The following is a 540573-nucleotide window of genomic DNA, read 5'->3' as shown; positions in this document are numbered from 1 at the left end:
TCTACTTTTAATTACTATTTTTGGTTCTACTAGTTCATTCGACTGAATTTTAACTTTCTGTGTGTCGTTCTTGTCGCGATCTTGACAAGAATATGCCGAACTGAGGCTTATAATAACAATATATCGTATATTAATATAGCAGCATTTTGGAACGATATTTTTCAAGATTTAGATTCAAAAATTTAGACTTAAAAGGTTACAGAAATTGAATTTATTCGAAAAGATTTGAAGAAGTTTTTATAGTAGAAATTTCGTAAAAAATATTAGCCGTAAAGAGGTGATAAATATATTCAATATTTAAAGTAAATATTTCTAATAAATACAAGAAAATAATGATGGTCGCGACATTTTTTAGTTAAGATTTAATTTATCAGCAGGTTAGGCAGAGAAATCTTTTTTGTAATCTATTTTTATTATTTTATAACTCTTTAGTAGAATGATGAACTAAACGTTCGGTTTGATAATATATTGAAAGAGAATCCTCAACTTCTGCTATCCACAATCCTTAATTTAAAAACTCAGTATTTGGTATTACGAATAATGCTGAAGCTATATAGAGAGATAATCACAAAAGAGATATATTCTATTCTAACTTCAAAAATTACAAATACACTACTACAACTCGAAATTCAAGACACAAATACTGACTAAGAATGTATTTCATCTGAAGACATTTGGATAAAAAACTAGCTAGAATGAAGTAAATAATTACACCAGGTGCTACAATAACTTTACAAATTAAGCACCATTTGGAAATGCTACTTATTGGGCGTTTAGAAAACCCATTAGATTTATGACATGTTCATAAAATGATATTACTTGATTTCTGTCAGTTACATTTGAAATATTCTGCTTGCTTTATATGCTGCTTTGTTTTGATTGGTCTGCCATTTCGCCTCATTACTTTGTGACGTCACATTTATTGGCGTCGTATTTATTTTAAAGTATTTTAAAAAAGTATTTTCCTGCAACATTTATCCCTTCGGAATAAGTTTTTTTAAAATCCGGCCAAATTATTAACATTCGAAGAAATCTCATCACGGGAGAAAAGCTGAATATGTTTATTATATTTTTGAATAGTTAATAAAAAACATTTCTTTTTATATATTTTATTTAAAAAAGCTCCAGTAGTTATTGTGCGAACATTTTTGATTTTGTCATGGATTACTTTTTTTCTGTGATTAGGTATATGTTTAATTTTTATTTAGTATTTATGGTTATTGTACATCTTTAAATTTTAGGTTTTGCTTAAGTTCTATTGTTTTGTCTATATTTATTATAGTATATTATGTAAATACAGCAATTAACGCATTAAAATACGATAAAACCTTTGTGGGGTTATTATTCCATTCCTTTTTACAGATCCACAGAACATTCAAAAATTAAAGTAATACCACTTCCTTTAAAATTATTCATTCCATGTTAATGGTAATCAGTAATTATTTTTTTCCTTTTCCCTTTCTTTTTTAAAGTTAGTACTTGACGAAATATGTACATCTCCGTCTCGCTTATACTACCGTTGGAAAATATAAATTCATTTAAAATTAACTGCTTGGAGCAATTTTCTCTGTCCTTTCCTTTCTCACATTTTATACAGGAAAAAATTCGTACATCATCGTCTGACAATACGAATGAAAATAGTAATTACTAATCGCTAGTTATTTGACTATCGACTGTTTCGACTGTTCGCAGTGCAACGCTACTTTCATTTGTGATTTGGTTGTGAGGCTTCCCTATACATTCTTTTATCGTATTAAAATAAAATTATAAAAGCATTACATAAAATATTAAAAAATTGTAATTGTGTCAATAAAGGAACTCTATATTTTGAGACACTCCATTTTATCAGCTTGTAGCTTTTTGGATGTTCAATTTTTTAATTACTTTCCTTAATGTTTTTTTTAAGCAATAAATATCTTGTACAACCTTTGGATAGTAAAAATATTGTTGGGTTCTTCAATTAACTCCAACAAAATACCTAAAATTCGAGCCTAAAATATTAGGAACTATAAATAGTTATAGTGTTGGTATAAGGAATTCTATTTAAACTTCAGTAACTTATACACGTATAACTAGTAACTTATATAATTTTTTTCTCATTGTTATCTAGTATAGTGACGAAGGCTTTTTGGAAACCATAGTGGTACATCGCTAGTATTGGGATATGTTTGATGATCCATATTCGCATATAGTTTTGTAGGTTTAAATACCATCGAACCACTGACCACTTGGAGGCTTGCATCAGAGCTTGTGCGATCATCACTATGCATTTCTCCCGAATCGACAGCTTCTTGTATTCGTCCTCTTCCTGCTCATTTGACAGCAAACATCGCAGATAATATAAAACTGCGTTATAGTTCAGCATTGGGGAAACAGGACGCAGACCGTCGATAACATATCGACTCATTTGCAGGATATCAAGATGGTTCTGTCGAATGTTGGGCAGATACACCTTTTCGACCATTTTGGCGCACTTTGCTGTAGCTTCTTCAACGGATCCGCTACATAAATTGAACCTGAAACCAGTTAGTTTATTAATATCTAATTAATTTTTATGACATGGCTGACGGAAATAATAATTAACAGTTCAAACATATAGATGGAAAATTAATTTTTTTAGAAAGTGTCTTCTGCGCGACGTCAAAGGTTTAATTATATATTATGTACAATTAAACAAAAAATTGCTGAAAAGGGAAAACTGCGAAGGACATGACAACAAATAAGAACACAAGAAAACAAGAGAATATTCAACAAGGCAACAAAAGAGGCGAAAGAGTTAATAAATAACGAACAAAATCAAGGAATTCAAAAATATTTATAAAATTTAACGCCAACTGATGAAATATTCCCATATTGTCTCTGGAAATATTAAAAAAACATCAACAACATAATCTACCCATTAAAATTTATAATTATACCTGAGTTAGGAATGATAAAGATAAAGCGAATAAAAAAGATACAGTTTTCTCTAAAAACTTTATAAAAGTATTTAATCCGTACCCGTCTGAATTATCCGCAACAGAAAAATATAACTTAGTTAACTTTCTAAACATTCCGTTACAAATAGATTTTCTATATGAGAAATTTAGTGTTAAGGAAAAGTCCAAGGTTTTGACTTAATTACTGGAATAATCTTAAAAGAGCTCTCTGAAAAGTGTATGAAATTTACAACGTTTATATTTAATCCGATGTTAAGGCCTAATTACTTTCCTAGCACTTGGAAAGTGGCTGAAATCATCATGATCCTTAAACCAAGGGAAAAATCAGAAGATGCCTTCTCTTACTGTCCTATAAGCCTCTCACTTGTGATCTCTAAAATTTTTGAAAAACTATACATTATAATACTCAAAATAATCTTAGAAGAGAAAAATATTATTCCATACCATCAATTTGGCTTCCGTAGTAAACACGGAACAACAGAACAAATACGTAAATTAGTCAACAAAGTTAATAAAAACCTAAATGATAAAATTATTGCTCTGCTGCACACTCGACTGCATGTTAAATTGAAAAAGCTTTTGCCCCATCGCACTTTCAATTGCTGAAATCGTACTTCACAGACAGACATAACATATGCTGACGATACAGCGGTTTTACCATCATACAAGGACCCATATCAGCCACAAGAAACCTCCAACTTCATCTTAACAAAGTCTACCCATGTGACATTCACCCTTTGCAGAAGAACTTGTCCTTGCTGTACAAAAAAAATTATAAACTTTGCCTCAAGCAGACAACGTTAAATATCTGGGAATGCATTTTGATGGACGTTTAACATGGAAAAAAAAACATTTAGTGACAAAACGCAAGCACCTTAGGCTTAAACTAAATCAAATGTATTGGATAATCTAAATTATTCTTGGGTAACAAGATTTTGCTGTATATAAGTCAACACTTAGGCCCATTTGGACCTATGGTATTGAACTGTGGGGTACTACTAGCAAATCTAACATAGATATCTTCCAGAGGTTCCAGAATAAAGTGTTGCGACTCATCGTCGATGACTCATATTACGTCTCCAACAAACTAATTCAGTGCAATATCCCTTTAGAATCCATAATGAGTGTGATTGGAAGTGTTAGTGCAAAGTACTCTGAAAGGCTGTTAGTGCATTCCAATGCACTCGCCAAACAGTTAAATGTGCGCGATGGCAGTGAAGTGTGTAGGCTCAAATGTAAACTCCTATACGAACTGATTAACAGACACATAGAGTGAGATATAATAATCTCTAGAATTAGTTAAAATAGTCTTTAGAATAAGTTAGGATAGAGTTTAGAATAAGTTAGAATAGTATCTTGAATAAGATTTAGATAATAAGTTTGTACAGCAGATCACTGAAACGATCTTGTAAATGTCAGTAGAGTTATATTGTATAACGAAAATCATATTATAATACTTATTGCCCACGGGCAGATTGTTGAAGTTCTAAGAAATTAATTAAAATGAAAAAAAGAAAGTGTCTTCTAGTGGTGAAAATGCGTTTTCTACATATTAAATGTCCTCGACGGAAACAATATATAGAACCAAAATAAGTCGATCACTTGATAAAAACGTAAATCTTCATGAAAAAAAGACAACAGGTATCCTCTCAAGAGATCTTTGTTTGCAATTTAAAGCGAATTCATTTTAATGTCTGTTAAATAAAGTTATTTTTTACGAATTAATTCTGAACGAGTCCAGAGCGTAAGTAAAAGAAATTGGAGACCTTGAATGAATTTTAAATGTAAAAAAGTAATGAAGATGAACGTATTAGTGTTCAGTAACTTTCTTAGTAAGGGGAATTAAAATCAGTTTACATGTCATTACCATTTCCAATTCAATTTTGTTATATGATATACGATATATAGTCTGTTCAAAGTTAATTTGTACATACGTCACCTAAATTTATGGAGTCGAAACGTCGCAATATTTCCGCATCAACTCCGAGTTTTAGTTCAGTTTGGCTTTGACATACAACAAAATTCTAATCTAAATAAATTATTTGAACACAAATGTTATCAAATATAATTTACTTTAATGTTATAGTTCATATAAGTACTGTAGTTTATTATACAGTTACAATAATGTTCAATTATTTTATTTAGATTAGAATTTTGTTGTATGTCAAAGCCAAACTGATCTAAAACTCAGAGTTGATGCGGCAACATTGCCACGTTTTGAGGTCACAAATTTAGATGACGTATGTACAAAATAACTTTATATAATATAATATTTATACAGTAATACACTTACGTTATTTTTCACTAAACTATATGTTTTCACCAAATTTTACTTTATACAAAATTATGCATAATAGTTTATGTATGATTTTTAGTTAATATTTTAATTCTTGTTATTCTTATTTTATTTTTATTACGAATGTGTAGCTTAATTTTAGTTTAAAGTTTATAGAATTTTACAAGAAATAGTGACAATTACATGCTTTCTGTCAAGAAACTTTGTTACGAGAAAAAACGTAGACAAGAAAAAGATTTCAAAGCTAAGGCATGATTTTTAAACGTGCATGCAGAGAGTGTGGTTAAAATATTGAAGAAATTATTAGAGATTAATGGATGACATAATAAAGAAATGTCAAGTAGAACAAGCAGGATATATATATATATATATATATATATATATATATATATATATCGTCTATTCAAAGTTTTTTGTACATACGTTATCAAAATGTTTAATGTATTGTGTGTCACAATTTGTAAATTCCTTTTAGAATCAGACAATATTTTCCTTCTCATTTTATTCTAGTTAAACAGAGACACAATCCTGTCTGATTAGTTCGAACACGTGCAAAATTTTTGAAAGCAATAGTGATAAGAGGTTATAACTCTAACCTATAAACTATTGAGGCTGTATAATTAACTGTAGTTTTTAGATGGACTACGATGATAACATAAATTATATTTGATAACATTTTTGTTCAATTATTTTATTTAGATTTGAATTTTGTTGTATGTCAAAGCCAAACTGAACTAAAACTTAGAGTTGATGCGGCAACATTGCGACGTTTTGATGTCACAAATTTAAATGAGGTATGTATAAAATAACTTTGAACAGACTATAGGTTATAACTCTTTAAAAACATAAAAAATAGAAATGTTGGTGGAGCTCTTGCAGATGATGTATTAATCAATAATAATCATTATTTAAATTATTTTTAATAAACCTTTAAAATTAAAATATTAGTAATAAAAAATTAGTTTTAAAGGTTTAGTACATTTTGGTGCTTAATTTTAAAGATTCATTAAAATATCGATATTTTTCATAATTGTTGCAAAAAATATGTATATATTTTTCTCCTATATATGGATTTTAAAATATCGATATATTGAAATATATAGAATAGAAAGACTGATACACATTCTACCAATGTTTCCACAATTTGTATGACCCATCAATGATTATTTAGTGTTTCCAAAGCACTTGAGTGGATCATTTTGAGTATTTTACACATTGAGTAGTTTTACTAAGTTAACGAAACGTAAGAAGCTACAGAAAAAGCTGAACACTAACAACCTGTTCCTGCTTGAATCTACCCCTTCAGTGGTTAGTTAAATTATTCAATTGTCGATCTTGAACGTGACATTAAAATACTATTGATTATTGCAGTGGAAAATAATTGTAATGAAGTAAGTCAGTAGGGAAAGTAGAAAGAGAGAGACTTGTGGATTCATTAGTTCTAAAGTATGCTGTGGTTTAAAATCAACTGAAATTTATTTAGAAAATATTTTTATGTAAGATACAGTTTGCAGTTTTATATAGATATTTGCAGATATATGGATCCAATATATAGCTCTGAATGTAAAGCAAAATTACTAAATATGATGACAGTGAAACATTTGGACAATTAAGGAGGGTAACCCAAACAACTGAAGAATTTTGTGAACTATTAGATGCTATAAAAGAAACTAACGTTGCCTTAGGGCGTTGGTAACGATGACTAGCAACATTTTATTCTGGAATCTCTGGAGGATATCTATGTTAGATTTGCTAGTAGTATCCCATAGTTCAATACCATAGGTCCAAATAGGCCTAAGAATTGAATTATACAGCTAAACTTTGTTAATTAATAATTTAGATATACGCCCTATCAGCCAATACATTTGGTTTAATTTAAGCTCAAGCTGTTTGCGTCTTGTCACTGTTTTTTCTATGACAAACGTCGTCTGCTTGCTGAAGTTCATGATTATTCAGTTTTACTGAGGGACATGTTCTTCTATAAAGGGTGAATGTCACATGGGTGAATTTTGTCTCATTTACTTTGATACGCCACGTTTTCAATCACAATTCGACTTTGTTAAGATGATGTTGGAGGTTTCTTATGGCTGATATTGGATCCTCGTGTGATGATAAAATCGCTGTATAGTCAGCATGTGTTGTAACAGTAGTGTTTCTTGAGGTCGGTAGGTCAGTTGTATACAATAGATGTAACAATGGACCAGGAACACTGCCTTGCGGAGTACCCGAATATATTGGGCGTAGGACATATTCGTCACCATGTTTGACAATAAAATGTCTGTCTGTGAGGTACGATTTCAGCAGTTGAAAGTGCGTTTTGTCACTGTTTTCTCCATGTCAAACATCGTCTGCTTGTGGAAGTTCATGATAATTCAATTTTACTGAGGGACATGTTCTTCTACAAAGGGTGAATGTCACATGGGTGGATTTTGTCTCATTTACTTTGATAGGCCACGTTTTCAATCACAATTCGACTTTGTTAAGATGAAGTTGGAGGTTTCTTATGGCTGATATTGGATCCTCGTGTGATGATAAAACCGTTGTATAGTCAGCATATGTTGCAACAGTAGTGTTTATTGAGGTCGGTAGGTCAGTTGTATACAATAGATGTAACAATGGGCCAGGAACACTGCCTTGCGGAGTACCCGAATATATTGGGCGTAGGTCGTATTGGTCACCCTGTTTGACAATAAAATGTCTGTCTGTGAGGTACGATTTCAGCAGTTGAAAGTGCATATGGGCAAACATTTTTTCAAGTTAAGTGAAGTGAGATGAATGACAATAAGAAAATACTGTTAATCTACACAACGAATAAAGTTAACAAAAAAGGTTCACAGATAGAAACAATGGAAACTCACAAGTTACGAAATGAAATTATGATAAAAAAATACGCAGAAATATTAAGCATCAAATTTGACAGAAAGATGAACAATTTTGGCGGTATTAATAAAAAAAATTGATCAAAAACAAATAGCACGGTGAATAGCAAATGATAGTGAAAAAATAATCACAGAAACAAAACAATAGAAGAAAATCTGGTGAAACTTTTTGAATGAACTGTCAACTGCAAACTATGAAACATATAAGAGAAGCAGGAGCAAAACGAATGATATATGAAACAGAAAAAAAAACATCGAGGCAATTTGGTGGGACGGTGTAAACAGTAAGGAAACCCTAAAACCCTTTAACAAAGTTTTAAAAATTGCATAAGAGAATAATCTTATAGTAGTGAACAAAAGATAATAAAGGAGACTTACTATTAAAAGATGAAAAAATGAAGATGCGAGATGGAATTGTTTTGCCTAAAGGAATCGACACACCATGACACAGTGAGAGTACAGAGGAGATTACATTTGAACAGTTACTGGGTGTACTAGAAAAAGAACAAGAGAAATGAGAACTGAGAAGCACTAAGTTAAGATAAAATAGCTGCTCTGTTTGCAGAAATACCAACTTTTAAAGTCGTTACCTATCTTCTATCCCTAATATATGTCCAATTATCCTCCAAAAATGAACGAATCCTTCGAAATCTTCCTTGGTAGTGTTGTGTACTCCAACCTTCTCACTTCTGAGCAATACATAACCGACAAACCCAAACTGAGTTAGAGCCATATCCTTCTGAGAGATCCTGGGCATCTTGGCTTTGTTGCTGCTGGCGCTGGCTGCGTTGTGCATTCTCTTCACGCTTTTTATCGACCTCCATACCCTAAAACCTTAGCGTGTATGATTTCTTTGATGTTATTGAGTTGACCTTAAACACTCACCTGGAGTTTGGGGAAAAATCCGATTCGTACCATGTATAAACGTGAAATGTGGTCTGCAGGTACCGCCTGTAGGCGGTGTAGTTACTGCTGGATTTGTCCGTATGTATTAAAATTTTCAATATGGACGGTACCGTCAGAACCGTTAGAAGGCCAAGTATATTTCCGGTATTTATTGAGTTGCTATAGTAATAATAAAACTTCTTTGCCCTAAAACGAATAAATATATTAGGACCAAGCTCTCATTTTAGTTGAAAATATAACTTTTTTAGTAGTTCTTCGTTATAATATTTAGGTAAAATGTTTCCCTCCTCAAATGAGCTGGCTGTATCATCACAAGGGATGTTGGCTCCTTCTTTCAGTAAATTATTTATATATTCATCGGCTAGAAAAGACGATATTAAATTGTGTTGATATTAATTTGTTACATACCTATTTCTGCTGGTGTTGCCATAACTATGGTTTTCCCCTAGTTTAACGAAAAATACCAATTAACCTAAAACAAAGTATAAATATATTAAAATGTTTAAATTAATTCATATTTATAGCATTCCTAGACGTCTCACAGGCTTTTGACTGGGTATGGCATTTGAGATTAACATACAAAGTGAGCAAACACAGCGGAATTACGGTCCACTGATGGAATCATATATTTTCGAAAGAAAATTTAGAGTCTTTCATGAAAGGGCATTCTCAACACTTAAACCTATTTCGGCTGGAATTCCGCAGGGTAGTGTCTTGGGGCCACTACTATATCTGCTCTATGCTACTGATATATCAACAGCAAAAGAAACAGTAAATGGAACATTTGTCGACGACACAGTTATCATGGCAAAAGATGAATCTCTATCTAAGGCTGTAGAAAATGTACAAGAAGTGGTCAACAAGATCTACAAATGGATTAGAGACTGGGAAATATAGCTTAATAGCACCAAATCTGTCCGTTTTAATTTTGCGTTGCGACAAAATGACAAAACCCTAATTATATCACTTGATTGATTCCTCAAGCAGAATCAACTAAATACCTTGGAATATATCTCGATGGTACGTTAAACTGAAAACATCATGTTAGATAAAAAGCACAACAGATTAGACTCAAAGTGAAGTAACTGTACGGGTTAGTCGGAAGATACTTTCAACTTGGTTTAAAATTAAAGATATTGGCTTATCAGTGAATCATAAAGCGAATTTGGACCTATGGCGTGCAAATATGGGGTTGCACTAAAAGATCAAATCAATTAGTAATCCAACGTACCCAAATAAAGTTTTGCTGTTAATTAGTAATACTTATTGCTACGTAATCAACGAAGTGCTGCACGATGACCTCGAAATCAAATGGATACATGAAGTGATCTAGGATTTCGCCTTCAAACATGAAATAAGGTTGCTAAATCATAGCAACGTGGAAACAATACAGGACATATACTGGACAATAAGCAGGAAATTAGAAGATTGAAGCAAAGAAAACCACACGAACTTGTCTAGTGTATAAGTGTATTCTTAACTTTAGCTTAAGTGTATTAGTTTTATTTTAATTTGGGAAATACATGCTGATGTACCATTCTGTATATTAATACAAGTAAAATAGAACAATAGTAATAAATTAATTTGTAAATTAAGATTGTACTTAACCATGTCTAATGTAAGATGTAATTAATAAAAGAAATATTTTTAACATAATTAAAATAACCGTAAAATTTACTCATTCTACTCTCTTCTAGTCCATTGTCTTTCTTATTTTGGATGCCAAAATTGACTGTATTTCAACTTTTCAAGCAACTCCTCATAAATTGTTTCGTTTAATTATCATCGTTATTAGGGAAAAAATGTGATGCTGATAGAAAATTGCGAATACTTGAAGGTTGTGTTGCGGAGATTGGTGGTACTTTCTTTTAAATAGGGACAAGGAACAAGTATTAATAAGTCTTATAAATGAAATGAAAATATTTGCTTATTTAGACCAAGAAAATATTCTATCCAATACAAATTTTTCCAACAAAAATTCGAATTATCCAATAGTCATATATATATATACATATATATTATATTGAATTTTATTTAATAAATTTATTTCATTTTTATTTATTTACAATGTTACTAATATTTAACTATTAATTAATAATTAAGGGATTTTTGATTAGTTTAGCGATTTATATCAGGAAATAACAGGAACTAAATAATTTTTTGAAAAAAAAGTTATATATTAAAATACATTATTTCCCTAACAGAAAGAGAAGTTTTTACCATCCATTTTGTACATATCGTCTGTAAACATATATTTTTTTGGATTTATAGTTAATGTTATTGCATTAAAAATTAATAAACACCTTTTAATGTTTTGATTTTACCTGTCAGGAAATTTTTCATTTATTTTCCTTATTCTCAATATCTTGTCTCTTAGACCTTCAACTAAATATATACCTTGTTGTACTGGTCTTGTATCTTCAGTCAATAATCTCCCAAGGGCTCCGTTTATATTCGAGAACGAAATCGTCACTTTCAAATCTTCAAAAACAATATTTACGTGCTAAAATCTAATAAAGCTCGTACATATTAGGATAACTAGCTAGTCACGACTTCGCATAAGCAATTTTTCTTGGATCAAATTATACCAAAAGTAACACTTTCAGGAAATTGTTACTGTTGGTATTTCATCCATTTATGTTTTCAGTTAAAACATTCGCGGTTAGTTCCAATTAAAATGTATAACCACAATATATCATTGATATAGATCTATGTAAAACAATAAATTAACAAAATATACTATGAATTAATAAGTATCTATATATAATGCTGAATATAAAAGTGTATTTTAGGCTATAAAATCGTATATCTAGTAAAATTTATCCAATAGAGCGCTTTTGGGAAATAGGTAATAGTTGAAATATTCGTACACAGAGGTTATATATAGTTACTATTCATTGAAATGGAAATTCAGAAGGTCAAATTTTATTTTTTTACTTTCGAAAAGGTGAAAAATACATTCAAATTCATCAAAGGATCGTTGAGAATTGTATAGAGTTAAGTATTATATTGTTATTTGTTCTATACTGCTTAGATATCAGGTTTCAATAGTAGATAATAACGGATAAGTTATATAGTATAATATCGTCAAATCATCTGACATATGTGGAAATTTATTCCAGATAAGATCAATTATCTATTATTTATTTTAAATTTACAAATTGGATTCAATCTCATAGTAAATTCATTATATTTTGATTAAAATTAACGCGAAAATAAAATTTAAAAAATATCACTCCATGTGCTCTGTGTGAGTAAGGAAATTGATCAGGAAACATTCAAATTCGGCTCAATTGAATATTAGAAAACAAGGCTTAAAAGTACCTTACAAATGTATGAACAAGCTGGAATAAATGATGGCTCTGACATGATAATGGGCATTGATAAAATATACGAAATTTATACAAGTTATGAGTGTTTTTGATAGTTTAGGAATAGGAATCAAATTATAAAGAAGCTGTGTAAAGATGGCAAGCTTTAAAACTTAAGGAGCAAATATATATGAATACATATATTATATTTGTTATATAATAATATAATAGTTAATAATATATAATTGTTATACTATATAATATATAATATATATAAATTTTCTGAAATATAAGTTAATTTACAAAAACTGGCAAGGTGGCAAAATCAAATTTTAGTGCACATGCCAGGCGTCACTACGAGTAGACCTATGAGTGGTTTAATATTATCAAAATTTGACTATGTTAACCGTACAAAAAATACTGATCTATTCATATTTTTGATATTAAATATTTCCGTCAAAATATTGTTAATATTCCATAAAATACTTCAAATAATAGTTTAGGACTAATTTTATTTAGTCTTACAATATTGAGATATTCTGAAAAAAACCCTAAGTATTTTCGCATGACAAATATTTCTTTGGAAATATTCCTATACACTGTGGTCTTTATTAAAGCAAGATAGTTTGAACTTTAATCATTATATATAATTTATTTGCTAAACAAAATAGTTGCGTGCTAATCGAAGCTTCATATTACGTCTTTAATGAAGTGATATCTCTTAAAAACCAATAACAGATATAATTTAAATTGTGACTGTTAAGTACCTGGAAAAAGTGTTAATGCACCCAATGGACTTGACAATCAGCTCGATGTTAGTGATAATGATTGAAAACGTTTATAACGATCCCATCTAAGTAATGTTCATATATAGATTTTAGATCAAGATTTTTAATAAAATATTTTACACAGTTACTTACACACGTTATTTATATAATATTTATCAAAAAATAATACTTATTATTCATTAGGCTGACTATTGAACCACTAACGGTAATAACGATTATATAGAACATGAGATACTAATTCACAAAATTAAAAGGGAAAATAGTAATATCAGGAAATGTCTGAAACTTTTGATAATTGAAAAAAAAGTTTTCAAAATTGGAGGTTGTTTTAAGATAGTGGAAAATTCTAGTAATACCACTTTTCTCACTATTCATGATTTTAATCATCTATACCTATTTCAGAAAATAAAATATTATTATTGAAACTCTTAAGGCAAATAATAAGGATAAACATACGCTATTTGGAGGGAAAAGATCACTTCTGTTGGGGGCCATTTTCTGGAGGCGAATTCGTATCTTTTATCGCACTTTTAAGAGTTGCTTTAGTCAAAAAATTCAAAGCTTTTTTGTACATCGTCATCAAGATGTTTAACGTATTGCCTGCCGAAATTTGTAAATTCGTTTTAGAATCAGACAATATTTTCCTTTTTATTTTATTCTAATTAAAATTGACCCAATGCTGCCTGATTAGTTCGAACGCGTAAACGAATGAGCCTGTCCGGTTATCAGACGTATGCAAAATTCTTGAAGGTAATAGTGATAAGGGGTTATAACTAGTGTTGGGAACAATCGACTGAAAGCGACTATCGACTGTTCAGTAATTGACTACTTTTTACTATCGAGTATTTCAGTCGCTATTTTTGGTTCGACTGTTTTTACTAGTAACTGTTTTCAGTCGCTTTTTCGATCCGACTGATTTCATTACTATTTACTATCGACTGTTTCACTCGTTTATTTTAGTTACTATTTTCGGTTCTACTAGTTCATTCGACTGATTTTTAACGTTCTGGCCTTCCGTCCTAGTCGCGACCTTGAAAGTAATGCGCCGAATTTATGCTTATATAGATTTATATGTAATATATGTGGTTTTGTTTTTTTTTGCAGTTTGCTTGTAAATAACTATATATTGTAAATTAGTATAGCAGCATTTTGGAACGCTAGTTTTCGAGGGCAAAAAAATTAAATTGTAAATGATAAATAGTAGATACTTTTGATTGGCATAATAGGTAATACTTTTTTGATAAACTTTCACGATTTTTGTTCAAGCCTCTTGTTTGTCGAAACTTTTTTCCTAAAATATTGAAAACTAAAATTAGGTTCCAAGGGTTTCAGAAATTGCAGAGATCCAAAAGATTTGACATTTTTTGTACAGTAGCAGTTATTAAATTTATTTTAAAAATATTAACGATAAAGAGGTGAATAAAGTATATTAAATATTTGTAATAAATACATTTTCTGATAGGAAAACTCTAATTTCATATTTTGTTGGCTATTAAGAAGAGCACCACAGCCTTTATTTGTTAACGAATGGACTATCTTAACAGAGTGTGTTCAACTTTTAAAACCCATTGAAATAATGGTCACCGAGTTATCTGGTGAAAGATATCCCAACGATGTCTTTTATTGTATGGTCAATAAGAGGACTGCAAGATTCCATCAAATCCAGGATTTTAACAAGTGAATGGGGAAAAATATAACAAAATTGTCTATTAGATGTCATCAATAAAAGACTGGCAATTTTAGAAATGAATTCGATATGCGGGAAATCCATATTTTTAGATCTTAGATTTAAAAAAGCAGGATTTGGTATTGCAAATAATGCTTAGGCGATAGAAAAAGTTATCACAAAAGAGGTATCTTCCATTCTAAATTCAAAAAATACAAATATAGTTCCGCAATTCGAAATTCAACACAAAACTACTGACCAAGGATGTATTGACATCTGAAGATATTTTGATTCAAAAAATGGCTAGAATAAAAGAAGTAATTACTCCAAGTACTGCAGCAACTGTACAGATTTAGCAGTATTTGGAAATTTCATTTATTGGGCGTTTAGAAAACCCATTGGATTTTTAGCAAACCCATAAAATGAAACTACCTGAATTATATCAGTTACACGTTAAATATTCCTCTATACTCAAAATCTTATCCTCTATTTTTCAAAATCTATTTTTGATTATTTTTGATCTATTTTGAATCTTATCCTCTATTTAATATTTCAAAATCACGGGAGAAAAGTTGAACATGATAATATTCACAGTAATTTAAAAATATTTCTGTTCAAAAATAAATAAAACTTTAATTTAAAAAGGGTCTGGCAGTTATTGTACGATCATTTTTAGATTCATCATGGATTAGATTTTTCATTGATTAGGTATTCGTTTACATTTTATTTAATAGTTATGGTTATTGAACATCATTAGTTCTTAGTTCTTTCTTATTTAAAAATAGCAATTAACACATTAAAACACGATAAAACATTTGTGGTGTTATTATTCCATTCCTTTTTACACATCCACAGAACATTCAGTATAAAAGTAATCCTACTTCCTTTAAAATGATATTATTTATTACATGATAATAGAAATTAGTAATTTTTTTTCCTTTCTTTTTTAAAGTTATCACGTGAATTAATATATATACATCTCTGTCTCGTTTATACTACCATTGGAGAATAGACATTTAAAATTAACTGCTCCAAGCATTTATCTCCGTCCTTTCCTATCTCACATTTTATACAGACAAAAATTCATACATGTTCGTCTGACATCACGAATGGAAAAACAGTCGAACCGTGCATTTGTAATATAGTAATTACTATTTTCAGTCGCTATTTTTTTGACTATTGACTGTTTCGACTGTTTTGCGACTATCGACTGTTTCGACTGTTTTCAGTCGATAGTTCCCAACGTTAGTTATAACTCTAACTTATAAACTATTGTCGCTGAATAATTAACTATAGTTTTTAGATGTACCATAATGTTAAAAACATTATATTTGATAACATTTTTGTTGAATTATTTTATTTAGATTAGTATTTTGTTGTATGTCAAAGCCCAACTGAACTAAAACTCAGAGTTGATGCGGTAACATTGCGGCGTTTTGATGTCACTAATTTAAATGACGTATGTACAAAATAATTTTGAATAGATTATATATATTTTTTATTTTTATATTAAGTAAATTTTGGTGAAAATATTATTGAAATTCCATTGCAATACGTGTATGAAAATGTATGGAAATATTTAAGAGAACTTACTCTTATATAATTTATTGATATCCCTGCATTTGTTATGATAATAAACAAATCTGAGCGATATACCAATTTCTTACACGTGGTTAAATATACGTAGCAGCCAGTAAATCATTTCGATCAAGTTTATTTAGCAAATGATGAAAGAATTTGTACAAATATAATTGTTTAAAGTTTTGAATAAATACATCTTAAATTATTTGTTAAAGAATATTATTTTTTAGTTTGTTATTTATAAGTTTATTTAATCAAATAATAACTTTAAAAAAATTGAGAAAGGGTTGTATAAAAAATAAATACAAAAAAGTTAATTTTGCCTTTTCCATTTTTTCATTAAATTTTTAATTTTAATAGGTATTACAGGGAAGTAAGACACTTGATGAAAGTGAAATACGAATAGTTACACGTTGGCAGACAACAATATCGATGTATACAGCACTAGCTTAAGAAATATAATAAATTCTAAGTAATATATGCAATAATTATTACCTTTTTACAAAGAAAGCTTAATTAACTTAATAAATGTTGACCACTGCGCGATCACAAAGAACTATTGAACACAAAGAACTTTACTTAAGCAAATCATATCTTAAATAGATAAAGCACAATACGATAACATATATTTCCTGATTGGAAAATTTTACTTGAGGACATAATAATTGCATATTAACAAAGATACTCACCATGCAATTGTTTCACGGTCGTTGCAACAGAAATCAATCTGTATAACGCAACAGAACTGTCTAAATACCTAGTTCGTTCACGAGTTGGCCGTTAGCGAGATGGCTACGGAAGGAAGGAATTACAAGGGCGATTTAAAACGTTATTTGTTCGACTAACAGGTGAACTGAAAAATCCCCGGCCTACCATAGTAAAACACATTTTTTTGGTAAAATTAGTATTTTTTATTCAATATAATTCCCTTCAAGGGTGATACCCATTCTTATGAGGTCTGAAAATAGGAAGTAGCTGCTGGGGCCAGATCTGGAGAATACGGTGGATGAGGAATCAATTCGAAGCTGAATGTATGGATTTTTGCCATCGTTTTCACTGATTTGTGACACGATGCAATGCCTTGGTGAAACAGCACTTTCTTTTTCTTCACGTGCGGCCGTTTTTCGGCGATTTAGTCCTTCAAAAAGTTTTTTTTTGAAAAGTTTTTAATAATAGACTAAAAATAAAAGCGGAGGTCGCGCGTTCGATTCCCGGCGGCGATACTAACTTTTTGTTGTTGTTTAGTTAGGACATTTGTCAAATCACATTGGCTAGGTAGCGGACCCCGGAACCTGGAGCGTCCCTTATTTTCAATAATTATTTCTTTATTCCAATTTTTCCTCATACGCACATAAATAGTACTACCAAGCAATGAATTCCTTACGACCAGTTAATCAAAAATGTTGTTTGAGTGGTGATTCGTCGTTTGCTTGAAGCTATCCGTCCATGAAGATGCCAAGATTATTATGAGGTGACAAACTCTTGATTTTACCCTTATACAGAATTTATTCTTCCATTTTTTCCATTAAATTCAATTCATATCATTCCGCACAAGGCAGGTACATTGGGGACGTAGTTCATAAACATCGTCTGGTTGCATACTGTTTTACAAAATCAGCCAAAAAGAATTCTTGTAGGCTACAGAAGGTTTTTTGTTTCAGTAGTATTGGAATAATTTATAAAACATTGAAGTAAGTTAAACAGATATTTTAAGGGCAATTTTAGATAACCTTAGATAGAATTATGTTCTTATCAGAGTTTGTCAAAATATGGAAAATCTTAATAGAAACATAGGCAACATTGCTAATTTTAGAGGTTTCTAACGTGATGTCGTAAATTAACCTATTTTTTAGGCTTATTTAGCAATTAGCAAAAACGCTGCCTAACCCTACGAGTTAGATCAAATTAATGTACTACAGTATTGTACACCATAAAAAGGTCTACAAAAAAGTCCGCGATGGTATATGTTTATCTTTTAGGGATAACCCACATTAACCATTTTTATTGTTTACTTTTTACGTGAGAAAATGGCTTATTTACGAAGCTATTTTAAGCAATACGGCATTAATCCTTATCGAATTAAGTACCTTAAATACAGTGTGCAATTAATATAGATCAATATGGTTCCTTACAGCATGTAAATTAAACAAATATTTTCGGAGATATTACAAATTTAAAATTTGCGTTTAAAAATGTGTAATGTAATAAAAATTGTATGAATTTAGATATTCCAAAGATAGCAGGAAATCTTTATAGTAAGTATAGGGGAAGAGGAATTGTTTTACTCCAAATTTAATGCGTGCAGGCCAAGGGCAGTAATGAATGAACCAAAAATACTGGATCGATTTTAATCATGTTTTCATTGAGTGACATAGGCATATATATTTTATGCCCGTGCAAAGTCGGAGCGGGCCGCTATGTTTTTATATACTACTACAAGGAAAATCCCAGTCAAAATATAAAAAAACTTATATATTTTATGTATTAATATATTATTACTTGTAGTTGTCGACTAACTTACAATATGTCTACAGTGACTTGAAACTACTAGGCTGCTACTTAAAATTTTGGCTAGGTAATGGTGATGCAAAATTCAACTGTTTTTTTCACTAATGTTTCTTTTGTTGTTTTACTATTTAGTTCACGATATTCTATTTTCAATGGAATATTTAAAAATTCTTTGTATGTTATATTTGAGAATATACTTGAAATGGTCTGACAAAATCTAGCATTGTAAACAAACTAAATGATAGATGACTCTGCGTAAGTTTAGATTATAGTTGTGCAAACCTAGCGACAAAGATAGGATGAATAATTCCTTAAAGTGGACTTATACTATTATATAAAATATTAAAACTATTTAGAATTATTATTAATTATTATGTAAGATTTGTTAAACAATAACTAAATAAAAAGCCCCAGTATATCTTCATGTTAAGGACATCCGTCATACACATTAAACATTATTGAGGGTGTCATTAAAGTCATAGCAATTTAATAGACATATATTCTTTGTTATAAAGTTTAATAAACGATGTGAACCTACTTAAATGAGCTGTGCGATCTTTTGGATTTATTCTAAAATATACATACTCCGGAAATATACAGGAGAACAATTGCATTAATCTATTTCAAATGACATACCTAAAACTATTAGTTATAATTAACTAAACTATTGTTCAATATTGGGAATTCATTGTTCCACTTTATGAATGTTTGAAATATTAGTTCTATATTACGATAACGTATTAGATAGAAGTACTAAAAGTTTAAAAACTGTCGCAGTAATATAAATTGTCATATATTTTTATCACGCTTTTGTATATCTATATTTTTGCCGCTAATTGTTTACTATATGTTGGAGTAATGTTTAGTGTTAAATTTATATGGCTAAATAATTATTCTTGAGATTCTCGTGTAATTTATAGGTGTATTAATGAGTTACAATGTTTTGTTGCAATTTATGTCACAATAACAATGTCAACATCATAGTTATGAGTACAATCATCATACACATGCAGTTCTTCAAGAGTATCCTTCTGTACTGTAATATGTACACAGTTCCATAATATATACACTTTTTTTAATATAATTAAAATATTTAGATAATATGTATGGTTTAATTTATATGAATCTATAACAATACAGTTTACCGAATTCAAGGAGGTATATCGGTTTTTGTTTTTTGTAAGAATATAATTTTGTGACATATACAAAAAATTAAATTAACAACAAAACAAATCTAAATTAATATAACTGTTTGGGTTTGGCATCAATATCAAAGTAGTCAGTTGGTAGTAGTTAAAATAATATTGTAGAAAAATATGTTTAGGTAGGTATAAAGCTAAATTATGTGTATATAGTAGAATATAAAATACGTGTAGTAGATAGGTTAAATAAGGTTTTTGTTTATTTTTATTTAATTGTTACAAAGATTATTTTGTACATATTTTATTTGAAAACGTGTTTTTTATGTTAAAAATCTAAGTTGGATTTTTTAATTTTTAGTGAGCTCATAATCTATTTTTGAAGTCGGTTCAATTTTTTTTCTTAGAAATATTTTATTTGTGTTAATGTCATGTATTATAATTATTATGTTGGAATTATTGTCAACTGTATAGTCGCTGGGGTTGATTATATTGTAAAATGATGGCTACTATCAATTATTTTTAGAAAAATCTTTAGAAAAATTTCCTGGGTACATTCATTTTCTTAGCGTTCTCGTTTTTATTGTTTTATCTATATATGGCTATCATAGACATGGTTATCTGTTTTATACTAAGTAAATAGTGAACAAGTGCTATGGGTTTAGTAGTCTGTTTTCTAATATATAAAAACCCACAGTGTCGTGTTCAATAGGATATCGAACTGGCGTAGTCGATAGGATTCCAAAGAGATAATAAGGCTCTCTTGAATTCATTCAATTCAGTCAGAATCAAATTAATTATCAAGAAAATAAGAGAGGTTCATGTGGGATTGGTAATCGTTTCGAAGGTACTCGCATCATTCATTGGTGCAATTAAGTGGAGTTCGGGCAAAACTATCGTAGCTGAAGCTGTAAGGTCACATAAGGTGGATTGAAGGTACTCAGGTACTCAACGACTCCTAGTTATGAATTTTTCCATGTAAGAAGCATTCAAGCTTTGAAAATAACCCTAGTTTGTGGATTCCCGGCACATGCTTCAGAGTTCAATGTGCAAGACTGCCAAAGCCGGACTGGAGTTGCTGTGAAATGACATAATGTATTTACATAACAAACCATTCCATAGAGGGATGCCACGGAAATTTGGGTAAAACCAGTGCCAGGTCGAAAGGTCGAAAGAAAGACGAGAACCCTCGGTATCATTTTGCATTACTGTTCAACAAGTCGCCTTTTCTTTTCTTGAATAAAACAGTTTTTGAAGTAAATTAATAGTTTTTGTCTTTTTGTTTTTTTCCACCGCGATGGAATATTTACGAATATTTCCGAAATGCGATATATTTGGTAATAACTATTATTCTGAGTTCTTTGGAATTGTTGTGGTGAACAATTATGATAGTAATGATATATTAAATTGGAGTAGAACTGATTCAGCATTTCAATTAAGCAGTCAGAACTTAAAATCAGAATAATGTGTTATAACTTCACCATATATTCAAATCAATTTATCACCAATGTATATTAAACATATTTTTGGAAATCCATTTAAAATATATGTAATCACAATCATTGATAAATAATATTTTTATATTTTTGGGATTTAATTGGACTTTCATTGGTGTAAAATGGTTTCCTCTCATATGGTTTGATCTGATCCATGTGGTAGATAATTGAATTTTCTAGCCAGATTCTTGCACTATTCTTAGAAAATAAGGTTTGATTATTTCCAGATTCATTTTAAACATTGTAAATATAAAATAATTGTTTTCAATAATTGGTCTGTTTTATTGGATTGTGATACTATATATAAGTTATACAATTGAATGGTTTAAAACACAAACACTTTTAATATACTTGTCCAAGGGTCATACAAAATGACACTGAAGGTGTTTATCTATAATATAATAAGACAAAGCAAGTCCCTATCTCGACGACGTTTATTTTCAGACATATCATCCAACTCTTAGCTTAAACTTTTTCTAAAAGGAAATTAACCTAAAAATGTCTTCCTAACCAAAGTGCTTGGGCAGTTCTGGCCAATCAACGCGCACGTTGCGCTTTTTTTACTTGGATGGAAAAATGATTTTGAACTGTATCAATAATATTTTTTTATATTTAATTATTACATTGTTACTAGTCGTGTTCGACTAACCTACATTTTGTCTTCATGATAACTTAAATCTAGGTATATAACTAACTAACTAACCATCGGCCCTATCTCAGTCTCTGGTTAAATAATGTTTATCTCGTATATGTCACTGCTGTAATTTTTATTAACTGCACTTCACAACACAACACTACTCAAGATCAAATGGTTTGATTCTTTTGAGTGTGTGTCCTGCTCTGGCGGTATCCAACAGTTGCAATGACAGTGTGTGGGTATCTGAGGGTCTCGATGTAGGTAGTCAGTTCTGTAGTATTTGGATGCGCTCACAATACTTCTCAGGACTTTGTTATGAAAAATTTGTATTTTATTTATGTTACTCTTTGCAAAACATCCCCATAATAGAACTCAGTATGTCCATATAGGTTTCAGTATTTGCTTATATAATAGTAATTTATTATGTACTGATAATTGTGATTTTCTTCCAATTAGACAATACATTTTTCTATATTTCAATTCCAATTCTTTCCTCTTCTTCTTTATAAGTTCATTTTAAGGAACGTTGGTATTAGGTTTTTTCTCTCTAGTTTTAGTAATATGAGAACTGTTCGGTAGCCTTCACCATTGCATCATTAAACCATTTTTTCCTACTGAAACTTAAATTTGATTCATTAACAGCTTGTAAAATAATATGTTTAGATGTTTGTTAAAATAAATATTCATCAATTATATATATAAATAAGATCAAGTAATGGGACATATTAGATAACATAAAAAGTTATTAATATATTAAAATTCAATAAAAAATACGAAATATATAAGCTACATGTCTTACATTCATAGATTCCTTATTTTTTAAAAATATTTACAATTTAGAAATTTTCTTGTCATAATTTTAGTTCTTTGTTATTGTGTATATCAAGTTACATAAACAATCGGTTTATTAGCAAATAAATCTTATGTCCGTGAAATGTTTAACGGTATACCTGAGCATAAACAATCTATTCTCGCCTAGGTTGTGGTTTGGAAGCAAAGTTCATTCAAGTCATCCTTGAACGGAAGAAAAGCGAAGAACTGGTCGGTCAAGTTGAAAAAATAAAAACACGCTAAAATTAGCATGACCCAGAACTTTCTTTTCACTGTCCTGATTGTGTATACATTGATGAGTCGTCCGGTTTTCTGTGATACAACATATCTTGATGCAAATGAACAAATGGGGACAGCGATATTTAAGGCATGCACTTTTAAAGTTATTTAAAGTTACTTCTGACATTGATGTTTAAATATTTCAGGCATCATAACAGAAATTAAAAAAAGATATTTAAAAATGTATGTGTAAATTGGAATATGTAATCAAAGGCAAGGGATTTAATTCTGATATAAAATATACACAAAAATTTGAATATATGACATTTTATTGCATTAAATAATAAGACTAGGTAGTATCATGTTTTAAGAAGCTTTAGCTTTTTAAAGAAGAAGCTTCTTCAACCCAGAAAAGTTGTGTACGCTAGATTGTCTTTTTATTACGCAAGTTTGGGATGAAAAACCTTTCTCAATAATTTAAATTAATTCTGTATTATATATGGACTCAATCATTTTAATTAATTGGTAATATGCATTTTGATATTTCACTATAACAAACATGTTTTTGCCGATTTGGTTGGCCCAGTTGTCAAGGCGAACGGTCTTATTGGAAATACTTTATGTTTGTGATTGTAAAGTGTAAAATCCGACGAGAAGAATAACCATATTAGTCACACCAGTAACTAAGTTGGGTAAGCTGGATATGTCCTATGAACTGCTAGTGCGTACTCTTCGCCTGTGGGTAGGCTTGATGCTGACGTTAGGCTGTAGGCCCACTCTAGAGAAACCCTCGTTGTTAAAAAAGAGACTCTAAAATATAATAAAAAAAACGAGTTTATGTATTGTTACATAATGTTAATAGTTATGTTTCATTCTCTGTTTCTTTTTCAGTTCATATGAAGGAACCTGACGACAGATGGTTTGATGATGTACAAATATTTAAGGGTTAACTTACAAAGTTTTCCTATTTTATCTATGAGTTGGATATAAAAATAATGATCATTGGCCTAAAGAATAATGGCCTGTAAGAAAATAGTTTAAAAAAGTAGCATGTCCCAAGAAGATTTATTCGTTAATTTCGTATATACAAAAAATTTGGCTTAATGAATCAATCTGTAAAACTATGGTTAAAGAGCAATACACAACTATTGAAAATTTTTTAATAGATGGAAACAGAAAAAAAGAACATTCTTAAAGAAGCATTGAAAAAAAATTTATTTTTTAAGTTTCTTGACAAAAACACTCCCTTTGCCGACTTGGTTGGCCCAGTTGTCAAGGCGAACGGTCTTATTGGAAATACTTTATGTTTGTGATTGTAAAGTGTAAAATCCGACAAGAGGAATAACCATATCAGTCAGACCAGTAACTATGTTGGGTAAGCTGGAAATGTCCTCTGAACTGCTAGTGCATACTCTTCACCTGTGGGTAGGCTTGATGCTGACGTTAGGCTGTAGCCCCAATCTAGAGAAATCCTCGTTGCTAAAAAAGAGACTCTAAAATATAACAAAAAAAAACAAGTTTATGTATTGTTACATAATGGTAATAATTATGTTTCATTACCTGTTTCTTCTTCTGTTCATATGAAGGAAACTGACGACAGATGGTTTGATGATGTACAAATATTTAAGGGTTGACTTACAAAGTTTTCCTATTTTATCTATGAGTTGGATATAAAAATAATGATCATTGGCCTAAAGAATAATGGCCTGCAAGAAAATAGTTTAAAAAAGTAGCATGTCCCAAGAAGATTTATTCGTTAATTTCTTTTATATATAAAATTTGGCTTAATGAAACAATCTGTAAAATTTTGGTTAAAGAGCAACACACAACTATTGCAAATTGCTTAATAGGTGGAAACAGAAAAAAAAAGAAGATTCTTAAGAGAAGCGTTGAGAAAAAATCTATTTTTTTAAGTTTCTTGACAAAAACACTCCCTTAAAATGCTGCACTTATTCTAGTTTCCTCTACTCACTTTGGTAGTATTACTTTGGAGTACGGCTACCTTTCATCATTTTTTTTCTATTGTTTATTTTAGTCTCTAATATTGGCTTGAATATATTAAGTAACAGGTCAATTGAAAAGTCCCTGGTCTGACACATAGATGTCGCTACTAGAATTAAATCCATATGTTTTTTAGCCCTAACGCTCAAAAGATGCGTGTATAAATTTGACCGCGTTCGGACCAATTGTGAATTATAACATTTTGAGTGAAGCAGATTTAGCTATTGTGAAAAAAATGGATGAAAAGGAATTTCGCGTGTTGATAAAATATTGCTTTTTGAAGGAAAAAAATAAAGTTGAAGCATTAATTTTCCGTCGGTTTTCCGGACAATGCCCCAGAAAAATTAACGATCAAGGACTGGTATGTTAAGTTTAGATGTGATGAAATGAGCACCGAAGACGGTGAACGCAGTGGACGCTCAAAAGAGGTTGTTACCAACGAAAACATTTAAAAAATCTACAGAATGATTTTGGATGACCGGAAATTGAAATTGAATGAAATAACAGGCACTCCAAAGATTTCAACTGAAAGTGTACATCATATGATTCACGAATAATTGGGTATGAGAAAGCTCTATGTAAAGTGTGTGCCGTGCGAGCTCACTATTGACCAAAAACAACGACGAGTTGATGATTTGGAGCAGTGTTTGAAGATGATCAAGCGGAATAAATCAGAGTTTTTGCATCGATATGTGACAATGGTGAAACATGGCTCCATCATTTCACTTCGAACTGCGTTCGACAGTCATCCGAGTGCACTGCACACGATGAACCCGCTCCAAATTATGGGAAAACGCAACAAACGGCTGGCAAGTTTATGGCGTCTGTATTTTGGGATGCGCATGGAATAATTTTCATTGACTACCTTGATGAACGAAGGACCTTCAACAGCGATTATTACATAGCGTTATTGGACCGTTTGAGGGACGAAATCGTCGAGAAATGGCAGCATTTGAAGAAAAAGAAAGTGCTGCTTCACTAAGACAATGCACCGTGTCACAAGTCAGTAAAAACGATGGCAAAAATGTATGAATTGGACTTCGAATTGTTTCCTCATCTACCGTATTCTCCAGATCTGGCCCCCAGCGACTATTTCCTGTTCTCAGATGTCAAAATACTGCTCACTGGGAGGAAATTTTCGTCGAATGAAGTGGTGATCGCCGAAACTGAGGCCTGTTTTGAAGCAAAGGACAAATCGTATTACAAAAATGGCATCGAAAAGTTGTAGGGTCGTTGAATAAAAGAACTAATTTTGCCAAAAAAATGTCTTTTACTATAGTAAGCCGGGGATTTTTCAATTGACCTGTTATATCCTGTATTAAGTATATTTTAGAGATCTTGGTCAGAGACATCCGCATGTTTTAAGTTATTGATCTATTAACACGTTGACTGCCGCCTCGGTCAATATGACCGAGAAAATAGTTTAGTCCCACGCCGGTTCGGTCAATATGACCGAGACATATTTCGGCGATTTTTTTTAGCAGAAGCAATTCATATTTGCAGAATCCTGTGACGGAACATCATTATTCATAGATATCTATCTCTGCGCATTATGACTCAAAAAATGAAAATTTTGACCCAGTATGAAATATGCCTAGGGCCGAAACGTAAAATACTGCAAACATTGTTACGGCAGTAAACATGTTAATTAGGATGTTATCAAAAATCATTTCAATTAAAATGCTACTTTGTAATATATTTTTAATATTATGATTATTACTATGCTAATAATCAAAATAATACGATAATTAACTAGTGAAGCTAGCATATTTATTTTATTACAACATCTATAATTCTATTAGCCAAGGTTTGTTGAGTCATTAAGACATAGTTTTACTCTTGGACTACGCATCATGAACATACTAGTGAATGTATGTTAAATACTGTATAATATAATTACTACTATAATTTACTAGTTCTACTTCCAGGGTGCATAGAAGGATTGCGTATTATTTATTACCAATATTGATTGAAATTAGAGTGAAACTTAGAAAATATAAATATTATAATCTAATGCTGAATTTATACAATACTCCATAAAACATAATGGCTACTACGAAACTAATATTAACCTTGTTTTCATAGATTGAGAAAGAAATTATTCTCTTTGGTGACCTACTTTTGCCAACGCAGTTGGAATCGTGTTTCAGTATACTTTGTCAAATACATTTCATGTAAATTTGATGCCGTTCGTTTTGACAGATTAAAGATATAATTTATTTGTTCCCCCTGGGAGAAATATATTATAAAAGAGTTAGTCGGATCAAGGTGTTATATTATAGGAATTATATGAAATATTCTGAATTGTTATATTAAATAATGCAATAGTAATTAGGACAGAAAAGCACCAGATCAAGATAAGCTTGCTACTGAATTATTAGTGAAAATTTACAATAGAAACTGAATACAAAGAAATATGGAAAGAACCCTACAGTATTGGCAAATGTCACTTATAGTATAAAAAGGGAGATAAAAATCATTGTAATAATTATACGGATTATTCTGTCGTGCTAATTATAAACAATCTTCTAAAACCGCTAGCAGATAAGAGGGTAAGCTAGATAAGATGTTAGATCATATATTAAAGATAATTCTCAGTCACAAGAAACCTCCAACTTCATCTTAACAAAGTCAAATTGTGGTTGAAAATATGGCATATCACAGCAAATGAGACAAATTCTACTCACGTGACATTCACCCTTTGTAGAAGGACTTGTACCTCAGTAAAATTGGATAATTATGAGTTTCTGCAAGCAGACAACGTTAAATATCTTGGAATGCATTTTGATCGACGTTTGACATGGAAAAAACATATAGTAACAAAACACAAACAGCTTGGGCTTAAACTAAACCAGTTGTATTGGCTGATATAGCGTAAACCTAAATTATCATTAGATAATTAAGTTTTGCTGTATAAGTCAATACCTGTCCCCATTTGGATCTATGGTATTGAACTGTGGGGTCCTACTAGCAAGTCTAACATAGCTATCCTCCAGAGGTTCCAGAATAAAGTGTTGCGAGTCATTGTTGATGCCCCATATTACTTCTCCAACAAACTAATTCAGCTCGATATCCGCTTAGAACCCATAACGAGTGTGATTCGGAGTGTTAGTGCGAAGTACTTTAAAAGACTATTAGTGCATCCCAATGCACTCGTCAAACCGTTAAATGTGCGTGACGACAGAGTAGTGCGTCGGCTCAAACGCAAACTACCATACTAACTGATTAATAAACACATAGAGTGAGATTTACTAATTTCTAGAATAAGTTAGAATAATCTTTGGAATAAGTTAGAATGTAGTATAGAATAAGTTAGAATAGTGTCTAGAATAATTTTTACATTATAGGTTGTATAGCAGATCACTTTCTGAAGCGATCTTCTATATGTCATGATAGTAGGTATATTATATAACGGATATCATATAATAATACTTATTGCGCACGGAGAAATTGTTGAAATTCTAAGAGATTAATAATAAAAAAGATAATTCATAGCAGTTGAAACATTTGAAAAATTCGAGAATCGCAAAACAGTCAAATTAGTGGATAGTCACAAAACTAGCCAATGAAAATAGTAATTATTCTTTCAGTCAAAGACACGCGTCGATTATTTTTCTATTCGTGATAACAGACAGAGATGTACAAATTCCTTTCTGTATAATTTTGAGAGAGGAAAAGACGAAGATAATTGTTTGATTTCATGTGCTGTATAGATCAGTTCATTTTAAATAATCTTAAATTGGCAGGTGTCAGCGTGAAAGAAGGAATAGAAAAATGATCCCAAATATGTTTCATAGTGTTTTAATATTTGGAAAGCAATAATCACATAGTATCATAAAAGTAATTGGTATAATATCTCTTTTTCATTCCAAGGTGTGATTACGACTGTTTTTTTTCCTATGGAGATGTTCTTCTTGAGCTTTCTTTGAAAAAGAAAAAGAGATAGGTAATTGGTGGATTCTGTCACGTCCAAAAGAACTTTATTTATTTTGTTTCATTTGTTTCATTTTGAATCATGTAAAATTAAGCTGGCGTAGTAGTAAAGGCGGTATAACGGTTGTCCTACTGTTGCAATAGCAGCGGGTTCAAATCCTGCTGGGGCATGGTCGTAAATTTATGTTTGTGATTGCTTAATATTTGTGATTGTCCTAGGCAAGAGTGAATCCGACAAGGGAAATGATCCCAGTCGCGCCAGTAACAAGACTGGGTAAGACAGGATGTCTTCTGGGATGATTTCTAAAGTTGGTCACTCGCCAGTCGGTAGGCTTAATGACGAAGATCGTGGTTCGGAGTCCACGTTAAACTGTAGCTCCAGTCCGGATAATCCCCTAGTTGGTAAAAATAGACTTTAAAATATATAAAAAATGATGTTAAATTATTTGATATAATTAACTTGATTGTAAAGAGGAATGAAGTATTGATGAATGAAATATTTATATCGTGTTTTTTTAATCAATCTTGTATTTAACATTCAAATCAATCAACTATTTAACAATTAAAACTTTTTAAATTATCAGAGTCACAAAGCATTAAAATCTGATTTTGTTATTAAATACCAAGAATTATCGATCCAGAATTGAAGAATTTGAGCCAAGAAAATTATAATTTTTCCATTTTGTTGGTTAAATAATATGTTAAAAGGTTAATTAATCAGTTAATTAAAATAAAGGGCATTCATTGTAAAGAGTAAGCCAGACAAACAAATTAACCGATCTCGTAAAATCCATCTGTAAGAAATATTGATGGGATTTGGGTTCGACGTAATTAACAAAGTGAACAAGTCGATTTGTAATATATTTGGGCTTAATGAAGAAACTAATGAATCAATCAAAACTTTATAAAATTTATGATCTTTCCCACCGCCAAATGTCACGGGCGAGTTAAATACGTTTCGGCACCGAAGTTTGATTTATAACTTGTAAGAATTATTAACAGTTCCTTTTTAGAATTATTTATTACTCCCAAATATATAGCTCTGATGATATTTTATTCGAGCTTTAGATTTAGAATTGTACTAGATTGTCCTATAAGTATCATATAACAGGTCAATTGAAAAGTCCCAGGCCTACCATAATAAAACACATTCTTTTGGCAAAATTAGATTTTTTATTCAACATAATTCCCTTCAAGGGTGATATACTGATTATAGCGACCTTCAAAACAGGCCTCAGTTTCGGCGATGACCTATTCATTCGACGAAAATTTCTTCCCAGCGAGCATTCTTTTGAGACATTTTGACCTTAAAAATCTTGAGAACCATTAATATCTGGATATTTACAGTCGAACGTTTTTTAACGAGACAAGAAAGTTACAAGAAAGAGTCTTTCCTTTCCTAAAATGTCAGCAAATCAAGCTGCAGGAACGAGTGTTTAATCCAATCTCCTCCGCCTCCCCAATCAACCCAAAATAGGAATATTAAAGATAAAAGACGAGAGGGTTTCTGTTTATAGCGAATATTGAACAACGTTATAGAGGAGGGAAATTCTCGTCATTTGATGGTAAGTGTCATTTGATACAAGCATAATGTCTCCATCAAGCAGAATAGTCGAAACGTAGTGAACTCCTAAGAGGATTTTCATCAGCGATCATCTCGTTTAAAGACACACATATCCAAAGACGTCATACAAGTGAATGTAAAATGTTTGCCACCTGTATATCCGTTTATATAGTATTTGTTGTTAGTTAAGTTTATTTGTAAGTATATAGCTTTAATGTCACTGCCAATTTTCTTTATCCACTTGCTCGAATATTATTTATTTATTTTATTATTAGTAGATCGCATAATTTGATGAGAATATCTTTTAAATTAATTATTATAAACTATGATAAAGCAGTGATTAGAATGATATTCTAAATTTCCATCTAAAGTAAAAACGTTTTAAGGGAATTAGTACTATATCATTAAACGTTGCTTACTGCAGACAGCTTTAGCGAAGAATAATATATAATTTTTAATAGAAGGACATATTAGGTGCTTACATGTATTCTGACCACTTTTCCATCGGTTTTTACACATTTTAAACATATTTCTGTTTGGTACTTTAATAGTTATTATGCAGCTTCAAAAAATGGTGAGGTTCTACGTTGGACTGTATATTTATTTTATTTATGTTCACCGATTTCTCCGTCAAGTGTGGACCGATTTTTAAAATACTTTTTTCACTTCCGGGGTGGTCCCTTTAGAAGCACTTCAGGATCTGATTTTGGAATCCGGGGAAATCGAGGGAAGCCCTGAAATTTCAAAGGCACGTACAATGTTTTCACATGTTATCGCTGAACTGATGTGACTGAAGAGACAACTCCGTAACGGTTAGGAGTTAAAAGGATATTTCTTTAGGTATTATGGGAACATACAGCCAAATAATTGTATACTTTCAACTAATTTAGGTAAGTTGAGGAGTTTTTAGTAAGTATTTGTCTACTACAGGGGCAACGACATATTTAAACCACTAAAAAGTAAAAAATAATCAAACTTAGATATTTAATACAAAACTAAAGTTTTAAAATAAAATATGTACATAATAATCGTCGTAATAACTAAATAAAAATAAACAAAAACCTTATTTAATCTACATACTTAATCCATTTTTCTCTTTACGATATTATTTTAACTACTACCAACTGCTCAGTTGGAAGTCTAATAATAATATAATTTTGTGTCATATACACAAAATTAAATAAGGAACAAAACAAATATAATTTAATATAACTATAATAAGTTTGGTTTTTAATATTTGGGGAAAATATGTGTAGCAGATAAGTTAAATTAGGTTCTTGTTATTTCAACGACTATTATGTACATATTTTATTTTAAAACGTTTATTTTGTGTTAAAAATCTAAGTTTAATTATTTTTTACTTATTATTGGGTTTCCCGTTTAAGTGTTGAAGTCGGTTCAACATCGTCAGTTTGTTAAAAAAATATTTTATTTACACTACGTGAACAATGACATGCTGAAGCTTAATTCTATATTTCGATTTCCTTGATAGTACTCTTAATATAAATATGTTTAAGTTATAATAAACCTGGAGCAAATACAATTATGGTTGAAGACATGGCGCATTAAAGCCAATGAATCAAAATCCACGCATATAACGTTTACCCTGCGTAGAAGAACATGTCCACCAGTAAATATCAATCATCGTCAACTCCCCCAAGCAGAGCATGTTAAATATCTTGGTATGCATTTAGATCGACGCCTAACCTGGAAGAAGCACATACTCTCTAAACGGAAACAACTAGGACTAAAATTATATCAAATGTATTGGCTCATTGGGCGCAAATCCAAGTTATCATTAGATAACAAGGTATTGCTGTATGAGTCTATACTCAAGCCCATTTGGACATATGGAATTCAACTATGGGGTACCGCTAGCAAATCTAATATATCCATCATTCAACGGTTCCAAAATAAGGTGTTGCGTGCCATTGTTGATGCTCCGTACTATATTTCAAATAAAGTGATACAACGCGATATTCCTCTAGAACCTATAACGAGTGTAATCCAACGTGTTTGTGTGAAGTACTTCGAAAGAGTGTCAGTGCATCCCAATGTACTCGCTAACCAGCTAAATATGCGACGTGATAGTGAAGTGCGTAGACTAAAACGTTTAACACCATCTGATCTGATCACTGGACATATGTAGAGTTTAGAATAAGCATTAGAATAAGACTAATTAAGATAATATTTTATACAGAAGATTGCTTAATGAAGTGATTTTCTACATGTCATGTATATATAATATAAACAGAAGAAATACTTATTGCCAATAGGGCAGATTGTGGACTCACGAAGAGCAATAAAAAAAAGTTATAATAAGAGACATAATTTTAATTAATGAGACATTCCAAATTAATGTTTTATTCAAATTACGTCAAGAAAAATTTCAACCTGCCAGCTATCTTTATTTTTCCCAGATCCTTGTATATATTATATCGAATAATAACGAATAAATGGTACATGCTTGGTGGAGTCCTTTCATTTTCCTTCATTAACGCGTCAGTTGGTACAACGACATCGGCCTAGTACCGGCTTATTCTTCGACGTGATCTCGAAGGAACTGGTCCGTTGACTCCTAGTAACTTTGATCTCTCGAGGTTGCGTGTTTTCGAGCGAGCGAACCAGTACCCGTTGAAATGAGGCAAGGGTTAGCCCTCGAAATTTCTTGTGATCCTAAAAATCAACCGGTGACAAAACGATACAACCGGATATTACGAGATGATCGTCAACAGGCGAAGGTCCAGGATAATGGAGCAGAAAACAAAGGTAACGTTAGTTTAATTTTCCCACATATTTATTGTATATAGACATATTGTTTGATAAAAAGTTAGTTTACATATTTACAATAAATAAGGATAAATTAAATACTATATTTCATTATTAAATATTCAAGAACTATATGATTGTAATTTTAATGTTTTATAATTCATAGTTATTTTGTTTCTTTAATCTAATTCTTACAAAAATATTTTCTATCCAATAAGAAGTAATTACCTCTTAATTAATATTAGCAAGTGTTATTTCTTAAATAATATCCTGACTTATGAGCGAATACAAATAAATGTTAAGCAATGTTTTGATTTTAACACATATCGTAATTTATAAATATTCTACAACTATTTTTTAAAATTAAAAAGCACTTGGGACACATAACTAGTTATAAACTACAATTATCTATTAACTTTTTTTATATTGTTCCTAAATCCTAGATCTAAGTTTAATTAATATTTGATAGATGTATTCTCACTGAAATCTACACATGTAGACTTTAGTAGGATTTAATTATAATACATGGGCTGAAAAGTTCTGGGTATAAAAAAGAAACACGTTTTTTTTTGTTCAAAATTCGCTTTATTCATCAACGTAATCCTCTCCATCAAGAGCCACTCAATAAACCCAGCCCCGCTCTAATATTTCAATACCACTTTTGTTGAACGAATAATTTTTGGCCTCAAAATAGGCCTATCACCAGTTGCTGTCCACTTGGATGCTTCATGTTTTATCCATTCTCACATATCGACGCAAAAATCCGGTGTGTTACGTTTAAACATGGTCAAACACTGTTCTTGTTTCACTTGTTCTTGTGAGATGTTCATGCAATATAAAACCAACACGTTCTTTTGATATCTTTACTATATCAGCTTACTCACGTAACCTCACTTTTCGATCGTTCCAAACGATTTTGTGGATATTTTGATGTTTTCTGGTGTTCCAGTTCACCACTGCGTTCTGCATCATCGGTGTCTCTAAAAAGTCTTGCCAAGTTTGAAGGCAGCAAACTAATGTTTTATTATTGTTTCTGGAAATCCTTACCACACCTTTCAAGCCATTGCTTCGTTGAACGGTATTTTTTTTATCAAGAAAGAGTGTAACATTAAAACACTAAATTATTTTCGATTCATTGTTTTGAAAATAACAAAAGTAGTGTCACTCACACAATAACTCACAAACTTATGAGTAGAATATCATGAAACTTTAATAGCTCAACAGGTTAGTACTAACTGTGTGCTACTTGTGATTTCTTAGTTCATTTATTAATAACAGTAAAAAAAACTTCTTGAATAGTTTAGATATGATTGGTAGCTGTGATTTTTATAGATTTCATGTTTTTTCGTTGGGCGATTTACCTGTTTTTTTTAAAGTTCGTGGTTATTTTGCTCCTTCGGATGAACTTAAACCTAATTGTTTCAAAAAAATTCTCTGAAATAACAACTATTCTCTACTAATTAATATTAGTAAATGTTATTTCTTAATAATGTAAAATGAAATATTTATGTAAATAATATTCGGATTTGACTTTAATATATACCGTAATATCAGGTCGGTAGTAGAATATATCCTATTTCGTTTGCAAATATTTGTTTTAAAATCAATTTTAAAAGGAATCGAGTTTCATGAAAATGTAAATGGAAAATATATTTCTTGTGGATTTATAAAATATTACAATTTAGTTCAAATATTTTCAGTATGATTGTATATTAATGTTAATACAAAATAGATTTTAAGGAATTTATACAAGAGTTGATTTTTATATTCCAATATTTTAGGTCAAAATAATTATTTATAAACAAAAATACTTGCTTGTGTCAAAATTGTATTGTGATCAAATAAAGCTTGAAATTGTTTTAGTTAATAGTATGTTCGATGAAATAGATTGATATGAGGCTGGGGAAAAAGTAAGGATTGATAATTCCATATGTGGTCATTTTTACGCAATGAAGCCATAGCATAGAGCGTTTGAAAGTTAACAGTCCATAGAACATTCTAGATATTCGACAATTTTAAAGAAGAAAACCATTTTTGTTTTATTTTGTACACTTTTATTGCAAGTATCATCTTTTGAACGAGAAGTTCTAAAGCTATATGGACAAATTTTTTTTGAAAAAGGTGAATAAAACTGAAAATACTTTTATCCAAACCTATTACAAACGTAATTACGAACATATCTTATATATTAGAAACTTTGAGACTATCTTTAATGAATAAAAATAAATACTAAATGAATAAATGTATACTACATTTTCTTCAGTTCTGTTAATAAGTTGACATTCTTTTATGATAACATATTAATAAGCAACGAAAAATCAATAAACCTTTTAAAGAACAACAATCACATAATACATTACTTAATAAAACTTGATAAATATATTATATTTATACAAGTATAAATAAAATACCTTTGTTCTGTAAAATATAACAAACTGAAATTGTGGATATAAAATAAATAATAAACTATCTAACTCATGTTATTAGCTCTATGATATTATAATATAGAAGCATATGTATAATTAATTATATATTTATGAGTAAAAATAATTATTGCTGAAGTTTTACATTTGTAATTTATATTATCGGAGTAAATAAGAAAAAACTATGATAAAAAAAACAATAAAAAGTAAAAATCCCGGCTTTATTTATTATCCAAATGGGTAAGTATTATTTGAGTATTGTGAGTTGTTATATTCTTTACAAAGGTTTCATGGTACATCAGAAAATCACTTTAAGGTTATTGTTTTGAATCTTAGGTTATTTCAGAAATTGAATTCAACCGTTTTCTCGAAAATTAAAACAACATTTAGATGAGTTGTTGCAAGTTGTGCTTTGAACCATTTGCTTTGACTTAATTTATATAGAGTGGACTATTTTTTAATTTATTTTTGAAATATTTATTGTTTCTAAAAATCGAGAAATATTTTAAATGCAACTTCGATTTCTTTTGCGAGGTTTATTTTATTTTTGGAGACAATGGAAATATGGTTTGAAGGATTTGATGCTGTGTTCACATGAATACTTGACTGTATTGGAACGATTCTGTTATTGACTCTAATACCTTTTAAAATTAACATAAAAATAGCATTAGCGTAAACAAACTATGATGCGGAGACACGCTAAATGCTTTTTTGACGACAATTAATGCACTTAATCATACCGTTTACATTCATAAAGCCAGTTACCGCAGCTATATAACTAGAATTATTTTCCATAAATATAAATTGAATCAATAAATATAGTTGGCATATGCCAACATAAAAAATATTTATAGAAGTAATTGAAATCATAATTGATATCCGTTTACTAAGAATATTGCTCAAAGTTTTCGCACAATATGACGTCGATTATATTTTGTAAATATACGTGGACGTGGACGTTATCCCTTTTTGGACAGCTTATAGTTGTAAAATAATTTCTAGTATCGTTTGTACTTTTCGTCTGCCAGTTTGCCTTTGAATATCCTAAAATGGCACTATTTCAAACCAAATTTCTATAGTGTTCCTCCATAGAATGGTTTTCCAAGTTTCCAAGTCCGCCTTTGGTGGCTTTTCAAACCTTGAATGTTTATCAATTGCACTAGTTAATAGCTACGGGTCCTTTTACAGCTTCAGCTGCAATATTTTTATCCGAACTCCATTTAACTATACCAAGGTATGCTTCAAGTTGCTCCAGAACTACTGCCGATGCAAATATTTAAGACAATCAACAACTTATTTAGTTGCTAATTTTTTAACATTATAACGTTAAAATGTGAGAAGTCGTTTTTATTTCTTATTTCCGGAAAAGGGCACCAAATATCGCATCGTTAAAAGTGTTAAAACTTTGATAATAATTCAAGTTTATTCAGCTTTCTCGGTGATTGATTTCTTTATATCATATGATATTTTATTTATAACTTTCAGACTACGATATTTTATTAGATTTCGTTTTGTTAATGCTACTAAAAATATTATATACGCAAAATAACTTGATTGTAAACATTTTTTTAATTATTTATCAGAAATATTAAAAAAAAGCGATTTATTTTTTCACCAAAATATTTTCAAAATTTATACAATGTATTAAGTGAACAAATGTGGTTATTTTTAAATTAAAATATATATTTTTGTTGCCTCCTAATCGACCAAATGAAGTGTGGAATCGCTTTCGCTTAAAAAGTTCATTATTTTTTAATGTAAATGAACTGGGGTTAATAGTTCTATTTTGCAGATTTCACAAACCATTAATATATTTGTCAAATTTTTGTGTACCTCTATCTTCTACGAGTACACGCTTTCATTAAGCATTTAAAAATTTGCATATTGCATAAGCCGAAGAAAAAAGTACTTTCAGTTTTTTCCCGAATATTTAATTTTAAAGTTATACTGAATAAGACAGTAATGACGCATATGAAAAGTAAGAATTTACAGAACGTTATAGATATAAATGGAGAGTCAATGGTTTATGCAGTCAGAAGTCGTTGCTCTTTGATTATGTAGATTCCAGAACGTCATACACACTTAACGAGTAAACTCATTATTTTAGCATTTTTGACCATTAACGCCCATTTATTGAAATAAAAAGTATAAATCAGATATAGAACTGAGTTTTTATACTGTTTGGGATCTGTTTCACGCATTAGGGTTCAATAGTAATGGATCTCATACTTTCCTCTCAAAATCCTTGGTATCGCCTTTCAATTTTCGTTATCTTGGTATAGCCATTCTTCTTGCTCGTAGATTGGGTCGCCCAAATCTGCATTCTCAGATTGTATCCCAGCAAATAGACCAATAACCTGTAATGAATATGCAAATCAATTAATATTTCCATCCAAACCATTTTCCAATTTCTCCAAACTTTCTATCGATGCTCATTGTATTTGATCTTGGCCATAACTGTAGGCATTATGTTGTAGCATTCCTTAGTTCGTACTACATGAGTAATCGGAATGGATGGTTTTTTGTTTTGCACTCTGGAATAGAGCCACCTTCAAACTCTATTTAGGACTATCTATGAACAAGCATCGATCATGTGGTATTCAATTATTTCTAATTATGTCTAATGCAACGGCAGCTATTATAAGAGCACAGTGCTACCACCATACGCGAATCTTGACATACGGATTAAAGCTCTGAGTTTAAGGCATCAAATGACATTAAGAATAGTTCTTATCTGCATCTGGAGCTAAAAGTTGATCCAAATTTAGAAATTTGTATTGTAAACGATAAAAAGTTGATCATTCATAACAATAATGTGCAAAACATACTGTGGTCCAAGCCTGAACAAGCTTCAGAAATGGTTCAAAAGAGATTGTTCATTATGAGCTGTTAGAATATCCCTAAACCATTAATTAGACTCTCTATAGTCAACAAATAATAAAACTGAAGCAGATAATTTATTCTTCCCCATATATCCATCCATCTTACCATTATGTTATTATGGTTAAGTATTATAGAGGATACAAAACAATTAGAAAAAGTTTATAAACATAAATAAAAGTTTGTTAATTTCCATACTAATCTGCAACCTGGGTTTGATTGAACATTGAATTTTATTTATCGATGTATGACAGCTCCATATATAAATGGCCTTTTCGATACATTTTTTCAGAAGCACTCAGAATCACAATTTAGAGTAAGAAATAAAGCTGTAAATTTCCTATTTCTGCTAATTACCATAATTTTTTATCTCTACCATCCTTTTTTAATGATATTTTTCGCTTAATTTAGCGTTGTAGGACTTCTAGTTATTTGTTAAAATAAAGATTTTGTTTCAAGATCGTTTTTTTATGTCTGAGGTTCCGATCGTTGAAAAATATGGCTTTATACTTAAGGTGTTCAATCTGTTTGTGTTTTATATATTTTAAAAATCTTACTATTTTTGATAATAGTAATATAAATAAAGATTTAACTATGTCGGCTTGGTAGCCATAGTAGTTAGCCATAGGCGACATGATGATCCTGCTACTATTGCGATAGACGCGGGTTTGAATCCTGCAGGGCATATATGTATTTTATGTTTGTGTTTGTGACTGTAAACGTTTCTAGACAACGTTATATGATTCGAAAAGAGATAGCTATCTCAGTCACGCCAATATCCAGGCTGGGTGAGTCTGGAAGTTTTCTGGGATGATTTTTAAGTTCGTTACTATACGGTCGGTAGCTTTAATGCCGAGGACCGTAGTTTGGACACCATATTAAGCTGTAGGTCCTGTCCAGATAAGCTCTAGTTGTTTAAAGGAGATATTAAAATATAATTTAGAAAACATGTAAATATTCCTTCAGTCAAAATCTTAAAACTTTCAAAGTTTTTAAAATTTTCATAGAAAAAGGTTTTCTTTAATCAGTTGGTTTTGGTACAATTTATAATGGGGAAAATATTGAAATAAAAAAAATTAGGAGCAAAGTCTTTTTCTGTACGAGGTTTATTTTTATTTTAGGTATTACGTAAACAAAAAAATTGTAAATGATTTGAGATTGTGTTCAGACGACTGATTATATTGGAAATATTTTAATTTTAATATTGACATATTTTAATGATGTTTGATGGCAACTATTACTATATAACTATTAAATAGCATAGGTGAACACAAAATATTTCCAAAAACTTTGAAATCATGTTTGATATCAGTTTTGTCATAAAATCACAAATCTTTCAAAACATGACATCTCTTATAAATTTTTAAAACTAATTAAAATTTGATATCTAAGAATTATAAAATGCTGGTTACGTATTAAGTTACAATTTTTACTTGCAAAGATATTAAATTACTAAATTGCGAATATAAGGTGCTGGTTTCTTGCATGATATTCTTGCATAGCTCCTCCGATGCGAAGCATTTTCATCTGTCTGTGTAAAGTGATCACCTCATCTAATCACCTCTCAAGCTTATGTTGTGTTAACACTGAATCTGCTTCTCTTTAATGACCAGATGAAGCTGTTTCCTTTACTCTTTGTTCAATAGATTTCAAGGAGATAATTGAGAGTTTAAAACTTGTCTGTCATATTAGCTATGATAAGCTAATGTGATGAATTTTGTACTAATTGATATCTCCAAATATCAAGAAGAAGAAGATCATATTATTGACATCTGACGGATCGCCTGCTATTGTAGATCTTAAAGTGATAATGGTCAGGAGTGCCAACTATTCCAATTACAACAATTCCAAGTATTTGAAGCCGTTAATACAGGATAAGAAAGTAGCATCTAAAAGCTTTTTCGTCTCCAAGATGGTGCATGTGAAAGAGAGGAAATATATTACAATCAATGCTAAAATACGTCTGAACTCTTCTATTGTCAGTCCTTCTGCTAATTTTCATCATCAGAAGTTAACAAACCTCTGAAAATCATTTAAATTCAATGAACTTTGTGGGTGACTGATTTCTTTATATCTTATGATATTTTATTTACGATATTCAATCTACGATATTTTTATAAATTCGATTTCGTTACTAGAAATACTATATATGTAAAATAATTTTGTTGCAAACAACATTTTAAAATGTTAATAAAACTATTTATGGTTTTATTTTAATTTTTAAAAAAAATATTTAGAAACATTTGGCAATGAATCGAACTGAACAAATGCGGCTATTTGTTGATTAAGAAATCTATTTTTTATTACTTACTAATCGATCTAATGAAATGTGGAATCGCTCTCACTTTTATTTTCTTTATTCTTTGCAGGTTTCACCCGTTCTTAATACAATTAGCCAAATTTCTATGTATCTTTTTGTTTTACATACACTTTCGTTAAATACTTTAAAATTGATACATTGTTATATGGCGGGAAATTTCGTTTTTTAAGTCATATCTTTAGTAATTATTATTCATTAAAACTATTTGCTCACTTAGTGCAATGTTGTTGTTTTGATTTCAGAAAATGGAAATTAGAGTTTTGGTTCATTGAAAATTGATGAATATTTAAATAAATATAAATTATATAAAAGCTTGTTTTGTTACAATAAACACTAATTATGATATAATATCAATTAGTTGTTTTTTTAATGTTAGGTTGTCAGCTTTATAAAGGAAGCACTCCATGCAATTTAGTGGAAAAAGTAATGCTATAAATTCCTTATTTTTATTGAACATTTCTTTTCTTATATGCTGACTAATATACTATACCGTTTCATTCAATCCTGCCTGAGTGACCGTTCATTTTGAGTTAGAGTAAATGAAACCCTCATATTCCCAGACTAACGGAGTACCGCAAGGGTTAAGCATTAACCCAAACCTATTCCTTATAGAGTTTAATTCGATCAATATGACATTTTCATCTACCACACTAGCAAAGACCATAAGTTAAGTCAAAAGTTACTGCAAAAATGTCTCGTTATCCTACCATCATGGGCCAAAACAGGGGATTATAGTTCTCGTACGGTAAATGTGCCACTGTCCATTTCTGTAGAATGAGAAATTGCTCCAAAAAGCACCCTGACAGCTATCAGTGTCTTACGTAGTTTGATCAACTTTCATTGAAGCGCCCATAGAGTCACATTACTAACTATTTATAAAGCATTAACGCTAAGCAAATTTGAGTAAAATTGAGTATGGCTGAGAATGATTCATCTCCGGTGCTCCCTGTTACTTAAATAGATTGAACCTATTCCACAATAGAGCTCTTAGAATCGCTCTGGCGGTCTTCCGCACTATCACAATAGACAGTTTGCTCTACGAAGCAGAAATCTCTTCCTTAGAAATCAGACGTGAATTACTTTAGATTAAATAAGCCAGCTCCTTGAGATTTAAATCAAGGCTGTCTCATTACAGACATTTCTTTCCATCAAGCACCAAACTCAACCCGTCTAGAGAGCAACACAGGAGCTTCTGCCGTAGATTCCATGCAGTTTGTAGTCGATTATCGTTGGCTTTTCGACCGACATACACTTCCGAGGATAGATTACCTCCATGGCGCCTGTCGCAGGTGACTGTCGATCTCTCCATGAGGAGTTTACCAAGGGAGAATTTAAATTCTTGCAAATTCAATCAATATAAAACTAAGACATATCCTACACACCTTTTCATATTCTCGGACGGTTCCAAGAGCAATAACTATGCGGGGGCAGCATTTACTTCTGAGATGTCGGAAGGATTCACGACTTCAGGCTCCCCTTCAGGTTTCATCGATTGTATTGACGATCTCAGAACAAGATGTGCAAGTCAAACGAATTGTTATCGCCTCTGATTCAATGAGCTCCTTAAAGTGCCTCCAACCTCTACAACCGCTAGGATTACTTATTCGTGAATTAACCTCTAAATTGGAAAGCAGCAAAACTATCACCTTCATGTGACTTCCTTCTCACTCTGGGATCATTGAAAATTAAAGAGTTGATTACTTAGCCAAGAAAAGGGAGGGATCACTTACTGAAAATTTCATCTTCTGGAGTAGATATATGAAGCAATATTCTAATGGAATCTTTAGACATCTAGACTAACTCAGATGGGATCTAACAGAAAACAACAAGCTTTGGGAGGTGAAAAAAAGTATTATCAGGGCCTTAATACCTACTGCCTACGTTTAACTATTTTTGCTAATGTTCTATTCAATTTTAATACGTGAGTGATGAAATAAACTAGGTTCGTTTACGAAACATCTTTTATCGACTGACGACTCTTATTCATCAGTTAAACAATTCGGAAAGTTAAAAAAGTTAAAATTCGAAAATTTAGTCTAACTTTCAGTCATATTTGAGATTCCAGTAAATATATATTAAAATGTATGAATGTATCAATTAGTGAATAGATATCAGAATGAAACGATTTTGGTTATTAAGAGGGTCTAACAATTGTTTATGTATTTTTTTTTCTTGATTCAAAATATATATCTTATATATTGTGATGGACTTTAATGACTTTAAATTTTTTTAATATTATTAACATTTGTGTGAAACTTTTAAAACTTTTCTATTACTAGTATTATTACTTATAATTATTCTTACATTTATCAATTATATTTCAAATATTTACTTCTGAATACATATACATCTATTTATTGTACAACAATTTGCAAATAGTGCATTTAGATAGTCAAATTTTAACGATGAAATCATATAATTAGTATTTGTTCTATTTAAACATTTTGTTAATCTGTTGTATGTTATTCACTTGATTTTAGAACTCATCACTTAACTTTGCAAATAACTTTTCATACTCTGGCAACAGCTACCGCAAAATTATAATCTATTACATCCTTGTAAGAAGTTATTTCATGCCCAGTGAGCCCCATAAAAATCCTTAAAAAGTTCTGGTTAAAAGTGTCGGTTGATTCTAAAGTGCTCATCATTATTATAGAGAAACAATCAACAAGTATATGCAAAATGGCTTTTAATTTTACATTTCATTTTGATTGAATAATTTATAATGTTATTGTAAATATAATTTTATTATTAATTCGTTAAATTAATATATATATATATATATATATATATATATATATATATATATATATATATATATATATATATATATATAAATTAGTGTTAACTATATGTTAAGAAAATATTAATAGTTGTGTAGGAAACGAGACTTTCGTAAAAAGAACGATATTGATTATATTTATGGTAAATTAAAAATTGATATTTTAAGATTCTAGATTACCTTGAAATACCTGTATATACAACTCAATAAAAGGGTACCACTCAACATTTCTCTCTGCGAGAATATTTATGTCCTGATACAAAATTAGCGCCATATGTTTTATAATATTTTTGAAATGGTTAAAATAAGCTGAAATAAGCATTAAACCATAACTGTGCTATAATTTTTACCATCATTTTTATTATCAAAGTTTAAGTATGGTTATAAAAAAATAGTGAGTAATATTATTTCTAGTTGTTTCCTTATGACCAATTAAAAAAATATATTTTTTTATTATAACACTAAACAAAATTGCGTATTTACCACGCTAATAATTAACAACATTGAATAGATACACAGCTGTTCGATATATTATAGAAAGCGTCCGAATTTCTGTGTTCAGTTCTAAGCTCACGGTCACTAGAAAAATATGTATTTTTAGAATTTTTTCGTGATGTTTTACTAAATCTATGTCATTGCTAACTACCGGCCACTTAAATTACCCTGTATGGAAAAACATTTTTCGTTGATTATCTTATAACTATCAGATTCAGCGATATTTGTTTATATTTTGAATATTCGATGTTTATTAAAACTAAATTAACTTTTTAGTTTTCGTACACGGATGAAATAGTTTATTGAATAAGCAACGTGTATTAACAATATGATGATTGCGATTTACATGATAATTCTATTTTTAAACAATTTAATGATCAGCTTATGCCAGCCGTTGGTATTATTCCCCACTGAAAATAGTATTTGAAAAAATTATCAGTGTTATATTTGATATCTTGATTATAAATGAGTACCCACAACAATTACTCAGTTGAATTTGAACTGGAAGTACCTAAAATGGCGATAATTACATTAACATAACATGGTGTGGACATTATTAATTCAATAGATCGTAACATAACAAATTCGTACTATCATCATAAGAAAAATCATTAATATACAAGGGAACCATAAAGCAGAACGAACAATTCATTATATATTATATTAAGCAAAAACAATCGAATAACTTTAGATCTATTTCAAGAATTCATTATTAAAAAACAAAGAGCTTGGTGAGCTGAAGAAGTAAATCACAAATAAATAATAAATAATAAATCAATAAAAATAAAAGAAATAAATATAGAAACAAAACAAGAAAACAGCAAAACAAGAAATTATCTGAAGGAAAACTTTATTGAAAATTATGAAAAATACAAAAAAGCAAAGCAGAGTTAAATAAATAATACAGGAGGCATAATACAAAGAGAAAATAGAGATACAATAGAGAAGGAATATGGAGATAATAATGACATAACAAATATCATAACAGCAAATAATATTACCTCAATATTAGTGTTATGATTATTGATAATACTTTTGTTGACGTAATATTGATAAGGGTAAAAATATTAATTATTAATTACTATAGATGTTTTTGCAAGAATAACAAGAACTATAACGCGTAACGTTTTACGTAAACTATTTTTGGATTTTGATTAATAGTGTCGACGGCTTTGTAATTTTGTAGAGAGATATCCTAAATCAACTTATTTACATAAAAATTAACAAAAAATGAATACGGATAGATTCTACGTAATATAACGTCCAGATGACAAGACGATATAATTGTTTTTTTATTATTTTCTTGAAAAAAAAGTAATTTTATAAGGTTCTATGATGAGGATATCATGTTAAGCAACTAGCATGCCAATTCTTGTTTTTGTCTAGTTACTGAAGAATGACTTGAATTGAGACAAACAGCCATTCTTTTGTGGTATTGAAATGCATGGTACCTCGGCAATAATGTCAGGAAGTCCCGCTAAATAAAAAATACAGTGATCTTGACGAATGTGTTAAACCATTTTGATATAATTAATTATTTCACTGTTTAAGTGAAAATATTAATAAAAGTAAATTAAACAATGGAACAAATTAATCATTTACATCTATGTTATAAGCGAAATACCTCTGATTAGCTTATATTGATCGGAAATATTTCAAGAATTAATTATTAAAACCAAACAGCCTGGTGATCCGAATAAATAAATATAGAAATAAAACAAAATTAGAAAACATTACAAAATAGAAGAAATTATCTGAAGAAAAAGTCAACTGAAGATTATGAAATATACAAAAAAAAAACAGAGCAGAGTTAATTACTCATACATATAAATTATAACTACCATAGAAGTTGTTGTGTTTTTTTGTGATGTTTTTTTATGAAATAAAAAAAACCGCACGTGTTTGTAAAACAGTGCGTACCGTTTTACGCAAACTATTATTAAGTTTTTATTAATAGTGCTGACGACTTTGTAATTTGCGGGGAGATATCTTAAAATCAACTTATTTACATAAAAAGCGATAAAAAATGAAGATGAATGATGATAGCTTCTACGTACTAAAATGTCCAGATGGGAAGACGAAAAATTGTTTATTGATTATTTTCTTGAAAGAAAGAATTCAGTAAATTTCTATAATGAGGATATTTTGTGAACCAACCAGTATGGCATCTTTGGTTGTCTAAGGTATCTTGCCTACTCTCTGAAGAACTTAACTACAAATAACCATTCTTCTGTGGTATTTGAATGCGCGGTACCTCGGTAATAATGACAAAACTGTGTCTAAACAATGTCACACTAAGAGAAAAATTAAGTGTTTTTGACGAATGTTTTAAACCATTTTAATAGAATTAGTTATTTTACTGTTTAAGTGAAAAATAGTCGAATTAAACATTTAGATCTGTGTATATAAGTGAAATACCACTGATTAATTTTTATTACGATATTTCTGAGACTATACAACCAAGTGTATGGAAATTTGGTAGAAGAAAAAACTAAGAACGGGTTTCGACAAAATCCTATTCAATATGGAGGTTTCAAATCTCTTTCATTAGATTAGATGACTTGCTGAACTTCGTATCACCTGCATGTATCTTACAATTTTTTTTGGAAATGTTTCAAGAATTGATTATTACAAACAAACAGCCTGGCGATCTGCATATGAATAGCTCGGAACTCATCAAATAACAGCAAATAATATTACTTTAATGTATTAAATAGTTATAATTATAAATAATACTTTTTCTGACGTGATATTGATAATGAAGTGTGACAATATATATTATTAACTATATCTAGAAGTTGTTGTGTGATGTTTTTTTTACGAAAGTAAAGGACCGCACGTGTTTGTAAAACTACAGTGCGTCATGTATTACGTAAACTATTTTTAGATATTAATTAATGTTAGTGTTTATTAACTAGTATCGATGGCTTTATAATTTGCACAGAAGTATCTTAAAATCAACTTATTTACATAAAAGGAAATAAAAAATGAAGACGGGTAGCTTCTATGTCTATAATGTCCAGATATCAAGACGAAGAAATTGTTATTTATTATTTTCTTGAAAGAAAGAATTCAATAAAATTCTATGACTAGGTTATCATGTTAAGCAACCAGTATGCAATCTTTGGTTCTCTAATATATCTCAGACACCAACAGTCATTCTGTATTTGAACTGATGCCTCGGTATCAATGTCTAAAGTGTGTCTAAAGAATGTCACACTAAAAGAAAAATAAAGGGATCTTGACGAATGTTTTAAACCATTTTGATAGAATTAGATATTTCAATGTATAAGTGAAAAATAATAATAAAAATAAATTAAACATTGAACAAATTAATATATAATTAATATATATAACTACTACCAACTTCAAACTGATAAGTTGGTAGTAGTTATATATATTGTTATATAATATTGTAAATAGATAAATAGGTTTAGGCAGGTATTAAGCTAAATTTTGTTTATTTTTATTTAGTTATTGCAATGATCATTATGCAGAGTTAAAATTTGATTGAAGTTTGATAATTTTTTAATTTTTAGTTGGTTCCTGATTTATTTTTTGATGTCGGTTAATTTTTTTTGTTAAAAATATGTCATTATTTTATGTTCCTAAATAGAAAAACTTGAGCTAAATATATTGAATATAAACGAATTTATTGTTAAAGCTAATTGTATTTAACACATTTTTTGTGTTTTTTTGCAAATATGTGACGAATCTATATATATTTTTGTATACAATATATTTTAATAGTAAAATTGGTGCTCTGATAAAAATTATTATGTATAACACTGTAAACTTTTTACTGATCTGTAATTTTGTGAAAAATAAGTTAACCCAACAGGCAGATTGCGTAATATTCACACCTAATATATTAAGTAAACCAATTTAAACGTTCGATTAATTGTGTTAATTGTTTTAAAATCTCCGGTAGAATATGCTAAACGCAACCTATTTACATAAAACAATAACAAAAAGATGATTGATGATGAACTTCTACATATTTTAGAATTAATAAAACAGGAGAAATAAAATTAATTATAATTTTTTTATGATATTCAAAGTTCAGCATTTTATCATACTTGCAGATTGACGATTGATGATTGATTGATTGATGTGATTTAAATGATTTTAGTTCATATGGCTTAAATTTTCACTTCTGTCATTAAGTGTCATATCCTTTTTATGTTCTAAGAGAAAGATTGGTTCTTAGACCCAATAAACTGTGGTTGATAAGAAGGAGACCGAAGGTAGTTGATAAATAGAAATATATTACCAGGAGAGCAAGTCTAGCATTAATGAGGGAAGATATATGATACCAGAAGACGAAGAAAAACCAAAACCTTTTAAGTAAGAAAATATACCCAGCAATATGGGGAACACTAGATCAGCTTATTGAATTTCAACCAGAAGCCGACCTAACACGAAAGAAAAACAAAAAAGTAATATGAACTTTTACTATAGGAACCACATTTTCTGATAAACCTGATAAAGTTATTCACAGTTTATTATTATTTCCGCTTGATGAAGCAATCTGAGATGTATTGAAACCAACTATAATATGGAACGTGGGAAGGGAAGCAATTGGCGTAGTACTAAAAAATACGGACGGAATTATGAGTCAGGACTAATCAAAAATACTAAGAAAGGCAAAATCAGAAATGAAGGAAATGATCGATGATGGAATAAACTCCCTAAAGAAGTATCAAGGGCATCCTGGTTGACCCAATAGATAAGGGAAAAACAACTGTAGTAATACATAACAAAGACATTTCACGAGCGACAGTGGGCAAAACTAAACTTAACTCTTAAGACAAAAGGAAAAGTTCACTGGCAGAGACCGACGAACATTAAAAAGGACTGTAGCCGGACAAAATAAAACTACCTTTGAAAAATGTATTATTAAATTATATAATAATGTTATAAAATATGATTTATTTTACGTCAAGGGACATAAAACTACCATCCACGATGTAGAGTTTCTAGGCGCGCTTTTTATGTAGTGTTATACCCTGGAGGCCTAATCCACCTAATTAACAATTGTATATCTGAGAAACGTATTTTACTTTCATTCGAGAGCATATTTACTTCTTACGCTTAGGTCTTGTTTCATTCGATGGTGTGTTTACTTGGCAAGTCATCTTGGCATCACTGTATGTATATTTCTTCTGCTACTACCTGTACCCACCATTCTTGATAAAATGTATCACTGAATTCTGTCTAATGCTTTTACAATATCTACAAAACAGTTAGTGTTCAGTCCCTCGTCATACGTTCTAACCTAATGCTTATATTTAATTTTGAACAATCACAATCATATCTGTGCATACAAACCTTTCACGCACTACAATACCATTTTCTACAGTTATATTCAATTAATTATGTGCATACCTTTAGTTGTTTCCACTTTCCCCACTCTGTCTCAGGAACTTCCAGCATTGCACAGCATTATCACATATCCTGAAAGTTTCCTTCACTCACTTTCACTTTACGACTTACTGTTCAATCCATTCACTAAAATGTTAATTTCTAATCTGTTTAAACAATATAGCACATGTTCACGATTCCACCATTTATCAATTACTTCCTTTGTATATCTTATTGAGTTCATTTAAACCGAAGGTCTTGTGTTTGACAATACTTCCTTCCACATATCCAAACAGTTTTTGATGGAATATCCTTGTCAGCCAGCAATATATCTGCAATTAACTATTAATAAATATAATGACGACCATAAATATAATGATATAAAATCCGATTGAATGCTATTGTAACTTATACCTTTTTCCATCAATTTTTATTGTCCTTACAGTTTTTTTGTTACTGTCTTGCTAAGAGTGACACAATGAACCATTTTGAAATATTCAAGTTTCTTATTGTTTTATGCCTTTAATTGAATTGTTTTTAAAGAAATATCTGGAAGTTCCGTTAAACTTCTCCGAAGGTTGTCTTTACACTATTTAAATCCTATGCCCTGTAAGAGTGTATGAAAGGATGTCTTACATCCCTCAAAATGCTGCATGTCCCTAATTCTTTTATGTATACTTTTCAGAGAGACAATTTTCTCTAAAATAATTTTATTAAATTATGTTTATATCGATAAAATAGTTTGTATACTTACTGTTCTTATACATTTCGTATATTTAGTCTCGAATAGAGCCAATATCAAGATGGACAAAATTCGTCACCCACTTTGTATGTAGACGGGTTTTCTTGGGTGAATCTAACGTATTATTCTTCATTTTGTAAGCGATGTTATTCACAGTACCCACAGCAATATAAAGCCGCAATCAATTTATGACCCTGAATATCTATTATTTTCGGCATTTTCAAACAAAGTAACATGATATATTACGGAGCGACTTAAAAGTTATCAAAATGAAAGGCTAAAATACTATAGGACATAAATACAATTAATTATACAATTAGAACAGATTGCAGCATAGGCTTACGTTTCATCATATTTACATTGATTTTTTTTCCATACCGCCTATACACTAGATTTTCAGGCCCGTTTTAGGCTTAGTTCTTGTTTCCTTCGGTGCAGTGTCTTCTTCTGAAGTCATTTTGATCTGATTATATTTCTCCTTAGTTTGTTCTTTTACTACCTGTATACATCTTTCTTGATAAAACTTGGTTTAATCACCGCATTCTCCTAATGCATTTGCTATATCTGAAAATTAGTTAATATTCTTTCTCTTCTCGCACATTTTAACCAAATGTTCATGTATATTCTGAACAATTACACACATGTTTGTGCACATACAACTTTCATACTCTGCAATAATTTTTTCCACAGTTATCGTATATTAATTATATCTCATCTTTAGTTATTTTCACTCTAACTCACCTTTAAAATCATAATACCATATTCAGAAAGTTTCATTGAAGGGAAGAACTGAACTGTTAATCTCCAATCTATCTAACATTTGTTCACAATTCCATCATTTGTCAATACGTTCTTCAATGTGCCTGATCGACAGTAAATTATTAATAAATGTTATGAATAATAAAACCTAATCAATTTTTATTCCAACGTTTACGTTTTTCATCAATAATTACCGTACGAAAATACGGACGAAATGATGAGTCAGGAGTAATCAAGAATATTAAAAAAGGCAAAATCACAAAAAAAAATCAATTTATTATTTACCATTCGATGAAATAAACACCCTAAAGAAGTATCGGAATCGTGGTTGTCTTAATAGATAAGGGAATCGCAACTGTAGTAATACACATCAAAGACATTTCACGAGCGACAGTATTCACGGGGACGACATAATTTAAAAATCGTCTTCGAAGAGCAATAGAGGGCGAAACTTAAAGTTAACTTTTAACATAGAAGAAAAAGTTTACCGGAAGAGACCGACGAATATTAAGTTACCCCTGAAAAACATGGTAGCAGAGCTCAACTGGAGTTATAGTTTTGAATAAAAGCAATTAGATTAAAGTTCCATAAAGCTAACATTCATGTAAGTGTTGCGATTGCAGAAGGAAACCCTTATTATAGAATTCCGCGCTAAAAATGGTGTAATGATCATATTGATCATCATAATCAGCATGTAGTACCGTATGGAAATTCAGACAAATATCTCGGCATGATCTTTGATGTTAAACTCAGGTGGAAGCCACATGTTAAGAAAAAATGTGAGAAACTCAAGCTAAAGTACGAAAACTATACTCAAGTAGATATTCAGCACTGTCAGTATATAATAAGATTTTACTTTGTAAACAAATCTTGAAAACAATGTATTGCGAGGATGCTATTAATGCTCAATAGGACCTTTGCAATGGTAATCTGGACTATTATTTAGTTATCAAGGACTATGCCAAAAGATATAAACAGAGGCTCCTTCAGCACATCAATGTTGAGGTTTTCCAGCTTTTAGATAATGATGGATTAGTTAAAAGATCAAATAGAGTAAAACTATAATTTGTTCAATAAAACAGTGAACTCACATCATGTACATTTATGAAATCAAAACGTCGCAATGTTGCTTCATCATCTTTGAGATTTGGTTCACATTTAACTAAATTCTAATTTAAATAACATAATGATTGAAAAAAGTTATCATATATAATTTATTTTAAGTAATATTAAGCAGCAAATTGAAATGTATGAAAACAAAACCAAAAGTCAAAAACCATAACAAGAATTTTGCAGACCCTTGATGTGAACAACACGAATTAATTAATCTATACATTCGACATCTTGTTGGCGTGAGCTCCTGTTATTTTGAATAGACTACATTGGATCTAGCTCAGGGAAGTTGTAAGTAAAACTCAGTACATCATGGAAACAGTGACATAGATGTTAAGCCGAAAGTGTATCGTAGAATATACGCGTAGAAAAGTAGAACTTTAAAACAAATAACTTATTGCTGTTAATTTAGTAGATTGCTATAATAAATTAATAAAAAAATATTATTTTGTTACTTCGTCTTCTTATTCTTATTACGTCTACTCAGTAGTATTATAATTCTCTTTTTCTTATAATTTTGATGGCGAATTAATTTAACGAAATGTTAAGTAGTGAGGTGATATCATTATCAACTACTGTAAAATCAAAACTATTTGTTACTCTACCATATAAATATACCAATATACTTTTCTGAAAAACAAGAGTGCGTAATACTTCATGCGTAACGTTTTACGCAAAGCTGTTTCAGGGTTTTTTGATTAATTGTGTTGATAAATTCGAAATCTCCGGACTAATATGCTAAATTCAGCCCATTTATACGAGAGGTAATAAAAATTGAAAGGTGGATAGCTTCTACGTATTTTAATGTCGACATACGTTGTTATTTGGATATACCGACCTTGTTCGTCTTAAGACCAAGGACGACGCTTAATGTAAAGGTTATTGTTGATTATCGTTTAGAGTTGTTCTTGACATAATAGATTTGGAACCTGAAAATATTTGTTTAAAGAATTATTATGAAATCATATCGGATGATGTAACCAAGTTTATCAACGACTTTAATTTCTTTTATTGATTTCATTTGATTTTATTTCATTGCATTGTCACGAACGTTTGACTTAGCAACAACAAAATTTTGATTTCATTCCAGCGTGGATCGGACGTAAATGTGATGAACAGATGAGAGATAGATGTGAGAACACATGAGGCGAACTACCAGTATATGATAATGGAAAAATATAGTCTATTCAAAGTTTTTTTAGTAATGCGTCGTGGATATTTGTGACGTCGAAACAATACAATGTTGCCGCATCAACTCTCAGTTGGTTACTCGCCGGTCGGTAGGCTTAATAACGAGGACCGTTGTTCTTTAAACTGTAAGTCCAATCCAGATAAACCCCTGGATGGTTCTCAGAAGAATCTCTGGTTTTTCGATTATCTTTTCGGCAGAATTTCATCTGTCATCTTCAGGTCTTTCTTTTTGGTCCTCTATTTCTCATTCATCATATGCAAGAATATATTCAAGACACCATGACTTACGCTCGTGTATATGATCGACCAGATATGTTCATTATATTTACGTCCAATTCATACTAGAATGAAATTAAAATTTTGTTATTGTCAGGGCAAACATCAATGATTCGCCATGATATCACTGCACATGCGTTCTAACAAAAAGTAAAATTTTTGTGTTCAACAAGTCGTCTTTTATTTCTCTATAATAATTTTTTTTTTGGTAAAATAATAGTTCTGATTTCTCATTATATAATTAGCAAAGTCGATGGTGGATTCCGTGAAGATTTTAAGGTTGTCCTCTTCTTTGTCCGTAAATTAGTTATGAAGAAAAGAAGACAGTTTGACTTTGGATTTTCAATGATTCTGCAGTTACTAAGTATTTCTTGGTAATTACAAGTTATAAAGTCGCAAAAAGTGGACTGGAAGTGTTCAAAAACCCTTTATCAAGAATGCAAAATCCGAAAAAGGAAATGACCCCAGTCACGCCAGTAATCAGGCTGGGTAAGACCGGATGTATTCAAGGATGATCTTCAAGTAGGTCGCTCGTCAGTCGGTAGGTTTAATGCCGTGGACTGTGGTTGGGAGCCCACCTTAAACAGTACGTCCAGTCTCGATAGATCCTAGTTGGTAAAAAGGAGATCTTGAAAAACTAACACCCGAAAAAGAAAAGTTTTATGGGTTTGATGGGAATACCAAAGGTGTACATGTATATATTTTAAATCATATTACGTTATTAGTATTAGTTACTTTTCCTATATAATAGTAGACATTTTTTAGATAAAATACACCTAGAAACTTTCCTAGAGATAAAATCATTAGATAAAACACTTAAATTTTAACAATGTTAGGACTTAAGGATGTGAAGAACTATTTGAAGAATATAAGTTTATATTTTGTGCAATGTTTGATTTTATAATTAACAGTATGAATATGTGACTGGGTGTCCCCCTTTACTTTAAAATAGTCTTTTAATGTTCGTTAACCACGGTACAACAATGAGTGGGTACGCTTATAATTTCGTTAATTTTTATACTTGTTTTATTACTTTCAGATTTTTGTGCTTCTACATTTGTGGATAATATAATGACGAAAGGTGATGGTAGAGCATGTGACGAGACTTCAGAAGGATTTAACAGTTACGAATTACCTCCATATTATGATCCGAAAATGTTTAAAAGGTATGTCAGTTATAAAATGATAGATTTTACATATTTTAATGGCTAGTTTTTTTACGTACATGCTTGCTATTAATTATTGTCCGGGTTAAAAGTAATCTATATTTTTAAGGAATTTATTAGTATAATTTTCAAACAATGATCAATGATATATGTACCGTTTTACTCGACAACTTCTTGTTATTTTTTTTGGTAAAGAAATAGTTTAGACATTACTATACTTTCTGGTCAAAAAACTGAACAAAGTGACTTCATTCAGTGGTAATCAATGCATGAAATAGTAATCGGGTTGATCAAGGTTTGAGCTATATGGCCACTGAATCAAAATTTCACATTCTATCTATTAAAATTTTGTTGAATTACTAAATATGTGTGTGATCAAGGTTTGATTGAAGGCAATGCTTAACCTGTTGATAAATTCTGGCAATTTTTCCTAAACATCTGCTTCAGCTGCATTAGTACTTAAAAGTAGACAGTGTTGAATTAAAGGTTCTGTGAAGTTTTAGCGAGTCAAGATGTAAAATTCCTCTCCAGTCCTACCAAACACTTCAAGGCTCATTTTTAACATGGTTTGACTTTATGTTTAACGTCTTTCCGAAATAAAAAAAGCAAATCAATTCTATCTAGCTTTTATTTACTCAAGCAGTCGTAGTCATAACCTCAAAACAATTTCTATGAACTTGATGAACGATTTTTCCTTTCCTCAAGAAAAGAAACTAACGACCTCGTAGAATCTCCGTTTTCAAACAGCAGTAATCTTTGACTTGGTAAACTGATGACGAATGAATGACGCTTCAGTTACATCTAATATATTCAATGGACTCTTACCTTTCCAATGGGCTATAATATGGCTTCAAAAAAATAAGTATTACTAAAGATATGCGATTTTGAAAACATCTATTAGGAAAATACGAAATTACTTGGCAATATTATGCATTGGTTTCTATGATGTCATAATCAATGTACATCATACAGTGATTTGAATTGTTTAATCACAAGATTGATGAATATGCTGTGGGTTAACATTTTATTTGATGATTGATAAAAACATTTTATTCCTATATAATTTTCTGATGGTTATTAGAGCAACGTCTGCTTCGTCACTTGGCTGTGCGAATTGTCTGCTTCCTTGATTAGTAAATGGTTGTAACGTTCCAGTAACTATTTCATCAGCGTTCAGGAGTTCGTAATAAGGCACAATATCCTTCATATTTACTCATATCCACAGCAGAATCTTCTTTCTCTGTATGTATATATGTATTTATATTGAGATATTAGGTTTCATGTTATTTTCAGGATATTTTATGTTCCAGGCTAGAGTAGTTCAATAATGTGCTATGTGATAAGTTATGCTAATAATCAGTAAGTGATATTCTATAAAAATATCTTATTCTAAATTTTGCATTAAATTATATATAAGTTCTAAAGGGATAGACATGTACTACAGAGTAATGATGGATTAATGGAGCTGAATGATGGCTATATCTAGATTTTATATATCTAGAATTGGATTCTTTAGTTCCAAATAAGCCCAAATATTGATTTAAACAGCAATAGCTTATCAACTAACTTCGATTTATGCCTGAAAAGCCAATACATTTACTTTAGTTTCAATTTAAGTTCTTTTCGTTTGACAATTATGCGCTTCTTTTAAGTTAGACGGCGGTGATTATGCTGTTGCCTAGAATATGTTCCATCCATCTTCATTAGAGAGAGCTTAATTTAAAATTTAGAAGATATATAAGGTGCGGCTGATCATTAAGACCAAATACACTGTTCATAAAATGTTTATATTAATATACTTTTCAGTACTTTAGAAATATTTTTTCAGTGGAATTGGTACAGAATGAAGCATGTTGTTGATCTAAGAGGTCTAAGAGAGTGTGTTGTAAGCGGTTATGTAATGCATATTTGGTATTCTGAAACCTTAAGTAAGGCCTCTTCAAAACACGCGAGACTTTCAATGAAAATATTTTCAGCGTTAACCAAGGTCTTATTAACCGAAATTATAATTACTGAACGTTGTAGTAACGAATAAATCGTTCTTAATTAAACTCCAATGTTATTTTACGTCAGTTGGATTACGGAAGATAAATTATTTTATAAAATCGAATAGACATCCTCAAACATCTGAATTACTATGCACTATTATGCACTATTACATTGCCTTATTATGACAACTAATTTTGATTGTCATCCCTGAGACAATTCGTTTCTTATTGTGCAGTGATGCAAAATTTATTCCTACGACATTTGGATAGAAATAGAACTCTTGAGGGATGATTGACGATATAAGTTGCATTTGAAAATAAAAGTGTTTTTTTTTTCTTTTTTGTAACATGAGCACAAGCGCATTTTCATTTGTTTCAATTAATCGCCTGAGTGAACAAGCGCTCTCGTGGCAAGCTCTGCGCAAGCGTATATACTTTGTTTTGTAACTGTTGTTTAAAATTTTACTGTAATATATTTTTCTTCGCATATCGTTTCGTGACGGAGAAATTTATGAAATTAAAAAATGAAATTAAAAAGCAATAATCAAACATGTTACAATAGTAAAGAAAGTGCTGGGAGCTTATTTAAAGACTAGTAAAGACAGTAATATGAAAATTATCATTATTTTTTTATGAAATATTTGAAATTAAATGCTAATTAAAATGTATGTTTTAATAATTTGTTTAACGAGGAAAGAAAAATTGGGAAACATCTGAAAATGAAAAGTCATGTTCTATTAGAAGAAAAAACGGAGTGAAAAACGTCATATTTAATAGAGATTATATTGATATCGTATTATATATATGATTGATATGTTTACATCAAGTCCATGCACCATATTTACAAAAAGACATCATCATATTGAATCATTTTTAGACAAAATCGATAAACCATATTTGTATATATAATTCATGTATCTCAATGCAAAATCTACATCTTGCACACCATCGTACTTTTCGCCTGAAGGGAGTCACCATTCAATACATCATTATTTTTGCAAAACCATAATTTGTGTAACTATGCTTTTTTATAAAAATATAATCTTTTTTCCTTTCTTGTTTTACTCCTTCACCTTCAGGGTAGTAGTCATTAGATCGTTAAGGTGTCATTGATAATTAATGTTATATTTTTTGTTTGTTTGATTTTTATTTTATTCTTGCATTCTGCTATATCCTATCTAATTATTTCTATTATTCTTATTTAACTTTCATCAGTTTTGCCTCAACAAGTGTCAACAACTTAATCTATATATCATGATTGTAGTAAATGTCTAATTGTTATGAATGACTGCAATTTTTGCTACAACTATTTTTGATGGACAAACGCCAGTTCTTTTATTTGAGCAAAAAGAATTATTTTCTCTTTATATATATATATATATATATATATATATATATATATATATATATATATATATATATATATATATATATATATATATATATACAGTCTGGTTACTGACGTGACTGGGATCACTTTCCTTGTCGGATTATACACTCTTGGCTAGAAAATTCACAAATTTTAAATTTACGACCATGCTCCAGCAGGATTCGAACCCGCGTCTATTGCAACAGTAGGAGGACCGTCCCATCGCTTTTACCACTGTTCCACCAAGCCGGCAATTTTCTTCTTTGCCTCTTCTTATCGTTTTGAGGCAACTTATCATCAACTATCGATCGGGATGAAATGTTGGCATATGTTGACTTCTATTTGATGTCCAAAATGTTTTGTTAAATGTTTGGCTGTTAATATTCTCACTATAAACAAAATTGATGCTGTTTGGATAATTTAACATTATAAAACTTTACCTTACATTCCGTGCTTACTTTTGTTCTTCCATATTTTAAAACCAATGAATGTCACAATACTAAGAATAATACAATAATCCAATTATTATTGATAATAAGTTGTTAATGCATGACAAAATTTAATTATTCTAGATTATTTGTTTTTACTCAATCAACGGTTAATTTTAAAATAGCCGATAATACACTGGTGGTGGGGAAGGGAAGAGCGCAATATAGCCATTTGGGCGCACGCGCCAATTCCATCCAATAAACGGTTCTCAGATATTTTAAGTAGTTCTTAAATAAACGAACATCTATAATCCAGTACTTTTCATATTCTTATCTTGAGTACTTGCTTAATAAGTAAAAGGCGAGAGTTTGCATGTTCTTTTCGCTACACTTGCGTTTCTTTGATAACTCGTTTCCTGATAATGCGTCTTGTTCTAGTCCTAGATTATTTTCGTCACATATAACTTTTTTAATGATTCATTCAATATAAAAATTAAATAAACTGATAAATTATGCCCCTAAAACAGTCATGAAGTATTCCTATTTACATATTTGAGAGCCATATATTTAGCGATTTTTTAAAGGAATTGGGAAAAGAATATTTCGAGATTTTTTTTCCAAAAATCTATTCATATAATTTTTAAATACTAATTAATATGTCGTTTAAACCGATGACCTTGTGCTACTTTCTTGGTGAAATCATAATTCTGTCACCATAGAACTTTACTAAACTAGATTTCTAGTCGAAAAACTGAGTTGAGTGATTTTCGCAAGTGTTTTCTCAGTCAGCATTATACTATTAAAGGGTATTCTAGACCAGAGAAGAAACTAGAATTAAAAAAATACTCAGAATTTTTTTACTTGATATTTATTAACGGTTAAATAATACATAAAAGAAAAAAGAGAAAATTTTAAAAAATCCGTGCCCTTATTGATACGGTTACAACAATTTTTTGTAATCTGAAACCAAAAAAAAATTGTTAATTTAGGGAAGTGCAGCTACGGTACAAGAGCCACACAACTATTTTTCGCTAAATTACGACTGTTCCAACAGAACAAGATTTTTTTATAGTTGTACATTGGTATTACAGTTATTATGTTTTGTTATAGCTTTACTTTGATACAATAAGAATATATATAGAGAAGACTCAGACCAAAATATAAGTAAATAGTTAAATTTACGTACTGTCTAAGCTCTACAATGATACTTTATTCTTACATTTTTTCAATCTGCGATCTCTGCTTCATGCATTAGGCCTTCTTCTACTTCTAAAAAATGTTTTTCTTTCAACCAGCTATTCTGGTCTCCTTTAAAGCGTTATGTTCGATATGAATATTGTCACGTTTAACGGCAACGGGATGGGATTAACGTAAATGAAGCCTCCAATAAAATTGCAAACTGCTATAAAAGTTCCAGTTTAAATCGTATGAGTTCCAGCACGTATATGGTGCAAAAGCTCATATCAATGAATTGAAATCCTTAAAAGAGATATGCAAAGATCGAAATCAATGGTAGATGCATCACTTCGAGTTCTTAAAGATTTGTTTGGTATAGCGTTATAATGGTGGAAAACAACGCTTTTGCTATAATCTATTGTGGTCTTATTTATACTTTAAAATCACATGATCCAATAATATTATTTGCTGATAGTAGAAAGTCGAATTAATAGTTAGGCTAGATTTTACCAACTTATGATCATTTTATGGCAGCATTTGAAGAAAAAAAATGTTCTGCTTCACCAAGACAATGCACCGTGTCAAAAATCCATGAATTGGGCTTCGAATTGCTTCCTCATCCACCGTATTTTCTGGATCTGGCCCCCAGCGACTATTTCCTGTCCTCAGATCTCAAAAGAATGCTCGATCGCCGCAACTGAGGCCTATTTTGAAGCAAAGGACAAATCGTACTGCAAAAATGGTATCGAAAAGTTGCTATAATCAGTGTATCACCCTTAAGGGCAATTATGTTGAATAAAAAAACTAATTTTTTCAAAAAAAATGTTTTACTATGGTAGGCCGGGGACTTTTCAATTGACCTATTATTTTATGTTGAATATATGTTCTATAATTTATAGTATGTCACTGATTTGCACTGGATGTCAATACTTACCAATAGCTATTTGTCCTGAACGTGAGCTGTCAAATGCGGAAGAATAGAACTGATTCACAACTTAATTTACTTAAATATTAGGTTTATGTATCATTTTAGTAATTCCGCTATTCGAGACTGAGACGAATCCAACAAATCAAAGATCATTAAAACCGGTGTAGCTGTTATAAATTCTGTAACTAATCCAACATGGTTTAATGCATTTAGACATTGCTTAGAAAGTAAACATTCAAAATTGAAAGAGAAATTAACAAAAGATATAAAACATGTTCTAGCATTGCAACAAATATATTAAATCTTTTCGTTCAATGAATATTTGTAATTCACACGGTATCAGAATGTTAAAGTTAACAAACATATTAAGCTACTTTGTCAGTACCATTTTAGATATAAACAATACATGAATACAATATATCGTATTGAATGAAATCTTTCTTCTAGTACTCTATATTTAAAGTAGTTTAATTAGTAATTACAAAATTATAAATTACTTGTTTGGAACATAACCTAAATGTTATTGAAGAACACTTGAAATTAATTGGTACACACACATGAATTTTTAACATTTACAGAAAACCAATATTTCAGTCCAATTTACTCAACTGAACAAATGATTGATATAAAATCTAATTCAATAGTTGTTGATTAGAATCTATAGAAGTGATGTTGTTGAACTAACATGGAATTCCGTGTGTTTACGAACTAATGATATTTCAAAAAGTAAGTACGGGTATAATAATAAAGAAACCGGCATAGCCGAGACAGAGATATATCATTTTTCTTTAGCATATAACTGTAATACTGTCCGTTGGTTTACGTGACCCTATTTTCCACTGCTTTCTCTAGATCAAATGAATTTTTAATTTTGTTTATATTCCTATACGGTCTAAAAACACTATACTGCTAATATTACCTAGTAGTTTTTATCGTTAATTTTACGCACTTTGGTCGTAATTATTTTAATTCGATTAATATACTGGTTTTAATAAAATATGTATTTTATTGTGTATGAATATATATTGCACATTTCAATGGTCTTAATCATTTTATCACCCATATTACCTATTTATATAACAGGTCAATTGAGAAGCCCTGGCCTACCATAGTAAAACATATTTTTTGAGAAAATTAGTTTTTTTCATTCAACATAATTCCCTTCAAGGGTGATACACTGATTATAGCGACCCTCCAACTTTCCGATATTATTTTTGTAGTACGATTTGTCCTTTGCTTCAAAATAGGCCTCAGTTTCGGCAATCATCTCTTCATTCGACGAAAATTTCTTCCCAGCGAGCATTCCTTTGAGATCTGAGAACAAAAAATGGTCGCTGGGGGCCAGATCTGGAGAATACGGTGGATCAGGAGGCAATTCGAGGCCCAATTCATGGATTTTTGTTATCGTTTTCATTGACTTGTGACACGGTGCATTGTCGTGGTGCAGCAGCACTTCCTTTTTCTTCAAATGCTGCCTTTTCCGACGATTTCGTTCTTCAAACGGTTCAAAAACGCCATGTAATAGTCGCTGTTGATGGTCATTCTTTTTTCAAGGTAATCAATGAAAATTATTCTATTCGCATCCTAAAATACAGACGCCATAACCTTGCCAGCCGACTGTTGCGTTTTCCCACGCCTTGGAGCGGGTCTTTCGTGTGCAGTTCACTCGGATGACTGTCGATTCGACTTCGGAGTGAAATGATGGAGCCATGTTTCATCCATTGTCACATATCGATGCAAAAACTCGGGTTTATTACGCTTGATCATTTTCAATTACTGCTCCGAATCATCATCTCGTCGTTGTTTTTGGTTAAAAGTGAGCTCATGTAGCACCCACATTGCTCATACCCCAATATTCGTTAATAATATGATGTACATGTTCAGTTGATATATTTAGAGTGTCTGCTATTTCATTAAATGTCAATTTACGGTAATTCAAAATAACTTTGTGGTTTTCTAAAATGTTTTCGTCAGTAACAACCTCTTTTGGTCGTCTACTGCCTTCACCGCCTTCGGTGCTCATTTCACCACGTCTAAACTTAGCATACCAATTCTTGATGGAAGAATTTCCTGGGGCAGTGTTCAGCAACTGTATTTTTTCCCTTCAAAAAGCAATATTTTATCAACACGCGAAATTGCTTTTTATCCATTTTCTTCACAATAACAAAATTTGTTTCACTCAAAATTCACAAACTATTGATCCGACAGCTGTCAAATTTATACGCGCATCTTTTGAGGGTTGGGGATAACTAAAAGCATATGGATTTAATTCTAGTAGCGCCATCTATGTCTCATGGCGGGGCCTTTTCAATTGACCTGTGATATTAGTGTATATATTTTATATTTTGGTGTTGTTTTTTATGTACGCCACTACACTACACTACACAGGATAAAATGGTTTAATTGTCTTGAGTCTGCGTTCTGTTCTGGTGCTACGCAAGAGTTTTATTACTTCGATATTGACATGATAATAGAGTCTGTCCTCATGTCTGTCCTCATATCTGTCCTCTTGCAATTCTCTTGATTTCCTGAGTAATAGTCGCTGTTTAAACGTCTTTTTGTAAATAATCAGTTCTGTAGTGTCTTGGTGTACCTACAACACTTGTCAGGACTTTGCTCTGAAAAGCTTGCATTGTATTTATTTTTCGCGGAATTTTCCCATAATTGAACTCCGTTTGTCCATATAGGGTTCAGCACATGCTTGTATAATAACAACTATTATGCCTTGATTAAGTGCTGTTTTATTATGTAATTGTGATTATCTTTCAGTTAAGCAATACATTGTCTATATTTTAACTTCAGTTCTTTTCTTTTTCTACATGCTCTCTCACGAAGTTTTACCTATAAAAGCATCAAGATTCATTCCGAGATACTTTCCAAATTTGCATCCAATTTTTTACATTGTCATATTCCTGTTGTAATTTTTCTGTAGCTTCTTCACTATTGTAAAAATCGTAGTGTCAGCAGCAAATGTAGCCATCTTGCTATTTTCCATTTGTAGTATATTCCACGTGTAGAGTAGGTAAAGAATTGGTCTCAACACACTTCTTTGTATACCAGCTTTGGCTTCCTCTTGTTTGACCGTAAATATTCTGGTTGTAATATATGATTTTAATAGTTCTGTATGTTTTTTCGATAACATTTTCTATAGCTTATGAACCTTATAGAATATACCTTGCACCTGGCCAATTGTCGAATGTGTGTTAATAAACCCAAAGTGATGGGTAGGTATGAGGTTTTTCCTCATTATAATCGGTTTTATTATTTTTAGTAGGAGTTTCTCATATACTTTAGATATTACTGGTATCAGTAAAGTAGGTCTATAGGCTTTTATTTGTTTTGGTAATTTTCTAGGTTTTGGATATTTCATTCGGTGTGACTAGTGTCGAATCGTCGAATTTGCCCATTATATGTTCGGCAAAATATATTAACCATTAAATATAATTTTCTGGCAATATGTCGATGTTGAGTTGATTGTTGGTTTGGTAATCGATCTATTTTCGTAATTCTTCACCATTTCGGAAATGTGTGCCAGCAATGCCATGCTGTATTGGTTTGAACAAATGATAATTAGAAGGCGATTTGTCTAGCAAGTACTATATTTTATAAGCATGAATATTCAGTTGTCATTGTGGAGGGGTCTCCTGGACTAACCCAGGACTTTTTACACTTGAGATTGTCGAAGTAGATCTACAATTCATTACCAGTCAGAAAATGTTATAGATAACTTTTTTTTCGCATGGCGAGCAATTAAACCGCAATGATCAAACTATGCGAAATGGTATTGTCAGCATATGTCAATTTGTGTGGAAAGTTTTGGATCTTTTCCATCGCATGTAAAGGTTTGTAAATAATTGATACATCAACTGCTAAGCGATTGATTTAAGTTTTTGAGTGTTTGACCTGACTTTCTGTCAGACTATTTTAGATTAAAATAGTCTGTAGACTATTTTATGACAAGGCATTTTAGTGACACGAATACCACCATTTTTATATCGTTAAAATTAAACCGATCAAATTGAGATATCACGGAGCAACATAACCATAATATTCTAAAAGTATTGATGTGTTTCGACGGCAGATTTCTTCAAATAAACCAATGAAAGCAATGAGTTTTAAAAATGCAATTTTGAGGGTACCATGACTAAAATCAATAATACTAAACAGAAAAACATAATTTGTGTAGATAGATGTAAAAATCATCGGATTTAATAGTTAGGTTAATTTATTTAATAGTTGTTTACATTACACTCGCATTTTCACTACTTAATTATTAATTGCATGAACTTAATATTAGAGGTAGATATCACCTTGATACCTACTTTCTGCTTTCTGTAAATTCAGTACATTTTAATTGGCTAGATGCATATCTATTAATTATTTTAATTATTTTTATTATATTTAATGCGTATCATTAATGCTAGACAATATTTGTCCATTACATCACTTCATATAATAAGTGTAAGGTCCATAATAAATCTGAGTCATTCTTTTTCTTTGTTTCCAATCTGTTAACCTTTTACCATCAATTTGTTGTTTTTGGTCAAGATATATGCGTCTCACAATCTCTTCAGATCGGATTTATATTCTTACCAAGTTTTTTACCAAATACTTATTCTAATTTAGATATATATCGGTCTTACATATATACGGCATAGAATAATTATATTATGTAGACGTTAAATTACTAAGATTTATCTATATTATGCTTTTGTGAGTTTCAAATGTGTTTTTCCGTAATGAATTTTTCAAAGCTTTATTTTAGATAGTTTTAGTTTAGATACGACAGAGGCACATGTATGTGACGTTACAGTATATTGAATGAGCCTTCTCAAATTTTGTTATATTCTATTATAAATAAAACAAAGTTAATTGTAGGAAAGGTTATTAAAATGTCCCTCTAGTTCTTTACGCGTTGATTATAGCTCATTATTTCGCAGAACGATTTGTCTTTGCGAATAGGTTTCCCACTCATATCAAGTCAAATTTCCACAAACATTCGATTTAGGCCTGAGAAATACCTGTAGTAAGTGGTAGCTAGACCTGGACTATATGGTGGATAGTAAGTCATTGCGAAAGGTAATTTATTCAACTGGACTATTCATTTTCAACTATCATTTTCATAGATTTGTCATATGGGACGTTATCTTGTTAAAACAACTTATTTGCTTATTTCTATACTCATTCGATTCGTAGATATATTCTAATATTTCGTCGGGCACACTGGAAAATAGAAAATTAAATCTGTGATCGAGGACACTTTAATAAGTCACTGATTATTAAATTTTCCGTGCAGCAACTTCAAATTCTACTGTGAGATTTTGAACAAGCTGCCATTGACAGCAGGAAATATTTCGAACTGTTGCAGGGATGAGAAACAGTTTATTTTGTGTTCTGTTTAATCATAATTTTTGCACAGAAAGTATCACGGCATTTAAAAAAAGGACTCTCGTTGGTGATGTGGAACGTTCGGTTGAATATCGGTCGATCGGAGAATAAAGTGCGTGACGTGGTTGATATTGGAGGTGTCCAACACTAAAAAGGCTAATTATGCGATGTCTTGCTCTCTATTAACCATAAGCGCAATCGTGTGACCTCTTCAAATATTGCAATGAGTTTTTGCGTCACTTCGAAATATTGATATAGGACTAAACAGCAGAGACCAAATAACAATAAAAATACAGAGTCTTTTCGCATGAACTTATGTCGATTTTGTTGAAGAGGGCGAATTAATGATTTATTATTGCCAAAGAAAAAGTTTTGTTCCAACAAGAAAATGCGTAGGTGTAGAATTGGGTAGTCGCCTTGGCAAAAATCCATAAATTGGACTGCAAGATCTTCCCGTATATTCTCCAGATGTAGTCTTCTGTAATTATTATTTGTTTTCAAATTTAAAGAGAATCATAGAGAGAAAGAACCTAATACCAACACACCAGTTTGGGTTTATTAATAAGCATTCAACAATTGACCAGGTCCACATAATAACAGATGTTATTGAAAAAGTGTACGAAAATAAAAAAGTATGCTCAGCTGTATTCTTGGATGTACCACAATAAGATAAGATTTGGCATGAAGGCCTTGTTCATAAACTACAGAAAATGTTACCAAAACAACACACCAAACTATTAAAATCATACGTTATAACCAGAATGTTTAGAGTCAAACAAGAAAAAGCTTACTGTACAATAAAAGAAGCTAAAGCAGGTGTACCACAAGGAAGTGTTTTGGGACCAATACTTTATCTACTCTACACTTGTGATATACCACAAATAGGGAATATTACGATGGCTACATTTGCTGATGATACTACAATTATAGCTGTCGGAGACAATAGTGAAGAAGCCTCACGAAAATTACAACAGGCAAATGACAATATAAATAATTGGATACAAGCTTGGAAAATAAAAATTATTGAAAGTAAATCTGTGCATATGCAGTGCATTTAATGAAATAATACTATCATTCCATATAACAACAACGCTAAATATCTGGGAATGACTCTTAATGCAAAACTTCGCTGGAAGGAACATATAAGGAAGAAAAAAAAGAACTGGAATTGAAATATAGGAAAATGTACTGGCTAATTGGAATAAAATCACAATTATCAGTACATAATAAATTGCTATTATATAAGTAAATACTGAAACCTATATGGATATACGAATTTTTCAGAACAAAGTCCTGAAATGTATTGCGGGTGCACTGAAGTACTATAGGACTGATTACCTACATCAAGACTTTCAGATACCCGTAGTCAGTCAAGAAATCAATAGAATTGCAAGAGGTCATGAGGAAAGACTCAATTCTCATAAGAAGGAGTATTGCAGCTTTTGGATACCTCCAGAACAGAACACATACTCAAAATATTCAAACTGTTTCAGAACAGACTCAAACCGTCTGATCTTGTTTACTGATGTGTAGTGTGGTGCATATATTAAAAATACAGCAGTGACATGTATAAACATTATTTCATTAGAGACTAAGTTAGGGCCGATGGGTCCTCCTAGTTATATACCTAGATTTAACTTATCATAAAGACAAATTGTAGGTTAGTCGGAAACGACTAATAACAATGTAGTAATTAAATAAAAAAAAATAGAATGAAGGTATGGTTGTGCTATATTTGGGTAGAATAAATAGGTATAAATATTATAGGAAATAAACGAGGAGAGGATGATATGTTAGAGAGGAGATTATGTTGAGAAGTAAAACGCTTTTCTATAAAAATATTTCTTTATTCAAAAATGCACTGACTTATCAAATTTCCTACTTATATAAAATACGTATATATACGTATATATTTATTTGCTGGCAACTAAAAATTTCAAGTATCTTAATAATTTTACAGAGTTTATTGGTAATTGAACTCAAAATATACATTAAATTAATGAATAACGGTTGTTATATAGAAGTCTCACTTAATAAATTTTCTTTTAATTTGCTTATTTTTTAGATATGTTTGTAAGTTTAAAAGAACATAGTATTATATCGAAGGAAAAAGTGTATATAACTAATAGTGATTTATTTGGTTGTTTTACAGAGGACAGGAATTTTTTCACCGGCACTATTTCGGAATGTTTCTCGGCAGTTTCCTGGGCCTGCTCTGTGGTTTATCGATGAAATTCAGCTTGGAAATCCTGAAACTAACTGGAATGTCCAGCTCGGAGTATACGTCATATAAACGGTATATAGCGACGATACTCCATATGCTGATTTGGTACGACGGCGACTTTCAGCCAGGATCAAAGTAAGATAATTAGTAATTATTTCTTGTCTAGAGAAAAATATGTCAATAAAAAATGACATTTTGTACTAAAAAGCTTATTTGCCAGTTTTATGAATAAGTGACACAGTGTCATTGAGTAGTAGAGATAAATCTCAAGAGGGGTTTCTGGAGAAAAGTTTCGCTACGTCCAATATTCACATGGGGCTATAATCGCCCATTCAACTAATTTAATTAGTCAATTTAAATCTCTATTATAGGTACCTGTAAAGAAGGTATTCTACATTTGATTGGTTCTTTGATAAAATTTGCAATGTAGGTGCGGCACGAGACATTTCATCGATTAATGAAATTAAAATAAATTTCTAAACAAAATTTATTAAATAAAATTCAATATAAACATAAAAAATCATATAAAAACAATATTGCTTTAAGTATGTGTAGAATTATTGGGATGTTATTAACAGAGCAAATTTTTGGCATAGTTTTGAAACCTACACACATTATAACAAAACAATTTTTACAGAGTTGCTAAGTGTAACATATTATAAACAAAAATTCACTTTACTTATTTTTTTACATAATTTTTAAGGCACGTATGCTTTTGATTCCATGACTTCTAATAGATCCAAAACAAAAATCCAAATAGTCTTGGTTAACTAGTCTTACGTCACAGCATATTCATTTCAATACTTAACCAAAATGTATTTCTTTATACATTTTAACCCATTAGAAAATTGACGCTACTGTAATAAGCATATATTTAAAATACAATACAATTTGACATTATTCAAATGTTAATTGTCTTTGCGATACACCCTTGAAGACCAATTGTCGAAAACCCGCATAAATCATATAAGCACTGTCTTTATTGTTCAAGAGCCTATCAAAAACCAAAAAGAAATTGAAGGTATAGGTATTATACGAATTAATGAATTACTGTTGATTTGCTTCTCTTTGAATAATCTGTACAATGAGTCTTCCCGCGCTTCAAAATTAGAATTTTCTAATGTGCATATGGTAATAGAAAAGTTTTAGGTCTTTTTGATGTATCAGAGCGCTTAATCATAGATTCGTCCGGCTATAACAATGAACGTATAAGCTTTTGAACTAACTCTAGAGCCACCAACAATGTGTGTAGCCTTTGATGTAATGAAAGACAACGCTTTTTTATATTTCGACTGAATTAGTTGTTAATGATTTAGTTAGGTTCATGTGGGCTCATAATGAATGGTTCTTTGTTAATCTTACCAAACTTTTAACATCACTTTCCTTGGCATCGATGCGGGTTTTGCAACCTCTCGTGAAGCTTCTCCTGACTTCAGTCATGATATTTTTCAAGCATTGTTATTGTGTCTGATTATTCTTTTGAAAAACAATTATATTTCGATTTGTTTTAGTAGTAATTTAAAAACGGAAACTAGAACAAATTTTTTTACATATGGAACCCAAGTTTAGAGCTTATGTAAAATGTTGAAAACATGACATACATCTTCAACATCGATCTTTATGGGACCAAAACGGCCATTCCAATTCTTACATGGTGCTAATCTTAGTCAGCACCGCAGATAGTTAAATAAATATGCGGGTCATTTTTTCAATTTCGGTACTAAAAGAGCAAAATATGACGATTGTAACGTTTTGGAATCTCTATTTTCAGCAAACAGCATTTATATCTAGAATATCAGTAATAGGAAAAGATTTCATTTAAATTATTTTAAGAACACAATATTTCAATAAGTTTTTTTACTAGAAAATATTAATCACTTGTTCAGGAAGTATGACTTAATTTACTAAAGAAATATTTAAGTCAATATATCATAAAATCAAAATTAATAAACAACAATACAATACTTTTATAAACTTATTTATGAAATTTTATGAATTTACGGTTTATTTGTGTTTAAAGATTATGGAAATCAATCGAAGATGTCAAGTTCAAACACAACTCGGCCAGCAAGAAGTCTAAGTGCGTTCTAAAGTACGGAATAGACCAGAAGAGCATGGCCTTAACACAGTTCGGCTTCATAGGGTTCGCTATAACAAGGAGATCGTACTTAGGTGTACACAATGCGAGCGAATATGATTTGAAATGCCTCATTCATGTATGGAGGGTTCTTGGATATGTATTGGGTATTGAGGACGAGTAAGTAATTCGGAAATATCAGTTTTTGCTGAGTCTAACCATCACTCAATTTTAGGTTCAATATCTGTAGAGATTCTGTGAAGGAAACTGAAGCCATTTGCGAAGAAATATTACAGAAAGTCGTCAAGCCACAGTTTGAGAGAGAATCATCTGATTACAATGAAATGGTGACCTACATGATAGACGGTTTGTGGTCACTGAATCCATTCCTGGACACCGAGAGCTTTCAATTTTATTTGAAGATGGTGCTGAACAGTTGCCCCCTCGCGAAAATACCAGAAACCGAGGAATACAAGTCTCTGTCCAGGCTGGCAAAAATTAAGGTCAAAATTGTCATACAACACGTGATATTTATGAGGTTTTCCTTAATCAGGAACTTGTTGAATTACGTACAGCGAGCAGGCATATGGATAATCCAAAGATATCCGTTTTTGGCATTCTATAGATACGGAAAAGCGAATTCTTATATTAGAGTCATGGGTCCTAACTAATTTCCGTTGTTATAATGATTTTCTTTGTGCTAAACCCTCTCAAATATCCAAAGATTGTTATTCCTAGTAAAATTCAGTTGAAAAATAACATATTTGTTGCAAAGGCCCTAACTACTATTAAACCATATTTTTTATTAATATCAACATTGCATATTGTATATAGCCGATATATAATTTTGGGTTTTTAGTTATTGAAGTGTTCTGTATGACTTTTAGTACATCATAGTTCACAACAAAATACAACGTATCTCAGAAGAGTTCTGAGATTAATGGTCTGCATTTGTTAATAATAATTCGGCATAATCCATGAGTATATTTGTATTTCACACATAGTCTTTTAACGTAATATTAAAGAACACAATCCAAATGTCCTAAATTACACGATTTTATTAACTATCTAATATTATCGTAATTTATTCATAGAGATCATTGTGTAGTTCTTCGTTGGTTATTATTGTTCATTGACACTTAATCAAAGGACTGTGTTTTGGCAGCGTCGGATCACCAGTCGGTTTGATGCGCGTGATCGATCTGATATCCCATATTTGCACTCTAGAACACCAAATAGGCTTTATAATTAACTGATAAACCAATAGATCTGTGATCTTAGGCCAAATTGAGTGTACCTTCCGTCTAACCAGTACAGTTCTTTGGTTTTGATTTAGATTTGCTCTGCATTTTGCCTAACGTGTTGTTTCTTGAATCCATTGAATAATGTTTATAGTTTGGAATTCGTGGATTTACATAAGCAAAACAAAAATGTTATCCGTTTTTGATTCAATAATTAAAAACCTGTTTTTAAATACTTTTCATCATTGCTGCCCAAAAAACATTTATATATTTTTATTAATCCAGAACAAACTTAATTGTGATAAATAATATATGTAATGGACGTGATTATTATTAAGATTGTTGGAAAATGTGGTAGAATTATCTTAAAATTAATTACCTCTTTATTACGTATAACTCAAGGTAATTGAATTTCTAACATCCCTGATTCATTTTGTAAGCTAATTGTAAATAGGATTGTGATATTGTAAATTAAATGCAATTTACTTAACATAGGATTATTTATACAATTTTTATTTACATTTCCATGGGGCATATCAGTTAACAAATATAATCGACATAATTAAAAATAATAATATTGTATAGTTGTATTATATGTAAAAATAAAGATGTATATTATTCTGCAAACTGTTTATTTTTTCATATATATATTTAAGATTGTTTATTACAAATTCGTTATTTAAAAGCTAACAATATACGTTTACTAATAAAATACTTAGGGATTAATTATTACGTAATCATTATTTACGTAAAATAACAACAAATTGGATTTAAACTCATTACCATTCAGTTATTGTACTATCAATGAAAAGTAAATCTGTGTATGTGCAGTTCATCTACAAACAGACCGTACAAGCACCAATTACATTAAATAATACTATCATTCCATATAGCAAGAACGCTAAATATCTAGGAATGAATCTTGATGCAAAACTTCACTAGAAGGAACATATAAAGAAGAAAAGAAAAGAGCAGGAATTGAAATATAGGAAAATATATTGGTTAATTGGAAGAAAATCACAATTATCAGTACATAATAAATTCCTATTATGTAAGTAAATACAGAAACCTATATGGACATACGGAGTTCAATTATAGGGATGTTCTGTAAATAGTAACATAAATAAAGTACACATTTTTCAGAACAAAGTCCTGAGAGGTATTTTGGGCGCACTCAAATACTATGGGACTGATTACCTATATCGAGATCTTCAGATACCCACGGTGAGTCAAGAAATCAAGAGAATTGCAAGGGGGCATGAGGAAAGACTCCATTCTCATGAGGATATTGAAACTTGCAGCTTTTGGATACCACCAGAGCAGGACACAGACTCAAAAGAATCAAACCATCTGATCTCTGTGTATATTAGTGTTGTGTAGTGAGGTGCATATAATAAATAAATCAGCAGTGACATGTATAAACATTATTTCATCAGACACTGAGATAGGGCCGATGGGGCCTCCTAGTTATATACTTAGATTTAAGTCATTATAAAAACAAATTGTAGGTTAGTCGGAAACGACTAGTAACAATGTAATAATTAAATAAAAAAAATTAAAGAGAAGGTTGGTTGGTGCTATATTTGGGTAGAATAAAGAGGTCATAATTGAAATAAACGAGGAGAGGATGATATGTTAGATCGTTTCTAATCTCCTGATTATGTTGATCGCGTGATTGATCTGATATCCCATATTTGCACCCCAGAAGACCAAATAGCCTTTATAATTAACTGATGAATTAATGACTGTGGCCAAGTTGAGAATACCTTCCCTCTAACTAATACAGTTCTTTGGTTGTGATTTGGATTTGTTCTGTATTTTGCCTAAAGCCTTGTTTCTTGAATCCATAATGTATATAGTTTGGAATTCGTGGATTTACATAAGCAAAACGAAAATGTTATTCGATTTTGATTCAATAATTAAAAAACCGCATACTTTTAAATACTTTTTTTAATATATTTTAATTAATCCGGAACAAACTTAATTGTGATAAATAATATATGTAATCGACGTGATTATTATTAAGTTCGTTGGCCAATTTGGTAGAATTATCTTAAAATTAATTACTTCTTTATTACGTATTACTCAAGATAATTGAATTTCTAACATACCTGATTCATTTTGTGAGCTAATTATAATTAGGTTTCTGATATTGTAAATTAAATGCAATTTACTTAACATAGGATTATTTTTATTTACATTTCCATGGGGCATATCAGTTAACAAATATAATCGACATAATTAAAAATAATAACATTGTATAGTTGTATTATACGTAAAAATAAAGATGTATATTATTCTTCAAACTGTTTATTTTTTCATATGTATTTAATATTGTTTATTACAAATTCGTTATTTAGAAGCTAATAATATAACTATACTAGTGAATTACTTAGGGATCAATTATTACGTAATAATTAGTTACGTAAAGGAACAACAAATTGGATTCTAACTCATTATCACTCAGTTATTGTACTATCAATGAACTTAATTAATTTATAGCATATATAGATTAATTATTAAAAATTCATTACACTATAAAGCTATTTTTCATGTAATAAATATAATTGTATTCTATTATTTCAGCCCGTGAGATATTAGAACAAATTTTATAATACTTATTAATAAGTTCTGGGTCTGACACATAGATGGCTCCACCTCTGAATCCCTCAAAATGCAACAAAAATGTCAAGTTTATTTTAAAATTTGTAACCAATTTAGAACACTTTGTTAGACAAACACTATTTGTCGAACTTAATAGCGCACATCTAATTTACAGTGACAAGTGAATGTTTTCTTACTTCAAGAGAATTCTCTAGTGAAATAGGTTTGCCTCAAAACAGCTCAAACCTGTTATAAAAACAAGTCGTGGTATGAAAAAGGTTTTCTCGAAGGAGAGAATAATTAATAAATAAATTAACTTACATTCTCTCTTAAAATGGTTTTATTAGTTCAAACCCAGGACTTATCGAGTGTTGTACTATTGTTGAAAATTGTGCTGTGTCTTTATTTTGCTTTATATTTGATAATTAGATGATTTTAAAATAGGTGATATAAAATGGAAGTTGCCTTTCTTATTTGAATTATAAAAGTGCTTGTTGATTATTAATACTATTCATCTATTATGTAACTTGTTTATATACTACATTCTATAGCTTCACTAGAAACTATATTATATTAATAAGTAAGTTAATTAGCTAGATTAGTTAAATTAAACAGTTAATATTAACCACGTTCAAAAGTAAACAGGACTTTTTCAACATTAGAGGCACTAGTGCTATATATTTCAATGATATTTTGTGAACGTTTTTAGACCTATTCGTTTGAACCATACTGTCTGATAAAAGAGTCGTTAGGCTTTAAATGTTATATATTTAATAATCGAAGTGTTTCAAGTGATGAAATAAGTTTATTGGGAACCTTTTTCTTATAACAGTAGAGTGATACATGAACTTCAAGCATCACAAGAACGTAAATAATGATCAACATAATAGATGATCGAGATATGTGATCAATATCTATGTGACGTAAGTCTATCAGAGTAACGATAGTACGTATTTTGGCCAATGAAGATGACAAGATGTAAAAAAAGTCCCCCAAATATAAAAATATTATTATAATATTATTGATTAAATTAAATATTAGCAACGTATGATGTTCGCCCATTTAGAAAATTGAATTTATCAATGAAGGATGAAGATATTATGTGAAAATGAATATGTTAACGACTCAATGATAATTTTGTAGACTAATTAAAACATTCTATTAACTACTATTATATTCTTCTAAGACGAATCGATTTTGCTAAAATGAAAACATTTGTTCTTATTTTTCTGAAAGTCCTGTTTTCTTTTAAATCCCTCTAATCTAAAAAATAATTTTATTTAATTAAAAATGGGTACTTAAATTGATTAATTATATTATAGGTTATTTGTTATTTTGTAATCAGTCCTTTTTAAACTGTTATCGTTGAATTTGGAACAGTTATTCATCTGAATATCCACATTAACGTTACTGACCGTGGTGACCAAGGAATTCCTGTTGACGCTGCCGGCGATTCCGCTCGATTTACTCGTCCTACTGACTCCTTGGGCTCTCTTGAATTTTGCCGTATAGGGTAGCGGTTGACCTCGGATGGCTCCTCTGTTGTAATTTGCGTATTCCTTGCACAGTCCTAGCTTGCCCATCAGAATGAAGAAGTCCTTGCGATATTGCTGGGTGAGAATGGCGTATAGGCAGGGATTAGCGCACGAGTTCAGGGGGTAAATGAAGACCAGTAAAATTTTGGTTTGCGTCACGGTAATCAAAGGGTGGCCCAATAAAGCGGTGATGCCGAAGAAGGCGATCGGCGATAGACACGCGAAGTCGGTAAAGACCAGCAGTGCCATTTTTTTCGCCACCGTGTGGTCGTTCCTCACAGAATTCGCTATGCCCGTCTTGCCACCTGGAAAAAAATCGGACGTAAAACGTTCGAGTAAGCATCTAGACTAAACTCTTTTTAATGGGCGCCATAAAAGGCAGCGGCGCCTTAATTTCGGGGTCCCCGAGACTAACTGCGAATAAAAGTAAATTAATCAAGAAGAAAGGGCGCCCACCGACAATTAAAAAAATGTGCTAACGCTGAGTTAAATTTAGGTTTAAATGGATGTGCTGTCGATGGGGTTCACATCGGAAATCTGCAGCTATAATACGGCTTGAGAGCTGTAAAAGTTCTCCTGTTTTATATAACAAGCAGCAGTGGCAAGATAATTAAATATAATTTAATTCATTGCGTTGATTTATGGAACGTTTTATTACTGAGGAAGGTCACTATAATATTTAAAATAATGTATAATTTTGGATAAATAACATGGGCTGAAAAGTTGCGGACTTAACAAGGAAAAATAATTCGCAAAATTGGCGCAAAAAAAACCTTTCAAAATTGGCTTTATTCATCATCGTAATCTCCACCAAGAGCCACATAGTTATTCCAGCACCGATCTAACATTGAACAATACTTTTGTAGATTGATTGATCTGTTGCCTCAAAATAGGCCTGCCCAGTTGGCCAGTTGCTGTCCACTCAAATGGCATACATATAGACGCAAACATTCTGGTTTGTTACATTTAAACATGGCCAAACACTGTCCAGAATCATCAACACGTTCTTGTTTTTGGGCAATGGTGAGCAAACGCGTCACCCACTTTGAACAGAGCTTTCTCATATTAAAATGCTCAAGCAATATAAAGCCAAATCGTCCTTTTGATATCTTTACGATGTTAGTTAAACCATGCAACTTGACTTTTCGATCATTCAAAACAATTTTGTGGATTTTTTATATGTTTTCTGGTTTTACCACCTCATTTGGACGTCCACTGCGTTTTACATCATCGATGTCCCTACGACCAAGTTTGAAGTCAACAAACCAACTTTTAAAACACGAAAACTTTTTTAAAACACAAAAGTCGATAACAAATTTTAAAAAACTTATAAACCTATGAGTATTTAGAAGATTAGATAGAGAATCTTATAAGTTATAATATCATGAAATTTTAACAGCTTTATTTTGAATGTGAGTGCTAAATGAAAAAGCGATAAAAGCAATAAAACTATCGCTTCCTATGTGTTAGGCCCGGGATTTTCTGCCCATGTGTTAAGGAACATCCAACGATTTAAGTAACACCCATAGTTCGTAGAGTTATATTAATATTATAGCTTAAAGTCCCTATAACGCGTCAGCTTATTTTGGAAACTAAGATAAGTAAACAAAAATGAGAGTTTAGAATCATTTACTTTGTTCTTTTTTAAAGTTCTTCTTCGACTTTATCTAAATATAAGATAAATGGTATAATAATATTTATTTTTATAAACTATAAACAATATATATACATACATACATATATATATATATATATATATATATATATATATATATATCTTAGTTAAGTTAGTTTTTAATTATTTAAGTTACATGTTAATTAACTAGTTATTTAAATTTCATATTAAAACAAAATGAATATAAATATGACGATAGTAAGTTCTACTTACCTTCTCTTATAGTTCTGTACATGCTACCATAACAGACACATATTAATGTGAAAGCAGTGCAATTGAAGGTTAATAATGTGGCTAAATAGAATGCATCCATATAGTTTTTGTACTCCAATGGTAAACAGATACTTGTCCTGGAATAACTGCTGATGCCCTGCAGGGGAAGAATGGCCATGACCAATGCACATATCCATCCGATCAACATAATTTTCACCGAAGTTCTTAGCTTGAGGCGTTTGTTTAGGTGAGCAGCCCAAGTAATAGTACACCTGAATGAGATATAAGCATTATATTAGGAATGTTCCAGAACTGTTTTATATTAAACATACCATCTCTCCAACGTTATAACGGCTAATGTGTAGACAGAGAGAACATTTCCGAATATTGTTAAAAATCCAGCTACATTACATCCATAGCCTATATTAAGAAACAATTTTGTTTATTGTGTGGTAATACGAAATTTTATAATAACTGTTAAACTGATTTAATTGTTAATTCAATCATTTTAAAGTTATATTACTTTTTATACCTTTTATTACCTTAACGTCTTTTACATTTTATTTCCACGTAAAGACGGACCAATCGTAAACATTATATTAATTTTTTATACTTTGTTAGAAAGGGAGCACATTACTACATCAACATCATTTATTACGATTTTGACATTAATTTAATTGTGCTCGGGATGACACACAAGACGAGGGACAGAAAAAGAAATAAAACCTATAGAAAAAAGCTAGTTGGAAATCAGAGGTATTATTCAATTATTTTTTCTGCATTTTTTCTTGAGATGTGAGAGGAACCAGGGGATCAAGAGAGCTAAATATGGCGAATAATTAGTGCTTTAATACCCTTTTTGCGATAATTGCTTGAGTTATGTCACCAGGTGCTTCATGGAGATTATGTTAACGGTGACTGCTTTTTTAAAGGAATTTTTGTACCTAAAGATTACTGTAATAATACTATTAGATTACTGACATAATGACTTTTGATTGAGTAATATTTTTATTGGAAGTTTTCAAAGAATGGTTATTTTTACCATGCTATAGTATTGCATTGGCTTTATTGCATAAGTATTAATAGAGATATGTGACGTCTATTAGGAAAAAGAGAACTACTTTCCCCTATCCACATACAATACACATATAATAGTCTTATTGCTTTAAGATATTCAATATATAAATGTCTTCTTTATTTTTTTTTATTATCCAGTAACTGAATTCAGATTTTTTTCGTATCAAGTCAACTAAATCGCAAAACAGTTGCAAGAGGATATTTTAATTCTTATAGAATATATTTTTACTTTTACTTTTCAATTCTGACGAGGTGTCAATTAAAAATTAATCTTTTTTAAATAGATTAATATTTAATATTGAAAAAATTATATTGTTGTAATAATGACTATGGTCTAACATATATCACAACCATTATCCAAGAGTTTATTTCTTGTTATCAGTACAACGAATCGATATTTCGCACATGTAAATCAAGAGAACAAAATGGAGACACTTTTATTGAAAACATTATTCCATACTATTAAACATTTTGACTGTAATAATGATTTTATGCAATTTTTAAAAAAATTGAAAAAATATTACGTAAAAAATATAAAAAATTGTTACGAAAGAGATGAACATGAACCTACTTAAACTAATATTTGCACTAATATATTCTTTTTCTGGGGATTTCCTCCATTTTGAAATATACTTCGACATGCATCATATAATATGCATAGCATCATATTAATGTATTTATGCGACATTTATTTCTATTGATTGCTAAGTAACCGATTAATTTAAAAACCGTCTTAGAAGATATAGATCTTGGCCTATAGGCAATAACACGATATATGCAAATAATTACGAACATAACGAATGATTGAAACATGCGATTATAATTAGGAAGACTTTCTTGCTGTCTCGACTACAGTGAGCAACAAATTGATGTTGTTTAGTCTTAACATGCAAGAATAAATGTAATCCTTGGCGGTTTTTCATGATCAAAAGTCAAATTAACTTTGTAATGAAAGCAATAGGATAGCTATCTGACAAACTTTAATGTCCTTAACTTTAACGATTGTGACAAAATATAGAAACTCTTAAAGAAAAATAGAAAATTCAGACATTCTTGAGACAGTGTCTAGTCTTTTGGCCGTAGTAATGTAGAAGGTTATTCAGATAGAACAATAGTTTTTAAGAATAAAAAAGCCATATTGTCACAATCCTCTTGATATGTTCAATAAGAGGCAATCACAATTACAAATGTTCATAAGTTTATTTTAGAAATACGACTTTACTAATAGGATTACTGTATCTGGTTGGATTTTGCCAACAGAAACATTTTATGCAGTCTCTTACAAATGCCAGCATTTATGATGGAGAACTCCAAAAGAAATCTACGATCCATCTCAACTGCTTTTTTCGTACAGTTAATCATGGGGGGGGGGGGCTTCTTTATGATTTGCGGGGCAGTATCGTGGTATTCAGTTGATTCTGTCATTCCAGTCTGAGATACAATTATGAAGTTCTTGCTACGACTAGTGCCAAAAACTGCTATATTTTAGGTGAAACTGCGTCCATACATATAGCCAAAAAATTTGAGGTTGCCTTGATTTCACGGTCATAAGATTGGCATTAAACATTTGTTTTGGCCATGACAATCGCCAGACCTCAACATAATTGAACTGAAATTGTTATAGAGACTTTTAGATCAGTGTGTGAGATGTAGATTTTCATCGGCCACATACTGTTCTGCGAAGAATTTCAGGTATATAAAAGGCAAATAGTGACCTAAATATTGTGTATATGTCAGCTGTTCATATTAATTTGTCCATATCCTGTAAATATTAAATAAAATATTTTGGGGCTGAGAAAACTAACTATTATATAAGCATTTAATGAGTCATATGATAATACACTTGGTTTAACGTCTTCATAAGATTATTACTGATGTAGAACTAATATTATAATGTAAAAATAATTATGAAAATAAATAACGTAACATTTGATTTAGTTGGTAGCTACGGGAAATGACGCGAACACGATAGAGAGAGGATTAAGAATAATTTGACGGACGTGTGACAGACAGAGTTGCGTTGATCCCGTTCTGTCGAATTAAATTCGGTGCAAATACTTGAGCGATTACTTTGTTTGCTGCTGCCTAATTTTAGGGCAATTTGGTCTATTTTTTAAGGGAAAGAAAAACAGCCCAGCGGTGTGGCTGGCGATATTCCCAGGACAGACACGTATTTCATATGTTGTTGACATATCTGGTAGGTAAAACGGATGAATAATGATTCTTTTCCAAAAAGAATACGTTGGTTTATATTAAAACCATTTAGTTGTAAAAAATATATATAAGAGTAACATTTTTAATTTTTTTATTGAACTTATTATTTACAAGTTGTTCCAAAAGAAAGTTTACATATAACAGGCCAATTGAAAAGTCCCCGGCCTACCATAGTAAAACACATTTTTTTGCCAATATTGGTTTTTTTTATTCAACATTCAACAAAGGTGATACACTGATTATAGCGACTCTCCAACTTTTGGATACCATTTTTGTAGTACGATTTGCCCTTTGCTTCAAAGTATGCCTCACCTCTTCATTCGACGAACATTTCTTCCAAGCGAACATTCTCTTGAGATCTGAGAAGAGGAAATGGGGCCAGAACTGGAGAATACGGTGGATGAGGAAGCAATTCGAAGCCCAATTCATCGTTTTCACTGACTTGTGACACGGTGCATTGTCTTGGTGAAGCAGCACTTTCTTTTTCTTAAAATGCGGCCGTTTTTCAGCAAATTCGTACTGCAAACGGTCCAATAATGCTATGTAATAGTCGCTGTTGATGGTCCTTCCTTTTTCGAGGAAGTCAATGAAAATTATTCCATGCGCGCAAAATACAGACGCCATGAATTTGCCAGCCGACTGTTGCATTTTCCCACGCTTTGGAGCGGGTTCATCGTGTGCAATTCACTGGGATGACTGTTGATTGGACTTCGGAGTGAAATAATGGAGCTATGTTCCATCTGTTGTTATATATCGGCGCAAAAACTTGAGTTAAACCCTGCTCCAAATCATCAACTCGTCGTTGTTTTTGGTCAAAACTGAGCTCGCGCGGCATTCAGTTTGTACAGAGCTTTGTCATACCCCCATGATGTATACGTCCAGTTGATATCTTTTTGAGTGTCTATTATTTAATTCAATTTCAGTTTACGATCATTCAAAATTATTTTGTGGATTTTTTAATGTTTTTGTTGGTAACAACCTTTTGTGGGCGTCCACTGCGTTCACCGTCTTCACCACGTCTAAACTTAGCGTACCAATCCTTGATTGTTGATTTTCCTGGACCAGTGTCCGGAAACTCAGCATCAAGCCAAGTGTTTGCTTCAACTGTATTTTTTCCTTTCAAAAAGCAATGTTTTATCAACACGCGAAATTCCTTTTTATCCATTTTTTTCACAATAACAAATGTTGCTTCACTCAAAATGCTATAATTCACAAACTAATGATCCGATAGCTATCAAATTTACAACGCGTCTTTTGCTTTTTAGGGCTGACTAAAAAATATATGGATTTAATTCTAGTAGCGCCATCTATGTGTCAGACCGGGAACTTTTAAATTGACCTGTTATTTGTTGCCTTAGCTCTTAGGGATTTATTAAGAGCCCGATATGGCGTTGTGTCTGAGAAATTTTAAAATAGCTGAAGATGCATTCAATAGTTGAATACACTCATTCGAAAAAGCGTCAACAGCTTGAAGAAATCAGAATAACATTATAAAAACGAGAATATAATAACACCAGATATGTATCAGCACCTTTCTTGGTGTCGATGATGGATTTCTAATCATTTGTGAAGCTCTTCCGGGCTATTTTATGGTTTGAAATAATATATCTCAAAATTGTCAATTTTAGTTTATACCAAACTTTATAAGTATCGAGCTTCTTTTGGTATTTAGTTTTATTCAAATTGCTCATAAGTTGCAATAAGTTGATCTATCTTCATACCATCATATGTTTTAAGAATTTAAATTATTTATTCACTTATTTGCCTACCAGAGCGATGTTCATCTTTAACATCGAAATTTTATGAGAAAAACTCAGCAGCGTTTCCTTACTTCCAAAGCAAATAAGTAAAATATTATAAAAACGAATTTTTGCTCAATAAAGTTTGAAAAAGTTAACGAATGACGCTATCTAGAACTTCCTAAAGGCTGTTAGGTTTTAAACGGCTTATGGTATGATTTCATGGAATAAATATTGCCAAAGATATGTGGCTTTAAAGTAATCTCTTAAAACTATTTTATAGACGTAATATTTTTTAAAATAAAACATTTGAATAAATGTTATGTTCAATTAGGTTTTTACAAATATAGCCTTGTAATTTATTCTCTTGAAGTAAAGTGCTGCTTGTCATTGTATTATTTATTGTCCCCTGTATTATTTATCTACCCAACTAATTCAGCATTCTAGGGGGATGAACCCATAACGAGTTTGATCTGAAGTGGCGATGTAATAAAGCACTCTGAAAGTGTGCCAGTTCACCCTAAGGCACTCATCAAGGCATGTCAGTCAAACTCGTAATGCCAGTGAAGTCCGTAGGCCAAAAACTATACTATCGGCCCATTTACTAGATATATACTATTGTCTTTATAGAATAACATAAAAACAGTCTTGAGAATATAGTGAATTAGTTTGAACAGAGTATCACTTACTGAAGCGACATTTCACGTGTTATTATATAATGTAAGTTGAATAAGATAGTTCTCATTAAGATGATTGTGAAATGCTCGGAGAATAATTCAAAAATTATTTTTTGATTATTTGAAAATTCATATTTCGATGAAAATGTTGTCCAAGCACGTTAATTAATATTTATTATTATATTTAAGTTTCCTTGAAGTGATCGATTAGTCTTACATTTTGTATTTTCTGATGGCTTTTTTTTTTAATAATCTGTGGTTAGATTCCGCTCATCTAATTACATATATATGAATCAATCTGTATCAATATTTAGCTCTAACTCTTTTATGTCTTCTATACGCTCATTGATCATATTTTTTTCCAAACCTTTCATCAAAATAACAGTAAATGCCATTTTACACCCGGGAGCTCTGAATGTTAATCAATTGAAGAATGTTTTAAGTGTTAAGAACATTTTAATAGACTAGAATACATTTCAAATGCTAAAAATAGTTTTATATATTTTATTTAATATTTCCAATTTTATCTAATAGATATATTAAAAGGACTAAATGGAAATACTCTTCGTTTATATCTAGAAGAACTATTATTTATACATATGCCCTATTTGCTGTTCAAGTTCCATCTCACTACGTTTTCAGAAGCTTATGAAGAAGTCAAAATACGCAAAAGTTGTTTTCAAAGGATGTTAAGAGATATTACATTTTTCATCCCATGATTTTTGCCAGATGAATACCAAAGCTAAATTAGTTATAAAATCATATAAAATTTGATAGTTTCTGATCATTGAAAAATAAAATAAAACATTTTGTGGACTCACCTTCTTGCCAGTCAATTGCCCAGTTGAAATATGCCCCGATGGAATGGGCATCGATCCCAGCTAGCAACAACAGATGTACCCCAATACAAAAATCCGCTATTGCCAGATTACACATCAGGAATTTCGAAACCGTTATCCTGAAATAAAAAAAAAGAGTACTTTGTGTGTGTTTCAACTAGTTTCTGATAATCCGAGGTATGATAGAGTGGTTTTTTATTACAAATTGACACGTTTTTTAACGATTCGTTGATTGGTAACGCAATTTCGGATAATCACATTTTCGAAAGTTTCTATTTTTTTTTTATGCATCAAGGGTTGCCAGTACGATATCAAGCTAACAATAAATGGACAAAAATAGGGGCAAGGATATTGTCTTCTAGCCTATTTGTTTAAATTAAGCACTAGTTTGATATAAATAAAAAATATGTGCGTGATGTTATAATAACATATTTGTTATTTATTTAGGTTTTCGGTACAACGTCAAAATAAATGTTAGAACGGCATTATTAAAGTTGGCTATGAGATCGAAAGTTAGTCATTTTATTCTTTTTTAGTAAACATCTATTGTTATGCAAATAAGAATTATATTATGTTTATAGATATTTATAAGGAGTATTATACACACAAGGTTCAAAATCATCCCTTAATTGTAATTGCAATTTTGATCAAGTTTTCTTATTTAAGTTTATTTATTTTTTTATGTGCAATATCCTCTTGATGTCTGTTGGAAAGGGAGTAAAAACAATTTATGTCACAAATTACTGCTACAAGAACTAGATGTCAAAATTGATATGTAACAGATAGATTCCAAGTAAGTTTTTCTGAATTTTTTTCCACATATTCATCTTTTTGTCACCCTAATTTGACCATAATTTTCTTTTCATCATTCATCTGTTTTTCTTCTTGTTTCAGTTGCTTTACTATCTTTTGGGTGATATTCTAGTTCTTTTGTTATAGCCTAATAAATTTTAACTTGTGGTGGTTCTGGCAAATATATGATTGATTGTGTATTGGTTTGTTAAGGGATTTCCTTTGAAACAGATAATTGTAGAAATGGGAGATTTTATTAGAAATTATAGTAATTTTTACAGTTATTTCAAATTTGCTTGCTATTCTTTCAGTGTTAATCAATATAATAGCAATGTGGTTCTTAAGATTCCTAGAATAGGTTTGATGAGTGTAATAAAGAATCACAAAATATTGATTTAGAATAATAATGTAGGATAGATTCTAAAAAATATCCGAGTTTATTGGCACACTTCGATTTCATTAAAATTATTACGTTTTATTTTAGAGTTAAAAAATCAGTTTTGTGCTACCAACAGTAAGAAAAAATGAACGAAAAAATTGAAAAAGGATTTATAAAAGCAAGTAACAAACTAAGGAAATTTGCTTAAAATCCATTTGTCGATGGTGATTGCGACTGATATAATAATTTTAAAAAGACGTTGATGATATTACAATCACCAAAGTTGTCATTGCCAACGAGAACAAAAAAATCATGTAGATGATTGCTATGTTTGGAATAGTATAAATATCTTGACGTATCATCAGTGTCAAAACACGTTTCACGTTCGGATAAATTAACAATGGATTAAGGAAAAATATTGGTAACAACATTCTCAGTAATCAATAAATCATCAGATTACAAGACCGTAATGGAAAATGTGTTGCAAAATGTTCTGTATTGACATCTTGATTATTTTATAGAACTTGAGCGGCACGATCGAAGAGCAAGACAAGAATTTTGGGACGAAGGCACGATGAGCATTTCCTGTTGGACCATAATGGGTGAAAAATCTCATAGCATATAAAAGACTCAGTTCAACCTCTGGTCATTTGTGATTTATACATTTAAGTTCAATAAACTGTAGCTAATGGTCAAAAATAATGAATATTTCGAACCAAATTTAAAAACGGGCTACTAGTTTGATTATATCTCCCCAAACTGTCTTATAAACAACTTTTGGTTGCTCATATTCCAAATCTTATATATTTGTGCTTATATTTACCTTGTGATGAAAACACACAACTGTGAAAACAAAAAAAATTGGATTTTTATTGATGTATGTTAACATTAGGGACCATTCAACAATTGATACACATTATAATACCTATTTATAACACAAAAATATTAAAATAATTTATAAATAAGACTCGTAGCGGTCCAGTGGGATTAAAGGAATTACATCACGCACACATTTGAATAATAAGAGGAAGTAATTGATAAATGGTGGAATCGTGAACATATTTTAGACAGATTAAAAATTAACAGTTTAGTGATTGAATTGGTCAGTGTGCCGTAAAGTGAAAGTGACTGAAGAAAACTTTCAGGATATGTGATAATGCTGTGCAATGCTGGAAATTCTTGAGACAGAGTGATGAGAGTTGAAACAACTAAAGCTATGCATATAATTGAATGAATATAACTATAGAAAATGGTATTGTAGGGCGTGAAAGATTTGCGTGCACAGGTAATATTGTAATTGTTCAAAATTACACATAAGCATTTGGTGAGAACGTATGAAGAGAGAATGAATACTAACAGTTTTTGTAGATATGATAAATGCATTAGACAGAATTCAGTGATTAATTTTATCAAGAATAAGGTACACAGGTAGTAGCAGAGGAAATAAAAATACAGTGTACCAAGATGACTTGCCAGGTAAACGCACCATCGAAGGAAACAAGAACTAAACGTAAAAAGTAAAAATGCTTTCGAATGAAAGTAAAATACGTTTCTCAAAAAAAGAGTTCAATGTAAACAAAACAAATCTAACCTACAAACTATTATCCTTGTATTCTTAATTGTAGTTTTAAGTCCTTCGATAATATATGTATTAGATGTACAATAATGTTAAAATAAATTATATTTGATAATATTTTTGTCCAATTATTTTATTTAGATTAGAAATGTGTTTAGGGTCGTATGTCAAAACCGAACTGAACTAAAACTCAGAGTTGCTGCGGCAACATCGTAATGTTTCGGCGTCACAAATATCCACGACGCATTAAAAAAACTTTGAATAGACTGTATAAGACTATATAAAGAATACACAAAATAATAAATAATTACGCTATAAGTTGTTTTTATTGAAATCAATAGATATGATTAATTACCTAAAATGCGACGTTCCTATAACGATCAAGACGAAGAGATTGCCGATGACCGCCGAGTGCGATATGATCCACACGGGCACCCGAAGGATCCAGTTCCCCATCAGATCCTCGCAGGGGTTGAAAGCGTCCGGCGCCGGGGAGCATCGAACCTAAAAATTGCACGCTTTATCTAAATCAATTTCATACATCGTGTGAAAGTAGAGATAGGGTCAAACTTCCCTTACCGTTACTGGGGCGTTACCACCTAACGGGTCGGGCTCAATCTTGAGGAGTCTATCAATTTATTTTGTAAAGGAAAGGCGCCTTAACTAAGATAAATGGTTCACGAACTTGAATCGTGGTGGTACAAGGGCGCCTCTGGTTTCGAAGGGGAGTATTGTCAGCAATTAACCACCACCAAAATCAACATTACCCTTGTTCTATTTTAACGGGGCGCTTTTATTTGCATATTAAAATTAGGATATGTTACAGTTTCTATTCAGATTAAGTGAATGGCGAATTGATGGTTTTAAAAATAATAAATCATTGGATCAGATGAGGTTTGGGCTTGTTATTAACTCTTCAACAGTTCACCTAATTTGTGTCATTTATAGCGTTGGGAACTATCGACTAAAAACGACTATCGACTGTTTAGTAATAGGCTATTTTCTAGTATCGAGTGTTTCAGTCGTGTACTTTCAGGTACTACTTTCATGTATGATTGTAAGATACAAAATAATAAAATATTGTACACTAATATAACAGTATTTTGAAATTCTATTTTACAAGATTAGTTATTAATTTAATCAGGTAAAAGAACAACATTTTGAATGATGAATAAAAAAACAATTTTACTTGTATTTATGTTGTCTTTTTCGACTTTTTAAGTTTCTCGTTGTTTTTTTTTTGTTCTGGCCTAAAAACCAGGCGGTGGAATGCATGACGCATATGTGGTCGGGAGACTTGCCCTGGAGTGACAACTTGGACCGGGTTCTGTGGAACTGCCTCTGGTCTTACCAATATACTAAACCGAAACCGCCTCACAGTTGAGCCCTGTGGATCCCTACTGCTACTGCATTAAATTTGGGGATATGGTACCCGCTCATGGGGCAGCCGTTATTGGGCACGAGGGCCCGGCTATTCTATTGATTCGCGAACCTGAGTTAACACACAACTGGATACTGTTGTATGGGGGGCAAAAGTAATGACGGATGAGGTCGTTTCAGCCTGGAAAAGGGGGGAGCTTGGCGGTGACGCGGTGCTAAGCTCCCCGCATGTCGACCAGCTCGTGAACGCAGCGCGTTTTCAGGAGAACTTGAGCTGAGTTGTTGTTTGTGGAATGATTGAGATATGAAGTGCTTGATTTCTGGAGTGTCAGTTTCCCTATGAATTTGATTATTTCTGACAAACCATGGAGCGTTTAATATTCTCCTGAGGAGCTTATTTTGGAAAACTTGAAGCCGTTTGACCTGGTTGGGTGTAACAAACTTGAAGTAGACATTAGATCAGTAGAGGAGTATAGACCGAATTAACATCTTGTAAAATAAGCATTTGATGGAGATGGAAAGTCTGCTAGAAGAGCAGATCAGAGAAGATAGCAGGTTTGCTATCCCCAAACCTTTTTGGATTGCTTTCTGGATTTGGGAATGCCAACCGAACCGCCGGTCGAAGTGAAGACCTAGGTACGTGACGTTATCCAGCCATGGAATTATTGCGGTGTCGATCTTAAGTTGCGAGACGCGCAGAGCGTAACGCTTCTTATGGAAAATGATGGCTTGGGTTTTCAGGGGGTTGATTTGCAACCTCCAGAATTTGAACCACTTGACCGCATGATCGAGCCGCTTCTGTAAACGTCCATGAATTGTAACTTCGAACCTGGCGGCCGTGAAGAAAGCAGTGTCGTCAGCGTAAAACGCGACGTCAATGTGCTCTTTTCTCGGCAGACCTTGAGGAACCTTGAGGTATGCCAGCATCGATTGGTTTACGACTGGAAAGTGATTACCTGATCTTGACCTGGAAAGATCTGTCCGAGAGATAAGACTTGTTGAGAACGGTGTTTCTCGATGTTTGTTCAAGCTTAACATTGCAAGTTAAAACTTATTTCATTCAAGTTTCTGTGAATAATAATCCTATAATTATTACTGTATTTATATTTGTATTTCTAAACGGTGCGATGGTTAAATAGTTAATAAAGATTTATTGAGAAAATACGATACAAATATTTAGTGGTCAGTACTCCATTCCTCTTTACACAGTCAAGTCTAATATACAAATTATAAAAATAATTTTAAAAACTATTATTTTGTTTATATTTATTTTATTTTTAAACACCAAAATAATATAGTTCCAAAATGATGAAAAAATCTACCATAAAACTACTGAATTATTAGTAGCAATTTACAGTAGAGTATGGAATGAGGTACATATCCCACAGGATTAGCAAAGAGGACTTATTGTTCGAATGTAGAAAAGATAATGAGGCTGAATAATAAGTTTCCGGACATTGTGCTATTATGTACAGCTATGAGGATATACGAGCGAACTATAGAATATCGTTCAATATCAGTAATAAGTCACTAACGGAATAGCCGAGCGGATTCCTTTTTTTTTGGCCTGAAACCGGGACGAGGAATTCTGTTACGGATAACTGGTCGGGGAGACCCGCAAGAATAAGCGAGTTGGACTGGTTATGTGAGTACTGTCTTTGGGGTACCCACTAAACCACACCCTATCAGCTGATGCAATGAATCTAACTGATACTTCTTACTGTCAGTAAGAAGGGTGCCCCTAACTGGTAACACCGTTAAAAGGCACAATGCCAGGCAAGGAAATGACATGGTTATCAGACCACGCAGCTTGCGGTTCATGATTTAATCGCTCGAAGGAGAAGGTCGAGACAAATTGAAGTTAGAGCACGACGTGGTAGTGCCGGCTGTGATAGAATAAGGCCACGATACATCTATTGTCCGAGAGACGAAGAGTGGAGACATATCTCGAGTAGAACTCGGATATAAAATCGTAAACTTGGGGACGTCTGTTTTTCCAGGGTCTGTCTGTTCAACCAGGGGGCAGTGACTATTCTCCTGAGAAGTTTGTTTTGAAAGACTTGAAGACATTTCGCCTGGCTAGGTGAGACGTATTTTAGATAGACCCTGGAGCCGTATAAAACGACTGATCGAACCAGCATCTTGTACAAGAGAGATCTAAATGAGAGAAGAAGCCTGCTGGCCCGGTTGATGAGCGGGAACAGCAAATTAACAATACCTTGACCTTTCTGGAGGAACCTTTTAGTCTGGGAGTTCAACCTAAGCTTGCGATAGAAGACAAGACCGAGATAGGTGGCTTCTTCTGACCACGGGATTTCAGCGTTCTCGATTTTAAGACGCAAAATGCTGGGTGCAAAACGCTTTTTGTGGAAGAAGGCCTGGGTTTTCTGTGGGTTGACCTGCAACCTCCAAAAATATAACAACTGGACCGTCTCATCGAGTTGTTTTTGGAGTCTGCTTTGGATGTGTGGTGCTACTCTGGAAGAAGCAAAATAAGCTGTGTATCCAGCGTAAAAAGCTGCCTCAACTTGTGGTCTCCTAGGGATATCTGTCGAGCGATTTCCGGAAGGGGATACGTATACGAAAACATATGTTTGGGATAAGATAAATAGTGGGAAAGGTTCAAGCTAAAAAAAATAGATATATCTACACTTGACATAGTAAGAGGGTAAATACTAACTATAGTTATATTAAAATATAAGTATAGGAAAATAATAAATCTATAGGAATTATGCGAGAAATATAGAGAATAAATACCAATGCCGTCAGTATATACAACATGAAGTCAAAAACCTTCAAAACCCAAACAGAACTTAGATAAGGAGGTAGTTTAGAGTTTCACTATTTATAAAGGCTCTAACTGTAACTATAACACCTCGATTAGTTGAAATACTTTCTGAATATATTAATTTTAAATTAGAATAATGTTTAAAGTATGGATAATAGATCGCAAATTATCCTAATATGCGTATTAACAATCATTATCTAGGTTACGGTGCCCTAAACTTTGTTTCGAACTTTTAAAGAGCTTCTCTTGAAAGTATTTTTTTTATTAAAATCGATTGATCCAAGTTCTACCTAAAATTTATATACTCGGAGATCGTATGTTCGTATTTTTTAACAGTATTTAAAAAATAGAGAAGACTAAAAACAGGGTCTATGCCTTTTAAGAAAAAAATTCTTTCAAAGTTTAGGTCTATATATTATTGTGCTCTGTAAACGTCATTGAAGATTATATAAAAAACTGAGAGTAAAATATTTTATGACAGAATACCGTTTTAAGTTATTTGAGAAAATGTTTTTTTTAATATTTTAAAGTATCCTTTTTACCAACGAAGGTTTATCTGGACTGGGCCTACTGGGTTATATATAATATGGGTTCCGAATTACGGGTACTGTATAGAAATTATTATTATTATCATTCATCCAATCTTCATCCAATCTTCACGTAAATCATCCCAGAAGACATCCTGTCTTAGCCAGCTTGGTTACTGGCGTGACTGGGATCAATTTCTTTGTCGGAATTTGCATATTTGCTTTTTAGACAATCATAATTATAAACAATCACAAACATACATTTACAACCATGCCCCAGCAGGATTTGGACCGGCGTCCTGTCGTTTTAACAAGTCTGCCAACCAAACCAGCAAAATATATATCTTAATAGTTTATTTCTTCCTTACATTTTAAAGAATTTGGTACATTACTTTTACTATAAAAGTTGTCAATGTTTAATTATTTATCCACACTTAATTATTTCATAACTATGATATTTATTTATTTCGATAAGAAACAAAGAAATTTTTAATGCCCTTAAAATATTTTATATTTGTTTTAACGTTATGTCTTTTCCTTTTAAGCGCTATATAATTTGCTAAAGTAACTCGAACATTATCCGTTGTTTAAAATCACTTTTCAATTATATTTATCGAACAGAACCGGAGAAAATCAATCAACTACAAACAAGTCCGTCCGAGTTATTTAAAACTGCCAATATCTCGGCCATTAGCTTTGTCGAAAACTTTATAAATTTATGAGAAAACTCACCGAATAATTTTTTATGGTCGGTTTTCGAAATATTTGAACGGCTTTACACTCTTTACATTCTGAAGTTATATCATCAACATTAACGTCATTTTCCGAAAGTTTTACCATTGTTTAACCGTTATTGTGTTTTAAGCTATGTCGATCGATACGTTTAACACAGTTTTCGTATAGAATGGATCCAGAAAAAAATTAATTTCGCTTTTTCTTTTACGTTTTTCAAATAGGATTTCTTCATGTTCATTTCGAATACTTTTTTGTTTTGATCGATGACTTATTACTGAGCATTTCTGGATGAAAAGTTGATTCAAGCGATTTTCACATCACATCATCTTGGAGTCATATTATAAAGGAGAGCTTAACAAAGAAACAAATAGTCTGATCGTACAATATTCAAGTTATACGGGATATCAGAAAATTATTTATTTGAAAAATAGTTCCTATATAACTATAAAATTTTGAAGATGTACTGCACATTAGAAGAACCATTCACCTCAAGAGTATTATTGGTGTACTTTTTTCACAGTTAAATGTAATTTTATATTTGTGTATTTGTTCGTAACCAAATCAAAGCGATGTGAAGAACTAATTAGTAACTTTTTTTTTGGCTCATATTAATAGAAGTAATGGCTCATGATATTAGTATGATGATTCGAAAGTATATAAATTTAAGAAGATAAGTTTGACATGCTTGTTAATATTATCAAGTCCTTTAAGATAAAGATACGGCAGAACCTGAAGGAAATAAAAGAGAAACAGAGAAGATATAGGGAAGAGTATAGCTCACGACAGTGGAGGAAAAAGAGAGAAAAAACAATTAAGTTGTAGGCTAAAGAAGATGTCGTTCTTGTTCAAAGATTGCCAGGAAAGAATGACCCAAAAATTGGCGGATAGGATAGGACCGATAGATATTCAGATGAAAAATTCAAAATATAAAGAGAAACAGAGAAGATATAGGGAAGAGTATAGCTCACGACAGTGGAGGAAAAAGAGAGAAAAAACAATTAAGTTGTAGGCTAAAGAAGATGTCGTTCTTGTTCAAAGATTGCCAGGAAAGAATGACCCAAAAATTGGCGGATAGGATAGGACCGATAGATATTCAGATGAAAAATTCAAAATATAGTAATGAGCCATGAATTATAAATATATGCTTGTTAAATTGAAACAAGGATAAGGAATAGAATAAAGAAAAGGTGAAGAGAAATAAAACGAGTGAAGAGAGATTGTACGAATTTGTACAGATAGGAAGGGAGATATAGTTGGTGACTGAAAATGGAGGGTGATAAAGTGCAGTAATAAGAAGGACAGTACTATTTATCATTTACAATTTAATTTTTTTGCCCTCGAAAACTAGCGTTCCAAAATGCTGCTATACTAATTTACAATATATAGTTATTCACAAGCAAACTACAAAAAAAAACATAAAACCACATATATAACATATAAATCTATATAAGCATAAATGCGGCGCATTACTTTCAAGGTCGCGGCTAGGACGGAAGGCCAGAATGTTAAAAATCAGTCGAATGAACTAGTAGAATCGAAAATAGTAACTAAAAGTAAACGACTGAAACAGTCGATAGTAAATAGTAACCAATTCAGTCGAACCGAAAATAGCGACTGAAAACAGTTACTAGTAAAAACAGTCGAGCCAAAAATAGCGACTAAAATAGTCGATAGTAAAAAGTAGTCAATTACTGAACAGTCGATAGTCGATTTCAGTTGATTGTTTCCAACACTAGTATTATGCATTTCGAAGCAAAGTAGTAACGAAATATTCCATGTAATAAATACATTAATTAGTACATCAAAAGTTAAAATGATTGTGGCAAAGAATATAAACGATTATAAAAAAATTATAATGTCACAATTCCTCTTTTGTAGGTGAATTTGGTCACATGTGGGATGCAAACACAAAACAAAGTTGGAAGCAAAGGAGTAAAACTAAAAATAATATATACTAATTACCTGAATGAAATAAATTTGCCCACTGGAAAAGATTTGAGAATATGGCGAAAAATACAACATAAACAATAAGTGAATATGATAGTTAATTTCTTGAAGATTACAGACTGTAATTTTATTTGATTATAGATAAATTGCTGTTTTATCAAATGGAATTATTAAACCATGTAAGGTCGCCAGTTGAGGGCATAAATCTATTCTTTTAACTCCATTATTTTTATTTATTTTTTAAAAATATATCATTAGTGTATACTTTTTATTTTATATCTAGTAATCCCAATTAAGAAACAATAACACATTTTTAAGGTCAATGCGAATATATAGAGTGTAACTGTAGTATTTCACAAATAATTCTAATATCATTATTATTGAAATGTACAAAAACAAAGGTCTTCGCAAGCGTTGTTAATGCACCATGTTATATTAGTTACGGTGACATCCACAAATCTCTATCCACTATGTAGAGCATATTAATGGGAGTACATTGATCAAATGATAATTAAGTTTAGGTTTTAAATATTTGCTTTGGATTTAAGAACTAATACATGGCTTGAAAAATCCTAGTAACGTAACCCTAGGACGTAACCCGTAAAAAACGTGTTTTTTTATTCAATATTGGCTTTATTCATCAACTTAATCTCCAATAAGAGCTACACGATCATTCCAGCCCTGCTCTAACATTTCAATACGATTTTAGTAAACTGATATATCTTTTGTCACAAAAGAGGCCTGTCACCAGTTGCTGTCCACTGAGATGACGATAATTTTGATTCCGATGTGAAGTGATGGATGCATGTTTCATCCAATGTCACATATCGACGCAAACAAGTCGGTTTGTTATGTTTAAATAAGGCCAAACCTTGCTCAGAATCGTACACATTCTTGTTTTTGTCAACAGTGCGCAAACGCGGCATTCACTTTAAACAGAGCTTTCTCATAGTTAAATGCTCATGCAATATAAAACCAACACGTTCTTTTGATATCTTGACGATGTTAGTTAATTCACGCAACTTCACTTTTCGACCAATGGATACGATTTTTTGGATTAAAAGTTTCCTAATGTTACCACCTCATTTTTTTCTTCTTCCAGAATGACTAGCTAGAAGCAAATGGTCTTTTGCTGATGTCGCTTTAGTGTCGGGATAGTGGAGTATTTTGTGGGAGGCAGAGACCCTGGGTTATGACTGAGATTGTAGTAGTTGGTTATCTACCGAGGATTGTGGATGGGTAGGGATTTGATCGAGATGTTGTCGTGTTCTAAGTCGCCTAGGGAGAACCTTACACTGAGTATGTTCGCGAAATTCTTCACGAACGGAATGCTTGATTTAACTTTTGTAGATTGGAACACATTGAAGTACTGAACAACCTGTACCACACCTGTGCTCCGAAGAGGCAGACTGAACGGACTAGCAATTCATAGAGCGTCGCCTTCTGGGGGATTGGGAGTTTACTTTTTCTGCAGAGGAGTGGGAAGAGTAGACTCTACACGCCATTGCCTTTGCAGATAGCGTGCTGGATTCGGGCTGAGTATTAGAGCCTGTGGTCGAACTGGAGACGGAGGTATGATACTTTATCGATTTGGAGGCGATAGGCGCGGAACTCCTTCTTGCGGTGGAACAGAATAGCCCGAGTTTTGCTCAGGTTAATCTGTTCATAAAATGCATAAAATGCTGTGTGGGAATGTTTGTGGAGTCGGAAATATTTAATGGAATAAATAATATTTGTGGAGCAGGTTGAACAGGGCAGGGGCTAGTGGAACACGTTGCGGAACTCCGGAGCTTTATGTTCGAGAGGAGATTGCGTCACCGACTCTCACTTGAAAGCACCTACCGTCTATCTGTCAGGGAGATTAGGTCATTCGGTAGACCAAACTTTTTAGCTTTTAAAGTTAAACGTCATGCCAAACTTGGTCGAAAGCTTTGGAAACATTTAAAAGATGACACCACCTCATTTATACGTCCGTTGCGTTTTGAAGGTTGGTGCTGACTGAAAAGGCGGTGAATGTGTGGCGATCGCCACGACCCTTTAGGCCACCACGTTTTCATCAACAAGTACAAAGGTTGGCAACGCCGGTGGATTGGTACCATGCAGTTCCAGGGTATAAAAGACCATCACGACGACGTCTCGCTCTCTTCTCTTTTCTCCATCCCCCTGTAATAGTACCACTTCCACAGCGCTACCGTACTTCCTCTACCTAACCTAATATCCTGTCAATTCTCCCGTCGACCACATGTATCACTCAATATCGAAATAAACAAGTGATTATTAAACCAGTTTTTCAGTTCTCATGCAAATTCCTTCCAAAAATAGTAGTGAGTGTTCTGACAAATAATCGCAGCGGCAGCCACACATTTCGACCGACTGACCGACCCGACGAACATTCCTACAAATGCAATAAAACTAGTGCCATATATGTGATATACTATTCAGCACATATGTTATATGAAGGAAACATTATTAGATAGTTGTAGTTAATAACTGGCCGTAAGACGTGTGCTATGTGTTTTTTTGGATGAATAGAGAGAACTAATCTTTACAACAATACTTTAGTCGATGTTCGTTTTTCAAAATTTTAGTTAAAAATGTTATAAAATATATTGTATTTGGGAATTTGTGAAACTGCTCTAATAAGCCCATCAGCCTGATGGAATAGTAATTAATTAAAAAAAATTGGTTCTGTATTTATTAAAAGCGTTGTATCTAATTCAAAATCCTTTTTTACGTTTTCTTTGTTTTGACTTATGTATTAAAATTGCGGATATAATATTTTATTATTTTAAAATACTGTCATATTTTGAATTAATACTAAGTTCAAACAGAGCTATCGCATTCATCCGTATAATATTGGATCGTTACAGTCAGAACAGATCAATTAGCTAAATCGTTCGAAATATTTCAATATTAATATCGTCCTAAAATGACAAATTTCCATTAATGTGCACCTGGAAAAGTTTAAACTCTGCCTCGACGAAAACTAATCCCCTTCGAAAGTTTTCGCATTTTTCCTCGACATAGAATTAAAAGCAAACTCTCAGCCGGGGCAGTTTTTTGAGCCCCGACAGTTATATATCGATCTTCCGCATTTTCAAAATAGAATGGATATATAATGGTTTCTCAATATAATGCATTCGTTTGTAATGGATTTTCGAGGTCGAGACGAAGATAGCCATCAAGTCAGAGTGCAAACATAGCTATTGTGTTCATTAAAGGTCATCATTTGAATCATAATAAAATCTGGCGTAAAATTAACATAGCCACTCGTAGCACGTTACGTTACGAACCATATTCGCGATAAAAAAAAAGAAACGCGAACTTACCTCGTGGAAATCCATAATTTTTATGTTATTGCAAATTGGCGTGACTGAAAATTGCTTGGCTTCGTCGTGAAAGATGCCGTTCTCTTCTGCCCAAATCTCTTCGTCTCCGCTGTAGTTTAAAGACGTGTCGTTCATGTCTAACGAGGTCCATCTATAAACCAGGGAGAATTTAAGATATTTATGATAAATAGGAAACTTGATTTATGGAAAACTGCAAAGCAATTTTATAGTTTTCTATTGTAAAAGAGGGACGCAGGAAAAAACATGAAATGTCACAAACACCTGTTGCCAAGGCCAAGTGGCTAAATTATACTTCAGATCCTTGAAGAAATGGTAAACTAAAGTTTTTGAAAAAATTATTTATTATAATGTAGCGATTTTGAGATATGTTGAATTTTACAGGGTGGAATAACTGTCTACAAAATAACCAGAAATATTATCCCAGATGTTGAACACGGGTGGGGTGCTAGCAGAGCCAACTATGAAATTGTAACGATTATCTGGCAACTCCGAGACGTTTATCTGGGATGTTAAACCCAGCGCTGATTTCTTTCATTTACTTTTATTTCCTTAATATTTTATATCGCCAATAAATGACGGTCACATAATGCAAACACCACTATTATTACGTATTTTTACTTACGTGACGCTAAATTTATTTAACTTGCAGGCTTCCTGCAGTTTCTTCAGCTCAAAAACGTGCTTCTTGTATTCTTCTGGGTCGTGAGTTTTTGGAAACTTGAAGGCGCAACAGTGGTAAGGGTAAGTCAGCCATGCTTCCTTGATATACTGGAAATTACGAACATTAAATAAACAGACAATAATCAGATTATGTAATCAACAAGTATATTGTGGCAAGTTATATATAAACTAGTCGGCTGTACTATATTTGTCGTGTGGAGAATTATAGCGGTTGATCAATATCATAATTTTCTATTAGGCAAATTATACTAAATATACAATACCGAAATATATGTTCATAATTAATAATTAAGATAAATAATTTATTGTGCTAGTCTATATACACGTTGTGATTTTAGTCAATTCGATTTTGATATTAAAATGTTTGCAGTAAATGCTTGTTATTTTTACCCTACTATATAACCCTCAAAGGTTGTTAGAATTATTATTTCAGTCTTAAACCCAATTATACTTACTGAAATTGAGGTGTAGGATTAGTGAATGTAATTGAAATGATGTTTATTAAAAAGATACTTAGGCATTTGTCTCTTGGTTCTTCCTCGCAATCAACTATTTAGATAAAAGAATTTAGATATTTAATAAAGAATACTGATCGAGTAGTGTTTATATAAGGTGGGGCAAAAGTCCTGCTACCAATTTGATATAGATGATTGATTGATATAGATAGATTGATATGGATGTCCAAATTTCATTATGGATAAATATACGCCACAAGAACGAGCAGAAATAATGACAATATTTATTGAAAATAATCATTCCTTTATTGCCATTCAGTGGAAATTGCGTCAATGGTGGCGGGACTTTTGCCCTACCCTATATTTTGGGAAATGAAAACTGGAATGGGACTGATTGTATAATTGACAACAAGACATGATAAATCATGCACAGTTATATGGTGGTTTTGGTAACCATCGCTAGTAAGTTTTGACGTGGTATCACTCTTCATAAACGTATCCACAAAGAGAATACACACGGATAAAATATTTGCATAATCCTCCCAAAACCAGGCACTAACTGGAGGGCTAATAGATCCGAGGGTATGTATCAGCAGCCTCTTGAAAGTTTAACTTAAAGATTTTTATTGAGACCATTAATACAGTCCAAGAAATCAAGGTTTAATACATCGCGTCTATTGCGCGTTCGAGGGAAGTCCAAAATAATAATGCAGAGCCAATCAATAGTTATAACGCTTAGAAATTAAAAACTATTAAATAAATTAACAACCAAATTTATACAATAAACATCGGGACAAAACACATATCTAGACAAACAAATAAATAATTAATTATTAGATAAAAATCATTTTAAAAAAATTTGGGCAAGTTTTGATGCAAAAACACATCCCTCAAAGCCATGACTTCTTCTGATATTAATACATTTCTGTATATCTTCAAAACACGAGAAACAGATATTGGTTCCTCACAAATGGGACACATTGAACGATTTCTCTCAGTATCCGTAGGACGCAACGCGTAAACTGGCAGTGACCAATCAGCGATCTGTTTAGTTTTACATGCAAATAGCTTTTCCTTTTTAAAAGTCCTTTTTAACGAGTCGAAGCTTGTTTTCCTCTTCCAGAATGATCTTTATAATACAAAGTATTTACAATTTGTTGTCTACAATTTGACCATCAGTTTCCAAATATTCGTTTCCAAATATGCTCATGTCGCTGGGAACCGAGATGAATACCATGTTGTTTTGTCAAGTTGTAACCAGACCGTACACTTCAAGGATCTGTACCACTAGCGGATGCGAGAAAAATATATCGTCGACAACTTGAACGAAAACTTTACGAAACTCGAATTTCGTAAGTCATGAACATCTCTATTCTAGGATTTAGCATCCCTATTAAGTTACATTATAAGTTTTAGGGTTTCTTTTATTGCGAACATTTCAATTATAAATATAGTGGAACTAGAGGACAGACTAAAGAGTTTATTTTAGGACTTATGATATATTGCAGCGCCTACCCCTATAGAGGACTTTAAAGAAATAATGTTCGAAATTTTGATGAACTCAAAATTGTTTATTATAAGCCGCTAATATCCAATTTATTTTGATGATAGGTAAAGTCAGTGGCGGATCAAGTGCGAAATATACTGAATCCTGGATGATAAGAGGTACATCAATTGTTTTTGACAGCTTTGTGATGAAATATTTTTCATTCACTCATTTCATTTATTGTCTCTTAAATAAGCGTACGTAGTAGGTAAGCGTCATTCCCAAGGCAGCGTTTTATATTGCCTCTACTCTTCATAAATAAGTGGTAGATATTAAATTATAACAGGTGTTGCAAAAGTTCCGCTACCCCTTTGATTGCACGCCATCTTTGTTTTATGCGTTTAGCTTAGTTTCACTTTAACTTTAATTGTGTTGTGTAGACGTCCAAATTTTATTATGGATAAATATATGCTACAAGAACGAGCATAAATAGTGACAATGTATGTACAGTTCAATATATTTATTTAAAATAATCTTTCCATTATTGCCACTCAGCGACAGTTGCGTTAAAAATATCCTAATCGTCCGGTGCCTCACAAAATGTATCGTTTACATGAGAATTTTCGACAGTACGGTATGACAGTAGGCAGCCCTCGTTCTGGAAGACAACGGACGTCTCGTAACGCTGAAAATGTGGCTCTGGTGTGCGATGGTACTGTAGAGTCTCCAAAAACATCAATTCGGGGACGTGGTTTCCAGTTACGCATTTCTGCACGCATTTTAAGGCGAATTTTGAAAACTGATTTAAAAAATGTTCCCGTACAAAATTCAAGTAGTCCAAAAATTGCTACCGAGGTAGCCTGATCAACGATTTGAGTATAGTAGTGCAATCAATGAAATGAATGAAATTGAAGATTTTTCGTCTAAATTAATAATGAACGATGAAGCTTATTTTCTTCTAAGTGGCCACGTCAATAAACAGAATAGTCGATCTTAGGGAACACAGAGTGCTGGATTCATTAATGAAACATCATTGCATCCACTAAAAACAACCGTTTGGTGTGCCATTCATGCTGAAAACATTATTGGTCTCTATTATTTTTTGTCATTTGCCAAGGTGGCAGTTACTGTTACTGCCGAACGACATGATTCGAAATTGTCTTGTGCCTGAAATGGAAAAAGAAGGACTAGAGGACATGTGGTTTCAGCAAGATAGGGCCACAGCAGATATAGCTCGTTCAACAATTTCGTGATGTGGCGATTTGGCATGGCCAGACAGATCTCCGAATTTAACAGCACCAGACTTTTTCTTATGGGGTTAAAAGCTTCTTATGGGTTTTTTAAAATCAACAGTTTAAGTGAATAAGCCCTAAAGGATTCGAATATCTTAAAAACAATAATTTTTAAGAAATTGAAGAAATTCAGTCTCAGATCAGTTGCAGGATATCATGAAAAATGCCTTAAAGGGAGCCGAAAGTCGCATAGCGAATCGCGGTCGACATATAGCCGATATAATTTTTCTATCATAACGAAAAAAAAAAGCGTAAAGACCAAATAAACTTTTTATGAAAACTAAACTTACTCATCTTTCCTTTAAGCAAAGTTATAATCAATCAAAATGGTAGCGGGAGTTTTGCCGGGCGTTGTTTAAGAAGAAGTCACAATCTAGTTTGGATCTGATTATAGATTCATAGGGTCTTAGTATCAAAGATTGATCAATGCCCAGATTTCTGCACGATAAGACTTAGGAGTCTGTTTAGGAGTGTACTAAGCAGAACTTTTGCTACTTGAGTGCCAAGCATGTCCAATATTTAAGTATGAGGAAACATTTTATGGTTCTTATAGTGATGATATGAGATGTGATATCAGTAAGAACCTGACATATATAAAAAAATATATTTGATCAATATTATTTTAAGCAATAAATTCTCGAATTGTATAACTCAATCATTATTATAAATTTGTTGGATAGATAGTTTATTATATTTTATTTAGTTGACTAAGTATAAACTTTCTTGCCAGGCACCCGATCTACTAATTCAATATAAATATGATAAATTAGTTCTAAAAGTGTAGAAGCAAAAAATTGAGAGATTTTGCACAGACTGTATTAAAATCATATGAAAGGGTCTTACTACAGACGCTTGTTATGCGTCTCTAGGTACTGACTGATAAGACCGTAATTTACATTCCGTATCATTATGACTCTCGCCTCGCAAAAAATAAACCGTATTTAGAACGATGGTGGCGCTAGTTGCCGCCTATGAGGGCTATCGAGCCAAAAGTTATTAGCAATTCAAAGTGGATATTTTGCCGGGAAATTTCATCTATTGATTCGCGTCCATAAAGTTACATTAAGGTTCAATTGGCCTGAATATTGACCCAATGCGGTTTATGCATTGTCGGTCATACAATAGGACGCAATCCGTGCTAATTCGATTTATTTTTCAAACATACATTTCAAAGGGATTTTCTTTCGTTAGGATTTAAAGGGACCGCGTCGTATAAGAGTGGACGTTTATGGAATTTTAAATTGATATGTTTATATAAAAATAATACAAGTCAGATACAGTTTTAGATAATGGATAGAGAAAAAGCAACTTTGAGTTTTTCGTATTACATATAACTATAGGTTAAATTTATGACATGCAAAATTAAAAAAAAAATTAATTATTACATTGTTACTAGTCGTTTCCGTCTAACCGACAATTTCTTTTTATGATAACTTAAATTTAGTCTCTGGTGAAATAATGTTATACATGTCACTGCTGTATTTTTTATTATATGCACAACACTACACAAGAACAGATGCCAGATTGAGTCTGTGTCCTGTTCTGGTGGTATCCAGTCCAGTCGGTGGTGGTCAGTGGTGGTCAGTAGTGGTATCATATCTATCTAGTTGCAGTATTTCAATATTCGTATGAGAATGAAGTCTTTCCTCATGCTCTCTTGCAATTCTCTTGATTTCCTGACTGACTGTGGGTATCTGAAGGTCTCGATGTAGGTAATCAGTCCTATAGTAATTGGGTGCGCCCACGATAACTCTCAGGATCTTGTTCTGAGACATTTGTATATTATTTATGTTACTATTTGCAGAACATCCCCATAATTGAAGTCCGTATGTCCATATAGGTTTCAGTATTTACTTATGTAAGAGCAATATATTATGTAGTGATAACTGCGATTTTCTTCTAATAAGTCAGTACATTTTCCTATATTTCAATTTCAGTTTTTCTTTATATGTGCTTTTCTTCTTTATATGTTCTTGCTATATGGAATGATAATATTATTTAATGTTATTGGTGCTTGTACTTATAGGTGAACTGCACATGTACAGATTTACTTTCATTAATTCTTATTTTCCAATTGAGTCAATTATTTATATTGTCACTTGCCTGTTGTAAAAATATTAATAATACTATAATTTCATTAATAGTAATTTTTTCAACATACATATAAATTAATACAATTATTTGAGAGATAACAATTGAAATAACAGCCCTTCAAACACTGTTAGAAAACAAAGGATTTAAATAGTGTAAAGATAACCCATGAAGTGGTCTAATGTAACTTGCAGACATTGTTTTTATAATAATACAAGTTTTAATAGCACATAATAATATTAAGGAAGATCTATTTTATTTCAATATGTGTATGGACAAAGATATTTCGGAATGGGAAAACGTCAATAAAATGGGTGTAAAGACAACAAAAACTGATGGAAAAAAGCTAAGATTTAGAATAATACTTGATTAGGTTTTGTAAATCATAATAATTCATTGCAGATATATCGTTCTTCATGTTTGAAACCGGAATCCAATAGAAAGATCTCAATAAGTGGTCGACAAAAGCTGTAATTAAAGAAATGCTTGCAAAATATAAATAAAAGAAAACATAATAAAGTTTCGAAGATACCTTGTTAAAAAGTGAAGTACTACAAATTGTTACTTGGTACATGTATATTAAATATTTAATTGTGTTTTATGTGACTTGCTTCTAAAGAAGTAGGTCTGAAAAAAGATTCAAAAAATATATTATGGCCACACAATGAAATCTTCTTCCACATGGAATGTGACTAAGAATTACTGTAATAGACATACAGGTCAAGAAAGATATACAGGCAAGAACTATTAGGGTATGTGGAAAGCATTGTCTACAATAATGCCTTTCAGTTTGGATGAACTCCATCAGACACAAAGAAGAAGCAACAAATGGTGGAATTGTGAACTAGCGTTACATTGGAAATTTACAGCTTAATTATTGACTTATATTAATGGCTCAGAATTAGATTAGGATCCAGTGTATACCAACACAAAGTGATGAGAGTGAAAACAACAAAAAAGTTTATATATAATGAGTAGGATGTAAAATAAGTAGGATGACTAAAAATTTGTATTTTAGAGTCTGCAAGATATATATGTATAATCGCTTAAAATATATATTAGCATTTGGTTTAAATGCACGAGGAGAGAATGAGTAGTAATTGCTTTGAAGTTATGGCAAATTCATTAGCGAGAATGTAGCAATTAAATCTAATATTATCAAGAAAGATTTACACAGCTAGTAAGAGAGGAAACCAAGAAGAAATAATGTGACATCAGAATGACTTGATAAGGAAATACAACAACGAAGAAAATAAAAACTAACCATAATAAGGTCAATATGCTCTCCAATGAAAATGATATACATTACTAGGATGTAAAATTGTTAATTAGGTGGATTAGGCCTCCAGGGGATACCATAGGTGGCTTAGAAAAGAGATAATTGTAAATATAATAAAATAACTTTACCTATAAACTATTGTGGCTATTTAATTTTAACTTTTTTAAATATATACAGAAAATCAGATTTGAATAATATGATATGAAATATGATATATCATAATAAAAGGAAGATAAGCAATATGGTAACAGCTAATTTAAAAATAAACCGTAACAGGAACAATTTACATTTAATGTGCATTAAACAAAAATCGTTTCTGCTTCAACTGAAAAATTTTGCTTGATATTGCCCTTGGTCAGCATCTCCAATTAATTGTCGAAAACCCAATTAAGCCTACGCACCATTTCGCTTTCCAACGTATAATACGTTGAAATTTCAACGCCACACGGTCCAATTATAACTCGAGGGCCTTAAAACGTCTCCCTGCATAGGAATTACGAAACGTTAATCTGCCTTGTTTTTATTGTTTTTATTATCATTTTTTCGAAGTAAAATTGCAAAAACCTGTTTCAAAATTATATATACGCCCTCTATGTGGTGAATTGGACTCTTTTGGAATATATAATGTCGGGGAAAAAGTAATTTCGGTATCTTATAATTAATGGTCATAAAGTTACATGTCTCTACTAATATTTATTTAAGGAAGCCATACTATAGCGCATATGAAAATCAACAAACAATTATTTACTTGGTGAAATGGTATTGCGTTTTAAAATTCCTTCTTGGTTCGTGATGGGTGGTTAAGTAACTATCTGTGTTAGAATTCGTCTGCTCGTTTTCATTCCAGATGTTAAACTATGGTAATTTTTAGGTTAATTTTAAGTTTACATTATTCTTCTATTAGAATGTTAACATAAAACTATTATTTATTGTATAATAGCAGAAAATTAGCAACGGACAAAATAAAAATATCTGTGTATAGCATAAATCATTAGTGAATTGCTATCATTTTGTAATGATAACTTGCAGATTGGAATAATCGAAAGGTGTAAAATAGCATTAAAATTCTACGTATTAGAATAAGATCATAAAGGTAAGGTTGATTAGCAAATGTCTCAATAACGGTAGATATTGAATGTCATTGGTTTTTAATGTATATAGATATAAATAAATCGCCCTTAACGTCTCCAGCTTCACAAATCTTCAACCATGGATGTTTCCATCGCTGCCCACAGATAGATTAACGGTCCACAGCAAGGATAATTTTGGTCCTAGAATCTTCAAGGGCCTGTTTGGTCATCTTCTATCGCTGTATCCAAGCTATAAAGTTTTATACACGGATGGTTCCAAATCGTCCATACCAATACGTCAATCCATACTATCGGCAGAATTAACAGCCACCTGGAAAGCTCTATAGATTGTAATGGAGGTTGAGCCTGGTGATTGGTTGATTTGTACTGATTCCCTAAGCTCTATCCTGGCAATTGAAAATGCAACTTTTAGACACCCTATTATCGTTGGTATCTTTAACATCTATCACAATCTTGTTGAATGGAAAAGAAGAATATCAATTATTTCGGTCCCCAGTCATGTGGGCATAGATGGTAATGAGAGAACAGACAAAGCAGCTAGAGAAGCGACTCTAAGTGGTACATATATTCCGAGCTTTCTATATTATAAGGATCTATATCCCATTATTACGACTGAAATCGATAGTCTTGTTCAATTGGAGTGGGACTTGCTGGAGTGCGATAATAAATTGTGGTTTATTAAGCAAGACTTTTTTACTTCTATGACATTATCTACTAATAGGTATAAGCAGGTGCTGTTAAATAGGCTAATGATCGGGCATTGTCAGTTCTCATATTCATATCTTTTGACTGGCGATGTTCCTCCGTTGTGTGATTATTGTGGACTATTAAAAATAATCCGACATATCACGGCCGGCTTGGTGGCGCAGTGGTAAAGACGATGGGACGGTCCTTCTAATGTTGCGATATCCGCGGGTTCGAATCCTGCTTTGACATGGTCGTAAAATTTGTGAATGTTCTAGGCAAGAGTGTAAATTCGGACAAGGAAAATGATCCCAGTCATGCCAGTAATCAGGCTGGGTAAGACCAAAAACAACGACAAGTTGATGATTCGGAGCAGCGTTTGAAGATGATCAGGCGTAATAAACCCGAGTTTTTGCGTCGATATGTGACAATGGATGAAACATGGCTCCATCATTTCACTCCGAAGTCCAATAGTCAGATAGTCATACGAATGGACTGGACACGATGAACCCGCTCCAAAGCGTACGAAAACGCAACAGTCGGCTAGAAAGGTTTTGGCGTCTCTATTTCGGGATGCGCATGGAATAATTTTCATTGACTACCTTGAAAAAGGAAGGACCATCAACAGCGACTATTACATAGTGTTATTCGACCGTTTGAAGGACGAAATCTTCGAAAAATGGCAGCATTTGAAGAAAAAGAAAGTGCTGCTTCACCAAGACAATGCACCGTGTCACATGTCAGTGAAAACAATGGCAAAAATCCACGAATTTGGCTTCGAATGGCTTCCTCATTCACCGTATTCACCAGATCTGCTCTCTAGTGACTATTTCCTGTTCTCAGATTTCAAGAGAATGTTCGCTAGGAAGAAATGTTCGTTGAATGAAGTGGTCATCGCCGAAACTGAGGCCTACTTTGAAGCAAAGGACAAATCGTACTACAAAAATTGTATCGAAAAGTTTGAGCACGCTGCTTAATTTGTCCACCATGAAGCGACATACACGATAAGAAAAATAAGTCAAATTTTCAACATCAATTACCTAATAAAATGTGTGTGCTTTAGTAGAGCTTGTCAGAAGACTGCTTGTTCTCTCAGAGAGCTAAACAGAGCGTTAAACCGAATCATATTTTCTAGACAAGGTACACCGTGTATAAGTGGTTTCTAAAAAGCTTGCGAAAATTCCTTATTTTTTTGTCCAGGTAACTTACAGGGAAGAAATCACGATTTTACCAGGGAAGTAGAAAAAGGTCATAGATCTAAACAGCATATATACGAGGGGGAACCAAATATAAACAGTCATTTTACTCTTTATCTTAGCACGTAATTCCGATCTAGAGGATTTGATGCTCGAGTAATCTTTTGTTTATCAGGAGGGGGAAACCGGTGTGGGTAGCAACTGTGTTCGGTTCTGTCAGGATACATTGTTCCACAACATCACCGTCGATCGTTTCAAAACAACAAAAAATCCAGAATACTTAGATTTTGTGTTACATTAATAACTCTATATTAATAATAATTAAATTGTTGTGCTATTCTTGGTGGTTTAACATACATTGGTTTTAAAATATGGAAGAATAAGGGTAAGTGCAGAATGTAAGGTTAAATTTTTAAAAGTTATAAAATCAAAACAGCATCAATTTATTTATAGTGGCAATTTCAGCTGGCAAATTTATAATACATAATTTTCTACAACTTGAAGCAAACGTCGGGGTATGCCCATTCGTGACGTCATCATCCTTCATGACAATGCCAGGCCACACACCGCAGTTTTAACAAAGAATGAATTGGAATAAAGGCGCTCGGAAACCCTCGAGCGCCCTCCTTATAGCCGTGTTTCGACACCTTGTGAATATTTTTTATTTGCGCCCTTGAAAAAATCACTTGGAGTCAAACAATTTGAAAGCAATGAAGACGTAGAGGAGTATATGCGCAATTGGCTGATAACTAGCACTCAAACTGTTTATGAAGAAGGAATATTCAAACTTCCAATTAAGTGGCAAATGTGTGTAAGGCACGGAGGTGACTACATTGAAAAATGTTAAATGTTTATAGCATTGATCAATAAATTGATTTTACAAAATTACCGTTTATATTTGATTCCCTCTCGTATCATTAGATATCGTATACATTTTATATGAGTAAATTAGTTTTGAGAAAACATGAAAAGAACCGATATTTATTTCCCCCCAACCAATTATACTCTCTTGTATTTTCTAGTTGCAGATATTTTATTTCATCCTTAATTGATACCTGTTACCTGCGACCAGTTCTGCAAAAAGCTCTCTAATTGCTGAGTGAATAATTTAAAATAAACATTTCTTTAAAGGAGAGCGGCCGTTATCACCCTCTTTACCTCCACCTTTAAAATAAATAAAGTTTAAAAGCAAACTGTCGGGCAATAAATCGCCAGTAATTCAACCATGTTATGGCGCTCGTGAGAACCAGAGCGGTTTGGTGGCAATAATTTGGTAGGATTTAGAGAGCGAATTTATGTGGTCATGAACTTGGACAAGACCGCAAACAGGTTCGAAGTTCCCATCTTGTATTTAAAAATGTTATATATAGCGTTTATACGAAATCTTTGCTGGGAATTGTGTTAAATTAACGTTCAAAGTGACGGTTCTGGTGCTAGTGCGATGTGTGGAATTGAATTTGGGTCATGATATATGTGCTTTTATGTTTGTGTTTACCATCGGTACAATTATACAATCAGGTGGAAAATTAATGGATCAAAATAGAACAGCCTAGATGACTTAAATAAAAAATCACAAAAATATTGAATTATAATAATAACTAGCGACCCGCCCCGGCTTCGCACGGGTGCAATGCTGATACTAAATTAAATACACTACAGAAAAAATATGAACGTTGTATATAAAAACATAGCGGCCCGCTCCGACTTTGCACGGGCATAAAATATATATGCCTATGTCACTCAATGAAAACATGATTAAAATCGATTCAGTATTTTTGGTTCATTCATTACTGCCCTTGGCCTGCATGCATTAAATTTGGAGTAAAACAATTCCTCTTCCCCTATACTTACTATGAAGATTTCCTGCTATCTTTGGAATATCTAAATTCATACAATTTTTATTACATTACACATTTTTAAACGCAAATTTTAAATTTGTAATATCTCCGAAAATGTTTGTTTAATTTACATGCTGTAAGGAACCATATTGATCTATATTAATCGCACACTGTATTTAAGGTACTTAATTCGATAAGGATTAATGCCGTATTGCTTAAAATAGCTTCGTAAATAAGCCATTTTCTCACGTAAAAAGTAAACAATAAAAATGGTTAATGTGGGTTATCCCTAAAAGATAAACATATACCATCGCGGACTTTTTTGTAGACCTTTTTATGGTGTACAATACTGTAGTACATTAATTTGATCTAACTCGTAGGGTTAGGCAGCGTTTTTGCTAATTGCTAAATAAGCCTAAAAAAATAGGTTAATTTACGACATCACGTTAGAAACCTCTAAAATTAGCAATGTTGCCTTAGTATATTATGCATGTATTATACATACAAACCTTCCTCTTGAATCACTCTATCTATTGAAAAAAACCGCATCAAAATCCGTTGCGTAGTTTTAAAGATTTAAGCGCACATAGGGATATAGGGACAGAAAAGGCGACTTTGTTTTATACTATGTAGTGATTTTAACATTTTATTTACCGTAAAATTGTTTTTGCGATAACTGGAATTTACCACGGCAAATTAACTAAATTTGCCCAGAATCGCTTTGTCGATCGTGAATGTGCTATGTGACTGTAACTAAAATAATAATTTTAAAAATAATGCTAGAATTGGAGTGAGTGATTATTCCAAACACATTAACTATGTTAAATGTAGTAGAATATTTAAGAACATCAAATAAAATACTAGCAGTTTAACACTTGGCAAGAATATTAACAACTTCAAGTAATAACTCGAAAAAGTAAAGCGAGAATAGTATTATTGAAATCAAATTTACAAAAATAAATCAAAATTGTATAGATGCTAAGCCTAAATAGAGATACAAAATATTTGACAGGGTACCAAAATATTCATTTTACATAGATTACAGTAGCCATAACACAAGAAATAGTTTAAATTGAATACATTTGATTAAGGATATTTGATTTTATTAGCTAGTAGTTCTTACTTTAGAACGGGCCAAATATCTTAATGCTCATGTCAGAGGAAAATTTGACTCTTTCGTGGAAAATATTCGGCAGAAACTATTACAATTCAATGTAGAAAAGAACGACAACTTAACCATAATATTTTTAGTACACGTTATCTCATTATTCTAACACTATGTCGCTTATTATTTAGTTTAAATTTCCATCTTCTTGCAATTATCCAATGTTTGTATCATATAATAATTAGCATGTTTACTCTTTCATATAACTTTTATATTGTGTAATTTTTAATATTATTTTTGTTTCATTGTCACTGTGAATTTCATATAGATATTGCAAGTAACACGCTTTTTTAGTACCATATGTATCCAAACATGTTTCAGTATGGAATAAGAATAGGTTTTTCATTGGTTCGCTTTTTCAGTGGTAATATACTGCTTTATTTGCATAATCAGAAGCTCCTTAATTATCATGTGCATTGTAATGGTGAATATTAATTAAAATGTTTTGGAGCTTAATATTCTTTGGGTTTCAAGTTGTTGCCAATATTTTTGATGATCATTCCTTGAATATTTTTTATACACCTTTGTTTTTAATATAAAAATTTCCCCTTGGCGACATTTTAACAAGTCTTATTGGAGTCTGTTTTTGTTAAATTAGTTGATATAGTACGTTGATACAAGATATAAATACGTTGATTTAGTCAAATGCAAGCATCATAATTTCTATGTACTTCTGACATTTTTCTGTCAACAAAACATAATTTATAGAAGTGTTTGCTATTTGGTTTTGAAAACTGGCTATCGGTTACTGTCTAAAGTACATTTACATGTATTACAAGTGCAAATTTTGCAACCTTCATGTCAAATTCAAGAAGAGCACAAACTGTTACAGTAACTCGGAAAAATGTTTTAAACTACCTTAAAGACAAAAACAAAGAACGCTAATTTTTCATATATTCCATCAGCTCTAAGTATAGAAAATTGTAAAATAAATGACCATTCGTCAATTTCTAATGCAGTGAATTTGGAGAGATTAGCTTAAAGCTGTTAGAATTCACCCTAGTCTGGCGATACTATCTTGGGGAGGTGTTATCAAACATATTTTGATCCTTAATAAGCCATACATGTACTCAGTGTCATGTCAGTTAAAACTTTTACAAGAATGAAGCTTTCGTATTAAAATTGGAAAATCAGTAGCTAACTGCAGTTAATGGTATTAAAATTATTTGTGCCAATTTATGTAAATAATGTTTAAAAACTTCAAGAAATCTTTACATATTTTGTGTTGTTAATACACTCATTTTGAATGTTATAGTGTCATGGACAGAACTTAAATATATATTAGATCATGTATTTTTATTTGTTGATCACAGACAATCTAAAATTAAACAGATTAATGTTAAATAATCTAAAATCAACACTATTTTAATGTAGACTAAAAAAAATCTTATAAAATAAATTGTATTAAATATGATAATTTATGGATTTATTAATGATTGTAAACCGATGATGAAACTAAATATTGTTAACTGTTCTTTTATATGCAGAAGGTCTAAATAATATTATTAAGACGTGATATACTACGTAATGATGCACTGTAAACGAACCCAAAATACCTTTTATATTATAAATTATCGTTTTTCGACTACTGTGATTACTATCTAAGGAAAATTGATGGGTTTTGCTGGCAGGCAAATTATAATTTATTTGCGTTTTTTTGTCTATGTCCCATAGCATAAAAGATGACTTTTTGAGGCATCTCAACCCAACCGGCGACCAAACAACTTTTCTACAATCATTAGAAACTTTAATTTTAATTTCAAAGTCTTAGATTCGTATAAATTAACGTCGGATTTTATTGCATTTTTTCCCAGCCATTTACACGGCAACTCGAAAATGTCTAGACCTGTAAAACTCTGTCCCCCTTTTTCATATGTTTGCAGTCGGCAAGAAGAACGAGCTTAAATGATTAAGGAAATTGATATTAATGTTGAAAAATTAGAATGACGGAGAAATACGGACAAGCCCGTAGATTTAATTTTTCTTTTCATTAATTAGACATACGGCCTTGTATATTACATACCTTGAAGTTGTATACCGAAGGAAATATCTTCATGGAGTAGGTGTTTTCGATCTTCAGCACGTCAACTTCATGAAGTCCCTCGGTCGGTAAAGTAGTAATCATTGTATTGGACAAGTCACTAGATAGAAACATAATCAATAATTAGTTATTAGAATGTATAAATGTTTCTTTTGCAATGCCACATAAATAAAAACTTTTTATATCATATTATTTGCTTTGTTGTATAATTTGTTGAAGTGTTTTTAGGTATCCAATATTGTTAGTTTCCCCATCTGATGCGTATATGAATTAGGCAAATGCGTTTTCGAGGTGTGATGGCAATTACGGTTGCCTATGTGAGAGGTATGAATCTTAAGAATTCATACTAAAAATTAAATTGTGTGAAATAACATAAGGAAGTGGAAGTGTCCTGAATAATATTATTTGACAAGAACGCAAAGTCTAAACTACGAATCACCATATATGACTTCCGAAAATATACATTATTTTGAGTTACTATTAATAAAATTTTAAATTACCTTTGATGCAATAAAGAAGTATACATTTCTGAATTCTTGCCATATATTCTATTCTGAAGATTTTTCTGATTATTTTTAAAATTGAGTATTGATTACAATTTTCGTGAGTATTGGTTTGATTATCACTTAAATGAAATGACGAGCTATTTTCAAATTAACATATAAGAAAGTCAAGGATACTCAGGGATATCATGATCATAATAAAACAAGACCACAAAACTATTCGTAAAATCTTTTGACGGCAATATGCTTAAATATTTACTTAATGATATAAAATTATTAAAATGCGAATATTAATTGCTTAGCTTTTTCTTAAATGTGAGACATTTTGTTGTTCTTTGTGGAGTGATCAACTGTAACAGGTCAATTGAAAAGTCCCCGGCCTACCATAGTAAAACACGTTATTTTACACACAAAATTAGTTTTTTTTTTATTTAACATAATTCCCTGTAAGGGTCGTACACTGATTATAGCAACCCTCCAACTTTTCCATACCATTTTTGTAGTGCGATTTGTCCATCAAAATAGGCCTCAGTTTCATCGATTACCTCTTCATTCGACCAAAAATTTCTTCCCAACGAGCATACTTTTGAGATCTGAGAGCAGGAAATAGTCGCTGGTGGCCAGATCTGGAGAATATGGGGGATGAGGAAGCAATTCGAAGCCAAATTCATGCATTATTGACAAGATGCATTGTCTTGGTGAAGCAGCACTTACTTTTTCTTCAAATGCGGCCGTTTTTCGGCGATTTCGTCCTTCAAACGGTCCAATAGCACTATGTAATAGCCCCTGTTGATGGGGCTTCCTTTTTCAAGGCAGTCAATGAAAATTTTTCCATGCGCATCCCAAAATACAGACGCCATAACCTTGCCAGCCGACTGTTACGTTTTCCCACGCTTTGGAGCGGATTCATCGGGTGTCGTCCACTCGGATGACTATCGATTGGACTGGGTACGCAATACTCGGGTTTATTACGCTAGATCATCTTCTAACACTGCTCTAAATCATCAACTCGTCGTTGTTTTTGGCCAAAAGTCAGCTCGCGCAGCAACCAATTTGTATAGAGCTTTCTCATACCCAAATATTCGTGAATGATATAATGTACACGTTCAGTTGATATCTTTAGAGTATCTGCTATTTCATTCAGTTTCAATTTACGGTCATTCAAAATCATTTGTAGATTTTTTAAATGTTTTCGTCGGTAACAAACTATTTTGGGCATCCAGTGCGTTCACCGCCTTCGGTGCTCATTTCACCATGTCTAAACTTAGCATTCTAATACTTGATGGTTGATTTTCCTAGGGCAGTGTCCGGAAACTCGACATCAAGGCAAGTTTTTGCTTCAACTGTATTTTTCCTTTTAAAAAGCAATATTTTATCAACACGCGAAATCTCTTTTTATCCATTTTTTTACGTTAACAAAAGTTGCTTGACTTAAAATGATATAATTCACAAATTAATGATCCGACAGCTGTCAAATTTATACACGCATCTTTTGACGGTTAGGGCTAACTGGATGGCTAATATGGATTTAATTCTAGTAGCTCCATCTATCACCCACGTCATTCCATCACTTTTGATGTCGTTTCTTTATCTCTGATTTTCTTTATGTTTTGATGGAAACTTTATTCTTGTTTTTCATGCACAACGAAATTTTCAGGAGAAATTCAAGATGATTGTGCAAGTGGTATGTTTTAGGGCTCACTAGACAACCAAGAGTTTTGTACTTGCTTATAATATTAGTTAAAATAATTTTATAATTGGTGTTTTGCATATTACCCAAATACTTCTTCAAAGAAAACATTGTATGTCAATCTTTCCAAAATTTAATTAACATTGTAAAGTAAGCCTAGCTACTGTATATCCAAATAACGTCTCTTCAATGATATTGGAGTGCAACTAATCCAAAAAAAAAGAGACATATTTGTAGGAAATAGATCATACTCAGAATTTTTTTTTTCGAAAGTTAATATGCCCAATAATAGGCAATGCCAACATAATGCTAATGCTGAACACTTAATTCCTACAGGTTCTGGTACATATAACAGAAACTGCCCATACAGCTGGTTTTTCAAGAAACGATACCGAGGAGAAATACACTGGCTTCCAATATCAACAGATTTCAACTCTGGTGATTTTTATGTTAGCTCCATTTTGTGTACATATTGAATTGCAATGAATCCTAAGTAGTGGAGGCCCTTAAAGGATACATATAATGTGTAAGAAATGCAGGAAAGGGTTCACTAATTTAGGCTCTTCCTTAGAGTACTGCAAGAAGAAATCGAAACATATTTTGAGGGTATTTTATAAATACAATAAAACCTATATTTTTAACTTAATATTTTAAGATAAACGACAATATTTCCATAATTTATTTTGTTTTATTTTTGTGTGATATTTGAACATTCCAATTCGAAATAGCATATAAATTTGTATAGTCTTAGCCAACACTATATATTACAGGAAAAAGGAAGTTATTCCAATATTACAAAAATCTTTAAAAATTCACAAATATTATTTTAAGTTCAACTATTTTTTATAATTATGTGATTGAGATTAATATATCTCATTGAAAATTGAAGTTACCTTCTTGTCAATTCTATTTGGCTCAGTATAATATAATCCTTTCAACGCATAAAATCGATAATGAAAATGTATTGTATATTATATTAGCCCCTTTCATTTTTGTGTCAATTTTATTATGTCAAGATATATTCTTTTAAGACTGCAATTATTCTTTTAAGAAATATAAAATACTCACATATACCGTAGATTTTGTAATCCGATGAAAGCCCTTCGATGTAACTGTTTCAGTTTCATATTACCCCTGAAAACGCTGTGAAAATAAAAAGAAAATCAAACTTCGGCAACGAAACCGTAAAAATAGCTATCAAATTTGTCTGGAAGGTGGCTGTTCAATTATTTAAAATAATGAAGAACACTTTATAGCAAAAGCCGTTTTAACTTAATATATCAATAGTACTAATCATTATTTTATAAATAATTAAATTAATATATAATTTTATTAATACGATTTGCAGATAATTTAATGAAGTACTGAAGAAAACAACTTACAGTGTAGCAATTTGGGAGTCTGTAAAAGCTTCCTCTTGAATCTCTTCAATTTCATTAAAACTTAGTATCCTGAAAGTAAATAAAACCATTGTTCAATTTTAATATTACACAGTTACGTAAAAATAAAAGAGATAAATTAGTTTAATAAAGTTTAAGTTCTACAGGGCCTATAAAATATAATACAGTTAGACATGGGGAAGGCTCCGTTATGATTTAGTCCAAAATAACGTGGTATTCTAAATAAATAACTCCTGATTGTTAGATAACAAATGTATATTAATTTAATGAAGAAAATAAAACTGAATTATGAATATGAGTAATTTCATTTGGTGTTAACATATGTAGTTAGAAAACAGGTGATCTCTATCTAAGGTTGTAGAAAAAGTACAAGGGGCGGTCACCAAAAAATACAAATTGACTAAAGACTGGAGAATACAGCTTAATAGCTTCAAATCTATCCATGTTAATTTTGCTTTGGGGCGAAATGTTAAAAACCAACCATTTGATGGATGCGTGATTTTTCAAGCAGAATTAGCCAAATATCTCTGAATGTATCTAGATAGCAGATTAGACTCAAAGCTAAGTAACTGTACTGGTTATTCGGGATATACTCTCAATTTAACCTAAAATCAAAGAGATATGGCAAATACGAAGTTGCACCAAAACATCAAACCAATTAGTAATCCAACACACTCAAAAAACCAATAACGAAGTAACCAATCTAACCGAAAGTAACCTATGAAGAGCTGTACAATGGCCTCGAAATAAAATGGACATACGAGGTGATCCAAGATTTGGCCTTAAAACATGAAATAAGGTTGCCAAATAACAGCGATGTGGAAGCAAGAAAGCTGCTGGACAACACGCAGGAAATTAGAAGATTGGGGCAAATCAAACCACACGAAATTCTTCAGTGTATAAGTATAATTTTAACTTTAGTTTAAGTAGTTTTAGTAGGTTAGTTTTATTTTAATTTGGGAATTACATACTAATGTATTAATCTCGTACTCGCCTTGCTTGTGTATTAATGCAAGTACAACAGAACATTTGTAATAAATTAATTTGTAAATTAGGATTGTACTAAACATATGTAATGTAAGATAAACTTTTATTTGCTTTTAATAACTTAATTTCCTAATGTCGAGTCAACAATGGACAAACTACCAACAATAATTATACCAACAATAATTATATCAATAATGTATGGCAAGACAGTGCAAATTCAACGGCTTGATGTTCTGCTCGGACAACTGGACAGTAAGCTCTACAATTCCCCTTGTAACATATCGCCACACCCATTTAAGCGATTATAGCAAAATAATGGTATAGAAATCCATCATCATGCCGATTAGAGCATAAGGTATTGAACTATTGCGCACAGCAAGCAGTAGAAATAGTAAAGTATTGGAAAGGTTCGAAAGCAAGGCTTGAAGGAATATGTTTAATATTACCCAAAGCGCGAGCAACAGGAATATGCGAACAGTAAAGCAGGAAATAACGAATTATATTATGAAGTATCATAGGAGACTTGCACAACATACCAACGAGCTGACATTGGTTCTGCGTGGAGTAGGCGAACAACGGCATGTGAGGCTTAAAAGCTGCTACACCCGCAGATTCGGCAACATATTTACGTAGAGAGACGTAGAGCAGTATCCTCGATTTCAAGCTTTCTCATTAATAAAAAAAAACAATAAAAAATAGAAGAAAAATAGTTTAGAAGATGGACAATACAGTGGCTTATTGTTTTAAGACCGACTGCCATGGCGCGGCACGGGCAAGAAAGAAAGTACCCCGCTTACGCAAACTGGACGTTTGCAGAGAAGACCGTCAGCATGAAAAAAGTCAATAATTGTCCAAAAAAGAAAGGAGGTATTAAAAACTATGGTAAAAACTATCAAAGAAATAAAATGTCAGAAAAGTTTTTATGAAAATTATTCAAACGAGACCTCGGAGAGCTCGCGAATAAACAAGCCGAGAGGCGCAGTGGGATTTAAATCGAATCGCGGTTGTGTAGATAACTTTTTCACGCTCTGCCAGTTTATCGAGGAACGTATTATATGTGGAACACGCGCGATTATCGTTTTTATTGCAGAAAGAACTGCTTTCGTCTGTGCACACTGGTCCTCACTATTACGAATCACTTATGATTCGGGACGGGACGGAATTAATACACCACTTATGGCCTTGGAGAAACTTTATTTTGATCCCTGGAAATTTATACCCACTCGATACAAGTCACAGCGTCCTCTACTAACTTTTCTTCCTCCTTTCTATACTGGCTCTTGTATCGAGACAAGTCATATATTTAACACTCACTTTAGGCAGCTTTGGACTTGAATGTTCCGATACAAATTATTAAGCTTCTTTAGACAAATGGAAGAAATGTTATAATCAAAACCAATACCAGGCCTTTTCGAAAGCTTATTTTCGCAAACCTTCTGTATCGCTCCTCAACTTGAACACATTGTCACACTTTGAAGTCTGGAAGCTTAAAGTCTTTTAAATGCGATTCTTAAGACGAATTATTCATGTTTCTCTCCGAGATCATATTAGAAATAACTTAATTTGATTAAGATACGACAAGCGATGTCCAGTTGAGAAGTAAATCCGAAGTCATAAAACGCAATGACTCGAACATGTCCGTAGAATGAAAGCTGAAAGATGATTCCGTAGAGACTTGAGCGCCCTGATAAGCCTTTTGTGTGGAACGTCAACATCGTCAACAATGAAAACAATATTCGAGGTCCTGTAGCATAATCAGCAACATATAGGTTGTGAAGTAGATATTCTCTCTGCAGTTCGATAATGAAGACTGCCCTATATTTTTAGGGCACTTATTATTACTAATTATGTTCCAATTAATTGATCGAAATTGCTTTTATTCAATTAAATGAAATTCAAATGTAAATTCATCAAAATACAAATAGTGCTTATCTTAATACATTTATATTTCCTTTTTTAAACGTTATATAATCAAGTTGTTGCTAAAATACCGGCACCTATGAAAGTCATCGGCGTACTCTTGACAGCCCTTGTGTTTCAAATAAGGTGTTGAGTAAAAATTAGTTTTTTTCCATTTAAAAACCACACGGTACATATCTTACAGTCAGTTAATAAATACAACTAATTAGAAATGATTCTTTCGTATAGTTCTTAAAACCTAGATATATCATTTTAGACCTACACTTAATTAGTATTTTATTTTTGGTCTCCTAGTAGTACGCTCCACATAGTTACATAACAGTTGATATAGCAGAAGGAAACAATAACCACTTGGTGTTTCTCTTAAAAACTGTTTCACTTTTTCGCTGCCGTTGATATCGTCGGGCATCTACAAATATTTATTTGTAAATGCCCTCATTTCTAATATATTATGAAGCATTAAGAATGCTGCGAAGAATTTTTTCAGTAAATTTGAATTATATTGATATAGGATCTCTTTGTGCAATTTCATAACATCACATGTATTTATAGAATAAATTATTTATTCTATAAATGTATATTATATTATTTATTCTATAAATTTATATAGAATATATTATTTATAGAAAATTATCAGGCAAATTGAAAAGTCTCCGGCCTGACACAGCCACAAATATCTGCAGTAACAGGTCAATTGAAAAGTATCTGTCTTGACACATAAATGGCGCTACTAGAATTAAATCCATATGTTTTTTAGTTAGCCCCAACCCTCAAAAGATGCATGTATTAATTTGACAGCTGTCGGATTATTAGTTTGTGAATTATAGCATTTCATGAGTGAAGTAACTTTTGTTATTGTGAACAAAAAATGGATAAAAAGGAATTTCGCGTGTTGATAAAATAGTGGTTTTTGAAGGGAAAAAATACAGTTGAACCAAAAACTTGGCTTGATGCCGAGTTTCCGGACACTGCCCCAGGAAAATCAACAACAACCAAGGATTGGTATACAACAGGTATATGGGAACAGTAAAGCAGGAAATATAAGGTTAGACGTGGTGAAATGAGCACCGAAGACGCTGAACGCAGTGGACGCCCAAAAGAGGTTGTTACCGACGAAAACATTTAAAAAATCCATAAAATGATTTTGAAAGACCGTAAATCGAAAGTGAATGAAATAACAGACACTCTATATATACCAAATGAACGTGTACGTCATATCGTTCGCGATTATTTGGGTATGAGAAAGCTCTGTTCAAAGGGGGTGCCGCTCGAGCTCATCTTTGACCAAAAACAACGACGGATTGATGATTCGGAGCACTGTTTGAAGATGACTAAGCGTACTAAACCCAATGGTCAATGCATGAAAAATGGCTCCATCATTTCACTCCGAGGTCCATTAGACAGACTCCGGGTGGACTGAATACGATGAACCCGCTCAAGGACCATCAACAGCGACTATTACACAGCGTTATTGGACCGTTTGAAGGACGAAATAGCTGAAAAACGACAGCATTTGAAGAAAAAGAAAGTGCTGCTTCACTATGACAATGCCCAGTGTCACAAGTCAGTCAAAACGATGGCAAAAATCCATGAATCGGGCTCCTAATTGCTTCCTCATTCACCATATTCCCCAGATCTGGCCCCCAGCGACTATTACCTGTTCTCAAATCTCGAAAGGATGCTCGCTGGGAAGAAAGTTTCGTTGAATGAAGAGACTATTGTGAAGGAAATGACAAAACGTACTACAAAAATGGTATCGAAAAGTTAGATGGTATAATAGCTAATTATAATAAGTATATATATCACTCGGTTTTAGCATCTTATAATGGACTTGCTGTAATATATACATATGTATCTTATTGATGATACCTAACGTCAGAACAAGACCTTATGGTCCTTCCTTTTTTAAGGTAGTCAGTGAAAATTATTGGATGCGCATCCCGAAATAAAAATGCCTGACTGTTACGGTTTTCCAAGCTTTGGAGAGGGTTCATCGTGTGCAGTCCACTCCGATGGCTGTGGATTGGACTTTGGAGTGAAATGTTGGAACCATGCATCCATTGTCACATATCGACACAAAAACTCGGGTTTATTACGCTTGATCATCTTCAAACGCTAGTGCCAATCATCAACTCGTCGTTGTTTTTGGTCAAAAGTATGCTCGCGCAGCACCCACTTTGCACAGAACTTTCTCATGCCCAAATATTCGTGAATGATATTTCTGTCTGCTATTTCATTCAATTTCAATTTACGGTCATTCAAAATCATATTGTGGATTTTTTAAATGTTATCGTCGGTAACAACGTCTTTTAGGCGTCTACTGCGTTCACCATCTTGGGTGCTCATTTGGCCACGTTTAAACTTAGCATACAAATAATTGATGGTTGATTTTCCTGGGGCAGTGTCCGGAAACTCGGCACCAAGCCCAGTTATTACTTCAATTGTATTTTTTCCTTCAAAAAGCAATATTTATCCATTATCCCTTTTACCAATTTTTTTTTCAATAACAAAAATTGTTTCACTCAAAATGCTATAATTCACAAACTAATGATCCGACAGCTGTCAAATACATACACGCATCCTTTGAGGCTTATCTATGTGTCAGGTCAGATACTTTTCAATCGACCTGTTACTGCAGATATTTGTGGCCGATGTTTAGCGGGGCATCGCTAAGAAAACTAGCAAGAAAGGACAACAGACACAAAGTCTATTAATTTTACATGGAAATGCTCGGTTATACGTTGGAAAGTTTGTGAAGGATACATTGTTGCAATTCGAATGGAAGTTGTGCCGCAACCGGCATACTCACTAGTCACAGTCCCTTTTGATTACTACTTGTTTAGACCTTTGCATGATAAATTTGCTTGGCCATGGTTTTGAAATGTCGAAGAAGTGCGAAAATGGATTGACGAATGGATCGCTGGTAATGATTTATTGACACACATGACCATATTGCCGGAAGTACGCGAAATAATCGAAGGGAGGTAATTGAAAATATTTCGTTAATATATACCATACCAATGTTTCTCAATAAATGCCTTCTTAAAGTAAAAAATTATCAGAATGCACGCAATATATTTCTCATATCCGAGAACTTTGCCGGTTTGCCTCAAAATCTACTGCTGTTGGAGAACTACGGTGAATATATATGATATAATACTATGGAGAAAACCGCGAGATTATTAAATTTGATGCTTTATGAATTATAACTTCGATGCACTTGTCAAAGAATGTTCACATTAACTGAAAAAGTCAAAATAAAAGAATCTAAGTCTAAATAAATTCGAAACCATAATTTTCATCAAGAAAACCTTATCGATTTCCATTAAGACGTATATCAAAACAACAATATTTACGATTTGATGAATATCAAGTTTGGCATATACAAAGAATTGCATAGTCTCTATATTAATAATCATCTATGTGATTAATCTTTTTTTTGCAGTAACGTCTGTTCGTAAACAAATTAAAACGACACAAAGTTTATTAAACTAGTTATATTATAATGATGTGGAGGTGGAGACAACTGATGTAAACCTCAATCTAAGATTGGTTTATATAGCCTACATTTCCAAAACAAAATCATTAATGAGTAAACAACAATTTTTTTGGGTTTAGGATCGATACGTGCTATTTATAGAACTGCATATTAACTAGTATGTGTTTATATATATAACTATTCCATTCCGTGTGTACGTATTTCAGCTGCTAAGCGATTCGACCGATTTGGATTGATTTTTTAGTATTTGGATTGATTAGATAATGGTTTAGTTTTCACAATTGGATTTGATAGATTCCATGAATTATTATTTAATAATTTGATTTTGCCAGAGTAACATTTTAATGGCAACCTCTGCAATAATGGCTGTTGCTATGTTTTTTTATAACATCTTTATTAGATACGCTTAGTACAATCTTAATTTACAATTAATTTATTACTACTTTTCCTACGTACTTGGATTAATTAACAAGCAAGACGAGTGCGAGAAAATACATCAGTATGTATTCCTCAATTATAAAATTATAATTATTTATTAATTATTAACTTATAGCTATAGTTTACACTAAATGTATACACTTTATATAAGTTCGTATGGTTGTGTTCGCTTCAATCTCCTGACAACCTGCGCGCTGTCCAGCAGTTGTATTGCTTCCACGTTAGTATGATTTAGTAATCTTCTTTCGTGTTTCAAGTTTCGAAATCTTGGATAACTTCGCAAATCCATTTGATTTCCAGGTCATCGTGCAATTCTTCGTTGGTTACATAGCGATAGGCATTGGTAATCAATCGAAGAACTTTGTTTTGACAGCGTTGTATGACTAGTTGATTTGAATTTTTAGTGCAATCCCATATTTGCACCCCATAGGTCCAGATTGGCTTTATAATTGTATTATAGGTCAACCTCTTTGATTCTAGATCAAGTTGAGAGTATCTTTATTTTGGTTCTAATGTGTTTTGCTTTTTGTTTAACGTGATGTTTCCAATTTAATCTACCGTCAAGATGGATTCCAAGGTATTTAGCTGATTCTGCTTGAGGAATCGGGCATCCATTGAGTGATATAATTAAGTTTTTATTATTTCGCCTGAATGCAAAATTAACGTGGACAGATTTGGAGCTATTAAGTTGAGTTTTCCAATCTTTCGTCCATTTATAGATTTTGTTAACTGCCCCTTGCACTTTTTCTATTTTCCTAGGCAGATATATATTTTTGCCATAATAATTGTGTCGTCAGCAAAGGTCCCAAGAACTTTCTTTTGTTGTTGGAATTGTTGTTATGTGTTGAATATAATTAAATATAATCAATTACAAGAGTCATTACATTAAGTAGTCACACGTGTATCAATATGTGTGTGTATGAAGTTGTAAATTTGTTTTACAGTTAGACAATATTATCCTTCTCATTTTATTCTGTATAAACAGAGATAGAATGCTGTTAAAGAAGTTCATGTAAAGTTCATGAAGGTCATGTAACCGAAAGAGCCCGCAAAAGTTGTCCATTTGTCAAACGTTGGCAAAATTCATCAAAATATTATAATTACTGGTTATAAACTGGCAAACGTTGTTTCAGAGAAAATTGTTAGGCTGGAAGGTATCCATAAAAAGCCAAAAAGTATACAGTTATTGGTCAAAAGTGAGCTCTCCCGGCACCCATTTTGCATAGAGCTTTCTCATACTCAAATATTCGGGAATAATATTATGTACACGTTCAGTTGATATCTCTAGAGTGTTTGCTATTTAATTCAATTTCAATTTACGGTCATTCAAAATCATTTAGTGGATTTCTTTAAGGTTTTCGTCGGTAACAAGTTTTGTTGGGCGTCCACTGCGTTCACCGTCTTCGGTGCTCATTTCACCACGTCTAAACTTAGCATATAAATCCTTGATGGTTGATTTTTTTGAGACAGTGTTCGGGAACTCGACATCAAGCCAAGTTTTTGCTTCAACTGTATTTTTCCCTTCAAAAATCAATATTTTATTATCGACACGCGAAATTCCTTTTTATCAATTTTTTACACACTAACAAAAGTTGCTTCACTTAAAATGCTATAATTTACAAACTAATGATTCGGCAGTGGTCAAATTTATACACGCATCTTTTGAGGGTTAGGGCTAACTAAAAAATATATGGATTTAATTCTAATAGCGCCACTATGTACCAAACCTGGGACTTTTCAATTGACATGTTACTTACACACAATTAATAGGTCAGCTGTGGTAACTGTGTGATGGCGTTAGGTATTTTAATGCTTTTTTAGATATATTTTTGTCAAAACTGAGCTGATTTTTCCTTTTCCTTTTACGGGCAACGTTGAAAAACCGAAATTGAAATTTTATGCGGCAACAGTGCTTTTTGATGCCACGCATTGGCTATTTTATTGGAAAGTCTGTATATATAACGCTTAGTGAATAGAATACTTTAAATATAAGTAGTAGCCTCTATTACTTAATTAAAATTTATTGGACTTAAAGTTAATAATAATTAATTATTTATTAAAAATTGATGTCTTAGAAAGTTATTTATGTGAAATTTAGATTTTTTCACTTTTAATAAAAGGAAAAAATATAAACTCAACGATTGTGGAGTGTAAATGTTGATAAGTGCCTAAGGGGAGTGCTTGCTCATTTTGTTTGTGGTTAATATTAAAAATGAACCTCCCTGTGATTGGCTGAACATTTATTTCAAATAGCTACGTGACTAGGTACTAAGCATCGATTGTAAAATCGTTTTGAACTCGTCGATACTAGGTTTTAATATGAATTATTAGTGAACAGTATAATGGATAGAGTTTCTCTTGCGAATCTTTGCTGAAAAGTTTCGAAAATGATCAATTTTTGAAAACTAATGATTTCAGGGGATGCAAAATTAATTTCGCACGAAATAATGTGACCAGGGTCTTCACAAATGGTTGCAAATCTGGCACTGAAAACCAAGAATATAAGATGTCATCTATTCATATATAGAAACTAATCACTACATAGTATAAAACAAAGTCGCCTTTTCTGTCCCTATATCCCTATGTGCGCTTAAATCTTTAAAACTACGCAACGGATTTTGATGCGGTTTTTTTCAGTAGATAGAGTGATTCAAGAGGAAGGTTTATATGTATAATACATACATAATATACTAAGGCAACATTGCTAATTTTAGAGGTTTCTAACGTGATGTCGTAAATTAACCTATTTTTTAGGCTTATTTAGCAATTAACAAAAACGCTGCCTAACCCTACGAGTTAGATCAAATTAATGTACTACAGTATTGTACACCATAAAAAGGTCTACAAAAAAGTCCGCGATGGTATATGTTTATCTTTTAGGGATAACCCATATTAACCATTTTTATTGTTTACTTTTTACGTGAGAAAATGGCTTATTTACGAAGCTATTTTAAGCAATACGGCATTAATCCTTATCGAATTAAGTACCTTAAATACAGTGTGAAATTAATATAGATCAATATGGTTCCTTACAGCATGTAAATTAAACAAATATTTTCGGAGATATTACAGATTTAAAATTTGCGTTTAAAAATGTGTAATGTAATAATTATTGTAAATTGTATGAATTTAGATATTCCAAAGATAGCAGGAAATCTTCATAGTAAGTATAGGGGAAGAGGAATTGTTTTACTCCAAATTTAATGCGTGCAGGCCAAGGGCAGTAATGAATGAACCAAAAATACTGGATCGATTTTAATCATGTTTTCATTGAGTGATATGGGCATATATATTTTATGCCCGTGCAAAGTCGGAGCGGGCCGCTATGTTTTTATATACAACGTTCATATTTTTTTTGTAGTGTATTTAATTTAATATCAGCATTGCACCCGTGCGAAGCCGGGGCGGGTCGCTAGTAATATATATAGTAAAATTTTCAAACAGCGGAAAACAAAACTTGCCTTATTTCTTTGAACTTATACAGCAATCTAAACTATGATTATAATCTTAAAATGTTTTAGAACTACCCTCGCAGAGGTCCAGTTAAAGCTGGATCAGCTGAATTTTTTGTTAATGACGGGGAACGGGCCTAAAAAATAAACAATTTCAAGACAAGCTCCCTTGTTAGGTAGGGTTTTTATTAAGCTTGAACTTGAGTTTAAAATTCCCCGCTAATTTAGGTTCGTTTACCTTTAATTTTCAGTTCAATTGAACTTTGTAGATGTATAAATCTTGGCTTAGAATGTTAGGCAATTGTCTTGGGCGTTACGTGAAACTGACTATGTCGTTTATTATTATAGCAAGGACTTTACAGTGCTGCTTCCATTTATTTTTAAATAATAAATAAGAGATAAAAAGGTTGCATAGTTTAATTAATATTATATTAATTATTATTATATTTTTCCATATTTCACTATTCACAAGCCCTTTCAGTACATCCATTAACATTTCTGCTATTATCCTACGATTTTTTGTATGAGTTTTAGCTCCAATACGTTATTTAGAGGCTCTATTGCCATGTTCATATTTACACTTGCATTTTTATGAGCTTTATTATACGTTCCTCATCTTTTAAGTAGTACCTAAAGGAAACCATTATACCACTATATTACCATAAAGTTATACATATTTCTTCATGTAGATAATAAATTCTACTTGACTAGCTTTTCGAGTTTCATAATATATGAACTGACTAATTAGGCAAAAAAAGTATACCATTCTCCGATATTACATTTCTAAATTATTTTTTCATAAAAGTAATAAACATTAATAAAGAATGCTTCCACAAAACGATTGTAAATGATACCCATAGAAAAAATAGAAATTTCACGGTATAGGCGACCTTGGGGAAATGTTTTGTTTAGTTCAATCAACTGTAGCGCTGCGATCGCAAATTGTGATTGCCTAGTTTAAATTCCTGGTGCCGGCACTAACATGAAATGTGATTGGTCGATCAAATTGTGTGAAGTCAGCATTTTCTATGGGCGTCCATTTTTATGTTTGTTGTTTGTAGGTTACAGATTTTGTTTAGATCACGAAATTTTCGTTTCACGTTGTGCATATTTTCTGTTTTACATTAATTATTATGGAGTAATAATATAAAAATTAATGACAATGCGTCAGTGTAGTAAAAGATGTAATGTACCGGGGTAAAATTCTACTACGGAAATTAGACATCGTTTCCCAAAGAATGATCTCGCTCCTTTCCAAAAATGGGTTGATCAAGTAAATAAGTAAGTTACTTGGATAAACCACAATGCAAATATATCAACGTCATGGTGTTTGTTATGGACATTTTAGTGAAAAATTTAGAATTATCCTTCCTTCACGAACAGGTATTTGGGTAAATGCATATCCATCATTGGTTTTATCAGGTACATATAAAATTATCTATCTACTACATGTTTGTTTATATATTGTTTGTTTACGGAAATTCAAAAACTTCTAATAAAAATAATAAATAAAAACTAAAACAGTCTAATTAAAAATTTAATTGCTACTTTTAGGGGATTTATTACCTTAAAGAAATCTATTTTGTCTAAATTTACAAATAACTACATTTGTTTAACAAATCTTAACCAAGATCGCTTGAAGATTTTTGTTGGAACTATTAGAGGCCATGGGGGTAGAAAGAGCATCCTTCCCCTAGTATGTTCGAGAAATTTTTAAAAGGGCTCATCATTTCACATCATTCTCCCGGAGAAAATTGTGAAGAAGATGAACATGTTAGATAACTTATATTCTTTTTTAATGGGAGATCCAGTACCACTTGAGGTTGTTAAATCACCAGTTGAGTCTATATTTTCAGTTTCAGAGAATTTTGCTCTGAGGAAAAGGAGTCTAATATTGTATTTTAGTCTTATTTCAGGCTATTTAACAAAACTTCTGAAAAAGAGACAACATGCAATATTTGTCTATATTCTATATTAAGTAGTTCCACAGATAGATAATACTCTAAAATCTAAATATTTTTAAAAAACACATACATTTTTATTGTTTCGACTGTCCAATCCATAGTGAGTTTCAAGACCAAATTTTAAGTTATTATGAGGTGTGATTGTATTTTTGGTTTAATGAAGTTAATGCAATATCAACAGGGAAGGATTTAAAGTTTACCTTCAATATATCAAGATAAGTTAGAACTCTAATAGATCCCATAAAATTGATGGCACTAAACATATATGGGAAGGCGTTATAGAAGAATTATAGATATTTTAATATTGCCTAGAATAGAGTTCATAATTGTTTTTTTTTGCTTTTTGCTTATATATATTTATATTATTTACACTTATGTATATTTGTATAGGATTTTATTTTAATAAATTAATTTCAAAATTTAAATTTGATTTTTATTTAAATACTATTGGCCAATAAATGTGACGTCACAAAATAATCAGGGGAAATGGCAGACCAATCAAAGCAAAGTATTTTCCTTGCAGGTTTCTGCATAACTATTTTAAACTAACCAATCAAATTCGCGTTGTCAGCGCCGCCAATGATTGGACTAAGCGAAACTTTGCCCCACTACTTAGCATTGCAGTTGCACACCCCTGATGATACCATGTGACTGTTAGAATGACATGACTATTTCAATGACATCAAAGACAATCTGGTAATGTCGAATTTTCGTATTGTCTTGAAAGACACGAAAAAAAAATTATGTCTCCCTCAACAAAAAGGCATATAATAAAATAGAAGAAACTTAAATGATCAACTTTGTTAAAGAGCCGTTTAAAACAACTGGAGACAAAAAGGAAATATTACCGATCAAGTCTATAAAGGCGGTACGTTTATTATTAAATTACTTTGAAATAGCTGGAATACAATCTCGACTTTAAAATAGTTTCAAAGATGCAAATATTAACAAAAACTCAAAAAACGACGACGCGACTCCAATTTGGAACAATTTCCATAAAAAATAAACAGCGGTTAAAAGGGGCTTCTCTCCTTAGCTTTTCAATTTCCCTCGAAAGAGTTTCCTTAACAAAATCCGAGGTGATTTGGCCGCCAGTAGACAAAGTTAAATTAGGAAACCTGGACCCTTTTTTCGGTTTGCTTATTATTACGCGAAGTACTCTGAGGTTTTTAATTTGATCAATTAATTTTTTTTCAAGTCAACCACTGTTCTAAGGTCGGATAATAGAAAAACATGTTTTTTGTGGTTTTAGTTAAAAAGTAACGGATTTACATTCAAAGTTAAATTTGTGTAATTAGAAACTTTAGTGATTTAAATAGCAAGGATATTTTTTGCGTAAACAACTTGTACAAATAAATATAAAATATATGATTTAAAATAAAAATTTATAAAATAAATTAAGTAATTATTTAGTTATGTTTTCCAAATGTATAGTATTATATGATCTTACACACTATTATTTTATTCTAAAGATATTCTGGAGTAAAGTCAAGAATAAGTTTAATAGTTCAATTTCAGGAACACTGTTATCATAGTTAGTAAAAATCTATTATACGTTTTTAAACACGATAGGTAGATGTTGTGGTATGTAAAATTTATTAAGATCTGATAGAGGAATATTTTCAAATGTCTCGGATAATTTGACCTGAATATTAATGAATGTATGAGTGTCATCGTTTAGTTAATAGGGTCAAAAGTAATATGAAGCGTGCCAACATTAAATATGATAGTCAATATTGCAAATAATATCATTGTAATATTATAAAATGGTAGATTTTGGATACATCTGTAATATTATAAAATGGATGTTATGAGAATAACCTTTCGAATATCTGATTAGATTTTTTTCCAAATTGCGGTTGTACAAATAGATTACTTAATTTTCTTCGGATTGATATGAAAATTAATTGTAGTTTTGCCATTTTTCGAATAAAAATTATTATAATTTATATTATGCGAAGTACTCTGAGGTTTTTAGTTTGATCAATAAATTTTTTTTCAAGTCAACCGCTGTTCTAAGGTCGGATAATAGAAAAAACCTGTTTTTTGTGGTTTTGGTTAAAAAGTAACAGATTTACATTTAAAGTTAAATTTATGTAATTAGAAACTTTAGTGATTTAAATGGCAAGGCGAATATTTTTTGCGTAAACAACTTGTACAAATAAATATAAAATATATAATCTAAAATAAAAATTTATAAAATAAGTTAAGTAATTATTTAGTTATGTTTTCCAAATGTATAGTCTTATATGATCTTACACACTATTATTTTATTCTAAAGATATTCTGGAGTAAAGTCAAGAATAAGTTTAATAGTTCAATTTCAGGAAAACTGTTATCATAGTTAGTAAAAATCTATTATACGTTTTTAAACATGATAGGTAGATGTTGTGGTATGTGAAATTCGTTAAGATCTAATAAAGGAATATTTTCAAATGTCTCGGATAATTTGGCCTGAATATGAATGAAAGTATGAGTGTCATCGTCTAGTTAATTGGGTCAAAAGTCATATCAAGCGCGCCAACATCAAATATAATAGTCAATATTGTAAATAACATCATTGTAATATTATAAAATGGTAGATTTTGGATGCATCTGTAATATTATAAAATTGATATTATGAGAAAAAACTTTTGCATATTTATTTAGATTTTTTTTCGAACTACTATTGTTCAAATAACTTTTAATTGTAGTTTTGCTATTTTTCGAATAAAAATTATTATAATTTATATTATTTTTATAATTATAGATATGTTATTGTGTGATTATGGACGAGGTCAAATGGGAACACCACATAAAAAATGTGCAACTAGAAATACCAGATGGGAGTGTCGAAAAGAGTTTATTGCATATTTTTATAGAGGTACGACTGGTTAGTTATTGTAATATTTATATATTTATAAATAAATGAAATGTGTTAATTTACACATGTTTTATTTTCTGTTTTATTCTATCAAGGGTATTTAAAAGTTAAATATGTTATTTATAAAAGTTTCTTTATATTATAATTATTATATTGGCGAAGATGAACATCATTCCAATAAGCTTAACTCACTTTGAATTGGAGTTTCAAAGGAAATTTTAGGTTAATTTATTAATTTGGTATGATATATCATACTTTTTAAATATGCGAATTAGTTATAAGCACTATAACTTTGGTTCGTTATTGTAATGTTTATATATTAATAAATAGTTGAATATTGTTTTTTTTAAATTGATAGTTCGTAAAAGGTTCTTTATGTATTACATTATATAGCAGATGAAAGTTGTATCAATTTTTTTAAAAAATTTAGTTGCTATTTATATTACATTCTTCAAATTATATTAAATATGTTCCTTCTCATTTTATTCTAGTTCTAAAGGCATAATGCTCTCTGTCTCAAAAGTCGTAAAAGATCTGCAAAATTGTTCAAAACATTAGTGACAATAACAGATTTTTTATTTGATAACATTTTGGTTATTATTGTTTCTGTTGTTTTAATTTTGTTTCATTGTTTTTTACATCAGAATTTGGTTATGTATCAAAACTAAAATAAACTAAAACTCAGAGTTGAAGAGGCGATATTGCGACGTTTTAAATTTCGACATCAATTTCGTTGAAGTGAACCCTCCCCTATTTTGGAGACTATAGAGATATTTTACTAGAAACTAGTCGTTTTGTTATCGTTAAACAGTATTTTAATAAAATAAAATAGAGCTAACATGTTATCTATAATTTATAATTCCAAATATAAAGTAATACCTCAGAAAGTGGTAATTTTTTTGATTAATTTTTTTTCTAAATAGCGAATATAATAAATAATATATTTCTAATAAATGTTATTATTATTATATTATGTATTTAATACAACTAAATGTAAAATAATTGTAGAAAGAATATGGGCTTATTGTCAAGTAATTTATTTTTGTCGAAAATATGGAACTAACTGTGCAACAATGAATTCAAAAATATATCTAACATATTATCTATAATTTATAATTCCAAATATAAAGTAATACCTCAGAAAGTGGTAATTTTTTTGATTAATTTTTTTTCTAAATAGCGATTGTATATATTGCCTTTTTAATTTTTGTGATGGAAATAGAAATACTAGAAGTAACAAGAACAAAAGCAGAGGCTATAAAATTGTTTATTTGTCTAATACTTAAGAAAATTATGCTCACCAACCTTATTTTAATTGAATATTTCTGAGAAAAGTAATGTTTTTCTTTTCTAGCATTTCTAAGTGTTTTTATATTATTAACCCAGGACTTGATATTTTATTTAAAAATAAAATTAATTATGTCTTGAATATATATTTTTATTTTTTAATGCTGGTTTTCTATATTTTTCCTTTAGATTTCGAGGATTTACTCCTCAACCATTGTCAACATCTTCAATCAATCAGACTATAGTTCACATTAAGTATTTCCAAATAGTCGATAAGGAATGTATAATCCATAATATTAAATGGGTTCATTGTTGCATTTGTCAGGATTCTACAATATATATTTACAATATTTATAAATATTTTTATTTTTTCATGCAAGCTAATTTTTTATTTAGTTTTTTCTTCTTCGTCTTATTGCTCTCTGTCTGATTCTATTATTGATTAATATTAACACTGTTCACATATTTAGCTCTTTTCACTACTTAACCAGCTATGAGTGCCTCTTTTGTGTCATTACTTAAGCAGATCTTTTGATGTATTTGATCTATTCCTTTACATTTAATCCACAATATTTAAAGGTAATGCTATTCTATTAACTTGTTTATATTGCATGTGCCCCTAAGAACATATATAACAAGTTATGGAATAGTAGAGATTAGTTTATTAGTGCAGCTGGTGTAACATGAATTAGAAAAAAATTAAGCAAGACCTGAAGAAGTCAGATTAAGAAGAAGACATTAATGAAGACATTAAAGGTCCTGAGAACCAAACGCGGCTTAGAACCCAGGACATTGATACAACATGTGCTACTCGCGAACGCGATATATATATATATATATATATATATTAAGAAACATATAAATATATTTATTATATTATTAATAAATTAAATATTAATACTTACATCTGGCTGAGCACAATATTGCTTATTTCCCCAGTTGTTATTCTTTTGATTTTGTTGTGATCCAGGTCTCTATAATTAAGAGAAAAATACAATCAAACTTGGAAATAACGAACAAATATCAACAAAAACACAAGTTAATCATCAAAGAACATGAACCCTCCAATTTACGGTTCCAGTTTTTTATATGGTCCTATCTGCGTCTCCAACTTTTCCCAATTAGAACGAACAACATTAGTTCCCCTGCAACGGAACTCAGAGATAACAAGCACGACCCAAAATATCATAGAATCATAGAATATTGAGAATTATTGTTATACATGTTTTGTTTAAAATATTTTTTCAATGTTATGTTACGACGAAGAACTTTCAGAACCCATTCTAAGCCAATATAAAATATATTATTCTTGCATGTACTCTGATAGTTTGTTCATTTTAACAAGGCATTTATCGAGAAAAAAAAACTATAATGCATATTTATAAAAAAATATTTGTCATCATTTTCTACAACTTCTTGTCGTATTTCTGGCAATATCCCGATAACGTGTTGAAAGAACGATTTTGGTTTAGCTGAGACTTAGTCGTCGATTTATTTTCGCACTTCTTTAGAGTTTCGAAAATGTGAGTGAAGCAAGAAGTAGTAATCAAAAGTCTGTTAAGTGAACTGGTTACAATAGAAATTCCTTTAGAGCTATAGCAGTGTATCTTCAAAACTTTTTCAAGCAACATGCAAGATGATGATATTATGTCTGTTGTTACATGGTTGGTCTGTTTTTTTGCAATAACGCGTCGTTCAACTTGTTTAGTTGATGCCGGTAGACACCTGCCTTAAAATTTTCGTTCGGCTTCAGCAACTCGTAATACATCATATATTGCTGATTCCACAATATGATGTAACATCTGGAAACAGTTGATTCGATAACTTCTAAGCTGTCAAATTTAAACTTTTAAGGTTTGAGTTGTGTTCTCGTTGAATAAGTTCTGCAATTTGCTGTCTTATGACTTCGTTGCTTTTCTAGTTTCGAGTGTTCCATCATTACTGTGTGTAAACGCTGAACAACTCAATATTACTAGATTGATATTCGATAAATATCGCTGATCAAAATACATGTATGCATTTAATATTCGGATTTCAACTAGATAGATGAAACTTATATAACAGTTTCATATCTCTATTATCAACGTGAATTATCAATCCAATTTGCAGGCTTAGTAGAAGCAGGTAGTACTAGCATATAGCATAATAACTTGATAATAGTGTTGTTAAGATATTGATACTCGCCGTTTATCGCTAAAGTACAACTTATATTTTTATATATACGAGGGTTTTTATCTATACCAAATATGATGGTGACAAATGCTGTAGATGGCATGTATGTTTTGAAGGTCGTGGCTTGAGTATATGATGCTGTCTCTTACGAACAGTGTGGCACAGTTATCGTCAGGAGCGCATGTTTCATGCGCGTGCTACGACCATGAATGAACGTCCAAGTGCCGACCACCGTAGCGCAACGTATTTTCATTAGTTTTTTAGTGTGGGAAACAGAATCATACCAGACAACGTTCGCGTTCGTTAATTCATTTTGGAGGACATCATGTAGGATGAATGTTCGAGACATTTCGGCTGAACTCGGCATCAGCATTGATAGTGTAGAGTCCATCATCCACGAACACCTTCAATATCGAAAATAATGGCGCCATGAGTTCCTAAACTGTTGTACTTCCAGCAAAAATTTACGTGGTTGAAAGTTTGGCGCCACTGACGCAATACGAGGTGGATGGGGCGGTTTTTTAACGCCAATGTTCACTATAGACAAGTCATGGGTACACTATTAAACTCCCGAGATCAAGATGTCGTCTAAAGAGTGGAAGAAAAAGGGGGAAGGGGCGGCAGTCAAAGGGAGTCAAAGGTTCTGTGCACAGTGTTGTGGGACCGGCGGGGCGTGCTGTACGTCGATTTCCTGCGCACCCAACGTACCACTAATGCTGCATACTACTCTAACCTCCTGAAAACACACGTGAAACCCGCTTGTCGTTCGAAAAGGGGAGCATTCTAGCACGAAGTGCGATTCTTCTCCAGGAAAACGCGCACCCTCATACCGCGCGTCTCACGCACGATACAATATCGGAATTAGGAGTGGGAGGTACTGGAACTAGGGTTATTTATTGAGTGATTGTGCATAAAACCAATATATGTTTTTCTCTTTATAATTGGTAATTAATCCTCAAAAAGCAGTTTTTTCAAAAGCCTTAACTGGCAACAGAGAGCAGTGAGACATATTTGTAGGATTTTACGTTATAGAATTTCAATAGCTTCATAAGATTTTCAGTTATATTCTAAACATCATATGTCTTAGAGGAGAAACTTTAAAAGGTACATTTGGTGAATTTTTTGATAAATATATTTTAGTAATATTTTTTTAGTTATAATAGTCATGAATATTTAAATTCAAGTAGACAAAAGTGGAATATGTAGGTAATTATATAGTATAAAAGTCAAACAACAGGATCATAAACAAAACTTGAGTGCTCTGTCAAAACATTGTCATAATATTGAAGTTTCTTCTGAGACAAACTATAACCCAAAAATATATACGGTCCAATCGGTTACTATCGGTTACTCCAAGATACAGTGAAAATCAAATGGCGATACCAATGATTTTGGGACAGAGGCATGTCGATTAATGTAGCATCCTAACGCGTGAAATAGATCCCAAGCAGTATAAAAGACTTCTTCGGTTCAACTTCTGTTAATTTCCAATTTATGCTTTTTAATTCCATAAGTGGCCATTATTGATCAAAAATAGTAAAATCATGATTTTATTTAGAATTTCTAAAACTAGAACCAATTTTAACAAACGCCCAATTTACCTTATAATTAGCGTTTGTTTACTCAGATCCAAAACCGTGTACAAACATAGATAATTATCTACATTTAAATAATCAAAAGTAGAGTATATTATTATACATTATAAAGATACATACTAAAACTTACATCATGTCTAACACAGCTGTCGTGTTAAGCCTGCTGAAGTTGGGGATGTGTTCCAATCCAGTATACATTATTCTTCTAAAAGCAAAATAAAAAACATATTAGACAAAAAGGTTTTACAATACCATCAAACGTTTTTATTTATTGTTCTTTAATTATCGCTCATATCATATATTTTTAACGTTTGGCACCAATCACAACTGTTTTTGTTAGTTGTACCAAAGACAAATAATGTTAAATATATTTTATTTTTAATTTTATTTCATGCAAGAGATTAGAATGGCTTACAAGAATATCAGTTCTCTGAAATAATTATTTTACATAACTATTCGTTTAAAATATAGTATAATTTATTTTTCTGTATAGGAAACAAAGAGTTTTTCATAGTAAAATGAAAATTAATATCCATTATTGTTAATTAATTTCTAATAAATCTATTAATATAATAAATAATATATTTCTAATAAATGTTATTATTATTATATTATGTATTTAATAGAACTGAATGTAAAATAATTGTAGGAAGAATATGGTCTTATTGTCAAGTAATTTATTTTTGTCGAAAATATGGAACTAACTGTGCAACAATGAATTCAAGGACGTGATCTTAAAAGGTAAAAAATTTACAACTACAGGCGCAATAAATGTCACCGATCAATCATCGCACTAACGACATACCGTAACTTTTTGATAATAAAACGAAAACTACCGATTTGACGTATCGGTCAGTAGATAATAAAAGTTATAGCTGCCTTGTTTTGTTGGAAATATAACCACAATATGCATATAAATCCACTTTCCAGCTTACTTATAAGGTGTTTCAATCTGTGCAAGCCTATTGCATGCATATTATCTAAATGTTATTTAGAAGTACCAGATATATATTTTAATTTGTCAGTGAATGATATAGAGTGGGGCAAAAGTCCCCCTACCATTGACGCAATTTCCTCTGAGTGGCAATAATAGATCGATTATTTTCAATAAATATTGTCACCATTTCTGCTCGTTATTGTTGTGTATACTTATTCATAATAAAATTTGGACGCGGTAGCGGGACTTTTGCCCCACTCTATATATATTTTTTTTATTAATTAGCAAAACTATATGCCATATCTAAGATAAATAATTTACTAAATTATGTTTTAAGTAGACAATTTTCAGTATATTTGAATATAATTAATTGGTTGTGGCATCACCAAGAGGTTATAGTAATTGTAAAGAAAAACAATAAAGTGTTGTTTGTTTTGATGGACGAGGAAAGTCAATAAAATTTCAAAGGCAGTTTATATATGTTTTCATATCAAATGTTGTAAAAATGGAAAATAATTCATGGATATTGATTTAAAGGGATAAAGATAACAGTATATTCACATTTAAAATTATAGTATTGGGATAATGATTTTTTTTCTTTTTTTTTAATGGTTAGGAATCATCTGGGAATAATTTGATATTTCCACTTGCACTTCTTTATCTTCACATGTTTTGTTCAAGTACAAACTGTGTCTCTATTTACTGTCGAAATGAAAACACATAAAGATCAATATCTCTAAAGAGTATTAATATTTTAACAGAAAATGAATCATATAAACTCTTAGAAGAATTTATCAGGTCTATAAATTAATTTTAAAGGATTTACAGCAGATGGTGTTACATGTATAACCAACTTCTGTTTTTGTTGAAGCTTCACTGGGAGGATTCACTTTAAAACAACGCAAGCTTTTTCTTAGTGCGTTCAAACTATCTGAATTTGAACTGAGTAAATCGCATTTGCAGGAAGTTTTACTCTTTTGGTTGAATTAAGTCAATTCAGTTTGAAGGAGAAGGTCATTGAATGCCATTCGAAGCGTATGGCGATCATCTTCCATCGATTTCAACATGGAAATACATAAAAAGCGGTTATTTTGACATCGAAGACAAAGAGCGCTCTGGACGGCATTACGCGATGGAAATATGAATGGGGATCATTATTGACTACAATTGATGCTTTTGAGATGAGGGCTGCGCGAAAAACGGCTGGAATACGACTAAAGACATAATTAACGCTATTCTTCGGCTTGACAACGTTCGACGGCATGTTGGAAAATGGATAAAACATACTTGGAAACATTAAAATGGGAAGCGGTACCCCACCCGCCGTGTTCTCTAGATTTTCTTCATTCTGATTACTAGTTACTTATTCCGACATATGAATCGTGACCTGTAAATCATAAGAAACGAGCAGCGCTTTATTTCTTATGAGAATATCAAACAAATGGGTCGATTCGTGGATAGCCTCAAAAAATACATCGTTGTTTCGAGATAACATCCTGCTTGAAACTTAAACGATGCTTGAAAGATGAGAAAATATAGTGCCTGTGTTAATACTTTGAATACAATACATTGTACTGACTTTTAACAATACAGCTCAAATTAAAATAAAATATACTTAATATGATTAATAATTCTTTATTATATTTTTTATAATATTAATTTTTTATATATATTTTAAAGTTTCCTTTTACCAACTATGGGTTTATCTGGACTGGGCCTAAAGTTTAACGTGGGCTCCGAACCACGGTCCCCAGCATTAAGCCTACCGACTGGCAAGTGACCAACTTTAGAAATCATTCCAGAAGACATCCGGTCTTACCCGACCTGGTTACTGGCATGACTGGGATCTTTATCCTTGTCGGATTTTACACTCTTGCCTAGAACATTCACAAATTTTAAACAGTGACAAACATACATTTACGACCATGCCCCAGCGGGATTCGAACCCGCGGCTATCGCAACAGTAGGAGGACCGTCCCGTCGCCTTTACCACTGCGCCACCAAGCCGGCTTAATTATTTATTAAAGAAGATATTTCAGAAAAAAAAAAGGAAAATGGTAATTTATATATGGTATTGTCAGTTAGTTTTGTGGGATTTTGAAGATAATATTTTGGAGTGGAATTTTCGATCTAATTTGACTAATCCAATATTTGCTGAATATACAGTCAAAACATTTATGATCAAAGTGTTTACAAATTATGGATCAAGATTACAATTTCAGAAGTTCAAGTGCTTGGGATCAGTAATACTGAATGAAAAAGTGGTATCTACCGCTGATATGGTAAGCCGAATTAGTGAACTTGTAGGCACTTTTGCTTCTATAAAATGGCGTGTATGGAAGGTAGGAAATATTACAATCAAGTCTGTAAATTTGAGATCTTTCAAATTCGATGCTTAAGAAACATGTTTATTGCTTAAGTAATATATTAATTCATTTTTTCTCTGCTGCATATAAAGATATGACAGAGAATTTTGTGGAGAAAAATCTGAAATAAAATTAGTTATGTGGGAGTTTCTAAGGACAAATTAATTAGAACCAGGTAATTAGATGGATTAGACCTTCTTCCCATAACTACGTGTTTAATCTCATGGGTGTTGTGGACAAGAGTTAAACGTTACCATAATAATACAAAAGTCCTACAAAACTTTGTTGTAGGTATCTTACACCGAATTACGAACTACAAACTATAAATATGAATGCAATGTAAGTAATATACATACTTTAATGTAATGTCCTATATACATACTTTAGTATTAAAATAAATATTTTATTTCATTTTTCCGAAATTATTGTTGTTTTATTTGATTTTGTAATTTCGAGATATTTTTAGTACCCTTAACACCAAATTATTCCTTAACTTTTTCGTTTATCTCATGGATTAATGGTCGAACATTTATAAATATGAGCACCCAGGCAATAATGGTTTTATTCAAAGAGAAACTACTAAAATAAATAATTTAAGCCGCCGTAGTTATGTGATAGTAGATTCCTTCAAATTAAAGAAGTTATTGATGTATGCCAACAACTGTTATCTACATTCGGAATAACTGATTTTTCAAACTTTCAACTTTTTGAAAAGTGTTATATATCTGTCGTCTTAAGCCAATCATCTTGAAGAATTTTGGCATATTTTTGATAACAATTTAGGATCATTTATAAGTTCGTTGTCAGGACAAGTTCCTTGAGAGATATTTTTGTTGAATGCTCAACAAGGGGGTCAACACATTTTCAACAGAAGAAAAATCTATCACTATTTTCTTTCTAATCTCATATTATTCAAAATGATTAATTAATTAAAGGTGATTGAACGATAAAACATATTTTTTAATCTATTTATTTTGTTATAATGTAGTTCTCTAGTTATTGTCTAGATCATAAGTATAACAGTACATAAAATATATGTGTTTTAAGATTGAAGAAATCAGTACTCAATTATTTTTATCAATTAAGTTTGCTCCTCGTTAGTTACATTTTTATATATGAGTGGTATAAACTATATTAAACTATATATATAGTGGTAGAAGCCGAGGGCAACTTCGCAAACGACCACAAAGTCCATATTGACACCAAGGAAAGTTACTTTAAGAACTTGGTTAAGCTGGAAAGGAGTTGTGATCATGATCTACTCAAACTTGATCAAACCATGAAAACCTTTTTACTGTCAACAACTAATATTATTGGAGCAACAGAATCGATTAAAAAATAATGCGTTGACCACACGCCTTTACATTACACCTTTAATAACCCATTGAGAGAAAAAAGGCAGAGAAATTTTGACACATCTAATTTATCCATCTAATTTTATATATTAATATATTAATTTTATAATTTATATATTAATCACATTTAATCCACTCTCCGCGAAATTCCTCTACTAGAATGTATTTTAATGTATATATATATATATATATATATATATATATATATATATATATATATATATATATATATATATATATATTATATATATTATATATTAAAAAATTATATATTAAAGGTGTAATGTAAAGGCGTGTGGTCAACGCATTATTTTTTAATCGATTCTGTTGCTCCAATAATATTAGTTGTTGACAGTAAAAAGGTTTTCATGGTTTGATCAAGTTTGAGTAGATCACGATCACAACTCCTTTCCAGTTTGACCAAGTTCTTAAAATAACTTTCCTTGGTGTCAATATGGATTTTGTGATCGTTTGCGAAGTTGCCCTCGACTTTTACCACGGCATTATTGTCACGAGGTCCACGTCTTCAATATCCGTAATTGCTTGTTTATAAAACTACTTAATATCATTAAGTTTAATAGTTATTAGTTCTCCTTTTCTCCTATACCGTTTCTCGGGAATTCATTATCCAGTGTTATGTATTTTTAATATTTAATATCCAGTGTTAAGTATATGTCGAAAGATTGAATATGTCGATCCATATCCATGCTTTTCAGAATTTACTTTTCACCCCAGGATAAAGTTCTTTAAGGTAATTGCTGTAACATTAATATCTCTGCTCCTTGTTACTTTTTTCTCTTTTTGAGAATAAAAATGCAACACATTCATTTATATATTAGTCACTTTCTAGGTAGGAGATTCATTCAAGATGTCCTCGCTTGTTAAGAAGAGCGGCTCGACATAAATATTACAGTTTTGGTCTAATTATATTACATTTCCTCAGAATCTGTTAAGAGACCGACCAACTGAGATACGTTTTTCATGTTTAACGTACCATTGTGACTAAATTAAGTACATTTAAGCAATAAATTTAAGTGACCATAAAGAAAAATGGTAATTATTCGGAGATAAAAACATTATTTAAAAAGAAGAATAAATGTGATTTTTTTACCCAAGGTACCTCGAAAGGCCCTTTTGATTGATTTATATTGATTTCTCATACAATGTTCTATTGGCCGTTACTTTACAAGTTTGCTATTACTAAATTAGTGTTATTAGAGATATGAAAGTAGATACAAATAGAAAGAGAAAGAAACAGGAGATGTCCTTGCTTGTTAAGAAGAGCGGCACGACATAAATGTTACGCTTTTGGCCTTATTATATAACATTTCCTCAGAATCTGTTAAGAGGCCGACCAGCTGAGATACGTTTTTCATGTTTAAGGTACTATTATGACTAAATTAAGTACATACATCATAAAGAAAAGTGGTTATTAGTCACAGATAAAAACATTATTTCCAAAAAAAAATAATAAATGTGATTTTTTACCCGTGGCCGTTATTTTACAAGTTTGCTATTACTAAACTAGTATTATTAGAGATATGCAACTAGATACAAACAGAAAGAGAAATTGACAAAGGGTGGAATAATTGAAAATTAACAGCTTAGTTTTAGACTTGAATAGTATCTCAGAAAATGACAGTGCCTGAATGAAACTTTCTGGATGTTTCATTATGATTCAGTGCTGGCGATTACCAAGAAAGGGTGATGAACGAATGGAAGGGAAGATACATTTTTCATTCTTAAGATAATGTTAAGGTACTATTGTGAATAAATTAAATACGTCTAAGCAATGAATCTAAGTAACCATAAAACAGATACTGGGTTTTTAGAGGTAATAATTTTATTTTGAAAAAGATAATTAGAAAAATTGGGATTTTAAATCGTGGTACCTCGACAGAAAGTTTTGACTGATATACAGCGTTCTATTGATTACTACTTTACAAGTTTGTTATTATTGAATTGGTATTATTAGAGATATGCGACTTTAACGCCCGAAATTATTTGTTGTCCTACCTTATACATATTTGCAAACGTACCAAAATGAATTCATGATCTCTTTTTAATGGTGGGATTTAAACCGATGACAGACAAATGACACCAAACTAATGGTATATATGTGTTGGTATAACATGGCTAAATGCGATATTATAGGAAATTATAGGGCTAAAATGTTTCGTTATGTAACATTTCGTGCAGTAATGTCGCAGAATTATTTTTGCGGGATTTAATTAGTATCCATGTGAAAAGGGCTACCACAAAACGGCCCCATTTCAAACAACCGTAAAGCAGTTTGTGACTAATGAGTTTTTAGCGAAATCACGACATATTTTATACCGCTATATAAATTCATCTCGGCTAATGAACATTTTTTTTTATTGAAATAAATTAAAAAGGTAATGGATATAGATGAAATCTGGATAATTTTAATTAATTAACGTTCTTATCTTTGTTTAGGCAAAAAAAAATGAATAAAACTACGCTGCTCAACACAAGTCTAATTACATTTACACATTTTCCAGTCTGTTGATAATTGTCTTCAGTCAGAAAAAATACTTATATATACTTACATAACCTTCAAATTTGGTAGATACGCTGTAAATACTTCAGGCAGAATCTTCTGTAAATTTGGTGCTCTGTATATGTACCTATAAAAAATTATATTACAATTTTGAATCTATAATTTGATATATTTTATATAATTGTAATTGCAGTTATATATACATTTTGTTATAAAGTACAGGGAGTTGGTAATTGAACAATCTTGCTTTTGAATGATTCATAAGTTGACTTAATCTAATGAGTTAAATAGTATAAGATTGGCTGGAATGTACTTTTTTCTATATTATGTCGATGAAAAATAGAACAAAAAAAATTTAATGACAAATATGGTATATTTCTATATCGAAATTATAGTGTCGATATATTCATTTATACATATTTACACATTATTGACGTGTTTCCTTTTGTTTGCATTTCCACACTATCTATGTACCCTAAATATACTTGGTATGTCTTGAATTTCTTGTGGACTTATGATTTTCATCTAGTAGCATTTATGTACTTTGCATACTCCAAACAGTATTGTATATAGTAATACTGTATGCAGGAGGGTTCATTAATAGTAACCATTCATATCAAATGTGCACGCTTACAAATAATGTTTGTTAATAGGAACAATGACATTAATGTTAATATCTACAAATTTGGCATCTTTTTCATAAAAAAGCGTTTTGTAATTTTTTGTTTGTTTTGGAATTAAGTTTCACTAATTAATTTATTTTATAAGTTTTATTGAGAACTGAACAACCAGATATATCAAATTAAAAAGTAATAATAAGATGATCGTAGTATTAGTATATAATAACCAAAACCAGATGTAGATTATCAAATTGATTACAAATTGAACACAAAAGTGATTTACAAAAGTGAACTAATCTACTACATCTTATGCATATCAGTGTAATGTAGTTTGACTACACAAGGAAATAAGATGTTATGTATGATTTATGGCTGCCTTGTTTGATTATGTTTACTTAGTAATTCAATCATTATATTTTTGGTTAATATTTAGTTTCTTTTATTTCTGAAAAAAGGGAAAATCTGATTAAATTATGAAAAAATAACAAAACAGTGTTTTTATGAGTAGTGATAAAAAATATAAAATTAACAGGTGATCTAAGACAGCCAAATTATGGAATTTATGGATATATATACCACTTAAATAACAAAAACTCAATAATTTCAATAGTTTGGACAATTATATATTACTGTTTTTGCACTATGTATTCTTGTTTACTATCAATATAGTATTTACAAAATGAGGCTAAAGATTAAAATGTAACCACACTTCTACATATATCTCCCACAATCGGTAAAACTCATCTCTAATATAAATATATATATATATATATATATATATATATATATATATATATATATATATATATAGAAAGAAGAATTCCAATAAGTAAATATGATAATGATGATAAAAGAGAACATCAAAAACTTTATTTCACAACATTCGATAAAATTACCAAGATTTCAAAGAATCATTTTGAAAGCCTATATAATAAAAAAGAATGGAAACCAACGTCAACGTCATTGTCCATAGTAGACATTAAAAACATTATGTGTAAGCTTGTTTACTGATATGATTCAGTAATTTATATGGCCTTAACTTATGTATTAAATTAATTATAATCTAATTTCCAACAAAAAGAAGAAAAGAAAAAGAAAGAACGAAACCCTTTAATAAGCAATATTATATATTGTAAATAATTATTATATATAATTGCTAATGAGAATAATTATATGAATTTAATTGATTAATTGTTTATTATTTATTTTCTTCAGTGATTATTTTTTATTATATATTGTCCTTATGTAGCTAATAATATCGACAGTGATATATTAATTAAAAGTAATACATTTTCAAATCATTAATTACTGTTTCCTCTATATAATCTTGAATAATAATATAACCTAAACCGTAATAATACGGACGAATCCAAGCATCAACTTTATACTTACAAAGTTCGAAGCTGGTGTAAATGACGGAAAACTCCAGTTTCTATGTGATAAAACTTTTCCAGATTCTCCATGTTCCTGGAAACGAAAAAAAAACTTTGCCTTATTCAGTTTAAATCGTAATATATTTTCTCTCCCTAGCATTCATTTCAGTTCAAGATGAATACTCAAATGATACATCGCAACTTTGAAATTATTTTCGTTATGAGTAATCACTGATAATATAATGTAGATGTTCCTGTGCAATAACACAAAATATCTATCTATTAACCAGGTTTTGAGCAACTATTTCTTTTTAAGACAGCTATAATTCTTCATGGAACAGATTTATAAAGTGTATGAGTAGTTTCCAATCGAATATTGTTCCATACTAAAACCAAAATATCCGTCAATTATTTCAATGATGTTGGAGTTATACTACTATGTATATAAAATGATATTAAAAATAAAAGTTCAATAAGGAGTTAAAAGTAATTATTAAATATGTTCGAATTCAGCTTCATACTGACACATAGATGGCGCTACTAGAATTAAATCTATATGTTTTTCAGTTAGTCGCAACCCTCAAAAGACGCATGTATAAATTTAACAGCTATCGGATCATTAGTTTGTGAAATATAACATTTTGAGTGAAGCAACTTTTGTTATTGTGAAAAAATTGAAAAAAAAAGGAATTTCGTGTGTTGATAAAGTATTGTTTTTTGAAGGTATAAAATACAGTTGAAGCAGAAACTTGGCTTGATGCCGAGTTTCCGGACACTGCCCCAGGAAAATCAACCATCAAGTATTGGTATACTAAATTTAGACGTAGTGAAATGAGTACCGAAGACGGGGAACGCAGTTGATGCCCAAAAGAGGTTGTTGTGAGGTGTAAATTGGAACTGAATGAAATAGTAGACACTCAAAGATATCATCTGAACGTGTACATAATATCATTCACAAATATTTGGATATGAGAAAGCTCTGTGTAAAATGGATGCCGCGCGAGCCAACTTTTGACCAAAAACAACGACGAGTTGATGATTCGGCACAGTGTTTGAAAATCATCAAGCATAATAAACTGGAGTTTTTGCATCGATATGTGACAATGAATGAAACGTGGCTCCATGATTTCACTCCGAAGTTCAATCGACAGTCATCCGAGTGGACTGCACACGATGAACCCGCTCCAAAGCGTGGGAAAGCACAACAGTCCGTTGGCAAGGTTATGGCATGTGTATTATGGGATGCGCAAGGAATAGTTTTCATTGATTACCTTGAAAAGGGAAGGACCATTAACAGCGACTATTACATAGCGTTTTTGGACAGTTTGAAGGAGGAAATCGCCTTCAAGTGTGAAAGGATAAAGTGCTGGTTCACCAAAACAATGCATAGTGTTACCAATCAGTGAAAACGATGGCAAAAATCCATGAATTGGGTTTCAAATTGCTTCCTCATCCACCATATTCTCCAGATCAGGCCCCAGCGATTATTTCCTGTTTTCAGATCTCAAAATACATTTTCGTTGAATGAATAGGTGATCGCCGAAACTGAGGACTATTTTGAAGCAAAGGACAAATCGTGTATCATCATTGAAGGGAATTATGTTGAATAAAAAAAACTAATTTTGCCAAAATATATGTTTTACTATGGTAGGCCGGGGACTTTTCAATTGACCTGTTATGCTACATTAGTGTTGACGCATAACACCGCTGGGTGTGATGCTTCATTTACTACAGTTAACATGTAAGGAAAATCTATACACAATTACGATGAGATTAATAAACTGCATGTCCATATTTACCCCAATAAAACGACACCACCAATTTTACAAGGCAATACAATGTGCATTCTGTGTAGAAAGAGCCAATAAAATCAAAACCAAATCAGTATTTGAATTAGAAATATTATTATAATGACATCTTTGTGGTGCTTTGTGCATGGTTATTTAGAGATATCCTAGCACAGGGCGATAAGTTGGCAACGATAAGTCTCTGACTGAATGTAAAAATTGTATTAATAATGCAGTTGTTTTAAAATTGAACAATCTTAAGTTATTATTGTACATAAATATATTTATATTAATATCCTGTATCTTCAACTGATGCTATTTTGTCATATGTTTAATTTTTACAGGTTGTTTACATGTTATCTGTTGTTGGCATAGCATCACATCTTAGGTAACTTTTGCTGTTTTAGGTATATTGTCTTGTCTATATATCTATTATCTATTATCTAAGCCAACTTGGACTTATGGGTTGCAAATATGGGGTTGCACTAAAAACTGATATCAACTAACATAGTCATCCAACGCTGTCAAAAAAAAGTTCTTCGATTAATTACCAATGCCTGTAGCTACGTAAAAAGAAGAACTGCACGATGACCTGTAAATCAAGTGGATTTGCGAAGTTATCCAAGATTTCACCTTAAAACACGAAAGAAGATTACTAAATCATACTAACGTGGAAGCCATACAACTACTGGATAACGCGCAGGATATCAGAAGATTGAAGCGAACAAACCATACGAACTTATTAAAAGTGTAAAAATACATATTGATGAATTTATCTCGCACTCGTCTTGCTTATCAATTAATCCAAGTACAAATTAAATGTAGGAATAAATTAATTTATAAATAAGATTGTACTAAGCATATTTAATAAAGAAGTTATAAAAAAAACTTGCAGTAACTTCAGATGTAAACCTCGTCTATTAATGTACCACTCTGAGGTTTTGTAAAATCTACATCGTTTGTGCTTGTCAGCTATTGACAGAAGACAAGCTCTAGAATTTTAACAAAAATGGAAAAAAGAAGGTTTTTGTATGCTGATTTGCATATACTTGACCGTAAGTGGAGACATATGATTTTCATATAAATCATCTTAAAAAAAGTGAATTTATTCATAGCTTTTGGACATATTTTATATTAATTTGATGCAAAAACGACCGTATTTGACGAAAAAAAGTGTTATTCTATCAAGACGTGCAAGTGCATGGATATGTAGTCACCATCATAAAAATACATAAACTGGGTTACGAACTGCTATGCTACCCAGCATATTCTCTAGATTTATCATCCTACGACTATTTCCTGTCCACAAAATTTAAGAAATGACTGGTTGGTATGAGATTTCGGTCGAATAAGGAACGTCAAAGGGGAATATGTTGAGAAATAAAATTCCCTTGCCAAAAAAAAAAATTATCTTGCATTTTAACCACCATCTTTGCAACATTAAATTATCAAACTGCCTTTGTATTATCGCATAAATTTTTAATTTTTGTTTATATTTTGAGATATCCAGTTATATTTTCAGAGATAATAACAAAAATGATATAAGATTTTTTTAAATTAGTATAAAAACTTTTACGTTATATATTTTGGCCTGTATTACCATTGCAAATTTTACTACTCTAGGAAGTTATTAACTCGCGTAAAATTATGATTCGGTTCTTCGAAATATTGTTCAATGTTGATCAAAAATTGCGATAATATTTTTACTTTAATTTTAAGTATATAATTTTAAGCTTAATTATATACCTAGTATACAATATAATTAATTATAGTAAGTAATTACTCAGGCAATGATTAATTAAGTCTTAAACAAAAACATTTCTTTGCACGTAGATCAACGCGTAATTCTGTTTATTCGATCCATCTTATTTGCGCTCTATTATTTCGGATCTATGTTTAATCAACGCCTTGTCATTGACCGCTTTCCGTTATTCCCGTTAAATGGAATCAAGTTCATGATAGATGACATTTTAATGAAAGAAAATCGCTAGGAAATTACGCGACATCGTCGATGGACGTCAAATAACGACCCCGGTTAAGGTATAACAACTAATCAGTTAGAGAGGAAGCCCTCGGTTTGTATTTGTCGTTTAATATTAAGTGATTTTATTTGTTATTGAGTGGGATTCCGATTACGTAGTGCGAAATTAGTTTTTCACATATGTCATCGATAAGCTTTCCTAAATAAGTTCAAGTAATTATAATTTAGTATTACGTAAAATATATCAAAAGATATTATATATAGTCTAAGTTTATTTGTATATGCGTCAACGATATTTGTGACGTCAAAAAGTTTGGCTTTGACATACAACAAAATTCTATTCTAAATAAAAGCAAATATATTATCAAATATAATTTATTTTAATATTACAGTATATCTAACAACTACTTAATTATTATATTAAGTTAATTATGTAGCCACAATAGAGTATAGGTTAGTAGTTATAACCGCCATTGCTTTCCAGAATTTTGCATACGTCTGACAGCTGGACAACTTTGACTGGCTCATTGGTTTACGTGTTTGAACTAATCAGACAACATTGTGTCTCTTTTTAACAAGAATAAAATGAGAAGGAAAATATTTCCTTATTCTAAAATGAATTTATAAATTTCGGCAGGCAATATATTAAACATCTCGATGATGCGTATACAAATAAACTTTGAATATACTATATCTGTTATGTGGTTGCATATATTTTCATCGGAAATATCTGTTGGCTAAAACGCGAAGTGGCAAAGTAAGCATCTGTTACTTAGCTGTTAAATTCGATGGTTTGAACATTTATTTACTTAATAATTAGTAATTGTTTATTTAGTATGTTTTTTTAGTTTTAATAGTTTATTCATTAGAAGAATAATGTAGAGTCACTCGTGAGCCTATGAGTCCATGGCCATAGTGTCTGCTGTACATATTGGGGGATCAGCAGGGGTAGTGTATTAGTAATTATTAAAAACGAATTAAATTATTAGTAGGGATATCTGCTGAGGCCTATTGAACAAATTAAACTAAATATTGTTGCAAAAGGAGACAAGAATACCGAACGCCATCCGCGATAGCCTTTTGCATGACAATACATTCTAAACATACATCTATTCTATAACATTTCTAAAACATTATAGAGAATTCAAAATTAGGACATTTCTACCACATGCCCCGTGTGAATTCGCACATTCATCACGCTCCTGATTAACGTAAAAATATTGGAACAGTCCTCCTGGGTCTAGCCAAAGCCTTCGACAAGGTCTGGCACGACGGTTTAATCGCAAAGTGCGTGTGGCTAGGTGTCCCAGAACACCTAACGCACTCATAAAATCCTGCCTATCGGACAGATCTTTCCAGGTCAAGATCAAGAAAACACTTTCCAGTCGCTAACAAGTCGACGCTGGCGTACCTCAAGGTTGCCCGCTGGCCCCAGCCTTATGTAACTTTTTATTTGAGATCTGCCGAAAAAAGATCACATTGACGTCATGTTTTACGCCGACGACACAGCTCTCTTCATGGCCTCCAGGTTTGAGGTTACAATTCAAAAATCTTTAGAAAAACAGCTCGATCATGCGGTCAAGTAGTTCACATTCTGGATGTTGCAAATCAATCCCCTGAAAACCCAGGCCATCATTTTCCATAAGAAGCGTTATACACTGTGCGTCTCGAAACTTAAGATCGACACTGCAACAATTTCATGGCTGCAAAACATCACGTACCTAGGTCTCCACTTCGACCGATGGTTCGGTTGGTATTCTCAAATCCAGAAAGGTTTGGGTACAGCAAACCTGCTATTTTCTCTGATATGCCCTACAGCAGAATCCCCATCTACATAAAATGCTTATTTTACAGGATGTTAATTCGGCCCGTAATCCTGTACGGATCTAATATTACCAGGTGAAACAATTTTAAGTCTTCCAAAATAAGTTCCTCAGGAGAATCTTAAACACTTCATGGTTCGTAAGAAATAATCAAGTCCATAGTGGAACTGATACTCCTGAAATCAAGCACTCATATCTCAATCATTCCATAAACAACAACTCAGCTTAAGTTCTTCTGAAAATGCGCTTGTCCGATTAGCGGGTGCCATATCCCCAAATTTACTGAGGCGGTCTCGGTTAATGTATTGTTAAGCCCAGAGGCAGTTCCACAGAACCCATTGCAACCTAGGGCAAGTCTCCGCGACCAGGTATGCGTCATGCATTCCACCACCTGGTTTTAGACCAGAACAAAAAAAAATTACCACATGTTTAAAAAACAAAGAAAAATGTTAAAAGATATTAATGAGAGGCAAAAGTAAGTTATATCATGGACTGTTCAGAGAAGGTGCGTACCACCTGGTGTACTGTGCTATACTGTTTTATGAATTATATTTCATCATAGCCTATGGTAATGTATCTTTACGTGTTTCCAGTGTCTTCAAGTGTTTACAGCCTGGTATATATGTAAAGGCAGATGACGTTTCAAACATTTCCGATAATAATTAGATCGATAGTATAAATAGGTGTTGATATTGAAGATAGTTTAAGAAATCAGTTTGGCAGGTTTCCCAAAGCAGATTTGGTAAAATTTATGTTAGTTACATACGCTATGTTAATTACATGTGTTAATTACATATACAGTTAAAATGAATTTTTTTATATTAATGTATAATTTGTAAGAATTTTCATATAATTAATCTGTGAATAGTTCAATAATATCAAACAAAATGAGTCGTTAAAGAGTGTTACATATAATATCAGCTTTAATTTTAATTTAATTTTTTTGCCAAGGGTAATCCTCATACATACTTCAAATGTATTGAAAACTTTTCACTATTAATGTCACAAAAGTTCCATCATTCTTTTCACATGAAATTTACTTTTTACTATTGATCTCAAAGATGTAAAATATACAAGAAATACTACTAATAAAGATAAAATACATACTTATTACAGAAATTTTAATTATTCATTATGTTCCTATTATGAAATATAGGCAATACTTACTTGAAAGTTTTAACATTTCAATATTCAGATAAGTAAAACTAATCACTTGATAAAAAGCCTAACATAAAATAGTCAATTCTTAAGAAATTTGAGCTATTTCCTTTGATGAGTAATTGTCCTATTTTTTAAAACTAGATTAGTCATAACAGATTAGAAATCATATATAGCTAATTATAACATAAAATTTTGGTTTTATAGCAGTAAAGTATCTGATAAATAATGTAGAATGTATAACATTTTAGCGAAAGCTTAACGACAGGCTTTGTCGATTCGGCACAGTTGTTGTTTATTGGCCTGGTTGGCTGTAATTTAATATGACGGCTCCTTAAGATTTGTATTTTTATTTTTACCAAAATAAAATTAATTACACTTCTATTTTAAAAGCCAATAATATTTTTCTAATATAGAATCTCTCTCCCATATTATTATTACTGTAATTCAATATTTTCGTTATTATTTGTTACTGTAATTATGCCTATCAATAGAAATGAAAACAGAGAAGAAAATAGTTTTATTTTTAAAGACAAAATGCACACATTAGCAAGTTATACTAAACACATTTTTCTGAAAAGATCCATTCTCATATAACCATATAGAATAATCAACAAGATAGTGGGAAAAAATGGCCATTGAAATAATAACAAGCAAAATATTGAACGACTAAGAAAGCTTTAGACTTACAACAAATATCAATAAGAAAGGATTTTAACAAGAGTGTCAAACAGCCTTAGATCGGGACCGTATAGAGAAAACAAAATTAATTTTAAATTAATATTCAATAATTCGGTATTTCGCACAAACTATATCATGAGTGTGTATTTGTGTGAAATTACTTCTAATAATTAGAAAATAATCGAAAAGAAAAATATTATACAAACATTTCTTGGGTCTTTGGAATTACGAATATCATTTGCTTTCTAGTTTACACAATATTACTATATCAAATATTTGAGATAGCTTTGTATAGTTCTTACTTTACTTAGAAACTTATTATGTTACAAAATACTTACAATTCATGAAGGGTGTCGCCGTATCTCGACAGGGAATCGCTTTTCAATACTTCAATATCAGCATTTTCAATTGATCTGCACGTAAAGGAATCAATTATTTATTTATATTCTATTCGGAGATATACATATTCAAATTCTCCACACTCCGAAAATGTAACGATATGCTGTACTTACAATATATCAAGCGTTTTGGTTAGATTTTGCGGAATGTCGACAAAATCCACTCCTTTGCAATGGCAGAGATGTTCCAGACGATATGGGGTCTCAATATCTTCACAGAAGCAATTCTTGGTCAGTTGCTTTTCCTGGACTTTAGTGCTATTTGAAGCCAGTGTCACCATAAACCTATAAAAAATATGTAAATATTACCACCATGACTTTTATTGTTATTTTCACTTTTAGTTTATAAATTTATTGTTGATTTCTCTTATCGCCATTTATTTTTAGACTTTGTTCTGTTCAAACCACAGCTGTATGCAGACGTACCTTCCAGAATGTTCTGTAAAAATAGCGAGCAAATCTGAGTAACTAATGGTGTTATAAAAGTGCCGGTCATAAAAAGTGAAAACCTAGTCTCAACCATTGTAGGGTAAGAACGTGATTTAAAACGTGAAGCATGCGACGAATGTTTGTACGCGCAAAACACGTGACGATAAAGTATAATGCGTGAGCTGTAACAGTGACCATCATGCAAATTATAGGAAGTCGAATTGTAGTTGCAAACGTGGTGTATTAAAGAAAATGAGACAAAATCTACCTATGTGACATTCAACCTTTGTAGAAGAACATGTCCATCAATAAAATTGAATGACCATGAATTTGCGCAAGCAGACAACGATAAATATCTGGGAATGCATTTCGATCAACGTTTGACATGGCAAAAACATATAGTGACAAATTGCGTACAGCTTGGGGTTAAACTAAATCAAATATACTGGCTGATAGGGCGTAAATCTAAATTATCATTAGATAAAAAGGTTTTGCTATATAAGTCAAAACTTAGGCCCATTTGGACCTATGGTATTGAACTGTGGGGTACTACTAGGAAATCTAACAAAGACATCCTCCAGAGGTTCCAGAATAAAGTGATGCGAGTCATCGTCGATGCCCCATATTACGTGTCCAACAAACTGATTCAGCGCGATATCCCCATAGAACCTATAACGAGCGTGATTCAGAGTGTTAGTGCGAAATACTCTGAAAGACTCGCCAAACAGTTAAATGTGCGCGATGAGTGTGTAGTGCATATACTCAAAGGCAAACTACTATACGAACTAATTAATAGACACATAGAGTGAGATTGAAAATGTCTAGAATAAGATAGAATAGTTTTTAGAATAAGCTAGGACAGGCCATAAAATAAGTTAGAATAGTATCTAGAATAAGATAATTATAAGTTGTACGGCGGATCACTTACTGAAGTGATCTTCAACGTGTCAGGATGGTTATATTATATACTTGTGGTTGTATAATACAAGGTGTCTTCAAAGAATGTTTATATCTGTTGTTATAGAATATTATGCGGAAATTGATATTGTGTTGGGTATGCGAGAGCTTTACAAAAACGATGATCAATGACTGGAGCATATAGAATTCTGGAGAGTGTTAATCAGTTTCTTCGTGATGACTCGAATTTTGCAATAGGGAAGGGTACATGTAAATAGATCATTACTATACCCTATTTTGAAGAAATACCTAAAGCTCTAGAAAATGTTCACGGGCTTGCTTTCATTAACCAATAAATTAAGCATTTTTTAACCTTGACCAACGTGTTATTTTCAATTGAAGTTCATTTTCATCTTCATGGGCACTTTGGGTTTACCTCCATTGCTAGTCTGTTTTGTAACATTAGTAGTAATCACTCAGTCTTTTCAATTGTCGATATATGTCATCAATAACAATTTAATTTAATTTTAGTAGTCAGTTATACATTACGACTTCCTAATACTATATTATATATGCACAACAAGAGTTGATGACCAAGAATATTCTGCTTTGGTGCCGATGTGCACAGGTCTCCTAGACTACTTTTTGAGCTTTTTCACTTAAAATTGTCATAGCTGATCTACTTTTTATTACCGTTTACAGTACGCTACAGAAAACTGTTCTGCCTTGTAAGTAATTCTGATATAGAAGTAGTTCGAAATGGTATTTTCACACATTTCATTCCTTTCTTTTTGAATATTCTTTATCACATACAAATATCTGATTAGTAGATTCTTTGAGTGTTTAAGCTGGGTTTTTATCAAATAATTTATTGTCAAATTCATTGATTTTGTAGAGTAATATATATATATATATATATATATATATATATATATATATATATATATATATATATATATACTTTATGGTTAAAGCCAAAACCGACAATTATTAGAATATGACGCAACAGCATCACCATGAGATTCTTAAAGTGTTTGATGGGCTTGGGCAGTGGATTTCTTCAAATCAAATGTGTAAAGTAATGAATGTCCTAAAAAATACAAAATAGTTTATAATAACTGGTGTTGGGAATAATCGACTATCGACTGTTCAGTAATTGACTACTTTTTACTATCGACTATTTCAGTCGCTATTTTTGGTTCGACTGTTTTTACTAGTAACTGTTTTCAGTCGCTATTTTCGGTCCGACTGATTTTATTACTATTTACTATCGACTGATTCAGTCATGTACTTCTAGTTGTTTTTTTCGGTTCTACTAGTTCATTTGACTGATTTTTAACGTTCTGGCCTTCCGTCCTAGCCGTGACCTTGAAAGTAATGCGCCAAATTTATGCTTATATAGATTTAGACATATGTAATATATGTGGTTTTATGTTTTTTTTTGTAGTTTGCTTGTGAATAACTATATATTGTAAATTAATATAGCAGCATTTTGGAACGCTAGTTTTCGAGGGCAAAATAATTCGACCGTTTGAATTACGAAATCGCCGAAAAATGGACGCATTTGGAGAAATAGAAAGTGCTGCTTCACCAATACAATGGACCGTGACAAAAATCCATGAATTGGGCTTCGAATTGCTTCCTCATCCACCGTATTCTCTAGATCTGACCGCCGGCGACTATTTCCTATTCTCAGATCTTAAAAGAATGCTCGCTGGTAAGAAAGTTTTGTCGAATGAGGAGGTGATCGCCGAAACTGAGGCCTATTTTGAATCAAAGGACCAATCGTACTACAAAAATGGTATAGAAAAGTTGGAGTGTCGGTATAATCAGTGTATCACCCTTAGAGAATTATGTTGAATAAAAAAACTAATTTTGCCAAAAAAATGTGTTTTATTATGGTGAGCCGGGGCTTATTATATCAGATTTTACGGCATTGCATTTTAAGATTTTAAAAACGTGGATATTATTTTCTTAATAAAAACAGTTTCTGAGTTATAATTGATAAAATTATCTGATTTAATTAAACTTTCAATTACTAGGGTTATTTGTGTTACTACCAGTTTCAACTTTGCTTGTGTTTCTATTTCCATTTTATATTATCTTTAAATCTACGTTTATTCTTATAGAAACAACCTTGTTGTCTGTGCAGACATTGTCTTTACAATATTACGTACTAAAACGTCAGTATATATATATAGGATCTCATAAAATTTCCCCGAATTCTAGAGCGAGATACGCACAAACTCAAGTATTATCTCAGACCTGCCAAAGTCGAGCGCTATAATAGAGTTATTCTCTATTATCTCGAATGCCGCGTAGACGAGAATATGTTTGATAAAAACGGTATTAGCACGTCTAGAGGTTAATATCTTTCGTTGCTTCAATATTTCGATACAGGCCGATTTATTAAATTGCTAATATCGAAAATTGATGATATTTATTAGTGTTGGAAAGTATACACTGAAATTGACTATCGACTGTTTAGTAACTGACTACTTTTTACTATCGACTGTTTCAGTCGTACTTAGTTACTATTTTTGGTTCTACTTCATTCGACTGATTTTTAACGTTCTGGCTCTATCGTTCTAGCCACGACCTTGACAAAAATGCACCCAATTTATGCTTACATAGATTTATATATAATGTACGTAGTTTTATGATTTTTTTGATAGTGTACTTGTAAATAATAATATATTGTATATTAATATAGCAGCATTTTGGTACTATATTTTTCAAGATTGTTAATGTATGGGGTAAAAATATTAAAATTGGTAATGATAAATAGTAAAATATGTTTTTATGACAGTAATAGGTAATATTTCTATAATGTATCTAATTTTCTATGATTAGATATATGTTTAATTTTTATATAATATTTATGGTTATTGTACTTCTTTAGTTTTTAGGTTTTGATCAAATTCTATTGTATAGTCTATATTTATTATAGTATATTACTTACAAATAGCAATTAACACATTAAAATATGATAAAGCATTTGTGGGTTATTATTCCATTCCACAGAAAAATTCCATTCCTTTTTCAAATTCAACTGAACAACATTCAAATATAAAAGTAATTCTAGTTAGTTTAAAATTAAATTATAAATTGGATGTTATGTAGTATTATTATAATAGTATTCGGGAATTATTTTTTTCGGTTTCTTTTTTAAAGTTAGTACGTAAAGGAATTTATACATCTTCGTCTCGCTTATACTACCATTGGAAAATATAACCACATATAAATATAACTGCCCCAAGCAATTATCTCCGCCCTTTTCTCTCTCTCTATTTATTCAGGAAAGGATTCGTACATCTTCGTCTGACATCACGAATTGAAATAAAAAGTTGAACCATGCATTTGGCTGAAAATAGTAATTACTATTTTCAGTCGCTAGTGTTTTAACTATCGACTTTTTCGACTGTCTTCAATCGATAAGTCCCAACGCTAATATATATATATATATATATATATATATATATATATATATATATATATATATATATATGTATATATATATATATATATATATATATATATATATATGGGATTGGGGAAAAAGAATTTTTTACACTGTCTTCAAAGCATGTGCACCTTCCAATGATAATTAGCGTTAGCTATATAATGGAATAATAATATTATAGCTTATTATTGGTTTTTGTGCAATCTGACTATAGATAAACTCCATGAACATTAATTTATTTTGCATAATTTTTGTTTTTCAGGTTTATGTCCAATTTTATATTGTCACTGGCGTGTCGTAATTTTTGTGTTGATTCCTTGCTATTGCCTTCAACAGCAACGATCAGCAGTGTCATCACCAAATTTTTCATTTGTGTTTTATCACTTATGTAAAATAGGTCATAAATTGACCCCAATACACTTGTGATACTCTCTTTTAAGACAAGGGCTGAAAGGTCCGGGGGGTAACAAAGAAAACGCGGTTTTCTTTTTCAAAATTGGCTTTATTCACCAACGTAATCTCCATCAAGAGCCACACAATCATTTCAATGCCACTTTTGTACAATAATTTTGTACACCAGTTTTTGTCTACTCAGATGACGATCGTTCTGATTCCGGAGTTAAGTGATGGATTCATATATATATATATATATATATATATATATATATATATATATATATATATATATATATATATATATATATATATATATATATATATATATATGATTATGGGTTTTGAAATTATCATAATTTCAGCCATCTTCCAAACCACTGTGATATATTTTAAGCGAAATGACAATTAGTTAATAGGTGAGTTTTATAATTCCTTTTCTTGATAGTTTTTGCAATAATTGTCATTTTGATCACAGCCTTTTGATTTTCTTGGATGCCAGCCTTTTTTAAAGAAATCTTTGCTCTATTAAAGAGTTCTCCCTCAATTTTGGTGGAGTCACTAAAGATGTCTGTGGTCTACGATTGCGGGCCAAATCGCTTGGTTTGGTATGGTTCCATTAGATATTCCCCAGGATGGACATTAGGCCCATTAAGTTTTGCCCTACATTGTTCCTTAGTGATGTTGCAAAATGAAATATATCTATTAATTTCAACATTTTTAAGAAATTCATCTTTAACATCGAAATTTCAGGAGCGAAAATGGACCAGATTGATTGTGATACTGTGATCATAAACACTACAACAATAACAGCATTCAAAGAGCGGTTGAAATCTTTGGAAAGTTTCAAAACGATAGGGGCGATTAGCCGCTCAGCTATTCCGTCAATAATTGATATTCCAGAATCTGAATTTCCTGATGATGAATCAAAAATGGACGAATTGCGAACGGCTATAAAACCGTTCAACGGTCAAAACCTGTGGAGGAACACTTGGTTATGGGAGAAAGTATCATCAACATGGAAGAAAGTAATAATTGTCAAACCAATGAGATTTGAAATACCTCGTGAGTCGGCTTCGTTGGCGCAGTGATCAAGACGATAAAACGGCCCATCTACTGTTTCGATAGTCGCCGTTTCGAATCCAGCTGGTGCATGTATGTACGTGATGTTTGTGATTGTAATTCTAATTATATTTAGGAAACAGTGGAAAATCCAAAACCATCCCAGTCACGCCAGTAACCCGGCGGGGTATGACCGTATGTCTTCTGGGATGATCTTGTTGTTGATCACTGGTTAGTCGGTAGGCTTAATGCCGAGGACCGTGGTTCAAAGCCCTCGTTAAATTGTAGGTCCAGTCCAGATAAACTCTCGCTGGTAAAAAGGTAATTTAAAAATATATAAAATACTCTGAATTTATATGCATTAAGTTATGTATATTGCTGTATGGCCTGGATACTGTTACAGTTTGGCATGTGTAAGTTTGAAGTCAAATGCCATGCTTAATTTGTTGTTAATAAGCCAAGAAAATATTTTGCGTAGTCCAACTAATGCTGACTCTGAGACCACTCTTTTCGTTGGTTCATTTGAATTGCCCTACAAATACATATGATCAATTATTCTATAACCAGATTGTTTGTATGGCTTGTTTATGACGCCATTTTTGTGTGTCTGACTAGGATTAGCATTTTTGTATCTTAATTATAATGATTATTATTTTATTATAATGTATTTTCATTCTCGAAAGTGTTGTGTATCCAATGTATGTGCGAAAAAAACCAAATGTCGTTTTCCCAGCCTTAACAGCTTAAACAGCCCAAGTTAGTTAGGTTAAAGATGAGTTTGTGACTTGGCATTGCTTTTACCTGGTACGTATACAATTATTTGTATAGAGCATTTGTGTTCCTATATATGTATATTGTTTTTGCAGGAATATAATATAAGAAATCACGAAAATATTATCCACACTTTAAAACCAAATTGTGTTCAAATGGGGCGATGGCAAAATTACATTGAAGGTAAATGTGTATATATATTACATGAAAAGTTTTAGTAGAAATGCAAATGCAATTAAGTAAAAACTTAATTATTGAAGGATTTCGTTTGCTTGAAACAAATATATATTGGTTAAGATACGTTTAATATTTTTTACAGGTGCCTGTAATGGTAATATAAACTAACCAATAAACTTTAGCGAGATGACGTTCTTGGCGCCTTCCTGCTAAGACCATGCAAAATAATTTTGAAATTATACGTATTAAGGTAATAGTCAATATATTACTCTATGGTCAAATTCTACATGTTTCGCCCTAAGATCGTATTAGAAATTAAGTAAATTTCGTTTAAATGCAACAATCAGAACACAAAATGAGGAACAAATTACGATAGGTAGATTACAATGATTTGGGCATCTCTTTTGTATGAAAAGTTGAAATTCCTCATATATTTCAGACGAGAGTAGAAAGCCTCTACATAAGTTGTTGACCGGCTAGAACTGCACATGCACATCTGTTCTAATCTAGCCTGGCAGTTTTCTCAACTACGAATCCTTGTTCTATATACGCCTTGTTGTTTACCAGAGTTGTGGTTAGAAATTATTTCAGAGGGATAATTAGCGGCAGATAATGCGAAAATAAGGGTATAAGGGTATATTATCATTCCATAACACTAATTTTGTAGATTGTTATGGAACAAAGAGTATATTTTTATATTAAGTAATATGGAAACAAAACTTATTTGAAAATTATAGTAAAGATAAGAATGAAATATGATCATATTTGTATACGTTTTCTGTCTATTTGTTATTATACTTATATCTTCCTGATTTTACAGATAGTTCAAAAGATGGAAAAAGCTAAATGTTTAAATGAAGTGTCATGAATTTTCAGGATAGTGTAAGTATTAAGGTGTACTAGTGGTTGGAATAAATTAATAACATATGGTTTGAAGCTTTGTGATTTATTATTTCTTTCCGTTTATATAACTTCTCGGAGCAGATAAATAATGCCGAAATATTATATTATTTAACAAATTTTATTGCAATAAATGCAATAAAATAAATAAATAAAATGTAATCTAAGCAATACATATTTAGATACATACATACAAACCATATAAATAAAGTATTAAAACAAATAATAGATTTGGATAGAATAGAATACATTTATAAAAGGAAGAACCCTATCAAACAAGACAGTAGGTTGTTTGTTTATATACTTACTAAATTTAGATTGAACTCTTCCCCACCCCACCTATGAGGCAGAGTTCCAGGCGCGTTTTTTTTTTAATTTAGTGCGGGTGTCCCCTGTAGGCCTAATCCACCTTTTCTAAGTATTCATAATATATTGCACCCTTGGTACTGTTTTACGCTTGGGTACTGGTTTGAGTTTTGAGTATTTGAAAAATATGAAAATTGGAAGAATATTCTAGAAGAAGTTCTAGAGGATAAACTTTCAGATATCGGTTAACAAGCCCACGCCCCCAAGCATAAGTTATAGATTGACGATGAAATGAGCAAAATATGAGAGTGATATTCCGCAGTTTCCATTTTCAAAGGGCAATTGGTTTTGAATGAGTAACCGAAGGACTTTCAAAGGTATATACTAGGGATTATTTACCTTTTAAACGCTCTATAGTATAGATGTCAGGCTTTAACTGCAACGATTAAGAATAAAGCGAAATTTCTGTTTTACCAATCTATTATCACAGTAAAAAATACTTTAAAATTAAATAGCATATCGAATATATACGTAATCAGTCTAATCACTAACTGGAACCGAGACAATAATACAGATAATTTCTATTCAGATATTTTAAAACGAAATTATCTAAATTGTAGTCGGCATCGTCTCTGTGAGACTTGTTTTGAATTTAGTGGTTCACAATCGCCGGGTTCTCGTGCTAGTTATTTCTGTTTTTGTTGGTGCTAAATTATTTTCGTCATATTTATGTTTGAAAGGGAAACGCATTCAGGGACAAACAACGATCACGATCGCGAACAAAATATAGAGGAGGTAATGATGATTTCTTGCTTTTAAATTCTATTTTCATTATTTCATTATTTATTCATTTTAATAAATTTAAGGCATATAATTATAACATTAATTTTTATTTTGCTGATGCTTGTCAGGGTTCATAATGGCTACTTCTGCGTCTTTTTAATTGTTTTCGGTTAAAATTTACGCGGTCTGCGTCTGATATGTACGAGAGTAAACAAACCTTTTTGTTGAAGATTAAAAATAATTGTGTCGAAAACGTGTTTATTTTTACAGAATATCGGATAATTATTTGTGTGATTATAACCTTTAGTTTCTCTACTGTTATGTATTATCTGTTCAAAATTAATTATATTTAGGTCGTCAAGTGCAAAGTGTCACACGTGGTTATCAACATCGAGATATATCGAGTAAATTAAGTAGGTTAACACTGATTAGTTTTACTTGAGTTTACGTCAATTGACACCTATATCGATTGCTTAAATCAAAACACATTGAAAATGTGTGAATTTAATTGTTAGTTATGACTCGCAAATCTCTTTTTCTATTCTGGAATCTCTGGAATTAAGAGGAGAAAACAATATATTTTCTCTTTCGTTTGTATAACTTAATGTTCAAAGACGAGTTTATTTATTTTAATAAATATTGTTACATATATACAAAATTAAAGAAGTAAAATAGAAATAATATAAAATCAATACGTAATGATGAAGAGAATTACGAAATGATTTGAAATGTTTTAGTAAATTATGTGTCTGGTTTGGCAAATGCCTATTCCATCATCAGACCTGACTGATAATATACAAAAGACATATAAGAATTCCACTGTCCTTGATGTGAGTTTGTACAGTGAAGAAAATCGTGATTCTGACTCTTTCTTTACAATTAACTATTACTTAACTTCTCCATTCTCAATAACACTTTCTCACCAATACTTTATTCTTCTCATTTTCCAACTCTTTCTCTCGGTGTGCATGCAAATTACTGTGAGACTGTCTTCTCGTCGTGGATGCACAGTGTTATTACTGAAGCTCTTCCCTCGGGTACTTGGTGGTGGTGGACAAGGCTGGTCCAAGAAACCCTTTTTTGGACCCCAATTCGCTGATAATATCGGGGTGGGAAACACTCTTCCATCTAGGAACTTCTCACGCTGATAAAACAGGTGCGTTTCGGACTCTAAGGAATTCCTTCTTTAAAGAATTGCCAAAAAATCCACGATTTCGGGTCTTCTTAATATTTATGGTTATAGGCACCATAAGGAGTCCTCTACCAGGTCTGCCATCCGACACGTTTCGTCTAGCCTCGGTACCGGAACCCTCGTTATCCTAAATACTCGACAACAAGCCGATGGATATCATCCTTGTTGAACAGGTCTGTTCTGTTTACTTGGTATCTTTTTGCCTGTCTATTTTCACCAAACGTTCAATATAATGTGAACGTTATGTTTTATATCAGGTCATAATTCCTTTTCATGTCATACATATTAGAAACTTTAGTTGAAAGGTCTAATAATTTAGACTTTCTAACAATAGAACCGAAAGAATTCTACAATTAGCGTAACTTACATTTACATGGCTGTCCCAACCATTCATAATAAATTTGCGTCGCAACAATTACTGACTGATTTAGAAAGGCGTCGGAAGAAATGACAAAGAAAGAACGACTTTAAGACTACTGACTAAAACCTAGCCATGACGAGAATAATATAAAAATAATTAATATATCAATTAAAATGTCTATGATTCATAAAAACATGCATTAGAGTAAACAAATATTTGTTTAGAGAGCAATGAGAGCAATAAATAATCATGTCATAAACCATCGAATGCTTATCAGTATTATCGTAATATTTAATATAGTTATTTATTGTCTATATACACATATAACATTAAAATAAATAAATCATGGTAATGTAGTACTCGTAATATCTAAAGTATGATGATTAATTTTATTGAAAATTATATAAAGTACTTAAAGCTTATTAATTCGTACACTAAATGTGAGATGTGTATTTACAGAACAGTGTTTCTGATGCATCTTTAATCGATTCAGCAATATGTGGCTGGTAATGAGTGGCCCAATATAGAGTGGAGCCAATTAGAATGTAGTTAGCTAAGGTTGAAAAAGCTTGGCTGCTGCAATGATTAACGTGACAAGGTGGCTCTCCTACTGCTGTGACAACTGAGTTCGAATACCACTGAGAAATAATTTCAAATCTATATAGGCTGTTTTATTAACTTTTATTGCCAATAGTAAGAGTGTAAAATCCGACGCATCCCAAACCCACCTACGTTAAGCAGTACGTAGTATACATAAAGTTAAAAAAACTATTATTGCAGAAAAAATTGTTTACGAATGTAAATTCGTAATGGTAAATCATGCCTTCAACTGCCAGACACATTCTATAATGGCAAACCTAAGTGAAGCTGTTTCCGAGACAGCCAGACAGCTTCCACTGAAAGTGCTGTAAGTGCAAGCAAAAAGGTAAATGTGTACAAAAGCTAGTACGAGAGCGATAGATATAATGAGGTGGTGTAGGTTTACTAAAATTTCTTCTCGCACATTTTCACATAATGATATCACATATCACAGACGCCGTATTATACGTATGACAGTATAATTTATTTTATTATTAAAAACGAATGCGAGTGCGACTATTACTTAGGTTTATTAGATAATATTATTATATAGAAATTGCAAATATCTTCTTCATTTTACCTTTAACACATTAATAAAAATGAAATATGCCGGTTTGGTGGCGCAGTGGTAAAAGCGATAGAACGGTCCTCCTACTGTTGTGATAGCTGCGGTTTCGAATCCCGCTGGGGCATGGTCGTAAATTTATATTTGTGATTGTTTAAAATTTGTGATTGCCCTAGTCACGCCAGTAACCAGGCTGGGTAAGACCGGATATCTTCTGGGATTATTTCTAAAGTTGGTCACTCGCCAGTCGGTAGCCTTAATGCTGAGGACCGTGGTTTGGAGCTCACGTTAAACTTTAGGTCCAGTCCAGATAAACCCATAATTGGTAAAAGGAGACTTAATATCGTAAATGTACATTTTATTATGTATTTGAAATTGAAGGCTGAATATAATTTCCGTATATAAATATATATATAGCTATATATCTGTCATTTTTCACTGTCATCTGTCAGTATCATCTCTCATCTGTCACTTTCACTATCATCAATCCTCTGTCACTTTCACAATTCTAATAAATTAGACCCTCTAACAATAGAACCGAAAGAATTCTACAATTAGCGTAACTTACATTTTACAGGGCTGTCCCAACCATTCATGATAAATTTGCGTCGCAACAATTATCTTTACAAAAATTGTAGAGTTAGAGTTCAAAGGCAATTTAAATAATTTTTAACTCAATATTTAAATAAATAATAAACGTATTCGAACAACTTTCTGACGTCTCCCTCGTCACATACCCTCGATTAATCCGGCCGTAAATCAGACACGTCATCAGACGAGCTTATTTCAGCATATTTCCACTTGAAAGCCACCTGAAAATGTAAACAAATCAAATTCGATACGCCAACGAGAGGGGTTCATAAATATTAAGCAATTCGTTACCGTAATGTCTAATATTCCTTAATTATAAAGCGCTTTCTTCACGACTCGGTGTTTTAGGTAAAAACAAAAGATCAATAAAACAAATATTTACTGGGCTTAAAATTCGAATGCGAGGTTATTTTTTCTAAATGTTATAGAGATATCGCTATAACTTCAAATAAAAACCAAATAACTCACCTTATAACAGGTCAAATGAAAAGTCCCCGGCCTGACACATAGATGGCGCCACTAGAATTAAATACATATGTTTTTTAGATAGCCCTAACCGTCAAAAGATGCGTGTATAAATTTGACAGCTGTCGGATCATTAGTTTGTGAATTATAGCATTATGAATGAAGCAACTTTTGTTATTGTGAAAAAATGGATAAAAAGCGATAGATAGATAAATTTCGCATGTTCATAAGATATTGCCTTTTGAAGAGAAAAAATACAGTTGAAGCAAAAATTTGGCTTGATGCCGAGTTTCCGGACACTGCCCGAGTAAAATCAACCATCAAAGATTGGTATGCTAAGTTTAGACGTGGTGAAATGAGTACCGAAAACGGTGAACGCAGTGGACGCCTAAAAGAGGTTGTTACCGATGAAAACATTTAAAAAATCCACAAAATATTTTTATATGACCGTAAATTGAAATTGCATGAAATAGCAGACACTCTAAAGATATCAACTGAATATGTATATCATATAATTCCCAAATATTTGGGTATGAGTAAGCTTTGTGCAAAGTGGGTGCCTCGCGAGCTCACTTTTGACCAAAACAACGACGAGTTAATGATTCAGAGCAGTGTTTGATAAGCGTTTGATAAGTGTTTGAGCAGCGTAATAAACCCGAGTTTTTGCGTCGATATGTGACAATGGATGAAACACGGCTCCACCGTTTCACTCCGAAGTCCAATCGGTAGTCATACGAGTGGACCGCACACGATGAACCCGCTCCAAATCGTGGGAAAACGCAACAGTCGGCTGGCAAGGTTATGGCGTCTGTATTTTTAGATGCGCATGGAATAATTTTCATTGACTACCTTGAAAAAGGAAGGACCATCAAGAACGACTATTACATAGTGTTATTGTATTTACATAGTCTTATTGTTTCCTCATCCACCGTATTCTCCAGATCTGCCTCCAGAGACTATTTCCTATTCTCAGATCTCAAAAGAATGCTCGCTAGGAATAAATTTTCGTCAATTGAAGAGGTGATCGCCGAAACTGAGGCCTATTTTGAAGCAAAGGACAAATCGTACTACAAAAATAGTATCGAAAAGTTGGAGGGTCGCTATAATCAGTGTATCACCCTTCAAGGGAATTATATTGAATAAGAAAAACTAATTTTGCCAAAAAAATATATTTTACTATGGCAGGCGGGGGACTTTTCAATTGCCTTACTAATATGGTTATTTTTTAATATAACTTGTTTAATTTTGAGAAGAGGGCCTTTATTTTATTCCATGGTATAGTAGTAGATCTACGAATCATAATTATTATTAATATTACTGATATTATTTATGTTCCTTTATTTTGCGCTTAACAACCTCTTTTGAACCGTTTCCATTACCATTTTTGGGTTTCGAAGTTACCAGAAAAAAGTGGTAATATAAGACAGAAGAGGAACAAAGGAAGAATAACTAATTATTCATTAGGAGTAGATATAGATGAGAGTACCGAAGTCACCGATGCTCTACTGAGAGACGGAATTAATGAATGGTGATGGGGGTAAAAGATGGGGTAAATACTTCGTATTCGTTGAGAAGAAGGATCGATTTTGTCAGGGAGGATTTTTAAAGTAGGACTAGTAATTTTCGAAATAGCGGTAGTTTTAGATGTGCTTTTGACTGCATTTACAAAATTTAAGGGATCGCTTTTTACTAATGATTTAGCTTTGATTTTTTCTTGAAAATATGAATTTGTTTCTGTCACCATCAGTATTGATGTCCAACAGCATTCTGATTTGTTAAGTTGTAAAGTATTTCCTTTTCTGAGCTAGCAAATCGAAACAAGGAGAGAGAGGATTGGAGATTCCTTTGCAACAATTTAAAGTCGAATGAGTAGCCACCATAGCATTAGTGTTAACAATCTGAGTTATTTACAAAATCTAACTTTACTGTTTTAATGTCTTTATTGACAGCAATACGAAAGAGTACCATTCCTTAAGGTTTCAACTCAGCCAATTTCGCCTAGGTATCCATCAATACTGTTAATTATTAGAAATAAAGATTTAAGTTTTAGTGAGTCGTCTGCTGCAGACACTATAAAATATACGTGAAAAACAATCTGAAACAATTAATTAATAACATTAGAATTTAATTAGAAGACAGATAGATAACATAGATTAGATAACATTAGAAGTTAATTGGTTTTTCATTTCTTTATAATCAACAATTATTGAATTTGTTGCTTTATTAAAGATCGTGGTCCTTCAAAGATCCCAATTTGAAATTGCACTAGTACATAATACAGCAATTGTCATTTATATATACCACTAAACACAATTATTTTATTTCTTTAAAGACCCACAGAGAATAAATATTTTAATGTTTAAGGATAAGGCCTTAGTTAATACTCATAATCATTTTGTGCAGTCATTTGTATAGAGATATTTACTACAATTAAAAATGATTTTGAATTCGCATAGATTCTTGCTACAGTGAATAAAATTTTAATTAAAAAAGTGATATATTACTATATAATTATATATATATATATATATATATATATATATATATATATATATATATAATATATATATAATAAAGTTGGAAAACACATATGAAAGTGAATTTTTTTCTATTTTATTATTTATTATTTTATTAGCATTTGTTCTATTTTATGTTACAACCTTCTATTAATTTTCCAATAAACTTTACAATGATTTTTCTCTATTGAAATTTCTGGTACATATTAACTAATCACTTTATCGCCCTATTGTGGTTATGTAAAAAAATATCTCATGAGCTTATATTGAAACATAATTCTTAGGTGATTTATGATGAGAAAACAAAAATAATGATAAAAAAGGGCTATCTAAAACTTTTAAGATGACTTTATATGTATATAGCATATAAATAACTATGATCCTAACATTGATCCTATTTTATGTGACATGCAACAATAAAATTTGCATCGGTTAATTAATCTTAATCCATTGAAAATTGATGTAGTATCACTGTAGCTGTATAACTGATAAAAAAATGTCTTATATTACAAAGGCAAAATCATAATATTTAAAAGAAAAGTCTAAATTATGTGTTAAAAGAAATTAGATTTTCGCTGTCTAAAAAATGTGATGTCAAATCGAATAGTAGAATTTTTAAAATTTCGAATCTAAACCCCAATTTGTGCGTTTAAGATAAAATAAATATGAATCATCCAAGTATAAGATAACCATTTAATTATTTAAATGAATTTTAAAATATATCAGATCTTATCTTTTTCAGAAACTGCCGAAATCATCTACGAAATGGACTTGTACAATTTGCTCAATATACAACTTTTTTTAATTATACCATTTGTATGTTACGTATTATTCTTTAGGAAGAACAATGGAAGAAATATCTACACTAACAGAGGTGAGTAGAAAAGCATTTTACGTTATAGTCGAACCCATATAATTTTAAAAACGATTTTTGTTTTATCTTATCAACATTATTTCATGCATTTAAAAGACGAAAATAAAGAATTTAGTTACTAGACACTTATGTGCTCAGATAAGACCCAGGCAAGTGTTTACGTTGCTATTGAAACAAAAAAAACAGATTCTAAGGATAAATAGTTGTTATAAGTGTTATCTCTATTTTTAAAATAGCGATTTCATATATATGATATGGTTATGATAAGTACTTATAAAAGAAAGTGGAATTTCTTAGATTTATCCATGTGTTTATATATATTTTAAACTGTCTGTTTACCCGCTAGAGGTTTATTTAGACTGGACCCACAGTTTAATGTGGGCTCCGAACCACGGTCCTCGCATTAAACCTACCGACTGGCGAATGACGAACTTAGAAATTATTCCAGAAAACATCCGGTCTTACCCAGCCTGGTTACTGGTGTGACTGGGATTATTTTCCTTATCGGATTTTACACTCTTGCCTAGGATAATAACAATTATTAAATAATCACAAACAAATTTACGACCATGCCCCAGCAGGATTCGAACCCGCAACAGTAGGACAGTCATGTTGCCTGTACCACTGCGCCACCAAGTCGGCATTTACCCATCCATATTGACTTTGTGTTGAACTAATTATTTCCCACCTAGGCAGTTTATAGTTGTATTAATATTATATGTTAGTAACGCCTCGCCTGTATCTTCGTCCCACAGTTTGCATTTAATGATCTCCTGAATAACACTGCTTTTACCCAAATCTCCATGTTATACCTTATATCAAGTGGTTTTCCAAGTTTTGCAATTCTTCTTTAGCCGCCTTATACTCTAAGTACAAGCTTTGTCAACATTCCGGTAGACTACGCTAGTTCCCAGTAACGTCAATCTGCCTTAGGTGGCTCTGCAAACGAAATCCACGAACTCGGGGTCTTTTTCAGAGCCTTGATGTTTCCAAATCGAAACATTTTTTGGCTAAGGATCTTTGAGTACCTTCAATCCATCTTTTTAACCTTAAAGCTTCAGCTGTGATACTTTTGCTTAAAGCCAACTTAATTACACTAAGAAATTGTTCGAATAACTGCGGATCGATTGCCATTCCAATGTCAACCTTTTGTTAATCTAATAAGTTGCATTTGAATTTCAAAGCACAATAATTTGTAAGTCGATATTTAAACATATGTTTTCAATACATACATTTTAATATGCAAATATTTATCGTTTATTGTTTGTTCCTGTTTCTTTTTATATTATGAAGTCTAATTTCTATCAACAAGGGTTTATCTGGACTGAACCTACTGCTTAACGTGGGCTCCCAACCACTGCTTTCGGCATTAACCGTATCGACTGGGTAGTAGCCAACTTAGAGACCATCCTGGAAGACATCCGGTCTTACCCAACCTGTTTACTGGCCGGATTGGATGGTTATTTCTTGTCGGATTTTCCACTGTTGCCTATTATGATATTTACAACTACAATCACAAACATAAAGTACATCCATGCCCCAGCAGGATTCGAACCTATGGGCCAACCAATTCGACATAAGTATTTTTGATATAGCTTGTATACTTGTACATCGCTTCATTTTGGATACATTTTCATGTCATAAACACATTTATTAAAGTGATTTTCTATGTTAATAATGTCAAATAAAACAAGAACTATTGATTAACATATAATTAATTATTTTATCATTTTGAAATGATATTTTGCATTATTACAGGGCTAAATTAACTCAAACCTCAACAAATGCCGCCACAAATATATGTTTATATAAAAATATAATTTCCATGTCACTACAGTATGATATTCGATATGCCTAACAACGCAGTATACGAAATATGCGACAAATTAACTTAATTTCCGATATAATTAATTAAATTTATAAACAAATCTACAGAATAAGAGCCTTGGAATATCGAATATTTATTTCAATATTTTATTTTTACTAGTTAAGTAAAACAAGGAAACAAAATGGATACAGATTTTTCGTGAAACTCTCCTTTGTTGTAAAATATAATTATTTATTAACGAATCAAAGAGAAAACTAACTTTCCGGTTCAACGGATTAAAATAAACTAACAAAATATATTCATAAATGCGTGTGCATATATTTTAGTTAGACGAACTTGCTGAATTATTTAATAAATAACTGCAAAAGCAGAACAAACAGCATTTATGTAAATAACAAATTTACGGAATACGGCCACTAAATTAACAAATAAACAATTCTCGAGTTTGTAAATATGTTTAAAGCAATTGTGAAGCTAAAACACTCCAGTACGCTCAAATAGTTGAGATTATAAAACAAAAGGCGAAGTTTAATCTTTCTTTCTTGTTTTTTCTCAAAACTTTCTAAACCAACTAACTCGTTATACAAACGCTAATAACGTATGCGATGCTTGTCAGCATTTGATTCAAAAATGCATTTTCGAGATTTATTACTTTTGTTGATTGAAGTCCTGAAGCCCATCAAGTCTTAAATTTGGCGATGTAAAAGTGGTGATTTTTTTTTCATGGACAAAAAATGGTCTGGATGACCAAAACACTTCAAATACTTTAAATTGCAAATAATTACAATGAATATCTAGCTCAAAATCTCATGGGATTTTCAGACAGCCGAGCAGTTGATTAATCAAATGCTTCTTTCAAAGTTTACTTGTGATGGGGAAGATCTAAAAGGAGAGAACTACAGGAATTTATTGGAAATGATATTTTGAACTATTTCATCATCGTTATTTTATTGTTATCCAGACAAAGAAGTATTTTCTGTGGCGTATTGTGACTGGCGATGAATATTGGATTTACTACCATAATCTTAAGCAGAAAAACTATCCACATGTACACAGAAGCAAAATGTTCATGAACACAAAATGTTGGTGTACGAAAAGAAAAGATAAGAGTTTCATAATTTTGCACAAGACAAGAAGATTTTACAGGTTACTGTTAAAGAAGATGATTTGGTATATTGTAATAAAGCTGCAGGGCTTCTTCAAGAACTAAGTTTTCCAGAAAATTCCAGTGAATGGAGACTTTTTATTGACACCTCAAAAATAAATTTGAAAGCCGTTTTGCTCCATAATGGTAATAAATACCCATCTGTGCCCGTTGCACATGCAACAAATATGAAGGAAAATTATGGAAACCTGGTGGTGTTACTCGAAAAAATTAAATATTCTCAGTGCTTATGGAATATTTTTGCTGAATTAAAAGCCGTCGCTATACTCACTGGATTACAAGGAGGATACACGAAGTCTCGATGATTTCTCTCTGAGTGGGACAGTCGCACAAGAGAAAAACATTACAAAGTGAAAACTTGGCCATTAAAAAAAAGCTTGACTCAGGCACTTGTTCTTGTTCAAAAATGTTTTTCAAAAACCTTTAGTGCCAAGTGATAACATTTTTCTGACACCGCTTCACATGAAGTTGGGACTCATGAAAAACTATTTGAAAGCTATGAACAAACATGGTGCAGATTTCCAATTTCTCAGAATAAAGTTTGCTCGAATCAGTGACGCGAAATTGAAAGAAGGAATTTTTGTAGGACCAGAGATACGTGAGCTTATGATGGACGAAGTTCTTAAATCAATCTAAATAAATATAAAAAAAATCATTATATAGAGTTATTGGACCGTCTGAAGGACGAAATCGCCGAAAAACGACCGCCTTTGAAGAAAAAGAATATGCTGCTTCACCAAGACAATGCACCGTGTCAAAAATCTATGAATTGGGTTTCGAATTGCTTCCTCGTCCATCGTATTCTCCAGATCGGGCCTCCAGCGACTATTACCTGTTTCCTATTGAATGCTCGCTGAGGTGAATGAAACTGAGGTCTATTTTGAAGCAAAGGACAGTTCATACTACAAAAATGGTATCGGAAAGTTGGAGGGTCGCTATAATCGTGTATCACTCTTGAAGGTATTTATGTTGAATAAAAAAAAATATTTTGCCAAAAAAATGTGTTTTACTATGGTAGTTCGGAGATTTTTCAAGTGACCTGTTATGTACCGTACACGATTGATGACCCTTTATTACTTTTCTGGTGAAACCACAATTCCTTCACTCTTCACAACTTCTAAGCTGTTTAGGCAAAAAAATTAGCAAATTAATATTTATATAATTCTTTTGAAAATATCTTTACAGAGTTCGGTAGAGTTTTATAAAGATCAGATCACATATTAGCCAGACAGGCAAGATCTAGCGATCCAAGTAATTGTATCAAAGCTCTTAAGCCTCTCTCAAAACTCTGTCAATGTTTGCTTGTTTGCTGTTATCAATTTTCAAACATTACTATTTTCTACTTATTTGCCTTAAAAGATGTTTAGTGTTAAAATAACAAAATTTAATTACATGTAAAATATTTTCATTAAGCAACAGGTGGAGCCAAAATCCCGCTACCAATTTGATTGCGCGCCATTTTGGTTATATGACGTTTGGCTCAGTTTCGCTTTAGCCATTGTGTTGTGTAGACGTTCAAATTTTATTATGGATAAATATACGCTACAAGAACGAGCAGAAATAGTAACAATACTTATTGAAAATAATCGTTCCATTATTGCCACGCAGCGGAAATTGCGTTAAAAATATCCTAATTATCCAGTGCCTCACAAAACCACAATTTACCGTTTACATGCGAATTTTCGACAGTACGATACGACAGCAAACAAGCTTCGTCCTGGAAAACAACGGACATCTCGTAACGCTAAAAATGTCACTCTGGTGCACGATTGTGTTGCAGAGTCTCCAGAAACATCAATTCGGAGACGTGGTTCCAGTTACACATTTCTGCACGCAGTTTAAGACGAATTTTGAAAATGTTGAGTATAGTAATGCAATCCTAAGGCTGTCTGGTAAAATAAAAGATTTTTCGTCTAAATTGATAATGAGGGATGAAACCCATTTTCTTCACATCTCACCAGTAAACAGAACAGCCGGTTTTGGGGAACACAGAATCCTCAATTAATTCATGAAACATCATTGAATGATTTTTTTGAAAATGACCTAGGTGTTGCAATTACTGTTACTGCTGAACGGCACCGAGAGATGATTCGAAATTTTCTTGTACCTGAAATGGAAGAGCAAGGACTAGAGGACATATAGTTTCAGCAAGATGGGGCCACAGCACACAGCTCGTTCAACAATTCAATTATTGAATAGCGTTTTGCTACGAAGAGTAATTTTGCGAAATGGCAATTTAACATAGGCAGCCAGATCTCCGGATTTAACAGCACCATACTTTTCCTTATGGGATTTTTACAATTACTACTAACTACAATTAATTAATACAATTTTCGCAATTTTATTTTTAGAAAGATTAATATTAATGACTGCAGTTTTATTTACAAGCGGGTTCCTAGATCAATCCTCGAGTTGCTAGCATAAACAATTTTGTTTTGGTGATCATTTACGATGCTCTTCTGTTGTTATAATTAATTATGTTCTCTTAGAAACAATGGCTTTTTTCTGTGATATATCGGCGAATCTATTATCAGCAGGTTTTTCTTTGTTTTCAGACTTGTTTTACCCCATTAAGTACTATTTGTCTCGGAGCAGGGTGAAGGATATACAGGAGAGCAGGAAAAAGAAGCGCGAAAAATTCGGGTTCGAATACGAACCGGATTTGAAAAAGTTCTCGTCAGAACAGGTAAGTTACACTAAATACTACTGTTTTCAATATATTATGGGTAAAAATACATTGTATATATCCTATAAATATATCACCAGATTTTAATTTATGGATATTTAACGTAAAATGTTTTCAAGTTATGCTACGTAGTAACAATTTTTATACGCATATTTCTGAATTACACTTGAGGTCCAATAAGTCGAACGGTATTTGTTATATTTTTGGCTAAAAATTCGTTTACAGTGATGATTTTGTGAAATGGTGTAACAGATCAAATGAAAAGGGCCCGGCCTGACACATAGATGACACTACTAGAACTAAATCCATATGTTTTTAGTTAGCGCTAATCCTCAAAAGATGCGTGTATAAATTTAACAGCTGTCGGATCATTAGTTTGTGAATTTTGAGTAAAGCAAGTGTTGTTACTGTGAAAAAAATGGATAAAAAGGAATTTCGCGTGTTGATAAAATATTGCTTTTTGAAAGGAAAAAATACAGTTGAAGCAAAAACTTAGCTTCATGCTGAGTTTCCAGACACTGCCCCAGGAAAATTAACCATCAAGGATTGGTGTGCTAAGTTTAGACGTGATGAAATTAGCACCGAAAACGGTGAACGTAGTGGACGTCCAAAAGAGGTTGTTAGAGACGAAATCATTGAAAAATATTGAAAAAGGAAGGATCATCAACAGCGACTATTACATATCTTTATTGGCCTTTAAGTGCTTCTTTACCAAGACAATGCACCGTGTCACGAGTCAGTGAAAACGATGGCAAAAATCCATGAATTGGGCTTCGAATTGCTTACTCATCTACCGTATTCTCCAGATCTGGCCCCTAAGAGGCTATTTCCTGTTCTCAGATCTCAAAAGAATGGTCGATGGGAAGAAAATTTCTTCGAATGAAGAGGTGATCGCCGAAACTAAGGCCTATTCTGAAACAACGGACAAATCCTACTACAAAAATGATATAGAAAAGTTGGAGGGTCGCTATAATCAGTGTATCACCATTGAAGGGAATTATTTTGAAAAGAAAAAAATGCCAAAAAAATTTGTTTTACTATGATAGGCCGGGGACTTTTCAATTAACCTGTTATTGTCGTGATACAAAATCCTAGAGTTTTATATAAGCAAATTTGTTCTCCTTCTTTAACATTTATAAGACTAATTAGAGCCACCATGTATTTCAATTTGGCATTTCAATCTCCCGTCACTACATCCATACCAACATTACACGCTTTGAACAACTTCACAGACGCACACCACATAATTCCGAATGAAAAATTCGGTTTCCGTGTCAAATTTTCATCAAACTGCTTGTGTCGCAGTAACAATCCACCAGCCATTAAAAAATGTCGAGAAACTGAAGCTATCTTTTTAGATGTTTCCAAAACTTTCGATCAAATATTGCACCACGGTCTAATTTTCAAAGCAAAACAGCTTGGTCTACCGAATAATCTAATCTACCTGATAGATTCATACTTGGACGGTAGGTCTTCTCAAGTGAGGATCGGTGACGCAGTCTCCCCTCGTAAATAGATTTCCGCAGGAGTCCCGCAAGGTGCTAGCCCCAGCCCAATTCAACCTCTATATGGCTGATTTTCCCACCCGGCATTTTCTGCAGATCGTTCAGCTTTCTTTAAAACCGGTTATAGTCCCAACGTAAATGATATATATTGCGTGGTTCAAATTCTGGCGGCTGCAGATAAACCCGAGCAAAACTCAGGCTATTCGGTTTCACTGCAAGAAGGAGTTCCGCGCCTATTGCCTCCAAATTGATAAAGTCTATAATTCCCTGGCTCCGGAAAGTATCATACCTCGGTCCCCAGTTCGACCGCAGATTTCAATGAGCAGCTCAAATACAACACGCTATTTGCAAAGACAATGGCGTGTACAGCCTACTATTCCTACTCCTCTGCAATCCCCCAGAAAGCGACTCTGTACAAAATGCTAATTCGTCCAGTCTGCCTCTACGGAGCACATATGTGGTACAGGTATGTCTCTGAGAGACAACTTGCACTACTCCAAGTATTCCAATCCAAAATTCCGCGCGTTACTCAATGCCCCATGGTTTATGAGGAACGTCAGCACTCACCTGGAATCAGGAATACCGTTTATGCAGAATTTCACAAACATGCTCAATATAATGTTCTCCATAGGCGTCTGAGAACACGACAACACCTTGGTTAAATCCCTACCGATCCACAAACTTCGGTAGTAAACCAACTACGACAATCCCAGTAGTATACCAGCGTCTCTGTCGCCCGCAAAATACTCACTATCCCGAATCTTAAGCGACATCAGCAAAAGACCATTTGGTTCTTGCTGGTCATCTTAGAATAAGAAGAAAAAAAGCTAATCTACCATCAGTTGAAAATGTTGGTGGCCGATCGAAGCGTGGCAAATATGTTATATTGACCTATTGCACTCGATCCTATAAAAGAAAGGACTTGAAATTGAATGGCAAAGCGAAAACCACACGCAAATTTGCACTAGATGCGGATGTGACACAGTTGGCAAAAAAGATGGAATGAAGATGGAGATATTTTAGTATTTCGTAAATTGTTGGCGGCCAATTAAGGTAGACTAAAATTGTGAATTTTTTATTTCTAACTAAAAATAATTATCGCTGTTAAAATATTTGTCCACTTTGTTATAGATATACATATATACATACATTTATCAGTTGTTTTAATAAAATGTTTATTATATAAATTACTTAAATCACATTCCTTAAGTCGTAATATGAAAAGATGAATGTGAACTACATTTAGTTCGAATTAGTGCACATTAACGAACGTTTGCTGTATTTTTAAAGCACAATTGAGATAATCTGTCAAAATCAAGTACTAAACATAAACTAAATGACAGATGACCGATGATGAGATGGCAACGAAAATAATTTTTAACAGATGTTAGACTTTAAACCGGCCTTTCCTTTTGGTACATGACCTATTCCCGATCCTTGTGTGAGGCAATGAATAGTGTAATACCCATTAAAAATAGGATACGATATGCAGAAAGTAATTTTCAGAATAGCGCAGGCGCACAATCGGCTATATTGTGCTTCCTTTCTCTTGCCACAATATGCACAATAGGCCATTTGAAAATTTACTGTTCATCGAATGAAAATAACAACAAATTTAGAATATTCATATCTTGGGATGCATTAATAACTTTATAAAAATAATAATCAAATTGTTATGTTATTCTTAGAATTCTAACATACGTTAGTTTTAAAATATGGAAAGTACGGATTGTAACGTTAAATTTTTAAAAGTTAAAATAATTTTGTAACTAAACATTTTCAAGTATATCAAATAGAAGTTAATATGTGGCAAAATTTAGGTAATTATAACTTTTATATACATTTTGTTGTAATTAACCATCAGTTCGTTTTAGGCTATTAAATGTACAACACGTTAACCAAAAGTTAGATAGTCAGTTCAGTAGTCAATTCATTAATGACATTTACCTAAATCGTGATTTATTTGAGAACGATTTATTTTTTCTTTTATAAGTGAAATGTTGTTGGAATTTGTTGATGGAAAGTTAAATTAGAATAAGAGAAGAAATCAGATAAGATTTTGTAAGATGCAGGAATATTGGGGAACGATACTTTGAAAAGATCAAATTTAGAATAGAGTGGAATCGAATAAACAAATCATATAACTGCTACTCTGAAGGTGGGGCAGTGAAACAAAGAAGAAAAAAAGAATATATTTTTATTAAAAAAACATAAGTAAATAAGTTATTGTTTTGTAAAAATAATGATTAGTGGACAATTTTTTCAGGTGAAAAGTACGATGACGTAAAAGAAGAAGATTTTGCTTTGAGATGACAACTCTGTCAATTATTAAAATTTGCATATAATTCCATAGTTAAATATTGCATTTATATATATATATATATATATATATATACATATATATATATATATATATATATATATATATATATATATATATATATATATATATTCGATTTTTGAAAGGTAGTATGTAAAATTACAATATTTTAAACAAAAAATAATGACAGATTCTCATATTACTATTTTTAATAATATTTATATGAGTTCCCAGTACGTAAGGAAAAGTATTAACACTTCAAACACATGTTTAATTACAACTTTCCAATTTCATGGAGCTAAATTTCTCTATCACGGAACGATATACAAAGAAAAATAGACTAAAATTGAAATAATTAAATAGAAAAAAGAAACGTTCACATAATAAGATAATATTATATATAATATGTATTTTTCTGAGAGGACGCAATCTAATATTTCCATTTCAGAGCAGAAAAACCTATTTCTGCGGCCTATTTCTTTTATTCGCAATATTATTACAGAAAATTTACGCTCGAAATATAACAATTCTTATTTTATTGTGATTTTATTTAAGAAACGCATGAGAGCGTTCATGCTACCAACTTAGACGTTATTAGATAAAAACTCCTACGTTAATTTTTTCGGAAAGTTGAACAATAACTTACTCGTATATTCTTATGTGAAAACCCGTTTAATCTAAATATCAACAAACGCCACTTTATGATATTTTCAACCAACTTCGAATAAGGAGGAGGAATATGTTCGACGATTTTTCCGTTAATTGCGAACCGATTTTAAAAACTCATTTTTTATTCGAAATAGTGCACTTTCGAGGTGGTCCAATTGGAAACAAATCGGGATCTGTTGGCGGGAAGGGGGAAATCGAGGGAATAACATTTCAAATGCAAATACAATTTTTGCAAAAATTAAAATTTTTTTATCTAAAATGGTCAGATATTTGTGTATATTATTGCTGAACTGATGTGACGAAAAATCAGAAATAGTTCAGTGTAAAAGCCAGTCAATTTGCTTTCTAAGGTAAAATTTTATCATACGAGACGTCATAGAAATACTGGTGGCAATTGTTTCCATGGTGTATCAGTTAGAACGTTAAGCTCACACGCAAGAGTTTTTGTTAAAGTTTTGTTCCAAAATTTGTCCAATCACCTAGACTAGGTAGCGGACCCCGGGGCCTAAAGCTTTCCTCATTTTCAATTATTATTTCTTTATTCCTGTTTTTCTTCTACGGGCTGCACTTTTACTTGGGCTATCCATTGTATTACTTAATAAAATAACTGCGTAATTTTAGTAAATACCTAACACTAAAAAGAGAAAAATAAAATGATTTAACAAAATAATTGAACCGGCTTATGTACACGTACATAATAATCGTTATGATAACTAAATCAGAATAAACAAAAATCTTATTTAACCTATCTACTACACGTATTTTATATTCAACTATATACACACAATTTAGTTTAATACCTACCTAAACCTATTTACCTATTTACAATAATATATTCACGACTACCAACTGATCAATATAAAGTTGGTTCAGTGCCTAAACAATAGAAAAATAGTAGTATAATATTGTGACATATATACAAAATTAAATTACAATCTAAACTATTCTAATTTGTTGCCCTTACTTTGAATGAATATAATTAATATCTTATAGAATTCTCTCAACATTCTCAATACAGTTTTTCAAACTACAAAAAGCTTGTATAATAAGCCGGGAAAGAAGAAATTTCGTAAAAATGTTTGACGATGATTTGGCTGTAATAATCAGGTCTTGCTTCCTTTTGTTCTACTGTTTATTACACGAGATGTACTTTAATGAACTAGTTGATTTGAGATCGCTGTTTGGTCGCTACTTTAATCCATAAAATAAAATAGCTTTTAACTACATAATACATTTTTGTATATATAAATATATATATATATATATATATATATATATATATATATACACAAAAATGTTTTTTCATAATTGTATGCATTTCAAATTGTATGCAAATTTCTATATATATATTCCCATATTATATTTCTATGAGTACGAAATATAGGAGCTAGACAATAAGCCAGAATACGACAGTCAACTACACATTCGTCAACAAAAAACTGGTGATTGTACGCAGTATTATATTTTGTAAATGTATAGTACTTATTTACATTTATTACCTATTTAGTATTTAGTAACTGATACCTGGTATTATTTTATATGTTCACTGTAATAAAATATAATTAATATTAGCTGAAGCCGGCTTTGTTGGCGCAATGGATAAGGCGACAGGACGGTCCCTCTATTGTTGCGATAGTAGCGGGTTCGAATCCTGCTGGGCTATGGATGTACTTTATGTTTGTGATTCTAATTGTAAATGTCTTTATAGGCAATAGTGGAAAATCCGAAAAGGAATAATCATCCCAGTCGCGCCAGTAGCCTGGCTGGGTAAGAACAGATATCTTCTCGGATGGTCCCTAACTTGGTTACTGGCCAGTGGGTAGGCTTAATGCCGAGGACCATTGTTCGGAGCCAACGTTAAACTGTAGGTCTATTCCACATAAACCCACTTTTGCAAAAATGTGGTAACTATTAGTAGTTGAAGTAATATTGTAAATAAATAAATAGGTTTAGGTAGGTACTAAGCTAAATTGTGTGTGTATATAGTAGAATATAAAATACGGGTATTGGATAGGTTAAATAAGGTTTTTATTTATATTATATATAAAATTTTCATATCACATGTTCGTTCCCATACTCCTCCGAAACGGCTTGATCGTTTCTAATGAAAAGTTGTATGCATATTCAGTCTTTCTGAGTATCAGCTACTTTTCCATACTTCCTGTCATTATTCAAACCACTAAGTGATAAGGGGTGTCCAACGCAATTAAAAAAATTATTATGTGGCATAAAAAATACCTAAATACAGTCCTAGATTTTCACTTTTTCGACAGAGTTTTTGAACTCACTAAATTTGCCAGGCATACCACCGCATAACTTACAATTGAAGGTTGGATCTTCAATTATTTTGCTTCGTAATTTGAACCCGCCACGCCCGCTGTGCAATGGTACGCGATTAGTCATTAAAAAAATTATGGAAAATGTTATCGAACCCATCATTTTAAATGAAGACTTTCGAGGTGAAAATATATTAATACCACGAATACCTATTATACCCACATATGTGCCAATTCAATTTAAGCGTATTCATCAATTTCCGATTAGATTGGCATTTACAATGACTATTAATAAATCCCAAGGCCAAACAATGTCTGTTTGTGGCTTAGATTTGAGCGCACCGTATTTTTCTCACGAACATTTATACATTGTATGCTCTCGAGTGGGTAAACCAATAAGTTGTTTGTATTAGCTAAAGACGGGCTAACAAAAAGTATTGTTCACGCCGTAGCATTAAGAGATTAATATTATGTAATAAATTAATGATATAAATAACTATTACTTAAAATAAATTATAATAACTTAAAAAAATATATATTTTGATGATATTCGCTCATCAGCGCCCCATGACTTTTTCACTCATATACCAGATCCCTACACACTTAAAATAAGTTAGTTATTTTTACTACACTAGAAATTCTCCAGAAATTATTTACATGATAAAATAACGCTTGCTGGGTCAGCTAGTTTTTATATAGTTATTACAACGATTACACAATAATATACTTTAAACATATTTTACTTTAAACCCTTTTTTTGTGTTACAAATCTAAGTTTGATTATTTTTTACTTTTTAGTGAGTTCCTTGTTTATTTTTTGAGGTCGTTTACATTTTTTTTTGTTAAAAATATTTTACAAAAGCATTACGCCGTTGAAACTAATTTCATTAAAATTATATTAGATTTCGGATTCAACCTATGTCAAAACTTCACGAAAATGCCTACAGTCGTTCGCGAATGTTTGATACATTCCATTAAGAAGCTGCGCCTGCTGCTGATTTGATTTGCATAAATTTATATTTACATTTGATTTCTCTAATTTGCTTGTTCAAGAAGCCAGAACAAAATACAGGCGCACATATGTACACACAAACTAAATTAATATCAATCTAATATTAACTCCCCGAAATTATCAGGAATTAGTTAACTCAATCTTAATCTCAAAACTTATTGATGCTTCTCCCAATAATAATTTATCTCTTAAAATTAAATGAATTTAATCTGTAATTTCATGGTCTACTTGTATCAGTTATATTTTCTTAAAGTATCAATAAATAATTCGAAGGTTATAAAATAGTTTATTTTATTATAATTTAGTTTAAAATTTATTTTTAATGTATGTCGTTTCCATATATATCTCGTATAACAAACAGTAAAAGAAATGGAAGCAAGACCTGATGATGGAAAATGAGATACTGCCGAAACACCGTCAAACTTTTTTACGAAATTACTTTTTTTTCCATTTCATTATATAAACTTTACATAGTTTGAAAGAATATATTAAATATAGTGTTGAGATAGAATTCTATAACATATTTAATAGATTCTAAATAGACAAGTATTCAAATAGTTAAGATCATTAGCATAGGAAAGAAAAGCCATAGATGGCCGAATTGTACCGAAAAAAAGAGTCAAGACCAAAAACCTTAATTATTTTAAAAAACCTTTATCTACAGTTCCTGGGCTGAAAACACATCAAGATAATATCTTTAGGTATTTAAAACATGATGCTTAAAATAAATTCTGCTAGTTTTTCCTGGTCCATCCAAGTTCATCTTAGAATGTACTCGATCAAAATAGGATAAGAGATATTAATGGAAAAGCACATGCAAATAAGTAAATTGCAAAAATATGAACATGCCTTTCGGGGAAATAATCACTTCTCACAAGTCACAAGACTTTGAAAAAACGAAAATATGGATTAGAAGGGGGAATAATTATTTGAAATAAATTGATAATAAAATTATTAATAGCAATATCTTTCTAAAACCATCAATGAATGGATTAATCATGTCAAATTGTTAAGAGATTAACTTCAAGAATATTTTAGCCGGTTGGCGCAGTAGTAAAGGCAACAGGACGGTCCAGCTACTTTCGCGATGACCGCGGGTTCGAATCCTGCTGGGACCTGGTCATAAATTTATGATTGTGATTGTCCTTGGGAAAGAGTGTAAAACCGACAAGGAAAATGATCCCAGTCGCGTCGGTAACCAGGCTGGGTAAGACCGGATTTGAGATGATTTCTAAGTTTTCCACTCACTAGTAGGTAGGCTTAATGCCGAGAACCGTGGTTCGGAGTCCATGTTAAACTGTAGGTTCTATCCAGATAAACGTTCATTAGTAAAAACAAGACTTTAATTGAAAATGAAAACACTTTGGTTCAGTTTCATTTTATTGCGTTTAAAAAAAATTATTGGATTGGCACAAAGTACACTGCCGATTTGTTCACGTTCCAATCTAATTGAAAGCTTTTAATACAAATATGTCTTTACAATCTGTTCAGAAAATAAAATTGCCATAATATATATATATATATATATATATATATATATATATATATATATATATATATATATATATATATATATATATGATATAGCGAGTAAAACAATTTACAGAATAGGGAAAGCAGTACAAGTAAAAATAATATATAGACGAGTCTGGGATAAGAAATGTATGTCAGAGCAAAAATAATAGACCTTTACAGAAAACATAGAAAAATTCTAAACGTAAAAGATAATTTTATTTGTACTATACATACAAGAAAATGATCGTGCAAATCAGGAAATGATAAAGAATGGAGAGTAAATAGTAACAGAAAGTCAAATAACCCAATCAAATGCCTTCGTGGGTCTTGGTATGGCAATTTAAACAAACGAATAAAATACCTCGAGAAGATGATTACAGTGCCATCTAGTTAGTAAACGCCGCGAGACAATTTTCCAAGATAGCCTATAAAGTTAAATCTCTATTATCATTCTGTGTTCCGAAGCTTCACTGGAACTGGACCACTTCAATACCATAAAATACCGAGAAAATATTTCTATTTTTCACCCCTTAAAGCTAACATGTCATTTTTTCAAGACGCACAGCCATAATAAAATTTTCGCTTATGTTACGTGAGTTGGAAGATGTTGCAAGTTTGGTGGGTTCGGGACCTATTACTGAATCTCGCGAGAGTGAGGGACCATTATTTAGGTGATAGCACGGACGCCAGATTTTTGTTGATGGGCCTTGTAGAGAATGAAGCATCTATCACACATTTTATGTAGAGCGAGTTCTAATGGGTTTAAGAGTTTCCAACAAAATACTATACACTCAGGGGCAATATGGGGATTTTATTATTGAAGATTTCGAAACGTTAAAGGTTAAATTATTAAGTGTATACAGGTGAAGTAGTTATGTTAATATTGGAGGTGGCAATTTTTATACTGAAGTGTGCTGGATTTGAATATGCCACAGTATAAACCATCAGTACTATTTTAATTTTGTATTAGTAGGCAGTAAAATACTTCCTAAATAGAAATAAATGGAAATAGTTAGATTTTACACTTAGCCTTGAAGGTTGTGTATAGCGTTGGGAACTTTCGACTGAAATTGACTATCGACTGTTTAGTAATTGACTACTTTTTACTATCGACTATTTCAGTCGTATAGTTTATTTATATTTTAGTTACTATTTTCGATTGTTCTAGTTTCATTCAAGTGATTTTTAACATTAAAAAAAACTTTTTTTAATAACAAAAAAAATTGCCTAATTTAGGCTTATATAGATTCAAATGTAATATACATAATTTTATGATTTTTTTGGCAGTTTGCTTGTAAATAACCACATATTGTATATTAATATAGCAACATTTTGAAGACTATTTTTTCACTATTTTTCAAGATTATTAATTTAATAGGACAAAAAGATTAAAATTGTGAAGGATAAAGTAATTTTAACTGTTTTTATGGCAATAATGGATAATATTTTATTTGACTGACCTTTTAAGTATTTTGATTGTTAACACTTCTTTCCTAAAATCTTGAAAATTGAACTTATACTCGAAAGGTTCAAAAAATTGCATCCATTCGAAACGATTAATGTTGTTTTCACAGTAGCCGATAAATTTCGTAAAGATAATTATAACGGTAATAATATTAACGTAATATAACGAATACAATTGAAGAATAAAACGTAAAATAGACTGAAATATAATCTACCAGACTAGACATGTAAACCGAACAATATATTTACGTCGTATTTTTTTACACAGTAGCAATGTTTCCAACATGCAGCAAGACGCCGTATTTTGCATGATGTCCATATTATTTTGTTCCAATATATATTGTTCCAAATTTTCTCAATAACTGCCATTTTAATGTTAAAAAACAACTAGTCTACATGCAAGCACCTAATATAAATATGCAATCAGCAATTTTTTATTTGAATTGCGACCAACCATAATTTTAAAAATAATATTTCTTGCATGCAAGTTAATCATACTAATAAAATAACTGTAAAAATAAAACTAGACTAGTTTTTGTAGTCATAACATAATCTTAATGTAAAACAAACATAAATAACTTTATACTTAGTGCAAGAGCTGCTGTTTTATTACCTATAAAGTTCTACGCGAACGTACATGTACAATTCGCGGCAGGGACACGTTATTATCTTTATAAATGTCCAAGTAAAATAAATGACCAGTTTTAGAAAGTTTTTCATTTATTTTCCCTGATTATTTTCGCTTGAAGTGTCCCCATCCGTATTTTTATGTTTCATGGTCAGTCCGGTCACAACTATGTGAAAGTAAATAAAAATATGAAAGAATTTTATTTTATTTTATAATCTTTAAACCGAATGCTCTATATCAAATTAAAATTAACGTTTATTTTTAAGGTCTTTATTTCTTTAATGTTAATTACTATTAATTTAACATCAATAAAAACTACATTTAGCTTAATATTGAGGCAGGCACATTTAGGCATTCATAGATTGGGAAAATAAGTTTGAAAGAAACAAAGGAGAAGACATTTTATAGGTTATTCTGAAATAAAAGTAACAAAAGAAAGTCATAAAACAATAAGAATAATTCAAGCCATATATGGGATACGAGGCTGTAAAATTAAAGCTTAAACACATTTTTTTTTATAATATGTATAGGGTGAAATAATAAATAATATTAGAATAAAAATAACGTAGAAATGTCAAAAGCAGCTTCTTGGTTACTGTTAGGATAAGACGATAGTTCGGACTACCCGTAGAAAACATGTAACCCGGTACTATGGAAGCACGAAAAGCAAGAGTAAAATTATAATTATGATGATGAGAGAAAGAAAATGAGAATAATTACAAAGATGGATAGCATGAGTAGCAGTAAAGTAAGAAAATGTAAAATGGTATAGAAAAATGAGGAAAACTTACTACTGATTTGGTAATACCACCACATCCATGACACACTTGTTCTAACTGTATGCAACAGTAAGTACACAAAAGGAGTTTCTAATTTTCACGCTTGATGATTGGAAGAATCTGATATGGTCCTATGAATCATCGTATACATTGTTTCCTACAAACGACCTAGTATGAAGTATTGAATAATTTATTTATAAAGAATCCCAAAAGAAGCCTACAATCCGGACTCTTTGTTTGCAGTCAAGCAAAGACGAGGTTCCACTATGATTTGGACGGCAATATCTATTCAGCTGGTCCTCTCATTCACATCACTTGCCGGTTTACTGCGAATGTATATATCGACATCTTGAATGATGAAGTTCTTATTATAACTAGTATGCCGCTACCAAACATTGCCATATCCCAAGATGATAATGCTCCCATTCACATAGCCAAAAAGATTTAGTCTTGGTTTGAGGTGCATCAGAATGTGACGAAACGTCTTCCCTGACCAGCACAATCGCCAGACCTCGACATAATTGAACCATTCTGGGGAGTCTTAGAGCAAAAGATGAGGAATAGATTTTTGTTTTCAACATCACTGAAGCAAATGGCTAATGTTTCAGTACAGGAATGGGACCACATTGCGTTGGAAACTATTCAAACCCTCTAAGAATCAATTTGGTGAAAAATGTCAGCTGTTTTAAAGGCAAATGGTGGCTCAACACTGTATTAATAAATAAATGTTGTGTTTATGTCAGGTTTTCATATTATTTTGTCCATTCCCTGTATATAATTATACTTTTATCGATATTTAATTAATTTTAATGACTAAAAATCAAGTGGATTCCATCAGATAACGTGTGCATTCCTTAAATTACCGAATGATACTTTAAGATAAAGTTCAATAAACTGCACAAATACAATTTTGTGAATCTATTATACGCTAAATTGGTTTTGATTCACCCTCACATTTTTATTGTGGCTTATCGCCAAATTCAATCTAACGAATAATTAAACTTAATTTTGATTAAATGTTTTTTTTTTCAGTGTTCGTATTATCAAAGTTTCCATGGGTGCGACCAAAAAGGGAACAGTATTAATTTAAAATTTACCGTACGCCCTAGTAAGATTGCGGAGGTAATATTATTTTTGAGATTATCTAACGGAAGAGCCTTTACGATACCCGGTAAGTTGATGAAATATTATTAATTTTATAGACATTCGTAGTTATCTTATTGCTTGGTTATCATTCTAAATTACGCTGTGTCATAATTATTTTAATATAAATAAGATTGCGTATTTTGAATTCCTTATTCCATTCCATTGTTAAAAACATTGTCTATTGACATGGTTGTCCAACACATCACGTTTCTTAGTAATAGTATAAATACTAGTTACTTAAAAGCTGCATTATTCCATAATGGAAATATTATGAAAAAATTAAACTAATCTAAAAAGTTAATAAAATACAATGAATACAACTGCGACTTCTGGGACAGTAGTAGCACCAAAAATCACTATGAAGGTAAAGATTGTTTATGGTACATCAAAAGTTAAGTTTCAACTTCTTATTTAGCAAGAAAATGTGATTCTTCTACTCTTACATATAAAACTTGGATTAAGAAAATAGGATTTTAGTTGGCCCAAAAACATAAAAAAAACTAATAAAATCAATGAATTTGGTGAAAATTTTACCGCCAAAGAGTTTGCGGCTCGGTTATATCTAAAGAAAATAATTCATGGATGTTTTAGACAGATTTAAAGCTGAAGATGTTGAGTTTTTAGTGAATGACTTCATACAAAAGTTTAAAACGATGGGATGTCTTTAAAAATACATTTCTGCATTCCCATTTTTATTTTCTCCCCTAATCTTGGAATGGCGAGTGTCGAACAAGGTGAACGCTTTCACTAGGAAATAAAATAGATAGAAGAACATTATAAAAGAAGATGGAATGCATGCTGGTTTGAATTGAAAGAGGATTTTACTAGTCACAAAAGGAAAAGTTAATATTTTGTCATTTTCTTTCGGAATATATGGTTAATTTTTTCCATTGGCTACTTAAACCTAAGCTATTTTGATTCATTGTCTATTGGTAAATATATATTGCTAGTTTTTATTAAAGTAATAACATAAATAAATAAATACGATTCAAAATTTTCGTATTCTCGTTAATCATTTGTAGTACTTTAATGTTTCATAACTTTAAAATGCTAATTATTACAAAAAAACCGTTTAAGTTTTTGGGTTCAGAAGTTAGCAAAACTTTTAAAACAATTCTTGTTTAATTAATGTGTATCCCTATCCATATCAAGCATTGATTTCGCAAGAGAACTCTGTGAGGATGGACTTGTCCGAAACGTTGCAATTTGCGTCTTTGATTATTTAATCGAATGACTTCATTTCTAATTCAAAATAGTACCAGGTTTGTGTTACTTTAGTTTGCTTCTTCGAGAGTTATTTGAAGACTCATTTGTTTATTTTTCATAAATACTCTTCCGGCAATTGAAAGGACAAAATTAAGTTTTTAGAATAATAGTGATTAGCGTTCCTAAACTTTGTGATGAGTAATGATTACAAAGAGATTATGATAAATGATGATTAATATTGTCATTAGTAGATTTACTCTTTTTGTTCAATATCCTTGTTCAAGAGTTTATTACAAGGTCCGATGTGGTCATTTCTGTACAACAACTTTTGACAACAACAACTATTTTTAACTTTAGTTTCTGACTAATATCTTTCTGACTAATATAATTGATTTATTCATGAGGTTCTTCCAAAGGGGAATAATCCTCGTATAAATTATAAGGAACTGAAACTGAACTGAACTATAAATAATACGACCTTATTCTATGGTCCAGTATTAGAAATAAAAAAATTAAGTATCGGGAAATAGTTAAATGAAGGATACGGAAGAACTTCAAGCATTAAGGATTCTGCAGACTATTTTTTTTCAGTTGTAAGTATCAATTAAGTTTTCAATACCTTTTTAGGGTTGTCATATGGCTCGGTGAACAGTTATTGTTTACATCGTGTGACCGTTATTTAGTAATGTAATATAAAATGTAGAAATAACAAGAGATGAAAGCATTGGCATCGGTGTTACCTGAAAACCAGGCTTGGGCAGTCGATAGTGGCATGTCTCAACTGAACGATAGTCAGTCACTGAATGAATGAAAGTACCCTTCAATAATCTCCCAGACAAACGTCTCGGGGTTGTCTGATATTCGTTATCGTGTACCAGTTGACGCTGCTGGCACCCCGTCCAACATCTCAACGCCCAACATAATCAACATCTGGGACTATATTTCTGGGTATTTTGTAGGCCGTTATTCCAGGATATAAAACTCGACATGTCTCAAGATCGCCTCACCTTCAACACTGTATGTCTCAGATTATCAATGAATGTAAAAAATCAACGTTGAATCATTAAATTCGGCGATGTAAACCTGCTTAAACTTGTTCACTGTACTAGCTCAATTTCCACTAGTACAATGGATCTTTTGAAAAAGTTTTATTAAATTATATATGTCTAATTATTATTATTTAGTTTTTCTCATTATAGAAATAGTTTGTAATAAGTTCAGTATTGTTTTAGGTTCCCAAAGGGTTTACTTGGCTAGCGTTAAAGAGCATCAGTGGAGAATAAACGGGTTAATAATAGAAAGTTTAGAACCCTACATTAGACTGAGAATCGTTTACAATGGACTACTGCAAGACATTTCTTGTACAAACTACCAGAAAATTGAACATGTACAATTTAATTTCATGTAAGTTGCCCTTTTATTGTTCATTATTATTTTTTTTAGTAGTTCTGTTTTTGGACGAAGAAAGCGAAACGATATTTCGGATCATTAAACCAGCAGCGCCTCGAATGGGATGTTAACTTTTAGAAAATTAGCTTGAAAAAACATAATAATTCGGCATAAAGTTTAAAGAATCGTTTCCGGTCCGATAGTTTTCCTTTTTATTTACTTTTTATCGTTAACAACTATTTTAATATCAAGAATTGATAACGTTCTTATATCGAATCTCTATAATTGTTTATTTCTTTTGAAATTTCATAATAATTATGGATTAAGGAAAAAGTAACTAGAGTTTTTTAATATTATTCAAATCTGTGATTTTATATGAATTTCAGATCCTAACCCACACATATATCCAATTGATATATGTGTCGTTTTGATCGATAAACTTTTGCCACTTTTCTGGTTAAACCATAATCCCACCCACTGTAGACCTGTAGACAGTTTTAGATTTTTGGGCAACAAATTGAGTAAAATGATTTTTATAACATCATTTTGAAGCCAGTCGGAATCAAACAGTAGTCACTAAATGTAACTAAAGATGTATGTTGTCTAACCTTGTCATGATGGAAGATAACGCCTTTCTGATACTATTTCGACCCCATTAGATGTTGAAATTATAGAGTCGAATTAATGGTTTGACCAGGTTTAAATAGTTCATTATAAACAGTTCCTTTTCAGTCTCAACCAAACACTAGAATCACCAATCATATAGGCTTTGGAATAATTTGTAAAGCCTCTATGAGCTTTGAACAGGATTTTTCCAGCATATTATTGTCGCAAGCAATTCACTCGTGATGAAGAATTTAATGAATGCATCTTGCTGAAGCCATCTGTTCAGATAAACAGAAATTACTTTTTCTAAAAATAAAAATATCGATTATATATTTTATCATGTTCGATATTATGTTGTAGGGTTTTATCATTAATGAGTACTTTAATTCTCTAACATTGCTTTCATAATTGTTCAGTTTGCTTTTATCAACATTGTCTACTATGTTCTTTTCCTGATTTATACATTAAGTAATGAGTCCAGAATACTTCTGTAATATTTAGTTATTTGGGAGTTTACATAAAATAAATAAAAAATAATTAATCAAACATTCATTTTATTTCTTTTAACGTGAGTGTACTCTTACGAGATCACCAATAACTAATTACCGATAGCGTTGGTTTATCAAGCTGATTATCTTCTTGCTATTTTCCAAAATATTTTTAAATAAAAATTAATTTTCAGTTTATTTATCAATATCCTTCTCTCATTTTATTACTCTTTTCAACAAATCAATTACGAATTATTAAATTGGAACTATTGGTTTTGTTTAATTTTGTGCTACCAATATAATACCTACCCATTTTTGTATATAATGTTTTATTTCACTCTGTTGGTTCTCAAGCAGTTCCCACTTTTATACTATCCTTAGATTCCATCTTTTAGTAATTTTTGAAATAAATATAATAACTTTATTAACTAAGAATTCATTAAATAAAACAACCAAGCGTTTTTAGTAGCTTAAGATTTTAATAGGTAGTTAATACACTATATATTAAATATAGTAACTATAATGTAATATAGCTGGAATTTTAACTCGAATATTATAACGAGTAATACCATATTTTGGTAATTATTTTAATATGCATATTTATTATATTTTGCATTATATGTATTCTCAATCAATAAGAGTGAAATTACAAGAGTTTCACGAAGTACTATACCACTATGTTAAAATAGCTTAGAAATACAAACGTTTAAGTTTCTAATAATTTTCTTAACTTTTTCACTCCTGGCGATATACTGGATTTAAATAATTTACCAACGGACCAACTAAAGAATATTGAGTTCTTATAGTACCTTGATATTGTTCCACCACTTCTAACCTCATATCTGTTTGCATAGCTCTAATTCTTCATAAATTAAAATTAGTAAATATTTTGAAGTCTTGCAAATATATTTTATATACTATTTTTAATCAACTAAAATTAATCACAGGTAAAACATTATAATATAACAACAACATGTATTTAAATTCATATAATAAAGTCAGTGATAGTATTGTTTCTTAACATTTCCCTTTATTAATTATTGAAACAAGTATACTGATACGCATACATCAATACTAAACTAAACACTTGATATAATACTTAATATCCTGACAAACCAACATTTATTTTTTATTTTAGATTCAACTCCTGCTCCAGGCCCCAATTTTATCCGGAAGACATCGATACCGATCTGTTAACCGAATCTCTGGCGACCAGCGCTTGGAAGGACGCGACTTGGAAACATTTCCTGTGAGTTGAATCCAGCCACTACAATAATTCGATTTCTTCTTAATCGAGCCACTTTCCTTTGTAGCCAAAAACAGTCTAGAGGTTATGATCAATTCGGTGCCTTGCTGGGCTTCGTTAAAGCAGATTCGATTACGGAGGAACTGGTAAGTATTTTTGCATCATTTTGATAAGAATGTTGATGAATTTACGATGCATCAACTAAAAAGTTATAAAGGAAATAATTGCGAACCAATTTCTAATGTTTACGAGGGTTGCTGTTTATATTATAAGCATTGACAAACTAAGTATTTCAGAATGTTTGACATTTAAGCACAACTTGTGTTATTTATAAAACTTTTATCGTTTTCGTGAGATGATTTTAACGACTTTCGATGTAAATTAGCAGACACTAGTGCGTCAACCAACTTACTTGACTTTTGGCGATGAAGCGCCATCCTTGACTATTGTAAAACATTGGTATAATGAATTTAAACGTGGCCGCAGTTTACTCAGCGATTAAAGTCCTGAAGGTCATCCAAAACTAGTCGCTGTGACACAAAACATCTATGACGTAACCGAAAGGGTATTGCAACATCGTCATATGACTTACAGTGAGATTGAGTCATCCTTGGTCATTAGCATGATGATCATCAATAAGATATTGCTTAAATAATTAGCTGTTAAAAAGATTTGTTCACATGGGGTCCCGCATAATTTTACGAACGCACAAAAAGATGCGCGTGTCAACTACTGCAAAGGAATGGTCAAGAAATACAATCGTGGTTCATTGAAAGCGGTTTATAGCATCTACACAAGAGACAAAACTTGGATCTATGAGCGCAAATCAGTTCGAAGATCGATCGCCTGTTTCTTCGGAATAACTGAGCATGTAGCAACCGTGACTTTAGAGCAACGTAGAACGATGCAACGTAGAATGGTACACAACCATTTGTTTGTCAGGAATACTCCATAAAATACGAAGAGCAAGCGACAACGTATGATCATCTTCATAGTAACAAAAGAAGCTCTCACTATTGGCTGAAATAGCCACCTATTTGTCTAACCAAATAGTCGAATTGATGAGTTGCTTCATCAGATTTTATTCCCAAATATCGAGAATAAATTGCGGTACCAATGTTAAGGAACCGTTGAACCGTTTTGGAGGTAGCCCAGCCAGAGTATTATGAAAATCTGTTCAAGCTCATCCAATACTATGTTTTCATTATTAGGCTCATAATATATATATATATATATATATATATATATATATATATATATATATATATATATATATATATATATATATAGCAACTTTGGTACAATATTTTATATATAAAGTTGGGGAAAAATTAATAAACACGGTGTTTCATAGTTAATTTATTCATATACATTTCAAACACTAATCCAGCCATTCTATAGAGCTCCTCACTTTTTGAAAGAAAAACTGAACCAAGTAATTCTCGCTGACCTCTTTCGAAGCTTGCTCTGCGCCATTAAAGGACTTTTATACAAACTAAAAAAAGACTAGTCTGGTGGAATAAGGTCCGCACTATTTGTTTGGTGCATCAAAATTTCTTAGTCAATCTTTATCAACTTTTCGTTTGTCACTAAAAGTCAATCTTACTGGTTGTTGATGACAGATATTCAAATTAGTAGTTAATTGATCAATTTATGAAGAACAGTTCTTTTCCTATCCCACAAAAGACTTCATTAGCATCATTTTTCTTATCATCTATAGGATTTTCATGAATCCCAAGATAATGTTGATAATAGGGAGTAGTATTAATGAGTTGACAATGTTCAAGCAACTCATGATGAAGAATTGTTTTCCAATACCACCAAAATCTCAGCGTCACCTTCCTTGACACCAATACGAAATTTACAACCCTTTTGCGGGGCTTTTTCCGAACTTTGATCGTAATATTTATCACATATTATTGTCGTATATGATGCATTTTTGATCTTTTATAATCACTCACTGCAAATGTCAGTTGGTGTCGTTTCCTTTTAGCCGAGATTCACAAGTACCATATCTAAAATCTAATAAATCAATATATTGGCAATTACATATTACATATGCATTTGTTTATTAATTTTTAGATTCTGAATCTGCCTGCTTGTAGATCCAAATACCATGGCAAAGATGACCGATATGTAGTGGAAAGGGGAATTAACATATTCCTAGCAGAAAAAAATGGTGTTCTTATTAATTTAAACTTAAAACTGTTTCATTCGGAACAGTTAATGTAAGTAAGACAACAATTGGTTTTTATTAATAATTTTACCTGTGCTTATATTGTATATATAATAATATTTTAAACTTATCCTTTGGCTGTGATAAATCAAAATAATACAATTAAATGCAAGAATTCTGCGTCCTGACTATTCTTCACTGACTCGAGTGTGTGTCACAGTATAAAAGCAATATATTTTAATAACATTATAATAATGAACATATATACATTACTTAATGCACTACTTAATCATCAAGGGCGCGTGTATATATAATTTAATTATTTTTAAAAAGGCTGGTGGGAATTCGTTGATAATGGAGAAGCACACATATTGGGTGCATTATTAGCGGTGAGACATTAGACAACTCAATGAATTTAACAATAGTTGAATAATATCTTTTATATATCAGTTATGGCGAATCTATATCTATCAAGTAATAATTATAATTGAAGTTTACTTCTTTATTTGCAATCACATTTTGTATAATCGTAATAATATTAAGAGCTTTATATTTATTGAAATGAGATGAAATGAAAAAGAAAATTAATGGAACTTCTACTTTTGCAATATATTATGTCAGATTGATTCTTTTGGATCTTCAGATTGGATTTTTCAGCAGTATGAATTTTTTTTTAATTTGTCTGTCTATCTGAACTTGGCAAAATTGGAAAGAAAAAGCTTCTTCAGAGCTTTCTTCAGATAGCTAACTGTGTCTAAGATGGAATGTTATAATTGATAAATTATACTCCATAATGTTATACTAGATAATCTTTCTATTTATTTTAATTTCAATTTCTTTCTTAGTTTTGTAAAATGTTGAATATATTAAAAAGTCATAAGTTTGTGATCACTTATATACATGTCATTCTGTGAGTTCTCGGGAATGTTTCATTGTAAAATAATTCAACACTTCCAGAACTGAATGACATAGTACAGGTTCTGTTTCTTCATATGAACGTTCATGTAAACCCCAGTTAATAAAATGAACTTTCTAAAATATAAGAAAAAGACACAAAAATTCTTGAAAAAGTTGAAAACTTGAGAGTTTTCTGTTTAATTTATTGTGACTAATAAATATATTTTTCAAAGATGTCTGTATCTTATGTGTGTACTACATTTATTATAATTTTATAGCCATTGAATTAATCTAATATGATTTAATAACTATTAGGTTTTGTAGTCTTTCTTCCTTTCCTAATATATGTAATTGTATTTAATATTCCTGTTTAGATACGTGGTTCCTTAGGGTTTATTTCAATAATTTTTTGCTTTCTTTCTCTAAATATTTTTTCCTTTGTTCCAATAATCATAAAATAACATTATAATATAGATCTGAAAATAGTTACTTCCTTTTCAAACTACATCATGTAACTAATATTATATTATTTATCAATAAATTCTTAATGTGAAAGGTGGGAAAATAGTTTACAAATATTATAGATAAAATTAATTGTAGAAAAATATCAAAAGCCTAGAATAATCAGTAGCGCAAGAACGTAAAGTGTATTAAACAGTTACCTCCCTTGTCTTACGATTCCTGATGTTTTCCTTTCTAATTAGTTGCGTTCCAATATCTGAATCGTTGATTGTTTACATAAACATCTAACTGAAAATTAGCTTCCCTAGTGAAAATTACGTTATTTAATCTACGCTCCCTATTAATAGTTCTAATATTCTTCAGCATAAGTTTTTTTAAACCCTATTAATTTTCTTTAGATGCTTATACTATTTGGAATTTGGAAGTTTAGAAATGTATTTTTTCTTTTAAAGTTAAAAGAAACTAAGTATATTTACCTATTGAGCGCCTTTGATCTGTATTAACTGAATCCAGCACTCGAAAGGTGTTTTCTTCCCTTTAAACAGTAGGACCATATCCCTCCGTTGGTTCATTGAGTATCACTTTACCCACTATTTTAATATTGGACCATTATTCTTTATTATTTAACAAGTATGTTTTAATAGTGAAAATGAAAGGGTATTTGACTGCATTATTCACTCAGTTCACTTACTGAACATTAGTTGCCGTTTATTGAATATCTGCAAGAGGTATTATAATTAATTTTTTATATTTATTTGAACTTATAATGCACATAGCCCACATATTACAACTAGAGATTTAATACAACTATTAGCAGTTTTCCTTGATACTGTCTTCGTATTGTCGCCAATTTCAAAAAAGTTAGAAATGGTTCGATGAATGGTGTTGCTCACAAAATAAATAATTTTATTGGGATGGCATCCATAAATTGCCGGAAATATTGGCAAGATGTTTAGAATGAAATGACCAATATTTTGATTTTTTTTTTCATTTTCCATGTAGTTTTTTCCGAAGACATTCTGGTCCACTTGGTAATGTTAAAAAGTCCTTGAATCTGATGGATCATATCTTTATATAGATTGGTATTTTTAAATAGTAGAATACTGGATAGTTTCTGAATAATAATCACTTTGACCAAGGAAGCATTGTGTTAAGATATTAAAAACAGTAACAAATGGTAACAACTGGATTAAAATTAATTTATCACTTTACCCACTATTTTAATATTGGAACATGAATGGTTTTGCTCACAAAATAAATAGTTTTTTTGGGATGGCATCCATAAATTGCCGGAAATATTGGCAAGATGTTTAGAATTAAAGGACCAATATTTTGATTTTTTTCTACTATGACTACTAATGACTACTTCGAGGTTTTTATTTTAACCTAATATATCTTGGTGTTTCTTTACAAACCGTTTAATTTATTATCTTCGTGGACGTCCTCATTTCTAATATACCATAGAGCGTTAAAAATGCTGCTAAAATTTCGATCATGTTATGCAACTTATTTTTGCAACTCTATAATTGCAACTCTATAATTACACACTATAGATGACAGGCTTCAAAATTTGCTTGAATAATCATATATTATGGAGTATTAATTCCTATTGTTGTCCAAGCAAGTCATATTCGTAACTTAACAAGTATTTTCTTTTTGAGCTAAGTTTCCAGTGTCATGCCCAAATATTTTACAGTTCGCGTAGAGATTTACTATAGACTTCATTATTAGTAATATTATTTTCAACTGTTTTTACTCTATTTACAGTTAGCTTAACAATGTTACTTATAATGAGCGTTTATTGCGATATTAGTAAAATAGTACATATAGTACGGGTATAGATTATGATATCATCATCATCATCACTTTTAGATACATCACTGATATAGAGTACAATACAATATTGGTCCAAAAACACTACTTTCTGCTTATCACATATTGATTATTAATTATTGATTATACAAACCCATTTTGAGGTTTATATTGATGTTTTCCGATATATCCCGCTGTTGGCTTTGGATCCAAAGATTTGAAAATTGCAATTTTGATGTCAATGACAGACTAGACCAAGAAGAATACAATCAGTACTAAAATAAAGAATTGGAAGTCTTAATAAATTAAAAGCCAAGTCCGATTCTCAAAGACCTTTGAGACAACCTAGCACATGATTAACTGCCTTCTGGCGATTACATGCAGCTTGTTGCTTGCCAAACATGAAAATAATTTTCTCTTGTGTATTGTGTATTTGAACTGATGATGAAAAGTATATCTACAGCTATTCTCACTATAAACAGCAATGAATTTATCCAGGGAAGCCATCCACATCAATACCAAAACAGAGCAAGCATGCAAAGTTATCCTTCGAGATGATGAAGAAAAAACCAACATCCTTCTTTTTACAAGGCAGCGCCATGTAGTCGGAAAGATAAAAAATAAAGAGAATAAAATTCTAAATAAACTATAATGGATTATAAAACGCATTCAAATAACCATAAACTTGCCTGTAAGCAAAAACGTATTCAATATATTCGCAAAATATTTTTTAAGTAGTGTTAAAGGGTTTTTTGGTGGTACTGGGTTATCTTTATATATGTCTATCTTTCAAAATAATGGGAATTTGAGTAGTTGAGTAGCTCAAGAAGTTGAGCAACGTCTAGAAATAAAGATGAATAAATATTTTTTTCGTGAGTCAATTTCCTCAATTGCAAATCAAAAATAATTAAATACTAATGAAATTTGTAATTTATTATTGTAATACAACTATATACACACTATTTATAACGTATAATACGAATTAAAAGCAAATAATTAGCAGCGATTTCATATTATTAATGATATCGATATTAAATTAATATTTGGTGAAATTATACATCTATAAAATAATCAAAATTGAATAAATTAAATTACAATTAGCGTTTAACCGAGTTCAATGAAGTCAATTAAATCAACAGTAAATTAAATTTTATTTTAATATAGGATAGTGTTTCGCTAATTAACAGCTAATAATTGAAAGTGTAATATTCCAGCTTGAACTACGGCCACGTGATTCATAAAGACAACAGGACCGTCCCCATCACGTCGCAGGATTTGAGAATCGAACATGTCGGCAAGAACAAATCGATACCTGATTTGTTCGTGGTTCATGTAAATAGTAAGTATACATCATTCCATGATATTTGTTGCAGTACTTGTTTAAAAAGAATTTTTTAAGTCAACCCAACAGGAGGTTTGCTTCGACCACATACTAGATGGCAAATATATTTGAAATTATATCTTTTCCCTTTCTAGGGTTGAAATCAAACTTTGAGACTTTCCATGCGAAACTTCTCTAAATTAAAATTATAATGACAACCATATTATTGTTTTCAAAATCTGTCTTGAACTAAATTTTTCAAACAATTTATTTTCGATATCCGTCAAAATGATTATTATATTATTGACATCAGAATCAAAAAATAAAGCATAGGAGATAACTTAAAGGATGTACTTGGTCTTACGCATCATGTACATTTGTAACGTCGAGCTAAAGCCTCACCGACAGGATTCACTTTTCTGTACGTGTCATTTCGTCAAAGTATTATTAAAAAAAAGATATTAAGGAAAAAATATTTAGGAAAAGGACCAAAGACACAACAATGTTATTCTGCAGCATGACAACGTTCGACTGCATGTTGCAAAACCGGTGAAAACATACTTGAAAACATTCAAATAGGAAGTGTTACCTTACTCGCGGTATTTTCCAGACCTTGCTCCTTCTGATTACTATTTGTTTCGACCTATGAGTCGTGACCAGTCCGACCAGCGCCTCACTTATTATCGAATCTCAAAAAATACATCTTTCTCTCGAGATTACTGAGAGATTATTACGAGATATCCTAAACTGCCTGGAAAAGGAGAAAAGGTAGCGGCTATCGATGGACAATACTTTGAGTTAAATACATTGTACCGGTTTCTCGCAATAACGCTTCAACTATAAAAAGAAACTCAATTTCAAACTAATTTATAGGCCTAATAATTAAGTAATCTTTGGGGGGTTACTTATTGAGCCTTGAGATTGTGTCTTGAAACTACAAAACCGGTCTCAACTTGTCGGCTTCTCGGAATTAATAGCCACTTGCACGTATTTTGTTTTGCAATATTGATTGATTTCAGGAAACTATTGTTAAACAACTTAATCTGTTACTATACTATGGTCTAGATAGGTAAAATAACAGTTGATACCCTTTAGAATTATTGAATTTCCAGATGTTTATGGACATTAATTATGTAATCTTACAAGTTGAATTTAAGGAATTCATTACTTCTCTTGTTTGATTTATGTGCTTCAGCTAAACTAAACACTTTTAGAAGCTTATGTTGATGTTCTGTCGTATTGTACATGTTGAGTTTTGGCTTCAACCATTTAAAAGTGTTAAGTTTGGTGTTAACGAGAAAAGACGTCCTCAAGAATCAAATCAGTCCAAATACAAAGAGCTATCATATTAGCCGAAAACCCAGGTTAGGTTCTCAAAGATCAGGAATAGTGTGTAACGGACGCAAAGTAATCATATTTCTTTGTCATTATATTGCAAAATTTGTGAAGGACACACTATTACAGCTCGAATGAGAACTTTTGCCTTCTTCTGATTGAACTTCACTGATTACTACTTCCTCAGATCGATTATCCCACGATTTCTCTGCCACTTCATTTCAAAATTCTGAAGTACCAAAATTGTTGGATCAATATCATTGATTGGATCACTACCAACCCAATATCGTTTCCTGGACACGGTATCACAATGTTGCCAGAAATTGATTATGCCCATTTTTCTCAATAAACGACTTCTTACAGCAAAAACAAAATAGATGTTAGCATCTAATATATTAAAACCGACTCTGAGACTATTACGGTTGTTAGAAATACACATAAAATATAAAATCAAGCATAAATAAAAGTTATAAAAAATGCATTCAGTGTATTAACACAACTTCTATAATTAGCATAATGTTATAATTAACGTAATAAACCATAACCACTTTTAAATACCAGGTGTACCAGTGTAGAGTCATTCCCTGTTTTTCAAACAGATGTCGCTAGGCATAAGTATTCAATGTTATGACTTGACACATATGCCATGTTATTCTACTAACATCAAACATCAGAGTGCTGATGTCGATATGCAACACAGAGAACCTTTTAGTAGGACGAAAAAGTTTGAAGTTGCGAAACTACAAGAGCTATTAGCTGAAAACCCAACTTAAAACTAATTGGCCGAAAACAAAAATAGGGAAAATCCAAAAGATGGCAAAATAAGTCACATATCAATTAATTAAATAATAGGCAAATAGCAGCGAATAGTAACGAGTGATGAAAAGTGGATTTATTTTGAAACTGTGGAAACCTAATGAAACAATTAATAATGATCGCTACCAACAACAAGGGATCTCAAAATAGGCCCAAGATACCGTGAAGTGATTTTACATCACGATATCTCTCCGTCTCATAAAGCAGAAATCGGCCAAGGAAGCGTTAGAAGCACTTGGAATGGACATACTATCGTACCCGCCGTACTCTTCAGACCTTACCACGTTCGATAATCAACTTCTCACAACAATGGATCTCGCGCTTGCAGAGCAGCCCACTCGCCATTTTAAAAAAAGTTTGAAATGGCTCGATGAATGGTTTTGCTCACGGAATAAACATTTTTTTTTGGGATAGCATCCATAAAAGATGGGCAAGATGTTTAGAATTAAATGACCAATATTTTGAATTTTTTTTTCATTGTCCATGTAGTTTTTTTCCGAAGAATTTCCGGTACACTTGGTAATATTAAAAAGTCCTTGAATTTGATAGTTTCAGAATAATATCCAGTTTGACAAAGGAAACATCGTGTTGGTAACAAAAAATGGTAACAACTCGATTAAAATTAATTCATTAATAATAAACAACTGTAATTGTGATAATTTATTGGTATCGTTTTTTTGTCGAACGATTGAAATTAATTTCAACACCTAATGTTCACCTCAAACGAAAATATATTCAAATTAAACCGACACCTAATAACATAAATCATACGAGTTAATTCGAATAACCGTAATGCAATATTAAATACAAATATTTTCAAAAACACGCTTCAACTAACTCGGTCTGTATAACTTTGTACGAAACCACCCAATAATCAAGCACGTTCTTTTTGTTTTTCTCTTTTAGCAAAAACCGACGAATACTCTTGCGTATTCAACCTGAACAAGTCCCTAATGTATTCTGCAAATCTGACAAACAATTTTGAACTTTTGAGCGTAGAGAGCCAATGCAACGTGAATATCAGCCGTGGAAAAGCTTTGATTGATTTTTGGTACTACAATGAAAGTAAGTATAAAGTAATACTCTAAAACCCTTTAAGCTCCTTGTGTTTACCATTCCATATATTAATTATGTAAAAACATGATTATTAACGAAATGTTCATGTCTATAGGCTAGAAATGTATTTTAAAAATTATCGACATATCCGAGAATAAAAATTATCGATACTTATTTCTTTAATATATCGATATTTTTTCAATAGAAGGAAAAATAACGAAATTAAAAAATATCGGAAACAAAAACGTCTACATACCGACCAGAAAACATCTATATTTAGTGATAACTTTTTGAAAAGTAGCTATATTTTTAATGATAACTTAAAATTAATTATCAAAAATTACCAAAGTTATCTATAAAAGTTTATTTAAAATATCGATATATCTTTATATAGCCATATGTATATTCCAGTGTATAATTTTTAAGGCCACTTGTTATTTTCGCGAGATTCACAACTTCATATTAAAACTAACACACAGTATATTTTATGTTTTAACTGTACTCAAAGTAAAATCCACCATAGTTGAAGGATAGAACTAAACTACCAAAGCCTAACTTGAAGCATGAAAATATATCAACAAAATCAGTTACAAAACTTATAAATTCAAGAAAGCTTTCAGTCGGCTTGATTGCCGCAATTGACGATAAAGCGGACAGGACGGTCCACCTACTGTTGCGATAGTCGCGGGTTGTCCGAATCCTGCTGGAGCATGGTCGTGAATGTATGTTTGACTGTTTAATATTTGTAATTTTCCTAGGCAAAAGTGTAAAAGCACACAAGGAAAATGATGCCAGTCACGCCAGTAACCAGGCAGGGTAGGACCGAATGTCTTCTGGGCTTAATGCCGAGGGCCGTGGTTCGGAGCCCATGTTCAACTGTAGGTCCAGTCCAGATAAACCACTAGTTGGTAAAAGGAGACTTTAAAATATATTTTAAAAAATGAAAGCTTCCAATGGAACCTGAACTTAAATAGTTGGAGGATATTAAGCGTGGAAATTAATTCCTAACATTTTTTTGGTAAAAATCTAGTTTATTTAAAGTAAAATAGATTACATTTTTATACAAAGCAACAAAAATTATTTGTAAACACTTTTTAAATCAATTCATATTGTTTATATAACATAATTACCAAAACACTTATATCCTTTCATAACCACATATAATTACTAAATAGTTTTCACAATTTTATTATATTAAGCTCCATTGATTAGTTACAACTAGGGATGCACAACAATATCGATATTTTTGATCGTTATTTTTCTGGACCTATATATCGATTAGCCGATATTTTTGTAAGCTGATATTTTTCGATAATTTTTTATAAAAATTAAAGATGTTTCCTAAACATTTAAAAAACCTTTTAATAATTTTTAATAATACTTATATATGTATATATAATTTCTTTTTTCATGAATTTAATTAATATTGATATTCTATAGTCGCTTTCTCTGCGTTTTGTCTCTTTATGTTTATAACACTAGAGCAGTTTGCTTCCTCAGTGGCATTTAGATTTTCTATAATAATAAATGTAATTAAACAAACTTCAAATGCATCACTGATGTTCTTAACAGTCATCAATAGACTACTGAGGAGTGTTGGGCAAGCTGCTTCATTTAGTTCGAGCTTGACAGCTATTAACAATAGACAACGTTTCAGATTTAAAAAAAAAAGTGGAAAAAAATCATTTTCGTATGACGATTAGATATTACTTTTTGCCTAAAAATATAACCAAAACCAAGGAAGGATTGCTAAATACTAAAGGGACTCTAGGGCCTATCAGATTCAATGATTAAGAAGCGGTCCACTGAGTTTTGTTATAAAATCCATAGGACGATCAGATAATGAAAGTATATGAGGTAGCTGGTGCTGCAAGCACCTCTACTGAGTTAATACATCACTTTTTACCTGAATATTTTGAGACGAAAAACCTATACGCGCGATGGATGCCGTGATTGCTTACTCTCGACCATAAACACACCGTGTGACTTCAAAGGAGTGCTTGGCGATGTTCAGTAGCACCAAAGAAGGCCAAGTTGTGATTGTCGGTCAGCCACATCTTCTTTGGATATCATTCATATCAATTATATTAATAAAGGTAGAATGATCATCCGCGAGTATTTTCTAGAGCTCTTTGACAAACTAGATATTGATTTGAAGCAAAAACGACAGCATTTAGCGAAGAAAAAAGTGTTGTCCTATCAAGACGAGACACACTTGTGTAGTCACCATACTAAAAATCTAAAAATTAGTCTACAAACTTTTACACAAAATATTTTAATTTTTTATTTACAACAAACAACCCCAATTAGCATATCCCCTAGATTGGAGGTGGAATTAAGACGTCATCACTGACAGAAACGCATATTCTGAATGCCTTGAGAAAATCTATTATTTGGATGTAAAAACAAAATTAAAAAAACGTTGAACTAAATGTATGCTGAGAAATTGCTATTGAATATTTTTGCTAAAAAAATATCTTCCATTAAAAAAAAACCACTGACTTGTCGAACTGTTCTCGTATGTACGTGTGTATATGTAGATATCCTGATAAAAGCATTCCTATTATGCTTCATTTATATCATCTAAGTTTCCGGGAACAAAGTTAAGATGGTCGTGCATAAAGTCGATTTTAAATCTCAACAGACAACTAAAAGTTTTGAACTTGCCTATCATGTTATCCACGATAACTTTATAGTTAGGGTCTTTCGCATTACCTAGAAATTTAATCACAACTTGTTTAAATGATGTTTACTCCTAAAACCTCTTGATTATTTTCAGGGATTTTTGATGTTCCAAAATTGCCACCGCTTTTGCACGAGAAAAAAATTGAACCATTGCCAGCTACACTTGTTGTTAACATAAAAGATGATGAAGCTAAAATCGTGGATTTGACCGGAGGCAAAGGGACATCATTAGCACTATTGGCCTCTCTAAACTCGACAGAAGTACAAAAATATTTACGCAAGACTCTTCCAACAGTATCATATATATCACTTTATATTACAGTTCACTATACCAGATGGTATTATTCTCACAGTAAATGCCTTCAAGCAACACATTTCAAATTGCATAGATATTGTAAATGCCATCAAAAATGTTGAAGATATATTTTGCGGAAAGATCGATGGTGATCGGGAAGAAAAATGCAAGGAGTAAGTAACATTAGATTTAGTGATATCCATTTGCCAAAAACGTACCTAGAAATTTGTAATTTAAAAAATCGGGGCTTTAAAAAAGTGCTTCATTCGTTCTCCGTGATGCTACAGTTTTGTTCTTAATTAATATGCAAATATGAGCAAAGCTACATTAACTGCTTAAGTCCATCCATATCTGGAATGATAAAATTATATATATTATTGTATATACAAATGTTTGAATGAACACGTAAAATCATATCAAATCAAAATAGAGTAACAAGTGATAGTATATATATATATATATATATATATATATATATATATATATATATATATATATATATATATATATATATATATATATATATATATATTACCGTTTTGATCGATGGTCTTTTACTTTTTGGATAAAAATGTTTCGATTTTGTTTTGTTTTAACAGCTCTTCACAGATGGAAACTTGATTCATTAAAGGTTTCACAGTTAAATCATTCTTAAATCAATCTTCACTTTGTCTATCAAATACTTTTTCGAAATGAGTATATGCTAGGTGTATATGTTTTTGGGCTAATTTTTTTCCACTATTTGTCTTATACTAAATATATGGTCTTCTTGCTTTTCCGAATCAGCTTTCGATTCGTCGTGTTAGCCTCTTATCTACTATTGATTTTGGATGATATCCTATAATTTTCACGTATATTTTCATAGCTATACACAAGAGAGTAATATTTGTAAACAATAAGGGCTTTTTACCAATTTTATGAAATTTGTTCCCCTTTTCATACTGACATCACATCACATATATCTTAAATTTCTACCAAAAATTCAATAGCTTTCTAACTCATTTCTCGGTATATCCACTACTAGCTTATCAGACAAGCATTTCCAATCTTTTCCATGCCATGTTTTCTCTCTCTTTTAATTTTCTGTGCTCTTTCTTTTCTAGTTAATTGGTTGGTGGATTTAGTTGTTCCCTACAGACAAAGCAATTACTGAAAGTATTCTTTCCATCTCTCCATTATTTTTTCAACTTCAGTTATTATGTTTCCTTTTTATCTTTTATGCATATTATATTGCTTACTTTTTTACAAGTTTTTAAAACTTTATAACTAATTTTAGTTTTCCTTTCCTTTTTGCCTTCTTTCTTTCTCCAAATTGTGTCAGTGTTTCCTCTTTTGCATCTTATATCGTTCGCGTTCTGCTTTTCTGTATACTTCGTATATATATATATATATATATATATATATATATATATATATATATATATATATATATATATATATATATATATATATATATATTATACACACATCATTACTCATGTATCCACAATCTCTCTTCTGTTCTCTCTATCTACCAGTATGTAATCTACGTTGTTCGCTGATTTGCTTTTCAAATAACGTTTTTGTTATTAGTATAATTATAGTTAAAAACAAAAGATTCTTCTAATTTCTCATGTACTCTTAAGTAAATGGTTTTAAATCGTTACATGATCGATGTTTGGTTCCGTAGTAATGTTCCGAGATGATATATTTCGGTGTAGATAAATAATTTTAAGATTATCATCATCTTATTCATCGAGTGGCCGTTCGGAACAAGGTTAAGCTTTAATAAAGATATTTCTGTAACGAAAACCAGCAAACCAATTCTGACACTGGTATTCGTTTACACACTTTCCAGAATGTATATTTATAAATTATTATTTTAGAGCCGTTCATGTTTTACAAAATGAACCAGTATCTCCCGAATTAACCGACGTCATCCTAACAGAACTAGGCAAAATTAAACAATATTTAAACAGCGATGACATAACATCTATTAGTTGGGCTGTGCGTTCTTCAGCGATGGGTCAGTTCGTAAGTCCTAATCAACACATCAATAAAACGATACCTTTATAGGCGAAGACTCCGAGGAATTATCTGCAGCTGGTCAAAATGAAACCATCCTTGGATGTCGCAGTGACAAAGAAATTATATCAGCTGTTGCAACTTGCTGGGCGTCACTCTATACATATCAAAGTGTTCAATATCGTTGGTAGGTTCCTTTACTTTTATAATTGACTTCAAATATTTTAAGAAAACCAAGTTTTTGGTGATATGGTATATGGTGATACTGCTTGGTTATGTTGAATTGTTTCTTATCTTAGGCAGCATGGTTTACCTATACAAACGGATATGGCCGTAGTGGTGCAGCGAATGGTTCCTTCAGACGCAGCTGGCGTACTTTTTACGTGGCATCCCTCTACTTCGAACCCATCTCAAATGGTAATCACGTCTAACTATGGCTTAGGAGAGGTAAGATTTTATGTTATAACTAACAAGTCAATTGAAAAGTCCCCGGCCTGACACATATATGGCGCTACTAGAATGAAATTCATATGTTTTTAGTTAGCCCTAACCCTCAAAAGATTCGTGTATAAATTTGACAGCTGTCGGATCATTAGTTTGTGAATTACAACATTTTGAGTGAAGCAACGTTTGCTATTGTGAAAAAACAAATAAAATTAATTTCGATTGTTGATAAAATATTGCTTTTTGATGATAAAAAATATAGTTGAAGCAAAAACATGGTTTGATGCCGAGTTTCCGGACACTGCCACAGGAAAATCAACCACCAATGATTGGTATGCAAAGTTTAGACGTGACGAAATGAGCACCGAAGACGATGAACGTAGTGGACACCGAAAAGAGGTTGTTACAGATGAAAACATTTTAAACATGTCCGTAAATTGAATTTTAATGAAATAACAGATACACTAAAGATATAAACTGAACGTGTAAATCATGTCATTCGCGAATATTTGGGTATGAGAAAGCTCTGTGCAAAGTGGGTGCCGCGCGAGCTCACTTTTGACCAAAAACAACGATGAGTTGTTGATGCGGAGCCGTGTTTGAAGATGATCTAATGCAATAAACCCGAGTTTTTGCGTCGATATGTGACAATAGATGAAATATGGCTCTATTATTTCATCTGAGTGGACTGCACACGATGCGACACGACGAAAAAGGAAGGACCATCTATAGCGAATATTACATAGCACTATTGAACCGTTTGAAAGACGAAATCGCCGAGAAAATCCGCATTTGAACAAAAAGACAGTGCTGCTTCACCAAGACAATGCACCGTGTCAAAAAGTCAGTGAAAACGATAACAAAATCCATGAATTGGGCTTCAAATTGCTTCCTCATCCTCCGTATTTTTTAGATCTGGCCCCCCGCGACTATTTCCTGTTCTCAGATCTCAAAAGAACGCTCGCTGGGAAGCGATTTTCGTCAAATGAAGAGGTGATCGCCAAAACTGAGGCCTATTTTGAAGCAAAGGACAAATCGTACTGCAAAAATGGTATCGAAAAGTTTACCTACTAATATACCTACTAACTTTGGCAAAAGATGTGCTTTATTATGGTAGGCCGGGTATTTTTCAATTGACCTGTTATTTTGTTGTTTTAATGGAAATAAATTGCAACTTGAAGTGAATACAGTATGAAAAGTATGAATGAAACTGTCAACACAAGTTTATTATAATTTACCAAAACCCTTATAGTATAACTACTTCACTAGTCATATCTTGCAACGTGCGCTGATTCATCTATGTTTTTAAACACCCATTGATATATTATCATCTCTACTACACGATATGCCATCTCCCTTTTATAAAAAACGATGGAAGATAGTTTTACTCGGAATTTATATATTTCCGCTTGTTTTTTTTTAAAGCATATACGATTTATTATACCAATAGTTCATGACTGTAGACATTTGAGCAACGGCAATCAACATTCGGTTGATTTTTCAGCCTGAACTGCCAAATTATATTAAGGCGTGCTTTGAGTAACAGCGTATCGATTGCTAATTCAAAATCAATCTACCAATACAAATTCAATTTAGATATTTCAGGAAAACTACTTCGAAGTTCAATATTTACCAGAACTATAGGACTATAATTTTTTATTTTTGTAGGCCTGATACTGTAATAGTATTAATTTTATCGTTGAAATATTTTATGTAATGTAAGTAAAAATTCGACGTTATTCGTCAAGGTACTCACCTTCAAGAATTGTTCAATCAGTACAGCATTATTCTTATATGTCTTTTCCGTAGAACTATTTGTGTTTGCTTTCAAAATAGGGTTCAAATTCTGCAAACAATTCTTCATTTAAACCAAAACTCTTTCCCTGAGTCAGTATTTTGAAAAACATAAACGTCGATCTTATCAATATAATAGTAATTTGATTTATTTAATTTTAGAGTGTCGTATCAGGCAATGCAGAACCTGATACATTCATCCTAAACAGAACGTATGATGGTCAAATATGTCTGCTGGATGAATCAATTGGATCAAAATCGAAGGTTCTACGTTAACAAAATTTAGGGCTACCGCAACCTATTAATCTTTAACTATTTTTAGGTATTAAAACTTACTGAGGATGGAGTAAAAGAAATAGGTGCAGACGAATTTTTAATAGTCGGTTATGAAGGTATGTAATGTAACACTATCTATATTTTAGATGGTTAATTTGTAATTAATTTATTTTAAGATAATTGGAGCATCACCAAAGAACAGGCTACTAAACTAGGAAAAATCGGTTTAGATTTGGAGAAAGCATTTGGAGGTCCGCGTGATATTGAATGGGCATTTTATAAGGTAAGTATCATCTATAACGTTGATTATTAATTGCACTGAAAGTATTGAGTTATCCATTTGCAACTATATACGAAAAACAACTTTTGTTGCTATATATTTATTCTGATTATTTCATGTGTACTACGATTGTTGAAGATAAAATGTAAAAACATATTTTGGGCCTGGTGAAAAACTTACTTGCTATTCTCTCAAGCCAACGTTGTCTAAATCGCCTAATAGCAGCAAAAAATAATTAGTATATCTCTATGCACTATTAACTTTATGAAACAGCAATTCCAATGGTCTTATTTACTTCAACTGCTAACTGTCAAGATGGAAATCAGATTTATCTACTAAGCTGAGTTTAAAACCAAAATTGGAAAAGTTTTCAACATTTCTCAATATTGTATCTCAATAACTCATTTCTTAGAGTCAATATCACTACATAGTATAAAACAAAGTCGCCTTTTCTGTCCCTATATCCCTATGTGCGCTTAAATCTTTAAAACTACGCAACGGATTTTGATGCGGTTTTTTTCAATAGATAGAGTGATTCAAGAGGAAGGTTTATATGTATAATACATGCATAATATACTAAGGCAACATTGCTAATTTTAGAGGTTTCTAACGTGATGTCGTAAATTAACCTATTTTTTTAGGCTTATTTAGCAATTAGCAAAAACGCTGCCTAACCCTACGAGTTAGATCAAATGAATGTACTACAGTATTGTACACCATAAAAAGGTCTACAAAAAAGTCCGCGATGGTATATGTTTATCTTTTAGGGATAACCCACATTAACCATTTTTATTGTTTACTTTTTACGTGAGAAAATGGCTTATTTACGAAGCTATTTTAAGCAATACGGTATTAATCCTTATCGAATTAAGTACCTTAAATACAGTGTGCAATTAATATAGATCAATATGGTTCCTTACAGCATGTAAATTAAACAAATATTTTCGGAGATATTACAAATTTAAAATTTGCGTTTAAAAATGTGTAATGTAATAAAAATTGTATGAATTTAGATATTCCAAAGATAGCAGGAAATCTTCATAGTAAGTATAGGGGAAGAGGAATTGTTTTACTCCAAATCTAATGCGTGCAGGCCCAGGGCAGTAATGAATGAACCAAAAATACTGGATCGATTTTAATCATGTTTTCAATGAGTGACATAGGCATATATATTTTATGCCCGTGCAAAGTCGGAGCGGGCCGTTGTGTTTTTATATAAAACGTTCATATTTTTTCTGTAGTGTATTTAATTTACTATCAGCATTGCACCCGTGCGAAGCCGTGGCGGGTCGCTAGTTTAACAATAAAACTATATTGAAAATTAAATAATACCCTATATTTATAAAATCCAACAGAAATAGTTTCATTAATTACGTTAATTTTTTCATTAGAAGAAAGGGAGACTACTTGTCAATATTAAAAACATTTTCTAATTCACTTATACTTCATTGAAAGTAGACTTACGAATATATTGCAGTTATTTCCATACCTCTTGGTTAACAAAAAGGGGTTAAAAAGTCTTCAAAACCACATTTTCCATAGATTTTTTTATAACATCTTTATTGGTTAGGCTTAGTACAATCTTAATTTACAATTAATTTATTACTACTTTTCCTATATACTTGGATTAATTAACAAGCAAGACGAGTGCGAGAAAATACATCAAAATGTATTCCTCAATTATAAAATTATAATAACTTATAACTATAGTTTACACTAAATATTTACTCTTTATATAAGTTCGTATGGTTTTGTTGGCTTCAATTTCCTGACATCTTGCGCGCTGTCCAGCAGTTGTATTGCTTCCACGTTAGTATAATTTAGTAATCTTCTTTCGTGTTTCAAGGCTAAATCTTGGATAACTTCGCAAATCCATTTGATTTCCAGGTCATCGTGCAGTTCTTCGTTGGTTACATAGCGATAGGCATTGGTAATCAATCGAAGAACCTTATTTTGACAGCGTTGTATGACTAGTTGATTTGAGTTTTTAGTGCAACCCGATATTTACACCCCATAGGTCCAAATTGACTTTATAATTGTATTATTGATCAACATCTTTGATTTTAGATCAAGTTGAGGGTATCTTCCGATTAACCAGTATAGTTGTTTTATTTTGGTTCTAATGTGTTTTGCTTTTTGTCTAACGTGATATTTCCAATTTAATCTGCCGTCAAAATGGAGTCCGTGGTATTTCGCTGATTCTGCTTGAGGAATCGAGGATCCATTGAGTGATATAATTAAGTTTTTATTATTTTGCCGCAATTAAAAATTAACGTGGACAAATTTGGAACTATTAAGTTGAATTTTACAATCTTTCATCCATTTGTAGATTTTGTTGACTGCCACTTGCACTTTTTCTGTTGCCCTAGGCAAAGATATATCTTTTGCCATAATAATTGTGTCGTCAGCAACAGTTCCAAATAGTGTTTCTTTTGTTGTTGGAATATCAGCCGTGTAGAGTGGATACAGGAGAGGTCCGGTACAGGAGAGGTCTAAGATACTACCGAAACTCCAGCCGAGATATTTTTAAATGTCGAGAACGCCATTTCGTGCGATACTCTAAATTTTCTTCCAAATAAATATGACTCCCGCAATTGACAATTGTTACGCACTAAAAATTTGCTCAATTTACAGATTAATCCCAAACCCGATCAAAAGCTTATGAGACATCCAGGAATATTGCAGGGTAGTATTTATTTTCCTCAAACACTCTTTCACTGTGCACTTGATCGATTGTTGAATGGTTTCCTAGAAATGATGAATGTTTCGAACATTTGTATCGTAAAGAAAATATCCTCCTGTTTATCAGAATCTAAGCTAAAAGAAAGGATTTTCGGTGTACTTGATATTCATAAATTGATGTTCAATTGCATCTTCGAAGCAACGATGAGTAAGACGGGAAAAGAGGCCTGGATATCATTCGGAGAAGTTTGGACTAAATTTTGATGCAGTTGGAAAGCGTTTAAATATCATCTTATTGTAACTAATATTATGGACATGTTCAGGTTGTCTAATAATGCTTAAAATTCATGTATTTCACAACCACCTTGGCCTTTTTTTCTGAAAAAAAAACGTTATGTCTGAAGAGTAAAGGGAATATTTCGCAATGGGTATATTTATAGCACATAAAAGTGATGGAAAAGAATTACTCTCGGACATTGCACAGAGAACAGCAAAAACTTCCTCGTTTTCTAAGATATTTAGCCAATATTATGTGAGAGTATTATGGCGATTTTTATCAAAAGTGCTTTAGTAGACATTATTTAATGAAAAATGCGTAGTGCCCTAAAGTTTTGTCACCGATAAAAAACCCTCAAGTATATATGTATTTTTTAATTTCCAGAATAAACTGTATTTGCTTCAATCCAGACCTATAACCACGTTACACACCTGGTCCGAATTTGAATTAACACATGAGTTCGATTATCCCACACTGACTGAAAATAATATTTTAACGATTGCCAACGTTGGTGAAGTAAGTTTAAATAAATTCGATTCGAATTTTGCTCAAAAATAATGTTTTTTTTTTTTCATGTTTAGGTATATCCAGTTGCTGTTACTGCTTTGGGTGAAATAATATCTAAAGTCATCGACAGGGGTTTGCAGCTTCGAATTTGTGGCTATGTGAATCCATTTACTCAGAACTCAAACGTAACTTCTCATCATCGCTTACTGCTTGATGTAGTTTTGGTGAGTACATTTTCCTAAGACATTTGCATGAATACCAATATCTGTTAATCTGTTACGAAATTACGTTACAATAGTTACGCTTTCTGTCAATAGGATGTATTCGCTATATATATCCAGCAAAACACGATAATTGAATGAAAACCGAATGAAAAAAAAAATAACGCACTTTTTGTGTTTTATTGACTAATAATTGAATACTTTCACGGGGACATAAAGATTTACAATACTTTAGTTTAGAAAAACAACACACAATAAAAAATATTGTATAGTCAACTTTATCGTTTGTAATTAAATCGCAGAATTGGTCAAAATTTTGAATCTGAATAGGAATTAGAATTTATCACGAAAATTACTACTGGATGACACCTGATGGTTGAGACCACATGTCTTCAAATCATCATCACCCAATTTAAGGAGAAACAACTCATTTGTCACTTGACCAACCTTATTTTCGAGGAACCTGCACACATCTTTTTTGCGCGATTTTACATTCAATGTATCCAATCTAAAATCTGCACCGAAAAATATCACATGTGTCCTTTTCTACAATCATATGGGCAATATCTACACTCCAATATGAAAATAAACTATATCGTAAGAAGATTTACCTTCAAGAATCAATATACATTTTTTAATGCTTGATAATCTATTTAATCTATTAGGCACCGGTGTTTATATCATCCATATTTCTAGAAACTCTACAATTATTTATTTATTTACTCGTATGTTCTACAGACACAACATTTACAGTAGAATTATATGAGCAAAAATACATGAATAAAGTAACTAATCCCAATAATATACATAGCCACACAATCACAAACGCACGTCAATATCCTTAACCCAATTTATTCCTGACACTAGTCGTATTCTCTATGCCTTTAATTGTGCTAATAAATGTATCCTTTCTTCGCAAATTGGCGGTGCGATGTTATTTATGAGGTATTTGCACGTATTGTCATCATTTTTTACTTTAAATATACATTTATTGATACATTTTGCATCATTTTCTACCACTCTTTCCCATAACAGTGTAATAATGTAACAATGTAACAGTGTTTCCTATAAAATGAGGATGATGACATTACGTATGTTACTCCCTATTACTGAATCTTCTGGCTTTTCTACTTGAGATAGTCGTAGTAGTTTTTCTTTTGCTTGAAAAACAATGAATTTTGAGATATCGTATTTTTGAGTCATTTACAACAATCAATTACATACAATTCGTGTCATTTGCCCTTATTTTGGATATTTCCCATGATATGCAAGCGCCTGGAAGGAGTTGATTCATGAACTAACTACAACATCAACTATATATATACTGAACGTTCTTCGAGAGTTTCAGTGGGGTTTTTGTCCAATAAGTCTTGCAACTTATTGATCAGTCTTAATTCGTAGATCGATTAGTTTTAATTCGCCGAATAATTGGTACACGAACAGCAAAACTGTGAGTTTCATAAAGTGTGCCTAAAAACTACGGCTCTAGATTTCCTCAAATCAAACAACAAAAACAATGAGTGTCGAAAATGCAACATTCATGATCAGGGTCCGTATAAACTGAATAATTTAACAACCTCATTACCCTGTACAATTAAGCATTAATTTTGTTTATATGAGCCCTATTACACGATCCTACGAACTGTAGTATCGAGTACTATTCAAAGATACTTCAATTGACTCTCAATAAGAGTTGATATATATGAGTGAGAGTATATATTTCTAATTATTTTATATTTTGACAAATTTTGCTGTCTTTGCGTGTGGGTATGGACTCGTATGGTCATAATCCACAACTGAAGCCGTAGGTAGTTGCATTAAAATTACAGGATTTTTTTTAAGACTATTGACTTTAACTGCTGTATATATGTCAGAGTGACATTTTCATTATAACCTCCGCTATAATAGCCGTTGGTCTTTGTAGCTATACTTAATTATAATAATATTAAGTATTTATTTTTTTGTACATGATATACTTGTTATGATTTTTTACATCTTATATTAGATATGCTTAGTACAATCTTAATTTAAAAAATAATTTACTACCAATATTCTGTTGTACTTGCATTATTATAGAAGCAGATCGAATACGGGATAAGTACGTCAGGATGTATTTCCCAAATTAAAATTAAACTAAACTACTTAAGCTAAAGTTAAAAATACTCCTATATACTAAATAAATTCGTGTAGTTTGGTTTGCATCAATTTTTAAACTCCCACGTATTGTTCAGTAGCTGTATTGGTTCCACGTTGCTGCGATTTAGCAACCTTATTTCATATTTGAAGGCGAAATCTTGAATCACTTCGTATATCCATTTGATTTCGAGGTCATCGTACAGCTCTTGGTTGGTTACGTCGCGATAAGCATTGGTAATTAATTGTAGAACTTTGTTTTTTGTGCATTGGATTACTAGTTGGTGTGATGTTTTAGTGCAACCCCATATTTGCACCCCATAGATTTTTGTAATTGACTAATACATTTTTTTTTTGATTTTATATCAAATTGAGAGTTTCTTCTGACTAAAGTGTAATGTTGTTTGATTTTGATTTTAATCTGCTCTGCTTTTTGTCTAACATGATGTTTCTAATTTATCCTACCATCGAGATGTATTCCAAGGTATTTAACTGATTCTGCTTCAGGAATGGGGCATCTATTAAGTGATATAATTAGGTTTTTGTTATTTCTCCGCAAAAAGTATTTGGAGCTATTAAACTGTATTTTCCGTTCTCTAGTCCATTTGTAGATCTTGTATACTTGTACTTGGTTTTCTTTCTACTTGTACTTTTTCTACAGCCTTAGATCTTTTGTCATGATAACTATGTCGTCGACAAATATTCCAAGTACAGTTTCTTTTGTTGTTATTAGCAGTTTCCAAAACGCATCACTAGTTGATTCTGTCTTCACAATTAATGAAGTTAAGTCAATATCATGACTATATTTTGAATTAAATCTTGTAGCCTGCGCCTGCAAAAGTATTTCTAAGTATTTCTTAGATATTGTTTAACAGTATTCAAATACTAAACTATCTGTTGTTAAACGGTTTTTATTTTGGTTTGTAATTTTCAGAACACTTTAATTAAATGTTTTACCCAATATTTTAAAAATTATTGTCTTTATATATTTGACGTACTTAACCTGCGTTCGTAATTAATTACCGATCGAAATGGTAATGAGGATAATGAGGCCAAGCGAAAGCCGCCCTCCTTGTCGTCGACGAACCTTCTGGATAAGTTCCATTTCGTCGGGGGAGGAAATCAAATCAAACGAGGACCCATAAATAAGAGCGGGAGAAGGTCCTCGCTGAAAAATCCGTCTAAGGTTTACGACTTTATAATAGATATTTTGTAAAGGTGAAGTTTTTTCGTCTCTCTTTTTGCCTTCAAATCGCTACGAAATTGAATTTGTCTGACGCGTGACAAGACAGATTGATATTAAGGTTTCCCTTCTTTCTTTCCCTACTCTTCCTTCTCATACAGAAGTTATTTTAGGATGGTACACGGCGAAGTTCGAATCGCGGTTTCCCCAAACAGTATACCAAGATACAAGACTGAAACTGAGACAACTCCTATGTTTTGTTAAAATTTGAATCCACATGGTACATTCATTTTTTCACGTGTAGTTTGAAGTTACTGCACTAATTTTGTTTTTTTTTATGGAGGCGCCTAATTTGATTACTATTATCCAGTAATTTAATCATTAATCACTTTAAAAAAGAATGTATTGAAAAATATTTGTACAATCTATATTAATTAAAATATTTTCTCATTCTTGCTGTAAAAGTATACCCTTCACTACTTTTTCAACGTATTACCGAGAGGATGACTGTGTAAATATTGTTGGAGAGTTGGAGATATGTCAATCAGATATATCTAGCCATTTAGCGGCTCATAATACACATTGCTGATCTCACTATATGCCCAGCATTTTATGGCCATGAATATTCGGCCTCGGAATAAGTTTGGACAACTTTCCTGGACTAAACCAAAATATTTTACGCTTGGATTCATTGCAGTGGATCAAGTTTTCATTGCCAATCGCGATACCTTACAGAAAACTCTTCTTTCTTGCCTAGTAAGCAATCAACAATTGAATTGGCACTTTAAATCAATTCGTATAGTGGTTATTTTCTTTTCTTTTAAATTTTTCCCAACACCCTATTTTCCACCACTCACACACAAAAATAAAAACAATGTGTCCGTCAAATGCAAAGCTGTCTGAAAATTTCTTATTAGTTTCAGATGGGGTTTCTTCCAATAACTCCTAAGATTTCATTGTCCTCCAATTTTGATTACTATGTTTAATATGTTTCAGCAGAAAATATCCTTTAACCAAACAACAAATGTAATGAGGTCAAAATTGCAGTTTTAAACGATCGACAATTATCGTTTGTATGTACTGATGATTAACTAAGTAATATTAAAAGGAAACTAAAAAGTTAGATTAGCTTGTTGATATCTCTGAGTAAGATACAGGCAGGCTACCAAATTAAACAATTCTCATCGTTGTTCACAAAAAGAACCCTTAGATCTTTGTAGAAGTCCTCATTTCTTATAAAAATCAAAATTTTGTATCAAAATATATTCCTTGATGTTTATCACTAACAATGTATTATAACAATAAAAATGTTGACATTTAAGAATGTTGAAAGTTGCAAATAAACAAGGAATATAAGATCTAACATTTCTTATATATAACATAAAACACTCATAAAAGGTAAGTTTTTTTTATAACATTTTTATCACATACGCTTAGAACAATCTTAATTTACAATTAATTTATTACTACTTTTCCTATGTACTTGGCTTAATTCACAAGCAAGACGAGGGTGAGAAGAAAATATATTAATATGTATTCCTCAATTATAGAAATATAATTTAGCGATTTAGTAATCTTCTTTCGTGTGTCAAGGCGAAATATTGGATAACTTCGCAAATCCATTTGATTTCCAGGTCATCGTGCAATTCTTCGTTGGTTACGTAGCATTAGACATTGGTAATCAATGGAAGAACCTTGTTTAGACAGCGTTGTATGACTAGTTGATTTGAATTTTTAGTACAACCCCATATTTGCGCCCCAAATTGGCTTTATAATTGTATTATAGATCAACCTCTTTGATTTTAGATCAAGTTGGGAGTATCTTCCGACTAACCAGTATAAATATTTTATTTTGGATCTAATATGCTTTGCTTTTTTTTTCTAACGTGATATTTCCAATTTAATCTACCATCAAGATGGATTCCAAGGTATTCCAAGGTAGCTGATTGTGCTTGAAGAATCGGGTATCGATTGAGTGATATAATTAAGTTTTTTTTTATTTCACCACAACGCAAAATTAACGTGGACAGATTTGGAGCTATTAAGTTGAATTTTTCAATCTTCCAAATATTGCCCTGGGCAGAGATATATCTTTTGCCATAATAATTGTATCGTCAGCAAAGGTTCAGCAAGTAGTGTTTCTTTTGTTGTTGGCAAGTCAGCAGTGTAGTGTAGTATATATATATATATATATATATATATATATATATATATATATATATATATATATATATACGAGTATCCCCCTGTATTAAAACTTTTAATCTATCTCGTATTAAGTAAATATTAAGTAATTGTAAAGGGAATCCGATCTTAAGATTGCTTAGAAACTCTCCAAATAGAACAAAATAAGCTAAAACAAAAAAAAAGACTCGTTGAAAGGTTGGTTTTTAATAGTACCACAATTCTCATATTCAATAAACTATCTAATCAAATATAGATAAGAAATGATAGATATATAATTAAACTCATGTAATAACTATATAACTTAACTTAGTACAGATTGATGTTATTCAATTAGTTTGTTTTATTGTGAAAATACTTTTATATCTCATACTAATATTAATTTAATATACCACTGTTTTTTTTCAGACCATTCACAAGAATGCCAAGAAAGAGATTGAAATGCCGTCGAAAATATTGGACTTGGCCATATTCGGACATGTCGTTATCAACGAGCACATAAATCAGATTGTTTTAGACAGACTGGGACCATCTAAAAAGATGGAGGACGTAAAGGAGCTATTAAGAATGTTGTAAGGAAATAACATCGTGTCAATGTCTTTAAATTTAATTTAATTAAATGGTATATATTAATTGTTCACTTTGTCTATTTATAGTTACTAATTATTATATCATATTTATACTATATTGAACGTTACAAGAGTTTTACCTTAAATCAGCCTCTTTCAAATAAATGACTTCAGGTTAGATCAATAACCTTTTAACGTTTTAGTATAGAAATTATTTAATCTAATCTAATTTAAATTAAAAGTCTGCTTTTAACTTTTCAAGTAATTTCTATTATATTTGTAAATATTGATGATATTAGTCTTTACAGCTTTTAATGATAGTTGATGTTGTCTCACTGTTATATTATTTGGTATATATTATTTTGCATTACAGGAAAATAACTTAAAATCAAAATAATTAGAAATTGTTGAGTCGAGGAAGAAATCCATAATTTCTTCACTGTATGTGTAATTTCTGAGATTTCCAAACAAAAAACTAAACCAACAAACTACATAAGTTAACGAGTCTGTTCTTAAGCCAGTTTTTTTTTGGCATGGAAGAAATTTCAGTCGAATTAAGCAAGGTTCGTGTCACTAAAAGCTATCGTGGGAGACAATAGTATTTCTATAGATTCTATTCTATAGAATAGCAGAACTTTTTGTAGCTTCAGACAACGACGGCCATCTTTACTAACTTCAAGAGACTAGTATTTATGTCAAGAGTGTAGCATTCTTAAAAAAAAGTGGCTCGAGATTCTGTAAGGAAAGTTTGAGTCCTTTTTCTTTTCCATATCTTTCTTGTAAAGTATTAAATATTTTTTTAATAAACTTGTTTTATTGGGGTGTGAAATTAAAAATAAACTTTTTTCTTTTTTGAACCAGTGCACATAAGTTATTGAGAGTCGATTCAACAGCCAGAATTAAGCATTTTTGAAGTGCTTCCTTCGAAAAAAATACAAGGACCTTGTTGGAACATTATTGTTCATGTATCTACTTTTCATCTCCACTACAATAACTTTAATATCAGATCAGAAAATACCTATCATATCAGTCTTCAATGTTCAATCATACTAGATTATATCTCACTGATACTAATCATGCAGCATTGAGCCTGATTCTTCTTTGTTTCAAATTAGTAATAAAACTTACCCATTCTATCGAGAAAAATACAATACTTTCAACGCTTTTATAGATTTTTAAACGGAACGATGAATCTTTGTTTTTAAAACGGACTTTGTTTTAACTAAGACTTGTTTATTTCAGTCAAATGTTTTTCTCTAGAGGAGCCTATTAAAGTCAGCGAACAAATAATAATCGATACAAACAAGATTTACTGTTTAACTTATATGGACAAGCAATTTAAATTTAATTTCGTTCAATTTTGCTATTGAATCTAACAATTTGTGACAGGGCACGTTATCTTCTCACAAAGAAAGATGCTCTATTAAATGCAGTGGTGTGTTCGTTATTTTACTCAGTTTATCTAATAATGGTGTTCAATATAGATTGCAAATAGTTAACGCGAATATTCACAATATTTTCCTATTTTACTATCAAGATACTAAAACAAATGTTTCCTATACCTATAAATCATTATTATGGTAGTTTAATCTTATTATCGTATTATAAATCATCTTTAAATCGTTTTGGACTCATATCTAAATCGCTATGGGCTTTTAAATGTAGTTAACTTCGATATAATTTCCTTTTAACATAAAATTCGATATTTCCTCAAGCCCTCCAATATTTTTTTACTTAACCACCTACTTCTATCGGAATATTGAAATATGTTTTTGTTTTTTTTATGTCTTTTAAATCGAATTTATTCATTAAAAATGGAATCAATAATATATAAAGATATTTTGGTCGATGATCTTTTCCCACTTTACAGGTAAAAGCAAAATTCCGTGACTGTAAATCTTCTGATATTTCTGAGCCAGAAATTGAAGCAAATAATTTTTTCAAGCCTCTTTTCCAATCAGTTTTTTTTGTCGAGTCACTAAAGATATGTGTGAACAATTCTAGCTGCTTTTTTTAATCACTTGAGAAGCATTAATTGGTGGTAAGGAGTGGATGGAATTAACGGTTTTGTCAGTTTCGAGCAGCTCGAGGTGATTATTTCCTTTTCGATCGCACCAAACACATTTAGTATCACCTTCCGTGGCATCAATGCAGGCTTTGCAACTGGTTGTAAAGGTCAGAAGTGGGCTTCGACCACGGTCTCTTTCGCGCATTATTATTTTCCGTGATCCACTTTTCATTTCCCGTAAACATTCAGCTCACTAGTTCGATTTTGTTTTGCTTCATTATTGATTCACAAATAGACACCCAATCTATAAAATTTTTAACCATTAGTACATGTAGAAAGGAAATATTGAACTTCGTTTAGTTACAAGTATCATAAAAGTTGTTCATTCAAACAACAATAAGTTCCAATTTTATTTAATGAAATAACAACACTTTCTTATGCATTACATGCAATTCATATCGCTGCAGTTTTGTTTACAAATTTTTCATAAATATCTCCTAAGTAGGACATAACTTCCGCAATCAGTCCTTCATTGGAGCTAAAACTCTCCTCTTTGGCTCATTTTTCAGAGCTCTGTTGTTACCGGAGAGTTTTACAGTGGATCAAAACCTTAATTTCAAGTGAAATTCACTCAATTTGGCCATGGATTTCGTCCATTCGTGATACGAGACATGTTTTTGGTGAAACAGCTATTTTTTCTTCAGTATTTGAGTGGTCGTAATATATATCACAAATTATAAATGCGTAAAAAGACAGCAGATGCTTGTTAATGTGACTTAATTCAAACCAAATGTTGTTCATATTATCGAAATATTTCCACTAAGGAATGCGATTATAATGCGATGGTAACAAAAGAGGTTAAGGCGGTTTTAATCAACAGTCTTGTTTTAATATTAAATTAAATTCAAATAACAAAATATAAGTTAATTTTAATTAATATTATCATTATATTCTTATCCATAGCTTATTATTTACTGCTTATGAAGCTTCTGCAGTTGTTTTAAAAATATTTAACAAAAGTTTCCATTCATAAAAAATTGTAGTCGAATAAATTTTACTGTTTCAACAGTACTAGTTAATTAATAAATTTAATAATAATTGCACTAATTAATTAAGGTAATTCAATTTTTTAAATTTCTCTATTATTTACTTGACTATAAATTAATTAACAACATAAATATATTGTTATATAGGTCATATTCATGGAATTCGAAAAAGCTAGTGAAGAAAGCGGAGAAGCTTGCAAATACCTTAGACTACTGCATTGACGACGGGGACGAACCTCGAACGGTCTTACAGAAAATAAAAGCCAAACTAAACACTTTGGAAATACTGTGCTATTACCACGGCATCATAACGTCGGCATCGGTTTTCTGGCAAATAATATCGATGAATATTTTAATCGGAAAAGCCAAAGGTAAGAATTATTTCGGTCCGGTTTTATGGACGAAACTATTTAAATATATTATTCAGAACTGAAGGAGGAGTATTACACCGACTTTGCCAGCATCTTGCTGTCCTGCGATGATGTTGTATCGGCCGAAGTTCCAGTTTATTTGGAGAAAATAGCGAAAACCATAAAAGAAAAAGGGTAAGTTTACAATCCAACGACAAAACGTCAATTTATAATGTTATATATGAGATCGCTTGATGCTAAATTAAAAAATTATTAATTGTTCAATAAGTTCAATGACTCCTCTTCAGTCATGAGTCGTCTACCCCTGAGCCAATAAACTTGGTTTCACAAGACGAATATTCTTCACCAAGTCGCTGATGAGTATTCTAGTCTTTCGCTGACTTCTTCTGGCATCATTTTGGTTATGTGATGTTTAGCTCAGTTTTGCTTTAACCATTGTGTTGTGTAGACGTCAAAATTTTATTACGGATACATATACGCCACAAGAACGAGCAGATATGGTGTCTGAAGGCTATCTGGTGAAAATAAAAAATTTTCGTCTAAATTGATAAAGAACGAGAAAGCCCATTTTTTTCTCTGTGGCTACGTCAATAAACAAAACAACCAGTTTTAGGGGAACACAAAATTCTCAATTAATTTATGAAACATCATTGCATCCATTAAAAATAACTGTATGGTTTGGTATTCATGCTGGAAACACCATTGGTCCATATTTTCTTGAAAATGACCAAGGTGTTTCAGTTACTGTTACTGCTTAACAGTACCAAGACATGATTCGAAATTTTCTTGTGCCTGAAATGGAAGAGCAAGGACTAGAGGGCATGAGGTTTCAGCAAGATGAAGCCACAGCACACACAACTCGTTCAAGAATTGAATTATTGAATGACGTTTTTCCACGAAGACTAATTTCGCGAAGTGATGATTTAACATGACCAGCCAGATCTCCGGATTTAACAGCACCAGACTTTTTCTTATGGGGTTTTTTAAAATCAAAAGTTTATGTGAATAAGCCTCATTCAACATTTTATAGACAATATTCGTCGCGAAATTGAAGAAATTCAGCCTCAGATGTTGCAGGATGTTATAAAAAATGTCTTAAAATAGCCGAAAGTTGCGAATCGCGGTCACCATTTAGCCGATATAATTTTTCAATCATAACGAAAAAATGTGTAAAAACAAAATTAACCTTTTATGAAAACTAAACTCACTTATCTTTTTTTTAGCAAAGTTATAGGTAATTAAAATGGTAGCGTGGGACTTTTGCCTCGCGTTGTATTAACCTCCTGTTTTTAGAGCTCTCTAGACGTTTTGTTAAACTTATACTTGTAGCTATAACTTCCATTATAAAGGTCTATTTCGCCACAGAAGTAAGAGGAATTCGATTACCATCTTTCAATCGACAAATCGGTCCAAACCATTGTCATTTGCGTCTGCTTTAGTTCCTCAACAGTACATTAAATACCGTATCTTAAACGGATAGAATCTATAGATGTCAGACACAGATGTGCTTGCAGATCACCTCAACCATTTTTGCCACAGTCTGTTTCTATATTATTGATTGCATTAACTTGAACTTGTGTACTGTCTCTTGGTGGATACCGTTGAGATTTAAAGTAGCAGAAGAGCAGTCAGCCGTTAATATTTTGGTTCTTTCTTAATTTATTCTCAAGCAACCATCATCAAGGAATTATATTGGACAACATGTTTGATTCTAACATAATTACATTCAGTGCTCCATTAGAATGAAGTGGAAAGGCCATGGTTCAAATAGAATTGCACAAATTGTTTCACACTCTCATGCAGCTAACGATAACGTCAAAGAAAGTTGTTTATAAGGAGTTTGATATATTCTTAGAGCAACATGTGTAGCTTTCAGAACTGTCCAAAGTCAATAACTCTTCTCAGTTTGTTTATTATTAAGTTGTTTGAAGCCCCAATTTTCTCATTCCAGTCTAGAAGTCCCAATTCTAATTAATAGGATTGATAGAATTTGTTTATAGTTTTTAATTCGTTCTGTTATCTCAAACTAAATTGTATTTATTATTTTCACTTATTGGCGTAGTTGCTAATATCTACGATTGTGATGATTATTGAGCCATATGAAGAGGGAGCCATCTCCATTCCACAAGATAATAACCATCTTTGAGTGACTTTAGGAAGGTTTCTTCCACTTTCTGATGTTATCGTTGTCAGTTTTAAACCAACCAATTCCAAATGAGCGACCATACCATTCCAGCAAGCTTTTCTCTTTAATTTTAATTTTTGATATATCTTATATTATGATCTTATATCCAGAGCACTGTTTGTAAAGAAACACAACTTCGCTTTTAATTAAAAATATTGCCCATCATCATAAATTATGAAGATCAGCTCCATTGCAACAAATATTAATGAAAGGGATAAATGTCTGGTAAATACGACGGGTAAGGCAGATACTTCGCTCGCATGTAGATATTCACGACTTTTGTAATACAAGTATAGTATTGAGAATTGTTTTTACTTCCACAGTGACCTTCTAATAGTCTAATAGTGAATTTCTAATAGTTGGGATTCTCCATGAAATTCATCATTGTATTTGAATTAAGCTATCAATTTGTTATTTTCATTCAAATTCAAAAATTATATATTCTTCTAAAATTATTACATTCTAAAAATAATTACTACTAATTTTCTTTAATACAGCATATTAGTACTCAATTTTTATTAACATCGCTTACTTGCCTCAAAATTTGAATAAATAGAAATATAATTACAAAATATAACACATGATCTGAAATATAAAAGCGTCTTCCTTTTACTTTCGTCCCTTTTCATCTTTTCCAGTGAATGAAAAAGAAAAAGTTACATTTCTCGCAATTTATATTTTGCTGGTTACTAATTCGATATCATAGTTACTAAGAAAAATTTATTGTTTAAACTTCAGGGAAACGACACAATACAAACTAAAGCCAAACCGTCAAAATTAATTGAAATTCCTAGTAAACAAACTACAATAAGTTTTTATTATAGCCAAATTAACTTAATTATCAATATAATTTTTGTAGATTAGCTGACGATTTTAACCAAGTTGACCCTATAAACGGCACTGAATGGCTTTCCATGAACTGCCCAGAAGCATACAAGATATTCCAGGAATTTCTAGAAAAACATGGCCACAGAGCAATAGGCGAGGTACTAAGTCACGCCAAAATTGGTAAAAAGATAAATGTGCATATTTCAACGTATTTTAGTTCGAGATATCCACCGAGACATGGGGTTTGAATCCGTCCAAGGTTATTCCTATGATTCAAGCCAACACGATTCACATGAATCACGTAACCAAAGACAGCAAAACCATTGATGACATTTTAAATGGATTGGTATCACCCATCACTCCAGGAAAGCGGTAACTACTCATTATTTGGATTTATGATATAAGATCTTCAAATAAGAGCAAGTTAATGTTTGAATTAAATTAAATAAGCTCTGTGTGAGGTGGCTCTGTAGGATGTTTTATTTGAAAAGCAGAAGAGTTCGAACTTGATTAACTCTGTTAATTTTTGTTATTAACATAAAGCTACATCATCAAAAACTGCCCTAGAAAAAGCCAGCAGAATCACATTGTATGATTCTGGTGACCAATTCACGTCAACTCTGCCCGAGTTAATTATATCCTCCATTTTAAATAATAAATAAACATTTTGAGCATCTATTGAATTATGCAGTTAATTATCAAGAAGTTTTCCTTTTTATTTCTCTTAGAGAAAGGTTATTTTTGTCTTCTTTTAGGGTTTCACTTCTCCACTGTTATTAAATATTTTTATGATTTTCCTTAATTCAATACTTGTAGAGAGATGTAATTAAATTTCCACAACAGCAATCATAAGTTTCAGTGACATTTTTTTATAAAATTAAAATAGCAACGGTTCCTGAAAAAGTTTCTAAAACGGAAAAGAAAAGAACGGAAATGCAATTCGACATTTTCAATCTAACACGAACCTTGTTTTTCTTTATTATAGGCTATAATTCTTATAGGAAGTCGAGATTATACAATTTGATTATCCAGCTTTTCCTGATTCCTAATCCTTTTTTTATTTAAATCCCATCGAATAGTTCTAAGCAAAATCACTTCGAACAGAATATACGATAAGTTTGCTTCAGATATAGTACCCGTATTACAAATCATAGTTCAGAATTAAATAAATCAAATTCATGTCATAAAATAAGTTATTTAAGTTGAAATTAAAGCTATAGATGAAACACGACATTCCGATAAATCTTATAGCATATACCGTTTAAAAATAATTTTAATTTGTTATTATTGTTGGTCTTTTAATGAGATGTTACACATTTTATCAAAAAGTAATAGAGAATTGTTAATACAATACAAAATGTTTATTATAGATGGGTCAGAAAAATTTCATGTGAATAGGGTAACTGTTCCATGGTTCCATTTTTTTTTTGAGATATTTTGGACAGAGATTCATTCACAATGGCATCCTTATGTAGGTGTCGTTATAATGAAATATGGCTTCCTCGAATATTTTGTTATTTAGTAACAATTTCTTTGACTTTATCGGTATTAACTTTAACTGAAGACGTTGTACCATTAATATGCACATATTTTTAGTGAAGTCGATTTACTCTAAGTCTTTTACAATGTCTTCAGCATTTTGACACCTGAAATTCCTATTGAATGCAGGCTTTAACTCAAATTCATTGTTTTATATTTAAAAGTCATAAAACATACCCAAGATGAATCAATAAAATTGGATAACGTAAATTAAATGAATAATCTTTGCATCAGTATAGAGGATATATGTGCCACAGTTACAAGAACTTTCTGAACCCTATTTAAATATCTTTCCAGTCAACTTCCGGTACTGTTTTCGAAGGTTGTTGAGAAGATTTACAGAGATGTTACAAAAAATTGTAAATACAATGTGTCTAATACTTTTCCAATATTATATATTAATGATTCTTATAAACAATACAGTTAATATTTATAATACATTTACAGAAGGGCCCTAAAATACATTATATCCAAACTAAAGACTGTGGTGGGTCTCAGAGAACAAACTAAGTCCCACTGTATTTTTGGTATCCATAAAACTAGACTGGCGTTTCGAAAACTGGCAAAGTTAATGGTTCAGCACGGTTTATTACCGTCTGAGGACTTAATCTTTCACTTAACGCATCACGAACTGGCCGAAGTGATCGAAAAAAGAAATCCATTGTTACTAATCAAGTAAGAATGTCATTTTTCTTTATAAATAAGAATACTCTCATAAACCCCAAACGTTTCAGAGCTACGCAAAGACAACGGCTGTATCCAAAATGGTCGAACCTTAAGTTCCCTGAGCTTGTTTATGGTCTGCCGCAGCCCTTAAAGGACACGGAGTTACGGATTGAATTACAGGAAGGTAGTAAATGTGTTGGTACACCTGCGTCAATGGGAAATGTACAAAGTCGAGCTTGTGTCATCACTACACTAGATGAAATCGGCCAACTGCAAAAAGGTAACTTAATTATTTTTTAAGAAACAGGTCAATTGAAAAGTCCCTGGCCTACCATAGTAAAACACATTTTTTATTTTAAAATTAGTTTATTTTTTATTCAACATAATTCCCTTAAAGGGTGATACACTGATTATAGCGACCCTACAACTTAATTTTTTTAGTACGATTTGTCCCTTGTTTCAAAGTAGGCCTCAGTTTCGGCGACCACCTCTTCATTCGACGAAAATTTCTTCTCAGCGAGCATTCTGTTGAGATCTGAGAACAGGAAATAGCCGCTGGGGGCAAGATCTAGATAATACGGTCAATGTGGAAGCAATTCGAAGCCCAATTCATAGATTTTTGCCATCGTTTCCACTGACTTGTGACACGGTGCATTATCTTGTTGAAGCAGCACTTTCTTTTTATTCAAATACGGCCGTTTTTCGGTGATTTCGTCCTTCAACCGGTCCAATAACGCTTTGTAATAGTCGCTGTTGATGGTACTTCCTTTTTCAAGGTAGTTAATGAAAATTATTCCACACACATCTCAAAATACAGACGCCATAACCTTGCCAGCCGACTGTTGCGTTTTCCCACGCTTTGGAGCGAATTCATCGTGTGCAGTCCACTCGGGTGACTGTCGATTGAGTGAATTGAGGGAGCCCCGTTTCATACATTGTCACATATCGACGCCAAAACTCAGGTTTATTACGCTTGATCATCTCATCTCATGTGGATTTTTTAAATGTTTTCGTCGGTAACGACCTCTTTTGGGCGTCCACTGCGTTCACAGTTTTTGGTGCTCATTTCACTACGTCTAAACTTAGCATACCTTAATGGTTGATTTTGCTGAGCAGTGTCCAGAAACTCGATATCAAGCCAAGTTTCCGCTTCAACTGAATTTTTTCGTTTCAAAAAGCAATATTTTATCAACACGCGAGGTTCCTTTTTATCCATTTTTTTTTCACAATAACAAAAGTTGCTTCAGTCAAAATTCACATCTATGTGTCAGGCCGGGGACTTTTCAATTGACCTGTTATTTAATAAATATGTATTAAGTACATATGTACAGTTATCAAAAATCTAAAAGTCATAAGCGTATTATTTAAACAATGATATGCAAGTTAACTGTACTAGCTTCCAAATACACATCGGATTATTTTATCCGGCCTTAATTTATTATTGAACATTCAGATGTGTATTCAACTTCTACAATAGTCTTGAATAACAAACACCGACATGTAAAAAACTATATTTCGAAAAAGTATTGCTGACCGTCGAATTATGTTTTGTTATAAATTTCTTAATAATAAAATCTAGTAATAATAGTTGAGAACTAAGTGTAACAGACTGTTTACGTAGTCAATAGTACTAGCATTGGGAACTATCCGAATGGAAACAGTTGAAAAAGTTGATAGTCGCAAATTAGTCGAATAGGGATGTCGGCCTCGGAAAAAAAACTATTTTAAAATCAATATTTTAAAAAATAAGCCAAATGTACCCAAAAATTGAAAAAAAAACAGGAAATTTGGATACCAAACACAAATTCAATACATCGAACCTAACATATCCCGCGCAGTCCTATTTTTGCACGCAATATTCACTTGACGATCGGAATGGAGATTTTTAGTTCCCGCAATAAAAATTCGATAATCTCATTCAAAAGCCCTTGGTTATTAATATCGATATTTTCCTTAAAACTAAATGTTCGAAACTCTCATTTAGAACTATCAATACTTCATTGAAAACATATCTGCTCAATAAATATCGATATATCGGGTAAAATAGTCATATATCGACAGTTTTTCGGCATCCCTATTAATCTCATAAAATCAATTTTATATTTTAACGTTAATTGGGATTTACAAAAATTAATGGAATAATAATTCCAAAAATGTTTTTTGACATTTTTATAATGATGGAAAGGCAAGAATGTGTAAATGTGTAATTCAGGTGTGTGCTTAGGAAGATTTTTTTGTTTGTTGTAAGGAGGGTAAGAAAAGGTAATTGCTGGTTTCTACTGTTTGGCAAATAACTTTTCATTAATAATATTTCATAATATTTCTATTTCAATATTTGAATTACGATTTTTTTTAAATATAGTGTAATAAATATAACAATATATAGATAATATAACAATATATTAAATATAAAAAAAATATAATAAATGATAATATAATAAAAAATATATATAAAGACTCTCATAAAGGATGTGGTAAAAAGGTTTTTAGTCTATATGAGATAATACTGTAGACCATAAAGTGACGATATTATTTTTTTGTTATATTATCTAGATATATATATATATATATATATATATATATATATATAAACAATATAATATATTTTCAATTAATTTTTTTTGCATAACATGAACACATTTTTAGAAAAATGTATTTCATTATTAAATATTGAGGAAAAAACATTTTTTTTACAAATCTTTGCTCTATATAAAACGCAAAAATCACTTCTTATTTATATTTCTGTTCACTGCCAATCTACCATTTCGAAACCAAACAAAAAAAACTTTATACAAACATTACGCCTGTCCATGGCTCTAATATATTGAACATGCGAATGTTCCATCAGTTTTATAATAAATATAACGCAGGTGTTCGTGGCTTTGATCGTACTTCCAACGCCTTGTTTTACAAGTATGAATTCATATGAATATATCAATATAATATATTTTAAATAATCATCCTGTAATCTTCAATAATATTATAAGGATTATTCGTTAATTTATAAGATTTATAACTTATTTTTCTGAAATAAATGTACTAAATTAGTCCCAAGTTTCAGTTATAACGAAATCATTTAATTTGCTATTTGAATTTTAATTAATCATTTCTGTAACAACTCGCCGAGTTTGCTACGTTAATTGTATTTATAAAGTTTTCTATCGTCAAAAGGAGAAGATCAACTTGTCAAAAGTGGGGTAGTCATTACTGCATTAGAATTACTTATAGCAGCAGAGTTTTAAGAATGATATTCAAGGGAGAATATTTATATTTAATCTTGAATTCATGAAAAGTTCTGCCAGTTGTATTTTTATTACTTTTTAAGATAATGAACAGGTCAATTAAAAAGTCCCCGGCCTGAGCCATAGATGGCGCTATCAGAATTAAATCCATATGTTTTTAAGTTAGCCCTAACCCTCAAAAGATGCGTGTATAAATTTGACAGCTGTCGGATCATTAGTTTGTGAATTATAGCATTTTGAGTGAAGCAACTTTTGTTATTGTGAAAAAATGGATAAAAAGGAATTTCGCGTGTTAATAAAATATTGCTTTTTGAAGGGAAAAAATACAATTGAAGCAAAAACTTGACTTGTTGCCAAGTTTCCGGACACCGCCCTAGAAAACCATCAAGGATTAGTATGCTAAGTTTAGACGTAGTGAAATGATCACCGAAGACAGTGAACGCAGTTGACGCCCAAAAGAGGTTGTTACCGACGAAAACATTTAAAAAATCCACAAAATGATTTTGAATTACCGTAAATTGAAATTGAATGAAATAACAGACACTCTAAAGATATCAACTGAACGTATACATCATATAATTCAATTCACGAATATTTGGGTATGGAAAAGCTCTGTGCAAGGTGGGTGCCGCGTGAGCTCACTTTTAGCCAAAAACAACGACGAGTTGATGATTTGGAGCATTGCTTAAAGATAATCAACCGTAATAAACCCAAGTATTGTGTACCCAGTACGAGTTATTGTACTTATAAATATCTATACAAATTATTTATTATTATATTATTTAGTTTATTCACAAAAAATTAAAATAAGTGTACAAAACCTTCTGATTTCTCGAAAAATCTAAATATTTTCACCATGTTTAGTGTCCCATTAAGGGTATACAGATTATATTCGATACGTATATAAATTATGAAATATGTATGTATAATGTTCAAAATACTATTCGATTTTAAGGAGTGCTTTTTATGACAAATTCTACGAAACATTCTAGGGATGAAGTCAAACAGTCTGTAATTTGGCTTGAGATGGGTTAGTGCTTTCTATGCTAAAATAATCACATTACGGTAATCTTACTAAAAGATGTCAAATTGTGCGGAATACCCATAACATGGTGATGTAACCAAAAATATTATTTGCAGTACTTCAAAGCAATGTATATTAAGCATAAAGCCATAATAAAAATGACATAAAATCTACCGTTACAGCAATATATTGCCCTTAATAACCTTCGAACAAGTGCGTACTTTGTATCTTAACCAAAAAAAGATTTTCTACAAACTAAAATGTAAAATATTTAAAATGTGTAGCGTTGGGAAGTGTTTCGACTGTTTAGTTATTTACTACTTTTTACTATCGACTGTTTCAGTCAAGTACTTTTAGTTACTATTTTCGGTTCGACTAATTTGATTATTTTTTACTACCGACTCTTTCAATCGTGTTCTTTCAGTTACCCTTTTCCGACTTATTCGTTTCATTCGATTGATTCAAAATGGAACTTATTTTAAGGTAATAAATTACCCCAATTATCTCTTTACTTTTCTCTCCCAAAGACAGTTCGAAAAAGAAAATGTAAAACACGGTTGAAAAAAAAATATTATGAAATTAAATAGAAATAAACCAATTATTTTTATTACATTCGTGTCATCGTAACCTTCCGATATTAAAATACGATTAAATATAGTTGGGATCATTATTCCATTCCTTTCTTCACACCGCCCCTTGTCAACTTAAAAATATTTAAAATGAATTGATCTCTATAGCATACAAAATCAAACCATTACCTCCGTCCTTTTTTCTCTCGAGAGTAGTACGGGAAGGAATTCGTACATCGTCGTCGAAGCCTGCATGAATGAAATAGTAATTATGTTACTATTTTCAGTCGCCAGTTTTTTACTAGTTCGTCTGTTTTTCGATTATCGACTTGGGTTTTGACTATTTTCAGTCGATAGTTCCCAACGCTAAAAGTCGCTGATAAATGTTCTGGTCTTTCGCTGACTTTTTCTGGCACCATCTTGGTTATGTGATGTTTAACTCAATTTCGCTTTAACCGCTGTGTTGTGTAGACGTCAACATTTTATTATGGATAAATATACGCCACAAGAACGAGCAGATATAGTGTCTGAAGGCTATCTGGTGAAAATAAAGATTTTTCGTTTAAATTGATAATGAACGATAAAGCCCATTTTCTTCTCTGTGGCCACGTCAATAAACAGAACAGCCGGTTTTGGGGAACACAGAATTCTCAATTAATTTATGAAACATCATTGCATCCATTAAAAATAACTGTATGGTTTGGTATTCATGCTGGAAACACCATTGGTCCATATTTTCTTGAAAATGACCAAGGTGTTTCAGTTACTGTTACTGCTTAACAGTACCAAGACATGATTTGAAATTTTCTTGTGCCTGAAATGGAAGAGCAAGGACTGGAGGGCATGTGGTTTCAGCAAGATGGAGCCACAGCACCCACAACTCGTTCAACAATTCAATTATCGAATGGCGTTTTTCCACGAAGACTAATTTCGCGAAGTGGTGATTTAGCATGACTAGCCAGATCTCCGGATTTAACAGAAACAGACTTTTTCTTATGGGGTTTTCTAAAATCAAAAGTTTATGTGAATCACGTAATTGAATAAATTCAGTCTCAGATGTTGCAGGATGTTATGAAAAATGTCTTAAAATAGACGAAAGTTGCGATTCACGGTCACCGTTTAGCTGATATAATTTTTCAATCATAACGAAAAAAAGTATAAAAACCAAATTAACCTTTTATGAAAACCAAACTTACTTATCTTTTTTTAGCAAAGTTATAGGTAATTAAAATGGTAGCGTGGGACTTTTGCCTCGCGTTGTATTAACCTCCTGTTTTTAGAGCTTTCTAGACGTTTTGTTAAACTTATACTCGTAGCTATGCCTTCCATTATAAAGGTCTGTTTCGCCACAGAAGCAAGAGGAATTCGATTACCATCTTTCAATCGACAAATCGGTCCAAACCATTGTCATCTGCGTCTCTGCTTTAGTTCCTCAACAGTATATTAAATACCGTATCTTAAACGGATAGAATCTATAGATATCAGACACAGTTGTTTGAAGCCACAATTTTCTCATTCCAGTCTAGAAGTCCCAATTCCAATTAATATGATTGATAGAATTTGTTTATAGTTTTTAATTCGTCCTATTATCTCAAACTAAATTTTATTTATTATTTTCAATTATTGGCGTAGTTGCTAATATCTATGATTGTGATGATTATTGAGCCATATGAAGAATTATCTCCATCCCACAAGATGATAACCATCTTTGAGTGACTTTAGGAAGGTTTCTTCCTCTTTCTGATGTTATCGTTGTTAGTTTTAAACCAACCAATTCCAAATGAGCGACCATACCATTCCAGCAAACTTTTCTCTTTAATCGCAATTTTTGATATATCTTATATTATGATCTTATATCCCGAGCACTGTTTGTAAAGAAACACAACTTCACTTTTAATTAAATATATTGTCCATTATCAGAAATTATGAAGATCAGCTTGAAAATTAAACTTATTTTAAGGTAATAAATTACCCCAATTATCTCTTTACTTTTCTCTCTCAAAGACAGTCCGAAAAAGAAAATGTACAACACGGTTGAAAAAAAATATTATGAAATGAAATAGAAATAAACCAATTATTTTTATTATATTGTCATCGTAAACTTCCGATATTAAAATACGATTAAATATATTTGGGATCATTATTCCATTCGTTTCTTCACACCGCCGCTTGTCAATATAAAAATATTTAAAATGAAATGATCTCTATAGCATACAAAATCAAACAATTACCTCCGTCCTTTTCTGTCTCAAAATTAGTACGGGAAGGAATTCGTACATAGCCGTCGAAGCCTGCATGAATGAAATAGTAATTATATTACTATTTTCAGTCGCCAGTTTTTGACTTCGATTATCCACTTGGGTTTTGACTATTTTCAGTCGATAATTCACAACGCTAAAAAAATGTAAAACTAAAATTATGTTTTTGTGATGAAAAAATCTAATCCGAAAAATGTTTACTCTTGAGTAGTAATTAAAATTATAAAACCTTTAAAAACTTTGAACCAATTATCTGTGGACTGTTACTGAACAATGCAATAGTAAAATAACCATAGAATACCGTTTGGAAAAAAACAGAGATGTCGGCTTTGTTTTGTGGCCTCCTCGTTGACGCTAAAATGTCCGCTTTAGCTAAACGACGTCCACATCTAAACGAGCACTAGAGACTTTTAGGTCTAGCACGTCCCAAAAGCTCTTGCATTAAAAATGGGGGCCTATTAGAACGGAATTTGTATGCCATGTGAGCAGCGGCGTTCGACGGAACACTGAAAATTTCAACAGGATCAATGTGCCCGTCTATGTTTGTTTTATTATATCGAATAGAGATTGCATATAGCAGTTTTATTGGGATATTTTATATTATTTATTAATAGATGTACATTACAATCGATTCTATCATAAATATTAATATAAAGTTCTTATATTAGGTCTAGTAAACAGATTTGTGCGTCGCCCTGATAAAGTTCGGTCAGTATACCTTACAGGGCAACAGAAAGCTCACTTTCCTTACTAAAAAAACTTATTAGAGAGCTTTGTGAATACAATAAAATATTTTACAGTTTTTCATCGATAAAGGTGAAGCTGTAAACACGGCTGCTGTTGTTTGGGATTTTAGAACAGTTTTTGACCTTTATTTCTCTATTTAAAATTGTCAGCTAGACTTCCAATCAAGGGAAATCGAAGTTAACGTCAGTCTGTGAATCGCTGGTGCTAACAATTCAAAAAAATCCAAGAGCTCCAAATAGAGTTGAAGAAAAAAATAACGATATATCGATATTTTTTAGCCGATAGTTTTCGATAATTTTTCAAAATAAATCAAACATAATTTTTAATGAATCTTTAAGGTTGGTACTTAAAAATGCTTTAAAAATTACTGGTTTTTTTTAATATTTAGAAGAGTATATATCTTTTTAAGCTAATATTTCATTATTTTTATTTTTTCTTAGAAAAATCGTTATATTTTTTGTACTATATCGATTTTTTTTATACTTGTTGCAATATATATATATATATATATATATATATATATCCTTGATTGGCCGTTACAGTGTCGTAACTATAAGCACTATTTACCTTTACAGGTGTTAGTAAAACTTGTTCTCTTATCGATACTAGAGAACGATAGTATATATATATATATATATATATATATATATATATATATATATATATATATATATATATAAGCCAACACCCCTAGCTCCAAATACAATTTACTACGGGAACTATCGTTCTCTAGTATCGATAAGAGAACAAGTTTTACTAACACCTGTAAAGGTAAATAGTGCTTATATTTACGACACTGTAACGGCCAATCAAGGACAGTTTTCATTTCGTCCATTGTCTTCAGATAATTTTAATTAATCAATTAATTTTCTACTCAATCGTAACAAATATGCAACAATTTATGAATAGATCAATTCAACAATTATTAATAATGGATAGAAACATTTGGATATAAAAATCTTTCGATATTGACGGTCGCAAGAGTGAAATAAAGAAGCATATTTGAAACGCCAGATCAGAACAGATCAAGAGAGACAGACACCAACGTCTCAGAGATAAACAATCAGAAACTGAAAATAAACCTACTTAATACTGTAGATAATGCATTTATTATAAGAAAATGTCATGTTTTTCATTCATGTCCCTAGTAATTCTGAAAAGCTTCACTGTCAACTAGAATGAAACTCCCACTCAACAGTGATTAAAGCACCTTTAAGTACCAACTTTAAAGATTCATTAAAAATTATGTTTAATTTATTTTGAAAAATTATCGAAAACTATCGGCAAAAAAATATCGATATATCGTTATTTTTTTCTTCATCTCTATTTGGAGCTCTTTTATAAAGTAAATGACAATTGAGAACATTACATCCATACTGTTGCCTAATGAACTTCCTGTTCATTAAACAGTTTGGACTGAAATTATTATTAATCGAATATATAGACAAGAAACAAGAACATCTAAAACTAGATAATTATATGAAACAAGTGTTCCTCTACTAAAAAGAATTACAGATTATTACAAAGTTACATATTTGTCGGCATAAGTCGGGTCCTAAAGGTAGGTAAAGTTATTTTGGTCAGTCTTTCTGTAGAACTACAATAAAATAAAAACCCTCATTAAAAGGTATTCCCTATAGTCGCATGTTAGATTTTTTTAAAAATATGCCGGTGGACTTAGAGTAGTGGCATTTGGTTGAACATTTACTAAAATTAGGCAACGAATACTTAACGTTACGTTAGTAAAAAACTAACCAAGGTGCGAACTAAAACTTTATTTGTATAAAATATATATAAACAAAATAACTTCGAAATTATTTGAGTAGCTTTAGTACCACTTACTTCTTGGATTCGACAAACGGATATATAAAATTTATATCAGTCCGTAACCAAAGAGCGGATACATAGTTAGTAAGTTGCTATGTTGTCATGTTTAAATTGTAACCATGTAGAAATTAAAGCATAAACGCTAACAATGGGGACAATATAGCCGCCAGCTAATTAAAATCACAAGTCATCATACACAAACCGAGTATAGTCTATTCAGAGTTTTTTTATATACGTCATTAAGATGTTTAATGTATTGCCTGTCGCAATTTTTAAATTCGTTTTAGAACCAGACAATATTTTCCTTCTCATTTTATTCTAATTCAAAAGAGACACAATGCTGTCTGATTAGTTCGAATACGTAAACGAATGAGCCTGTCAAAGTCGTCCGGTTGTCAGACGTTTGCAAAATTCTTGAAATCAGAAATGATAAGAGGTTATAACTCTAATCTCTAAACTATTGTAGCTGTATAATTAACTGTAGTTTTCAGATGTACTATAATGTTAAAATAAATTATATTTGATAACATTTTTGTTGAATTGCCTTATTTAGATTAGAATTTTGTTGTATGTCAAAGCCAAACTGAACTAAAATTCATAGTTGATGCGGCAACATTGTGACGTTTCGATGTCACAAATATAATTGACGTATATATAAAATAACATGGAACAGACTGTATATAAGGATAGTTGCAGCTGTATTATAAATTACATGAAAGAACTATTTCAAGTAATAAATGTAACAACTGATAATAAAATATTTAATTTACAGAACGAATAAATTTCAGTAATTTATTTAGATCAGCTTTTTTGCGCCGTAAATGGCAATTTAATGGATTAAGTATTATCGTCATTTTTTTTTCCTAAATTAACAGCGCCGAAATATCGACAAATATCTTACCAGCGTCCAATTTAGAAAATTACCCGCAAATTGTACGCAAAATATATCTTGTTTTAATATTTCTTTTGCTGTCTTTTAAAAGACGTAATCCAAGAATACATAAAATTTATGAATATTAGTTTAAGAATCATTACAAACAATTTTAATTGCTAATTGATTGATTACTCCATAAAAAAAGTATAACTGGTTAATTAATTAACTAATCATTGTATTACATTACAGGTGACATTCTAATTACGTATTCCACTGACATTGGATGGTCTCCCTATTTCCCAATGCTATCCGGAGTCGTTACAGAACTAGGAGGATTAATATCACACGGTTAGTATTCAATTATATCTTAATTAATGAACGGGACAGCTTCCTTGAAACGTATATTATTTAAGTTGCTATACAAAAAAATAAGTTTAATATTAATAAATATAAATTCAGTTTTAATTATATATAATATAATAATTATATATTCAATTCTCAAAAATATAATTTCGAATTTTTAAATTATGACTTAAACGCTTAAAAGTGAAAGTAATTTCGTTTTGATCTATTAACTCTTTAACTTTTGCTTTTCTGCTAATTAAACTAAGTAATTTTTACAAACCTCCTTTGAATCCAGCTACAAACTCACCCAATTAAAAGCTCATTGCAGAGATCAGAACAAATGGAATGCCGCCCTCCTGCTACAAATATAAATGCTGCTGAGAACGACGAAATCATTCGGAAGGCCAACTCCGTTCGTTCTCATGTTCCGCCGAGTTATCTTTTAAACCATCTAGTCACTCCTAAAATACCTTCGATAATATTTCGATAGCCCAAATCAAAAATCTTCCCTACAAGCAGCTCGCCGAACTAAGTAATATTATCAACGCCATTCTGAGGCTACAACACTTTCCATCCACATGGAAACATGCATTCATCGCAGTTATCCCCAAAAAAGAAGCTAAGTCGTCACCTTCTAACTACAGACCTATCAGCCTACTAAGTTCCATTTCCAAGCTTGCTGAAAGAGCAATTCTTTATGCTCTTAATAATTTCACGAAGACAAACAATATCATTCCAGATGAGCAATTCGGGTTCCGCGCCAAACACTCAGCCGTTCATCAGACCCATCGGTTGGCCGCAAAAATGAACTGTGCTGTTAACCAACGTGAAAGAGTTGGAGCGGTCTTCTTGGACCTAACCAAAGTCTTTGACAAAGTTTGACATGAAGGCTTAGTGGCGAAATCCATCCGATTAGGTCTACCTGATGACCTAACAGCTCTTATCAAATCATTTCTGTCAGGACGATCGTTCCAGGTGAAGATTACAGATTCCCAGTTTCCAGGTCTCTCTAGTCGGAAAACCATCGGCGCAGGAATTCCACAAGGCTCCACCCTGGCACCCGCTCTATTTAATATTTTTCTTTCAGATATACCTAGGAGACCACAAGTTGAGGCAGCTTTTTACGCAGACGACACTGCTTACTTTGCTTTTTCAAGAGTACATCCGACGCAGACTCCAAAAACAACTCGATAAAACGGTCCAGTGGTTACATTTCTGTAGGTTGCAGGTCAACCCACAGAAAACCCAGGCTATCTTCTTTCACAAGAATCGTTTTGCACCAAGCACTTCGCGTCTTAAAGCCTAGGCAGGTGAAATGTATTCAAGTCTTTCAAAACAAAATTCTCAGGAGAATAATCAATGTCCCCTGGTTCGTCAGGAACAATCAAATTCGTAGAGAAACAGGCGTCCTCCAAGTTCACAATTTTATATCCGAGCTCTACTCGAGATATTTCTCCACTCTTCGTCCCTCGGACAATAGATGTATTACCGAGCTGGCCGATATTTTAGGACAATAACTCATTCGGCTCTTCGTGGTCTTATTCTATCACAGCCGACACTTCCCCGTCGTGCTCTAACTCCAAATTGTCTCGACCTTCTCCGGCGAGCGATTAACTCATGTATCGCCAGCTGCGTGACGATAACGACGCCACATTCTTGTCTGGTGCCTTGTGCCTCTTAACGGTGTTACCGGTTACGGACACCCTCCTTACTAACAGTAAGAATTATCAGTTAGGGTCATTGGATCAGCTGATGTGCTGATGTGATCAGCTGGGTGGGGTTTAGTGGGAAGCCCAGGGGTAATCTCCACATAACCAGTCCAACTCGCTTATTCCTGCGGGTCTTCCCGACCAGGTATCCGTAACAGGATTCACCTTTCCGGTTCCAGGCCAAAAAAATAAAACAAATGATAGTCGGGCGAGGTAAAGTCCACTCTGTACGGTGGAAACACCAAAACTTCTTCCCAGCCATTATCTCTCAATATTTACTGAATGGCTAAAGATGTATGTAGTTTGTGTTTTTCAGTGAACTTTAACTGCTGATAGTACGGAGTGAAATTAACAGTATGGCCATTACTGACTTTCTTATCCCAAAATCCAATGATTTTGTTTCGTTTCAATTAAGATTAATGAATGGATAATCGACCCATTGTTTTTTTGCTATTACTTCATGTAGAATCTAAGTATCCAGCCTCTTTTGATATCAAGTTTTATGTAAATGATTCGAAATTGTTTTATGATTTATACTTTGGTGCCATATCCATATCACAAGATCAAATATGTCGGACTACCTCGATATTTAAATTAATATCATCGACTTGCTGAACACTGAGGACAGTACAAGTGGAATATCAATATTCAAAGCGCAATAACTTTTGACTGAATTAACAAATGATATTAGCTTTATATCTAAAATATTTTATGGATAATTACCTTAAAAACGCCCTATAGTAGGGAATCATAATTATCTTAAGTATGTGCCTTTCAAATTATCTACAAATTAATTTTTCCTCAACATTATTTTCTCCACCCTATATATTTTTGGCAATATAAAACTTTCCATTCATATACGTGGTACGTTTTAACATTAATTCACAAGAAAATACTGGGCCAAGGTTAGATTTGAAAAAGTTTTTTCGATCAAAAGTTTTATAAACTTAGTATAACGAATAATATAGTAATCAGGAAGCTGCAGGTTACGACTATATGCAACTCGGCGTAAAGTTGTAGCGGAAAGTACTTTGTGGTCCCGAGTTGAGCTGATTCTTCTGAAGCATCCGGAAATTTACAAAACTTTTATAATGACTTTTTCTTAACGAGTCCATTATATGTGCAAGTTTTAGTCGCTTTTTTTTAAGTTTTGTCAAACGTATGTCGAAGAGTCAATGTTACTATACTCCTCCATTAATTCTCAAAAAGTTTTTTAATGTCGTAGAATTTATATTCGCAACAAAATATATACCGCTACCATCGTCGCTCCTTAATGAGGACGGCCAGAAAAAAAATTTGACAAAAAAATTGAACCGACTTCAAAAAATAAATAAGTTCTTCTAAAAATTAAAAAATAATCAAGCCTAGATTTTTAACACAAGAAAAAAACGATTCAAAATAAAGTATGTACATTATAATCGTTGTAATAACTAACTAAAAATAAACAACATCTACTACACGCATTTTATATTCTACTATATACATAAAATTTGGCTTAATACCTACCTGAACCTATTTATCTATTTACAACATTATTTTAAATACTACCAACTGATTACTTTGAAGTCGGTGCCGAACCTAAACAGTTATATTTATTTGGATTTGTTTTGTGGTTAATTTTTTTTTGTATATGTGACATAATTATATTATCCTTTTTACATTTTTTAGTCTCGGCACCGACTTCAAACTGATCAGTTGGTAGTAGTTAAAATAATATTGTAAACAGATAAATAGATTTAGTTAGGTATTAAGCTAAATTGTGTGTGTATATAGTAGAATATAAAATACGTGTAGTAGATAGGTTAAATAAGGTTTTTGTTTATTTTGATTTAGTTATTACAACGATTATTATGTACATACTTGAAAGGTTTCTTGCGTTAAAAATCTAAGTTTGATTATTTTTTAATTTTTAAATCGGTTCAATTGTTTTGTTACAATTATGCAGTTATTTTATTTAATATTACAATGGGTAGACCATGTAAAGATGAAGCCCGTTTGAGAAAAAATGGGAATAAAGGAATAATGATTGAAAATAAGGAACTCTTCATATACTTTCGATGCTCTAAGTATCATTGCTGCTCACTCTAAAAGTATGCATATCTTTACTGCTTTTAATATAGTCGATACAAAAAAATTCATCTAACTATTAAAGATGTATTATTAAAACCAGTTACTTTTGCACATATAAAATTAAACGTGCATAATCAGAGTCAACTGCAATCAAACTCGGATATTTTACGTAGCTATTAGGTGCTTGCATGTATTCTGATCCATATGAGTGATGTGATGGGCATCAATGTAAACAATGGTCCTCAAAATTTTTACATTAATTTCGAAATACTTGCAGAAACCTATAGTAATTTTGCTCCATGTCCAATTGTTAATTTTGGTTTCAACGATTTAAAAGTGGTGATTTAGATGTCAATAACAATAATGTGCCAAAAAATATCAATGAATCCTAAGACTTATTAGACGAAAACTTAGCCAAAATCACTCACAAGATTTTCAGACAGCTTAGCATTTTTTTATAACATCTTTATTAGATACGCTTAGTACAATCTTAATTTACAATTAATTTATTACTACTTTTCCTATATACTTGGATTAATTAACAAGCAAGACGAGTGGGAGAAAATACATCAATATGTATTCCACAATTATAAAATTATAATTATTTATTAATTATTAACTTGTAGCTATAGTTTACACTAAATGTATACACTTTATATAAGTTCGTATGGTTTTGTTCGCTTCAATCTCCTGACATCCTGTGCGCTGTCCAGTAGTTGTATTGCTTCCACGTTAGTATGATTTAGTAAACTTCTTTCATGTTTCAAAGCGAAAGCTTGGATAACTTCGCAAATCCATTTGATTTCCAGGTCATCGTGCTGTTCTTCATTGGCTACATAGCGATAGGCATTAGTAATCAATCGAAAAACCTTGTTTTGACAGCGTTGTATTACTTGTTGATTTGAATTTTTAGTGTAACCCCATATTTGCACCCCATAGGTCCAAATTGGCTTTATATTTGTATTATAGATCAACATCTTTGATTTAGATCAAGTTGAGAGTATCTTCCGACTAACCAGTATAGTTGTTTTATTTTGGTTCTAATGTGTTTTGCTTTTTGTCGAATTTTGAGGAATCGGGCATCCTTGAGTGATATAATTAAGTTTTTATTATTTCGCCTCAAAGCAAAATTAACGTTCACACTTTTTTTATTGCCCTAGATAGAGATATATCTTTTGCCATAATAATTGTGTCGTCAGCAAAGATTCCAAGAAGTGTTTCTTTTGTTGTTGTAATGTCAGCAGTGTAGAGCAAATACAGGAAAGGTCCTAAGACGCTACCTTGTGGAACTCCAGCCGAGATATTTTTAAATGTCGAGAACGCCATTTCGTGCGATATTCTAAATTTTCTTCAGAATATATATGACTCCAATAATTGACAATAGTTACGCGGTAACAAGCTTAGCAATTGATAAATCAACTATTTCAAGACATTTACATGCAATGATAAAGATCCCAAAGGAGGGAAATTGGCTTCCAAACGCATTGACTGAAAATACCATTTTGACATATATATTTCATTGCGTGTTAACTAAAATTGAAAAATATTCAGTGGTATGTAGTAACTGTCAATAAGAAGTGAATTTACCAACATAATCCCGAGCACAAAAACATTTGCGTTAATTCAGGAGAACCATCGGCGTCGACATCAAAGTAGAATATTAATGACCATAAAGTAATTCTATGCATATCAGCTATAACTGCATGAAACTGTTACCGCAAATGTCTGCCTACATCCTATGGGCAAATTGAACAACGTATTGTTGCAAAAAAACATCAGCCAAGAGTAGCCTGTCGTGTAATGTCATTATCTTACATGATAACGCTAGATCACACTATATACCATACTAGCTCAAGGTTCTGCATACCCAGCGTACTCATCGAACATGACACTTTCTGCTTACCACCGAGATGGTCCAAAATGGATAAAAATATGGTAAACAATTGTAAAAAATCACGCAAAATATTTTAATTAATATATGTTGTACTAATATTTCTCAATAAATCCTCTTTAAAAGTGAAAAAAAAAACGATCAGAATACAGGCAAGCACGTAATACTATATTTTAGATGACTCTTGACTCGTTATTTTTCTGAATGCAATTAAAGTAATTTGTCTAAGTGTATTCTTTTACAGGCGCTGTTGTGGCCAGAGAGTACGGACTCCCCTGCATTGTGGGTGTTAAGAACGTCACAAAGATCTTCAAGACCGGAGATATCGTATATCTGTCTGGAAAAACAGGCGAGCTGGGCAAAGTGGAATAACAACAATAACCATATCGATGTCAAGTCGTCGACCCTTACAATATACTTACAGGCCAAATAAAAATTGCTGTTTGTTAGTGGAGCATTATTTTTCAACCTTCTTTGTATGCCCGTATGACCTCGAATGGTCGATAATGGAAATTAGATCACCCTAAAAAGGGACAGTTTAAAAATTAGGCAAAACATGAATTGCTGTAGAAAAAAAGGGGTGTTAATTTTTCATTTGTGGACGTAAAAAAAAGTAATTTTAGCATATGGTATTTTCATAGATCAACTTCTTTTACTTATTAAGGGGCTATTCTAGTCTATAAATTTTTAAAAAATAATTTTTTTTATATTGTCAATTCTGGACCCCTTAAGATTATACCCTTAAAAGGATTTTTCAAAATATAAAATATTTTTGGACACATAGCTGTTTTAGGTACGCAGCATCTAAATACGAGACTTTATTCTACGGCTACTTTATTCGAGATGGCTAACATCATAGCTCAAGTTCTACTAAATCGATGTACTTGAAATTACTTGAAAACTTGAATACACATCAAATTATTACGCCTATTAGTATATAGGATTTACATCAAATGTTATTACTATGTAAAATTTGAGTACATTTGTAACCCTGTTGAAGCCTTACTGAGAGGCTTCACTTTTTAGTATACACCTTTGTCAATTCGTCAACTTTTAAATGTGAACCAGAAAAAATTCCAGTGTTTCAGTTCCAGTATTTTCATTCCATATCATGAAATGCCGTGCGAATCTTACGGAAAACATGCGCCATGAATTCCAACATGTGAATACTGATTTTGACGTTCTTAAGGTGGCGATTTTGACACCGAAGACAAATTGCGTTTTCGGCAGCCAACATTTTGGGGATTTGAAAGCATTACTTAACGATGTCAAATGCAAAAAGAAGATTCCGAATTGTTAGGAGAAAGACAAGAAACCATTTCCAACCGCTTGAAAACCATGGAAATGATCCAAAAACTTGGATATTTTGTGAAGTTTGAATTGAAACCAATAGATATTGATAGGCATAGTTTGATCATGTAATGTTACTTCAACCTCAAAATCGGAAAGGTTTTCTGAATGGTACTGTTATTGGTGATAAAATCTATTACTATAATCCAAAACGAAAAATATCAAGGGGACACCTGATCATGCATCAACATTAGTGGCAAAGCCGAATATCCATTTCTAAGCTCCGTATTGGGTGAAATTATTTTGGTATGGTACACCATAAGCTACCAATACCTAATGAAACCATCAATGGGGACCGCTATCGACTGCTGTTGGTGCGTTTCAGTCGAGAACTATACGGAAAATGCCCAAAATACGAGCAAAAATACAACAATACCATTCTTTACCAAATATTGCAAAATCGGTAAAAACATACTTAGAAACATTAAAATCGACAGTTCTACCCCACCCGTCGTATTCTCCAGACCTTGATTGTTCTTATTATTACTTGCTTCAACACAGGAGTTGTAACCTATCTGGGCAGTGCTTTACATCTTATGAAGATACCGAAAAATGGATCTATGAATAGCCTCATATATATATTCTTTCTCTTCATCCTAATTTTAATTTATATACATATGTATATATATATATATATATATATATATATATATATATATATGTATTGTTATTTCGAGGTGGTATTCATAAATTAAAATTAAGATGAAGAGAAACATTGAAATCGATAGAGTAGTTTGAATAAAATACATTGTACTGATTTTTCACAATAAAGCTTCAAATGAAAAAATCCTTTAAAACTAATTTATAAGCGGAATAAAGAAACAATTCAAAAATGTCTTTGTCAAATTTTTTCAAAATAAGTTTGTTATAACTTTTCTTTAATACGATAAAAAATGTATAGTGACATACCCCCTTAAAAATGTCGAAAGCTTCTTAAGTACTATAACATTACGACTGATTAGCGATTCAATCAATGCGTAATGTTGTTCTGCCCTCTGTTATCTATAATTGAAATCTTAAAAAAAATAAATCCCGCTTCTAGCATTCCTTAGGACCTGATAACTTAATTATACTAAAACAATCCGTACTAGCACAAATCCCTACAATGCTTTACTTTTACAGAGGTTAGCTAATTCCAAAGATGGACTCACGCGAATCTTTTTATTGGATATATATCATTTACGTCGGTTATTCCATTATCAAGGTGCCACGTCTCGAATAAGGTAAATGAATTTAACTTACCTAAATAAATTGGAAGTTTTTAATATTTTAGTTTGAATTTTCTTTAAAAACATCGACTGCTTTTATAATAGTGTGCTGCGTAAATATGCTCCATTATTATCGATGATAACTTCTACAATTTAGATAAGTGACGCTTTCATGTTAGATTTCACAAACGCAACACATTCATGTCTTTCAAAGTTAATTTATTCATATAAATTTAAATGAAATATGTTTTCTGACAAAACCATAATTCCGCTAATGTGAAACTCTGCTTTTTGGACGAAAAGTCATTTTTACAAGTCTCTTTTGAAACTTTTAAAGATTGAAACACATGGCAATTTCGCAAGAACCAAATCATACAATGAATATATCACTACCTCCCAGCCAATCTTTTTTTCAAAATAGCTAGAGATGTGTGTGGACTTGCATTGTTCTAGTGGAAAACTTTTTTCTGATCTCTAATATTAATTATTGAAAATAGATAGTTGAATTACTCGGTTTAGCTAGACTTACATTGATAAATGAAATCATTGGCGTCACCGCAGACTTTACTGCCGTTTATGAAGCTTTTCCCATCCTCGGATCTTTTTCCAGGATCTTTTTCGCGCATTATTGTCATGCCTAATGCATTCATCTGCTGTAATCATTGATTCCAAAAATGACTGTATTACGTTTAGTGAATGGAAACTCGGTCTATTATATTTTTCACTATTAATAGTTAAATTAAATAATAATTAAAGTCAAGTATAGAGCGTTTTAGTATTCAGTTTTATGTAAATAGTTCAAAATCATTTTATAGTCAATGTTCAGCTCCATAAAGATGTGTGAGATGAAAACACAATATCTGACTGATTAAAGGAAAGGCTACCTTTATATCTAAATGTTATATAAGATGTTACCTTTCAAACTATTACTAACTATTACAAAAGATACTATTGATGCAAGTTTAATGATATTTATAAGGAAATATCGAGAATATTTTCTTCAATCTATAAATATGATGGGTTGAAAATAGCAAAAGCTTTTGGTTCACTTCAAAACTATTTTATTTTAAGGGTTGATGTGGTGACTTGTTGGCATTCACAGATTCGCATTTGCCATTCAGGCTTAACATAAACACTCCGCACCGTCGTAATCAATAAAATGTAGAGTGATATTAATATTTAGATTGTTTTTAAAAGTATTATCCAAAGTATAAAATACCACCGATACAAGCTTATCCATAAAAATGACATAATAATAACGTAATGATTTTTTAATACAATAATATAATTGGGTATTGTTAAAATATGATTGTTGAATTATTGACAATACTATTCATAACCCATTGAATCTTCAGGACATTTTTGAAAATTACTTGTAGTAATGGGATATTTTTTCACCGTAATTTTTAGATCAAGCTTCAAACCAAAACTTCATTCATACGAATCCTTTTGTTGTTGGTTACTCAATTATTATTTATATCTTAATTAAGATAATTCAAAATCATAATCAACAATTTCATTCATGCTTCAGTTACATTCTTCTTTTATGTAGATTCTATTTTCTATAAGAAGAAAAATTGGTAAACCAAATATTAGAATAGGCCGAATGATATCTTCAGATATGTAACAGTACACCTAGTCTTCATTAACATCCCTTGTTGGCATTAAAAATCAGTATAAATTGTTTTGATGTTATACCGAAATGAAGGTTGCAAAAAAATGGTATTAAGATGTAAAAAACTTCTGATAGTTCTAGAACTTGACTGTATTGAACTTAGAATTTGTCTCTATAGAGACTTAAATCTACGTATTTATTTAGGACGCTCATTGGTTCTTACGCAATCTCTGATAAAATTAAATAATAAGATATTTTTACAAAATAAATTGAACCGACTTTAAAAAATAAATATAGAACCGGAAGAACAAAGTAAAAAATAATCAAACCTAGACTTTTAAGGCAAAAAAAAGTTTCAAAATAAAATATGTACGTAATAATCTTTGTAATAACTAAATAAAAATTAGTTTTAAGTCGGTGACAAACAATACAAAAATAATATAATAATAGAAATTCGATTAATTAGAAATTAATAATTGTTCCTATAGTATCTGGGTATATCCACAATATGCTTATATAAAAATGCTTATATTATGTTGATAATAATTCTCGCAAAATGTCCTCATAATTGACGTCCATCGGTTTCCGTAACATCTTGTAAATTATCAACTTATTATGTAGGGATAATTTAACTATTCTACCAAACAACTACCTTTGGGAACTATCGACTGAAAACAGTCGAAACAATCGATAGTGGCAAAACAGTCGATAGTTAAAAAACTAGCGCATGAATACTATTAACATGCAATTACTAATTTCATTCTAGAGTAGAATTACTTTTATATTTGAATGTTCTGTGGATCTGTAAAAAAGAATGGAATCTTTCTATGGAATGGAATAATACCCAACAAAAACTTTATCGTATTTTAATTAAAGTTAATTTCAGTCGAAAGTTCCCAACGCTATAAATAGCCAATACATTTTTTTATATTCTAATTCGAAATCTCTTATTATCTTTGTAATGTGCTCAACCAAAAAACCACGAAACGTTTAGGATTCTCCTGAGGAACTTGGTTTGGAAAACTTGAAGCCGTTTAACCTGGTTGGGTGTAAGAAACTTGAAGTAGACATTAGATCCGTAAAGGAGTATGGACCGAATTAATATCTTATAAAACAAGCATTTGATGGAGATGGGAAGTCTGCTAGGAGTGCAGATCAGATAAGATAGCAGGTTTGCTATACCTAAACCTCTCTGGATTGTTTTGTGGATTTGTCGGTCGAAGTGGAGACCTAGGTGATGACGTTATCCAGGAATGGAATTGTGGTATCGATCTTAAGTTGTGTCCCCTAGTCACTAAAGTGTGTTAACTGTTAGTTCGACCAACTCATGATGGATAATTCCTTTTCAGTACCATCAAGTACTTAACAGTATCTTTCTTAGCGCGATCTTTTCTTTCTTTTGGTTTTTTTAGCCGTTTGCCAAACTTCTCCAAGGATTAACTGCTATCTATTTCCATTTTATTTTCGTCGATTCTAGTAACTTGTTTCAAAAATGGATCGATTTTACATTAATTACGCTTTAACTACGATTTATGTACAAAAATTCATACATATACTAGTACTAGTTTCATACATAATGATGAAATGACACCCTATAGTGTTAAAAAATATTTAAAATGTCAAACTAATGTAATTTTCTTCCAAAAATTGTACCTAGTAAATCACCAAGAAAATCACCACTTCTACTATTTTTTTCGATCAAGGAATGATTTTCTAAAACAATAAACATTATATTGTTATTTACAAGTAAACTACGAATAAAATCATAAAACTATATATATTACAAAAAATCTATATAAGCATAAATTCGGTGCATTTTTGTCAAGGTCGCGGCTAGGACGACAGAGCCACCCGAATGTTAAAAATCAGTCGAATGAAACTGGTAGAACCAAAAATAATAACTAATAGTACACGACAGAAACAATCGATAGTAAATGGTAACAAAATCAGTCAGGCCGAAAATAGCGACTGAAAACAGTCGACTAAAACAGTAACTAGTAAAAAGTAGTAAATTGAGTGGAACCAAAAGTAGCGACTTAAACAGTCAAATTGCGGATAGTAAATTTCAGTTGAAAGTTCCCAACGCTACAAATAACCAATTAATTTTTTTATATTCTGATTAGAGTTCTATTACTATCTTTGTAATAACAATATCTTCCAATAAAGTTTTGTATCAAGATTCATCCAAATGTAGTTAGTATTGTTACTCTATGCGATATTTTATTAAAAAACCAATGAAAACTGGATTTACTTAATTAATTCTTCCGTAAACAACCAACACGTGTTTCCCCTTCGTGCACTTTATAGACAGATAATTGATCCTGATGTTATGAAGCTAACTTATTTTGTTTCCGTAATTGCAACGTAGATGTCGTTCAAATATATTATTATTACTTCTAGCGATGCCGGGTTATCAGCGAACGTGGTAATAGCAGCGTCTAATTGCTGTGAAATGTCACATATATGGAGCACGTAAAGAATGGGGCCCGATATACTACCGAGCGAAATACTTGCCTTAATTAGTCTAAGTGTTCTGGAAATATGTGTTGTTCAAAATATATGTTTGGGCATTATATAATTCTGTATAAAAATGTTTTCTTTGCCACATTGTACGATATCATTTTCTTTTAATTTAATTTTAATATGCATTTAAAGCACCTATTGTTACATATAAAAGATTGGAGAAAAGCTATAATATCTCTAATACTAATTATTTACAGAATCCATAATATAGGATATTTTACAGGTCCACAGAATATTATAGGAAATATTATAGAATTATATAGAAATATTATAGAAAAAAATATTATAGAATATTTTACAGATCCACAGAATATTATAGATATAGATTTAGCGTCATATATTAGATTTTGTAGATTCAACAAAGTTTTTTTCCATCATGTTTTTTAGTGATGATTTTTTAGTGAATGTTGGTCTTAAAGGTAAATCGCGTCCTGGCTGGCCAGTTGTTAAAGTCGACAAATATTTGTAAAAAAATCGAGGAAGACAAACATATTTCTGCATTTATATATAACTATATTCTATCCAAAACAGCAGTGAAGCAACGTGGTCCGAATTGATGACGTTGTTAATGAGTTTTAGTACATTTTGACTTTGACATATAACAAAATTCTAATCTAAATAAAATAATTAAAAAAAAGTTATCTAATATAATTTATTTTAACAGTATAGTACATCTAATGTATATATTATCGAACGGACTTAATTTATACGTTAAAGTTGTTTTATTATATTTACATTGAACTTTTTCCACACTAGGTAGAGTTTTGGGTGCGCTTTTTTATGTAGTGGTATCCCCCGAAGACCTAATCCATTTAATTAACAGGTGTATATTTACGTAATGTATTTTACTTTCGTTAGAGAGCATATTTAAATTTTACACTTATTTCTTGGTTCTTTCGATGCAATGTTTTCTTGTAAAGTCATTTGGATATTAGTATATTTCTCCTTAGTTTATTCTGTTATTACCTGTATACATCTTTCTTGATAAAACTACATTTAATCACTGTATTCTCCTTAAAGCATTTGCCGTATCTGCAAAAGAGTTAATATTATTTCTCTCCTCATACGTTTTAATCACACGTTCATGTATATTCTGAACAATAACACACGTAAAGCTTTAACACTCTAAAACAGAATTTCGTAAAATTAAAGTATATTAATCCATACAGTTCTGGTTTGAAAATCCTTCTCGACCTGAATGTCTATTGTAATAATTCTTTGCAATATGATATAAATATGAGCAATCTGATCTAATACGTATCTTTTCTCAGACTTATTTCTAAAAAAGTAAATTATATAAAATAAAATTAAATATTTCATTTATATTTAATGTAAAAATTTAAAATAGTTCATTTTTAACACGGTTTATTCAAAACTTATTTGATGTTCTTTAAGCCATTACTTAATTGCAACCTTTGTTGATGCACTTATTGGCATCTCCACCAGTGTTCTATGATATGGTTCCAGGTTCCTCCAAGTTCTCTAAAAGCTGATTTTCAAACCTCTGCAGAAACAAGTTATGGATCATTACTCTATGGTACTCACTTAGAGGAAAATACTAATTCTCCACCAGCAATAAAACCATTCCTGATTCCAGCATGAAAAACTATATGCCTGTAATGAATTATTAATAAATATTGTGAGTAACAAAACCTAATCGATAGTTATTCCAACGTTTACTTTTTTCCATCAACTTTTGTTTTCTCTACACCATATTTATCCCAATGTACCCTTCTGAAATATCCGTGTCTCATTTAAATGTGCAAATTAATATAATAATTCTTCCTTAATTTTGATATATGCTTTTAAAAATCGTATTCTTTTAAAAACAATGTCTAAAAATACCATTAAAGCCCTTCATAGGTTATCTTTATATCTCTTAAATCCCATATTACCCAAAAGTGCATGAAGGGATGTTCTACATGCCTCAAATAGCTGCATAACTTTCAGTTTTTAATGGATACTTTCCAGACTAACAATTTTTGTCTGATACAGCTAACATCCAGCTGATCTTCATTCGTCACCCGTTCCGCATGACTGTTTTGGTGAATTTAAGGTTATCTTGTTTTCCATTTTTTGAGATATTTTATTGACCGTGGCCATACTATTCAGTGCAGCTGTCGTACGCTGAAAAATATTTTCAATAAAAAAGGCACCAACTACTATTTAACAGTAAAAATGCTTACCTCTCTAACACATTGTACTGGCAAGAGAGGACATCCAATGAATTTGAAATGTATTAAAACAAAGCGTTAAAACAACGTTTGACAGTTTATAATAGGCAGTTAGTTATAATATTTTGAAGAATTGCGCAGACGTTTAACAAACGGACGACTTTTGCAAGATCATTCAGTTACATGTTCGTACTAGTCAAACATCATTCTATCTCATTTTAAATAGAATAAAATGGGAAGGAAAATATTGTCCGACTGTAAAACGAATTTACAACTTTCGACATGCACATATTGATGACGTGAGTCACTGCTGCTTCGAATAGACCATATGTATGTATTTTCAGTCATGCTGAAACTAATTTTTAATCTATTTTGAATATACGTCCATGTACATTTCAAACAATGAAATGAATGTGACATTTTCATAAACACATGACCCTAATACCATTTATTTTTATATATCTTCCTTGGCCTAATATCATTCATAATAACCGTATATTTTACCTGAATATGCACATCTATTATATGATAGATCAAATTAATTAAAATTTTCTAAACACCTAAGAATAGAAACTCTATAGTTTTTTATACAGTTTTTTGTTCCTGCTTTTTATTGAAATTAGAACCAGATAATTTGATTTAGCCGACAACTAACCCAATAACAACATAGGTGCCTTGGGGTAGATGGCCGAAATAAATTACAATTTGGTAATAGTTGCTGTCAAACAACAATGGAGCAATATTCAGGTCAAGCCAACAACTTTCTAAAATTCCACGATAGTAAACTTTTTTATTAACTTACGGCCAGACGAGAGATGTTGATGTGCATGTATTAAATTCATTAAATTTAAGTGAGCAAAGCACTTAAAAATATCAAAATAGAGTTGTAAAGTATGATTATAAAGTCTGACGCCTTTAAAATATATTTTCAAGGTATAAAAATTAATGATTAATCCAAATAATGAACTGAAAAAGAGAAATAAAACACGAATAAATAATAAAATATGGACCAAATTGTCTTTGTAGATTATGTTGGATTGTAAAAAATAATTTAATTAGTTTTTAAGGCTTTCAAGTAAATATATACAAATAATTATAAAATAGCTTTTTAATGTAACTTTGCACCATCAAAATCATTTTGTAAAGGTTGGAACATGCAGTAGCCGGACATAAGATCAGGGTTATATAGTAAACTAGCGACCCGATCCGGCTTCGCACGGGTGCAATGCTGATACTAAATTAAATACACTACAGAAAAAATATGAACGTTGTATATAAAAACATAGCGGCCCGCTCCGATTTTGCACGGGCATAAAATATATATGCCTATGTCACTCAATGAAAACATGATTAAAATCGATCCAGTATTTTTGGTTCATTCATTACTGCCCTTGGCCTGCACGCATTAAATTTGGAGTAAAACAATTCCTCTTCCCCTATACTTACTATGAAGATTTCCTGCTATCTTTGGAATATCTAAATTCATACAATTTTTATTACATTACACATTTTTAAACGCAAATTTTTAAATTTGTAATATCTCCGAAAATATTTGTTTAATTTACATGCTGTAAGGAACCATATTGATCTATATTAATTGCACACTGTATTTAAGGTACTTAATTCGATAAGGATTAATGCCGTATTGCTTAAAATAGCTTCGTAAATAAGCCATTTTCTCACGTAAAAAGTAAACAATAAAAATGGTTATTGTGGGTTATCCCTAAAAGATAAACATATACCATCGCCGACTTTTTTGTAGACCTTTTTATGGTGTACAATACTGTAGTACATTAATTTGATCTAACTCGTAGGGTTAGGCAGCGTTTTTGCTAATTGCTAAATAAGCCTAAAAAATAGGTTAATTTACGACATCACGTTAGAAACCTCTAAAATTAGCAATGTTGCCTTAGTATATTATGCATGTATTATACGTATGAACCTTCCTCTTGAACCACTCTATCTATTAAAAAAAAAACGCATCAAAATCCGTTGCGTAGTTTTAAAGATTTAAGCGCATATAGGGATATAGGGACAGAAAAGGCGACTTTGTTTTATACTATGTAGTGATATATCACAACTTCACCGCCATTCCTTCTCAATTTTCTCCTGGTCACTTTTTTCAAACCAGACGGGGGAATGCTAGATGCATATCTGGTCGAGGAGACTTACCCTGGTGTGACAGGTTGGACCGAGTTATGTGGGACTGATTCTGGGCTATACTACACTAAGCCGAAACCGCCTTATGGCTGACCCCTGTGGGTCGCTACTGCTACTGCATTAAATCTGGGGATATGGCACCTGCCAACCGGGCAGCCATTATTGGACATAAGGACCCCGCGAAATAACAAATAGTGAAACTAACTATAGATTCACGAACTTGAGTTAGAATACGAACACGACTAGATGCTGCCGCATTGCAGCAACGGATTAGGTCGTTTTAGACTGGAAAAGGGGAGGTTAGCGGTGCCGCGGTGCTAAGCTCCCAGCATGTCGACCAGCTTACGAACAAACGCGTTTTCAGAAGAACTTACGCTGAGTTATTATTTGTGGAAAGATTAAAATATGCAGTGCTTGATTTCTGAGGCTTGATTTCTCCTAAAGAGCTTGTTTTGGAAAACTGGAAGCCGTTTCACCTGATTGCGTGTAAGAAACATGACGTAGACATTAGCTCCATAGATGAGTACGGTCCGAATTAATATTTTGTAAATTAAGCATTTGATGGAGATGCAGATCAGAAAGGATTGGAGGTTTTGCTATACGTGAACCTTTCTGGAATGCTTTCTGGATTTGTCGGTCGAACTGGAGACTTAGGTACGTGACGTTATCCAGCTATGGAGTTATTGCGATCTTAAGTTATGTCCCCTAGTTACTAAAGATGTATGTGGTCTAAAGTTTCCATGATGGAAAACAAGGGCTTTCCTATTAACCAATTCTAGTCGTTTTTTAAATGTCTTTTTGAATGGCATTAGTCTTAATAATAGAAAATTGAATTAACTGTTAGTTCGACCATCTCATGGTGGATAATTCCTTTCCAGTGCCATACTTGGCAGCATCTTTCTTGGCACCATATGTTCATTCTTTTGGTTTTTTTCAACCGTTTGCCAAGCTTCTCCTAGTATTAACTGCTATCTATTTCAATTTTATTTTCGTCAATCCTGATCGCTCGTTTCAAAAATGATTCGATTTTATTACGGTTCAACTGCGATTTATAAATGAAAATTCGATCCATTTTCAAACGAATGATGCTAGTTTATATCCAAAATGTTCTATGTTACCTTTCAAATGCATTACATTACGACTTCATCGATTATTACTAGAGATGTATTATTAGAGATATGTAACTTCCAAACCTCCTATTAGGAAAGTCAAAATTATTCTCCCTCAAACCTACATTTTATCATCTTACTAGTGTTCTTACAAAGCTTTTGAAAAACACTTAATACGGCAATCGAATGTGGTTTTCTTCCATAATTAGCTACTACACACAGCTTTTTGAAACTTAAAACTTCACTGAAAATATTGTTAGTTGTACCTAGTAAATCACCTATAAAATCACCACCTCTATTATCTTTTCCTGCGATCAAGGAATGGTTTTCCAAAGCCAAAATACTGGGCATAGCAAAATTCGTGATTTTCAGACTTCCTTCGACTTTTTAGATCAACTTCAAAACTCATAGGAATCATAATTGTGTGACATTCAAACAATATTGTATACGTTTAAACTTTTCTACCCTATTTTAAACTGTTTAATTTTGTTAACACACATAAGTGTTCATTTTAGTATCCTTTAACACTACTTACAACTATAAAAAAGTTATTTTTCAAGCATTTATATTAACTATGCATATTGTTTCTAACAGAATATGATTATCATACCGACAAAAATTATGTCTGCTTCGCCTTGTGTAAATAAACTAGCGTTTCTATCAATCCATAGTACCGCATCAATCCTAAAATTACTACATAATCATCATAGCATAAACTAAAATTATAACTTTTTATAAAATAAAAGTAATGGGATATAATAAATTTTAGAAAATTGCATTGAGTTGTAGCGACCTTGAGGCATGTGGAATTTTACATTGTTGCAAAACGGTCTACAAAATACCCAGAAATATAATCCCATATGTTGAACACGGGCAGAGTGCCAGGAGCACTAACTAGTAGACAATAGCGAATATCTGGCAACCCCGAGACGTTTATCTGGGAGATTATTGAAGGGTACTTTGATTCATTCAGTCACTGGCAATCGTTCAGTTCAGACGTGCCACAATCGCCTGCCCAAGTCTCGTATTCAGGTAAACCCAGCGCCGCGTCCTTTGATCTTTTATCTATTTGTGTTTCATAATATGTTTTATAACTTCAATAAATAACGGTCCCAACATGTAAACAACCACTATTTCATTTTGTTTTACCTCCTTTCACCGAACCATATTAACAACCCTACAAAAGTATTGAAAACTTTTTAATTGATATATTTTTATTGAATATTTTTTGTATAATTTTCAGAACCTATAATGCTTGTAGTTTTTTCATATCCTCCATATAAACAAACCCTAAAGAGTGTATTACTATGGACGAGATATTTCAAACACAATTTCTGCAGATTTTTAACAAAATCATCACGGTAACTTCATGTCCAAATAATATTTCATCATCAAAATTAATGATTAAGTAACCAAGCATAATTGTCACATATGGAACGACCGTAATTCACATGAGATTCAGTATATGGAAACGAATTTAGAGCACATTATCGACACGATCACCACGATGGATATTTTGTATAAACGATTTAAGTATGCTCATAAAGTTATTTACTTTTATCTCATTAGACATTTTCTTGTCGGATTTTCTGAAGTTTAATACGAAATATATGCCAGTAAAAGGCAATTGACCGATGCCCTTAAGTCCACCGTAGGCCAGGCTCAAATGTTGAACCAGATTTATACTGGAAACTGGGCCACCCAGATCTGTGTCACCGTGAGAGGCTACGATAGCAATTTAAAAGGTGTTATATTACCCAAAGTTAAAAGGGTTTTTACCAGATGAAATCGTTAAATTCTTGTTTCCTTTATTAGTATTTTATTTGATTCTATTTATTTTAATTTTAGGAAGAAGAATTGTGGCAAAGTTGGAAGTTGCGAGTGTTTGATTTTCTACCTTACGTTCTAAACCTATTAAAATGGAACAATTACAATAAGAAAAATTACAATGTGGAACATAGGAAAAAAATCAGCGGTGGTTATTAAATAGAAATTAAATTAATTAAATATAAAAACGAATAGTGAAGAAGAGATTACATCATATATCAATGTTAAGTACAAAAATTTTATTTTGAACAATTTCTAAGTATTTACATTAGCTAATCATAATGCAAAACTTTGCTAGAAAGAATGTGTAAATAAAAGAAAGAACTGGATTTCAAATAGAGGGAAATGTATTAATTACTTGAAAGAAAATCACAACTATCAGTACATAATAAATTAAATTAGTAAACAATCAAGTATTGAGACCTGTATGGATATACAATTCAATTATGGGGTGTTGTAAACATAACATAAATACAAGTTTTGTAGAACAATTTCCAAAGAAGTATTGCGGATGCGCCCAAATACTACAAGAGAGATTACTACTTACACGGGCACCTACACATACCTGTACTGTCGAAGTAATACAACTCTTGAATAATACCAGAACGGGAAACAAACTATTTGATCTGGGCTTACCAATACACTAAACCGAAACTGCTTCACAGTTGACCCCTGTGGGTCTCTACTGCTACTGCATTAAATTTGGGGATATGGCACCTGCCAACCGGGCAGCCATTATTGGACATCAGAACCAGGCGAAATAACATATAGTGAAACTAACTATAGATTCACGAACTTGAGTTAGAATACGAACACGACTAGATGCTGTCGCATTGCAGCAACGGATTAGGTCGTTTTAGCCTGGAAAAGGGGAGGTTAGCGGTGCCGCGGTGCTAAGCTCCCAGCATGTCGACCAGCTTGCGAACAAGCGCGTTTTCAGAAGAACTTGAGCTGAGTTGTTGTATGTGGAAGGATTAAGATATGTAGTGCTTGATTTCTGGAGTGTCAGTTTCCCTGTGAATTTAATTGAATTTAATTATTTCTGACAAACCACGAAGCGTTTAAGATTCTCCTGAGGAGCTTGTTTCGGAAAACTTGAAGCCGTTTCACCTGATTGCGTGCAAGAAACTTGAGGAAGACATTAGATCCGTAGATAAGCACGGACCGAATTATTATCTTGTAAAATAAGCATTTGATGGAGATGCAGATCAGAGAGGATAAGAGGTTTGCTTTCTTGATTTGTCGGTCGAAGTGGAGACCTAGGTAAGTGACGTTATCCAGCTATGGAATTATTGCGATCTTAAATTGTGTCCCCTAGTTACTAATGTGGTCTAACGTTGCCATGGAACAACGGCCTTCCTATTAATCAATTCTAGTCGTTTTTTAAATGTCTTTTTCAATGGCATTAGACTTAATAATAGAAAATTAAGTATAAGAATAGAGAATTAAGTAAGAAAAGAAATATATTAATTACTTAAAAGAAAATCACAACTATCAGTATATAATGAATTGTTAGTAAACAATCAAGTATTGAGATCTGTATGGATATACTATTCAATTGTAGGGTTTTGTAAACATAACATAAATACAAGTTTTGTAGAACAATTTCCAAAGAAGTATTATGGATGCGCCCAAATACTACAAGAGAGATTACTACTTACACGGGCACCTACAAATACCTGTACTCTTGAATAACACCAGAACAGAAACTCAAAAGAAACAAACCATCTGATTTTGTCTAGTGCAATGTAGTAAGCTATACTTAACATAATAACATCAGTGTTAATACATAAACATTATTACACCTGAGACCAAGATTAGATCGATGAATCCTCCCAGATTATACCTAGATTTAATTTATTGTAAAAACCAATTGTAGGTTAATTGAGCGTATTAAATAAATTTGAAATAAGTTACATTAACTAGGCAAGAATTATGTATAACCAGCTTTCAGATTATTTTATCTGAATGCTATTTTTTTAGTAATCCCATTTACTAATAAATATTATATTTATATTTATTGATATATATATAATTATATAAATATATTATCCTAACCGACATTTATTTTTTAAGATATTTTAAATATCTTTTCTGGACATATTCGGTAAAATCATCATGCCAAGTCATTTTGAGATGTTTTATTTTTTTTCTTATTTTTTTTTATTATTTTTTTTTATTACTCTTCGTGAGTCCACAATCTGCCCTATTGGCAATAAGTATTTCTTCTGTCTATATTATATATACATGGCATGTAGAAAATCACTTCATTAAGCAATCTTCTGTACAAAATATTATCTTAATTAATTAGTCTTATTCCAATGCTTATTCTAAAGTCTACATATGTCCAGTAATCAGATCAGGTGGTGTTTATTTAGCTGATTAGCGAGTACATTGGGATGCACTGACATTCTTTCAAAGTACTTCACACAAACACGTTGAATTATACTCGTTATAGGTTCTAGAGGAATATCGCGTTGTATCACTTTATTTGAAATATAGTACGGAGCATCAACAATGGCACGCAACACCTTATTTTGGAACCGTTGAATGATGGATATATTAGATTTGCTAGCGGTACTCCATAGTTGAATTCCATATGTCCAAATGGGCTTGAGTATAGACTCATACAGCAATACCCTGTTATCTAATGATAACTTGGATTTTCGCCCAATGAGCCAATACATTTGATATAATTTTAGTCCCAGTTTTTTCCGTTTAGAGAGTATGTGCTTCTTCCAGGTTAGGCGTCGATCCAAGTGCATACCAAGATATTTAACATGCTCTGCTTGGGGGAGTTGACGATGATTGATATTCACTGGTGGACATGTTCTTCTACGCAGGGTAAACGTTATATGCGTGGATTTTGATTCATTAGCTTTAATGCGCCATGTCTTCAACCATAATTGTATTTGCTCCAGGTGGGTTTGTAGGTTTATTGATGCTGTGACTGGATGTTTTATTTGTACTAGCTTTTGTAATACATGAAAACTTCACTTACTCTTCTATTTTTTCTTTTATTTCTCCACCTGCCTTCCTCTCGTGATAAAATAACAATTTTTAATTTTAGTTTTTAATCTCTCGTTTCTTTTCCATTAAGCCATAAAATTAAGGATTTTATAAAATATCCTATTCGCCAAGTGACCTAGTTATGACAAACAAGATCCATTTTTCATTTCCAATGTGATTTGATTACATTATCTTTTACATAGCATTTCGTTCATAGTAAAATATTGCTGCAACTGGCGGATCCTTTTCCAATCAAAAATACATCTCTTTCCGCAAAACGTTAATATTTATATTTGCGTCATGTTAGATGTATTTTCCTTTCCGAAACCCATGTTACACACTCACTTTTTCGTTTCGAAACTGACAAAAGCGGCATATTTAATCAGAATTCAACTGTGTACACTTCCGCTTATGAAAATAAGAACGAACCGACCCGAAGAGGGATGTTTATGTTATCATTATTGTATATATATTGTATATATGTATATATATGCAATATCGTTATATATGTTTATTGACATTGCAATTTAAATAGATTTTATGTTACAGCAGAACTTCCTATATGTTCAGAACTATGAAATCAAATACAATGAAAATATATTCATCATGACTCTATTCGAAAATTTTATGTAAACCAATGCGAAATGTTTTTACGCATCGCTGTTCCATATTTGTTGTACTACTAAGGAATATTAATATTTTTTCCTATCAAAGGCTGTTATATATGGTATATACGTGCAAAAATAAATTTATTTTTGATGAAAATAGAAGGGACCGTAAAAATTATTTAAATAATAGTTGAAATAATAATGGATTACTTTATAGGACAGGAATAATTTCTGAATTATTGAAAAAAACTTGTTTATCAATTAGTTTTGTGCTGGACATGATGATAATCAACAGAATGTATCTAATAAAAATGCGTTAAACCGACTTAGTTGAGGCAGTGGTAAAGGCAACAGGACGGTACGCCTACTGTTGCGATAGTCTCGGGTTCGAATCCTGCTGGGGCATGGTCGTGGGATTATGTTTGTGGTTGTTTAATATTTGTGGTTGTCCTAGACAAGAGTGTAAAATCCGACAAGGAAAATGATCCCAATCACGCCAATAACCAGGCTGGGTAAGATCGGATGTCTTCTGAGATGATTTCTAAGTCGATCACTCGCCAGTCGGTAGGCTTAATGCCGCGTACCGTGGTTTGGAGCCCACGTTAAACTTGAGGTCCCGTCCAGATAAGCCCATAGTTGGTAAAAGAAGACTTTAAAATATGTTTTAAAAAAATATATTAATAGATTCATAAAATAGACATATTTTGATATTTAGCTTGATATTGACACCAAAAAATGTCCTTGGTATGGAAAATATATCAGTTTTATTTAACATTAATATTTATACATATTTATACATATTTGCTATTTATACATTAAGAATGCTATTAAGTAAGTTGCTATTAATTACAAATTAGTGATCTTTCTCGGCTTCTATTACTTTCGATTTATATAACTAGATACTTAGATATTGCTCTAGTTTTGCATCCTAAACTTGGACATTTAACATACTACGTTAGGCTCTCCCATTACTTTCATTTCAATTTTATTTGTTATCATTTTATATTCTCTTGGCATCATATTACATCTGTTAAAGATATTCTCTATTCAACATTCAACAACATATTCAACATATTGAAAATTATTATGTAAACCAACGCGAAATATTTTTACGCATCGCGGTTCTATATTTGTTGTAGTAGTAAGGTATATTAATATTTTTTCTATTATAATCTATTATATATGGTATATGCGTGCAAAAATAAATTTGTTTTCGATGAAAATATAAATGTCGATAAAAAACGATTTAAATAATATTTAACATAATAATGGATTACACTATAAGACAGGCGTAATTTCTGAATTATTGATAATGTATTTAAATTTAAAGCTAAAGAAAATATAAAGTTTCTATAAAATATATAACATGTTCATCAATTAGTTTTGTGCTCAACATGATGACAATCAACAATACTTATCTAATGAAAATTTTTAACATATTTTCATATTTAGCTTGATATTAACACCAAAAAATGTCCTTGATCTGGAAAATATATCGGTTTTTACAAACCAAAAAATACATTTTATACCACTTAGTGGTGTAGGTATGTTATATCTATTACCTATTATTTTCTGAAATATTTTCTTATTTATTTGCGTCTTATCCTATCCGTCTCTGTTACACCCCCAACCTTTTTAAGGAACTTCTGTCGGTCGTATCGATTTGGTCAGTACATTTTTTTGTACACTACGATTTGCTATCTATTATTACATTAAGTAAGCTATTAAGTAAGTACAAATTAATAAACTTCCCTGGCTCCCACTACTTTCTATTTCTCTAGATACATACTTAAAGGCTTTTATTTGCTCTAGTTTTGCATCCTCAATTTGGACATTATTACTTCTGACTCTCTCATCACTATTAACTACTTTCACTTTGATTTTATTTATTATCATTTCATATTCTCTTCATCATATTCATCTGTTTAACATATTATGTAGGAGTCCTAGTCCATCTATGTTATTATTACATCATCTGCAAAAGATTTTACTGACATTTATGTTTTTCTATATTTTTACTCTCCATATCTAGCCTGTTTTTTTTTCTAATTGGAATATCTTTATGACATCATCAATTAAAATTATAAACATGGCCGGGCCTAGATTACCACCTTATCTTAGTCCTGATTGGGTTTTGAGGGTTTTTGATTTCATATTGTATATCCTGTATATTTATTAAATTATTCCTACAATTTCAATGCTTACACCTCTCTGTACTAACTCATCGAGTTTCTCTTCGCGCTCTGTCAAAAATATTTTCCAAATCAATGAATGCTACTTAAATATGTTTTTTTTTAATTAAACGTTTCCACTATTTGTCTTCTAATACTGATTTTAGACGATTTTTTATAATTTTTTCGTATATCTTCATTGCTATGCACACTAGAATAATCCCTCTTAAACTATTACAGCCCAGTTTGTCTCCTATTTTATATCGAAAAAAAAATTCTATGAAGAATAAAATTATAAAATAGATATATTGTATGCAATTTAAGAAATACATCGACATTTTTTCAAAAATTCTAGAATGCAGAAGTCATGTAACCCTCTACGAATGACAATATCTGGATCTATTGGTCATTTGATCGTTTTATTTGCGTTTTGAGAGGTCCGTACACTAGTCATAGATTTAAAATTCGTAATAAATGTGAAAAATTAATTATTCTAAGGCCTAACATTCGCTTGCTATTGTAAATATCAACAGAATCCATGCAATCGTCTACTTCTGAAGTAACAAACTGACCCATACAACCTGCAGGAGCTGCTTTTTATAATGGTGCTTATGGGAAGAAGGATCCAAGACTGACCCACTACTACAGTCTGACATCTGTAAGCTTAAGGTATTTCACAAAAAGTCTTAAGTTGACATGTCCCAATGATTAGACACATTAAATATTATCGTTGGCTATATGCGGCTAAAACCTAGTTTTTGCAAAATGTCCGGTACAAATAAAGATCATAAATCAAAATAAAATAGCGAAACATAATGGAAATTAAAAATCGTATTAAAAGGATTTGGCCTATGGTGCAGGTCAGGGCAAATGTAATTTTCCAGGTCCATATACAATAACAATTCAACATTTTATGTCTTTTCGGTATATTTTTGATGAAATATTACTATGAAAGTATTATTTAGTTACTAAAATATTATTTATACTATCTTGAAACATGTTGGTATTTTATTTTATTTTACGCCCATAAAAATCATTTACTGTTGATTTAATGTTAATTAAGAATTAGCTTTACTTTTAATCTCGACCCCTTTGCATTAAAAATCGTCATTTTAGCTTCGGATCATAAATATTAAAATAACATTGTTATAAAACTTTGAAATTAGGCTCCGGTTTTAGCTAGAACTAAAATTGTTATTTAAATTGGATTCGTAGGGCTCGTTTCCTTCCCTTTCGTAGTACAAAAAAGAACTATTACATTTTTTATACAGCTATACTGTAATTTTAATCTCAATTTGAAATTAGGGTCAAGAACTTACAATTTCCTGACATGGATGGCTTTTTAATGAAATTTTAATTTATCTAAGAAATTATTATAATAATCACAAAATATAAAAAATATATGTATTGATTTTAATCAGCTGTCCTATTTTGTTTGGCTTAACATCTGATGAAGCTTTCTGGATCTTTTGGGATAAGTATGTATCAATATTGTGTTAAAGATAAATGAGTAAAATCGCTAATTATGTTTATAAAATTTTAATAAACATTTTCCAAAGTACCGTATTTATAATATTTGCAAATTGGTTCACTTACTTCGTTATTGAGATTATTATCGAGTTTTGAATGTGTTTTAGATCGTAGTTTTACGTTTTCTATGTGTTTATTGTATGGGTTGGGGTTTTTCTTCTCTTTTAAGGTATTTCCTTAATACATTCATCTCAGTTTCGATCCACCTCTGATTTTTTCTCCTCTTATATTGTCTTTATCTGTCTTGTCTCCCCCATGCGCTGTAAGTGTCCCCACCAATTGAGTTATTGAGTTATTAGTTCTAAGTACTTTTCCAGTGATTCATTATTGAGGTTTTTTCGTATTTATTTACTGTCCATCCCGAATTATTTCATTTTTGCTACTTGTATCTTATTTTTATTTTATCTCTGTTTGATAATCTCGCTACACAATGTTAGGGTTGGCGTGTAAATTGTCTGGAATAGTTCCATTTTAGCTTTAATGAATTTTCTAGTTACAGCGAAGTATAACTAAATGGTTTTCTCAATCATGGTATTCATTTCCATCTCCAGATTTCTATTAATTTGGATAATTGTCTGAATGACTTTAATCTGTACGAAAAATTAATATTATAATGATCCAAAGCCATTTTAAACTGAAATAAAATTATTTTTACTACAAAATTTAAATTAATTAGGCTTTGTCTCAAACTAAAATGCATATTCGAAGCGAATTCGTAGCAAGGCATAAAAATGGAAACTATTACGCTTCATACGTATCCTTGCAATTTTAATCAAAATTCTAAAAAGCACTTTTAGCACTAAAAGCACGCAAAAGACCAGGAATCCAATTTCTGAAACTTTTCAGCTTGTTATTCAAGATCTCTTCCTAATTTGTAATTAAACCTAGTGCAAAGGTCTCGGCTCGATAATCCAAACTTCGAACTAATAGAATTTCCCTAGTCGTGCATAATAGCCATAGTTTTTTTTAATTTAAAATCGAGAAAGATGATTATTCTACATAATGAATTAATTAAAACCTATATTTTCTTTCAATTTTCCATTCGTTGATCCAAAAATGCCAAAAGAAAATAGTTCCTCCCTGGAAATGAGATCCTTTGACTTATACCGCACAATGGAATCGAAGCCGATGAAGCTTTCGATGAAAATACGAAAATAAAAAGAGTGACAAATGTAAACAAAGAGGCTGGTTTTTTTTAAATTTTTTGTTGTTCGAAAACAAAGTGAGGTACTTGTGAAAAATAAGTAATTAAAAAGTAAAAAATCGGCATGAAATTGTCGCTAATATATATATATATATATATATATATATATATATATATATATATATATATATATATATATATAATAAAGATGTATATATAAGGATAATTAATTAGTCTATATAGATAATACATATTAATTATTTATTTTCTTAAAAAAATACGATTTTAATTAATATTACTATTTAATCTCTGGCATAAAAATAGAAACTCTGTACGTAACGTTGCAATTTTAATCAAAATTCTAAAAAGCACTTAAACCAGGAATTCAATTTCTGAAACTTTTCAGCTTATTATTCAAGATCTCTTCCTAATTCGTAATTAAACCTAGTGCAAAGGTCTCGGCTCAGTAATCCAAACTTCGAACTAATAGTATTTGCCTAGTCGTACATAACAGCCATGGTTTTTTTAATATAAAATCGAGGAAGACAATTATTTTACACAATGAATTAATTAAACCTTCTATTTTCTTTTAATTTTCCATTCGCTGGTGCCCTAATGCCAAACGAAAATAGTTCCTCCTTGGAAATACGTTGCTTTGACTTATATACCGCACAATGGAATAGAAGCCGATGAAGCTTTCGACGAAAATTCAAGGATAAAAAGACCGATGAATAAAAACAACGAGTCTTGTTTCTTTAACTTTTTTTATTGTTCGAAAACAAAGTGAGGTGCCTGCGAAAAATAAGTAATTAAAAAGTAAAAAATTGGAATGAAATTGTCGCTAACATTTAAGTCTACGTCGTATAATTAAAGCAGAACATTTAGCGTTGTTAAACAGTTTTATTTTTATTAGCTGATTTTTATTTGATACACTAATTAAATTAATAAATCTATTCTCATTTTTTAGGTGTCCATAAAGTAAGAATGTAAAATCCGATGAAGAAAAATAGTCCCAATCACACCTGTAAAAATGTTAGGAAAGACCAGATATCTTCTGGGATGATCTTTAGTTTGATTACTCGTCAGTATGCAGTCTTATTGTCTTTATTTATTAAGAGATAGATTCAGTCCATATATTTCCTAGTTGGTAAAAAGAAGACTCTAAAATATGTTTACAAACTAAAAAAAAATTAAACAGATATAATCTATTTTAATATTTAAAATATTGCCATGAAAGAGAGTTCCCTTTTCTAAAGAAGATTGTTGGATCCTTTGGAGTCAGTCTCAGTCTAATTCTCTCTCATCCCAGTTTCGGACAAATTATATTTAACTGTGCCTTATTATCAGAATTATGATCTCTTTTTCTTCTTTTTCCTGTCCAAAATGATGCCATCTATTTTGTGGGTATCATTGTGATGCTTATCTGGCTAGTCCTCAACACATGACCTAGACCCTAGTCAATCTTAGTTTTTGCTTAAATTGTTTCCTACTTATTTTATTGCACTATGCATTATTATTATCTTTCTTTTTTATTGATTTATTTAGTTTTTATTGATATGTCATTTCTTCTATCCATATTTGCTCTTTTGTCTCTTTGTTGTCTCTTTTGTAATTGATATTCAAATTTTCCTTTTACAAACAAACACAGTGAGGTTTTTATGTTCAACAATTATTATTTTTAATTTTTCTTTTTCATTCTTTATCCCAACTTTTTTTTCTATTATTAATTCTTCTATCATTTGCTCAGTCAATATCTTCTTCGAGCTATTATAACTAAACCATCTATTAATTAACTTCCTAAATATTCCTAATCTCTGTATTTCTGTTTATCTTCCTTGCAAATATTGCAAAGTCTGAAAAATATCTGCCTGCTACATTCCGCTATTAATTGCAAATTATTCGTTTGATGCTCCTGTTTGCCTTATTACTCCAGTTTTGGTTAAGATTAGTGCCTATATTTATGAGTCTCTTTAGCTTTTGTGTTAAACTCTTATTATTTATAACTAATTTCTTTTCATAACTCTTCTGATTCTATAGAAAATGTGTCCAAAATCAACGAAGATTATTTTAGCTTATAGAACACTACACTTTTCCACCAAATACATAGCAAGATTACGTTCCTTAGGTCTTTCCTCGCCATATAAGTGATATAATTCGTCAAGTAGTCTCTAGTGATCGGGTAAAAGGGCCTCGGTAGTAAATCGCTTCAAATTAACGAAAGCAATTTAAAAGAAAATGTTATTTTAAGAATTCACCAGCTTTTGCATACTCTGAATGATTAATTATTAGGTAGTTTAAAAACTGTTTATATCGATAATTCGCATTTTCACTAATAGATATCACTGGTCAAAATACATGCAAGCACGCAGCAATGTCTTATCAAATCGATTATATCTGGAAATATCAAGAATTTTAAAACTCATAGATAATTAGGCTTTAGATAAAAAGGTAAGGTTCGTTTTTGACACAATCACAATTCAACTAAAAAAAAACTTGAAATCCTAGACACTTCTCCTTTTCTTTTATTTAATATTATGTATTTTATTTGCCCAGTGCAGCGCGACGAACATATTTTTGTCATCAGAAGTCACGTTGTAAAACCATTTAAATTAATCGAGTAATTTATACATTTTTTTTTTCCTTTTTTAAGGGATTTTTTTATAAACTTCTTTTATATGAATTTACAATGAACTTTATAAAAAAGTTCATTGTAAAGTATTTTGCTTTTACGGCCAATCCTATATTATATAAAAGCTTAACTAAACAAAAATCAGTTTTGTGCGCTAATCTTTGTTTTTATCCTCTCTACCAGAGAGATTATCGATTTATTTTTGATCCTATTAAAGGACTATCACCTTTGTACGAAATATATGAACCTTATATTTTCAAAAAAAAAAATACCCGACGTACATACGTGAAACGAAATATATATTAAGACTGTTGAAATCTTTTCGAAAAATGAGGGTTGTTACGAGTAAAGCGCCCTATTGTTACAGCTTTATTGTAACTTTCTTTAATATTGTTCCCTAAGTAGGCCAGATCCTACCATATTACTACTACGAATTATTTTTGTGAGCCCAAATAAATTGAATTTCCGACGGTAGACTCTAGACAATATTTTCCAACATTACCGGTTATTTGTTATCATCTTTTTTAACATTATAAAGAGAGAAAACTTAGTACCAAACCACCTATTTTTGTTTATTAACAAACATTCAAAATTGATTAGATGCATATAAGAACTAATGTCATTAGAAATGTTTATATAGATGAAAATGTATGCCATATTCTTAGATGTAGCACGAGTATTCGATAAGCTTCATTCATAAGCTATAGAAAATATTGCCAGAACAACACACAGAACTATTAAAATCTCACATCATTGTCAGAATGATTTTAGATATGAGAAGAAGCACAAGGAAGTGTTTTGTATATCACAAAAGAAAAATATCACGACGGCTGCATATTGCATAGGTCAGTGACTGCATAAATAATTGGACCAAACCTGAATGCACATGTGCAGTTGTTCTGCATAAACTCCAATAACAATAAAAGTATCTCGGAGTAACTCTTGATGCAAAACTTCGCTAGAAGAAACATGTTTAGAAAATGTCAAAAACTGGAGATAAAATACAGGCAAATATATTGGCTAATTGGAAGAAAATCACAGTTATCAGTACATAATAAATTACTAATATATAAGCAAATACTTGAACCTATATGGACATATGGAGTTCAATTATGGGGATGTTTTGCGAATAGTAATATAAATTTAATAAGTTTCTCAGAACAAGGAAACATGGCAAGTGCATCCAGATCCTATTGGACTAATTATTTACATCGAGATCTTCACATACCGACTGTCACTCAGTAAATCAATAGAATAGCAAAAGGACATGAGGAGAGACTCCATTCTTATGTTAATTTAAATATACTGCAACTCTGGGATATTACCAGAATAGAACACAGACCCAAAAGAATCGAAATATTTAAACTTATATAGTGTAGTGTAATGAGGTTTATTTAATAGAAAAAAAAGTTGTAACAGATGGGGCAAAAGTCCCGCTGCCATTTTTAACCATTCTTTTGTGTAGATGTCCAAATTTTATTATACATAAATATACGTCACAAGAACGAGCAGAAATAGTGAAAATATTTATTGAAAATAATCGTTCCATTATTGCCACTCAGCGTAAATTGCGTCAAAAATATCCTAATCGTCCAATGCCTCACAAAACTACAATTTATCCTTTACGTGCGAATTTTCGACAGTACGGTATGATGGTCGACTGGTCTCGTTCTGGAAGACAACGGACATCTCGTAAAGCTGAAAATGTGGCTCTGGTACGCGATAGTATTGCGGAGACTCCAGAAACATCAATTCAGAGACGTGGTTCCCAGTTACACATTTCTGCACACAGTTTAAGGCGAATTTTTAAAACTGATTTGAAAATGTTCCCGTACAAAATTCAATTAGTCCAAAAATTGCTACCGAAAGATCCTGATCAACAAGTTTAGTACAATAATGCAATCCTAACATCACTGGTTTCTATTTTTTTTTGAAAATGACCAAGATGTTGCAGTTACTGTTGATAGTGAATGTTATCAAGACATGATTCAAAATTTTCTTGTGCCTGAGATGGAAGAGCAAGGACTGGAGGACATGTGGTTTCAGCAAAAAGGGGCCACAGCACATACATCTCGTTCAACAATTCAATTATTGAATGACGTTTTTCCACGGAAAAGTTTTCGCGAACTGGCGATTTAGCATGGCCATCCAGATCTCCAGATTTTATAGCACCAGACTTTACCTTATGTGGTTTTTAAAATCAACAGTTTATGTGAATAAGCCCCAAACGATTCAACATCTTAAGACCAAATAAACTTTTCATGAAAACCATACTTACTTATCTTTTCTTTGAGCAAAGTTATAGGCTATCAATGGTAGCCTGACTTCTACCACACATTGTATTAATACAGAGGCATTATTAATTTACAGAGTAATTAAGGGTCGATGGGTCATTCTAGGTATATAAATATGTTTAAACTGTTATAAGGACAAATTGTAGGTTAGTCGGCAACGACTAGTGACAAGATAATAATTTAAAAAACAATATTAATGTGCCTAATGATCTTAAGAAATCCGGAACAGTATACAGTTTTGTCTTTTTAAACTCGATGCTGTTCTACTTTTGTGCTATAAAAATTTCGATGAGTAATTTTAAAATGTTTTAATATTATTAGTATTATAATAAGAGATCAATAATGAACCATTGATATATGTGGTTTGGCTGGAACTGTGACCAGAGGAATTATTGGTTTTTATACGGATGTTACAAGGGAATGGTATTATAAAATTAATAACAAGGGAGACAAACTTGATAACAAGTTCCGTAGGTCGTCACTCCTATTTAAGCATTGAGAGCAAAGATTGTATACAAATTCATCATTAATCTGGATATACAGGCATACAATTATGGGGCACAGCAAGCAACAGCAATATAGAAATATTGGAAAAGTTTCAGAACAATTGAAGAACATTGATTTGAATAACATACTCAATATTACTTAAAGCATGAACAACAATTATATGTATCTGTATTTCGGTGTGTGAGCAGTAAAGCAGGATATAATACGTTATAGCCTAAAGTATCATGGAAGACTTGAGCAACACAAAAAGGATTTGACATTAACGTTGAGATGAATAGAAGGATAACAACACATGAGGCTCAAGAAATGCAACATCTCTGTTCTCAGCAACAAAATCAGGTAGGGAGATGGAAGCAAAACCTGATTGAAGCTCTATCATTAAGACAGTAGCTTATGAAACTCATTGCTATAGCGCTGAACGGAAAAGGGAATTAAGGAGAGATAAAAACGAAATAAACAATAAAAATTAAACCATGAATGATGCTATTGATAACCAGTAAACACCAGTATAATCCGAATTAATTAAACAAAATCACAAAAATCTAATAAAGTATAAAAGTTCCGAAACCCATTACAAAAATAGTAACCAAATAAAACAAAACCCATCAAAACAAGTCGAAAAACAATTCTCGCTTTACATTGCCGTAAACATTTCAATGAAACAGTACTAAAACTACACTAAACGGATCGTTAACACACCAAAAGAAGATACCGACAAACAGTTTTAACGATGTCGAACCTACGACGCCTATAAAATACCACAGATGCGACTCGATACCGGCATTTTAAGCGCCAAAGAGAGAATACATTTTCTGATTTCGAAAATATTCCCTTCGACGAAAAAATAACAGCCCTTGCTCGACAAACATTTTCAAGTTAAAGCGGTTTTTTTTCTCTCGTTTTGACGTTTCCTTATCCGACGACTGTAACAGGTGACACAAAGATATAAGGTTTCCGAATCTTATAAGAGGTAACATGCTCAAATGCCGACTGTAACTGTATAATGGGTTGGGGATAATGTTACTTCCAACATTCTCTAAATAAACTTCTTAATACTGGAGTGTACAATGTGGGGTAAAAGTCCCGCTGATATTTTGATTGCCTATAAGTTTGCCGAAAGGAAATATAAGTAAGTATGGTTTTCATAAAATGCTTACCTGGTCTTTACATTTTTTTTGTTATACTTGAAAAATTATATTAGTTAAATGGTGACCGCGATTCGCTATGCAACTTTCGGCATTTTTAATGACATACTGCAACATCTGAGGCTGAATTTCTTCAACTTCGTGGCGAATATTGTCTTTATGATCTTTTAATCGTTTGGAAATGAATCACACAAACCTTTGATTTTTAAAAAAACCCATAAGAAAAAATCTGGTGCTGTTAAATCCGGAGATCTGGCTGGCCATGCTAAATCGCCACTTCGCGAAATTAATATTCGTGGAAAAACGTCAACTGTTGAACGAGCTGTGTGTGCTGTGGCCTCACCTTGCTGAAACCACATGTCCTCTAGTCCTTGTTCCATTTTAGGCACAAAAAAATCTCAAATCATGTCTTGGTACCGTTCAATAGTAACAGTAACTGCAACACCTTGATCATTTTCAAAAAAACTGGAACCAATAATGTTTCCAGCATAAATACCACACCATACAGTTATTTTTAGTAGATGCAATGATGTTTCATAAATTAATTGAGGATTCTGTATTACCCAAAGGCGACTATTCTGTTACTATTCTGACTATTACGTGGCCACTGAGAAGGAAATGGGCCTCATCGCTCATTATCAATTTAGACGAAAAATCTTCAGTTTCTCCAGACAGGATTGCATCACTATACTCAACTCGTTGATCAGGATCTCTCGCAAAATTCGCATTAAACTGCATGCAGAAAAGTGTAATTGGGAACGACGTCTCCGAAATGATGTTTCTGGAGACTCTGCAACACTATCGCACATCAGAGCCACATTTTCAGCATTACAAGACATCCGTTGTCTTCCAGAACAAGGCCTGTCTGCTGTCGTACCGTACTGTCGAAAATTCGCATGTAAACGATAAATTGTGGTTTTGTGAGGCACTGGACGATTAGAATATTTTTGACGCAATTTCCGCTGAATGGCAATAAAGAAATGATTAATTTCAATAAATATTGTCACTATTTCTGCTCGCTCTTGTGGTGTATATTTATCCATAATAAAATTTGGATATATACACAACAAAATGGTTAAAGCGAAAGTGAGCTAAACGTCGCATAACCAAGATGGCGAGCAATCAAAATGGTAGTGGGACTTTTGCACATATGTTATTACTTTTACATCTTGCTTATAACAAAATTCAAGAAAATCATTTTTTATCTACTCTCTCTCTCTGTCTTGTTTATAAAAAGACTGACACACGTGTTTTATAACCACTAAAGTTACTATACCCCAAGTGTCGATTTCTTAGAATTGACGATTTTAATCATTACTTTTATGTTTAATTCAGTAACACCTGGTTATCCGTGGGGGTTACGTTCCGATAAAGCAGCAGTGGTTTGTGAAACCGCGGTTGGCGAAGGATCCATACATGTACGGATTTAGGTGAGAAAAGCATGCAATTTTATTAGATTTATAGTTGAATTTATTTGTCTATTCATTAATGAAGAAAAATCTATGCATATATGTACGTCAACTGTCAACAGCTTGGGCATACTAAACATTTCTGCAATAGGAAACCTAGATGTGTGAAGTGTGTTAGTAAACATCATACTAATAAATGTAGAAAACAATACAATAGGGTAACAACATGTGCATTATTCAACAAAAAAGAACACCTTGCCAGCTATAGAGGATGCGTAGTGTATTAGAAGAAAATAAAAGGACTTCAGACAAATAAAATTAAAACAAAATTTAAGATTTAAGACAACTCGACAAAGTTCAAAACTCTGCAAAGCCAACTGCCAAAAATAGATGCGACAAAAAATCTAATGATAGACAAATTAACGTAAAAAAAGATTGCCGAAAGATTGAAAAAAAAATGAAATTGCTGAATGAAATGTGACATGTTTACTGGTTAGTCGGAACCTACTCTCAACCTGATCTAAAATCAAAGAGATTGTTTTATCAGTCAATTGTAAATCCTATTTGTACCTATGGGGTGCAAATATGGGGTTAAATCAAAACAACTAGTATCGAACGTACCCAAAACATAGTTTTACGATTCATTGCCAATGTTTATCGCTAGATAACCAACGAAGAGCACCTTTTGAGTATTGGGTTCACCATAAAATCACATGAGGCGTTACAACAAAACAAGAATTAATCGATCGTTAGCTAGGTTAAACCTGAAGCGGAACCGCGAATAAGCAAAACCGCTATCGGTGAAACCGCGTGTTAAGAGGGATTACTGTATTGCCTAATCCTTTAAATATGGGTTTATAATAAGGAACAGTATACAGTTTTGTCTTTTTGACTTGACCTTTTTCTACTTTTCCGCTATAAAAGTTTTGATGAGTAATTTAAAAATGTTTTTAGTTGTTATACGTTCTCATATTGGACACCGTATTATATTGCCTACAGTTTTCTGTTGTAAACTTTCGACATAAGTCATTTTTCTGATCCATCCTCCCTCAAAAATATTTTTCTATATACAGGTACTTGTTAGAACTTTTTCAATATAGATAAACGCTGTTTGTTTGTTTGATTTTTTGTTGTTTTTGTTTATTAAAGGTTTTAAACCCATCTTCTAAGAATATTTCACCAAAGTCGTCACCAAAGAAAACACAGACATATAAAAAGTTAAAATAACACTTCAAACAGTACAAAACTTTCTGAACAATGTAAGTTAAATATCAAGCTTAATGGTGTTATATATAAGATAATATTTTTTAGCTCTTTTTGGTTATCCTACACTATCTATTTTCTTATTTTCGTTATATAAATAGTTAGTGTATTTAATCATACGTCGGCTGATAAATCTACAGTCCAACATGTAAATAGAACCAATACCAAAATTTAAAATATTTTTTCCTAAAATTCACCTGGTTTTCTTGTATTCCAAATATGCTCTTGTGTTATCGAAAATAATATGTCATATTTCAGGAAGAACCTTGCCAATAATGAAAAACTTCTCTAGCTTCTACTAGTAAAAGTAATTTTGAAAATTTTTGTTGAAAGAAATTTAATTTCATTGAGAGATATCAGAAAAACTAACACACAAAAAGACTAATATTTTAAAGATTAGTTTATAATTTCAGTTTTTAATTTTAATAATTTTAGTTTAGTTTACTCTCTTTACTGTTCAGTTTACTCTGTGATGTTCATATAGTAACTATAACAGTTCATCAACGCATCAAATGGAAAAACTAAAAAAAAACAGTGTCAACTAAAACTCTAAAGGGACATATACTTTCTGTTGGGTTGAGAGGATGCGTAGCAACCGAAAAAAAAACGAGACTAAGAAGTACTCTAAAGAAATCATAATAGATTAGATTGGACTAAAATGCAAAAACTAAAAGGAAAAAACCAAAATTTTAATTTTCAACAAGATAATGATCCTAAACACTCGTCAAAATTATATCAATAATTCTTAAAGCAAAAACGAAGCGAACAAATTTCACAAATAATGAAGTGGTCGTCATAATCGCCAAACCTATATCTTATCGAAATAGTATGAAGTGAACTTGATAAAAAAAAAGTAAAGAGTCCATCCTCATATAGCTCAACACGGTTGTTAGAATATTCAGAAAGCGAATGCTACTGAACTACAAGTAATTAATTGAGTTAATAAGAATGATTAGTCAAATTTGGGAACAAGCAATTAAGAATAAGAATGGAATTGACGGGGCTATATTTAACAAGAAATATATTGAACTTTTCAACTAACTTTAACTAAATATTTGATATTAAGATTTGAGTGTAACAATTCACAAAATATGTGTTATATTGTCGTTTTTTTTTAATTGCCTTATTGCTTCCCAACTTTTTAATGGTATGTATGTGCTGTATTTATCAGCGATTTTTTGCTTCTTTTTTAATCAAAGCAAATTCCACTATTAAAAAACTGAACCAAGCGGTTTTCACAAACCTATTTTAAAGACAGCTTTTTGCTATTAAGAGAATCTTGCAAAGACCGAAATAAATGGTAGAGATCGAGCATTCGATCAAAAAATCGATCATAAAATAGTTTTGAACTTCTTACTGCAACTCAAACTGCAACCTCTGTTTTTAAGAACTTCAATCAGTCTCCTCGGCTGTGTTTCATATAGGTTTTTAATATAATTTTGATGTAGTTTTTTACACTCACCTTACATTTATTGTTCTAAACTTAAATTGTTCAACGTTGTTAAATTGTTTACCCATTGAGTACACAGCACGCGCTAACTTTATCCAATTATTTTCAATAATATTCAAATAAGAACGCGCTATCCAATTTAAAATTTGAGCGCAGCATTGCTAAAAAAACCTAATTCTGACAGACAATTTGTCCTTCATATTTAGCTAAGTTATCATCGATCAATTTAACATAACTTATACTATCAACTTTTATACTCAGAATTTTATTTTTATCTTTCTTTCAATACCCATAGCAATCCAACAAATAACACTTCCTCCACACAACTGTCTACGTCTTAAAAATCACCTAATATTATCTTGTATACTCGTGAGTATTACTATCATGATTTAAGAAAAGATATTACAAAAAGGTAAACAAAAATAATTTATATTTAAAAATAGATATCCAAAATATTTAATATCTCCGCTACTGCAGTTCACTTGAACCAAACTCATCGCTAGAAATACCACACAATTCTCAAAGAGCCTACGATTCATTTTTTCTGTTTTTAGTTAAAAAAAAAACAATCTTCGACAATAATCGAATTAAAAGTCGATTTCAAAACAAAACAAAATCGTTCTACGGTTGATCACTACATTTCACATTATATAGTATGGCTTCATTGAACTAGAGATTTTTTAGGAAAAACTTATTTTTTTACGAAATAATTTTTTGCGATATCTATATAGAATTATAAATAATGAAAATACCGTTTATATTTTAGCTCATTTTATATTCATGGGCGATAACAGAATACCTGCCAAATAATACTTCCGATATGCCGTGGATGCTTTTGCCTTAGCTGAACCTTTTCTCATATCCCTTCGTTTAAATTCAAACTCAATTTAAACCCATTATATCTTATTCATATTACACATTATTTGGGCCAGAAAATCCATACAACCGTACGTCATTTTATGTTCATAAGACGTTTTTATTCAAACATATTTCATTGTTATATATAACAAAAAAGGAAATGATAAAAACATAGCATAAAGAAAGAATAAGGTCAAAAATAAAAAGTCCTATAAGGGTACACCTATTTCGTTTGAAGAAGAGTGCCCTGTCCATTACCTGTCTATATCACAGTATAAAAATTCTTGGCTTAGTCATGGCAAGTCCTTTCCTATGACCCACGCCATTTTAATAAATTGAAAATTGCTGCAATCTAAAAATTTAAAGATGCAGATAATAAAAGAATGTTTAATAGAATCAGTAATCAGATAAATGAGCAGATAATAATATTGAATTAGAATATAAAGATTTAATTGCTTCGGAAAATATTTTAATGAGTAATTCATGGACTGGAAGCAAACAACAACAAAAATTAACGAAATAATGGTGACTTATTCGTACAACATCTAGAATTGTTGTTTCAACCCGAAATAGTTATACAACTGGTTTTTAAAGCAATTTGCTATAGAAGTTGACAACTGGAATTTAGGATATTGCGCAAAGATTATTGAAAGAAGTTCCACGAAAATAGATCATCATGTCACCATATTTAATATTTGATTGAGGCTATAGCATGTCTCGAGATATTTTAAGGTGGAACCAGTTATTCTGCTTTAAAAAATAACAAACAGACAAAACAAGTCGGGTTCTACAGGGCTATTTTGTTGCTACATTCGACATCAAAATTATCTGAGAAACTGCTATTAAAACGTATTAAACCACTTATAAAAATACCATATTTTCATTTCAAAACCGCTACTCAAAAATACTCAAAAACTATTTCAGTTTGAGCTGATGCTAAAATTTTGTGGACGCCCGCCTGAATGAAATTGAATTTTGAAATTTACCTCAACTTTAAATACCGATATTGATAAAATTATTAAATCGTGTAAATAAGATTGATGAATTGAGAAATTCCCCATAAAATGGCAACGCTGCTTGGGACCTAACAACAAATGAAACAGTACTTGCAATATTTGCCGAGGACACAGTTATTATGGTAAAAGGCATATCTCTGCCTAGATCTAAAGAAAAAGTACAAGTGCAAGAAAAAGTACAGGCAGTCAACAACAAGATTCACAAGTGGACTAGAGAGTGGAAAAATACAACTTAAGATTTAAAAATCTGTGAATTTTGCGTCATCAAAGTTTATAACTACGTAACTATCTAAGAACTGCGCGATGACCTCAAAATCAAATGGATTTACGAAGTTATCCAAGATTTCGCCTTTAGAGATGAGAGAAGGTTGTTGAATCACAACCACGTGGATGCAATACAACTACTCCACAACACGCAGGAGATTAAAAGATCAAATTTGTATAAGTGTTACTGTTAACAATAATTTAAGTTTTCTAATTTTAATTGGATTTTAAACATACTATAGTAGTAAATTAAGATTGTACTAATTACATTAGTAATTATGTAATATGTAATTTTAAAAATCAGTCACCCATTAATAAACATGCTTTTTAAATAATAACACACTATTATAGAGGACTTTTGAAACTCTCTTGTATACACAGTGTGTCCCAAACACTGCATGAAAGATTAATATATCCTAACACGGGAGAATTGTACCATAATAAACTAATTTTTGTTTCATCGGATTCTCCATGTGTTTATCTACCATTGTGTGAAACTTAATGCTAACTCATTTTGTCGTGTTTTTAGAGTGTCAAACAAACATAATCCAATTTTGGAGCTGTCTCGCCAAGGTACTTCTAAAATATTCCAATATGAAATTGGTCGTTTGCCTAATGTTACGCTGTTGACTGTTTCTCGCATTACCGATCGTTTCAAAGAGCTTAGTCATGATGGTCGGCGTCCAAGAAATGGAAAAAAGTGTACCGCCAACACTTCTGCTCACCGCAAGCGAGTGCAGCGAATCGCCATGAGAATAGTTGCCCGTGAGACAGATCAGCAATCGAATAGCCAAAAAGTAGCTCAACCTCAACAATATACAAGCTGCAAAAAGTTCAGTTCAGCACAGATAGGAACCAGTGGGTAAGCCTTAAAAGGTGTCGCCCACTCAAGCTTTAGGCCACCACTCGGCGATTGTGAGCAAGCGCACAACTACCAAAATGAGAGGAACTGGTCCGCTGAGGCTAAAATCCACAATCCGCCATGGTCTGGAACGGAATTTGCGTCAACAGCAAGACCCCCTGGCTTTTATGGCCCCCTGGAACAAGGAGTCAAAGTCAACCAAGAAGTGTATCGTCGCGACATCCGCGAAGCTGTCATAACTTCCGTGGGCTTACCAGCACTTCGGCGATGCGAGTTGAATGCTCCAATAGAACTCCGCTCCGGTCCATAAGACAAAAGGGACGCAAGACTGGTGCCGAGCCCATTTTCCAGACATAATCCAATGGACTACGGCATGTAGTCCATTTTAAAAGCCAGAGCCTGTTCTACATGCCACAAAAGTTTGCAGTCTCTAAAGCAATCCCTGCGTCGATAATGGAACCGAGTATCGTCAGAAGACCTGCAGCCGAAAATATCATCCGTATGTACCACCGCGGGAGGAGACCACCTCGAAACAGGCCACTCGACAGTTTATTATTGCTAAAAGTCCATGTTATTATTATGCATTGTTGCCTTGATAAATTTATCTGATTTAATAAAATTATCACTTAAAATATTGTGTAACTTTTTCAGGACACCCTGTATAATAAAAGATTTTATTTACCATGCGATTTCCCTCCCCCATTTCAACAATGGTATAGAAGCATCAAAATTTTGTTAGCAAATAAAACGTGTCAGGATTTATAATCATAGGTATTGATATCGATTTATATCTTCCATCTCTGCACGCATTCAAATTTACGTAAAACCGGCTTGGTGGCGCAGTGGTAAAGGCAACAGGACGGTCCACCTATTGTTGCAATTGTCGCTAGTTCGAGTCCTGCAGGGGCATGGTCGTAAATTTATATAGTCATAAGTTTAATAGCAGGTTAATTGAAAAGTCCCCGGCCGATTAAAATAGAACACAATTTTTTGGCCAAATTGGTTTTTTTATTCAACATAATTCCCTTCAAGAGTTATACACTGACTATAGCGATCCTCCAACTTTTCGATACCATTTTTGTAGTACGATTTGTCCTTCAAAATAAGCCTCAGTTTCGGCAATCACCTCTTCATTCGAAGAAAATTTCTTCCCAGCGAGCATTCTTTTGAGATCTGAGAACAGGAAATAGTCGCTTGTGGCCAGCGCTGGAGAATACCGTGGATGAGGAAGCAATTCGAAGCCCAATTCATAGATTTTTGCCATCGTTTTCACTGACTTGTAACACAGTGCATTGTCTTGGTGAAGCAGCACTTTCCTTTTCCTCAAATGCGGCCGTTTTCGGTGATTTCGTACTTTAAACGGCCTAATAACCCTATGTAACAGTCGCTGTTGATGGTCCTTCCCTTTTCAAAGTAGTCAATGAAATTAATCCATGCGCATCCCAAAATACAGATGAGACTTCGGAGTGAAATAATGGAGGCATGGTTCATCCATTGTCACATATCGATGCAAGAACTCGGGTTTATTATGCTTGATCATCTTCAAACACTGCTCCGAATCATTAACTCGTCGTTGTTTTTGATCAAAAGTGAGCTGGCGTGACACCCACTTTGCACAGAGCTTACTCATATCCAAATATTCGTGAATGATATGATGTACACGTTCAGTTGATATCTTTAGAGTGTCTGTTATTTCATTCAATTTCAATTTACGGCCATTTAAAATCATTTTGTCGATTTTTTAAATGTTTTCGTCGGTAACAACCTCTTTTGGGCGTCCACTGCGTTTACCGTCTTAGGTGCTCATTTTACCACGTCTAAAGTTAGCATACCAATCCTATGGTTGATTTTCCTGGGGCAGTGTCCGGAAACTCGGCATCCAGCCAAGTTTTTGCTTCAACTGTATTTTTTCCTTTCAAAAAGCAATATGTTATCAACACGCGAAATTCCTTTTTATCCATTTCTTTCACCATAACAAAAGTTGCTTCACCCGAAATGCTATAATTCGCAAACTAATGATCCGGCAGCTGTCAAATTTATAAACGCATCTTTTGATGGTTAAGGCTAACTAAAAAACATATGGATTTAATTCTAGTAGCGCCGTCTATGTGTCAGGCCTAGGACTTTTCAATTGACCTGTTATTTGTGATTATCCTAGGCAAGAGTGCAAAAGCCGACAAAGAAAATGGTCTCAGTCAAGCCAATAACGAGGCTGGGTAAGACCGGATGTCTTCTGGGAAGATTTCTAAAATTGGTCACTCGCCAGTCGGTAGGCTTATCGCCGAGGACTGTGGTTCGGAGCCCACGTTAAACTGTAACGGTCCAGTCTAGATAAACTACTAGTTGCTAAAAGAAGGATTTAAAATATATATAAGAAAAATACGTAAATAAAATGTTAATTCTATTCTATTCTAAAACCTCTAGTATTATGAAATGGGGATGTATATCTGAAGTACAAACCGAAGTCATTAATTGAATTTTGCACTGTAACGTAGTTTAATCAGTCCTGATTAGATGACGCTCTAATTAATAAGGTCCGCACTTAACTGCTCCGATTTGGGCCCATTCGTTGGTACGCTAATGACTTTCCATCGATCGGCTTATGCGAGTCAAAGTAAAGTTAATTAAGTGAAGTGAAAAATGGTAAATAATCTTATAAAAGCAGCTTCGTTCCGACACGGCTCGTACACAACATTTTCCGGGTTATTTGTCTGGGTTTTGTTTGGTTTGGCTGCACCGTAATTGGGGGATAAAAAAATGCGCGTTTTTATCCATTTTTTATTCGAGATTAATTTTTAGGTTGTTTATTTCAATTTCCCTATTGTTTGTTACATTTTACACAGTTGATCTATCTGTAACATATTGTATGTACACTTTCAAAGAAGTAGCGTAGATTAGTCAATATAACAAAAAATATTTAATAGTTCAATGTCCTCCTAGTATTGTGACAGAATAATAGACAATCAAATGTGGCCGGTTTGGTTAAAGGTCCACTTACTGTTGCGATAGTCGCGGGTTCGAATAAATGATATTATTCTACAGCTCAACAAGAAAAACTAAGCTATATAATGTTTCCTCCCAACTGAGACGTGAAATTAAATCATTAAAAAATGACGTCATGAGTGAATTTATGCGTCGACTTGTTTTGTTTGGTTTGGCTGCACCGTAATTGGGGGATAAAAAAATGCGATAGTCGCGGGTTCGAATCCTGCTGGGGCATGGTCGTAAATTTATGTTTATGATTGTTTATTATTTGTGATTTTCCTAGACAAAAGTGCAAAATTCGACAAGGAAAATTATCCCAATTACGCCTGTAACCAGGCTGGGTAAGACCGCATGTCTTCTTGGACGATTTCTAAGTTGATCACTTGCGAGTCGGTAAGCTTAATATCGAGGACCGTGGTTCGGAGCCCACGTTAAACACTAGGTCCAGTATCAAATCTGTCCCATTCTATAATTGGATCTGTCCTAGAGTAACGTTGGAAGAAGATATCAAGTTGGAAGACTGGATTGAAATTGACATTTCGAGAGGGAGAAGTTGATCATGGATATCAGACAACACCGCAAAATACCCCATAAATCAGAAGGAAACTAAACTGTAATAATCACCTTAAAGAAATTATTAATAAATGATATTATTCTACAGCTTAGCAAGAAAAAACTAAGCTATATAATGTTACCTCCCAACTAAGACGTGAAATTAAATCATTAAAAAATGACATCATGAGTGAATTTATGCGTCGACTTGCTAACAATGCTAGTGCTGAGTATTCGCCGTGGAGAGCTACCACACACTTAAAAGGACCTATCATGCAAACGCCTTGATAAGAAAATGAGACTAGGAGCTGGGTCAGAGATAATCAGAAGTAGGATACAAGATGGTGTGCAAATCTCACCTCAAGAGAATGTTTCATCACCATACAGCAGATGACGTTGAATCATTGTCCTCCACCATTGGACAGAAAGGGATGAAAATTTCAATTGTCACTCTATATAAAGTTAAAAAAATAAATAACAAATAATATACCGTAAAAAAGTCTCCTGATTTTCAACTTATTACAAAAAAATATTAAAGGAACTTCCAAGAAAACACTAATTAATTTCATCAACCTAATAATTGATTCCTAAATCAGGAAAGTCACGTCAAGAAACAGCGTCATACCGGTCAACATCACAATTGCCAACAATGTCTAAAAACGACTGTTGCAACATATGCTGACGATAAAGCGGTTTTATTGTCACACGAAGATCCAATATCAGCCACAAGAAACCTCCAACTTCATCTTAACAAAGTCGAATTGTGGTTGAATACGTATCAAAGCAAATAAGACAAAATCTACCCATATGACATTCGCCCTTTGTAGAAAAATATGTCCCTCAGTAAAATTAAATAATCATGGACTTCTGCAGGTGATAACGTTAAATATCTAGGAATGCATTTTGATTGACGTTTGACATGGAAAACACATATATTGTATTGGCTGGTAACCAAATGTATTGGCTGGTAGGGCGTAAATCTAAATTATCATTAGATAATAAGGTTTCGCTGTATAAGTTAATACTTAAGCCCATTTGGTCCTATGGTATTGATATGTGGGGTACTACTAGCAAATCTAACATAGATATTCTCCGGAGGTTCTAGAATAAAGTGTTGCGAGTCCTCGTCGATGCCCCATATTACTTGTCCAACAAACTGATTCAGCGCGATATCCCCTTAGAACCTATAACGAGTGTGATTCAAAGTGTTAGTGCGAAGTACTCTAAAAGACTATTAGTGCATCCCAATGCACTCGCCAAACTGTTAAATGTGCGCAATGACGGTGAATTACCATACGAACTGATTAATAGACATATAGAGTGGAAATTTAATAATCTCTAGAATAAGTTAGAATAGTCTTTGAATAAGTTAGAATAATATTTAGAATAAGATTTAGATTATTAGTTGTACAGCAGGTCACTTACTGAAGTGATCTTCTACGTGTCAGCCATATTGTTGACGTTCTAAGAGATTAATAAAAAAATAATAAAATTGGGTAAATATTCAGCCCTGTTAGCATGTAATACACCATAAACCAGTGTAGCATTATGGTGTCCAACTCTAAGGTTGTGTCAGCCAAAACAACATAAATATCTTATAAAGATTCCAAAAAAAGATACTGCGAGGTAGTGTTCATGCTCCATAGTACTCAGTACACATTGAAAATAATGTCATAGAAGCCCAAAGTGTCTATAGTGGAACAAATACTTTCTAATTTCAAACCTGTAAGAAATTAGAATAAAAACAAACAGTTAATTATTGATTATTTACTAATAAAGCTCTTCTCAATCATTAAAATTAATAGTACAAAGGGCCCATAGTACTTAACAAGGTTATCCTTGGTTTCAGTGGTGGTATTATTGAGCAAAAATAATGCTTAATCAACACGTGAAAATAACTCTCTCCTTTTTGTTAGAATTCGAGAAGTTGTTTGTTGTCAAAGGGTGTCAAACACAAATGAAATGACGTAGCTCTCTGAGAATATCACAGTAGACTTCTCATAAGTAGCAGTTGTGGACAATATCGCTACAAGTTACTGAATTATCAAACAGCCCTCATACATTATTTTATATCTGTTTTCTGTTTCAAGCTGTTATCCCGTTATTTTTAACGGACATTTATATATTGCCAGTTCATTTCTGCGGATTTAGTCCTTTTCAATCTCTACCATAAATTATAAAGGATATATTTACCGTTTTATCCAACTATCCGGATAATGTTATAGAACGCTCCGGATTTTGTAAGTAGATAAGGCGTGCGAAGATTTATAAGCAATCGTATCCTTATCGAGCTATTTTTAGCCTTTATAATTTTCAGTAACCTATTTTTACCACGACACAGAATACGGTAGGTCGACAAAAAAGAATTTGAGCATATATGAAAATGCTCCGGAGATGTATCCACCTTTATCACGTCGAGTTTCGGCTGGATATTGTCGGAATAAATTTTTATTTTATAAAAAGAAAAGTCTGAGTGGTCCGCTCTGATATAAATATTTTCCTCTCTTCATGATTCATGATAAACGTTGATTTTAGTAAGGTTAATTTTGATATTGTTATTGAAATGGAGACTGGGACGTTGAAGATTTTTTTATTTTTTATTAATTACATTTTACATTAGATATGCTTAGTGTAGCGACCTGTTTGTGCATGTCGAATTTTACATCGTGGAATAACTGTTAACAAAATACCCAGAAATATAACCCTAGATGTTGAACACAGGCGCGGTGCTAGCACGATTATCTGGAAACCCCGAGACGTTTATCTCGGATGTCATTGAAGGGTACTTTCGATCATTCAGTAACCGACCATCGTTTGGTTTAGACGTGCCACCATGCTCAAGCCTTGTCAACAAATAGATCCAGCCCCGATCTCTTTAATCTACTTGTATTTTCCACATTTTATATTACATCAATAAATAACGGTCACATAATGTAAACACCACTGTTTCATTTCGTTTTACCTCCATTCACTGAGCCTTATCATTTACCCTAAATTTATTAAACCATTAACAGAACATTGTTTTGGGTACGTTGGATTACTAGTTGGCCTGGTGTTTTAGAGCAACCCCATATTTGCACCCCATAGATCCAAATTGGCTTTATAACTGAATGATAAATCAATCCTTTTGATTTTAGGTCAAGTTGAGAGTATCTTCCGACTAAACATTACAGTTGTTTGACTTTGAGTCTTTTCTGCTCTGCCTTTGGGATATATTCCGAGGTATTTAACTAATTCGGCTTGAGGAATCGGGCATCCATCAAGTAATATAACTAGGTATTCGCCGAAACGCAAAATTAACATGGACAGATTTGGGGCAATTAAGCTGTATTTTCCAGTCTGTAGTCCACTTCTAGATATTGATGACTCCTACTTGTACTTCTTCTACAGTCTTATGCAGAGATATACCTTTTGCCATGATAACTGTGTCATCGAAAACATTTCCATGTACTGTTTCTTTTATTTTATGTATATCAGCAGTATAGAGCAGATACATCAATGGAGGTCAGGATTTTTTAAAATGTGTTTAAGGTGCAATACGATACAACATGTAGGAGTCTTTTCATAGATTCATCAAACATAAACCTAAACATTTTTGAATTACAACAACGGTTTTATTCTTCCTTTCCTGTAAGTAATTCCGCACACCTCCAAGAAACCTATGGAGAAGCTTGGAATTAGTTCTTCAAAAATGAAATATAAAGACTATGGTTCGCAAATGTGCGTCAGTTTTAAAATTTGATGCATTTTGCTCGGACGCCAAGCTTGATTTGCCAAATTCCCATGCTTTTTATATCTGGCATAGCAGAGACCGAGTAAATCACTGAACTAAAAAGAGTCGCTCCTTCTTCAAGAATCATTGGCAGCTCCACATAAAGTTAGTTTACCACCTATTTTATTACCTAGAAATTTGCAAAATTAGTTGCCAAATATATTGAAGCTTCAAATACATAATTTCAAAGTATCCAGACCTTTCAAAAACAAAGGTGAAGGAAGGTGTTTTCGTCGGACCAGATATTAGACGGCTTATAACTGACACGCCAACCAGTTCATCACGATCAAGACAGACTCCTCAAAAAACGGTGGAATCGTCAAAAGAATGCTCAAATTATTTCAATCTTTATGTTGCATAATGAGTAAAAGTTAACTTTCCGAAAAATTTGGACGTGTGAGTGAATAGCAAGGTGAATGATTCCACCAGGACAAGAGATGGAGAAAAGATACCAACAAGAGATACTGTTGAATACTTCTGAAAAACCTTCCAAATTCTACCTACAAGCAATAGGGCCTCACTTGTAAAACTTAAAGGTTTTAGTGTCTGCCAGTGAACATATATAGAAAAATTATCAACAATCTGCCCGTGGGCAATAATTATTATTATATGATTTCAGATATTTAATATAACTATCCTGACGTGTAGTAGATTACTTTAGTAAGTGACCTACTGTACAACTTATAATCTATATCTTATTCTAGATACTATTCTAACTTATTTTAAGGTCTATCCTAACTTATTCTAACTTTACTCTATGTGTCTATTAATCAGTTCGTGTTTTGTTGGCAGTTTGCGTTCGAGCCTACACACTTCACCATCGTCGCGCACCTTTAACTGTTTGGCGAGTGCATTGGGATGCACAAGAGTCTTTCAGAGTACTTCGCACTTACACTCGTTTTTTGAACACATTAATCTGAAAATACAAGCAGAAAAGTGATATAATTAGGTTTTTCTGATTCCACCGCAACACAACATTGATATGAACATATTTTAGAACAATTAAGCTATATTTTTGAGTCTCTATTCCATTTGTGGATCTTCTAGACCTTTTCGACAGCCCTGGGAAAATATATGTCTTTTGTCATAATGTTCCAAGGACTCTTTTCATTATTGATATATCAGCATTTTTCGCAGTCCTCAAACTCACAATTTTCTTTCGAAAATGTATGACTCCTGTAATTCACAATATTTATACATAAACATAAAAATAAAAAATAAAGGAGATTATCTAACTAGTTTTATATTACCGAGAAAAGAGTTAGAAAAGAGTAAATAACTATAAATCCATTCGATTATTTTTAAAAAATGACCAGCGCATTCTACGATAAATACTCTTTGATGAAAAACTCCGTTTCTTTTATGTACGTTTGCCGTTGAAAAGCTGCCCTGTGAAACAGACAGCTGCTTTGTTATACAGTTGTGTTTTCGTCGAAAAATGCGAGAGGCTTTTTACTCTGTCTCTCTCTATCTCTCTGGGTTATCAGACATCTTAAATTTAATCGGAAAATTGAGCATAATCATGTTATGGGAGGGAAAGTTTCGGCTTTATTAAATTCTATCTATAGGCGTGTATTTTCGAGGTTCACTAACAGAAAAAAATATGTAAAATCTCCGAGGAGATTATTCAATAATGTCGAGTGAGTTATGACGAAATCAACGGAGCTTATTTTTGTTTTATGTTATACGCACAAAGACATGTAAATATCGGGCGTTCCGCAATATTGTTGATTCGCTTTCGAGTTTGAATTTGCCGAAAAACTTTAATTTGTGAAACTTTATGTATCATTTTGTAGAAATTTTGTTGGCTTAGGATGCTGTTTTCGCTATTTTTATCAATTAATTGATACGCGAAGCATCCCTCTAGTTTTGAAGAAACCTATATAACATCGAATATGCCAAAACCCGGACAAACAAAATCATGGAGCGCTGTGGAAAATGCAAAGAATGTTAATCAGTCTGTTAGAGATTATTCAAATATTTCAAGAGCTTAAAGCTGAACCCAAAATACGAAATTCAGTTCCTGCTACAACTGAACCTCATTGTCATCTTAATAAACACATAAGTAACACTGGTGTAGAGCAAATCCAAAATGCAAGCGTTAAAAATCTCTTCATTTTCTGATGGGATCATTTTGGCGAAAGAAATTCTCGAATCTTACTTTTTGAAGATGAAATTTATACGAGAGGGATTGAAATATAAACGGTAATTTTACTATTTAGCTTAGCACGTAATTCGGATCTAGAGGTTTCGAAGCTCGAAGATAATTTCACTAGCTTAAAAATGTAGTTTGGGGACGCTACACTGTCTCACAATCGAGTGTATATGTGGGTTAAAGAATTCATTGGTGGGCAATAACGTGTCGAAAATGGTTGAAAAAGTTATGGTCGATGCCTACGAACAAATCTCACAAATGACAACATCCTTTTTTTTATTCCAGAATGATCAGCTTCGGATTCGGGATAGAGAAGTTTTACGGGCGACAGAGACCCTAGGTTACGAACGGGATTGTCGTAATTGGTTATCTACCGGGGATTATGGATGGGTAGGGATCTTATCAAGTTGTCATCGTGTTCTAAGACACCTAGGGAGAACCTTACACTGAGCATATTCGTTGAAACTCTTCACGAAGAGGATGCCTGCTTCGATGTGAGTGTTAACGTTCCTCATAAACCATGGGGCATTGAGTAACGCGCGGACTTTTTTATATTTGAACATTTGGGCGGACTAGCATTTTATACAAAGTCGGGAGATTGGGAGTTTACTTTTCTTGCAGAGTAGTGGGAAAGGTAGATTGTACACGCCATTGCTTTTGCAGATAGCGTGCTTGATTTGAGCTGACCATTGTAACCTGCGATCGAACTTGAGACCGAGGTATGATACCTTCTGGAACCAGAGGATAGGGACTTTATCGATTTGGAGCTGCTAACATGGAACTCCTTTTTGCGGTGGAACGGAATAGCCTGAGTTTTGCTCGGGTTTATCTGCAAACGTCAGAATTTGTACCACGCAATCGCCTAGTTCATTTGGACTTGGAGTCTGCCGCGGATGGCGTCGGAACTGTAACCGATATTAAAGAAAACTGTATCATCTGCATAAAATGTTGTGCGGGAATATTTATGAAGTGATAAATCAGTTATATAAAGGTTACTCCTGCAGAAATCTGTTTTCGAGAGGAGATTGCGTCACCGATCCTCGCTTAAAAGGATCTACCGTCCAAGTATGAATCTATCAAGTCGATATCAGGCAGATTAGGTCATTCGGTAGACAAAGCTGTTTCACTTTGAACATTAGACTGTAATCGAAAGCTTTAGAAATACCTAAAAGAACAGCTCCAGTTCCTCGACCTTTTCATAATGCCTGGTGGATTGTTGCTGCGACGCGAGCAGCTAGATGAAGGCTTGAGTGTTTGCCATGGAAACCAAATTGTTCGTTCGGGATTATGTGGTGTGTATCTGTGAAACTGTTTAATACATGTAATATCACTTTTTCGAAAAGTTTGGAAAGTGTACTAATCAGAGTGATGGGCCTATGGTGAGATGGATTGGGCTAATGACAACAATCATGCCGTTCGAGAGCTAATTGAGGGCGATCGACCGTTAAGGCGTATCGCATATCAAAGCAAACGACGAGTATGCCCATTCGAGACACCATCAAAAAAACAATTGAAATAAATGCGCTGTGAATCCTTGATCAACCTCCTTATAGCCCTGACTTAACACCTTGTTATTATTTTTTGTTCATGCCCTTGAAAGGATCGTAGTAGAGCAATATGTGCGCAATTGGCTGACAACGCGCTTTCAAACTTTTTATGAAGAATGATTTAATATTCCAAATCCAATCAGTGGCAAAAGTGTGTAGAGCACGGAGTTGACTACATTGAAAAATGTTAATTGTTTAGTTTGAGTAAACCATTGATCACTAAATTTATTCTATAAAATTGCCGTTTAGATTTGATTCCCCCTCCTACTTAGAGGGGGACTTAAAATGTGTGATTTATTATTTTTTTTATTTAAAACAAACATGTCTTCAGGTTGTTCTAATGCAAACAAATTAGCGTTTGGTAGATATACTTCCACCAATTCACTCCACATAAGTTTAAACGTTGGCATTATTTTATGAGATACTTATACTTAAGATAATATAAGATACTGCACTTATATACGCTCAGGTCTTTGTGAATCTCCTCATTTCTATTTCTATATTATTTTAATTTAAAACAAAATACAACTGCAATAATCCAAACCAATGAACTCACAAATATTTCATAACACACAACTATTTAAAAAAGTTATGATTTTTGTTTGTCTGATATAGTTGTTCTTTACAATAATGCTACTTCTTTCATAATTTTGTTCTTTTACAAAAAAAAACACAGTAATAGCCAGCATATAACACTATTTTATCGAAATTTTTATAGACACTACCGCTATAAAATAGCGAAGAATCAGGGAAACAACAGTCCATAAAAAATCTTCAATATGTTATATTTCGATTTATATCGTTAAGCAATAAACACATATTTGCTGTATAGTGACAAAAAAATTGTAATTTAGGGTAAATGATGTGGCTCGGTGAATGGAGGTAAGACGAAATGAAACAGTGGTGTTTACATTATGTGACCGTTATTTATTGGCTATATAAAAAAATTTGAAAAATACAATTAGATAAAACGGATGGCAGCGGTGTTACCTGTAGACGAGGCTTGGGCAGTCGATGGTGGCACGTCTAAACCAAACGATGATTGAGCACTGAATCAATGGAAATAACCTTCAATAACATCCCAAATAAACGTCTCGGGACTGCTAGCTATTCGTTATCGGATTCTAGTTGGCGCTGCTGGCACCCCGCCCGTGTTCAACATCTGGTATTATATTTCTGGGTATTTTGTAGACCGTTATTCCACGATGTAAAATTAGACATGCCTCACAATACTCCCCTGCCAGAATTTTACATATAATTATTTTAAGAAAATAAAAATTCATTTTAAAAAATGCAAAACACTGATATACCAAACAAAATGTGCTGCATAAAGAAGGGCTTTGAAAAATATCGGACAGAGCTCTCGTATTCGACGCTGTGGTAGGATCGATTGTTCGACGACGTGGTAGCTTATTTTCTTCGACGACAAGACGTTAGCAATTCTGGTACATCGGCGAAGACATGACGAGTCTACGGTGACTGCAATCGGTACCTAACTTCTGGAACTGCTACGTGACTAATCCGTAGTCACATACGTTACGGTAATTCAGAAAAAAACAAATAACGACGGTATCCGACCGAAGCTGCCCAAAGCCTTTCAAATCAAAATGTCTGCCATTATGATGGAGACGGCGAGCGAAGGAAGACATTATGATTTAAACATAGCGCCGAAAGAAATGTTTAGCCGAGACGCTGATGATTAAGCAGTGATGTAAAAATATCTGTGAGTTCGAAAGATTGTGAAAGAAAATTTTGACAAAAAAATTTTAAAAAAATTAATTGGAAATAATGAAATGAAATTGAAGCTTCATTGTTCCAGCACTAAAATAAAATTTTATGAGGAACAAATGTTTGAATGAATGTAATATAGAAGGAATTTGAAAAGGAATAGGAATAAAATGAAAAGGAATATTGAAATAATAATAATAAGTATAACACTAGCGTTTTTCAAATTATCTTTACAAATAGCTTACATTGGTAAAAAAATATCACGAATTCCTTGAAAAAAATCTTCATATTGTAAAAATCATCAGCCTTATGAGAGTAACTGAAATCTGGATAAAACTGTGAAAAAGAACATCATCAAGGATGAACAGTTTGGATTTTGAATCAAATTGTATTTTTACATATATTAAACTTGTCATATCAAGAACACATTTCTAATAATATTATTACTTAAATAACTTATATAACTTATATCAAAGCAATAAAGTTTGATATACCCGATGGTCCTGTAAGCCCAATATATTCATATTTCGAAAATGGATTTGCAAACGGGCCCAGTATTTTGAATTAATTCAATTAACTAGAATCAACTTAAGAAAGAAAAAAGCATTGGCAATCTTTCCACATTGATTCCAAGTATTTTTTAACATAATTAAGTATATTTCAGGCATTCAAAGTACTTTATTGTAAATAACACATGGGCTGAAAAATCGCGACGTAACAAAGAAAGCGCGTTTTTTTAACTCAATATTGGCCTTATTCATCAACGTAACCTCCATCAAGAGCCACATAATCATTCCAACATCGCACTAACAATTCAATACCACTTTTGTAGAACAAGCCGTTCTATTATCTTATATCTTATCGTATCTTTTGCCACAAAATAGGCCTGTCACCAGTTGATGTCCGCTCCAATCACGATCATTTTGATTCCGGAGTGAAGTGATGGATCCATGTTTCATCCATTGTCACATATCGACATCGAAACATTTCGGTTTGTTAAGTTTAAACATACACAAACACTGTTCAGAATCATCAACAAGTTCTTGTTCTCATAGTCAAATGCTCATGCAATACAAATCCTACAAGTTCTTTTGATATCTTTGCAATATTAGCGGAGTCCATATAACACTTTCCAAACCATTGCCATTGCTTGAACAGTATTTTTCCCATCAAGAAGCAGCGTAAAATTAAAACACGAAATTGTTTTTGATTCATTGTCTCGAAAATAACAAAAGTAGTCTCTTAATCTTTACTAGAATGGAGCTATATCAACAGAATCGATTTTACAACCGATTCAGCAAATATTCCCATTAAAATAAAATAGTTCCAAAGTATATTAAAAGTGTTCGCTAAAAAAATTTAGTTAACTAACAAATACAATTCTATCGCCCTTAATTTGTATACCATTTCAAAAGGTTAAAAATTAATTTAAAATAAACCTAAAAATATCAGCCAATGCCGCCAATTATACCTAAAAATGTTTTCCCTTGTTTTTGAATGTTATTTAATTGCTTACTAATTAAGAAACTTCTTTATATAAGAACTTCCTTGACTTTTTCATTTTATCAAACTTTTTTTTATCAAAGATGACTCGTATTTATTTTATAAATCTCAACAATATTAATGCCTCTCGGCCTGACTACCTCATTAAATCAACAATATATATATATATATATATATATATATATATATATATATATATATATATATATATATATATATATATATATATAACGTCGTAAAATTACGATTATTTATTTTTTGTTTAAAACATATGGCTATAACACTATGATTTTGATTAAAAAAATATGTTGTGTGTGTCCATTAGATCTAGAAACAAAATTTACCACGGAAATGTTAATTTATTGGGATTTGTGGTAAAACAATAAACTCGGGATACAGAGTAATAAATATTTGTTTAATCAATACGGCGCATTCTTTCACATAACACCAATAGTTAACCGGAAAATCAAGAAATTAACATCGAAACATCCACTCTATTCTTTAGATTTAGTGCCTCGTAACTTCTGACTATTATTATAGCACAGAAAAATGCTTGTGTTGAAAATACTTAACTTATACGACAACATATGCGATACGAGATATTCCATATATACTACCGTTAAAAAATGTGCTTAATATATGGCTTTATTATTACACTCAAATCTTAATCAAACTTTAGACTGATATTTAGTTAAGATTAGTTAAATATATTTAATATAATTTTACCTTTTTTAGTTAATTTGGCCTCATCAAAATGACAACAATTATTTTTAATTACTTACAAATAAATTTTATTATAATTTTTTTATTAACTTATTCATTTGGAATTCAGTGTCCTCTATTCACTTTGTAAGTCCTACCAAAACTGTGCTGAGCTCGACTAATTCGATAGGACGGAGGTCTGTAGATAGTGATGGCCATTCCATTAATTGCAAAGTATCTCCGGTTTTGTACCAGGAACTCCTGAGGTAATTAACATAATTTTGACATGTTTCAGGATAATTATCATGGTAAAAAACAGAACTTCGCCTAATTAGGCTTACTCCAGAGGGAAACGCAATTTTCTAAAATATTTTCAGATAGCCTTCTTTATTCAGTTTTCCATCGATTTTACTCATATTATTGGCATGGCTTGGTTTATCAAGGCATCCCATCACGCATGATATATGACAGTTAGAAACCTAAAGCCTACTAACCTTTTCATCAGCGCACATAACACATCTATTAGATCCAAAAATCTGAGCTTATAAATCCATACGACGTATTCGCAGTTTTTTGCGTCAAATTTTTATGTGTTTTAGCCCGTTCCGATCTATTTCCCTTACGAGTACTAATTAGTCTCGGTTTCTTGGCTGTTACGCATCCTTTCACACAAGCAAACAGCAAACACATATTTACAGTTGTAGTTAAAATTAACTATTAATAGTAAATGAAGACGCAGTTAATCTTACTGATTTGTTCTATTCCACGCTTTTTAATAATAATACCAGAATTTTTGTATAGATGAAGTGACTGGATTTTTCATTTCATCAGATTCATTAACTATGAAATATGGTAAAATGTTGAAGAACATTAATAAAGAAAAAATACTATTAGTATAACACTTGGTAAGAAAATTATAAGTGCAGGTAATGACTCTAAAGAATACCCAATAATAGCACAATCAGATATGTCAAAATACAGATCCAAATATATTTGACAGAGCTACCAATATATTTATTTTACATATTTGATAGTATATACAACCTAAAAATAGTTTAAATCCTATACATTTGATGATAGGTATTTAATTTTCTTAAACGTTGTATAGCGTATTATATAAAATTAACATACCTTGTACTATTTGTATAAATACAATGCACAAATTGTAATTTTGTAATTTTAAACTTATAAGCACGTGCAACTACATTTCATCGAACACTTTACAAAATCTACGTTTAGACATGCTTTAACATATTAAGTCCTCCTAAGATATAAATTATTAAACTAGATCTCTGCTTAGTTTCTTTTACTTTACTTATCTTCAGTGACAACATTTGAATTCATACATTATATAACTATTGTTCAAAATATCTGTAACTTGAGCTATAAAAAATTGATTAAATCGCATTGTTTAATAAAATATGTATCACTTACCCTAGTGAAATATAACCCATCGAACTATTGGATGTACACAGATATTTGTTATTGGCTTGTTGTAATCTTATCATGATGGGATTTGTTTGACACTTGTTGAAGGCTTGAATTTAATTAACGTGTTTCTTTGTATTTTGAGGAAATATGGGCGTTCAGTAGTACATATTCAGTGACTTCAATTAGAAACCCATTTTCTTATGTTTGATTGGCAATAAAATGTTATACAAATGTATATTATTTCATACGCACTTATACAATCAAACCCGTCACATTATATTAAATATAATATTCAATTTTATTTGGCATCTGAAGAAAGAACAAAATTATTACGGACTCATCATATTAGTATAAACGAAACAAATAAGGTCTAACTTCAAATATTATCAATGGTGTTATTTACCTCAATATTACTTTAATTACATTCTAAACATAATTTTGGATACTTAACATAGCAAATACTTACATTAGAATAGCCTTATTGCTGTCAATGCTTTACCGAATTTCAAACTATATCGGCTGGTTCGCGCCTTACAAGATTTAACCACATTTCTCTAACTTAGAACAAAAATACACAGCTTGTTTGCTGTTTTTACCGATGTACAAGTTATTAGTAATACTCACGCCATCGATACACATTAAAAAGACTAATTGTAATGCAAAATTATTAAAATAATGTATAAATAGGACCTGATTAGATTTATTACAGTATTTGCAGTGTTTTTTAACGTCAACTAAAAATAGGGTGTTTCCAAACCTTTGAACGGTAGTATATAATCGATAAATTAAATGTTTGCGACGTAACGCTAAAAACTGTAAACGCAATTATCAGCCGAAGCAATAACAAAGACGCTCTGCTACAGTTAAAAATAGTTCTACGTCCGAATAGTTGGGATACGGTCAGGACGTATAGAAGGGCTCCACAGTTCTTGGGAAACTGGCCCGTTAAGGGACCGAACTTAAGCAATCAGAATCTGTTCCGTAACAATTTGATGAAAGGTTGTCTAACCTTTTGGTTTGCATCTAAATTGGATCTCCATAAACTAATATACACTGTTTACGGATTAGAGAGGGTTTGCGGAAATGTCTGATGAGATGCGGTGAAGAACGTACCGTTAATTTTTATTTATCTTTAAGACAACTTCAAAAACGCTGCGTATATTGTTGATTGGTATTGTTTTATGATAAAGAGAAATATACAGTACTACACAATATAATAATAATTTATAGTATACAATAAATAAATAAACTAAATAATTTATATAAAAAAGAACAATTATGTATTATTGCATTATAGAGAGAAAAAACCTAATACCAACACAACAGTTTGGGTTTATTAATAGGCATTCAAAAATTAACGTTATTTAAAAAGCCTACGAAAGTAAAAAAGTATGATCAGTTATATTCTTAGATGTAGCACAGGCCTTCGATGAGGTTTGGCATGAAGGCCTAGTTCATAAACTACAGAAAATGTTACCAAAACAACACACCGAACTATTAAAATCGTACATTACCACCAGAATGTTTAGAGTGAAACAAGAAGAAGCTTACTCTACAATAAAAGAAACTAAATCAGGTGTACCTCAACTTACTAAATTGATATCACTAGTGACCTGTTGTAGCAATTTCATTCGGTTTAAGGAGTTCATAACATACTACAGGTTGCTGATCCCACAATATGCATATCGCCAATCACAACACATCTATTTTTGCGAACAGGAAATATAATCGGGGTATTAAAATGATTCGAAATAATATTTTCAATCATAGAATGTAAACGTTTGAAAACAGTTGTTTTATCAACGACTAAGCTGCCAAAAAAGTTTTTCAACAATATTTTCATCCAATAAGTCATATAATCCATCAAACAATTGCCATCAAAATAATCACTTTAAAATCGTTGAAATCAAATCCGATAATTGAGATATGATCGAGCTACTTCGGCAGAAGGTCTCTCAAATCAAGCAACCGCGGTAATGAATGAGACTTCAACGATTAACGCCTATATACGCTGAGTAACTCAATAGTACTAAAGGAAAAACTGATATTTTATGTAGATAAATATCAAGAGCATCAAATATAAGAGTTATCTTAGGCTATTTAACATTAATACTTCGCATTTTCACCAATAAATATCGCTGATCACAATACATGCAAACATCTAATAAGTTTAATTTGTTGGCGTAAGTATCCCTGAATATTAAAACAATATTAAAAAATATATAATATCATAAATAATCACTAACAATTTTTTGTCATTATTTTATATAACGTAACTTTTATTTTTGTTAAAATATTTCAAATATTTTGTAAAAGCTTTATTTTACATTTTGTGTGTGTACTTTTTAGTATACATATATTAGTTTTATTAAAATAGTTTGTAACTAACTTCATTGTTTTCATATAACATTTCTGTAAATTTATAATAAATATTTCATTGTTATTTTTGCCATACCTCAGAAAAAAAAACAGAAAGACAAAACTGTCAACGGGCAAGATAAACTTACGAGCTTACTTAAAATTGTTAAAAAATAGAAGAGAAATAGAAAATAGAAGAACAGTAGCAAAATTAATTATAATATTTTGATCAAAAATTATATATATTTTAGTTTCATTATCCTTTATATTTAACATATTATATATAGATACTTTAAAAATTCACATATTTATGTATTTTTTTATATTTTGACCAATTATGTATTAATTGTTTAAATATCTAAATTGGTTAGTTTGTCCAACTTTTGGCAAAGTATTCGTATATTTTAAGTGCTTATATTTTTTATAATTATGTGTACATATGTCAGTTTTATTAAAATAATTGGTGACTAATTTAATTGTTTTCATATAACATTTTCTGTAAATTTATAATAAATATTTCATTGTTATTTTTGCCATACCTCAGAAAAAAAACAGAAGGACAAAACTTTCAACAGGCAAGATAAACTTACGATCTTACTTAAAATTGTTAAAAAATAGAACAAAAGAACATTCAGTAGCAAAATTAGTTATAATATTTTGATCAAAAATTATATATATTTTAGTTACATTATCCTTTATATTTAATATATTATATATAGATACTTTAAAAATTCACATATTTATGTATTTTTTTATATTTTGACCAATTATGTATTAATTGTTTAAATATGTAAATTGGTTATTAGTTTGTCCAACTTTTGGCAAAGTATTCGTATATTTTAAGTGCTTATATTTTTTATAATTATGTGTACATATGTCAGTTTTATTAAAATAATTGGTGACTAATTTAATTGTTTTCATATAACATTTTCTGTAAATTTATAATAAATATTTCATTGTTATTTTTGCCATACCTCAGAAAAAAAACAGAAGGACAAAACTTTCAACAGGCAAGATAAACTTACGATCTTACTTAAAATTGTTAAAAAATAGAACAAAAGAACATTCAGTAGCAAAATTAGTTATAATATTTTGATCAAAAATTATATATATTTTAGTTACATTATCCTTTATATTTAATATCTTATATATAAAAATGAATCGCAAAATATGTTCCTAAGCGCATAACTCAACAACGCCTGGACCAATTTGGCCAAATCTTTTTTTAAAATGTTCGTTGAAGTTCAGGGATGGTTTTTACGGCGAGAAAAATTAGAATTATTGCTGGAAAAACCCTAAAAATAGCCCTTTTTGTTTGAATTTGTTTCGTGTATCAGTTGACAATTCATCTGTCATCTGTCAAAAGTCATCTGTAACAGACAACTTTTTTTTTTAAATTTGATATGACTTGAACTCAAATCCTTTTAATCCGTACGAATTGTTTTATTTATTTAAAATTTTTTATTTGTTTAAAATTTAATTCAAATTTTAAATAAATAAAACAATTCGTACGGCTTAAAAGGATTTGAGTTCAAGTCATATCAAATTTAAAAAAAAAAGTTGTCTGTTACAGATGACTTTTGACAGATGACAGATGAATTGTCAAGTGATACACGAAACAAATTCGTATATCGTGTTTTGTGCAGAGTGTTTAGTTAGTTAGTGTTTGTTTAGTTCGTGATTAGTGAAAAAATAATTTATATTTGATATGCCTCCTATAAGACGAAGCAATTTAGGTAGAAGAACCAGAAATGCTATAAACCAAGCTAATTACCGATCTAATCGTACTGCACAAGAACGTGACGACGGAAATGAACGTGAAAGAATTCGGATATCACAAACGCGTGAAGCGCGAGCGCGACATTCAACTAATAATCGCGCAAGTTTGAATCCAGCTGCTTTCAGTTACGATGTGTCAATTGACTACAGTAACTACCAATGTGTTGTTATTGGTTCTATGAACTTGGTTTGCTCACACTGTAAGGCATTAAAATACAAAAACGAAGCCAATGGATTGTGTTGCGCAAATGGTAAAGTGAAATTGATACAATTGGATCCACCACCAGAACCATTGTACTCATTGGTTTCAGGAATAGGAACAGATTCTATACACTTTTTGACACATATTCAACAATATAACAATTGCTTTCAAATGACTTCATTTGGGGCAACAAATGCAGTTCGGGAAAATTTTATGCCAACTTTCAAGGTATGTATTATAGCAGTTACTCATAATTATTTTAGCGAACAAAATTTTCTGTCACCAAAGTTAAGATGTGTTACTAATCTTCAATTTCTTAATCATTACGAAATATATCACTTAGTCATCATATTATATGGTGATTCAGTTTCAGTGACACTTTTATTATATTTTATATTTGATAGATATTAGTTAAAACTAAATATATACTTTTTAAGATCAAATATTATTTAAGTTTGATCATTGACAATCCATTAATTTATACCACACCATAATATTTTTTTTATTTACAGATACAAGGGCAAATATATCACAGAGCAGGTTCACTGTTACCAGTGTCAGATAGCGACAACAAATTCCTGCAAATTTATTTTATGGGCAATTCACCACAAGAAATTGATCTGCGTTGTGCACATAACAATTTAGTAAAAAGGTCTATTGTAGAACAATTACAAACTTTATTTCATCAACACAATCAATTGATTATATTGTTTAAAACTGCCCTGGATCTGATGCCATCCGATAATCACAAAATTGTAATCAGAGCTGATAAAACACCTGCAGGTCAACATACAAGACGTTTTAATGCACCAACTATTGATGAAGTTGCTATCGTTGTAGTTGGAGAAAACTTGGAATCCCGTGATATTGTTTTACATCGTCGGAATTTTCAATTACAACCTATAAAGGAAACACACCGCTCATATGATGCACTGCAATATCCCATTATATTTTGGCAAGGTGAAGATGGCTACGATTTATCAATAAAAATGATAAATCCCATTACAGGTAACTAAAATATTAGTTTAGCTATGGCGATAATATCTCAGTCACTATATTATGTATTTTAATTTTATATTTGAATGTTATTAAAACAAAATCTGTTTACAGGTTCTGAAACCAACAAAAAAGTCAGTTCAATGAACTATTATTCATACCGCCTAATGATTCGGGAAAATGCAGATAATCACATATTGAAATGTCGGCGATTATATCACAAATATGTTGATGACATGTATGTTAAAATTGAAACGGAGAGATTAACATTCATCAGGTTGAATCAAACCAAACTCCGATCTGAAGAGTATATTCACCTTCGAGATGCGATTAATACTGATGGAAATGCACAGAATGTCGGTCGGATGACTATTCTTCCAGCAACATACATCGGAAGCCCTCGGCATATGCACGAATATGCTCAAGATGCCATGTCGTATGTTCGTCATTATGGTACAGCAGATTTGTTCATCACATTTACATGCAATCCGCAATGGATAGAAATTAAGCAGGAGTTATTCCCTAGAGAATTCCCTATTGATCGTCATGATATTACAGCCAGAGTCTTTAGACAAAAGTTGAAATCTTTAATGAATTTCATCGTAAAACATAATGTGTTTGGTGAGACACGCTGCTGGATGTATTCTGTGGAGTGGCAGAAACGAGGATTGCCACATGCACACATTTTGATTTGGTTGGTTGAAAAGATAAGGCCAAATGAAGTTGATGCAGTGATATCAGCTGAAATCCCTAATGTACAAGTAGATCCTGGATTGCATGAGGTAGTTATCAAAAACATGATACATGGTCCCTGTGGAACTCTTAATCAAAATTCACCGTGTATGATGGATGGTAAATGTTCAAAACGATATCCACGGACATTAATATCGGAAACAATTACTGGTAATGACGGTTATCCATTGTATCGTCGCAGATCGACAGCAGACAATGGAAAATCAACAATTGTCAAATTAAATCAACAAGATATTGAAATAGATAATCGTTGGATTGTTCCATATTCACCCATTTTATCAAAGACATTCAAAGCACACATCAACGTTGAATCTTGCCATTCAGTGAAATCGATTAAATACATTTGCAAATATGTAACCAAAGGGAGTGATATGGCTGTGATTGGAATTGGTGCAGAGAATTCTAATGATGAAGTTACCCAATACCAAATGGGCCGCTATGTCAGTAGTAATGAAGCAGTTTGGCGAATATTTTCTTTTCCTATTCATGAGAGACACCCTTCTGTTGTTCACTTAGCTGTGCATTTAGAAAATGGACAAAGAGTGTATTTTACAGCACAGAACGCAGTACAAAGAGCTGCTCAGCCACCATCTACTACATTAACCAGTTTTTTTGAGACATGCCAAAACGATGATTTCGCACAAACATTGCTATATTCTGAAATGCCAAAATATTATACCTGGAATCAATCCTCAAGGAGATTTATACGACGGAAACAAGGAAAACCAGTTCCAGGATATACAGATGTATATTCCACCGATGCGATTGGCCGGATTTATTCAGTACATCCAAGCAATGATGAATGTTTTTATTTACGACTGCTATTAGTCAATGTACGTGGCCCAACATCATTCCAACAGTTACGAACTGTTGATGGTGAATTGTGTGGATCCTACAGAGAAGCCTGTCAACGTTTGCAATTGCTTGAAAATGACGCTCATTGGGATCAAACTCTCAATGATGCTGTAATATCATCACACACTCATCAAATACGAACATTGTTTTCTATAATCATATCTACATGCTTCCCATCAAACCCAATTGATTTGTGGATGAAGTACAAAGATTATATGTGTGATGATATTTTGTATCAAATACGGAATAGAATGGGAAATCCAAATATACAAATCAGTGAAGAAATTTACAATGAAGCATTGATTTCAATTGAGGACATGTGCTTGATAATGTCAAACAAACTATTAATTCAATTAGGCCTGACCGCGCCCAATCGTCCAATGCATGACGCTTTTAACCAAGAGTTGCATCGAGAAAGACTGTATGATCTCAACGCTTTGAAAGAATAAATTCAAACAAATCTTCCACTGTTAAATGAACAATAGAAGTATGTATTTGAAACTCTTATGAAAGTAACAAATGATGAAACTGGAGGGATTTATTTCTTAGATGCACCTGGTGGTACAGGAAAAACTTTTTTTATTTCATTAATATTAGCAACAATTCGCTCACAAAATAAAATTGCACTTGCACTCGCTTCGTCGGGAATCGCAGCAACTTTGCTTGAAGGTGGTCGAACAGCCCATTCAGCACTAAAATTGCCATTAAATATGCAAAGCAATGAAACTCCAACCTGCAACGTTTCGAAGAACTCTGCAATGGCAAAGGTTTTGCAGCAATGTAAATTGATTGTTTGGGATGAATGCACGATGGCACATAAAAAATCTTTGGAGGCTTTAGACAGAACCTTAAAAGATCTACGTAGCAATAATAACCGATTTGGTGGTGCAATGATTTTATTAGCAGGAGATTTTCGTCAAACATTGCCAGTGATTCCACGATCAACGCCAGCTGATGAACTCAATGCATGTCTAAAGTCCTCCAATTTGTGGAAACATGTTAAAGTACTTCATTTAAGCAAGAATATGCGTGTCGAGTTGCAAAATGACCAATCTGGAAACATATTTTCTAAACAACTCATTGACATTGGTAATGGCGAATTTCCTATAGACATGTTGACGGCTTGCTTTTGCTATGACTATAAACAAGTCCCAAGGGCAATCATTAAGTGTTTGTGGTATTAATCTAGAAAACCCATGTTTCTCACATGGTCAATTGTATGTTGCCTGTTCCCGTGTTGGAAAACCATCAGATTTGTTTATCTATGCGCCAGGTAATCAAACAAAAAACATCGTATACCACAAAGCAATATAATGATAATAATAATAATAATAATTATGATTCACATGATTAACAATAAAGCGATTACTTACTTTTCAATCCTTATATATGTTTTATTTAATTATTTTTTATTCACAACGCCCTATCACCAGGGTGATGGTTCTGTTCAGGAGAATTTTTTAAAATACGTAGGCACAAAAACTGCCACATTACAAATCTTTTTGACAGGACGAAGTCTGTCGGGTCAGCTAGTATTATATATAGATACTTTAAAAATTCACATATTTATGTATTTTTTTATATTTTGACTAATTATGTATTAATTGTTTAAATATGTAAATTGGATATTAGTTTGTCCAACTTGTGGTGAAGTATTCATATATTTTAAGTGCTTATATTTTTTATAATTATGTGTACATATGTCAGATTTATTAAAATAATTGGTAGCTAATTTAATTGTTTTCATATAACATTTTCTGTAAATTTATAATAAATATTCCATTGTTATTTTTGCCATACCTCAGAAAAAAAACAGAAAGACCAAACTTTCAACAGGCAAGATAAACTTACGAGCTTACTTAAAATTGTTAAAATATAAAACAAAAGAACAATCAATAACAAAATTAATTACAATATTTTGATCAAAAATTATATATAGTTTAGTTTTATTATCCTTTATATTTAACATATTATATATATATATACTTTAAAAACTGAAATATCTATATATTTTTATGTATTAATTATGTATTAATTGTTTAAAAATGTAAATTGGTTATTAGTTTGTCCAACTTTTGGCGAAGTATTCGTATATTTTAAGTATTTATATTTTTTATAATTATGTGTACTTGATAGTACACATATATCCGTTTAATTAAAATAGTTCGTAACTAATTTAATTGATTTCATATAACATTTCTGTAAATTTATAATAAATAGTTCATTGTTATTTTTGCCATACCACAGAAAAAAAACAGAAAGACAAAACTTTCAACAGGCAAGATAAACTTACGAGCTTACTTAAAATTGTTAAAATATAAAATAAAGGAACATTCAATACAAAAATTAATTACATTATTTTGATCAAAAATTATATATATTTTAGTGTTATTATCCTTTATATTTAACATATTATATATAGATACCTAAAAAATCACATATTTATATATATTTTTTTATATTTTGACAATTATGTATTAATTGTTTACCAATGTAAATTGGTGTTAATTTGTCCAACTTTTGGCAAAGTATTCGTATATTTTAAGTGTTTATATTTTGTATAATTACGTGTACTTTGTAGTACACACATATAAGTTTTATTAAAATAGTTTATAACTAATTTAATTGTTTTCATAAAAAATTTCTATAAATTTATAATAAATAGTTCATTTTTATTTATTGCCATACCTCAGAAAGACAAAACTTTCAACAGGCAAAAAAGTAAAACGTTAAAAAGTGAAACAAAGACCGAAAGAATATTCGAGGGCAAAATTTATGATGGCGCTACTTACAGAACGATTAACGTCTGTAGCATTCTTCTTCAGGCGCGCACCAACACTTTCAGTGACACGCACACACCCGAACCTCTATCAACGGGAAAGTTTTTCCAAAGACCGCCTGCCGAGTCGGAAAAATCGCGGGGTCCTGGGCGGCTTGGCGTTTGGTTTCGGGATATCCTAGAGATTTGGCGTTCGAGCGCGCCAACGCGATACTGGGAGAGTTGGATTCGCGAAGTTCATCGCTGCTGGAAAGTTCTTTCGAGTTGCGCCGATATAACACACGATTAATCAACGCCGTATTTACAAACATGCAATTTTGCAAATTTCCCGAAGCTTAAATTGAGGTCGTAATAATTAGAAGTTAAAATAAAAGAAGATTTAATATTTTGGCAACCTACCATTTAGTAAGGGGATCTGTTATTTGATTGTAAAAAAGTTATTCTTTAGTTTCTATAACAGGTTAATTGAAAAGTCCCCGGCCTGATACATAGATGGCGCTACTAGAATTAAATACATATGTCTTTTAGTTAGCTCCAACCCTCAAAAGATGCGTGTATAAATTTGACATTTGTCGGATCATTAGTTTGTGAATTATAGCATTTTGAGTGAAGCAACTTTTCTTATTTTGAAAAAAACGGATAAAACGGAATTTCGCGTGTTGATGAAATATTGCTTTTTGAAGGGAAAAAATACAGTTGAAGCAAAAACTTTGTTGAGTTGCCCCAGGAAAATCAACGCAGTGAACTCTCAAAAGAGGTTGTTACCGACGAAAACAATTAAAAAATCAACAAAATGATTTTGAATGACCATAAATTGAAATTGAATGAAATAGCAGACATTCTAAAGACATCAATTGAATGTATATATCATATCATTCACGAATATTTGGATATGAGAAAGCTCTATGCAAAGTGGGTGCCACGTGAGCTCACTTTAGACCAAAAACGACGAGTTAATAATTCGGAGCAGTGTTTGAAGATTATCTAGCGTAATAAACCCGGGTTTTTGCATCTATATGTGACAATGGATGAAACATGACTCCATCATTTCATTCCGAAATCCAATCGACAGTCATCCGAGTGGACTGCACACGATTAACCCGCTCCAAAGCGTGGGAAAACGCAAACAGTCGTCTGGCAAGGTTATGGCTTCTGTATTTTGGGATGCGCATGAAATAATTTTAATTAACTACCTTTGAAAAGGAAGGACCATTAACAGCGACTATTACATAGCGTTACTGGACCATTTGCAAAAGCAAAAGACAAATCGTACTACAAAAATGGTAACGAAAAGTTAGAGGGTCGCTATAATCAGTGTATCACCCTTGAAGGGAATTATGTTGAATAAAAAAACTAATTTTGCCGGGGACTTTTTAATTGACGTGCTATGCTATATATATCTTTTTAATTATTACTCTTAGTGGTTCAATAATCTCCCACTAGGCAATAAGCATTTCTTATGATTATTATTGTTGGGATATAATTACATTTATCTATATTTACGAAAATTGTGCAATTTTAAGTTTAGAAAAATTATAATTTTTGTTGTTTTTGTATAGTTTAGGGGTCTGATTTTTTTTTGTATATTTTAAAATCTCCTTTTACCAACGGGGGTTTATCTGGACTGGACCTACAGTTTAACGTGGGCTCCGAACCACGGTTCTCGGCATTAAGTCTACCGACTGGCGACTGACCAACTTAGAATTCGTCCCACAAGACATCCGGTCTTAACCAGCCTGGTTACTGGCGTGAGTGGTATAATTTTCCCCTGTTAAATGTTGCACTCTTGTTTAAGGGCAACCACACCAAGCAGGCTTCGAACCCGAGACTATCGCAACGGTTGGAGAACCGCCCTGTCTCCTTTACCACTGCGCCAACGAAGCGGGCTTTACTTTATTCGGCCATTTAACTATTTTTCGTAAATATTTGTGACATGGGAAAAGAAGTGTCGTATCTAATGTTTGATTAGGCCTGGGCATTGTAGGAAAGGTACTGCGGATCGATCGCAAGTTTAGGTGAAATTCCCACATTCAAAGGTCCCTCCATAAAGGTCAAAGGTATTGTTAATTTGCTGTTCCCTCTTATCAACCGGGCCAGCAGGCTTCCTCTCTCTATAAAATATCTCCTGTACAATATGCTGGTTCGATCAGTCGTTCTTATACAGCTCCAGTGTCTATCTAAAATATGTCTCACCTAGCTAGGTGGAACGTCTTCAAGTCTTTCAAAACAAAATTCTCAGGAAAATAATCAATGCCCCCTGGTTCGTCAGGAACAATCAAATTCATAGACAAACAGACGTCCCCCAAGTTCACGATTTTATATCCGAAGTCTACTCGAGATATTTATCCACTCTTCGTCTCTCGGACAATATATGTATTACCGAGCTGGCCGATATTTTAGGCCAATAACTCATTCGGCTCTTCCTGGCCTTATTCTATCACAGCCGACACTTCTCCGTCGTGCTCTAACTCCAAATAGTCTCGACCTTCTCCGGGAAGCGATTAACTCATGTACCGCAAACTGTGTGGTGTAATAACGACGCCACATCCTTACCTGGCCCTTGTGCCTCTTAACGGTGTTACGGGTTACGGGCACCCTCCTTACTAACAGTAAGAAGTAACCGTTAGGGTTATTAGATCAGCTGATAGGGTGAGGTTTAGTGGGTAGCCCAGAGGCAGCCTCCACATAACCAGTCCAACTAGCTCATTCCTGCAGGTCTTCCTGACAAGGTATCCGTAACAGGATTCCCCTACCCGGTTCCAGGCAAAAAAAAGGTACTGCGGGATACAAAAACCACATCGTTGAAAACTTGACTCATAAATTGTCATAGTTATGTGTACCCATCTATCATTATCTTTTGGAATAAATTATCATAAAGTTTTTATTTTATTATTTATTATGTAATTCAGCTTGAATGCATTTGAGTTCTCAAAAATTTACTAGTTCACGAATTAATTTGAAATGTAAACGAAACATTTTCAGGATTTTGCAAGGTTTGGATAAAAACAACTTGAAAGAACAAAAGGATTAAAAGGGACTTGCAACGTTCGACACCACGAAAAGTAAGTATTTAAAAGGATTTAAAAGATTAAGGGAGATTTAATAGGATTAAAAATCAATAACATCGGACTACGCTACAGCTAAGTGCTGGTTATTGGCAAAAAATATGTTCATGATTATACAAAATTAATCAATAATCACCAATAAGATATTTTTAACAAGAAAATTGAACCAACTTCAAAAAATAAATAAGGAACTCACTAAATTTTTTTTTAAATCAAACTTTATTATTATTTATTATTATATAACTTTATTTATAAAACAAGATTTTTTTAATATTTTTTTAAATATATTTTAAAGTCTCCTTTTGCCAACTATGGGTTTTTCTGGACTGGGCCTAAAGTTTAACGTGGGCTCCGAACCACGGTCCTCAGCATTAAGCCTACCGACTGGCGAGTGACCAATGATTTCTACATCCCAGAAGACATCCGGTCTTACCCAGCCTGTTTACTGGCGTGACTGGGATCATTTTCCTTGTCGGATGGTACACTCTTACCTAGAACATTCACAAATTTTAAACAATCACAAACATAAATGTATGACCATGCTCCAGCAGGATTCGAATCCGCGGCTATCGCAACAGTAGGAGGACCGTCCCATCGCCTTTACCACTGCGCCACCAAGCCGGAAAACTTAGACACAAAAAAACATTTCAAAATAAAATATGTAAAATATATACGTCGGTTCATTTTTTTTTTGTTAAAAATATTTTATTTTTCTCTTTTTAGTCTTAAATATTTATTCAATAAATTACGCAATTATTTTATTTAATATTACAATAGGTAGGCCAATTAAACTGCACCTTTACTTGCGACTACCCGTGTAAGGAAAAATAGGAATAAAGAAACAATGATTGAAAATAAGGAGCACTTAGGCGTCCTCTACTTAGCCTAGGTGATTTAACAAACATTCTAACTAAACAACAACAAAAAGTTCTTGTCCCCGCCAGGAATGGAACTAGCGACCTCCATTAGCGAGCTATATTCTTTAACCATTACACCATAGAAGCAGTTGTCCACAGTATTTCTACAGAGTCTTATATGCTAGAGTACAGAATGGCTCTTGCACTGAACGACTTCCGATTTTCCGTCACATCAGCTCTGAAATAACATTATACACATATATCTGCTTATTTTAGATAAAAAATATGTGAAAACTTTGTATCTGCTTTTTAGATTTGAGTGTTTCTCTCTATTTCTCCCCTTTTCCTCAAACATATCCTGATTTGGTTCCAATGGGACCACCTCGGAAGTGCTCTCTTTCGGATAAAAAAATTATTTTGAAAATTGGCCAACACTTGACTGAGAAATCAGCGAACATTCATTAAAAAATATATACAGCCGAACATAGATCCTCCTCCTTTTTCGAAGTCGGTTAAAAATGGCATACGGAGACTAACAGACTATTGCTTATTATGAAAAAATGACTATAACAGTTTTACGTCAGATTATATTTATATACAATTTCTAAACATTTTGAATATTGCTTTTGTACTTCACTAGAATCTTTATCCACCGTATACTCATTTCTAAATATCTCCTTGCATGTATTATGACCAATTTTTTACTTTGAAAAGAAACACCAGAAAAATACATACAATATATATTAATTAAAATATTCTTTATGATTTTCAGCAACTTTTCCTCATTTTTCCAGTACCATGGCGATATCGTATCGAAAAAACGATATTGGTTTAGCAGTAATCAAATCATCGATCCATTTTTCGCACTTTTTCACCATTTCGATAATCCTATGCCAGTCAAACCGATGTTCAAATGTGATAGATGCGCTGACGAATGATGAAACAGCATCACCATATGCTTCTAATAGTTTTAAAAGGTAACAAAATTACTATTTTGTATAAATAAATGACAAAACCATCTAATTTCATCTTTGGATAAGTTAGTTACTTTAACAGTTCCGTACATGATACTTCGAAGTTTTCATCAGTGAATATCATCAAAGGAAACGCGTTTTTTGTGGAAAATTGGCTTTATACATCAACGTAATCTCCATCAAGAGACACACAATCATTCTAGCACTATCACACAATCTCTCTAACATTTCAATACCACTTTTGTAGAACGATTTATCTTTTACCCCAAAATAGGGCTATCACCAGTTGCTGTCCACTCAGATGACGATTCTTTTGATTACGTTATAATGACAATTCATCCATTGTCACATATTATCGCAAGAATTCCGACCTGTCATATAGCATAGCAAAACACTGCTCAGAATCATCAACATGTTTTTGTTTTTCGCCAACAGTGAGCAAACGCGACACCCACTTTGAACAGAGCTTTCTCATAGTTCAATGCTCATGCAATATAAAACCAATACGTTATTTTAATATCTTTACGATGCTAGCTAACTCACGCAACTTGACTTTTCGATCATTCAAAACGATTTTGTGGATTTTTTTAAATGTTTTTTGGTGTTTGGACTCATTTAGACATCTACTGCGTTCTGCATCATCGGTGTCTCTACAACCATGTTTAAAGTCAGAAAACCAACGCTTTATTGTTGTTTCTGATGTAGCGGAATCCTTGTAAAACATTTCAAGCCATTGCTTCGCTTGAACGATATTTTTCCCATCAAGAAGCAGTGTAAAATTAGACACCAAATAATTTCTGATCCAGTGTTTTGATAACAAGAAAAGTAGTGTCACTCTTAGCACAATAACTCACAAACTTATGAGCAGAATATTATGAAATTTGAACAGCTTTCTGTTAAAGGTCGTTACTAACTGAAAAAGCGGTGAATATAATAAAACTAGCGCTATCGATGTGTTCGGACAGAAACTTTTCAGCCGATGTGTTAGCTACCATAAAATAGTCCATAAAAGTATTTATCATCTGAAGTAAGAAAGTGATTTACAACAGTAGAACAGCTGTATTAAAAAAAGATTATTTTCTAGATAACACGTCAATTGAAAAGTCCCCGGCATGACACATAGATGACGCTACTAGAATTAAATACATATGTTTTTTAGATAGCTCTAAGCCTCAAAGGATGCGTGTTTAAATTTGACAGCTGTCGGATCATTAGTTGAATTATAGCATTTTGAGTAAAGCAACTTTTGTTGGAAAAAAATACAGTTGAAACAAAAACTTGGCTTGACGCCGAGTTTCTGGATACTGCCTCAGGAAAATCAACCATAAAGGATTGGAATGCTAAGTTTAGACGGGGTGAAATGAGCACCGAAGTCATTGAACGCAGTGGGCGCCCAAAAGAGGTTGTTACCGACGAAAACATTAAAAAAACCATAAAATTATTTTGAATGACCGTAAATTGAATTTGAATGAAATAGCAGACACTCTAAAGATATCAACTGATCTTGTACATCATATCATTCACGAATATTTGGGTATGAAAAAGCTCTGTGCAAAGTGGGTGCCGCGCGAACTCACTTTTGACCAAAAACAACGACGAGTTGATGATTCGGAACAGTGTTTGAAGATAATCAAGTGTAATAAACCCGAATTTTTGCATCGATATGTGACAATGGATGAAACATGGCTCCATCATTTTACTCCGAAGTCCAATCGACAGACATCCGAGTGGACTGCACATGATGAACCCACTAAAGCGTGGGAAAACGCAACAGTCGGCTGGCAAGGTTATGGCGTCTGTATTTTGGGATGCGCATGGAATAATTTTCATTGACTACCTTGCAAAAGGAAGGACCATCAACAGCGACTATTACGTATCGTTATTGGACCGTTTGAAGAACGAAATCGCCGGAAAACAGCCGCATTTGAAGAAATAGAAAGTGCTACTTCACTAATGCACCGTCTCACAAGTCAGTGAAATCGATGACAATAATCCATGAATTGGGCTTTGAATAGCTTCCTCATCCACAGTATTCTCTAGATTTGACCCCCCCCCCTCCCCAGCGACTATTTCCTGTTGTCAGATCTCAAAAGAATGCGAATGAAGAGTTGATCGCCAAAACTGAGGCATATTTTTAAGTAAAGGACAAATAGTACTATAAAGATGGTATCGAAAAGTTGGAGGGTCGCTATAATCAGTGTATCACCCTTGAAGGGAATTATGTCGAATAAAAAAAAACTAATTTTGCCAAAAAAATGTGTTTTACTATGGTAGGCCGGGGACTTTTGAATTGACCTGTTATAGTTTTCATGTCATTCTTATAATTGATACATGTGTAATTATCATAATTGTAAAGATCTGAAATAAACAGAAAACAGTATAAATACTTTCTTTTATTATTATATGTTAAGAGGTTATCTATAACCGCTTAATAAAGATTAAATACGTATTTCTGTATACATTATGTCTTAATTATCAACTGCAGGCAATACTTACATGAATGTTTTACTATTGCGAAATTCTGCCTACCAAAAGTCACTGCTCGATGCAGAGATGAATAAAATGCTAACAACCTCAACGAGTCGATTGATGAAAACTGACTTTATAACTAAGAAATATGAGGTAAGTTATGCAAATAAAATCAAAACACGCGAACAAATTCGAAAAATATACAAATGTCGAAGTGATGTTAACGAGGCACTTCTGACTTGGTGTTTCAGTTAATATGCCGGATTGTTATGATTTGCTTTTTATTTTTGCTAAAATCTAGGTAGTCGCGCTTGCAATTTAAAACAAATAATTGTTTCGAATCCCTCTATCCTAAATTGTTATTATCTTCCATATTTCCATATACATAAAAATTAATTGCTATTCATTAGTCTCGCTAAAGCTCGAGAAAGGCTAAATCTATTTGACCACTTTATCTTTTAAAATATAGTATATAGTTCAGGCAAGGTTTATATGGTAAGAAAATAGGGAATAACTGCTAGAAAAATAGTAAAAATTACATTTTGTTTTCCCATTCAAAGTGTCACTGTCATCAATCAATCAATGTTGTTGTGCCTTTGGAAATTTATTTTGTGACTAATAATCAGGGGTGTGCAACTCCAATGGTAATTAGTGGGGCAAAGTTTGGCTTAGTTCAATAATTGGCGACGCTGACAACGTGAATTTGATTGGTTAATTTAAAATAGTTATGTAGAAACCTGTAAGGAAAATACTTTGCTGTGATTGGTCTGCCATTTGGCCTGATTACTTTGTCACGTCAGATTTATTGGCCAATAGTATTTAAATGAAAATCAAATTTAATTTTTAAAATTAATTTATTAAAATAAGATCCAATACAAATATACATAACTATAAATAATATAAATATATATAAACAAAAAGCAAAAAAAAAACAATTATGAACTCTATTCTAGGCAAAATTAAAATATCTATAATTCTTCTATAACGCCTTCCCATATTTCTTTAGTGCCATCAATTTTATGGGATCTATTAGAGTTCTAACTTATCTTGATATATTAGAAGGTAAACTTTAAATTCTTCCCTGTTGATATTGCATTAACTTCATTAAACCAAAAATACAATCACACCTCATAATAATTTTTAAAATTTGGTCTTGAAAATCATTTTGGATTGGACAGTTGAAACATTAAAAATGTATGTGTTTCTTAAAGATATTTAAATAGCCTGAAATATGACTAAAATACAATATTAGACTCTCGTTTTTCTCAGAGCAAAGTTCTCTGGAACTGAAAATATAGACTCAACTGGTGATTTTTAACAACCTCAAGTGGTTCTAGATCTCCTTTTAAAAAAGTATATCACATATCTAACATGTTCATCTTCTTCACAATTTTCTCCGGGAGAATGATGTGAGAAAATTGAAGTGATGATGTGCCCTTTTAAGGATTTCTCGAACATACTAGGTGAAGGATGCTGTTTCTACCTCCATGACCTCTTATAGATCCAACAAAATTCTTTAAGCAACCATGGTTAAGATTTGTTAAACAAATGTAGTCATTTGTAAATTTAGACAAAATAGATTTCTTTAATAAATCCCCTAAAAGTAGCAGTTAAATTTTTAATTGATGGCACCGTAACAAATATTTTCTTAACAAGACAATCAAATTTAAATATATAGTAGCTCTACTATAAAATTACTGAACTCTGATTGTTCTAATAAGTTAAAGTATTACAAATATTTTAGGGATATTTTACAATTAAAAGTAGTATTTATTAAAACTAATTATCCAGTTATATTAATTATTACCTTCTTGTAAGACTTCTTTATGTAGACACATCACACTGACAGCCTACGAACAACTTATTTGTATGTATTGTACATTTTTTTTGTGTTTAAAATATAAGTATGATTATTCTTTAATTTTTAGTGAGTTCCTTATTTATTTTTCAAGTCGGTTCAATTTTTTTGTTAAAAATATTTTATTTTTCCCTTTTTAGTGTCACATATTTACTTAATAAATTACGCAGTTATTTTATTAAGTTATATTACAACTGGCAAAAGAGCCCAATTAAAAGTGCAGCCGTATTAGGAAAAGTAACATTAAATAAGCTATGATTAAAAACAAGGAACGCTGCACGACCTGGGGTTCATTATAGGGTTTGCGCTTAAAAAGCAAACAGCATGGTTTTTATATTAAATTATATCCTATTTTTCGTCATATCAGCTCAGCAATAACATTATAAACAAATATCTGATTATTTTAGATAAAAATATGTGAAAACTTGAGCGTTTCCCTCGATTCACCCCCTACCCCCAACAGATCTGTTTTTTTAAAAATAGGTCTATAATTGACGGAGAAATCAGCGTACATTAAAAATATATATATACAGCCGAATATAGAACCTCCTCCTTTTTCGAAGTCGGTTAAAAATAGTTTTTGTTTAATTCCGACACCTAATACATAACTTTTTGCATCTGATTATTTGTCTTATCATTACCCAGAAAGTAAAAACCACAATAAACGTAAAACAATAAAAATAATCCGGCCTCAAACAAATGCGGATGATATCGGAATGCACTTATCATCGTAGTTGGCTGTGTTTGCCCAACGGAACAACATACTTGTTGTAAATGGTTGTCTATACGTACCGAATCACTTTAGATGCGACATTGTTTTTGTTTACCGAAGCGACGTGGAAATAGAACTTGATTGATTATGCGACATATTGGATTATTAATTGTATACGCGTCGAATGGAATGTTCCTAATGGAAAGCGGCGGCTATGCTGGGTGTGCGGCGAAAATATAGACGAAGATCGTCTGGTGTATTAAAGCCAGTCAATGATTTAAATAACCCCTTAAGTGCTTTGACTCAATTAACCTTAATCGATAATTATTGATAAGTAAATATTTATGGACAATCAAATTTAAACACTGTTAATCAGTAATTAAGAACGGAAAGTGTCAGGCGGTAAGAGATAATTGCTAATTATATTATGAGGATTGCGGACGAACACTTTCTTATATTTGTAATTATTTTCATAATATTTATGAATATAACAGGTCAATTAAAAAGTCCCCGGCTTACCATATAAAACATATTATTTTGGCAAAATTAGTTTTTTTGTTCAATATAATTCCCTTCAAGGGTGATGCACTGACTATAGCGACCTTTTCGATACCATTTTTGTAGTAAGATTTGTCCTTTGCTTCAAAATGGGCCTCAGTTTCGGCGATCACCTCTTCATCCGACGAAAAATGTATTCCAAGGGACCATTCTTTTGAGATCTGAGAACAGGAAATAGTCGCTAGGGGCCAGATCTGGAGAACACAGTGGACGAGGAAGCAATTCGAAGCCCAATTCATGGATTTTTGGCATCGTTTTCACTGACTTGTGACACGATGCATTGTCTAGGTGAAATAGCACTTTCTTTTCCTTCAAATACGGTCGTTTTTTGGCGATTTCGTCCTTCAAACGGTCCAATGAAAATTATTTATTGCCATTTCTTGCGTTTTCCCACGCTTTGCAGTTTCATCGCGTGCAGTCCACTCGGATGACTGTCGATTGGACTTCGAAGTGAAATGATGGAGCCATGTTTCATCCATTGTCACATATCGACGCAAAAATGAACTCGCGCGGCACCTACTTTGCACAGAGCTCTCTCATACACAAATATTCGTGAATGATATGTTGTACACGTTCAGTTGAAATCTTTTGAGTGTCTACTATTTCATTTAGTTTTAATTTACGGTCATTCAAAATCATTTTGTGGATTTTTTAAATGTTTTCGTCGGTAACATCTTTTGGGCATCCACTGCGTTCACCGTCTTCAGTGCTCATTTCACCATGTCTAAACTTAGCATACCAATCCTTGATAGTTGATATTCCTGGGGCAGTATCGGGAAACTCGGCATTCAACTGTATTTTTTCCTTTCGCAAAGCAATATATTATCAACACGTGAAATTCCTTTTTATCCATTTTTTTGACAATAACTGAAGTTGCTTCACTCAAAATGCTATAATTCACAAACTAATAATCCGACAGCTGTCAAATTTATTCACACATCTTTTGAGGGGCTAACTGAAAAACATATGGATTTAATTCTAGTAGCGCCATCTATTTGTCAGGCCGGAGACTTCCTCTTATATGTTATAAAAATGAATTGTTGTTCGTTAGTCTCACTAAAAGGCTGATCAATATACGCGGATCTAATAACAGCCATAAGAAACCTCCAACTTCATCTAAACAAAGTCGAATTATGGTTGAACACATGGCGGATCAAAGCAAATGAGACAAAAACTTCCCATGCGACAGTCACCCTTTGTAGAAGGATTTATCCTCCAGTAAAAATGCATTATTATGAACTTCCGAAAGAATGCATTTTGATCTATGCTTAACATGAAAAAACATATACTGACAAAATGCAAACAGCTTGAGACTAAACTAAACCAAATGTATTGGTTGGTAGTTCATAAATCTAAATTATCCTTAACAAACTAAGTTTCACTGTATAAGTCAATACATAAGCCCATTTGGACCTATGGTATTGAACTGTGGAGTACTACTAGAAAATCTAACATAAATATCCTCTAAAGCTTCCGAAATAAAGAGTTGCGAATCATCGTCGATGACCCATATTACGTCTCCAACAAACTAATTCAGCGCGATATCCCCTTAGAACCCATAATGACCGTGATTCGAAGTATTAGTGCAAAGTACTCTAAAAAGCTGTTAGTGCATCCCAATGCACTCGCCAAGCAGTTGAATGTGCGCGATGACAATGAAGTGCGTAGGCTCAAACGCATACTACCATAAGAACTGATTAATAGACACATGGAGTGAGATACAATAATCTCTAAAATAAGTTAGAATTATCTTTAGAATAAGTTAGGATAGACTTTAGAGTACGTTAGAATAGTCCCTATAATAAGAATTAGATTATAAATTTGTGTTATTATATGTCAATACATGTCATTATAGTTATATTGTATAGCGGAAATCATAAAACAATACTTATTGCCCACGAGCAGATTGTTGAAGTTCTAAGAGATGAATAAACGTAAAGAAAATGTCACTGTCATCAATGTTTTCACTGTCAGAAAAGATCATTTTTGTTTGTTATGAAATATTTAGGAATATATTACCTATTATCATACCGCTATTAGTTAACATAATGCACCGACACTTGCAGATTTAATAGATTAACACAATTTATATTATATAAAAATATAGGTATTTTTATAACTAAATCGATTCGATAATGTGAAAATAATTACATATATCTTAAATATGATATTTTATCAGTCACCAAACTACTGGGAAAGCATGCATTTTTATATATACCTATCAAAAAAATGCATCCATGATTCTTACTGACTCTTATACTTCATCTATTGTCATGGCATCTTACGGTAACAGAAGTTTTCTAGTTTGAATTGCAAGATTGATATATATATATATATATATATATATATATATATATATATATATATATATATATATATATATATATATATAGTTATCTAAGCCTGTTAAAGTTTTGTGCGCCAAAAACCTGGCGATTTTACTAATAATCATTGATAAAATATAATGATGCTTAATGACCCTTTCATGTTTATACTCATAATGTAATATGTTGCGTTTTGTTACATATTCAAGGTTATTGAAACATAATGGATAGTCATAAATGACCCTATAGCCCTTTGTTCAGGTTTTTACTTTAGACCTCAATAAGTATAAGAAAGAAAAAGGTTTTTTTGCCCTATATCCCAAACAAATATACACGTAGTTTCTTTATAGATAAATGTAGTTTTCTTTTATTCCAAGCTTCAATATACCATTTTCCAAGAATCAAAAGCTCAACATTGCATGATTTTCGCCTGTGACCTTCATACATAAATATATATGTAGATATGAATTGAAACAAATGTACAACAATATATATACATATTATAATATATATATATAACCCCTAAAACCCATTCTGATCAAATATAACATATACATAAAAATATAACACACCTCTGAACTTCGAACGGAACAGTCCTTAATTTCATATATCTTGTAATTACAACAAATAATTCACACTGTAGGACAATCTTCACTAACGTTTGCATAGCAATTAGATTTTTCTCACTTCAAACAATACTACAATAAATAAATAATGACAGCAAATCTGATATAAACAAAATAAATGAAGTAATATAACCCGAACATATGCTGTTTTTTTCCGTCAAAATAACTGATAAAATATATATAGCCAGACACACATGCATACATTGAACACCAACAATTTGTTATCCATTGCCTGATTGATTGACTGAGTCTAGTTTTCCCAATATCTTTTTACACGATTTTATATAATATAAAAATTAGTTAAAAATGGCTATTCGCGATTATAAACCTGATACTTTTATTTCACACTTTTTCCTATTTACATGAATGTTAGACATAGAAGCGATTTTGCTACGTCGATAATATAACAAAATTTTTGTCAAATATTAAAAATAAGTAAATTTAAAACTCTTCAATAGTACATTCCATAATAATCTTAATAAAGAATAAAGTATTAAAAGTACTAACAAGGTGTACTATATACTTTTGAGTAAAACAGGTGAACAGAATATTAAGAAAGAAAGACTCAAAGTTTGCTTTCAGTATAAGAAAACAAAAAAAAGGACTCTGATAGATTCTATTAAATTCATGGCACTAAACGGTGTAGATTTGTATTATATTATGTCTTAGAATGTAGCTAAAATAATCATCATAATCTCAAGAAACGCAGAAGATGTTACTTCCTACCGTTAAGTTTTTGATAAATAATATGTAAATATAAAATAACTGATAAAATATATATAAACAGACACACATGCATACATTGAACACCAACAATTTGTTATCCATTGCCTAATTGATTAACTGAGTCTAGTTTTCCCAATATCTTTTTACACGATTTTATATAATATAAAAATTAGTTAAAAATGGCAATTCGCGATTATAAACCTGATACTTTTATTTCACACTCTTTCCTATTTACATGAATGTTAGACATAGAAGCGATTTTGCTACGTCGATAATATAACAAAATTTTTGTCAAATATTAAAAACTAGCGACCCGCCCCGGCTTCGCACGGGTGCAATGCTGATACTAAATTAAATACACTACAGAAAAAATATGAACGTTGTATATAAAAACATAGCGGCCCGCTCCGACTTTGCACGGGCATAAAATATATATGCCTATGTCACTCAATGAAAACATGATTAAAATCGATCCAGTATTTTTGGTTCATTCATTACTGCCCTTGGCCTGCACGCATTAAATTTGGAGTAAAACAATTCCTCTTCCCCTATACTTACTATGAAGATTTCCTGCTATCTTTGGAATATCTAAATTCATACAATTTTTATTACATTACACATTTTTAAACGCAAATTTTAAATTTGTAATATCTCCGAAAATATTTGTTTAATTTACATGCTGTAAGGAACCATATTGATCTATATTAATTGCACACTGTATTTAAGGTACTTAATTCGATAAGGATTAATGCCGTATTGCTTAAAATAGCTTCGTAAATAAGCCATTTTCTCACGTAAAAAGTAAACAATAAAAATGGTTAATGTGGGTTATCCCTAAAAGATAAACATATACCATCGCGGACTTTTTTGTAGACCTTTTTATGGTGTACATACTGTAGTACATTAATTTGATCCAACTCGTAGGGTTAGGCAGCGTTTTTGCTAATTGCTAAATAAGCCTAAAAAAAATAGGTTAATTTACGACATCACGTTAGAAACCTCTAATATTAGCAATGTTGCCTTAGTATATTATGCATGTATTATACATATAAACCTTCCTCTTGAATCACTCTATCTATTGAAAAAAACCGCATCAAAATCCGTTGCGTAGTTTTAAAGATTTAAGCGCACATAGGGATATAGAGACAGAAAAGGCGACTTTGTTTTATACTATGTAGTGATAAGTAAATTTAAAACTCTTCAATTGTACATTCCATAATAATCTTAATAAAGAATAAAGTATTAAAAGTACTAACAAGGTGTACTATATACTTTTGAGTAAAACAGGTGAACAGAATATTAAGAAAGAAAGACTCAAAGTTTGCTTTCAGTATAAGAAAACAAAAAAAAGGACTCTGATAGATTCTATTAAATTCATGGCACTAAACGGTGTAGATTTGTATTATATTATGTCTTAGAGTGTAGCTGAAATAATCACCATAATCTCAAGAAACGCAGAAGATGTTACTTCCTACCGTTAAGTTTTTGATAAATAATATATAAATATAAAATAACTGATAAAATATATATAAACAGACACACATGCATACATTGAACACCAACAATTTGTTATCCATTGCCTGATTGATTGACTGAGTCTAGTTTTCCCAATATCTTTTTACACGATTTTATATAATACAAAATGTAGCTAAAATGGCAATTCGCAATTATAAAACTGATACTTTTATTTCACACTCTTTCCTATTTACACGAATGTTAGTAATTACATAAATTATTTACATTATAATAAATTACATTATTATTTTATTACTACAGTTAGTGATTCAACAATCTGTCCAGTGGACTATAAATTTCTTATGATAACATTATATACATAACATCTAGAAAATCACTTCCTTAAGTGATATCCTGTGTAAAATATTTAATTCTAAATCTTACTCCACAGTATATAACATATGTGTCCATTAATCTGATACGATGGCTATCAATATTTTGCTTACACACTTCACATTGAGGTGCAGTAACACTCTTTAAAATTATTTAAAACACAAAAACTTTGACCTACACTCTTTATGAGCCCTAAAGGAATATCGTGCCGTATCACTTCAGTGGAGACATAGTAGGGAACTGCTGCATAATGGCAACATGTAACTTGCTAGCAGTAGCCCATAGTTGGTGGCTGGCAGTAGCCCATTCCATTAACAAGGAATACCTTGTTATCTAATGATAACTTAAAGTTCAAGTTATTTTTGTTTTGCAAGTATGTATTTCTTCCAAGTTAGGCGTCGGTTTATATGCATGCGAAGATATTATAGTCCTCTGCCTGGAGTAGTTGACAATTATTGATATTCACTGATGGGCATGTTCTTCTAAACATAAACAAGTTACATCGGTAGATTTTGTTTAATTTTCATTAATTCGCCGTATGTTCAGCCACAATTGTATTTTATTGAGGTGTGCTTAAAGGTTGTTTGATACTAACACTGAATCATAAGATACTAAGACTGCGTGTCCTCTGGATATACTGCCACAATAGTGATTTTTGTGATCGGTGAATCTATAAATAAGAGATATAATATCGGACCTTGTTGAATTCTTGAATATATTGGATATAATTCAAAATCTTCCACGTCTTATTTTAATGTAAAATATGTTAGGCAGAATTTTAGTAACAAAGTGAGGATGAGGGGGAAGTTTTTTTTTAATTTAATAACCTGCAATTAATTTAATAACCTTTACCCTGCAAGCCTGTACGCCACACTTCATCAAAAGCCTGAGATATGTCCAGGAATGCAGCCAAACAATATATTTTGGTATTTAAGTTTAGATTTATTTTGTAACTCTCAAAAGAAACATTACTTGGAACCTTTGCTGACGACACAATATTTATGGCAAAAGATGTATTTCTGCCTAGGGTAATAGAAAAAATGCAAGTGGCAGTCAATAAAATCTACAAATGGGCGAAAAATTGGAAAATTCAACTTAATAGCTCCAAATCTATCCACGTTAATTTTGCATTGCGGCCAAATAATAAAAACTTCATTATATCACTCAATGGATACCCGATTCCTCAAGCAGAATCAGCAAAATACCTTGGAATCCATCTTGACGGTAGATTAAATTGGAAACATCACGTTAGAAAAAAGCAAAAGCACATTAGAAAATAAAACAACTATACTGGTTAGTCGGAAGATACTCTCAACTTAATCTAAAATTAAATATGTTGATCTATAATACAATTATAAAGCCAATTTGGACCTATGGGTTGCAAGTATGGGGTTGCACTAAAAATTCAAATCAACTAGTCATACAATGCTCTCAAGACAAGGTTTTTCGATTGATTACCAATGCCTATCGCTACGTAACCAACGAAGAACCGCACGATGACCTGGAAATCAAATGGATTTGCGAAGTTATCCGAGATTTCGCCTTGAACTATAACAATAAATATAAATAATATAGATATAATGTAAATTTATCTACAAAATATAAATATAACATAAAAATAAATATATCTATAAAATACAAATATTATATACACACATATATATATATATATATATATATATATATATATATATATATATATATATATATATATATATATATATATATATATATATATAAAACCGTAAGCAAAAAACTTTGATGCATTGCAAATCAAAATTATCTCTTCCGTCTTTTTTTTTATTTGTTTAGTGCCATGAATTTAATAGAATCTATCAGAGTTCTTTTTTTTTTGTTTTCTTATACTGAAAGCAAACTTTGAGTCTTTCTTTCTTAATATTCTGTTCACCTGTTTTACTCAAAAGTATATAGTACACCTTGTTAGTACTTTTAATACTTTATTCTTTATTAAGATTATTATGGAATGTACAATTAAAGGGTTTTAAATTTACTTTTTTTTAATATTTGACAAAAATTTTGTTATATTGTCGACGTAGCAAAATCGCTGAATAAAATAATACATCGCTAAATAAAATAAAACATAGCTCAAAGACCTACTGACAGTAAAATAAAACAATGTTGTTGGAGTCTGGGGCACGAGATATTGTCTTGCCTCTATAGAATCAGTCTCAATTTGTGAGTCTGCTGATTTATTTATAATTGTATGTCACACTTAATTCAAATTAATTAGTTCAAAATTTTTCAAAAGTTTTACTAAATAATCTGAGATGTACACTACGGTACAACGTAAAAATTTGTTTGCTCTTATAGGAACATCTGGACTGAAGTTATAGAGTCAAGTAATTAATGGTAAGAATGGGTAGAAAATGGGATGAATACAAACTTTACCATTAACTTCTGGAGTTTATTCAAATGTCGATGATACTTGCTCCGAACACCCTGGTAGTGGGCCTGGAATGATGGAAATAGGCACTACAATCACTAAATTGTTCATAAGTACTTAAAAGAAAGTTTAAATGTATCACAAAAATGTCTGACATGGTAACGATCATAAATCTGTTTCATGTTTAACCCACCCAGTTTAGAATTTTTAATATTTTCTACTCATTTCATAAAGATCGCCGGGTACTTTTTAACGGAAAACGATGATGTATTTCCTCACCATCTATACGTCCGATCACACAGCACTTCCTAGAACGAGAATGCATTTCAAATACCGACTTGTATATACTAATAAAATAAAATAATAATTATTTTATATAATATAAAATATACGTTATAAAAATCTAACCACATTGCTTTCTCTATAGGGCACATTGAAAATGTACAAAATAAACAAACCGTAGAACAAAATGAACCAATCAGATCCCGTCGCGGATCTTAGCATAGCGAATAAAACAAGTAATATGTTAAAGGTGACATCTACATGTTGGACGTTGCGAAACATTTCGCCAAAATTTCCTATGAAGTTAAATCTCTATTTCTCTATGATTATAATCAAATAATAGTAACTGTAATTAAGTCACAAAAATGCTGAAGGTACCCTATATCGGGTATACAAAAGTAAACAAACTGAAACGAACAATCGCGTTATAGTAATGAACCAATCAAATTCCTTTGTGGGACAATTCAAACGAACCAATCTAAAAAGTGGTCTCAGTGCCTGCATTGTTAGGACCACGCACAAGACACTTTCTCGGTTTCGCCTATTTAAGTTAAACCTCTATATAATATTCTATGAACCAATCTTGATACACAGATTGAATATCTGAGTTCAGGCCATCAAACAACGTTCAGAATAGTTCTGATCTGCTCGTTTCCAAAAGTTGACCTTAATTTGTAAACTTGTGTATTTATACAAATGTTCGTATGTTGTCAATATGTAATATAATTGTTGATTATATTTGTATTGAAAAGAGAAAAGACGTTCGGATTTTTTTCAGAAACAACTATTGAAGTGTTTGACGTGGGTTTAAGCTAATAAACTTCTTTCTCGTTGTTTTTCGGTTTGGTTGGGCGGATAAAACGGTCTCCTATCAAAAAAGGCACATTTGTCACTGGTTTTATTCGTTTCAAAAGTTTGTACCACTTTTGTTTAACTATGTTGGTCTACAGAACTTCGCGTACGTTTATAACTTGTATTGTACGAGAATGTCAGAAGTGATAAATGATGGAAATGAAACGATGGACAGACTAGAAAATACGAAAAAAACAAACGAAAATTAATGCTTTGCATTATTCTGGATATGTCGCGAGTTATTATTGACATTTACATTGTTTAATAATTAAATTTGCATATAAAACCGAAAACAACGAGATAAATCGGAAATATGACGCTATTTCCTTAAAACCTATTTCTCTATGTAGTAGGCTTAAGTTTCCATTAAACTCAGAACCGCAGCAAATTGAAATACACTCGGAAACATCTAGAAATGGAAAATGTACAGTCTATCAAAATTATGCAGGTTTTCATTGTTTTATACAGTGTTTTAATGCTGATTAAAAGATGATTGAAGGTATTGAAAGTATTCCGATAATTTTTTACTTTAAAAAAGCAATTATTGAGAAAAATTGGTAGAATATACAGAGAGTGGACAAAATAATATAAACACTATTTATTATTAAGGTACTGAGCCACCATTTCATCTTAAAACTGTTGCAATATTTTGAGGAATAGATTCATAAACTGTTTGAATAGTTTTCAACGAAATGTTATCCAATTCACCTACTAAAACGTCCCATTGCTGAAGTCAATTATGTTGAAGACCCCACTCCTAACTCAGTACTCTAACACTCTTTTTTTGTCCTGAAAAGGAAGGGCGAATCCTTTTACAGATACTGGTCGGGGAGACCCGCAGGAATAAGCGAGTTGGACTGGTTATGTAGAGACTGGCCCTAGGCTACCCACTAAACCCCATCTAATCTATACACGTCAAGACGTCGCAATGTTGCCGCATCAACTCTCAGTTTTAGTTCAGTTTGCCTTTGACATACAACAATATTCTACCCTAAATAAAAAAATTGAGCAAAAATGTTATCAAATATAATTTATTTTTAACATTGTAGTGCATCTGAAAACTACTGTTAATAATACAGCCATGATAGTTTATAGGTTAGAGCTATAACCTCTTATCACAATTACTTTCAAGAATTTTGCATACGTCTAACAACCGGACGACTTTGACAGGCTCATTTGTTTAAGCGTTCGAACTAATCAGACAGTATTGTGTCTCTTTTTAACAAGGATAAAATGAGAAGGAAAATATTGTCTGATTCTAAACTGAATTTACAGATTGCGGCAGGTAATACATTAAACATCTTGATGGCGTATGTAAAAAAAAATTGAATAGACTATGTATACTATAATATGGGTTTCTGGAAAGATATATTTTCAATACCTTCCTGTATTTGCCAAAAATATAGGTTTATTTTCATCGATTAATATAACGTTATTTTTTCAACAGGTCTAAAGAGCAAACGTCATCTTATTCTGCTCGAAATTCGACAATTTCTGGATATTTTTTTTTATTTGACCGTTTTATCTGCCTCTATACAGAACGAAACGCCATCTACACACTTTAGAATTTATAATTAATACCTGATAAAAAATTGATTTTGATGCTTTCGTGAACAACGTTATTATTTGCTAACTGAATATTGACGTCATATTATCGCGGAGAACGTTTTGACACGAATTCGTATCATAAAATGATATTAAAAACAGCTTTTTTTCTTGAAAAGCCTTATTTTCCACAGAAATAACATATTTTTAAGAAACAGTAAATATCTTAGAATACCACAGAACAATGTACGATATCATAATCATCTCGTTAATGTCACCTAACAAAGGAGTGGAGGAGTAAAGTGGAAGCAGTAAAAAGTAAAGTAAATAAAGGAGGAGTTATCTATTGATGTCTTGTAAACGTTATTTAAACCGCATCTGTAAATATGTTGACAGGAGGTTATAGACATATAGGGGATACGAGATAGGGGTTTAGTTTATGTTAAATTAACAGGTCAATTGAAAAGTCCCTGGCTTACCATAGGAAAATACATTTTTTGGCAAAATTAGTTTTTCTTATTCAACATAATTCCCTTCAAGGGTGATACACTGATTATAGCGACCCTCCAACTTTTCGATACCATTTTTGTAGTACGATTTGTCATTTGCTTCAAAATAGGCCTCAGTTTCAGCGATCACCTCTTCATTCGACGAAAATTTCTTCGCAGCGAGCACTCTTTTGATATCTGGGAACAGGAAATAGTCACTGGGGGTATATTTTGAGAATACAGCACTTTCTTTTTCTTCAAATGCGGTCGTTTTTCGGCGATTTCGTCCTTCAGACGATCTAATAACGCTATGTAATAGTCGCTGTTGACGGTCGTTCCTTTTTCAAGGTAGTCAATGAGAATTATTCCATGCGCATCCCAAAATACAGACGCCGTAACCTTGACTGCTGACTGTTGCGTTTTCTTACGTTTTGGAGCGGGTTCATCGTGTGCAGTCCACTCGGATGACCGTCGATTGGACTTCGGAGTGAAATGATGGAGCCATATTTCATCCATTATCACATAACGACGCAAAAACTCGGGTCTATTACGCTTGATCATCTTCAAACACTGTTCAGAATCATCAACTCGTGGTTATTTTTGGTCAAAAGTGAGCTCGCACGGCACCCACTTTGCACAGACCCAAATATTCGTAAATCATATGATGTACACGTTCAGTTGATATCTTAATGAGCCAATCATCAAGCCAAGTTTTTGCTTTAACTGTATTTTTTCCCTTCAAAAAGCAATATTTTATCAACACGCGAAATTCCATTTTATCTATTTTTTTCACAATAACAAAAGTAGCTTCACTCAAAATGCTGTAATTCACAAACTGATTATCCGACAGCCGTCAAATTTATACTCGCATCTTTTGAGGGTCAGGGCTAACTAAAAAACATAAGGATTTTAATTCTAGTAGCGCCATCTATGTGTCAGGCCGGGGACTTTTCAATTGACTTGTTAGATTCAAACCCTCAGTGTCGATTTGTATCGCCGTTCAACCAGTCGATACTTCTTTCCGAAAAGTAAAATAGTTTTTAAAGTGAAATAAAAATGTTTGTTGTTTTAAACGCTTCACATTTCATAACTTATATTGTTTGTCAATTGTTAAAATCAGTTTTACAAAATATACCAATAGAGGGTTCACCATATATTATGTATGGCAAAAAACACATAAAAAGGTATTAATGGTGACGAAAGTAAAAATATAAAACTTATATTAATGAAATTTACATATAAAATCCGAAGAAAATAGACGCACAGACTTGAAATATAACGCCATTTTCTTATAATTTATTTCTCTGAAACCGTAATATGGCTGTAATGGAATTGGCTTAAATTTCCATTTGATTTAAAGCCATAACGGTCCAGTACGCCTTTGAAAACATCTAGAAATATAGCTATAACCTAATCAAATTATACAGTTTTTCTTGTTTCACTTTATAAATAATGTAATTATGTTTATAATTTATTAACAACCAAAATAAGGAAGCAATCAAAATGATCGTGAAAATATGTTATAAAGTAAGTTATAATTATGCAAGAGACTTTATACATTTCAGTGCTAAGACTTAGTGATAATTAACATACACATGATACAGAATTATAGGTAATAACCAATAGAACCAAAGAGTAATGTAATAATAATTACAATTAAATTAAAATGTTTTCTCAAAGTTTCATCCATTCATTTGCAAATGTATTTATATAAACAGCAATATTTATCAATAATATTTAGTAAAAGAGCAAAAGATTAGCGTTACAGCAAAATATTATCATTAAAAGTGTAAAAAAAGTGAAGCACAATAACTTTTGAGTGAATAAACGACACCATCTTCCTGCCTAGAATACTCTATAATCTGTTTCATTTTAAACGCCCTAGAGTATAGCTTGATTCAATAATTATTTATAGAAATATATATGTAACTTTAAAGCTAACTATTAGGAAAACCGAAATTATTTTTACCCGTCTTAAGAAATCGATAAAAATTATCTTAAAAATACCTAACCAATTAATATAAAAATGAAAATATTATTACAAAACACAGTGACAGGAACAGTAGACATTCCAGTAGTATTACGTATTTTTTTTATTATTTAATTATTACATTGTTACTATATAATATGATAACTTAAATCTAGGTATAAAACTAGGAAGACCCATCGGCCCTATCTCAGTCTCTGGTGAAATAATATCTATACATATCACTGCAGTATTTTTTAATATATGCACCTCACTACACAACACTACACAAGATCAGATGGTTTGATTCTTTTGAGTTCTGTTCTGGTGGTATCTAAAAGCTGCAATACTTTAATATTATCATGAGAATAAAGTCTTTCCTCATGCCCCCTTGCAATTCTCTTGATTTCTTGACTGACTGTGGGTATCTGAAGGTCTCGATATAGGTAATCGGTCCTATAGTATTTGGGTGCGCCCACTATACCTCTCAGGGCTTTGTTCTGAAAAATGTGTATTTTATTTATGTAACACTTTGTAGAACATCCCAATAATTGAACTTCATATGTCCATATAGGTTTCAGTATTTGCTTATATAATAGCAATTTATTACGTACTGTTAATTGTGATTTTCTTTCAATTAGCCAGTACATTTTCCTATATTTCAATTCCACTTCTTTTCTTTTCTTCTTTATATGTTCCTTCCAGCGAAGTTTTGCATCGAGATTCATTCCGAGATATTTAGCGTTGTTGCTATATGGAATGATAGTATTATTTAATGTTATTGGTGCTTGTACGGTCTGATTGTAGGTGAACTGCACATGCACAGATTTACTTTCATTAATTTTTATTTTCCAAGCTTGTGTCCAATTATTTATATTGTCACTTGCCTGTTGTAATTTTCATGAGGCTTCTTCACTATTGTCTCTGACAGCTATAATCGCAGTATCATCAGCAAATGTAGCCATCGTAATATTGTCCATTTGTAGTATATTACAAGGGTAGAGTAGATAAAGCATTGGTCCCAGTACACTTCCTTGTGGTACACCTGATTTAGCTTCTTTTATTGTAGAGTAAGCTTCTTCTTGTTTGACTCTAAACATTCTAGTTGTAATGTACGATTTTAATAGTTCGGCATGTTCTTTTGGTAACATTTTTTGTAGTTTATGAACAAGGACCTCATGCCAAACCTTATCGAAGGCCTGTGCTACATCTAAGAATATAGCTGAGCATACTTTTTATTTTCGTAGGCTTTTTCAATAACATCTGTTTTTCTGTGAATCTGGTCAATTGTTGAACCCATGTCAATAAACCCAAACTGATGTCTTGATATTAAGTTTTTCCTCTCTATGAAATAGTGTAACATAATAACAATTAACATGATCACAATAGTTATAATCTCAATATCTGAACTAAAACATATTCTAAAAATGTCATTCGCTTTATTTTTTTAATATATCTGTATATAAGAAAATGTAACGTTCCATAGAAATAATTATTTTAATATAATAAGAATACATATACTGAATGATAGAACCTGGATAAACCAACTCATATCTCGTCACTATGCTTGCTTCCGTATTTTTAGTATCGTTCTAACCTCCATCCGTTATAGAAATAACAACCTCATAAAGCCGCATAACGTATGATTTATTATCCATTCTTAATCCGAGTAAGTGGAATCAAGCTTGAACAGTAAAACAAATGTGATTTAAATTGTTTAAAAAATTATTTTTCTGTCATTTTTTTAACACACAATAACAAAGCAAAATTGTGCAATTTTGATTAGGTTTACACCGGGGTAATTTCAACGAGCTAAAATATACTCTTAATTTTAATTTTTAAAATCACACAACCAAATAAACATTGATATTTAATTGAATGATTTAATATTTACGTTTTATATTGCATATAATTTATTTGATCAGTATGTATTTTATTCTTAATTAATATGTAGTTTATTATTGTATGATTATTTATTAATAATTATAGATATTATGGCGAACTGCGATATTCCCTGGAATTTCTCCTGGGTGATACCAAACGTGTTAGCAGCAACTTCTTGCCCAGAAACAGTAAATCAACTAGATTTTCTAAGGAAAGAAGGTAAAACAGTTTTTAAAAATAATAACAATGTTTTAAATATTTGTATTTCTCAAGAACTAATGTTACATGATTGCCATATTGTAAAAACAACAGTGTTTACATGAGTTACAACTGATGAGTTACTACAGGAAAAACCGAAGCTACTTTTTTTCACTATTATATTTGCAAATTTGTTTTAACTTGAAATATATATAAATCTAATTCTCCAAAGAGGCCAGTTATTCAAGGTAAATTAATATGATTAATTCAAACTTAATTGCAGGAATCCATCATTTAGTTACTCTCTCGCCAGATCACGTTCCTCCTATAACAAATTACAATGGGCTCCAGTGGAGTTATATACCCATAATTGAATTCGAAGCACCATCTCTTGACGACATCGAAAATTTTATAACGATCTGTAAAAAAGCTCGGGAGAAACAACAGGTAGCACAGTAGAAATATTATTTTCCAACAATAAATCAATTTTAAACTGATTTTTAGGCGATAGCTGTTCATTGTAGAGCCGGAAGAGGCCGAACTGGCGTAATGATAGCCTGCTACTTTGTTTACTTCCAGGACATGTCTCCCGATACCGCTATAGCCCAAATAAGAGCCCTGCGACCTTGGTCGGTAGAAACTTACGCCCAAGAAGCTTCAGTTCGTCACTACAGAGATCATCTCAGAAGTATCATGTAAATTCAAATATTCCATATAAAAAACATTCCACTATATTATAACTAACTCTATAACCTTTAAAGTTAAACGATTATAAATTATCTCGTTTTAATTGGCTCCGGTGCTCCTAGTTTGAACCTTTACCCTAAAAAGGGCCGCTAAACGTATCAAAAAGTTAGTAAATTACTTAAATGGCTTTCGATAGATTCGTTAAATACACCCAGAAAGTCATTAAAAGTCTATCCGAAAAGCATAAAGAAAATAGCAATTTAAATATCACTCAATTAGGGTAATTTAAAGGGAGACAGTACAGAAAGGGTTCGAATGTAAAACTGCGATCGTTATCTGATTATAGCAAAAATGAATTTTTGAGTATCTTATAAATATATTAATATTAGCAGTAGTAGCAGTAGATGTTAGTAGTAAATAATGCTAATTGTCATAACCAAAAACTAAATTGTACTAAAAGCATAAAAACGTCACTTTATGACTTTTGTAATTTGACACTTAATTATTTTGTTTTGTCATTCAAACTCACTCAAAATAGATTTTAACCCGCTTTAAAATTTAATTCTGAGTCTGACATCTGTCCATTCTTTTATTTTGGTGTCTTTGTTAACATATATACTGCACACAACCTTCTTTAAATTCCCACTGTCACACTTAAAACGTTCAGTCGGCGCTTAAATTTAAGAGCCCATTTTTCTATTCTATTCAACTTGATGGATATAAATAAAAAAGATCCTGGAAATGAGCTATTCTCACCTATTATATAAAGAAAAACAGAAACAGCTAAGCGAAAAAGATACCCTAGTAGCAAGATAATATTCAAACTGCGCAGGAAAAGTATCAGGTGCACCCTAACCCCAAAGCAAAAAGGGGGCTGCTATAGGTAACAGATATGTACACGGTTCCCTGTGAATGTGAAGTTTACATAACGCAAACAACGGTAGTATGTAAAAAATATCAACTATATCTAAGATATAGACGCTATCCAGTTAAGTTTAGCTGAACACGAGATAACTTTTCACAAATTACTAGCACCAACATTCAGCAAAAACCAAAATAACATATTAGAACTTGAGGCATCCGCCCTGATGATTCAACGAATAAGAAACATTCAGAATATATTCAACAACGTAAGAGTCAAGCTTAAAACCACGTTTCTATTATCTTCTAATTCAAAATTAAACAGATTTGTTCACATTATAAGCATAACGTGTCTGCTTCTCTTATCCATTTATTTATTTTATACCAGAACTTATTGAATATATTATATGGTATTGTACATTTTTATTAAGAAATTAGATTAAACCTAATATTTTTATCATCACCTGACGAAACTGACAAAAGAATTTTAAAAAATGACCAGCACTTAATATAAAAGCACTTACAATGTCTTCACTTATACATCAGTTATTGCTGCAAATGCGTCTTTAGTGAATTAATACACATTGCCAAAGATCGTTCTAAAATTTCCAAAATTCCGAAAGTTAATTAATATATTTCTTTTCAGAAATTGATAAACAAATGAAAAAACATACTTGAAAACAAAGAAAGTCTAATTACTTTATCTTTATTATAAACATGTGGGAATTAAAACAATATTTTGTAGGTTGTTTAGGAATTTACACCATTAGGCATATATTTAAAAAGATAACTATACAACATATCAAATAGTTTATGATCATAAACTTATCCAAAATGGTTCATTACTCTGCCTAGTCCTTAACAACTCCCGGCACTCTTTCTGGAAGGTATCATCTAAGAAATCTCTTCTGGTAAGTCGACTCTTGGGCTGAACATTCTTCATTACGGGAACAGCCGGGTTGAAAGCCATTTCCGCCATACTGAAGTCTTCAAAAAGTTGTTCGACAGACCTAGATAATCGACTGAATTAAAACCATTGTAAAAAAGAGTTTATACTCCTACATTTTTCCATATTCCAAAGACAAGCTGCCGTCTCCCGTTGCCGGTACACCACTAGCGATATATTTAGCGAATTTCCTCACAACAGGATGATAGTGATTAGCTAAGAGGACCATTTCAAATAAAGCCGTATTGGACGCGTTCGCATATTCTGGATCGTCAAATCCAGGCTGATATTTCCCGTCTCCCACAGAACCATCCAAGTCTAACAGTATATCAATAGACCGATTCAGCTGCATAAGTGTTTTAATTAATCCCAAACATCCTAAAGACCTGAATAAAAAATAATATATTTAAAGTTAGAATAACTGTGACTGAAGATTTTTCTAACTACATTTTGCCTCTTTAAGGCAGAAGCACGTCCCGGAATGCTTTAACGTGGCACAAATAATTATGCTCAAAAAACCTGACAAACCTGTAGAACAAGTCGAATCTTACAGGCCTATTTCGCTACTACCTGCAATATCAAAGCTATTTGAAAAAACTAATATTTAAACGTGTTAAACATTTGGCAACAATACCAGATTTACAGTTTGGTTTTCGAAATCATCATTCAACAATCGATCAAGTGCACAGAGTAACTGCGGCAATTGAAAGAGCGTTTGAGGAAAAGAAATACTGACCCGCAATATTCCTGGATGTATCACAAGCTTTTGATTGGGTTTGGCATTTGGGATTAATCTGTAAGATGAGTAAATTGTTACCGCGTAACTATTGTCAATTACTGGAATCATATTAATTCGGAAGAAAATTTAGAGTATCGGACGAAATGGCGTTCTCGACCTTTAAAACAATTTCGGCTGAAGTTCCACAAAGTAGCGTCTTAGAACCTCTCCTGTATCTGCTCTACACTGCTGACATTCCAACAACAAAAGAAACACTACTTGGAACCTTTGCTGACGACACAATTATTATGGCAAAAGATATATATCTACCTAGGGCAATAGAAAAAGTGCAAGTGGCTGTTAACAAAATCTACAAATGATTGGAAAATTCAACTTAATAGCTCCAAATCTGTCCACGTTAATTTTGCATTGAGGCGAAATAATAAAAACTTAATTATATCACTCAATGGATGCCCGATTCCTCAAGCAGAATCAGCTAAATACCTTGGAATCCATCTTGACGGTAGATTAAATTGGAAGCATCACGTTAGACAAAAAGCAAAACACATTAGAACCAAAATCAAACAACCATACTTGTGAGTCGGAAGATACTCTCAACTTGATCTAAAATCAAAGAGGTTGATCTATAATACAATTATAAAGCCAATTTGGACCTATGGGGTGCAAATATGGGGTTGCACTAAAAATTCAAATCAACTAGTCATACAACGCTGTCAAAACAAGGTTCTTCGATTGATTACCAATGCCTATCGCTATGTAACCAACGAAGAACCGCACGATGACCTGGAAATCAAATGGATTTGCGAAGTTATCCAAGATTTCGCCTTGAAACACGAAAGAAGATTACTAAATCATACTAACGTGGAAGCAATACAACTGCTGGACAGCGTGTAGGATGTCAGGAGATTGAAGCGAACCAAACCATACGAACTTATATAAAGTGTATACCTTTAGTGTAAACTATGGCTACAAGTTAATAATTAATAAATAATTATAATTTTATAATTGTGGAATACAAATTGATGTATTTTCTCCCACTCGTCTTGCTAGTTAATTAATCCAAGTACATAGGAAAAGTAGTAATAAATTAATTGTAAATTAAGATTGTACTAAGCGTATCTAATAAAGATGTTATAAAAAAAATACATTTTCACCAATAAAGAAGAATTTCCCATATAAACTTACCCATTGTGAAGCAACTGAAGAGACAATGTGGCTAGTCTCTTCACGAAACCTATGATACGCTTGTTGGTCAGTTTCCGCCTTCGTTTAATAAGAGCATCAATTAGTGTCTTTATAACAATTAGAGCATTTTCGTGATTTCGTCCAGCGTGAACACTGAGCAAATCTTTGTAGAGACTGTTGTAAAAGCTGTGAAATTATTAAGTTTATTTAAAAAATCAGAATCTCATATATAATGATGCCGACCTAGTTGGATCAATGTTAATAGCTTCTCCTTGACCACTAAGCATTATAAAAATTGTTTGTATACAATGTAACTGTTCCCTATATCCTAACCATTCTTCTCCAAGTAATTTATTTAGAACGTTCACTATATCTATATAGTACTCCAGATTTATACAGTGAGCAAACCTAAAATGTTTCATCCCATTATATCGATCTCAAAAATGCTTTCATATCTTACTTTGCCAGTCCTTCCAAGCACACCCCCAATAATTTAGGATTCTCTGAGTTCTTTAGTATTCGGAAATAAATGTTGAAAATAATCTTGGTGATTTCAGTTAAATTTTGCTGTTTAACCTGTCGGTTTTCTTCAGCTTTCGTCTCCAACATCTCCTTTTCTAGTTCCTGAAGCTTTTTCTTCCTCTACGACCCGACGAATATATATTTTATATTGCCGATTATATTGTTCGATATCTATACCTTGCGCTCTTTTTTTGACATCTGAAGGATCTTAGATTTTTTCGCATTGAGCTTCTTCTGTTTGATGTCTTGCTCCTTATCTTGATCTAAGTTAACGTTTCTCAAGTCCAACACAAGCAAAACTTCAAGTACGTCAACATGGACTTGTGTGTGTGATTTTAAGTAGTTGTTGATTAGTCGCAAAATCTGATAATTACATCGAATTAATTGAAATCCATCAAATCAGTTAAAGGTTTAAAAATTTTAAGAACAAAAAAATACTAAACTTCTTAATAATTAACTATTAAGGCTATTATAATTAATATTTTATACAATTACCTATTTATTCAAATCCAACAAGATCTATCTGAACTTTCTCAATTATTAAAAAGAAATTGAAAATATAACTATAAAGAAATTAGAGTTATTTAAGAAAGCTGTAACTCTACAAAGAAAATAGCTAGGCAAACTGGCAACATGGCACATCCTTCAATTATAAGAATAAGTGGAATAACTTAACGATTTAATAACTTTAATAATTTTGTGTGGAATTTCATCACTACAGCTAGAACTCGATCGAGAGGCTAGAGTAACGTGAACTGTGTTCCTGGATTTTAAAACCAGTTGATTTTTTGGAATCTGCCAAAAAATTATTAGCTTCAATTTTTGGAGGTAAAAATAAGTTTGCGATTACCTCTAGTTTCCAAAAAAAATCAAACGGCATATTAAAACTCTAGATCTAAACTTATTAAACAACTTACTAAATAAGTTATAACCTCCTAGTGTAGAAAACGATAAAAGAAAATAAATTTGGTACCTTTAATGTTATCTCTTCTTTTTTATCTTCTTTAAAAACTGTTTCAATAGCATTTTTAACTACGTCTCTAACATTTTTCCTGGGGCTGTTCAGAAAGGGAACCAGAACTTGTGTTATGTTTTGTGAAAAGTTAAAATATGGATGGGTAACCAACAGTTCACACATAGCTTGTATAGATAATTCAGCAAGAATAACATCTTCCTAAATATTACAATGTTCAATAGACAATAGTAAAAATAAAAAGTATCTGAATACCTCATTAATTTTTCTAGTATCCCCTTTCTTTTTGACTATTTTAAAACAGCACTTCTCTAGTTTTTGCAGAAACTTCTTATAATATTGTAACAATTTTTCTTCATATTTATGAAGTTTTAAAGTATCCTTTTTAACTGGAAGATGAGTAAGATAATTTAGAAACATATATTTATTTTAAAATTATACCTTTAACTCCATCTAATAGGACATTTTTTATCTCATACAATGGTAGAATATCTTTGAACACTTCCAATAATGAGACAATAACTAATTTCCTTACACTGACATATATTTCTGGTATATATTCATCCATCAGTTTTAACAATGTTTTAAGATTGTCAATCTTTTCCTCAGGGTTTTCTAACAAACCTGTAAAATCAATATATTTAAACATATATTTGAATTAAAATAATTTTGTATTTTTTATACCTGAACTTAAGGTTCCAATATGTAACTTTTTCTTTCTTAAAATATCATTTCTTGCAGCTAATAATTGTGCAGCTGATATTGGTTTACTAATATCTATACCACTTTCTTGATATGTATAGACTTCCTCTTCTTCTGATTCTTCATTTTCACTTTCTAACTGAGCTTCGTCTTCAGGTTTCTCTGATGTTTCCTCTTTTTCATCTTCATCTAAATAATATTGTTGATAATATTATGAAATATGCATATATATATATATATATATATATATATATATATATATATATATATATATATATATATATATGTGTGTGTGTGTGTGTGTATATTATTAAGTATATTATATGTTACCTGCTATGTCTTCCACAATTTCCTTATGAATGAGACCCCCTTTTTGTGTTTTTATTGGGAGCAGTGGTTTAATTCTTTTACCACTAGTATCTTCTATATTATCTTCATAATCATTTTCTAAAGTATCATCATCATCACTCTTGCGCTTTTTTGCTTTATGAATAGGACTACAAATAAACATATTAAAATTTTCTTATATAGTGTTTTAACATAGTTTACCCAGTATATTTCACTCGGTTCAATATACTATAACTTTTCTGTGCAACAGCCTGTTTTAAAAATTCTAAATCATCCTGCTCAACCATCCCCAACATATCTTCTCCATGATCGCTTTCCTCATCAGAATATTCCGCTTTCGGCGCATTCGGACGTTTCTCAGGAACACTTGTTACTTTCTTAAATTGTTTCGCTTGCTTCTTGATAACACCTTGCTTAACAAGTTTGTTCTTTTTCTGGTTATTCCGTTTCACTTTAGAAACTTTCCGTTTCTAAAAACAACTTGCTTTAAATCGAGCGCTAAGGAATATTTTATACGTACCACAGCCATCTTTAAAATAATATATATATATCAATTGAAAATTATTTTCAATTCACAATTTTGTTTGTTTTTACTTGGTTAGGTTTCAAATAATGAGGTTAGAAATCACTTTTATAAATGTGCCAAAGAAATTGAACTGTAGGCAACTAAATATACGTTGTATTTTTATTTCGTATAAAGTATTTCCATAAACAGGAAAAGTTAATATAGTAGTATTTCATTGGGGCGTAAATTCTTAACGTAGAATTATTGAAATTTAATGATGGTGACTAATATTCCCCAATAAGGTAATACGGTACAGGGAAAGCGATCGAGTCAGTCGCAAGGTCGAAAACCATATAAAGATATTTTTGTGTGTGGGACAGACCCCAGTAAAGGCTTTCAAACATACAAATATGTCCATCGGGAGGTTAATCGACTATTTATCCCGTATATTCCAAGAACTACTATTCCACTACCTAGAGATGTCGGGATTCGATAATACCTCTTCAATATTAATTATATTATCGTGTATACATCATAAGATTGTCGTTAAGAATTATTGTGTACAGGACATTCAAAACGCCCCAGCCTTTACATTTAAATAGTTTCAATCTGCATAGAACGTGAGGAATTATCACGGGAATCACGTAGGCCGTGGAACAAAGCCATTGTCATTCCAAATGGAGCTTGGGTGTGAACCACTGCACGACAAAAGAAGAATGCATCTTCGGTCGTTTTACCTGATGATTCAGACACATACGGGTACTTAAAGTAACTTTATACATAAGTAATTTATTATGATGAATTATTTTTATCATTATCAAGTCGCCTTTTTATTAATCTTTCTATTCGGTAATGAAGCTTCCGAGTTTTTTTATTTCGTTGAAAATTCTTATAAAATCATACTTTATACTACTTTTTTTCTCTGTAAAAAATGTTTATCTGTAGTTTTAAGAAATCCTGGGGAGTTACTTAGAGGAGGGGGTGAGAATAATATAGAAACAAACCAGAATTAAAAAATATTAATAGTATATTTTATATCAAGTTTGGAGCCAAAAGTTCATAAAATAACATATATCTTAAAACAGATACTTTATCATACAAAAAGTAAGTTAAACATGTCAGTGTATATAGGAAAATAATATAATGTAAAAATGTTAAATAAACACGAACTAATGCATATAATAATTAATGAAGCCTTTTAATGTATTAATTGATGGGTATATGCAACCTAATATACGTCTAGAAAATGTGGGATATGTGACAATAGTAAATGACCATATTTATGATATTCACCATAATCCAGAGGAATAACCCCCTGGGGGAATCCTTTGGGCCGGTGACTTTGGTGTTCTCTTTTCTTCGGTTACCTCGTCCTGTTTCAAGATATCGCCGATAGAGGATCCCTTGAAGGTAGCACTACTTTGCAGGGTGGACGATTCGGTGGATTCGGTGGCATCGCACTTCGTCGTTTTCACTTCTTGCACATGCAATTCTTGGATTTGGGTTACTACGGCGGTTACATCGGGAGCTGGGGCGGCGACCTCTTGCACGGATACGGTTTTGTCGACTTCGTGCTTGGTAATGGGGACCACGGTCTCGGTCTGGATTATTTGTTGTATGGTGCCAGCTTGTTTGTTGAGTCGCTGGGGTGACGGCTTCGGTACGACGTCCGGAATAGCGTCAGAACCAAAAATGTTGGAGGAACCACCGCCGGGAGGTTTCAAAATACGATTACAGCTGCGCTGATCGTGGAATCCAACGTATACATTCGCCATTATGGTATCCTGAAAATAAAATAACCATTAGTGACAGAAAATCATCCTATATTATTTATAGTCATTTTAATAAAAGAGCAAATAAAGTTTGTAAAAATGTAAAATTCATTTAAAATTCGGAGCGGATTTATCCTTCTGATTTTACCCTTGTCAAAAAGAAACAGAATGCTGTCTGATGCGTCTGAACATGTAACTAAATCATAGTCAGTCTTTCCAATAAAGCAGTCAATGCACGCCATCAATACCATCAAACATATTGCCAAATTAATTTTATAAAAACTTAAAATCCCTCTTAGGCTTGAAGCAATTTTCTTTCTCCTTTTACTAATTAGTATTACTCTAGTTAAAAGCAGAAGAATAGAATCCAAATAGTGTCCAAACATATCACCAAATCTGTCTATAAAATTCGATTTGTATTGGTACTGGTCAACATTGTTGTCATCTGTCAATGTAAATACAATAAAATAGCTCTAACCTACAAACTATTCTAGCTTTTTACTTGACTGCAATTTAAGTCCTTAAACAAATAGGTATTGGGTGTACTTTTTGTTAAAATAAATTATATTTTATAACATTATTTTTATTTAATTATTTTATTTACATGTAATATTTTGTTGCCAGAGACAAAATAAACGAAAACTTAAATTTGGCGCTGCAACGTTGCTTTATAAATTTTGGCTGTTTTATTGGAAGGACTATAGACAGACTTCAGAAATCAAACTAAATTGATTAAAATTATTTACAGCATCAGTATTAAAATAATTTAGAATCCATAAAAAAACATATAATTACAGTTTATTCTCTCTTTTATATCTCACTGTCCATTACTCTCTATTAATAAAATAATTTTATTTAACCTATAATGGCATGTCAAATAATATAAACATTATTAACTCAATTTCACAATATACATTATCACTATCAATAAAAAGGAACAATATTTCTGATATTTTCTATAATGTTTCATTCCATGACCATTATAAATGAACAAAACATGCCTTAACAATTGCTTTAATAGAGGTCTGTGTGATTTCTCGCAACACGAATAAAATATTTAGAAAATGTTGGTATGTTCAGAAACAACTATTAAAATAAATTGCTACTGTTCATAACTAGACACATAACAGTCTAATTAAATGAATATTTCTTATTTCTCTATTAATACAGCCTTGATTACGAAGAACTGCCAGCTAATACTTATATGAGTCCACGATTTTCAGACCAGAGAATCTGAATATTCGTACAGTTATTTTGAAAAATACACAGGTCTGTTATCTCGTTAATTATACATTAGGTTTTTGGTCAACTGTGGTCAAATAACGGAGATTTTATACGATTATTTTAAGAATCGAACCTTAAAATATCTCCTACTAATCCTAAGATTATATACACTAAAAGCGAGTGTATTTTTATCTGTTATTTTATATTTACCATAGAAAATTAACTTAATGTATTAAAAAAATCTCATAATTAGTTGTCGTACATATTCTTCTCTATATTTTAAATATACTTCAATGATCAGGTTCAGAGGCTTGTTCAAGTTTTAAGTGGTATTGGAAATGGCTGGTTTTAAGTGCTACATCGATACTAAAGAAATAAAACAGTTGGCACCACAAGATAAAGAGTTAATTTACAGCATATGGTAAATATATGTGTACAGAGATATTCTTTGTTCGCTGTTTCTTTATTTCTTTTTGCTATTCGTTTCATTAAATTCGTTTGTTGTAATTTTATATAAAAATGTTTAAGAATATCGGAATAAACTTGATTTTAAATTCAATTTTATATGTTAGTTAGTATAGTTATTTACAAAATATTCAACTTGGAAATAGAGATTGTAATGAAAGTGTATTAAAATATCCTTTATTTTATGGTTATATTCAATAAATTCTTTAATAAAAATAAGCTATTAAATGAGGAAAAAGAAGTTGTTTGTCTAAATTTACAGTAGGCGCTGGTATTTTTATACTATTAAATGAGTAATTCTTGTAAAATCAAGTAGTTCATTAAAAAGTAGGATTCCTTAATTTCTTAAGTGATATAATGTTCAATTGACAATAAAAAACTTAGTTATTTCGTGAATATATGAGTAGGTAATTAACTGGAAATTAACATTGACTGTGTTAATATCTTTGAATAATTTCATTGTTATTTCCGCCTCTATTATTTGGAAGTTGGAAAGAAAAAATTGTGACGTTGTACTGACAGTTTCTGTCATATTACAAAAATGACGGTTTAACAAGGAAGTGTATGAGAGTATATTGAAAGTACTATTTAATTAATTTCACTATACTGTAGTTAATATAATTTAAAGTAGCAATTATCATTTTATAACTTTGTGCGCTTAACATTATTTATGATAATGTAGTCAAAATATTCCCGTCATAGAATATAAAATTCATTACCCGTTTTAAATAAACACCATCTTGGTCTATTTCTCAACACGAATTCGATACTGAATCGAAGAGTTGTGTTATTCACTCGTTATCATTTTATTTTGATCTAGAATCATGGTTGTAAAACAGCAGATGTTATAAAGCCGTTGTCAAGTCCGTTGGCAAATTTGTTACTTAATATGCAGATTTTAGATTCTGAGGACCAAATGTAGACTTTGGAGAGGTATTGGACAACTTATATCTCGGAAATTATAGTTCCAGAATCGTAATAGGCGAGTGTTATATACACTATACTCTCATCACCTAGCCTAACTATTATATTCGATAGTTTGACATTTCTCTACATAAAATAACTATTTTTCATTTGGTATTATTGAGTTACTCAGTATATATAGACGCTTCAAATTGTATTTTCGATAGTTATTGGATTGGTTGTTTAATTTTTTGTTGATTTTGATTGGTTGTTGTTTGATTGAAGTAGGGCGGCAGAAAAAATATCGATATTTTTGGTCGATATATCGATATTTTTTTTAAATAAATTAAATATAATTTTTAGAAAAAATATATATTTTTTTAGTTAATTAAATGTCGATATTTTTTTTCTCCGATATATCGATATATGGATATTTTTTTTAAAACTATCGAAAACGATATATCGATATTTATTTGGTGGCCAACACCCCTAGATTGAAGCACATCAAATACTGAGACTGAAAATCTGAATCTGTGGTCCGTTAAATCCCAATTGTCGGCTTTGATTTCAACGATTTCAAGATTATTTTGATGGCACTGACAAAGAAAAGCCTGGAAGATCAAGAAAAATGGAATTCAACGGACTTATTGAACAAAACCGATCTCAAACCGCAAATAAATTTAACAGTATATGCATCAACAAATTTTAGATGTTTACATGTGGTTGGAAAAATCCAGAAAAATGGTTTCCGCATGAATTAACCGAAAATGCCATTTAGAACCATTTAAATATCGCGATTTCATTGCTTGCCAGATATAAACAGATGAGTTTTCTGAGACTTATAGTGGTTGACGATGAGAACTGGAACTACGACGGCTATCGTTAGCTAGGCTAGACTAGGAGAGACGTCGATTCATAGCTATAAGATGTAGCCGTGCATATAGCCGTGGTGGAATTAGCAAAGTATAGTGTAGTGTTGTATTAGCGAGTAGCAGACGCAGAGTCATCCTCTCGTATGGCAACATGTTGAGAGAGCTGTGAAAGATACACTGTTTCAGCTCCAATAGGAAGTTCTACCGTACCCAGACATAACACCTTCTAATTACTACTTATTCAGATTGATCCAGCATGGCTTGGTTGGCATACGGTTTCGAAACAATTTTTACTTAATAAATGGCTTTTTTAAGTGGAAAATAACCAGAATACATGCAAGCACCTAATATGATAAAATGACTCCGAAACTTTCTTTACAAAACTTATTGAATAGCCTAGTTACTCATATTTCCGAGCTTAATAGCAAACATTCAAAAATGCAATTAAAAAGTATTAGTCACTTCTTGCTTTATTGAACATTCTTTTAGTATTTCACATTTAATCAGGGTCCCAGAATGCACTGTGCCATTTAAATTCGGTTTAATTTGAGTATTACGACAAATTTTTAAACGAAAACCTTTATTACAAGGCCTCATCGTTAACTAGACATGAATTAAGGTTATTCGCAAGCTATATATAGTTTAATCTGTTCCAGCTAGTAAATGTTTATACATACGACCAATTTTAGCATTAAAATTAGTCGGAAAATGTTTAGGTAAGTCGAAACTTAAATTACCCAAACGTCAAATCTGACATTCGACTCCCAGATGCGTTTAGTAAGCAATCCAACAAACTCCGGATCGTAAAATAAACCTTGCATTACCTGAATGTTTATAATTTTCGCGGTTTGTGAACAGCACGTAAGGCGTGTGCAATCTGCACCACGGGTCAATACACTTTCCTTCAATTTGTATAAATGAACACCAATTATAAATAAACCACACGGTATGCAAACCGGACCGGTGTTTGGCAGAATTTCGTTCGACAATAATGTTTGCAATCTCAACTTCTTATTGCACATAATACTATTACAACGTTAAATACCTCACACATATCAAAAGTTAAAAATATGGTTTTACCGTTTAAAATATTTCTAGAGACTTTCAGCGCCAACTTATATTAAAACAGTAATACTCGTTCGATTATCACGGAACGGGTTGCGTAAAATTAAAATGAATTGCAGTAGGCCGTTGATCTAGAATTTTTAATTGACGCTTCAATTGCAACAAATGAATTTAAATATTGCTATTGTCTTGAAACCGGCGTTTTTATTGATAGTATCGTAGATTCTATTAAAAATACGGACGATTGTCTCTCTATACGTCTAAAATATTATTTTAAACATTGCTAAAATTTACCAAAATAAAAATATAATTAGTGGAAACCAAATCACTTTTTGATTCAAAAAATATCTGCCAAATAATAATAATAATATCCTATTGATTCAATAGACTCGTATATAATGTATAATTTGAAATATACAATTAAAAAAAAAACAAATCGGAAGTAAAACAAAATTAAATTCGTCAAATAATTTTTTGACTGATCCATAAAACATTTTCACTTAAAATCAATATTTCATTTAATTCAATCATTTTAATAGTCAAGTGATATCATATTATTAAATATTAAATCTCAAAAGGAATCAAAGCAACCAAATCATTTTATCTTTTTTCTTCCACAAGCACAATATTACGGACAAAAAAATTACCGGCAATTTCTTTTTCGTAAGCGAATTTAAAAAAAAACATTAAAAATAACATGAGTAAGCTACTTACGTTTTACGGCTGAGTCTCTCGTGAGCGAATAAAAAAACCAAAAAAAAAGAAAGAAAAATGTGAAAGCCGAGCTCAAGAAATAGCTGGAATTCCAAGCGAAACGTTCGATACTTTTCAGCCGTGTACTGCAGAGGATCGACTGAACTGAACGCCAAGATAAGTACAACGAAACGAATCTAGACGGTAAGACGAAGGGGCCATGGGGAGGAAGACGAAGGCAGTCGTCAAGTGCATTCGGGCCGTATTTGCGTGGACACCCAGAGATCGCTTTATTACTTTTTTTTGTTTAATTTCAGCTTAGATCAGACGCTGGACAAGAGACAAATAAAAATTAGCACAGAAAATAGAACGCCGATTCCTATACTTCTTGATGAAATATCTCTAAAAGGATAGAGATTCATTCATTCATCGTATTTATGTAAAAGGAATATATACACCTAATCTTTTCTCAATTATACAAACACCATTATATTGCAAAATATGTGTTCTCTATTTGGAATAAAAGAGATACTCTAAAATATGATTTAAAGATATCTAGTACTTACACTAAACATTTCTTACAGAAACTCAGAAATAGAGAAGAGTACATAGAAAGTGCTGATATAAATTAAAAGATAACAAATTATCCAAACATATCGAAGATATTATTGAACTAAGAACTGATATTACTTCACTTCAAAATATAGGTAATGGATATTAGAGAAAATTATATTATTCCCAATACTAAATCAAATGTCTAATTAATGTCATATATGTCACTTTTTATATTTAAAGAAAGATTATTGAGACATAGAGACATAAGACAAAAACTAGAAATTATGAAATTATTTCATTAATTGTAATTGAACTAACAATTAAATTATCCCCTTTCATTCCTTTTATTGATATAAATGTTAAAGTTAGTATCATGATTAAGCAATTTCTTTCTGTTCTTTAATGACATAAATGTTAAAAATGGTTAAAATATTATATTTCTAGGAGTACTAGGAGATATATCTACAAATGGAATTCTAATTTTGTAAAATATCCTTTAATGTTTTTTAGGTAAAATGAAGGTGTTTAAGGGTTAATTAAAAATAGAAAGCCAGAATTTCAATTATCCCCGTATTTATATATTTGCATGATTGATGAACCAATCTGAATAGACGACAAACAATAGAATCTGGTCAATAAAGTTTCGGTCCATGCGTATTCAAGAAAAAAAACTTTGTCGAGGTGAAAACCTACACAACTCCAAATTAGTTAGTTCATTTGGCACAAGGAAAGGATAACAAGATCACTTTAAGGTCATACGTTTAAGGAACTGTTTAAATATGCTGTTTTTTGTTAATAATTAAAATTATTCAAAAACTCTATATGCAACAGAATTTTCATTTTAATAATTCTATTAGTGACATCTATCGGACAATGCTCAAACCCGATATCAATATTATTGTTGTAAACCTACTTTAGTACCCTTCCTTACCATAGTATCTTTTTTAATTTGACAATTGACGTTTCTGCTATTGGCTTGAAAATATTTAGATTTTTCTCTGGTATAGTAAATTTATAAGCACACCAAATAATTGATTAGTTAGTGGCTGGTTTTAAATTTATTTAACTAATTAATTTTTTAACAACGTGGCTTTAAAATAATTGTTGGTTCGTCGCGGTAGATTATCCATATCACTATGTGAAATATATGAAAACAAGAATCCAAAAAAGTGGCAATGTAATATCTGCTCCGGAACAGTAATATAATTGTGCTATATAAGATTTGACTCCTTTAAGTTACAGTTTTAAAACCACTATGTGATGAATGAAGTTTTTTGTGTATTAAATAGTTTAAGTGCATAGAGGTTATATGTCAACAATGGGGACTCAAACAGTGGTAACTGAAGCGGAATTTAATGCTTTGCAATTTGAAAAAACACTTACAAATTTGAAAGATTCACAAGAAAGTATTAACAGTTGTTGTCAGTGGTGTTTAAAAAACAGACAACACCATAAGAAGATAGTGAATTCGTGGTTAAATGTGCTAAAGCGTGTGAAAGTTGAACAAAGATTGATTTTGTTTTACTTGGCTAATGATGTGGTACAGTACTCAAAGCGTAGGAATTATGAGTATGTAGAGAGTTGGGGTACAGCTATACAAAAAGCAACAACTTTAGTACGAGATGATAAAGTTAAACATAAGATATTGCGAATTTTTAAGATTTGGGAACAAAGGAGTGTTTATGGGGAGGAATTTATAACAGACTTGTGTGGATTGATAAGTGTACAACCTGCTGGTCCCAAGAATGATGAGCCACATGAGTTTCAGGTTGTTGATATTCCAATATTAGTTATGATATATTTATGTAATAAATATTTTTCAGGCAAGTTATGTTATTAACAAAATTAAAACCTGCGCAAATTTAGAAAAAGACACTGATTTGAAACTCAAACAGCTGAAGGAGCATAATCCCAAAATACAGATAATAGAGGGATTAATAAATTCATTGAAAGGTAGGTGCTGCAATATAGATCTTTGTTGTGCAAATTAAAGAAAATTAAGGACTTTCAGATCGTGTCCATGTAGATGATGTTGAGAAAGAACTAGATGAATATGTTGATCATGTAGAAAGCTACATAAATGCTCTGAAGTTAGAGATAAAGAATAGAATTGCTTTAATTTCAATTTTGAGACAAGCTGAGAATCAACTCGATGCTGATAGGAAGGATGTAAAATTGGTGGCTCATGTGAGTTATATTTAAGTTTCAAAAACAAAGTTGTAAATTATTTTTACAGGCTTACAAGACATTTGGACAGAGAGTAAAGATATTTCAAAAAAAATTAGATGAGCATATCACAAATATGCCTAGTCCAATACCATCTCCGGATATAAATGCTCCATCACCGAGCCCAGACTCTGAATTAGAATTGCCTAATCCACCTACACCATCTCGATCGTCCATTGCGGACACCTCTTTGGATTTAGGAGCAACTATTCAATTCACGAATCCTGGATATTACAATCCGGTACCACCACCATCTTTAAATGATAATACCGTTAATAGCAGCGCTAGTGATAGCAATTTAACGTTTTTATCAAATGGATTTACTAGCTTCCTCGGTCAAGATCTTTCATTTGATATAGCGGTAAGTATATCTCGACCTTTTTAAAATATATTATCTGGATTAATATTGTTTGTTTTGGCTTAAAGAATATCAGTGCAAGTGGCTTATTTTCGAGTTCAATGATGGAGAACTCTTCAATGAATAATACCACACAAACTACTTCTAGTTATGGATCAAATGGCGGCTCAACTACACAGAGTAGTTTACCGGTGGACTCACCCCAAATTAGCAATAACGACCTGTAAGATATTTATAGACCCCGAAGAGAAAAAATCTACGTTTTGTTATCGTTATTTTCCAGAAACACTGTATATAATCCGCTGTTACCACCCCCGATGCCCCCATTTTCGAAAAATGAGGACGGAAATTTCAGCTTCAGTACAACCATGGAGAGCACCAACAATTATGGTAAGTCTTGTAAATGAAAGTTCCTAGATGTTGCATGTACATTGAGCCATAAAACATTTTTATGTGTATGGGTTTAAAAATCGAGAGTATGAGTATTAATAAAGCACGATACCGATTTAGCAGGTTCATATCAATCTCCTGTGACTTATTCAGTTACATCATATAACCCAGACACAGTTACAAACACCACGGCCAACTACGACTATCAGGTTCAGGCCAGCGTGAATTCCTACGATCCCAGCAGTAGGTATGACACGACTGATTCCTCTAACAGATGGGAAAACATGGAAACACCTCTGTGGAATGACGTAAAGGAACCGGACACTCCTGAAAGTCCGCCATTATTTGAAAAAAAGGGTAAGTAATCAGATAATTTGTATAATTAAATTATTATATTTAATAATGAGATATTGATTTTAATCATCAACTATAATCATTATAAATTATAACTGAATTTTATATCTAGAATATTTTAAGTTATAAACATATAGGACATATTTTTACTCGATTAATTATGACTAATTAAAGACGAAATTCCAATTAAAAATATTTTAAATTTCAAAAAGATGATTAATATAATTACAAAACTTATCTGTACAAGTTTTGAGGTATTTTATACATTAACCTTTTGACTTTTTGAGTAATTTTGATACGTGAGTGAGAACAATTATCTATTATGAAAAATTGGTTGCAGTGGCTTTGGCAGGTGAAACAGTGGAACATAAAAATATAATATATAAAGCGTGAGTTTTTGGATATTTGTTTGAAGCGAATAATTGACGTACTCGACTGTAGTTTGTATTGCGACAAACCTCTGACACATTTTAAAAGTATATTAAATTATGATTGCAATTACACCAGTATATAAAATCTTAATTCTATGCAGGCTACTGACAGCAATCTATTTGAAGCTGTTTTTTAAAAAAATATACAGTCGGTGTTCGAGTCGAACTCATACTACTGCGTAAAAAATGTCAAAAACTAACGCTATGACGTGTATATCAGAGGCACTGCGATCAACTGTTCATAATAGCCAATTATTTTTAAATGTAGAAGTGAATGTCCATAGAAAAGAAACAGTTTTTATAAAATCCAGTGTCCAAAGCTATAACTTTAGAAACGAGAATCAGAGAAATTGATAAATTCTATTATAATTTGTATAGTTTACATGATAATTCAACGCGATTTAATGCTGTCACACTATCTAATAAATCCCTGAAGACTCATTGGTGCGCCTTATAATTTTTTCTCAGACTGCCATTCTAGTTTTTTTCGACTTATCGTTTACTTAAACCGTCTTATGTACTACTGTACTGTATCATGATTTCAGCATATCGTAATCCAGTGGAATATCATGACGGAGCTGTACCAACCGGCGCGGCCGATGTTGATCATCGGGTATTGCCAGGATTAGGTGATTTAGGTACGATTTTTTAATTTTTTCAAGGCCTACATAATTTATCGTTTATTATTTATTATCAGAATCCATTAGTGGTCTAGGATCAAAGGATATTGATCATCGGAATCTGATCAGTTTAACTGGATCACCAAACGTCGATAGCGGGCAACTGAACGGGAGTCCTGTGGTTCCTCTTCCAGAGCGTGGTAATCTCAAGACCATTACGCCCCAGGATACTTTGTGGGATACCGCTGATCACGTAAGTACTCGTTGTGATCGATTGGTTCAGTAGTTATTGAACGAGTGTCTGTTCAGGATTATCGAAAACTGTCAGGTCCGAAGAAAACGCAGAAACGTCCAGATCCACCCTTGCCATCAAGTAATGACAAAGACAGAGATTATCGAATTCAATACGGCTTGGACAACTTGAACGTGCCTCCACCGCCACCTCCACCAAAATCTCCAGAGGGTAAGAGAGGTGGAGATATCGTGGAGAACGTCGACATGGATCTAAGCGATGATTTGGACACTCCTGGTGTTGGCGAAGGTGAACTATGAACTCTTTAATGGTGTACATTTATTTCTAATATGTATTTTATTGATAGCTGAAGATCACTTGTCTCTGGAGCCACCTCCACCACCACCGAATCTCCTGGATGACGTGGACGCCAATCAGTTCTTGGACGAGATCTCAAGCGATCTGAAGGAGTTTGAGAACTTGTCGTCCGAACTGAATGGTGAGGCTATGTCCAATCCGAATATGGAGACTGGTCAGGAACCGAGCGATATGCAGCCCATTCCACCTTGGCCACAGTCGCCGATGACCATGGGATATAACATGGGACCTCCACCCAATAATATGATGACCGGGATGGGAAGGGTGAGTGCTTGGACATAAATAATACATAAGTTTTAGCATTGTTGCATTAACATATTCAGGTTATTTCATTTAACCAGTCTTGAAAGTATCACATTTCCAACGTTTTGTTTCTATTTTAACTGAAACATATAAAGCACATAGTTATTAAAGTAGATACATAGGGTTCGTTTGGCAAGTGGTAGGACTGATTTTTCTCGACCGAAATGGGGGTGAAGATTGGGACCCTATTATGCTAGTCTTAACTACTAGCTATAATCGTCCGTGAGTCTTCCCAGAGTGTAGTTCGAATATAAGCATCCCCAGTCCAGGTGCCTTGTCATACTGCAATTTAGGCCCAAGATATGATCAAGACTGTAATATGGGCAGATCAAGCGTTTTAGAATGGAGGATAGGAAATTGAAGATCAGCGGAACAATTATTGTAACTAAAAACCTTGAAATTATCTTTCTGACCCAACATGACATACACATATTTTCTAGCAACCCTACGCCAAAGATGCTGTTACTCTGAACTTTATCTTTTTTCTTGTTTTCGACAGCGTTGTATCGCTTACAAATTTAGAAATTACGTACTTACGTATTTAGAAAATTAAGCAATTTTGATACAAATTATCAACTTCATAAACATTGAGTCCTATTACCTTTCAATCGGACCCCATATAAGCTTAGAAATGGATTATTGAACCCAATATCAAATCTACCAATTTATTTTCTGCATTTTACCTATATTTATTTGTTAAAAAAATGATCCCATTCATTAGATCTTAAAAATTGTCGTGGTAGGCCTTAAATTTTATTGTTTTTACAGATTTTACATCATAAATCTCGGCATTCTACTGTTACAATTAATGTTTTTTTTGGGGGGGGGGGGGGGGGGGGGCATTAATATAACTGGTAGAAATAGAGAAAAGCTATTATGTTATATAGGTTTATACGAGGAATAGAGTTAAAACGAGGAATTCAGTTTATGTAGAGATTAAATATCAGGTATCTCAAAAGAAAGTTTATGTTTAAGAGAGCGGATTTATTAAAAAAATATATCTATTGAAAATGTTTACTAATTATTAAACTACACAACTTGAGACTTAAAATTTTGAATTTCATGAAAATAAACTTCATGGGAAAACAAGAATATAAGTAAAGTTGTCTGATTTACGAAGCCAATGTTCCGAATGAATCCTGAGACTTTAATTATCGCACCAAATTACTTTTGCAGAGGTTCGGTTTCGAGTCTTTGTGCGGTTTACTGATATTAAATAAAATATAAAACCCCTAGCGTTTCTAGATTGAAAGTTTCAAATCGTCATCAGATGAGTGATTAGCGCTGTCCGCAGTTTTTATCGTTCGTGATGATATTGTTATTTTCCAATGAATTTTTTTATCCATTTTCGAATGAGAGAACCACTTGATGCAATTAAGTGACGAAAACCTCGTATCGTTTTGTAAAACTTGGGATCCGCTTCCGAAAAACGCCATCTAGCGAGTGTATTTCCTAAAGCCAGTACATTGGATACGTTTCGTTTACAAAGTAAGATAAATGAATATAAACTTTCTTTTGTGTAAGCTTGCGTAGTTTGAATTATCTGAAAGCATATTTTTCTAATTTAAGTTATTTATAAGGATAAAATTGATTGGTAAAAAATATCTAATTGTTGTACCATGTAGATCGATATGAGTAATCCCCCACCTAGTGTACTGCCATCACCCATGATGAACGCCCCACCCCAGCCGTGGATGGAGAGTCCAGCTCAAACGTGGCAGGCGCAGGGAACAGTTCCCTTATATGATGAGGGCCAGCAATACGGGGGAGATCCGAATTTCGGTGTATACCGCCCGCCCCGCGTCAACTTCAGGTCCTACGATAACAAAATTGAAACGTTTGGATTCAGGGCCAGAGGGAGAGGTCCTAGGGGGAATGGGCCCAATAGAGGCAGAGGAGGCGCTCGATTTTTTCGATCTAGAGGTAATTTTCGGGGAGGTTTTCATAGGGATGGCTTCTAAGAAGATGCCCACTTGGTTGTTCGCATAAGGAAATATGTAAATAGATTCTTTTTTTATATAAAATATTTCGATAATAATTTTTTTTCGATCAATCAACAAATAATTGGGTCTGTTGGAATCTAATTAATTGTCGGTACCCAGAATTTGAGGTATTTCAGGCTATTTTATGTGAGTATTCGTATTACATCAACAACATCCCTTATCTCGCTCCTTAAAAATATTTCCATAATATCAATTTCCTTACAGTACAATACACTTTATATTTCTCAACAAGTTGGTTTGTTTCTTTCGTATATCAAATATATATTACCACTTTGAGTTAGTGTAAATGTGTAGAGAGTGAGAGAAACTTTTATTAAATCGATTTATTGAAATTATATTTAAATATTAAAGGATATAAAGCTTATAGACTATATAGGATGGTGAATATAAGTTCATTACAAGAATACACTTTATTTTGCCTATGTAACAAAAAAATAAGTATTCATACCTTAAGAGTCTTGAAGTTTTGTGTCCCACAGAAATCATGAAGTAATGTGTACTTGCTGATTTGATGACTTTATGAATGAAAGATATTTTCATCAGTCGTTTTTTAAAACCACAACGTATATTCGCCCATTAGTTCTCAAGACTATGTTATAGAAACACTAGTCCTGTTCTATTTTGTACGTTGACTCTTGTTTATGGTACTGAGTATCATATTCGTAAACTAAATATTTACCATTGTAAGTTATTTAGTTTAGATTAAATCTTTGTAATATTTAGGCTAGGTGAAACGTCACTTTATTTGTAACGAAAGGTGTACTATTTTTCCTTTTTCTTTTTGTTAAAAAATAAAAAATGTTTATCTTCAAGGGGCAATCGTCGATCTCTTGACACTGCCTGCAGAAAATCACTGTGTACCTTTTTGCTTTGAAAGCGCGATCTAAACCAAAAAGGGAGTGTTGTACGACCACTTTTAATAAAACCAATCATTACTTGCTTATTTATTGTGTACACATTAAAAAAAGGTTAGATCTGGCTTTTCAATAGAATGTCAATGCAAGGTTAGCCCTAAGATTGTAGGGTTAGGTTACACATATTTTTTAACATTCGTATGTAGGCAACTAGCAATACCAATTCATGTTATAATGGGTTGCCTGGGTTTACTTTGAGCTTAAAGAAAACAAATTTATCATAGTCAAATATAGATCTTTATTTGTTTTTAATATATCTGTGATAAAACAAAGACTGATGGATATTCACTAAAGGCCGTTTTTTGTGTTTTTAGTCGCATTTACCTAAAATATATATCTAAAAATATTTATTTATTTTACTTCACACCTTATTACAAGTGCCTGTTGTCGATGTTGAATTTTCCACCAATGGGGCAATTTTCCTCGTATTGCATGCACCATTCGGGCTCCAAGGCGTCGGCGTTAACTCCCAGTTTCACCAATCGCTCTCTGTGGATGAGGAATCGGGTTTCAGCCTCTCGCCAAGAGGTCGAAGGTTCCGACCAGAGAACCTCCGCCATCGCTGATGATCTTGGCCACAATCGGCTGTCGAGGGAGGTGGAGTCGACTTGTTCCGTCCACAAGGTGGCTTCGGCGCCGAGTACTAAATATTTTTTTTGACCTGGAAAGTTTATGGTGTGTAATATAAGCAAAATAGGTGACCCGTTGTACAAGAAACCGTTAAAGTGTACGGGACGAATAATTTCACAGTAAAGGCTTTCAAATTAAAAATCGTACTGGCCTCCACAAACTGTATTTTTTGTAAGGATGGCAGGACCTTTAACAGATGGTGGAAATGTAAACATACCCGGTCGTATAGTCAACAATAAAAAATCATTTTTCGCTTTTTAACACAAGTGAAAGAATTCGGCAAAGAAAATGCATTTTTTTTTCGGCTTTCGGCTTTTTTTAACATTCGGAATCTTAAAAACAGTTATTTGGTGATGATTCTTTATATACAAGTAATTTTGATTGTTTGAAAATATATACAAGGCCTATAAATTAATTTTAAAGGATTTATAACGGATAGAAAATATCGGTATTTTTTTGCAGCAATTAGGAAAGATATTAATATTTTACAATAGCTTTATTGATAATTTTATAAAAAAAATTAAAATCTTTAAAATGAAGTACTAAAATGCACTAAACATTTAAAATTATTATAAGGTTTTTATAGTGCTTAAGAAATATCTTAAAAAATTGTACTTTTCAAAGTCCAACGCTTTACATACATACATTTTAACTATCAATTTAAACTAACAATGTAGTAAGCATTTGCATGTATTTTAATCAGCGATGTCTATTCGTGAAAACGCAGTAAAAAGTAAACAACCTAAACTAACTGTAAATTCCATGGTTTCCACATTTTTCTACGTAAAATTCCAAATAGTTCTCCATTTAGTTTTATTAAATTATTTAGTTTTACAATTAGCGTCTAAATCGTGAAAATTTCAAAATTGTCTTTTATATTTATTATATATATTATATATTTATTATATTATATATTTATTATATTATATATTTATTGACTTTATTGACTTTAGTCATTTGATTTAAAGAAATCTGCTGTCAAAGCCCTTCAAACCATTTAGAAACTTATGGTGATTGTGATCCGTGATATCTTAATTGTTGATTTTGGTTTCGACGATATAAAAGCGGTGATTTTGATGTCAATGATAAAGAACGGTACGAACGGGAAAACATTTGAAGCCAATGAATTTCAAGATTAAAAGGTCAATTGAAAAGTCCCCGGCCTACCATAGTAAAACACATTTTTTTGGCAAAATTAGTTTTTTTAACTCAACATAATTCCCTTCAAGGGTGATACACTGATTATAGCGACCCTCCAACTTTACGATACCATTTTTGTAGTACGATTTGTGCTTTGCTTCAAAATAGGCCTCAATTTCGACCATCACCTCTTCATTTGACGAAAGTTTCCTCCCAGCGAACATTCTTTTGAGATCTGACAACAGGAAACAGTCGCTGGGGGCCAGATTTGGAGAATACGGTGGATGAGTAAGCAATTCGAAGCCCAATTCATGGATTTTTGACACGGTTCATTGTCTTGGTGAAGCAGCACTTTCTTTTTCTTCAGATGCGGTCGTTTTTCGGCGATTTCGTCCTTCAAACGACCCAATAACGCTATGTAATAATCGCTGTTGATGATCCTCCCTTTTTCAAGGTAGTCAATGAAAATTATTCCATGCGTATCCCAAAATGTAGACGCCATAACCTTGCCAGCCAACTGTTGTATTTTCCCACCCTTTGGAGCGGGTTCATCGTGTGCTGTCCATTCGGATGACTGTCGATTGAATTTCGGAGTGAAATAATGGAGCCATGTTTCATCCATTGTCACATATCGATGCAAAAACTCGGGTTTAATACGCTTGATCATCTTCAAACACTGCTCCGAATCATAAACTCGTCGTTGTTTTTGGTCAAAAGCGAGTCCGCGCGGTACCCACTTTGCACATAGCTTTCTCATATCCAAATTTTCGAGAATGATATGATGTATACGTTCAGTTGATATCTTTAGAGTGTCTGCTATTTCATTCAATTTCAATTTACGATCATTCAAAGTCATTTTGTGGATTTTTTAAATGTTTTCGTCGGTAACAACCACTTTTAGGTGTCTTCGGTGCTTATTTCACCACATCTAAACTTAGCATACCAATCCTTGATGGTTGATTTTCCTGGGGCAGTGTCCAGGAAAATTCAGGCTGTGCTTCACTCAAAGTGCTATAATTCACAAACTAATGATCCGGCAGCTGTCAAATTTATAAACGCATCTTTTGAGGGTTAGGGCTAACTTAAAAAACATATGGATTTAATTCTAGTAGCGCCATCTATGTGCCAGGAGGGGAACTTTTCAATTGACTTGTTATAGTATCAAATAACTTGCAAACGGCTTAGCAGTTGATAAATTAACTATTTCTAGTCGTTTAGATGCAATGCGATAAATGTTTCAAAATTAAATGACTGTCACTATAAATGTTTAAAAATGTCATTCTAAACCTTTTCAATATTGCTGTTTAATTGTTTACCGGGCAAAAATAGTTTTCTGTGGAGTATTGTAACTGGCGACGAAAAGTGGACCACATTGGTTAATACAGGGGAACCATCCATATCAACGTCTAAACCGAATATTTATAGCCATAAAGTCTTGCTGCGGGACAAGTAAGTTGTAGTGTATTACCGGCTGTTAAAATCGAATGAAATTCTTACTGTAAACGTCTTCCAACGACCATTGAACGCCGTTTTTCTTGTAAAAATACTAACAATGACGAAAAATAGACTCAAAATCATCCTCCTGTAGGTAATTGATCTGGCCAGATGTAGCAAGAGTTGCCACACCATGTGTTCAGATCCATGCAACATAACTTCGCTGGTACCTTATTTCTAAATTTTGATAAAGTGCTCTTCAACTTGATTTTGGCTATGTTTCCTTGAAAATGGGAAACAGTTGTAGAAAAGGTTTTCAATGTAATACTCAATGAAATAGCAATTTTTTTTAAGTGAAAATATGATTATCACCAGTTTTGAAAAATTTTGTAGATATTTGACAACAGTGTCGGTCAGGGCTAACATGATTGATTCGGTTACATGTTGAATTGTGAACATGTTGAATGAAATTTACATTTTTACAATAGCCTTTTGGCACTATATTCGACGTCGTTTCTGACGTGCATTGGGTGTTTTACTGGAATGATTATAGTTTGTTTCATTTTATTTTTAATTTCAGGTAACCCCATCATCCTTCTGAGCTTCTCCAACAAATGGCATCATGAACAAGTACGATTAGCGTGACCCCAATTGGAACCTACCTGCTATTTTTGCCGGTTTGTTCTCGTAGACCTTCTGCCAGCCGATATATGGTGAACACCAGTTATTACCATCGGTAACCCATCCTGCGAAACCGCAATCCAGATAGAGGGCGTCGTAGTTGCTCAAGATCACTCGGTAGTCGTTGTCGAGCAGGTTGCTGACCGTCGCATCAGTTCCGGTGGTCCAGATCTGTACGATGTATTTCTCCTTCGGTAGGTAGTCTAATAAGAACTCTTTGTTCGTTAGGTGACTTGTCCACATGATGACGGGAATCTGTTTTCCAGCCTGGAAAATATCAGTGATGGTAAGTTAGTATCTAATCATTTCGTTTCAAAAAATATTATTATCGACCGGAAGATGGTACGTTTGTAACCAGAAATATTTGGTGCTTGCGTGTATTTTGACCAACGATATCAATTGGCGAAACAATGATCCATTTAACAGTAAACAACTGTTAAATAACGTAACCTATTTTTAACATATTTCAATTGTTTGTTTTGGTTTCGAAGATTTAAAAGTGGTAATTTTGGTCCAAAAAAAGACCAAGAAGGTTCGAAGATTATTGTTGGCCGAAAACCCAGCCCAATTGATTACAGCTTACAGCAGCTTAGCAATTGATGATCCAAGAGTTTCCAGAGATTTACATGCGGTGGGAAAGATTCAAAGAAAAAGGAAATAAAAAAAACTTGCCAGAAAAAAGTTTTCTGTGGCATGTTGTTACTGGTAATACTATACTGATACTACAACAGTCTCACCGCAAAAAGTCATGGGTTAGTCCAAGAGAACCATCCATATCAACATCGAGGCGGAATATTAATGGTGTGATCAGCAAGATGTAGTCAGATACCAACGCCAATTAAATAAATTGAACGACGTTTTGTTGAAAAAAAGTCATCCCCTTGCTTGGCAACTATCGGCCACACGTTGCAAGAGTTGTAAGGTACCAAACCTATAGTAAGTACCAAGTCTATAGCGTCTTTGAATTACCAATATTTTTCAATATTTAAATAACCTTTTAAAGTGAAAAAAAAATTAGATACTAGAATACATGCAAGCACCTAATAGTATCTGATGATAAATGATCAAATATAAGATTGGTGAAAAATGGGCCATAAGATCTCGGGTCTCTACTAATGTTTGTTTAGTGCAGCCATACCACAGTCCGTTTTAAAGATAACGGCCCACAGAACGTTCTAGAATCTAGCGTTTAATCAGTCCTATTATTGCGCTTCGAAAATCAAGATACCAGAAGATCATTTTCGTCATTATACAACATTTAGGATCATTTACATACCGAAGCTTGTTACTTGGTTGAGCATATATTAATAGCATAGATATTTTCGTATGATAGCTCTTCTTATTCACATCTCTTAAACTTCATCGATTCTAAGAAATCATTCTGTAGATTAGAGAGAAAAAACCTAATACCAACACACCAGTTTGGGTTTATTAACAAACACTCAACAATTGACCAGGTCCACAGAATAACAGATGTTATTGAAAAAGCCTACGAAAGTCAAAAAATATGCTCAGCTATATTCTTAGATGTAGCACAAGCCTTCGATAAGGTTTGGCATGAAGGCCTTGTTCATAAACTACAGAAAATGCTACCAAAACAACACACCGAACTATTAAAGTCGTACATTACAACCAGAATGTTTAGAGTCAAGCAAGAAGAAGCTTATTCTAGAATAAAATAAGCTAAAGCAGGTGTACCACAAGGAAGTGTACTGGGACCAATGCTTTATCTACTTTACACTTGTGATATACCACAAATGGAAAATATCACGAAGGCTACATTTGCTGATGATACTGCTATTATAGCTGTCGTAGACAATAGTGAAGAAGCCTCACGAAAATTACAACAGGCAAGTGACAATATAAATAATTGGACACAAGCTTGGAAAATAAGAATAAATGAAAGTAAATCTGTACATGTGCAGTTCACCTATAAACAGACCGTACAAGCACCAATAACATTAATAACACTGTCATTCCATATAGCAACAACGCTAAATATCTCGGAATGAATCTCGATGCAAAACTTCGACATAGGAAAATATACTGAAAAGAAGAAAATCACAATTATCAGTACATAATAAATTGCTATTATGTAAGCAAATATTAAAACCTATATGGACATACGGAGTTCAATTATGGGGATGTTCTGCAAAGAGTAACATTAATAAAATACAAATTATTCAGAACAAAGCCCTGAGAGGTATTGTGGGCGCACCCAAATACTATAGGACTGATTACCTACATCGAGACCTTCAGATACCTACAGTCGGTTAAGAAATCAAGAGAATTGCAAGGGGGCATGAAGAAAGACTCCATTCTCATACTAATATTGAAATATTGCAACTTTGCAACCACCAGAACAGGACACAGACTAAAAAGAATCAAACCATCTGATCTTGTGTAGTGTTGTGTAGAGTCAAAGTCGTGTAAAGTAAAAAATAGAGCAGTGACATGTATAAACATTATTTCACCAGAGACTGAGTTAGGGCCGATGGGTCCTCCTACTTATATACATAGATTTAAGTTATCATAAAGACAAATTGTAGGTTAGACGGAAACGGCTAGTAACAATATATTAATTAAATAATAAAAAAATCTCTAGATTGAGTCTCGCAGAACGGATAATTTTTTGTGATGGGTAAATCTGACAACTCGGCTGCTATTGTCTTATCGTTGAACTAAAGCGTTTAAGATTTGGTCATCATGGTGAGTTGAATGTTGGAGATGTTGAGCCCGGATATTTGAATGATTGATATTATTGATGGAGTTGGATTAACACGAGCCAGGAACTGATTGAGCTTATTAATTTCATGGTGTCCTTTGAATGCCTGTTTAAAAATGGAGCTTTGCGTCACCTTGAATAAGAATTGAGTTTGCCATTATGAACACGATTGAAAACAATAAGGCTAAGAAGTTATGTGAAACAGACGTTGGGTAAGAAAGTTTTGCAGGACTTCTAGGGAACTAACACAGTCCTGATGTTCATAAATTGGGGTACATATACCAAGTGCGTCGGTAATTCGCTTTATTTTTTTTTGCTAAAGAAAACACATTATTTATAACAGAAATGTATTTACTCAAAATATTAACCATTTGATTGTAGAAATTCTGGCCATCTTCCAGTTACTTTCCATTAATATTAATGGAATTGAAACAACAATATGGTAGTAAAATGGTGTCTGTATTCAAAGTGATTTCAATACTTCCTTGGCACGTTATGCTGTATGATACTGTGCGTTGTCGTATTGTAAAATCATGTTATCGTGTCTTTAACTGTATTGTGGATGTGTTTTGATCAATGCATAGGTCAAATTGTCAGTCAAAGTCATACAATATTCTATCAGTAATCCATGTTTTGTGATCTATTACAATTTGATGCGGAAATGACTTCCGTTCATAGCTTTGAAGCATTTTATATTTCCATTTTTGTATTGGTCAGTTGTTGTCGCTGGCGATTTTTTCAATTTCTAATTCCTTGTCATTCAATTCATGTGGTACTCATCTTCTCGTCTTTTGGATTTTTCCCATCGCAGTCATTCACAAATTGCGACTCGGTTCACGTCTAAGTTTTCTACCAATTGTGTTTGAGTTTGTATTGGGCTTCATCCAACAACTCATGCAAGTCGTCATCTTTGAACATTTTCAGCCTACCAGAATGTTGTGGTAATATGGTCATCACTCAGCTTCTCATCTTTTGGATCTTTTCCATCGCTTGTAATCATTCACAAATTGCGAATCGGCTCACATCTAACTTTTCTGATAATTGTGTTTGAGTTTGTATTGGGTCTTCATCCAATAACTCATGCAAGTCCTCATCTTCAAACGTTTTCGGCCTACCAGAACGTTGTGGTCATCACTCAGCTTCTCATCTTTTGGATCTTTTCCATCGCTTGTAATCATTCACAAATTGCGACTCGGCTCACATCTAACTTTTCTGATAATTGTGTTTGAGTTTGTATTGGGTCTTCATCCAATCACTCACGCAAGTCCTCATCTTCAAAAGTTTTCGACCTACCAGAACGTTGTGGTCATGTGGTCATCACTCAGCTTCTCATCTTTTGGATCTTTTCCATCGCTTGTAATCATTCACAAATTGCGACTCGGCTCACATCTAACTTTTCTGATAATTGTGTTTGAGTTTATATTGGGTCTTCATCCAATAACTCATGCAAGTTCTTATCTTCAAACCTTTTCGGCTATTAGGATATTGTCTTTCTTAAACTTTGAAATCACCACGTTTAAGTTTTCGATACCACGTTTCACATGTTCTTATGGTTAGGGCACGCTCACTGTAAGTCTCTACGAGAAAATAACAACTTTCAGCAGCTTTTGTCTTTTGAAAAAAGAAGAAAAGTAAGTAAAACAGTGCATTGTTTTAGACACAAAACTTGACATTTTAGAGATATACAGATATTTAACTTAAATAGGTGAAACCGAGGAATTATATTGCGTGGTCCAACCAATGCAGGCACTGAGACCACTTTTTTGATTAGTTCGTTTGAATTGTCTTTCAAAGGCATTTGATTGGATCATTTCTGGAACACGATCGTTTATTTTTATGATTTGTTTCAGTTTGTTTATGACGCCGTTTTTCTGTGCCTAATATAGAGTAAGTTCAGCATTTTTGTGACTTAATTATAGTCACTATTACTTGATTATAATGTTTATTCAGTTTCAAAGTATTGTGTAGACAGTGTATGTACGAAAATAAAAAACGAGAGGTCGTTTTCCTTGGAAGAAACAGCCCAAGTTAGCTAGATTAAGGATGTGTGTTTGTGTGATTTGGCATTGTTTTTAGCATTTGTGTTACACAGCTGGAATTGAAGTCGAGAGAAGCTATAGTTCAGAAAGTGTACCTACCTTTTGGTAAACTTTCTCCAACGCCTGACTTTGGAAATGATCCCATAGTTTGACGAAATCTGCCTCCTGCAATCCCCAACCTTTCTTCTGCATCCAGTCCACGATGGATGGGGTGCTGTTCCAACAGTTAAAGTTGACTTCGTCGCCTCCCATGTGGAAGATATCCGGTTGGAACTGTTCAAACATGTCGCCATAGATATCTGAAAGTGAATCGATATATGTCGTCGCGTATCCGAACATTCTTGACTTGCTTACCAGCGATGGCATCGTACAGCTCCGGCTTGGTGACGTCGAATTGACCGCATGGGGGCTCCACGCAGTAATCTTGCCACGGTTGCCAGTTGAAGCAGGTCACTAGGCCGGTATTTTGCCATCCTTCGCCAACGTGAGCTGGCGCATCGAATTCTGGCAGAACTCGCACTCCTCTTAAAACAAGAAGTATTTTTTTATTAATCTCCTAGAACGTCAACAATCTGCCCGTGGGCAATAAGTATTATTTTATGATTTCAGTTATATAATATAACTATCCCGGCATGTAGAAAATCACTTCAGTAAGTGATCTACTATATAACTTATAATCTAAATCTTATTCTAGATACTATTCTAACTTATTTTAAAGCTTATCCTAACTTATTCTAAAAACTATTCGAGCTTATTCTAGAGATTATTAAATCACACTCTATGTGTCTATTAATCAGTTCGTATGGTAGTTTGCGTTTGAGCCTACGCACTTCACTGTCATCACGCACATTTAACTGTTTGGCGAGTGTATTGGGATGCACTAATAGTCTTTCAGAGTACTTCGCACTAACACTCCGAATCACACTCGTTATGGGTTCTATGGGTATATATAGTTTGTTGGATACGTAATATGGGGCATCGACGATGACTCGCAACACTTTATTCTGGAACCTCTGGAGGATATATATGTTAGATTTGTTAGTAGTACCCAACAGTTCAATACCATAGGTCCAAATGGGTTTAAGTATTGACTTATACAGCAAAACTTCAATATATGTTTGTCAACCACAATTCGACTTTGTTAAGATGAAGTTGGAGGTTTTTTGTGGCTGATATTGGATCTTCGTATGATGATAAAACCACTGTAACGTCAGCATATGTTGCAACAGTAGTGTTTCTTGAGGTCGGTAGGTCAGCTGTATAACACAGATATAACAATGGGCCAAGAACACTACCCTACGGAACACCCGAATATATTGGGTGTAGGTCAGTGTATTCGTCACCCTGTTTGACAATAAAATGCGTGTCTGTGAAGTACGATTTTAGCAGCTGAAAGTGCATATGGGGCAAAAGCTTTTTCAACTTAACATGCAATCCAGTGTGCCACACCATTTCGAAGGCCTGAGAAATATCGAGAAATCCAGCGGAGCAATATTTATTATCATTCAAGTTTTTGTTAATTTGGTTGACTAATCTATGTATTTGTTCTATTGTTCCGTGTTTATTACGGAGGCCAAATTGATGGTTTGGAATAATATTTCTATCCTCTGCGATTATTTTGAGGCTATAGCTTCGCATAGTTTAGAGATCACAGGTATCAGGCTTATAGGGCGGTAAGAGGAAAGAAGTAATTAAATAAATTAAGAGGGTTTTCAGTTAGGGCGTGCTAACGTTGGAAGCATATAGGGTTTTTCAACTGATAATAAAAGCCGAATAAATTTTCGCGACTAAATTTCGCATTGCCATGGTACCGATTCACCTTTGATACTCTTGTGAACCTCACATGCGTTGTGTTGACATAATAAGCTAAATAAATAGAAGATTTCTTTTGAGACATCTTGTCTGTTGGCTATCATTTTTTAAATCCACCATGGAAGATTATTCGCAAAAAACTTTGGTTCGTTGGACTATGGTTTAAAATATTAAAATTTTACAATTCTTTTAGTCTCAGGCTAGTATTTATAAAGTTCCAAAGGTAACTAACTTTTAAGAACACCTCTTTTCACACATCTTTTTTTGTATTGGGCAATTGTTGTGTTCTTTGTTTTTATAGTGTATTTTATCACACATAATCGTAAGAAATCTTGTCCAGATCCTTATTTTAGGCAAATAACATCAAGCTGGTAAGGAATAACACAACTCGAATATTTAGGCAACGCTTGGAGCAAACAATCTACTGACCTGATCACTTGACACTGAATATAAGAATTAAGTTAACACTGTTCTGTAGGTTCAGAAACTCCATCTATTAGATACATACATGCATGCATGTTGCTTGCATTTTGATCAACGATATTTATTGGTGAAAATGCGAAGTATTAATGTAAATAGCTGTTAGCATTTATCTAGATAAGATAACAGTTATACATTTATCATTATTTAATTATTTAATGTATTCAGACTCTAACTATGGAACGTTCAAAATTGTATTTTCAACATTAAGTTCTTGTTTTGTTCTATTTTAAAGAAGTCTGTTGTTCGTCAGACACTTTAATAAACTTATGGTGATGGCGCTTCGTTATATCACAATTGTCGATTTTGGTTTAAATGATATAAAACTAATTATTTTGGTATCAATTACAAAAAGCAGCCTCAGAATACATGAAAGCATCTAATATAAAATATTTTTACAAAAAAAAGTTGAACCGATTTCCAAAAATAATTAAGGAACTCACTAAAATGTAAAAAATAATCAAATTTAGACTTTTAACACAAAAAAAAACGTTTTAAAATAAAATATGTACATAACAATCGTTGTAATAACTAAATAAAAATCAGTTTGAAGTCAGTATCAAACTAGAAAAGTTGCTGCTCTGGTGGGAATCCAACCCGCGACCTCCGTGTGTAAGTTTAACGTTCTAACTATTACACCATGGAAACAGTTGCCTACCATGTTTCTACGACTTCTCGTATGATATGGTTAGTGCTTAAAAGCAAACTGAATGGCTACCGATTTTCCATCACGTCAGCTCAGCAATAACATTATACCCATATATCTGATAATTTTTTTACGTGCTTTTGAAATTTGAGGTTTTCCGTCGACTTACTCCTCTTCCCCCCATCTGATCCTAATTTGTTTCCAATGCTACCACCTCGGAAGTGCACTCTTTCATACATTTTAAAAAAATATACAGCCGAACATAGACGCTCCTTCTTTTTTGAAGTCAGTTAAAAATATCTCGAAACAGACCGGTAAAATAAAATAAAATAAGACCACGATTGCAGTGATAACAATAAATCTAAAGTAACAATAATTCAACGTTATTTATTTTACAGATTAAGTATGTTATATAGTAAGGTCCCGATTGTTTAAAAAAAGATATGTTTAAGGCCTAGCTGTGAGATGAGATGTGATGTGCTGTGCTTTTTGCAAAAGTGCTGTGCAAAAGTTTTTGGAATCAATAGAATTCGTTGTTCCAACAAGTCACCACTTTTTTCGTTAAAACAAAATCGTTTTCAAGTAAACCAAAAGTTTTTGTTTTAATTACTACACCGTTTTTTAGCTTATGTAACACCTTTTTTTAATTTAAACTCTAACTTAAATACTGTGTTGTAATACCAACCTTTCTTTGCCATACTGGATAATCTGTTTTACGTCACTGGCGCTGTAGACCTTCTCCGGAGCGTAGGCGCCGTATTTGGCCAGATCAGGCTTGGATTTGGAAACGTAAGGGAAGCTATGGGAATCAGTGATATGCCAGTGGAAGGTATTCAGCTTAGCGGCGCCCATTGCAGTCAGAGTTTTCTTGATTGTTTCCACCTAACCAAACAAGACAACACTTAATGTTTAGTACATTGGAAGCGTTCTTTCGTACGGTAATATAGTTCCTGGAGGTGTCCAAAAGAACGCCTCTGTATGGATAGGCAGGTCCGTCGGCGATCTGAACATCACGAGCTATCTGTAGTTCATCTCGCAAGTTGTCGAAAATGATGATCTGATTCAAGGTCTCAAGTCCATGCCTGGCACCGAAGAAGTTGTTCGCGTTTATGACAGCTTGTATTCTTCCATCTAGAAGAGGACTCTTTATAAAGGCAAGCTTATGTTGATTATAGATCCTAAATATCCTAAACTGTTTGGTTATTATTTATGACACTTAAACTTATAAAACTATAATTTGATACAATGATTACACCACTTTTATTTCGCAACTACTTAAGCTAAAGTTAAGCTATACATTAAATAAATTCGTATGGTTTGGTTCGGTTTAAAATTTGGATTTCCTGTGTGTTGTTTAGTGGCGTTATTTCTTTCACGTTGCTGTCATTTAGCAACCTTATTTCATGTTTTATGTCGACATTTTGAATCACTTCATATTTCCATTTGATTTCAAGATCATCGTGCAGCTCTTAGTTAGTTACGTGCCGATAAGCATTGATAATTAATCGTAGAGCTCTGTTTTGGGTGCGTTGGTTTACTAGTTGGTTTGATGTTTTAGTGGGACTTAATCTTTGCACCCTGTAGCTCCGAATTGGCTTTATGATTGAGTAATAAACCAATCTTTTTGATTTACGTCAAGTTGCGGGTATCTTCTGACTAAACAGTGCAGTTTGCTTGACTTTGAGTCTAATCTACTCTATTTTTTGTCTAATATGATGTTTCCAATTTAACCTACTATCGAGATGTATGCCGAAGTATTTCGATGATTTTGCTTGAGGAATCAGGCATCCATCAAATGATATAATAAGTTTTTTTATCATTTCGCCGCAATGCAAAATTAACATGGACAGATTTCTAGCTATTAAACTATATTTTCCAGTCTCTAGTGAATTTATAATTTCAATAACTGGCGGATGTAAAATCGAAAACGAATCTTGTTTGAGCAAATATAGGAGATCAAGTACTTGGGATCAATAATTAAATAACTAGTAAGCCGAGTGGACCAAGATGCGGGAGTTTTTTTCTTCTCTAAGAAGATGCCGGCCCTATCTTGCCAATCCCTCTATATGGCTGCGAAACTTGGACACTGTTACAGTACGGTATCATTATCACAGCATAGTGATATCTGTTGGCTTGAGTTATTTCAAATGCGATGCCTAAGAAAAATGCTTCATAATTCTCTTATTTCTTCACATTAGAAAGGAAGTCATCTGTTTAAAATGCAACAATCAGTGGTCAGTTGAGGAATAATTCCAGAACGCACATTATGTTACAATGATTTGGATATGTCTGTTGAATGAAAAGTGAACAAATTCCACGCCGATTTCTACGGCAAAATCGACCTTTTTGGTGGCAGACGCAATGAATAGCTTCGAAAAGATATGGATTAAGATAGTCGAAATATAGTATTGAATCCAAACAGGGATATCAACGTTTTTTTCAATCAACGCTAGTATGCTGTAATTTATATGATGGTACTGCAAAATCGGCAATTTATTGGAAGCATTTAAAATATACCAGAAGATAGAAGTAGAAATTAATGTTGTACAAACAAGTTCTAAGACATATATGGAAGTTAGTTGTAGGGATGTTATATTAAAGAGTGCGAGAAATAATATAAATAAAATACAAACTTTTATCGGAAAAAAGTTAAACAAAAAAGATATTATCATTTAAAGACTGCACCCAACTACCCTCAAATAGATTAGCCTGTAATAATTTCTTCCAGGTTCAAATGTATATGTTAAGAATCAAGTTTTTCTGGAAGAAAGTTTTAGTTTTCCTTGAAGTAAGTATCATTTATTATCAATATAATATTTTGAAATTAATTACATAGTGGTTAAATATTTATGTCATTACATAGTACAATAATAGAAGAAAATAGTATGTATATATTGCTGAAGTAATCTTATGAAATATATCGAACAACATTCATTTTTGAGTATTATTTATTAGTAAAAAATAAGACAAAAATCAGGCTTGTCTGAACACTCATTTTACAATTCTTGAGCTCTGGGACTGCTAGAGCTTGACGTTTGTAAGCACACAATGTTTCAATTACATTACATAAGGCTAATTTTGTATGTCTATCTCCGAGATTATGTACTAGAAATGAAGTTGTTCGATTAAGTTATGACGATGAAGAACGCAACTAAAGACGTAATTGGGTCTTTGAATAGTGTGTAGAATCAAGAATGTCAATCAATCAACAACTTAAAAGTCATTGTGAACGTCAACTTTTTAATATATAAAAAATAGAAGATAAAGAGTATTCAAGGTCAGAATGGTTGCAGTCAATAGCCAACAGTTGCGAGACTTGGTGAGCCGCATTCAAAGTTCTATGACTTCAACTGAACAATTTGGGCAGTAAATAGTCTCTCCAAAAACTTTAAAGTTGTGTGTAAAAGTATTTGTATTGTTTATGATAATAGAATACATTTATTATGGCTACAAAATGAAATCATCATTGATCTATCACGAGGTTGACGTTTTCTGGCGTAGTAGCAAGATCAACAGTCATTCAAAATTACGTGAACATTTGGTGTCAAAGACAAACCAGTAACTTGAGTGCTGAATGTCAGTAATTATTATTTATTTAGCACTTAGTAAAATAATTTTATTTATAAATATCTTTCGCTTATCTATAGTAATGAAAAAATTATCTACTATATCTAATTACTTACATATATTTTGAAAGCGTGTTTAAGTTTATTGATATATTATAAATAATTGACGTTGATAAATAATTATCTTGAAATCATTGGATGTAAACATGGATAAACGCAGCTAAATAATATAGGTTCTTTAATATTTTATCGAATTTTCGTTAATAACGAACGTTAACATCAGTGTTGATAAATACCTGCAGACTCAGAAACTGTGAGTGTGTAGCTCTCGATTAGGTCCAGTGATAGGCTGTTGATGTTTGGTTTTTCGATGTTCAACGTCACCACTAACGATTTTCCACCTTTTGGGGTAACGCCACTTAAAAAAAAACGGTCATAAGTTTGATAAAAGTACCTTGAATTCGCTTGTATACACACTTAGGGACCAAATCGGCGATCTGTTGCTTAAATATCTTCGTTGCACCTCGTACCAAATCGAAACTGGATGTCTCGGAGTTGGCACCGATTACGTCGATACTGTTGAAGTTAATAGTGGACAGGACGGTTCCCACCGAAGCGTTTCCAGTGGGTTTGGGCCATATAGCACCGGCTTCTAAACAAAACAACCTGAAAAACGAAATCATTGCTATTGAAATAAAATCTTTTTTTTTCTGAAACAAAATCAAACTGAAACTGGTTAAAGGGCAAAAAAATGATTACAGTGTTGTTATAGATTCTTTTTTATGTATTCTGTTTTAAAAGTAACATTATTCCTATATAGGTTGTTCTCCAAATATGTGAAATGTGCGCTTGGGGGACCATATATTTTTTAGCCAATATGCTATTGTTAGTGCCGCAGGATTTCTTCATGAACATTCTTCATTAAATTTCGTCTAGGACAATCACAAACATAAATTTACCACTATGCCCCAGCGAGTATCGACGACCCGCGACTATCGCAACATTAGAAGACCGTCTTGTCGCCTTTACCACTGTCCCAATCAAGCCGGCTCAATTGTGCTTTGATTGTCGCATCTTAAACGAATGATTATACGAATAGAACGAATTTTTAGTACGATCTGGTGAAGAAACGGGTAGGATTTGTCTTGGACATTGCATTTGATAGACAGAAGAAGTTTGTCAAGATAAGCGTTCGAAAGAGGTGGATTTTAGTTTTGGTTATAATGAAATTTATGTAGTATTTGAAAGTATTAGCAGCCAAAAAGGTAGCTCAAAAAATTTAACAGTTAAAAACAATTACAACAATTAGTTAGGGTTAGTAAAAATAAAGTTCGTTGAATGATTAATTGAACATCCATGAGTCCAAAAACCCTACAAGTGATCATCAAAAAACAAAAGCATCAACAACCAGTCGCCCTTTCGTGTGAACTGAACGTTATCTTCTTATATGCTCAGTATCGCAACTTGGTAACAAAACGCATAGAATATGGAGCCTCATGCTATATAACTCGTAAAATAATTCAATTGCTCTAGAGATATTTATTGGTCTTCCTCTCATGTGGTGATTAGAATTGGCCTTATTGATTATGTGCTTTAATTTTTATGAAGTTACTTGAAGCAAAAGGTCTACGCCAACAAATCCACAATCATTTCTATATTGAAAGAGAAGATTCAACGAAATTCTATCTCTAACGAAAACTGGGGAAAAGAAGACTTTTGGAAATCAATTGGTGGTGGGAATCATGGAAGATCGTTGGAATAAGCACTAATCTTTTTTTACGAACTTATTCAATGTTATAGCATCCAGAATGTTTTCCTAATCGCTTGTTTCATGCCAATATTATTGAAATTGGAATACTGAAGTCAACATGAATGAAGTGAGCATATAGTTCCCGTAAAAATGTAACTTTTATTCGGTATCATCAGTAATTGTGAGTATGAGTTAGCTTTTAGTTTGAATCACACTCAAAGAACTCTCTGCAGCCCTAGCTGAATATCGAAATGTTTTACGAATTATTTATCTATAATATACATAATTAAAAAGACCTTTTGTACCACTAATTAGAGTAGGTGTATTATATTTGGTGTCTGTTATCTCATGTTTGAATCCAACCATATCTTTGTTTCGTATATTGTTTTCCTATTTTTTTTCTGCAGTATCTCCATTATTGCTTTGAGTCAGGTTCGCTTTCTTCTTTCCGCCTTTACTTCCTAATATCTGTTAACCTGTCTTGTCCCTTTCAGGTGTTGTAGGTTCTTCTTAAGCTGTCTGACTTGTACATACTCTTCTAATGGTTCTATATTGATGTCTTTCCTTATTTATGTGTTTCTCATCCTATCTACTTCTCTTCTTCTTTATTTCAGATTCTTCTGTATATTTTCGTTTTGTTCGTTATCTCTTTTTTAGTTAATAAATTCATCGTTCATGGCGTAGTATAAATTCATGGTTTAATTCTTCTAATTTCATTATTTTTATATTCATTATACTGCATTATAGGATTAAAATAATCGATATCTTTATTTGTTTAGTTCGAAATTTTAACCCTATATTTATTATGAGTGAAATAATTATGAAGGCCTATTCAATGCATGTGGTAAAAATGCCCTAAGGTTACACATATTTTATCATCTTAATATAAAGCTTTTTTTGTAACTTCCAAGAAACAATCTCGAAGAATACTCGTCAATTTAAGTGTACTCGTTGAGAATTGGATAATGCATTATACGAGTTGTAAATAAATTAATAAACAAGGTTACGATAAGTCTATATAAATTAAAAAAAACCTATGACGCACAAAAATTATTGCAAAACATAAAATTACCTGCAAGCCGCAAGACTCATCGCTGAAGATTCGGTCTCTTCCGTTATGGGTTTCTTCTGGCAATAACCTTTGATGCATTCGTAGCGCCATGGTGAGTTCAAAGCACTGAAAATAATCAATTAACAACGTTAACTAAACTTAAAATTATTTATTTTATTCAACATTATTAAATCTGTCTATGATCCAACCATAATAAATTATATTTTCGATAATATCTCAATTTCATGGTATCAGACAGCGTTAAAATACCAATATAAGTATTATGAAAGTGAAATATTTCTCATACAGTGGGCCAATATACCAAACTTCGGTTAAAGTGTCTAGTAAATATTGTTGCAATATATTGGATTATAGTATAATCATATTGGCTGTGATTACAGAGCTGCCACTAGTCCGACCAATGATTCAATAGATACGAGGCATTACATGCTGGCTGCAGGACTATTTTTAAAGGATTCCAATGCCATTCCCAAGGGAGAACTTTGATTTAAATTGAGTTACAATTGTTCTGAAGTTATTTTTATGGTAACAGAGTTTTTTGTGATGGAGGTGATTTTTGAGATGAAAGGGTTGAAAAATGTACAATCGTTTGAAGAAGAAAATATTCATCGGATTAGACCACAAGTGATTTTGTATTCATTTTATTTGACTGCAATAAAATGCGGATAATTACGCCAAATCAACATTTTATCTAGCGTTGAGGTCATACATATTGGCCTAAAAAGATTTTTAAAAAGGATTTACGCATTATCAACGGATGCATCGATCTTTCGATACCATGCTTTGAATAGAATACATTATACCCATTTTCCTTAATTAATATATTCTATCAATTATTCTCAATAAGTGCCTAAAATATTTTTGGAATGTCATGGTGTGGAATTAAATAATTATGCTATTATTAAAAAATCTATTTTCTAGTTTTCGAAATCACATTAAAATAACAATAAGTTTCATTTCAAATGATTGTGTTCTAGTTATGAATCAATCTTATTACGATTTCCTTTAGACCGTGCTAATATCAATAAACCAGAATCGAATATAAATATGTATGAGGTTTTAAAAATGTGATCTCACCTAATGTCAACGACCAACAGGGTCGCCAGCAGAACCAGCGGTACGCCAAACCAGTCCATCTTTCTGAAAAACGAAAACACAACATTAACACCACAAATAAAAAAGTTTGTCGACCTCGTCGAACTATATTTGACTGATTATTTTTACCGATAACAGATCCAGAATGCTTCGACACGGACAGTTGACGAACGGGATAAACTCCCAGCAAAAATCTAAACAGGTAATGGGTTCGAACAGCCGCCTACGTTTGCTTTCGATGCTAACGGTTTTATTTAATGTGTTCTATCGATTGTTGCAAATTTAGTTTATCTATTAATACGGACTAAATGTGACAATGTAAATACTTTTATCATTAATATTAATCCTCGAAAATTGATGTAAATTCCTTTTCTAATCGGATTGCCGTATTAATAGAATTTAAATCTTTAGATATTTGTCAAAAAGTTGTTTAATTGCTACGAACATTAACTGATTCGTAATAAATTAGTTTGAAATAAAATAAACATTAAATATATTAATGATAGATGAAAAAACATTAAGGGGGTTGTAATTTTGATTTATTTTTCATCTTTTTTATTATAATTATTGTAATTATTGTGAAACATTTCCAAGGCCATAAATAGTTGATAAGTTATCAACCAATTAAATAATTAAATATAAATAATAGGCAAAAACTAAAACTAGAAACAGAAGCCTGCTGGATTGGTGTGAGGAAAATTTTCATGCAGTTCTAGGAACATATCCAATGTCAATTTATAATATTCTCCATTAATAAAAATACCTAATATACAAAAATATTAATCAAAAAATTTTGCTGATTCCCCACAAAATCAACTCAAAATTATTTTAAGAAATGAAACAAGTCTCAACCGTTTAAATAATAATTATTTTTTATCTTTTATCATTGATGAGTTAAACTTGATACTGCCGCCCAATTTCTTTATCCCTTCTCTTGTTGCCATTATATACATTACACTATCTGTATTTAGTTAATTGGGATTTTCTATTTCTGGGTACATTTTAAAGACACGAAACGCTCGACCAAACATTTTTAAAGACACTTTTCGCTCGATCTATGCGTTGGAGAAGTTTCATGAAGTTCTAGCTCTTTTTTACAACGGTTGTCTGGGACCGTAACTGTAGTCCATTCAAAGTTTTTTGTACATACGTCATCAAGATGTTTATTGTAAATTCATTTTAGAATCAGACAATAGTTTGCTTCTCATTTTATTCTAGTTGAAATGAGACACAATGCCGTCCGATTAGTTCGAACACGTAAACGAATGAACCTGTCAAAGTCATTCAATTGTCAGACGTATGTAAAATTCTTAAAAGCAATAGTGATAAGATGTTATACTATAATGTTATAATATATATACTATAATGTTAAAATAAATTATATTTGATACCATTTTTGTTCAATTATTTTATTTAGATTAGAATTTTGTTGTATGTCAAAGCCAAGCTGAACTAAAACTCAGAGTTGATACGGCAACATTGCGACGTTTTGATGTCACAATTTTAAATAAGGTTTGTACAAAATAACTTTAAACAGATTATACATAAGTCAACGTCATTAATGAAATGTTATAAAAATTAATAAGAATACTTTATAAAATGTAAATATGGGATTGAAGTATAGCGAGTATTGAAATATTGAGGGTCATTCGATATGCATAAGTAACCTGAAAAAGGTTTTAAAATAAGACCCAGACTATCGATATTATATTTATGATGAGATGCCAAAATCTTCGCAATTTCCAGTCAACATTCTACTCTCCGCAGATTAGGAAATTCACCACAAGTTGGCAACACTGATAACGACCCACCACAGGGTTTAATTAACATTACAGAGACTTAAACTCCTAATGACGTATTAAGAATTCCATAGAATAGCCAAAATCTGACCATAAAATGAGAAACCCGCAATATATACACATTGTACGACAAACGATATTTCTGTCCAGACTTTTGCTAGAATTGTAATAGTACAGAAGTCGTTTCTCAAACTAATGATTAATATTGTCGATTTCGTCCGTTTTTTCACTTTGCTTCTTATCTTTTATCCTATGTTTTATCTGGTGAGCCCTATGATCGTTTTTGACAATTTTTTTATTTAATCTAAAAGCCATTGAATAATATGCTTAAAAGGTACGTACGGAATACACAGACACTACGTATTGAATGTTCTAAAAGGGAGATGCACACGAATAAAATGAACAAGTATACTAACCATAATGGGTTAGGTTTTTTTCATGTCTAACTACTGATCGAACTTCTGAGATATCTGGCAAAAAAACTACACAAAGTAATTTCAAGTCACATTTTGAGTTACCATTAGAAGTATTTGCAAAGATCGGACTTAATGGAGTCGGACAGTGTAAGATCATCCATGTTTTTAAAAGTTATCATTAGTCAGTTTAGGATCATTAGGATGAACTAGCGACCATTCTTATGTAATAGATAAGTTATTTCGAAATTATATTAATGAAACACGCGTTTTCAACTTTTAGAGGTTAGCGTAGTGTCCCAACAGACTCCATAACCTATAGAAATGAAACACCTTTGCCAAATTTCCCCCACAAACTGACTTTATTTACAAGATATTCAGGACAGGAAATACTGATGTCGCCCTTCTGTTGACATCTCATCTAAATAAAGTCAGCCTGTGCGGGAAATTCGACTAAGGTATTTTATTTCAAGGCTAAAAAATAAAATATGGTGAAAATGACCTTTTGAAATAAAGTTTAATTTCCAAAGCTCAATAACTTTTCACTGAGTAAACGAACATTTAGTATGCTCTATGAACTGTTACCTTTCAAAATTATTGCGATTTAGAAAAAATACGAAATGTAAAAAGAAAACAGCTACTATACTCTTGGCGTTCTGCACTACACGATAAAGCTTCAGGTTCTGTGCCTATATGATCGTAAACCTCCTAGTATTTTTTGTTGGATTGTTTTATTGCTAAACCGCAAAGATAAAAAATCCATGAAAGTTAATTAGAAGTCTTTAAATGTTGTCCTTAAATTGTAATTACTTATCGAATCTCTAATTACTCTCGAATATTTTTATCTGATTTATGTCGTAGGGTATTATCAGTAATGCTTGGATTATTTGTCATCTAACTGTTTCCTGTTTTATCAAATACTAAAATTTATATATTTTCTAAAAATCAACAGGTATATAAAATAAAAACGCTTGATTTGTTTGTAGAAATATTTGGATGTCGCTGATAAAATATTTAAAAAAGGGCTGTTGAAGGAGATTTGTAGCTTACAAATATTATATGCTCGAGTGTATGGTATGGATGAAAGTGCGTATCAATATAAACAACACTTATTCAATGTAGCCTATGATATTCTTCCGTATAAATAATATATAGGTAGTGCTCAGATTACATATTGTTCAAAATTACACGAGCGATAGTCAATATCGTGATATTTAGCTGGTTTTCTCATTCACATCGTTGGCCGGATTAGTACGAATGAAGAAATCGACATACTCAATAATCAAGTTCGTACTATGACTGGTATTTTGCTGCCAAATACTGCCACATTCCAAAATGAAAATATTAATATTAAATTAACTAATTATTATATATTAAAAGAAAATATTGACTCAACACCTTACTAAAAGTAAATATTTTGTATATATATATATCATTGTGTATGTCTTTAATGTGACATTTTACTACTAATGCTTATTTAATGAAACTATACTAAAGGTATTTGAAAGGTAACTCGATACTCATTCAAAAATTAACCCAATTGGAAATTCCAGAGTGTTGTTTTCATCATATTTTTTATTTTTATTCCAGGCTCACTGAAAATTCTGTAGTGATTATGGTGATAACTGCTTAAGTGAACATCAGCATCAGAATTGGTTTGCTCGATTTTAGTTTTAATATTAATTTTAGTTTTATAATAGTACCGGTTTCGTTATCATTGCCATAAGATCCATGCCTTGAGATGAAAGATTCGTGAAAAAGAACACGTACTTAACATACAATAAAAAAATATTGATACTAAAATAGTAATGGCAAAAAGCTATATGAGTACCTAATATATGCGATATATACAAGAGAGCAAAGACCTGAAGTTTTTGGATATAAAACCCGGCAATATTTTACAGTGATTGAATATTCATATAACGCAAAAACTGAAATGATCTAATTAAACATGACCTTCCATTATATTTCAAAGCTGATAGATCAAGGATTATCCCATTTCAGACACCACCTAAACATTTTTAGGTTACCTTCACCAAAACAACACTTTTTATCGCAGATCGTGACTTCTTACAGTCAATAGCTTTGAATGGTTGTCGTCGCACTTTTCGAGGAAACCCATAATGACTAGACCAACTAGTTTTCCAAGGAAATAATATGGGAATTACAAACGGGGAACACTATGACGATATTTCGAGTGCAATGAATAAAATCAATGAAAATTTTCGGTGTTATCGATAAAATGCGATATACTGTTATTTAAAAAAAATCGTTCAATCTTACCTTGGTTACGATAAATTGAAAGCGTCGCTTTGATGTCTCACGTTGTTATGTGACGCTCACAATATGTGACCTTAGTCGAGAAAGTACTTGTCCGTCGTATAAGAACCACCACCTCCGTTAGTCGATTTGTTCGGGTTGTGCGCGGTTCGGTACCCGAATTCGAAATTTATATCGATGCCTTCCGACAACTACGGTATCGACCAATCGAAAAATCGCAACCAGATATAAGAACTCTTTCCCAAACCTTTCAATCTGAGAAGGCTAGAATCGATTGTTTCGTTCAACTGTTTAAATATTAATAAAAACAGTTTATTATCTGCGAATTGATTATAAATGGAAAACTCTACTGTGCGCATGCCTGAAATATTTTAAAAATATCATATTATAGTTGGAGAGAAAATTATTTCTATTTATTTGTTATTCAAAGCGATTTTGTTCGTATATATTTCTAACGTATACTGTTTTGATGGATGGTCTTTTCTGATACATTAATCATGAAAATATTTAGATTTGTTTTGCTACTAGACTGTCGCCAAATATGAATACCGGACAATTAAAAATATGGTAATAATAAATATAAACGCCTAATAAAAGTAATAATATTTCCAAATTACATGAAAATATATTATATAATTTTACAATTTTTAGATAAGACAAATATGAAAGCATTTTCATTACAGCAATTTATAAAATTTTCTATATTTAATGACATTAAATATAACGTGATGTAAAAAGTCCCATATTATTGAACATAAATGAAAAAGCTTGCCCTATATTTTGCCCTAAAATTCCTTTATAATAACAAATAACAATTCTAGTGATAACCGAATTCCAATTGTTATATTGAGGAGTTAAATATAATAGAATACATTTTAAGTACTACTAACATTTCAATCAAGCAAAAGTACAGTCTGTTGAGGAAAAATAGGAATAAAGAAACAATGATTGAATATAAGAAACGCTTCAGCAATATATCTGCAATTAATTATTAATAAATATTATGACCTAATCAAAAGCTATTATAACTTTTACCTTTCTCCATCAATTTTTGTTGTCTTTACACTTTTTATTACTGTCTTTTTGAAATATCCATGTTTCATCAAGATAAAGTAAAAAAAAATAATTTAATTTTAATTAAAAAATGTTCTTCAAGATGTAGTAAAAAAGTCAAATAAATTATCTTCCTTTATTTTATTATAAGCCTTTAAAAAGTGATTTTTTTAAGGCAGCGTCTGGAAGTTGCATTAGACCTATTAAAATTTGACCATTTAAATCCTATGCCCCGTAAGAGTTTATGAAGGGATGCCTTACATCCCTCAAAAAGCTGCTTGTCCCTAACTCTTTTATGTATACTTTCCAGACTAACAATTTTCTCTAAAATAATTTTACTAAATTATATTTATATCGATACAATAGTTTGTGTACTTACTGTTCTTATATATTGCGTATATTTGAGCTCGAATAGAGCCATTTCAAGATGGTTAAGATTCGTTATCCACTTCCTATGTAGTCGGGTTTTCTTGGTTGAACCTAACATATTATTCTTCATTTTGTAAGCGATGTTAGTCACAGTACCCACAGTAATATTTAGCGCGGCAACAACCCGCTAAAAACATTTTCAATAAAATTGCAGCAACTTATAATATTTAATATCAACAATACATACCTTTCTAACGGAATTTACGGGCAAAAGGGGGCTTCCATTATTTCGTTCATTTTCGAAATAACTTATTAAAGCCGCATTCAGTTTTTGACCCTGACTATTGTTTTCGGTATTTCAAACAAAGTAATATCATGTATAACACAAGGATTTAAAATTTATCAAAACATTTGAAGCGCTAAAATAATGTTCGCCGGTTTATAACCTATTGTAATTAAAATTAATATTTTGAATAATTTTGCGTACGTTTGACAACCGGACGACCGGTGACAGGCTAGTTCGATTTCACGTTCGAACTTATCACACAGCATTATGTCTTTTTTTAACTAGAATAAAATGAGAAGGAAAATATTGTCTGATTCTGAAACGAATTTACAAATTGCAACAGGCAATACAATAAACATCTGTATGACGTATGTACAAAAAATTTTGAATAGGCTATAGGTTTTTCTAACAACCAAAGACAGATGGATACCCGAAATACAACTTAAACATTATTAGATAAATATTATCTTGTAGAAATTGTTATGTGTTGTTGATGGATGATGTTGTTATGTGTTTCATCACAAGGCAATACTTATGTATAATTATTTGTTTTCCTTTCTATAATGATTATGGTATATTTTGAGTGGTTAAGATAAGTTTCATTACGTCCGATGTGATATAAATACATTGCACTTTATGAATATTACAAGTACAATTAAGTGACTTGCGAAATATTAATCTAATCTAAAATGGAATTAAATTCAATAATGAATTCGATATGACTGAATGTATGATGTATGATAGGACATCTTAGGTATAAGAGGACCAAGCATATATATTTCATGTATATATATATATATAAGTGAGTTAATTTATATTTTTTTGGTAAACCATTATTAAAATAAAATTTCAAATATTGTTCTGTACTTATGCACAAGTGTATTGTCCTGATAAAAGGAAATTTTCTCTTCTTTTTCTCCCTCCTTGGCTTCCCTTTCTATGGCCCTGAACCCGGTTTCCACCATCTTTAGTAACTATCGGTCGATAAACCTCGATCTAGAGATTGATGGGTAAATCGTTGCATATTTACATTACATACAACTGTAACTTACATTTACATACAACTGCGGCACCTACCTCTAGGCCAGAGATCTTTTTTGGTTTGATTACTGTTTTTGACCATCTTTCAACCAACGTGCGACCATATTTAAATTCAGTTTCCCAATTTTTAATGATTAGTATGGAAGGAGCAGACTCCCTATGCATTTTTGTCAATTTTAGATTAATTTCCTTAGGAGTCAACAACACAGATCACCAGGGGCTCGCGCTATTCCTTGCCTTGCACATCAATATCACTATTTACTTTTGAAGAACGCAAATCACCTTTGACGAAATTATACGTACATAATACTTCTCTCAGAGCAATATAGAAAATGTATTAAAACTAACACAAATAATTTATAAATATTTTTTGCGGTCTCGGAACCATACTAAAGAGACATTTTTCCACATGCACCATCTTAGATCAGTAGAAGCTCCTGCAGCTTGATGGATTCAGCTCATTACTTATTTCTTCTCATATTCGCTGATCCCAAGTACTTGAACTTCTACACTTCCTGGATCTCGCTGAAGTTTACTGCAGACAATCCATCAGGGTTTTTGAGGGACTTTGATCTGTTTTTCGTTAATTCTCAAGCCATATAGTTCTACAATGCGAACTATATCATGAAAAACTCTAAAGGTCATTCATTACAGTCATGAGTCATGAGTTGTCAGTAATATGAAGAACTCCTTCCATCATGCCTTATCATGCTCATGATTGGAACGTTACCTGTAAGATGGTGCAAAGTATAAGAAAATTAGAAGCAATATTTCTAATATCAACTTAGTTGTTAATCTTTTGAAACAAACTTTAACAAAATTAAGTCATATCAAGTAAAATCTCATATCTCGAAATACCGTATAATCAACAAACGACCGTTCTCTAGACGTGTGTTGAAATCTAAACACACAAACAAATGTAACATGGGCATTTTTGGTGATTATCTGTAAAATTAAAAATTATTTTAGCAATGTGTCATAACCCTGTTTGTGATAAGGCATACCTTATCGCAGAACAAATAAAGCTATCTAAAAAAAATAGATAGATTTATATTTTCATGGATCAATTTATTTGTGGTCCTTAGTAAACTCGTATATTTGCGATTGTTCCGTCCGTCATTTATATTAGGCTGTAGCAAATGGGCAAAGTTTTCTTTTTTTGTGTCCTATTCGGCATTTGGACCATTTCTGATGCCGTAAGTATTATACAATAATAGTTGATAATTATGTATATATTGTTGAGATTATATTGTATAGTTTAATAATACTTATGTTAAAATATATGTGATTGTAATACAATTTGGTGATTATATAAGATGTTGAAAATAATTTACTAATGACCACTGAGTACGAAAACATGATGATTTAAAAAATTGAGATCAAACCAATCAGAATAACGAGTTGTTATTTGATAATTAAATATGTACTACAAAATTTACCTGGAGAATTGTGGAATTAGTCGACTTTATTATTATGACTGAAATTGTTATGATCCCAAAACCAGCAATAAGAAGTAAAATCCTATAGACCAAATTCACTGGTATCGATAATAGTTTATTAAAACTATATACGATAATACTATAAAATAGCTATTTAAAATATTTTCATGGAAAAGGTAAACACCAATTATATAGAGGATATAGACCTGATTCCTGCTATCAATTCATTTCAAAGAATTTTTTAAAAGAGTTTCTTAATAAATAAAAGTCACCAGATGTACACAATCACAGACATCAAGTTCAAAAAAAATTTATTACCGAGGTAGTACGCTAAATTCTCCTATCTTAGCCAGAATGTTTAGAGCCAAACAAGAGGAAATCTGCTCAACAATGAAAGAAGCTAAAGCAATTGTATATTATATTTATTCCATATAGTATCAAGTTAAGGTAACTTGGGATGGAACTTCATTCAATGGCTGTTTCAAAAAGAGCGAAAACAAAAACTATATTGGTTTATTGTTAGATGGAACTTCCCCTAAGATATGAATGTTGAATGGAGCAATATCTGGACAATACGGAGGCTGGGGTAGACAATATTTTGCATTAGAGTGTGTATATGGTTCAGACTTTAATACATTGATAATTAATATTTTATAGTAAATCACATATACATGCTGGATTGGATTGCAAATTATATTGTTGTCATTTCGACAGAAAGCCAAGTTTCTTCCTTGTGTTAGTGTGAGATGTTTGCTTGCTCTCGAGAATGAATTGAAGACGCCCAAAGAAAAATATCGATTTATCGATATAATCTTCTTTAAATATCGACATCGATTTTTTGTCGACCAATATATTATAACTGTTATATTTTTAAAAACGTCTGGGTTTATTGAATTTTTTTTAAATATGGAGATATCGATATATATCGATCTCTATCATTTAGATTTTTTTTGGTGCTTGAAGTTCTTGAAGTGATATTTCCCAAAAATACTTCATTCCACATACTTAATAAAGCGTAATTTATTATTTTACACGTTGTTCAAATAAAATGTTACGAATCACTTATTTTTAATCACATTAGTTAATAAGACACTTATGGCTTTGGAACAAAAGAGAAACTTTGTTTATTTTTTATCTTAGACCTAGCTGGTTTTAAAAATCCTAGCTAATTTCAACTGGAATTCTTGAGGTGCCCGTGAAGGTAGGGTTGCGCCGGGGTGTGAGGGCCCGGAGGCTGCTTTTGGTCATTTGACTATTTAGGGACAGGGGTTATCGAGGTGCGAGCACCTTGTAGAAGGATTTTAAGAAAAGGTTTTCAGAAAGGGCTGAGGATTGTAGGAATTTGTTGAAAGATGGTTCACAAATTCGGTCACTGGTGGGGTGTCTGTCACTCTATGAATATGGGAGTTTCTGATGAACCACTGGGCGCACAGTGAATGAAGGAGTATTTTGTTCTGCATTATTTGCAGGTGTTTGACCAGGCTTGGCGTAGCGTAGCTGGACCAAGTGTTTAACCCGAAGAGGGCCATCATTGATCTGATTAAGTTCTTGTAAAGCAGCTTTATTTTCTTGGGGTCTCCAGGTGAATCGGCGGTCAAAATTGAGACCTAAATAAATGGCCCTATCGCGCCTAAGGTGTATCCTGACATCTATTCTGTGGTCAAAAGTTGCGGCTTGAGTTTTTTGGGCGTTAATTTCTAATCTCAAAAATATTAGCCATTTCACGGCTGCGGAAAGTTGACCTGTTGTGCACCCGGTCTGGGGAACGAACATTTGAAAAAAAGTCTGTGTCATCCGAGTATTGTGTGATTTCCACATCCTTTTTCATTGGAATTTCGGTCATGCAGAAGTTACAAAGGTCAGGCGCTAGTGGAGAGCCCTGGGGGGACTCCGGAACTGATTATTTTGGTGCTAGAGAAGGATTTTTCTACCCTTACTTGGAAAGATCTTTCCTACACAAAAGATTTATTGGTTTATATATCATATTAAATCATCGTGGAAAACTTTGTGGAAGGCCAGTGTGATGACCAGGAAGACAGCACAAAGGATGTATTTTCTATTTAGTGCGCTTTGGATGTGAGGGGCCAAGCTGACCTATGAGCGAAAAATTTGTTTGCATCGCTAGTCTTTTATGCAATTTTGAACAGCCCTAATACAAAACAGCGCTCTCTAATATTTCTTCTTCTTCTTTCCTACACTGGTTCTTGTATCGATATAAATCATATATTTAACATTAATAACTTTTTTTTGTTGAGAATAATTTAATGGATATTTCCTACTTAAGGCTTGTTAAAATGCTACGAATACATGTAAAAACGAACACCTAATAAAGTAATTGTTATATAAATAGTAACACCTATAATGTTATTCATGGTTATTATTTTTACTATGTCGTTTTATAAAATACTAAATATTGTTAAATTTAAAAAATAATATAATAAAATATTGAACTCTTTCCTAGTATCAATTATCTAAGTAAAGAAAGAAATGCAAGCTAAATATTTAACATGTTGCTGTAAAAATAGTACATGTCAATAGGTATAAACTCGTGTATTTTTAATATGATCTTGTTTTTAATAATTTCTATAAATTTACTAAGCATGATATTTAAGATTTTGGTACATAAAATGTTGATCTATGATCAAATATGTATCAATAGGTTGGAGGAGAAGTAATTTTTTTTATTAGTTGTAATAGATGGTCTTTTGCCACTTTCCTGGTAAAAACATAATTTCTACAAATCAAAAGTAATTCCATTAAAATAGTAAATAAATCATTAATTTAAGTGGAAACCAAGTATGAGGTTTATTTTGATATCCATTCTTATTTAAATGGTTTTAATTGAAATCTTACCTTTGAAACGCGCTCAAGTAAGGCTTTATTCATTAAATATTGCCATAGATAGGTGACTTCAAAGCTATCTAAGAGGAAAATTACTTTAAAAACCGAAACTACTTTTCCACAACCTTAAACAGAATTATTCAAATAATTTCAAGAGTTGTACTAAAGATATCTTCGGGCTATTGTCCTTTTAAAAGTATATAAATATTTTCATCAGTTTTAGTTGACGTCGAAATATAATTGTTCAATAAGTTTGACATATTTACAATATAGGTTACGCACACCTAGTCACAGGAATTTTTAAGTTTTCTCTAATCTAAATTATTATCACTATTATCACTAATTTTGTTGATTCATATTTAGTTTGGCTCTAATCTAAATTATTACCACCATAGTTACTATAGTTATCGTCTACAGACTTAACAAGATTTTAGAACTGAATTAGGCTAACTTAGGTTTTTTAATAAGACTGGGTGTTATGTTGAAAAGTAATGAAACAAACTATACATGAGGTACTGCGGAATGCCCATCACAATATCCATCTTGTGGTAGCAATATTAACATTCTGTGGATGCATTGATAGTTGGTGAGCTTCCTGTGTGTTGGCATCTTTCTATGTATGATAATTATGTTTTGCATTAGAGTGTGTATATGGTTCAGACTTTAATACATTGATAATTAATATTTTATAGTAAATCACATATATATGCTGGATTGGATTGCAAATTATATTGTTGTCATTTCGACAGGAAGCCAAGTTTCTTCCTTGTGTTAATGTGAGATGTTTGCTTCCTCTCGAGAATGAACTGAAGACGCCCAAAGAAAAATATCGATTTATCGATGTAATCTTCTTTAAATATCGACATCGATTTTTCGGTCAATATATCGATTTTTTGTCGACCAATATATTATAACTATTATATTTTTAAAAATGTCTGGATTTATTGAAATTTCTTTAAATACGGATGATATCGATACATATCGATCTCTATAATTTAGATATTGAAATTGAATATAATTGAAATCTTACCTTTCAAACGCGCTCAAGTCAGGCTTTATTCATTAAATATTGCCATAGATATGTGACTCCAAAGCTATCTAAGAGGAAAACTACTTTAAAAACCGACATTATTATTCCACGACATTAAACAGAATTACTCAAATAATTTCAAGAGTTGTACTAAAGATATTTTCGGATTATTGTCCTGTTAAAGGTATATAAATATTTTCATCAGTTTTAGTTGATGTCGAAATATAATTGTTCAATAAGTTTGACATATTTACAATATAGGTTGCGCACACCTAGTCACAGGAATTTTTAAGTTTTCTCTAATCTAAATTATTATCATTATTATTACTAATTTTGTTGATTCATATTTAGTTTGGCTCTAATCTAAATTATTACCACCATAGTTACTATAGTTATATCGTCTACAGACTTAACAAGATTTCAGAACTGAATTAGGCTAACTTAGGTTTTTTAATAAGACAGGGTGTTACGTTGAAAAGTAATGAAACAAACTATACATGAGGTACTGCGGAATGCCCATCACAATATCCATCTTGTGGTAGCAATATTAACATTCTGTGGATGCATTGATACTTGGTGAGCCTCCTGTATGTTGGCATCTTTCGATGTATGATAATTACGTTAGTTATTCGCCTAACTTGCCATGATTATTTGGCATCAATGACTGGATAATATACAACAGGTTAAATGAACTCTCCCAAAATAATATGAGCTTCAAGCTGGTATGATCCCGCCCTTATTCAAATGCTTTTATCCTTCAAATATCTCCATATTTTATGATTTTAAGGTATTGTAAATTGTAACTATAAAGTATATATTTGAGTGTCTAGCGTTATATTCTGACTAAATATTGAAAAATGTCCGGTAAAGATTATTTTAATGGAGATAAATAAGTCTACTCAGAATTTAGATATATATTATTTACTTTACAATTTCATCGTTTTAATAAAATATCATTCACTTGTATTGAAGTTTGCGAGGAAATAATTATTATGACTGGTTATAAATGACATGATAAGATGACAAATACAGTTGATTGAAAAATTATATCGGCTAAATGGTGACCGCGACTCGGTATGCAACTTTCGGCTTTTTTAAGGCAATTTTCATGACATCCTGCAACATCTGAAGCTGAATTTCTTCAATTTCGTGACGAATATTGTCTTTAAGATGTTGAATCGTTTGGGGCTTATTCACATAAACTTTTGATTTTAAAAAGCCGGGTGCTGTTAAATCCGGAGATCTGGCTGGTCTTGCTAAATCGCCACTTCGTCTTCGTGAAGAAACAATCATTCAGTAATTGAATTGCTGAACGAGCTATGTGTGTACTGTGGCCCCATCTTGCTCAAACCACATGTCATCTAGTCCTTGCTCTACCATCTCAGGCACAAGAAAATTTCGAATCATGTCTTGGTACCGTTCCGCAGTAACAGAAACTGCAACAAATTGGTAATTTTCAAAAAAATAGGGACCAATGATGTTTCCAGTATGAATACCACACCATAGAGTTGTTTTTAATGGATGCAATGATGTTTCGTGAATTAATTGATCTCTCGGTAGCAATTTTTGGACCAATTGAATTTTGTACGGGAACATTTTCAAATCAGTTTTCAAAAGTCGGCTTAAATTTCATGCAGAAATGTGTAACTGGGAACCACGTCTCCATTAATGCTTCTGAAGACTCTGCAACACTATCGCGCACCAGAGCCACATTTTCAGCGTTACAAGACGTCCGTTGTCTTCCAGAATGAGGCCTGTGTGTTGTACTAACGCACTGTCGAAAATTCGCATGTAAACGACAAATTGTGGTTTTGTGAGACACTGGACGGTTATGATATATTTGACACAGGTTCCTCTGAGTGGCAATAATGGAACGATTATTTTCAATAAATATTTCACTATTTCTGCTCGTTCTTGTAGCATATATTTATCCATAATTAAAATTGGATATCTACACAATACAACGGTTAAAGCAAAACTGAGCTAGACGTCACATAACCAAGATGACGCGAAATCAAAATGGTAGAGGTACTTTTGCCCCACCTGTTATCTCCTGCAACTACGAATTTGTTAGTCGTTGAAATAATTTTGTGGGCTTTCAAAATGTTTTGTGAACCAACAAATGATTATTATTGATGACAAAAACGATAACAATATATTATTTCTATACAACATTTGTTAAACAAATTTGTTAGTTGAAAGTAATAGAAAAAATATTTCATCTTTACTCTTTGCAATTTTAGTGATCTTCGTTTTATTGACATTAAAATAAACAACGCTTAACTATTATCTTCCTAATTTCGATATCTTGTTGAGGATGCTCCGTACAATTTATTGTGTTATAAAGTATAAGCATTTGCCAGTATAAAATTTTACTTGGTTTAAATTATTTCTTATGACTAGGTGTGTCGCTATATTAAGTCTTGTAAATAGTTTTGGTATCAAATAGAAAAGGCAAGATATTGTTTCTAATCTACTAATAAATTAAAATTAATAAATTAAAAACCCCTGTTTTTATTAGGTTACATATATCAACTGGCGTGTTTGAATAAATTCGATATCGTTTGTCACTAGTGTTAAACTGCCTACCTGAGTCGAGTGTTTTATTGTTAACCGACTTCGAAAAAGGAAAAGCCTGTATATGTATATATATATATATATATATATATATATATATATATATATATATATATATGCATATATATATATATATATATATATATATATATGCATGCAGAAATGTGTAACTGGGAACCACGTCTCCATTGATGCTTCTGAAGACTCTGTAACACTATCGCGCACCAGAGTCACATTTTCAGCGTTACAAGACGTCCGTTGTCTTCCAGAACGAGGCCTGTGTGCTGTCCTAACGGACTGTCGAAAATTCGCATGTAAACGACAAATTGTGGTTTTGTGAGACACTGGACGGTTATGATATATTTGACACAATTTCCTCTGGGTGGCAATAATGGAACGATTATTTTCAATAAATATTTCACTATTTCTGCTCGTTCTTGTAGCATATATTTATCCATAATTACAATTGGATATCTACACAATACAACGGTTAAAGCAAAACTGAGCTAGACGTCACATAACCAAGATGACGCGAAATCAAAATGGTAGAGGTACTTTTGCCCCACCTGTTATCTCCTGCAACTACGAATTTGTTAGTCGTTGAAATAATTTTGTGGGCTTTCAAAATGTTTTGTGAACCAACAAATGATTATTATTGATGACAAAAACGATAACAATATATTATTTCTATACAACATTTGTTAAACAAATTTGTTAGTTGAAAGTAATAGAAAAAATATTTCATCTTTACTCTTTGCAATTTTAGTGATCTTCGTTTTATTGACATTAAAATAAACAACGCTTAACTATTATCTTCCTAATTTCGATATCTTGTTGAGGATGCTCCGTACAATTTATTGTGTTATAAAGTATAAGCATTTGCCAGTATAAAATTTTACTTGGTTTAAATTATTTCTTATGACTAGGTGTGTCGCTATATTAAGTCTTGTAAATAGTTTTGGTATCAAATAGAAAAGGCAAGATATTGTTTCTAATCTACTAATAAATTAAAATTAATAAATTAAAAACCCCTGTTTTTATTAGGTTACATATATCAACTGGCGTGTTTGAATAAATTCGATATCGTTTGTCACTAGTGTTAAACTGCCTACCTGAGTCGAGTGTTTTATTGTTAACCGACTTCGAAAAAGGAAAAGCCTGTATATGTATATATATATATATATATATATATATATATATATATATATATATATATATATGCATATATATATATATATATATATATATATATATATATATATATATGCATGCAGAAATGTGTAACTGGGAACCACGTCTCCATTGATGCTTCTGAAGACTCTGTAACACTATCGCGCACCAGAGTCACATTTTCAGCGTTACAAGACGTCCGTTGTCTTCCAGAACGAGGCCTGTGTGCTGTCCTAACGGACTGTCGAAAATTCGCATGTAAACGACAAATTGTGGTTTTGTGAGACACTGGACGGTTATGATATATTTGACACAATTTCCTCTGGGTGGCAATAATGGAACGATTATTTTCAATAAATATTTCACTATTTCTGCTCGTTCTTGTAGCATATATTTATCCATAATTACAATTGGATATCTACACAATACAACGGTTAAAGCAAAACTGAGCTAGACGTCACATAACCAAGATGACGCGAAATCAAAATGGTAGAGGTACTTTTGCCCCACCTGTTATCTCCTGCAACTACGAATTTGTTAGTCGTTGAAATAATTTTGTGGGCTTTCAAAATGTTTTGTGAACCAACAAATGATTATTATTGATGACAAAAACGATAACAATATATTATTTCTATACAACATTTGTTAAACAAATTTGTTAGTTGAAAGTAATAGAAAAAATATTTCATCTTTACTCTTTGCAATTTTAGTGATCTTCGTTTTATTGACATTAAAATAAACAACGCTTAACTATTATCTTCCTAATTTCGATATCTTGTTGAGGATGCTCCGTACAATTTATTGTGTTATAAAGTATAAGCATTTGCCAGTATAAAATTTTACTTGGTTTAAATTATTTCTTATGACTAGGTGTGTCGCTATATTAAGTCTTGTAAATAGTTTTGGTATCAAATAGAAAAGGCAAGATATTGTTTCTAATCTACTAATAAATTAAAATTAATAAATTAAAAACCCCTGTTTTTATTAGGTTACATATATCAACTGGCGTGTTTGAATAAATTCGATATCGTTTGTCACTAGTGTTAAACTGCCTACCTGAGTCGAGTGTTTTATTGTTAACCGACTTCGAAAAAGGAAAAGCCTGTATATGTATATATATATATATATATATATATATATATATATATATATATATATATATATATATGCATATATATATATATATATATATATATATATATATATATATATGCATGCAGAAATGTGTAACTGGGAACCACGTCTCCATTGATGCTTCTGAAGACTCTGTAACACTATCGCGCACCAGAGTCACATTTTCAGCGTTACAAGACGTCCGTTGTCTTCCAGAACGAGGCCTGTGTGCTGTCCTAACGGACTGTCGAAAATTCGCATGTAAACGACAAATTGTGGTTTTGTGAGACACTGGACGGTTATGATATATTTGACACAGGTTCCTCTGAGTGGCAATAATGGAACGATTATTTTCAATAAATATTTCACTATTTCTGCTCGTTCTTGTAGCATATATTTATCCATAATTAAAATTGGATATCTACACAATACAACGGTTAAAGCAAAACTGAGCTAGACGTCACATAACCAAGATGACGCGAAATCAAAATGGTAGAGGTACTTTTGCCCCACCTGTTATCTCCTGCAACTACGAATTTGTTAGTCGTTGAAATAATTTTGTGGGCTTTCAAAATGTTTTGTGAACCAACAAATGATTATTATTGATGACAAAAACGATAACAATATATTATTTCTATACAACATTTGTTAAACAAATTTGTTAGTTGAAAGTAATAGAAAAAATATTTCATCTTTACTCTTTGCAATTTTAGTGATCTTCGTTTTATTGACATTAAAATAAACAACGCTTAACTATTATCTTCCTAATTTCGATATCTTGTTGAGGATGCTCCGTACAATTTATTGTGTTATAAAGTATAAGCATTTGCCAGTATAAAATTTTACTTGGTTTAAATTATTTCTTATGACTAGGTGTGTCGCTATATTAAGTCTTGTAAATAGTTTTGGTATCAAATAGAAAAGGCAAGATATTGTTTCTAATCTACTAATAAATTAAAATTAATAAATTAAAAACCCCTGTTTTTATTAGGTTACATATATCAACTGGCGTGTTTGAATAAATTCGATATCGTTTGTCACTAGTGTTAAACTGCCTACCTGAGTCGAGTGTTTTATTGTTAACCGACTTCGAAAAAGGAAAAGCCTGTATATGTATATATATATATATATATATATATATATATATATATATATATATATATATATATATATATGCATATATATATATAATATATATATATGCATGCAGAAATGTGTAACTGGGAACCACGTCTCCATTGATGCTTCTGAAGACTCTGTAACACTATCGCGCACCAGAGTCACATTTTCAGCGTTACAAGACGTCCGTTGTCTTCCAGAACGAGGCCTGTGTGCTGTCCTAACGGACTGTCGAAAATTCGCATGTAAACGACAAATTGTGGTTTTGTGAGACACTGGACGGTTATGATATATTTGACACAATTTCCTCTGGGTGGCAATAATGGAACGATTATTTTCAATAAATATTTCACTATTTCTGCTCGTTCTTGTAGCATATATTTATCCATAATTACAATTGGATATCTACACAACACAACGGTTAAAGCAAAAGTGAGCTAGACGTCACATAACCAAGATGACGCGCAATCAAAATGGTAGAGGTACTTTTGCCCCACCTGTTATCTCCTGCAACTACGAATTTGTTAGTCGTTGAAATAATTTTGTGGGCTTTCAAAATGTTTTGTGAACCAACAAATGATAATTATTGATGACAAAAACGATAACAATATAATATTTCTATACAACATTTGTTAAACAAATTTGTTAGTTGAAAGTAATAGAAAAAATATTTCATCTTTAGTCTTTGCAATTTTAGTGATCTTCGTTTTATTGACATTAAAATAAACAACGCTTAATTATTATCTTCCTAATTTCGATATCTTGTTGAGGATGTTCCGTACAATTTATTTTGTTATAAAGTATAAGCATTTGCCAGTATAAAATTTTACTTGGTTTAAATTATTTCTTATGACTAGGTGTGTCGTTATATTAAGTCTTGTAAATAGTTTTGGTATCAAATAGAAAAGGCAAGATATTGTTTCTAATCTACTAATAAATTAAAATTAATAAATTAAAAACCCCTGTTTTTATTAGGTTACATATATCAACTGGCGTGTTTGAATAAATTCGATATCGTTTGTCACTAGTGTTAAACTGCCTACCTGAGTCGAGTGTTTTATTGTTAACCGACTTCGAAAAAGGAAAAGCCTGTATATGTATATATATATATATATATATATATATATATATATATATATATATATGCATATATATATATATATATATATATATATATATATGCATGCAGAAATGTGTAACTGGGAACCACGTCTCCATTGATGCTTCTGAAGACTCTGTAACACTATCGCGCACCAGAGTCACATTTTCAGCGTTACAAGACGTCCGTTGTCTTCCAGAACGAGGCCTGTGTGCTGTCCTAACGGACTGTCGAAAATTCGCATGTAAACGACAAATTGTGGTTTTGTGAGACACTGGACGGTTATGATATATTTGACACAGGTTCCTCTGAGTGGCAATAATGGAACGATTATTTTCAATAAATATTTCACTATTTCTGCTCGTTCTTGTAGCATATATTTATCCATAATTAAAATTGGATATCTACACAATACAACGGTTAAAGCAAAACTGAGCTAGACGTCACATAACCAAGATGACGCGAAATCAAAATGGTAGAGGTACTTTTGCCCCACCTGTTATCTCCTGCAACTACGAATTTGTTAGTCGTTGAAATAATTTTGTGGGCTTTCAAAATGTTTTGTGAACCAACAAATGATTATTATTGATGACAAAAACGATAACAATATATTATTTCTATACAACATTTGTTAAACAAATTTGTTAGTTGAAAGTAATAGAAAAAATATTTCATCTTTACTCTTTGCAATTTTAGTGATCTTCGTTTTATTGACATTAAAATAAACAACGCTTAACTATTATCTTCCTAATTTCGATATCTTGTTGAGGATGCTCCGTACAATTTATTGTGTTATAAAGTATAAGCATTTGCCAGTATAAAATTTTACTTGGTTTAAATTATTTCTTATGACTAGGTGTGTCGCTATATTAAGTCTTGTAAATAGTTTTGGTATCAAATAGAAAAGGCAAGATATTGTTTCTAATCTACTAATAAATTAAAATTAATAAATTAAAAACCCCTGTTTTTATTAGGTTACATATATCAACTGGCGTGTTTGAATAAATTCGATATCGTTTGTCACTAGTGTTAAACTGCCTACCTGAGTCGAGTGTTTTATTGTTAACCGACTTCGAAAAAGGAAAAGCCTGTATATGTATATATATATATATATATATATATATATATATATATATATATATATATGCATATATATATATAATATATATATATGCATGCAGAAATGTGTAACTGGGAACCACGTCTCCATTGATGCTTCTGAAGACTCTGTAACACTATCGCGCACCAGAGTCACATTTTCAGCGTTACAAGACGTCCGTTGTCTTCCAGAACGAGGCCTGTGTGCTGTCCTAACGGACTGTCGAAAATTCGCATGTAAACGACAAATTGTGGTTTTGTGAGACACTGGACGGTTATGATATATTTGACACAATTTCCTCTGGGTGGCAATAATGGAACGATTATTTTCAATAAATATTTCACTATTTCTGCTCGTTCTTGTAGCATATATTTATCCATAATTACAATTGGATATCTACACAACACAACGGTTAAAGCAAAAGTGAGCTAGACGTCACATAACCAAGATGACGCGCAATCAAAATGGTAGAGGTACTTTTGCCCCACCTGTTATCTCCTGCAACTACGAATTTGTTAGTCGTTGAAATAATTTTGTGGGCTTTCAAAATGTTTTGTGAACCAACAAATGATAATTATTGATGACAAAAACGATAACAATATAATATTTCTATACAACATTTGTTAAACAAATTTGTTAGTTGAAAGTAATAGAAAAAATATTTCATCTTTAGTCTTTGCAATTTTAGTGATCTTCGTTTTATTGACATTAAAATAAACAACGCTTAATTATTATCTTCCTAATTTCGATATCTTGTTGAGGATGTTCCGTACAATTTATTTTGTTATAAAGTATAAGCATTTGCCAGTATAAAATTTTACTTGGTTTAAATTATTTCTTATGACTAGGTGTGTCGTTATATTAAGTCTTGTAAATAGTTTTGGTATCAAATAGAAAAGGCAAGATATTGTTTCTAATCTACTAATAAATTAAAATTAATAAATTAAAAACCCCTGTTTTTATTAGGTTACATATATCAACTGGCGGGTTTGAATAAATTCGATATCGTTTGTCACTAGTGTTAAACTGCCTACCTGAGTCGAGTGTTTTGTTGTTAACCGACTTCGAAAAAGGAAGAGCCTGTATATATATAAATTTTTTATTTTCAACATTCTTTTTTATTCCAAGGAGTGCACTTCTGAGGTAACCCTATTTTAACAAAATTAGGATCTGTTGCGGGGAAAGGAGGGAAATAGAGAAAAACGCTCAAATTTCAAAGCCACGTACAAAGTTTTCACATATTTTTATCTAAAATAATCAGATATTTATATATAATATTATTGCCGAGCTGATGTGACGGAAAATTGTAAGTCGTTCATTGCAAAAGCCACTCAGTTTGTTTTTTAACATAAGCACCAACTATAACATATAAGACCTTGAAGGAATACCCTCGACAACTGCTTCTATAGTGTGTTGGTTAAAGCATTTAGCTCCCAAACGGAAGTCGCGGGTTCGATTCTCGGCGGGGACAATACCTTTTTGGTGTCATCCAGGCTAGTTAGCGAACCCCGGCACCCCTGAAATTTCCTAATTTTTAATCATTATATCTTTATTTCTATTTTTGTTCATACGGGCTGCATCATTACTTAGCCTACCCATTATAATATTATATGAAATAACTGCGTAATTTATTAAGTAAATATTTAACACTAAAAAGACAAAAATTAAATATTTTTAACAAAAAAATTGAACTGACTTCAAGAAATAAATAAGAAACACACTAAAAATTAAAAAATAATCTTAGATTTTTAACACAAAAAAATTAAAATACAACATGTACGTAATAATCATTGTAACAACTAAATAAAAATAATCAAAAACCTTATATAATCTATCTACGACACGTATTTTATATTATACTATAACATATACACACAATTTATCTTAATATCTACCTAAACCTATTTATCTATTGGCAATATTATTTTAACTACTACCTTCTGATCATTTTGTCGTCGTGTCAAGCCCAAACAATTCAAAAATAATAATATAATTTTGTGAAATATACACAAAATTAAATTACAAACAAAACAAATCCTTTTTTTCAATATATTTTGAAGTCTCCTTTTACCTTACTTTATGGGTTTATCTGGACTGGGCCTAAAGTTTAACGTGGGCTCCGAACCACGATCCTCCGAGTGACCAATTTTAGAAATCATCCCAGAAGACATCCGGTCTTACCCAGCCTGGTTACTGGCGTGACTGGAATCATTTTCCTTGTCGAATTTTACACTCTTGTCTAGAACATTCACACATTTTAAACAACCACAAATAAAAATTTACGACCATACCCAAGCAGGATTCGAACCCGCGGCTATCGCATCAGTAGGAGGACCGTCCCATCGCCTTTACCACTGCGCCACCAAGAAGGCAAAACAAATCTAATTTGTTGCTCGGTACCGCCTTTAAAGTGATCAATTGGTGGTATTAAGCCAAACTATGTGTATATAGTATAATATAAAATAGGTCTAGTAGATAGGTTAAATAAGGTTCTAGATTATTTTTATTTTGTTGTTACAACGATTATTATCTACATATTTTATTTTTATTTTTTCGTATTAAAAATCTAAACTATTAAAAATATGACTAACTAATAAAAATTCAACTATTTTTTAATTTGTAGTGATTTACTTATTAATTTTTTGAAGTCGGTTCAATTTTTTTGTTAGAAATATTTTTGTTTTATGTATTTCAGTTCAATCTCCTTGAAGTTACTGACGTAGATAGAGTGACTTCTCCTATTTCCAATATTGGACTTGTATCCGTATTGCGTGTATAAATAAAGACGTTGTTATATATTTACAATCAATTATTTACAATTACCATGTTAAGAGACTTATTATTTAAATTACTAATAGGAATTTCATATTTGTTAAACAATTTGGTCCAATTCGCTTTATAGTCAGCCTGTATAATTCAAACTATAAACTTATTTGGCTTTATTTGAGACCTCGCAAAATATTTCCTTCAATTTTTATTACTTATGATACTTTGAAGTCACTTCTGACATGTACAGCAGGATACATCATGGAATACAACAAAGGTATATAACGAAAATTTAAAAAATGCTACAGAAAATGTCAGATTTCCAAAATTGCTCAAATATTCCATATTTCCCTCATCGAATAAAGAAATTCGCTTCATTCAGAAAATTAAGAATGTCAAATTTCTTTTGATTCTTGCCTAGTTCTTGCCTCCTAACGACAATCAAACTTAACTTTGTTTCAGTTGCTCCTATCGATATTTTATGTGTAGTGCCTTGAAAACTGTCGCTCAGTATCGGATGATAGAAATGTCTTGAAATATTCAAATGCCCCTTTAAATATAAGTTTAAAGTCATATATATCTGTTAGTAAAACATATTCAATGAAGCTATACTATAGCGCGTTAGAAAGTTTGATCTCACAATTGATTGATCTTTGAAAATTGAGATTCCAGAAGGTCATTTTCGTAATATTTGTTTTTTTATAAAAAGAGAGAAATGCAGCGCAAACCCAAGGAAAATGTATAGTGTTTACAGTGGTCATAAGTAAACGTCAGTATCTGTTTTAAAATTTTTGGATTGGTTGACCATTGGTCAGTTGCTGAAAAATCGCTATAATTCCTAGCACATCTAGGTAGGATAATATACTAAACGTAGAGAATAAAAAACTTTTGAATCATTTACATCGGACTGTCTATCAGAAACGAAGATTGATATTTGAGTTCCTGTTGTCTTTGACGTTGTCTGAAGAAGATTGTGCTGGAAATCCACAGAAGTTTGAGAAACAATTGATTGCAAAACTCAATTAACGACAAAGAAAATGACGGTAATCATTAGCCAAACTATTAATTCGGCTCTCAAGTTCCCTTAATCAAGGATGAACCTTCTTGGCTGTATATATGGGCGCATTATCATCTTAAAATATGACAATCTTTGGCAGAAATATTCTAATCATTGCTAGTTCTGGCACATATTTCATTATAAAGAATTTCGCAATCGTAACCCTCCATGTAAAACTTGTAGAAGCATTTACTTGCTTCAAACTTGAATTACCTTTTCCTCATTCCTCAATTATATAATATTCAAGTATTCATAGAAAAATTTTACGAAATCACAAATAATTCGAATTATCGAAAAAATATGTTTATTCTTAAAATCGCAGATATCAAAGTAATGCTGAACGTTTACTTTTAATCGATGATCTCATCTATTTAAATCAAATAATAATACATAAATATTGTATTTGAGTTGACGTAATATGAGTATATATGTGAGTAAAATTCATGAGAAAATTCGTGATATTTTATAATATTAATTCAATTTATTTTACTTTGTTTTTAAATCAGATGAGTATCTGTGCGCCAATTTTTGAAGGTTGTTTGATAACAGAAACTCAATGATCTTCGGATTTTATTTGATTAAAAAAAAAATACCGCTAAATTACAGGTTATACACCAGGTCCTAAAATATGTGTTTACCAAATTAAACTGAAAATGTCTCATCCTCTCAGGCTCTTACAGTTCGCTGGATTGCTTCTTTGAACGGAAGTAGACATCCCTATTCTCAAAATCTCTAAGTCTCCTGCGATCACTCTTGCTGACTGCCATTTTCTGACGCTAGCGTGGGACCTTTCTTACGCTTGGATACTTGGGAATGCCATCCACTCTCAACTACCTCTCGAGACTATATGTATCCACACTGACCTCTATCTCATCATGAAAATATTTACCTGAGCCACAGATTCTGCAATTTTGGAGGATAGATTAAACAATTTTTTATATAAAAAATTCCTACGCATTCCCATGCGGTGAAACTAAGTCGTCTGAGAATGGGATATTGTTATCTCTCGTAAAGCTACTCGATCTCTTCTAGCGCTAGAGCGACCTGTAAATTCTGTAACCACTTCCTTCTGTCTCTGTTTTCTTCACACTATGAACGACTGACATGACTTACCCCTTCCTATCATTCTTAACGTTGACATTTCGCTGTTGATGTTCATTTTATCTATACACTCTTTGTTTGTCATATATTTTATTTTACTTTATTATATACTTTGTATTTATACATATAAACATTAATGTTTGTTCACGTCCTTAGTATGGGATGTCCCCTTCTAAACGCAAAAAACCAAAAAAAACCCAATTGTGTAATCATAAAATGACGATAAAGTCGTTGAGAACGATAAAACAACTTCTGCATCTTAAAAAACTGACAAAATTTCTTGACCGACCTCTGAACGCGATTATATACATCACTCTTTAACATCTTCTTGTGCTTCAAAATCATAGGTAGGCCCTAGTGTCATTTACAGTGATGAAACAGCATACAAAATCCTCTTTAAAGCCTTGTTTTGCTCTAAATATTTTTATGAAAAATAATATACATGTTACTCCGGAACTTGACTAACAGGGAACTGATAAATTAAAAATCAAGAAAGTAAATTACTAATATTTTACACACTAAAAATTCTTTCAACCTTCTAAAGAAAGCTGTTAAAATTTCATGTCATTCTGCTCATAAGTTTGTGAGTTTTTATGCTAAGGGTGACTCTACTTTTGTTATTTTCAAGACAATGAATCAAAAATAATTTCGTGTTTTAATTTTACACTGCTTCATGATAGGAAAAAATACCATTCAAGTGAAGCAATGGCTTGAAAGTGTTACTAGGACTCCATTAGCAGAAATAAAAGAAACAAACAACAATAACAAGTTTGTTTGCTGACTTCAAACGTGGTCGTAGAGACACCGATGATGCAGAACGCAGTGGACGCCCAATGAGGTGGTAACACTATAAAACATCAGAAATATCCACAAAATCGTTTTCAATGATCGATAAGTGAAGTAGGTTGAGTTAGCTAACATCGTAAAGATATCAGAAAACGTGTTGGTTTTATATTGTATGAGCATTTGAATATGAGAAAGCTCTGTTCAAAGTGGGTGCCGCGTTTGCTCACTGTTGACCAAAAACAAGAACGTGTTGATGATTCTCAACAGTGTTAGGCCATGTTTAAATGTAACAAACTGGAATTATTGCATCGATGTGTGACAATAGATGAAACATTCACTTCACGCTTGAATCAAAACGATCATCATCTGAGTGGGCAGCAACTGGCTACAGTACTCTTCTGAGGCAAAATAAATCGTTCCACAAAAGTGGTATTGAAATGTCAGAGTAGCACAAGAATGATTATGTTATGTAGCTCTTGATGGCGATTACGTTGATAGTTTTCTTTGTTACGTTCGGGAATTTTCACTCCATGTGTTACCTCATATTACCAATTTGGGTTTTCTATTTGGAGAAGTACGAGATTAATGTCATCTTTTTTTATAGAAAGCTTAAACTTTTTTATTAACTTCAACTGTAATAGCCATATTTGTATGCCATTGCCATTGTCAGACTTCACATGGTCAGTATGTTAATGTTCAATATTGATATTTGACGGCTTGTAATAGACGGTCAATAAGCTTAAATTCGTCAATTGATATAGTCTTTCTGAATTTTTTAAATACTCTCTTTATAGTTGATTGATATTTTAAGGTATTAAAAAATCAAGACAATTTTTAAATAATTTCATTTAATCCTTCCAAAAAATCCTTCAATTATTCATTAGTTTATTTTGTATTGAAAAGATTTTCAATAAAGTTGGTATATTTGCATTTGAGAATTTAAAAAAAAAGCGTAATAGTCCCAGCAGGCAAAGTCTGAGAAGAAAAGTATCTTTAAAAAGGTTTTATTTTGACCAATTTTGAGTTTAGGATAATACTTTGATAATCCTAATGTTTTAACTTATAATGCTTATAATTTATATTAATGCGTAAAGCAAGTGCTTGGTTTATATAAAGTTAACAGGTTAATTGAATATTCCCCAGCCTGACACATAGATGACGCTACTAGAATTAAATCCATACGTTTTTTAGTTAGCCCCAACCCTCAAGAGATGTGTGTATAAATTTGACAGCCGTCGGATTATTAGTTTGTGAATTATATCATTTTGAGTGAAGCAACTTTTGTGATTGTGAAAAAAATGGATAAAAAGGAATTTCACGTGTTGATAAAATATTGCTTTTTGAATCCACAAAATTAGTTTGAATAACGCAATAAACCCGAGATTTTGAGTCGATATGTGACAATGGATGAAATATGGCTCCATCCGAAGTGAAATCGACTCTCATCCGAGTGGACTGCACATGATGAACCCGCTCCAAAGCGTGGGAAAACGCAATAGTCGGCTGGCAAGGTTATATTGACTATTGACTATATTAAAAAAGGAAGGATAATCAACAGCGACTACTAAGTAGCGTTATTGAGCTGTTTGAAGGATAAAATAGTTGAAAATGGCCGCATTTGAAGAAAAAGAAAGTGCTGCTTCACCAAGACAATGAACCGTGTCACAAGTCAGTGAAAACGATGGCAAAAATTCGTGAATTGGGCTTCAAATTACTTCCTCATCCACCGTATTCTCGAGATTTGGCCCCCAATGACTATTTCCTGTTCTCAGATCTCAAAAGAATGCTCGCTGGAAAGAAAGTTTTGTCGAATGAAGAGGTGATCGCCGAAAGTGCGGCCAATTTTGAAGCAAAGGACAATTCCAACTACAGAAATGGTATCGAAAAGTTGGAGGGTCGCTATAATCACCATTTACCACTAAAAATAATCACCACTAAAAATACCATTTCAAACTAGTTCAATATGACAATTTCATTATTTGCTAGTTAAAAAGAGTTTTCTGTGAGGTAAGCGTCCACATCGATTGTTGGCAAAAATATTTTGGTTAATATATGCTGTACCAATTTAGCTCAATAAATACCCTTTTTTAAGTGAAAAATGAACACAGTATACGTAAGCACCTTATAATTACTATTTTATAACGAAGAAATAATGAATTACGGTTACATTTAAAAAAATACCAGAGTGGGAGAATTTTACCCATTACTTCCATGAATTTTTCTAGTTAGTTGTTCATAATAATTTTTACAGGTCCAATCTGGAGTATACTCTTTCGAAGCGGATTATTGTCCTAGCGGCTTTTTTGAGGATACGGTAAATGCTGTTACTATAGTTTCAAGCTTTCAATCCCAAAGATTTCGTATTAATTATCGTGTGGTCTAAAGGCTACGCCTCTATATCATAGAGTAATAGAGAGACAATTCGATGAGGTTTTCCGGAGAAAGGTTTCGTATCGTCCAGTAACTAGATGGTCCTATGTGATTCTCGTAATTTGCGCGTAACGAAAATATTTAGTTGTGAAGGCCTCCATAGGTTCTTAAACAGAGTTGACTACACAGCAGCTTACTAAATTTTTAGTTTTACTAAATTTAATTTTTGAAAGTAATTTATTAAATAAAATTTAATAGAAACTTAAAATGTAATATAAACCTATAAAATATAAACACAATATTATAAATTAAAATTAACTTTAGCACATTTCTTTATCATGGTTTTTTACTAGAAACCTTGAAGGTTATGTAACGTACAAATGAAAAGGTTTAAAATCTACATTTTAAAAAATATATCGATTTTAAAATTACTGTTATATTATTGACTCTTTGCGATCTATTATCTTGGTTAAGTGGCCTTAAGCTAATATATGGATTTAGATACTTGAGCAATATAGATTTGTTATTAACGCCATAAAATATTGATTCTTTAACTTATACTTCTTTAATACACATTTAAAATGATGCAAAAATGATAGGGCAATACAATATGGCACCATTTAAATCTTGAATGGCTAATAATCTCTATTCTTTTTGTATCGATTTGTTGATTGTCCTATCCATTGTTACTGTTCCATTTGAGCACATTTTGGATTTATACTTTGGAGTAGATATTTTCACCACTATCGCTTATTTATTGATATCTAAGTAAAAATAAAACTTTCTGAAAAATAAACAGTTTATGTTTATAGTATACATAATTGTATACATACGGGATAAAAACAATCTTGAGTCACATACTACACACGCTTGATTCAGGTTATTTGTGCTTTTGAAGAGGTTTTTTTCAGTTTTTAAATAGAGTCATAAGCTATTTGAAAAGAAAATGGTGTCTCCTTTCTTTGCTTTCAATACATCCGGGCACATATGCATTAAACATGTAGTATGCATGTACATATAACGAACATGTAAATATTAATAATATTTAAGTGATGTAACAGGTCAATTGAAAAGTCCCCGGCCTGACACATAGATGGCGCTACTGGAATTAAGTCTGTATGTTTTTAGTTACCACTAACCCTCAAAAGATGCGTGTATACATTTCACAGCTGTCGGATCATTAGTTTGTAAATTATAGCATTTTGAGTGAAGCAACTTTTGTTATTGCGAAAGAAATTGATAAAAAGGAATATCGCGTGATGATAAAATATTGTTTTTTGAAGGAAAAAAGATTGAAGGGAAATGATTTTGAATGACCGTAAATTGAAATTGAATGAAATAGCAGACACTCTAAAGATATCGACTGAACGTGTACATCATATTATTGACGAATATTTCGGTGTGAGTGTTTGCGTCAATCTATAACAATGGATCGAACATGGTTCCATCATTTCACTCCGAAGTGCAATCGACAGTCATCCGAGTGGACTGCACACGATGAACCTGCTCCAAAGCATGGGAAAACGCAACAGTCGGCTGGCAAGGTTATGGCGTCTGTATTTAGGGATGCGCATGGAATAATATTCATAGACTGCCTTGAGAAAGGAAGGACCATCAACAACGACTATAACATAACGTTATTGGGCCGTTTGAAGGACGAAATCGTTGAAGAAATGGTCGCATTTGAAAAAAAGGAGAGTGCTGCTGCATCGAGACGATACACCGTGTCTCAAGTCAGTGAAAACGATGGTAAAAATCCATGAACTGTTATGAACTATAAAAATAGTATCGAAAAGTTGGAGGGTCGCTATAATCAGTGTATCACCCTTGAAGGGAATTATGCTGAATAAAAAAAAAATTACCAAACAAATGTGTTGTACTATGGTAGGCCGGGGACTTTTCAAATGACCTGTTAAAACCGTACAAAATTACTTAACGTGCTCTTTTCTATAACATTAACACAGAAAATGGCACCCAAAACAAACAAATGTAAACATGGAAAAAATGGACCTATCAAATGTCTTCTCAGGTCCTAATATACTCATACAAATAAACCTATAAAATGCCTCGAAAAGGCGATTGTAGTGTCATCTATATATTGGACGTTGTGAAATATTTCTCCAAAGATATTTGTTAAGTTAAATCTCTTTTTACTTTTTGATATATATTCATATTTATGTAGAATTATATGATAATACTGTTAAGCTAATATATGTTTCTAATATTGCAGGAATACAGAGTCGCAGTGATCGAACATAACAGCGTTGATCAATCAACGCCAGCACTGACCATTGAGAAGAACCTTGTTGATTATGTGAATAGTATAGAGTTCGCAAAGAAAAATTCAGCGAAAATGGTGGTTTTTCCTGAATATGGTTTGACAGACTTGGTGCAGGATCCCGAAGATTACGCTATTGAATTACCTCCTCTATATACCAGTAATTTCTCAGCCTCGGATGATGTAAGCTATACGTTAATCTCCATTATTATTTAATTTTTAAAATAACCGTTAACTTGTTTTAATCAGTGATTATATAACATTATTATCAATTTAAATGTTATTAAGCTACGAATTTCTAAATGTTCAGTGAGTGTGTCTATTGCTCAACTAATACGCTGTTGTTAGTACCACAGGATTTTTACTTATCACTTCATTTAACATATAATTTATACATTTATATATATATATATATATATATATATATATATATATATATATATATATATATATATATATGGTGCATTGTACTACATAACAATAACTGATGGTTCCTCCAAATTCTTTAAAAGCTGATTTTCAAACTACTGCAAAGACAAGTCATGGTTCATTTCTTCATGTTAGTCACTCTTCGACTAATTCTGTACCAGGAATAAAACCATCCCTGCTTCCAGCATGAAGAACTACATGTCTGCAATGAATAAATGTTATGACTAAAAAAAACCTAATCGATAGTTATTCCAACGTTTACCTTTTTCCATGAACCTTTGTTGTCTTTATACTATACTAGCGACCCGCCCCGGCTTCGCACGGGTGCAATGCTGATACTAAATTAAATACACTACAGAAAAAATATGAACGTTGTATATAAAAACATAGCGGCCCGCTCCGACTTTGCACGGGCATAAAATATATATGCCTATGTCACTCAATGAAAACATGATTAAAATCGATCCAGTATTTTTGGTTCATTCATTACTGCCCTTGGCCTGCACGCATTAAATTTGGAGTAAAACAATTCCTCTTCCCCTATATTTACCATGAAGATTTCCTGCTATCTTTGGAATATCTAAATTCATACAATTTTTATTACATTACACATTTTTAAACGCAAATTTTAAATTTGTAATATCTCCGAAAATATTTGTTTAATTTACATGCTGTAAGGAACCATATTGATCTATATTAATTGCACACTGTATTTAAGGTACTTAATTCGATAAGGATTAATGCCGTATTGCTTAAAATAGCTTCGTAAATAAGCCATTTTCTCACGTAAAAAGTAAACAATAAAAATGGTTAATGTGGGTTATCCCTAAAAGATAAACATATACCATCGCGGACTTTTTTGTAGACCTTTTTATGGTGTACAATACTGTAGTACATTAATTTGATCTAACTCGTAGGGTTAGGCAGCGTTTTTGCTAATTGCTAAATAAGCCTAAAAAAATAGGTTAATTTACGACATCACGTTAGAAACCTCTAAAATTAGCAATGTTGCCTTAGTATATTATGCATGTATTATACATATAAACCTTCCTCTTGAATCACTCTATCTATTGAAAAAAACCGCATCAAAATCCGTTGCGTAGTTTTAAAGATTTAAGCGCACATAGGGATATAGGGACAGAAAAGGCGACTTTGTTTTATACTATGTAGTGAAGAGTTAAAACAATGTTTACCGGTTTATAACCCGTAATTATAACATTTTGAAGAATTTTCAGACGTTTAACAAACGGACAAAATTTGTGTTAAGCTTCGCATTTGCGATATCTCAAGTTTACATCTGAAATAATATTAACCAAATAACAAATTATATTACTTTTTAGACACTTCTTCGTTTATCCAACACAGCGAAAGAACACGCCGTATATCTGGTGGTTAATTTATTGGAACGAGAACGGGACTCATCCAACAAATCGACCTTTTACAACACCAATATCGTATTCGCTAAAAACGGCACGTTAATCACCAAGTGAGTGATTGTCTGGACGTAAAAGTTTAATGCTTAAGTAATCTCCTAAATATTACAGGTACCGCAAGATCAATTTGCAAAATGAACCCAAATTGACACCTGGAAAGGACGTCGTAACTTTCGACACTGACTTCGGACGCTTCGGACTGATGACCGGTATCGATATTCTCAACTACAAACCATCTCAATGGTTCGGATTTAGCAAGAACGTAACCAATGTTGCATATCCCACTGCGTGGCAATCATCCATGCCATTTTACATGGGTAAGAACGAATTTAATTGAACTCTCAAAATTAGGCGTTTGCGTGTATTTGGATCAGCGATATTTATTGGTAGAAATCCTAATCCAAGCAATCATTTTCAGAAAACTATGGGATTTAATAATTGTCTGTTTTAGTTTAAACGATTTTAAAGTATTTAAAGGAACGTCTCGGATGATCATGATGAAAATATTGAAGACATTGAATTGCAAGTCTTATTGGATGAAAACTCAGCTCAATCTTGCAAATAACTGAGACAACTTCCAAACATTTCTATGCGTTAGAGTAGAATAAAAATACCATTCAACATTGCTTGCCAGGCAAAATACAAATTTTTTTATGGTGTATTGTGTTTGGCGATTATTTTTTTAATAATCATTTATTGTAGCAGTCTAGTAAATTAACACTAATAAGCAATTTGCTACGGTAAAAGTTAAAAAGTACTTATTCTACGATAGACACTTTGGGTTTAACATGTATGTCATTATTTTTAATGCGAGTTGAGCCATCATCATCTAGAAGCTGGAGAACCTCAACATTGATGTGCTGATGTGACAGTTTCTACCTTCAGGTCTTTATGCAGGTTGTCGCTCCGAATACACCATGGAGCATCAATAATCCCTCGTAGTAGCTTGTTCTGGAATATCTTTATGGTATTTCTATGCTTTAGCTGGTATATCCCCAGAGTTGAACACCATAAGTCCATACTGGTTTCAAGACTTGTTGGTAAGGCAGAAGATTATAATATACTGACAAGGCTGAATATCTACCCACTGACCAGTATATTTTTTGTGCTTCAACTTCAACAAATTCTTCCTTAACATATATTTCACTGTATTTCCATAAGGGACTACTAGCTGATTTATATATACTGGCAATGAAATCTACTTTGACAAACCCAAGGTAAAACGTCACAGATTAGCCCAGAGGAGTCATCCACATCGACACCAAAGTGGACTACTGATGGCCATATAGCCTTAATGTGCATATAGTGGGTTCGATGAGGTATAGAGTATTACAAGTTCTTAATAATGAATGAAGCTGCTACTGCAAATGTGTACATTAAAACATCCCTTCTTAAATTCCAATAAATCCTTTCTTAAAGTGAAAAGATGATCAGAATACGTACCTAAAATTACCTATCATTTAGTCAAATGTTATCTTTAAAATTGTTTGTTACATGAGGTATCCCAAAAGAAGGTTTTATTTCTTTAACTTACTGCGTCCCCGCAATAACTCCGAGAGGCATAAAGGGTATGTCAATCCGTTGCCTGACCCTGTCGAATTAAATCGCTATAATTCAATCATAGAATTGGTTCATAAGGAAATATTTAAATCTAAACGACGAAGCTGATCAAGGGCAGTAAAAATCATAGAGATTATCAAGCAGTCTGTCTTTGACGATCTAAATCACTCAATTTAAAAGCTCACACGTGCTTTAGATATGCATAGGCCATCATTATATCTCATTTTGCATAAAAATCTAAAGTTGAAACCCTACAAAATTCACTTGGTGCAAGAATTAACGCTATAAGGCGACAGTCAGAAGCGATATACACCATAAATCAGGAAATTGAGCTATTTTGAACATTTCCCAACAAGCTTATTTTCGCGTGAACAGATATGTAAATAAGCAAAACTACCACTGCTACTACTGCAAAACTACTACTCATATACTTCTTCATTTGCCTACAGTTACTTTTCTCGTAAGGCGGCTTACGATTATTTAATCAAACTACTGTATATAATGTAAACTACAGTTATTCCAATAAAACAACAAAGGAACGTTATAGGTCAGGTGGAATCTACTGCCAAATGCAGTTTGTGAAAATGTAAAATACATTTTTTAATTCACTAAAAGATTCTTCCTTCTCATTTTACCCTGATGCGTCTGAACATGTAACCGTATGGGTCTATAAAATCCGATTTGTGTTGGTACTGGTCGATACATCATATGTCGAATAATCGGATATGTAGGAACTGTTAAAGGCATGAATGATAATATGAAGGGTGTTGTAGATTGGTTGCCAGTTACCATTTCAGTCGTAAAAAATTGCATTATTTATCTTTGCAAACCTTCTTCTGACACATCCTCTTCTTAGTTGATCTCTGGGGACATTTGAGTGAAAAACTTGTTAAAAATCAGGCTATAAAATAAGAATTATTTTATATTTTTATTTTTTATTATTTTTAGATTCAAATCAATAATTTTTACTGGAACCGTTGAAAAAAATACATGATAAAATACTGCTGATTCCAAAAAAAAACACACCTCTTATCAAAATAATCAGAAAATTTACACGTTCTAATAGATAATAATTTCTTACTAATAGCTACAAAATCATAGTTTTAATAACCAAATTGAATAAATACTACATACAATAACAGGTCAGTTGAAAAATCCACGGCCTGACACATAGATGGCACTACTAGAAATAAGTCCTTATATTTTTAGTGACCCCTAACCCTCAAAAGATGCGTGTATACATGTGAGAGCTGTTGGATGATTAGTTTGTGAATTATAGCATTTTGAGTGAAGTAACTTTTGTTATTGTGAGAAAAAATGCATAAAAAGGAATTTGGCGTGTTGATAAAATATTGCTTTTTGAATGGAAAAAATACAGTTGAAGCAAAAACTTGACTTGAAAAAACTGAAAAAATCGACCATCAATGATTGGTATGTTTAGTTTAGATGTGGTGAAATGAGCACCGAAGACGGCGAACGCAGTGGAAGCCCAAAAGAGGTTGTTACCGACGAAAACATTTAAAAAATCCACAAAATTATTTTGAATGACCGTAAATTGAAACTGAATGAAATAAAAGATACTCTAAAGATATCAACTGAACATTTACATCATATCATTCACGAATATTTGGGTATGAGAAATCTCTGTGCAAAGTGGGTGCCGCGCGAGCTCACTTTTGACCAAAAACAACGACGAGTTGATGATTCGGAGAACTGTTTGAAGATGATCAAGCCTAATAAATCCGAGTTATTGCGTAGATATGTGACAATGGATGAAACATGGATCCATCATTTCACTCTGAAGTCCAATCGACAGTCATCCGAGTGGACTGCACATGATGAACCCGCTCCAAAACATGAGAAAACGTAACAGTCGACTGGCAAGGTTATTGCGTCTGAATTTTGAGATGCATATAGAATAATTTTTATTGACTGCCTTGAAAAAGGAAGGACATTCAACAGCGACTATTACATAGCGTTATTGAACGAAAAACCGCCACATTTGAAGAAAAAAAGTGCTGCTTCACCAAGACAATGCACAGTATCAAAAATCCATGAATTGGTCTTCGAATTGCTTCGTCATCCATCGTATTCTCCAGATCTGGCCCCCAGCGACTATTTTCTGTTCTCAGATCTCAAAAGGACGCTCGCTGGGAAAAAATTTTCGTCGAATGAAAAGGTGATCACCGAAACTGAGGCCAATTTTGAAACAAAAGACAAATCGTACTACGAAAATGGTATCCAAAATTTTGAGGGTCGCTGTAATCAATGTATCACCCTTGAAGGGAATTCTATTGAATAAAAAAAACTAATTTTGCCAAAAAAATGTGTTTTACTATGACAGGCCGGGGACAGATTTAATTGACCTGTTATTTCATAAAATTTATATTTCAAATCAAAAGAAAGAACTTTGTAATATATTTTATATCTGGCCCTCTGGCTATCGGGATGTACACTGAGATCATGGTTACGGATGATGCGTCTAGAATGCACCAAACATTCCTTGGAACCTAGAATTTCCCCAGATCATAACAACATAAATATTAAATAAACCATTAGTACTAAGATTTGTTAAGATAATAATAAGTTAATTGTAGCCAAAATAATAATAACACTCAATAATTTTATTCTTTAGCTATGGAGGTGCAAGCCGGCTATGTTTTGGCAAACAAGGTCAATTTGTTAGCCGCAGGTTTTAATGAGCCTTCCAAGGGATATGGAGGCTCTGCTATTTACCAAGATGATGGAGATGTCATTAATTCTTTTATAACCGATAAGCCGGCTACAAGTAACGTCATTTCGACAGTGGATTCAGCCAGTGATTTTGTAAGTTTTATTATTATCCAAACTACAGAATACAGATGGAATAATATGACCATTTCGCATATATAGTATATTCAAAGTTATTTCGTACATACGTCATCTAAATTTGTAACATCGAAACATTGTAATGTTGCTACATCAACTCTGTTTTAGTTCAGTTTGGCTTTGACATACAACAAAATTCTAATCTAAATAAAATAATTGAACAAATATGTTATCAAATATAATTTATTTTAACATTATAATAGATCTAAAATCTACAGTTAGCAATAATATACAGCCACAATAGTTTAAAGATTAGAGTTATAACCTCCTATCACTAATGCTTTCAAGAATTTTGCATACGTCTGACAACCGTTAAAAATTTGAAGGGTTCATTCTTTTACGCGTTCGAACTAATCAGACAGCATTGTATGTCATTTTAACTAGAATAAAATGAGAAGGAGAATATTGTCTGATTCTGAAAAGAATGTACAAATGTACATCTTGACGTACGTACAAAAAAAATTGAATGGACTATATATAATATTTATTTATTTGTAATATAGCAAATCGACAAAGGCTGTAAACCAAAAATATGAGTTAATGTGGTGACATTGCGACGTACTGATGTCATACATTTTAATGACGAGTATTGGTTGTTTTATTTGGTAGACTATATATTAAATATTATCACTAATTCACTCTTTGTTCGCAGACACTTAGCGGATTCGACATCATCGACGGAGAAACCGTTTCACCACTGTCCAATTTCAACAACAGCAGGGACTTTGATTCCAAAGCTTATACTTTTAAATCTATAGAACTGTCCGGCGCAGATATTTCAGATAGCGTCTGTCATAAAAAAATATGTTGTAGCTTCAATATAGTTGCCTTATCGAATGAAACGAACAGCTCTGAAATTTACAAGTAAGTACAGTACTATCAACACTTTGGTTTAACAATGTATTTGTGGACTGTGACTTTATATCGTTATATATAAAAATTTCGTGTCACGTTATTTGTCCGCGATGAACTCCCAAATGACTGAACCGATTATAATCAAATTTTGCACACTGTGTGGACTTTTAATAGAACTTGAGAGATTTTAAAAGAATTTTAAATTCTTCAGATAGACTCCGAATGTCACCACATAATCTTCGGTTGAAGATTGGTTCACCTATTATTCTTCTGCGTAGTTTGAATCCACATTGATTATGCAACGGTACACGTTTGGTCATTAAAAAGATTACCGTAAATATTCTTGAAGCAACCATTTTAACCGGAAAGTTTAAATGAAAAGTGGTCCTGTTGCCATGTATTCTGTTACCGTTAAAATCTACGCTACCGTTCCGACGGCTACAGTTTCCCATTCGTTTAACTTCCGTCATGTCTATAAATAAGTCTCAAGGCCAAATAATGTCCATCTGCCATTTAGATTTGGAAAATCCATGTTTTTCCAATGCTCAACTATATGTTACATGGTCACGTGTGGGAAAACTATCGAATCTATTTGTGTTAACTAGAGACTTAGTAAACCAAGAATTTTGTGCACCGATTAGTGCGGAATTAAATTAAAATTGAATATGTCTGTAATTCAAAATAATAAATGTAACTGTTAAAAATAAATAATTATCTACCCTACCTTCCTCATTTATAAATTTAAATGTTACATGTTATCTCCTCAACATTATAATTTACTCATTTGTTACAAACTTGAATACAAGATTAAATTTAACTATAACTTTAACTATAACTTTAACCTTAACCTTAACTATAACCTTAACTATAACTTTAACTATAACTTTAACTATAACCTTAACTATAACTTTAACCATAGCTTTAACTATAACCTTAATTATAACCTTAACTATAACCTTAAATATAACCTTAACTATAATCTTAACTATAACCTTAACTATAACTTTAACTATAACTTTAACTATAACCTTAACTATAACTTTAACTATAACCTTAACTATAACTTCAACTATAACTTCAACTATAACTTCAACTATAACTTTAACTATAACTCTAACTCTAACTCTAACTCTGCCTTTAACTTCAACTTTAACTCGGACTTACCATTGACATTAAAATCACCACTTTTGAATCTTAAAATTCAAAATAGAAAATAGGGATATGAAGATGCAGCATTACCATATTTTTTTGAGTGTGTGGTGAGCTTTGGCAACAGTGTATCAACAGTTTCTTTAGAATAACTCAATAACACTAAACAGAAAAATGTAACTTTTTACAAAGAAATATGAAAACCATTGAATTTAATGGTTGTTTATCTTTATACTTCGCATTTCCATCAATAAATATCGCTGATCAAAATATATGATATAACAATAACATAGAAATAGGCAACATTTAATCAATTCAGTATTAATATTTAAAATTTCAGGATAATGGCTTATAATGGTAAAGCAACCTTGAACAGTAAGTCAGTGACGCTTCAATTATGTAGCTTGTTGGCGTGTAGCAGCAATGACATATCCACGTGTGGCACTAGACCATCCACCAGCTACCAAACTAAATTCCGTCATATTTCTGTTAGGAGCAATTTCACCCTGAGCGGTTCTGACGCTCTCTATAGACCAATGACCATTACTGGTGCTTTGAAATCGGTATATAATGTCACTTATAAGGATACCGTCTATAAAGCGGCCCACGATATTACCTTGAACACCACCAGAACTACAGATAACTTGATACTATTCGGTATCTATGGTAAGGGTGCTGGAGAAATTATGCACATCAGCATGTTCCTTATATTATTAACTGTTTTCCTACAATCATTGTTCTAAATAATATAGTGAGCTGTAACGAAACATGTGTACAAGTTCATTGGATATTAAGGCTGCACTTATATTATTAATTTAAATATTTGTAAGTGATTTTGTAACAACAAATAGATTAAATAAAATATATATATATTCTATTCAGTTTTTTTATTATATTCTATATCCTAGTTTCACATCATTTTTTAAAATTATTTATTATATGAATCTGGTAAATTAACACTAATGAGCTATTTGTTTTTACCTTAATTTGCATTTGTATTTAAATTTACAAAGAACTTATTCTACAATAGACACTTTTGCCATTGTAACATCATTTATGTCACTCTTTTTAATACGCGCTAAGTTTTATTTATAATTTCACTGAGCTAGATCAAATGGTTTTACTCTGTTTAATCTTTTGACTTAGTCATCATTATCTAGGAGCTGGAGAACTTCAACACTTATGTGTTGTTGGAGCAGCTGTTTATGCCTATGGTCATAGCTCTTGATAACGTTTTAGGCCCTTATCCAGATTGTCGTTACGAATATTCCATGGAATATCAACAATACCTCGCAATACTTTGTTTTTGGAATATGTATATGATCTTTATATTTCATTGGCAATACAACCCCAGAGTTGAACACCAAAAGTCCACACTGGTTTAAAGACTTGTGCGCTGTGCTCAAATGCTGAATATATCTACCCAATAACCACTACATTTTTGTACTTCAGCAAGAATTCTTCACATTTTCTTGTATGTGGCTTCCACCTGAGCTTAACATCATATCAAGCTATTTGGCTGTATTTCGATACGAGACTACTTCCTGATTTATAGATACAGGCTTGTGCTTGGTTCTTTTGTTGGTGAAATCAATATGTATTAATTTATTTTGATACGTCATTATTCTTGCGCCTGGATTGTATTTCGAAAATAGCTACTTGTAACGTCGGTTGATTCAGTGTTGTTTTATAATAATATACAAGCTATACAAATATATTGCATATTCCTTCTAACTTTTGACTAAATTTATTCACTAAATTCGCTGAATTAACAAAAAAATTAATTTCAGTAGAGGTGTAGGTTATTAAGGGGACATTGTTAATTTAAAATTCTAGATTTTTAGATGTTTATTGAAAAAGATAAAAAAGTCAAAATAACCATGAAACAATGGAACTGTGTCATTCCCGACTTATTTTCACGCCTCGTAGTGTTCTAACACAAACATATACAAAAATTCTTGATTAGTAAAGACTATTTTACTATACTATATTTTACTACATTTACTTTGTTTCTAGGCCTTGTAACAGGTCAATTGAAAAGTCCCCGGCCTGACACATAAATGGCGCTACTAAAAATAAATTTGACCGCTGTCGGATCATTAGTTTGCGAATTATAACATTTTATGTGAAGCAACTTTTGTTATTATGAAAAAAATAGATAAAAAGGTATTTCGCGTGTTGATAAAATATTGCTTTTTGAACGGAAAAAATACAGTTGAAGCAAAAACTTGGCTTGATGCTGAGTTTCCGGACACTGCTCCAGAAAAATCAACCATCAAGGATTGGTATGCTAAGTTGAAGACAGTGAACGCAGTGGACGCCCAAAAGAGGTTGTTACCGACGAAAACATTAAAAAAATCGACAAAATGATTTTGAATGACCGTAAATTGAAATTGAATAAAATAGCAGACACTCTAAAGAGATCAACTGAATGTGTACATTATATCATTCACGAATATATGGAATGAGAAAGCTCTGTGCAAAGTAGGTGCCGCATGAGCTCACTTTTGACCAAAAACAACGACGAGTTGATTCGAAACAGTGTTTGAATATGATCAAGCGTAATAAACCCGAGTTTTTGCATCGATATGTGACAATGGATGAAACATGGCTCCATCATTTCACTCCGAAGTCCAATCGACAATCATCCGAGTGGACTGCACACGATGAACTCGCCCCAAAGCTTGGGAAAACGCAACAGTCGGCTGGCTAGTTTATGGCGCCTGTATTTTCGGATGCGCATGGAATAATTTTCATTAACTACCTTGAAAAGGGAAGGACCATCAACAGCGACTATTACATAGCGTTATTGGATCGTTTGAAAGACAAAATCACTGAAAAACGGCCGCACCTGAAGAAAATGAAAGTGCTGCCTCACCAAGATAATGCACCCTGTCACAAGTCAGCAAAAACGATGCCAAAAATTCATGAATTGGGCTTCGAATTGCTTCCTCATCCATCTCAAAAGAATGCTCTATTATACTATATAAAACATATATATTTATGTATAATATATGATATATATTTATATCAGAAAATAATCACAGGGTTTAATTACCGAAACAAGATACCAACAATTAAATCAAACATTGTCTGGCTAAACAATATGTAAGAAATTCATCCAAATGTTAGCACATAAGATTCAATGTAGTGATGAACAAGTTACAGTTGGGGAGATCAGATTATGACTATTGTTTCTTTACAAAGGTAGTAATTATTTGGTAATATTCAATGCTGATATATTAATAAAAGGACACGAAGAGCAAACAGGACAGCACTTAATGGAAAGTCTTTATGAAGTATATAAGTAGAAAGTTTTCTTTTCATAGAAATAGGAAGAGGGCGCTGTAATTTGTATCGACACCGTTCAAAAATGTATAAAAGATCATAGATGTAAATAAAGTTTCTCTTTTGTTTCAAAGCCATAAGTGATGTTATTAATTCCGTGCCGTCACGATTCATAAGTGATTCATAATACCCCCTTCCCGCTTCATCTAATTATTTCCGCTCGTAAATATAACACAGCAAATGTGTAATGTTACAGGTGGCGCATTAGACCCCACTGCTCAACAGACCCCGCTGTGTCCTACTATTAATAAAACAAGCATTATATAAAAATATTATATTTAATATAGAACTACAGATAACAGTAATGATAAAGGAAATAAAACAAAATGACAAAATAAAAACAAATTAGCAATGAGACACGTATAACAGTAAAAGGACAAACGTTAAAAAAACTTAAAGACTAAGAACGACTAAAAGTCAACTAGCAAAAAATATACAAACAAAACGGGATTTCGTTCTGACTAAGAACGAAACTAAGCTCTCGGTAACTCTATTCCACCAGGCCTATAACATACAATAACATTCGAGATATTCCCTACGACTTAAATATTCTTATCCGGTAAATATACATTAATTTATTTAATTATTTATATATCACATAAAACTCCCAATGTGCTTCTATAATTAGTTTAATAGTGGTGCTCGAGACGAATCAACTAGACCAGGAAGGGGACCTACAGCTGAAGAGCGATAAACGAATCACAGTTTATTTACTAAATGGAAAGGGAGGAGGAGGTTGGAGAGCTCTAATCCACCGACAACTTCTTGAAGCTGCCGTCGACGCCGATACCTAGCTCTTCGTTCATTTCGGAAACTAACGGACAGGTTTTCTCGTCGACCTCTATGTACATATCGTCCAGGGCTAGGATCGACTGGCGTTTCTCTTCGAGGACCTTCTTGAACTTCGCCAGCATTTCAGCCAGGGGCACTTCACCGCCATATTCTTTCGGTAGAATCTTCTTGTCTACTTTCTCGTACAATTCTTCAACAGACTTGTACATCTAGAAATTAAAAAAAAAACATGTAAAAGATAACTCTACTAAATGATTCAAACTAAATTCATATTATTCATTGTTCATTCCAAGCTAGAAAAATAAAATTTTCTGCTGATTTAGCGTTAAACTAAATGTAACTCAAGTTAAATCATCTGAATGTTTTGTGAATAAAGAACAATTCTGCAAGGTGATTCGCGATTTTTAAAACTATTTTCTTACTTTCTTTTCTTTGAATCGAACAAAATCAAATTTATTCAAGCAAGTATTCAGTGTGGCTGGAATTTTCAATTAAAACCCTTATGTATTAGTTTCAATATTTTAGAAGTGGTGATTTCAAAATAGTTGCAAAGAACCATCCTAAATAACAATAGAGTTTTCAAAGAAAAGCTTGCGAACGGGAATCTGAAGCTAACAAATGCAAAGACGCAGAATACAATGGAAATCGGTGGAATACACAGCGAACAGCTCCAAAAAAGAAAAGGGGTTTCATAGAAATGACGTCTGAAGCAACTCCAACGTGTTACTTAAATTCTTCTTAATATCCAACTTTATGATAGCTCTTATAGATTGGTGAATATTTCACTAATTATCATGTTTTTCTCGCCTCTTAGAACTTATGCATACAAAGAAATGTTGTATACTTGTACTTTGTTTTGGAATACTTGTACTCATACCAAATTTCATTGCTACTACAGATGTGTAGCGGACCAGAACCAAAATAAAAACAAATGTACAAGAGATGCACAAAATAAATATCACCACCAGAACTTTTATAACTTGTCAATATTTGCTATTAAAATAGCTGCAATTTTTTGCAGAATAGATTTGTAGACTATCTGAATAGTTTCCAATGGAATGTTGTCCCATTCTTATACCAAAACATCCACCAATTGCTTCAGTGATGTTGGAGATGAAACTCCCTACTCTCTATTCTAAAACTTCCAATAATGCTTTAATCATATTTTGATCTGGCCTGGGATGGGGATATTTGATGATATTCTGATGCTCTGAAAACCAAAACTGAACCTACTTGGTTGTGATTATAAACGCACTATAATCTTGGAATATGTCAGTGTTTAGCATGTTCATCAATGAGGTTGTCATTTTTGTTGAAACAGAATTATTTAAATGGGTGTTGGGTTCTACTGTTCCACTGAAGCAGTTGTGAAGCAGAAGTATGCCAACATGAAACAAGATGTACTATATTAAATGGTGTTAATGTTATGTTGTCTATCTCCTGAATTTCTGAGACACCCTTAACCCTAAAAATAATTAAATCATGTTTAGATACTCACAAATATTCTATTTTTCAGTTTCTCATTTAGTAGCGATATCGCAAACTCGATCAGCTTGATCGCGCTCGACGAAATATTGAGGAAATGGTTGGACTTGTGTCTCATTGGCGTAGTATTCTAGAAAAAATATAAATAATTACAAACAAACAAGGAGAGAACAAATATATCCGTACCTGAATACATCTGAGAACGTTTCGGACATCGTTCAGACTGAACAGAGATATGTGCGCCATCTGGAACCCGCTTTCGTCATTGATGTAGGTGTATCCGTTTATCTGATTGACTTCGTCGTCCATCAAGGCCTCGGTTATCAAACTGTGAACCTTGATCATGTGAGCCGATGTGTATTTGTGTGGATCGAATTTACCGGCACAACTGAACAACACCTACAAAGAATAAAAATGTATTATCTTAGTTTGTATTATCTTTAATACGCTTATAGTTCATAAAACTAAAAGTAACATAAATTTAAAAAATACCAAAGTAACACAGTGCTACCTTGTTAATTAAATAAAGATAAAAGAAAAACAAAACCTAGAGCAACACTTATTTTAAAAAAACAACTGACGAGGAAGCTTTTGGATTCACATTTAGTACAGCATCAACCTCAACACCATTCTCAAGACAACGAAGCAATTAGAAGAAACTAAAGCAACATTACAAGAACTATTAGCATATAAAAAGTCTAATAACTCATTCTGAGAGGAAAGTAACCAAAAGATTAAGAGACCTATAATCCCTCTAACTCTCCTTTAAGAAACAGCAATGAACCAACGAAAATAAATAAAAACCAGAGCTCTTTTCTGAACAGTTACCTAAATTATAACTAAAATATATAATAGGACGCCATATTATGAACTCATTTAGACTAAAACTATACGAAACATATAATTTGAAATTGTCTCTTTACATGTTCATACTTATCACATGGTGTACTATGCTACTCAAGTTACGTAATTTACCGAAAACAAATATTTGGTTTCTTCATTTCAGAAGATTTAACATGACACATTGAATATCGGTAAGATATGAACAGGTCTTTGAAACCCATCTAAACTCTAAATTAGAAGAGTCATTAAACACTATTGACCAGGAGCTTTTCACTCAATTTGAGAATTTTCTTAATTTTCAGTTTTTTAAATATTAACTAAATAACCGGTAAAATTTTATTTATGTCGATAGATTATATCAAAATTTTACATATCCACAAACTACGAAGGAACTCTTGGAAGTGTAAATTCTTCTTAATATCCAACTTTATGATAGCTCTGATAGATTGGTTAATATTTTACTAATTATCACGTTTTTCTCGCCTTTTAGAACTTATGTATACAAAGAAATATTGTATACTTGTACTTTGTTTTGGAATACTTGTACTCATATACCAAATTTTATTGCTACTACAGATGTGTATCGGGCCAGAACCAAAATAAAAACAAATTTACAAGAGATGCACAAAATAAATATCACCACCAGAACTTCTTCAAAATTTATTAATAAGGTGTTGAGTCAATATTTGCTATTAATATAGCTGCAATTTTTTGTAGAATAGATTTGTAGACTGTCTGAATAGTTTCCAATGGAATGTTGTTCCATTCTTATACCAAAACATCCACCAATTGCTTCAGTGACGTTGGAGATGAAACTCCCTATTCTCTATTCTAAAACTCCCAATAATACTTTAATCATATTTTTATCTGGCCAGGGATGGGGATTACCTAAATTATAACTAAAATATATAATAGGACACCATATTATGAAATCATTAAGGCTAAAACTATACGAAACATATAATTTGAAAATGTCTCTTTACATGTTCATACTTATCACATGGTGTACAATGCCACTCAAGTTACGTAATTCACCGAAAACAAATATTTGGTTTCTTCATTTCAGAAGATTTAACATGACACATTGAATATCGGTAAGATATGAACAGGTCTTTGAAACCCATCTAAACTCTAAATTAGAAGAGTCATTAAACACCTTTGACCAGGAGCTTTTCACTCAATTTGTGAATTTTCTTAATTTTCAGTTTTTTAAATATTAACTAAATAACTGATAAAATTATATCATATTTATTTATAAATATATCAAAATTTTACATATCCACAAACTAAGAAATTAACATAAATTTTATCAGAATATCGATCATCATTAAAAAACATTTATGGGTTTTGGTTATAACAGGAAATACTAATGTTCTCTAATACTAAAATAGCAAAATATGATAAAATAACGCTAAAACGATAAAATAATAAAATCTTTAAAACTACGCAACGGATTTTGATGCGGTTTTTTTCAATAGATAGAGTGATTCAAGAGGAAGGTTTATATGTATAATACATGCATAATATACTAAGGCAACATTGCTAATTTTAGAGGTTTCTAACGTGATGTCATAAATTAACCTATTTTTTAGGCTTATTTAGCAATTAGTAAAAACGCTGCCTAACCCTACGAGTTAGATCAAATTAATGTACTACAGTATTGTACACCATAAAAAGGTCTACAAAAAAGTCCGCGATGGTATATGTTTATCTTTTAGGGATAACCCACATTAACCATTTTTATTGTTTACTTTTTACGTGAGAAAATGGCTTATTTACGAAGCTATTTTAAGCAATACGGCATTAATCCTTATCGAATTAAGTACCTTAAATACAGTGTGCAATTAATATAGATCAATATGGTTCCTTACAGCATGTAAATTAAACAAATATTTTCGGAGATATTACAAATTTAAAATTTGCGTTTAAAAATGTGTAATGTAATAAAAATTGTATGAATTTAGATATTCCAAAGATAGCGGGAAATCTTCATAGTAAGTATAGAGGAATTGTTTTACTCCAAATTTAATGCGTGCAGGCCAAGGGCAGTAATGAATGAACTAAAAATACTGGATCGATTTTAATCATGTTTTCATTGAGTGACATAGGCATATATATTTTATGCCCGTGCAAAGTCGGAGCGGTATATATATATATGAGCAAAGATATATATATATATATATATATATATATATATATATGAACTATTGACTTCCGGATTATAGCCGTGCTTTTGACAAAAACTAGGCGACGTTTCGCATTATTGCATCTTCAGGGAGCTCTGATGTTGAAGCTATAGACCCAGCTTTTCAATGGTCTGTTCAATAATTAAAAACCAGGATAATAGTATTCTAGAGAAAGTTGGTCGTAAAACCATTTCCCTTGCTGAGATTATTGTGTTTAAAAAATAGCTTCATGGCTCGACTAAAGTGGATTAGAGTGGAAAAAAGTTAAATGTAAATATAATAAAAGAAGTCTAACCTACAACTATTGTGACTGTATAATAATCGGTAATTTAAGTCTTTTGATAATTTTTGCGAAGTTTTGAGACCATAAATTTAGACGACATGTATTCACAAGATGGAAGGTTTATCAGTTCTTGAAAGTCGGTATAGCCGGGCTGGTAATGAATATCTAGGAATTAGAATCTTTATAAATTCTTGTTTGAGTGCAGATTCATTTGAAAGAATCTTAGAGGTTAGGTTCTTGTTCAGAAACCTGTCACATTAGTATCCCAATTGGAAAAGTATAAGCTATTAGGCGAATAACATTTTTGGTTCAAGGTATTCACATTTATTTCAAAGCTTATATTTATATTCAAGAAAGAAAGTAAATATTAAATTATCTAAGTTCAAAGTATTCAATTTGCTATCAACTTACCATACGACCATTATCTCGATCTATAAGTGGTACCAGATAACCGGCATCGATAATTTCCGCCAGATCTTTATCCTGGCAATCCAAGTTCTTGAACCAATGCGGATACAGCTGTCTGATAATAAGGTACCTCTCCAACATCTCGCAGGCCAATGGAACGCTGAATTTCTTTGTCCGTAGAAACCGCAACAAAAATGGGGCATCTGTTTGAGAAAACAAAAATAATAATTAATGTGCTCTATCAATTTATTTATTTCTGTTATTTTTTAATATTACATTTACTTATTTTATTATGTTTTGTAAGTATTCTCTTTCCTATATCCAATTATGCTCTTAACTTTATTCTTATTTTATTTAATGAAACTAGTCACATAATACATAATTTTTGTTTGTATTTTAATTATTTCATTCATTATATTTACATATATTAGAAGAATGTGTTTTGCTATCAAAACTATTACATATTGTATATATTCGTTATTTAGGGATAACCCACATTAACCATTTTTATTGTTTACTTTTTACGTGAGAAAATGGCTTATTTACGAAGCTATTTTAAGCAATACGGCATTAATCCTTATCGAATTAAGTACCTTAAATACAGTGTGCAATTAATATAGATCAATGTGGTTCCTTACAGCATGTAAATTAAACAAATATTTTCGGAGATATTACAAATTTAAAATTTGCGTTTAAAAATGTGTAATGTAATAAAAATTGTATGAATTTAGATATTCCAAAGATAGCGGGAAATCTTCATAGTAAGTATATAGAGAATGTGTTTTGCTATCAAAACTAATACATATTGTATATATTCGTTATTTAAAAATTTAAACAAGGTTCTTCGATTGATTACCGATGCCTATCGCTATGTAACCAACGAAGAACTGCACGATGACCTGGAAATCAAATGGATTTGCGAAGTTGTGCTGGATTTCGCCTTGAAACACGAAAGAAGATTACTAATTCATATTAACGTGGAAGAAATACAACTGCTGGACAGCGCGCAGGATGTCAGGAGATTGAAGCGAATAAAACCATACGAACTTATATAAAGTGTATACATTTAGTGTAAACTATAGCTATAAGTTAATAATTAATAAATAATTATAATTTTATAATTGAGGAATACACACTGATGTATTTTCTCGCACTCGTCTTGCTTGTTAATTAATCCAAGTACATAGGAAAAGTAGTAATAAATTAACTGTAAATTAAGATTGTACTAAGCGTATCTAATAAAGATGTTATAAAAAAAAATTTAAAAAATTTAGTTACTTCAGCTTTATTGTATTATTTAATGCAGATAATGTGTTGAAAGTTATACATTATTGTATAACATAATACATAATTTAAATAGGCAAAAATTAAAGTAAACTATAAATATATATTATATAAAGTAAACAGTAAAATGTAAGAGAATTTCAATTAATTAATAAAATAAAACATTTAAAAGGTTTTTTCAATATGAATATTTATATAAATTATAAAATGTTGGTACACATTTTTTGCATATATGTATAAATTTTCAATATTTTTACGTTTAACCATTATCACATCCTGTAACCTATAATCGACTTAATATCTGAAATCTTGAAAAGGCTACAAAGCAGTAACTAATCTAGATTCCTAGAATTTGGACAGAAGCTTGAAGTTCAAGGTGTCCGGCCACCAAAAATGACTAGACTATTAGAATTTGGAGCCACCTAATCTTGGGAAACTATTCCATATAGGGTAAACTATGGAAATTTCGATAAATACAATTCTATTCAAAAGATCATTAAAGAAAAAAACTGGCAGACCAAGGCACAGGCGATACACACAAATAATTTTATTACAACTGTCCAGATGACCATGTAGATCTCTTTGATCGTTTCTTTAGGGGGGAGGTATTATAAGTTTATGTTATTATTGAATTGAATTATGAGTGCAAAGTCTAGATATAGGGATCCGGTTAATATTAAAATTAGCGATGGAAATAATCGACTGAAAACAGTCGAAACAGCCGATAGTCAAAAAACTAACGACTGTATAGAGTAATAACTATTCTCAATGAAATGCACGGTTCGGTCTTTTCCTGTATAAATTGTGAGAGAGGAAAGGACGGAGATAACTGCTTCGAGCAGTTAATTTTATATGTGCTAATATTTTCCAACGGTAGTATAAGCGAGACGGAAATATACATATTCCTTCATGTACTAACTTTAAAATAGAAAAGGAGAAAAGTAGTTACTGAATACTATTAACTTACCTTAAACAAAATCTAAAACTAAATAAGTACAATAACCATAAATACTAAATAAAAATTAAACATATACCTAATCATAGAAAAAAGGAAATGATTACACGATATTGAACAGAAATATTTTTTAACAAAAATCGAGAGAGTAACAAGCAAAAGTATTTTATTATTTATCATTCACAATTTTAATCTTTTTATCCTGTTATCTTAACAATCTTGAAAAATATCGTTCCAAAATGCTGTTATATTAATATACAATATATTGTTATGTACAAGCATACTACCAAAAAGATTATAAAACTATATATATCACATATACATCTATGTAAGCGTAAACTGTCTATATTTTTCTCAAGGTAGCGGCTAGGATGACAGAGCCAGAATGTTAAAAATAAATCGAATGAAACTAGTAGAACCAAAAATAGTAACTAAAAGTATGAAACAGTCGATAGTAAATAGTAAAAAAATCAGTCGGACCGAAAATAGCGACTGAAAACAGTCGACTGAAACAGTCACTGGTAAAAAGTAGTAAAATCAGTCGAACCAAAAAAAGCGACTGAAACAGTCGATAGTAAATAGTAGTCAATTACTAAACAGTCGATAGTCGATTTCATTCGATAGTTCCCAACACTAATTATAATAGATTTAGACCATAAGGGTAATTCTATATCGTCATTTAACAAGTTTCCATATCTTTCCATAAAATAAAATAGTTTTTTAAACTTAAATAATTTTTTTAATTATTTTAAACCGTTCACATTTAATAACTTTCATATATCGTTTTATTGAGATTTATTTTTTTCGTAAATATATTCATTTATCGCTTTTTAAATTTAATGGTTAATAAAGAACCTATTATACAGGTCATGCAACACAAGACAGTGTATGAAAAGTGTTCTAAATTTACTCTAGACTTCGGCCAGCGTTTCAAACGAAATTTCAACGCTCGACGTGTCTTCAGCTACTTTCACCTCAACAGGAATGTGATTTCTTTGCTTCATAAACCAGAAGCACAGGCCAGTCTATAATAAAGACTTTTTCGGTATATTGTTCGATGAAGAAATTGTTGTAGATAGTGTCTGGTTATTTAGTTATTTGCATAATAATTTCTATATTTACATACAATAGATCTGGGGATAAGTATTGGGATGTTTTATCAACGGTTGAAAGATATATACCATATCTGTGATCATGTTAGTATCATCTCGTTACGCTAAAATTATCGCGTCTTTTAGTTCAATCAGAATTCGGACTAATTTTAAGCTAAAAAATTATTGAAGAAATTTTAATTTTTTTAATCAAAAATATTATAAATATATATATATATATATATATATATATATATATATATATATAATAAATCGAATGAAACTAGTAGAACCAAAAATAGTAACTAAAAGTATGAAACAGTCGATAGTAAATAGTAAAAAAATCAGTCGGACCGAAAATAGCGACTGAAAACAGTCGACTGAAACAGTCACTGGTAAAAAGTAGTAAAATCAGTCGAACCAAAAAATAGTTTTTTAAACTTAAATAATTTTTTTAATTATTTTAAACCGTTCACATTTAATAACTTTCATATATCGTTTTATTGAGATTTATTTTTTTCGTAAATATATTCATTTATCGCTTTTTAAATTTAATGGTTAATAAAGAACCCATTATACAGGTCATGCAACACAAGACAGTGTATGAAAAGTGTTCTAAATTTACTCTAGACTTCGGCCAGCGTTTCAAACGAAATTTCAACGCTCGACGTGTCTTCAGCTACTTTCACCTCAACAGGAATGTGATTTCTTTGCTTCATAAACCAGAAGCACAGGCCAGTCTATAATAAAGACTTTTTCGGTATATTGTTCGATGAAGAAATTGTTGTAGATAGTGTCTGGTTATTTAGTTATTTGCATAATAATTTCTATATTTACATACAATAGATCTGGGGATAAGTATTGGGATGTTTTATCAACGGTTGAAAGATATATACCATATCTGTGATCATGTTAGTATCATCTCGTTACGCTAAAATTATCGCGTCTTTTAGTTCAATCAGAATTCGGACTAATTTTAAGCTAAAAAATTATTGAAGAAATTTTAATTTTTTTAATCAAAAATATTATAAATATATATATATATATATATATATATATATATATATATATATATATATATATATATATATATATATATATATATATATTAAAAGAATGTTTGTGTCATTTAAAATGTTTATTAGTTCAGCACTATTGCATTAATTAGTGCCAGAAAACAATGTGATTTATTATATTAGATTAAGAACATTTGATACTAATGTCAATGACAAAGAATGACCTGGAGAGCTTAAAAAATTCTAAGACAACGAACTGCAATACTTATTGGATGAAAACTCAGCTCAGATTATCAAGATACCTTCAGATAGCTGAGCAGGTAATAAATTAACTGTTTCTAGCCATTTACATGGGATGATAAAAGATTCCAAAGGAGTGGAAATGGCTACCACACAGATTGAATGCCATTTTATTTCCGAACCGTTTAAATACTGCCGTTTCATTGCTTATCAGACAAAAAAACAAAAACAAGTCAACTGAACGATGTTTTGTTGCAAAAAAGACCAGCAATTAACGCACAGTCATGCCTACATGACAACGTACGGCCACAAAAGAGGTGTGAGTGATATATCTCGAATGGGGAGTTCTGTAGCACCTAGCGCACTCACCAGACCTATTGAAATACCTATTGAAACAATTATCAGAATACATACAAACACTTAATATATCGACTATATAGTTATTATAACTGTCACAAATAAAATAACTTAAATAATGTTAGATTGGCTGATATTACTTTTGCTATCTAGAATACATCTACTAATTAAAATGTTGTGACAGTGTATGTAGCTTGTGACATCAAGAATCATATCCGATTTACAATTTATATCTCGAATAATTACGATGTTCAAACCTGTGAGTTGTTGTCTTTTTCGTTGAAATATTTTCAAGTTTCTCTTTATTTTATTAATATTTATAAATGTTAAATATATCGATTGTTGTTGGTTGTTTGGAATATCGTACCGATTATAGCGTTTCAGCGTGATATTGATTTTATTATGATAATCAACACCATAAATTTTACATATCTGATAAAAACACCATCAACTTTGTCCGGGCTAACTACGTTATAAAGAAAATACGCACAACTTACTTGTAACCTAACCTAAATGAAATCAGCCGATTGACGAGATAATGAATTCAATAAAACGATGATTTTATGAGGCGCTCACCTGTTCTACATCTTTTAATATTGGGATGCTTATTGATCCATTCCCTCATCTGTTGCAACGACTGCTCCCTAATGTTGTCATCCTCCCTAAGCTCATCCAACGCGCGTTTCTTCACCTCCTCTGGTAACGTGCACTTGTATTCCTGCTGAGCGTTTCCTCCGGATCCCATTTTTGATATTGTTCGGTGCTTCCCGGTCTGGGCTGAAATAAGATCGTCCATTACTATTATTTATATAAATACGTCGCGTAGATATAATCTTAATGGTTTTTGAACATGCTAATGATCATTATACATATTGCAATTTGCAACATTAATTTATTGTGGGCCCGAATATTTTAGTTGGTCGGATATAGTTATCAACACTCGTACAATATTATTTTAACCATTCAAAAATACTACTTTGATTATTTTGTTTAACAACTGTCTTAACATAAGGGAAATTAATTTTAGATCGGTTTTTTAAATAAATTTGTACAGATGCAGTGTCAGAATGGACTATTTAAACGTTTCCATATAGATTTTCCCGAACTACGCTATATATGTACATGTTTTCTTTATTTATTCTCATGGTGGTTGTCAATGAAACCATAGTTAGTCTGAAAATAAACACAACTTGACCTAATATCAAAAAGACTGATCTATTAGTCAATAATAAAGACTATTTAGACTTATAGGGTGTAAATATGGGGTTGTATTAAATCATCAAACTGACTAGTAATAGTTCTTTGATTAATTACTAATGCTTATCGCTACCAAGACCTCGAAATCAACTTGACGATATTTATCGATAATAATCGACAAATGAGGAACCTTCTTCAACTACTTTTGTTTCATATGGGTGAAATATGTTAAGATGTCGCCTTAGATGGATTGAGAAATTTTTTCACAAGCTCACTGCTGTCGATGGAAGAATTCATCATTGGCGCTCTTAGTATGGTGTCGGTGACGGTATTTCCCGTCAACAAAACATTAATCTGTATTCGAACATGTTAAAGAATCAGTTTCAATTTTTATTCTATGGATCATTGAAGTAACTGGCTATCTTAAGTCTCCAAAATTCCGAAAATATATTTGATATCAATATAAAAACAATACAAGAAGGTCTGCAGCTCAAAATATCCATCAACAATAAGATTGAACTGATGTAATGAGATTTATCGATAATAATCGATAAATGAGCAACCTTCTTCAACTAATTTTTGTTTTATATGGGTCAAATATATTAAGATGTCGCCTTAGATGGATTAAGACATTTTTCAACAAGCTCACTGCTGTCGATGGAAGAATTCATCATTGGCGCTATTAGTATGGTGCCGGTGACGATATCTCCCGTCAAGTAAACAGTAATCTATATTCGAATATGTTAAAGAATAAGTTTCAATTTTTATTCTATGGATCATTCAGGTAACTAGCCATCTTAAGTCACAAAAATTCCGAAAATATACCTGATATCAATATTAAAACAAGAAAAGAAGATCTGCAGTAGTGAGATTTATCGATAATAATCGATAAATGAGAAACCTTCTTCAACTACTTTTGTTTTATATGGGTGAAGTATGTTAATATGTCGCCTTAGATGGATTAAGACATTTTTCAACAAGCTCGCTGCTGTCGATGGAAGAATTCATCGTTGGCGCTATTAGTATCGTGCCGGTGACGGTATATCCCGTCAAAAAAACATTAATCTGTATTCGAATATGTTAAAGAATAAGTTTCAATTTTTATTCTATGGATCATTCAGGTAACTAGCCATCTTAAGTCACAAAAATTCTGAAAATATACCTGATATCAATATTAAAACAAGAAAAGAAGATCTGCAGTAGTGAGATTTATCGATAATAATCGATAAATGAGAAACCTTCTTCAACTACTTTTGTTTTATATGGGTGAAGTATGTTAATATGTCGCCTTAGATGGATTAAGACATTTTTCAACAAGCTCGCTGCTGTCGATGGAAGAATTCATCGTTGGCGCTATTAGTATCGTGCCGGTGACGGTATATCCCGTCAAAAAAACATTAATCTGTATTCGAATATGTTAAAGAATAAGTTTCAATTTTTATTCTATGGATCATTCAGGTAACTAGCCATCTTAAGTCACAAAAATTCTGAAAATATACCTGATATCAATATTAAAACAAGAAAAGAAGATCTGCAGTAGTGAGATTTATCGATAATAATCGATAAATGAGTAACCTTCTTCAACTACTTTTGTTTTATATGGGTGAAGTATGTTAATATGTCGCCTTAGATGGATTAAGACATTTTTCAACAAGCTCGCTGCTGTCGATGGAAGAATTCATCATTGGCGCTATTAGTATGGTGCCGGTGACGGTATATCCCGTCAAAAAAACATTAATCTGTATTCGAATATGTTAAAGAATAAGTTTCAATTTTTATTCTATGGATCATTCAGGTAACTAGCCATCTTAAGTCACAAAAATTCTGAAAATATACCTGATATCAATATTAAAACAAGAAAAGAAGATCTGCAGTAGTGAGATTTATCGATAATAATCGATAAATGAGCAACCTTCCTCAACTACCTTTGTTTTATATGGGTAAAGTATGTTAATATGTCGCCTTAGATGGATTAAGACATTTTTCAACAAGCTCGCTGCTGTCGATGGAAGAATTCATCGTTGGCGCTATTAGTATCGTGCCGGTGACGGTATATCCCGTCAAAAAAACATTAATCTGTATTCGAATATGTTAAAGAATAAGTTTCAATTTTTCTTCTATGGATCATTCAGGTAACTAGCCACCTTAAGTCACAAAAATTCCGAAAATATACCTGATATCAATATTAAAACAAGAAAAGAAGATCTGCAGTAGTGAGATTTATCGATAATAATCGATAAATGAGTAACCTTCTTCAACTACTTTTGTTTTATATGGGTGAAGTATGTTAATATGTCGCCTTAGATGGATTAAGACATTTTTCAACAAGCTCGCTGCTGTCGATGGAAGAATTCATCGTTGGCGCTATTAGTATGGTGCCGGTGACGGTATATCCCGTCAAAAAAACATTAATCTGTATTCGAATATGTTAAAGAATAAGTTTCAATTTTTATTCTATGGATCATTCAGGTAACTAGCCACCTTAAGTCACAAAAATTCCGAAAATATACCTGATATCAATATTAAAACAAGAAAAGAAGATCTGCAGTAGTGAGATTTATCGATAATAATCGATAAATGAGTAACCTTCTTCAACTACTTTTGTTTTATATGGGTGAAGTATGTTAATATGTCGCCTTAGATGGATTAAGACATTTTTCAACAAGCTCGCTGCTGTCGATGGAAGAATTCATCATTGGCGCTATTAGTATGGTGCCGGTGACGGTATATCCCGTCAAAAAAACATTAATCTGTATTCGAATATGTTAAAGAATAAGTTTCAATTTTTATTCTATGGATCATTCAGGTAACTAGCCATCTTAAGTCACAAAAATTCTGAAAATATACCTGATATCAATATTAAAACAAGAAAAGAAGATCTGCAGTAGTGAGATTTATCGATAATAATCGATAAATGAGTAACCTTCTTCAACTACTTTTGTTTTATATGGGTGAAGTATGTTAATATGTCGCCTTAGATGGATTAAGACATTTTTCAACAAGCTCGCTGCTGTCGATGGAAGAATTCATCGTTGGCGCTATTAGTATCGTGCCGGTGACGATATCTCCCGTCAAGTAAACAGTAATCTATATTCGAATATGTTAAAGAATAAGTTTCAATTTTTATTCTATGGATCATTCAGGTAACTAGCCATCTTAAGTCACAAAAATTCTGAAAATATACCTGATATCAATATTAAAACAAGAAAAGAAGATCTGCAGTAGTGAGATTTATCGATAATAATCGATAAATGAGAAACCTTCTTCAACTACTTTTGTTTTATATGGGTGAAATATGTTAATATGTCGCCTTAGATGGATTAAGACATTTTTCAACAAGCTCGCTGCTGTCGATGGAAGAATTCATCGTTGGCGCTATTAGTATCGTGCCGGTGACGGTATATCCCGTCAAAAAAACATTAATCTGTATTCGAATATGTTAAAGAATAAGTTTCAATTTTTATTCTATGGATCATTCAGGTAACTAGCCATCTTAAGTCACAAAAATTCTGAAAATATACCTGATATCAATATTAAAACAAGAAAAGAAGATCTGCAGTAGTGAGATTTATCGATAATAATCGATAAATGAGCAACCTTCCTCAACTACCTTTGTTTTATATGGGTGAAGTATGTTAATACGTCGCCTTAGATGGATTAAGACATTTTTCAACAAGCTCACTGCTGTCGATCGAAGAATTCATCATTGGCGCTCTTAGTATGGCGTCGGTGACGGTTTTTCCCGTCAACAAAACATTAATCTGTATTCGAATATGTTAAAGAATAAGTTTCAATTTTTATTCTATGGATCATTCAGGTAACTAGCCATCTTAAGTCACAAAAATTCTGAAAATATACCTGATATCAATATTAAAACAAGAAAAGAAGATCTGCAGTAGTGAGATTTATCGATAATAATCGATAAATGAGAAACCTTCTTCAACTACTTTTGTTTTATATGGGTGAAATATGTTAATATGTCGCCTTAGATGGATTAAGACATTTTTCAACAAGCTCGCTGCTGTCGATGGAAGAATTCATCGTTGGCGCTATTAGTATCGTGCCGGTGACGATATCTCCCGTCAAGTAAACAGTAATCTATATTCGAATATGTTAAAGAATAAGTTTCAATTTTTATTCTATGGATCATTCAGGTAACTAGCCATCTTAAGTCACAAAAATTCTGAAAATATACCTGATATCAATATTAAAACAAGAAAAGAAGATCTGCAGTAGTGAGATTTATCGATAATAATCGATAAATGAGTAACCTTCTTCAACTACTTTTGTTTTATATGGGTGAAGTATGTTAATATGTCGCCTTAGATGGATTAAGCCATTTTTCAACAAGCTCGCTGCTGTCGATGGAAGAATTCATCGTTGGCGCTATTAGTATCGTGCCGGTGACGATATCTCCCGTCAAGTAAACAGTAATCTATATTCGAATATGTTAAAGAATAAGTTTCAATTTTTATTCTATGGATCATTCAGGTAACTAGCCATCTTAAGTCACAAAAATTCTGAAAATATACCTGATATCAATATTAAAACAAGAAAAGAAGATCTGCAGTAGTGAGATTTATCGATAATAATCGATAAATGAGAAACCTTCTTCAACTACTTTTGTTTTATATGGGTGAAATATGTTAATATGTCGCCTTAGATGGATTAAGACATTTTTCAACAAGCTCGCTGCTGTCGATGGAAGAATTCATCGTTGGCGCTATTAGTATCGTGCCGGTGACGATATCTCCCGTCAAGTAAACAGTAATCTATATTCGAATATGTTAAAGAATAAGTTTCAATTTTTATTCTATGGATCATTCAGGTAACTAGCCATCTTAAGTCACAAAAATTCTGAAAATATACCTGATATCAATATTAAAACAAGAAAAGAAGATCTGCAGTAGTGAGATTTATCGATAATAATCGATAAATGAGAAACCTTCTTCAACTACTTTTGTTTTATATGGGTGAAATATGTTAATATGTCGCCTTAGATGGATTAAGACATTTTTCAACAAGCTCGCTGCTGTCGATGGAAGAATTCATCGTTGGCGCTATTAGTATCGTGCCGGTGACGATATCTCCCGTCAAGTAAACAGTAATCTATATTCGAATATGTTAAAGAATAAGTTTCAATTTTTATTCTATGGATCATTCAGGTAACTAGCCATCTTAAGTCACAAAAATTCTGAAAATATACCTGATATCAATATTAAAACAAGAAAAGAAGATCTGCAGTAGTGAGATTTATCGATAATAATCGATAAATGAGAAACCTTCTTCAACTACTTTTGTTTTATATGGGTGAAATATGTTAATATGTCGCCTTAGATGGATTAAGACATTTTTCAACAAGCTCGCTGCTGTCGATGGAAGAATTCATCGTTGGCGCTATTAGTATCGTGCCGGTGACGATATCTCCCGTCAAGTAAACAGTAATCTATATTCGAATATGTTAAAGAATAAGTTTCAATTTTTATTCTATGGATCATTCAGGTAACTAGCCATCTTAAGTCACAAAAATTCTGAAAATATACCTGATATCAATATTAAAACAAGAAAAGAAGATCTGCAGTAGTGAGATTTATCGATAATAATCGATAAATGAGTAACCTTCTTCAACTACTTTTGTTTTATATGGGTGAAGTATGTTAATATGTCGCCTTAGATGGATTAAGCCATTTTTCAACAAGCTCGCTGCTGTCGATGGAAGAATTCATCGTTGGCGCTATTAGTATCGTGCCGGTGACGATATCTCCCGTCAAGTAAACAGTAATCTATATTCGAATATGTTAAAGAATAAGTTTCAATTTTTATTCTATGGATCATTCAGGTAACTAGCCATCTTAAGTCACAAAAATTCTGAAAATATACCTGATATCAATATTAAAACAAGAAAAGAAGATCTGCAGTAGTGAGATTTATCGATAATAATCGATAAATGAGTAACCTTCTTCAACTACTTTTGTTTTATATGGGTGAAGTATGTTAATATGTCGCCTTAGATGGATTAAGCCATTTTTCAACAAGCTCGCTGCTGTCGATGGAAGAATTCATCGTTGGCGCTATTAGTATCGTGCCGGTGACGATATCTCCCGTCAAGTAAACAGTAATCTATATTCGAATATGTTAAAGAATAAGTTTCAATTTTTATTCTATGGATCATTCAGGTAACTAGCCATCTTAAGTCACAAAAATTCTGAAAATATACCTGATATCAATATTAAAACAAGAAAAGAAGATCTGCAGTAGTGAGATTTATCGATAATAATCGATAAATGAGAAACCTTCTTCAACTACTTTTGTTTTATATGGGTGAAATATGTTAATATGTCGCCTTAGATGGATTAAGACATTTTTCAACAAGCTCGCTGCTGTCGATGGAAGAATTCATCGTTGGCGCTATTAGTATCGTGCCGGTGACGATATCTCCCGTCAAGTAAACAGTAATCTATATTCGAATATGTTAAAGAATAAGTTTCAATTTTTATTCTATGGATCATTCAGGTAACTAGCCATCTTAAGTCACAAAAATTCTGAAAATATACCTGATATCAATATTAAAACAAGAAAAGAAGATCTGCAGTAGTGAGATTTATCGATAATAATCGATAAATGAGAAACCTTCTTCAACTACTTTTGTTTTATATGGGTGAAATATGTTAATATGTCGCCTTAGATGGATTAAGACATTTTTCAACAAGCTCGCTGCTGTCGATGGAAGAATTCATCGTTGGCGCTATTAGTATCGTGCCGGTGACGATATCTCCCGTCAAGTAAACAGTAATCTATATTCGAATATGTTAAAGAATAAGTTTCAATTTTTATTCTATGGATCATTCAGGTAACTAGCCATCTTAAGTCACAAAAATTCTGAAAATATACCTGATATCAATATTAAAACAAGAAAAGAAGATCTGCAGTAGTGAGATTTATCGATAATAATCGATAAATGAGTAACCTTCTTCAACTACTTTTGTTTTATATGGGTGAAGTATGTTAATATGTCGCCTTAGATGGATTAAGCCATTTTTCAACAAGCTCGCTGCTGTCGATGGAAGAATTCATCGTTGGCGCTATTAGTATCGTGCCGGTGACGATATCTCCCGTCAAGTAAACAGTAATCTATATTCGAATATGTTAAAGAATAAGTTTCAATTTTTATTCTATGGATCATTCAGGTAACTAGCCATCTTAAGTCACAAAAATTCTGAAAATATACCTGATATCAATATTAAAACAAGAAAAGAAGATCTGCAGTAGTGAGATTTATCGATAATAATCGATAAATGAGAAACCTTCTTCAACTACTTTTGTTTTATATGGGTGAAATATGTTAATATGTCGCCTTAGATGGATTAAGACATTTTTCAACAAGCTCGCTGCTGTCGATGGAAGAATTCATCGTTGGCGCTATTAGTATCGTGCCGGTGACGATATCTCCCGTCAAGTAAACAGTAATCTATATTCGAATATGTTAAAGAATAAGTTTCAATTTTTATTCTATGGATCATTCAGGTAACTAGCCATCTTAAGTCACAAAAATTCTGAAAATATACCTGATATCAATATTAAAACAAGAAAAGAAGATCTGCAGTAGTGAGATTTATCGATAATAATCGATAAATGAGAAACCTTCTTCAACTACTTTTGTTTTATATGGGTGAAATATGTTAATATGTCGCCTTAGATGGATTAAGACATTTTTCAACAAGCTCGCTGCTGTCGATGGAAGAATTCATCGTTGGCGCTATTAGTATCGTGCCGGTGACGATATCTCCCGTCAAGTAAACAGTAATCTATATTCGAATATGTTAAAGAATAAGTTTCAATTTTTATTCTATGGATCATTCAGGTAACTAGCCATCTTAAGTCACAAAAATTCTGAAAATATACCTGATATCAATATTAAAACAAGAAAAGAAGATCTGCAGTAGTGAGATTTATCGATAATAATCGATAAATGAGAAACCTTCTTCAACTACTTTTGTTTTATATGGGTGAAATATGTTAATATGTCGCCTTAGATGGATTAAGACATTTTTCAACAAGCTCGCTGCTGTCGATGGAAGAATTCATCGTTGGCGCTATTAGTATCGTGCCGGTGACGATATCTCCCGTCAAGTAAACAGTAATCTATATTCGAATATGTTAAAGAATAAGTTTCAATTTTTATTCTATGGATCATTCAGGTAACTAGCCATCTTAAGTCACAAAAATTCTGAAAATATACCTGATATCAATATTAAAACAAGAAAAGAAGATCTGCAGTAGTGAGATTTATCGATAATAATCGATAAATGAGAAACCTTCTTCAACTACTTTTGTTTTATATGGGTGAAATATGTTAATATGTCGCCTTAGATGGATTAAGACATTTTTCAACAAGCTCGCTGCTGTCGATGGAAGAATTCATCGTTGGCGCTATTAGTATCGTGCCGGTGACGATATCTCCCGTCAAGTAAACAGTAATCTATATTCGAATATGTTAAAGAATAAGTTTCAATTTTTATTCTATGGATCATTCAGGTAACTAGCCATCTTAAGTCACAAAAATTCTGAAAATATACCTGATATCAATATTAAAACAAGAAAAGAAGATCTGCAGTAGTGAGATTTATCGATAATAATCGATAAATGAGAAACCTTCTTCAACTACTTTTGTTTTATATGGGTGAAATATGTTAATATGTCGCCTTAGATGGATTAAGACATTTTTCAACAAGCTCGCTGCTGTCGATGGAAGAATTCATCGTTGGCGCTATTAGTATCGTGCCGGTGACGATATCTCCCGTCAAGTAAACAGTAATCTATATTCGAATATGTTAAAGAATAAGTTTCAATTTTTATTCTATGGATCATTCAGGTAACTAGCCATCTTAAGTCACAAAAATTCTGAAAATATACCTGATATCAATATTAAAACAAGAAAAGAAGATCTGCAGTAGTGAGATTTATCGATAATAATCGATAAATGAGAAACCTTCTTCAACTACTTTTGTTTTATATGGGTGAAATATGTTAATATGTCGCCTTAGATGGATTAAGACATTTTTCAACAAGCTCGCTGCTGTCGATGGAAGAATTCATCGTTGGCGCTATTAGTATCGTGCCGGTGACGATATCTCCCGTCAAGTAAACAGTAATCTATATTCGAATATGTTAAAGAATAAGTTTCAATTTTTATTCTATGGATCATTCAGGTAACTAGCCATCTTAAGTCACAAAAATTCTGAAAATATACCTGATATCAATATTAAAACAAGAAAAGAAGATCTGCAGTAGTGAGATTTATCGATAATAATCGATAAATGAGAAACCTTCTTCAACTACTTTTGTTTTATATGGGTGAAATATGTTAATATGTCGCCTTAGATGGATTAAGACATTTTTCAACAAGCTCGCTGCTGTCGATGGAAGAATTCATCGTTGGCGCTATTAGTATCGTGCCGGTGACGATATCTCCCGTCAAGTAAACAGTAATCTATATTCGAATATGTTAAAGAATAAGTTTCAATTTTTATTCTATGGATCATTCAGGTAACTAGCCATCTTAAGTCACAAAAATTCTGAAAATATACCTGATATCAATATTAAAACAAGAAAAGAAGATCTGCAGTAGTGAGATTTATCGATAATAATCGATAAATGAGAAACCTTCTTCAACTACTTTTGTTTTATATGGGTGAAATATGTTAATATGTCGCCTTAGATGGATTAAGACATTTTTCAACAAGCTCGCTGCTGTCGATGGAAGAATTCATCGTTGGCGCTATTAGTATCGTGCCGGTGACGGTATATCCCGTCAAAAAAACATTAATCTGTATTCGAATATGTTAAAGAATAAGTTTCAATTTTTATTCTATGGATCATTCAGGTAACTAGCCATCTTAAGTCACAAAAATTCTGAAAATATACCTGATATCAATATTAAAACAAGAAAAGAAGATCTGCAGTAGTGAGATTTATCGATAATAATCGATAAATGAGAAACCTTCTTCAACTACTTTTGTTTTATATGGGTGAAATATGTTAATATGTCGCCTTAGATGGATTAAGACATTTTTCAACAAGCTCGCTGCTGTCGATGGAAGAATTCATCGTTGGCGCTATTAGTATCGTGCCGGTGACGGTATATCCCGTCAAAAAAACATTAATCTGTATTCGAATATGTTAAAGAATAAGTTTCAATTTTTATTCTATGGATCATTCAGGTAACTAGCCATCTTAAGTCACAAAAATTCTGAAAATATACCTGATATCAATATTAAAACAAGAAAAGAAGATCTGCAGTAGTGAGATTTATCGATAATAATCGATAAATGAGCAACCTTCCTCAACTACCTTTGTTTTATATGGGTGAAGTATGTTAATACGTCGCCTTAGATGGATTAAGACATTTTTCAACAAGCTCACTGCTGTCGATCGAAGAATTCATCATTGGCGCTCTTAGTATGGCGTCGGTGACGGTTTTTCCCGTCAACAAAACATTAATCTGTATTCGAATATGTTAAAGAATAAGTTTCAATTTTTATTCTATGGATCATTCAGGTAACTAGCCATCTTAAGTCACAAAAATTCTGAAAATATACCTGATATCAATATTAAAACAAGAAAAGAAGATCTGCAGTAGTGAGATTTATCGATAATAATCGATAAATGAGAAACCTTCTTCAACTACTTTTGTTTTATATGGGTGAAATATGTTAATATGTCGCCTTAGATGGATTAAGACATTTTTCAACAAGCTCGCTGCTGTCGATGGAAGAATTCATCGTTGGCGCTATTAGTATCGTGCCGGTGACGATATCTCCCGTCAAGTAAACAGTAATCTATATTCGAATATGTTAAAGAATAAGTTTCAATTTTTATTCTATGGATCATTCAGGTAACTAGCCATCTTAAGTCACAAAAATTCTGAAAATATACCTGATATCAATATTAAAACAAGAAAAGAAGATCTGCAGTAGTGAGATTTATCGATAATAATCGATAAATGAGTAACCTTCTTCAACTACTTTTGTTTTATATGGGTGAAGTATGTTAATATGTCGCCTTAGATGGATTAAGCCATTTTTCAACAAGCTCGCTGCTGTCGATGGAAGAATTCATCGTTGGCGCTATTAGTATCGTGCCGGTGACGATATCTCCCGTCAAGTAAACAGTAATCTATATTCGAATATGTTAAAGAATAAGTTTCAATTTTTATTCTATGGATCATTCAGGTAACTAGCCATCTTAAGTCACAAAAATTCTGAAAATATACCTGATATCAATATTAAAACAAGAAAAGAAGATCTGCAGTAGTGAGATTTATCGATAATAATCGATAAATGAGAAACCTTCTTCAACTACTTTTGTTTTATATGGGTGAAATATGTTAATATGTCGCCTTAGATGGATTAAGACATTTTTCAACAAGCTCGCTGCTGTCGATGGAAGAATTCATCGTTGGCGCTATTAGTATCGTGCCGGTGACGATATCTCCCGTCAAGTAAACAGTAATCTATATTCGAATATGTTAAAGAATAAGTTTCAATTTTTATTCTATGGATCATTCAGGTAACTAGCCATCTTAAGTCACAAAAATTCTGAAAATATACCTGATATCAATATTAAAACAAGAAAAGAAGATCTGCAGTAGTGAGATTTATCGATAATAATCGATAAATGAGTAACCTTCTTCAACTACTTTTGTTTTATATGGGTGAAGTATGTTAATATGTCGCCTTAGATGGATTAAGACATTTTTCAACAAGCTCGCTGCTGTCGATGGAAGAATTCATCGTTGGCGCTATTAGTATGGTGCCGGTGACGGTATATCCCGTCAAAAAAACATTAATCTGTATTCGAATATGTTAAAGAATAAGTTTCAATTTTTATTCTATGGATCATTCAGGTAACTAGCCACCTTAAGTCACAAAAATTCCGAAAATATACCTGATATCAATATTAAAACAAGAAAAGAAGATCTGCAGTAGTGAGATTTATCGATAATAATCGATAAATGAGTAACCTTCTTCAACTACTTTTGTTTTATATGGGTGAAGTATGTTAATATGTCGCCTTAGATGGATTAAGACATTTTTCAACAAGCTCGCTGCTGTCGATGGAAGAATTCATCATTGGCGCTATTAGTATGGTGCCGGTGACGGTATATCCCGTCAAAAAAACATTAATCTGTATTCGAATATGTTAAAGAATAAGTTTCAATTTTTATTCTATGGATCATTCAGGTAACTAGCCATCTTAAGTCACAAAAATTCTGAAAATATACCTGATATCAATATTAAAACAAGAAAAGAAGATCTGCAGTAGTGAGATTTATCGATAATAATCGATAAATGAGCAACCTTCCTCAACTACCTTTGTTTTATATGGGTAAAGTATGTTAATATGTCGCCTTAGATGGATTAAGACATTTTTCAACAAGCTCGCTGCTGTCGATGGAAGAATTCATCATTGGCGCTATTAGTATGGTGCCGGTGACGGTATATCCCGTCAAAAAAACATTAATCTGTATTCGAATATGTTAAAGAATAAGTTTCAATTTTTATTCTATGGATCATTCAGGTAACTAGCCACCTTAAGTCACAAAAATTCCGAAAATATACCTGATATCAATATTAAAACAAGAAAAGAAGATCTGCAGTAGTGAGATTTATCGATAATAATCGATAAATGAGAAACCTTCTTCAACTACTTTTGTTTTATATGGGTGAAGTATGTTAATATGTCGCCTTAGATGGATTAAGACATTTTTCAACAAGCTCGCTGCTGTCGATGGAAGAATTCATCGTTGGCGCTATTAGTATCGTGCCGGTGACGGTATATCCCGTCAAAAAAACATTAATCTGTATTCGAATATGTTAAAGAATAAGTTTCAATTTTTATTCTATGGATCATTCAGGTAACTAGCCATCTTAAGTCACAAAAATTCTGAAAATATACCTGATATCAATATTAAAACAAGAAAAGAAGATCTGCAGTAGTGAGATTTATCGATAATAATCGATAAATGAGTAACCTTCTTCAACTACTTTTGTTTTATATGGGTGAAGTATGTTAATATGTCGCCTTAGATGGATTAAGCCATTTTTCAACAAGCTCGCTGCTGTCGATGGAAGAATTCATCGTTGGCGCTATTAGTATCGTGCCGGTGACGATATCTCCCGTCAAGTAAACAGTAATCTATATTCGAATATGTTAAAGAATAAGTTTCAATTTTTATTCTATGGATCATTCAGGTAACTAGCCATCTTAAGTCACAAAAATTCTGAAAATATACCTGATATCAATATTAAAACAAGAAAAGAAGATCTGCAGTAGTGAGATTTATCGATAATAATCGATAAATGAGAAACCTTCTTCAACTACTTTTGTTTTATATGGGTGAAATATGTTAATATGTCGCCTTAGATGGATTAAGACATTTTTCAACAAGCTCGCTGCTGTCGATGGAAGAATTCATCGTTGGCGCTATTAGTATCGTGCCGGTGACGGTATATCCCGTCAAAAAAACATTAATCTGTATTCGAATATGTTAAAGAATAAGTTTCAATTTTTATTCTATGGATCATTCAGGTAACTAGCCATCTTAAGTCACAAAAATTCTGAAAATATACCTGATATCAATATTAAAACAAGAAAAGAAGATCTGCAGTAGTGAGATTTATCGATAATAATCGATAAATGAGAAACCTTCTTCAACTACTTTTGTTTTATATGGGTGAAATATGTTAATATGTCGCCTTAGATGGATTAAGACATTTTTCAACAAGCTCGCTGCTGTCGATGGAAGAATTCATCGTTGGCGCTATTAGTATCGTGCCGGTGACGGTATATCCCGTCAAAAAAACATTAATCTGTATTCGAATATGTTAAAGAATAAGTTTCAATTTTTATTCTATGGATCATTCAGGTAACTAGCCATCTTAAGTCACAAAAATTCTGAAAATATACCTGATATCAATATTAAAACAAGAAAAGAAGATCTGCAGTAGTGAGATTTATCGATAATAATCGATAAATGAGCAACCTTCCTCAACTACCTTTGTTTTATATGGGTGAAGTATGTTAATACGTCGCCTTAGATGGATTAAGACATTTTTCAACAAGCTCACTGCTGTCGATCGAAGAATTCATCATTGGCGCTCTTAGTATGGCGTCGGTGACGGTTTTTCCCGTCAACAAAACATTAATCTGTATTCGAATATGTTAAAGAATAAGTTTCAATTTTTATTCTATGGATCATTCAGGTAACTAGCCATCTTAAGTCACAAAAATTCTGAAAATATACCTGATATCAATATTAAAACAAGAAAAGAAGATCTGCAGTAGTGAGATTTATCGATAATAATCGATAAATGAGAAACCTTCTTCAACTACTTTTGTTTTATATGGGTGAAATATGTTAATATGTCGCCTTAGATGGATTAAGACATTTTTCAACAAGCTCGCTGCTGTCGATGGAAGAATTCATCGTTGGCGCTATTAGTATCGTGCCGGTGACGGTATATCCCGTCAAAAAAACATTAATCTGTATTCGAATATGTTAAAGAATAAGTTTCAATTTTTATTCTATGGATCATTCAGGTAACTAGCCATCTTAAGTCACAAAAATTCTGAAAATATACCTGATATCAATATTAAAACAAGAAAAGAAGATCTGCAGTAGTGAGATTTATCGATAATAATCGATAAATGAGCAACCTTCCTCAACTACCTTTGTTTTATATGGGTGAAGTATGTTAATACGTCGCCTTAGATGGATTAAGACATTTTTCAACAAGCTCACTGCTGTCGATGGAAGAATTCATCATTGGCGCTCTTAGTATGGCGTCGGTGACGGTTTTTCCCGTCAACAAAACATTAATCTGTATTCGAATATGTTAAAGAATAAGTTTCAATTTTTATTCTATGGATCATTCAGGTAACTAGCCATCTTAAGTCACAAAAATTCTGAAAATATACCTGATATCAATATTAAAACAAGAAAAGAAGATCTGCAGTAGTGAGATTTATCGATAATAATCGATAAATGAGAAACCTTCTTCAACTACTTTTGTTTTATATGGGTGAAGTATGTTAATATGTCGCCTTAGATGGATTAAGCCATTTTTCAACAAGCTCTCTGCTGTCGATGGAAGAATTCATCATTGGCGCTATTAGTATGGTGCCGGTGACGATATCTCCCGTCAAGTAAACAGTAATCTATATTCGAATATGTTAAAGAATAAGTTTCAATTTTTATTCTATGGATCATTCAGGTAACTAGCCATCTTAAGTCACAAAAATTCCGAAAATATACCTGATATCAATATTAAAACAAGAAAAGAAGATCTGCAGTAGTGAGATTTATCGATAATAATCGATAAATGAGAAACCTTCTTCAACTACTTTTGTTTTATATGGGTGAAGTATGTTAATATGTCGCCTTAGATGGATTAAGCCATTTTTCAACAAGCTCTCTGCTGTCGATGGAAGAATTCATCGTTGGCGCTATTAGTATCGTGCCGGTGACGGTATATCCCGTCAAAAAAACATTAATCTGTATTCGAATATGTTAAAGAATAAGTTTCAATTTTTATTCTATGGATCATTCAGGTAACTAGCCATCTTAAGTCACAAAAATTCTGAAAATATACCTGATATCAATATTAAAACAAGAAAAGAAGATCTGCAGTAGTGAGATTTATCGATAATAATCGATAAATGAGCAACCTTCCTCAACTACCTTTGTTTTATATGGGTAAAGTATGTTAATATGTCGCCTTAGATGGATTAAGACATTTTTCAACAAGCTCGCTGCTGTCGATGGAAGAATTCATCGTTGGCGCTATTAGTATCGTGCCGGTGACGGTATATCCCGTCAAAAAAACATTAATCTGTATTCGAATATGTTAAAGAATAAGTTTCAATTTTTCTTCTATGGATCATTCAGGTAACTAGCCACCTTAAGTCACAAAAATTCCGAAAATATACCTGATATCAATATTAAAACAAGAAAAGAAGATCTGCAGTAGTGAGATTTATCGATAATAATCGATAAATGAGCAACTAATGTTGTTTTATATGGACGAAATGTCTTAAGATGTCACCTTATATGGAATGAGAATTTTTTTTATTTTGAATCGAGTTTCAAAAACCTCAAGAACTTACAGAGACAAATAAAAGTATACAAATAATCATTGGTTTGTTTGCTGTGATAACTATATTTATTTTGCAATTTTGTTTCTCTAGATCTATATACAAAATTCACCCACTAGAACACTGACTCATCTCAAGTTATGAAAAAAAAACGACAATAATAAAAGAGAAAGTAGTTGGGAAAGTAAAAGTATTTTCGATTTTTTTCGCATCAATATTTCGAGGATTTGCGTTATTCTGACTTTCATTTTCGGCGTTTTTATCGCGAAACCGTCCTGGATCCAAACCGGCCGCCAAAGAAAGAACTTCATCGTTTCGAGAAGCCGAGGAGCGCGAACAAATGGCACGGCGCTAGACGGCACCGAGCGCGCGCGAGAAAGTGGCCGAAGAAAGTTCTTCGGTTTCTGCATCGACGAGGACAGATATGACCTATATTTTCGATTGTTTCGGTGTCTTGACGGATACGGCTGGTGTCACGCATAGAAAAACCGCGAGAAACGCTGAAATAAGTAGAGCCGTTTAGATACGACCAAAAAAAAACTCTAGCGGATATAAATCCGGCAGGTCCTAGGTCGCGACCTCTTTTCATCAGAAACAGTGTGAAATCGAAATATTAACGATGTAATCAGAGAAAAAGACTTTAAAATGTCTTAGTTTCAACACCAAGAGACTTACTTGGGTAAATATTGCTTAAGAAATAATAATATCTTTGGTAAATTTGGTAAATTGTTGCCAGATGTGAAGATGTTAAAGAATCAGTTTCAATTTTGATTCTATGCATCACTGGAGAATGCAAGTGGCAGAAATTCAGAAAACATATCTTAATATTAATATAAAAAATAAGAAATCTGCCGCTCAAAATGAGCAAACTTCTTCAACTACTGTTGGTTTAAATGGACAAAGTATCTTAGGATGACGCCTTAAATGGATTATATATAATAATATAATGGAACATATTTTACATAAAGATAAATAATATTTTCAAAATAATTGAAATTGTTGATGATAAAAATAATGTTTAAAAAGGTAACTAAACTTTATCTACTGTTAATACTATATGTAGAGCACTACAAACAGTAATAAATGCAGCAAAAGTTTGATAACATAAACACAAAACGGGTATGTTTGCCAATTAAGACGGACATAAATGCAGATTATCTCACCTCTAACTAAAAATAATTATCAATGAAATATTTGTTTTGTTTAGTCAGTTCTTTTAATTAAACGTTTACTATTCAAATCTTACTATTAGTTAACTACTATTAGTTTATCCTATTCAATACGAGAGAGATTAATTATATTACTATTATTTTACTAAAGATATTATATCAAAGAAAACGATTAAAGAAATCTTCTCATATTTTCTTAAATATAAATTAATTTATAGTCTGTTCAAAGTTGCTGCGATCATACGTCATAAATATGTTTAATGTATTGGCGGCCGCAATTTGTAAATTAATTTTAGAATCAGACAATATTTTCCTTCTCATTTTATTCTAATTAAAAAGAGACATAATGTTCACATGTGAGCGAATGAGCCTGTCATAGTAGTCCGGTTGTCAAACGTATGCCAAATTCTTGAAAACTATAGTCAAAGAGGTTATAACTTTGATCTATAAATGACTGCGACTGTATAATTAACTGTAGTTTTTAGATGTACTATAATGTTAAAATACATTATATTTGATAACATTTTTGTTTCATTACTTTATTTAGATTAGAATTTTGTTATAGGTCAAAGCCAAAATAAGCTAAAACTCAAAGTTGATGTGGCAACATTGCTCCGTTTCGACGTCATAAATTGAGATGACGTATGTTCACACCAACTTTGGATAGGCTATAGATTATGTTTTCTTTGATATAACATCTTTAGTATAATAATTACGGTAGATTAAAATTGCACATAATCTTCCTTCCAACTAGAAAACAACTATCACTGTTGTCATACTTGCTTATTCTTTAGTTAGTTCTTTTAATTAAACGTTTATTATTTAAATCTGAAATCGATAATGTGAACTATACTTAGTCTTGCGCAATAGTAGTTCAGTAGTTTATATTAACGAGCGTCTGATGGAGTTTATCCTATTAAATATGAGATAAACTAAGCCCGATGATTAATCTAGAACATTTAAATATTTGGTTTGTTTTACTAAAGATATTATATGAAAGAAAATATTCAAAGAAATCTCTTCATGTGTTCTTAAATATAAATTAATCTATATAATTATATATAGAGTTTTAATGTGAATTTTGAGATGGCCAAAAAGTTTGAAATTATAACCTGAAATTGTTATTTTACCAGTTTTGAGATCATCTACAAATAAAGCGTTTTAAAGCACTTTCTGGTCGAATTTCTAGATGATACCTCGCCTGGAAGCTAAAATAGTGATTCCTCATCAGGCCTTGCAACCCAAGTGCCATGAATAGTACTGAAAAACTGACAACAATGTTTTTTAATCCCTTTGAAAGTCGCTGCAAATCTTGGCGGAAATCTAATACGACCTAGCTCTGATCATCACAAAGTTTTTAAGAAATATTTGCTTAATAATCAACGAATATTTAATGAATGAATTATTTAATATGAAGAACTCTCAACCAACAAAAAGTTTTGTTAATAAAAAGCACGCCAACACAAATTACATAACCGACAGAACAAATAATCATTTAAATATTCCACACGAACATTGAGGAGAAATTTCTTCGATGGGTCTCTGTTACGAAACTTTATTTGAAAACGGCGGAATAATCAAATTTCGCTTTTTTTCGACATCAATCGCGTCAGCTGCATTAAACCGGCTTTTGCGGGACGTTTGTTTATAAAAGTCAATAGAGGATCAAACTTGAATGAAACTCCAGTAATAACATCTAAAAAATATGATCTTGGTGTTGATTATATGCTGCAAAATCACTGAAACTAAACAGACAAAGCTTTGAAGACACCACATATATCTTAAACATTTAATTCAGTGTTTCAAGTACAACAGAACAGCAGTAATATATTATTTTTATAATTAAAAAATAATATGTAATGCACATATTATAATAACAATTACAATTTTTTACAAAATAATTCAATATCAATATAATAGTTAATGATAATAATTTTACTCATTTAAGAGAACGAATATTAAATCAATTATATTGACAGTGCAACGAAAGTTTGTCATAATAGAAACTCCAAACTTATTTCTAATAACGTCAACATATATTCTGCAAATAGATCAATAAGATTATATTTTTATGTAAATTAATTTGATGACAGCTACAAATAAAAGAAACGTCGCCTAAAGTAGGCGTTAGCTGCATAAAATCAACTTTGCCCGAGGCATCAGTTAAAAAAAAACCGATCAAACCTAACTGAAACCCCTTTATCGATAAACGAGATACATATAAATAGATCAACGATATTGGTCTTTATGCAAATTAGTTTGATGACGGTTACGACAAAACCAATACGAAACATCTTCGAACCTTCTTTAAATTTTGGGTTGTTGTTAATATCAGTATAATAGTTATTGATAATAATTTTACTCATTTAAGAGAACGAATATTAAATCAATTATATTGACAGTGCAACGAAAGTTTGTCATAATAGAAACTCCAAACTTATTTCTAATAACGTCAACATATATTCTGCAAATAGATTAATCAGATTATATTTTTATGTAAATTAATTTGATGACAGCTACAAATAAAAGAAACGTCGCCTAAAGTAGTCGCTGCATAAAATCAGCTTTGCCCGAGGCATCAGTTAAAAAAAACCGATCAAACCTAACTGAAACCCCTTTATCGATAAACGAGATACATATAAATAGATCAACGATATTGGTCTTTATGCAAATTAGTTTGATGACGGTTACGACAAAACCAATACGAAACGTCTTCGAACCTACTTTAAATTTTGGGCTGTTGTTAATATCAGTATAATAGTTATTGATAATAATTTTATTCATTTAAGAAAGCCAATATTGACACTGAAACAAAAGTTTAGCATAATAGAAACTCAAAACTTATTTTTAACAACATCATTCTGCAAATAGATCAACAAGATCAATCTATATGTAAATTAACTTGATGACGGTTACAAATAAACGAAACGTCGCCTAGAGTAGGTGTCAGCTGCATAAAATTAGCTTTGCCCGAGGCGCCAATTTATAAAAATGAAAATCTTTTACCAATCAACAAGAGACATATAAATAGACGAACGTTACTAGTTTGTATGCAAATTGGTTCGATGACGGTTACCACGAAAAAAAAAACGAAACGTCGTCGAGCCTACCTTAAATTTTGGGCTGTCGTTCGCTCGTGCACACTACACGGAACTGCAACGAATGTTACACTGATCCAATCGCAGCCGTTGCCGTAAAAAGTAACTTTCTCCTAACCTACTTAGGCTGGCGAAGAAAATTTTAATGAATCTCATCGAGCCGAAGCAGCCGGCGGATCGCAAAATACGTTTTCGACACGAACAGGTCAGTGTTTCGTCAACGATTTCCTCGGATCACGTCGAGAAGGAAGTCTTCTTACGCCAATTATTGGGGTTCCGAAAAGAGCGTCATAACTAATCTTGAAAAACTACTACACGATGTTTTTACGCGTTTGATTTACCAGAAGAATGTTTTGCTTCTACAGAAAATAAAGGTTTTGAAGGCAAACTTGAGGTTTGAAATAGTGCAATTTTAGATTTCCGTCGAAACGTCAAATGTTAATGACTTCAGTGGGTGATATGACGCTTAGTAAACACTTGAAGGTTTTTATGTATATAACTTTGTTGTGATATTAGATATTCTATCCATTTTTTCACTTTAAAATGAGATTTATCAAAAAATAGATATAATATTAAAAAATCCACAAAATGATTTTGAATGACCATAAATTAAAATTGAATGAGATAGCAGACACTCTAAAGATATCAATTGTACGTCTACATCATATCATTCACGAATATTTGGATATGAGAAAGCTCTGTGTAAAGTGGGTGCTACGCGAGCTCACTTATGACCAAAAACAACGACGAGTTGATGATTCGAAACAGTGTATGACGATGATCAAGCGTAATAAACCCGAGATTTTGCGTCGATATGTGACAATGGAGGAAACATGGCTCCATCATTTCACTTTGAAGTCCAATCGACAGTCATCCGAGTGGACTGCACTCGATGAACCCAGTCCAATGCGTGGGAAAACGCAATAGTCGGCTAACAAGGTTATGGCGTCTGTATTTTGGGATACGTATGGAATAATTTTAATTGACTGCCTTGAAAAAGGAAGCACCATCAACAGCGACTATTATATAGCGTTATTGGATCGTTTGAAGAACGAAATCGCCGAAAAACGGCCGCGTTTGAAGAAAAAGATAGTACTGCTTAACCAAGACAATGCACTGTGTCAAGTTAGTGAAAACTATGGCAACAATCCATGAATTAGGCTTCAAATTGCTTCCTCATCCATCGTATTCTCCATATCTGGTTCCCAGCGACTATTTCCTGTTCTCAGATCTCAAAAGAGTGCTCGCTAGGAATAAATTTTCGTCCAATGAAGATTTTGAAGTAAAGGACAAATCGTACTACAAAAATGGTATCGAAAAGTTGGAGGGTCGCTATAATCAGTGTCTCACTCTTGAAGAAAATTACGTTGAATAAAAAAAACTAATTTTGCCAAAAAAATGTGTTTTACTATGGTATGCCGGGGACTTTTCAATTGACCTATTAAAAGCGAACTAGAAGCTCACGGACATGAAGTCGCGAGCGTTATGTCTATAATGAAAAGGAGGACAAATTTAAATAGCAAGAAATGATCGAAATCAATGGGCTCGTCGCAAATATTAAAAAGTGGAATTATTCCCACAACATTTAACTAACGTATTCCAACCGAATGATATGTAATTTACAAAGAATACAAATTCTGTTTATCAGCCCGATGTAGCTGTAAATCTGATCTCTCTAATGGAAGTTGCCACAGGAATTCAAAACAACCTAAATCCTAAAAAGGCTTCTTTGGAATTGGGTTATTGAAAGAGCTGGCATAAAAAGCAATCATTATGTTCATATACATATTCAATGCTTCTTTGAGACTGATGCGTGTTCCTGAATGTGTTAAGGTTGCTTAAATAATTATGCTCAAAAAACCTGACAAACCGGCAGAACAAGTCGAATCTTACAGACCTATTTCGCTACTACCTGCAATGTCAAAATTATTTAACAAGCTTCTACTAAAACATATCAAATCATTTATAGAGATGCCAGATATCCAGTTGAGATTTTGAAAACACTCAACTCAAACTTGGCAATCGACCAAGTGCACAGGATAACAGCGATTATTGAAACAGCATTTGAAGAAAATATACCTTTTCGAAAGAAAATTGAGAGTTTCGCATGAACGGGTATTCTCAACACTTAAACGTATTTCGGCTAGAGTTCCACAGAGTTATATCTTGGAACCACTCCTGTATCTGTTCTACATAGCTAATATCCCAACAGCAAAAGAAACAGTGCTTGGAATATTTGCCGAAGACACAATTATCAGATACTGCAAGGATTGTTGATACTGCATAGTATATTCGTAAAGACAATCTGCATAAGGTCCTCAAGGTAGAAACTGTGGATAATGTTATCAAGAATATGCTCAAAAACATGAACGGAGGCTCCATTAGCCCATCTATGTTGAGATTCTCCAGCTCGTAGATAATGATGGCTTAGTCGGAACATTAAAGTTACTCTCTTTAACAATTTTATCTAGTTACCAACCAATGAAGTTATTAATAAAAATCAGTGCAAACAAAACAATGACGTAGATATTAAGCCCAAAATAAAAATTTGTTTAACCTATAGTCTATTCAATAAAACAACCAAAAATGTATGACGCCAGCAGGTCGCAATGTTGCTGCATTTACTTTAACTAATTTTCGTCTACAACATTTTTCGGGGTTAGCATACAGTAGTCTTCACCATATTCTTGCACCTTTTCTAATATTTCCATTTCCTGTATTCCTGCTATCATTTCATGGAAGTGGAATTGGTGAAGATCAATGTATGCTTTTCCCGGTTAGTCACATCTAATTATAATTACTAATATTTTAAAGAATTTTGTAAACATTTGACAACAGTGTCGGCCAGTTCAACACAAATTAAATTTTACTTATTTTGACGGATTCGTTTAAATGTTCGGATGCATCAAACAGTATTCTGTCTCTTTTTAACCAGGATAAAATGAGATGGAAAAATCCGGTCCGAGTTTAGTACTAATTTTACATTTTTACACGCTGGAGTAGGTGATGTTAGTTATAATGTAACTATTGTTTGTCAAAAGAAACAAGAATTCTAATATGATTTTAATAGAAGATATTAGAAGATATAAACTTATTCCAATTTGGTCTATAACTTTCCTGAAAATTTATATAAAAATAAGATGATACTCAAGCTCAAAGTGCCATGTTTTTAAAAAAGGTCTTTTGCATAACAAATCACTTGGTAACTCCCAACTTAACTCCCAAATGTAAATGATTACGTAATGTAATCATTTACATTTACTTTACACCAAATGTAAAGTTTGGCTTGCTCGAAGATTTTTAACGTTGGGTGTATGGGTGTAACATCCTATTTTGGTAAAAATATCACTAGTTCTACATTTGAGCGTAATGGATCAGGGATTCATAAGAGTGTATCAAAAAGTGAGAGAGCGCAGGGCTAAAGGCAACAGGACGGTCCTCTTTCTGTTGCGACAGTCGTAGGTTCGATTCCTGCTGTGACATGATCGTAAATGTATGTTTGTTCTTACAAAAGATGTTTATAAAATATTCTTCATATTACATTTTATTATATTTATATTATATTCTTCAAATATACGTATAATTTTCAACAACTAGCAATAGTAGAACCCTTGTACGCATGGATTTTCCAGAATTAGACTCTTGTGACTACCTCCAAACCTTCCTAAACCTAATCTCCACCTGATATGTTAAAAGGTTGTGCCAACGCGGCATAACAAAACATATGAGTACTCTGTGACTACTGATTGTTATACCTTCAAAAGATTGCTTCAAGTGAAGGGGGTTAAAGACAGATAAAGCAATGGTTGCCGAAGTTGAGGCCTATTTTGAAAACAAAGACAACACTAGAAGAGCGCTTGACGCGTCATATCACATATTACTCAGATCTCGATCTATTATGGATGAATAAAGTTGAATTTTGCCTAAGTTATTGTTTTTTTGGTTGGGTCTAGAAGTTTTCAGCGGTGTGTTATTACCTATAGATGAAAAAATAATACCATAAACAACAGGTAAGATAGCAATTATTAACAAACTAAAATTGATTCTTCCAATTATACAAATATTAATATTCTATATTAAACAAACTTAGTAAACAAACTGTATGCTTTTGAGAGTACATAATAACTTTATTTGCTCAATTATACACTTACCGCCAACATCTACATGCATTCGCTCGTAAAAAATCCGAAAGAACGATTGTACAAAGATACGCAAACCGTCATTCTCAAACCGAATTGGGACCAGTGTTCATAAAACTACGAAAATCTTATACAAATTTATTCAATTTTTATTTTATTTATTTAAAATATATTTAATTTTTTACTCTGCGTATTTTTCTATTTCAACGAGAAACTCCATTATTTTAAAGCGAGGCTCCTATATTGCTGATATGTAATAACAAAGAGAAAAAACGACATACATTTCTAATGCTTTTTTAAAAGTTAATTATCACGAAACGATAGAAAAAATTGACCAATTTAATATAGAAAGTAATATATTAACTCATCCAAGTATTAATCCTCAATGTTTTGAAATAATTTTACGGCACAGAGAAAAGAAAACCTCTCATATGAAACTATGTCAATAAGAGTATATCATTGTTCTATATAAAATGCCAATTAAAATGACCAGGTAGATATTTATTGCCAATAATTGAACATATAAATGCTATAAAATATTCTATACAGTTTAGCATACATTTATGAGTCCACTGTATTGATAATTAATAGTTTTAGATATTTGAATAACTGCACAAAATTCTGTTAAAATTGTTCACAAATTAACATTTCGACAAAGTAAAAAGAATGAGTTCTAAAAATAAAAAATGCCTTAATTATTTGATAACATTATCTTTGAATAATAATGTTTGGAAAGATATAAATAGTAGAGACATTTTTATAACATTATTAAATATTAGTATGTAAAGCATATATTAATATTACATGTAAAGCAGATTGTTTAAAAAGTTGCCTAAAGTCTATAATTTAAGGAAATGACAGATGTCAACTAATAAAAAGTATTTTAAAAATTTAAAAAGTCGTTATTATTCTATTGTTATTTTTATGTTGTGAGTAAGATATAATTAAAAACAAATAGTGAAAATGTATATCAAGTCAATAGTACTCGATGGATTCAAATCTTACGGCCAGAGAACTGAGGTTTCTGGATTCGATCCGATGTTTAATGCGATAACTGGACTTAACGGCAGCGGCAAGTCAAATATCTTAGATTCTATCTGTTTTGTACTTGGCATTTCTAATCTCACACATGTAATTCAACTTTAATGACTCGAAATCAAATACGTTGTTCGTTAATAAATTATTTTTAGGTTAGAGCCAATAGTTTACAAGATCTCATTTTTAAAAGTGGTCAAGCTGGCGTTAATAAGGCTACCGTGTCCATCACATTTGATAACAGGAATCCGTCACAATGCCCTCCTGGTTATGAAAATACTGACGAAATTGTCATAACTAGACAAATTGCTCTTGGCGGTAAAAACAAATATATGATCAATGGCACAAATGTTGCTAGTAAAAAGATTCAAGATCTATTTTGTTCCATACAATTAAATGTAAACAATCCTCATTTTTTAATTATGCAAGGTCGAATTACCAAAGTATTAAATATGAAACCACCAGAGGTTTGTATTTATTCCATGGCTTTTTTTGGAGTTTTTAATGTTACTAGTCATTTTTAGATTCTATCCATGGTAGAAGAAGCGGCTGGCACAAGAATGTATGAAGTAAAAAAGCAAGCCACTCAAAAATTAATTGAAAAGAAAGATGCAAAACTGTTAGAATTTCAATCGGTATGTTATATCTTCCAAAAACCACCTGTTTTTTTACATTCAAAACATTTATAGGTTATAAGAGAAGAACTTCAGCCTAAGCTGGACAAATTGAAGGCAGAAAGGGAACATTTTCTGGAATTTCAGAGGACTGAAAGAGAACTGGAACATTTGATGGGTTTGTATCGAGTCTGGCAATATTTTGAAGCCAAGAGAAGTCTTCAGAAAGCTGAAAAAGCATTGCAAGATGGCCAATGCAAGATTAAACTAAAGGGGGAGAAAATTGAACAAAACAAGGAAGTAATACAAAGTTTGGAGGGAGAAATTGAGAGTATTACTAGTAATAACCAAGATGTAAGTACTCTACGATATATTTTTATCAGGATAAAAACAGTTCTGTTAAAATAGGAAGCAAGTCAGGAACTACAAGAAGCTGAGTTAAAATTGAAATCAGCAGAAAAAGAGGAAGCCGTTATAAATTCCTCTGCAAAATCTGTAAAAGAGAATATGTCAGAAGAAGAGAAAAAAAAGATTCAACTGGAAAAGAGAGTGCTTGGTGATGAGAAAGCATTAAACGACCAACAAAATGAACTTAACAAAGTACAGTCTCTATTTGAAACATTAAAAGGGAATGATCAGAGGGATAGTGAAGCTTTTGCTTTAGCACAGAAGAAATATGAGGCATTATGTACTGGTATGGAGATGAATGATCAAGGTGAAAGTGAAACACTTTTTGAACAACTCATACATGCCAAAGAGGAAGCATCCAAGTAATATTGAATTATTAATTTGTTGGTTTGTAACTTTGTAAATATGTTGTGCATTTCCAGGGCTAGTACAGAAATCAAACAGGCATCTATGGAATTGATTTTTTGTGAAAATAAGTTGAAAGAAATGAAGAAGCAATCTACTGCCAAGTCCGCGGACTATGAAAAGGATACATTTGATTTGGAGAAGACCGAAAAGGAAATAAACAGCCTGGAAGTAAGTTGTATAACGAAATGTAATACCTCAAGCTTTACAGAATTAATTTCAGGCTGCTATCAGCAAAATTAATTACTCAGAGGATCGAATGTCAGAGCTACAGGATCGTAGCAGGATTTTAAATAACGAGCTGAGAAATTTGCGGGACTCCGTCGAAAACTTCGAAGCTAAAAGACCACACACGTCGTGTAGGTACCGCGATCCGGAGCCGAACTTCGACCGTTCCAGGGTAAAAGGTGTAGTTTGTAAATTGATCACCTGCAAGGATAATATGTACGCAACCGCTTTAGAAACGGCAGCAGGAGGAAAGGTAAAATATAAATTATATATTCTAGGGTTTTTATCCGCGTTAGGTTCTCAAAAGAAATTTTGATGCCTCCTCTATCTTTCATTTGTTTGTTGTTCATTTGTTGACATGAATTGAAATATGGTTAGAAAAAAGTAGATCTATGCAATCATCTATATTGTCTTGTAGATTTTGTTTATTTCATAAAGCTATTCACGATTTTCCACTTAAACTGAGACTGGAAAAACTACAAAACATACCTGCAAATATTAAATATACGAAGGACAACAAACTCTTTGTAATAGAATGATATCAAGACGGTAGCCTTAAATATTGTATACATTAAATCAGCTTATGCTAACCATTACTTGAACAGTTGATCGTAGATTTCACAGAACACATAGGAGGAGCTGAAGAAATTGAGAATTTTAATTCAGACTGATTTTTCAAAAAAAAAACATCACAAAATTACAAATACCACTCCAACAAAAACAAGAAAAAACCATTATGAAAAACATATAGAAGAACAGAATTTTCAAGAAGCATAAGATAATCCTGCCAATCCCAAAAACAAAAATAGACAACTTGGATAAACTTTGAAAATGGTTGCAAAGCCCGTTGACACTAAGGGAAATCCTAAGTCTTTGATGGGAAAGGAATTGTTTGTTAAATGGAAATTGTCAATAGCTGCTGGAACCTGGCCAAACTTATTATTAATTCGATTCTTTGCTGTCATCAACTAAAGCAGGAAAATTTAAAAGATGGCCAGCATTGATCAATAGGACAGACGTTGTCCATCACGAAAACAAACACCACATCGCAAAAAAAGTTTTGATTCAAAAAATGCCTTGCTCCATTTGACTGCTAATAACTGTTGTATCTCTAAATTTCGTGCGAGTCCATTGGAGTCCAGTGATATTATGTTGAATGATAAAAAAATTATTTGCAGTGTATACAAATCACAATCCATGTATTTTTAAAACACAAAAATCCGTTACCATATTAAATTCAGCAGAACAAAGGGTATTTAATATTATTTCATTACAATCCTGATTATTTTACAATTGATTTCTATAGGGTTTTTCAATAAGAATAGATGTATGTTGATATGGGATGAATGGAGTAGATGCAAGCTACAGAATCGTGCAACTTACATTGGTGATCATCAATACAAGTTTTACATATGTTTTTGAGTTAGCCCTAACACTCAAAAGATGCGTGTATAAATTTAACTGCTGTCGGATCATTAGTTTGTGAATTTTTGTGAATTATAGCATATTGAGTGAAGCAACTTTTGTTATTGTGAAAAAAAAAATGGATAAAAAGGAATTTCGCTTGTTGATAAAATATTGCTTTTTGAAGGGAAAAAATACAGTTAAAGCAAAAACTTGGCTAGATGCCGAGTTTTTGAACACTGCCCCAGGAAAATCAACCATCAAGGATTGGTATGCAAAGTTTAGATGTGGTGAAATGAGCAGCGAAGACGGTGGACGCCCAAAAGAGATTGTTACCGACGAAAACATTTTTAAAACTCCACAAAATGATTTTGAATGGCCGTAAATTAAAATTGAATGAAATAGGGGATACTCTAAAGATATCAACTGAACGTGTACATCATATCATTTCACGAATATTTGGGTTTGAGAAAGCTCTGTGAAAAGTGGATGCCGCGCGAGCTCACTTTTGACCAAAAACAATGACGATTTGATGATTCGGAGCAGTGATTGAAGATGATCAAGCGTAATAAACCTGAGTTTTTTCGTCGATATGTGACAATGGATGAAACATAGTTCCATCATTTCACTCCGAAATCCAATCGACAGTCATCCAAGTGGACTGAACACGATGAACCCGCTCCAAAGCGTGGGAAAACCTAACAGTCGGCTGGCAAGGTTATGGCGTCTGTATTTTGGGATGCGCATGGAATAATTTTCATTCGCTACCTTGAAAAAGAAAGGACTATCAACAGCGACTATTACATAGCGTTATTGGACCGTTTGCAGGACGAAATCGCCGAAAAACGGCCGCATTTGAAGAAAAAAAAGTGCTGCTTCACGAAAACAATGCACCGTGTCACAAGTCAGTGAAAACGATAACAATCCATGAATTGGGCTTCAAATTGCTTCCTCATCCACCGTATTCTCCAGGTCTGACCCCCAGCGACTATTGGGAAAGCAAGCAAGGGACTACAAAAATGGTATCGAAATGTTGGAGGGTCGCTATAATCAGTGTATCACCCTTGAAGAGATTATGTTGAATAAAAAAAATTTTCTTTTTTCGGACTTTTCAATTGACCTGTTATTGTTGAGAAATAGGCTATAGGCATCAGATTAAAAACCTTAATTAAAATCAAGAGAAACGTGAATCGAAAGATTCATTAAAAATTTATTTTTAAATCAAAATTTACAGTTATACAACGTAGTCGTTGATACAGACGAAACTAGCAAAAAATTATTGCAAAAGGGCGACCTCCAGAATAGAACCACCTTTATCCCGTTAAACAAAATATCATCTAGTCGAATGGACCAAAATACTATTCGTTTGGCGCAAGATCTGGTAAGTAAGAGTATGTTGCAGGGTGAGGATCTCTTGTTAAAAACAAGTTATTCCAGGTTGGTGCAGAAAATTGCCAACCAGCTTTGTCGCTGATCAGCTACGATAGATCCTTGTCGGCAGCCATGGACTATGTATTCGGAAACGTTTTTATCTGTAAGGACATCAACATAGCCAAGAAGGTAACTTTCCATGATCGTATCAGGAAAAGGTGCGTCACCTTAGATGGAGATTCCACAGATCCTTCTGGTGAGTTCGCGTCTGGCGTACATTCACCACACTTATCCTTAACTCATTATTTCCCTATATGCAGGTACTTTGAGTGGCGGAGCCAGACAAAAAGGTGATTCCATTCTTAACCAGCTACAAGAAATCATGAGGATTGAGGTAGGAGTGTTTTTTGGTTTCAACAGTAAGTGCTAAATGAAGTGTATATTTCGCAGAATGTTCTGAAACAGAAGGAACAGGAAATGATTAAAATCACACAGGAAATGAGGCACATGAGTGGTACTCAAGAGCACTACAACTCTCTAAAATACAAACTGGAGATTTCTCGCCATCAACAGAAACTGATTAACCACCGTTTACAGACCACGTCATTTGGTAGACAGCAGACCGAGATGGAGGATTTAAAAAATCAAATTGGTTAGTCACCATCATTTATTAATTCTTTTCACCTATATGATCTCAAACATATTACAGCGCAATTGCAAGCCAAAGTCCAGTCGAGCAAAGAGATAGAGAAACAAAGCACAATTCGCGTCCGAGACCTAGAGAACAAGATGCAGGATATCAGCGGTTATCAAGAAAAGCGATTGAAGCAAGCCGAGGCCGAAATGATAAAAGCCAAGGCGCAAATGGATAAGAGTAAGAAGGAGTGGGCGCAGAGGGAGCAAGACTATGAAACGTTGATCCAGGACATTGAAGAGTTGAGAAAATCCGTAGCTACTACGAATGAGGAAATACGTGTAGCGCAGGAAAATATTGCCAAGTTGCAGGTCGAATATAACGGCATCGCGGAAACCCTGAAGCAGAAAAAGGTGTTAAACAAAAGTGAATTCTAAGACGTTTGTACTTAATTTTTGCTATTCTCAGGCAGAGGTAGCGGGTAAACAAAGGGAAGTGAAAATGATAAAGGACGCTATTGCTGAAAAGAACAAAGAGATCCAGGCCAAAATCAAGAAAAAGGAGAGTTTGTTAGCCCAAAACGCGGAACTGGAACTTGAAATCAAGAAATCGATGCATGAACTGAAAGATCTAGCCGCCGCTTCCAAGAACTCGAAGTTCAGGGTAACTTTTATATAATTCAACCTGTTCCGATAACTCTATAATACAATTTACAGGAGCAAGAGTATGCAAAGAAAATCGGAAGTAATGAACACTATTTAGAGAAAGGCGAGGCACTTACTCCCAAGGAGGGTAATGAACTGGAGAAGCGCATCAAGATATTGCAAGAGAAGACTCACAAGTTGGGGAGGACTGTGAATGCACAGGCTCAGAATATGTTTGTTGTTGAGGAGAAGAAGGTAATACAATCTTGTTTATATTATTTTGCGGTATTTCTGGAAATTAATAAATTTTCTTCATTTTACATCCAATGATTGCTTTAAATACTTATTTTTATTCAGCTATTGATAGTCTTGAATTTATTTTATGTTGTAATTTAGGATTTTTTCACATTTCTCTTGCTTCGCAGCTCTTGTTTCAACGTTTATCGTCGAATGAAACTTGGAACAATTATAAATATATTTGAAAAGTATATTGATAATAAAATGTCAATACTTGGCAATATTTCTGGTTATGTTTTGTAACAGAAGCTACATCATCTGTCGAATCAATTCAATTGTTTTAAACAGTTTTTTTATTTTCAACCATAAGTGTTTTTTGTCATCAAAAAAAAATATGATGAGTTTTTATTGCAAATTATTGTTTTGTAATCAAACTTATAATATGAGTATATTTGATTAATGTATGCCTGCATTATAGACATAGTTAAATACCACCTGTAGGTAGGAGCAAAAAGGTAAAGCCAATGATGGTCTAGGGTTACTATGATCTTCTGTTAATGTAGATGTGTCTATATTGTTAGTATTACAAAAAGTATAAGTGTGATTTATTCGGACCTTTTTGGAAAATCTTAATTTTATACTCCTACTACTTTTTGTTATGCATTCTTGCCTTTGTACGTCTCTTATTCCAGAATGTTGTCAACGCGTGCTTCTGGATTATTGGTTTCCCTCCGAACAACCAATAACCAATTGTTTTTATATATAATAATACACTTCAAAAGAATTGTGAGCTATAATACATTAATTGATTTTAGGCTAAAATTTAAACTATATTCGGACAATACCTCCACATTATTATTGTTTTACAGTTTGATGACATACTTAAGAAGCAGAAAATTGTACAAGTGGACCGAGAAAGACTCGTGAAACTTATAACCCAATTAGATGGGAAAAAGGAAAATGCACTCAAACTGGCACACGAACAAGTATCCAAAGATTTTGGATCAATATTCTCTACTCTGTTACCGGGAGCTAATGGCAAACTTGTAGCAACACATGGTAAAAGTATCCTGCAAGGTTTAGAAGTGAAAGTATCTCTAGGAAATGTCTGGAAGGAAAGTCTAACAGAGCTAAGTGGTGGACAAAGATCTTTGGCGGCTTTATCGCTAATTTTAGCGATGTTGTTGTTCAAACCAGCTCCATTGTACATTCTTGATGAAGTAGATGCTGCTTTAGATTTATCTCATACTCAGAATATCGGTAGCATGCTCAGGTCCCATTTCAAAAAGTCACAGGTAACTATTCCCTAATATAGAGTATTTTCGATACTAAAATTTGTTTTTAGTTCATAGTTGTATCCCTGAAGGATGGAATGTTTAATAATGCAAATGTTCTATTTCGTACAAAGTTTCTCGATGGAGTCTCAACGATCCAAAGAACAGAAAACATGAAGAGGGGATAAAAATATTTTTTAAATCTTGTATTGTTTATTATTTTATTTTTACTTAGTACTGTGTACTGTTTATAAAAAAATTTATTTTACATGATTAAAATGCTATTTTCATAGAATGTGTTTAATTTATGAAAATGTGGAACATAGAGTATCATTTAATTGACTAGTAATAATTTTTTGCACCTTTATTTTCCAGATACTTTGATTCATATTGAGTATATCTCTTAACAATGTTTCCCACATAGGTATAAACTGTTTTGAAGTGTTGACAATGTTAAACAATAACTTGCCATAGGAATTATCCTGAATAAACTCCATTGCTGAGTTGCACATAAGTTCCAATAATTGAGTTAGAGTAGTTTTGTCACCAGAATCCAGCAAGACCTCAAACATAGCTATAGATTTGGTTTCTAGTTTGTCAGAAGCACCGATTATGTTCCTGTTTCAAAGTTGCCAACAATTAATATCAAACCTTAAATTAAACATATACACTAACCTCAAAAGTTCTTTTTTAAAATCACTATTTAGATTTACAAGGTATTTTGGCAAAACTTCATTTACATCCTCTTCCACACACTTCCTGGTTAACTCTTTTAAGAAAAATGATGAATATGCCTCAGATAATTTAACAAACATATCTGACACACTGTTTTTATATTCCTGTGTAGCCTAAAATCTAGCATGTTTTAAAGTAGTTTTTAAAATAAAATATCAACAAATACCTTTGCTAGAAAAATTATTCTAATGTAACAAAACATAACTGATTCATGTAAACCATCTATTGAATTCCAAAACAGTTCAGCTTCATCCAAACTAATTGTGTCACCTAAACATTTAAAAATTCCCTCTAATGTTTTATTATCTAAATTTGGCAAATCTTTTAAAACTGTATTAGGTATTTCTTCGTGCATAGTCAAACACCCACTAAGAATATCAACAACCTTATGTACATCTGTTTCTGTTCTATTCAAGACAGTGAAATCTTCTACCAACTCACTTATTTCCTTTTTCAAATTATCATCATTACATGCTATTAAATCATCGTCACTTATAATTTCAATATCATCTTCAATTTTCTCATAGTATCTTTTTAATTTTTCTTTTAGTTCCCCATCCTAAAACTACGCAATTAATATAATGTATAACTAAATTAAAACGTATAAGTACTAAAGGGCAAAAAAGTTTTAATTTTTCATATTCATGCATGTCACAGTTTGATCCATTTTTCTGATCGTTGGCAGTTTTTAAGAATAAAAGCAAATTATTTTCGTTATGTCGATGGAATTCATATCTGGGTAAATTCATATTTGATACAATGTGATCATTTAAAAAACTACAAAAACTAAATACATTTAAATTTAAAAGGAAAACCAAAATAGATGATATTTTGGTTATGTTCTTCTTCTTGAATATATTATGCAGAGAACTCTTCTTTTGTTATTAACATCTAATAATATTAATAACTACAATATCAAAATATAAGATTAAATACAGTAAATTTGCAACAACATAAATTAAGTGAACTACAAGCACAGAGAACTTATAGAATACATTTTGTGACTATGCATAAATTAAGACAAAATATATGTTTTCCTATTATGTTAGGTTATGTTTACAATATTGACATTTGGGAGTTTCAGATATATATACATAAAAACAAATTTTAAAAAATGACCATTATTTTATTATACATATATATTCTTTAGTTTTAATAATACATATTTATAAACATAAAGTATATTTATTAAGTATTAAGTTTATAGAAGGTACTATACAAATATGCCACTTGTTACAGTAATGTGGTGTGTATAGTTTTTTTATTTTTGTGAGAAGCATTAAATTGATTCATGATGACTGCTTCTCAACAGAGTTCCTCTTGTCCTTTATATTGTGAGAAGAATGCTCATATCACAAGATTTCATCCATATCATGGAGAAAACATAATGTTGTCTGATGATGATACTGTTGCATATCGGAAAAAATCTTTTGCCAATGCTGTTACATTTAGTGAGAAGCCTCTGTGGCCCGGTGAAATATTTTTAGTGGAAATAGAACAGAATGAGACTGGATGGAGTGGTCACATGAGACTTGGACTAACACAATTAGATCCATTAAGGTTACATCGAACAGGATCAATACCACAATATGCTCTCCCTGGTAACATCTAATATGTTTTAAGGGAAGTTTAATAAAACATAAATTTACAGATCTTGCTGATATAGGCACTTCTTGGATATATGGAATTAGCAAGGCACATAATAATGTATTTGAATATGAAAGTGATAATGGTAAACGCTACATTAAAAGTGGTGGAAAGAAAGTAACAAAGGAGAGTAATATTATTAAGACATGCAGAGGGACTATCCCTGTAAGTTTATTAAAACCTCCCAGGCATATGCAAGATATATTGCCAACAGACACAGGTTAGCTGTTAAATATTGTTGTATACTTCAGTAAGTATTTCTTTAATATTAGGGTCTAGAATTGGGGTGATGTACATCCCAACTGATGATAAAGAAGCAGAAATGCATTACATTATTAATGGTGAAGATATGGGAGCTTGTGTTAGAAGCATTCCATATAAAGATGCTCCACTGCATGTGGTTGTTGATGTATATGGGACAACAAAAAAAGTTAGGATCATCCAGTTATATCAGGGTAAGTTATAACCACAGCCAGATTAAACTATTATCTATGGTCTTGTTTTACAGTACCTACCCTTCAAGCAGCTTGCAGGGATGCTATTTTACTTCATATCAAGAAAAATGCAGTAGCATCTTTGCCCCTTCCCAAATTATTAAAGGAATATCTTCTTTATCAAACATAATCTCAAAGGAAAATATCTCTTTTTTTCCTTTAAATTCATTGTAACTTATACCATTGTTTACAATACTCCTAGTTTCTTATATTGAAAGCAACCAATTGAACATCGTGCACCAGACATAAGAATATAGCAAAAACTTAATTAAGACTGATTTATTTGAGTAAAAACTAAAAATTTTCATCAATGGCAAATTATTTAGGGTATTATTGTTAGTCTTTACCTTTGTCATTGTAATTATTTTGTATCATTTTGTAGCTTTTGATTCCATATTATCTATAACAGTATTTTAACAATATTAATGCAGTTTTGTCTATTCTACTCACCTTATGCTTAATTTTACTTGTCTTAATTATCTATTAATGTGAACAATGCCTTTTATATTTAAGTTAAAGTACCCACTTTTTGATTAATAAACATTTAACTATGTAAACATTATTTTATTGTACAAATTTATTTGAGGTGGCTTTTATTATAGGGATTAAAATGAACAATTATGACTCAACCTAGATATACATCATGGGTACTACCCACATAATTAAAATACAAACAATTATGTCAAAGTATTTACTGTGTATTAGGCATCGTCAATATTTATTTTTATATATTTAATTAGAAACATTTTGCCGATACTAGAGATTAAAAATCTGTTGTTGATCATAATGGGTTTTGATAACAAATATAAATGGGCTGTTAAATTTAATTAGGTTGATTAATTTCAAATCTATCAATATTTTGCCCGAAAACAATATTTAAACATGACTCTCTACTTTATTCAAGTAACGATAGATAATCTATATAGATAACTTATATAATATAAAAATAACCCAAGTAGAACTTGACAGATTAGAACGGCGCATATTATTGTCTGTTCGGCCGGGATTTCTAAAAATGACAAAGGTATCACGTGGCCCATATCGGTATTTAACGATCATTCGCTATAGCGTCATGCAGTATTCGCTTGGTCCGCTGTGGGAGGCACGTAAATACAGCTGATCGCCTAAGACACATGGTCAGAAACAAAACATTAGGGATTCGATTAACAAGATCCTTCACAAATATGTAGAAGTTATTTTTACTATTGAAAGTATAGAAGCTAAATAATGCATTGAAAATAATAGCAGAATATCTGAAAATGTCAGTCAATTTCATAAAATTACATCCACGGTGTATATAGAGTTGCTCACTAACAGGAACATTTATTTAAAATTTAATTTTGGCATGTTTAAGTTTGATAAATTTCTATTAGATCATAACTTTCTCTTCTCCTAAGTAATTGAAGATCTCATTATACTTATACTAATGAGATACTGAGAAAATATTACAAGTTCAGTAAAATTACCTCTGCTTTACAAAAAAAGGACTAGAACCAGGTGACGATTTTTAATAGAAATTGTGGGTTATTTCCACGAACAGGCAGGTAGATATATATATATATATATATATATATATATATATATATATATATATATATATATATATATATATATATATATATATATATATATATATACCAAATACAGCTAGTTTTCTATATTAACACACTTTGAGAGAAAATAACAGGTCTCTTTCCTAGAAGGTTTATTAGAATGATTACACAAAATATAAGACTTTATGTTTTATCAAATATTGACAACTGTCAAATGTCACTATAGATTGAGTCAGTATAAGGGTAATAATTCCTTTAATTATTAACAAATTTGACTAATAATATATAAAAAAATATGATTAAAATATAGGCGGTAAGCTGAATGATAAATTATTGACTACGAAAGCTATGCAATCCCGTGACTCCTTGATGACGTATATTACCGAGAACCTGTGAGAATTCAACAATCGCCACCCGATCAAGGTCGCGTCGCGCGACTGTCTTTCGTCGAGGTGGTGGGGGCGTCTGGCAGGCGCACGAGATCGTAAGCAACGTCACGTCAGCTGGCGCGACTGCAGAGCGCTCTCAGCTGTTTAGTGTTTTGGCGAGGATCTGACGGAATCATGTCTGAGCAAGAAGCGGCCAGCTCCAGCAGCGAGGTACCGACGGAAGCCGTCGTCGATCCGCAGGAGAAGCGCGAAGAATTCGCGGAACCTGACGCCAAGAAGCGCAAGATATCGAAGCCCGACGATGACAAGAAATACAAGCTGGAAGAGAGACTGGGCGGCATCCTCTGCTGCGCAGTGTGCCTGGACCTGCCCAGGGCCGCCGTCTATCAGGTAAGTGCCTGGTTTTCTGTCGTTGTCCGACACACTGGTGTCTCGTGGGTTACATAATTAAGCGCGCGCGTGTGTCTGTATGTGTGTGCGTAAGTCCGCCCGCCTATGTTTCTCTCTCAAACGAAAAGATCACCAAATCTCCCGTTCTTTGTTCCTCATGCGCTGTTCGCTTGTCAGCGCGCCCCCTCGACCTTTCCCGTATTGATTTTTCTCTTGCAGCCCGAAAATAACGAACCACGTCGATCGGACGGCAGAGAAACCGCCGACCGCAGGGCTGCGTTCCCTCAACGTCGGCCCGTTTCTCTGCGTTTTCGTCCCGTCCGTTTCAAACAAAGGCCAAAGCCTACTGCGCATTAAGGTGGTCGGCTCAGCGCCGTAAAAAAACTCCGTCACAGCCGACTCGATTGTATTACGAACCGATCACCGACTAATATTGATAAATAATTGTTCCTTATTAATCCTTATAGTTTTTACATCGTATTATGTAGATATTAAGAGATATATATATGAACTTAAGTTAAGATATCATTTTTAAATGAACTAATTGAACTTGTATAATGATCCATTGATTTATTATTATTTTTTTTAATTTATAAATCTGCCATTTTTGATTAACTTGAATAAACGGCTTTAGTCAAACGAAATCGTAGTGGTATTATTCACTATTAGACATCCTACATAACCCTATCCTACAGTTTGTTTTCTGTCGGGGTTTTTTTCTTGTGTCTACGAGCTCTCGTCGCCATTTTGTTCAGGTAGGTCTGGTTCACATAAACTTTACGACACAAAAAGAAAAAAATACAAACTAAGATGAAAAAAAAACCAAACAAAGGAGCCAGTGTACGTTATATTGCGTTTCTTTTATTTATAGTACTTCATTGCTATTTGAGCACGTTTTGTATTTATTTTCTTTCTCTCTTTTTCTCTCCTTGTCTCTGTCTATCACTTTCTTTACCGGTGGTATATTTTATTTTCCTGTTAATCTAATCTAATGGATTTGTTAATTAGTTACAGGAAGACATGCAGAGTGGTAAGTGTTTTTTTTTCTTAAGGGGTGGGGTTTATTTAAATGGCGCAATCTTTCAGGTAGGTAGGTCCTAGTGGGCCTCGACGGTAAAACATTAACGATTGTTGCTCGTTAAAGCGTCCGGGGAGGGGGGATAGATAGTTGGTAGAACATATTGTCTGTCCGTCCGGCCCTATTCGGCGTCCTGACGAGGCGCCGCCTAGGGCCGGCGGAGGGAGGGGATTGGTCCTCTCCCCGGTGCATAACCTAACTTTTTTTCTTTTTTTTCCGCCCGCCATGTTCGTAGTGTTCCAATGGGCACCTGATGTGTGCCGGATGTTTCACACACGTTCTGGCCGATGCCAGATTACGGGACGAGATGGCCACATGTCCTAGCTGCCGCGTGGAGATCTCGAAGATGTCTGCTACTCGTAACCTGGCCGTCGAGAACGCCGTCAGCGAGCTGCCCAACGAGTGCCAGTTTTGCGGCCGTCAGTTTCCCAGGAACTCTCTGGAACGGCATGAAGAGCAGGAATGCGAAGAAAGGTGAGACGGACTCAGTAATATGGACACCATCAAAATCGTAGTTCTTGGTAGGGATGCCGACAAAACATCTATATTTTTCGCCGATATATCGACAAAAAAGTATCGGTAACTGTAAATGACAAATAAAATATCGATACTAAGAACTTAAGGTTTTGGAAGCGGCGTATCGAACCTTTGTTTTGAGATTCCCCCCTCCGTTTATCAAGTGAGTTTTGCCTGGAAAAGTAGGATTGGAGCGGAAAAAATTCGATACGAAAATGTAGTTTTTTTAAAGGAGCGTATCTAATGTTTGTTCTGAAAGTATATCGGTATCACTAGTTTTTTTGTACAGGGATTGGCTACAATTACACATGCGCATTATTTGGCATCATTTCAGGGTAGTGCAACTCCTATAGTAAGTCTGCATCACTATTTGGGCCGGGGTCATTCAGTGGGGGCGTTTTGGTTAGTTTAATTGGTTATATAGAAACATGTAAAGAAAATATTGTTTTGATTGGTCATCCATTTCACGTGACTACCCTGTGACGTACCTTTATTCTCAAATAGTATTCGAATGAAAACCAAATTTAATTTTCAAAATTAATTTATTAAAATAAAATTCTATATATATATTCTATATAAATAAATCAAAAAGTATATCAAATATATAAACAAATATGTGAGTATAAATTTTAAATCAAAATATGCTTCTATAGGCTAATAAGACGTTAACTTTCTTATAAATATCGCTCTTGGGGCAACGAGAGAAACTAAACTCCTTCATTAGCTTCGACGTTTTGAGAAAAATACTTTTTAGTACTAACTACAGACATTATGTATCAAATGTGTCACCTTTTCGGGGAGTTTCTTTTAATGAGGGTTAGCATCTAAACGATCTTATTTATAAATCTAGGACTTAAAAGCAATGTCTGGAAGCTCAATCAAGACCTCTTCGATACTTTTCATTCTAAGAGTTTCCTCTGTAATTAAATTATGTTTATATTAAAAAAAGTACTCACTGTTTTTATACATTTCATATATTTGATCTCTGATAGTGCTAACATCAAGCTGATCTTGATTCGTCACCCGCTTTTTATGAACACAGTTTATTTTCGCTGAATCCAAGATTATGTTTTTCATTTTTTGAGTCAGTTCAGTGACCGTGTCCATACTAATATTCAATGCAGCTGCAACACGCTAAAAATATTTTCAATAAAAACCGCAGCATATTAATATTTAACAGTAAAAATCATTACCTCTCCAACAAATTGTAGATCTAGAGGAGGCCTCCATTATCTTGTTCCTGTTCGAAGTAACTGATTAGAGAGGCAATCTGTTGTGTCTGGTATTGGCATTTTTAATCACAGTGATTATAAGCAGCGATTTGAAATTTATCAAAACAAGCAAAGCGTTAATACAACGTTTACCGGTTTATAACCTCTTATTGCTATTGTTTTGAAGAATTTTGCATACGTTTGACAACCGGGCGACTTTGACGGCACTTTTCGTTTACGTATTCGAACGTATCAAACATAATTGTATATCTTTTAAACTAGAAAAAAAAGGAGAAGGAAAATATTGTCTGATACTAAAACGATTTTACAAATTGCCACAGGCAATACATTAAATATATTGATGACGTATGTTCACAGCAACTTTGGATAGACTATAGTTTAATACGAGTGGGTTTGTTAAATTGCAAATAATTCGGTAGTGAATGTGCGTCTAGAACTTGCCCGGAAAGAGTTAACTAAATCCGGGCTTCTATTAGCTGTCAAGTTAAAATGCTGTTGTTTGGATATATAACATGTATTTCTTATAATGGTGGCTAAAATAAGACTTCTAAATTTTAAGGTTTATATACAAACAAAACATAAACATATACTCAAGCGGATGTCTGCATACCAAAACCGACCCTTCGCAAGCTCGATCCTTACTACTTACTAATTAACAGACTTCAAAATCAACACAATAAACAAACAAACTGAAAATAGAAATATATATATCGACATTTTCAACCCTTTTTTCTATTGTACAGTTTTGGTTTAATTTGTCTAATTATTTTAAGTCCTGCAAAGAAAAATATGTAAACCAAAGCACACTTAATTTTTAACAATACATTAAAATCAAAATTCTGAAGTCTGCTAAATTGTGCCGGTTCTCGATTCCTGTTTTGCCTTATGGAACATAGAATATCATATCAAAAAGCAATTACTTCAGTAGACATTATTTTATAAACAAACGCAAGACACTGAACTTTACCTGTCAATTGAAATGTGAGTATACATACAATAATCAATGAATGTAATGTAATGATACATTTTTCTCTTAGCAATATATAAACGCTTTCATTTGTAATTGCTGGTTATTTTATCGAAACGTTGTATGCTCTGTATTCCATTTTGGCAGATTTTCGGATGACTACTCTCTTTGCTGGATTCGTCTGTTTCACGAAATAATGAATTTAAAAACTGAAGATGTTTCTGTGATACCATCATTTTCATATGGTAAAATTGTGATACCATTCTCTGATAAGTTTCAATTAACTGCTGTTTGGTGTTCCCACCTGGGGTTCAATGTCTGGTGAATTCCCTAGACAAGACAAAACACTGTTTTTTTTCGGCAAATATGCAATAACATTTCTGGTATTGTGACACGGTGACGAATCATGCATAAAAATATAGTTCGTCATCGACAGATTCATTGATCTGCAGTAGTAACAGGTTTCTAGTACTCACTTGGATTGATCTTGTTTCATTGTCCCTTTTACAATGTATAGGCATCACATATCTTTTGCTGAGATAATAGACAACACCATGACACCAACCAAGTTTTAATAAAATGTAAAATCGCAAACAAAATATAGCAAAAGTGTTATTATACAGAGTATTTTGATTGTTTTAGACGCAAAAGTCTGTAAAAAGTAATGAAATCATAATATCTAGACAATACAACAATAATACTGCAAAGCGCGCGTTTTAACGGACAATGACTGAACGAGAAGAAACGTCACGCGCGTATACTGTGTTGCCACGTCACAAAAACAATAATAATGATGCCAGTATCTATTTAAGATAAAATAACCCTTTAAAAACAATATCATTTATTCAAAAAAATATAATAAAAATAAATACGAGTACCGTCCCTTATAATAATAATAATTTGGCCACCTATATCATTTGGTTTAGTTTGGTTTGTTGACTACGTTGGGATTTTCAGAATATCCGGATGCAAATTCAGCCGCATAGGATGTCCTTGGAGAGGACCCGAGCACGAGCGCCAAGAACACGAAAACCAGTGCGTTCACCCACATCGCTCTGGGGCCGAGGTGATGGACTCCCTGCTCGCCATGGACCAGCAGTTGGCCGAAGAGAAAAAACTGTTCGAGAACATCTTCGATTTGTTGGGATACGAAAAGATCACATTCAACGGTAATTTGAACACTTCTTTTGATTCAAAGCTCACGGTGGATGTTTTGCTGGGTGCTTTTCGTCGCCTCGGCTACCGAAACCTAATATTTTTCCTTTCTAGAGTTACAGTTAACACGGTCGTGGATATTTTGAAGTATCGATTTAAAGGAAAAATACCGACCCGGACTGATGAACTTTTTTTTTCCTTTAGAGATTCAGCTGAAACCATACCGGACGGACGAGTTCGTGCACCGTCTCTTCTACGAATCGTCGCGGTTTTCCGCCTTCAACAATCAGTGGGTGGTCAAAGCAAGGATAAACAATTGCCAGAAGGACCCCACGCAAAGTTCGCAGCGCGACATGACATACCAGCTGATACTGAAGTCAAAGTCGACCACGCCACTCAACCTAAACTACATCGTCTTGAGGGGACCCGTTGGCGATATCAAGGTCAAGCCGCGCATCTACGAGTTCGACTTTACTGAGACCAATAATGAAGGTCCCTACGTGACCCTCCCCCTACCCGATACAGCCGAGTGTAACAGGCTGCTGGCAGCTAAAACAATAAATTTTAGGTAATTATTCTTTAGATATCGAATCGTTTAGTACCATTAGATGAAATCCTGAAATTACTGACCTTTATTAAAAGCTTTTCTGGCTAAAAATACAGTTTATTTAAAGTAAAATGGAAAATCCCTTGCTGGGTGGGCCTCGATGGCATATTGCCTATAAGCTTAACTACTACCGTTGCGCGTTTTTTTTTTCTTACCGATTATAAGAAAAACTGGCAGAGTTAAAATTACTACATTTACTACTTTTATTATTAAAATTTACAGTACAAAGAATAGACGGATAATGAATAACCTAAAATGGCAACTGTGTGCTCTTCTGACCAAGTATAATCCGTTCAATAAAATAGTGAACGTATGTCATGAAGAATTTTATAGACATTGTGATGACGTGGTTCACTGTTATTTTGAATAAACTTAAATTGTTTCTTTACGGCTCTGAGACTTAAACACTGTTAGAACCTGATATCTGTAAGCATGTAAGATGCCTTTCAAATGCGATGTTCAATGCAAATTCCACATATTTCTCTCCGAGATAGTATTAGAAATGCAGTTTAAATTGCGACAATTGATGCATAATTGAGGAACAAATTCAGAGACTCAGGTTTGGAAATGTCTGTTGAATGAGAAGTGAATGAATTTCTCACAGATTTCTGACGAAATAGGCCTTTTGGATGGAAGGTGCTGCAAACAGTTCTGAAATGGATCAAAATCGTAGAATGTGCAATCATCAACAGCTGCGGCACCAAGAGCAGGTTATCAGTTGAGAAGTGGTCAACCAAGTGGTATCCAAGCAATGGCTATGGATTGATAATGATGATCATTCAATATAGCTCAAAAGCAATCGATACCATCATTATCTAGGCTTCTACCAACCTTATTTAGTATTATTTATTATTTAGTATTGAGAACTATTGAGTGAAAACAGTCGAACTAGTCGATAATAAAAAAAAACTAGCGACTGGAAATAGTAGTTACTATTTCACTCAAAAGCAGGCTTCATCTGTTTTTCTATTTATGAGAACGGAAATTTTGTTCTTTTTACCTTATTGATAATACTATTGAAAAATATTGTTCCTAACTGTCGCTATATTAAATTACAATATATCGTTATTTACTGTCATACTAAAAGTAAAACATAACTAAACATATTACATATAAATCTATGTAAGCATAAATTTGGAATGTTATTTTCAAGGTCGCATCTAGGAGGGCAGAGCCAGAAAATAGTAACTAAAATAAGTTGGACTGAAAATAGCGACTGAAAGTAGTTAAACAATCCATAGTAAAAATCCAATCAGTAGTAAAAACAGACCGAAAACTGCGACTACTTCCCAACGTTGCTTATTTTTGGAAGGGTACAGATCAATAACACTTCCAGTAAAAATCCAAACGAAATAGTAACTTTTTACAGATGAATGATTATCTGGTAAAAAGCTAAATTTTCACGGTCAAAGGTCCTATGATGATTAACTTTGAACCCTGGGTCAGTTAAATCTTGTATCAGTGCAAGCTCAAGTCACAACGCAAAATTCGACAAGGCTTTAACCCTAGGCTTTAAGTAGGAAACACCGAGTTCTTAGCGTGATAAGGAATTAACTGGTGATTTTGTTTTGCTGATTTAATAATAAATCGGTTAAACAGGCAGAACCAATATTGACCCGTCATAGTTGAAAACCCGTAGGCCTTCATCCTCATATAATCATGATTTATATTTCGTACCATGATGGTGTAAGTGGCATAATTTAATTCGTCGTCTTTTGTTTCAGGTTAATAATGTTCTTGGCATCCAAATAAGGCAATGGGCGTGCGCTAACAATGAGCGTTGAAATCGTTCAGCCGATGCCTGTTACCCCTTTTTCGAATAAATTTACGTGCTACTACTACCGTTGAAAAATCGTACGGACTTTTTAACGTTATAGTTCTCTTTTTTAAGTACAGGATCTCAAACGATTTAGGTTTTAAGAGAATCTTTGCCCCTGATCCATCATCCATCTGCGCTAGGAGGCGGGGTTCTGCCGGCTACTTCCGTCAGATAGCCTGCTGATTCTTGACACTAAATTTTATTTTAGATTTATACAGTGCATATATATTAACATATATATATATATATATATATATATATATATATATATATATATATATATATATAAATATATTTATAATTTTTAGATATTGCATATATTGTGAATTGTAGAGAATATTTATTATTTTTTTAAAACTTGACATATATATATACATATATATATATATATATATATATATATATATATATATATATATATATATATATATATATATATATATATATATATATATATATATAGATATATAAAACAGATAATTTATACTTTTGCGCCTTTATGTTGAGCACCGAAAAGAAAAAAGGAAACAAACTCGCAGCCGATAAGTTGGGGACGGTGATTTACCACTTATTTTTTGTGCCTTTTTTTCTTTTTACATCTTATTTTTAAGGGATTTTTTTTGGTATAAAGGTTATTTTTAAGATAAATCGAAATAAAAGCTATCTATTGACGAAATGAGAATTGCGTTTTATTTTTTTTTATTTTTAATATCGAATATAGTCAAGTCTGGTTTCCAGACGTCCAGTTTGCCTTTTTCCCCGCCAGTTAGCAAAATACCAGTCTGGAATATCATACAATCGGTTCAAATAGTTAAAGTTCACTAAACCTAGTACTTACATTTTCGTTGAGGAAACTCGCTCTGACTCGTTGCGTATTAGCGTCAAATCTGAATGCTGGGCAGCTTTCAACTCCTAACACCTGGAAGCTTCGCAGTGATTTTCCTTCTGAACCATTTGAACCAGATAATACTAAAAGATACCCTCCTACTTGGTGCACGTTTGCTATATATGTGTTATCTTCCTTTTTCTGCAAGTATTATATAAAAGTATTAATAACTTCATTTTTTATTTATTGCAAAACAAACCTTTATAATTTTACTAATATCATCTCTAGAAAATAATTTATAAGGTTCTGCATCTACAGTGCTCCACAGTTGCAATTCATTGGTTGAAGTGACACAACTTATTTTGTTTTCCCTATTTTCTGAAAACCATTGCAGATTTTCAATGAAGGCATCAGTGTTAAGTGTATCTTCTAAAGCATCATCTTCACAGGATTTTGATAAGTCATATATATTAATTAATCCATCAGTTGAACCTGATATTAATTTATTACTATTATTTGGGTGAAACTTGACCTATAAATTTGTTATTTTAGTAAATTCATATAAAATATATTTGTAGCAGAAGACTTACTTGGGTAATATCATCGGTATGTGATTCCCAATATGCACCTAATAACTTAACATTCCTGATGTCCCAAAATAATATGTATGGGTCCCCATCTGTTAAATCTGTGCCTGCCGCTAGTAACTGATTATTTGGACAAACATCGAAGGAACTAATACTCTTTATAAGATCAGATTCATCTACTGTAGTATCTAAAAATGATAGATTAAAAAAAACAAAATAAAGTATAAGTCAGTCAACCTTGAAATGTAGAAACACTTTCAGAGTCTCTCAAGTCCCATAGTTTTATAGTACCGTCATTTGATCCAGTATAAAGTAAATTGCTGTCCTTATTAACAAATTTACATTCAACTATTTTGTTTGTATGCTCCTTGTATTTTACTACTTTAGTTAAACCACTAGAGCTCCAGTTGCATATTTCTATAGAATTATCAGATAAGGCTACCGCTATATTTGGATTAATTTCCCTACAATTCTGTTACCAATTCAAATTATTTTAAACTAATCATTTGTTTTATTTACTTGGATGCTGATATATTTAAAATATATTTGGGACCAAAGGACTGTCCATGAACATGTTCACACGATGAAAAACAATCCTTTATTTCGTTAAAATCACATGTATCACTATCGTTTGCACCATTTTCTTCAAAACCATTTAATTCCTCTATCTCCATTTCCATTTTCGTGTTAAAAAATCTGACGCCACTTGTTAAAATTAGGTAAATAATTATTTACGTATATACATGAGGTCTAAAGGCAAACTTATTTCTTATTTGAAATAAATTAGGTTAGGCAGAATTTCAATTATTTTCTTCTCTCCATATATTTTACAATAGGGATGATGACAAATATCGAGATTATTTAGGTCGATATATTTTCAAAAAAAATTAATTGTGCATCTTAAACACTATAAAAAACCATTTAATAAATTTAGTAAGATAAGATTTAGTAATTTTTAAAGGTACTTAATTGTAAGAGTTGATTATATATATATTTTATATATAATATATCAATATATTTTGTATAAAATTATCGATATTTTTTTTATATTGATATTTTTCTCGGTGGCCAACACCCCTATTTTATAAATTAAAATAAATGATGTAGATGGTGGCTTCATGTATAAATCAATTAATTTCAATTTTAGCTTTACCTAGCATTTAAAGTAATACTCTTCATTATCATATAATTTTCGGGAATATAGTATATACATATGTATGTTTTATTTATGTTTGAATGAAGAAGGAATTAGTGTTAGATAATTTTGTTAAACGATTAATCCAAACAATCCTTTTGAATAATGGATTGATATATTTCAGAAATATCAGAAAATGTTTGTGATAAAATTTAACTGATATATAAACCTCCCATAAAACAGTTTTTTTAATAATGTACCTAACTGTGAGAGATTGTAACTAAAATCTAATGGTGTGTACAGACTTAAGCATTCGGCTCGAGCTGATTCATATCGAACCGAATATTCAGGTCTGTACTCACCATAAGGTCAACAATATGATATAAAGTAAAAAATATATACATAAAATAAATTTTTTTGTTAAATAAGACGGTTTCGCATATTGATGTCAATTATCGATGATATGATGTAAGATAAAATATGATTTCTATAATTAATATATGATATATTCTAGCTTAATCGATATATATCGATTATATAGCTCATAATTGGTCAATAATAAAAGAAATATAGAACTGTCAATTACGGTATTGTAGAGAAATCTGGGTGTTATTAGTCATAATTGTTTTTGGTTTTCTGTCTGAGATCGTTTACCTGGCAGTTGATTAAGTTTTTTAAAGTTTTATTGGAATCATTGACGAAATGCCGACCCAACTAGCAGACGATAATAATCACGAAATAAAAGCAAAAATAGCGTATAGTGGTGAAGTCCTGATAACCTACATAGATCGAAATATTACATTCGAGGGATTATGCGATGAAATTCGAGAAATATGCCGTTTCTCACAGGACCAAATATTTACGGTAAAGTGGGTTGACGAGGAGGGTGATCCTTGTACTATTTCGACGCAGCTGGAATTAAATGAAGCGATTAGACTGTATGAGATCAACAAGGATTCTGAGTTACCAATTCATGTTTTTCCCAACGCACCGCCACAACCAGGTATGCCTTGTCAAGGAGAAGACAGAAGCATCTACAGGCGAGGCGCTAGAAGATGGAGGAAGTTATATAGAGTAAATGGGCATATCTTTCAAGCAAAAAGGTTTAATAGAAAAGCATTCTGTGCTTATTGTCGTGACCGTATTTGGGGTTTGGGCAGACAGGGCTTCAAGTGTGTTCAGTGTAAATTGCTTGTGCATAAAAAGTGTCATAAGGCAGTTAATGTTGCTTGCAGTAATGATCATATATTGGAGTCAGTACCAAGGGATGATAGAAATGGTGAATCTGCAGTTGTTTCTGGAGGTGTTGATGTTAGTCTTCAGGATTCAGTTATAGAATACAATGAACCATCACCTGATGTAACTGGGGAAGCTGTCCCAGTTGAGGATCCCAATAAGCCCGCTGATGATCTAGAACCGGGCTCTCAACGCCAATACTCTCTCAATGATTTTGAGCTGATTCGTGTTATTGGGCGTGGCTCGTATGCTAAAGTACTGATGGTAGAATTGAGGAAAACAAAGAGGATCTATGCTATGAAAGTTATAAAGAAAGCCTTGGTAACCGACGATGAGGATATCGATTGGGTTCAGACAGAAAAACATGTCTTTGAGACAGCCTCTAATCATCCGTTCCTGGTTGGTTTGCATTCCTGTTTCCAAACGCCGTCCAGACTGTTCTTCGTTATCGAGTTTGTGAGAGGCGGCGATTTGATGTTCCATATGCAACGGCAGAGGAAACTGCCTGAAGAACACGCTCGGTTTTATGCCGCGGAGATATCCTTGGCGCTCAACTTCCTCCACTGCAAAGGGATAATATATAGAGACTTAAAGTTGGACAATGTATTGTTAGATCACGAGGGTCACATCAAGCTAACGGATTACGGTATGTGCAAAGAAGGTATACGAGCCGAAGATACCACTTCCACCTTTTGCGGTACTCCGAATTATATAGCGCCGGAAATACTGCGCGGGGAAGATTACAGTTTCTCCGTGGATTGGTGGGCATTGGGCGTGTTGTTGTACGAAATGTTGGCCGGTAGGTCTCCGTTTGACATCGCTGGCGCTTCGGAAAATCCTGACCAGAACACTGAGGATTACCTGTTCCAAGTGATCCTCGAGAAGACCATCAGGATACCCAGATCCTTGAGCGTGAAGGCCGCTAACGTTCTGAAAGGATTCCTCAACAAGAACCCGGCCGACAGACTCGGCTGTCACGGAACCGAGTCTTTCATCGATATAACCGGTCATCCGTTCTTCAAGAGCGTAGACTGGGACTTGCTCGAGCAAAAACAGGTGCCACCACCGTACAAGCCCCGCCTGGACTCGGATAGGGACTTGGCCAATTTCCCGCCGGAGTTTACCGACGAACCCGTCCATCTCACCCCAGATGATCCACGCGTCATTGAGAAGATAGACCAGTCTGAATTTGAGGGATTCGAATATGTTAACCCTTTGTTAATGTCTCTGGAAGACTGTGTTTAGTAGGGCTGAAGTAGGGCTTCTAGTTTAGGGCCATGCAATTAGGATAAGCATTCCATATTTATGTCTTGATTTGAGACATTCCAAATCATAGTATTATCTGTTATTTACTTAATCTGTATTATTTGCATTTGCATATTTGTACTTATAACTTAAATCGATTATTTATTTCTTAATGTTGAAACTGCTGTTTTATGGTAGCTCATAAATTGCTAGACGATTGTAATAATAATGCTCAGCATTTTTCTCGAGAGAAAATACGAAAATATTATTGTTTAAAAAAAATCCGCGTTATAGCCGACTGTTTTAATATTTCTAGTTTTATTATTAGTTATTTAAATATACTCCATTAGGGTAAGGTACTTATATTGTTATTTTTATACCAATAAATAAGCATTTTAAAAATTTTCATATTTTTTGAACATCCCCGACGCCTAAAATGCGTCAGATATGTTGTATAAAGTGGCTTGAAAAAGGAAATAAACCCTACTTGTAGTCGTATTTCTACATATCAAGTCAAATTAAAATTGAACAAAAATTAAAGTGGCTATAAAATATACTAGATTTATTTTTGAAAATAAAAAAAATTAATGACACTAAACAATGTGTTCACTCAAATAATTCATTTATCTGACTAACTGGTATTACAACATTGAGTTTAAAGCGATAAATGTAAGCCTACACATCGTTATCTTGATTGTTATAATTGATCATTATATATATTGTTTCTTTATTAATCCTGGATGGAATGTAAGTGCTTTATGTAATTTAAAATAAATTGAGTAATTACTTTTATTCGTCCCACCTGTTCGATATGTCCAACTGCCTACCCAAAATAATTTGTTTTAAACTGTATTTAATTGAGTTGTTATTAAGAGATTTTCTTGTTCTATAAGGATATATCCTAAAAGCTTAACAAGATTTCACTTTTTACTTAATGAAACGATTTTGCTAGCATCTTTGAAATAGTTTTGTTGCCTGTTTTATTATAAAGTAAAAATATAATTTATATGTGCACTGTTGCTTTTATAATTTACAGTATATCTTATACTTATAACTTATAATAAAAGGTTAATATGCTAGCGTATTTAGGGTGGCATATATATTTGTAGCGATCTCTACAAATGAAACTAATATTTATATAGAGAAAACTGTAATATTATATCAAATTTTATAGTTATCTTTACACCAACTACGGAGCTTTATTGACCACCCACTAGATGTCGGCCTAAGCAGGAAAAACGGAAACTGTTATTCATATAAGGAAAACTGTAACGTCAATTCCCTTTTATAGTTATCTTTACGTGAACTGTCTAGCTTTCTTAGTTACCATTCTAGATGTCGGTTTTAGTGGTAAAAAAAGAGGAAAATGTAATATTACCCACATTTTACAGTTATCTTGACGTGAAAAACTTAGTTGTCGGCGTTATCCACTAGATGTCCGCCATGGTTGTATGAGAAACGGAAACTGTAATATTACTCAAACTGTTTCAACTAACTAACATGATTTGTAACTAACATGACAAATTAGCTCTTCGCTTTACCCATCAGATGTCTACGGCAGTTGTAAAAAGGAAATTAACATTCATATAGAGAAAACTGTAAGAATATAGTCATATGTATGTTAATAAAAGGGCCTTAATGGCGGGTACAGGCCTGATCATTCGGGGGCCAATTTTGAGAGAAAAAAGAAAATGCGCATGAATAGAACTGAATTCGACGAACATTCGTGCCGTTTGGGTTTCAAAATCGTAGTGCGCACGCTTTGTTTCAGTGTTCGCCGCAACGACTTTCAACGCTTGGCGACGAGCAGAACGCTGTTCTAGGATCCGGCCAACAATTTGCCCAAACATGGGAAAATCTGACGGGATTATTAATGTCATATACTTTTTCTATGGAGATATGGTTTGGTTTTTAGGAAATAACTCTATTTTTTCCATGCAAATTAATTATTACCATAAAGATGTTTTTGAATGATAAATATGTGTAATTTCTATTAGCAATAATAATAATACCCATATTTATATGAATAAAAAACATGAAAAATTAAAATATTTATATTTTGCAAATGGTAATTAATAAAACCATGTCAAAATTATCAGTTGCTTTTCTTATTTTTCATTGAAGGGAATTAAATTTATTGATACTCTACATTATACAAAATGTGTCAAATAGTACCGAAATAGTATTTCGCGATCGGCGAGAGAAAAGATGTTTAATCATAATCTCATAAAATAATTATTAATAACATAAAAATAGAGTTCGCCGGCTTGGTGGCGCAGTGGTAAAGGCGATAGGACGGTCCTCCTACTGTTGAAAAAAGAAATAGAGTTCGCCATAGTAATTTTTCAATATGTTATTGTACAGAGCATATATGAAAGTTGCACAGATATTAGAAATAGTAATTGAAAAAATATAAAAATGTCATATTACAACTAATTTTATTTAATTCATAGAACAATGCAAACATTATAAAAAATATCACAATACATCAACATGAAAAATTAACCACCCATTAATCGCACTACACTTAACAATCGCTTTTTAGGCCGAATCCATGCCGAAACTTCGCACAGGTTCGCGCAGGCCCCGAAAATTCGCTTCGTTCAACTCTGTACTAACCATTAAATGTTTGGACATCTGAAGGAAGTATATCGACGGTTCTCTTTCGATATTAACATCAATTAATATATGTTATTTTTTGTGTTTTTTATACTAAAGGTTAAAAGAAGGAATATATATGTCGGAGTAAAAATTATTGTCCAAAAGTCCCAATTTATATTTTAAAATATATGTTGTATATCGATATGGTATCGCCAGCCCTACTCCAACCTTAAATTCAAGAAGTAATGCTTTATTTTTCTATGGTTTACGTTTTATAATCTAGTAATAATCCAGTAATGTTATCTACAACTAGTTATCAGCCTAATTATTTTTCCATAGACGATATTCTCGCAACTCAAGAGCGAACTCCATGCAAATTTTTACAAAATGTCCCTAGAATGGGTTAGTATTATGTTTTTTTTATAAAACATTTATACTTATTCGTTGATCTAGGTAAGTTGAATCCGTCTACCGATGAAAAGGATTTAAAAGCTGGTACGGAATTGGAACTGCCACTATGGTTAGTGCTAGATGCATCTGCTGGACGGCAAATGATTGTTGCTCCGGAGCTTCCAAAAATTTATAGAGAAGCTTATAGAGAAATTCTCAAAGCTGATGCTACAGCTGTGGATCTGCATAAGTTTAATTTATATTTTTATGAGCTAGGTTCATATGTGAAATACTTTGATAGAAGAGAAGATGTTCATAACATATTACTGCATGTAAGCTCCATTGATTATCTCATATAGTGATAAATAATAGTGTTACCAAATTTTAGACATTCATTACTAGGTTCAGGTTTATAATGGATTTAGCAAACAATGCAGATTCAGATCCAACAGTTCAAAATAGATTGGATATGTTAGAAAGAAGACTTTTCAAGAGTGGCCATATTGCCAGAACAAAATTGAATACTTGGCTGCTCGATTCAGGTGCACCATTAAAAGCAGCCAATATGGTTACCAATCACAGAAAGAGGAAGAGGGTTGATGATGATTTATTTGCATGAACTTTATGTGTGTGAATTTTATTAATTCTGTTAATTTATCTAAAACATTTTTTATGATAACTGCCATAGCCTTTATTTTAAAATAACACCACTAGTTTTATTTATTCTTATTTGTAATGGAAATCAATATGTAACATCACAATCATACTTAATTATATTAAGAAATAATTGTTAAAACTAAATAGAGCTCCTAAAATAGTCTTATCGATATGTATTTCTTTTAAGACATGACGTACATTCGGCCGATTTTTTTCCATATATTGACCTATTGTTACTTTTTTAAAACAATATTTTTTAACAAACCGATATTCCTCGAAATTAAATGACACTTTTTTGTCGTCAGAATAATATACTCAGCAAGTTCCGGTATATCCATATTTAAGCAAAAATCCATATATGTTTATTTCTTCCTCTCGAAATTCCTGGTTTAAAAAGTAGTGTTTCATACTGGGAGTACAAAATTACCTCAGCAAGTATAAGAGTTTGCATGAAATAATTTTGTCTAAATGTTAAATTGGAAGAACTTTGAGTATATTATGTGATAATAATAAAAGTTTTAGGCGGAATATATGATTATAATCTTAGGTACATAATTTTTTATAAGGCTCAAATTTGATAAAAATAAGTAGTTTCATCCCTACTAAATTTTTTCATTAATTTTCTGTCGGTGTAACGGGTGGCCTACATTATGAATTGTTTCATTGGGTTTATTTACTTGTACTCGCTTTTAAATACCATACTATCGATAAAGGTCGTTGGTTCCATTTTTTTGAGTATCCATAGATTGGTTAAACTTACGTTACTTGTAATATACTAATTATTAAATTTAGTACTTTGTCTTTTGTTCTTCATGAATTGTTTCATATTAATTTTTTGAACGTACATATTTATGTAATAGATTTGTGATAAAAGATAATGATTTTAAAGAATTTAAATGCACAAGCATGAAAATAGGCAACCCTTAACATATTAAGGAATAAGAGTTTATAAAATTATTGACAATGATATATGGGTGAGTTTTATGAGTTTAAGTGTTAGTTATTCAAATTATTCTTAAAACTATTTACTTTTACTATGTCTTGGGCAAAATGATTGAAGTAAAGAAGATCGAATCAATTATACCAAAGGGGGTAAGCGGCTGTTTTTAGTTGCTCATCATCAATAAAGATGGAGCTATTAAACCGACAGACGACGATAATTTATCAACAATTCGACACGCGAAAAAATTGTTTCTTATAGACGATGGAAAAAATGGCGAGGCGTGTGCGTCGGAATTCCCACGGGATAGGCCAGCTCCCAAAAAACTTTGCCCATAAATCGATCTTACCCGACGAACTTTCAAAATTAGGTGGACTGAACAGGTAGGCTAGGGGAAGCGACGGGACATCAGTTGGCTACATAAGAATCATAAAAATTGCAACGCCGTTATTGGATTTGGTAGTAAAGCCTACTTTGGTCTCCTGAAACTTTACGGAGATGCGGATAGTTTCTTTATTAGTGTTGCTTCTCTGAAAGTCAAGTGAAATATTATTTAGTAATCAAGGAAGGCTGCGCATGAAATGTTCTTTGTTACTTGTCTTGATTTGGCGTTTAGATTTTTTATTTAAAAAGTTCAGTTTTTGTGTTTGACAAAAAATGGGTTATTATTTAATTTATGATATCAAGAAATTATACTAACATAGATTTATTTTTCATCATAAGGTTCAGTAGTTCGGATAAAATAAAGGAAATTTATTTCTGTCTTTTATATTACACTGGTGAAAATAGGCGTTCGATAACCAGAACATTCAAAAAATGAAAAGATTGCCTAAATATATTCTCAAATTTCGTACTATAAGATTAAATAGAACGGCCAGAACTATAAACATTATCTACGCTCGATGATGTAAACAGTAAACAGGTTAATTGTCGATTTAGCAGGAGAATCACCGATGTCAAGAAATCTGTAAACTGTGATCTAGTTATGGAGAATCCTGGCATGTGCACAATGATTTGAATTTTCAACGTTGCCGGTTGTTGAAAATTATACGTTTTTTTGTAGAATATAAGTAGAATAAATTATCTTGAATTCATAAGTTAAACTATTAATTTTGTTGCACAGAATAACCAGTACATTTCTGTATTTTATGTTTATTTTGAGACCCAAGTTAAAATGTTTTGGTATATTTTTCGTCTACTATAATATAAAAAATGTAGTAAATAAATGTAATTACATATAATGGAAGATATTTATAAAAAAACCATTTATAAACATCTTTAATTTTTAAATAATTTTGAAAAGAAAAAAGGGAAAATAAAACAATGTAATCTTATATATAAAAATGAATCGCAAAATATGTTCCTAAGCGCATAACTCAACAACGCCTGGACCAATTTGGCCAAATCTTTTTTTAAAATGTTCGTTGAAGTTCAGGGATGGTTTTTACGGCGAGAAAAATTAGAATTATTGCTGGAAAAACCCTAAAAATAGCCCTTTTTGTTTGAATTTGTTTCGTGTATCAGTTGACAATTCATCTGTCATCTGTCAAAAGTCATCTGTAACAGACAACTTTTTTTTTTTAAATTTGATATGACTTGAACTCAAATCCTTTTAATCCGTACGAATTGTTTTATTTATTTAAAATTTTTTATTTGTTTAAAATTTAATTCAAATTTTAAATAAATAAAACAATTCGTACGGCTTAAAAGGATTTGAGTTCAAGTCATATCAAATTTAAAAAAAAAAGTTGTCTGTTACAGATGACTTTTGACAGATGACAGATGAATTGTCAAGTGATACACGAAACAAATTCGTATATCGTGTTTTGTGCAGAGTGTTTAGTTAGTTAGTGTTTGTTTAGTTCGTGATTAGTGAAAAAATAATTTATATTTGATATGCCTCCTATAAGACGAAGCAATTTAGGTAGAAGAACCAGAAATGCTATAAACCAAGCTAATTACCGATCTAATCGTACTGCACAAGAACGTGACGACGGAAATGAACGTGAAAGAATTCGGATATCACAAACGCGTGAAGCGCGAGCGCGACATTCAACTAATAATCGCGCAAGTTTGAATCGAGCTGCTTTCAGTTACGATGTGTCAATTGACTACAGTAACTACCAATGTGTTGTTATTGGTTCTATGAACTTGGTTTGCTCACACTGTAAGGCATTAAAATACAAAAACGAAGCCAATGGATTGTGTTGCGCAAATGGTAAAGTGAAATTGATACAATTGGATCCACCACCAGAACCATTGTACTCATTGGTTTCAGGAATAGGAACAGATTCTATACACTTTTTGACACATATTCAACAATATAACAATTGCTTTCAAATGACTTCATTTGGGGCAACAAATGCAGTTCGGGAAAATTTTATGCCAACTTTCAAGGTATGTATTATAGCAGTTACTCATAATTATTTTAGCGAACAAAATTTTCTGTCACCAAAGTTAAGATGTGTTACTAATCTTCAATTTCTTAATCATTACGAAATATATCACAATATACAAAAACGAAGCCAATGGATTGTGTTGCGCAAATGGTAAAGTGAAATTGATACAATTGGATCCACCACCAGAACCATTGTACTCATTGGTTTCAGGAATAGGAACAGATTCTATACACTTTTTGACACATATTCAACAATATAACAATTGCTTTCAAATGACTTCATTTGGGGCAACAAATGCAGTTCGGGAAAATTTTATGCCAACTTTCAAGGTATGTATTATAGCAGTTACTCATAATTATTTTAGCGAACAAAATTTTCTGTCACCAAAGTTAAGATGTGTTACTAATCTTCAATTTCTTAATCATTACGAAATATATCACTTAGTCATCATATTATATGGTGATTCAGTTTCAGTGACACTTTTATTATATTTTATATTTGATAGATATTAGTTAAAACTAAATATATACTTTTTAAGATCAAATATTATTTAAGTTTGATCATTGACAATCCATTAATTTATACCACACCATAATATTTTTTTTATTTACAGATACAAGGGCAAATATATCACAGAGCAGGTTCACTGTTACCAGTGTCAGATAGCGACAACAAATTCCTGCAAATTTATTTTATGGGCAATTCACCACAAGAAATTGATCTGCGTTGTGCACATAACAATTTAGTAAAAAGGTCTATTGTAGAACAATTACAAACTTTATTTCATCAACACAATCAATTGATTATATTGTTTAAAACTGCCCTGGATCTGATGCCATCCGATAATCACAAAATTGTAATCAGAGCTGATAAAACACCTGCAGGTCAACATACAAGACGTTTTAATGCACCAACTATTGATGAAGTTGCTATCGTTGTAGTTGGAGAAAACTTGGAATCCCGTGATATTGTTTTACATCGTCGGAATTTTCAATTACAACCTATAAAGGAAACACACCGCTCATATGATGCACTGCAATATCCCATTATATTTTGGCAAGGTGAAGATGGCTACGATTTATCAATAAAAATGATAAATCCCATTACAGGTAACTAAAATATTAGTTTAGTTATGGCGATAATATCTCAGTCACTATATTATGTATTTTAATTTTATATTTGAATGTTATTAAAACAAAATCTGTTTACAGGTTCTGAAACCAACAAAAAAGTCAGTTCAATGAACTATTATTCATACCGCCTAATGATTCGGGAAAATGCAGATAATCACATATTGAAATGTCGGCGATTATATCACAAATATGTTGATGACATGTATGTTAAAATTGAAACGGAGAGATTAACATTCATCAGGTTGAATCAAACCAAACTCCGATCTGAAGAGTATATTCACCTTCGAGATGCGATTAATACTGATGGAAATGCACAGAATGTCGGTCGGATGACTATTCTTCCAGCAACATACATCGGAAGCCCTCGGCATATGCACGAATATGCTCAAGATGCCATGTCGTATGTTCGTCATTATGGTACAGCAGATTTGTTCATCACATTTACATGCAATCCGCAATGGATAGAAATTAAGCAGGAGTTATTACCTGGGAAATCATCCATTGATCGTCATGATATTACAGCCAGAGTCTTTAGACAAAAGTTGAAATCTTTAATTAATTTCATCGTAAAACATAATGTGTTTGGTGAGACACGCTGCTGGATGTATTCTGTGGAGTGGCAGAAACGAGGATTGCCACATGCACACATTTTGATTTGGTTGGTTGAAAAGATAAGGCCAAATGAAGTTGATGCAGTGATATCAGCTGAAATCCCTAATGTACAAGTAGATCCTGGATTGCATGAGGTAGTTATCAAAAACATGATACATGGTCCCTGTGGAACTCTTAATCAAAATTCACCGTGTATGATGGATGGTAAATGTTCAAAACGATATCCACGGACATTAATATCGGAAACAATTACTGGTAATGACGGTTATCCATTGTATCGTCGCAGATCGACAGCAGACAATGGAAAATCAACAATTGTCAAATTAAATTAACAAGATATTGAAATAGATAATCGTTGGATTGTTCCATATTCACCCATTTTATCAAAGACATTCAAAGCACACATCAACGTTGAATCTTGCCATTCAGTGAAATCGATTAAATACATTTGCAAATATGTAACCAAAGGGAGTGATATGGCTGTGATTGGAATTGGTGCAGAGAATTCTAATGATGAAGTTACCCAATACCAAATGGGCCGCTATGTCAGTAGTAATGAAGCAGTTTGGCGAATATTTTCTTTTCCTATTCATGAGAGACACCCTTCTGTTGTTCACTTAGCTGTGCATTTAGAAAATGGACAAAGAGTGTATTTTACAGCACAGAACGCAGTACAAAGAGCTGCTCAGCCACCATCTACTACATTAACCAGTTTTTTTGAGACATGCCAAAACGATGATTTCGCACAAACATTGCTATATTCTGAAATGCCAAAATATTATACCTGGAATCAATCCTCAAGGAGATTTATACGACGGAAACAAGGAAAACCAGTTCCAGGATATACAGATGTATATTCCACCGATGCGATTGGCCGGATTTATTCAGTACATCCAAGCAATGATGAATGTTTTTATTTACGACTGCTATTAGTCAATGTACGTGGCCCAACATCATTCCAACAGTTACGAACTGTTGATGGTGAATTGTGTGGATCCTACCGAGAAGCCTGTCAACGTTTGCAATTGCTTGAAAATGACGCTCATTGGGATCAAACTCTCAATGATGCTGTAATATCATCACACACTCATCAAATACGAACATTGTTTTCTATAATCATATCTACATGCTTCCCATCAAACCCAATTGATTTGTGGATGAAGTACAAAGATTATATGTGTGATGATATTTTGTATCAAATACGGAATAGAATGGGAAATCCAAATATACAAATCAGTGAAGAAATTTACAATGAAGCATTGATTTCAATTGAGGACATGTGCTTGATAATGTCAAACAAACTATTAATTCAATTAGGCCTGACCGCGCCCAATCGTCCAATGCATGACGCTTTTAACCAAGAGTTGCATCGAGAAAGACTGTATGATCTCAACGCTTTGAAAGAATAAATTCAAACAAATCTTCCACTGTTAAATGAACAACAGAAGTATGTATTTGAAACTCTTATGAAAGTAACAAATGATGAAACTGGAGGGATTTATTTCTTAGATGCACCTGGTGGTACAGGAAAAACTTTTTTTATTTCATTAATATTAGCAACAATTCGCTCACAAAATAAAATTGCACTTGCACTCGCTTCGTCGGGAATCGCAGCAACTTTGCTTGAAGGTGGTCGAACAGCCCATTCAGCACTAAAATTGCCATTAAATATGCAAAGCAATGAAACTCCAACCTGCAACGTTTCGAAGAACTCTGCAATGGCAAAGGTTTTGCAGCAATGTAAATTGATTGTTTGGGATGAATGCACGATGGCACATAAAAAATCTTTGGAGGCTTTAGACAGAACCTTAAAAGATCTACGTAGCAATAATAACCGATTTGGTGGTGCAATGATTTTATTAGCAGGAGATTTTCGTCAAACATTGCCAGTGATTCCACGATCAACGCCAGCTGATGAACTCAATGCATGTCTAAAGTCCTCCAATTTGTGGAAACATGTTAAAGTACTTCATTTAAGCAAGAATATGCGTGTCGAGTTGCAAAATGACCAATCTGGAAACATATTCTCTAAACAACTCATTGACATTGGTAATGGCAAATTTCCTATAGACATGTTGACGGCTTGCTTTTGCTATGACTATAAACAAGTCCCAGGGGCAATCATTAAGTGTTTGTGGTATTAATCTAGAAAACCCATGTTTCTCACATGGTCAATTGTATGTTGCCTGTTCCCGTGTTGGAAAACCATCAGATTTGTTTATCTATGCGCCAGGTAATCAAACAAAAAACATCGTATACCACAAAGCAATATAATGATAATAATAATAATAATTATGATTCACATGATTAACAATAAAGCGATTACTTACTTTTCAATCCTTATATATGTTTTATTTAATTATTTTTTATTCACAACGCCCTATCACCAGGGTGATGGTTCTGTTCAGGAGAATTTTTTAAAATACGTAGGCACAAAAACTGCCACATTACAAATTTTTTTGACAGGACGAAGTCTGTCGGGTCAGCTAGTTATTTATAAATATAAAAATACGACGACAACAAACCAAAGTAATAGTTCTTGCAAATTATTCGTATACTTGAAAAGTATAATTTATATTCTAGAATTCACAAATTAACCTAAAATCTCACTTGAAACTCTAGTTCAATCTTAATTGAGTTTACTGTATATTATTATAGGTTTATATATTATATCTACGTTATTTAGCCTTTTATAAACATATTTAATTTTAAAAGGAAAAAGAGAAAATAAAACAACATGTAAGGTAACAAATATAATTTATTTATTAGCATATTTACCATTTTACGTTTAGTTCTTGTTTCCTTCGATGGTGTGTTTGCTTGTCAAGTAATCTTGATATCACTGTATTTTTTTTTCTGCTACTATCTGTATACATCATTCTTCATAAAATTAATCACTGAATTCTGTCTAATGCATTTACCATATCTACAAAACAATTAGTATTCATTCTCTCGTCATACGTTCTAACCTAATGTTTATGTTTAATTTTGAACAATTACAATTATATCTGCGCATACAAATCTTCCACGCCCTACAATACCATTTTCTACAGTTAGTTGCTTCCACTCTCATCACTCTGTCTCAGGAATTTCCAGCGTTGTACAGCATTATCACATATTCTGAAAGTTTCCTTTAGTCACTTTCACTTTCCAACTCACTGCCCAATTCAATCACTAAACTGTAATTTCTAATCTGTCTAAAACATGTTCACGATTGCACCATTTATCAATTACTTTCTCTGTATGTCTTATCGAGTTCATCCAAACTGAAGGTGTTATGGTTGACAATGCTTTCTTCCACATATTCAAACAGTTTTTGATGGAAGATCTTTCTCAACCAGCACTATACCTGCAATTAATTATTAACAATTATAATGACCAACGGTTTTGCTGGTAATCGAATACTATTGTAACTTTTACCTTTATCCATCAATTTTTTTTGTCTTTACACCTTTTTTGTTACTGTCTTGCCAAGAGTGCCACAGTGAATCATTTTGAAATATTTTTGAAAAATTATTAAAGTTTCATCAAGATACACAAATTCAAATAGTTTATCTTCCTTGGTCTTATTATTGTTAACATTTTATTCTTTTAAAAACAATATCTGGAAGTTCCATTTGACCATTTCGATACTTGTCAGATTCTAACAGTTTCGTTTGAAATAATTGTGTTGAATTATGTTTTTATAGAAAAACTACTCACTGTTTTTATACATCTCAAATATTTAATCTCTGTTAGAGCTAACATAAAGCTGATTTTGATATTTCAGCCGCTTCGTATGAGGGTTTTCTCCAGCAAATTAATATCTAACAGTAAAAATGCTCACCTCTCTAACGAATTTTACTGCCAAGAGTGGTCTCCATTATCTCATTCCTTTTCAAAGTAACTGATGAGAAACATAGTCTGTTCTGTCTGGCTTCGGAACTTTCAACCAGAGTAATAATAATCAGCGATTTGAAATTTACCAAAACGAGCAAAGCATTAAAATAGCGTAACTTATCACTATTGTCTTGAAGAATTTTGCATACGTTTGGCAACTGGACGACTTTGACAGGCTAGTTCGATTACACGTTCGAACTGAGACATCTTTGTTTCTTTTTAACTAGAATAAAATGAGAAGGAAAATATTGTCTGGTTCTAAAACGAATTTACAAATTGTGACAGGCAATATATTAAACATCTTGATGACGTATGTACAAAAAAACTTTGTATAGACTATACATACAGGTATAGTATATAGAATATACAAGTATACTTTCATGGTTTTATTATTTTAACATTTCATATTCTCTTTCGTTTATTACAATTAACATGAAATATTTTTCCTTTAAAGTAGGGTAGGTACTCAGAAACCAAGATTGTGGCTTATATAACACACCTCCTGTACTTCTGACTTCATTTACCCATGTTATACTTGACACTCGTAGCGTCACTTTTATGTTTTGTACCTGTATACATCTTTATGCGTTATAAAATGTAATATTTTGTAATTACCGCTACTTAAATTAGCTCGGGTTTCACCCATTATACCATCTGTTGGAATTTTAGCAGTTAGTTTGGGTGCAATCATATTCTTTCAGATTGTAATAACTCTCATAAATCTGGAATCTCTTTGAAATCTTCCAAATTTGGAAATACTTATAATTTTACCAAAATAGGAACACCAACGTTAAATATCTTCAAGCGAGTTAAACTTCAATATTTTTGACATACTCACATAAAGGACATCGAGTCATATTTATCTGTACTTGTACATTCGTATGGTCAACTATGTCTAAATTATAATGAATTTGGTATAGAATTGATTCCAATTGATAAAATTTAAATAAAACTGATTGAAAACCCACCTGGATGGAATGTCCTAATATGTCTGTTCAGATTAAAAGTGTTGTATTACCTTTTTTGACAATATTGATGTGTAGGTATTAGGTTTTTTCACTCTGTAATAGATTGTATCCTTTTCAACATTTGTTTTTCAAATACTTTAATAAATATACTTTCAAATAATTGCTTTTCTTGGTAATTTTTAGAGAAATTAAGTGATAACCTGGTGATTTCTTTGGAATAATGTCTTCCTTAATAACTTTGGTTACTTTTTTTTGGCGACTGGTTGAACTGTTGAATTTTCACTTCCAAGTTCGGCAAATTGTACTCAATATCAGTTTTGTTTGATTTTAAGTGTTTTTCTGTATAATCAGCAAATTCTTCAGCCTTTTCTTGATTGCTGCGTTCCAAGAAAATTTACAGTATCGCACAAAATGGCGTTCTCGACATTTAAAACTATTTCGGCTGGATTTCCACAAGGTAGCGTCTTAGGAACTCTCCTATGTCTGCTATACACTGCTGACATTCCAAAAATAAACGAAACACTACTTGGAACCTTTGCTGACGACACAATTATTATGGCAAAATATATATCTCTGCCTAGGGCAATAGAAAAAGTGCAAGTGGTAGTCAACAAAATCTACAAATGCACGAAAGATTGGAAAAATCATTGCGGCGAAATAATAAAAACTTAATTATATCACTCAATGGATGTCCGGTTCCTCAAGCAGAATCAGCTAAATACCTTGGAATCCATCTTGACGGTAGATTAAATTGGAAACATCACGTTAGACAAAAAGCAAAACACATTAGAACCAAAATAAAACAACTCTACTGGTTAGTTGGAAGATACTCTCAACTTGATCTAAAATCAAAGAGGTTGATCTATAATACAATTATAAAGCCAATTTGGACGTATGGGGTGTAAATATGGGCTTGAACTACAAATTCAAATCAACTAGTCATACAACGCTGTCAAAACAAGGTTCTTCGAATGATTACCAATGTCTATCGCTACGTAACCAACGAAGAACTGCACGATGACCTGGAAATCAAATGGATTTGCGAAGTTATCCAAGATTTCGCCTTGAAACACGAAACAAGATTACTAAATCATGATGGCTGGACAGCGCGCAGGATGTCAGAACTTATATAAAGTGTATACCTTTAGTATAAACTATAGTTATAAGTTATTGCTTGTGAATTAATACAAGTACATAGGAAAAGTAGTAAAAAATTAATTGTAAATTGAGATTGTACTAAGCGTATCTAATATAAGATGTTATACAATTTTTTTTGTCGATTTTGTTTCTCAGCTACCATTTCCTTAATTAATTTCAGATAATTAACTCCTATAATTCTACTCTTAATTTCTGGACTATTATTCTAATCAGCTGGTTAGATACCTACCATGAATTTTTCTGCTTCAAAATGCAATTATTCGACTGTTTTAAGGGGTACATTTAGTTGAATTTGATTATTCAATTTTTTAACGAATCGTTTCCAGCCAGTTCTCTTGTTTATATAAATATCGATGGCGATGTGAGTTCACTGTTTTATCGAATGGACTATACATGCGAGATACTTTTTAACCGATTTCGAAAAAGGAGGAAGTTCGGGTTCATTCCGTTCGGCCCGATTTTCAAAATTCTTTTTTTATTCGAAAGGGTGTACTTCCGAGGTGGTCTCATTGGAACAAAATCAGGATCTCTTGGGGAAAGGGGGGGAAATCGAGGGAGACACTAAAATTTCAAAGGCACGTACAAAGTTTTCACATATTTATTTTCTAAATTAATCAGATATTTGATTTTATAATCAGACTTTTACTTGAGCTATCTATTGTAATACTTAATAAAACAACCGCGTAATTTATTAAGAAAATACCTAATATTAAAAAGAGAAAAATCAAATATTTTTAACAAAAATATTGAACCTACTCTAAAATATAAATAAAAAACTCACCAGCATTTAAAAAATAATCAAACTTGGATTTATAATAGAAGAAAATGTTTTAAAATAAAATATATACATAATAATCGTTGTAATAACTCAATAAAAATAAACAAAAACCTTGTTTAACCTATCTACTACACGTATTTTATATCCTGCCACATATACACAATTTAGCTTAATACCTACCTAAACTTATTTATCTATTTACAATATTATTTTATATACTACCAATTGATGCGTTTGAAGTTGGTGCGCCGAGCCCAATCAATATAAAATAGTTATAAAATTTTGTGACATATACACAAAATTAACTTACGAACAAAACAAATCTAACTTTTTGCTCGGCACCGACATCAAAGTCATCAGTTGGTGGTAGTTAAAATAATATTGCAAATAGATAAATAAGATTAGGTAGGTATTAAGCTAAATTGTGTATAGGTAGTAGAATATAAAATACGTGTCTTGACAATTACTTTTTATGTAGCTTTATCTCTATACTAAATTTCCAATTCTAATTTCAATACAATGCTTTCGGAAGAATTGAGGTAATGATATACATTTTCGCTATCGACTTTCAACCAACTTTCAAAGTCTTCCAATTTCTTAACATTGGATTAGGTTGTTTAACATCTATATTATGAATCTGACAAAGATGCTGCATAAATTCAGTATGGGAACCGAAATCATTAAGTTGAGGACACAGAGGACCGATGATCCTTTTTGTCATCGGCTTTGGTTCGCATATGTCAGTTTTTTATATGCTGTTGAGTATGTCTGAAAGCTGTTCTGTTTAGATAAAAAGAAACGTCAAAAATATAACTTTATAAAAAGCCGTAACAAAGTCTAATAAGTATTAGACTAATAATCAAACAAATATATGCCTAACATAAAATCAAAGCAATGCCACTTCATGACTACTTCTTATATGAGGAATTGCTTTTACCACTAACTATATATTCTATATATTCCGCCAACTTTATTATTTTTCCAAGTTCCAAAACGAAATATTTTTATATATTTCAGAAAGTCTCCTAGATAAATATTTTTTTTTTAAATAAATTAGGTCCAAAATGCAAATAACCTCTGTCATCAACTTAATGATTTTAGTACACATACTGAATTTAGGCAGCATTTTTGTCAAATAAAAATAAACAAAAACCTTGTTTAACCTATCTACTACACGTATTTTTGTAGTTGGTAGTAGTTAACATAATATTGTAAATAGATATGTATATGGTTTAAGTAGGTATTAAGCTAAATTGTGTATATGTAGTAGAATATAAAATACGTGTCTTGACAATTACTCGTTATGTAGCTTTATCTGTATACTAAATTTCCAATTATAATTTCAATACTAATGTTTTCGAAATAATTTAGGTAATGATATATATTTTCTCCATCGTCTTTTGACTTTCAACCAACTTTCAAAGTCTTCCAATTTCTTAACAAGGGATTAGATTTTTTAACATCTATATTATGGACCTGACAAAGATGCTGCATAAATTAAGTATGGCAACTGAAATCATTAAGTTGAGGACACAGAGGGCAGATGATCCTTTTTGTCATCGGCTTTGGTTCGCAAATGTCAGTTTCTTTTTTATGCTGTTGAGTATGTTTGAAAGCTGTTCTGTTTAGATAAAAAGGAACGTCAAACTTTTAACTTTATAAAAAGCCGCAACAAAGTCTAATAAGTATTAGACTAATAATCAAGCAAATATATGCCTAACATAAAATCAAAGCAATGCCACTTCATGGCTACTTCTTATATGAGGAATTGCTTCTACTACTAACTATATATTCTATATATTCCGCCAACTTTATTATTTTTCCAAGTTCCAAAACGAAATATGTTTATTTATTTCAGCAAGTCTCCTAGATAAATCTTTTTTTTTTTAATAAATTAGATCCATAATGTAAATAACCTCTGTCATCAACTTAATGATTTTAGTACACATTCTGAATTTAGGCAGCATTTTTGTCAAATAAAAATAAACAAAAACCTTGTATAACCTATCTACTGCACGTATTTTTGTAGTTGGTAGTAGTTAAAATAATATTGTAAATAGATATGTATATGGTTTAGGTAGGTATTAAGCTAAATTGTGTATATGTAGTAGAATATAAAATACGTGTCTTGACAATTACTCGTTATGTACCTTTATCTTTATACTAAATTTGCAATTATAATTTCAATACTAGCTTTATCTGTATACTAAATTTCCAATTATAATTTCAATACTAATGTTTTCGGAATAATTTAGGTAATGATATATATTTTCTCTATCGTCCTTTGACTTTCAACTAACTTTCAAAGTCTTCCAATTTCTTAACAAAGGATTAGATTTTTTAACATCTATATTATGGATCTGAAAAAGATGCTGCATAAGTTAAGTATGGCAACTGAAATCATTAAGTTGAGGACACAGAGGGCAGATGATCCTTTTTGTCATCGGCTTTGGTTCGCAAATGTCAGTTTCTTTTTTATGCTGTTGAGTATGTTTGAAAGCTGTTCTGTTTAGATAAAAAGGAACGTCAAACTTTTAACTTTATAAAAAGCCGCAACAAAGTCTAATAAGTATTAGACTAATAATCAAGCAAATATATGCCTAACATAAAATCAAAGCAATGCCACTTCATGGCTACTTCTTATATGAGGAATTGCTTCTACTACTAACTATATATTCTATATATTCCGCCAACTTTATTATTTTTCCAAGTTCCAAAACGAAATATGTTTATTTATTTCAGCAAGTCTCCTAGATAAATCTTTTTTTTTTTAATAAATTAGATCCATAATGTAAATAACCTCTGTCATCAACTTAATGATTTTAGTACACATTCTGAATTTAGGCAGCATTTTTGTCAAATAAAAATAAACAAAAACCTTGTATAACCTATCTACTGCACGTATTTTTGTAGTTGGTAGTAGTTAAAATAATATTGTAAATAGATATGTATATGGTTTAGGTAGGTATTAAGCTAAATTGTGTATATGTAGTAGAATATAAAATACGTGTCTTGACAATTACTCGTTATGTACCTTTATCTTTATACTAAATTTGCAATTATAATTTCAATACTAGCTTTATCTGTATACTAAATTTCCAATTATAATTTCAATACTAATGTTTTCGGAATAATTTAGGTAATGATATATATTTTCTCTATCGTCCTTTGACTTTCAACTAACTTTCAAAGTCTTCCAATTTCTTAACAAAGGATTAGATTTTTTAACATCTATATTATGGATCTGAAAAAGATGCTGCATAAGTTAAGTATGGCAACTGAAATCATTAAGTTGAGGACACAGAGGGCAGATGATCTTTTTTGTCATCGGATTTGGTTCGCATATGTCAGTTTTTTATATGCTGTTGAGTATGTCTGAAAGCTGTTCTGTTTAGATAAAAAGAAACGTCAAAAATATAACTTTATAAAAAGCCGTAACAAAGTCTAATAAGTATTAGACTAATAATACAACAAATATATGCCTAACATAAAATCAAAGCAATGCCACTTCATGGCTACTTCTTATATGAGGAATTGCTTTTACCACTAACTATATATTCTATATATTCCGCCAACTTTATTATTTTTCCAAGTTCCAAAACGAAATATGTATATTTATTTCAGAAAGTCTCCTAGATAAATAATTTTTTTAAATAAATTAGATCCATAATGCAAATAACCTCTGTCGTCAACTTAATGATTTTAGTAGACATACTGAATTTAGGCAGCAGCTTTTGCAAATAAAATCTTATCTACTACACATATTTTTATTGTTGGTAGTATTTAAAATAATACTGTAAATAGATAAATAAATTTAGGTAGGTTTTAAGCTAAATTGTGTGATATAGTAGAATATAAAATACATGTAGTGGATATATACAATTTAGCTTAATACCTACCTAAACTTATTTATCTATTTGCAATATTATTTTAACTACCACCAACTGATGACTTTGATGTCGGTGCCGAGCAAAAAATTAGATTTGTTTTGTTCGTAAGTTAATTTTGTGTATATGTCACAAAATTTTATTACTATTTGATATTGATTGGGCTCGGCACCAACTTCAAACGCATCAGTTGGTAGTATATAAAATAATATTGTAAACAGATAAATAAGTTTAGGTAGGTTTTAAGCTAAATTGTGTGATATAGTAGAATATAAAATACATGTAGTGGATATATACAATTTAGCTTAATACCTACCTAAACTTATTTATCTATTTGCAATATTATTTTAACTACCACCAACTGATGACTTTGATGTCGGTGCCGAGCAAAAAATTAGATTTGTTTTGTTCGTAAGTTAATTTTGTGTATATGTCACAAAATTTTATTACTATTTGATATTGATTGGGCTCGGCACCAACTTCAAACGCATCAGTTGGTAGTATATAAAATAATATTGTAAATAGATAAATAAGTTTAGGTACGTATTAAGCTAAATTGTGTGTATGTAGTAGAATATAAAATACATGTAGTGGATAGGTTAAACAAGGTTTTTGTTTATTTTTATTTAGTTATTAGGACGATTATTATGTAAATATTTTATTCTAAAACATTTTCTTCTGTTATAAATCTAAGTTTGATTATTTTTTAATTTTTAGTGAGTTCCTTATTTATTTAAGTCGGTTTAATTTTTTGGTTAAAATATATTTACAATATGTACTATTGCAATACGTATTTTGCTACAGGAAGTGACCTGGCGTTTGATTTTTTGATCGAGGTTTTTTTTTCGAACCAAAACGAAATCCCTCTCTTGGTAATCAAATCATATACAACATACTGTTCCTGATTGATCCGAAATTAATGTGGAATATCGTCCGTCGGTCCCGTTTCCGATCAAATCCGTCCGATAATGCGACGGACCAAATTAAATCCGGTAGCCGGCCGAAAGAAATTGCAATTTCACGGTCCTCTTGTTCTGCATCTTTCGTTACGGTGCTTTGTTTGTGACATTTCCTCGAGTAAATTCGCTTTTCTTCGATGGTCGCGCTTGTCAAAACTCGACGCGCCAAACCTCCAGCGCCGCTCCCCTTTATCTGCCCCCCGTCTCCCGGTTCCGAGACGATTTGTCGTTGTTGGTCTCTTTTTTCGATACTCTGTCTTGGGGATGTTTTGAGGCGCGCGGTTAGTCCGATGCGGTTTGACATCACTGTGACTTGTTTAATGTTTGTTCGGTTGTCGGCCTGTTTGCTAGGACGTTTCGTGTCGTTTATTTAGTTTCCCTACTTTTTTCTTCTTGTGTTATTTACTCTTGATATTGTCGTGTGACTTGTTTAATTTTCTTTTAAGGTGTGTTTTTTTTTGGGTTTTTGGAAAAATTTGGAAATACGCACACACAGTCGTGATTCCGAAAAAAGGAGCACATACTTCGCATTCAGATTACTGGCCCATCAGCCTGCTTAGTTCAATGATCAAGATTTCTGAAAGAGACATCACTGAGCAGAACCTTATCATAGCAAATGAATAACACGGGTTCAGAGCCAAACATTTATTTGTACATCAGACCACTAGATTGGCCGCAGAAATTCACTTCGCCAAAAAGAAAAAGCACAAGCTCTGCGCGATCTTTTTAGACATAATAAAAGCGTTCAATAAAGTTTGGCACGACGATCTAATACACAAAGCGATGGAAGCAGGTTTACCCGAAGACCTGATAATTTTACTGCGTTCCTTTTTGTCGGAGAGACCCATTCAATTAAAGATCGGTAATACACTCTCCAGTCCTAAATCAGTCAAAGCAGGTGTCCCTCAAGTTTCCCCATTAGCCCCAGCATTATTCAACCTCTTCATGTCAGACATTCAAATGAAGAAAGATGTTGAAACCGACAATACGCGGATGACACAGCTTTAATCACCATTTTTGGTTCTGTAGATGCCGCTCAGAGAAAACTTCAAAATCAATTAAATGCCACAGTCCAATGGTTAAATTTCTGAAGGTTGCAAACCAACCCCTAAAAAACTCAGGCCGTAATCTTTCACAATCAGAGAGACATCCGCGCCTACCAGCTGAAAGTGAAAAAAGTCTCAATCCTGTGGCGATGAAAAAGGCGCGCGGTTAGTCCGATGCGATTTGACATCACTGTGACTTGTTTAATGTTTGTTCGGTTGTCGGCCTGTTTGCTAAGACGTTTCGTGTCGTTTATTTAGTTTCCCTACTTTTTTCTGCTTATGTTATTTACTTTTGATATTGTCGTGTGACTTGTTTAATTTTCTTTTATGTTGTGTTTCTTTTTTGGGTTTTTGGAAATATTTGGAAATACGCACACATAGTCATGATTCCGAAAAAAGGAGCACATTCTTCGCATTCAAATTACTGGCCCATCAGCCTGCTTAGTTCAATGATCAGGATTTCTGAAAGAGACATCACTGAGCAGAACCTTATCATACCAAATGAATAACACGGGTTCAGAGCCAAACATTTATTTCCACATCAGACCACTAGATTGGCCGCAGAAATTCACTTCATCATAAAGAAAAAGCACAAGCTCTGTGCGGTCTTTTTAGACCTAATAAAAGCGTTCGACAAAGTTTGGCACGACGATCTAATACACAAAGCCATCGAAGCAGGTTTACCCGAAGACCTGATAATTTTACTGCGTTCCTTTTTGTCCGAGAGACCCTTTCAATTAAAGATCGGTAATACACTCTCCAGTCCTAAATCAGTCAAAGCAGGAGTCCTTCAAGTTTCCCCATTAGCCCCAGCATTATTCAAACTTTTCATGTCAGACATTCAAATGAAGAAAGATGTTGAAACCGCCCAATACGCGGATGACACAGCTTTATTCGCCATTTTTGGTTCTGTAGATGCCGCTCAGAGAAAACTTTAAATTCAATTAAATGCCACAGTCCAATGGTTAAATTTCTGGAGGTTGCAAATCAACCCCAAAAAAAATCCAGGTCATAATCTTTCACAAACAGAGAGACTTCCGCGCCTACCTGTTGAGAGTGGAAAAAGTCTCAATCCCGTGGCGATGAAAAAGGCGCGCGGTTAGTCCGATGCGGTTTGACGTCACTGTGACTTGTTTAATGTTTGTTCGGTTGTCGGTCTGTTTGCTGGAACGTTTCATGTCGTTTATTTAGTTTCCCGAATTTTTTCTGTTTGTTATTATACCGTTTTCATTGTTGTGTGATTTTTTTAATTTTCCTTTTTAGTGTGTTTCTTTATCTGCTGGTTTAATTCTAATTTATATTAATTAATTAACTGCAATTGTTCAGACGTAATTACATTTATTTATATTTAAGAACATTGTTTAATTTTAAAATTACTAAAGTTATAGTGTTTGTTCTTCTGTATAGTATAGGGGTTTAATTTATTAGATCATTTAACTGTTTTTGGTAAAATTTGTGACATGGGCAAATAATTATGACTTGGGACAACATAAAATATCGCATTGTATCGAATGTCTGGTAAGGCTAGGCCAATATAAAAATTACATCCAGCAAACAGAAAACAAGTGTCTAGCAAAAGATATGTCTCATCGGCTCGTTGTCGAATATTTCGGATAATGGGGGTTCAGGTGCAGGGTCTAGACGAATCGTGTTAGAAGTTTGATCTGGTAGAGGACCCCTTATGGACGCCGAAGGAATTTTCGAGTATTCCTTACCAAACAAACCCGAAAATCCGACTGGAAACGATTTCAAGAGATTCTACTGAAAACAGGTCCAATCCCCAAAATTAACAACCGGGAAGAAATCGAGGAAGTAATTATTAAGCTTACAAATGATATTCAAAATGCTCGCAAACAGGCAAGGGTCACAATTACACTCCGCGAGGCAATTAAAACACAGTATTGCCGCCAAGTATCGGCCAAGTCCGTGAGACAGTCAAAGTCTGGAGAGAGGAGAAGTAGGACTCACTTCTCTTCAATTAAAGACTTGACGCGTCCGCAGACATCTGGAGAATCATCGTAGACGTCTCAGTCTCGAACAGTGAAAAAGCCGAGCTCCTAGCTTCGTTCGAAAAACAAATGGAATGCTTAAAGTTTTGCTTTAAAAGCTGCTTATCAGACCCGTCATGTTATATGGATCTAACACTTGATATTAGTCTGTCAGGCCGGAACTAGTGAAAAAGCTTAAGAAAGAAGGTAATGCAAAATAAACTTCTCAGCAAACTCTGAACACGCCATGGTTTGTCAGAAATACCCAAATTCATCGGGAAACTGACACACCAGAAATAAGATGGATCATTTTCTCCTTATATAAGAAATTCCACGCAACATCAGTTCTCTCCAAAAATTCTTACATCAGATCCCTGTCCATCAAAGCCGCCAAAGGTTCTCATACCACAAATAATGCGCCTTCATGGGCAATACTCTATTATAAATTGAGTTAACATCAGCAAGGAAACATTTTCAGCTGGTAAATCAGGTCCAATAACAGGCATATTTACTCTAGATTTGAAGAATGTAGTGAATACAGAAATAGCTCGGAAAATAGGATTAAAAACACTAAAATAACTACAGAATTAGGCAAAGAACATTAATTAAGAAATAGTCAAAAGACTCAAGATTTAATAAGAATTAGGAAGAAAGAAAAGGTATCAAGAATGGAAGTCAAGAATCAAGAACACTAGAATTCTTATATGTCGGGTGTAATCAGTAGGGTCCGATGAGGAAATTAGTATTATACTTAATCAGAAAGACGGTTTAGTAAGTCATTTCCATCCAATTCATAATTATTTCGGCCTTACATATCGATTTACGATATTTCATTGTATATATTTTTATATTATTCATTTAAATAAACAAACACGTCTTTATGTATTGATTTATGCAAAGAAGAGAGAAAATAAATTGTGTTTTATTTGGAACATTGTTTATATTAACAGCAACTGATATTCATTTATATTACAAGTCATAAAATATTTTCCTTGTGCGTCTTTTTCTTCGGGAATGGATATGCAGCAAGGGATATGTAAAGATAATGGCATTGCTCTCCATATCTATCCCCTCGTTTTTAGGAAAGGTAGACTTTGTTTCATCTTCCTAGTATCTGCAAGGGAAGCAAAATAACATACTGTAGATGATTCTAATTTTTAGTTAGGTTAAGTTTGTTTACAAATACATCTTAAATTGTGGGTCCTAGCACTCACATAAATATCACATAAATATTAAAAATATTATATAACATATAACATATGATACAAATATATATAGTAATATAGTAAAAATATTATATAAAAAAATATATAGTATAATATAATAGAAAAAGAGCTTATCAACTAAAAAGCCACCACCATACTTAATGAAATTAATTGAGTACCTACCTGAAAACTCAATAATGAGAAAGTTTTGTGTTTCTCTTGGTAATTATATGCCTTTTAAGTATTTTTTGTAAATTTCTTCTTAGGAAAGTAGGTCTGCTTTTCTCTTCTTTGTAATTTTCGCAGATTGTTATTCCATATCAACAAATTGTATAGCTGTAACATGTACAATATTTTCCCAAATAGCTACCTTTTCAGGATTAATAGTATGTATTCTTTTCCTGCACTTCTGCTGTGTCTGTAAATTGGACGATTAATTGAAATTGCTTAAAAAATAATTGCCTATGACTTCAATTGTAAGATATTATTCAGTGATTCGTTTTAACTATTTATACTTGCCTCAATATGAAGTATTATAACATTCTTAACAAAAAAAATATATAGATAGACTTTTTGGAGTACGGGTGCGGATAAAGACAACAATATTCGGCGATTTATTTCGGTACAAATGAAGTCTAATTATATGCAGAAGGAATATTTATTTTTAGACGAACGGTTATTAAATAATAAACGATATATTAACACTAAACACTAACCCACTATAAGAATATAAAAACAGAAAGAAATGCACGTGGCAGGGTTACCTTCAGGTGTTACGAACAGTGGCACGTCTGATCACTTTTTTAGAGTCGGGAACCGAAAAACCTAACCTTCCAGGCGTCGCGTCATCCGCTAGCTTTTCCACCCGAGGTTGCCACGTCGTACCCTCTGTCAGTACCCCTTGTTGCCACCTCACCGTGGGTGCTAACTTCAGGTATGTGCAACGCCTCGGTTAGATCTGTGGGCTGCTGAGAATTGCGGGAAAATTCGAAACATCTGAAGGTCGCTACAACTTCACTAATATGTTACCCATAACTCTTCTTTGCCTTATTATATTTTTACCTACCTTATCTAAAATTAATTTGTAAGACATTATCACATGGATACTTAAAGTACTATCTTGACAATTACTCCTTTTACAGCTGTACGCTAAGCTTCTAATTCTAATCTAATTCCTTTAATTGTTTACTGAATAATTGCAATGATATGATATGATATGATAATGATCAATGATACCTTTTTTCTTTACTGTTCTATGACTTTCAACTTTCAAAGTCTTCCAAATTCTTGAAATATAGATTAGATTGTTTAACATCTATATTATGGATCTGATAAAGATGCTGCTTAAATTCAGTGTGGGTACTAAAATCATTACGTCGAAGATGCAGAGGGCAGATGATCCTTTTTGTCATCGGCTTTGATTGTGCTTAGGGTGAAATTTTCTCATATGTCGGTTTCCTTTTTATGCTGCTGAGTATACCTGAAAGGTGTTCTTCCTAAACAAAAAGGAACGTTAAAAATATAACTTTATAAAGAGCCGTATCAAAGACTTTAATAATCAAACAAATATATGCCTAACATAAAGTCAGAGCAATGCCACTTTTTATATGAAGAATTGCTTCTACTATCAACTATATATTCTATATATTCCACTAACATTTTTATTGTGTTTTGTTTCAAAACGAAATATATGTTTATTTATTTTAGAAAGTCTTGTGAAATAATTCATTTATCTAAAATAAATTAGATCCATGATGCAAATAATCTGAGACTTCAACTTAATGATTTTAATACCCATACTGAATTTAGGCAGCATCTTTGTCAGATCCATAATATAGACGTTGATCAATGGAGGTTAAATGTGATATATCCGTCTAAATAGCTCGAGTCTTTAAGAGTATTGAGATATTTTGTAATAGTTTATGCAGCATGATGTGTGTTCACACTGTTTGTGTGAAGAGTTTTGTTATCAGCTATTTAGTATAGCCGTCTATTTTTTAACTTAAGTATATTTTAAATAAAGTAATAGATGAAGCAAAAGTCTGCCTACCCTTTTGATTGCGCGTCATCTTGGTTATGTGACTTTTAGCTTATTTTCACTTTAACCATTGTGTTGTGTAGACGTCCAAATTTTATTATGGATAAATATATGACAGAAATAGTGACAATATTTATAGAAAATAATCGTTCCATTATTGCCGCTCAGCGGAAATTGCGTCAAAAATACCCTAATCGTCCAGTGCCTCACAAAACCACACGAATTTTCGTACAACAGCAAACAGGCCCCATTTTGGAAGATAACGGACGTCTCGTAACGCTGAAAATGTAGCTCTGGTGCGCGATAGTATTGCAGAGTCTCCAGAAGCATCAATTCGGAGACGTGGTGTCCAGTTATACATTTCTGCAAACGAATTCTGAAAACTGATTGGAAAATGTTCCCGTACAAAATTCAATTAGTCCAAAAATTGCTACCGAGAGATCCTGATCAACGAGTTGAGTACAGTAATGCAATCCTAAGGTTGTTTGATAAAATTGAAGATTTTGTGTCTAAATTGATAATGAGCGATGAATCCCATTTTCTTCTCAGTGGCCACGTCAATAAACGGAACAGTCCGTTTTGGGGAACACAAAATCCTCAATTAATTCATGAAACATCATTGTATCTACTAAAAACAACTGTATGGTGTGGTATTCATGTTGGAAACATCTTTGGTCCCTATTTTTATGAAAATTACCAAAGTTACTGTTACTGCTGAACGGTTCCAAGACATGATTTGAAATTTTCTTGTGTCTGAAATGGAAGTGCAGGGACTAAATGACATGTGGTCTCAGTAAGATGGGACCACAGCACGCACAGCTCGTTCCACAACTCAATTATTGAATGACATTTTTCCACGAAGACAATTTCGCGAAGTGGCGATTTAGCATGGCCAGCCAGTTGTCCGGATTTAACATCACCAGACGTTTTCTTGTGGGGTCTTTTGATGTCAAAAGTTTATGTGAATAAGCCCCAAACGATTCAATATCTTAAAGACAATATTCGTCACGAAATTGAAGAAATTCAGCCGCAGATGTTGCAGGATGTCATGAAAAATGTCTTTAAAAAGAGCCGAAAGTTGCATAACGAATGACGGTCACCACTTAGCCGATATAATTTTACTTACTTATCTTTTCTTTGAACGAAGTTATAGGCAATCAAAATGGTAGCGGAACTATTGACTCATGTTGTAGTTTTTAACATTGCCAGTTTTTCTCTATACATTCAGGAAGGAAAAGATACGTAACATATGTTAAAAGTGCGAAAGAAAGCACCTCTTATCCGATTTCCGTTTTGTTTGTTTCTCTTAACCATATGCCCGTTAAGCTTGTAACAGTTACTCGGTATCAGCCTTCTTGTTATCTCGTGTTCGTCGATATCATTTCACCCCGCTCCTGCTCCCCACACCGTTCGCTCCTAATCGTACAAAAACCTTCCGGTTTCACTGTCCGCCCTCCCACAATGTAAAACTCTCTTGTAAAAAAAGGACGCGTAAGCCGTCGCCGATTACAACCGAAAATACCTCGGAACTCATCAAAATTTACCGCCCAGGCGGCCCGCGACCCCGAAACAGAAGCCGGCCAGGAAAAATCCCAATTTTACGGCCGTTTGCCCGTGCAGTATTCACAGGCGCGCTTTATTTCCTCGAATAACTCCGTTCCTCACCCGCCTCCCTCTTCACCCCCTTTTTTCCTCTCCTCCTTCTCCCTAACCCCCGGCTCGTTCCACCACGACGACGTCCTTGTTAAAAAGCTTAATTTCATAGCGCCCGTCTCGGTATCCGTCTTCAGGCCTTCTCTCATCCTCGTCCCGGTCTCTTTTATCTCTCCCGCTTCTTATGGATGTTTTGCCGCAAGTTTTACTTTTTGTTTGTCTCGAAATTTTACGCTACGGCAGAGCGGGCTGGAGTTTATTACGTTGGTGGATCGGCGACCAGGTCGAACCAACATATATAGTCCGTTCAACAAAACAGTGAACTCATAACATTGCAATGTTGCCGCGTCAACTCTGAGCTTTAGTTAACTTTGGCTTTGACATACAACAAAATTATAATCTGACTAAAATAATTAAACAAAAATACTGCTAACAAATATAATTTATTTTAACATTATGAGCTGTATCTAATGCATATATTATGGAAGGGCTTAAAAATACAATTAATTATACAGTTAATAAGTCAATTGAAAAGTCCCCGACCTGACACATGGCGCTACTAGGATTAAATCCCTATTGTTTTAGTTAGCCAGACTAAAAAAGTCCAACAGTGTATGAAAGGATGTTGTATATCCATCAAAGAACTGCATATCTCTAAGTTTTCTATGGATACTTTCCACACTAACAGTTATCTCTGAAATAATTGTGTTTAATTATGTTTCATTAAAAAAACTACTGAACTTTTTAAATATTTCATAGATTTAATATTGAATAGAACTAACGTCAAAGTCGCCTTTTTTTCTGTGAATCCAAAATTATATTGTTTTTTAGAGATTTTGGTCATAGTGTCCATATTAATATTCAATGCAGCTGTAACGCAATAAAAATATTTACAAAGAAATAACTATTTAATATAAAATTATAATTAAAATATAATTAATAGATTTTTAACGCATTTTACTGGTAAGAACGGGCCCCTATTACCTTCTTCCTGTTCGAAGTTATTGATTGTTGATCTTTCAACCGAAAAGCATTCGGAGTCTGATTCGGTTACATGTGCGAACGTATCAGACAACATTGTATCTTTTTTAAAATTAGAATATATATATATATATATATATATATATATATATATATATTTTATTAATTACATCTTATATTCGATATGCTTAGTACAATCTTAATTTACAATTTGATCCCGAGATCATGGTGCAGCTCTTTGTCAGTTACGTAGCGATGAGCATTGGTAATTAATAGTAGAACTTTATTTTGAGTGTGTTGGATTACTAGTTGATTTGATGTTTTAGTGCAACTCTATATTTACACCCCATAGACCCAAATATGTTTTATGGTTGACTGACAATCCAATCTCTTTGATTTTAGATCAAGTTGAGAGTATCTTCCGACTAACTAATACAGTTGATTGACTTTGAGTCTAATTTGCTCTGCCTTTTGTCTCATATGATGTTTCCAATTTAATGTACCATCGAGATATATTCCGAGGTATTTAGCTGATTCTGCTTGAGGAATCGGGCATGCGTCTAGTGATATAATTAAGTTTCTGTTATTTCGCCGAAACGTAAAATTAACAGATTTGGAGCTATTAAGCTGTATTTTCCAGTCTCTAGTCCATTTGTAGATCTTGTTGACCGCTACTTGTACTTGAACTAGAACAATATGAGAAGGAAAATATTGTTTGGTATTAAAACGAATTTATAACCTGCAATAGGCAATACATATACATTATAATATACATTATAATTACGTGAGTTCACTGCTAGTTTGGATAGAATATAATCTATATAAAATATATTTCTTTGTTATACAATTGTTAATTATATTAATTATATTATGGTTAATTATATTATTAATTATATATGGGGATAGTACTACATAAAAAAACGCGCCTAGAACTCTAACTCATAGGTGGCGTGATAAAAAGTTCAATATAAATAGATTACAACCTTAACCTACAAAATATTATAACTGTAAAATTAATTGTACTGTAAGTCCTTCGATAATATATAAATAAGAAGTACTATGAGGTTAAAAAGAATTTTGTTTGATAACAGTATTTCTGTGAGTTATTTTATTTAGATTAGAATCTTGATATATGTTAAAGCCGAAATGAACTGAAACTGAGAGTTGATGAGGCAATATTGCGACGTTTTGATGTCATCAATTCAGATGACGTGCGTTCACATATTTAATTATATGTTTAATTTCATAACGTTCGTTTCGGTATCCGTCTTCAGGCCGTCTCTCCTCCTTGTCCCCATCTCTTTCATCTCTCCCGCTTCTTTTGGATGTTTCGCAGTAAGTTTTACTTTTTGTTTGTCTTAAAATTTTACGCTAGGACTGAGCGGATTGGAGTTTATAACATCGGCCGACCGCCGAGCAGGTCGAAACGGTGTCGAACGGTGGCCCCGACAGGCGCGGAGAGGGGCGTCAGGTAAAAACGGGCGGTCTGTGTGGATTTTTTCCGGCTGTACTGCCGGCGCCGAGAACTTGTTACCGAGAAAATTAGGTTTTTTTTTCGTCCGTCGGGTAGCTCGTAAAAGCGTTCAAAGGGGGATTCTCGGTGGTAGGAGGGGAAAGAGGTGACTTTATGGTCGCCCTCGTAAAAAAGCAAATACGGCTCATGTTGTAAGTGTTGTAATGCTGGTCGAGGAGCCGGCACGATTGGGCCATGAAGGTTCAGGATTTCGCGCGGGATTTTGATTTATCAACTGTATTGGATTAAATATGCAGTGATAGGGAGGAAGATATAATACTCTGTGTCGATAACATTCAGCAATCTGATCTACCAATATATATTCCCAAGCTTATTTCTAAAAAGCGTTTACTTTTTACAACATATAATGCAATTAAATATTTCATTCCTTTTTACCGATTATCAATTTCAAATAGTTCATTCTTTAAAATGGTTTCTTCAAGACTTATTATATGTACTTTAACCCTTGGACTTCTGCATCAGCAATAAAACCATTTCTGTTTCCAGCATGAATAACTTATATCTGCAATGTGTAATCACCTGTATAAGTAAAAAATTGGCTCCAATACAGTTCCTTGCATTACATCTGTTCTAACTTTTTTATTGTAGAGTAGACTTGCTCTTGTTTAACTCTAGACATTCTGACTGTAACGTAATATTTTAATAGTTCAAGGTGTTGTTTCGGTAACATTTTCTGTAGCTTTTGAACAAGAGCGTCATGCCATACCTTATCGAAGGTTTGTGCTACATCAAAGAATATAGCTGAACATACCTTTTTACCTTCATGGGTAGTCAATAGGTAGTCAACTTATAAATCAGATTTTATTCATAAAAAATTTACCACTTTGCCAGATGTACAGATCCCGTTGAAATGAGGAATTTAGGGAGTTATAGAGGTAGTTTTATTTCCTCATATCTAGATATCTCAGACGGGATTTTTTTTAAGTGATTAGGGAAAATGTCAGCCTTTTTTTAGTGGTTTTCAACAATGTCCAAATTTTGGAATAGGTAAGATAAGTTAATTTTAGTCTTGATTTCAATAGTTCCTCGTTTTTGCAAGAGAAAGATACTGTGGTTCAGTCCATTTAGCTTAACTTCGGCAGTAGATGCCATTTCTTTCTCCTGTCTTACTGATCCCAAATAATTGAATTCTTGCAATAACTCTAACTGAATACCATTGAAATATACGAATATTCAAATATTGTATGATTGTTTGATTATCAATTTCAAATAGCTCATTCTTTAAAATGCTTTCTTCCAGACATTATATGTACTTTAACCCTTGGACTTAGAAGAAAACACTAATTCTGCACCAGGAATAAAACCATTTGTGTTTCCAGCATGAATAACTATATGTCTGTAATGCATTATTAATTGTTATGACAAACATAACCTAATCGATAGTTATTCCAACGTTTACATTTTTCGATGAACTTTTGTTGATTTTACACTATATTTATTATCCTCTTGATATAAGTGACTATTTAAGTGATTACATCACTTAAATCCTATATTACCCAACAGTGCATGAAGGGATGTTCTACATCCCTCAAATAGCTGCATATCTTTCAGCTGTTTATGGATACTTTTCAGAATAATTGCTTTGTTCTCTGAAATAATTATATTAAATTATGTTTGAATTGAAAAAACTACTTACTGTTTTATACATTTCGTTTATTTGATCTCTAATGCAGCTATCAAGCTGATCTCGATTCATCATCCGTTTCGCATAAAGACGGTTTCTTTTTGGTGAACTTAAGGTTATATTGCTTATTATTTTTTGAGATATTTTAGTGTCTTTGCAAGGTACTAATATACAGTGTAGCTGCAGCACGCTACATTATTTTGAATAAAAGATGCGGAGATTTAAAATTTATTAAAACAAAGCGTTAATTTTGAATTGAAAAAAATTTTGAAGAATTTTGAAGACCTTTGACAACCGGATGACTTTTACAGGTTCATTCGTTTACATGTTCGAACTTATCAAACAGTATTTTAATAACTATAAAATGAGAAGGAAAATATTGTCTGACTGTAAAACGAATTTACAACTTTCCACTGGCAAATATTGCTGACGTGAGTTCGCTGCTGTTTTGAATAGACTATAAGTGCGTGATTGTCCATATAGTAAGAGAGAAAAATTCGACAAGGAAAATCATCCCAGTCGAGTAAGAGCTTTGATCTCTAAATTGGTCACTGGCCAGAGTATACCGATAGGATTTAATATCGAGAATCGTGGTTGGGTGTCCACCTTAAGCAGTAGGCCCAGTCCAGATAAACCCTAGTTGGTAAACAAGACGCTCTAAAATATAATGAAACGATACTTGGAAAAATAATAAAATATATAATTTTCCGCAATCAAAAAGAATCACCTCAATTAAAAACAGAACCCATTAATATTAATTCTCGGTCTTTTTATATATAAAAATACTTCAATTAATTCTAATTAATCTATTCGTTCAGAGTGTAAACAGATCAATACATTTGCCGTCATAAGTCTATAGCCACTTTTCGGCGGCTGACAATTCTAATTGATGCCTACGTATGGACGAGAGCTTAAAAGGCTATCCCGTTCCAGCTAGTTGGGGGCCTCTTTCATCGAGCCACGAAAACAACATATTTGACGGTTATTTCACCTGAATAGAGGCGCATTATGCTCGCCATATGCAGCAGATCTCTATTGTTCGTTATATAAAAGCTCCCGCTATAGATTGATAATCTCTATCGCGATCCCGGGTTGTTTTTTCGAAGGAACAGACTATCGAGATGAAAGGTTTCGAACATTTCCCGGTCCGTTTACTTGAAATTGCAAGAGAATGATGGTATGCTATTATTGGATCTAAGAAAAATTATTGGTTCGGTCGTTTTTAACTAATTAGGTTTAACTAATTTTTGTTATATTTAAGTCGATATTCTTTAGTTAATGTTTTTTTTAATTTATTTATTACATTGTTACTAATCTTTGCCGACAGATCTAGAATTTGCCTTTACAATAACTTAAATTTAGGTATATATCTGGGAGAACCCATCGTCTCTAACTTAGTCTCTTCTGGTGTAATAATATTTATGTATTAACACTGCTTTTCACCACACTACATTACACAATATCAAGTGATTTGATTCTTTTGAGTCTGTGTCCTATTCCGGTGTTATCCAAGAGTTGTAATACTTCGATATTGATATGACAATTGAGTATATTTTCATGTCTCCTTACTATTCTCTTTATTTCCTGAGTGACGGTCGTTATATGAAGGTCTCGGTGTAATTTAGCAGTCCTATAATATCTGGATGCACATACAATACATCTCAGGACTTGAAAACTCGTACTGTATTTATATTACTGTTTGTAGAACATCCTCATATTTGAATTTCGTATGTCTATGTAGGTTTCAATACTTGCTTATATATTAGCAATTTACTATGTACCGATAATTACAATTTTCTTCCAATTAACCAATACATTTTCCTATATTTTAACTCCAATTCTTTCCTTTTGTTTTCTTATATGTTCCTTCCGGTGAAGTTTTTCATTAAGAATCATTTCGAGATATTTAGCGTTGTTGTTATATGGCATGATATTATTATTTATTTTTAATGATGCTTGCGCGGTGTGATTATACATGAACTGTACATGCATAGATTTGTATTTGTTAATTTTAATTTTCCAGGTTCTGGTCGAATTATTTATATTGCCACTCTTCGACAGCAAGAATCGCAGTGTCATCATCAAATGTAGCCATCATCACATGTGTAAGTAAAGAATTGGCCCCAATACAGTACCTTGTATCGCATCTGCTTTAACTTTTTATTGTAGATTAGACATTTTGTCTTGTTTAACTCTAGACATTCTGACTGTAACGTAATATTTTAATAGTTCAATGTGTTGTTTCGGTAACATATGGTTATGGCATACTTTATCAAGGTTGTGCTACATCAAAAAATATAGCTGAACATACCTTCTTACCTTCATAGGTAGACAATATTGAGTAATAATAAGTTTTAACTTATAAATAAGATTTTCTTCATAAAATATTTATCATTTTACCAGATGTATAAGTCCAATTGATATGAGGAATTTAGGGAGTTATCGGACTCGGGAAAATTTTTCTAAATGATTAGAAAAAATGTCAGTCTTTTCTTTACTGTTTTTCAACAATGTCCATATATTAGAATCGGTAAGATAAGTTAATTTTAGTCTTGATTTTAATATTCTCTCTTACACAGGAACTATTTTTGCAAGCAAAAGATCCTGTAGCTTAGTCGATTCAGCTTATTACTTCAGCGGTGGATGCCTGTTCCTTTTCCTGTCTTACTGATCCCAAATAATTGAATTCTTGCAGTTATTCTAACTGGATACCGTTGAAATATACGAGAAATTCCGTTTTGATTCTAAAGATTCGGTTATGTTTGGCCTCCTGTGTCTAACGTCGCAATCCCTCATTTTTGGTAAAACTCGAAATGAATGGGATAAAATCAGTGTGAATACCAACATTTGTTATGGGTAGGGGAGAGGAAGCTACGGATTTAGCCGAATTATTTGCGCGCTCATTTCCCGGTATGTCAACGTGAGAAGGAATCCACGTTAAAGTTATTTTCCATTTTAAGCTATTCAGATAGAGGTTACGGGTGATTGACAGTGAATCGGTGAACAGAGGACGGTTAAATTTCTGATCCAGGAAATATTCGAGGAAATTTTAGGAATCGGTAAAGAAGAGCCAATCCTTGAGATTCTGAGAATAGAATGTGGGACAAAGTTTGTAGTCAATATTGAACCCTGTTCCGGTAGCTTGACGTGGAATGCTTGGTTGGCCACCATATACACACTGCCAAGCCCACTGCTGTCCGATAATTTTTTCATTTCAGAGTGAAAAAGTGTTTTAATTTTGTCATAATTCGAAAAATTATGATTCACCGGTTCTATTCGGTTTTTATCAATGTATTTTTTGGTATTTCATATTATTTAACATAAATATCCCGTTCTTTCACGGTAGTTTAAAATTATAATATTGTTGCTAAATTGCTGTTATTGTTGGTAAATGTAAAGTTGTGTTGCTAGATTATGTATTAGTAAAAGTAATTAATACTTTACACATATTGTCTGCTGCAAATTTTCTCTATTAAGTAATACATAATTATATTCTCTCAACTAATTAATTGGAAAACACTATAAAACTTATGTTACTATCGTAAGTAACAACACGTGGTAAAGGGCACTTGGCACTAAAATGGGTGCTAGGAAAATTAGTAATCAAATTCCGGATATGACTGGAGGAGTTTAATGTATGTTCGACATTCTATCTTTGAAGCTTCTCTCTCAGGTTCTTGATAGTGGTTCAGAATGTTGTATTTAAGGCCCTGACCTGATTCGTTAATGTTTTAGCAGAGGGAATGGACCACCAAAAGGTGGCTCTTAATCTTGGATGGAATAATTTAAAAAATATTGTTTGGTTTTTATTCTACTCAATGTTCATTTCTGAACGAATTTGTCAAATATAAAGGTACACTATAGTCTATCAAAAGTAGCAGTGTGTTCACATTATTAAGATGTATAATACATTGTCTATTGCTGTTTGTAAATTCGTATTAATACCAGACAATATATTCCTTCTCTTTTTATTCCATTTAAGAAGAGATATACGTTACGTTCAAATATGTAACCTAATAAGTCTGCAAAAATCGTTCCGTTGTCAAATGTCTAACCTACAAATTGTCGGCTCTCTAATTAACTGTAGTTTAAATATATGCCTTAAATGCACCATAACATTAAAATAAATTATATTTTATAAAAATTTTGCTTTATTATATTAAATATATTAGAATGTTGTTATATACCGAAGCTAAAATAAACTAAAATGTGTAAAATATCAAAGTTAAATGTGGCAACATTACGACGTCTTGACGTCATAAATTGAGATGACTTAAGTTCACTGCTACTTTGGATAGACTGTAGTTATAAAATGTGAAGATTGTAAAAATATATTTTTTTAAATTTAAATATATTTTATTTTTATATAAAGAAGTTTATTGGGGAATACATATTGATGGATTTTCTCGCACTCGTCTTGCTTGTGAATTAATCCAAGTACGAATGAAAACTAGTAATAAATTAATTCTAAATTAATTGTATTAAGCGTATCTAATAAAGATATTATAAAAAAATTAAAGAAGTGGATTCTCTAATATAAACCAAATTTTTATGTTTTGACTGTCTGTGTCACACATCGCATCTTTCACTCTTACATAAATATATCATCTTGTTTTTTAAAGAACCAGAGCCGTATTAGTGGCGAGATATAACACATATTCAGACATATAATTAAACAGTGAAGTAAAAAAATTAACAATAATAAAATAAATCTTGTTGTCACAACAATAACTGTGAAGGAAACATTTCAAACCATGTTAATTAAAGGATATAGGATATATAAAGGATATAGGATATATAAAGGATATAGGATATATAAAGGATATACGATGTTACTGGAGGTGCAATAGGTAAAAATATCCGTTCGAAAACCCATCTCCCTTTAATTAAAAAATTCGAAAACGGACGGCTCCAGTTGATATTTGTGCAATCGCATCGTCGCGGAACAACTTTTATAAACATATCTCCAACTATTTAAATTGTAGCCCCGTTATGAAAGGGCCTTTCAGGGCGTCCGAGAGCCGGAACGAGAAAGAAAACTTTTCCGCTGGATTTTTACAGCGCGACATGGCCGAACGCCGATAGGAAGATTCCGCTTGATAACTAATTTTCCTATCGAACGTTTTCCCGTTGCCTTTCCAAAAGAGAAAAATACGCAAGGAAATTGTTAAATCGACTTTGAAATTAGAGGAGTACATAGAAAAAGCTAGGACGTAATTAAAATATATTTTTCTTTCTCGTCTTTCGGTCTCGCTCTTCACTCTAGTATTGATTGATCTACTATTAGTTTTTAATTAGGGATGGTAGGTTGGGATGGGTACTTTTTTTGAAAAGAAGTAATGAAACATTATTTTATCGTTATGTAATATTTTTATTATTAAGGATATACGGGGGATGGACAAAATAATCTGAACCCCTTGTAATTTAGTACATCTTGTTGTACAGCAATGTATCTTGTGTCTTCAGTATATATCAATGCATTATATGCTTTATTCTACTAGTGTTGAAACAAGATCGGTGATATGTGTGATCTCTCGGGCTTTGAAAGAGCGAAAATCGTTATGTCCAACGTGGTATGCTAGGTTGGCAGTGTGGCTGTGATGAAAACATCTGAATGGTTTAACGTTTTACGAGTGACAGTATTCACGGTAATAACAGCACACACAAAATATGGTAAAACCTCATTGGTGAAGAGAAACAGTGGGCGAAACCCAAAGTCAAATGACAGAGACCGACGAGCATTAAAAAGAATTGTAACGAGACAATTTAAAACTACCGCGGCAAAAGTGACAGCAGAACTCAACAGTTTCGTGAAAAATGCTATTTATAAAGGAAACTAACGCAAAGTTACAATAATTGAAGCAAATTATACACACACTACGAATCTATATTCGGAAGGATTGCAGCTGTTTTAAAAGAATATGGTGGTTCAACTTTATTTACAAATGAATATTGTGTATACATTGGGTTTTCTTATTAATTCATATTATTTTGACTACCCTCTGTATATTATTAAGAACTGATCAGCCATTGTTTTTGTAATTTGATTCGTATTATTATAATAATACAGAATGAGAAGAAAATAAGTATATATTTAAATTTCAATTTTTTATGGAAATTATTACTGATTGTTTTGTCTTTATACATTTTTGATACCATATATATATAGCTTTAGTTATATATATTTAGTTAAATAATATCTGACAGAATTATCTATGAGTAGACTCTTACACTCCACTGCTTTCCATTTTTATGTATCATCAATAAATATCAATGGTAATCTTCCATAACTTGAAGATCCAATATGCCGTTTTATATTAATTCATTTGTTTTATCACTTTTAGATATTTGTGGATACTGGTTTTTCCTCTTCATTATAATTTACCAGATTGCCATGAATTCTATCTCCGTGACTGAAGAAAATGTAACTTTATGTTCATATTTCTTCCTAATATGTTGAACCTTACGAACATCTCTGGCAAAGATTCTATATAATTTGGTGCTTTGTGGCTACCTAGACATACTTTTATTGCGAACACAAAACCTCTTCAAGCCTCACTCTCAGTATACTTCAGTCATAACTTATACAAAGTTTGTAGCTTTTATCAATGTCCGAATTTGTGGATCATGAAATATTCGTGATTTTAACTTTTCATACATGTCCTACAAAATGTATTCGAAGAATTCTTGTTCTTTAAAGCTTTAACGAACTGTTTCATTTTATCTGTTCCTTTTAATCATGGGTTTTCTTCATGTCATTCGAAGATGTTAACGAAAAATAATTTACAGCGCCTTGAAAAATGTTAACATTGTTAGAATTAAGTCGTAGGACAACTTTAAGTACTACCCGCACTTGCTTCCAGAAGGGATTTGAGACTGCGTATGTATTTAGAATGATGTGCCAATCTAACTTAAAATATCAACAGCTGTTTAAACAGTTTGTTTCTATAAGGTGATGCCTTTTGGTTAAGTTAAATAATTCGTGTTTCCTTCAGTAGTTATTTTTACAAAACTTTCTTGAAAGGTCAAATTAATTATTGATTAAGCTTGATTTCAGTGGACAAGACAGTTTTTTCTCAGTATTTCCATGCAATATTATGTTTGAAATCACGGCGATAGTGGTGGATTTACGAGGAACACTGAAGAAGCTCAGTGAAAACATTTATACTAGGAAACCGTTAAAACTGTTTGCCAGTTTAAACTCACCAATAATACATACATCTTGATACATTATTTTGTCATGAACTATGGTATATAGTCTTTATCTTAGATTGACTAACTGCACAGAATTTGCTGCAGTTAACTGGAAAATTAGTCAATAAAACAATGGCCAGCAAGTATCAAAATTTAAATAATGGTTATACAAATGAAATTTTTTAATAATTCGAAAAGTTATGGTGCATCGTTTCAACCAATTTTCTTCGATGATTATAATTCAATGACACTATTATTAAACGATTTTGTTTAATTTAAAACACTACTCTTTTACTTTTGACTGCTTCAGTATTGCTGAAACCGTGAAAAATCTGAAGCAGGTTCTGTTTAAAAACTGTCATAAATAGTCTAAAACCGTAGGGAGTTAAAATTTTCAAATTGTAATCGAATATATATTAGTTTGTTAAGGATCGTTTAGTTACTAGAAATTTACAGGAAGATTATTAGAATAAACTTGTGTAATGCCTTCTTAAAAAAATAGGAACTATAACATTCCTTTCTTTCTATGATTTCGGTTAAAAGTTACGACTTTAACTCGAAACTTAGCTTTATTAGGTGGCAAATAAAAGTTTCGGATATTATTTTTCTGTGTGTAACTGTACACAGTTTCGAACTCTGGCATAATAAAGGCCCGGATTCAAACGAGGACATATTTCAACCTCATCGCCGGGCTGGTGAAGTTGAATAGAAGTTCGGCAAGAAAGGCTCCGCGGGATACGTTCGGAATTTGGCAAATATTATTTTTCCGCAGCGTCCTTTATGTAACTTTACTGACACTGTATTTTCAGTTTCCTTCTAAGTAAACTTTCCGAATGGCCACGATAGTTCAGCGGCTACCATTCAAATATACACTCTACTTTTGTTATATTGTAGCTATACTTGGATTTTTAAACGATGACAGAATATAGATATTTGTTATAGTCATTGATATGTCAATTTAAAAAGAATATCTTTAAACTACTAATTATGAAAATGATTGGTGGTGGTTATGATATTATTTTAGTTAATTATATTAATTACTGTTATAAAAGAATTGAGTAAAATAATAATATGAATTTAACATTTCAATAATGTTTTAGTGATTACAATATATTTGTATTAAATATTTTTATAAAATAATTTCTTTAATTATTGAAAATGTAAGGTAACTTTTATATCAAATTCCCTTATAATTAACAAAATATCAATAAGTTTAAAATATTATAGGAAAATAAGACAATATGAAATTATGAGAAAATAACTATTATTAAGCCTAGTTGTTTCGACAATATTTTCAATATAAGATCAGAAATATATTATCCATTAAGTTCTAATAATTAAAAAAGGATTAATTAATTAGTTTAAATTAGTACATCTCTGAACATTATAACAAAAATTCTTATAACAAACTTTAGATAACCAAATATAAGTGACATATATATGATTTTTATTTACTTTTTTGTTGCAATCATAAAAATGAAATATTAAATGAAGTAATACGTATTTGTATATTAGTTAAAACAATATCGATCACCATTAGTTAGTTCATTTTTTAAAATATAGAAATTATATTTAAGTAATGTTTTTGTACCCATTAAATGAACTTTTAACTTCTCAAAAGTTAAATCTATAAAGTAAATAACTAAAACACTTGATATAAGGTTCCAAGAACAAATAAAAAAATATAGGTACACATTTTATTGCATTAATCGTCAAACATCTTAATATATATCAGTGCTTTAAAATATTTACCAAATTACTGTTAATAATTCATAATTTCTTCTATCTGTCCCATGTGTTCTATCTAGGCAAGTATGTAGTTAGTTTCATTTTATCTACATAATTTTATTACTTCATTTATATATTAATTGTAATTTTTATCTTTTATATGTATTTTTCACCTACCATATATATTGAAAAACAGCAAATTCAATAAAAACTAAAGTTATTTGAAAATATAATAATTTCTTTATCTACATTTTTAAAGAAATATGCATCGTCTTTTACTTATTTATTCCAGTACCCAATCTTTAAAAGAGTAGCTGTCATATCTTCAAATTGTCTTCAATAACTGCTTTCTATTTTGCCTTGTGTCCCATAAGGGGACTAAACATTCACCAACATATGAAAAATACAAACATTCACTCTTAAATGCACAAATTAATTTATTTATTATCTGCAATGTGTGGTTACGTTTTCATTATGAAATGCTTTTATTAATGAAACCTCAAATGAACTAGAAGTTAATACCGATAAAAGTGACAGAAAAATCTTAATACATTTTAAAATTACCTCTAATAGAATATAACCTACAAGAAATATGCTACAAGAACAATTTTTTTAGCTGTTCTGATAAACAAAAATTGATTGATTGATGTTCATATTATGAATTTTAAAAACTGCCTACGAAGATCTAAAAAGCTTGTAAACACGACACTGATAATTCTCGTTATTCTGACATTTTGTTAATCTCTATTAGGATGTAATTTTCGCATATGCAGTATTTTCTTTTCACAGTTGAATATACCTTTCGTCAAAATAGACGCATGAATTTGTTGTAACATATAAGTAATGTAAAATATGACTTTATATGATCATACTTTTCTTAATCGTTAAATTATGCTTCATGTATTCATAGCTTTTTAATGGTTCTAACCAGGGGTGTCGGCCGCCGAGAAAAATATCGATATTTCGATATATCGATATTTTAAAGAATATTTATATAACGATATATCGGAGAAAGAAAAAATCGACATTTTTATGCAATTTGTATTAAATTCTTTAATAAACTGTTACATTTAAGTACTAATTAGTATTGAGTAAGTAATGTTTAAGAAATATATTTAATTTTTTTGAATATCGAAAAAAAAATTGGCTAACTATAATATCAATATCGGCCAAAAACATCGATATATCCCTAGTTCCAGCAATAAGGAATAACTACAATTAATAAATTGGGGGCGAAACTCAAAGTCAAATGACAAAGACTGACGAGCATTAAAAATAATTGTAACGAGACAATTTAAAACTACCGCGGCAAAAGTGACAGCAGAACTCAGCAGTCTCGTGAAAAATACTATTTATAAAGAAAACTAACGCAAAGCTACAATAATTGAAGCAAATTATTCACATACTACGAATTTATATTCCGAAGGATTGCAGCTGTTTTAAAAGAATATAGTGATTTAACTTTATTTACAAATAAATATTGTGTATACATTGGGTTTTCTTATTAATTCATATTATTTTGACTACCCTCTGTATATTATTAAGAATTAATCAGCAATGGTTTTGGTAATTTGATTCGTATTATTGCAATAAAGCAGAATGAGAAGGAAATAAGTATATATTTAAATTTAAATTTTTTGTGGAAATTATTATTGATTGTTTTGTCTTTATACATTTTATATATATATATATATATATATATATATATATATATATATATATATATATATATATATAATTGTTATACAAATGAACGTGTTAATCATATTTGAGATATAAGTTTTTTAATAATTCGAAAAATTATGGTGCACCGTTTCTGTTGGATTAGTCGATTTTGTTTAATTTAAAACACTGCTGTTTTACTTTTGATTGTTTCAGTATTGCTGAAACCGTGAAAAATCTGAAGCGGGTTTTCTTTAAAAACTCTCATAAACAGTCTAAAATCGTAGGGAGTTGAAATTTTTAAATTGTGATCGAATATAAATTAGTTTGTTAAGGATTGTTTAGTTACCAGCGATATACAGGAATATTATTAGAATAATCTTGTGTAATGCCTTCTTAAATAAAATAGGAATTGTAACATTTCTTTCTTTCCATTTTGACTTACTCACCTTCCGCGTTAATATAGTTTCAAATACAAAACCTAGCTTGTCCTTCGGACTTGAAATTGCTTTGTCAGCATTTTGCTGTACAGCGCTGTCAAATTTACGTTACAACAGAAACAGGCGAATAATCTAGTGTACTAGAATTGGAAATAAAATATATAAAGTAAATATTAATATTTTATACTGATAAAATACGATATTTTATAAAGTAAACCAATATAAACGTCCCACGCTTTTCCGAATATCATGAATAGTCTACGCTATTAAGGAAACAGCTTTCGTGCTCGTCTTTTTAACAGATCAAAGCTACGCTATACACAATAATATGCACAATTTATTTAGAAGATTCCCCAGCAGAGCGCATACAACGTTTGAGTGGCATTTAAACCGAAGACAATGCCGCCAGCTCGACGTGTGGAATAATATTGCCTCAACGGATATAATTCTCACTTTCTGATTTATTATTGCAAGCGGCGTTGCTCCGAGTGAGTGAAATCCTGCACGATTATTAATGAACGATCCTGCTGTTCGACCAAAGTTCATACGACGGAATATTTTAAAATTCAAATGTAAAAAAATAAAGGCAATCCCGTTGATGGTAAACAATAAATCAGACGATTTCTCTTTCTGTCTATTTCTCTCACACTCTTTGATAAGCGAATAACAGTTGTTGTTTGAACTTTTATGCTTGAAGATGTTAAGTTGTTTAATTTTATTATAGGTACAAGTATAGGCCATTTCATTCTATATATCTTGATCATATTTCAGGAAATTTATGGATGCTATCCCAAAAAAACTGTTTGTTCCATCAGCGAAATCATTCATCGAACCATTTTCTAACTTTTTGAAATTAGCGAAATGCTGCTCTGCAAGCGCGTGTCCCATCGATGTGAAAAGTTGATATTAGGGGGAGCAAGGTCTGACGAGTACGGCGGGTATGTCCCATCCAAGTGCTCTCAGCGCTTCCCTGATTGGTTCTAGTTTATGAGAGGGCGCGTTATCGTGCTATAAAATCACTTACTGAATATCGGGCTTATTTTAGGCGTTTTTTGGTCAGTGTAATTCTAACAGGTCAATTAAAAAGTCCCCGGCCTACCATAGTAAAACATATTTGTTTGTCAAAATTAGTTTTTTTTTATTCAACATAAGTCACTTCCAAGGGTGATACACTGATTATAGCGACCCTCAAACTTTTCGATACTATTTTGTAGTACGATTTGTCTTTTGCTTCAAAATAGGCCTCCGTTTCGGCGATCACCTCTTCATTCGATCACCTTTCACGAAATTGCATTCTTTTGAGATCTGAGAACAGAAAATAGTCATTGGGGGCCAGACCTGAAGAATACGGTGGATGAGGAAGCAATTCAAATCCCAATTCATGGATTTTTGACACGGTGCATTGTCTTGGTGAATCAGCACATTCTTTTTCTTCTAATGTGGCCGTTCTTCGGCGATTTCGTCTTTCAAACGTTTCGATAACGCTATGTAATAGTCTCTGTTGCTGGTCCTTCCTTTTTCAAGATAGTCAATGAAAATTACTTCATGCGCGTCCCAAACTACAGACGCCATAATCTTGCCAGCCAGACTGTTGTGTTTTCCACGCTTTGGAGCGTGCTCATCGTGTGCAGTCCACTCGGATGACTACCGATTGGACTTCAGAGTGAAATGATGGAGCCATGTTTCATTCATTGTCACATGTAAACGCAAAAACTGCTTGATTATCTTCAAACATTGCTCCGAATCGTTAACTCGTCGTTGTTTTTGGTCAAAAGTGAGCTTGCTCGGCACTCACTTTGCACAAAGCTTCCTCACACCCACATATTCGTAAATGATATGATGTACACGTTCAGTTGATATCATTAGAGTGCCTGCTATGCAATTCAATTTCAATTTACGGTCATTCAAAATCATTTTGTAGATATTTTGAATGGTTTTGTCGGTAACAACCTTTTTGGGCGTCCACTGCGTTCACCGTATTCAGTGCTCATTTCGCCACGTCTAAACTTAGCATACCAATCCTTGATGGTTGATTTTCTGGGGCCCGGAAACTCGACATCAAGCCAAGTTTTTGCTTCAACTGTATTTTTTCCTTCCAAAAGCAATATTTTATCAACACGCGAAATTACTTTTAACCATTTTTTTTTCACAATAAAGAAAGTTTCTTCACTCAAAATGCTATAATTCACAAACTAATGATCCCACAGCTGTTAAATTTATACACGCAGGATTAGGGCTAACTAAAAAACATATGAATTTAATTCTAGTAGCGCCAACTACATTGACACATGTCAGGTCGAAGAAATTTCAATTGACCTGTTAGTTGTAAGGCTACAACCTATATAGGTGTGATTTTTTGGATCTAATGAATGAAGTCAAAAATATTCTTCAACAAGTATGTTTAAAAAATAGAAACCTTCTTGGGTTATCTTTAGACCACTTAAATCCTATATTACCCAACTGTGTATGAAATGATGTTCTACATCCCTCAAATAGCTATGTATGTGTTGGCGTTTTATGTATACTTCCCAGACTAACAATTTTCTCTGAAATAAATGTGTTAAATTATGTTTCGATTGAAAAAACTACTTACTGTTTTTTTTTACATTTCGTATATTTGATCTCTGAAACATCAAGCTGATCTTGATTCGTCACCTGTTTCGTATAAACACGGTTTTTTTTTTGGTGAATTTAAGGTTATATTGTTTTATATTTTTTGAGATATTTTAGTGACCGTGCCCGTACTGATATTCAGTGCAGCTGTAACGCGCAAAAATATTTTCAATAAAAACCGCGGCGATTGGACATTTATTAAAACAAAGCGTTAAAACAACGTTTGCCGGTTTATAATCCGTAATTATAATATTTTGAAGAATTTTGCGGACGTTTGACAAACGGACAACTTTTGCAGACTCCTTCGGTTACATGTCCGGACTTTTCCAACAGCATTCTCTCTCTTTTTAAATAGAATAAAATGGGAAGGAAAATGTCGTCTCACTGATTCATCACGTATGTCACTACTATTTTGAATAGACTATACCAAAGTTTTATTACCAAATTTAAAGCGTCCTCAGATATCTTAGACTTAATTTTCTCGATGTTAATCGAATAAAACTATTAAAGTCCTTTCCTCAACGAATAAAAATGTTTTTCCAAAACAGAGAACCATGGGTGAGGGAGTGGGGGGATGAGGGGGCGGTTATTGTTAGGTCGCAGGCCCCGCATGATGTATTCATGCCGCCGCCAGCTCACCGCTAATCTTAATCGTTACAACCTTAGAATACCAAAACCGTAAAGAACACGAGAAAAAAGACGAAAATTAATTTCAACCTCCAGATCCATTATGAAAATAATACTCTTGCTTTCGGGGCGTCTCCCCCGCGCTTCCCCCGCCGCCGCCGCCGCCGCCCCGCCGCAACCACGGGGGCGTCTCGGCTCCCGGTCTGTGCGGAAATAACCTTGCGGATCGAGCTTTAATTTTAATTTGGTTCATTTCCTACGGCGTGAGGGGACCGGTGCAAAAAACAAGCGACTCGAACACCGGCCCTAATGAAATTATACAAGCTACAAAGTGGATATTTTATTCTTATCGTTGGCGGAAGGCGTTTTTATATCACCTTTGTCGGATTCGCACCAGCTTAATGGCGTAGGTCTTAATGGACCGGCTCGGTTTCCTATCGTGTACGGGTTCTTTACGCTGCAAATCGTGGACATGATTTTTTAGCCGTAGTGGGTTTGGCGAGAAAGTCATTTCGGTAAATCGTTTTTTTATTGTACACAGAGTAACCTTTAACCAATCACGATATATTAAGTAATTATACGAATTTTTAATGATGTATAACGGGAAATGTGATTCTGAAGTGATAAAAGTTGACATTGGTTTCACGGGCAACACAAAATTTAACTTTTTAGACGAAAAAAATATATATGGCATGAAAAAATTTGTTTTCTTATTTAGGAAACCTCTTGAACGATATTTTTCAAAATTTGTGGTGTTAATTTTTAATTGAGAATGAAACCATTTAAATGAACATTTTAATTATTTTTATTAAGTTTTACTATCAAAATAACTCTTACTTTTTCTTTTATGTTCGTAGGTACTATCTCTTAATAAACCCCAAATATAGTCTCTCATCATGTTTTAATTGTATTGGCCCTGATAACGTTGTTCGAAGCTCATAATGTCCTGGTGAAAACGTTCTCCTTGCTTTTCTGAATACGCTCCCATATTGTGTTTGAATTTATATAAATGAGCATTTAACATATGAACTTTTAATGACATTTTTCAGCCCATGGCCTTAAAATTTTTTAACATATTTTCAACTAGCTTTTTGTAGCTTTCCGCTCTGTTATTTCCTAATAATCCAGAAAAGACTGCTTTGAAACTGTTCCAATTCGCTTTTTAAGTACGATTCAGCAGCGTTGGAAATATTCTGAGGTTTGATCCAGATCCAGATCCAGACAAAGTGTTTCATCAATCCTAACTTAATGTGTAGAGGCGATATTAACACTTTCTCTGCTTAAACAATTGGTTAAATATTACGTTTTCTTTCCTGACACAAAGTTCTGTTCTTGCAGGCCATGAACGTTGAGTATAATGCTTAGCATCTGCTCTGCTATCCCATAAACACAAATAACACAGACACTTTGTATATCAGAATACTCGATAGGTTTTGCATTTTTATCTCTACGTCTTGTACTCGCATTCACAATGCAAAAGTAGCAGTCGTTAACGTGATCTTTTGATTTAATTCACCACTTAATTAAAATTTGCTGATTAGCTTCCAAACATCTTTTACAATTATTACAAGCAACATGTGGAGCCCATGTCTTGTCTTCATTCCGAACAGGACAGTTAAAATATGTTTCGTAGGCAATATCACAGAGAACATGAGATGTATTTAATTCGTATTTTGTCTCAAACTTTAATAAATTGCCTACATATATAACAAAATGCATAAGTATCATATCTACACCTTTTTTACGACGACATTTTAAAATATTCCAGATTTGTACAAAACACTTGATCGTTGTTTATCACTCTAGTACCATCTATCAGCGCTGTGTGAACGTATAAACACCACTCTGATGGGGCGGTGTTTTTAATTATATTAAAAATTTATAAAAAATTCAAATATGAGAATTATTACTATAACTATTACAAAAGGAAACATTATACTAAAAAAGGCATTTTCTTTTCGTTTTTGTTCATAACTAAGTGGAAAATCATAAAGTAAACTTTGGGACAAAGAACGAAAATGTTTTCGTAGAGTCGTGTTATCACTATCAATGTATAGCCGGCGCTCTGGGAGACATAGACCCAGCTATCTAAATTCTGTCGGGATGCTGTCAGTTTTCAGTCCCTCAGTGTCCGTCAATTTTTTTACTTCTGTTCGCCCTCCTTAATTACCGAATAATGGCCATGACAATTGGTTATTATAATTTGTCTGTGTATTTATGTCAACAATAATTATCAAGTAAAGTGTAGATACCCAAACTCCACTTGATCGCGTGTATTGTTTATGCCTCTACCGACTCTTCCCTTGCCTGATTTATCGGTGTCGGCGTTCCTATTTACTGCCTCCACCCAGTTATTGATCAGGTCTATGTCTGAACTGTTATTGTTCCCTTGTGGTTTTCTTAATTGGTAAAACCCCACCGCCCTGCCGTACAAGTTTCTGATCCTTGTTCTTTCGCCCAAGGTGCATTCGACCATTATGTACTTGGTGTTCCTTAATCTAAATCTGCTAATGTATGCAGCCATATTTCCGTGTCCTGTTGTTAGTTGTACCGCCTTTCTGCTTAAGCTCAATCTCTCGCATCCCACCCTCTCAGAGTTGTTCCATGCCAGCTGCCATCTGTCGCTTGTTTTGCTTTTTTTCTCACATTCTTTTTTTCATTCACATTCTCACATTAAGAGGTTCCCAGATCTTAGCTATCAGGGTTGTCATCTTCTATCTAATAAACCGAGAATACCCTTGGAAATGTAGGCATTTATCGATAGTTACTCCCAAGTACCATATTGTTTCCTGAAATCTTTTAGTTTCATTGTCTACTCGTATTGACGGTGGTCTGATCTTTTTCCCTCCCCACAGCTATAGTGCCGCGGTCTTCTCTGGATTGTAAATCGCTCCGTTGTTCTGCGCCCACATCTTTCAGGTCGCCCAGCATTTATCCCAGACCGTACCTATATTGTTTTTATAGTATATGTTGCTGATCAAATGATCGTCGATCGTCTGATCGTCCGCGAACGCCTGAGTCCTAATGTGACAGTGAACAAGCACTTCATAAACAAGAGCCACAGCGTGAGTCCAAGACAGGAGCCCTGCGGGTAGCTCTGGGCAACTGTCTACTTTTCAAGTAATACGCTGTTGTTGGTGATGAAGGACAAATATTCCTCTCTTATATCTCGTCACTGGAAAATTTGGCACCTACACGAGCTACAGATTATTCGTTATGGAAACCAACTAGAAATCTGAAAAGGCCCAGAGATAACATATCTTAAAAAATGTCAAGGTTGTGCTAGGAGTTATAAAGAAATGATTTTCTTAAAAATATATTTAAGTCTTTCCCGTCTGAGCTATTCAAAGACGAAGAAAATCAAATTACATTTACATTTGCAGTTACAAGTTACATGAAAAGATTACAGTCAGAGAAGTTTATAAAAAACAATAATGAGAGAAGAATAAGATACATTGTAAAAAAGCTCTCGGATATTTATTAATAACCAAAAAGATTGTACAAAAATTAGTAGTGAAGGGTGTAAAATTATTAACATTTTCGTAGTGTTTAGAAAGTTACAAACAATAATGCCTATAAGTTTACTGTCGATAATCTCGAAAGTTTTTGAAAAATTTTACATAGAGGGGATTAATGATATAATATCTGATGACATGATATGTATATATTATAGAAGTTCTGTTTATAGAATTTTAGAATAGTAATGGATAAGTAGTGTTGCCAGAGACTCATCCACAACTTTTAGAAACTGTTACCGAAGCAACACAAAGAATTCTTAAAACTTTTGGATCTAAACCACCATGTTTGTGGTTAGACAAGAAGAAACCTACTCCACAATAAAAAAATATGAATTATCTATACATAATATCTATTTGCTATCCATTTTGCAAAAAGTAATAAAAATTTTTACACTTTTACTTTGTACTTGCATCAATACAGATGCTACAAAGTATGCTACAATAAAGTAAAATAAATTAATTCTGTATTATTAAGATATATTATTAAGAATAATACTTTACACTATAGAGGTTCTTGTGGTTTGACTTCATTCATTTTCCTGCATGTTGCCCAGCAGCTGTGATATATGTTGTTCCACGCTGTTATGATTTGTTAATCTTATATCATTTTTTAAGGCGAAATCTTAGATAACTTCGTAAATCCATTTGAGGTCGAGGTGTAGATGATTTTGATGTTTTAGTATAATTTCAAAATTCGCCATTGCCATTGCCAAATTAGATTTATAATTGATATTTAGTCTGATCTCTGTGCTTTTTGTCTAAAATGATTTTTTTTTCGATTTAACGTACCATCAAGATGGATGCCTAGGTATTTAACTGATTCTGTTCGGGAATCAAGCGTGTGTCAAATTATATAATTAGGTCCTTGTCATTTCGCCGCAACTTAAAATTAATATTGACGGATTTGGAGATATTAAGCTATATTTTCCAGTCTCTAGTCTACTTGTAGATATTGTTGCTTGCCACTTCTACTTTTTCTGCAATCTTAGCAGAGGTATATCTTTTGCCATAATAACTGTGTTATTGGCAAATGTTCTAAGTACAGTTTCTTTTGATGAGGAGATACCAGCAGTGTAGATCATATACAGGAGTGGTCCCAATATATCGACTGTTATCAGATAACCAAGAGAATCTCAACGAGATATAAGGAGATACTCCATTTTCATGTTTATATCGCAGTATTACAACTCATGCATAATACTCGAACAGAACCCATAGAATAAAACCATTTAATCTTGTTTATTGCTGTCAAGAGTAATTAAAAGAAAAACACAGTATTATAAATTAAAACACATTAAGTGTATTTTATATGTATTTTAATTCATATAAAACATTTCATTTGAGACTAAATAATATTTTATAGATTAGATACATACTTTCGTTTAATTTATTGTAAAACATATTGTATATTAATTTTCCAACAACTAGTAACAACGTTCTATTAAAAAAATACGTTAAAATTTTAAGAACAATTTATCTGTTGGGTTATTGTATTTATTAGTTGGTTTGCTAATCCTTCCTCAATTACATGAAGCACTACTCTATATATTTTATTGTAATTCGGGCAAAAATATCACAGTATAAGCTATAAGTTCATCAATGGTGGAGTTAATTTGATATGAATTAATACAGCCTACTCGAATTTGAACAGAATCTTGCAGTTTAGGGTGTATGGTCACCAAAGGCGGATTGCTGTAGCACAGCTGTAGATCATTGCAATTTGGAGTCACCAAAACTTAGAAATCTATTTCATACAGGGAATTCCATGGAAATATGGGTAAAACCGTGCTAATTAAAAGATTATCAAAGGCAAACTGGCAAATGGAGATGCAATGATACAAACAACTGGAAACTGTCTAAACATCGCTCATTTCTTCAAGAGGGATAAGTCTTCAAGAGAGTGTTATACAGCCTGGCTAATACTGTATATTCTAAGAAATCGGAGCTGTCTCTGAAAACGTAATATGTCGAGTGCAATAAATCCGAAACACAAGCATAAGAAGATCTTCATTTGTTTAAAGTGCAATTTGGGGGCGAAAAATTATCGGTTCTTAATTTTTGAAGATGAGATTTACATTTGGACGATATTAATTTTGGGAAATAAGGCATACTTTTTGAACTATTTTCAAATTACTAATTAAACTAACTAATTAAATATTAAGTTTCTTTGACTTTCTATGATTATTTTATAGGATTTGATTTATTTAATTAATCATGTTGCTAGTATTACTAGGAATTCAATCACGACAATATAGCGATAAGAATGTTGTAATTTACGAGAGTTGTGCTCGTTTAGAATGCACTTTTATTCGTAATGAAACATCCTAAGAGCCCTTATTCATGCAAAACGACGCCCTCGCACAAAACTATCAAATCGTAGTGGGCCGTAGATTTTCTCGGGCAAAAATTCGACTGTTATCGGAGTTTACGGCCGACATAAACTTGACTGACATACTCCGCAGGTGCGTCGCTCTTCAAAACTTTCCGCCGATAGCGCGGAATGGCGACAAACACCGACGCGGCATCTGTTCGACGCCGTCATTCTGGAAATCTTACGCTTCATCCGTCGGTTCAGGTTTGGATGGTTCGAATCGCACCCCCTCCCCACGCCCTGTCCCGCCGTTTCGCTCACTCGAGCTTTCCTCGTCATTCGATTTTGTTATTGGACGTGTTTTCAGTAAGATTCTATATGAGACTCCGCGGGAAATGCTGATCGAGGTGGTCTGGATATCTAAGTGTGGAATTGTCGGAGTATACTGATAAACAGTTTTCATGAAAGCGAAGTCTGATAGTATGATATAAACTATATTCTGTTTATCTAGAACGATTTCTTAACACATGGAAAACGTGTTTTTTTTGTTCAACATTGGCTTTATTCATCAACGTAATCTCCATCAAGAGCCACACAATCATTGCAGCGCCGCTGTAACATTTCAATACCACTTTTGTAGATCGATTGATCTTTTGCTTCAAAATAGGCCTGTCACCAGTTGCTGTCCACTCAGATGATGATTGTTTTGATTCCGAAGTGAAGTGATGGATCCATATTTCATCTATTGTCACATATCAATGCAAAAATTCTGGTTTGTTACGTTCAAACATAGCCAAACATTGCTTAGAATCATCAACACGTTCTCGTTTTTGGTCAACACTGAGCAAACGCGGCACCCACTTTGAACAGAACTTTCTCATAGTCAAATGCTCATACAATATAAAATAAAAACGTTCTTTTGATATTAGTTAACTCACGCAACATCACTTTTCGATCATTCAAAACGATTTTACGTCCTATATCGTCCTAATACGATATCGTATTTTCTGTTGTTACAACCTCATTTGGACGTCCAGTGCGTTCGGCATCATTGATGTCTCTAGGGTCACGTTTGAAGTCAGCAAACCGATGTTTTGTTATTGTTTCTGATGGAGTGAGGCCCTTGTAATACTTTCTAAGCCACTGCTTCGCTTGAACGATATTTCCCCCCCCCCAAGAAGGAGTGTAAAATAAAAATAAGAAACTGTTCTTGAACCATTGCATTGAAAATAACAAAAGGAATGTCACTCTTAGCCCAGTAACGCACAAACTTATGTTTTGAGTAGAATATCATGAAATTTTACAGCTTTCTTATGAGGGTTAGTACTAACTCAAAAAGCAATAAAATTAGCACCATTTATGTGTTCAGCCAATATGTTATACCTAGTTCTTAGGGTAAGGTACTGATTCATTTGTTTCAAAAGCATCTGCGGAGAAACACATTTTCAAGGCTTTCAATTTACTTCCTTTAAAAAAATATATTTGTACTTATTTATTATTAACCAGTAACCTCCAATATATAACTTGCAACCATATCTTTCTTTTCGAATGGTTAAAAATTATTTTTAATTATTAAAAACCGCTTTTGCGCTATAGCAGAATCCTTTGGAAAATAATGAATTTTATTTGAACCTTCACATCCCGGAAAACAACAATCCTATTATGTTTTTGCATTTAAACTAATACTATTTACTTTGAATGCTGCGAAATCCCTTAAAATTACACACAAAAGTAGAAAAGTACATAAATAACAGGTCAATTGAAATGTTCCCGGCCTACCATAGTAAAACACATTTTTTTGGCAAAATTAATTTTATTTTATTCAACATAATTCCCTTCAAGGGTGATATACTGATTATAGCGACCCTCCAACTTTTCGATACCATTTTGTAGTACGATTTGTCCTTTGCTTCAAAATAGGCGTCAGTTTCGGCGTTCACCTCTTTATTCGACGAAAATTTCTTCCCAGCGAGCATCTTTTGTTATCTAAGATCAGAAAATAGTCGCTGGGGGACAGATATGGAGAATACGGTTGATATGGAAGCAATTCGAAGCCCAATTCATGGATTTTTGCCATCGTTTTCACTGACTTGCATCATGGCGCATTGTCTTGGTGAAACAACATTTTCTTTTTCTTCAAATGCGGCCGTTTTATTAGTCGCTGTTGATGGTCCTTCCTTTTTCAAGGTAGTCAATGAAAATTACTTCCTGCACATCTTAAAATACAGATGCCATAACCTTGCCAGCCGACTGTTGCGTTTTACCACGCTTTGGAGCGGGTTCATGGTGTGCAGTCCACTCGGATGACTGTCGATTGAACTTCGGGCTGAAATGATGGAGCCATATTTCATCTATTGTCACATATCGACGCAAAAGCTCGGGTTTATTACGCTTGATCATCTTCAAACACTGTTCCGAATCATCAACTCGTCGTTGTTTTTGGACAAATGTGAGCTCGCGCGGCACCCACTTTGCACAGAGCTTTCTCATACCCAAATATTCGTGAAAGATATGATGTACACGTTCAGTTGAAATCTTTAGAGTGTCTGTTATTTCATTCAATTTTAATTTACAGTCATTAAAAATCATTTTGTGGATTTTTAAAATGTTTTCGTCGGTAACAACCTATTTTGCGCGTCCACTCCGTTCACCGTCTTCGGTGCTCATTTCACCACGTCTAAACTTCACTCAAAATGCTATAATTCACAAGCTAATGATCCGCTAGCTTTCAAATTTATATATGCATCTTTTGAGGGTTAGAGCTAACGAAGAAGCACCTGGAATTAATTCTAGTACCGCCATCTATGTGTCAGGCTGGAGACTTTTCAATTGACCTGTTAACCTAACTAAGATGTCTTACAACGTTTCAAATAGGAAGAAAAGAAATCTGTTATCTTTTTACCACCGACACTCTAGTGATTCAAACACGTAAAAAATGATTACGTGTGTGCTCATTTAATTTTGTATTCTATATTTTTATATTTTTTTTTTATTATAAGCACTGACGAGACTGTTATGTACTATAACATATACTACTATGTATTTGGTGATCACTTTTTACGTAAGAAGACTAAATTAAAAGTTTTAGGTTAATGTTATTTTTATGTTCTCTAGGCCTAAAAATATTTGTACACTTTTTTAAGAACAATATACCTATCCTTACGCATTTTTGATCACAGAAACAATATCATATCAGTCTCAATATAATAATCAGTCTTTTATCGTCTATAATTTCCTCTTAACTCAAAACTTAAAAATTCTTCTTGTCGGCTTGGTGGCGCAGTGCTGAAGGCGACAGAACGATTCACCTACTATTGCGATAATCGCGGGAACAAATCCTACTGGGGCATGGTCGTAAATTTATGTTTGTGATTGTTTAATATTTGTGATTGCCACCAGGCAAGAGTGCAAAATCCGACAAGGAAAATAATCCCACTCACGCCAGTAACCAGGCTGGGTAAGACCGGATGTTCTGGGATAATTTATAGGTTGGTCACTCGCCAGTTAGTAGGTTTAATGCCGAGGACCGTGGTTCGGAGCTCACATTAAATTGTAGGTTCAGTCCATATAAACTTCTAGTTGGTAAAAGGATACTTTAATATATATATATATATATATATATATATATATATATATATATATATATATATAAAAGAAATTCTTCTTGATTCACTCACATGATTTTGATTTAATGTGGCAAAAGGTCATCGATCAAGACGGTATATTAGTGCCAAAATATGGCATTTATTAGTGCTCGAAATGTATATGAAAACAATTTATTCAAAACATATGGAAAACACGATATCAATTTTTTTTAACCATTTTATTAAATTATAATAAATTCTAGTTAGATCAAACAAGGAATTCAAAGTATTAAAGATACAATCGTCTGGATATAAGGCGTTAGCGTCATTTTAGTTCGGCGAAACGTAACGAGGAATCTGTGGAAATTTACATCTTCGGCTGAAACCGAAATAATTACAAAAACAAAAGACGGCCCAGGTTGTATTTCAAGAGAAAATCCACGGAAATAAAACCGGAAAATCCTGACTGATTTATGTCGGTTTCCGTTTTAGGTAGGTTTTAGCACCTGATTGGCCGACGTTCTTATTACACCTCCTTTAATAAAAAGGCGAACTTTTATTACGGAATTTTCGCAAGAACAATTTTAAATTAATATCGATATTTTATGATTAGTTATTGTTTAGTTGCTTACTTTAAAATTAATATTCAATTCAATTTAATTAGATGGTAAAATAAAGTGGTTTTAACGGAGTAAGCGAAATTATAAGAACATTTGGATTTTTACTAATTTTAAAAAACTCTCGATGGCCCTCGCTTGAAGAAACAACATTGTAGGTATCGTTCGCCTAGTCGGTCGGAATGTGTGGCTGTCCATGCGGTTCTGTTTCCGAACACTCACTGCTATTTTGTGGAAGGAATTCCCATGGAAACTGAAAACACTAGTTGAATAAAAACTTGTTTATCTCGATGTTAAATGATAAATGTGGTCGACGGGAGAATGGATAGGATATTAGGTTAGGTTAAGGATGTACGGAAGCGCTATGGAAGTGGTCCTGTTACAAGAGGGTAGAGAAAAGAGAGCAAGACGTCGTCATGGTAGTCTTTTATAGACGGGAACCGCATCTTACCAATCCAATAGCGTTGCCAATCTTTGAACTTGATGTAGGTGAATAGGTGGTGGCCTAAAGGGCTGCAACGGTCACTACATCACTCTCCATCCTAGTGTAGCGGCCGTGGAACGTACCTCCATGTACTGCAGTTTCCTGAGCACACCCGCAATCACGCAATAAATCGCCTAGGGACTACTTATGAGATAGGGATCCAACTTTAGTCAGGAGTTTTACGGGATCAGTTGCCATCGAAGGAGTAGCAGGACGTCGTTAGTCTTAGGGCGTTCCGATTTGTATTAGGGTACCAATAAGTGTGGTGCCTTACGTGCCCTGTTTCGTGATATAAGAGTGTTGTTCTGTGATCTTCGTCTATCGTGCTAGTATCGTAAGATAACTTCGACCATGGGATGGTGATGCCTTCCTCGCGCTATCTTTCCATGAACATGTCGAGCACCTGAGTGGCTTCTGTTGAGCTGGTTGATCTGTTAGGCACTTAGATCACGTCGGGGTTACCAATTGTAGGTATCGTTCGTCTGGTCGGTCGGAATATCGATGCGATTGTTTTTCCGAACGCTCATTACTATTTCATGGAAGTAACAGTGGTTGAATAAAATACCGAAACATTTAGGTACTTTTCCGACTGTCACTGTTCATGTTCGAGTTGTTCATGTTCATGTTGTGACTGACACATGTTCGAGGTTCCCATTTTCCAAACTTTTAATTCTTGTCAAAGTTCATTTTTATTATCTTTTCCTTGTATTCTACCATTATCATCGTCATCTTAATTTTCCATTCCTTCCCCGATATCTTCTCATACATTATTTTGTTAATACCTCTCTTTCGTCTTCCTATCTTCTCGTTCCAGTTCCATATTCCTTGTCCACATCTATCTGTGATAATAAGATTCATAAATCGTTTTTATTCAACAACAAGTATTGTACAATTTAGATATTCTTTGGATGCCAAAAGTAGCTCTAATATCGCTCCAAATATCAAAGGGACTCAGTTTTGGTTTGTGAATCACTATTCAAATGACAGGTGGAAGGTAATTGTTAAGGCCTGAAGTAGCTAGATCAGTTCAAAACGTTGTCGAAAAATCTTATGTAAGTTTTTGTTATGTTTTAAGACAAAATATCGGATATCTTCGTGGATCTATTTGATTTAGAAGTAATCTTACAGTTTCGCTGTGGTATGTATTGGCA

At 32.2% G+C, this 540573-nt stretch overlaps 20 protein-coding genes and 3 long non-coding RNA genes across 43 annotated transcripts; 12 read left to right on the top strand and 11 right to left on the bottom strand.

Moving 5' to 3' along the window:
- Positions 1 to 1092: 1092 nt before the first annotated feature.
- On the bottom strand, positions 1093 to 17157 carry LOC143201385 (uncharacterized). Of its 2 annotated transcripts, none has more exons than XM_076412401.1 (6): positions 17056 to 17157; positions 9429 to 9492; positions 9261 to 9381; positions 9000 to 9206; positions 8705 to 8941; positions 1093 to 2516 (listed from the first exon to the last, which is right to left on the bottom strand). In XM_076412401.1, exons 2-6 carry the CDS (start codon positions 9448 to 9450, stop codon positions 2081 to 2083), a joined length of 1023 nt encoding a protein of 340 aa, XP_076268516.1. In that variant the 5' UTR covers positions 9451 to 9492; positions 17056 to 17157; the 3' UTR covers positions 1093 to 2080. The 2 variants fall into 2 exon arrangements, with proteins under 2 accessions (XP_076268516.1, XP_076268515.1); XM_076412400.1 differs by lacking the exon at positions 17056 to 17157 and adding an exon at positions 16862 to 17032.
- A 16038-nt stretch (positions 17158 to 33195) lies between these two features.
- LOC143200990 (uncharacterized) lies at positions 33196 to 72420 on the top strand. Of its 2 annotated transcripts, none has more exons than XM_076411814.1 (5): positions 33196 to 33463; positions 54848 to 54974; positions 68404 to 68610; positions 70496 to 70732; positions 70788 to 72420. In XM_076411814.1, exons 1-5 carry the CDS (start codon positions 33334 to 33336, stop codon positions 71221 to 71223), a joined length of 1137 nt encoding a protein of 378 aa, XP_076267929.1. In that variant the 5' UTR covers positions 33196 to 33333; the 3' UTR covers positions 71224 to 72420. The 2 variants fall into 2 exon arrangements, with proteins under 2 accessions (XP_076267929.1, XP_076267930.1); XM_076411815.1 differs by lacking the exon at positions 33196 to 33463 and adding an exon at positions 54777 to 54795.
- Positions 72421 to 75569: 3149 nt separating this feature from the next.
- LOC143200986 (follicle-stimulating hormone receptor) lies at positions 75570 to 309131 on the bottom strand. Its single transcript, XM_076411808.1, has 17 exons — positions 309005 to 309131; positions 154024 to 154194; positions 153850 to 153924; positions 146101 to 146175; positions 144138 to 144215; positions 137040 to 137114; positions 134048 to 134116; positions 116715 to 116783; positions 116401 to 116475; positions 113122 to 113239; positions 98463 to 98608; positions 97820 to 97970; positions 87469 to 87617; positions 84349 to 84485; positions 78153 to 78240; positions 77821 to 78092; positions 75570 to 76237 (listed from the first exon to the last, which is right to left on the bottom strand). Exons 1-17 carry the CDS (start codon positions 309025 to 309027, stop codon positions 75714 to 75716), a joined length of 2295 nt encoding a protein of 764 aa, XP_076267923.1. The 5' UTR covers positions 309028 to 309131; the 3' UTR covers positions 75570 to 75713.
- Positions 162845 to 247218, top strand: LOC143200983 (rifampicin phosphotransferase). Its single transcript, XM_076411798.1, has 29 exons — positions 162845 to 163102; positions 170102 to 170233; positions 175782 to 175912; positions 189113 to 189251; positions 191665 to 191836; positions 194054 to 194164; positions 194229 to 194307; positions 196244 to 196389; positions 200723 to 200847; positions 203887 to 204045; positions 206816 to 206982; positions 207044 to 207189; positions 208882 to 209021; positions 209072 to 209207; positions 209320 to 209467; positions 211421 to 211522; positions 211581 to 211650; positions 211711 to 211817; positions 215158 to 215289; positions 215355 to 215504; positions 221410 to 221573; positions 224772 to 224995; positions 225052 to 225169; positions 228040 to 228166; positions 228226 to 228380; positions 229995 to 230222; positions 230282 to 230493; positions 241004 to 241102; positions 247014 to 247218. Exons 2-29 carry the CDS (start codon positions 170125 to 170127, stop codon positions 247139 to 247141), a joined length of 3924 nt encoding a protein of 1307 aa, XP_076267913.1. The 5' UTR covers positions 162845 to 163102; positions 170102 to 170124; the 3' UTR covers positions 247142 to 247218.
- LOC143200734 (uncharacterized) lies at positions 304134 to 306780 on the top strand. Its single transcript, XM_076411339.1, has 3 exons — positions 304134 to 304391; positions 304449 to 304616; positions 304719 to 306780. The coding sequence occupies exons 1-3, from the start codon at positions 304202 to 304204 to the stop codon at positions 306659 to 306661; spliced, it is 2301 nt and encodes a 766-aa protein (XP_076267454.1). The 5' UTR covers positions 304134 to 304201; the 3' UTR covers positions 306662 to 306780.
- Positions 309132 to 334081: 24950 nt separating the features above from the next.
- Positions 334082 to 335403, top strand: LOC143200992 (dual specificity protein phosphatase 23). Of its 3 annotated transcripts, none has more exons than XM_076411820.1 (4): positions 334082 to 334214; positions 334535 to 334648; positions 334911 to 335074; positions 335132 to 335403. In XM_076411820.1, exons 2-4 carry the CDS (start codon positions 334540 to 334542, stop codon positions 335324 to 335326), a joined length of 468 nt encoding a protein of 155 aa, XP_076267935.1. In that variant the 5' UTR covers positions 334082 to 334214; positions 334535 to 334539; the 3' UTR covers positions 335327 to 335403. The 3 variants fall into 3 exon arrangements, with proteins under 3 accessions (XP_076267935.1, XP_076267936.1, XP_076267938.1); XM_076411821.1 differs by having other exon boundaries at positions 334202 to 334343; XM_076411823.1 differs by lacking the exon at positions 334082 to 334214 and adding an exon at positions 334350 to 334469.
- Positions 335404 to 336912: 1509 nt separating this feature from the next.
- Noc3 (Nucleolar complex protein 3) lies at positions 336913 to 342236 on the bottom strand. The gene is made up of 13 exons (XM_076411807.1): positions 342111 to 342236; positions 341792 to 342060; positions 341573 to 341739; positions 341225 to 341431; positions 340982 to 341164; positions 340796 to 340929; positions 340541 to 340741; positions 339745 to 339930; positions 339506 to 339687; positions 339289 to 339453; positions 339046 to 339231; positions 337238 to 337507; positions 336913 to 337185 (listed from the first exon to the last, which is right to left on the bottom strand). Exons 1-13 carry the CDS (start codon positions 342117 to 342119, stop codon positions 336993 to 336995), a joined length of 2352 nt encoding a protein of 783 aa, XP_076267922.1. The 5' UTR covers positions 342120 to 342236; the 3' UTR covers positions 336913 to 336992.
- An 868-nt stretch (positions 342237 to 343104) lies between these two features.
- On the bottom strand, positions 343105 to 349769 carry LOC143200991 (uncharacterized). Of its 4 annotated transcripts, none has more exons than XM_076411817.1 (2): positions 349656 to 349769; positions 343105 to 343879 (listed from the first exon to the last, which is right to left on the bottom strand). In XM_076411817.1, exons 1-2 carry the CDS (start codon positions 349662 to 349664, stop codon positions 343385 to 343387), a joined length of 504 nt encoding a protein of 167 aa, XP_076267932.1. In that variant the 5' UTR covers positions 349665 to 349769; the 3' UTR covers positions 343105 to 343384. The 4 variants fall into 4 exon arrangements, with proteins under 4 accessions (XP_076267932.1, XP_076267933.1, XP_076267934.1 ...); XM_076411818.1 differs by lacking the exon at positions 349656 to 349769 and adding an exon at positions 349111 to 349281; XM_076411819.1 differs by lacking the exon at positions 349656 to 349769 and adding an exon at positions 348412 to 348468.
- An 829-nt stretch (positions 349770 to 350598) lies between these two features.
- Positions 350599 to 361843, top strand: LOC143200984 (uncharacterized). Of its 7 annotated transcripts, none has more exons than XM_076411805.1 (13): positions 350599 to 351412; positions 351468 to 351597; positions 351656 to 351831; positions 351881 to 352231; positions 352297 to 352451; positions 352512 to 352618; positions 352772 to 352975; positions 353949 to 354041; positions 354101 to 354276; positions 354333 to 354564; positions 354623 to 354897; positions 356562 to 356859; positions 361638 to 361843. In XM_076411805.1, exons 1-13 carry the CDS (start codon positions 350954 to 350956, stop codon positions 361700 to 361702), a joined length of 2721 nt encoding a protein of 906 aa, XP_076267920.1. In that variant the 5' UTR covers positions 350599 to 350953; the 3' UTR covers positions 361703 to 361843. The 7 variants fall into 7 exon arrangements, with proteins under 7 accessions (XP_076267920.1, XP_076267917.1, XP_076267921.1 ...); XM_076411802.1 differs by having other exon boundaries at positions 352739 to 352975; XM_076411806.1 differs by having other exon boundaries at positions 351647 to 351831; positions 352790 to 352975.
- Positions 358068 to 381753, bottom strand: Hexo1 (beta-hexosaminidase 1). 2 transcript variants are annotated; one of them, XM_076411809.1, is made up of 11 exons: positions 381419 to 381753; positions 376906 to 376968; positions 375829 to 375933; positions 373484 to 373672; positions 373303 to 373424; positions 370378 to 370571; positions 370126 to 370322; positions 366857 to 367026; positions 366602 to 366801; positions 361720 to 362005; positions 358068 to 358514 (listed from the first exon to the last, which is right to left on the bottom strand). In XM_076411809.1, the coding sequence occupies exons 2-11, from the start codon at positions 376962 to 376964 to the stop codon at positions 358225 to 358227; spliced, it is 1812 nt and encodes a 603-aa protein (XP_076267924.1). In that variant the 5' UTR covers positions 376965 to 376968; positions 381419 to 381753; the 3' UTR covers positions 358068 to 358224. The 2 variants fall into 2 exon arrangements, with proteins under 2 accessions (XP_076267924.1, XP_076267925.1); XM_076411810.1 differs by lacking the exon at positions 381419 to 381753 and adding an exon at positions 377053 to 377196.
- A 3426-nt stretch (positions 381754 to 385179) lies between these two features.
- On the top strand, positions 385180 to 417180 carry LOC143200989 (vanin-like protein 1). 2 transcript variants are annotated; one of them, XM_076411811.1, is made up of 8 exons: positions 385230 to 385360; positions 405613 to 405675; positions 407962 to 408192; positions 409779 to 409924; positions 409983 to 410188; positions 414067 to 414257; positions 414952 to 415163; positions 416644 to 417180. In XM_076411811.1, exons 1-8 carry the CDS (start codon positions 385304 to 385306, stop codon positions 417044 to 417046), a joined length of 1509 nt encoding a protein of 502 aa, XP_076267926.1. In that variant the 5' UTR covers positions 385230 to 385303; the 3' UTR covers positions 417047 to 417180. The 2 variants fall into 2 exon arrangements, with proteins under 2 accessions (XP_076267927.1, XP_076267926.1); XM_076411812.1 differs by lacking the exon at positions 405613 to 405675 and having other exon boundaries at positions 385180 to 385360.
- On the bottom strand, positions 398880 to 400149 carry LOC143200481 (uncharacterized). Its single transcript, XR_013006731.1, has 2 exons — positions 399943 to 400149; positions 398880 to 399890 (listed from the first exon to the last, which is right to left on the bottom strand). It is a non-coding gene; the product is annotated as an uncharacterized LOC143200481 (long non-coding RNA).
- A 2730-nt stretch (positions 417181 to 419910) lies between the features above and the next one.
- LOC143200982 (clavesin-2) lies at positions 419911 to 452356 on the bottom strand. Its single transcript, XM_076411797.1, has 6 exons — positions 452223 to 452356; positions 431168 to 431368; positions 425652 to 425851; positions 422115 to 422327; positions 421942 to 422058; positions 419911 to 420652 (listed from the first exon to the last, which is right to left on the bottom strand). The coding sequence occupies exons 2-6, from the start codon at positions 431334 to 431336 to the stop codon at positions 420398 to 420400; spliced, it is 954 nt and encodes a 317-aa protein (XP_076267912.1). The 5' UTR covers positions 431337 to 431368; positions 452223 to 452356; the 3' UTR covers positions 419911 to 420397.
- Positions 452357 to 457197: 4841 nt separating this feature from the next.
- Positions 457198 to 464898, top strand: SMC2 (Structural maintenance of chromosomes 2). The gene is made up of 16 exons (XM_076411790.1): positions 457198 to 457480; positions 457540 to 457851; positions 457909 to 458019; positions 458074 to 458352; positions 458407 to 458768; positions 458829 to 458982; positions 459035 to 459292; positions 461678 to 461824; positions 461881 to 462070; positions 462135 to 462208; positions 462265 to 462466; positions 462524 to 462861; positions 462917 to 463111; positions 463165 to 463347; positions 464199 to 464624; positions 464675 to 464898. The coding sequence occupies exons 1-16, from the start codon at positions 457313 to 457315 to the stop codon at positions 464789 to 464791; spliced, it is 3516 nt and encodes a 1171-aa protein (XP_076267905.1). The 5' UTR covers positions 457198 to 457312; the 3' UTR covers positions 464792 to 464898.
- LOC143200977 (uncharacterized) lies at positions 464813 to 466191 on the bottom strand. Its single transcript, XM_076411795.1, has 4 exons — positions 465950 to 466191; positions 465505 to 465897; positions 465279 to 465451; positions 464813 to 465221 (listed from the first exon to the last, which is right to left on the bottom strand). The coding sequence occupies exons 1-4, from the start codon at positions 466085 to 466087 to the stop codon at positions 464909 to 464911; spliced, it is 1017 nt and encodes a 338-aa protein (XP_076267910.1). The 5' UTR covers positions 466088 to 466191; the 3' UTR covers positions 464813 to 464908.
- Positions 466192 to 466443: 252 nt separating this feature from the next.
- LOC143200981 (uncharacterized) lies at positions 466444 to 468101 on the bottom strand. Its single transcript, XR_013006862.1, has 3 exons — positions 467930 to 468101; positions 467827 to 467879; positions 466444 to 467773 (listed from the first exon to the last, which is right to left on the bottom strand). It is a non-coding gene; the product is annotated as an uncharacterized LOC143200981 (long non-coding RNA).
- On the top strand, positions 466630 to 468038 carry LOC143200978 (neuralized-like protein 2). Its single transcript, XM_076411796.1, has 4 exons — positions 466630 to 466939; positions 466990 to 467205; positions 467258 to 467440; positions 467494 to 468038. The coding sequence occupies exons 1-4, from the start codon at positions 466630 to 466632 to the stop codon at positions 467607 to 467609; spliced, it is 825 nt and encodes a 274-aa protein (XP_076267911.1). The 3' UTR covers positions 467610 to 468038.
- A 1494-nt stretch (positions 468102 to 469595) lies between the features above and the next one.
- On the top strand, positions 469596 to 477861 carry LOC143200976 (zinc finger TRAF-type-containing protein 1 homolog). 2 transcript variants are annotated; one of them, XM_076411793.1, is made up of 5 exons: positions 469596 to 469811; positions 471125 to 471363; positions 474562 to 474773; positions 474964 to 475327; positions 477091 to 477861. In XM_076411793.1, the coding sequence occupies exons 1-5, from the start codon at positions 469596 to 469598 to the stop codon at positions 477116 to 477118; spliced, it is 1059 nt and encodes a 352-aa protein (XP_076267908.1). In that variant the 3' UTR covers positions 477119 to 477861. The 2 variants fall into 2 exon arrangements, with proteins under 2 accessions (XP_076267908.1, XP_076267909.1); XM_076411794.1 differs by lacking the exon at positions 469596 to 469811 and adding an exon at positions 470705 to 470841.
- On the bottom strand, positions 471929 to 472733 carry LOC143200979 (uncharacterized). 3 transcript variants are annotated; one of them, XR_013006860.1, is made up of 3 exons: positions 472599 to 472733; positions 472362 to 472529; positions 472175 to 472309 (listed from the first exon to the last, which is right to left on the bottom strand). It is a non-coding gene; the product is annotated as an uncharacterized LOC143200979 (long non-coding RNA). The 3 variants fall into 3 exon arrangements; XR_013006861.1 differs by having other exon boundaries at positions 472190 to 472322; positions 472373 to 472529; XR_013006859.1 differs by having other exon boundaries at positions 471929 to 472529.
- Positions 477853 to 479385, bottom strand: LOC143200975 (WD repeat-containing protein 89). The gene is made up of 6 exons (XM_076411792.1): positions 479118 to 479385; positions 478836 to 479062; positions 478602 to 478786; positions 478271 to 478543; positions 478024 to 478212; positions 477853 to 477967 (listed from the first exon to the last, which is right to left on the bottom strand). The coding sequence occupies exons 1-6, from the start codon at positions 479276 to 479278 to the stop codon at positions 477875 to 477877; spliced, it is 1128 nt and encodes a 375-aa protein (XP_076267907.1). The 5' UTR covers positions 479279 to 479385; the 3' UTR covers positions 477853 to 477874.
- A 922-nt stretch (positions 479386 to 480307) lies between these two features.
- Positions 480308 to 482616, top strand: LOC143201379 (atypical protein kinase C). The gene has a single exon (XM_076412390.1). It carries the CDS (start codon positions 480436 to 480438, stop codon positions 482212 to 482214), a length of 1779 nt encoding a protein of 592 aa, XP_076268505.1. The 5' UTR covers positions 480308 to 480435; the 3' UTR covers positions 482215 to 482616.
- A 2322-nt stretch (positions 482617 to 484938) lies between these two features.
- Positions 484939 to 486653, top strand: Psf3 (DNA replication complex GINS protein Psf3). 3 transcript variants are annotated; one of them, XM_076411789.1, is made up of 4 exons: positions 484939 to 485057; positions 485155 to 485217; positions 485269 to 485537; positions 485594 to 486653. In XM_076411789.1, the coding sequence occupies exons 2-4, from the start codon at positions 485214 to 485216 to the stop codon at positions 485822 to 485824; spliced, it is 504 nt and encodes a 167-aa protein (XP_076267904.1). In that variant the 5' UTR covers positions 484939 to 485057; positions 485155 to 485213; the 3' UTR covers positions 485825 to 486653. The 3 variants fall into 3 exon arrangements, with proteins under 3 accessions (XP_076267904.1, XP_076267903.1, XP_076267902.1); XM_076411788.1 differs by having other exon boundaries at positions 485041 to 485097; XM_076411787.1 differs by lacking the exon at positions 484939 to 485057 and having other exon boundaries at positions 485064 to 485217.
- A 2558-nt stretch (positions 486654 to 489211) lies between these two features.
- LOC143200971 (uncharacterized) lies at positions 489212 to 493283 on the top strand. The gene is made up of 4 exons (XM_076411786.1): positions 489212 to 489351; positions 489412 to 489530; positions 489815 to 490310; positions 490413 to 493283. The coding sequence occupies exons 2-4, from the start codon at positions 489474 to 489476 to the stop codon at positions 491276 to 491278; spliced, it is 1419 nt and encodes a 472-aa protein (XP_076267901.1). The 5' UTR covers positions 489212 to 489351; positions 489412 to 489473; the 3' UTR covers positions 491279 to 493283.
- The last annotated feature ends 47290 nt before the right edge of the window (positions 493284 to 540573 follow it).

This window comes from Rhynchophorus ferrugineus, unplaced genomic scaffold (genome assembly GCF_030347505.1).
Source record: "Rhynchophorus ferrugineus isolate W39M unplaced genomic scaffold, kcgeb_rfMv2 rfM8, whole genome shotgun sequence".
NCBI classification, from domain to species: domain Eukaryota; kingdom Metazoa; phylum Arthropoda; class Insecta; order Coleoptera; family Curculionidae; genus Rhynchophorus; species Rhynchophorus ferrugineus.
This window is presented reverse-complemented; position numbering and strand designations above follow the sequence as displayed.

Coding starts and splice junctions, on each gene's coding strand:
- LOC143201385 (XM_076412401.1), bottom strand. CDS start 9,450: ATGGCAACACCAGCAGAAATAG. Junction 9,382..9,428: donor GGCAACACCAGCAGAAATAG/GTATGTAACAAA, acceptor CGTCTTTTCTAG/CCGATGAATATATAAATAAT. Junction 8,942..8,999: donor GATTTTTCCCCAAACTCCAG/GTGAGTGTTTAA, acceptor CTAAGGTTTTAG/GGTATGGAGGTCGATAAAAA.
- LOC143200990 (XM_076411814.1), top strand. CDS start 33,334: ATGAGGCAAGGGTTAGCCCTCGAAATTTCTTGTGATCCTAAAAATCAA. Junction 33,464..54,847: donor TAATGGAGCAGAAAACAAAG/GTAACGTTAGTT, acceptor TATTACTTTCAG/ATTTTTGTGCTTCTACATTT. Junction 70,733..70,787: donor GTATTGGGTATTGAGGACGA/GTAAGTAATTCG, acceptor ACTCAATTTTAG/GTTCAATATCTGTAGAGATT.
- LOC143200983 (XM_076411798.1), top strand. CDS start 170,125: ATGGACTTGTACAATTTGCTCAATATACAACTTTTTTTAATTATACCA. Junction 194,308..196,243: donor ATTCGATTACGGAGGAACTG/GTAAGTATTTTT, acceptor ATTAATTTTTAG/ATTCTGAATCTGCCTGCTTG. Junction 207,190..208,881: donor CGGGAAGAAAAATGCAAGGA/GTAAGTAACATT, acceptor TTATTATTTTAG/AGCCGTTCATGTTTTACAAA.
- LOC143200734 (XM_076411339.1), top strand. CDS start 304,202: ATGGGCAATTCACCACAAGAAATTGATCTGCGTTGTGCACATAACAAT. Junction 304,392..304,448: donor AGCTGATAAAACACCTGCAG/GTCAACATACAA, acceptor CTATCGTTGTAG/TTGGAGAAAACTTGGAATCC. Junction 304,617..304,718: donor AATGATAAATCCCATTACAG/GTAACTAAAATA, acceptor ATCTGTTTACAG/GTTCTGAAACCAACAAAAAA.
- LOC143200986 (XM_076411808.1), bottom strand. CDS start 309,027: ATGCTACAGACGTTAATCGTTCT. Junction 144,216..146,100: donor TTACACCAGCTTCGAACTTT/GTAAGTATAAAG, acceptor AATTTTTTATAG/GTACATATACAGAGCACCAA. Junction 87,618..97,819: donor AAATTATGGATTTCCACGAG/GTAAGTTCGCGT, acceptor TGCAATTTTTAG/GTTCGATGCTCCCCGGCGCC.
- LOC143200992 (XM_076411820.1), top strand. CDS start 334,540: ATGGCGAACTGCGATATTCCCTGGAATTTCTCCTGGGTGATACCAAAC. Junction 334,649..334,910: donor AGATTTTCTAAGGAAAGAAG/GTAAAACAGTTT, acceptor ACTTAATTGCAG/GAATCCATCATTTAGTTACT. Junction 335,075..335,131: donor AAGCTCGGGAGAAACAACAG/GTAGCACAGTAG, acceptor ACTGATTTTTAG/GCGATAGCTGTTCATTGTAG.
- Noc3 (XM_076411807.1), bottom strand. Junction 341,432..341,572: donor AATTGTGGAAGACATAGCAG/GTAACATATAAT, acceptor AATATTATTTAG/ATGAAGATGAAAAAGAGGAA. Junction 339,931..340,540: donor AAGAAGAGATAACATTAAAG/GTACCAAATTTA, acceptor TGTAATTATCAG/ATTTTGCGACTAATCAACAA.
- LOC143200991 (XM_076411816.1), bottom strand. CDS start 348,353: ATGTGCAATAAGAAGTTGAGATTGCAAACATTATTGTCGAACGAAATT. Junction 343,880..348,155: donor CGAAAATTATAAACATTCAG/GTAATGCAAGGT, acceptor TTTTATTTTCAG/GATACCATAATGGCGAATGT.
- LOC143200984 (XM_076411800.1), top strand. CDS start 350,954: ATGTCAACAATGGGGACTCAAACAGTGGTAACTGAAGCGGAATTTAAT. Junction 352,232..352,296: donor ATCTTTCATTTGATATAGCG/GTAAGTATATCT, acceptor TTTGGCTTAAAG/AATATCAGTGCAAGTGGCTT. Junction 356,860..361,637: donor TCGATTTTTTCGATCTAGAG/GTAATTTTCGGG, acceptor TTTTAATTTCAG/GTAACCCCATCATCCTTCTG.
- Hexo1 (XM_076411809.1), bottom strand. CDS start 376,964: ATGGACTGGTTTGGCGTACCGCTGGTTCTGCTGGCGACCCTGTTGGTC. Junction 375,934..376,905: donor CTGTTGGTCGTTGACATTAG/GTGAGATCACAT, acceptor GATTATTTTCAG/TGCTTTGAACTCACCATGGC. Junction 366,802..366,856: donor GCTGTACGATGCCATCGCTG/GTAAGCAAGTCA, acceptor ATTCACTTTCAG/ATATCTATGGCGACATGTTT.
- LOC143200989 (XM_076411811.1), top strand. CDS start 385,304: ATGGGCAAAGTTTTCTTTTTTTGTGTCCTATTCGGCATTTGGACCATT. Junction 410,189..414,066: donor ATCCATGCCATTTTACATGG/GTAAGAACGAAT, acceptor TTTATTCTTTAG/CTATGGAGGTGCAAGCCGGC. Junction 415,164..416,643: donor AACAGCTCTGAAATTTACAA/GTAAGTACAGTA, acceptor TTAAAATTTCAG/GATAATGGCTTATAATGGTA.
- LOC143200982 (XM_076411797.1), bottom strand. CDS start 431,336: ATGGGATCCGGAGGAAACGCTCAGCAGGAATACAAGTGCACGTTACCA. Junction 425,852..431,167: donor TATTAAAAGATGTAGAACAG/GTGAGCGCCTCA, acceptor TTTCTCAAACAG/ATGCCCCATTTTTGTTGCGG. Junction 420,653..421,941: donor AACTGAAAAATAGAATATTT/GTGAGTATCTAA, acceptor TTTAATTTCTAG/ATGTACAAGTCTGTTGAAGA.
- SMC2 (XM_076411790.1), top strand. CDS start 457,313: ATGTATATCAAGTCAATAGTACTCGATGGATTCAAATCTTACGGCCAG. Junction 457,481..457,539: donor GCATTTCTAATCTCACACAT/GTAATTCAACTT, acceptor AATTATTTTTAG/GTTAGAGCCAATAGTTTACA. Junction 458,983..459,034: donor AGGAAATAAACAGCCTGGAA/GTAAGTTGTATA, acceptor AATTAATTTCAG/GCTGCTATCAGCAAAATTAA.
- LOC143200977 (XM_076411795.1), bottom strand. CDS start 466,087: ATGAATTTACCCAGATATGAATTCCATCGACATAACGAAAATAATTTG. Junction 465,898..465,949: donor TAAAACTTTTTTGCCCTTTA/GTACTTATACGT, acceptor GCGTAGTTTTAG/GATGGGGAACTAAAAGAAAA. Junction 465,222..465,278: donor TTTAAAAAAGAACTTTTGAG/GTTAGTGTATAT, acceptor ACTTTGAAACAG/GAACATAATCGGTGCTTCTG.
- LOC143200978 (XM_076411796.1), top strand. CDS start 466,630: ATGATGACTGCTTCTCAACAGAGTTCCTCTTGTCCTTTATATTGTGAG. Junction 466,940..466,989: donor ACCACAATATGCTCTCCCTG/GTAACATCTAAT, acceptor ATAAATTTACAG/ATCTTGCTGATATAGGCACT. Junction 467,441..467,493: donor GATCATCCAGTTATATCAGG/GTAAGTTATAAC, acceptor CTTGTTTTACAG/TACCTACCCTTCAAGCAGCT.
- LOC143200976 (XM_076411793.1), top strand. CDS start 469,596: ATGTCTGAGCAAGAAGCGGCCAGCTCCAGCAGCGAGGTACCGACGGAA. Junction 469,812..471,124: donor CCAGGGCCGCCGTCTATCAG/GTAAGTGCCTGG, acceptor CCATGTTCGTAG/TGTTCCAATGGGCACCTGAT. Junction 474,774..474,963: donor CGAAAAGATCACATTCAACG/GTAATTTGAACA, acceptor TTTTTCCTTTAG/AGATTCAGCTGAAACCATAC.
- LOC143200975 (XM_076411792.1), bottom strand. CDS start 479,278: ATGGAAATGGAGATAGAGGAATTAAATGGTTTTGAAGAAAATGGTGCA. Junction 479,063..479,117: donor TTAAATATATCAGCATCCAA/GTAAATAAAACA, acceptor ACAGAATTGTAG/GGAAATTAATCCAAATATAG. Junction 478,787..478,835: donor AAGTGTTTCTACATTTCAAG/GTTGACTGACTT, acceptor TATCATTTTTAG/ATACTACAGTAGATGAATCT.
- LOC143201379 (XM_076412390.1), top strand. CDS start 480,436: ATGCCGACCCAACTAGCAGACGATAATAATCACGAAATAAAAGCAAAA.
- Psf3 (XM_076411787.1), top strand. CDS start 485,112: ATGTTATCTACAACTAGTTATCAGCCTAATTATTTTTCCATAGACGAT. Junction 485,218..485,268: donor ACAAAATGTCCCTAGAATGG/GTTAGTATTATG, acceptor TCGTTGATCTAG/GTAAGTTGAATCCGTCTACC. Junction 485,538..485,593: donor TTCATAACATATTACTGCAT/GTAAGCTCCATT, acceptor ACCAAATTTTAG/ACATTCATTACTAGGTTCAG.
- LOC143200971 (XM_076411786.1), top strand. CDS start 489,474: ATGACTTCATTTGGGGCAACAAATGCAGTTCGGGAAAATTTTATGCCA. Junction 489,531..489,814: donor ATTTTATGCCAACTTTCAAG/GTATGTATTATA, acceptor TTTTATTTACAG/ATACAAGGGCAAATATATCA. Junction 490,311..490,412: donor AATGATAAATCCCATTACAG/GTAACTAAAATA, acceptor ATCTGTTTACAG/GTTCTGAAACCAACAAAAAA.